The sequence below is a fragment of the Bufo gargarizans genome, chromosome 11 (assembly GCF_014858855.1).
Source record: "Bufo gargarizans isolate SCDJY-AF-19 chromosome 11, ASM1485885v1, whole genome shotgun sequence".
NCBI lineage: Eukaryota > Metazoa > Chordata > Amphibia > Anura > Bufonidae > Bufo > Bufo gargarizans.
In genome coordinates this window covers 28,353,590-28,930,305 of record NC_058090.1, presented here as the reverse complement: position 1 = coordinate 28,930,305, position 576,716 = coordinate 28,353,590, and positions in this window count along the sequence as shown.

Below are 576,716 nucleotides of genomic sequence, written 5' to 3'. Positions count from 1 at the left end.
GACAGATGCACTTTATTTGTGTTCTAAAAAATTGCTCTGCGTTGCGTTTTAATTTTCTATAAAATCTTCAGCACTAGGCCCATGATGGTCTTCATCCGGCCCTGCCCCAGACAGTCAGCTAATTGATGAAACCATGACATTCACCGGAGCTCCAGTGAGCAGCACAGTCTCCTTGCAGTTTACCAACCACAGCGCCATACATTGTATAGCAGCTGTGCTTGGTATCATAGCACGTTATGTCACTCTCCTAGGCTAAGCTGCGACAAGGCTGTGGTGCTCCTTTGAAAGTCTCAGCCTTCTCAAACAGCTGATTGGCGCTTGTCCTGGGTGTCGGAAAAACCCTTTGATCCACACCCACCTACTCCATACTTATAGACCACACACTCATAGATTTTATTATGGGACAACTACCACACAGTTTTCTTGGCCTACATGGTTGAGGTCTAATTCAAAGGTGTTTTCCATTTTTGTCGCCACACTGACGGGGTAATGTAGAGGGGTCCAGAGGTTAAGGAGCCTCCTTTAAGTGCAGAAACCGATCATGCAATAGTATTTATGCTGCTGTTTTATAGTCAACTAGGTGGCGGGGCCATTTCCAACAATCTTGGTTTTTGGTTGGAATGTCCACCAATGGGGTCATCCCACAAAATAGACTTGAAGACAGACAGTACTTTGGTATTAGCTGTCTTTTTTAGGCAATTTCAGGTGCTTTCCTTGGTGAGAATTAAAATGTCACACGATTTGAGATTCAAGTCTTGAATCTATGGTTTCTAGATAAGTTCTTGGCAACAAGCTCACGAAGAAGATGACTTTAGGTGGTATTTCCCTTTAAAAAGTCAGATATGGAACACAAGACATGAAAATCCAATATTCTTGTTGATGTGTATTGTCCTGCACTTATTGGATCGGATGTTTATGATTCCAGAAAGACTTGCTATTAATAAGGATTATGGTAGCATTTCAGTCAATTGTTCTACTGATCTAGTCCATTGTAATTGTCTCGCTCTCGGAAAGTATTACAACAGGAGGGGAAATTATGGCATTTAAATAGGATTTGTGCTCATTCCAATTTTGAAAAGGTCAGTGGGAATCAATGTAAACACGATCAATGCTACAAATAAATTATTACTGTAACCATGAGCTTGTCACTTTACTGTAGCGCAACGACCATAGATTTATCATACGACGACCCTATTAGTGGTGATATGTTGTACGATCCCATCAGCTACAATACTCAGCAGTGTACTGACAACGACCTTTGTAAACCTCGGCACAATCTCAGCTTTCTATGCTGCTTCTGCACCTTGTCTATGCCGTACAACCTTTTTATCTATGACTTCAGTGAAATTCTTTTAATCCTCCATCCGTTAAACCAGAAAATCTGATAATTGTGTAAATAGCCCATGATTACCTGGAGAGACTGTACAGAATAGAGAGAGAGAGAGACTGGGAGTACTACAACTACCTACACATGGCCATTGGGGAAACGCAGCATCGGACTGAAGTCCCTTGGGCCCACCAGAGGAAATTATTTTGAGGGCTAACCCTCTATGTATATAGGACCATAAGGGCCCTGTTTTACTAATTTACTAAGCGTCCAATATTGTCAGACCTTGGGCCTACTGGAGGATCCTCTCATACTCTGGTGGGCCAGTCTAACCCTGGGGAAATGTGACCTCTTAAAAAAACTTGTGGACTGTATCTTTGCTGCTACCTGTACTATAACCCTCATCAACTGAGTAAGGAGACTTTATTTTTTACAATCAATGGACCTGATCATCGCCCCCACCATCCACCGACCTTGCACGTACACTTCTGCCTTGCACCCAGCAAAACATGCACCTAAAATCAAAGGCACCAAATCTGACCTCATGCTGAAGCCCCGAAACCGGGAGTGCCCTGAGGGGAAGAAGGGTTGCGCCCTTCCATTCAGGTCTGCACAGCCGCAGGGAGTGCCAAAGTGAGGACAGCCACTGTGAAGCACTGCTCCTATTGGTGTCACCCCAACCACTCCCATCATCTTCAGGGCATGCCTCCTGCGAGTTGCTGCATAAGCACAATATTGGGTGTGCTTTTCAGAATATTTCATGCCCTTGTCCTGTCTGGGTGTCGTTCTCTAATTTCAACCAATCAGAGTTTAGCTTTCTTTTTTTTTTTACCATATTTGTTTGAACAATGAAAGCTGAGCTCTGATTGGTTGCCATGGCCAAAAAAAAAACTGTTTTTCAGTTTGTGTAAATGAGGCCCATTGTGTTGTCATGTATATTTTCCCAACAGTAGATGCCCTTCCACCAGGAGTGTCTATAGGCACGGTTCTACTATGCCTATAAGTAAATACTGTAAGCTGCAATGGGTGTCTGCCAGGGAAAGAGAACAAAGTCTGAAAGAAAACAGTAAGCACTCCGTGTTTCTAATGGCGTGGTGCACGTGTCTCGAGTTGGCGTCCCGGAACAAAATGTGAAGACAAGACCGGCACTCACTGGTAGGTTGCAATTTATTTTGTCTTAATTTGTCACATAATAATACAATTGTGATGCGTTTCGGCTCTAAGTATGAGCCTTTCTCAAACTTTGAGTTTGAGAAAGGCTCATACTTAGAGCCGAAACGTGTCACAATTGTATTATTATGTGACAAATAAAGACAAAAGAAATTGCAACTTACCAGTGAGTGCCGGTCTTGTCTTCACATTTTGTTTCAGGGAAAGAGAACAATCAACTTTTGGAATGTGGGCCACTATTTCCCTGGGAGATACCTCTTTGCTTATTATTTTCCCATGGAGCATTGCCACTAGGTCTCAATACAAAACTGGTCTTCTTAAAGGGATCTTCTCACCTCAAGATTTGTGGGATATGCAACCAATGTCAGATAGAAGCAGGTCCCAAAGGAGAGCAGCTGCATATGCGGCCACCCTCCATTCCCCAATATGGGAGTGTCAGCAGAGGAATGGAAAGTTAGCCATGCTTGTGTGTCTTGCTTGTCATTTACCTCAGTGCAGCTTCCAAAAATATTCAAGTACGCTCTCTCAGCCATTTCTGGAAGCCCCGTAGCAGTTAATGGAGCTCTCCATTTACTTTGGGGGCCTGTTCTGGAGATAGGAGTGGGTTTCAAAGATAGGACCCACACCTATCTGACATTTGTGGCCTATGCTAGCGATAAGCCACAAATGTTGAGGTGGGAACACCTCTTTAAGGAGAGCCCTTAAAGAGGGGGCCATCACTAGAAGGGGGCTTTGTGGTTCCTTCTCCTCCATAGACCCCTTGATTGATGGAATTCTAAGTCCCCCCACTCCAGCCTTCAAATATGAAGGAGTACTATCACCACAAGTGAGGTGAAATGTCTAACGTTCCTACAGAATACTGCATTTTATGGCCCTCACGATGTCCTATACTTCTGGGTGGGTTGTTATCGAGAATCCTTTTTCAGCCTGGCCTGGTTACAATCCCCAGACTATTAAAGCTAAATAACCTGCTTTGCCGCCATATTATCCACTAGAACCAATTTTTTTTTGCAACCTGAAAAGATTACTTTAATTCCCCAGGAGAGCAACAGCTATTTGTCCAATATGGTCGCACAGAGTGTAAGCAGCAATAAACCACTGTATTAACCTTCTGAGTACCCAACACATTGAACTAAGTATGATATATCACTGGTTAGCCCTGCTGCCTGGCAGACCACGGGGCCATGGGTTCAAATCTGACCAAGGCAACAGCTGCCTAGCATTGGGCCTTGAGCATTTGGTAATATAGGTAATTAGGCCTGGTAGAGTCAGGGCCCCCAATGCCAGCAGATGTAGGTTGCCTATAGCAACCAATCACAGCACAGCTTTTATTTCTTTTAGAGCTCTTGAAAAGTGAAAGCTGAGCTGTGATTGGTTGCTATGGGCAATCAAGCCATCTGTACAGACAGTTTGCCGGCAGAATGATGGCACTTTATATGCAGGTGTCACAACGCCCATGTCCCTGCCTTACGGCAATCCATGTCCTGTTGGGGAAGGCATAGGGCCCCTGAGCAATATAACTATGCAAGCCTCTTGCTATATAACAGCACAGCATAAAGTGCCCTTAACAAAACACCTATAATTGTAAAAAAGCCTTATGCAATTCAAAAAGTTGGTAGCTATTTTTAAGGTGGCAGGTTGACTCCCTTAAGTATTGAGCTGCTGCAGAAGTTGCACATAGTGTGCCGCCATATAGTGCCTCTGTGAGCAATGTTTGTATGAGACAATACCTCCACAATACACATTGTAATGGACTTTTCTTTGTATGCCTCCATATTAAAATGTAGGCATGCAGTGTACAGTTTGGGCCCAGGGCTGGCATTAGGGGTGACTTGTGAGATCGCACATCAGGTACTCCTGCTTAAAGGGCTTTTCCAAGAGTTCGGATTTTGATAACCTATTCTCTGAGATGTCAGCAATATCAGATCGGTAGGGGTCTGACTCCTGGGACCCCGCCGATCGGTCCTGGGGAGCTTCCTCACAGTTTACCAAGCACAGCGCCGTATATTGGATAGTGGCTGTGCTTGGTATTGTAGTCCAGGCCCATTCACTTAAATGGAAATTAAATGTGTCTAGGCCAGTGCGGTGAACCTATGGCACGGGTGCCAGAGGCGGCCCTTAGAGCCCTCTCTGTGGGCACCCGCACCCTGGAAAAATTCTATGGTGTACCAATATGCCTTAGGCCCCTTTCACACGGGCGAGTTTTCCGTGCGGGTGCGATCCGTGCGATGAACGTATGGCACCCGCACTAAATCCTGACCCATTCATTTCTATGGGGCTGTGCACATGAGCGTTGTTTTTAACGCATCACTTGTGCGTTCAGTGGAAATCGCAGCATGCTCTATATTGTCCGATTTTGACGTGACGCAGGCCCCATAGAAGTGAATGGGGTGCGTTAAAATCGGATGGCATCCGCAAGCAAGTACGGATGCGGTGCGATTTGCACGCACGGTTGCTAGGAGACGATCGGGATGGAGACCCGATCATTATTATTTTCCCTTATAACATGGTTATAAGGGAAAATAATAGCATTCTGAATACAGAATACATAGTAAAACAGCGCTAGAGGGGTTAAAAAAAAATAAAAAAAAATTTAACTCACCTTAGTCCACTTGATCGCGAAGCCCGCCACCTCCTTGCGTCTCCTCTGCGCTGAACAGGACCTGGGGTGAGCTGCTGCATTAAATAGAGGTTAAGGACCTGTGATGACGTCACTCCGGTCATCACATGGTCTTTTACCATGGTGAATCACCATGGTAAAAGATCATGTGACGTACCATGTGATGACCGGCGTGACGTCATCACAGGTCCTTAACCTCTATTTAATGCAGCAGCTCACCCCAGGTCCTGTTCAGCAGCAGAGGAGACACAAGGAGATGCCGGGCTTCGCGATCAAGTGGACTAAGGTGAGTTAAATTATTATATTTTTTTAACCCCTCTAGCGCTGGTTTACTATGCATTCTGTATTCAGAATGCTATTATTGAAAACAATACAATCTTCAGAACATCAATCCCAAGCCCGAACTTCTATGAAGAAGTTCGGGTTTGGGTACCAAACATGCGCGATTTTTCTCACGCGAGTGCAACGCATGACAATGTTTTGCACTCGCGCGGGAAAATCGCGCATTTTCCCGCAATGCACCCGGCTCTTATCCGGGCAAAAAAACTGACGCCCGTGTGAAAGAGGCCTTAGACTTCTCCTGCCATCCATCAGGGCATGGTGCACTATGAACGGCACAGGCAGGGCACTGAATGTAGGCAGGTTATTATAGCTAAATGATAAGGTACATGGAAGATATACTATTTTGGACTGTAGTATTCAGGTTAAATTGCCATGTTGGCACTTTGCGATTAATAAGTGGATTTTGGGTCGCAATTTGTGCACTCGGTCTCTAAAAGGTTCACCATCTCTGGCCTAGGCCATCTGATAAATGAATGTGATGTCGCTGGCCTAGAAAGAGGCAGCTGTGCTGACCGGAGCGTGGCAGCCTCTTCAAACAGCTGATCGCCAGGGGTGACCCCTATGATCAGATACAGTATTTATGACCTACCCAGAGCATAGGTTATCAATATTGAAAATCCCCTTTGGGGGCAGACTGGCTATATAAGCTACAGGCAGTGGCGTATATAGAGAAGTAAGGGCCCCATAGCAAGGATCAAACCAGGCCCCCACACAGGACAGAAAGGTTTCTGCCTAAACCCTTTTCAATGACCCTTGGGCCATTTTTCCACTGCTTAATTTGCTAAAAGCTGTCCCTTTAGAGGGTAGAGTCCTAACCACGTTTTCACCTCTAGTAGAAGAGGAGATAATCCCAACTAAGACTGGGCCCCTCTTGCCCTGGGCCCCATAGCAGTCACATGGTCTGCCGCTATAGTAGTTACGCCCCTGCCTACAGGGAAACTTTCCGGTGGGCAAAATATTTTTTGCTTATCATATGCGAACCCATTCATTTCAATGAGGCTGCAAAATATATGGATGTGCTGTCAGCATCCATATGTCTGATCCGGGGCCCCGCAAAAATGGGACATGTCCTATAACACCCTTTCCTAGTCGGCACTAGCCTAGGAAACCCCATGTCTTACCTGAGCCGCCTTTATCATTGTCCCATGATGTCCACTAAGCCGTAAAAAGCTGCCACGCCCACGGCAATCAAGATGGAAGCAGTCCCATGAATTGCCCTGGGCGCATCCTCTTTTGAGCAGATACTTGTACACTATTCAACCATACACCATATGGGTGTGCCAACCACACAGGGCATCAGCTGACATAAGGCCAGCCCAGTATGGGCCCATAGATTGCTACCGCCAATCCATATCTTGGCACACATTCATCCAGTGCGGGCATTATTGGAACAAATAACGATATGAAGTATATTCCATTTTACCCAGCAGAGATATTCATTACCCACCGTGCTGTAAAATATTGCTTCATCCTGATACACTTTTTTATTCTCTTGTCAAGACTACAGAAGCAGAAAATCTACAACTCGCAAGACAAAAAAAGTTATATATCCGAAAATTAATTGCAAATTACAGGCTCTGTCTCAGCCTCTGAGATCCAATCTCAGGTAATATGTTACATTATATTCAAGGAGGAAAAAAATTTCATCAACATGAAAAATGTACCGTTTGCGCGCGGCTACTTAACGGCGACACTCTCTGTTTTCTTCTATAATTTTATTTTCTCTTCAGACGCTACCAAAATGAAAGATTTACATCTTCTGGGAATAGCATTTTTTTTTCCCGCTCGCGAGTAGCATCCCCCAAGGAGCCATTTTCTAAACATATTCTCTGCTGGAAAGGAAATAAAAGTGTATGATTTTCATGTACTCTGAAATTTAGGAACAAATAACAGAAAAGCCAACAACGTAACTACCATCATAATTCCAAACTAATGTTGTTGTTATTGGGGGGGGGGGGGGGGTGGTAGGGTCAGCGTCAAGAGGCTGCAGCTAATGTCAATTCATATGAAATACGTACTTAAATAAAAATATGGGCTACTAGACAGAGTCGTTTAGACGGTGACACTTTTTATAGTAAATTCAAAAGCGGAAGCTACAAAAGACGTAAATTAAAAGGCGAAAAACGGAGACGTCTATTTACCGACGGGGGCTTTTTGCTAATAAAATACTGTTTGCGGCCTGCCACAAAGTAATTCAGAATTGTATTCCCAGCGCGTAGATTTAGGAAGAGAAAAACCGAACCTTATCTGAATGCGTTTCCTATGCAAAAAATCCAATCTAACTTTATAACTTGAACATAAAATCTGCCACAAAATTTATTGTACAAGGGAATAAATTTTTTTAAAATAAAAATGTTTTTGTATAATGGGGAATTACGGCTACTGATCACTCAGCTGAACTGGGGATTTTATCCACAAGATCATTCTGTTCTGATTTTCAGCATGGTGGTGCTCGAGACAATATGTAGGACGTTCAGGGAAGATATTGGAACATGTAAGTGGGAGTTCACACAGCAGATTTGTTGCAGAAATTTCCATTCATGTGTTTACAGTTGTATTTTTTGGTTTTCTGCTCTGAAGAGGGGAGGGTGTTTGGTTTATAGGAAAAGGTCAGAAATTGATGGAAACACCACTGAAATGGTTTGGGAACAGCATGGGGAGGATGTCTGAATGCATCTTGGACTCCCAGGACAATAATACGCACAAAACCGAAGATAAAATCGATTTTACAGGAAAAATTGTTAGGAAAGATTCTTTCCTGTATATTTACTTGTATATAAAGTACAAGTGCTGCAAAAAATTACAAGGAAGAGGCACTCCGATACAACCTGTATATCACATAAAGGAGGGCCTCATTCACATTGTGGTACAATTGTTCAGGTAGTGGGACTCCTACACTCAGACAGCCTATGCACTAATGAAAGGGCTTCCAAAAATTACAATGAAACGGCACTCCAATACACCCTTTATTACACATAAAGGAGGGCATCATACACACCCTTAAAAAATTTTGATTGCTGGCCTGCTGGTGACCCTCAAAAACATTAGGAGCAAGGGGCCTGCTGGTGACCCTCAAAAACATTAGGAGCAAGGGGCCTGCTGGTGACCCTCTAAAACATTAGGGGCGAGGACCTGCTGCTGATCTGACCATCTAAAACATTAGGGGTGAGGGCCTGCTGCCGAGCTGACCATCTAAAAAAATTTGTGGACGAGGGCCTTCTGCCGAGCTCACCATTTAAAACATGTAGTGGGCGAGGGCCTGCTGCCGAGCTGACCATCTAAAAATTTAGGGGTGAGGGTCTGCTGCTGAGCTGACCCTCTAAAACATTGTGGCTTAGGGCTTGCTGGTGACCCTTAAAAACATTATGGGTGAGGACCTGCTGCTGAGCTGACCCTCTAAAACATTGGGAGCAGGGGCAGCCTAATAAGCATGTTGATATGATGGAGGAGGAGGACGAGAAAAGGGAGATTAAACCATATACCCTTTTTAGTGGTGGAAGGGGTGCATGGGAATACAGTGTATTTTGTTCAGCCGCTTTCCTCTGGTGGAGTAGAGAAGTCAGGGGCAATGCAGCATTTTCAGTTGACAGACGGATACTCTTATCATAAAAATTACACTGAATTATTGTCACTGATATTTCGGATGGGGAAACGTTACACAGGAGATGTAGCGCAGGTAATGTCGCTGTCACCAGCAGCAAAAAAATTTCACTGAATGTCACTGATATTTTGCATACGCAAATGTTATACAGGAGATGTAGCGCAGGTAATGTAACTGTAAACAGCAGACACCGTCTACAGAAAAAGTACACTGGATGTGTAACATCCTGGAGTATGTTACTAAACTCTGTTTCCCCGCTACAACATGTCAGGTGTATATTTATTGTCATCTTGTGTAATCTAACATTGCATTTCCCTGTATATGTATTTTGCAGGCCTGTTTGATATATTATGCTGTAATTTCCATGTGCACCAGCAGGTGGCAGCAATGTGTTCAGAAGACCTTAGCCAGTTTAGTATATCTAGGCTGGAGTAGTTCATTCCAGTCTAGTCTCCCCTGTGTGAGCAGAAGTGGGCTGCCCCATGTCCTGTCTCATGAGGAGGAGAAGGAAGTTAAGTTAGTGTACCAGCCACCCCTGCTTGGGGTAGGCTGTGTTAGTAGGAGCTCCCAGTTACAGTGATCCCAACCTAGGATCCAGCCTCGGCAGAGGCCAAGGATCACTCCTCCCAGTCTGAGCCCTTCAGCCTCGACTGTGGACAACCAAGCAACACCTCCAGAACTACAGATCTCTAGGAAGAATCATTCCCTGTGAGCAGTCCTGTGAGTACTTATTCAGAGTCCAGGAGAAGCCAAATTCCTCCTCAGCGTGTCAGGCCCACACCAAGAAGAAGACAGACAGAGCAGAAGATAAATACCTGCCAGATTCTCCAGGCATATAGGTTAGGAGCAGAAGATATATTAATCCCTGCCATACATTGCCTATACCTGCTGGGACCTAAAGACTATTGCTGTAACTCGTATGGATTTCTGTTGCCATCCATTAAAGACAAGTTGCATTATACTCCAAGTCTGGATCTCATTCATTCCTCAATTACTCCTATTAACAGCACTCATTTTATTGCAAGTGAGCCAGGATCCAGGAGTCCAGCCGTACCAAGGTAGGAGACACCGTTGACACTACCATATCTGCTATACAGAGACATTATCCCCCTCTGGCATTCCTCACCTGGTACGTGAGCTATAACATCTTAAAGGGCCCTGCTACAGTACCTGCGCAAGCTGCAATTGGCGTCACAAACTACTCATAAACATATATACACATATCCTGACCCACTGCATCATTGGCCATTGTACCAGTGTCCTGCTCATTGCAGATGTTACAGATATTTTTAAGCTGCGCACACATTACACGGGAGATGTAGCGCAGATAATGTCTCTGTCACCAGCTGCAAAAAAAAATTACACTGAATGTCACTGATATTTCGCATACACAAACGTTATCCAGGAGATGTAGCGCAGATAATGTCTCTGTCACCAGCTGCAAAAAAAAATTACACTGAATGTCACTGATATTTCGCATACACAAACGTTATCCAGGAGATGTAGCGCAGGTAATGTAACTGTCCGCAGCGGACACCTTCTACGGAAAAAGTACACTGGATGTTGCAGATATTTTCAGGCTGCACACACGTTAGACAGGAGATGTAGCGCAGATAATGTCGCTGTCTGCAGCGGCCAAACAATTGCAAGCTATATATATTGCTGCCACACACAATAGTCCTTAAAAGGACTTTTGGGACTATACCAAGTATAAAAACGAAAATATTGCTATTACAATTCCTACACTATCTCTCCCTTATGCTCTCCAGCTCTCCCTGACTAAGGCTTCATGCACACGGCCGTTGTTTTGGTCCGCATCCGAGCCGCAGTTTTGGCGGCTCGGATGCGGACCTATTCACTTTAACGGGGCCGCAAAAGATGCTCCGTTCCATGGCCCCGCAAAAAAAATATAACATGTCCTATTCTTGTCCGCGGACAAGAATAGGCAGTTATATTAAAGGTTGTCCGTGCCGTTCCTCAAATTCTGAAACGCGCACGGACGCTATCCGTGTTTTGCGGACCACAAAACACACCACGGTTGTGTGCATGTAGCCTAATACTGAACCAAACGCGTGTCATCGGGTGGTATATAGCACTAAATGACGCGTTCCGGCCAGCCAATCACTGTAATGCCAGCAGCCAACATGGCTACGGCATTACAGTGAATGGCAGTACTTACCTGCACGTTTATTGGCTGCGTGCGAAGGGGCAGGGAAGGGGGCGCAGTTACCGTGACTTGTAGCAAGGAGGCCGCTGCCCTCTTGACTTCAAGCATGTGTGGAGAAGCGCGCCGGGCAGGGGATAAAACGACGTTTTCAGTACTTTTGCTGCATCTGCCTTCAGGAAGAAAGGCATCATCAGAAACACACTGCTGGCTACACGCAGGTACTGCTGGCGGCTTGGGATGGTTTTGGGAGGTGACAGGTTCCCTTTAAAGGAGTGTTGTGCTGGTCACACATAGCTCCCACGTATGGGATCCTCCTTTATTTGCTATGGAGGTGGCACTAGTCCTTTTGTTTCTTCGAGGGATCAAGTAGCATGCTGCCTCCACCATTGATTATCTAGAGGTCAAGATTAGGCATTCATATGGTGGTTGAGACCTTGTCCCTCCTACAACTACATCTTAATGGAATAAAACATTACCTGCATACCTTAACTCAAACTAAAGTAAAACAAACCCATTTGACCACAATCGTTAGTTAACAGTGTCAATCCACATTCAAATCTTTACTGATATTTTTTGCATTATTTGCACTTTTGAGCTGGTGGGAAAAAAGGTTCAAGTGAAGCATCAATATGAAGATCAAGACTAAATTTATATTCTAAACCACCTCCATGTATTTTATTAAAAATGAGAAGGATTAGGTTGACAGATGAGGTTGATGCCCATGACAGGGTAATTTAATTTAGTCCCAAAGCCTCACAAAAGGATGTGAAGGTCGTGTCCTAAAGGTTGGCACTTCTTTTCCCTTGGGGATAAGGAATGATGGAACGTTCTACGATTATTCCTATGCTAATAGACAATTACGAGCGAGAAAAGGACCCAGAAGGATTCTCATAAGCTGCTACTAACAAACTATTTTTATAGGACGAGTGAAGGAGAGGGGGAATTATTACACGTCGGCTTCTCGAAAGGTGCAGAAAAATCAGGTTACTTCATCACTAATGATTTTATAAACTGTCCTATGGGAACCAATTCTCAAGAATGAAATCCTTCCCAACCGTCCATCACTTGGAAAACCGTCTTGTCCTCTTACTACCATAATGTCAATTGTTTTAGGGTTACATGGGGGAATTTTTGGTGAAATGAACAAGGGTATTCGAAAACTCATTCATCATGTCTTCAAAGGTTTTCCAATGGAGATGAGCAAATTAGTTACCAAATTTTCTTGGCAATGGGTGAATTTCCTAGTTAGAGCTGTATTTCAAGTTAATGGTGGCTGAGTGGTGAAATATGGATCCAGATTTCCATCTATGTTGTTGTGGGCAACTATGGACCTGTCATGGGAAATTTGTCCATGAGCAAAGCATTTATGGTAGAATGCCCTTAAATGGAGAGGCCCCTCTTAGACATTGTTGGCATATCGCTAGAAGTTGCCATCTATGTCAGATAGGTGTGAGCCCCCCCTCTGGGACCTGCTGCTATCTCCAGAACAAGGGCCCAAAAGTGCGAGCACACGCCGCTGTTTTTGGAAATCACATAGCAGTGAACAGAGTGGACTCTGCACAAGAGGGGACACCTCTTCCTTCACCGTTATGGGACTGCTAGAAATAGTTGAGCGGGTGCTCAGCTATTTTTTGACCACCCATAGCAGTTAACAGAGGGTGGCCTCACATGCACGACTGCTTTCCCTTCACTGCAGAGATCCCATTCTGGAGAAAGGAGGGGGTCCAAGAGGTGGGACCCGCTTCTTTCTGACATTAATGGCATATCCTAGTGATTTGCCATCAATATCTGAAATGGGCCACCCCTTTAATATTTTTGGTAGGTAGTGTTTTAGCCTCTGGGGGCCCCGTGATGTATTCAATGATGAGTGCTATGTAATTATGACAATAATGTTGCGGACTCATCCCGGGTGGGCCAGTGCTAAAAATTTCTTATCCCTGGTGGTACAGTGGTTAGCTTCCTTACTGAAAAAAATCAAACCAGTTGTCATGCCTACTTTAAGGGGGTGAGATGGGTGGTCATGAGGATTTGTATTGCTTTTATTATAATGAGCAAATATTCCACTGCAAACAATTGAATGCATCATTAGTTTGGATCTACTGCCCGGCAACCGCCCCGGCTCCACCTGCTTTCTTCTCCAAACAATCATTGTAGCAGAAAATTCACTCTTCAGACTTTTTCGGTTCCAGCAAATAAAGATTATTCATTGTATAATTTAGAGTAATGCAATTTTCTGTCACAATTTGTTCATCACAGTTTTCAACAATTCTGCTTGCAGTCACTAAATGAAAAGCATTCTTTTTATGTCCTTAGGTCGAAGACACTTGCCATCTGCAGCCTCCGGTAAAATGGATAGTGCAGCATGCAAAAGTGGAGCACCAAAATCTTTTTGGGATATTGCCCCGCGTCTTTTAAGAGGCCCGTTTTCCTATGTCACCCTGCCCCATTCGTACGGTGCCGCACTCCCTTTTAAGGATATTTGTGCACCGGGGCTGCATTTGTTAATGGGTGCCCTGGCACTATATACATTTAAAGTACATGGAGGGGTGATTTGCAAGAGAAAACAGCCCTCCATGCGGTGTCCAGGAATCCAGGAGGTCTAGCCTCCCAGGCATTCCAGTAGAGTTGGGACATATGATCTGGAACAGTCCTTCTCACCTTTCCCAAGCCAAGGCACCCCCTACTCCAACAAGTTACATCAAAGTACCCTCATGGCTATGATCATACACCGCGCTGCCAATTAAAAGCACATTGTGAGCACAGGGCAACTACCCCCTAGAGACATGACATGTACCCCCCTGAGGCACACATCAGAGTCCTCAATGAATCATGGATGTGTGATCATCATATGACCTAGAGAAGAGTTCCATTCTGTAGAAGTAATCAATGATGGTTTACATTCAATGACAGATATCTGATTAATCTTTGATCCTTGAAGCAGTAACAACACATACAGTATACAGACAAATATTCCCAGAGAGCACCGGAGTTATCGCTCCTGTCTGATGACCCCAATGAGGTATGTGTCGTTCCTGTCTGATGACCCCCATGAGGTACATATCGCTCCTGTCTGATGACCCCCATGAGGTATATGTCGTTCCTGTCTGATGACCCCCATGAGGTACATATCGCTCCTGTCTGATGACCCCCATGAGGCATATATCCCTCTTGTCTGATGACCCCCAAAAGGTACATATCGCTCCTGTCTGATGACCCCCATGAGTTATATATCGCTCCTGTCTGATGACCCCCATAAGGTACATATCGCTCCTGTCTGATGACCCCCATAAGGTATATATCCCTCCTGTCTGATGACCCCCATGAGGTACATATCGCTCCTGTCTGATGACCCCCATGAGGTACATAGGGTACAGGGGGTATATACTTGCAACCTGCAGTATATACAATATTCAGTTTTTTTCTGGTTAGAAAAATATAGACAGGAACAGCGGGTGAAAGGTTAGCAGAAGACTATCTATCTATCTAATCCCAGGAAATCCATGGCACTTACTTCACTAAAAGCGTATTTTTTTATTCACCAGACGTACAACGTTTCGGTTGGCACACTGGAACCTTTTTCAAGCAGTGATGTGAAAAGGGAGTGCACATAGCATATATATAGCATGTTTCTATCAATCAATCAATAGCATAATTAAGTACAAAAAGTAATACAATTCATAAAAATACGTATCAAAATCCAAGTATACATAAATAAAAAACAAGTGAAATCCACGATAGACATATCAGTGACTTGGATATGAATATCCAAAAGCATGTGTTTATCTAAATGACTATAAGTCATATTTCATATAATTAAAGCAATCATCCACACCCAGGTGATCTTCATAACTAACATATTTAAAAACAATAGCTGAACGTTTGTGACCTGATCAGGATCCAAGCGACACACAAGGGTCTGGCGTGGTGCAGGAACAACTGCGCCTGCGCGGCTTCTCTTAGTAACGTCAGTCTTCTATAACCAAATGCATCACCTGACCCGCAGGTCAGCTGATCGGAGAATCAGAGGTCAGGTGATCGAAGTCTTGAAGTCACATGCGACCTGTTAGTACACGTTGCTATCGCTATCGCAACCATCACCATCATTAATTGACAAAACGTAAGGTGCAGACTTAATTTATATACCTATGGGGTCATGTCACCGCCAGACATCTGAGAAGCTCTGACAGACGTTCTTCAGAACCTCCTGCTTGAGGTTCTTTTGTTTTGCTTTCGTTTTGTCATCTCGTTTCCCTCTCTCAGCTGTCATCTAGTTGCACTGATTGCATCCCTTTAAATACCCTCCCATACTGCATCACTTTGCGGTTTATACAACTTCCTGGAGTGTGTGCATGCTGGATGCTACAACTGATGCTTCTACAGATAAGTCTGTTCATTTATTTTGTATTTACTGTTTGCTTGATCCTAGGTGACCCTGACTCCCTCCGTATTAAGTGTAGGGAGCCGGTGGTCGTGTCCCCTCACTATTCTAGGGTGTTCAGGTGTCATACAGTCGAGGAACGAGGGTATGCAATTATCTACCATAGAGATTTTTGCATAGGCTGAGCAGTAAGGGAGAGAGCTAGGGCTGTTACAGGGCTTACCCTTTGGTTCCTTAGTTTTGGATCAAGTCAGTCGGATCTTCTAGTTTTCTGTAACACCTTCCGTGACAGGTCATCAACAACTGCTGAGATAGCTAAATGCCACCAGTTGTGTCCGTAGGTAGCACCGGCCACACTGCACTTGTCCCCAAGTACAGGATCGGGCCGTGCCCGCCCATCCCCCAGTACAGTAAAGTAAAAACATGATGGCAGGGAGGATCTACCCCCACAAGCAGCGATCCAAATTCGGAGAGAATGCTGGGTGGTCTCATCACACACTGTCATCCAGGGATTTCCTGGACATGCATCGGGCTCCCGTTTCAAGGGCTCCAGCACATCCAATCCATATCCCATTTGTTAATCTAGTAACTGTCTGCAGCTCACCCCTGTCAAAACTAAGGTGAAATTTTCACCCAAAGCTAAATCCAGGAGCTCCAGATGAGACAAGAGAACAGACAAAAGAAGATAGTGACCTCATATTAGTGATTTATTCCCTTAACCATATCTCCTCATGTATGTGTTCAATGATTGTCCAGCATCCTCATGTGTGGCGAGGATCCCAATCCCTTCTCCATGTACACCGAACGTTCAACTTTACATATTCGGCAAGTAAAAATAATCAGGGAAGGACATGGGTGGCTTGGCTCTGCCAAACCCCTATCTCTACTTTTTGGCAGCTCAACTACAGCATTTTAAAGGTTGGGGGAATATAGGGTGGGCAGGGAGAAGTGGAGAATTGGTTAAGTGGGTCGCTGATTGCAATCCCCCAATACTGGTATTAGAAAAGGAGGTGGCAGTGTCAGTAAGGGATCTCCCGATTTTTAAATTGATGCGAACTGTGTGGACTAAGTCTAGGGAGGTTTTAAATGTGGCGGGATTACTAGATCTGTCGCCAATATGGAACAATCCCAATCTGAAGGAGGTGTCTCAATTGTCAGGTTTCCGAAGTTGGGAGCGCAAGGGATTGTGGAATGTGGGTCACTTGTACTCCCAGGGAGTGTTAAAGCAATTTGAACAATTGTGTACAGAGTTTGAGTTGAACTCCAGACAATTTTACAAATACTTACAGCTTAGACATGCCTTAAGCTCACAAGTAAAAATTGGGCCGTTGGTCTTCACCTCCCATCAGGTGTTGTCCAATCTGATGGTGATGGGGACCTCCAGAGGAGGGATCTCTAGAGCCTACGGGGCAATGCAGGAAAGGAACCTGGAAAAGTATCCACTATTAATTAAGAGCAAGTGGGAGAAGGATGTGGGCCCGATCTCGGATGCTCAGTGGGTAGAGGTATTGGAGTTAACTCCAACACTGTCTATGAGTGAGGCGGCTAGATTGTCCCAGATTTTTCTTTTGCATAGAGTATACAGGTCGCCACTCTTTTTGCAGATGATAGGGTGTCGCCCTGACTCATTATGTCCGAAATGCAGGACGGAAGACGCTGGGCTGTTCCACATGATCTGGCAATGCAACACGTTACATAGGTACTGGTCTAAGATAATAAAACTGATTAACAAAATATACTGCACTACATATACACCAGATGCAAGAATGTGCATACTCGGACTATTTGACTCTGAGTCTTTGCAACCACCCATTAAGATGGGTATCAACAGAATCCTGTATCAAGCTCGGAAAACCATCGCTGCTAAATGGATTACAGTCGTCTCCTCCTAGTTTTTCTGAATTTGTGGCTAGGATGAATGTGGTTATACGGCTAGAAAGGGGAACGTATTTGAAGAGAAACTGTTTGTCGAAATTCGACTCCGTATGGGGACTTTGGATAGACAGATCAGGAGTGTGCAGTCAATGGCTGTCCTTGCACTGTGGTAGCTGGACTGTTCTAGGTCATTCTTAAAGCAGGGGTGGCGCTTATGTGCTTGCAACTATTAATGTTTATCTGTCGGTCGAAGAAAGGTGTACAGGGAGTGTGCTGATATCTCCTTTTTCTTGAATACTGGGGCCAAGATTATTGACCGTACATGTCACTCATTGGAAAGTGTGGGGGGAGTTCAATGTTGTTTCTCTTACTTTTGCTATTGAACCATTGTTGTCATTTTGGCTAGTCTGTCTATGGGCTTGATATTGCGGGTCTGCCGACGTCTCCGTTGTCTCCACTATTGAATTCATTACTGTGACTTGTGTATTTGCACATATTCTAATGTATCTAACTATTATGTTAGATTTGCTGCTCTTTTCCTATAATGTTGGGGTTATGGGGGATTTTGTTATTGTATTTTTTGAATACATTTGTATTTACTTTTACTTCAATAAAAATTATCTGATTTAAAAAAAAAATAATAATCAGGGAAAACATTAGAAACAATATATTATTTCATAGCACCCCACATATAACTAGCAGGTCGACAAAGCAGGACTTGGGTCACAACCAGATAACACGCCAGATATCCGTCTATCTATCTATCATCTCATATCTATTTATCTCTCTCGCTCTCATATCTATCCTCACATATCACAGTTTTCAGACAGTTTGACCCACCCCTGGTCCCTGCCAATGGGGACCTTACAACTCGCTATCGTGGACAGAGCACACGGAGTAACACTTGCTCTCTCGAGTATAAAAGCCATAGAAATCCAATGCATAGGCCTATTTTATTTTTATTATTTTTTTGCATATCATGAAGGGCACTGATTTAAACCGTTATATTGTATTATATTTTTATACAGATCTGTGACTTTTTAAGGGTCACAAATGTAACCACAGACAGTCATGTCCCTGTTACTATAGAAACCAATAATACGGTATACCGCCGCTGAGAAAACACTGTTTCCTATACATACAAATCGTTTCGTACAAACAAAAGGAAAGCGCTGTTCAGGGAGATTCATCAGCAATGACCCTATGTAGAACAGGTATAAATTATTCATGGTAGGTAGGATTATGAAAAGCTTTGCAATTTTTTTTTCCATTACAGAAACACAGGTTATGTATGGAATTAAAATTGAGAAGCCCTAGAGTTAACAGACAATGCAAATCTAGCCATGCTCCTTTTCCTGTCCCCAGTAGTCACAACGGTGCTGTCCTGTCAACTGTCCCCTTTACCCCCAGCAGTATTAACAGTGCCTTCCTTCCCACATTAGGTGCAAGAGCTCCTCCTTTTCCTCCCCCCCAGTAGTCACACCAGTGTGGTCCTCAGCTGTAATCCCATCAGCCCCATTTACCCCCTGCAGTAGTGTTGAGCGAACCCGAACTGTAAAGTCCGGTTCCGTACTGAACTTTGCGATTTTTGGTACCCGAACTTTGCCGGAAAAGTTTGTGTTCGAGTTCGGTGTTCGGGTATTTAATAAAGCTTGTTGAAAGGCTGCAGGGCATCCAATCAACAAGCTTTTAAGCTGTGGGCACTTAGAAGCCATCACAAGCCTAGTACTGGCATGGCTGTGATTGGCCGATGCATCATGTGACCCAGCCTCTATAAAAGCTGGATCACGTGTAGCACCACCCATCAGCTCTCAGTAGTGAAGGGACAGAAAGCAGGAAGCTGAGGGACAGTGTTAGTGCGATTTTTTTGTGGGTGCAATACACCATCTTTGCACCCCTGACACAGAAAGCTAATCATAAATCTGGCTGTTAATTCTGTGGGTGACCTATAGTGATTTTTTTTGTGGGTGCAATGCAACATTGTACTTTGTACCCCTGACACACAAATATAATAGCTAATCCGTCTGTTAGGTGCGCGTCATATACCCATTTTTGGTGTGAGGTACACCTGCATTGCTTACGTGACAGGGAAATTAATATAGTTAATCTGTCTGTTAGTTCGGTGGGTGACCTCAAAGAATGAGGAGAGCATCAAATAAGGGACATGGCCCTGGTCGTGGTGCTGCTGATATTGGTGGAGCTCCCATTGCAGGGAGAGGACGTGGTCGATCTGTGCCAGCTACACGCCCAAATGAAACACCTTCCTCAGGTGCACGTAGGCGACAGAACGTTCAGTGTTATTTTGTAGGCCCGAATACCGGTGTACGAATGGTGAGGCCAGAACAAGTAGAGGCGGTAGTAGATTAGGTGTCTGACAGTGCCTCCAGTTCCTTCACCTTGTCTCCCACCCCGTCCCCTTCTGAAAGCGCACAGTTGGCACCTGCAGCCCATGGGCATCTGTCCTTCACCTCACCCCCTTGCAAATCAGTTAAGCAGTCTGAGCCCCAAGTCATGAAGCAGTCTCTTCTGCTTTTTGATGACTGTTAGCAAGGTTTCCGAGGGCCGTCCACATAGCCCTGCTCCAGAAGTGGAAGAGATTTAGTGCACTGATGCCTAACCACTTATTTTTCAAGATGTGGACATGGGAGGACCACCGCAGCACGTCTCTGATGATGATGAAACACAGGTGCCAACTGCTGCAGCTTTCTGCAGTGTGCAGACCGACAAGGAGAGCAGGGGTGAAGACTGGGTGGAAGATCATGTGGAGGATGATGAGGTCCTAGAACCCATATGGAATCAAGGTCATGCGAGTGACGTGTGCAGTTCGGAGGAAGAGGTGGTGGTCACACAGCAAAAGAGGGAGCACTGTGCAAAAGCAGAGTGGCGGTCCCCTAGCCAGTACGCCTGCTACTGCCCACCGCACCCAGGGACTGAGCACAACAAAGCCAGCTCCAAGGAGTTCCCTGGCTTGGCAGTTCTGTGCAATCAGAGCCTGAAGCGAGGCATAAATGTTCTAAACCTGAGCACAACCTGCATGACCAGACATCCAAATGCAAAGCACGAGCTGCAGTGGAGTAAACAGATCAAATACCACAAAAAGATCTCAGGCTTCTCCTGGTCCCTCTTCTGCTGCAGTCTCGACCTCTTCAGCCACCTCTGGAATGACAGTGGCACCTGCCACCCCGCAAACAGAGGATCTGCTGGCACAGTTCTGAAGGATGAGGAGGAGGAACCATGTTCACAGCAGGGTGGCACCCATAGCAGCTTATGGACATCACTGGAGCGTGGCTGGGGGGATACAGAGGACACAGACGATACACCTCCCACAGAGGACAGCTTGTCGTTGCCTCTGGGCAGCCTGGCACACATGAGCGACTACCTGCTGCAGTTCCTGCGCAACGACCGCCGAGTTGCCCACATTCTAACCAGTGCTAATTACTGGGAGGCCACCCTGCTGGATCCCCTCTACAAAGACAACGTGCCGTCTTTAATTCCGTCACTGGAGCGTGATCGGAAGATGCGTGAGTACAAGCGCACACTGGTAGACACGCTGCTGATGGCATTCTCACTTGACACCGGTGGCTCAGTGGAAGCACAAGTTGAAGGCAGATGAAGGGGAAGAAGTCGCACACACCTACACGTACTGACTGATGGGTTTGCCGCATTCAACTTCTGGGTCTCCAAATTGGGCACGTGGCCTGAGCTTGCCCTTTACGCCTTGGAGGTGCTGGCCTGCGTATTGTCCAAACGTGTGTTCAGCACGGCAGGAGGGGGTGATCACAGACAAGCGCAGCCGCCTGTCCACAGCCAATGTGGACAAGCTCACGATTATTAAAATGAACCAGCCAGAAGGAGAAGGAACGCCCAGGGAGAAAAGCTGATGTCTCCTCCCTGGTGTTCCGATGCCGTTACTTGGCAGACAGCTTGGGAGAATGTAACGGGGCCAACAGCGGCGTCCAGAAATAATAGTAAGTGCAGGGACATCCCCCATGTATACCCTACATGTCCTGCTACTTGGTTAATATAGTATGGACTCATGAAAGGTCCTCCAGTGGCCTGCGGGGCTCAAGAGGCAGCTGCCTTGGGCCCCCTAAGAGCAACTGGGCCCGGGGCAGCTGGCCCTTTTTCCCCGCGTTAAAGACAGCCCTGAATGTACCCTTATCTAAAGGTAAAGGGATAGGCCTCTAAACTGTGGGAGCAAAAGCTCCATTTGATACAAAGCTCCAAATTCCCTGCATAGAATAGTAAAAAAATAAATTGAATTCTAGCTTCCTGCAACCACCACTAGGGGGACCTTAGAAACTTAAATAATGAACTCAGTTATACGACAGTGCAGAGGAGGTTCTTCAGGTTCCTCTAGTGGTGGCTGCAGGAAGCAATAATTATACTGTAAAGCTCTGCCTTCCAACATTTCAATATATTTATATATTAGGAAACGGTTATATAAAGGGGTTGTGCCATGATATTAATTTATCCCTTATCCACAGGATAGGGAACAAATATCTAAACTGTGAAGGCCAAAACTCAATTTTATTTCCTGATACAAAGCACCACATTTTCTGCTTTTTTTCCCACAGCTGAAAAAAAAAAAAAGTGGGCTTCCTGCAACCACCACTAGGGGAAGATAAGAAGCTCACTGTGTAAAGCTAAACATTGAACTCAATAATAACAGTGCAGAGTACGTTCTTCAGCTCCCTCTACTGGTGGCTTTAGAAGCTAGAATTATAGTGTTTCAAGACCCCCTTTCCAGCAGAATCAACTCCATTAAACCAGGCATAACACCTGGCAGGGTTGATCCTGTTGAGTAAAATAATACCTCTTGTGTAAATTTGTTGTGTCGGTCTTCAGCAAATTCACTTTTTGGGGCAGGCCCAAGCCCTTCAGAGCACCAGAGCTCCTCCAGAGAACTTATTGCTAGTCCCTCCTCCCCTTGATTGACAGGGCCAGTCATCTCACAAGCAAAATCAAGTGTCTCCTCTTCCAGGTGAAGGATGACATCATTGGCGCATTCGCAGTCATCTGCACCTCTGGGCAAGCAGAGGCTGATGTACTAGGCATACGCCAATTGTGAAATCTGCTATGTACTGTAGACGTACGATTACAGGGCCAGGCAAAATGCCTACCCTGTCAATCAAGTAGGGAGATGAGTGGTGATATCCCCAGAGAGGAGGACCTTGGTGCACTAAACATTAAATTCACATTTTAATAAAAAGGTAATTTGCTAAGCAATGACGCAATGGATATGCATAGCTGAGGTATCATTTTAGTCAGCAGGGTCAACCCTACCAGACACCATGCTTAGTTTAATAGGGTTGACCCTGCCAAAAGATGATCTTTAAAAGGGTTTTCCAAGAACGTACCCTGGATAGGTCATCAGTATCTGGTCAGTGGGGGTCCAACACCCAGGACCCCAACCAATCAGCAGCCTAAGCGCAAGTCAGAGTCCTTCTCTCTGCTCACCAAGCACAGCGCCAGCCATTTGGCTGACTTGCGCTTAGGCCATGACCATGACTAATAAATGTGACATCACATGTTCTAGGAAAAGCCACGAAAAGGCCACAGCACTACTGCGAGCGGCGGTACCTTTTCGAACAGCTGATCAGCAGGGGTCCCACATGTCCAGAGGATATAGATCATCAATAGTAGTGTCTTGGAAAGCCCCTTCAAATCTACCTATAAGAAGCAGAAAAAAACAACTGCTCAATATATACAAAAATAAATCCACGCAAAAAAAAATTAATTCATCCAATATCCTGTGGATGATTTAATTTGATTGGCCTGTCAAGATCCGATGGAGACAGACTGGATAATGCTCCTTTATTTCACACAAAGCCGCCATTCATCTACCCTAATAATCATATAGCCAGGTTCATAAACATTGTAAATAATTAGCAGGAGTTAAACCCTGAAAAGATTTTCCTTGCTGTGAAATGTATTGTCACCGGGGCATTATATTTCCATCCTTTTGTCTTGCAGAGCAGAAAGCGGCTGACTCAGGCTTTCCGCTAGCATTTCACTTAATTTGATTTATACTCCGAGCCTGTATGTATCAATTTGTAGACGGCTAAACATAAGGACTGACTTTGTTCAGGCTACGTGCGTGCCTTTTGGTAACCGTAAAAAGACAGATTTCCATTCACTTCACGCTGATAGCTTCAGATTGTGTTTTTTTTTTTTTTTTTAAACAAAAGAAAAAAGTCTAAAATAACTTGCAGAAAATATTTTTTACATGTATACACCTGTACGTAAGTTAACATGATGAAACTAATAATTTTTGCTTTTATCCTACTAGTGTGCAGGCAGCTTATCCGGTGGCAATGGCTCCATTATATCTTTTGTATCTACCACCATACATTGTGTCTACTAGGATCTAATTGTTTATATACAGTACAGACCAAAAGTTTGGACACACCTTCTCATTCAAAGAGTTTTCTTTATTTTCATGACTATGAAGGCATCAAAACTATGAATTAACACAAGTGGAATTATATACATAACAAACAAGTGTGAAACAACTGAAAATATGTCATATTCTAGGTTCTTCAAAGTAGCCACCTTTTGCTTTGATTACTGCTTTGCACACTCTTGGCATTCCCTTGATGATCTTCAAGAGGTAGTTACCTGAAATGGTCTTCCAACAGTCTTGAAGGAGTTCCCAGAGATGCTTAGCACTTGTTGGCCCTTTTGCCTTCACTCTGCGGTCCAGCTCACCCCAAACCATCTTGATTGGGTTCAGGTCCGGTGACTGTGGAGGCCAGGTCATTTGGCGCAGCAGCCCATCACTCTCCTTCATGGTCAAATAGCCCTTACTTTCAAAGTTTTCCCAATTTTTTGGCTGACTGACTGACCTTCATTTCTTAAAGTAATGATGGTCACTCGTTTTTTTTACTTAGCTGCTTTTTTCTTGCCATAATACAAATTCTAACAGTCTATTCAGTAGGACTATCAGCTGTGTATCCACCTGACTTCTCCACAACGCAACTGATGGTCCCAACCCCATTTATAAGGCAAGAAATCTCACTTATTAAACCTGACAGGGCACACCTGTGAAGTGAAAAACATTTCAGGTGACTACCTCTTGAAGCTCATCAAGAGAATGCCAAGAGTGTGCAAAGAAGTAATCAAAGCAAAAGGTGGCTACTTTGAAGAACCTAGAATATGACATATTTTCAGTTGTTTCACACTTTTTTGTTATGTATATAATTCCACATGTGTTAATTCATAGTTTTGATGCCTTCAGTGTGAATCTACAATTTTCATAGTCATGAAAATAAAGAAAACTCTTTGAATGAGAAGGTGTGTCCAAACTTTTGGTCTGTACTGTATATATTTTTTCCAGGCTGGATGACACCTTCTCACATTTTAGATATTAGAATTGGCAGGCACTGCCAAAATACTGGAGGATCTTCTGATGAGCCTAGGTTTTGGAACAGGAGCCAAAGGTCCAGCAGAAGACACCCCCCGTTTGATAATTAATTTGCGTCAGTCATTAGCTGCTAGGAACAGTTCTTCGAGTGACCATACACAGAAAATTAAAGTCGGATGGAATCCCATGGACGACTGATCGGCCAATCATTATCTAATGTATGGCCAGCTTTAGGGTGTTGATTATTGGCCACAGGCTTAAGATAGATGTTGGCCTGAAAACAACCATTCCTCCTGCTTCACCATTACCACCACCACACATGGCAGTAATTCTGAAAGATGATAGGGGGTTGCTTATCTGTTGAAATGAAACAGATTAATTCCTTCTTTCCTCCAATATCTAACGTGGGTAGAAAGTCAGGACACCCCAATACAGATTAGGTGGTCAGTCATCTGGTCCTGGTCCAGCCAACATTAATCTAATGCATATAGCCATCTAATGGCCATACATTTTTTTTTTTTAAGGGATGGTCTCATTAGAGACAACCCCTTTAGTTTACAGCTGCTATTGCAGTCAGCTGATTGGCATCAGTCCCTGATTTTGTTATGGCAGTTATCGTGAGCCAGGTAAGTAGTATGACATTGCAGCCATTCAGATGGTTGGTGGTCAATTGACAGCTTGAGTCCAGCAAAACAGAACAATCTCTGTACAATGAGTTCTTTGTTCTGGCTCATAGAAGGGAGATCCTGAGCAGAGGACTTCCCTTTGATGTATATGGTGAGAGATTGTTTTCATGAGAGAGTCCCGTTAATGATATGGCCTCTACGTGGGATGATAATGGCATAGTTTAGGTTGCTATTAATAAAGGATGTGCACATGATCTATATAGTGTGGGGATGTGCTCGTGGTAGGCTACGGTAGCGGCGGCAGTATTGAGGCAATCATAGACAGTCTTTGTGATACACTGTGACTTTATTCACACCAACGGCATAACAGGCAATGTGCAGACCACACAGGTGCATATCCACATAGTGCATAAAACAAAAGTCCTTCCATAGAAAATAAACAGCAGGTTTGAGTCACCTTGTTTTGGACAGACCACAGCAGTTCTGCAGGCTTCTAGGCTATCTGCCTTTGTCTCCCTCAGGCCAGAGCCCCTTCGGCTCGTAGCACCACAGGTCCCAGGGCTATCCTTCAATGTGTGCTGCGCCCACACTCTCCTTCACCAGCACTCACTCTGTCTGTGGAAATCTCCAGCACAGCAAGACACACCCCACCCCCATCATCAGCAGGCTGGGTTCTTAAAGGCCCAGCTCCACCAAAAACCTGGGCTGGCCGTGGGGAACAGTAAGAACCGGCCCGGACACGCTGCGCCAGCAGCATTCGCCGCTGTAACCGCAATGATCCGGTTCTTACTCCACCGAGGCCAGGACCTCTGGTGGCACGTATCGTCCGTCCATTATTATTCCGGGGACTCTCCTACATATCCCCCCCCTTTGTTCACCCCTGAGGGCTTGAACATACCGTTCAAGCCTGAGGGGGTGAACACACGCACAGCAGTGTACCCGGGACAGGGCATCTGCGTTCCCCTGTAAGTGGCCGGCCCTGTGCTCAACAGTGAACTTAAAGTTTTGGAGGGACAAGAACCACCTGGTAACCCGAGCGCTCCCCTCCTTAGCCCGACTCATCCACTGGAGAGGGGAGTGGTCGGTCACCAGACGGAACCTTCTCCCCAGAAGGTAATATCTGAGAGACTCGAGTGCCCACTTGATGGCGAGGCACTCTCTCTCCACAATGCTATACCGGGTTTCTGCTGGGGTAAGCTTGCGGCTTAGAAAAACCACGGGGTGCTCTTCCCCGTTGAGCTCTTGGGAAAGCACAGCCCCTAGTCCTACTCCCGAGGCATCTGTTTGAACTACAAACTCCCGCTTGAAGTCGGGCGTCACCAGAACTGGGGACTCACATAGGGCCGACTTCAAACGGGAGAACGCCTCCTCCTCCTTCTCCCCCCAGCGAACCATCACCGACTTTCTACCCTTCAAGAGGCCGGTTAACTGGGCTGCCAAGGTGGCAAAATGGGGAATGAACCTCATGTAGTACCCAATCAGGCCCAAAAATGACCGTACTTGCTTGGACGTACGAGGCCTGGGCCAATTCCGGATTGCTTCAACTTTATTTACTTGGGGCCTAATGACTCCGCGTCCAATCACATACCCCAAATAGCGAGCTTCCTCTAGTCCCACCGAGCATTTTTTTGGGTTGGCAGTTAACCCCGCCTTCCTTAGAGAATCTATCACTGCCTGAAGTTTTGACAAATGACCCTCCCAGTCTGGGCTAAACACGACTATATCATCCAGATACGCGGAGGTATACTGGTGATGGGGCTTGAGGACGACATCCATCAGACGCTGGAACGTAGCCGGAGCGCCATGCAACCCAAAAGGCAACACCCTATACTGAAAAAGCCCCTCCGGGGTGACAAAGGCCGTCTTCTCCTTTGCCGCCTCCGTCAGAGGTACCTGCCAGTAGCCCTTCGTGAGATCTAGGATCGAAAAATACCGGGCTTTTCCCAGCCGCTCTATCAACTCGTCTACCCGAGGCATGGGATAGGCGTCAAATTTTGATACCTCATTCAATTTCCTAAAATCATTACAGAACCGTAATGAACCATCCGGTTTGGGAATAAGGACAATCGGGCTAGCCCACTCGCTCTTTGACTCTTCTATGACCCCTAGACGTAGCATCGATCTTACCTCCTGCGAAATGGCCTGTCGCCGAGCCTCCGGTACTCGGTATGGTCTTAGGCGGACTTTCACCCGGGGCTCGGTGACAATGTCATGCTCGATCAAGGTGGTACGTCCAGGAAGGTCAGAGAATACGTCCCTATTCCGACTAACAAATTCTTTCACCTCTTGTGCTTGTTTGGTCGACAGTCCGTCCCCTATCGTCACCCCAGCGGCGCTCTCCGGAACACCTGGTGACCCCGGGTCACTCCCTGACGTCCCGACAGAGGGCGGGCTGTCTGCAAACAAATTCTCTCTGTCTCTCCAAGGTTTTAGTAGATTCACATGATATACCTGTTCGGGCTTCCGCCTCCCTGGCTGGTATATCCTGTAATCAACTGGGCCCACCTTCTCCTTAACTTCATAGGGTCCTTGCCACCGGGCCAAGAATTTACTCTCGACCGTGGGCACGAGTACAAGAACTCGGTCCCCCGGGTGAAATGTCCTTACCCGGGCGGTTCGGTTATATACCCGACTCTGGGCCAGTTGTGCCGCTTCCATGTGTTCACGGACGATCGGCAACACGACCCCTATTCGGTCCTGCATTTTTCCTATGTGCTCTATCACACTTTTATGAGGCGTAGGCTGTTGCTCCCATGCTTCCTTAGCGATATCCAGTAGCCCACGGGGATGTCGCCCATATAACAACTCAAAGGGCGAGAACCCCGTGGACGCCTGGGGCACCTCCCGTACCGCAAACAAAACATAGGGCAACAGTAAGTCCCAATCCCTCCCGTCCTTAGCCACGACTCTTTTTAGCATGGACTTCAGGGTCTTATTAAACCGTTCTACTAACCCATCGGTTTGGGGATGGTAGACGGACGTGTGCAGGTGTTTAATATTTAATAGCTTAGACAATTCCTTTGTTACTTTGGACATAAAGGGTGTCCCCTGGTCCGTCAGAATCTCCTTTGGTATCCCCACCCGGGCAAACATACTCATGAGCTCTTTAGCTATTACCTTGGCCGACGTATGGCGCAATGGGACCGCCTCCGGATAGCGAGTGGCATAGTCTAACACTACCAGGATGTGTTGGTGACCTCGGGCTGACTTAATAATGGGGCCTACCAGATCCATGGCGATCCTTTCGAAGGGCACCTCTATAATGGGCATAGGTACCAGTGGACTGCGATAGTGAGGTTGGGGGCTAGTCAGCTGACACACTGGACAGGACTGACAGAACCTCCGGACTTCCTCATATATCCCAGGCCAATAGAACCGTTGTAGAATTCGCTCCAGCGTTTTCTTAACCCCTAGATGACCACCCAACACATGCGCATGCGCTAAATCCAAGACCATTCGCCGGTAAGGCTGGGGCACCACCAGTTGTTCCACCACCTCCTGCCTCACCTTGTCTACCCTATATAACAGGTCCTGGTTATAGGCCAGGTGAGGAAATACGGTATCGGCACCGGGACGCTGGGCAACACCATTAACCACCGACACACCTTCTCTAGCCCGCAATAACGTCGAATCCTGGAGCTGTGCGGTCCCGAAGGTTTCTCGGGGTACCTCCAGATCCAGGATGGACGAACTTTCTATTGTCTCACCCGCCAATACTTCTAGGGGAAACCGGTCAGGGTTACACTCTACCTCCTCTACGGTGACCCCTACAGCTGGGGTCCCTGCCTCGGGGTCCTCGGGCTCGGGACCTGGACATTTTCCTTCCCCATAGGTAGGCAACCCGTTCCTCCACAAAGTCCAGAACAGGGGAAAGTCCCTCCCCAATATTGCGGCATAAGGGAGCCGTCTCCCCACCCCGACGACATGTGGTACCTCCTTTCCACCCACTGCCAGGGTAACCTTAGTGGTGGGATACTCCCTGCGATCCCCATGTATACAGACAATGGTAAGGGTTCGCCTTTCTGGGAGTTTTTCCGTTACCAGCGACTCATGGACCAGAGTTACCAGGCTCCCAGAGTCCAGCAGGGCCTGCACGGAGTGTCCATTAACAACGACATCACACACCGGAGGGTTGTCCGCTGCCAGCAGGGGGTCAGCTATATACACCGGTTGGGCATAAAAAGAGGACCGGCGAGCGAACCCGCAGTCCATGGGTTCGGATGCCCTAGGGCAGTTGGATGCCACATGTCCCCAGTCCTGACAATGCCAACATCTGATCCTCGCAGCCTCCCTCCTCCCCAGGGTATTCCTCCCACGGACTGGAGATCCACTCCCCTCCTTATGTGGTGGGATCCCTTTTTCAGGATCCCGGGTCGGCAACGGGGGCTGACGTGACTTCGGTAGTACCGCTGAGTCCCGCACCAAATCCTGAGTGGCCATATACCTCTCCACCAGGCTAACCAGTTGTTCCAGGTTGCCTGGATCGCCTTGTCCCACCCAGCGCTGTATGGCTCTCGGGAGGGTACGCACGAACCTGTCGACCACGACCCTTTCAACCATCTGAGAGGTGCTCAATATTTCAGGCTGAAGCCATTTTTTTACTAGGTGAAGTAAGTCATAGGCTTGTGACCGGGCGGGTCGGGACTCGGCAAACACCCACTGATACACCCTGTGCGCTCGCACATAGGTGTTTACCCCCAACCTGGCCAACACCTCAGTTTTTAGCCTCTCATAGTCCTTGGCCTCATCGCAGCTGAGGTCAAAATAGGCCTTTTGTGCGTCCCCCACCAGAAAAGGCGCCACCACCTCGGCCCACTGCTCCAACGGCAGCCTCTCTTGCTCCGCGGTTCTTTCGAACACCATCAGGAATGCCTCTATATCATCTCCCGGACCCATTTTCCTCAGGGCGGATCGGACTTTGTCCCTGGCGGTAGACACAGTCGGGGTTGTCGCAGTTGAAACTCCTTGCAGGGATGTTCGCACCGACTCTTGCATGGCTGCCAGCTGCTGCATTAGGAGATTGTTTGTTTGCTGCTGCTGTACATTACTCTGAATCAGGTGCTTAATGGCCTCCTCCATCTTGTCAGGAACCAAAAAACTTGCAGGCCTGATATATGACATGCAGTCCAACACAACTTTTGCCTCAGGCCTGCCTCACTGCAGGAATGCCCGCTCCAAGCCACCAATTGTGGGGATGTGCTCGTGGTAGGCTACGGTAGCGGCGGCAGTATTGAGGCAATCATAGACAGTCTTTGTGATACACTGTGACTTTATTCACACCAACGGCATAACAGGCAATGTGCAGACCACACAGGTGCATATCCACATAGTGCATAAAACAAAAGTCCTTCCATAGAAAATAAACAGCAGGTTTGAGTCACCTTGTTTTGGACAGACCACAGCAGTTCTGCAGGCTTCTAGGCTATCTGCCTTTGTCTCCCTCAGGCCAGAGCCCCTTCGGCTCGTAGCACCACAGGTCCCAGGGCTATCCTTCAATGTGTGCTGCGCCCACACTCTCCTTCACCAGCACTCACTCTGTCTGTGGAAATCTCCAGCACAGCAAGACACACCCCACCCCCATCATCAGCAGGCTGGGTTCTTAAAGGCCCAGCTCCACCAAAAACCTGGGCTGGCCGTGGGGAACAGTAAGAACCGGCCCGGACACGCTGCGCCAGCAGCATTCGCCGCTGTAACCGCAATGATCCGGTTCTTACTCCACCGAGGCCAGGACCTCTGGTGGCACGTATCGTCCGTCCATTATTATTCCGGGGACTCTCCTACAATAGGTTGAGAGTAGGTCCATAGAATATTTTTTATGCTAGACCAAAAGCTAAAAAATCTTGATGCTGCTTCTTGGTGCCTGATCACATGGAGCCTCACTTGTGGAAGTCCTTGTGGGCAACTGTTATCCTTCAAGGAATCTCAACGGAAGTGTCCAGGTTAACTGAACCATGCATGGCTGGGCAGCCAATGAGATTTAATTGGTATCCATTGTTTTCCATTAATTTTAGAGGTCTTTCAGACCTTTGGTAGATGTGGCTTTTAGATTATAAAGGGGGGAATCTCAAGTGTCAAATAGCCTCAGCATTTAAGTTTGTCCTACTGACCCTTGACTTGAAGTTTGATCTACAAACTGCAGCTGGGACTCCAACACCTGGCACCACCACCAATCTGCTGTTTAAGGGGTTCTTCCAAGACTTTATAACTGGTGACCTGTCCTCTGAATAGGTCATCAGTAGTTGATCGGAGGGGTTTAACACCGGCACTTCTGTGAGCACCGAAGCCTTCTCACAGCTTTTCCTAGGCCAGTGACGACACGTTCATTGGTCACATGGCCTAGGAGCAGCTCAGCCCCATTCAAGCACATCTTTTTAAAAATGTATGGCACTATGCTTGGTGAGCACGGAGAAGACACACCAATGCGCCAATGCTTTCTCAAACAGCTATTCGGCAGAGGTCCCAGGTGTCGGACCCCCACCGATTAGATGCTGATAACCTATCCGGAGGATAGGTCATCAGTATTAAAATCTTGAAAACCATTTAAGGGGCACAGCGCTGTCCATTGTATAGTGGCCGTGCTTGGTATTGCAGCTCAGCCCAATTCACTTGTGCTGTGCCTAGGCCATGTGACCAATGAATGTGACATCATTGGCCTAAGAAGAGACGACGGCGATCACCTGCCTCTTCAAACAGCTGATCAATCGGGGTGCCGGGAGTCAGACCCCTGCCAATCTGATGTTGATGACCAATGCTTAAGAAACCCATCAATATCAAAATCTTTGAGAACCCCTTTAAAGAACTAAGAATTGGAAGCATCCGCTATAACCTATGAAATTAAGTGCAAGCATCAAAACAAATGTTTGCATTTGTCTTCTCTACCTAATGGTATCCGCAGACATTGTGTGCACATCAGGCAGTTGGGCTATTGATCTAAGGAATTAATCTGATTGCCACATATGGAGACAGGAGGAATCTTTCCTCTCTAAGGTTAAATTGACAGATGTCTCGCTGAGTCTTTCCTTATTTGCTTCCTCTAGAATAATGCATCTAATATTTATGAAAGGTTGATGCGTTCGGACTTATGACTTTTTTAATAATGCATTTCTTTTGGCTTATAAATGAATCTAGGTTTTGGTATTTAAGCACAAAGAGCTGAATACAAGCGGTACATACGAGCTGTATTTCATTTCGTATAGATGGGGATATGACAACACAATATTTCTCTATCTGTGTCATCGGAGTCTCGTAGGACCATGTCATGATGGGGAACGTTGCCGGCTCATTCCTTTGTTCATGGAAGAGTTAGCTCCTTAAAGTAATATATTGCTCTGTCCACTTTAATACAATCATTTGAGTGGACAAGTCACTTTCTCCTGCATAATCAACATACTCAGCCTCTGCTGCCCATGCTAAATTTGAGGACATCTTAGGAGGGAAAATATTAAAGACTGAGTTTAATAATAGTGTTTGACCCTAACGGAACATCCCTTAATAAAATATGGTTTTATTTATCAAAAGACAACTATAGCATCCTTACCATGGACATAGATTTAATAGCTACTATGGTGCTCATAGGCTAGTGGCTGTACCCATTAGCAATAACAGTGACCCGGCATGCTACCCGGCATTTCATGTGGGGTCTCCTTTGAGAAAAAGATTTGCTGTATGTTGCTACTATATATCCATTGATCAGAATTGTAGCTTCACCTGGGATTTCATTAACTGCATTGCTGCATTAGCTTGTATCTAAATACCAAGGCTAGGCCATAATGGCTTGTTCCTCCTCTCTTACATCCAGCACATGGGGCTTATGGTTTCCCGGCTTTCCCTGGCAGTTCCCTGGTCCTTGATAAGTTAGGCTGCTGTTTACATCACTGCAGTTCAGTCAGTAACGGGGGTCTATCCCTGACTTTGCTATGGATCCTAGTGGAGTTCTAGTAACTCTAACCCCTGTTTTTTTTTTTTTTTAACATTATATAGTACTGGACACACACATTCATCCTTGCCAAATAAAAAGGGTTGTTCTATTTTGCTATATTGATGACCTATCCTAAGGCATTTAGATGTCTGTGATCGGCGTTATCGCCGGTCACAGACATTAGGCCTGAGCCTCTACTATTTGGCCCAGGGGGAAAATGTCACTGCTATGGTCAGTCATTTGCTGCAGCGTGCATCATATTTAAACCTCTTCTTTCTGCTGTACACGTATGGAGCTGAGACTCAAGGGGTTAAACAATGCCACCCACAAACACAAAAAGAATATGGTGGCAAAGATTTTCTTCTTCAAAGATTTTTTTCCATGTGGCACCTAATGAAAAAAATCATACTCGCCTGCCTACTCTGACTCCGATCAATGACTCCCAGTCACCGCCCTGTCAATTTCCAGCCAGAGTATAGACTGGGTCATGTGCGCCACTGCAGCAAATGAATGGCTGTAGCGGTGACATGTATGCAAACAGCATGTCACCCAGCAGTGACGTGCCTCTTGGGGACATGTCACCACTGAAGCCAGATATTGGTTGCAATGGAGTACCTGACCCCATCCGTACTTGGCCAGAACTGGAGTGGAAGATCACCGAATGGTGCCATGGAGTGGCAGAGAGCAGGTGAATAGGATTTTTTTCATTGGGGGGGGGGGGGCTAGTTAAAAATTATCTTACTATAAAGAGTTAATTTATACCAGCGCTGCCGCCACAAAGTACACACTCTGCTAATTACGGTATGTCGCTGCTTGGTTCGTATTTGTAAGGCTTGTTACATAAAACCAATAATCAAAAAAGCCGACATAAAACAAATCCTAAAATTTATAAGACACAATTGGTACTTGCCGTTGGTAGTATAATGTAAATTCTATTCCGGTTGGTTTCTCTTTTGCGTTCGCAGAAAAAGGTAGAAGATAAGCGCACTCTTCAGATTCCTGCTTCCCAAGCGCGCAGCTCCGGACAGTAGCTCTCGCGCACAAGGAGATGCCGTGTTGCTGTTTACAGGAGAACGGGCCTTTAGTGTGACGTCACCCACTCGTATCTACGGATGCCTCCTGAGTTCACACTTCCAACGCATTTCGGAATACTCGGATTTCTTCATCAGGGATAGGAGTGGTTCTTACTGCTTGAGGTTTTATAGGTATCCGTCTCCATAGTAACCAGACTTTGAAATAGGAAACTTAAGCCTCCTATGACATAAGCCTCCTATGATCGTTCTACAACTATCCTCTTATCGATATCAACATAAATTATCCCTCACTGTGCAATATGTCTATTATCAAGAGAAAGTGATATGATGAATGTCATTATAGTTTCACCAACTTTTATGTGGAATATCTTACTGTCATATAGGCCACAATATTCTTCCGTATTATTTCTATATATACTCACTAAAAAGCAAATAGTTTTATCTCCTGATTGAGTCCCGTAGGTGCGAGACTGTTCAAATTGTAAATCCATTTACTCTTGTTTCTAGACATGAGTTTAGTATAATCCCCCCCTCTTGGGTCTGGTTTTATTTGTTCAATACCCCTGAAAGTAGAACCCCCAAACTTCCCTCCATGTTTTTCTCTATAATGTTGTGAAAGCGGGTGACCATCAAATTTTTTATTTATATTCCTTATATGCTCACTTATTCTAATTTGTAATGACCATTTTGTTCTTCCCACATATAATTTCTCACAGGGACATCTAATCTGATAAATAACTCCACTTGGATGACAAGTAAAGTAGCTGTTAATTTTATACATTTTCTGTTCATTTTTTTATTCTGTAATAGTTTACATTTCAAAAATTGACATGCCTTACATATTTTGCAAGGAAAAAAACTTTTTTTTTCTTATTCAGATTTTTTTCTAGTTATTTTGATTATTTAGATTTTGATTCATAATTATATTCGTTTTAATAGAAGGGGCTATTAAATTCCCCAGATTTTTTGCTTTTCTAAAAATAAACCTTGGGTATTCAGATAGTTGTTCCCCTAGCACCTTCTCTTGCTTCAAAATGTCCCAATGACACTATAAAAGAAAATAATAAAGGTAGCGGCAGAGTATTTTTTAAATAAAGAGAATAAATCAAATTCATTGGGGAGTGCATAATGTTTATTTTAAATCATAATTACTTTAAATTTGAGGATGCTTTTTATTAGCAAACTTGGGGAACCGCGATGGGGACCAGATTCGTGCCTTTTCACTATATTGGTTGATTATAGGAACTTTAAAATCTATTTCATCCTTTTCTTTACTTACATTGTCCATGGTCACCTTTTGTAGAAGGGTACTTCTATTGATTTGCCTTAGTTCTTGTTTTATTTTTTCTAAATCATTCATTTAATAGCCTTTTCCTTCAAATTTCATATGAAGACTGCTTGCTTCTTTTTTTAATTGTTCTACCGTCGTACAATTCCTCCTCAGTCTGATATATTGGCTACGGGGGATATTAATAAGCCATATTGGTAAATGACAACTAACCAATGAGATGAAGCTATTGCTATCTGTTGGTTTATAATATGTTTGAGTAAATATTTGATTATTCTGGATCAATATAGATAGATAATATCTTATTTATATCAATTAAAATTCCCAAAGTGAATCTTCCCCCCCCCCTCTCCATATAAAAATGATGTCGTCAATTAGCCTCTTCCAGAGGACCATATTCGCGTGAAGCACGCCATCGGGGTAAATGGCAAGCTCCTCCCACCTCCCCATATAAAGATTAGCAAAGCTCAGCGCGAATCTGGTCCCCATCGCGGTTCCCCAAGTTTGCAAATAAAAAGCATCACCAAATTGAAAGTAATTATGATTTAAAATAAACATTATGCACTCCCCAATGAATTGGATTTGTTCAAGTGGTAATTTATTCTCTTTATTTAAAAAATACTCTGCCGCTACCTTGATTATTTTCTTTTATAGTGTAGAGAGATGTAACATCTAAAGTGCCTAAAATATAATCAGATTTCCACTCTATAGTCGCCAAAATTTGTAGGATAACTGGGAGTTTATGAACATAATTTTGTAAAATAACGTCCACATATTTTGGCCAAATTAGAGGTCAAGCTTCCAATACTCGATATTATGGGTCTGCCTGGCGGGTGGGTTTCTGACTTATGCACTTTTGGCAAGTAGTAACGTATAAAGGTTCTAGGATGTTGATTATTAATAAATTTGGCCTCTTCTCCTGTAAACAGCAACACGGCTTCTCCTTGTGCGAGCGAGCTACCGTCCGGAGCCGTACTTGGGAAGGAGGAAGCTGAAGAGTGCGCTATCTTCTACCTTTTCCTGCGAAAAAGAAACCAACCGGAATAGTATTTATATTATACTACCAATGGCAAGTACCAATCGTGTCTTATAAATTTTAGGATTTGTTTTATGTCAGCGCGGGTTCGGCTTTTTTGATTGCTAGTTAAAAAGTGCCATAATCTCGGAAAACCCCTTTAAGGTGGTACAACCAGGTGTTAATGCTGCAATACTTAGCATAACCACTGGGCGGCCGCACTTAGATATGCCTAGAATTGACATCTTGTGATACAATGTTGCAAAATGACGTTGTTCTGAAAAGCTGGCCATCTAGTGACACACATATCAGGACTAGGGATGAGCGAATTGACTTCGGATGAAACATCCAAAGTCGATTCGCATAAAGCTTTGCTCTAATACTGTAGGGAGCAGGAGCTCTGTACAGTATTAGAATGTATTGGCTGCGATGAGCCGAAGTTATTGCTTTGCGAAGTCTCGCGAGACTTCTCGCAATAACTTTATAAATTAATTTGTACTGTAAAAAAACATTTCCCGAACTCTGGTTTGGTTCCAAGGTTCCGATAACTTCGGCTCATCAGAGCCAATACTGTACGGAGCTCCTGCTCTGTACAGTATTAGAACAAAGTTTTATGCAAATCGACTTCGAATGTTTAATCCAAAGTCGATTCGCTCATCCCTAATCAGGACATGTCCAGCCAAGAGGAAAGGTAAGGTAGGACATATCTTTAAATGTTCAAAAAAAGAAGCAGTCAGGAAGGGGCACATAGTTTTTCACAGCAGTGTAGATTGTTGTTAAAGTAGGACCCTTGGGTAAGGGTCAAAGGATGGCAAATAATACTCAGCAGTAGAGGACTGCTGATGATACAACTTTACTTTACTTCACTTGACCATTAAGAAAAAGAATCGGTCAAGAATGAAAAGATACTCGGGGCGCATCTTCATAAATCAAATCACATTTTTTCTTAGCGAGCTCTTCTATCTGGATGTTCTTGCCCCATAGGATTCTACATTATAGTGTCGGCAACTGCAATGAATCACCCTAGACTGAAGGGTCTTATATACTAAGCTGAGCTCATAATGATACACGGCCCATATTTTATACACCACACCAGGGTTGTGAATATATCTGAGCTATTTTTTTTCCTTTTTCTTATATAATTTGTGTTTTTCTCTTTACTCTATATAGTATTTATTGTATCCATCCTGCAGCTCTCTGCTAGACTGCTTCTAATGAGGACATATGGGAGATTAGGAGAAGAGGAAGCGGCGCTGATGGTCTATTTATTGTGAGCATTCAGTTTTACTTGTGTTTTCTCTGCATTTCTCTATTTTTTTTGGAAGTGAATAAAAGTATTTGTTCCTTTCCAGATATCCTATATTGTTGCATGTTAGAAACACAGTGAAAACATAGCCGGTTTGAACTGTAATTCTTAAGTATACATTTCATTGGCCATGATCCTTTAATGCCAATGTGATTATATAGGACCTTGGTTTTTTTTTATCATAGGGACTTTGCCAAATGTATTTATGTACTCATTATATAAAGTATTTATTTTTTATGTTTAATCTTTATTTTATATAATTATATTTAAAAGAGTTTTCCAAGATTTTAATATTGATGACCTGTCCCGCCAATCAGCTGTTTGAGAAAGCACCGGCTCTCCTGTGAGCACCATGGCCTTCAAGCACAGCGCCGTACATTGTATAGTGGCTGTACTTGCTACTGCACTCAGCGCCATTAATATCTATGGGGCAGACCTGCGCCTAGGCCACGTAACCAATGAACGTGTCCTTACTAGCCTAGGAAAAGCTGAGAGAAGGTGGCGGCGCTGCGGCCTATCAGATCCTGATGACCTACCCAGAAGATAGGTCATCAGTATTAAAATCTTGGAAAACCCCTTTAATATTATTTTGTTACTAGACTTTTTTTTTTACACTAGCCTGGCTCCCAAGTAGAGATGAGTGAATCTATTCATTTCATCAAGCAGAGTTCTACAACTGCGAGGTGGTGCCCCCAAAGCTGCGGACGTTCCCTCTGCAGTTAGATTGTATATGGAAAATAGCTGTCGAGGGAGCATTCTCCGCTTCGGGGACACCCCCTTGCAGGAGTAGAACTCTTTGCTAGAGTAAAAAAAATAAAAAGTGAAAAAATCTAGTAATACTTTTTTTTTAAACATTATAATATAAAATAAAGATTAAACAGAAAATAAAATAAAAAAAATGAAACACTTTATATCATGTTTATTTAATTGCCAAAGTCCTTATGGTTTGTACCAATCGATTTATTTAACTTTACTCCCAAGTGTCCCTCTTTTGGAAGGACAGTCCTTCTTTTTGACCTAAGCCCCTCTGTCTCTCTTTTCTCCTTAAATGGAACCTGTCACCTTACAAGGGAAATTTAAAGGGAACCTGTCACCTGTATTTTGTGTATAGAGCAGAGGACATGGGCTGCTAGATGGCCGCTAGCACATCCGCAATACCCAGTCCCCATAGCTCTGTGTGCTTTTATTGTGTAAAAAAACATTTTGATACATATGCAAATTACACTTTCCCTGACTCCTCTCACGTACAGGACTCATCTCAGGTTAATTTGCATATGTATCAAATGTTTTTTTTTTACACAATAAAAGCACACAGAGCTATAGGGACTGGGTATTGCGGATGTGCTAGCAGCCATCTAGCAGCCCATGTCCTCAGCTCTATACACAAAATACCGGTGACAGGTTCCCTTTAAATTTCCCTTGTAAGTCTTCCTTTTTGACTGTTCCAAAATGTTGGGACTTGTGCACTAGTAGTGAGTTAGCAGGTATACAGTTGTATGCCATAAAGCTGGACATCCGCCTTACGGTACATTGTTAAAAAGAAAAAAAGAAATAAAACCCAACATACATTTTTGCGCTATATATAATAGCATTTCACATAATCAAATGTAAACCTGTCCAACGTATGAGAAAAGGACGCTCTCTTGGCGTACATTTCTTCAGTAGAGTCAGGAGTTGAGCTTTAGGAGGCAGAAGTAGCAGTCACGCCCGGACCTTGGTAAATAAGGGGATCCAAAGGTCCAGTTTCTGTAAAAAAAAGACACCAAATACTAGGTGGAGGCCCTGTTATGGATTTTGCACTGGGGCCCGGGTACTTCAAGTAATGCATCTGTTACAGTATATACAGATAGGTCCGATGCGTGGCCAAAGGGAGTGTGAACAGAGCTTTTTGTCGTGACCTTGCCTAATTTTTTTATCTTTTTTATCAATGATGTGCAGAAAAGAAGGGACCACATGTCAATGAACAAACTAAGGTCCCCATTGTGGTGCCTGATTGTGCCATCCAGGTCAGAATGGCTTGGTGTCTGTTTCCCCCTTCAAGCAGTTTCTATGACCCTTGGGACAATTCCCCATTGTTTTGCCCTGGATGAGACCCTCTAGGACTATGTCCCATCCCTTTGAGGTTCTCATAGCTTCATTTATGGTTGTGGTGCCTGATTTTGCCATCCAGGTCAGAATGGCTTGGTGTCTTTTGCCCCTTTCACCCAGTTTCCATGACCCTTTGGACAATCCCCCATTGTTTTGCCCTGGATGAGACCCTCTGGGACTATATCCCATCCCTTTGAGATTCCCATAGCTTCATTTATGGTATATAAATGGTATACATGATGCATACTATTGTATGACTAGACAATAGGATCATCAGACCTTGATTTGCCACCTAGATGCTCAGTGCTTGCTCTGTATTTATCTACAGGCTCCCTCCATACAAAATCCAATTCCCAGCACAATTGTCCACGTCCGGGTGGTCTCGACCCATCTCTGCTCTACTTATCAGGAGAAGGCTGCCGTCATGTTGTTTAACATAATAAGTGTCTTGGCGTAGTTATTAATGGCAGGGGGAAGCAGTGGATAAAAGAACAGATAGATAAAGCGCGAGATGTATTAAACATGATATTGTGCAGAAGGAACTCAAAGATAATCTACAAATCCCAGGCCTGGGAAGAAAAGAGGATGAATCTTAAAAGTGTCGAGTGTCAGGAGCCGGGGAGCGCACATGCAACAATCGGTAAATCAGAGGGATCCTGCATAATAATTTATTAAAGAAGAAGACAGTAAAGCAGCTGGGATGTGTTTATGTGACTTCACGTGAATTCTGTGCATTCTGGGCAGAATTCTGCAGATTTATTGATATGAAGACGAATTTACAAATTAGACTGCAGGATAAAAGTCTATAGAAAATTGCTGATTTGGGGAAAAATTTCTGTAAGGTGCATTATTTTCCTTTGTAATAGGCATTTCCGTGATGTATGGGTCATCTACAAAGCTGCAAAATGAACCCCAAGAGTTTAAGTGATGTTTTAGTACAAGATTTATCTGTATTGGCATGGAAAAGTATGTACAGTATGATTAGAACCGATTTATTTGAAACATTGTTACACTTTAGAATTGTGGACACGTTGAGCAGTAGCATACATAGAAGGGAGGGGGCCCCAAAACAAAGATCATAATGGGTCCCTCATCATGATTCCAGGTGTTGCCACCCAAGCTTGGTGTTTGCTTTACTACCTTTGGCCCTCCAGCTGTTGCAAAACTACAACTCCCAACATGCCCTGATAGCTGTAGGCTGTCCAGGCATGATGGAAGTTGTAGTTTTGCAACAGCTGGAGGGTCGCAGGTTGGGCATCCCTGTTCTACGCTCTTTCCATGACCTTTATGTCCATTCCCTATCTCCTTGCTTGCTAACAATGTAGTTCCTGGAGAAAGAAGTCATGAACTGGTGCTCATCAGTCACCACCAGTTAAGAAGCTGATGGGACAAACAAGTCCAGTGTCCTCTCTCTCTAAGGGTCCCATAGGAGCACATGGTTTACTTGTATAGTAGGTATACTGGGATCAGGTGGCTTTCTGGCATAAATGCCGTATTTCAGCTGGATCAATACTGCAGAATGCAGCTGTATTTGCCATAAAGCAGCTGAATCCACAATTGCCTGGTGGTGTGCGGCAGTATCTGGCTATGGCTATGCTGGATAAGGTAACTCTGATATGTCTGTTCCTCTGCCCTATCAGACTACTGGATTAGCTTTACCGCAGATGTGAACCTACCCTCTTGACTCAAAATATCTTGAGATTTGCTGCTAATTTGCTTACATGACCTTACTGTGTTAAAGGGGGTTTAAAGGGGTTGGGTAGGAAAAAAAAATTGATTGAAAAATAATTGGCATAATAGTAAAAAAAAAAATCTAAAGAAAACATTCACCCTCATCGATCCCCCACTGCTCATGTTCAATGCTTACCGATTCCCCTCTGATTACTGCTTCCTGGTCCCGTTTTAGCAAGCAGGAAATGCTTGCTCAGCCAATCACTGACTTTCTCAGCCACTGATTGGCTGAGATGGCATCTCCAGGCATTTCCTGCATGTTGAGATGAGAAAGCAGACTCCAACAGAGATCCGATAAGCCTCAGAAAGGGGGCAACAGGGGATCAGTGAGGGCGGATGTGGCCTCTCATTTTATTTTATCCCGCTCTGAAGCCTAACCAATAACTTTACCTCCTAGACAACCCTTTTAAGCAAAATGGATAAACCCTTCAAGGTTCTATGTCTTAAATTATTTTCCTTTTCCAGTGTCTTCAGTCTCGACCTCACACATTTGTTCATCTCAAATAATGATATTAAAGGAATTATCCCATTATTGATGTAAAAAATGAAAATCACACATCATATAGGACATGACAGTCTCTTTCTAACAAAGCTGTCCTTTCTACTGCAGCTGATGGCTGTTGAAGGATGGAACTGAGCATGTGCGGCCATCTCAGTCAACAGGACAGAGAAATTAGAAAAAGAACAGCAGGTGGCGCTCTACAGATAGATTTCAGTGAATAACTCACTGGCTACACTAAGGGGCACATTTATTTTAGACGCTGGTCTTAATAAAAGCCTTAAGCTGGTGATGGATCCACCGGATCCATAACTTCGGTACATCTAGCTTCCTTGCTGTCTTACATTTAGACTATTTTCTATACCTAAAACAGACATAGAAAATGGTAAATGAGACAGGCCTGCCAGCCATACCCACAATTTTAGGCTGGGCAAAGTCTCAGATAGTGGCGCAACTAACTGTTGCGCCACCATCTGAGCCTAAAATACGCCTTATTTAGGCATATTTCAGCTTAGTAAATGACCCCTGTAGGAAGGTGCAAGGGGCTGTCATTGACGGAAGGCAGTGGCGTTGCTAGGGCTGGTGTCACCCGGTGCTGTAGAAAATGGTGTCACCCCCCCTGGGTGACACCTGACAGTGTAGGCTATATGTGTATAACAAACATATTTCATATGAAAACTTACAATTACTTGGCTTGGCCCTTGGGGATCTCGGACGCCACTTCCACACTTTGGCCGGGGGCTCGGCGGAGCTGATGTTGTGCTTTATCCTAATGAGAAAGATTTCATAATAAGTATTTGGAGTAGGGGCAGAGGGATAGCAGAGCAGGGAGAGGCTGGTGCTGCTACTAGGGGGTCATACCATGGGGGAGTAATAACGCCCACCATAATGCCTTCCCCCAGTAGAAATAATTCTCCTTATAATGTGACAGTGCAAAAAATACCCCCCTGTAATGTCCCCAGTTGAGCTAATGTCCCCATAGTGCCTCCATAATGTGCCAGTATAAAATACCCCTATATAGTGACCCCAGTAAATGCCCCCATAGTGCTCCTCTCCCCCCTAGTGCCCCCATAATGTACCAGTATAAAATGCCCGATATATAGTGCGCCAGTAGATGCCCTCAGTGTCCCCCATAATTTGTAAGCATAAAATACCCCTTCTCAGTGCCCCGTAGTAGTCCTCTCCCCTCTTCCCCATAGTACCCAACACAATGAGTCCCAGTATAAAATGCCCCTATACAGAGCCCCCATATAAAATAACCGTTCTTTGTGGCCTCAGTAGATGCCCCTATAGTGCCACCAATAATGTGCCTGTAAGAAGTGCCCCCATAGATGTCCCCCAATAATGTGCCAGTGAAATGTGCCCTCATAGATGCCCCTTAATCATGTGCCAGTAGCCTAAGCCCCCCATCAACATATGCCAGTAGCCATAGGCGCCCCCCTATCATGTGCCAGTAGCCATAGGGCCCCTCTATCATGTGCCAGTAGCCATAGGGCCCCCCTATCATGTGCCACTAGCCATAGGGCCTCTCCTATCATGTGCCACTAGCCATCAGTATTGTACAGAAAAAAAAAAAAAAAAGGAAAAAAACACTTACCTCCTTGGCAGCGATGCGATGCAGGCCTCTTCTGGCCTGTGTCCCGCGCTGTGTACGGCTCAGGGCTCAGGCGGCGCGATGACGTCATCGCGCCGCCTGCGCCGGCCTCTGATAGCAGGGCTCCAGACTAAAAAAAATACCTAGTAGCCATTGGCTCCTGAACTGAAAAATTTAGGAGCCAAATTACATTTTTAGTCGCCAAATCAAAACCGAATGAAAATTTTGGTATCGTGACAACGCTACGCCGATCAGATCGGCGTAGGGTTGTTTCAATACCAAAATTTTGATTCGCTTTCATCACCATAAAAAAGTATTGCGATACTCAATACCACGCAAAAAAGCCACGTGCATTTCGCATTTTATGAAACTTTCGGCCCATAATAGAACAGTCCTATCCGATTTTTTTGGGTGACAAGGTGACTAAAAAATGGCGAATGCTCACCGCATAGGAGATATTTTTTAATAATTTAATAGTTTGGACTTTTCGGACGCAGCGCTATGTAATATGTTTATTGTATATATTTTTTATATGTAAAATTGGGAAAGGGGGGATTTAAACTTAATATTTTAGAGTACTTTCACACTAGCGTTTTTCTTTTCCGGCATAGAGTTCCGTCACAGGGGCTCTATACCGGAAAAGAACTGATCCGTCATATCCCCATGCATTCAGGATGCATCAGGATGTCTTCAGTTCAGTCATTTTGACTGATCAGGCAAAAGATAAAACCGCAGCATGCTACGGTTTTATCTCCGGCGAAAAAAACTGAAGACTTGCCTGAATGCCGGATCCGGCATTTTTCCCCATAGGAACGTATTAGTGCCAGATCCGGCATTCAAAATACCGGAATGCAGGATCCGTCCTTCCGGTCTGCGCATCCCGGTAAAAATGTGTAAAAAGATACAAGACGGAGCCGTCTGTCTGCATGACAAGCGGAGAGATGGATTCATTCTTGCAATGCATTTGTGAGACGGATCCGCATCCGGATGCATCTCATAAATGCTTTCAGTCACATCAAGATCGGCGGATCTGGCAGGCAGTTCTGACAACGGAACTGCTTGCCGGATCACACTACTGCAAGTGTGAAAGTAGCCTTAGTGTTTGTGTTTTATTTTCACTTACTATTAGCCCCCTTAGGGGCTGGAACCCTTGTCCTATTCACCCTTAGGCCCCTTTCACATGGGCGAGATTTCTGCACGGGTGCAATGCGTGAGGTGAACGCATTGCACCCGCACTGAATCCGGACCCATTCACTTCTATGGGGCTGTGCAGATGAGCGTTGATTTTCACGCATCACTTGTGCGCTGCGTGAAAATCGCAACATGCTTTATGTTGTGCGTTTTCATGCAACGCAGGCCCCATAGAAGTTAATGGGGCTGCGTGAAAATCGCATTGTATCCGCAAGCAAGTGCGGATGCGGTGCGATTTTCACGCTAGGTTGCTAAGATGAAAGTCTATTCACTGTGTTATTTTCCCTTATAACATGGTTATAAGGGAAAATAATAGCATTCTGAATACAGAATGCTAAGTAGAAGGTCAATATAATAAACATTGAGTGCGCCCCCCCAGTATAATAAACATTGAGTGCGCCCGCCCAGTATAATAAACATTGAGTGCGCCCCCCCAGTATATCAAACATTGAGCGCCCCCCCAGTATAATAAACATTTAGTGCGCCCCCCCCAGTATAATAAACATTGAGTGCGCCCCCCCAGTATATCAAACATTGAGTGCCCCCCCCAGTATAATAAACATTGAGAGCGCCCCCCCAGTATAATAAACATCGAGAGCGCCCCCCCCAGTATAATAAACATTGAGAGCGCCCCCCCAGTATAATAAACATTGAGAGCGCCCCCCCCAGTATAATAAACATTGAGTGCGCCCCCTCCAGTATATCAAACATTGAGAGCGCCCCCCCCCCAGTATAATAAACATTGAGAGCGCCCCCCCCAGTATATCAAACATTGAGTGCGCCCCCCCCAGTATATCAAACATTGAGTGCACCCCCCCCCCAGTATAATAAACATTGGTGGTGCAGTGGGCAGTGCCAATGAGGGTTAAAAAAATAAATAAAAATTAACTCACCTCCTCCAATTGATCGCGCAGCTGCCGGTCTCCTGTTCTATCTTCAGGACCTGTGATGACATCACTGTGGTCATCACATGGTACATCATATGATCCATCACCATGGTAATGGACCATGTGATTAGCTTAGTGATGTCACCACAGGTCCTGAAGATAGAACAGGAGACCGGCAGCTACGCGATCAACTGGAGGAGGTGAGTTAATTTTTTATTTATTTTTACCCTCATTGGCACTTCCCACTGCGCCACCAATGTTTATTATACTGGGGGGGGGGGGGGGTGCACAAAATGTTTATTATACTGGGGGGGGGGGGCGCACTCAATGTTAATACAAATACAGGAGGCGGGTGCCGGAATGAAATAGCCGGCACCCGACCTCTATGATAGGGGGCTGCGATCAGTGGCAGTTAACCCCTCAGGTGCCGCTCTCTGTCATAGAGGTCGGGTGCCGGCTATTTGATTCCGGCACCCGCCTCCTGTATTTGTATTACAGGTCAGTTTTCTTCATTGGTGGCGCAGTGGCCACAGCCCCTCCCCTCCTCCTCCCATCCCTCTTCTCATTGGCGGAGGCAGCGGCAGCAGCAGCACAGGGGGGAGGGAGAGAGCCCCCCCCCCCTACCTCTATGGAAGCGCCGGCCCTGCCTAAACTTAAGTTAGTTAGTCAAGGAGAACTCCGGCGGCCGGCGGGTGACACCCCATCAGACTGGTGTCACCCAGTGCGGCCCGCACCCCCCGCACCCCCCTCGCAACGCCACTGACGGAAGGTATGTGTCACCGAGGTTCCTGGCCTCGGTTAGGTAAGAGACGGTAATTTCAAGGGTCAGCGGCAGCTAGTGCTGATTGACACTGTTTGCTGTTAGTATGGCTGTAAAGCCGATCCGGGCCGGCTCTTACTGGGAGTAGCTAAAGTGCTGGGTGGGTGGCTTCTCCCCACATTCCAGGCCGGGTATTTACTGGCCTATATCAAACCCAGCAGTCACCCAGCAGTCACAGGTGGGTGTGGATTACTCCTCTCTGACAGTGGAGCGCTGTCAGTCCCTGTGTGATTAGGAACTGAGAACTTGTGCCGGCTCTATGCCGGAAGAATCCTGATCAGGATTATCCCCATGCATTCTGAATGGAGAGAAATCCGTTCAGGATGCATCAGGATGTCTTCAGTTCAGGACCGGAACGTTTTTTTGGCCGAAGAAAATACCGCAGCATGCTGCGCTTTTTGCTCCGGCCAAAAATCCTGAAGACTTGCCGCAAGGCCGGATCCGGAATTAATGCCCATTGAAAGGCATTGATCCGGATCTGGCCTTAAGCTAAACGTCGTTTCGGTGCATTGCCGGATCCGACGTTTAGCTTTTTCTGAATGGTTACCATGGCTGCCGGGACGCTAAAGTCCTGGCAGCCATGGTAAAGTGTAGTGGGGAGCGGGGGAGCGGTATACTTACCGTCCGTAAGGCTCCCGGGGCGCTTCAGAGTGACGTCAGGGCGCCCCACGCGCATGGATGACGTAATCGCATGGCACGTCATCCATGCGCATGGGGCGCTCTGACATCATTCTGGAGCGCCCCGGGAGCCGCACGGACGGTAAGTATACCGCTCCCCCGCTCCCCACTGCTACTATGGCAACCTGGACTTTAAACGGATCCGTCTTCAAATGCTTTCAGTTCACTTGCGTTTTTCCGGATCCGGCGTGTAATTCCGGCAAGTGGAGTACACGCCGGATCCGGACAACGCAAGTGTGAAAGAGCCCTAAGTTAAAGACTTTGTGGTTGCCTCTGTACTGCGTCTGCTAGCCTGTCTACCAGAGCAAATCCCCACACCCCCTAAATTTTATTTTTATTTTTTTAAAGATTTTTGCCCAAAATGGGTGTTTTATTAATAGCAGAAACCCCCTAAATTTTTAATTACATGCAGTTACAAAAGTATTCACATACAGCTGCTGGTTTGCTAAATGTAACATTTTTTTTTTTTAGGATAACCCCTTTAAATCGGAATCTGGTTATTAGTATTTTTTATATTGTCGGCCATTAGTTCAGCTTTGATTAACGAATTGCATCATCAGTTCACTTTAAAAGTTCCCAAGACAGAGCAGCCTATTGTCTCTGAGTTGCGGTGATAGCGGCAGCCACACAATTAATTTCTGGACATATACATTATCTATCAACAGCAAGAAAGGCAGACAACAGCGCCAAGGAAAGGTTAGATCGGAGGCGGCGGAGGGAAGGCGGTTTACTCCAGCCTTTAAAAATTAATGACTCTGCTGCCTCCACTTCCTTAAATTACCACTTCTACTTAAGTCATAGTTTTAATGGTCCAAAACCTGAAGAAGACACTTAGTAAATTAACTTTTCGGAGTTGTTACGGTAAATATAATATTTCCTTGCCTGTTACTTATGTAGAAAGAATAATCCGAATCGTATAAAAAAAAGAGCCATAAAATGTGCGGCGACACAGTTGGCTGCTATGAACTTATTAAACAGAAGCTTCATTTATTAGGAAACTAATGCAAACGTCAGTGCAGTATAATTTAACACACTTGTGGGCCCATTCCTGACTGTTAAACAGCTGGGGAAAAAAAGTGTTATATGGACCACATCGGAAAAGATTCAATAGAGGGGAAAATACGTCCCATAAATCCTTCGTAATGAAACACTTTCCTCTCTCCATTATGTGACATTATAATAATGTGATCATAATGATCTATGATGGATGGAACTAGGGTGTCATTGATCAGAAAGGATGAGTGGGTGACCACCCAACTAGCATGGTCAGAGGTCATTCTGTTATCGGCTTCCAGTTGGGTTGAAGTGGGTGGACTAACCAAATCGGATTATAGCAGCAGGAGAGGAGAGTGTAGGATTTGTGGGAGGCAGTGACTAGTCTAGCCCTGCGAGTGTCATGAAGCTCAGAGGACTAGAACAGCAAGTTGTTAACCATTCGGATTATGGGATGGCTCTTTGCAGCAGAAGAGGAGTGTGTTGATTTTAAGGGGAGGCAGTGACTCATCTAGTCTTATGTGTGTCAAGAAGTGAGCACGTCTAAAAGAGCTTGTTGTAACCAGATGATGCGATGGTTTTTTTTTGCAGCAGAAGAGGAGTGTGTTGACTTTGTGGGTGGCAGTGACTTGCCTAGACCTGTGTGTGTGTCATGAAGTGAGAATGACTAGAACAGCTTGTAACCAATCAGATGATGCAATGGTTTTCTGCAGCTGAAGAGGAGTTTGTTCATTTTGGTAGAGGCAGTAAGGCTACTTTCACACTCGCGTTTGGTGCGGATCCGTCTTGTATCTGCACAGGATACGTTGCGGATCCGTTTGCATTTTTCATTAAAGGGACACTGACAGGCCGAATTAGCATATTTAGTTATATATATGTCAGTACAGGTCTTATACAGTCTATTAAAATTATCTAAGTATCCCCCCTGTCCACCTTATAAATACGGAAATATAAAGTTTTATAACCTGCTTGTCCGGTCACCAATCTGCCCAAGGGGCGGCGTTTCATCTGAAAATGCGCCCAGCCAGCCGCTCCCAACTGCCGTTCTGAAGCCCCGCCCAGCTCATCAATATTCACTTCGCTGGGCGGCGGCTACAACTCTCCACGGTCACGATCCTGCGCATGGGCACCTATCATTAACCCCTTTTGAGATGTGAGTGAGCAGCGCTCTGAAGCGCTGCTATGAACAGTGCCTGGCGCATGAGGCAGAGGCTGCAGCGGCCTCGGGACGCAGGCAGGGTGTGTACGCAGGCGCGATCTAACCACGGCGGGGCGCAGGCGCAGTAGATTAGACATGAACGATGCCAGGAGGATTCGATTGCCCATGCACAGGATTGTGACCGTGGAGAGTTGTAGCCGCCGCCCAGCGAAGTGAATATTGATGAGCTGGGCGGGGCTTCAGAACGGCAGTTGGGGGCGGCTGGCTGGGCGCATTTTCAGATGAAACGCCGCCCCTTGGGCAGATTGGTGACCGGACAAGCAGGTTATAAAACTTTATATTTCCCTATTTATAAGGTGGACAGGGGGGATACTTAGATGATTTTAATAGACTGTATAAGACCTGTACTGACATATATATAACTAAATATGCTAACTCGGCCTGTCAGTGTCCCTTTAAAGAAAAAAGATCCGTCTTGACTTACATTGAAAGATCAGTTTTCAATTGAACCATATTGTGTCAGTGAAGAACGGATCTGTCCCCATTGACTTACATTGCAAGTCAGGACGGATCCGTTTGGCTCCGCATCGTCAGAAGGTCACCAAAACGCTGCAAGCTGTATTTTAGTGACTGTCTAAAAAACACAACGGAGACCAAACTGATGCATTCTGAACAGATCCTTATCCTATCAGAATGCATTGGGGCTGAACTGATCCGTTTTGGGCCGCTTGTGAGAACCCTGAAACGGATCTCACAAGCGGACCCAGAAACGCCAGTGTGAAAGTAGTCTAACTTGTCTAGTCCTGTGTGTATCATAAAGTGAGGAGAACTAGAGCAGCTTTTAACCAATTAGATTATGGGATAGTTCTCTGCAGCAGAAGAGGTGTATGTTGATTTTTGTGGGAGGTAGTGACTTGTCTAGTCCTATATAAACATGAAGGACTAAAACAGCAAGTTGTAATCAATCAGATTGGTTTTCTGTAGCAGAGTGTGTTCATTTTGTGATATTTTGTGAGTGGCAGTGAATTTCTAGTGATATGCATGTCGTGAACAAGAGTAGGATAAAAAAGCTTGCAACCAGAGTATCGAGAATTGTTTCGCACAGAATAAGAGGAGTGTGCTGATCCAGTGGAAGTCAGTGACTTGATCACTCTCATGGGTTTCAAGAAGTGGACAATAATAGAACACCTATTCAATTCAATTCAGAAATTTAAACCAAATTTTTTACGCAAATCAGATTTTTGTGTGTTTCGATTTGAGAAAATCAAGGTGGGAGAAATAGAGAGAGACTTTACCACGCAATTGGGACACATTTGATTCAGTTTGAATTGAATCAGCTGGTCAGTTAGGCCAAATTGGACCCAAATCGAATTTTAAGAAGTTTGCTCCATTATTAACCAATTGGGATACTAGATTGTTTGCCCACAGCAGAAGATGAGTGTGTGGATTTATGGGAAAAAGTGACTGGTCCACTTACACTCACCTAAAGAATTATTAGGAACACCTGTTCTATTTCTTATTAATGCGATTATCTAGTCAACCAATCACATGGCAGTTGCTTCAATGCATGTAGGGTTGTGGTCCTGGTCAAGACAATCTCCTGAACTCCAAACTGAATGTCAGAATGGGAAAGAAAGGTGGGCTACAACAGCAGAAGACCCCACCGGGTACCACTCATCTCCACTACAAATAGGAAAAAGAGGTTACAATTTGCACGAGCTCACCAAAATTGGACTGTTGAAGACTGGAAAAATGTTGCCTGGTCTGATGAGTCTCGATTTCTGTTGAGACATTCAAATGGTAGAGTCCGAATTTGGCGTAAACAGAATGAGAACATGTATCCATCATGCCTTGTTACCACTGTGCAGGCTGGTGGTGGTGGTGTAATGGTGCGGGGGATGTTTTCTGGGCACACTTTAGGCCCCTTAGTGCCAATTGGCCATCGTTTAAATTCCACAGGCTACCTGAGCATTGTTTCTGGCCATGTCCATCCCTTCATGACCACCATGTACCCATCCTCTGATGGCTACTTCTAGCAGGATAATGCACCATGTCACAAAGCTCAAATCATTTCAAATTGGTTTCTTGAACATGACAATGAGTTCACTGTACGAAAATGGCCCCCACAGTCACCAGATCTGAACCCAATAGAGCATCTTTGGGATGTGGTGGAACGGGAGCTTCGTGCCCTGGATGTGCATCCCTCAAATCTCCATCAACTGCAAGATGCTATCCTATCAATATGGGCCAACATTTCTAAAGAATGCTATCAGCACCTTGTTGAATCAATGCCACGTAGAATTAAGGCAGTTCTGAAGGCAAAAGGGGGTCCAACACTGTATTAGTATGGTGTTCCTAATAATTCTTTAGGTGAGTGTATATCATGTATCGGGAAATACTATATAATGCATATAACCAACTGCATAATTGAATTTTCCCCACAGGAGAGATTGAATGTGTTGATTTTATAGGGAACAGTGACTTGACCACTAAAATAATGCCATAATAGAATGCATTGTAACTAATCAGCTTATTCAATTCTTCTCTGCAGAAGAAGAGGACTGTATTGATTTTGGAGGATATAGTGACCTATCCTCTTAGGTAGGGATTTTAGTGAGAACTATGCTTCGTGGGATAGTATTGTCAAGGAGGTAAGTGGAATACTCTGTAGAGCAGGGATCAGCAACCTCTGGCAGTCCAGCTGTTCTGAAGCTACAACTCCCAGAATCCCCCTTTCACTTCTATAGGAGTTACAATAACAGCCAAGAAAGTGTGCATGCTGGGAGTTGTAGTTTCACAGGCGCTGGAGTGCCAAAGGTTGCCGATTCCTGCTGTAGAGAGTCATGAGGACAGCAGCAGGAGAGGACAGAACTGATCTTGAGGAAGGCTGTGAGCTATTATCTTGTCTTACTGTGTCTATTATGGGAATAACAGCGGCAGAAGAGTATGTTGATCTTGTTGAAGACAAGTTGTATTGGTAAGTAAATTTTAGGGAAAAAGATTCTGAAAAAAACTAACTTGTTTTGAACACTTAGGGGGTCATTTATTATAAAAAGTACACGACATTAGGTGCATTTTTTCCCACGCACGCCAGGTCTAAAAAAGTGGGCGTGGCGTGGGTGGGGAAAGGGACGGTCTAAATTTAAGCCAGCAAGGAAGCTGGCTTACATTTAGACCAGTGCCTCTATATAACGGATCCATCGCCAGCTAAAGGACTTATTAAGGACTTATAAAGGACTTATTAAGACCGGCGTCTAAAACGCTGGTCTTAATAAATGACCCCCTTAGTCCAATTTTACACCCTTGAAAAAAATAAATATAAAATATTTCGCTATGCTTTGTGGCCAAACCTTTAATTTCTGCTCTGTAACAGTAGCTTAATTGAATTGCTCTTGTAAATTGACCTTTACATAATACAAAACGCGTTTCAAAGGTTTCAGTAATTAAACTGAGGGTGTGTTACTTTCGTGATGACTATAGGAAGATATGATGAAATCACAGATTAATGAGGTTAACGTGAGAACGGATCCGGAAGCGTGTAGAGTTGCGCAAAGACTTTAATGCTCCAGGAGACGGCATTCTTTTTGTTTGTGCCTCATTAACTTGTGAAGTGTGAACCTCGGATTTTGATTACCGAGGTTACACGTCTCACCTGCCACTGCGTTTGCCAAACTGAAATAATTTATGGCTACTATTATTTAGTAAATGATTTTCAGTCAGCTCAACATCCCACACACAATGCTATTTTTTGACATATTTACTACATTTTTGATGCTGTCAAAATATACGTAGATCAGCAATTAGATTTTTATGTGAGCCGGAAAGAAATAAATTAAAACAGCAGAATAAATAATTGCTCGCAACATAATTTTTATGCTACATTGTATGTGATAAACTTTTCTGGTCTGTTGGGAGGAGACTAATGGAAAACTTGCATTTGGGCAATAGTAAAATATTAATGATATGGTTTATGCACCAGTGATACCAGTGGAATCAGTCATAAGTAGAGATGAGCGATTTTCTGTAATTAAATTATGGTCGGATTCAAGCGAATTGAGCATCTGATTCAAATTGGACCCAAATTGATTTGACCTGTATAGGAAGTGTAGAAGCCTATGAGGAGCTGAAGCAGAGGATGGGAGTGGTAGTGGCTCTGGATATTGCAGTCAATTGTGGCGGTTGTCCTCTCATCGTTGCCACTTTGGGCCAGTGCAGCGTAAGGAGGGGGCACCGTTTCTTCCCTCAGAGCACACCCTGTTTCAGGGGTTCCTGCCTGGTGGTAGGTGAGGTGACCTTGATGTTCAGTGTTTGGATGGGTTCAAGGCAGGCCGTGTAAAGGCAATGGCTGATGTATGATGTAAGGGTCCGAAAACCAGACCAGAAATAGAAGAATAAATGTCTCTCTTTACTGTAGTACAAGATGGGGGTTGAAGTACTTTCAACTATAGCAGTCACAGTTCCAACTGTACAAAGTGCAATTCTCTCCCAGACAACGATGTATGGATTTAGGCAAGGATGGGAGTTATAGACCTCTTTCCTGTTTATCTAAAATTTCTCCCTTAGTAGACTCTATGGCAGGTGAGTGTACTTTTGCAATTATACCTGTCATGTGCATGGGGACGCACAGGAGGAATGATATTATTGGCCAGGTTGTTCAGGTTGTTCTTTAAGTGTAGAGTGTTTTAACAGTACTCCCTCCACGGCAGTAAAGTCTGTATTGCCCTCAACAGTGGTTACCTTACTGACTGATTCTTGTCGCTCGGCCATGCAGATTTTTGAACCTTCTCCTTTCTCTCTTGCTGTAGATCTTGCAGCAGTCAAACAGAGATACACAAGTCTCTGAATCCTGAGGCCTGAGAAGAGGGAGACTTTGCTTTCTCCCTCTCCTTACTCCTTCCTCAGACTATTACAACACTCTAGAGCTGCCAACCTCCTGCAAAGGGCTGTGTCAGAGTTAGTCAACTCTGTTTCTACCATAAAGAGCTATGTTTGTAGCATACAAGGCACTACAATACATTAGCATAACATTAATTTATATTACATTAAAGAACAAGACAATGGCAGATACCGCCTGCTCTGGGGTACTGCAAAAGGGCTTCAGTTGGTCTGAAAAGCTGTGGATGACATTCTGGTTCTCTCTATCTCTGTTCAAGAACTCTCCAGAAATCAAATCACCTAAAATTCTGATTCTATAGAATTGATTCTATCACCCCTAGCAGTAACCAGCTTTATGGGTAGTTGTGTATGTGACCAAGGGGAACCTTTTCAAAAATAAATGGTGATTATCTAATTGCTGTGGGTGTGGCACTTGGAATCTGGGTAATCAGGAGGAGGAAGGTTCCAAGTAGACATACCTTTACCCAAAATCTAAAAATTAAAGGGGTTTTTCTGGGAGTGAAATATTGACTCATCCTCAGGATAGGTCATCAATATCTGATTAGTGGAGGTGCCGGGCAGTGAATTCCAACCAATCAGGTGTTTGAAGAGGCCACGGCTTACTTTTGAGGACTGTGGCCTCTTCCTAGGCTAGTGATGTCACGTTCATTGGTGACATGGCCTATGTGCAGCTCAGTTCCATTAAAGTGAATGGGCCTAAGCTGCAATACCAAGCTCAGCCACTATGCAAAGTACGATGTTGTGCTTCATATGCTGTGACAATGTCACAACGCTCATTCGAGCTAAGCAGTGCTTTCGAAAAGCTGATCAACGCTGTCCTCCCCTGATCTGATCTTGATGCCCTATCCTGAGGATAGGTCATCCATATTGTACTGTTCAGTACTGGTCAGTATTTCGTTACCCTCTACAGCAGGGTTTCTCAACTCCGGTCCTCGGGACCCACCTACCAGTCGTGTTTTAAGGATTTCCTTAGTATTGAGCAGGTGATATAATTAGTGTCCATGCATCAGGACTTACTACGGGTATTCATTCTGTGGGATATTCTCAAATCCTGACCGGCAGGTGGGTCCCGAGGACCGGAGTTGAGAAACCCTGCTCTACAGTGACCTTCACTCAAGTTAGACACAAGCTTTAGACTGCAGCTCGGTGTACTTAGATTGGCTGCTATACATAAACAGAAGACCACCAAGAAGTCAGTGGATGTTGTCATAGACATATGGTTAAGTAGATTGTGCAAAATTAGGAAATCATGGTTGCTTTCTCCTAGAAAAAGCCCCACACCAGTCCATGGATTTGTGGCTGTTATTGCAGCAATAGCTGTGGACAGGTGTGACTCTTTTTTGGAAACAAGCTGCCATGATTTTTTAAATGTGGTCAACCCCTTTGAGCTTTAGCAACATGGAGCCTGGAGATCGGTTTTAAGTCTGTGTCTATACATAACCACTATACAACCATCAAAGTATTGTATATGACCAAATTCAAGAGTTTGCCTATCGTCCCTCTTATTGGAAAATGTATTAGTGACTTTAGTCCCTTCATAAAAAAGAAAAAGAAAAGCTAACAGACTGACGCCACCAGACATTAAAGGGAATGTCTTTATGGGTGGTCACCAAGCTGAAATATTCCTCAACCATGCCAGAGGCTAATAAATACAAGACGTCTGACATTTATCCATTGACTGGTAATGGAAAAAACATCAAAGTCTCCTTAATTCCTGTTTTTATGATCCGGATGAACATGATGCCAAGTGAACAGTTGCCGAATATTATGGAACCCCTTATTACTTATATATAATCTGTTTCACATTAAGATTTAGATTATTAAAAGTTTCCCACTAGGTGATAAATAGCTTCTTGGTTGATTGGCAATGTCCTCAACTTGTCTCTTTGATTCTTACTACCTACCTTTGTGAGCAAGAAAAGGATATAGAAGGTGCCAAGCGATCACGTCACGGTGCCAAACACTTTCTTTTATCTTGTGGAGACACTGAGATAGAATGAAATGAGCAACCGGTACAAGTGTATCTTCTTGTCAAATATAATCCATGGTACAAAGTGATACAGGATTCATAAATAATGGTTACAGGCTAGCTCTGGTGCCTGAGGGGACCCTACGGCTCTATACAGAGGTGTCCACCCTTACCATTCTCCAGATTTCATTCCGAACTCCAATTTTCATACTTGTGAAAACCCTTGACAGGTTCGTTCACATCACAACCACTGGTTTTGCCACAGATAGACAGATATAGCACAAACAACTTCTGGCAGAGTATCAAAAAATCATGTTATTAATAAATGTAAATGCATTAGTCTCTAATACAACATGTCTCAAGGCATAGAGGCCCTTCATAAGTGTATGACAAGCTATTTTAGTGGTCTTTTCACCTTTCATTCCTTGTAATGTAGTTGGCTAGTGGTACATGGTGGTACCTGGCGTTCCTGAGCTATGAAGTACCGTAATTAATCATACTGTACATGTGTACTGCACACTAAAGACCTTTAGGAGGGGCTAGGAAGCAAGAAAACATCTAGCTAAGTAAGAAAGAGCTTAGCTCCATTGAGAACATCATCAAGGTAAGGTGTCTTGCTACCACCACCTCTCTTTGTATCATGTGGACATTGGCCGGTTGCCATGTTGGGCACTGGTCGGTGGGAGCTAAAGTTTGGTGGAGGAGGGATAATATTATGAGTGTTTTTGTCCAAGGACTGGCCTAGGTCCCTTCGTTCCAGTGAAGGGAAATCTTAATACTTCGGCATACCGAAGCTTTTTGGGTATTTATAACTTTGTGGGAACAGTTTTGGAGAAGGTCTCATTTCTGTTCCAGCATGGCTGCACCCCAGTCCATAAAGTCATGGTTTGTCAGTTTGGTGTGGAAGAACAAGACTGGCTTCACAGTAACTATTGGTTGAATGTGATGGTCTTTTTTTAACCATATTAACTACTGTATGTAATCCCAACCTCAACCCCATTGATCACCTTTGGGTTAAACTAGAATGGAGATTGCCTGCCAGGGCCTCCCACTCAGTCCTGGCCTCAATGATATTGAACACCTTTGGGATGAACTAGAATAAAGCTCCTCTAACATCAGTTTTTGACCTCACAAATGCTCTTCAGGATGAATAGGCAAAAATTTCCTACAGTCACACTCCAAAATCTTGTAGAAAGCTTTCCCAGAACAGCAAAGAGGGGGACCAACATCATAAATGTGATGGTGTGCAGGTGCCCCAATGCTTTCTTCCATGTAGTGCATATCTGGTTTTTAATTTATTACGTGTTATTTGATTTTCTTTGTGCCTCTCTGAGCGTCCGCCGAGCTGTACGAGACTGACAATGCTGCTGTTTTTTTTTTTTCCTGAGGCAAGATTAGCAGTTGGGAAATGGAATTACAAGGCATTAAAACTGACTGTGAGTTCTTCTGCGCCTCGTCTTTGTGTTGTCCTTAAACCTCTTTGAAGACGGCTTGGAATTAGCTGGCACACGCATCAACTCTTTCAAATGATGTGGAGAAATAGAAGGAATGATGTCAACCGCTCAGCGCTTTCATTCCTGATCACATCTGAAGACGCCCAGGCTGGATCTGATCTACCAAAAAAAATATATAAACTACAAGAAAAGGAATAAATTAACCTGTTTGATAAGGTGCCCAGTGAGGTAAAACAGCCCCATGTAGACATTTGTCACGGGTTGTCATGTGGATACGTTCCAAAAAAATAATACGTTGTAGTTTTTATTTTTTTTCCTAATTAAAAAAACACCCGCTGCTGATGTGTCTGCTATTAATTAGGTGTAATTAATGCTTTGCACATCTGTCCGGCAGCAGAACTGAGCGCTTTTATTTTTTTATGTACATTCGTCAGAGGAAAAATTATGATTATTATTGAGAATAAATGTAAAATTTTTGACTTGAGATGATAAATTTTTTTTTTTTACAAAATCAGAAATGATGCATTAAATCATGTGACGCATCACGCAGCGGGTGGTCACGTGACACTCGCTCTCTCTCCGAGTGCCGAGCGTTCCCTCGTGCCGGCCTGGGAGCGTCACGTTGGATTGGTAACGGCCTGCTCAGGTCACATGGTCGGAACTGCGATCATGTGACTCTGAGTGATGCCGGCGTTCCTCCTATGTGAGGTGCGGCACCCAGAGCGAGAGCGGCATGTGTAGTTTTGCCCTAAATAGTATCAGAATGATGTTATGTTTTATTAGCCCTTTGTGGTATCATATTCATGTAGAAGTTTTATTCTATTTGTTTTGTGCATTTTTTACTATGATTTAATCTTGGGGTCATTGTGGGATACCGCCCACCTCCCCTTTCACCCTGTTTGTTTGCATGTGTATATATACCCAGTATGTTTGCTTAACCTGTTATGCAACATTATTAACCCGATGAAGGGAAATTTGTCCCCGAAACGCGTAGTGAGTTCGCAATAAATATTTCTGAAGATACGACATAAGCACCTGGTTGGTTTCTTGCGCCGAGGGATGTTCCTTCTTTCCATTTCACATTGATCCTCCGTGTAGGCCAAGGCACGCTCATCTGAGGACACCTGCACCCATGGCTGCATACCTTCCTATCCATTGGGGATTGGTTATTATCCCCGACACGTCTACATTAGTGTTGTGCCTACATTTGCACGACCGTTCAAGGTGAGCCTCCGACATTGGAGTTCATTTCTATTTTCCAAACGTTTTCAACCTATGGTGCGCCTTGTGTTTTTTTGTTTTCTGTGCATGCAGTGAATATCACACCTATTCAATTGATTTCTCTCCCCTTGGTAGGAGTGGGCTGGTCTAACTTTCTGTCAAGGGAGGGGCAGAGCTAGTTAGTGGAGAGTGCAGAAGAGAGTGATGAGTGAGGGATCATCCTCCAGTCCATGAGGACCACAATGTCGCCGCATATGGGAGGGCAACTACTTCCGAGAGCCACGAAATCTTGGAGACCACGGTGTATTACTTTCAGCAGAGTAATCAAGGCATACAGACTCTGCTGCAATGTGAGGGGAAACACGTTAAGACACCACCACCGCAGTTCAGGACAGTCATAGCTAGAAGCCTGCATCATACAGTGGATACCTACAGCCACAAATGCCAGAGTAGAGCGATGGAGAAGGAAATCAGGAAAGAGAGACAATGTCAGCTAGGAAATTTCCGAGTGTTACTTTATGCCACATACCCCATCTGGGAGGAGAAATCGCACTTTGTATGAACTGCTGCTGCATGTGCTGCCATTTGTTTTTTGCAGTCAGTATGGAAAGTCATGCTTTGATCTATATTCTCTGCCTGGTTCCTTTGCATCACTTATTTACTGCGCCAAACCCTAGGGAGCCTGACGTAGGACAGTGTGACATCACATCTCATCACTACTACTCCCATCCTCTGCACCGGCTCACTGCACTCTCTATGAACAACATTCTAGTTTTTTCATCTGTGACAAGAAGAAAGTGCACTGCCAAAATAACAACTGGTGTCCTTGCAGTTGTCCTTCTAGAATGAGGGGTGGTTGGATCCCCACATTCTGAGGAGAGCAGGCAGCATGGGCAGGTGAGTGACTGAGCATGACCACTTCCAGGTCACTGGATCAATTCAGGACAGGTTACATGGAGACACACATCCTCTCTGTGGGGTGCTTACCATGAACATCCCTCAAATGCAAACTTCAATAGATGATTTAGTGAGAGCCAGCCTCAACTATTTTGAAAAGTGCCCCTTGGTTACCCCATTCTTGGGACAAGGGCAAGCCAGAGTTGGGACCCACATTCATTGGATGTTCTTGGCATATCCTATCGATATGCCATAATTGTCCCAGGAATACCCCGTTATAGGGGTTGTACAGGATTAGAAAAATGGTAGCTTACTTGCAAAAACAGTGACACCCCAGTATACAGGTTGTCTGTGGTATTGCAACGCAACCCCCAGTCCCTTGAACACAGCTGAGCTGAAATACCAGACACAACCTGTAGACAGGTGTGGCACTGTTTCTGGAAGAAAGTGCCGCTTAGCTCTAATGTGAGCAGGTGTCAGTCCGTACTGCACCCCATACAATGATGAAACAAACAGGAATGGGTTTTACATGGAGATAATAATCTCAGGTTTTTCTCCGCTCTACATTCAACATAAAATATCTGAAAACAAAGGCTGGGAGCCTAGAGGTGAAGAATAAAAATGTCACGTTAGTTTTACACCTCACTGAAGGCTCACCCTGGCGCCGATTCTCTGCCCGTGATGTGAAATATCTTGCAACCTCTTTCTATTACCTTTGTCTGTAAACGCCTCAAATCATAATGATGAAGAGGACGGCGAGTTCATTGTGTCCTGGAGAACGGAACGGTAGGGATGAGCATGGGCCGCGACATCTGCAACGTGCGGGGGATTCTACATGGTTCTGCATCGTAATGAGGTGAGAGGAGGATGGGAAAACAGGTGGATAACTATTAACCATCATCCGCAGAAACAAATGCGTGCAAGGGATGGGGCGTGTGGTAAATGTCCCAAAATTACATGGAGTATACCCCATCAAAAAAGATGCCAAACTGGGCACTTGTCAAGTGCTCCGGCTTCCTAGGAGCCACAGAGGCAAACTGAAAACAGCTGGAATTAATAACATTATATGGTGGCTTCATTTGGAAATGTAAATGCAGTACTATATGGGCCCTATATGGCAGTATTATGTGGGCCCTATATGGCGGTATTATGTGGGCCCTATATGGCGGTATTATGTGGGCTATATATAGGCAGTATTATGGGAGCTCCAAGTTACAGTATTTTGTGGGCTCTATATGGCAGCATTATATGGACTCCATATGGCAGTATTATGTGGTCTCTTTTTGCTAGTATTATATGGGCTCCATATCGCAGTATAAAGCCCACATAATACTACCATATAAAGCCCACATAGTACTGCCATATGAAGCCCCCATATTACTACCATATAGAACCCACATAATACTGCCATATAAAGCCCACATAATACTACCATATAAAGCAGACATAGTACTGTCACATGAAGCCCACATAGTACTGCCATATGAAGCCCACATAATACTGCCATATAAAGCCCACATTGTACTGCCACATGAAGCCCACATAGTACTGCCATATAAAGCCCACATAGTACTGCCATATGAAGCCCACATAATACTACCATATAGAACCCACATAATGCTGCAATATGAAGCCCACATAATACTGCCATATAAAGCCCACATAATACTGCCATATAAAGCCCACATAGTACTGCCACATGAAGCCCACATAGTACTGCCACATGAAGCCCACATAGTACTGCCATGTAGAGCCCACATAATGCTGCCATATAGAGCCCACATAATACTGCCATATAGAGCCCACATAATGCTGCCACATCTTTATCTCCCTTGGCTTTGTAGTTGATCTATACTCCCAGATATTGGTCATTTTAGAATGGGAAAAGGTTGACTGTAGTTTACTTTACTGATGTTCTTGACATGAAGTCCAAAACACATCTGCCCCACCAGGCTCGGACTGCCCCCCATGATCACAGCTTTGGCTGTAGCGCTCCTATAACATTTCTGTGGGTATACTGTTGGGCGCCATATCCTCTCCTAGTTAATATTCAAAGTAAAAATATATTTGGAAACATTCATGTCTGAATCCCAAAACCTGTCATCTCATGGAGCCGCGCTTTATCTTTTCCTGTCACATGCTGCAAAAACCACCATACGGAAACGTATCATCGAAAGATGACATTACCTGAAGCAATCTTCTACTGCTGTGTCTTTAGACCATTACCATCACAGGCCGGCAATCATGTGCAGCAGAAGGCTCTATTGCAGATAAATGGCTACCATAGAGTCTTCTAATATATTCCACAGAAACAATATTCTAGGTCCTGTGGTCTGAGCACATGTGTGAGATGAAGCACTCTTGATGTAATTGCAAGCTCTTATGGTGCCTGCACATGGAAAACAACATTGGTATTGGACTGCGGCAATATCCACGTGACAAGCAAACATAGCTGACTGCTTACTGTAGGAAAGCACAATGCTAAGTCTCCTCCTGTTACTTTGTGCATTCTGGTTATATGGTGATGTGCACACATTGGGCCACAATGGCTCTCTCCATGGAGACTTCCCGTATGTTTATGTGCAGGTCATTTCCAGGAAGGTACAGGCTTTCCCGAGTACCTTGTAGATTTGGGTCTTGACCGGTTACCTCTCAAAACATGCCCCTTTAATACTGGCGTTTTCCATAATCATTCTTGAGCATCTTCTCTTGGGCGGTTCCTTTGTTATTCCTCCTGAATATAGATGAGAGAACTGAAGACTTGGTATTACCATTTGGGGTGTGTTCCTCAGACTTCTGCTCTTCTCAGTGGATGTCTTCTTCTACCTGGCAGTGACACTGACAGCTTCACAGCCAGGGAGAAGACGTGCTGTTACAACGGCCTATGGAAGCAAGTAATTCCCGACCAATCTTATTTTGATTAGAGGAGAAGACATGAGGAACCAAAGATCCAAACTCTGGGTCTTCAGATCTGAGCACCAGATCTTTGGTTCCTTCTGTTTTCTGCCTATAGCTTCTTCTCTTCTGGTCAAAAATGGCATTGGTTGGGACTTACTTGCCTCCGTAGGCTGTTGTCACAAGATTTTCTACATTTTGCGAGAAAAGCACATCTATGTGACTTTAAAAAGGTCTGCAGTGATTGGACAGTGTCAAATCCAGGGAGTTACAGAGAGTAGAGAGCAAATTTCACTGGTGAAGTGAAAGGACGCCCTGATCACAATATAGCTGGTAGTCCCAAAGGTGGGACCCACACCTAAGCCATTTATACCTGAGATGGGAGTAACCCCTTAAAGGGGTTGTTCACCCCTGGGGACCATTTCTGGTTGTTTACCCCTTGAGCCTTTTTTGGCAGACCTCCCATTGCGGCCAAACTGTGGTGGGAATCATACAGCAGCTCATGGGTCTGCTATGCTTCAATGTGGTTTCAGACGCGTCACATGGCCCAGGAGAAGCGAGAGTGGAGGATAGGAGTGGTAGTGGCTCTAGCTGTAGCAGTCCATCACGGCAGCTTTCCTCACACTGTTGCTCCTCAGGGCATGCAGTGAAAGGAGGGCTCATCCTTTCTTCTCTCGGGGCACAACCTCTTTCAGGGCCTCCCGCCTGATGGTTACTGGGGTGCCTTTGATGTTAGGTGTTCAGATGGGTGCAATGGCCAGTGGATGGTTTAGGAGTTTAAAAAGCAGGGTAGAGGTAGAAGAATAAACATCTCTCTTTACTGAAGTGCAATAATGGCTGTAGTGTCCTCTGCGGGATATAGGGTTTTAGTGATATGACTGGCCAAGTCTTGTCCAGGTGTGAAGGGTGTTTTAACAATGTACCTCACTGCAGTAAAGTCTTAATAGCTTTTTATAGCAGATTACCTTACTGACTCTCACATACAGAATATTATATCATTATGTTAATTATTCATTTATTATTGCTCTTATTACCATATATACAGATAAGAGACTGTCGGAAATTGCTGATCCCACATAGGGGGCAGACATACAGATGTTGCTCTAATAGGAATCCTGGACCCTAATGCTATTGGATTATTTTGGTTGTTTTTTGCTGTTAATAGGCAGTAGCGCTCAGTTTTTATTTTTTGCCAGCTTGCACACAGTGTAGTACATACAAGACTCTCTGCATAGATTTTTTGAAGCACATATCCAATTGCCTGTACATCTATCTTCCTGGGGAGACTATGATGAGTCCCTCAAAGAATGACAACAGATATACCGCTGTCTTGTGGAAGTCAGATACTGATTTTTTTTACTGCCCTGGGCTTCACAGCAGTAAATCTATTCTTGGTGACATATGCACAGCACCATGACTTGATGTTTACTGCTCTTCTGCGCTGTGATCAAATTTTTCTTGTCTACCTTATGTTGAAAGTAAATTCCAGCATTGCTGTTATGGAACATGGCAGGTCTATTTCTGTACCAGTGCAGAATGTTCTGTACATTGTCTAATAGATTACTGATGTAGAGGAACTGAGTCTATCATTGCATCTTTGCTTTGGATAGTTCGCTGGTGTAAGGTACTATCACAGGTTTTCTCTGAAGAACAAAAAATACATTGAGAACAAATGAGTTGTGCCGAATAACAGACTTAGCCCTCCTATGTTGGCAATTTAGGAGTGCTAAAACTATGGTAAAAAAATAATAATTGCGCTCTATGGTACTCTGTGACAGGGGTGGATTAACAATTTGGGCAATTGGCATGTCTAGTGGCATTGTGGGGGGACCCACAGCACAAATCACTCTGGAGTTTTACAACCCCTCGTCTTAAGAAGACATCTCCCATCTTTAAGGAGGGTGAATGGTATATTCTCCACTTTTACGGCTCATGGCCAGCAGATGTTTCTTCTACTGGTGGTTGGATGTTTCTGTACAAAGATGAATGGTTGGCTGAATGACTGCTCACTAGTTTGTTTCTGGACTATATATATATAGCTATATATTAGCTGTCACCACTGGATGGCTCCATGGACCAAAGGATATGTCTAGAGCTATTGTCAGACTGTAGCTGAAGCCACATGGTATGTAAAGTCCTGGGCCAGAGACACAGAACAATGTCTCAAAGACAGGACCAGATAAAGAGAGAGCTTTAGAGGAGTTTGCAGAGGACACTGTAACTGCACCTGTCACCACTCTACTCATCTGCTGCAGCGCCTTTGGGCTTTGGTTGGTCAGACCGACTGGCCTCTCTCTTCTTTTTCCTGGCAGGCCCGGCCAATGGACTAGCTCTGTCCATCCCAACAGGCTGTGGGTCTGCTTCTTGCCATTGAGGCCTCTCCCTCCAGCTCTTAAATGACCAGCACGCTTGCACCATATTCTTTCCAAGTCAATGGCTGGCAACCCTGGGGTATTTAGGGCTCCTTCTCCTATAGGAAGGTGTCCAAGCAATAGGTTCTGGTCTAGTGTTCTGCAATGGTGTGATGTTCTACACTTGTCTGCCCGTGTACCGGCTTTTGGCTGTTTCCAGGGTTTTGACCGTTGGCTGCCTGACCTGGCCTCTGTCTGATCTCTGTTGTGACTCAGAGTTGCGCGTCTTGACCTCATTCTGTTTATTGGACTGCGTATACTCTGCCTGCCCCTACTACGGTTTTGCCTTATCACTTGGTGCTCTGCATTAGTGTATTTTTACCTCTGTGGGTCAGCAGTCACTTCAATAGAGAAAATTCCAATAGTTAGTGGCATGGTAGTTCCTCTGCAGCGAAGTCTAGATCCTTGTACAGGGTTAAATCGTGAAATTTGGGCGTGGGGTCCACTTAGGAGGAGCCCTAAGCCAATTCTGTTCAAGTGACAAAGTGTATCCACATTTGCTTCCTAACACACGTTTTTGGTAGATGACAGTATAATCTTACTGCTGCAGTTGTGCATTTGTGCAAATATACTGTCACGCTGGACAGGATACAAGATACACAGAATACAACCAAACAAGTGTCTAGGCAAGAAGCTGGGGATGAAGGTCACCTCCTGACAAATCCCTACCAGCTCTCCCTAGACTTCTATGCCCACGTTCAGACCTGAAGGTGGGAATGAACGTGTCCCCGTGCCTAGGCTGAAGATTCCCTAAAATCCCTAAGATGGTGAAAGGGGGAAAGAGGCAGCCTCAGGACCTGGAGGGGCAGGCGTCTAACAGCCTAGACAGACAATCACAAGAAAAACAAAACCAACTTATCTTGTACTGAGCAGGAACAGCAAATCCTTCCTTCCTTCCTCTGATAAAGACAGAAGCTATAACCCGCACAGGACACTGGGAGTGGGCGTGATTTAAACTCATACCAATGACCCCACCCAGTGCACCTGAAGGGAGGCGGATACAGCTCAACTCCAAAAGAATAACAAAAGGCTACACACGTGCTGCTAACCTGGCAGACCTACGCACATAGCCTGAGCAGGGCATGACATATACAGTACCTTCAACAAAAGTTAAAGGTATATAAAAAATGGAGTAGTGTAAGGCTAGCTATTCGCATTACATTATTGTCTATAACTGAGTTAGCTGCAGGGAAGGCATGGAGTTAGTCCTAGTAAAGGCAAAAAAAATTGCTGTCTATGCAATTCTTCTAACCATTGGCTGCTGCAAAATAATAACCCTCAGCATGCTGAGAGTTGTAGTTTTGCAACAGTCACTTTTTTAAATCTCTTTCAAGATCATCCAAGTAAAACTTTCCAAGTAGCCAACATAATTCAAAGAAATATTGAAGTGAAACAAGTACAATGGGGAAAACATTTCATAAGCAAGAAGGAACGCATTCCCAGCTTCCATCTGCCGGATAAATAAAACCTCACCCCCAAAATTTATGCAGCGTTTCATGTAACAGATAACACATGAACGATCTCAGTTTGGGAATTTGAGAAAGATTAGGTGAGTCAGACACCATGACTGGAAAGAGTTATTCATCCGCTATATTGTATCATTTGGTTTCACAGTGGTGGAGATATCTACCTAATCTGACATAGAGCAGGTCATCTATAATCAAAGAGGGGTCTTGCTGCATCACTTGCCCCATGACTGATCCTTCAGAGACCACACAATGCTGAGAAAAAAAAAAAGAAGCTTCGATTCATTGTGAAGAAAAAGTAAGAGTGGAGCGAACGTCGAGGTAGGAAAAGCCTTCAGGAGACTGATTGAAATAACATCTGACAGAAGATTTAAAGAAACGGCAATTAGGTGACCTACAGGAAGCAGAGAACTGATACTGGACCCAGCGCTTTCTTCCGCACACAAAACTGCTATCTTCTCCGGCTCCGGATAATAACCTACTCTGTTCTCTCAGATGGCAGAAAAACCTCCAGCAGGGCCCCTGCTCTGCACATAATTGGTATTCAAGAAAGGACAGACGGTGAATTTTTCCACTAGGAAAACCTTAAAGCGATTGTCCATTCTTAAACAATTCAAAGGAAATAAATCCAAAAATGTTGTGCTGATTAATTTATTCATATATCTATATAGGGCTCAGTTTTTATGATGCAAAACTCCAAATCTTGTGCATTGACATAGACATAAATAATAAAATTGCGCCTACCTGTATGTACCTCTAGAGGGAACTCAGGAGCCCATTTGGAGGGGATCGTCACTTTATAGTAAACTGTTCTGACATGTCCTAAACTTTATTGGATTGTTAATGGGACTATTTGTTATACCAGCCGTTTATCTGAGGGCTCCTTACTGCCAATGGAACAGGAAGCATTAATGGGACTATTCATAAACCCCATAAGGGACTGTAGTACACCGAATTCTGAGATTCGGGAATAAATAGGGTCAACATGACTTTGGAGCGTAAAAAAAGTTTACGAAATTATAATAAAACATAGATGCAAAAGATAGCATACAGAGTAAAAATGAACCAGCTCCCTATCGACCAGTTCCCAATATGACACCTGGCCGATGTCCATATAATACAAATTTGTAGCATAGCTAGACGTTATCTAGCTTTCCGGTCCCTGCTAGCCTATCCTAAAGGTCTTCAGTGTGCAGGATGCATGTGCAGGTAATTCAGACCTCAGGAACACGGCCAGGTATCTGGTACCACTAACCAACTACATTACAAGGAATTAAAGGGGAAAGAACCACTAAATACCTTGCTACACCGGGCCCTTCAGTTGAAAAGTTGGGGTGATGAATAGCTTCAATACCACTTCACTGATAGAATGTTAGGACATTTGACCCCTTTAATTAATGAAATCAGTTTAGACATTGTTTGCAGGTATTCTTGTATATCCTCTAGTGGTGGCTGAAGCTGCCAGAATTGTATCAATTAAAGGGGTATTCTGGTTATATTGTTATTCTTTATCCACAAGATAGAGGGATAACAATTAGATGGGTGGGGGTCCTACCGCTGGAACTCCCATGATCATGAGAATAGGGGCCCTGTGTCCAGTGGAGCCGCCGGAGTGAATGGAGTAGCTGGTCGAATCCATTCATTTCGATGAGAGTGCCAGAGATCTGCTTCATTCATTTCGGGGGGTTCCACAGGGTATGGGACCCCCAATCTCGTGATTACTGGGGGTCTCAGCAGTAGGACCCACACCAATCTAATATTTACCCCCTATGCTATGGATAGGGGATAACAATATAAAAGGAATACCCCTTTAACTCTATGCAGAGATTTTGGGGCTCTGTGTCAGAAAATTGAGCTCTGAATCAGCATCGAAGATGAAACGACATGAGCTGGACTCTTGACATTACTACTAGACTTCATCTATAGCAGTCGCCTTTCCGAGGTTCTGTTTTCCAGTGCTCAGATAACCCCAAGGACGTACAGTAGGGCCAAATTATGTTGCATGAACAATAATAAAAAGCACAATTTAACACCTAGCACCTAATAAGAATGCAAGACAATTTAAACACACCACTAAATGACAGGAACCATATGTTGATGATAAATGGATGATAGCCGAAAAGGACGATAGTCATGTAATGTAGCAGATGGATGATAACTGTTTCCCTAGGTCTATCCCTGAACACTGCCCTAAACACAAACACCCCCGAACCTCACTTTCCCTAAAGATATCCCTATTGAAAACCCTAATCTGCAATATCGACCCTAACACAATTGCAGGAGAACTCAAGGACCAAAATGTAAGAAGTTTGAACTGAGCAGAACTGGAATTATACCAAGAGAGATTCAAATAGAGAATCAAAATAAGACAAAAACCCTGCAAGACTCAGAAGCATGACTGGACTAGTATAGCCACAAGAACTAAACTATACTGACAAGAAGGCAAATAACAAGATTCTAGAAAAATAGGAGGATTACAAGATTTAAATGAACAGGGCTGATGCTATAACTAGCATATACGCTGCAGATGCCAGAAAAATTTAAAGAGATGCTAACCAATCAGGAGTTTTTTTTTTCCAAACGAGACTTAGATGCAGCAGAGAGATATTCTGACCCACACTAATGGAACAGCTGTCATACAGTTTAAGCAACTTCCTCAACCAAACTAATAGGAGAACACAAAAGTATGAAAATTCATGCTGATCGAAACACTTGTCACAATTTCTCAAGATCTCATAATGTGATCCATTATAATAATTGTGCTGCAGGTGGCACTGTATCAAAAGCTTAATTTCAAAAATCCAAAATCTCAAAAGTTTTAATCATTTGACTGCTCTTTGTCTACTTTATCACAGATGTTTCCGTGACAGGTGGCAGGAGATCGGTGAGACTGGCAACACGTGGTTTGATCTGACATGTTTTCTGTTTGGATCAAATGATGTCTGTGTTGTTTCTGTTGCTTGCTGCACCTTCTTTCCCCAGGTGTTGCTATTATGGTCATTTAACCATCTCTATGTATAGTTGTTTCTTCCACTATGCTGAGTGGTTTATGGCTTCAGTTTGAGTTGTGGATAGCTGGTGTGTGGATCTCGTCTGAGTTCCTGGTGCTGCCATATCCACTTGAAGTTAAGTGTTTTCTTTCCCTTTTGTATTTTGTTTGGGTTATTTTGTGTGTTGCATTTCCCTGTCATTTGTATTAAGGCTTGAGGGAGACTCCTGTTCGTCCTTCCTTTTGGAGGAACAGGTTGTATTAGTCCTGACATTAGTGCCAGGGTCCTATAGGGTGATTTAGGACATGAGGTATTCCTGTGTAGGAACTCACCTACCTCTGGGGTCTGTTCATACTGGTAGTCAGTCAGGACTTTGATTAGGGTTTTACTAGGAGGTGTCCATCTCCTTTCTCTAGTTTCCAGACCTTATTCCCTCACCCCTTTCCCTCCTATGTTCGGTGTGGTGTTTCCCTCCCACACTCATACGTGACACTCTCATCATTGTTACTTCAGGGATTAGAAGTATAGGAGGATTACTGGATTTAAATACACAGAGTTTATGGTATAACCAGCAATACGCTGCAGAAGCTAGTGAAATTTAAAGAGAGGCTAACCAATTATGAGTTTTTTTCCCCCAAAAGAGACCTAGATGCAGCAGAGAGAGAATCTGATCCACACTAATGGATCAGCTGTCATACGGTTGCAAAGCAACTGCCTCAAACAAGCTAAAAGAAGAACACAAAAGTAGGGAAATTCCTGCTGATCGAAACACTTGTCAGCCTCTGTGTAAGATTTCTCAGTTTTCCAAAATGTGATCCATTATAATACTTGTGCTGCAGGTGGCACTGTAATAAAAGCTTAATTTCGAAAATCCAAAATCTCAAAAGTTTCAAGGATTTGACTGCTCTTTGTCCTCTCACCAGTGTTGCTCCAGGGGATCATTCTCCAGCTAGCTCCACAGAGAGCACGTTGTTTCAATAGCAGAATGATAACTAGTCATTGATGTATTCCATACAGTATATCAACCCAAATATACGTTAATGCTTCAATGCCTCAAATGTCAAGGATCCACCATAGGGAGCTGCATTACAACTCCCATCAGCTCTGAGGAGTTTAAGCCACAGCTATCATAACAGACTTTGTGAAGTTATCTCACCCACCAAAATGTGTGCATAATCATCAGAAGAAATGTGCAGCTTGTATACGGCCAGATAACTGGTCTGAGCAGAGAAATTATTTCCCAATGTATTTTCCCACGGGCCTGAAAAATGGGGGGCTTATGAGATTAAAAAACATTGCTGCTTTTTTCCAGAAACAGCTTGATTTGTTTGAGTGGTTTCCCAACATCTTGTGACTCTCAAAGCCTTGATGAGTGAAGTGGATGTGGTGCCCCTGCCAGCGTGTCTCCAAAGAAGTACACTATGTGGCCCACTAAGCAGCTTCCCAGTGCCATGGACCCCACCCCCCCACCCCCCCCCCCCAACTGGCCTTCCAGTTCACTGACTACTCTGCAATGGACAAGCCACTTAGACCTCTATCAATCCACTGACACTTCCCGGTAAACCAAGCCACTCTGGCATCCAGTTCACCAATGCTTCCCAATAAACTGGCCCAAGGCCTACTCAATCTCACTTTAGTTCCTCATGCAGACTCTTCATACACTCCCACTTGGCACCAATCATACCTTTAATGAGCTCAATTCATCATGGCACAGTTTTCCGGCATCATAATGCTTACGTCTATGTTAGTGCCAGGTTCTGTCTTTGCCTACAAAGATGTATGGTAGCTCACAGCTGAGAAACCATTCTTGCTGCCAGCTATGGTGATACATACCTGCCAACAGTTCAGATTTTTCTAGGACAATCCCACAGATCGGGCAACAAAAGGGGTAAGGCCTATGAAATCTATGCCCAAAATTGGCCATTCTGGGCTATTTTTGGGATGTTCCCAGATAAGCAAAAGGGTGGTGCTTAAGGTTAAGGAATACAAGTTCACCCCCTTACAAGCTCCACTGTTCTTTATAGGTTAGACTTAAATACACTTTACTTGAATGGAGCTGAACTGTAATACCAGACACAACCCATGGGCTAGGATGGTGCTATTTCTGGAAGAAAGCAGCCATATTTTTTTTAATCTCATATAAACCTCTAACACTGTGTGGACCAGCTGCCTGGCAAATTAAAAGAAGCTAAGTTGGACTATAAAAATACATTTCCGAAGAATTTCTTTTACTGGCTTTACTGATATTTGCTCTTGACTCCTCTAATGGCTAATAATTAGCCTTATTTAAATACACATTCCTATTGGGGCTTAAAAATCTGTAATAAAGAAAATTAGACTGTGGGTGTAAAGTAACTAGATATGTATCACCACAGATAGCATAATTAAAGAAACCAGCACTTCCCGCTATAAGAAATAAATATGGCTTCCCATGACCAGGTCAGATTGGGTTAAAGGGATTGTCTTCTTTCGAAATGCCTTTTTATCAGAAGGGTCTCCTGGCTGTAAGATAATTACAGGGGGACATCACAGCCAGTATGACTATTACCTCATGGGTGGTTCCATTTGGTTCATCCGGGTGAGAATTATTTCTGATTGGTAGAAATGCACATCAGTTGTCTGACATAGCAGACATACCACCTGGGCAGCCGGTTCAGCTTCCTATGGGCTTGGGGAAGTATCGGGAGCCTTCCCAGCCAGTGGTGAACCTAGCCTTTCTGCTGCCTGAGGCGAAAACTAAAACAGTGCCCCTCCATGCCAATTTATTAAATTAACCCCTTTGCCACAATGAAAGTGCTCATTCACCATGGCCCTTCCGCTGCCCCCTCTTGTCCCTACCTGGTGCTGCCTGAGGCGATCGCCTCACCTGGCCTCATTGGTGGTGCACCGCTGTTCCCTGCTGTAGAGCAGTAGCAGAAGAGCCTGGGCTGCACAGGTAAGCTTAGAGTGAAGCTTTAGGAGGCTGATGAAGATGGAGCTCAGCATGCTGATGGGGCAGAACGAAGCAGTGCAACTGAGACCCTCAGACTTAACTTCCCTTAGGACCCCAGAAATGTCAAATCTACTGCTTCCTCTAAGTGATTTAGTCATCAGCATGAAATGGGCTCTGTTAGGCTAGGATTATTTCAGTCTGCACCAGCATTTGAATCTGCCATAGACATACATGTAAATTTGTTATCACTTAAGGAATAGACGACACAGATCTTGTTTGTAGTCTGTAACCATGGAGAAACATAGGTCTGCACAGGAACTGGAGACACAAAACCGTTGGCGCTATTGTATTTGCAAAATGGAATCATTAGTCATTTTAGTAGTATTGGAGTAAGAGAAATGGTTGCAAAGGTGGACCCTTTACCTAGGTATGTATGAGTGCTTCTGGGCTGATTTACAGCCAGGTGAGGTCAAATTCTAGACCAGATTATAAATGCTGGTCCGGGTTTTGGCAGCACCTGGCTGTCCTTAAATAGGCAGCTGGGCTCAGAATCCAGGGCTCTGTGTTGGGATCTGGGAGCCTTGTGTCTGGATGAAGGCTTGCTGCCTGTTTGGTGTAAAAACAGGTTGGTGCTGCTATCAGCAAGGACTCTTTGAGGCAGTATTGCCTCATGGTGTGAATTACCACCAACACCGCAAGGTGACTTCTTGTTTGAATATGACTGCTTGTTTTGTCACTTGCCTAAAGTGTGAATAAAACACTGAACTGTTTGATCCAAAGAACTTGCTGTTGCCTCTATATATATATATATGTCCTGTGAATAGGACAAAGCCCACGCACAAGAGATGCACTGTATCTGCAAAAAAAAAAAATACCCTTTTTCTATTCCTGGACCATTGATTGAAATAAGTAAACAAATTAAATTAAATATTCTGAGTTAAACTTTTCAAACCAGCTAGATCTGCGTGTAATTAACCACCTCCCGACCGCTGTACGCGTATATGCGTCCGGGAGGTGGTTGCTTTATTCCTCCTGGACGCATATACGCGTCTTCTCGCGAGACACGAGATTTCCTGTGAACGCGCGCGCACAGGCGCGCGCGCGCTCACAGGAACGGAAGGTAAGCGAGTGGATCTCCAGCATGCCAGCGGCGATCGTTCGCTGGCAGGCTGGAGATCCGAATTTTTTAACCCCTAACAGGTATATTAGACGCTGTTTTCATAACAGCATCTAATATACCTCCTACCTGGTCCTCTGGTGGTCCCTTTTGTTAGGATCGACCACCAGAGGACTCAGGTAGGTCAGTACAGTCCCACCAAACACCACACTACACTACACCCCCCCCCGTCACTTATTAACCCCTTATAAACCCCTGATCACCCATGATCACCCCATATAAACTCCCTGATCACCCCCCTGTCATTGATCACCGCCCTGTCATTGATCACCCCCCTGTCAGGCTCCGTTCAGACGTCCGTATGATTTTTACGGATCCACGGATACATGGATCGGATCCGCAAAAAGCATACGGACGTCTGAATGGAGCCTTACAGGGGGGTGATCAATGACAGGCGGGTGATCACCCATATACACTCCCTGATCACCCCCTGTCATTGATCACCCCCCTGTCATTGATCACCCCCCTGTAAGGCTCCATTCAGACGTCCGCATGATTTTTACGGATCCGATCCATGTATCCATGGATCCGTAAAAATCATGCGGACGTCTGAATGGAGCCTTACAGGGGGGGTGATCAGTGACAGGGGGGTGATCACCCTGATTACCCTGATCACCCCCTGTCATTGATAACCCCCCTGTAAGGCTCCATTCAGACGTCCGCATGCGTTCTGTGGATCCGATCCATGTATCCATGGATCCGTAAAAATCATGCGGACGTCTGAATGGAGCCTTACAGGGGGGGTGATCAGTGACAGGGGGGTGATCACCCTGATTACCCTGATCACCCCCTGTCATTGATAACCCCCCTGTAAGGCTCCATTCAGACGTCCGCATGCGTTCTGTGGATCCGATCCATGTATCCATGGATCCGTAAAAAATCATGCGGATGTCTGAATGGAGCCTTACAGGGGGGGTGATCAGTGACAGGGGGGTGATCACCCTGATCATCCCCTGTCATTGATAACCCCCCTGTAAGGCTCCATTCAGACGTCCGCATGCGTTCTGTGGATCCGATCCATGTATCCATGGATCCGTAAAAAATCATGCGGATGTCTGAATGGAGCCTTACAGGGGGGGTGATCAGTGACAGGGGGGTGATCACCCTGATTACCCTGATCACCCCCTGTCATTGATAACCCCCCTGTAAGGCTCCATTCAGACGTCCGCATGCGTTCTGTGGATCCGATCCATGTATCCATGGATCCGTAAAAAATCATGCGGACGTCTGAATGGAGCCTTACAGGGGGGGTGATCAATGACAGGGGGGTGATCAGGGAGTCTATATGGGTGATCACCCCCCTGTCATTGATCACCCCCCTGTCATTGATCACCCCCCCCCCCCCCCCCCCGGTAAGGCTCCATTCAGACATTTTTTTGGGCACAAGTTAGCGGAAATTTTTTGTTTGTTTTTGTTTTGTTTTTTCTTACTAAGTCTCATATTCCACTAACTTGTGTCAAAAAATAAAATCTCACATGGACGCACCATACCCCTCACGGAATCCAAATGCGTAAACATTTTTAGACATTTATATTCCAGACTTCTTCTCACGCTTTAGGGCCCCTAAAAAGCCAGGGCAGTATAAATACCCCACATGTGACCCCATTTCGGAAAGAAGACACCCCAAGGTATTTGCTGAGGGGCATATTGAGTCCATGAAAGATTGAAATTTTTGTCCTAAGTTAGCGGAAAGTGAGACTTTGTGAGAAAAAAACAAAAAAAAATTAATATCCGCTAACTTATGCAAAAAAAAAAAATTCGAGGAACTCGCCAGGCCCCTCATTGAATACCTTGGGGTGTCTTCTTTCCAAAGTGGGGTCACATGTGGGGTATTTATACTGCCCTGGCTTTTTAGGGGCCCGAAAGTGTGAGAAGAAGTCTGGGATCCAAATGTCTAAAAATGCCCTCCTAAAAGGAATTTGGGCCCCTTTGCGCATCTAGGCTGCAAAAAAGTGTCACACATGTGGTATCGCCGTACTCAGGAGAAGTTGGGGAATGTGTTTTGGGGTGTCATTTTACATATACCCATGCTGGGTGAGAAAAATATCTTGGTCAAATGCCAACTTTGTATAAAAAAATGGGAAAAGTTGTCTTTTGCCAAGATATTTCTCTCACCCAGCATGGGTATATGTAAAATGACACCCCAAAACACATTCCCCAACTTCTCCTGAGTACGGCGATAACACATGTGTCACACTTTTTTGCTGCCAAGGTGGGCAAAGGGGCACATATTCCAAAGTGCACCTTTCGGATTTTGCAGGGCATTTTTTACACATTTTGATTGCAAAGTTCTTCTCACACATTTGGGCCCCTAAATTGCCAGGGCAGTATAACTACCCCACAAGTGACCCCATTTTGGAAAGAAGACACCCCAAGGTATTCCGTGGGGGGCACGGCGAGTTCTTAGAATTTTTTATTTTTTGTCACAATTTAGCGGAAAATGATGATTTTTCTTTTTTTTTCTTTTTTCCTTACAAAGTCTCATATTCCACTAACTTGCGACAAAAAATAAAAAATTCTAGGAACTCACCATGCCCCTCACGGAATACCTTGGGGTGTCTTCTTTCCAAAATGGGGTCACTTGTGGGGTAGTTATACTGCCCTGGCAATTTAGGGGCCCAAATGTGTGAGAAGAGCTTTGCAATCAAAATGTGTAAAAAATGGCCTGCAAAATCCGAAAGGTGCACTTTGGAATATGTGCCCCTTTGCCCACCTTGGCAGCAAAAAAGTGTGACACATGTGTTATCGCCGTACTCAGGAGAAGTTGGGGAATGTGTTTTGGGGTGTCATTTTACATATACCCATGCTGGGTGAGAGAAATATCTTGGCAAAAGACAACTTTTCCCATTTTTTTATACAAAGTTGGCATTTGACCAAGATATTTTTCTCACCCAGCATGGGTATATGTAAAATGACACCCCAAAACACATTCCCCAACTTCTCCTGAGTACGGCGATAACACATGTGTCACACTTTTTTGCTGCCAAGGTGGGCAAAGGGGCACATATTCCAAAGTGCACCTTTCGGATTTTGCAGGCCATTTTTTACACATTTTGATTGCAAAGCTCTTCTCACACATTTGGGCCCCTAAATTGCCAGGGCAGTATAACTACCCCACAAGTGACCCCATTTTGGAAAGAAGACACCCCAAGGTATTCTGTGAGGGGCATGGTGAGTTCCTAGAATTTTTTATTTTTTGTCGCAAGTTAGTGGAATATGAGACTTTGTAAGAAAAAAAAAAGAAAAAAATCATCATCATTTTCCGCTAACTTGTGACAAAAAATAAAAAGTTCTATGAACTCACTATGCCCATCAGCGAATACCTTAGGGTGTCTACTTTCCGAAATGGGGTCATTTGTGGGGTTTTTCTACTTTTTGGGCATTGTAGAACCTCAGGAATCATGACAGGTGCTCAGAAAGTCAGATCTGTTTCAAAAAGCGGAAATTCACATTTTTGTACCATAGTTTGTAAATGCTATAACTTTTACCCAAACCATTTTTTTTTTGCCCAAACATTTTTTTTTTATCAAAGACATGTAGAACAATAAATTTGGCGAAAAATTTATATATGGATGTCGTTTTTTTTGCAAAATTTTACAGCTGAAAGTGAAAAATGTCATTTTTTTGCAAAAAAATCGTTACATTTTGATTAATAACAAAAAAAGTAAAAATGCCAGCAGCAATGAAATACCACCAAATGAAAGCTCTATTAGTGAGAAGAAAAGGAGGTAAAATTCATTTGGGTGGTAAGTTGCATGACCGAGCGATAAACGGTGAAAGTAGTGTAGTGCCGAAGTGTAAAAAGTGCTCTGGTCATGAAGGGGGTTTCACCTAGCGGGGCTGAAGTGGTTAAAGACAAAAATTATACTCACCTCATCCACTTGATCGCAGAGAGGCTGGCCGCTCCCATCCTGATTTAAAAAAAACCCACCAAAGGACCTGTGGCGAGCGTAATGATGTCACCACGCGATCACACTGGCCATGTGCGGTGACGTTGTCATGCTCGTCGCAGGTCCTTTGGCGGGTTTTCTTCAATCAAGGCAGGAGGGGACGGCCTCTCCGCAAGCAAGTGGGTGAGGCAAGTATAAATATATATTTTTTTACCCCCTGAGAACCTCAATGTGAATCTCAGATGCCGTGATTAGCGTTGAACGCGGTATCTGAGGGTTTAAATGACAGGGGTGGTGCGCTCGCCGGTCCCCGTCATTGCGCCCGCTCCATATAATGAGAAACGATCAATGACAAAGTAATTAGTAACAAATCAAACTTCTTGACGAAGTTCGGCGACGCTGCCGAATCGAATTTTTCAAAACTTCGCTCATCATGTTAATTGAAGCTGAGCATTTCATAAGTCTAGTCCTGAAAAGAATTCACCTAAACATTCCTATTCATTTGTCCTCTTTGGTCAAGGAGGGTTTATGTTGGAACGCTCGCGAAAAGCTTGATGTGTAGAAGACTTTGTGTTTGGGAAAGATGGCAGACAGCCATCGACAACAGACGCAAAATCTGAAAGCCCTTACTAGAAAATGTCAGTGATGTAGGTGTTTGTGAAATCAGGAGATAAAAGTCAAATCCGCTGCATGTTTCATGGCGAGGAAGTTGGAAAGTGACCAAAGGAACATCAAACATCAGCTAAGGTTGTGAGATGTGATGACCGTTCACCACTGACTGTATGAAGGGTTTATATGGATCCTGTTAAATTGACTGCGGCACCATAGGAATATATCTAAAGGGACTGTCATATAGTAGCGGCCAGTGGTTGCTAGATTTTTAAGAATGGCCGTAGGAAATTGAAGCCATTTAGAAATACAAATCAGGGGCATATTATTATTCATTTTCATAATTGATCAACAAATTAATAAAAGGAAGTCTGTGATAGCAGAGATCAACCAAAAAGAGTATCCCTAGAATGGCCATTCTTTACATACAGGCCATTGATTTCAAAAGGGAACAGTGTAATACTTCATTTTTCCTGTGGTGGTGCTATAAGAGAGTTAAACACTTGTAACTGATCACCTCTTGCAGGACACCTTAAAGGGCATCTGTCAGCAGTTTTGTACCTATGACACTGGCTGACCTGTTACATGTGCACTCGGCAGCTGAAGGCATCTGTGTTGGTCCCATGTTCATATGTGCCGCATTGCTGAGAAATATGATGTTTTAATATGTGCAAATGAGCCTCTAGGAGCAACGGGGGCGTTACCATTACACCTAGAGGCTCTGCTCTCTCTGCAACTGCTGCGCCCTCTGCACTTTGATTGACAGGGCCAGGCAGAGTAAATGTCATCACGTCTGGCCCTGTCAGAGTGGAGAGCATGCAGCAGTTGCAGAGAGAGCAGAGCCTCTAGGTGTAACGGCAACGCCTATTGCTCTGAGAGGCTCATTTGCACACATTGAAACTTCATGTTTCTCCGCAATGCGGGCACATATGAACATGTGTTGTCAGAGGAGGTGAGAGCTGCGTTTACATGCTGCAATCACTCCAACAGTATGGGGAAGATTGGTCGCTGCTGCCATCGCTCATACTCATACAGATTCATTGTTTCTAGGCGGCAGATCCCTGTTTGCACAGTACAATCTGCTGCCCGTAAACAGCGATTTTTTCGCGTAAGCCTAAACAACGAATTCACCCGACGAATGGCAGCATGCTTACAGGGGTCAATTATCGTATGAACATTCTTTCCCGATAACTGTCCCCATAATAGCCCTGTGTAAATGTACCATTATATTAACCCCTTTAATTATGTATTTTAGGGAAAACTCTTAATTTACCAAACTTTTTGACAATAGAAAATTCTGCATAGTTCTTAAAGGAGACCCGTCCCCTCTCCTGACATGTCTGTTTTAGTAACTACTTGCATTCTCCATGTCATAACAATTTATTCCTATGACTCTATGTTGTGCCATTCCTTTGTTATTTCTGCAAGTTATAAATTAGTAGCAGTTTGCAATGAAGGTCCAGACGGGTGTTAACAGTTGCACCGTTTGGATGGTGCCAGACTGTGCAGGTACACACCCTCAACTGGTAACACCCATCTGGACCGTTTTTTTTGAAAACTGCTAGTAATTCTTTCATAACTTCTAGCAGGAATACTAAAGAAGCGGCAAATCATAGAGCATAAGAATAGATGCCCACAAATTATGACACGGAGAATGCAAGTAGTTGCTAAAACAGACATGTCAGGAGAGGGGACGGGTCCTCGTTAATAAATATTATTATGCCTATGAGCAGCTAAACCGGTGTTCATAACCTAGTCAAACATGGTTTATGTAGCCTACAGCTGGATTTCGGAGATAAACAAGGACCTATATGGTTCTACAGGGAGGACTACTTTTATGGCTGTTTATGTGGATAGGAAGTAAAGGGTAATAAAAGTTAGAAGTCTGCAGTAAATGAGGCTAACATATGTTAAACAACACGGTCGTGTTCTGTAAACCAAATATCCCTCCCTCCTCTGCGCGTGATGATCATTTCCTTCTTTCTTCTCTCACGTTAGTGCTATCTCCACAGGAACGTTCATCCATCATATTTATGGTGGCCATAATATTTACATGCACAACTAGTTAGAACTAAAGGAGGACACATTTCGCCCTGCTCTTCCCTTTAACATAGGTCTGTTATTTCACTTTATCTTTTTTATGGTCTTTTTTTTTTTTTTTTATAACCTTAGAAATTCCGTCCAGAAGGATGGAAAGAGGAGGAAAGTAATAAAAATATACAAGAAATCCCCGAATACTTCTTTATATGTAATTGCCGAAGCGCTTCTTGAAGTCCTCATTTGGCTTGTGCTTATCGTTTGAAGTTCATTTGGCCAAAGACCAAATGCATTTAGGCAGAGAGCCAGTCTGCTATTTTATAAATACATGATCACAAGCCGCTGCCGTCTTCTCCAACGCTTTTCGTGTTTTGCCGTGTACACGTCATGAAATGGAATTTGATCACAACAATGTAGAACCATGAACATGGGAAGCATGTGGTCCTCACAATATCTTCACAATCTCTTGGTAATATAAGAAGGAATATAAAGTTGGCATTTGGGCAAATTTCTTGAAATTCAATTGGGTCTGATTTGCCCAAATCAGTCGTCCTATTCGATTTGGATCTGAATACATTCTCTATGAATCACAAGTGCCCAGACTGTTTGGAAAAGTCTGTCTCTCTCTCTGTCTGTCTCTCTCTTCTCAAGTTCATTCAAACCCAAACTTTCTGGATAATCAGGTCAAATTCCCAAATATTCTAATCAGTTTGCTCATCTAATCATTTGGCAATCATGGTAGTTATTTCTCCTCTGATGCTTTTATGGGTCAGCAAAAACATCGCTATCAATTAAGATGCTGATACAGTACCCAGACATTTTGAGGAATGCATCTTAGGAGTGATGGACGGTGTGGAAGTGCCCCAATACAGGGAAATTGCAACTAGGTTACTGTTCCAAGCCAGAAAATGCATAGTTGGGCATTGGGGGGGGGGGGGGGGGGGGGGGGGAAATGAGATCCTCACAGTTAAAGAATGGGAAAATCGCACAAGGTTGATGTTAGCCAGTGAGGAGTTAGGGCTCTTTCACACCTGCGTTCTTGTCTTCCGGCATAGAGTTCCGTCGTCGGGGCTCTATGCCGGAAGAATCCTGATCAGGATTATCCTAATGCATTCTGAATGGAGTGAAATCCGTTCAGGATGCATCAGGATGTCTTCAGTTCCGGACCGGAACGTTTTTTGGCCGGAGAAAATACCGCAGCATGCTGCGCTTTTTGCTCCAGCCAAAAATCCTGAACACTTGCCGCAAGGCCGGATCCGGAATGAATGCCCATTGAAAGGCATTGATCCGGATCCGGCCTTAAGCTAAACGTCGTTTCGGCGCATTGCCGGATCCGACATTTAGCTTTTTCTGAATGGTTACCATGGCTGCCGGGACGCTAAAGTCCTGGCAGCCATGGTAAAGTGTAGCGGGGAGCGGGGGAGCAGCATACTTACCATCCGTGCGGCTTCTGGGGCGCTCCAGAGTGACGTCAGGGTGCCCCACGCGCATGGATGACGTGATCGCATGACACGTCATCCATGCGCATGGGGCACTCTGACGTCATTCTGGAGCGCCCCGGGAGCCGCACGGACTGTAAGTATACTGCTCCCCAGCTCCCCAGCTCCCCGCTCCTACTATGGCAACCAGGACTTTAATAGCGTCCTGGCTGCCATAGTAACACTGAACGCATTTTGAAGACGGATCCGTCTTCAAATGCTTTCAGTTCACTTGCGGTGTTACGGATCCGGCGTGCAATTCCGGCAAATGGAGTACACGCCGGATCCGGACAACGCAAGTGTGAAAGAGGCCTTAAGAAAAAACATAGATTCGCCAGGATTTGGCAGAAATGGCTCAATAAAAACTGAGGGTTGGCAGGGGGGAGGGGCAATGGAGTGAGGAAGGTATTATTATTATTTTTTTTATTATAATTTTTTAAAATTCCTTTTTTTTTTTTTTTTTTATATACCTAAAGGGGAGGGGGGGGGATAAAAATATGTATTTCATTAATACAATTATGTAAGAATAAGATGATTTGTGAAAAACTATGTAAGAATTGGAAAAATTGTAATAAAGCTGCATTTTAAAAAAAAAAGAAAAGAAAGAAAAAAGAAAAGAAAGAAAAAAGAAAAGAAAGAAAAAAAGATGCTGATACAAGATTCAAAATGAGTTGAGATTGGCCAAAATAGATTGATGCAACCTAATGAAGAACCATCATAATTGTCATGGTTTGCCTCCTGGAGAGTAGTGTCACATTAAAGATTGGTGGTTTCTAATCCTAGGCGCATAGTCTAAGGCTCTCACCCTTTATCAGAGATCTGTCCTTGACTGCATGGAGTCCCCAAGTCACAGTCCCTGGAGTAGTCCTGAATAGAGTTGAGCGAACACCTGGATGTTCGGGTTCGAGAAGTTCGGCCGAACATCCCGGAAATGTTCGGGTTCGGGATCCGAACCCGATCCGAACTTCGTCCCGAACCCGAACCCCATTGAAGTCAATGGGGACCCGAACTTTTCGGCACTAAAAAGGCTGTAAAACAGCCCAGGAAAGAGCTAGAGGGCTGCAAAAGGCAGCAACATGTAGGTAAATCCCCTGCAAACAAATGTGGATAGGGAAATGAATTAAAATAAAAATTAAATAAATAAAAATTAACCAAAATCAATTGGAGAGAGGTTCCATAGCAGAGAATCTGGCTTCCCGTCACCCACCACTGGAACAGTCCATTCTCAGATATTTAGGCCCCGGCACCCAGGCAGAGGAGAGAGGTCCCGTAACAGAGAATCTGTCTTCATGTCAGCAGAGAATTAGTCTGCATGTCATAGCAGAGAATGAGGCTTCACGTCAGCCACCACTGCAACAGTCCATTGGCATATATTTAGGCCCAGCACCCAGGCAGAGGAGAGAGGTCCCGTAACAGACAATCTGGCTTCATGTCAGCAGAGAATCAGTCTGCATGTCATAGCAGAGAATCAGGCTTCACGTCACCCACCACTGCAACAGTCCATTGTCATAAATTTAGGCCCAGCACTAGTGTTGAGCGGCATGTCCCATATTCGAATTCGCGAAATTTTGTGAATATTCGAAAGAATATTCGTAAAATATTTGCGATTATTCAAATTCGTTATTATTTCGCATATGCGATAATTCGAATTTTCGCATCGCATAATACATATGCTATGCAAAATTCACATGTGCGCTAATGAAATCGCCTTACGAAGATTCGCAACTCAATTCAATCACTAATGTATGAATGCAATGCCCTTTGCCTCTGTTCTGGGACAAGTGTAGATATTCGCATGTGCGCTAATAAAATCGCCTTACGAAGATTCGCACCTCAATCACTTTCTAGGGAATGTGAGACTTTTGGGAATCAATCGAGATACAGTGGGGGGTGATGACAGTAGTTGACAGAGTACAGATCAATGTAATCTGTAAGGTGGAAAGTAAAATAAAAAATACGAATATTCGTAAATCGAATTTTACGAAGTTCTACGTATTCGCGAATATGGTGCTATACTATATGAATGCACAGGCCTTTGCCTCTCTGTTCTGGGGACAAGTGTAGATATTTGCATTTGCGTTAATAAAATCGCCTTACGAAGATTCGCAGCTCAATTCAATCACTAATGTATGAATGCAAAGCCCTTTGCCTCTGTTCTGGGACAAGTGTAGATATTCGCATGTGCGCTAATAAAATCGCCTTACGAAGATTCGCAGCTCAATTCAATCACTAATGTATGAATGCAAAGCCCTTTGCCTCTGTTCTGGGACAAGTGTAGATATTCGCATGTGCGCTAATAAAATCGCCTTACGAAGATTCGCAACTCAATTCACTAATGTATGAATGCAAAGCCCTTTGCCTCTGTTCTGGGACGTGCCGATATTCGCATGTGCGCTAATAAAATCGCCTTACGAAGATTCGCGCCTCAATCACTTTCTAGGCAATGTGAGTAAGATCTGAGCTGTTGGACCTTTGGGAAACAATCAATTATATGTGTACTGTAATTTTGTGGGGGGGGGGGAAAAAAACAAAAAACGAATATTCGTTTTTACGAATATATAGCACTATATTCGAAATATTCGCGAAATCGCGAAGTTGCGATATTCGCGAAAAAAATTTGCTTTTCGAATATTCGCGCTCAACACTACCCAGCACCCAGGCAGAGGAGAGAGGTCCCGTAACAGACAATCTGGCTTCATGTCAGCAGAGAATCAGTCTGCATGTCATAGCAGAGAATGAGGCTTCACGTCAGCCACCACTGCAACAGTCCATTGGCATATATTTAGGCCCAGCACCCAGGCAGAGGAGGGAGGTCCCGTAACAGAGAATCTGTCTTCATGTCAGCAGAGAATTAGTCTGCATGTCATAGCAGAGAATGAGGCTTCACGTCAGCCACCACTGCAACAGTCCATTGGCATATATTTAGGCCCAGCACACACACAGGCAGAGGAGAGAGGTCCCGTAACAGAGAATCTGGCTTCATGTCAGCAGAGAATCAGTCTGCATGTCATAGCAGAGAATGAGGCTTCACGTCAGCCACCACTGCAACAGTCCATTGGCATATATTTAGGCCCAGCACACACACAGGCAGAGGAGAGAGGTCCCGTAACAGAGAATCTGTCTTCATGTCAGCAGAGAATTAGTCTGCATGTCATAGCAGAGAATGAGGCTTCACGTCAGCCACCACTGCAACAGTCCATTGTCATAAATTTAGGCCCAGCACCCAGGCAGAGGAGAGAGGTCCCGTAACAGACAATCTGGCTTCATGTCAGCAGAGAATTAGTCTGCATGTCATAGCAGAGAATGAGGCTTCACGTCAGCCACCACTGCAACAGTCCATTGGCATATATTTAGGCCTAGCACACAGGCAGAGCAGAGAGGTCCCGTAACAGACAATCTGGCTTCATGACAGCAGAGAATCAGTCTGCATGTCATAGCAGAGAATGAGGCTTCACGTCACCCACCACTGCAACAGTCCATTGGCATATATTTAGGCCTAGCACACAGGCAGAGCAGAGAGGTCCCGTAACAGACAATCTGGCTTCATGTCAGCAGAGAATCAGTCTGCATGTCATAGCAGAGAATCAGGCTTCACGTCAGCCACCACTGCAACAGTCCATTGGCATATATTTAGGCCTAGCACACAGGCAGAGGAGAGAGGTCCCGTAACAGACAATCTGGCTTCATGTCAGCAGAGAATTAGTCTGCATGTCATAGCAGAGAATGAGGCTTCACGTCAGCCACCACTGCAACAGTCCATTGGCATATATTTAGGCCTAGCACACAGGCAGAGGAGAGAGGTCCCGTAACAGACAATCTGGCTTCATGTCAGCAGAGAATCAGTCTGCATGTCATAGCAGAGAATGAGGCTTCACGTCAGCCACCACTGCAACAGTCCATTGGCATATATTTAGGCCCAGCACACACACAGGCAGAGGAGAGAGGTCCCGTAACAGAGAATCTGGCTTCATGTCAGCAGAGAATCAGTCTGCATGTCATAGCAGAGAATGAGGCTTCACGTCAGCCACCACTGCAACAGTCCATTGGCATATATTTAGGCCCAGCACACACACAGGCAGAGGAGAGAGGTCCCGTAACAGAGAATCTGGCTTCATGTCAGCAGAGAATCAGTCTGCATGTCATAGCAGAGAATGAGGCTTCACGTCAGCCACCACTGCAACAGTCCATTGTCATAAATTTAGGCCCAGCACCCAGGCAGAGGAGAGAGGTCCCGTAACAGACAATCTGGCTTCATGTCAGCAGAGAATTAGTCTGCATGTCATAGCAGAGAATGAGGCTTCACGTCAGCCACCACTGCAACAGTCCATTGGCATATATTTAGGCCTAGCACACAGGCAGAGCAGAGAGGTCCCGTAACAGACAATCTGGCTTCATGACAGCAGAGAATCAGTCTGCATGTCATAGCAGAGAATGAGGCTTCACGTCACCCACCACTGCAACAGTCCATTGGCATATATTTAGGCCTAGCACACAGGCAGAGCAGAGAGGTCCCGTAACAGACAATCTGGCTTCATGTCAGCAGAGAATCAGTCTGCATGTCATAGCAGAGAATCAGGCTTCACGTCAGCCACCACTGCAACAGTCCATTGGCATATATTTAGGCCTAGCACACAGGCAGAGGAGAGAGGTCCCGTAACAGACAATCTGGCTTCATGTCAGCAGAGAATCAGTCTGCATGTCATAGCAGAGAATGAGGCTTCACGTCACCCACCACTGCAACAGTCCATTGGCATATATTTAGGCCTAGCACACAGGCAGAGCAGAGAGGTCCCGTAACAGACAATCTGGCTTCATGACAGCAGAGAATCAGTCTGCATGTCATAGCAGAGAATGAGGCTTCACGTCACCCACCACTGCAACAGTCCATTGGCATATATTTAGGCCTAGCACACAGGCAGAGCAGAGAGGTCCCGTAACAGACAATCTGGCTTCATGTCAGCAGAGAATCAGTCTGCATGTCATAGCAGAGAATCAGGCTTCACGTCAGCCACCACTGCAACAGTCCATTGTCATAAATTTAGGCCCAGCACCCAGGCAGAGGAGAGAGGTCCCGTAACAGACAATCTGGCTTCATGTCAGCAGAGAATTAGTCTGCATGTCATAGCAGAGAATCAGGCTTCATGTCAGCCACCACTGCAACAGTCCATTGGCATATATTTAGGCCTAGCACACAGGCAGAGGAGAGGTTCATAAAACTTTGGGTAGCCTCGCAATATAATGGTAAAATGAAAATAAAAATAGGATTGAATGAGGAAGTGCCCTGGAGTCCAATAATATATGGTTATGGGGAGGTAGTTAATGTCTAATCTGGACAAGGGACGGACAGGTCCTGTGGGATCCATGCCTGGTTCATTTTTATGAACGTCAGCTTGTCCACATTGGCTGTAGACAGGCGGCTGCGTTTGTCTGTAATGACGCCCCCTGCCGTGCTGAATACACGTTCAGACAAAACGCTGGCTGCCGGGCAGGCCAGCACCTCCAAGGCATAAAAGGCTAGCTCTGGCCACGTGGACAATTTAGAGACCCAGAAGTTGAATGGGGCCGAACCATCAGTCAGTACGTGGAGGGGTGTGCACACGTACTGTTCCACCATGTTAGTGAAATGTTGCCTCCTGCTAACACGTTGCGTATCAGGTGGTGGTGCAGTTAGCTGTGGCGTGTTGACAAAAGTTTTCCACATCTCTGCCATGCTAACCCTGCCCTCAGAGGAGCTGGCCGTGACACAGCTGCCTTGGCGACCTCTTGCTCCTCCTCTGCCTTGGCCTTGGGCTTCCACTTGTTCCCCTGTGACATTTGGGAATGCTCTCAGTAGCGCGTCTACCAACGTGCGCTTGTACTCGCGCATCTTCCTATCACGCTCCAGTGCAGGAAGTAAGGTGGGCACATTGTCTTTGTAGCGTGGATCCAGCAGGGTGGCAACCCAGTAGTCCGCACAGGTTAAAATGTGGGCAACTCTGCTGTCGTTGCGCAGGCACTGCAGCATGTAGTCGCTCATGTGTGCCAGGCTGCCCAGGGATAAGGACAAGCTGTCCTCTGTGGGAGGCGTATCGTCATCGTCCTGCCTTTCCCCCCAGCCACGCACCAGTGATGGACCCGAGCTGCGTTGGGTGCCACCCCGCTGTGACCATGCTTCATCCTCATCCTCCTCCACCTCCTCCTCATCCTCGTCCTCCTCGTCCTCCAGTAGTGGGCCCTGGCTGGCCACATTTGTACCTGGCCTCTGCTGTTGCCAAAAACCTCCCTCTGAGTCACTTCGAAGAGACTGGCCTGAAAGTGCTAAAAATGACCCCTCTTCCTCCTCCTCCTCCTCCTCCTCCTGGGCCACCTCCTCTTCCATCATCGCCCTAAGTGTTTTCTCAAGGAGACATAGAAGTAGTATTGTAACATAGAAGTATTGTAACGCTGATAACGGTGTCATCGCCACTGGCCATGTTGGTGGAGTACTCGAAACAGCGCAACAGGGCACACAGGTCTCGCATGGAGGCCCAGTCATTGGTGGTGAAGTGGTGCTGTTCTGTAGTGCGACTGACCCGTGCGTGCTGCAGCTGAAACTCCACTATGGCCTGCTGCTGCTCGCACAGTCTGTCCAGCATGTGCAAGGTGGAGTTCCACCTGGTGGGCACGTCGCATATGAGGCGGTGAGCGGGAAGGCCGAAGTTACGCTGTAGCGCAGACAGGCGAGCAGCAGCAGGATGTGAACGCCGGAAGCGCGAACAGACGGCCCGCACTTTATGCAGCAGCTCTGACATGTCGGGGTAGTTGTGAATGAACTTCTGCACCACCAAATTCAGCACATGCGCCAAGCAAGGGATGTGCGTCAAATTGGCTAGTCCCAGAGCTGCAACGAGATTTCGCCCATTATCACACACCACCAGGCCGGGCTTGAGGCTCACCGGCAGCAACCACTCGTCGGTCTGTTGTTCAATACCCCGCCACAACTCCTGTGCGGTGTGGGGCCTGTCCCCCAAACATATGAGTTTCAGAATGGCCTGCTGACGTTTACCCCGGGCTGTGCTGAAGTTGGTGGTGAAGGTGTGTGGCTGACTGGATGAGCAGGTGGAAGAAGAGGAGGAGGAAGCCGAGAAGGAGGAGGTGGCAACAGGAGGCAAAGAATGTTGCCCTGCGATCCTTGGCGGCGGAAGGACGTGCGCCAAACAGCTCTCCGCCTGGGGCCCAGCTGCCACTACATTTACCCAGTGTGCAGTTAGGGAGATATAGCGTCCCTGGCCGTGCTTACTGGTCCACGTATCTGTGGTTAGGTGGACCTTGCCACAGATGGCGTTGCGCAGTGCACACTTGATTTTATCGGATACTTGGTTGTGCAGGGAAGGCACGGCTCTCTTGGAGAAGTAGTGCCGGCTGGGAACAACATACTGTGGGACAGCAAGCGACATGAGCTGTTTGAAGCTGTCTGTGTCCACCAGCCTAAATGACAGCATTTCATAGGCCAGTAGTTTAGAAATGCTGGCATTCAGGGCCAGGGATCGAGGGTGGCTAGGTGGGAATTTACGCTTTCTATCAAATGTTTGTGAGATGGAGAGCTGAACGCTGGCGTGTGACATGGTTGAGACGCTTGGTGACGGAGGTGGTGGTGGTGGTGTTGGTGGTACATCCCCTGTTTGCTGGGCGGCAGGTGCCAACGTTCCTCCAGAGGCGGAGGAAGAGGCCGAGGCGGCAGCAGCAGAATAGGCCGAGGCGGCAGCAGCAGAAGAGGTAGCAGGGGGAGCCTGAGTGACTTCCTTGGTTTTAAGGTGTTTACTCCACTGCAGTTCATGCTTTGCATGCAGGTGCCTGGTCATGCAGGTTGTGCTCAGGTTCAGAACGTTAATGCCTCGCTTCAGGCTCTGATGGCACAGCGTGCAAACCACTCGGGTCTTGTCGTCAGCACATTGTTTGAAGAAGTGCCATGCCAGGGAACTCCTTGAAGCTGCCTTTGGGGTGCTCGGTCCCAGATGGCGGCGGTCAGTAGCAGGCGGAGTCTCTTGGCGGCGGGTGTTCTGCTTTTGCCCACTGCTCCCTCTTTTGCTACGCTGTTGGCTCGGTCTCACCACTGCCTCTTCCTCCGAACTGTGAAAGTCAGTGGCACGACCTTCATTCCATGTGGGGTCTAGGACCTCATCGTCCCCTGCATCGTCTTCCACCCAGTCTTGATCCCTGACCTCCTGTTCAGTCTGCACACTGCAGAAAGACGCAGCAGTTGGCACCTGTGTTTCGTCATCATCAGAGACATGCTGAGGTGGTATTCCCATGTCCTCATCATCAGGAAACATAAGTGGTTGTGCGTCAGTGCATTCTATGTCTTTCACCGCTGGGGAAGGGCTAGGTGGATGCCCTTGGGAAACCCTGCCAGCGGAGTCTTCAAACAGCATAAGAGACTGCTGCATAACTTGAGGCTGAGACAGTTTCCCTGGTATGCATGGGGGTGATGTGACAGACTGATGGGGTTGGTTTTCAGGCGCCATCTGTGCGCTTTCTGCAGAAGACTGGGTGGGAGATAATGTGAACGTGCTGGATCCACTGTCGGCCACCCAATTGACTAATGCCTGTACCTGCTCAGGCCTTACCATCCTTAGAACGGCATTGGGCCCCACCATATATCGCTGTAAATTCTGGCGGCTACTGGGACCTGAGGTAGTTGGTACACTAGGACGTGTGGATGTGGCAGAACGGCCACGTCCTCTCCCAGCACCAGAGGGTCCACTAACACCACCACGACCATGTCCACGTCCGCGTCCCTTACTAGATGTTTTTCTCATTGTTATGGTTCACCACAACAACAAATATATTATTTGGCCCAATGTATTGTATTCAAATTCAGCGGGATATAAATTTGAGGCCTAGTATTTAGGCGCTGGGTGACCGGTATGGATTTAGTGACAGAATTAGACTTGGAAATGCACAGAAGCGTGTGTGTGTGAAGTTATTCTGAATGACCCAATGTGCACCTTGAATATTATATACCCTTTTAGGGATAGATTTCAAATAGCTCTGATATAGCAGAAACCACTAAATTATGAAATTGCTAAATTGGGAATTGTATTTCAACCCAGAACAAGAAATGTGCTTGAACGGACACTAAATAACTCGCCCAGCTACAGCACTAAGGACAGATTTAGCTGGATATAAATTTGAGGCCTAGTATTTAGGCGCTGGGTGACAGGTATGGGTTTAGTGACAGAATTAGACTTGGAAATGCACAGTAGCGGGTGTGTGAAGTTATTCTGAATGTCCCTATGTGCACCTTCAATATGATCTACCCTTTTAGGGATAGATTTCAAATAGCTCTGATATAGCAGAAACCACTAAATTATGAAATTGCTAAATTGGGAATTGTATTTCAACCCAGAACAAGAAATGTGCTTGAACGGACACTAAATAACTCGCCCAGCTACAGCACTAAGGACAGATTTAGCTGGATATAAATTTGAGGCCTAGTATTTAGGCGCTGGGTGACAGGTATGGGTTTAGTGACAGAATTAGACTTGGAAATGCACAGTAGCGGGTGTGTGAAGTTATTCTGAATGTCCCTATGTGCACCTTCAATATGATCTACCCTTTTAGGGATAGATTTCAAATAGCTCTGATATAGCAGAAACCACTAAATTATGAAATTGCTAAATTGGGAATTGTATTTCAACCCAGAACAAAAAATGTGCTTTGACGGACACTAAATAACTTTCCCAGCTACAACAGGACAGCGGTAACGAGAGATTTAGCAGGATATAAATTTGAGGCCTAGTATTTAGGCGCTGGGTGACAGGTATGGGTTTAGTGACAGAATTAGACTTGGAAATACACAGTAGCGGGTGTGTGTGAAGTTATTCTGAATGACCCAATGTGCACCTTGAATATTATATACCCTTTTAGGGATAGATTTCAAATAGCTCTGATATAGCAGAAACCACTAAATTATGAAATTGCTAAATTGGGAATTGTACTTCAACCCAGAACAAAAAATGTGCTTTGACGGACACTAAATAACTTTCCCAGCTACAACAGGACAGCGGTAACGAGAGATTTAGCAGGATATAAATTTGAGGCCTAGTATTTAGGCGCTGGGTGACAGGTATGGGTTTAGTGACAGAATTAGACTTGGAAATACACAGTAGCGGGTGTGTGTGAAGTTATTCTGAATGACCCAATGTGCACCTTGAATATTATATACCCTTTTAGGGATAGATTTCAAATAGCTCTGATATAGCAGAAACCACTAAATTATGAAATTGCTAAATTGGGAATTGTACTTCAACCCAGAACAAAAAATGTGCTTTGACGGACACTAAATAACTTTCCCAGCTACAACAGGACAGCGGTAACGAGAGATTTAGCAGGATATAAATTTGAGGCCTAGTATTTAGGCGCTGGGTGACAGGTATGGGTTTAGTGACAGAATTAGACTTGGAAATACACAGTAGCGGGTGTGTGTGAAGTTATTCTGAATGACCCAATGTGCACCTTGAATATTATATACCCTTTTAGGGATAGATTTCAAATAGCTCTGATATAGCAGAAACCACTAAATTATGAAATTGCTAAATTGGGAATTGTACTTCAACCCAGAACAAAAAATGTGCTTTGACGGACACTAAATAACTTTCCCAGCTACAACAGGACAGCGGTAACGAGAGATTTAGCAGGATATAAATTTGAGGCCTAGTATTTAGGCGCTGGGTGACAGGTATGGGTTTAGTGACAGAATTAGACTTGAAAATACACAGTAGCGGGTGTGTGTGAAGTTATTCTGAATGACCCAATGTGCACCTTGAATATTATATACCCTTTTAGGGATAGATTTCAAATAGCTCTGATATAGCAGAAACCACTAAATTATGAAATTGCTAAATTGGGAATTGTACTTCAACCCAGAACAAAAAATGTGCTTTGACGGACACTAAATAACTTTCCCAGCTACAACAGGACAGCGGTAACGAGAGATTTAGCGGGATATAAATTTGAGGCCTAGTATTTAGGCGCTGGGTGACCGGTATGGATTTAGTGACAGAATTAGACTGGGATATGGCCAAAAAATAACCACACTATTGCTGGTTAAATGCACTTGGTGACGGGCGCAGCTTGCCCCTGATGTAGTATATGGCCAAAAAATGAACAGACTATTGCTGGTTAAATGCACTTGGTGTCACAGCTTGACCAACCACACTACTGAGGGTTAAATGCACTTGGTGACGGGCGCAGCTTGCCCCTGATGTAGTATATGGCCAAAAAATAAACAGACTATTGCTGGTTAAATGCACTTGGTGTGACAGCTTCACCCTGATGTAGGCTTTAGCCAGAAAACAACCACACCATTGAGGGTTAAATGCACTTGGTGACAGGCGCAGCTTGCCCCTGATTTTGTATATGGCCAAAAAATGAACAGACTATTGCTGGTTAAATGCACTTGGTGTGACAGCTTCACCCTGATGTAGGCTTTAGCCAAAAAACAACCACACCATTGAGGGTTAAATGCACTTGGTGACAGGCGCAGCTTGCCCCTGATGTAGTATATGGCCAAAAAATGAACAGACTATTGCTGGTTAAATGCACTTGGTGTGACAGCTTCACCCTGATGTAGGCTTTAGCCAAAAAACAACCACACCATTGAGGGTTAAATGCACTTGGTGACAGGCGCAGCTTGCCCCTGATTTTGTATATGGCCAAAAAATGAACAGACTATTGCTGGTTAAATGCACTTGGTGTGACAGCTTCACCCTGATGTAGGCTTTAGCCAAAAAACAACCACACCATTGAGGGTTAAATGCACTTGGTGACAGGCGCAGCTTGCCCCTGATTTTGTATATGGCCAAAAAATGAACAGACTATTGCTGGTTAAATGCACTTGGTGTGACAGCTTCACCCTGATGTAGGCTTTAGCCAAAAAACAACCACACCATTGAGGGTTAAATGCACTTGGTCGCAGCTTGTGCTGGCGCACCACAAGACACAAAATGGCCGCCGATCACCCCAGAAAAATGTGACTGACAAACGGTCTGGGCAGCCTAAAAACAGTGAGCAATTGAGGATCAGCAGCTCAATGATCCACAGCTGCAGATCGATCAGTTAATCAAGTCCTTTGGAGGAGTTAATCTGCCTAATCTCGCCCTACTGTCGCAGCCGCAACCTCTCCCTACGCTAATCAGAGCAGAGTGACGGGCGGCGCTATGTGACTCCAGCTTAAATAGAGGCTGGGTCACATGGTGCTCTGGCCAATCACAGCCATGCCAATAGTAGGCATGGCTGTGACGGCCTCTTGGGGCAAGTAGTATGACGCTTGTTGATTGGCTGCTTTGCAGCCTTTCAAAAAGCGCCAAGAAAGCGTCACAAAAGCGCGAAGAAAGCGACGAACACCGAACCCGAACCCGGACTTTTACGAAAATGTCCGGGTTCGGGTCCGTGTCACGGACACCCCAAAATTCGGTACGAACCCGAACTATACAGTTCGAGTTCGCTCATCCCTAGTCCTGAATTCTCAACTGTGGTGCTGAGATGAGAGATGAGCTGAGAAGCGAGGATAGCAACTAACCAGGGTTCGTCAACAGGAAGGCAGGCAGGAGGCATCAGGTCTAGAAATAATATAGAAGCCTAGTCACAGGTAAACCAGAGGTAAAGACCAAAGGAACATGACAAAGATAGTCAAGGTGCAGGAGTGAGTTCAGAGACTGGGTCAAGGTCAGATTCCAGGAAGAACCATAAGTATCCCAAGCAGGGCCGGTGCAAGGATTTTTGCCAACACAAGCGAAGCTTCATTTTGGCGCCCCCCCCCCCCCCAGAACTCGGTGGGGGTGATGTAAAAAGGAGGGGTGATGGAGGGGGAGAAAAGTGACATGGAGGGGGAGAAATGTGACATAGGGGGTGATGTGACATGGGATGAGAAATGTGACACGGAGGGCGGATGTGACATGGAGGGGGGAGAAATGTGACATGGAGGGGGAGAAATGTGACATGGAGGGGGAGAAATGGGACATAGGGGGAGAAATGTGACATGGAGGGGGAGAAATGTGACATTTCTCCCCCATGTCACATTTCTCCCCCATGTCACATTTCTCCCCCATGTCACATTTCTCCCCCCCATGTCACATTTCCCCATGCACCCCCCCTCTATTAATGTTGTGTAAAAAACATTATGCTCATCTGGCCCTGGTCCCGTCTGCAGCAGCTCCCCTTCTCCTCTGTGTGGTCCTAGTATCTTCTCTCTGGGCTCCCGACAAGTTTGAGAAAATTGGCACAGTGGGAAATCACTGGCCTGACATGTGACACAGCTGCGGCCACTGATTGGCTGAGTGGGAAAGGACCTCAAACTTGTCGGGAGCCCAGAGAGAAGATACCAGGACCACACAGGAGAACAGCTGCGGGCAGGCGGCCATCGGCGAGCAAATGGCTCTGCGTCTCTGCGCCCTAAGACAGCCGCTTGGTCTGCCTTATTATAGCTCCGGGTCTGATCCCAAGAGAGATAGGCGAGGTACAGGAGCAAGGTCAGGGACCAGGTCAAGGTCAGAATCAAGAAAGCACCATACGTATCCCGGCAAACTAAACAGGGGGATTGGAGAAAAATTAGGTCAGGAGCAAGACCAAGTTCAGGAGACAATTTAAGTATAGTATAAATACACCATAAAGTGTAAACGGACAGGAGCCATGAAAAGATTGATGACGACATAGAACCTGGAGAAGCATCATGGAGTTGGATGTCTTTAGAAAATCCCAAACCACCAAATTGGCTGCCTTTACTGCTGTCATGCTTCTTGGTGTCACCATCAATTGTCTTACATTTTAGATGTATACCATTTATAGATATGCATATTTACTCTATGTTATAAGAGATCCATATACAACACCTGATCTGGCAGGCATAGCATGCACCTGCTTTGGTTTCATATACACACAAGGCTTACAGTTATACGTTGCTGGAGTCTTCCATAGTGGTCATAATTCACATTCTATATGGCCAGAGTTTATAAGAAATCTTTAACGCGTTGCCAGGTGCAGTTTTCATGGATTTGTTCTGTATATACACGTAGTAATTCAGAAGAGCAACCACAGACGGAAAAACCAATCTCTGCGCCAACCCCTCACCGGTTTATAGTCGTTAAAGTTTTATAGGCAACATGTGCAACACGTATAAAAGTGGGAAGAAGCTTCAGATCACCGACCAGAAATCCTGGTGAGGGATCAGTCAGTCTAGGAATTATCAGTAACAGATTTGGAAAGTATTAGGCCACTTCCACACGAGCGTGACGGATTAGGTCCGGATGCGTTCAGGGTGCATTCAGTGAAACTCGCACCATTTTGCAAGCAAGTTCAGTCAGTTTTGTCTGCGATTGCGTTCAGTTTTTCCACGCGGGTGCAATGCGTTTTGATGCATTTTTCAACATCTCTTGCTTCCGGATGCAATGCGTTTTTCACTGAAGCCCCATTCACTTCTATGGGTCCAGGGCTGCGTGAAAAACGCAGATTATATAGAACATGCTGCGTTTTTCACGCAACGCAGAACTGATACGTGAAAAAAACGCTCATGTACACAGACCCATTTTAATGAATGGGTCAGGATTCGGTGCGGGCGCTATGCGTTCACGTCTAACTGTTCTTCAGTTAAAAGAAAACTGCCTCATCATTGCCTCCACTGCTTCAGAGGACCCTGCCTTACACCATCATGGGCACCCCCGGCCACTATCAGAAAGGAGATTCCCCAGCAGTGATGGCCAGTTCGCAGTGTTCGCCCGCGAACACATGCGATATGCTATCTTAACTGACAAGTCCGGCGAGGCACAGGTAAGCCCTTGCCTGTGCGCGAGCCAGTCTGAAATGAAATGCGGTCTCCAGGAGCAGGCTGTTCTAAGAACGGCCTCCAGGGTCCTTCATCGGGCTGTTCTCGGAACTGCCTGCTCCCGGAGCCGGCATTTCATTTCAGACCGGCTCGCGCACAGGCACAGGTAAGGGCTTACCTGTGCCTCGCCAGACTTGTCAGTTAAGATGGCAGATCGCATGTGTTCGCGGGCGAACACTGCGAACTGGCCATCTCTATTCCCCAGGACCAGAGTGTGCCCAAAAGGGGGAAAAAGGTATGCCCTTTCCATCACTGCACGGCCCAGGGGACTGTCAGAATAACTAACCACTACAACCACCCTTCTTGTTACTACCACTCCCATCCTCTCCCCTCCTGGGTCACTGCACAATCACAAACAACCGTTTAGATCTCATGGCTTACTTGATCTATACACCTCTCAACCTTCTCATCACTTGAATTCTCAGTCACAGGACATGTAAAACCCCAACACCAAACCATCCAGAAACACCCATAACATTTCTCCAAAACGCCCATTTCTAGAGAACATTTTCGCACCCTTTGAGGTCAATTTTGGGAGGTATGTGTGAAGATGTACAGTAGGCCCTCAAAGTCATTTACTGTGGTGCATCCAATGTACCCCAGTCCGAAACAGGTAACAAACAAGAGCTCATGAACCTAGCAGAGCCATGGCACAGGGCCTGTATGGTAGCACACAGTGTCCATATGGTGCTACGTATCTGTAGGTACTTCATGTGAAGACATTGCTTCAAGAGAAAAACATTCTATAATATCCATAGGAACATGCAAACTTGCTTCAAACAGAAAAAGGATTGTAGCCCTCATGAATTTGGAGGCATAGGGAGGTATAGTCTAGTGCCATATCACAGCTCAGCACGCACATACGGAACTATGTATCTTTAAACTGCAAATGACCTGATCAATATATGTACATTCATTATTGCCTGAAATAAATGATAGGAGCAATTTGTATTTTTACCTGGAAGGATAAAAGTACCGTACTTTGTATTTAATTAAAAATTCAGATTGTGAAGTTTAAGGACGCCCCAATCTTGACATTTTATGCCTGAGAGCTGACGACATTGTAAGTCATTCTGGTTTATACCATAATAAAATGTTATAGCACCAGACCAAGGTCACATCCCTAACATGCAGCAAATTACATAGATTATTGGTAACACCTCCCACTGGATCTCTCAGTGCTTCACTGCTCATTATTACAGCCGAGACTTTACAACATCACACGCTAAGCTTGTGCTTATACCTCCAGCAACAAATCTCTGCAGAGCAGCATCCTGGATACCTTATCATAGTCTTCTGCAATTCTACAAACATGAACCAGCTGGCTCGACTGCTCCCCTCAAGCTACGGTGCAGACTTCTAGGTGCAAAACAGCAAAACAAAAGTGAATAATACATCAACTATCCAGTAGAGCTGGCGCGTTTTGGACTGATTGTCAGAGCTTAGCAGTCAGGACTGTAGTGATTGTCAGGGCGGTTGCACCAGGGCCTTGTTTACTTTACAACATAAGAAGAACATGGTAGGTTGGGGGGGGGGGGGGACATTGTTATGAATATTGCACAAAGGTCTAGGTAGGAGCTTCTGACTTTGACTTTAACAGCCCAATATGCGTCAGTGTACTAGTATGGTTGCTCTGGTTTTGTGATAAAAATAAGAGACAGCTGAGAGATTTAGGAGTGTTGGTCCATTTACCTTTTCTTGCAGTTTCTTATCCTGTACTGGTCCACAGGGGTCACGAACATAGGTGAATTCCTTTGACTAGACGAGTATTGGGGCAATTATTGGGAGAAAGCATTGGAACTCGTTGTGGCTCTTATCATCATGCAACTGATCAGCTAATAAACACACAAAATCGGAGACATTTGTAGCATACGGACACCTGTTGGAAGTATGGGTGCCCACTGTAGCCACCAGAGGGAGCTCACGTGAATTTTTCAAACCATCAATTCTTTCATTGCATCGTGTCTTTACATTTACGTGGCATAGACAAGCATGTAGGTGCCCGTGGTCAATGGTCACTAAGAACAGCATCCCCGCAGCCCTATAATGTAGTCTGGTAGTACAGACCTGAATTTAACTGCACTGAGTGGAGTAGACAGTGAGAAGTTTGGTGGGGTGAAGGGAAGGCTCAAACAGTCAAATGTGGAGTGGTTTGATGCTCCTGTAGAGAGATTGTTTATTGGATGGTACCTAAAGATGCATAAATGGTAACAAAGATTGATAGCCCTTGATAGCAGGGTCTCCGAGAAGGTTAGATAGACACTGATGTGGGACTGCTTGAAGAACAGTAGTTTTGGTCACTTTGAAACCATCAGGAACCTGAGAAATTAAAGGTTAAACTATTTGTTTGGTGTTTTATTAATTTGGATATTCTACAAATTATGAAATTGTGCCATTGTTCAAAAACCAATAAGCATAGTGTGCCTCTTCAAGTGACAGCAACCAAAATGTAGTGTATTCATAGCTGAAGTCATTCAATTTGAATTGGTCTGCTCAAGAAACTCAAGAGGGATTGACACCCCAGGTTACACTATTAAAACATCAGATGGTCAGCCATTCTCTTTGCAGGCTGGAATAACCTGGCGAATAACATAAAGTCATGGTATATTGAGCAGCTTGTAACTAAACAGAAACTTTCTGGTTCACCGCCTTCCTTGGTCCAGTTCACTCTACACGTTCACATTAACACAGAAACATGATTGACTCATTTGGCATTTTCAGGAAAGGTGCTTGTTAAAATATTACCTTCTGAACGTAATTAATCCGCTCGGTGCTCCACCAAGTACATACAAAACAGCTGTCCTTTCACTAGGAGAGAAGGAAACTATAAGTCTCCTTCAATAAAAACCAATGGGCTATGAATTCTTCGCAGAAGAACCATAATGAAATGTAACAGCAGTCATATCTAGCAGGATAAAAGCTGTTCACTGCTTGTGTGGCTGGGACAGCTGTGGTGGCAGATTTAACAAGGAGCTAGGCTTTAAACAAAGCTTTCACTGAACAAACACAGGACAAGAGATAATGGCTCGACGCCTCCCCAGCTTCCTCAAAATTACACCTTGTTATTATAAATTTCAACATTGATACCCTGACCGGAGAAGATCACCGCCATCATTGCCTGGAGTGGAAGTTTTGATTATATCCATCTTATGTACCATAAAGTAGGGGGGCGTTTTAGCCAATGTAATTATTTTCAATTTGCAAAGATACTAATTTACATTGAATACTGGTAATCTGGGGTCAGACCAGCTGTTATATAGCAGTGTTCCTCAACTCCAGTCCTCAGGGCCCACTTGCCGGTCACATTTTCAGGATTTCCTTAGTATTTAGCAGGTGATATAATTAGTGTCAATGCACAGGTATTCATTCTGTGGGACATTTACAAATCATGACCGGCAGGTGGGCCCTGAGAACTGGAGTTGAGGAACATTGTTACAGTGAGAAACAGAAGTATTTGAACACCCTGCGATTTTGCAAGTTCTCCCACTTAGAAATCATGGAGGGGTCTGAAATTCACATTGTAGATGCATTCCCGCTCTGAGAGACAGAATAAAAAAAATAAATCCAGGAAATCACATTGTATGAGTTTTAAAGAATTTATTTGTCTTGCACTGCTGAACATAAGTATTTGAACACATGAGAAACAGCAAGAATTCTGGCTCTCAAAGACCTGTTACTGTGCCTTTAAAAAGAACACCTCTACTCCACTCATTAATCTAATATAGTAGCAACTTTCTGAGCTCTTTAAAGACCCCTGTCCACCCCACAGTCAGTCAGACACCAAATAATACCATGGGCAAGACCAAAGAGCTGTCAAAAGACACCACAGACACAATTGTGGACCTCCACAAGGCTGGGAAGGGCTACAGGGCAATTGCCAAGCAGCTTGGTGAAAATAGATCAACTGTTGGAGCAATTGTTAGAAAATGCAAGAGGCTAAAGACGACTGTCAGTCTCCCTCGGACTGGGGCTCCATGCAAGATCTCACCTCGTGGGGTATCACTGATGATGAGAAAGGTGAGAAATCAGCCCAGAACTACAAGGGAGAAGCTGGTCAATGACATGAAGAGAGCGGGGACCACAGTTTCTAAGGTCACTGTCAGTACAACACTACGCCGTCATGGTTTCAAATTATGCATTGCATGGAAGGTTCCCCTGCTGAAGTCATCACATGTCCAGGCCAGTCTGACGTTTGCCAATGACCATCTGGATGATCCAGAGAAGGTATGGGAGAAAGTCATGTGGTCAGATGAGACCAAAGTAGAACTTTTTTGTCTAAACTTCACTCGTCGTGTTTGGAGGAAAAAGAAGGATGAGTTGCATACCAAGAACACCATCCCTACTGTGAAGCATGGGGGTGTTAACATCATGCTTTGGGGGTGCTTTTCTGCGAAGGGGACAGGACGATTGCACTGTATTAAGGAGAGGATGAATGGGGCCATTTATTGTGAGATTTTGAGCAACAACCTCCTTCCCTCCATCAGAGCATTGAAGATGGGTCGTGGCTGGGACTTCCAACATGACAATGACCCGAAGCACACAGCCAGGATAACCAAGGAGTGGCTCAGTAAGAAGCACATCAAGGTTCTGGAGCGGCCTAGCCAGTCTCCAAACCTAAATCCAATAGAACATCTTTGGAGGGAGCTGAAACTACATGTTGCTCAGCGACAGCCCCGAAACCTGACAGATCTAGAGGAGATCTGTGTGGAGGAGTGGGCCAAAACCCCTGCTGCAGTGTGTGCAAACCTGGGCAAGAACTACAGGAAAGGTTTGACCTCTGGAATTGCAAACAAAGGCTTCTGTACCAAATATTAACACTGATTTTCTCAGGTGTTCAAATACTTATGTTCAGCAGTGCTAGACAAATACATTCTTTAAAAATCATACAATGTGATTTCCTGAAAAAAAGATTTTTAATTTGTCTCTCAGAGTGGGAATGCACCTACAATGTGAATTTCAGACCCCTCCATGATTTCTAAGTGGGAGAACTTGCAAAATCGCCAGGTGTTCAAATACTTCTGTTCCTCACTGTATAAAGAACTTCAGTTATCAGTAAGTCTAGCATGGCCTGTCTATAACTTTAGGCTACCTCAAGGTGACCTATGGATGACTGTGGATTTGTGTTGCCGTTGACTTCACTGAGGGTAGTACTTGTACATACACATGGTTGGGAAGAGCTAACCATGGAGGGAGAAGGTCCACCTTATATCTAACTGGGGTCTTAAAGAGGTTTTTTTTGTATTTTATACTGATGACTTATCCTTAGGATAGGTCATCAGTATGTGATCGGTGTAGGTCTGATTCCAGGCACCCCCTCCAATCAGCTGTTTGAAGATGCCTTTTCACAGCTTACCAGGCACAGTGCTATCCTGGATAAAACCTGTGCTTTGTATCACAGCTCAGACCCATTCACCTAGGCACCATGACACCTAGGCCATGTGAACGATGAATGTGATGTTACTGGTCTAGGAAGAGGCTGCCATGGCCTCTTCAAACAGTTGATAGGACAGGGTGCTGGAGGTTGGACCTCCACTGATCAGCTACAGATGAGCTATGCTGAGGATAGGTCATCAATATAAAGCACTCAAAAAAAAACCTTTAAGATGTCCATATATATGAATTAACTGTAGGCTGAATGCTTGTTTGGCTTAAAGTTATTTCTCCCAACTCGCAATAAGTATGCATGGTTAGCTGGGCTGAGTCTTCATAAGCCACTGTCACACCCATTAACGAGGACTGTGGAGACATTAGCACATGGGACAAACATGTACACATTGGCAAGTTCAATCAAGTATTGTCCAGTATGTATAGGTGGCTTTAGGGTTGGTTGCTGGTTTAGAATATTCCTATCTAGATATTTACAGTATGTGTCCACCATGACTTCATCATTGATAAACTCTTCATTGCTGGTCATTTTGGTTGTGGTTGGTTCTCTATTCTAAAGCCACTGCCATGTGATTGGCTCATCAAAAAAAAAAAAAATCTTCATCAGAATTACGTTTCTTTATGGAGAGAGAAGACTCAACTTATCAAGGTCTTTTGGTGTCTGCCATGGTTATATCATTTATACCTGTAATCATAGGGAACAGTGAAGCCCTAAACGCCACCCGCACTACTATCCCTATCTAATTGCACAATCCGTCCTAGTCAACGGCTCCCAACTGGGCGACAATCCCTACTTAACTAAGTGCAGGGGCCAAATCTAAAGGGCTAAGAGGAAGGCAAATACAAAGAAGTCATAATCAGATAGGCAAGCGAAGTCCAAACCAGAGAGAGATAAATGAGAACCAAGACAAACTACAAACACAGAGTCTGATTGGTCTGACGCTTCTGTTCCCTGATAGGCCGAGCAGCTCTCATGACAGCGGGTCTTACTGCCATGACAACCAAACAGCGCTTACAGCGCTACTGTGAAGGGGCGGAACCTGCCACGAGAACCATGCTAATATTGTTATATTTGACGTTGTCTTCTCTAAAGCCTCTGCTAAGAGCCAGACAGCCAGATCTACTAATACTGTAAGTGGCATAAACTTAGATTGTGTAGATATGCAACACATGTATCACAATTGCTACGGCTGTAAGATAATTTTGGCACCTGTCTAGACACTTTTTTGTCAAATTTGATGCCACCTGTTGGTCAGCTTAGACTGAAACAGAATTGTGGCACAGTTTTGGCAAAAAATAGTTCATATTAGCCCACATCCCCTTTCCACGATGCCACACCTTTTTTCCACGACGTCACACCCCATTGTCTGCCTAGGTGTAGATAATTTCTATAAAATTAGATGCGTCAAATGCGGTAACAAATGTCACATCTTAGGTCACTGCCTTTCTCTGCTAAGCCATGCCCCTTTAATCTAATTGAGGTCCACTAAGTAAGCCAGGTGGAGTGAATTTTTCTAAAACTATATGAGCTAAAAAGCCAATTTGTGTAAAATTTTAGAGCATTTTACTACAATTTCCAGGTGCAACCACAATAGTATATGTGGACTAATGTATTCCCTCAATGTTGGAGCTCCCACTGCTTAGACCCTTTATGGAAATCTTTCAATTGACTGAATTTAAAGGGTTTGGCCACCTTTCTTTGTGTTTTTGGCAGACACCCCCATCCCCATCCTGGCCAGACCTGCAAAGGGAAGTAAACTTACTTGCTTCTCATGGCTAGGGGTCCCAGCTCCCTGGCTCCTGGCCTCAGCTACCTCCCTCGGGTTCCCTGCTGTCAAAATCCACTTTGACTCTGCTGCAGCCAATGACTGACTGCAGCAGTTACCTGCCCCCCCCCCCACCAACCTTTCATTATGTGACCAAATGACATGACGCAAGGGGAGAAGGTCACCTCTGCGGTCAGTCACTGCCTGCAGCAGTGTCAAAATGGATATTGACAGAGGCGGACCTGAGTGAAGCAGCTGAAGTTGACCAGCAAAGGAGCTGTGACCCAGCGATGGGGCAGGTAAGTATCCATCTTTTCGCAGATCTCGCCATGATGGAGGGGTTTTCCCAAAAAAACTCAAAAGGTGGCCAACCCATTTAAAGGATTTACTTGCTTTTAAGGTATACTCAGGCTTGGACTGGCCCACAGGGGTAAAGGCGAATCTCCCGGTGGGCCACCAATCTCCCGTCCCCAAGTGACACATAACACAGTAGACTTACTGCACCTCAACCAACCTATGTTCATACTGTATACAAATTGGTAAATTATTTAAGAAACCACCCAATTTGGGTAGTTTATTGACTCGATCAGATGGCCGAGATGACTTCTAGGTACATTGGCCACCAGTATGGCACCAGCCAGCCTCCTTTCCCAGGGACCTGCCTTCTCAAAGTCACTGTGACGACCCCCATAATCAATCATCTTGTGAGCAAGTTATATTTGAATATATCCGTGCAGTGGGCCCCCAAAATAAATTGTACTGATGGGCCCTAGGCACCCCAGTCCGACACTGAGTGTAATGTGACTGTATATTGCATAAGGAAATGTAATTCAAAGGTTTTCATGGTTTCTATAGGATCCTCATTCATACGCCCACGCTTACCGCTACTTCCTTTTTCAATAAACAGACCAAATCAATCATCATCTCGGCTACAAATATTGTTAACAGAGGTAGAAAAGATTTTGTATCCTATGGTAAATTTGTTTGGTTTCCATGGATGAAATCTTTCTAACAATTTCAAATATTAATGTGACAGCAAGAGACGTTCAAATTAGCCGTGCAATCTGCTGTTCATTAGGGTCTATTCACACAGTTGCAGAATAGTTGCTGTGGCCTCCCGCTCTGCTTTTATCAACTCTACAAAAGGAAATCAATTGAATCTTTAACAGTTCCACTAAAGTCCTGATGGAATTGACTTTTCCAATATACGGCTAGGCTAGAAAGTGCTAAACTAGACCACGCTGCTCTTTCAAAGACATTAGTGATTTACATGGAAGCCCTTCTCATATGTAAATTCAATACTGAAGATTTTGCAGTCGTATTAGTTTTGATACAAAGTATTTGATTGAAAACATTTGCATGATAATAACCCTTCAAGTATTGACGATGATTTACATTAAAACTTTTAGTAAGTATTACTTGCAATACCAAACACAACCACAGGGAGTGCTGTTTAAGGAAGTCTTCCTTGAGCAACCAAGAGCATAAACTAATGTTCTTCCAGAATGTGCACTACAATGCATTACAGCGCCATCTGGTGATTGAAGTATTTAAAGCGAGCATTACCATTCCTTCACCCTGCTAGTGTCTCTAATGGCTAACAAATAATGTGATATGTGTATTTAATTCCAGGTCCTTTGATATTGTGCCTTAATAACATGGCTATGTAACTTATGTATTGTATTACATGTAATGTGCCTGGTTGGCCAGCAGGTGGCAGGCAGAGAGAATCTTTGGATAGAATGAAACTTACCATTCCATTCTCCCATCTTTTGCGCAGAAGTAGGCTAGTCCTGCTTCCTACCAAGGTAAGAGTTGCAAAAAACTGTATAGGGAGTTAAAGGGAACCTGTCATGTGGATATTTGATTATAATCAAACTAATTATATACAATCATTAACTACTAAAAAGTGCCTTAGATGTATTCACTTACTGGTGTGACAGATGGTTACCTCATAATACACACACAAAGATGCTGCATGCTAATGAGCTGATTTGAGTCCAGCGTGATGTCATTGAGTCCAGCATATATTTAATTCAGAGCTATAGCCACTCCCCTGCCCACCTGCTGCTGATTCATATGGAAAATAACTGTCATTCAGCAGCAGGTGGGCGGGGAGAGTCAGGAGCTCATGAATATTCAGGACTCATCATTATCAGCTGGAGCTTTTCAATACAATATGTTGGCAGATTGACTGGGTCAATTAAAGAAAGTGACCCAGCATTTTGCTAAGAGAATCAGTCACTTATTTATGTTGCCCTTAGTTAGGACACCATAAAACTGGTGACAAGTTCCCTTTAAGAATTGGAAGGAGACAAGACATGGCTTAGTGAGGGAAGCATTTCCACCCCCTCCTGCAGCAGGAGTCTTCCAAGGGAAGCAGTTCATAGAGCATCCAACTCCTTGCAGTTCATAGATGGAGTATTACGAGGGGGTCAACAGCTAATAATGCAACAGATAATAATGCAGTAACACAATAGATGCAAGCATTATATATGGACTAAGCCCTCATTCTGATGTAATAAAATCTGAGACTCTTAGCCAATATATTTTGATCAAAACACATCTGTGTCCACCTACCCCCACCAAGGTGGTCTCAGTCAGGCAGGTCCTACTCTAAACCTACCTATGCCATTGGGCATCTATGTTCAGGAGAGCGGACCATATGTTTTGATCAAAATATATTGGCTAAGAGTCTCCGATTTCATTACGTCAGAATGAGGGCTTAGTCCATGTATAATGCTTGCATCTATTGTGTTACCGCATTATTATCTGTTTTCTGTGAGATTTTTTTTTAAACTGAGAGAACTAGAATATAAAATAAACCCTTACAACAAAGTTGGTATGGGCTTTGTTGGAAAGAGATTCCCAAGACATAATGTCCTGGTATTCTGTCATTGTTCAAGTAATCAAAGTAGCATCAAGCAATCATTTCAGCCAAAAAGTAAGAAAAAATGTGTAAAAGTGAAAGTTAGCACCAGAACTCCAACCAGAATCAAGCCAGAAGACATGGTAGTCAGAAGACAGACTGTTGCTGTCAGACAGAGGTCAAGCGGACCAAAATAAGTGTAGCAACAACTGAGTATAATTAGCAGAAAAAGGAGTAGTGACAAATAATTGGTCCTGAAGCCCTTGCAATTAATACAAGAATAGCTAGGATCTAAAAAAAACAACAACAACTGCCTGAGGATATTATCTGATCTCATTGGTTGCTGTGGCCAAAAGCTTAGAGAGAACCTGTCAGAAGGATCAACCCTATTTAAAGGGCATCTGTCATCAGATTTGTACCTATGAAACTCGTTGAATTAGTGTATGTTCGCTTGGCAGCTGAACGCATCTGTGTTGGTCCCATGTTCATATGTGCCCGCATTGCTGAGAAAGATGTGGTTGTAATATATGGAAATGAGCCTCTAGGAGCAACAGGGGCGTTACCATTACACCTAGAAACTCTGCTCTCACTGCAACTGCAGCACCTTCTTCTGTTTGATTGACAGAGTCAGGCGTGCATAATAACGTTTTCACTGTCTGGCCCTGTCAAAGTACAGAGGGCGCAGCAGCTGCAGAGAGAGCAGAGCCTCTAGGTGTAATGGTAACGCCCCCGTTGCTCCTAGAGGCTCATTTGCATATAATAAAACATAATTTTTCTCAGCAATGCGGGCACATATGAACATGGGACCAACACAGATGCCTTCAGCTGCCAAGCGCACATGTAACAGGTCAGCCAGCTTAAAACGTTAACGTGGTCTTATGTTGTAGGCAGGTACAAATTGACAGAAGGTGGGGCAACAGAAGTAGGCAGGGATAACAGAAGTAGGCAGGGATAACAGAAGTAGGCAGGGATAACAGAAGTAGGCAGGGATAACAGAAGTAGGCAGGGATAACAGAAGTAGGCAGGGATAACAGAAGTAGGCAGGGATAACAGAAGTAGGTAGGGATAACAGAAGTAGGTAGGGATAACAGAAGTAGACAGGGCCAGTAATATTGTAGTGCAGAACAAAATACCGCCCCAGCAGAACCAAATACCACAATGCAGCACAAAATACAGCCTCAACAGAACCAAACACAGCAGTGCAGCACAAAATACCGCCTCAACAGAATGAAATACCACAATGCAGCACAAACTACTGCCACAGCTGAACCACATGCAACAGTGCAGCACAAAATACTGTCGCTCTTGCCACAGTATTCACCCGTATCACCGTCCTGAGCATGTCAATATAGATAAATTCAGGAGGGCACCTGTGGATGCCAGTTAGGGACATTACATGATGCACCTACATTAATTAATGCTGAGAGCATCAAATCATTATGTATGCAGCCAGAGGACCTGGACAACCCTCTGGCCATTGGACCACCGGGAAATTTCCCTGTATGGTCTATGGCCAGTCCGCCCTGTAGGTCGCCTACACCTTCCAGCATTCCTGCCCAGACCCATTCTTCTACTTATGCCCTTAGTAAACACTTAATATTGCATACACTGCTCGTTTCTTGGACCGTGGTGCCTACTCTTGGGAACATGAGGGGGTCCTTTGATGCCTAGTTGGTGGTGATCCTATCCTACCAAGAATAGCTGGAGAGGTAGTCACAGGACTCATTCTTGTGGCTTGGATGTCTCCATTATGGAGAGGTCAATGTGCGTGTCTCCTATATGTAGTTGCTTTATAAGATCTGGTGGGATCAAGGCTCGAATAGCTAAAAAAAAACATCCGATAGGACCCCCCTAGGATAGGATCACCACAGAACCCTACAAAGCTTGGCTCAGTAGGACCACACAGGATCGGGGTGAATGTCCATAATGCACATCCAGCGCCCTGCCGGTCACTCCACATGCCTTACAGATAAAAATTTGACAGCTGAGGAAGGTCCATCTGAGACCGAAACGTCCGGTCATCTTTCTTTCTTTTGATTTTGGTGAAAATTGGTCAACTGGATTATGAAAATAATGTATGAATAATACATTTCCTCTTAAATGCAAAACCAAATTATCCGAGTGCCTCAATCTTTACTACAATGTCCATAATACAGACGTAATATGGCCACGTAGCTTTAGAGGAATCTATCCTAAAAATCGAGTTAGTTGCATATTACGGCCCATCGTCTTTTAATAAACCTCTGTATAAGTGACAGAAGATTTCCTATCACCAGCCAAGATTCATGCCGTCTCTGTCCATCTTCTAATCCCTCTATAAACTCGCAAGAGCTTGTTATCTCCTGTTAATTAAACAGCCGTGGGATTTACTATGGAGCCCTACCTAGTTATTCCGCACTTAATTAAATATAACTACTGTATGTATTCTGACCAGTCAATGTAATTAGCTGTAATTGACACTGCTCAGTAATCTCGCTGCCTCCTAATAACCTTGCCGTCCGAATCGGAGAGACAATAGCGTCGCCTCAGGTCAGACCGGTGGAGATTAAATGAGGCTGCCACTTTTTTCGTGGGCCTATGAAATCCATGCAGACAAGCAATAATACGAGGTGTTGATGGCTTTCTTTTCGCAGCGACGTAGACCTAATTAATCAAAGTGGCAGTTTTTTGGCACATCTGGATGTTACGGGCTAAAGAAATATAGATATCCATTGTAGAGCGCGTGATTTATGACTGCTAAAAATGAGAGATCACCACAAATTTAATAAAAAATAGCATGAAGTCTGCAGAAAAGTGAACCCGTTTCACATGGAGCAGCGTTCCTTAACACATTAACAAATCATATTTCCATTGAAAAACAAGGACAAAAGGGGGCAAACAGGCCTCTGCTGGATCTTCACTAGGGGTGAGCAGACCATCAGGGCAGTGCCCGAGGATCAAAGGGGTCCCACAGACCCTTGGCCAAATAGAGCTCTTGGCAATTAGTATCATAGGATTTTAATATTGATGTCCGATCCACAGAATAAGCCATTAATATCTGACCATTGGGTGTCCAACTGTATTACCCCAGAGTGGGCACTACCATTCCTACAACCTGCTACTGTCTCCAATGCCTGACCTATGTGTGACACCACAACGTCTTTTGTATCCAGGTCTGTTCAGAAGGTGCCATGTAACAGTGGTTTACCAGATGGCAGTGTGTCTGGCAGTGAGCTATAGGTAGAATGGAACTAACCATTCTATTATCTCCCCCATCTTGGAGGAGTGGGCTTGCACAGATCTTCCAAGGGGAGATGTGTCTTGCCTGTTGAGAGTTAGTTGAGTCGGAGTTTTGGTCCTAGCCAGAGGCTAGAGAAGTAGCTCAGTGCAGTCCTGGCCTAGAAGCCGGACAGGGAGCACAGCAGGGAATTTGCAGCCAGGGTCAACTGAGCCCTAACCCAGGGGTTGTATGAGTTGCAACTGAGATCTAACAGTCTATCAAAGTATGGTCAGAACCCCACTGGGCATCAGTGGCATGTAGCCTAGATGAAAGAGGCCCCTTTCAAGATACGAGACAAGAGGGAGAGTGCAGCACAGGAAAGAACCCAGTTCACCTCCCAGTGCACCTTAAAACCTGCTGGAGCCAAGAGCTACTGTGATTCTTTATACCAGTATTCAGTAAATCAACTCAACTTGCATCAGAGTCTGAACCTTACTCATTTCAGCTCCTACCAATTATGAAGTTTCTGTGTAGCCACTACGCGGCCTGACCTCTGAGCGCCAGATCCAGGTAGGAGCACCGTGACTCCTCATAGCCATAGCACCGCTCGGCATCCTAACCCTGGAACTAGTAGAGCCTTTGGGGAACGGGTCGCTATGCACTGCACTACAAACTGCAACCTCACTGACCAGCTGTTTCAGAGTAACTCTGGTGCCAGAATTTGGAGCCGGGCCTGCACAGCTTCATCCATTGTGTAGTGGACGGTAACTGCAGCACTGCCACTATTGAAGTGAACAGTAGAAGCACTGCAGTTACCAGTTCTGTCCACAATTTAATGTACAGCTCCAGTGCACTTTCGACATCATGGCTACTTTGAGGAGGCTGATCGGAGGGGTGTCAGGGCCCCATGAATCAGATATCCTGAGGATAGGTCATTGATGGTAAAATCCTGGTCAGTTGGACAGTTTCATATTACTTAATTTTTTTCATCAAAATGTTTATGCCAGTTTTTGACGGGAGATTTTGGTAGCAATTTTTATTGTGTAACGTTTAAAACATTTTTTTGTCCTGTGGAGAAGCTTATGGGCAAATTGGCAGAAAAAACCCCCCACCAAACCCAGAGCATGCAAAGCCCAAGACACCACAAATCCAAACCAAAATGCTTAATATGCAACATGAGGTATATTTAACTAAAATTGACACCCGGCTGCAATGTATTCCACCTAAAATTTGCTGCTATGCTTCCTTCACACACACACACATATATTTTAAACATATTTTTTTTGCTTTTTATTTCCAAATAGATGTACATTAATACACAAATAAAGCTATCCAATAGTCAATACAATGTGTGCTCTTCATTTGGATATAAAAATTCCAGAATTACCCCTTACAACTCCTGCACCCGCCCTGCCATCCCTCCCAAAGAAACTATTCCCTACGCAGCCACCCCACAAGCCTCTCTCTTTTCTAAGATATCATCCCATTACGTTTCTATTGATTTTCCCTATACTATTGTTTTTTCTCAGCACCAAGGGACCAGAGGCTTAACTAACCTTTAGTTGCCCCAGGGTGCCTTTCAAATCTTCTAACAAGTACCAGGTCGAAAGTTTAAAGGGTCCCAACAGCCTCGGGTATTCAGAACACAAGACGTATTCTAGCATAAATTGTTTCCATGTTTGGAACTATTTTTTCCCAAGTATCTCTGGTTATTTGAGAGATTCGAGCCATTCGAGATGAAAGATATGTCAGAGTTGCACAATCACTACATCCATGTCCGGAATAACCGAGGTCAGCCACTGTGCCAACAGAGATCTTTTGGCTATCATTAGAAACTTGTGTCCTATTGGGGGAAGGCCCCTATTCCCCCTGCCCCCATTTCCATGCTCATTCACATCCTCCTTTACATGTAGGATAGCTAAAGATGGTGTAATAACTCCTTGGAATCTGCTGACCCTTTTCAGTATGTGTCCCACTTGCATCCAATACCCATACAGTTTTGGGCAGCTCCATAGGCTGTGATACAAGTCAGTATTTGACAGAGTACATCTGGGACATGCTATTAGCCTATCTGGTTTCCCGGGAGACCTGGGGAGGTCATATGCATAAATTGCGTGGTGTAATATTTTAATATGAGTTTCCCTCCCGTTCTCATTATTGCTTTATATAAAGCCGTAAGGCCTTTTTACGGGCGAGGTTTGTAACCTCTGCGATGCCCAGTATCTGTCCCCATTTTTTAAATAACTCTTTGGGGTCTCTGGTCCTTATCCTGGTGTTCAATGTCTGATATAATGATGTTATAGATGGTCTGCCAGTACATTTAAGAAAGGAGTCAAAATCATTAGTAGACCACTCCCGAGTCATGTCTCTGACTAAGCTTCTACCGTAATTCCTAACCTGTAAGTAGGGAAAATAGTTGGGACCTCTCAGTCCCCACTTCTTTTCTACCTCGGGCAATGTTGCCCATCGTGGTTCCTTCTCATGAAATAAGTTACCCATTTTTCTAACTCCTTTGCTTACCCAATGGCGGAAGATCTTACTATTTCTTCTGGGCTCAAAGGCTGGATCGTTTGTCAAGAAGAGGTGCTTATAGAATTGATATGGTAGGCGAAAATGCTTCCTCATTACTTTCCATGTAATTATGGTATCTGAGAACTAAGGATCTCTTAACAGGGGGCGGTAGTCCCGATATTTTGGTATGTAGTAGGGTATGAAAAATATATGTATAAGAGGAACGCTAAAACAAAATAACAAATCTTTATTATAATGTTCAGATAAGATAAAGAGGGTATCTACCCACGCTGCAGCTAGCAGCTGAATGAGGCAATAAATTATCACTAAATTGTGGGACCTAGTAAACCACTGACACCACTCAGAGAGGGGTATGTGCATGACAGTAGTATGATAGGTGGGTCCCACAAACTAAATCACCAACACTAAGGGGCATAACACCACATGGTCATGTATCTGAACCAAAGTGGGGTAATAAACAACAGGATAACTGGCACCAAGGATGTAGCGCTAGTAGATATCCCAGTATTTGCAGTGAATGGCAGCGCGCATAACATCCACTGCACTGAAAGACTTCAGGTGCTGGACTAAGGCATAAATGAGAGCTGCTGTGTTTGACTAGTGTGCCAACATCCACCGACTCTCCTGCCACCGTCACGTATGGTATGTGCTTAATGCGTTTCCTTGCACAAGGTGCACTTCATCAGGAGAATACACCGTAGCTTAAGCCCAAAACCTCTGGTGTAAGGTATAACTTGAGGCTAACACAAAGGACAGACGTAGGGTGACCTGCCTATGACCGAATACCTCTAGTGTGAGGCATGGCTTGATCACTGAGTAGTAGGGCCACTAAATTCCATGGTCTGGCCAGTTGCTGTTCCAGTTTTAGGTTTGAATAATATGAGGTATTGTTAACCCAGTCAAGGATATGGCGACTAATACAAGTTAAGTTATAACCCCGTACGTCGGGAAAGTTTAGCCCGCCATGATCCTTTTCCAGTTTTAACTTCTCCAGTGAGATTCTTGATCTTTTGCCATTCCAAATAAATCGAATAAATCTACTCTCCAACAATTGTATATCTGCATGACGTAAGAGCAGTGGGACAGTCTGGAGGGAGTATAATAATTTGGATATACACATCATTCTAATTAAGTGACATCTTCCCGCTAGCAAAAGCGGCAGACTTTGCCACCTGTCTAAATCCTTCAGGATTTTGGATATCAGGTTAGGAAAATTTAGCTGATATAAAGAGTGTGGTGATCTCCCTACTTTAATACCGAGATAGGTAATGTAGGATCTAACCTGTGTAACAGTGAGGTGAGATGCCAATTTAATTGATAGTTTATCACCTGGGGCTCGGGACATCAGCTCACATTTAGAAGTGTTTACCCTATAGCCTGAGTAGTCACCAAAACTTTGTAGGGCCTCAAATATCCTCCCTACCTGCTTCTCTGTTTCGCCAGAAATAGCACTACATCGTCGGCAAACAATGCAGCCTTAACCTACCTGCTTCCTTCCTTTATGCCCTCAAACAAGTTAGATTGGCACAGATGTCTGGCCAATGGCTCCAGGGCCAAGTTGAATAGCAAGGGGCGATGGTGGGCATCCCTGCCGAGTTCTCTTTTGAAGATTAAAGGGTTTTGACAGAAAGCCCTGAGTGTATACTCGTGCCCGAGGATTGCTATACAGTTTGGATAGGAAAGCCCTAAATGCACCTGTGAACCACATTCTATCTAATACCGCATCTAGCCAAGACTATCTGACATTGTCAAAAGCCCTTCTCTGCATCCAAGGTGAGCAGAGCTGGGGTCTCACCCACCCCTGGGAGGTGTTGTACTCGATCTAGAACCGACAGGACTGTTCTTATATTGATTACAGCTAACCGCCCCTTAACAAATCTAGACTGCTCTGGGGCTATCAGAGATGGCAATATTGTCGCCAGTCGATCCGCAAGTATTTTTGACAGTATTTTAGTGTCAACATTGATGAGTGATATCGGCCTGTAAGATCCTGGCGCTAGAGGGTCTTTCCCGGTTTTGGGGAGCAGCTTAATATAAGAGAGATTGTCACTATCAGGGGGCGCATTACCTCTCAGTACATCATTAAACCACAACAAGTCTGAAGTCACCTGGGTCACCAGAGCTTTATAATATTCCCCAGTGAATTCATTAGGACCAGGGGCCTTTGAATTTCCCAGTTGCTTAATAACAAACTGAAGTTCCTCTGTGGTGATCTCTGCGTTTAGGGACTGGAGTTGCTCAGAGCTGATTTTAGGGAGAATCACATGTTCAAGAAGAGTATCTGTCAACTTGGCCCTGGAGTCGTCCCTATAAAGGGATTCATAGAAAGTTCCCAGAATGGAGTTAATAGCTGCAGGGTCGGTGACTATTCTGCCCTCTGTATTCCTCAGACTAGAGATGAATTGTGGCTATCTTTGTACCTTTGCTAAGTTGGCAAGCAAGCGTCCTGAATTATTGCCATATTTATGCAGACTCGCCTCAAATAGTGTGTGTCTTAGAGATTCTCTTTCTTTTTCACACTGGTCAAATGCCCGGCGAGCCTCTACGCAACTCTCCTTGTTTTCCCCCGTGGGAGTGTTTGTAAAGGCCAGATAGGTTTGTCTGACTCTTTGACTAGCCTGTTCCAACTGAAACTGTGTTTTTTTTTTTTATACCAAAAACAGTTCATGATTGTACCTCTCAAAACTGCTTTGGAGGCAGCCCAGAATAAATCAGGGGATTCTAGATGGGCCTCATTATCACCTCGGTATTCCTCCCACCAACCTATTAACTTATTCACAAAATCTGCCTTCGAGACTAAGTGTGATGGGAAACGCCACAAGTAATGTGAACCTCTAGTATATGTGTCATTCAGTTCTAGTGTTACTGGGGCGTGGTCTGAGATGACTAAATTGCCTATTTCGGTGTGATCTACTTTGCCCTGTAAGGAATGGTGAACAAAGATACAATCAATTCTGGACCATGAACCCCGTGCGTGTGAGTAAAAGGTGTAACTTCTGTCATCTGGGTGTAACAGACGCCATGGATCGGTCAGGCCTGCACTCTCCATCAGTGGGCCTAAGGCCTTGTCTTGAGGCCCCCCGTCTCCCGTCTCCCGAGTCTATTAGTAGGGTTCCTTCCAAGTCCTGAAAGAATTGAGTATTACTTGAGTTAGGACCATATATGTTATAAACACTGTATCGGGTCTCCTGAACCTGCAGAGATACCTGTGCCCATTGTCCCTGACCATCAGCAGAAGATCCTAGAACTTGACAATTTAACTGTCTATTTGTCACGGCGCCGTCTAGGAGGCGGGCCCGTCCAGAGCGCGCGCGCATCATCAGCGTGTCCAGCGTCGCCTGCGCTCCTGATAATATTATGCGCGCCCCTTGCGCATCTATGCGCATTCATGCGAATGGTTTTAGGGCTGAGCACCGAGCTGCTCGGCTGTGTAGTCTATGTAGAGTCATGCGACGCTGGCCACATCACATGACCCCTCTGGCTCCCTATTTAAACAGGTAATCTGCTGGCCACAGATTGCCTGTTATTTAGGTTCCACCTGCGATTTTGTCTTTACTGGCGTACTTTCCTCCTGCTGAATTCCTGACGATCCTCTGCCTGCTCCTTGTGTACCACATGATTCTCCTGGTATTTATGACCCCGGCTTCTCCTGACTATTCTCTGCTTGCTCCATTTGTACTTCGCAGCTTTCCTGGTATTGACTCGGTCCGTTCACGTTCCGTTTGTCTGTCTGTCGCTCCTGCACTTATTCCAAGCTAGGGATTGCCGTCCAGTTGTCCCCTGTCATTAGGACTTGCGAGGCAAGTAGGCAGGGCCAGGGGTGAGGGTGGAGCGCAGTGGTCACTTCCCTCCCCCCTGTGTGTGGGTACGCGACCGTTACACTATTAATCAGGATTAGCACTCCCGCCTTCCGCTTAGCTGAAGCCGCCCCCAACACCTGTCCCACCCACAATTTTTTCATGCGGTCAAAATCCCTAGATTCCAAATGAGTTTCTTTTAGATGAATTATATCGGGTTTAAGTTTTTTAAGATGTCGAAGCACCATTCATCTCTAATGTGGGGACCTCAGGTCCTTAACATTCCAGGAGATTACTTTCATAAAGCAGTAAATATACCTGGATATAACCTGAGACTCCGGAGAGGCTGCAAACCTTCTAAATTAAAACCCAAAACTAGTAAATTCTTCCCTCCCCCCACACCCTTTTAAACATAACCTCCTCCCTATAAACATCTCTTCTTCTTGTTTTCTCTCTTCTCCTTTTTTTCTGACTTTCTTTTTTCTGACCTTTTTTCTTTTCATCTATTATAGTATACGTTACAGTTATCGTACATATCTCATACATTCCCGTCCCTCAAGACGCTCCATAATTTTAACTCTCCCATGGTTCCAATGATACTAGCTGTAGAGGCGTATTTTGCTTTAAGCTTACCCATCTAACTTTTTGCTCTCTCAACTCTTATTCACAACACTGACACACCTTCCTCCCAATTGGTAAGGTAACTCACCCCCGCCTGTATATACAGTATATACACCATATATATATATATATATATATATATATAACATAAACAGTATACAATGATAAGGATATCAAGAGCCCCTCCAATGGAAAAACGTCAGCGCTGCTTATTGAAAGCCCTGCCACTTCAAGGCAAGCGTTTGTCCCGGGATTGTGTCTCCCACTCTGATCTGCTCCTTTCTTGTCTCGTCGCTGTTCTCCATTCTTTCGCCGAGATCTTGCATTGATGCAGTTCCATAGAGTATAAGTCCTGGGTCCGAATCATCCCCTTTGTCCAGTAGTAATTGTAGCAAGTCCTCTGTCACTGATGGGTCATGGTAAGTTGTCGCTGTTCCATCCCTGTTGAGAACCCTCAACTTGGCTGGATATTCTAGCTGGAATCTTTTGTATAAAACTGAGCATATTCGGCTAAATTCCCTCAGTTTTTTTTGCCAATGAAGCTGAGTAATCTGCAAATATCAGCACTGCGTGCCCTCTTATTGTCAACGGCGCCTTTCTAGATCTAAATGCTTGCAATATTGTTTCTTTGTCGCAGTAGTCAAGGTACCTCATAATGACTTGACGGGGCTTGGATACGGTTCTCTGGGTCCACTCGCTATTATGGTGTAGCGTCGCGAGGGCAGATCCCACCCGGTGAGCTCTCTCTACTTTGTGCCTCCCTTATAGACCCATTGGCAGCTCCCTCTCACAGATGTCCTTGAGGGTCTGGGGTTGCACACTTTTAGGTAGGCCCAGCAGCCGCAGATTATTTCATCTGGATCGGTTTTCCAAATCCTCTAGACGGTCTTTTAATATAATATTCTGTTTATGGAGGTCTTGTAAATGATAGTTAGCCTTGGCCGTGTCTTCCTCAGCTGATGCTGATCTCTGCTCCATTTCCTCAAAGCGTGCATCATGAAATTCTAGGAGGCTCAGTGAGCTTTTCAGGCTGTGAGAGCTGTGTCAGGGTAGTATCCTTGCCTGTATCCTTGTCGTTGGCTGGAGAGGCAGGGCGGGAATCCGCCATCTTGCTAAGCATAGTGCCTGCGGCCATACCTTTGCTGCTTAATATCCATTCGGTCAACTGCTATGATACAAGTCTGAAACGATTCTACCCCAATCGAGTGTGCTCAAATTGGACTGACAATTTGCGTATGACTGTCATATCCAGTAGGGAGAAGTGTAGCCCTGATCTAATCTCCCACACTGTCCCTACCTACTTGGACAATCTGTCCTAAACAGCGGCCCTCAACTGGTCGTCAGTCTCTTCTTAACTAAGTGCATGGGACCTAAGGGAAGGAACTAAATATTAATACAGGCCAAGGTCAAACACAGAGGGTCACGTCAGAAGCAAAATCAGAAACAAAGTCACTATACCAAACCAGAAATAAAAAAAAACAGGAGGTCACATCAAAGTCCAAATAGGCAAAGTCAAAACTAAGCAAGCAGTCATGGTATCAGAAGTCCAAACAACAGTAGAGAGACTAGTGCGGCACAGGAGACCAACTCACAGGCATCAGAATGCGTCTCTCACCAGTTTAAATAGGCCGCTGAACAAGCTTAAGATGCCACCACAGAGTTTGTTTAGCCTGCTGTTTCAAATGTGCTGAAGTGACCTCAGCATACATAGAGTGTCAACGCCGAATCTGATTGGCTCGGTGCTCCTATATGCTGATACTCTGATTCCCCCTACTGCCCAGCCAAGCTGCATTGATGACATGGTGCGGGCAGCACTGCAGGAAGGACACCGAGTGCGGAGTAGGAATGCAGACAGGTGAGTGTGTGATAATTACATTCTGAGGTCTACTAAGGCTCATACCTTTTCTCTCTAGTCTCTCCCTTTTTAAAAATTAAGACTTTTTTCTCTTTGTCTCTCTTTCTCTACCCTAAATTTGCCAAAATCAAATCACCTAAAATTTGTATTTGATTGCAAATTGAATTTCTACTAAATTCAGGTTGAATCTGATTAGTTTAAAATAATTTTGCACATCTCTAGTCCTCATAGATCTGAACCTGGTTCTGAAGCTTCCATTAAATTTGTATCATGCCTAGGGTGCTGGCAGGTGCAATCGCCAGCAAGCACCACTGTCGGTGTCCTATTACCTTGAAAATCATGCTTGACTTCTGCTTGGACTTGCTTCTGCCTTACATTTGGAACCTTAACATGTCTTCTCATGTTTTGACCTGGTCCACCTGACTTTATTCTACTAGTTTCTAGTAGCATTTTACATTTCCTCTGGTGCCAGTCTATCACTATATTTGCTATATTCTCCTGGTCTTTTCCCCTTACAGGGCCCAGCATTTATTCAGGGAGGGACAGTTGTCCAGTTGTGGGCCGTCACCTGGACAGATCATGCAAGTATGTAGGAACAGTGCTGCAGGTGGAGATAGGGATCACTGCTCTGTACCGTGACAATCAATTTGCCACCTTGGCATTTCTGATCTCCGTTATATGGATAGGTATAAAAGAGGAGTAAAAATTCATTTGATGAATTTAGTCCTAAAAATTTAATCATGAAATTTTAATGAAAACTAAAATTGACAAAGGGCTGAATAAAGTTCATTTCCCTGATTACATTTTTTTCTCTATTTTTTTGCTGAGAGAAGATGGTTTTGTGAAGTCAGCGTGTCTACAACTGCAACAGACCATAGCATAGATGAGCGTGAAAAACAGCGGGCATACTGCACAAGATGGAACAGACATGGTTCCATCAGACGCACCCTGAGGTGTTCCAATAACGTTTAATTTTGTCCTTCTAAAATACATCTTTCAAATACTAAAACTTAGACAGATTTGTAAGAATGGCAACATCATTTCCCCGGTCTCATTGAAATGCTTGGTGAGGCGAGAAAAGGGTTTTTCTTTTTTTTTTGGCAAAGAAAAACACAAAATTATTGAAATGAAATTTGATATCAAGGTTGAAAATAAATTTCAGTCGTAATTAAAAAGCCAATACTCGTGTGACCTGCTGTCAGCTAAAAACAATTATAATCCTGCAGTGCCTATGGAAACAGATGCAGCCCCTCAGTACTGCTAAATTAAACTCAACTCTGAACCCTATCGCTGCCATTTTCCTGGGAGACTTTGTGTATGCGGCCATTGCCCTCTAATTAGTGCAGAACCAAAAATCTGTTTATTGCTAAGCAGCCTGACAAATGAGTTTGCTTGTATGTATATTTACTGTATATATATATATATATATCTTAATGTTGAGCGAATCAAAGCATTCAAAGGGGAATTCAATCCGATTTATGAAAAATTTGATTTGCTGCAAACTCTTTATGGCAACAGATGAATTTTTCCTTAAATGGTGGATGGAAAAAGAAAAAAAATTATACTCACCTCTTCCACTTGATCAGTGATGACGTCACAGCGCGCGACCAGCATTATAACCAAAAGACGCAGATCCTTTGGCGGGTTTCCTTCAATTAAGACTGGAGCAGATGGCCTCTCCGTGATCAAGTGGATGAGGGGAGTATAATTTTTGATTTATTTTTTTAACCCCAGATTAATACCCGGGGCACCTGAATGAACGATCAGCGTTGAATGTGGCATCCGAGGGGTTAAATGACTTGGGACTGCCGTTACCTTCAGTGCACCCGCTCCATACAATGAAAAGCTATTTGTGACAAAGTAATTCATAACAAATCTAATTTGTTGACGAAGTTCAGCAAAGCTGCTGAATCAAATTTTTCTAAACTTTGCTAGTCTTTAATTTATGTTTTCTGGGGTTTCGCTCTGGTAGATAGGGTAAGCGGGCGCAGTACAGAGGCAAAATACAAGTTCTTAACTCAAAACGTCAGTGTTTTTTCTCCACACTTGAGGCAATTGCACAAAACAGCACGTAATTTTGCAGTCTTGGTGTGAAATTACACAAAATTGAAAGTTCATATAACACAAGTCACCTTGTTGGCAGTTCTGCCTCCAGTAGTCCACAGGAGGCTTTAAGGGACCTGTTTCCCCAGTGTGCATCTCTCAGTCCTCCAGCACGGCACAAAGCCTCAGATCCCAAAAACAAAGACTTCTCTGCTGAGCCCAGCTGCCTATTAAAGGACAGCTAGGTGCTGCCAAAACCCGGACCGGCACTTAAACTCTGGTCCGGTATTTGACCTCACCTGTCTGGAAACCAGCCCAGCCGCACATGTTGGCAGACACAAACCCTTACTGTGTCACTATATACAGTATATATATATATATATATATATATATATATATAGAGCCAGAGAGGGAAGTTGCAGGAGCATATTAGTCGGGGGTAACGAGTTAACAGAGGACACCCTGACTCTGAGGTTACTCTTCCCTGCCACCTAGGACACCATTATTATTAATGGCATATGGTAGATGCAGTGGGATGCCTTCAATAGAGGCAGACCACATGACTGCTGCAGGGCCTGGAACTAAACTTCTTCACTTCCCCATGTGAAAACACTGAATTTTCATGCAGCCAACACTAGGGGGAGTTAAGGGCAAACAGATTACTACTGCTTCTGTTTCAGTGGAACTGCATTAATTCCTATTCACTGAGCTCCCCCTAGTGGTGGCTGCAGGCAGCCAGATTTTTAATAGAAGGGAAACACTGTGATAGGGAGAGAACTGCAGCAACATAGACACACCCCCTTAGAAAGGACACACCCTCTGAGCTGCCAGCCTGAAATAAATCTAGCAGAGCATTTGTAGCGATGAATGGGGAGATCTCTGGATCCATGTGAGGTACAGGGATGGTTCTAGCTTTGTTAGAAATAGACTGGAATGCACTGTATGATGTCCGATTTTCATTTTTTACATTAATCGTTAGATAACCCCTTTTTATGTGTACTGTGTGGCACTGTTTATCTGAGCACTGTATGGAATTATTTATTTCCGTGCATATTGCATGGCACTTTTACTAATTAAAATGGGCTCTATACTGTATAGAAAAAAGTTTGCAATGCATGGCAGGAGCAAGGCCACTCTAGATATAGTTCTTTTTTTTCCGATTGTTATCTGCTCTAATAGAGGGGGCGGGTCTTAAAGATAACCTGTTACCTCTTCTGACATGTCTGGTTTAATAACTACTTGCATCCCCCATGTATTAACAATTCTGGAGCATCTATTGTTATGACTCTTATGTTGAGCAATTATTTTATTATTCTTGCAAGAAGTTATGAGTTACCATATTTCTTGCTCTATAAGGCGCACCTAGGATATAGAGGTATAGAAGTAAAAAAAAAATACATATTTCATCAGACCCCCAATTCTCATCAGACCTCAGCTCAGACCCCCATTCCTCACCAGACCTCAGCTCAAACCATTATTCCTCATCATACCACATATCAGTACCGCATCAGACCCCCAAGATCTATTAGACCCCCAAAGTTTCAGCAACCCTCAGATCAGACATAGAACAATAAATGAACTTACCTCTCCTGTTCTGGATCATGCTGCAACTCTGAAGATCCAGCGTTCTCTCCTGCACTCACCGCTCCTTGGTCTTCTACCGGGTCATGCTGCATTGTGACCTGACGTATTACAGCGTCAAATCATAGTGCGCTCCTACGTGCACCACGTCCTGATGCTATAAGCAGTCAGGACACGTGCATTGAGGTGCCTGGAAGACGACCAAGGAGCGGTGAGTACAGCCAGTGCAAACAACGCTACAGTCACCGCACCCTACACTTCCCTCATATTAATGATCGCTTCTATAATGGAAGCGCTCTTTAGTATTCCCTCCATAAGATGCACTGCCATTTCCCCCAAAAAATTTCTTTTAGAAGGAATATTCAAGGAACTTCACAACACTGAGTTAAAAGAATAGACGCTCCAGAATTGTTATTACATGGGGGAATGCAAGTAGTTACTAAGAAGACAAACACATCAGGAGTAGTGACAAGCGGCAGGGGTCATATCCGAATTCGTGATATTTCACGACTATTTTGTAGAATATTCGTAAATTCGTATATTTGTTATAATCCACTTTTATTTATTTTTTACGTGAAAATCGGCAAGGTAATGATCGCATAATATGCGAATATTGCGTGCTCAATACAGGCGTGGGTCAAAAACAAATATATAGCACTATAGAATATAGTGCTATATATTAGTTTTTAGAATATTTGTCATGTTTTCTACCTGAACACATGATTCCTCCCTGCTTCTTGCTTGTGGGCCAATGAGTCATTGGCCCACAAGCAACTTAAGCAGGGAGGAATCATGATTTCAGATGGAAATAAATGACGAATATTCTAAAAAACAAATGTGTAAGACTATTGAATATTCGTCATTTTTTTCCATCTGAAGTCATGATTCCTCCCTGCTTAAGTTGCCTGTGGGCCAATGACTCATTGTGTTCAGATGGAAAAAATGACGAATATTCGATATAACGAATATATTGCACTATATTCTAAATATTCGCGAATTCTCAAAGTGGCTATATTAGCAAAAAATTTTCTTTTAGAATATTTGTGCTCAACACTAGTCAGGAGAGGGGGCAGCTCCTCTTTGAGCATAGGAATCTCTAACTGTGATGACGTGCCCTACTAGGGCATCTAAAAAAGGGGTATCCACTAACAAGTACTCCTGTGAACCAGTGGCGTAGGGATAGCCATAGCAACCATAGCAGTGGCTATGGGGCCCTACGCCACTGGGGGCCCGTCCCGGACTGCATTCATTTTTTTTATTTTTTTTTACACAGCCGGGCAGCCAGGTGGGCGGGGCTTGGGCGGTCCGCGGCTGTAGTGGGCGGGGCTTGGGCGGTCCGCGGCTCAGGCCTGGCTGGGGGGGAAGCCAAGGAAGCAGAGGAGTAGTCAGGTCAGGACTGGAGTAGGCGGGCCCGAGGCGCACTGCTGCACGAGCAGAAGATGAGGTAGGCCAGTGAAGGGGGGATCTGTGGAGGACACTGAAGGAGGGATCTGTGGAGGACACTGAAGGGGGGATCTGTGGAGGACACTGAAGGGGGGATCTGTGGAGGACACTGAAGGGGGGATCTGTGGACGACACTAAAGGGGGGATCTGTGGACGACACTAAAGGGGGGATCTGTGGACGACACTAAAGGGGGGATCTGTGGACGACACTAAAGGGGGGATCTGTGGACGACACTAAAGGGGGGATCTGTGGACGACACTAAAGGGGGATCTGTGGACGACACTAAAGGGGGGATCTGTGGACGACACTAAAGGGGGGATCTGTGGACGACACTAAAGGGGGGATCTGTGGACGACACTAAAGGGGGATCTGTGGAGGACACTAAAGGGGGGATCTGTGGACGACACTAAAGGGGGGATCTGTGGACGACACTAAAGGGGGGATCTGTGGACGACACTAAAGGGGGATCTGTGGACGACACTAAAGGGGGATCTGTGGACGACACTAAAGGGGGGATCTGTGGACGACACTAAAGGGGGGATCTGTGGACGACACTAAAGGGGGGATCTGTGGACGACACTAAAGGGGGGATCTGTGGACGACACTAAAGGGGGGATCTGTGGACGACACTAAAGGGGGGATCTGTGGACGACACTAAAGGGGGGATCTGTGGACGACACTAAAGGGGGATCTGTGGACGACACTAAAGGGGGGATCTGTGGACGACACTAAAGGGGGGATCTGTGGACGACACTAAAGGGGGGATCTGTGGACGACACTAAAGGGGGGATCTGTGGACGACACTAAAGGGGGGATCTGTGGACGACACTAAAGGGGGGATCTGTGGACGACACTAAAGGGGGGATCTGTGGACGACACTAAAGGGGGGATCTGTGGACGACACTAAAGGGGGATCTGTGGACGACACTAAAGGGGGGATCTGTGGACGACACTAAAGGGGGGATCTGTGGACGACACTAAAGGGGGGATCTGTGGACGACACTAAAGGGGGGATCTGTGGAGAACACTAAAGGGGGGATCTGTGGACGACACTGAAGGGGGGGGAATCTGTGGACGACACTTAAGGGGGGGGATCTGTGGACGACACTTGGGGGGGATGTTGGGGTGGGAGGTCCTGGAGGGGTGTTTGGGTGGGAGCTCTGGAAGGGGTGGGAGGTCCAATAGGTATGTGGGGGTGGGAGATCCGGGAGGGGGGGCCCATAATTTTTTTTGCTATGGGGCCCAGTCATTTCTAGCTACGCCCCTGCTGTGAACATAACCTTATCATATGTGTAATTTAGTTGCCTTGTGTAAACTTTTTGCAGCAGAAACAATGCACTACTTCATCCCAATGAGTGGTGCAACAAGCTTAGCCCTGCTACATTTACAGCTATGTGCTCCATAGATTGCTTCTACAAAGCGAATATCACTTCCTGATTTTTAAAGTACCTCCCGTAGCCCATTAGGACGATCACCTTACAGAACAGGCGGACTTTGTGGCAGCTGATACCGACGTTGGAAAAGATCTGACTGATTTCCCCTTAGAGTAAAAACAGCTGAAAAGAACTGTAATTGTAGAATATGTTCAGAAAAGGTCAAGAGCAATCTCTCTAAGGAACAATATGCTGCTGATAGGGTTACCGTCCAGACCATTAACAAGTCTGCACTTTGAGTAACCTTCGTCCTTTGCAACTTAATCTTATGGAGGCTTAGACTGCAGCCCGTCCCAGACGTCAAACACATGGCGTTTCCTATACACTGTCCACACAATGCCTTTCATCTGAGTTATATTGACGTTTCATGCCCAACATGGATGGATGTGTGGTCATAACAAGTCATTTTGTGGTCTGTATCCGTCTCAGCATATAGATCCATTTACTTACTCCACTGCACTACTGCACTTGAAAGTCTCCTGCGCAATATTTCTCAACCCATCTGCCTCTCTGGTCTTCCTTCTATGGGTCATTTTCAGATTTTTAATCCATTGCTTCCTTGGTCAACCTGACAACCTTTCTAAATGTTGACGTCCTTCGAAATATATGCAAAGCAATGACGCTAGGCTGTACATGTACATTAAAGGGGTTTTCCGAGCGTTTAATACTGATGACCTATTATCCTGATGGGTGGGGAGGGTCCAATACCAGCACCTGTGCTGATCAGTTGTTTGATGAGGCTGGGGTGCTCCGGTGAGAGCCATGGCACAGCGTCATCCATTGTATAGTGGCTGCCTTTGGTATTGCAGCTCAGCCCCATTCACTTGAATGATACTGAGCTGCACCTAGGCCATGTGACTGAAGAACATGATGTCACTGCCCTAAGAAGAGGCCATGACGCTCAATGGAATACCATGGCCTCTTCAAATAGCTGGTCGGTGGGGGGGCCAGTTGTCAGACCCCACCAGTCTGATACTGATGACTTATCCTGAGGAAAGGTCATCAGTTTTAACCCCCTTTAAATGGGATATAACTAAGGCAAGAAAAGGATTTGGCTATATTGGTTAAAAGCACGTTAAACTGATATACTCAATGCCAAACAGCAGCTGTAAAAGTAAATACTATTTTATGGCACCAAAATCATATGATTCTATCATAACAATAACCAATAAGAAATAATTCCTTATAAAGGGGTAATTCCATGACTAATGTGAAAAATGAAAATAAGACATTATATAGTACATGCCAATCTCTTTCTAACAAAGCTAGAACCAGCCCTGTACCTCACATGGATCCAGAGATCTCCCCATTCATTGCTCTGCTAGATTTATATCAAGCTGACAGCTCAGGGGGAGTGTCTTTTCTGCTGCAGCTCAGGGGGCGTGTCTCAGCTCTCCCTATCATAGCTCAGGAGGCAGATGAAGGATGAAACTGAGCATGTGCGGCCATCTCAGTGAGTAGGTCAAAAAAATAAGAAAAAAAATACAAGAGGTGGCGCTATACAGATACATTTTATTGAATAGCTCAGTGGCTTTGCTAAATTTTTTATTACATGCAATTACAAAAGTATTTAGATCCAGGTACTGGTTTGAAAACCGTAGAATATTTCTCATGGGACAACCCCTTTGAAGTCTCATTTTGTCCTACTTGACAACCTTTTTAGTCTAGGCAGGTGTCACAGGAGGGAGACACCACACCGGACAAAGAAGGAGAGGGAACAAGGAACAAGACCTGAAAGCTAGGGAAGAAAGAAGAGATCTCCTAGTCAAACCCCCTAGTCACAGTCCTGACTGGCTATCAGTATAAACAGACCCCAAAGGTAGGTGAACTGATACGCAGGAGTACCTAGAGCAGTGTTTCCCAACCAGTGTGCCTCCAGCTGTTGCAAAACTACAACTCCCAGCATGCCTGGACAGCCTTTGGCCTTTGACCTAGAGACCTAACTCACCCTATAAGACCCTGGCAATAGTGACAGGACTCAGACTACCTGTTCCTCCAGAAAGGAAGGGCAAACAGGAGTCTCCCTCAGGCCTACAACAAAGGGCAGGGGAAAAACAATGCACAGATAAACCAAAACAAAATGCAAAAGGGAAAAGAAACACTTAACTTTCCAGTAGCTATGGTAGCAAAAGGGACTCAGCCAAGAACCAAACACCAGCAGGCTACAGATACCACTGAAGCTATAAACCGTACAGCATTGTGGGAGAAGCAACTATAAATAAGGAAAGTTAAATGACCACAATAGTAACACCTGGAGGTTAGAGGTGTGGCCAGTATCAGAAACAACACAGACATCTATTGATCCACAAGAAACCCTGTCAGATCAAAGCACATGTTGCCAGTCTCACAGATCTTCTGTCACCCACTGTCGCGGGGAGTATCATTACTTCCATTGTTTGATCAATATCATTCATTTTACCTTTTTCTTTGCTTATGCATACATTTTTTAATTTTATAATAGAATAAAAATAGAGATAAAAATATGACGTGAAATGAAAAATGGAAAAGAAATAATGAGTGATAGTAATATAAAAAAAGTTTTATATATATATATATATATATATATATATATTACTATCACTCGTTATTTCTTTTCCGTTTTTCCTTTCACTTCATATTTTGTATCTCAATTTCTGATAGGAACCAGACTGAAGCCAGAGATTGGCACAGCAGCAGAGAGAGAAAGCAAAGTATTCAAGTTTACCTGCCAGATTACCCTGCTGGAGCCAAGAGAAAGATCGAATATTGTTTGGATGACACAAGTTTATCGCAAGTTTATTCAAGTAAAATCGTTAAACTTAACCAAGTATGGACTCTACTTATTCCACATCACCACTTGATATTCCTAAATACTGGGACTCAATCACCCTGTGGAGCTGTAGTGTCCGTTGGACCTCTTCAAACAGCTGATCGGCGGTGGTGTCGCCCTCCCCCGTCCTTCTCAACATTGGTTCACGGCTGGGTGTTCTTTATGCCCATACATAGCAGCCTGTGAATCACGAAGAGGAAGGTGGGAATCTGCTCATGAGAGTGTTAGACTCAATCTATTTATCAGGTGTATTTTTGACCAATAATTTTTTAATCCTTTTTGGCGAATAGGAGAGCGGACCTAGCCCCACACTCTGCAGTGTTTCCATCCCTATGTAAGAATTGCCTAATATGGGGCCAAGTCCACTGTTCTATTAGCCTGATATTAAAATTAGCAGCTCTCTCAGTCTCTAGCTGGACTCACAAAAATGCTCATCACATCAGGCTGGAAAACGTTCATAAACTCATTCGGACCTGGATTTTCAATGTGAGTACACCGGCCTCATCAGGTCTATGAGATCTATTGTATACAGTCTATATTGTGAAATATGATGACTGATTCTCCAAATCAGCAGACCTTCAACATACTATTATACACAACAATAAAAGTTTTCACCTTACATATACTTTTTCATGTATTGCATGTGTGCTAATTGCTAGAAGCCAGTCTGCCTTCGACAAGATGTTTAGATGCTAGGCAAGGGCACCAGTGATGTGGCACTCACCGATTCCTTTTCCATAAACTTTATACCACAATGGCCACAGGCTAAAGATCAAGTGCAAATAGTTACCTGCCTGAGCAACAAACTGGGACTTTACCAGTGTAAAGAAAAACTTAGATACAACTTTTGTATTTTGTGGGTCATACCAAAATTACACCAAAATATATCTCCTGTGTATGTCTGTATCACAGATCTATTGACATATTGACACACATTTATCATATTTAGAGATAAGCGAATCAAAGCTGACAAAGTGAAATTCAATCAGAATTTCAGGAAAAATTCAATTTGCAATGAATGCGAATTTCCTCGCGCTTCGTGGTAACGAATCGCATTTTTCCTAAAATGGCAGCTACACGTGTGAGGACTGAGGACATGGGGCAAGGAACTCTGGGAAGGCGGGATCATCAGCCAGTCAGCAGCCAGCCCTGTGATGTCACAGCCCTATAAATACGGCAGCCATTTTAGATTCTGCCATTTTCCAGCGTTCTGAGTGCAGAGGCAGATGTGAGAAGGTGCTAGGGACAGCAATTTGACAAACTTGATTGTGCAAAAAAAAAAAAGTGGGGGGAAAAAGGCCCCTGCGTCTTATGGTGCGAATACTAATAAAGCGCTTCCATTTTGGAAGCGCTTCATTAGTACCGGAGGACCAGGAAGCGGTGAAGGCTCTGTACTCACCACTTCCTGGTCCTCGGCTGTCGGCTGTGCAGGGCTGCGCACAGTGTGAGGGAGCGCAGTGACCTCACGCTCTGCGCGCCGGGTCACAGCACAGCAGACTGAAGAGGAGGAAGACCGAGCGCGGGAGGGGAGGAGCGGCGGCATCCGGAGCAGGAAAGGCAAGTGTTTTATTTTATTTTATTTTATATGAGGCTGATGGACGCTGCTGGGGGCATATATGGGGCTACTGGGGGCATATATGGGGCTATTGGGGGCTGAAGAGAGACTACTGGGGGCATATATGAGGCTACTGGGGGCTGAAGAGAGGCTACTGGGGTCATATATGAGGCTACTGGGGGCTGAAGAGAGACTACTGGGGGCATATATGAGGCTACTGGGGGCTGAAGAGAGGCATGGGGCTCTTATCTGATGTCTGATTGGGGGTCATTTACATTGGGGTCTGAGCTGAGGTCTGATTGGGGGTCTGAGCTGAGGTCTTATTAACATTGGGGGTCTGATTAGTGGATTGACCTAAGGTGTCATGAAAAATATTTTTTTCTTATTGTCCCCCTCTAAAACCTACCTGTGTCTTATGGGGCAAAAAAAAAAAACGTATACGCACTTTACTGGTGCACTTATTTGTGGCAAAAGCGTTAAGTGGCCTATTTCTGTACAGAAAGACAAAAATATACGCACTTCACTGTTGCATTTATTTGTGGTGAAAGAGTTTAAGTGGCCTCTTTCAGTACAAAACAAAAAATATATATGCATTTCACTTGCGCAGTCATTATGATTTCAGTACAAAAACAAAATATATTCAGCATTCACTTTAGCAGTTATATGTGGTAAAATCTTTATTGACGTATCTCAGTGGAAAAACGTATTTGATTCAGCGTTCAGCGCTGCAGTTATTTGTGCTAAAACCTTTAGTGACGTATTTCGGTAAAAAAACTAAATATATTCAGCGTTCACTGTTGCAGGTATATGTGGCAAAACCTTTTGTGACGTATTTCGGTCGAAAAACACATTTTATTCAGCGTTCAGCGCTGCAGTTATATGTGGTAAAATCTTTATTGACGTATTGCGGTTGAAAAACAAATTTTAATTACCTTTCAGCTCTGTAGTTATATGCGGTAAATTTTCCATGATGTCTCCATGATAAATCTGCAGCGTGGGGGCCCCGTGTGGCTTCTACACACTTTCAAAATAATCCTTCAGCGGGGCGAACAGATGCCGGATGACCGGGACGCTCCATGACCTTCGCAGGAACTGCTGTCGGGAGCAGCGGTTCATTTCTGAGACGTCCGTATAGTGCGGGGGGAATCCGAAGACCCTCTCCATCTCCGTGCTCTATTGTATGTGAAAAATTTGCTCATCTCTAATCATATTATATTACTATTATTATTATTGTTATTATTTGTATTATTATTATTGCTATTATTACTATGTTCTATTGTTGCTATGATTATTATCAATATTATTATTGATAGGATTGTTATTATTGTTTTTGTTATGTATTATTATTGCTAGAGATGAGCGAAGTTATGGAAAATTCTATTTGGCTGCTTTCACAAAGAAATTTGCTTTGTGACTAATTATTTTGTCATGAAGCGCATTTCTTAGTATGTAACAGGCGCAATGACTGGTAAGGCTACTTTCACATTAGCCTTTTTTGTTGTGGATCCGTCCTGGATCTGAAAAAACGCTTCCGTTACCATAATACAACCGCATGCATCTTGAACACCATTGAAAGTCAATGGGGGACGGATTTGTTTTCTTTGATACAATAGAAAACTGATCCGTCCCCCATTGACTTTCAATGGTGTTCAAGATGGATCCGTCATAGCTATAGAAGACATAATACAAGCGGATCCGTTTTTCTCCGCACCACATCGCGGACAGAAAAACGCTGCTTGCAGCGTTATTCTATCCGTTATGGGAATGCAACCAAACGAAACGGAATGCATTTTGGTGCATTCCATTTTGTTCAGTTCAGTTTTGTCCCCATTGACAATGAATAGGGACAAAACTGAAGTGCTTTCTTCCGCTATTGAGATCTTATGATGGATCTCAATAGCGGAATTGAAAATACTAATGTGAAAGTAGCCTAAAGGTGATCGGGACTCCTCCCGTTTTTGAACCCCTCATATGCCGCGTTCATCACTGATTGCGGCATCTAAGGCTGACATTTAGGCCTTTCAAGGTTTAATCAGGTTAAAATAGATAAATAAATACTTACCTTATCCATTTGATCACATAGAGGCTGTCGCAGCCATCTTGACTGAAGACTGGCCAACGTTGTGACGCCATACGCAACCACACGCGAGATTTCATGGGGTATCTTCAATCAAAATGGCCGCGACGGCCTATTCCCACGCAAATCAATGAAGCGAGTATGTTGTTGTTTTTTTTTTTTTTTTTACCGCCATTTCAAGGAAAATTTATTGATTACCACGAAACGCAAGGAAATTCGGCTTTGCATCAAATCAAAATGTTCCTGAAATTTGGATCGAAGTTAACTTATTTGACTTCAATTTGCTCTACACTAATTGTTGCTATTATTGTTACTATTGATATTATGGTTATTATGATTGTTGTTGTTATTTTAGTTTTTTTAAAGGTGAATTCTCTATGTCCACAAAAAATGAGTATTTCAATTATTCTTAAAGTGTCTATGGCTCCAAGCCTAACACGATAGCTAACAATAATGGAAATTGACATCATTCATATCATTACAGTGTAAACTGCAGGCAGATGTTATCTATTGGCCTAATTATATGGCCATTTTCCATGTGCACATTTAGAGGCTCCACTTGAAGCCAGAAGTGCGTGCCAAATTGGACACTGATCATGCCTGTGGACTCCTGGGTAGTAATAGACTATACACAGGTCATTCCACAGGCCGAGCAACAGGGAATGATTCCTACAGAGACCACTTACTTGAATACGCTATCAAAGTGTGTAAGGGTATAGCTGCACGTATTTTATATAGGTTAATGCAAGGTGCATTCAAAGTGGATAAAGCACCCAAAAAAGAAGCCGCTGGTGAGTTGTACTGCAAGTGCAACTTTTAAAGGCTCCCTCAGGTGCAGTTTTTTTTTATAATTTCATTTTACTCATTTTGGGCTAAAAATCATATTTTCCATCGGTCTTTATTAAAAATTGTCAACAGTTTTTGTCCTCCAGGGTTAAGTTTCAGCCTATCTGCAGAGTACAATACTTTCAGTTGAATGCTCAACTGTGAGTTGTGGTTGTGTCCCTACACTATCCAAACAGTACTGCCAGTGTCAGAACTGTACAGTAACACCCCCCTAACTGGTGACACTCAGCTGGACCTTCATTGCAAAGTGCTAGCAATTCCTTCATAACTTTTAGCAGGAGTAATAGAGGGATGTCACAGAATAGAGCCATAAAAGTAAATGCTCCAGAATTGTTATTACAAGGGGAATTAAAGTAGTTGCAGTGCCCTTGTTGGAGATGGGCCCCAACACTAGGTCATCTGGACACTGTCAAGGTCTCACCACGTGTTGCTGCTCTCTGGAAGGGATGGTAAGTTCAATGGGAGTAATGACTGGGATATAACAATATCAGGGTTCTCTCTATATGGGAAAGACAGAGAAGGCAAGAAAGGGGAGGGGTTTTAGAAAAACTGAGTTTTCTAAAATTAGATTAGTGGTATACGAGTCCCTATCAGATTGGAACAGTTTCAATGGAGTCCAGGAGAAATGGGACTACTTAAAAGTGGCACTATTGAAGTCAACAGATAATTGCATTAGGCTTGTCAGTAAAAGCAAAAAAATGAAGAGACCACCGTGGTACTCAGCAGAAGTGGCCAAAATCATTAAAAACAAAAAGATAGCATTTAGTAATCATAAAAAAAAAACGAGGATGACAGGCAGATTTATAAGATTAGGCAGAGAGAGGCCAAGCAAGTATTAAGAGCTTCTAAAGCACAGGCAGAAGAGAAATTAGCTCAGGTCAGTGAAAAAAGGCGATAAGACATTCTTCAGATACATAAATGAAAAAAGGAAACTAAAACAAGGAATTACCTAATTAAAAACAAAAGAAGGAAGGTATATGGAAGAAGATAAAGAATTAGCTGACTGCCTCAATGAATACTTCTGTTCAGTGTTTACAAAGGAAAATGAAGGAAAAGGACCTCAGTTAGGAAGGAAGACTAATGAATCTTTTGATGCATGTGTCTTTACAGAGGAAGAGGTTCTAAGTCGGCTGTCTAAAATTAATACAAATAAGTCACAGGGGTCTTATGGGATACACCCAAAGCTATTAAAAGAGCTTAATGGTGTACTAGCAAAACTATTAACAGATTTATTTAACCAATCACTGGTAACAGGAGTCGTCCCAAAAGATTGGAAATTAGCAAATGTTGTGCCCATTCACAAGAAAGGTAGTAGGGAGGAATCAGGCAACTATAGGCCAGTAAGCCTGACATCAATAGTGGGGAAATTAATGGAAACCATACTTAAGGAGAGGATTGTGGAACAACTAAAAATCCCATGGATTGTAAGATTAAAAACAGCATGGGTTTACTTCAGGGAGATCATGTCAAACTAACCTCTTGATTTTTTTGATTGGGTGACTAAAATAATAGATGGCGGAGGTGCAGTAGACATCGCTTATCTAGACTTTAGTAAGGCTTTTGATATTGTCCCACATAGAAGGCTTATCAATAAAGTGCATTCTTTGTGCTATTGTTGAATGGATTAGGCAGTGGCTGAGGGACAGACAACAGAGGGTTGTAGTCAATGGAGTATATTCAGACCAAGGTCTTGTTACCAGTGGGGAACCTCAGGAATCTGTTCTGGGACCCATATTGTTTAATATCTTTATCAGCGAAATTGAAGAAGGCCTCGATGGTAAGGTGTGTCTTTTTGCTGATGACACAAAGATTTGTAACAGGGTTGATGTTCCTGGAGGGATACACCAAATGGAAAAGGACTTAGGAAAACTAGAGGAATGGTCAAAAATCTGGCAACTAAAATGTAATGTTGATAAGTGCAAGATAATGCACCTGGGACGTAAAAACCCAAGAGCAGAATATAAAATCAGTGATACAGTCCTAACTAGGGATGAGCGAACTCGAACTGTATAGTTCGGGTTCGTACCGAATTTTGGGGTGTCCGTGACACGGACCCGAACCCGGACATTTTCGTAAAAGTCCGGGTTCGGGTTCGGTGTTCGTCGCTTTCTTCGCGCTTTTGTGACGCTTTCTTGGCGCTTTTTGAAAGGCTGCAAAGCAGCCAATCAACAAGCGTCATACTACTTGCCCCAAGAGGCCATCACAGCCATGCCTACTATTGGCATGGCTGTGATTGGCCAGAGCACCATGTGACCCAGCCTCTATTTAAGCTGGAGTCACATAGCGCCGCCCGTCACTCTGCTCTGATTAGCGTAGGGAGAGGTTGCGGCTGCGACAGTAGGGCGAGATTAGGCAGATTAACTCCTCCAAAGGACTTGATTAACTGATCGATCTGCAGCTGTGGATCATTGAGCTGCTGATCCTCAATTGCTCACTGTTTTTAGGCTGCACAGACCGTTTGTCAGTCTCATTTTTCTGGGGTGATCGGCGGCCATTTTGTGTCTTGTGGTGCGCCAGCACAAGCTGCGACCAAGTGCATTTAACCCTCAATGGTGTGGTTGTTTTTTGGCTAAAGCCTACATCAGGGTGAAGCTGTCACACCAAGTGCATTTAACCAGCAATAGTCTGTTCATTTTTTGGCCATATACAAAATCAGGGGCAAGCTGCGCCTGTCACCAAGTGCATTTAACCCTCAATGGTGTGGTTGTTTTTTGGCTAAAGCCTACATCAGGGTGAAGCTGTCACACCAAGTGCATTTAACCAGCAATAGTCTGTTCATTTTTTGGCCATATACAAAATCAGGGGCAAGCTGCGCCTGTCACCAAGTGCATTTAACCCTCAATGGTGTGGTTGTTTTTTGGCTAAAGCCTACATCAGGGTGAAGCTGTCACACCAAGTGCATTTAACCAGCAATAGTCTGTTCATTTTTTGGCCATATACAAAATCAGGGGCAAGCTGCGCCTGTCACCAAGTGCATTTAACCCTCAATGGTGTGGTTGTTTTTTGGCTAAAGCCTACATCAGGGTGAAGCTGTCACACCAAGTGCATTTAACCAGCAATAGTCTGTTCATTTTTTGGCCATATCCCAGTCTAATTCTGTCACTAAATCCATACCGGTCACCCAGCGCCTAAATACTAGGCCTCAAATTTATATCCAGCTAAATCTGTCCCTAGTGCTGTAGCTGGGCGAGTTATTTAGTGTCCGTTCAAGCACATTTCTTGTTCTGGGTTGAAATACAATTCTCAATTTAGCAATTTCATAATTTAGTGGTTCCTGCTATATCAGAGCTCTTTGAAATCTATCCCAAAAAGGGTATATAATATTGAAGGTGCACATAGGGTCATTCAGAGTAACTTCACACACACCCGCTACTGTGTATTTCCAAGTCTAATTCTGTCACTAAATCCATACCGGTGACCCAGCGCCTAAATACTAGGCCTCAAATTTAATTCCCTCTAAATCTCTCGTTACCCACCGCTGTACTGTTGTTGCTGGGCAAGATATTTAGTGTCCGTCAAAGCACATTTTTTGTTCTGGGTTGAAGTACAATTCCCAATTTAGCAATTTCATAATTTAGTGGTTTCTGCTATATCAGAGCTATTTGAAATCTATCCCAAAAAGGGTATATAATATTGAAGGTGCACATAGGGTCATTCAGAATAACTTCACACACACCCGCTACTGTGTATTTCCAAGTCTAATTCTGTCACTAAACCCATACCTGTCACCCAGCGCCTAAATACTAGGCCTCAAATTTAAATCCCTCTAAATCTCTCGTTACCGTTGTCCTGTTGTAGCTGGGAAAGTTATTTAGTGCCCGTCAAAGCACATTTTTTGTTCTGGGTTGAAGTACAATTCCCAATTTAGCAATTTCATAATTTAGTGGTTCCTGCTATATCAGAGCTATTTGAAATCTATCCCAAAAAGGGTATATAATATTGAAGGTGCACATAGGGTCATTCAGAATAACTTCACACACACCCGCTACTGTGTATTTCCAAGTCTAATTCTGTCACTAAATCCATACCGGTGACCCAGCGCCTAAATACTAGGCCTCAAATTTAATTCCCTCTAAATCTCTCGTTACCCACCGGTGTACTGTTGTTGCTGGGCAAGATATTTAGTGTCCGTCAAAGCACATTTTTTGTTCTGGGTTGAAGTACAATTCCCAATTTAGCAATTTCATAATTTAGTGGTTTCTGCTATATCAGAGCTATTTGAAATCTATCCCTAAAAGGGTATATAATATTGAAGGTGCACATAGGGTCATTCAGAATAACTTCACACACACGCTTCTGTGCATTTCCAAGTCTAATTCTGTCACTAAATCCATACCGGTGACCCAGCGCCTAAATACTAGGCCTCAAATTTAAATCCCTCTAAATCTCTCGTTACCCACCGCTGTACTGTTGTTGCTGGGCAAGATATTTAGTGTCCGTCAAAGCACATTTTTTGTTCTGGGTTGAAGTACAATTCCCAATTTAGCAATTTCATAATTTAGTGGTTCCTGCTATATCAGAGCTATTTGAAATCTATCCCAAAAAGGGTATATAATATTGAAGGTGCACATTGGGTCATTCAGAATAACTTCACACACACCCGCTACTGTGTATTTTCAAGTCTAATTCTGTCACTAAACCCATACCTGTCACCCAGCGCCTAAATACTAGGCCTCAAATTTAAATCCCTCTAAATCTCTCGTTACCCACCGCTGTACTGTTGTTGCTGGGCAAGATATTTAGTGTCCGTCAAAGCACATTTTTTGTTCTGGGTTGAAGTACAATTCCCAATTTAGCAATTTCATAATTTAGTGGTTTCTGCTATATCAGAGCTATTTGAAATCTATCCCTAAAAGGGTATATAATATTGAAGGTGCACATAGGGTCATTCAGAATAACTTCACACACACGCTTCTGTGCATTTCCAAGTCTAATTCTGTCACTAAATCCATACCGGTGACCCAGCGCCTAAATACTAGGCCTCAAATTTAAATCCCTCTAAATCTCTCGTTACCCACCGCTGTACTGTTGTTGCTGGGCAAGATATTTAGTGTCCGTCAAAGCACATTTTTTGTTCTGGGTTGAAGTACAATTCCCAATTTAGCAATTTCATAATTTAGTGGTTTCTGCTATATCAGAGCTATTTGAAATCTATCCCTAAAAGGGTATATAATATTGAAGGTGCACATAGGGTCATTCAGAATAACTTCACACACACGCTTCTGTGCATTTCCAAGTCTAATTCTGTCACTAAATCCATACCGGTGACCCAGCGCCTAAATACTAGGCCTCAAATTTAAATCCCTCTAAATCTCTCGTTACCCACCGCTGTACTGTTGTTGCTGGGCAAGATATTTAGTGTCCGTCAAAGCACATTTTTTGTTCTGGGTTGAAGTACAATTCCCAATTTAGCAATTTCATAATTTAGTGGTTCCTGCTATATCAGAGCTATTTGAAATCTATCCCAAAAAGGGTATATAATATTGAAGGTGCACATTGGGTCATTCAGAATAACTTCACACACACCCGCTACTGTGTATTTTCAAGTCTAATTCTGTCACTAAACCCATACCTGTCACCCAGCGCCTAAATACTAGGCCTCAAATTTAAATCCCTCTAAATCTCTCGTTACCCACCGCTGTACTGTTGTTGCTGGGCAAGATATTTAGTGTCCGTCAAAGCACATTTTTTGTTCTGGGTTGAAGTACAATTCCCAATTTAGCAATTTCATAATTTAGTGGTTTCTGCTATATCAGAGCTATTTGAAATCTATCCCTAAAAGGGTATATAATATTGAAGGTGCACATAGGGTCATTCAGAATAACTTCACACACACGCTTCTGTGCATTTCCAAGTCTAATTCTGTCACTAAATCCATACCGGTGACCCAGCGCCTAAATACTAGGCCTCAAATTTAAATCCCTCTAAATCTCTCGTTACCCACCGCTGTACTGTTGTTGCTGGGCAAGATATTTAGTGTCCGTCAAAGCACATTTTTTGTTCTGGGTTGAAGTACAATTCCCAATTTAGCAATTTCATAATTTAGTGGTTTCTGCTATATCAGAGCTATTTGAAATCTATCCCTAAAAGGGTATATAATATTGAAGGTGCACATAGGGTCATTCAGAATAACTTCACACACACGCTTCTGTGCATTTCCAAGTCTAATTCTGTCACTAAATCCATACCGGTCACCCAGCGCCTAAATACTAGGCCTCAAATTTATATCCCGCTGAATTTGAATACAATACATTGGGCCAAATAATATATTTGTTGTTGTGGTGAACCATAACAATGAGAAAAACATCTAGTAAGGGACGCGGACGTGGACATGGTCGTGGTGGTGTTAGTGGACCCTCTGGTGCTGGGAGAGGACGTGGCCGTTCTGCCACATCCACACGTCCTAGTGTACCAACTACCTCAGGTCCCAGTAGCCGCCAGAATTTACAGCGATATATGGTGGGGCCCAATGCCGTTCTAAGGATGGTAAGGCCTGAGCAGGTACAGGCATTAGTCAATTGGGTGGCCGACAGTGGATCCAGCACGTTCACATTATCTCCCACCCAGTCTTCTGCAGAAAGCGCACAGATGGCGCCTGAAAACCAACCCCATCAGTCTGTCACATCACCCCCATGCATACCAGGGAAACTGTCTCAGCCTCAAGTTATGCAGCAGTCTCTTATGCTGTTTGAAGACTCCGCTGGCAGGGTTTCCCAAGGGCATCCACCTAGCCCTTCCCCAGCGGTGAAAGACATAGAATGCACTGACGCACAACCACTTATGTTTCCTGATGATGAGGACATGGGAATACCACCTCAGCATGTCTCTGATGATGACGAAACACAGGTGCCAACTGCTGCGTCTTTCTGCAGTGTGCAGACTGAACAGGAGGTCAGGGATCAAGACTGGGTGGAAGACGATGCAGGGGACGATGAGGTCCTAGACCCCACATGGAATGAAGGTCGTGCCACTGACTTTCACAGTTCGGAGGAAGAGGCAGTGGTGAGACCGAGCCAACAGCGTAGCAAAAGAGGGAGCAGTGGGCAAAAGCAGAACACCCGCCGCCAAGAGACTCCGCCTGCTACTGACCGCCGCCATCTGGGACCGAGCACCCCAAAGGCAGCTTCAAGGAGTTCCCTGGCATGGCACTTCTTCAAACAATGTGCTGACGACAAGACCCGAGTGGTTTGCACGCTGTGCCATCAGAGCCTGAAGCGAGGCATTAACGTTCTGAACCTGAGCACAACCTGCATGACCAGGCACCTGCATGCAAAGCATGAACTGCAGTGGAGTAAACACCTTAAAACCAAGGAAGTCACTCAGGCTCCCCCTGCTACCTCTTCTGCTGCTGCCGCCTCGGCCTATTCTGCTGCTGCCGCCTCGGCCTCTTCCTCCGCCTCTGGAGGAACGTTGGCACCTGCCGCCCAGCAAACAGGGGATGTACCACCAACACCACCACCACCACCTCCGTCACCAAGCGTCTCAACCATGTCACACGCCAGCGTTCAGCTCTCCATCTCACAAACATTTGATAGAAAGCGTAAATTCCCACCTAGCCACCCTCGATCCCTGGCCCTGAATGCCAGCATTTCTAAACTACTGGCCTATGAAATGCTGTCATTTAGGCTGGTGGACACAGACAGCTTCAAACAGCTCATGTCGCTTGCTGTCCCACAGTATGTTGTTCCCAGCCGGCACTACTTCTCCAAGAGAGCCGTGCCTTCCCTGCACAACCAAGTATCCGATAAAATCAAGTGTGCACTGCGCAACGCCATCTGTAGCAAGGTCCACCTAACCACAGATACGTGGACCAGTAAGCACGGCCAGGGACGCTATATCTCCCTAACTGCACACTGGGTAAATGTAGTGGCAGCTGGGCCCCAGGCGGAGAGCTGTTTGGCGCACGTCCTGCCGCCGCCAAGGATCGCAGGGCAACATTCTTTGCCTCCTGTTGCCACCTCCTCCTTCTCGGCTTCCTCCTCCTCTTCTTCCACCTGCTCATCCAGTCAGCCACACACCTTCACCACCAACTTCAGCACAGCCCGGGGTAAACGTCAGCAGGCCATTCTGAAACTCATATGTTTGGGGGACAGGCCCCACACCGCACAGGAGTTGTGGCGGGGTATTGAACAACAGACCGACGAGTGGTTGCTGCCGGTGAGCCTCAAGCCCGGCCTGGTGGTGTGTGATAATGGGCGAAATCTCGTTGCAGCTCTGGGACTAGCCAATTTGACGCACATCCCTTGCTTGGCGCATGTGCTGAATTTGGTGGTGCAGAAGTTCATTCACAACTACCCCGACATGTCAGAGCTGCTGCATAAAGTGCGGGCCGTCTGTTCGCGCTTCCGGCGTTCACATCCTGCCGCTGCTCGCCTGTCTGCGCTACAGCGTAACTTCGGCCTTCCCGCTCACCGCCTCATATGCGACGTGCCCACCAGGTGGAACTCCACCTTGCACATGCTGGACAGACTGTGCGAGCAGCAGCAGGCCATAGTGGAGTTTCAGCTGCAGCACGCACGGGTCAGTCGCACTACAGAACAGCACCACTTCACCACCAATGACTGGGCCTCCATGCGAGACCTGTGTGCCCTGTTGCGCTGTTTCGAGTACTCCACCAACATGGCCAGTGGCGATGACACCGTTATCAGCGTTACAATACCACTTCTATGTCTCCTTGAGAAAACACTTAGGGCGATGATGGAACAGGAGGTGGCCCAGGAGGAGGAGGAGGAGGATGAGGAAGAGGGGTCATTTTTAGCACTTTCAGGCCAGTCTCTTCGAAGTGACTCAGAGGGAGGTTTTTTGCAACAGCAGAGGCCAGGTACAAATGTGGCCAGCCAGGGCCCACTACTGGAGGACGAGGAGGACGAGGATGAGGAGGAGGTGGAGGAGGATGAGGATGAAGCATGGTCACAGCGGGGTGGCACCCAACGCAGCTCGGGTCCATCACTGGTGCGTGGCTGGGGGGAAAGGCAGGACGATGACGATACGCCTCCCACAGAGGACAGCTTGTCCTTACCCCTGGGCAGCCTGGCACACATGAGCGACTACATGCTGCAGTGCCTGCGCAACGACAGCAGAGTTGCCCACATTTTAACCTGTGCGGACTACTGGGTTGCCACCCTGCTGGATCCACGCTACAAAGACAATGTGCCCACCTTACTTCCTGCACTGGAGCGTGATAGGAAGATGCGCGAGTACAAGCGCACGTTGGTAGACGCGCTACTGAGAGCATTCCCAAATGTCACAGGGGAACAAGTGGAAGCCCAAGGCCAAGGCAGAGGAGGAGCAAGAGGTCGCCAAGGCAGCTGTGTCACGGCCAGCTCCTCTGAGGGCAGGGTTAGCATGGCAGAGATGTGGAAAACTTTTGTCAACACGCCACAGCTAACTGCACCACCACCTGATACGCAACGTGTTAGCAGGAGGCAACATTTCACTAACATGGTGGAACAGTACGTGTGCACACCCCTCCACGTACTGACTGATGGTTCGGCCCCATTCAACTTCTGGGTCTCTAAATTGTCCACGTGGCCAGAGCTAGCCTTTTATGCCTTGGAGGTGCTGGCCTGCCCGGCAGCCAGCGTTTTGTCTGAACGTGTATTCAGCACGGCAGGGGGCGTCATTACAGACAAACGCAGCCGCCTGTCTACAGCCAATGTGGACAAGCTGACGTTCATAAAAATGAACCAGGCATGGATCCCACAGGACCTGTCCGTCCCTTGTCCAGATTAGACATTAACTACCTCCCCATAACCATATATTATTGGACTCCAGGGCACTTCCTCATTCAATCCTATTTTTATTTTCATTTTACCATTATATTGCGATGCTACCCAAAGTTGAATGAACCTCTCCTCTGCCTGTGTGCTAGGCCTAAATATATGCCAATGGACTGTTGCAGTGGTGGCTGACATGAAGCCTGATTCTCTGCTATGACATGCAGACTAATTCTCTGCTGACATGAAGCCAGATTGTCTGTTACGGGACCTCTCTCCTCTGCCTGGGTGCTGGGCCTAAATTTATGACAATGGACTGTTGCAGTGGTGGCTGACGTGAAGCCTGATTCTCTGCTATGACATGCAGACTGATTCTCTGCTGTCATGAAGCCAGATTGTCTGTTACGGGACCTTTCTCCTCTACCTGGGTTCTGGGCCTAAATTTATGAAAATTGACTCTTACAGTGGTGGGTGACGTGAAGCCTGATTCTCTGCTATGATATGAAGACTGATTCTCTGCTGACATGAAGCCAGATTGTCTGTTACGGGACCTTTCTCCTCTGCCTGGGTTCTGGGCCTAAATTTATGAAAATTGACTCTTACAGTGGTGGGTGACGTGAAGCCTGATTCTCTGCTATGATATGAAGACTGATTCTCTGCTGACATGAAGCCAGATTGTCTGTTACGGGACCTTTCTCCTCTGCCTGGGTTCTGGGCCTAAATTTATGAAAATTGACTCTTACAGTGGTGGGTGACGTGAAGCCTGATTCTCTGCTATGATATGAAGACTGATTCTCTGCTGACATGAAGCCAGATTGTCTGTTACGGGACCTTTCTCCTCTGCCTGGGTTCTGGGCCTAAATTTATGAAAATTGACTCTTACAGTGGTGGGTGACGTGAAGCCTGATTCTCTGCTATGATATGAAGACTGATTCTCTGCTGACATGAAGCCAGATTGTCTGTTACGGGACCTTTCTCCTCTGCCTGGGTTCTGGGCCTAAATTTATGAAAATTGACTCTTACAGTGGTGGGTGACGTGAAGCCTGATTCTCTGCTATGATATGAAGACTGATTCTCTGCTGACATGAAGCCAGATTGTCTGTTACGGGACCTTTCTCCTCTGCCTGGGTTCTGGGCCTAAATTTATGAAAATTGACTCTTACAGTGGTGGGTGACGTGAAGCCTGATTCTCTGCTATGATATGAAGACTGATTCTCTGCTGACATGAAGCCAGATTCTCTGTTACGGGACCTCTCTCCTCTGCCTGGGTGCTGGGCCTAAATTTATGACAATGGACTGTTGCAGTGGTGGCTGACGTGAAGCCTGATTCTCTGCTATGACATGCAGACTGATTCTCTGCTGACATGAAGCCAGATTCTCTGTTACGGGACCTCTCTCCTCTGCCTGTGTGTGTGCTGGGCCTAAATATATGCCAATGGACTGTTGCAGTGGTGGCTGACGTGAAGCCTCATTCTCTGCTATGACATGCAGACTAATTCTCTGCTGACATGAAGACAGATTCTCTGTTACGGGACCTCTCTCCTCTGCCTGGGTGCCGGGGCCTAAATATCTGAGAATGGACTGTTCCAGTGGTGGGTGACGGGAAGCCAGATTCTCTGCTATGGAACCTCTCTCCAATTGATTTTGGTTAATTTTTATTTATTTAATTTTTATTTTAATTCATTTCCCTATCCACATTTGTTTGCAGGGGATTTACCTACATGTTGCTGCCTTTTGCAGCCCTCTAGCTCTTTCCTGGGCTGTTTTACAGCCTTTTTAGTGCCGAAAAGTTCGGGTCCCCATTGACTTCAATGGGGTTCGGGTTCGGGACGAAGTTCGGATCGGGTTCGGATCCCGAACCCGAACATTTCCGGGATGTTCGGCCGAACTTCTCGAACCCGAACATCCAGGTGTTCGCTCAACTCTAGTCCTAACCTCAGTATCTGAGGGAAAGGGATTTAGGGGTCATTATTTCAGAAGACTTAAAGGTAGGCAGACAATGTCATAGAGCAGCAGGAAATGCTAGCAGAATGCTGGGGTGTATAGGGAGAGGCATTACCAGTAGACAGAGGGGGGGCTCATGCCGCTCTACAGAGCACTAGTGAGACCTCATTTGGAGTATTGTGCGCAGTACTGGAGACCATATCTCCAGAAGGATATTGATACTTTGGAGAGAGTTCAGAGAAGAGCTACTAAACTGGTACATGGATTGCAGGATAAAACTTACTAGAAAAGATTAAAGGACCTTAACATGTATAGCTTGGAAGAAAGATGAGACAGAGGGGATATGATAGAAACTGCTAAATACATAAAGGGAATCAACAAAGTAAAAGAGGAGAGAATATTTAAAAGAAGAAAAACTGCTACAAGAGGACATCGTTTTAAATTAGAGGGGCAAAGGTTTAAAAGTAATATCAGGAAGTATTACTTTACTGAGAGAGTAGTGGATGCATGGAATAGCCTTCCTGCAGATGTGGTAGCTGCAAGTACAGTGAAGGTGTTTAAGCATGCATGGGATAGGCATAAGGCCATCCTTCATATAAGATAGGGCCAGGGGCTATTCACAGTATTCAGTATATTGGGCAGACTAGATGGGCCAAATGGTTCTTATCTGCCAACACATTCTATATTTCTATATGTTTCTACAGTCAGGTGAAATTAAACGAACAAGATGTGCTTTACCTGCAGACTTAGTATTAATTTGAGGGTAATTACATCCAAATCAGGTGAACGGTGTAGGAATTACAACAGTTTGCATATGTGCCTCCCACTTGTTAAGGAACCAAAAGTAATGGGACAGAATAATAATCATAAATCAAACTTTCACTATTTTTTTTTTTATAAATAAAAACTTTCACTTTTTAATAATTGGTTGCAAATTCTTTGCAGTCAATTACAGCCTGAAGTCTGGATCGCATAGACATCACCAGAAGCTGGGTCCCATCCTTGGTGATGCTTTGCCAGGCTTCTACTGAAAATGTCTTCAGTTCCTGCTTGTTCTTGGGGCATTTTCCCTTCAATTTTGTCTTCAGCAAGTGAAATGCATGCTCAATCCAATTCAGGTCCGGTGATTGACTTGACCATTGCATAACATTCCACTTCTTTCCCTTAAAAAAACTCTTTGGTTGCTTTTGCAGTATGCTTTGGGTCATTGGCAGCCATACATGCCCACGCCATGACACTACCACCACTTTGTCATCTCCTTTCCTTCTCCCAGGTGTCACCTATTTAGACTAATCGTATCCCTTTATATTCCCTCCCATACTGCCTCACTTTGCGGTTTATACTACTTCCTGGATGAAGTGTTCACTGCTGGAGGCTGCGGCTGCTGTTTGCTCAGATAAGTCTTTTTATGTATTGTGTTTCCTTGCTGGCTTGATTCTAGGAGACCCTGACTCCGTCCATATTAAGTGCAGGGAGCCGGTGGTCGTGTTCCCTCACTATTATAGGGTTTTCAGGTGTCACACAGTCTTAGGTACGTGGGCATGCAATCGTCTATCATTGAGACCCTTGCATGGGCATAGCAGTCAGGGAGAGCTCCTAGGGTTTTATAGGGCTCACCTATATGCTCCTTAGTTTGGGATCAAGCCAGTCAGACGTTTATTCATAAGTTCCAGCTATCTGCAACATCATCCGTGACACTGCTCTACTTTTATACAGTTTCTAACCAATCTAGAAACTTTTAGTGGTAAGGGTGAAACTGGAGAAGCACAGCCTAACAAACAATGTTGCAGTTCATGGCTGCCATAGATTTGTATTGTACCTCAGTACAAGTCAATGGGAATGACTAAGCAGTTTCCAGACATAATAGAGCTAAACCACAAGGTCAAAGGCTCACAGTTTTTTTCCCTCCAAAACTCAGCTCTGTAACTGTATAGTCTCTTATGGTAACCGTGGAAAATGACTAGTGCACAGGCTGGAAAGTCCCAATGTCTCCCAGTATTAGCTGGCTGTGCATTAACCTTTGCCACAGTGCAGTGCAAATATAGTGCAATAACAGGGCAGATGAACAGGATACATTACAATAAACATATAAAATGCAGTTCAACAATATGAAACAGTATAAGTATAAACAACATTATTAAGTTGATGGCTTTGCATAGTAGCAATAGGGGAAAATGTCCTAAGATGTCCAGACTCCTAAGTACCCTTGCCCCAGGGCACTAGACCTGTAAAATTCTCATAAATGTGATTGCTTTCCATTCCCTTGCCCTGTCGGTGTGCTGTACCAAATACAAATGGGTTCCTATGGGCGTAGTGGAGGAGGTGTACCATTTTATATAGGGCAAACTTAACCTTATATAATTTCCATGCATCTAAATCTTGCATTATGTGCTAAATAACTCCTAAATCCTCTAACAGAAGATGTGCATGCCAACTGTGCCTCATCCCAATACCAAGGTTTATTTATTTCCTCTCTGGGCATATGACAGCGTGCCAACTTCATTTGCCGGGTAAACTAAATATTGCAAATGAATGGCAAACAGACATCATTTGTTTTTCTGGACAGAAATCGAGTCAATGAGAGAAGACCATCATGAGAGCGCATAACAAAATTGTGATTAGCGGCTGATTATCTGGAAAGCCAGCACACTCCTTGCAAGATAACAAAAGACTTATCTGAGTGCAGGGACCATGTCTGGATATAATCTGTCACTAAGAAGTCTCTTTGGGACTGTTCAAAATGCAGATACACACTTAGCTGGTGTCATCCAAGACATTTTAATAAGATTGAACTTGAAGATTGACGGTTTATGTTTCTCTGCCAATTCCTTGTGTTTTCTGTTTGCTAAAGTACATACTGTAGGGAAGATTCATTACAGCGGATTCTCCGATAATTGTAGGAGATTGGCGCAGTTACCCGCGCCAGCTGATAATGCATGCTAAATACATGTGCTGTGTTTTTTAAAGTGAAGTGCTTTAAAGGGAATGTCCACTTTCATCATTCTGTGCTAATTAATTACATGAGATTTCTATATAAGGATTGTAACTCTGTCCCCTGCATAGTCAGAGATAAATAAAAAAATTCTTACCTGCTGCCACCACTAGAGGGCAATGACTGGAAACTGTTTTACTATTGAGCTCAGTGTATAGACAGTATGTAATAAACTTCCAAATTCCCCCCAGTGGCAACTGTAGAAGGTCAGAATTTTGCTATTTAACTTTGTGTCTATGCAGGGAATTAGGAGCCCTTATTAGACCTGTTTACATAAAAAAAAATAGAGGGCATTCAGTGGTAGACATTTGATTTAGGTGTCCTTCTGAGGGTCTTATTAGTTCAATTACTATTAGAACAAGAAAAGGAGTCAGACCATTTTTTTTTCTATTTATCTACCAGGAGTTCTTGCACTGGTGAGTCCCTAATGTCTCCTCTCTGCTCTTGTCATGCTGCGCCTGTCATGTTAGGTAGGGCTAGGAGGCAGCCCGACGGTGGTTGTCGAGCTTGTAGTGGATAACACAAGGCACAGACCACAACCAGGCATCAAATATAGTTTTACTTTATTCTGAGACAACGCGTTTCGGGGTACATGGGACCCCTTTGTCAAGACTTACAATGGCAGCCTTGTACACAATGAGCCATGCAAAACCAGCTCTTTATCCAGAAGAACCTAAGAGCCAATGAGCCTCAAATGGTTGTCACCATAATGATGTGACGCCGCCGTAGCAAAGTCAGACTCGCCATAGCCTTGAGGCCTCTGCCCGATTTACTCGAAGCTTAATGCATCATTGCTCTTTCGAACAGATGAGCAAAAAGTTTTGCTGGTTTGAAGTAAAAGGCATAATTTCCATTGTAAATAGGGATGAGCGGACCCGTGGATGTTCGGGTTAGCCGGGTTCAGCTGAACTTCGGGTCAAAGTTCGGGTTCGGGATCCGAACTCGAACCCGAATCCCATTGACGTCAATAGGAACCTGAACTTTGGTGCACTAAAATGGCTGTAAAATAGTCATAGTAAGTGCTAGAGGGCTGCCAAAGGAAGCAAAATTGGGGTAAGAGCAGGACAGTTGCCCTGTAAACAAATGTGGATGTGGTGGTTATGCAGGGCACTGGAAAAGTAGTGGCGGCTGGGAACCACGTTCTAAGGGACAGCCACCGCCATAAGGTTTTCAAAAGTCTCTGTCTCCACCAGACGGAATGACAACATTTCAAAGGCCAGGAATTTTGAAATGCTGGCATTCAGGGCCAGGGATAGCGGGTGGGTAGGGGGGTACTGCCTCTTTCTCTCCAGTGTTTTGGGGGGATGGATAGCTAAACGCTTCCTTGGGACAGTGTGGACATGCTGGGTGACGGTGGTGGAGGTGGTGGTGTTGCTGCCACATCCTCTGTTTGTGGGGTGGCAGGTGCCACAGTCACTCCAGAGGGGGAGGAAGAGGCCGAGACCGCAGCAGAAAAGGGAACAAGAGGAGACTGGGATCTTTTGTGGTTTTTCCGCTGTTTACTCCACTGCAGCTCGTGCTTTGCATTTAGAAACCTGGTCATGCAGGTGGTGCTCGGGTTTAGAAGATTTATGCCTCGCTTCAGGCTCTGATTGCACAGCGTGCAAACCACTAGCGTTTTGTCGTCAGCACATTGTCTGAAGAACTGCCAGGCCAGGGAACTCCTTGGAGCTGGCTTTGGTGTTCTCAGTCCCTGGGTGCGGTGGGCAGTAGCAGGCGTACCGGCTACGGGACCGCCACTCTGCTTTTGCACCCTGATCCCTCTTTTGCTGTGCGGCTGGAGCTGTGTCCCTGTCACGTATAAAGTGCACATGTATCTCACACCAAAAATTTGGGATCAACTATATTTATTTCCCTGTGACGTATGCAGTGCAGGTTTACCTCACACAAAAATTGGGAATATGTCACCCACCGAACTAACAGACGGATTAACTATAATAATTTCCCTGTCACATATGCAGTGCAGGTGTACCTCACACCAAAAATGGGTATATGTCACCCATTAAACTAACAGACAGATTAACTATACAACATATAATGCAACAGTACACTGCAAACCAAATAAAGTACAAAAACATAATGTAATGCTAATGCTATGCTAATAAAGTAGAGATGCTTGGCAAATGCATTTTGTACAAAATTATTTGAGCCCGTCTGCCGCACGTCAAGGCGATCTCTGTAAGACGGGAACCTAGCACTAAATGCTACTTGTTAAGTGCCATAACAGAGACCATGAAATTCAGGGGGTGTAGGTTCCACATGCATGCTGGGCCCCCTTTGGTTTTTATAATTTTTGGTGCCAAAATGGCCTCCATTGAATACAGGGGATGCAAGTACCAACATGCATGTCGAGTCCACTACCCACTCCATACCTCTCCTGGTGTCAGGGGCTCCCAGTGAGTGGGAAGGAGCAGGCTAAGCTTTAGGCCTCATGCACACGTCCGTTGTTTGGGTCCGCATCCGAGCCGCCGTTTTGGCGGCTCGGATGCGGACCCATTCACTTCAATGGGGCCGCAAAAGATGCGGACCCATTCACTTCAATGGGGCCGCAAAAGATGCGGACAGCACTCCATGTGCTGTCCACATCCGTTGCTCCGTTCCGCGGCCCTGCAAAAAAAATATAACATGTCCTATTCTTGTCCGCGCTTTGCGGACAAGAATAGGCATTTATATTGCTTTATTAAATGTCCGAACTCAAACTTTTCTGGCAAAGTTCGGGTTTGGGTCCGGGTACCCTAACTCGCAAAGTTTGGTACAGACCCAAACTTTACAATTAGGGTTGAGCGAACCCTTACAGTAAAGAAATCTTTTGCTACTTTAGTATAGACACATTTGCTTACAGAACTATGAACGTATTTGAAGACATTGAAGCATTTAAAAGATTGGTCTCACAATGGCAAGGTCATCCAGTATGCCACATTAAAGTTATAGGAGGGGTTTCCCTTCTTGGGAACCCACTCTATTAGCCGGAGGAGAGAGTTGCTCTCATTAATGGACCTTGTCAGTCCATGCTTTACGCATTCGTCCATTCTTCTGGATTGTCAGCATGTAATACAACATTTACCCTCTAGTGGCCGCTGCAATATAAATGTTTAGCCAGCAGGGAATCCGATCACCAGATCTGCTTAAGCTTTGTTCACATCGCTGGCAGCAGATCTGGCACTGCCAGATTCTATAGTTCATTGATGGATCCCCATGGACGACAATGAGGTCGGGCAGTGATCTGGTCACTTTCCAGCATAATTGGAGGGTTTCTGCCGGACAAAAACCATTGCATGCATCAGCTTTTAGTCTGGAAGACAGCCGGCATTTGTCCTGGATCAGTCAGTGTTCTTCAGATGTGAACGTGGCCGAAAGGGGTTGCTTCAAGTCAATGGTCATGAGTAAGGATTCTAATGTTTTAATCCGAAATGCATAGATAAAATAGTTTTTTCTATCCGAGTTTTTATCGCTTGTTTAATAAGGACCATCGTTTTTATTGGGAAGCTGGAATTTGTTCCTCTTTTTTGCTTCAAGTCAAGTACTAAAAAAATTTATTTGTTAAAAAAATTAAGGCAAGACAAGCATAAAATTCTATAACAGCAATTTTATATTTAATATTTCTAAAAAAAATCTGATACTTTTTCATTTTAACTAAAAAAAAACTTAGTCAGAATTTAAATTTCATAGTTAGAGTTTTTGTAGTTTTTGTCAGAGAGCAAATTCCCAAATCAAATTCGTATTAAACTATGTTTTATTCAAATGTGAATCTCATGGACGTTTCACAAAATATTCCTGAATTATAAAAATAATATGAGATTAATAATTATTTTTGTAATATGATTTCTGATGGATTGCTTTCAACTGCATGCATCTTGTGCCAGTGTCTGTTAGCTTGGACTTTTGCAGTCCTCATCTGGACCAGTCCTGATTCGAAGAAGAATAATTATTCAAAATCATCACATTTTGCTGTCTTTATTTTCTTTATTTAAAATGGAAAATGGATTTCATTATGGAAATTAACATTCATTTGCCAAGTCCTTTGTAAGATAAATTCTACAAAGATAAATGACTTCCATTATCTGTAAAAGACCAGCAAACCCAGGTCAGGTCTATTAATAAGGCGTAGTATTCATTTTGTTTAAACTCACAGGCCATTTCCTATCACAAAATATAAAAATGAACCAAGAAAAATGATTATTTCTCATAAGAATTTGTTATCGGGGGATGGGGGGGGGGGGCTTGTTGTTGTTTAGACAATTTATTCAACTACAGGTTTTTTTTATGTATTTTGTTTGATGTTTTTATTTATGTAATTTTTTGCTAGTTTTTAATCATTAATGACCTAAACACACTGTTAGAAGAAAATTATTTACTGGGTAAATACATATATTTTTGCATTTTTAAGTGCACACAATATTACAGATATATATAGTGTTCACATTTTGTTTATTCCTTAATTTTTCCCCCCAGTTTTATATACCTTCCTCAAAAGGTGGGATTGAATTTATTTTGTATAGTGATTTCTACCACAACCCATGTAACGTATTTATATATATTTTTTTCAAATCACATTATTTATAATGGGTTTTTATATTATTGCATTACTGACAGTTATTTAATTCACAAGTCAAAGTTCGTCCGACTATGAAAATTAATCCAACTTTGATCTTTGACATTTGAATCTATTACTGAAGTCCACCTATCAAGGAATCTAGATATATTATACATTTTACTTTAACCTTTTTACTGTTCATTCCATTATGGCAAATGTAATTTTTTATTTGTGTGGAAATGGATTATATTTAGATTTACAAATATAACGTAAATGTCAGACTATTCACTAGTAAGGAACTAGCCAGTAGTTTAAAAAAATTTACACATTTAGGCCTCATGCACACGACCGTTGTGTGCATCCGCGTCCGTTCCGTCATTTTTCACAGTTTAGCGGAGGTCCCATTCATTTCTATGGAACTGTGAAAAAAAACTGATAGTCCTCCGTTTTTTCTCTGCGTCCGTGATTCCAGTCTGTCCCAAAAATAAAACCTGTCCTATTCTTGTCAGTGGAAAACGGAGGACGGACCCATTCAAGTCAATGAGTCTGTCAAAAAAAAACGGATGCACAACTGGTATGTCATCCGTGTCCGCGTCCGTTTTTTTTCTACAAGACCTTGGTGCAATAAAATTACACTTTTCATTAACCTTCCTTTTTTTTCCCCTGTCAGACAAAAAAAAAAGAAGGCACAAGGAAACACAACTGAAGCAAAATCGGACACGGACCACTGAAGCCAAATCACTGACAGTGAAAAAACACTGTCGTGTGCATGAGGCCTTAGCCTAAAGTAAAAAAAATAACAAATTATCTATCTATCTCATATCTATCTATCTACTGTATCTATTTCTGTCTGTCTATACATCCATCTTTAAGGTGCAAGTGGATTGCCCGAAAATAATTTAGCCAGCAGCACAGTTATAGGAGTTATCTCATAATTAAAGGGGTTGTCCGGGATTGGTGACATTTGCTTAAGTGCACTGTAGTCACCTTAATTGTACATACATGCCTGCATTTTCCTTTTCTGATGCCCCGCTTTTCTAATCTCTAAATTCTGAGCTGGAAGTGCGGTTTCTCTACAAGTTAGTGACGTACCGGGCCCCTTTGTGGAGAGCGAAGCCTCTTCTTCCGCTTTGCAAGGAGCCCGGTGATGTCACCGGCACCCACGGAGATTATTCAGCGCGCAGGGAAGGAGGGTAGTAGGCGGCGACAGGCTGAGCTGAGTAACGCCCCTCTGGTCCAGTGACATCACAGGCACCAAAGAATATTCTGCAGAGCGCAGGGAGGGAGGTGTGTAGGAGGTAACATCAGGGATATGTAACACCCCTCTGGTCCGGTGACGTCACCGGGCATTGTGCAGCCTTATCTATGAAGATAGAGAGGATTGATATGCGGGCAGGAGGGGGAATATCAATGATATGATATGATCTGATTTTCTAAATCCTGAGAAAATCATTTTTTAATCCATATGCAGGTTGTATATTTAGGGCATCGAGGCTGGGTCTTGGCTGCTTGGCGCACCATAGCTCTGCTGCCTTTGCCTTCCAGCATCTTTTCCTATATTGTGCAAGCATGACCACCACTCATGGATTGCAGGGTGGTCTGTAACCATGGCAGTGTATAATGTGATGGAAAAATGAATCCAGCCAGCAAAGGAAGTAATATAGATAATAACAATACATTAGTAAGTGGCTTGTATTAACTTTCTCTACATAATAAATGCCACTTACTGAAGTGAGACAACCCCCTTAAGAAACATGTATGCAGGTACAGAGAGCATAGCAATGTTCCCTTAGAGAAGTCCTTCAACTGTATGTCAATGTACCCTTGTGGAGACAGCCAAACATAGCTGGCCATCATTAGGGCATACGAGGAAGCTAAGAAGGTGCCCCATGCTGTGCCACTTTAAGCCACACTATTCACCAGGTCTAGCATACCTGAGCACCAGAGGATCCTCCATTGTGCCTATGCTCTCATGCAATAGTGGCCACCAAAAGTCCAGGAGTAAATAAACATTTGGAGCTGCCTGTGAAGGCAATCACTTGACACTAGGGTCTATTTTTCTTATTCCAAAAATATTAGACTTTATGGATGATATACAGGTTAGGCTGTGAGAATAATTTCCTCAAGACCCAAGAAATCCCAGTCCTTCAAGGTTCTTCAGTAATGTCTAGGCTTCTACTTGTTCCAGCTCTTGCCTCTTTTTCAATAATATCAGCCATAATAAGGATTTGATCTCAAATAACATCTCGATAGCTCCCCTAATTCTTGGAGGTCATAGAAACTTTTTGAAGATAAAATAGACTGTTGACTACGAGATGGCACCATTGACCTGTGCAATCACATAGTTAATTTCCTGCGTCGTCTCTGGGGAAATCAGCCGCTCTTTATCAGTGCAGTCTACCCCGTGTCCTGACACAGTTACTACTATGTCAATGAGTCAGAAAAACGTGACATCACAAGCGCACGCTTAACTGAGGCCAACTGGAATACGAGCCATTTAATATACCATTTCAAGTACATCTCCATGGATTACTTCTTATAAACCATCAATCATCGTAACTGACCCTTCCTACCCCCAGATTGTTGCTTTATCAACTGTAGAGCTTTCATTTATATTTTTTTATTTTTTTACTTTTACCTTTTTTTATTTTTTATTTTATTTCTTTAGCAGATTTAGAACCTGGGCCAAAAAGGTCAATTCTTTATCAAATAAACCCACAGTCATGTGAAATACAATTATCCCAACCTTCATATCTCATTTCAACCTGTTTCAAAAAAATCAATAGATACAATTATTATTTAATCCAGTTTATACCCCACCCCACCCCCACCCCCTCACCCAGGACTATAGGATATCACTACACAGGATAATCCTCTTCTGAGCTGTTACTTCTAATTGTGATTGAAAAAGGACGAGTGGTTTCTTTTCACTTTGGATTAGTTAAGAAAAAAAAAAGCCTCTTCAGATCACGTCTTTTCTCTTCTAAGATTAATCAGCCAGTTTAATCTTACATTGAGTCCCCTGTAAATGACAGAAGCCCCCATGCAAACAATCTCAGGAGGATTGGGCGGAAAAAAACCCATAATATATATGGTCCTCATTATCTATTCAATTATTTCAAAGCCACTTCTTCGGTGACTGAGACACTTTCATTAACCTTCGGCGAACGGGGTGCGGCATGGGACTGCTGAAATAGTCCAACTAGCAGTGAAAGGGTAAATATCTTCTAATAACCTGGACGTAGATTTATTTGGAGTCCTATCTAAAATTGATTACAAGGTGGGGACCAAAAATATGAATTATTTAATTGCATCTTAAGTGGATTTTTATGCTTTCTTTAAGTATTAGGCCTATTAACTAGTACTCAATTCGGTCAGTGTACCGACAAAAATCCCTGTAGGGGTCCTAAACTAAATAACTTTATTGTAACATATCTAAAATCTAAAGACCTACAGGGATTTTTGTCGGTCCACTAACCGAATTGAGTACTTGTGAAATTATCCTGAGGGCCCTAAAATTCGGCATTTTAAGTTTTTCAGGCCTATTAACTAACACATACAACAGCTGATTGCAGGGGAGTAGCTAAAGGCTCATGGGCCCTGGTACAAGAGTTCATCTTGGGCCCCCCTTCAGTCAATGCTTTGTGGCCAAGGGCAGGAGAGCACATAGCCTTTGTGCGGCCTGAGGCAGAAATTGAAATGGCAACCCCCCCATGCCAAATTCTTGACCTAACCATGTCCTGCCATTGACAGCCAGCCACCGTCGCCTTTGTTTGCAATGGTGTTGTGAACAAGAAACCTGGGCTGCTATGGACTGGAACTCAATCATCTTTAGCAAAAAATCTATGCTTTGTTGGGGACCCCATGATGGTTGGATTTAAGTATGGAGGCAATGTGGTGAGCACTTCAATCCTGCCTGCAACACACTGCCCCAACTGCTGTTGGGATGACCTAGGGACCCATCGCATGCAAGAGTTTGTCAACCATAGTAGCGATACGAGGGACACTAATATCTCAGCGGTATGTGCAGGACATCCTGTGGCCACATGTGTTGTCTCTCATGGCAGGGCTTCCAACTGACAATTTTCAGCAGGATAGTGCACGCCCACACACAGCAAGGGTTTACCTAGGATTTATTACCAATAGAGCATTTATGGGGCCAGCAGGAACACCAGTTTCTGCAACCTATCAGTATTTAGGATCTACAGGCCAAGTTGCAACATCTGCAGGCAAATGTGCCACAGAATACCAAACGGAACCTATATGTCTCCATGCCCAACCATATCTCATCTTGTATCCAGGCTAGAGGCGCCCCCCCCTCTATAAGCCAAAACGTAAAGCTGCACTATGTAACTATACTAGTTGTGTCCAACAGTGAAGAACTGGATTTCACCTATGGCAGTCCCAAGTCCTAACAGAGGCTCCTGGTTCTTGGATGCTCTCAGGATTTACAGTAGGGATGAGTTTCTCAACATGTCAATACTGGCAGAAAACAAGACACTAAAACAAACCCACGGGTGGATGACAGGAACCAAATGCTGAGGGTCATAGAAGAAGATGATGATCCAGCAATGGAGTGAAAGGCAAGTGTATGACATATAGGTAGATAGATGATGAGTGAGTAGAATCAGAGCAATACTGAATTTCCCCTATCTGAATTCAAGTAAGAAAATTAGCCAGGACAACATAAGAGCATAACAACAAACAAATCCCAAACACATAAAAAATACCTGGGAACCATAGATCTCAAAATACACACCAGACTAAAACAAGATACAAGCATGGAAGTACAGATCCCAAAATACAGAACAAAGTGAAAACTACCTGGAAGGAAATGCACCTAGCAAATGATATACTAAACGACCTGAATGAAGAAAGGTCTGCATATATAAAGGCTCAACAATCAGCAACTTCACTCAAAACAACAAGGCAAAGCTAGGAGATAATCAAACCCAGATTCAGATGCAAGGCATGTACATAACAATCAACCAAACAAAATTATTCACTAGGTGAACATGAAGCAACAGGGAAACACACTATAAGGTCTTCCCCCTTTATGGCAGTCATGTTGTGCAGCCATTCATCTGAATGACCACCATGTAGTACTACATTTCCCCTGCAGTTGCATTTGAAGGTGAAATTTCAGATCAGACAAGGTTCTCTTTGGCAGAGTCTCAAAGTTGGACCCATCGTGGTCAGATAACAATCGCTGTGGCTGCAATATGGAAGACTGTTTCTCTAATGAGTCAACCCCTTTTAAGGTGTGGCATTTCTTTTGTGGGTCCCACAAGCCATAGGTCTTCTTTAGAGCATCCCTTCACTTCCAGTCCAGTAGACTTTATGAAATATTTACCTGCTCCACTCCTATTTCCTTTAATATGAAATCCATGTGAATTGGTGGATGCCCAATTATCAGATATTCTGGATGATCAACAGCCATTAAAATGTGTAAAAATGTCTTTCTATCGTTTTTAATCAGAGGAATTTCTAAATAGTTTTTTTCTGCTCAGTCTTATGCTTCTGGTCTAATGGAAATACAGATTTAAGTTGGTGTCAGTTCTGGAATACAAATATTGGATTCGCAGATTTTGGAGGTATTTTTAAAGTATATGTCAGTTCAGTAAGAAGAGGTGGGGATGCGATGGAAGACAGAGAACAGTGGACCATTATGGTACTTAAGTTGGTCTATGTAGGAGTTAAATGAATGCAGGAAATTTAAGATCTGATGATCCATTTTTTTAATTTCTATACACTTCAATCAAAGTCAGAATTTTTTATCTGATTTCTTTGAAATATTTGTTATACGACTCCTGCTATTAGCTAGCAGATGATTAATGCCGCATACATTTTACGTTAATGTTTTATTTATAATTCTATGAGTCAAGTGCTTGTATAATCATGGATCACAAATCAAATTAAGTTGTATGAAATTAAAAACTTGAGAAGCTCTTCATTACATTGTCAAGGTAACTGGAAAAATGAATGTGATAAAATATGTAAAAAATAGCAACTTTTGACAAAGTTTAGTTATAGAATACATGTGATTAAACAATCATAGGTTTCTGTAATTCTTCGATTCAGCACATTAAAAGTCCCTGCTCTACAGAAACCAGTTGATGGAAATTAACGGGATGGAATTATTGAACTCCTGGAACCTCCATCAATCCGCTATTTTGCAGTAGCTCCAGCACCAGAAACGGCATCAGAACTACACAGCTCCATCTATTGTGTAGTGGCCGAAGCTGGTTACTGCAAAATTGATGGGAACAGTGCTGCAGTAGCCATCTACGGCCACTTCACTCCAGCCTTTTTTGGGAGCTACTAAAAAATGGCTTATTGGGGGGTGTCGGGAGCCAGACTTCAGCAGATCTGATATTGATGCCCTATCCTATTATCAGTATTTCAGTGCTGGAGAAACCCTTTATAATCTGCTTGTTCTTAAAGGGCATCTGTCAGCAGATTTTTAACTATGACACTGGCTAACCTGTTGCATGTGCGCTTGGCAGCTGAAGGCATCTGTGTTGGTCCCATGTTCATATGTGCCCTCATTGCTGAGAAACATAATGCTTTAATAAATGCAAATGAGCCTCTAGAAGCAACGGGGGCGTTGCTCTCTCTGGAGGACCCGACACACCCATGCTGTCTACAAACAATCCATTGATTACTGTGACGAATACCGTACCCCTCGTGCCCCGACTGACGCCGGACGTCAGCTACGTCGAGCACGCGAGATACGGTATGGTCACTGGTTACCAAGGTGTGACGTGACGGGCACAGAGAGACAACAAGCTGAGAGAGCCTTTTCACTGCCCCAGTGAAACAGTGCATTCTCAGCCCGGGAAGACTGCCACCAGTTTCTTGTTTGATATAAGCCTGGTCCGCTAACGGGATTATATAGGGTAAGAAACCAACCCACGGTAGTGTATAACTAGGCCGAAACACGGACGTGGGAATTCGTGATCGAGATACAAGACAGCACAAGATTAAATTATATATTTAATCGCCTTAAGGGCTCACTAGAAAGGACACTACTAAAACAAAACAATAGCTGATCTTAGGAAGACCAGCTACAGAAAACACCGTGGAGCCTCATTTAAGAGTCTCGACACAGCAACGACACTATACACAGTAAATGCAATAAAATAGAGGGGCACACCTTCATTCAGTAACACATGGGGATAGACAGTATGACACAGCAATGACACTATACACACAAAGAATATATACAGTGGTCTGAGGTTACAAATACAGGTTATAGGGTACAACAGGGTTCAGCAGAACAATAAGTCAGTTTACCAGATGGATGAGTCCTTTGGGTTGAATGAGTTTCTAGCTGTATTCACCTCGGAGGCAGTAATGTCAGCCGGTTGCAGGTCCTTCTTAATACATGACATGATGTGACCCCTTTCAGAGAAAAGACACGCCCTCTTGCTGGCACAAGCCTTTTAAACTGTAGCCGGCCCCTCCTCTTTCCGCCTCTGGTAAGGGTCCCCTCCTTCCTGCTGATCCTGGCAGCTCAATGACCCACAAAACCCTTTAGGGTTCATAGCTCCAGACCATAAGGTCACAGGGAGAGGGTTCCGGCTACAAGTAGAGTCTAAGGATGGTACCGTTATTTATATATATGTGTATATCTTTCTTCCCTGGCATCCCACCACTAAACCATGACCACGGGCCTGTTCATCGTGATCACAGGGACACAAATATGTATCCGGGTTGTGCCTTATGAACTTCCGGCTCCAATATGTCTGATAATTTCCATTGAACTGGGTAATATACTAGACCTCCTGCAGAGAGGTCTTTCCTGTTCCATTAGCTGGGTTCCTGGCTGGCTGAATGGAAGTGTGAAAAGTTGTAAAAAAAATGGTGGACTGTTAGAGGTCCTCTGCCATCTTCTGGCTTTAAAGCAGGGCACCCCTGTGGAGCTAACTACCTCTGCTACCTTTCAGCAAACGGTGGGTGTGGGAACATGGCTGAGAGTAAATAATAATCCATATTCTTCACAATTACATTGGGCATTATGTAATGCCTCATTTCCCCTGTGGTGATCATGCAGGGGAATTGAACATTTGCTGCTGACCACCAGCGTACCCTTTTAAAAGGGTTCAGGAGTTTATTATTTACTACCTCTCCTTAGGATAGAAGTTACGCCCAGTACCTGGTGCCTGAAGGGTCCTATAGGCCATGCTGGTGTCCTCTACCAGAAAATAGGAGATTGGAATGGAACAGTTGACTATCTAACTCAATGTCCATGTTGGGATGTCATAACTAGATGCCAAGATACAAAGACCAGCAGGGGGACTGGGAACAGCATCAGCGAAGGATTGCTAAGATTTTTATGGCTGGACAATCCTTTAGGGAATCACTTCTGTGGATTAATTTTCTTCTAGTTGAAAAAAGTAAAAAACCTTAATGGTTGCCAATTTCATTTGCTTTATCAATGTTTTGTATTTAGCCTGTACAAGAAGAAGGTTACTGAATGTGCCTTATACATTGATTTCAATAAGAACACAGTATGCAGAAAGCCTCTAAGCTCCCCCTAGTGGTGGCTGTGTGAAGGGAAGCAGCTGATTTGGAGTTCTGTATCAGGGTAATAAAGTACCAGGCTCTTATAATAATATATAATGAAATTAAAGAAAACATCATGTTTGACCTAAAATGGTGCTAGAATGTGGAGAATGACTCCAATAACTAGAAGAAGGAGTAGAGGTGATGTTGGCCCTTCTTCCAAACTGAGCAGGAAGATGGTGCTGTCAGTGTTTAACCATATGTGAAAAAATGCTGAAATGTAATGTGAGATTAAATATTTAGTTTCAGTAATAACACTCAGGTTGACAGAACATAATATACAATTAGGTTTCCAGGTAGTCATCCTACTCATGGCCACATACCAGGAAGTCTTTGCTTTGCTTTCCATTAACTTTTGACATTTTATCTCAAATGGTCTTAAAATTGCTCAGTGGCCTTCACAGACTGTCTCTTGTTTTACATATCTGCTTGTAAGCAGGTAAGCATTTACATACAGTCCTTTCACTTGGATGATGAGGGTGTGTGGATATGACCCTTGTACTAAGTTTGCACAGTATTTTATTCTCTCAAGGACATTTTATATGTATAGAAATGCGTGTCCTTCATATCGTAACATTGTCCTTTTTAACCTAAACATAAAAAAATTAAATAAAAAAAAAACACATTTCAAGGCAATCTTTTACTAGGAAATTCACTGAATGTAATAATACCTTTCATGCTGGAGAAAACATGTTTTTAATAAAATGCAAATGAGCAGTTAAGTGCACCGAGGGCGGCCCAAAGCTACTGTGGGGAAGTCATGTACCTTGGGCACAATGCACTGGACGTTGTAGATGCAGCACTGGTGTAATACACTGTAAATGTACTGCAGTGGGATTTAATATATATTGCACTGTATCATACAAATGTATGAACTGTTTAAGCAACACTGAAGTCATGCTCCAATCTCCTTACCAATTGTACTACTGTTACAGTTCTGGATAATATGCGAGGGTGCAAACACCTTTTGAAGTGTGACTTAAAGTCCTTAAAGGGATTCTCTGGGAATTAAGAAAATGAAAATACTTAAAGGGGTTGTACCATCTCAGACATCGGGGTCATAATGCTAGGATATGCTCACAATGTCTGATAGGTGAGGGTCCTACCTCTGGGATCTATACCTAGAACGGAGCTGGCAAAGTCCCAGAGGGCACACCGCGCATGCCTGGTGGCCCTCCATTCATTCCTATAGGAGCGCCAAAAATAGCCGAGCGAAGTGAATGAAGTGGTGGCCGCGCTAGTGCGATGCGCCTCCTATTCATTTCAATGGGACTTCCGAAAATGGCCAAGCTTTCCACTCTGTTATTTTTGGCTCTCCCATAGGAATGAATGAAGGGCAGACCTCATGGTCAGAACTAGGAGCACAAGAAACTGAGCCAGCAGTGACCCTGCATGTACTTAGATAGAGAATGGAGATGATTTGTACTAATCATAAAAATACAACTCAGGGCATAAAAATGACCACAGATCAGCAAAACATTGCAGGGGAGTTGAGGTCAGAGCTTAGGAGCCTGGAAGCACTGAAGGCCTGTATAAGAGCCATACCTGGAACCAAGACAAGCCAGCCAGCAACACTGTGTGAGAGACTGTGTGTGATGATGGGTCACGATGAGGGACATACTGCAACTGATGAGAGTGTTTGCAGTGGTTGCAAAGATGGATAATCTGCTACAGACTGGGTAGATTGTGCTCTCTTAGTGCCCAACACAGTAGTTATTTCCTCTTTGTGCCCCCTACAGTAGTCATGCCTCCTTAGTACCCCAACACAGTAGTTATGACTCCTTAGTGCCCCCACAAGGAAGTTATGTCCACAGTTACCCTTAAGAGTAGAATGTCCCCTTAGTGCCCCCACATACTTGTCATGCCCTCATACTGCCCCATACAGTAGTTATGCTCACTGAACCCTGCTCCCCCGATTTTGAGCTACTGAGACCAGCTGGTGTGTCTTTCATCCATTACGGCCGGGGCCTTGCCTACCAGTACACACACAAAGTAGTGTCATGCCCTGCTCTGACTATGTGCGGAGGTCTGCCAGATTAGCAGCACGTGTTTAGTTTCAGAGTCGTGCTAGATCCGCCTCCCTTCTGGTGCACTGGGTGGGGTCGTTGGTTTAAATTACTTCCACTCCCAGTGTTCCGTGCGGGTTATAGCTTCTGTCTGGCTTTGGGAGCAAGGAAGGAAGGATTGGCTGTTCCTGCTCAGATAAGATAAGTTGGTTTCTGATTTCTTGTTGTTTGCTGTCTAGGCTGTTTGAGTTACGTCTGTCCCCTCCAGGTGCTGAGGGAGCAGGCTGCCCCTATTCCCCTTTTCACCATCTCAGGGATTCTAGGGTATTTTCAGCCCAGGCACGAGGACACATTATTCCCACCTTAAGGGTCTGAATGTGGGCATAGCAATAAAGGGAGAGCTGTTAGGGATTTGCTAGGAGGTGACCTTATCCCCAGCTTCTCGCCTAGAAACTTGTTTGTTTATTTATCTGTGTATCTGATATCCTGTCCGCCTGTGACAAGTAGTCATTACTGCCTGTGTGGCCCTCTGCTATGGCTGTAGCTCCACCTCTGATATGTATGTCCCTGTACCTGGATTAACAATGAAGGGACTGCAGCTCTCCAGTGAGCTCTGCAGCCACTTTGTTCTGCTAACAGATAGAGATCCTGGGGGCCAGACCCCTGCAGTTATGCTTTGGATAGATCATTGATGTAAATGTTATTATTAATAATGATAATATTGCACAGTCCATTACAAGCCTGTAAAAGATCAATAACAGAGGTAGCATTAACTGTGCATTTCATTTACTTAGAATGGACAAGTGAATGTATTTCTATTAAGGGGTCTATTATTTATTCCACTTTATTGCAAGAAAGGAGTTATCTTGCAGCGGAATTAAATAAATTATATCCTATCCCATTGCCTTTGGTATTGTCAGAAAGATAGGCAATTACTCGTACCAATATGAAATTATCACTTGGGAAATCTGAATTTGCTTGCTAAGTAAAGGAAATTAGAATATGCAAAAAGTTCCTCTGGAGGCAAACTCCTCAATGACTCCTTTCTATTGTTTCCATCAGATTCCCTGATTTCCAATGAACGCCTCTCTACAAAAATGTGAGATTTTGGATTCTAGGGGAATGCTTCGCTTCTGTCAAATGATAAAGAAGAATGTTGGGAAAATACAAAAAGTCACCACGGACCATGTTGATTGTGTTCGGTGTTCAATTTAAATGGTAATTTTACTGACCTGTACTTGATCTAATCAAATTTCATTTAAATAGACTTCAGTACAGTAGAAATCCCTAAGATAAGCCAGATGGTGTGAACTGTTCGGGATTCCATAAATATTGGCAGAACCATCACACAAAAAATATCTATTAAGATGAACCAATCACAACGCTAGAAAAAAAGACCCTGACTATGATCGTATCTACTGCAGAACAACCATATTATGTAAGTCTTTCCACCAATAGACTAGAATATGCTTGAAAAAGTATTTTATCAAGCAGAGGTCTCCATCATTTTGTAGCCAAGGTCCAGTAATGCTGTGATCTCCTTGGTGCTATTAGTACCAAAATCACAGGAGCCACATGCAGAGGACCCAAGAGCCATATGTGAACCCTTAGCTACTGGTTGGAGAACACTACTTTGCAATTTTAAAGGAATTCAATGGAAAGATGACCCCATACAAGCACCTATCAACAGTGTCCGACTAGGGTTCCTTGGGCCCACCAAAAGAAATGTATTCTTGGTGCCCAACATACATAACGACAATAAAGTCTAGCAGGCTTTGAATCAAAGAAAGAGACCCCAGTGGTAAGTAAATTATGTCCAAAGCCTGCTCCAAATGGGAGTTTTCTCCTGGACCTTTGAGACCCACTATGGCTTCGAAGACTGGGCCCATCAAAGGATCCTCTGGTAATCTGATGGGCCAGTGCAACCCTTTCAATCAGGATGGAAATATCTTCTTAACGGCTAATGAAACACCTTTGTTTTAATGAATCTGGCATCAACAAAGGACCAACTTTTTGCATACTGTTTTATGTGCTCCTATGCACACCTGAATATATGCAGTCTGAATATAGGTGAAGCATGGTAAGACATATTTTATCTCAAATGTGATGCAAGAAGAACTTCCAAGAAGAACACTTTTGGTGATGTTTTGGGGACCATGCCCCCTTTCACACACTAGATTTACACCTTCTTTTGAACTGTCCTTGTAGTAGCTTTTTCTGTATATGTTTGTATACATGTAGAGCTGTCAATGACAATGTGTTTGGGGCGGGGAATCAGGTTTATGAATGGGTGAAGGAAGCAAGACACACAGGCTTTCTCTATGAATGGGCGGGGGAAGCAGGACTCACAGGCTCTCTCTTTGAATAGGCGGGGGAAGCAGGACTCACAGGCTCTCTCTTTGAATAGGCGGGGGAAGCAGCACTCACAGGTTTTCTATATGAATAAACAGGGGAAGCAAGACTCACAGGCTTTTTTTATGAATGGATGGGTGAAGCATAATTCATAGGCTTTCTCTTTAAAATGGGCAGGTATAGCAGGACTCATAGGCTCTATCTATAAATGGGTGGGGGAAGCAGGACTCACAGGGTAAGTCCAGACATTAACTTTGACAATGCTTAATCAAATCATAAAGATCTATATATATCCTCAAGCTTGGCTTCTTCTCTATCCTTTACTTTTACTACCCTTAGATCTGACATATCTTCTTTAATATCTCTCTACACACTTGTATGTGTGTGTATATATATATATATATATATATATATATATATATAATATAAATTGCAAACCCTTCCTACATACTGTATGTTATATAGGTCTAATTTAGATTTTACGAAAAAGTAAATTATCCCTATGACTAGTTGCTAGCATGTGACCTCATAGGTGTATTTTACACATCTTACCATTGCGACAAATTCCCTAGGACTGTCGATATTTATGATTCCTGGCTCATAGATGTGACACTTCCTCGTACATTAGAAAGAAATCCAGGAGAATTTGCCTGAGGGTTCACGTGAGGTGCACTCTTCTGATCTTTTTATGACTATTAGGGGAGATGAATCAAGCATTCGGAAAACAGCACTATCTGGATTTAGTAGACCTCAAAATCTAAAGCCTGGAACCTAGAGATACAAATTATCAAATGTAAGTTACCGAGGAGATGTCGAAACGCACACAACCTTCACATATCATCATGAACTTCCACACTTCTCTTCGGCAAACCTCAGGAACAAAAGGGAAGGTATATTGCTGTGGTCTCTGCCGCTACAAAAAGCCATTTTCATCTCATGTGGGAGAGCAAGCCTTGATTTAATGACCTTCAGAAGTGCAGCAAGATGTATCTTTATATAAAAGAATGCAAGCAACTAGATAGTATTTCATCAAAGCCGGGCGTCACTTTGTTACATTATGCAGCCTAATGACGTGACTTGTCAGGATGATGAAATGCTGCCACCGGCTAGGAGCCACAGTTAACTTAAACTAATCTTCGCTGTGATCCTGACTGGCTGTTGATTCATTGGCCTTTCCAAAAGTTTCATTTAATATATGGTCTATCCTATTGAATAAACAATAAGCTATAACAATATTATGGAGGGGATGGAGTTTGCATGTATTGTGATATGCAGGATTTGATATGCAGGAGCTAGTAACTTCAAGTCTAGCTTTAGCCGCTATGATTGACTCACCGTACCTGACCATTGGGCATATGTGATCCATATCTGACTTCTGTTGGGGGCTTTATAAATGATATCCATTATGTTTGACGGTCAGTTATTAGAAGTAGTTTATGCATGAATATTGTATAATTTTTTGTATTGTAGCATTGTGGCTTTGGGACAAAATTTGACTTTCAGGCCGTTTGTCACCTGCATAAAGATGATGCCTCATTGTGGTAGGTTATAACGTTTTCGAAGATGGAGAACGTATAACGAGGGGTAGTATAGGAGTCCCTTTCTGCAGATAGCTGATGAAAGTTGATGGAGCAAGTTTGCAACGGGTTGTCTGAGATTAGAAAAAAATGATTTGCTTTCTTTCCTCAGAAACAGCGCCCCTCTTTTCTCCATGGGTTGTGTGTGGTACTGCAGCTCAGCCCCATTCAGGTAAATGCTGCCAATAGGACACAACTAGCGGACAAGATTAGTGCTGGAAAATAATGTAGTCCCCTTTAAATTACCCTCCAATGGCGGTCTTAGTCCAAACTGTGTACGTGACAGATTTATTAAGAGGCACAGCCCTGTCCATGCGCCAGAAAATTAAATCTATTTTCTCTATAATTTACACCAGTTAATAAATTCTAAGAAATCTGCTGTGCCGTGAAGGCCACATTAAACCAGCCAAAATTTGCATATTTTTAAGTAAATGAGATTTGCACCAAAAATAGCAACTTTTGCACATTTTGTTTTCTGGCATAAAGTCATTAATAACTATCCCCTTTCCATAGTCTCTGCTCAGCCCTGCAACTCTCTTAGACACGTATTAGGACTCTGATTTATGCCCATCAGAATGTCCTGGGATAGGTATGCTGTACTACCATGGTTTTGCTCTGTCCTTAAATTAAAGGGATTGTCCAGGATTAGAACAACATTGGTGCTATTTTCCAAAGATCTGCCCAGGGGTTGTGTTGAGTATTCCAGCGTGGCTACATTCAGATAAATAGGAATGAGCCGTAATCCTACATACAACCTGTGGGCAGGTGTGGCACTGGTTTTGGAGGAAAGATGTTCATCTAATCCTATATCTCTACGATAGTGGTGGGTAGTGTTTATGTGAAGTCAAAAGAAATGGTTGTTTCTTTAAAACAGATCCCTCGAACTGCAAGATGCCCAAGGTAGCCTATTGGCCCTTTTTCTACCACTAAGTGAAGTACTAATCTAGGGGGATGAGGAGTCTTCACCCAAAAACTGGGCACGGCCTCTAATTGTGTTGGACCTACTTGACCAGTATGCAATGCCAAAAGGATTCTGCGTTAAGCTCTTGATCTGTGGAGACCTGAAGACCACACAAGGGTTCACAATACTGGTGGCCAAGACTATGATGTTTATATTTTCAAGTTGACCATGACATATCTGAAGTTTGGTGCTAAGCATTTCGCCATCTTGTGTTGTGGGCTAAAATGGTCTGTTGTGGTTCCCCTTAACAGTCCAGCCTCCAGATTCTCCATTCAACCATCATTTTCTACACAAATATGCCAAAAATACAGTTTTTTTCCCCAACACAAATCCTAAATTTGGTGATCTTTTTAATCTTTCAGAACTTAAACTGCCATATGTTTCCAACAAAATTACGGCTGGCCATAAAAAAGATCATTTTAATTATCCGTAGGCGCATCCTACGCCTGTGAGATAGTGAGTTCCGGCTCCACTTATGTAAATGAGACGGCAGCTGGGGAATTTCAATTTAATTGTCATTGCTGTGGTTGGCTGAGTGTAATATATTATACACATTTAATCGAAAGGAAGTTTCATTTTAACCAGATTTCTGCCAAAGCCACACTCATGGTGTTCCATTGTATCACACTCCGGGCCTCATTTGCAAGTCGATGTTCTACGTTAATGAAATTCACAATAACTCATCCATCAGACCAATCAGGAGAAGCTTAATGGGGGAAATGTCAAATATAGGGATTCTTGTTAATTAAAATAATGAGCCCTCTTTTATCAACCTGGAGTGTCGTTCAAAAATAAACATGTGGCAGGAAAACGCATTAGTTGAGGGTTCAACTTGTTATCTGTAGGTGGAGGCCAGGTTTTGCTCAATAGTTAAGGTGTAATTTAGAGGGACTGCAGTGAGCCACAATAATGGAAACAGTAATAGGTCATCAACGTTTGCTGACACTCGGCACCGCAGCCTACTCCTCATCCTGTGACTTCACATCCATTGATCACATGACCTTTTCTCCTCATTCTATAATATGATAAAGCCACAGTACATGTCGAGGGCTGTGGCCCCTTCAAACAGCTGATCGCCTGGGGTGCTGGAAGATGGACTCATCAATATTTAAGTCCCAGACAACCCCTTTAATTTCCTCAGTACACTAGACCAGTGTTCCTGAACTCCTGTCCTCAGGGCTCACCTCTCGGTCATGATTTGAGAAGATCCCACAGAATGAATACCTGTCCTGATCCATTGACACTTATTATGTCACTTGCTCAATACTAAGGAAATCCTGAAAACATGACTGGCAGGAGGTCACTGAGGACTGGAGTTGAGGAACACTGCTCTAGACCACAGGGATATTTTTGGTAATCTCTTCAGCACCCTAAACCACCAATGATATCTTCATTAATCCCTCGAGCAGCCTAGATCACCATAGATATTTTCATTAATTTCTTCTTTGACCTCAGTGCTCTAGACCACAGGAAAATCTTTGGTTATACATTAAGCACTAGTGAAGATCGAGCATGTTCGGCCGAATACCTCGTGTGCTCGAGCGCCATGCTCGAGTCTCCTCCCCGCACGTTTGTTGGCTGCTACGCAGCAAATAAACATGCAGGTAAGTACTGCCACTCACTGTAATGCCGTAGCCATGTTGGTTACTAGCATTACAGTGATTGGCTGGCCGGAACGCATCATTGGGTGCCAGGGGCGTACATAAAAATCATTGGGCCCCATAGCAAGAATCTGAATTGGGCCCCTAACCCCCCCCCCCCACTACCCACCTCCTGCCCTGGCTCCTCTCCTGCCACACCCCCATTTGCCAATTCCGGTATCCTAGGGGTTAAAGGAGCTATCTAACCCCTATTATGCCCCCCAAAATGCCCAGGCACCGCATACAGATAATACTTATGCCCAATGGGTGGTGCAGTCAATAGCAGGCTGCGTCAGAAATGAGCCTCCCTAGAGTCAACCGCGATGCTAGGGAGACTCGTTCCCATCGTGGCCTGCTATTGACTGCCCCACCATGTCGCTGGATGTTTTCATCTGCGTGACGGGAGGCAGTGGCGACTGTGCGGGCATCAGGAGCAATGCGGGTGCGGGGGAATGAGGTAAGGTGCCCGGCTTGGGCATTTTGGGGGTCATTATTTATAACCCCTTTAACTCACTGCTGCTGATGCCCTCTATGAGCCCACAGGGCCCCCCCCCCCAAAAAAAAAAACACTGCTTGCTGCTGCCCTCCCCCCATCAAGAATACCCATCCTGGTACACATATATGAACTTTTTATTGTCAGACCTCTTACTGTATGTGGCACACACGTCTGTTTATTCTAGCCGCCGGGTTCTATGTTCCGTGACCGGAGCAGTCCTTCCTTCATTATGGGCCGGGGTGGCTGCACTCACTGGCACACTGCTGAAGATTTTTCTTGAGGGCGGCAGTCAGATGGCAGGGGACTCCGGGCAGCACGTGCATGCATCTGTGCGTGCTTGAGCCTGCGCTGTTCCTGCTGTGCCAGCGATACACTGGCCAATCAGCAGCAGGATCTTTACACTGCTAAAAGCTGATTGGCCAGTGTTTAATGCAGATGACCGCAGGCTCATCCCGGAGGAGGGAGGGAGCCCACAGCCCGGAGGTCAGACAGGGAGGGGTGCCATGCCGTCAACCAAGGGGGACCCGTTGGGTGGTCCACGGGACGCCTCCTATGAATAAACTGTCAGTCACTATCTTGTGCAGAGTAGGGGGCGGGGCCTTCCATGCGCTCCGGGCCCCCCTGTGCCGCGGGCCCCATAGCAACGGCGTGGTCTGCCTATATTGGCGGTACGCTATAAAGCACCCGATGACATGTGGTTCGGCCAGTCTTAGTCAGGGAGAGCTGTGCTGTAGAAGGGACTGATAGTGTAGGGAATTAGGCAGGGTTGGTGTTAGAGACCCAAATGTCCTCTTAAGGACTATTGTTGTGTCTGTCAGCAATATATATTTTTAGCGCCACCTGTGCTAAATTGTGTGCAATTGTTAGAGACCCAAAAGTCCTTTTAAGGACTATTGTATCTGGCAGCAATATATATTTTTAGCGAACCTGCGCTAAATAGCTTGCAATTGTTTGGCCGCTGCATCTCCTGTGTAACGTGTGCGCAGCCTAAAAATATCTGTGACATCCAGTGAACTTTTTCCGTAGACGCTGCGGACAGTGACATTACCTGCGCTACATCTCCTGTTTAACGTGTGCGCATACTAGACGGTGTCTGCTGCGGACAGCGACATTACCTGCGCTACATCTCCTGTATAACGTTTGCGTATTAAAAATATCAGTGACATTCAGTTAAATTTTTTCACCGCTGGTGACAGCAACATTACCTCCCCTACATCTCCTGTATAATGTTTGCACATCCTAAATATTAGTGACAGTTTAATTTATTTGCGCATACACTTACAAAACCTGCGCTACTGTACGTGTGACATACTTGCAAGCATATATACCTTTTAATATGCAGAAGGCGAGTAGTAAGGGACGGGGAAGTGGCCGTGCTGCTGATGGTGCACGCAGAGGCCGTGGCCCTTGGCCCGGTGAAACTGTGTCTGCTGCCAGAGCACAAGAAACACTCTCATCCACGATACCTAGCTTCATGTCCCAGTTTGCAGGGCGGCGCAGGACACCACTCTCAAAGTCAGACCAGGTGATCGGTAGGATTGCAGCCGATAATGCTTCCAGTCGGTTAAGCACCACCCTTCCACAAAGTCCAGTCTTAGTAGCCAAGAGTCTGGTCAACAGAATCCTCACCCTGATCCTCCTTCCCCCCACCATGGAGAGTCTTGCCAAACACATGATCCTACACTCAGATATTCCGAGGAGCTCTTTTCATCGCCATTCCTTGATTTGGGCCTCTCGGCAAGCCCGCTTGAAGAGGGACATGAGGAGATCGTGTACAGTCATGTGAAAAAATTAGGACACCCTTTGAAAGCATGTGGTTTTTTGTAACATTTTTAATAAAAGGTTATTTCATCTCCGTTTCAACAATACAGAGAGATTAAAGTAATCCGACTAACCAAAGAAAACTGAAGAAAAGTCTTTTCAAGATCTTCTGTAAATGTCATTCTACAAAAATGCCTATTCTAACTGAGGAAAAAGATAGGACACCCTTGCCCTTAATAGCGAGTGTTACCTCCTTTGGCTGAAATAACTGCAGTGAGACGGTTCTTGTAGCCATCTACCAGTCTTCGACATCGGTCTGAGGAAATTTTACCCCACTCCTCAATGCAGAACTTTTTCAGCTGTGAGATGTTTGAGGGGTTTCTTGCACGTACAGCCCTTTTCAAGTCACCCCACAGCATCTCAATGGGATTCAAATCTGGACTTTGACTTGGCCATTCCAGGACTCTCCATTTCTTCTTTTTCAGCCAATCTTTGGTTGATTTACTAGTATGTTTTGGGTCATTGTCATCTTGCATGGTCCAGTTCCGCTTCAGCTTTAATTTTCTAACTGATGGTCTCACATGTTCTTCAAGCACCTTCTGATACACAGTAGAATTCATCGTGGATTCTATGATGGTGAGCTGACCAGGTCCTGCTGCAGCAAAGCAGCCCCAAACCATGACACTTCCACCTCCATGCTTCACAGTTGGTATGAGGTTCTTTTCTTGGAATGCTGTGTTTGGTTTACGCCAAACATGTCCTCTGCTGTTGTGTCCAAATAATTCAATTTCGGACTCATCTGTCCAAAGAACATTATTCCAGAAGTCCTGGTCTTTGTCAACTTTATCTCTGGCAAATGTCAGTCTGGCCTCGATGTTTCTCTTGGAAAGCAAAGGTTTCCTCCTTGCACACCTCCCATGCAAGTTAAACTTGTACAGTCTCTTTCTGATTGTAGAGGCATGTACTTCTACATCAACAGTAGCCAGAGCCTGCTGTAGTTCTCGAGATGACACTTTAGGGTTTTTGGAGACCTCTTTTAGCATCTTGCGGTCTGCTCTTGGGGTGAACTTGCTGGGGCGACCAGTCCTGGGCATGTTGGCAGTTGTTTTGAAAGCCCTCCACTTGTAGACTATCTTCCGGACAGTGGAATGGCTGATTTCAAAATCTTTTGAGATCTTTTTAAATCCCTTCCCAGACTCATAGGCTGCTACAATCTTTTTTCTGAAGTCCTCTGACAGCTCTTTTGCTCTCACCATGGTGCTCACTCTCACTTCAACAGTCAGGAGCACACCAAACTAAATGTCTGAGGTTTAAATAGGGCAAGCCTCATTCAACATGCAGAGTAACGATCTACTAATTATGTGCACCTGGTGTGATATACCTGTGTGAGATCTGAGCCAATTTAAGAGGGAATACATGTGAGGGTGTCCTATCTTTTTCCTCAGTTAGAATAGGCATTTTTGTAGAATGACATTTACAGAAGATCTTGAAAAGACTTTTCTTCAGTTTTCTTTGTTTAGTTGGATTACTTTAATCTCTCTGTATTGTTGAAACGGAGATGAAATAACCTTTTATTAAAAATGTTACAAAAAACCACATGCTTTCAAAGGGTGTCCTAATTTTTTAACATGACTGTACACTGATGCCCAAACTCTTGAGCATCCACAGTCACAAAAAGATGAAGGTGGGGAACGGCAATTAGTGTTTCACGAGGTGGATGATGATGATGAGACACAGTTGTCAATAAGTGAGGTTGTTGTTAGGTCAACAAGTCAGGAGGATGACCAGAGTGAAGAAGTGGAAGAGGAGGTGGTGGACAATGAAATCACTGACACAACCTGGGAAGGTGGCAAACAGAGGGGGAGGCATCCGCAGCACCGCAACAGGCTGGAAGAGGCAGTGGGGTGGCAAAAGGTAGAAGGCGGCCACACCAAACAGGCGCGCAACTGTTCCCCGGAGCACCCCCTTGTGGAAATCTCCCTTGCCAAGGGCTAGGTGTTCTGCAGTCTGGTGCTTTTTTGCGGAAAGTGCAGACGATAAAAGAATTGTCATTTGCAACCTGTGCCGTACCAAAATGATCAGGTGCCTGAACACTAGCAACCTCACCACCACGAGCATGATCAGCCACATGGCATCAAATCACCCTAATATGTGGGCCGAACGCCTGGGTCCACAATCAGTGTCTGCGGGTCACACCACTGCCTCCTCTTCCCCTGTGTTACGTACTGGCCAATCCCCTGTCCAAGATGCAGGCCCGGATGCCTCCCACCCTGCACCTGGACCTTTGCGAGCACCATCAGCTAGCACATCCACTTCTGTGTCCCAGCGCGGCATACAGATGTCCATACCCCAGGCCTGGGATGTCACAGGTGCTACCGAAGCCAAAGATTACGGGCCCTACTTCTATCAGGATTTCCACCACCACCTACATTAGTGGCTGCAACCCCCCTTTTCGTCCTTCACCACTTCCACCTGTGAATTATTATCTTGCAGCACCAGTCAGCCATCAGTCAGTAGCTGGAAGCAGTGTAGCACTGCTGTGGGGAAGCGGCAACAGGCCCCGCTGAAACTAATATGTTTAGGTGAAAAACAGCACACCGCCGCAGAGCTGTGGCAGGGTATAAGGGACCAGACTGAGCTGTGGCTCTCGCCAATCAACCTAGAACCAGGCATGGTTGTGTCTGATAATGCGTAACCATCCCACTTCTGTGTCCACTAAAACGCTCCCTGCTCACTATGAAGGAAAACGCTTTGCATGTGGAAGAGGTGGAAATGGGGGAAAACAGTACACAGGGCGATAGCCAGACCACCCCCCATTCGTCTTCTCAGCGAGAATTGTATGATGATGAGGAGGAGCATGAGACGGTTGCCTCTGCTACAGAGGGTAGTACCCATAGCAGGTTTATTCCATCTGTTCAGCATGGATGGGCCGAAGAGGAGGAAGAGGATGAGGAGTATGAGAGTCATTCTCCTGATGAGGACAGCGAAGTCTTGTCTGTTGGCACACATGGCTGACTTTATGTTATGCTGCCTTTCCCGCGACCGTCGCGTTATATGCATTTTGACCAACACCGATTACACCGATTACTGGTTGTTCACCCTTCTCGACCCCTGCTACAAAGAGAACTTCTCATCTCTCATTCCTGTGGTGCAGAGGACGAGCAAAATGGTGCAATATCTGCAGGTCCTTGTGTAAAAATTACTCCAAACATTTCCAGCTGACAACACTGGCTGCAGAGGACTTAGTTCCTACGGCAACTTAGGAGGGGAGACAAGGGGAACAGACAGCAGTTCCAACAGAGGCAGGACAACACTCTCCAAGGCCTGGGACAGTTTCATGACACCCCGCCAGCAACCTCACCCTGATGCGCGGCTTAGTGTCACAAGGAGAGAAAAGTTTTGGATGATGGTGAAGGAGTACGTAGCAGAATGTCGCAGCATCCTCAATGATCTCTCTGTGCCTTACAACTATTGGGTGTCCAAGCTGGACACGTGGCACGAACAGGCGCTCTACGCCTTGGAGGTGCTGGCCAGCCCTGCCACCAACATTTTGTCAGAGTGGGTATTTAGTGCTGCTGTTGGCATAATAACTGATAAGCGCCTCCGCCTGTCAACTGAAAATGCTGACCGGTTGACTCTTACAAAAATGAACAAGGCCTGGATTGCCCCTGACTTCTCTACTCCACCAGAGGAAAGCGGCTGAACATAAAAGCACTTTAAATGTGGCTTTTATGGTGTATTGAATACACTGTATTCCCATGCACCCCTTCCACCACTAAAAAGGGTATATGGTTCAATCTACCTTTTCTCCTCCTCCTCCATCATATCAACATGCTTATTAGGCTGCCCTCACTCCTAATGTTTTAGAGGGTCAGCTCAGCTCAGCAGCAGGCCATCAACCATAATTTTTTCGATGGTCAGCTCAGCAGCAGGCACTCACCCCTAATGTTTTAGATGGTCAGCTCGGCAGCAGACCCCCACCCCTAATGTTTTAGATGGTTAGCTCAGCAGCAGACCCTCAACCATAATTTTTTCGATGGTCAGATCAGCAGCAGGCCATTGCCCGAATGTTTTAGAGACTCAACTTACCAGCAAACTCTCAACCATAATTTTTTGATGGTCAGCTCAGCAGCAGGCCCTCTCCCCTAATGATTTAGATGGTCAGCTCAGCAGCAGGCCCTCTCCCTTAATTTTTTAGGGCTCTTTCACACCTGCGTTCTTTTCTTCCGGCATAGAGTTCCGTCGTTGGGGTCGTACCAGAGATATCTTCAAGAATCCTTTCAGCATCCTAGACCATCAAGGATATTTTCAATAATCTCTTCACTAACCTAGACACCAGGGATATTTTCATTAATCCTTTCAGTTCCCTAGACCAGTGTTTCCCAACCAGTGTGCCTCCAGCTGTTCCAAAACTACAACTCCCAGCATGCCTTGACAGCCTTTGGCTGTGCGGGCATGCTGGGAGTTGTAGCTTTGCAACAGCTGGAGGCACACTGGTTGGGAAACACTGCCCTAGACCAACAGAGATCTCTACAATAATCCCTTTCAGCACCCTGGATCACTGAGGATATTTTCATTAATTCCTCCCTTACCCTAGACACCAGGGATATCTTCATCCATCCCTTTTGCAGCCTAGATCGCAAAAGTATATTTTCAGTAATTTCCTTACCCTAGACTACTATAGATATCTTCATTAATTGTTCAGTATCCTACACCAAAAGGGATATCTTCATTAATTCCTTCAGTACCTTAGACCACCAGAGATATCTACATTTATCCCTTCAGCACCTTAGATCACAGAGGATGTTTTCATGAATCCCTTTTTTACCCTATACTACTAGAGATATCTTTATTAAAACTCTTTAGCACCCAAAAGAGATATCTTCACTAATATGTTCAGTACTCTAGAGTACCAGTATACTCCTCATTAGCCCATTCCCTGCCCTAGACCACCAGGGATGTTAATTCCAGGTGGCAATAACCCTAGGTGGAGGAACATTTTAAGTTTGATTGTTCATCCGAACCATTTGCAGCATCTCTTTACTTTTTCTGCTTGCCAACGCCAGTTATTCCATTGTATATCCTTTGTTTCCACTTTAGCAGAAACCAGTTAGATGTTACGTTTTCAATGCATCTAAAGTATGACAAGATACATTAGATTTACAAAAAAACAGGCAACGGCGAAAGCTACAGTGCAAATTAGTGTTCAGAGAAGTGTTGATAACAAAAGCCTAAAAATGTATTTTTTTTATTCTGTACAGAGCTGATAACTTGCCGGAATATAAGGATATCATCTAAAGAAATTTTTCATTTCAGTGATGAGCAGCTGAGCAGAAAATAGCAATTATGCTCAATGTGGGTTCCGATCTCCAACCTCATAATGTAAGAACGGCTGAGCAGCAAAATTAGTTTTAATCTCCTCTTCGTACCGATAAATCGGTGATATCATAGTTCACGTTTAAAAGTAAGAACACCTGAAAACAGAGCAGTAATTAGCTTCAGACGTAACCTAAAATCAGGCAGAGAAATTCCACCTACTACTCTGAGCACCCAACTAATTGTTCTTGTCGAACCAGAGTTTGATTATAGACTTAACGACTCCTCGGCTTTCTAAATATAACTCCATCTAAATTGTATTAATTCGTTTTATGTTTGCTTAATTTAATAAAAAAATATAGGTTTTTGCTCTAGTGGGCGGCCATTATCAATGGCGTTGGGTGCAAAGCTCACTCGGAGAGCTGGTGTGACACATGACTAGAGGCTTTATTGGTGACAATTAGTGTTGATCACGAATAGTAGAATTTCACATTTTTATCGCGAATATAGGTACTTTGAAAATTCGCGAATATTTTGAATATAGTGATATATATTCGTAATTTCGAATATTCTATTTTTTTTTTAAATCAGTACACATGATCCCTCCCTGATTCTAGCTTGGGGGCCAATAAGAAGGCTGCAGTATATTTGACTTTAGGAGTAGTGTTGTTTGCGAATTTTCATAATCCAAATTTAGTTTTGCTAATTTTTCAACTTACAATTATTAGACAAAGAAGATTATAGCACTATATTAGCTATATTCGTTTTTTTTTTCCGAATATTCGCTATATTGCTATATATCACCTTCAGACCTTGTTCACACCATAGTTAGCGCAGTGGTAGGACCCCTTGCCATGCTGAGGACAATGACGTGGTGCATGATGGGCTCCGATATCTTCCTGACAGGAATATATTGGCAAAAGTCTCAGCTTTTAATATCTGCATTTATGACTAGCCAGTATAGTCAGTGGCATATCCGTTTGGTGCATTTCTTCTGTGATTTATATGATTATATTTTCATCCGCACAATGCTCCGTTTTGTGTAGGATGCCTTTGTGGTGCATGTGGACCGCGCCGACATCCTGCACCGTATGCAATTTTTTTTTTGCTGGGGATAGTCGTTTGCTGCGGTCCACATGCGGTGGGGCTGCTCCCCCAATGAAAAACACGCTACAGTGTTAGGGGTTGAGCAGCTCCCCCAGATTTGCCACTATATTTCAGTGTTTTTGTCTTGTTTTATATGTAGTGTATGTGCCTTTACCTGGCATTTAAACACTCTTTGCACCTGGTAGCCTCCATTCACATGGTCTGATATGGGTGTGGCTTACAGTCTGGCTTTGTTCACATTGCACTAGTTGTCCTGCTAGGCGGTTGTGTGGAAGCTTGGCTGTGAGCTGGATTACATCACCTTCAGACCGTGTTCACACCATAGGTAGCTTAGTGGTAGGACCCCTTGCCATGCTGAGGACCATGACGTGGTGCATGATGGGCTCCGATATCTTCCTAACAGGAATATATTGGCAAAAGTCTCAGCTTTTAATATCTGCATTTATGACTAGCCAGTATAGTCAGTGGCATATCCGTTTGGTGCATTCCTTCTGTGATTTATATTGCTATATATTCTTGTTTTAAAATATTATGAATATTCGAAAAAACGAAGTTACAGCAATATAGCGAATATTCAAAAAAACGAATATAGAGAAATTTAGCTAATATAGTGCTATAATCTTCTTTGTCTAATAGTTGCAAGTTGAAAAATTCGCTATAAAAATTTTTGGTTACGAAAATTCTAATTTGCATATTACACAATCATTACCTTGACGATTTTTTGAGTAAAAAAATCGTTAAATATGACGAATATTCGATTTTGCGAATATTCAACGAATATGACCCCTGCTGCTCATCACTAGTGACAATACAGTCTAAATGAGCTCACAGCTAGAGATGAGCGAAGTTTTGAAAAATTCAATTTGGCCGCTTCGCCAAAATTCACTTTGTGACAAAATTACTTCGTCACGAAGCTCATTTCTTTGTAAGTAGCGGGCGCTTTCAGGGGTTAATCCTTAAAAAAAAAAAATATAAATAAACAAATAATACTCACTTTATCCATTTGAGCGTGAAGAGACCGCCTCAGCCATCTTGAATGAAGACACTGCATGAAATCTCGCACGATGCGTGATGACATCATCAAGCTGTCCGGTGTGGTGACGGAAAACAGATTTTGTGTGGGGTCTTCAAATCAAGATGGCCACTGCAGCCTCTTCACGCTCAAATGGATGAGGTGAATATGAATTATTTTATTTTTTTTACCGCCATTTGAGGGAAAATTGCTTTGGTACCACGAAGCACGAGGAAATTCAGCTTCGCGGCAAATCGAATTGTATCTGAAGTTCGGATCGAAGTCCACTTCGGATAATTCGATTCGCTCAACACTACTCACAGCCTTGGAGATGTAGAATGGAGGAATGCGAAGAGGAAACAAGCCTGGAGGTAGATCTGGTGATGATGAAAGGGTTAATCTTGGTATACAGTATACGATATATGGTGATCATAGCTGGTTATGGGTTAATATCTGGTGTACGTTGTTATATAGTAACAGCATTACAGCATATGCTTTTTATAGTAACATTTAGGAAAATGAAAGGGTTAATGGAGGTGTTCTGGGGTTGGGGCGCCGGCTTTCCGATACACCACTCAAAACCCCCTCCTTCCCTTCATACAGCCACAGTCTAAGCATGATGAAATTCTGTCTGCCTTCAGCTGCCACTAGAGGGAGCTCACTGCCCTGGACCACAGGAGACATTACCCCCTTCGCTGCCCTTGATCACCAGGGAGTTCACCATTAACTCCTTCACCGCCATAAACCATAGAGGATATCATCATAAATCCCTTCATCATTCTAGATTAAAATTGACCTTAAAGAGGTTTGCTCCATAAAAAATGTAATAAAAAATATTATAATTTTTCAACCTAGCACCTGGCTCTGGATACTTTTTGCAATTTCATGCAACTAAAAATTGAGTATAACCATTGAGTTATTTAATAAAAATGTTCCACCTGTTGTTTGCTCTATTCTTTCTTTCTTTGTCAACAAATGGACGTATATGCTCAGTTCCATCCTGCAGCCAGCACTACTGTCTTTTGAAAGCTGTGACAGTTACAGGGACAGAGAGCTGCAACAGAAAGGACATACCCGCTGAGCTTCAACAAAAAGGACATACCCCCTGAGCTGCAACAAAAAGGACACACCCCCTGAGCTGCAACAGAAAGGACACACCCCCTGAGCTGCAACAGAAAGGACACACCTCCTGAGCTGCAACAGAAAGGACACACCTCCTGAGCTGCAGCAGAGAGGACTCACAGCTGCCAGCTTCAAATAAATCCAACAGAGCAGTTGGAACAATGGGGAGATCTCTGGATCCATGTGAGGTACAGGGCTGGTTCTAGCTTTGTTAGAAAGGTGTGGTCATGTGCTATATGATGTATGATTTTCATTTTTTACATAAATCATGGAATACATCCTTTAAGTACACCCAGTAAATTATGTATAGCTTTTATTATTATTATGAATTCATTATTATTATTTATTATATTATTATTATTATTATTTTCTGCTTGTACTTCACATAACTGATTGTACTGTATTGTTCTAAGGTGCAAAAATCCCATTGGCCATAAGGGAGACATCGAGACGCGACGCTTAAAGAAAGGAGGAAAAAAAACAAAAAAACGGAGTCTTATTTTATTTATTGATCACAGGATTGTGTTTCTTTGCCTTACAGTTCACTGAGCTGATGTATATTTATATGGCATCTCCACAGGGGGCATCTGAATCAATACCGAGATCAAGACTGCGCACATCTCTGCAAACTCGTGATCCAGGAACGTCGGAGATCACCGCGGAAGGGGTTAAAACCTCTATCCCTAATGCTGCATTTTATGCATTATCTGAGCTGATTTACAGGCAACACAAGGTACCTACTGTAAATGCCGGAGGCACAGACTGACTCCTTACAGAGGGTTGGTGGGAAATGCACAGCGCTTTACATGCAGACTGTTATCAGCAATAGCCTTTTAATGAGCGATGATTAATGGCTTTTCCATACTGAAAAATGCCTATTATTTTGTGCCCATATTCCTTGCATTCTCTGCTTTTGGAAATGACATGTAGATTCCTCAACTTAGCCTAAAATGAACGTCTACCCTGGAATACCAATTTTTTCCCCATCTAAATAGGTCCTAAATGTTGCTCTTATCCACATCTTAATATAACTTTTTAGCAGTCAGAGCTTTGTTTTTCTGTTACAAAGCACCAAACTCCCTGCATTGTCAAAGAGTTCACTGTAATATACTGCCGCCACTAGGGGGGGCTAACTGCATATTGTTAAACCATGGAACTCAGTGTGAACACAGTAGGCAGCTAGCTCTATACTCCCTCTAGTGGCGGTAGTATTTTATAATTTAGCTCTATGGCAGGGATGGCCAACCTGAGGCTCTCCAGCTGTTGCAAAACTACAACTCCCATCATGCCTGGACAGTCTATAGCTATCAGCCTACAGCATGGCATGGTGGGAGTTGTAGTTTTACAACAGCTGGAGAGCCACAGGTTGGCCATGCCTGCTCTATGGCATCGTAAAGGGTTTGGGGCACTGTAACAGAAAAGTTCTGTTTACAATATAAAAAAATATAAAAAATACAGTTTGACTTAAAGGGATTCTTTCAGCAGTTTTAACCATGCTAAACTGCTGACAGCACAAGTTAGGCTGGGTTCACACGGGCGTCACGTTTTGGCTCAGGATGCGTCCCGGGTGCATTGCGGCAAACCCGCGCGAGCAGTTACGCAATTGCAGTCCGTTTTGACTGCGATTGCGTTCCGTTGTTCAGTTTTTATCGCGCGGGTGCAATGTATTGAATGTGGTACCCAGACCAGAACTTCTTCACTGAAGTTTAGGTTTGGGTTCTGTGTTGTGTAGATGTCATTATTTTCCCTTATAAAATGGTTATAAGGAAAAATATTAGCATTCTTTAATACAGAATGCTTAGTAGAAGGTTAATTGAGGGTTAAAAAATTTAAAATAAATAACTCACTTCCTCCAATTGATCAAGTAGCTGGCGGTCTCCTGTTCTTTCTTCAGGACCTGTCAAAGGACCTGTGGTGACTTCACTGAGCTCATCACATGGTCCAATCACCACGGTGATGGACCATGTGATGTGAAGTCACCACAGGTCCTTTAGCCGACAGCTCATGATTAAAGAAGTAAGAAGAGATCGGCAACTACGCGATCAAGTGGAGGAGGTGAGTAAATCTTTATTTTATAACCCTCAATTGACCTTCTACTATGCATTCTGTATTAAAGAATGCTAATATTTCCCCTTATAACCATGTTATAATGGAAAATAATACAGTGAATAGACTTTCATCTAAACAACCATGCGTGAAAATCGCACCGCATTCGCACTTGCTTGCGGATGCTTGCGATTTTCACGCAGCCCCATTTACGTCTATGGGGCCTGCGTTGCGTGAAAAATGCACAATATAGAGAATGCTGCGATTTTCACGCAACGCACAACTGAAGCGTGAAAATCACTGCTCATGTGCACAGCCCCATAGAAGTGAATGGGTCCGGATTCAGTGCGGGTGCAATGCGTTCAATAGGAGTAGTGTGAATGTGAACTTTTATTCATCAAGATTCTGCTCTCTTAAGTGTCCAGGAGGCGGGGCTTCACTGTGAAGTGTCCTCTGCATTGAGCTACTTTAGATCTGTCTGTTACTATTGTTTTCATTTTATCAGATTGGACACTAGCACTAGGACAGGCCATAACATTATGAACATGGGGTCCAATGCTTGGGTCCTTACCGCTCAGGGGTATGTAGGGACCTTGTTCCCCGTGGAGCAGCACGCCCAACTGAGCAGGCTGTGAGCGCTGCTGTGAAGGGAAAAAGAAGCGAAGCAGCTGCAGCCTGGCAATATGCCTTCCCTTCCTTCAGTGGGAAAACTCCTTTCACGGGTTTCTAAAAGGCTGCAAAACAAGGATTCCCCCCCCCCCCCAAGAAACATCGCCACTCTTGTACTTGGGTAGTGTCTGGTACTGCAAATGAATAAAGCTGAGCTGCAATACCAAAAACAGCCTATGTATAAGAGTGGCGCTGGATAAAAATAAGGAAGACCTGTTTTTCTAACCTCATACAATCCCTTTAAGATCGAGCTAATTATCCTGGAATTATTACCAGTGTGAATTTATCTGGCACTGTAATTACACTGCACTTTCTGGGGTAGTGACCCCCATGTACTTTGCCCCATATTTGCACTTTACTGCACAGATCTCCTAAACACACAGAAGATTGCCAACAATTACACATGCATTAGTGTCTGGCAGATATTTACATATATTGGGACAGTTAATGACAGACTTCCCTGACAAGACACCAGCCCGATCACCGACCGGTCGTATTAATGTAACCAGTCAGAATAATCACTGCCGGGCTCCAAATGTTCCTATGTAGAGAAAAGTGTAATAACTGAAGGAGAGGATTTATATTCAACACCAATCAGTGGCCCAGTGTCATCAGGAGGAGGAAACAATGGGGGTTAGCCTCCTAGTTTGCAGAGTGTGTGATATTTTATTTGTTTATATTTATTTGTCACGGCTGAAGATGGGGAAAACCCTCAGCCGTGCGATGCCAAGAGATGTTAGTGGCTGCTCGGCCAGGACGACAGAATTAGGGAGCAGGTTACCTCCTATCGCGTCCCTAATCTGACCCTGACTCCTAACCATATGAGCCAACCCTGATGGTGGGAGGGCTCATACACCGGAACCTATAATCCCTGCTAGCCCTCAGGATTGCCCTGAAACAAGGAGCAGGGTAAGACGACCTGTTCCTCCTAAGCACGGAGGAACAGGAGTCTCACTGGCCAAGCTGCAAGGAAAAGGGGAACACAAACAGACATATGGATATGGCAGGTGAACTACACTAGTTCCAAACCTACCTGCCACAGCCTTGCTGACTGGATCCCGTGCTCACAAGCTGATGTCCACACCAAACATAAATGGACACAGCACACATACATATACAAACAGGAACCCAGATCCATAGCTGCATAAAACATAGAAAGGAAAGCAACATCAACTAAACATCACATATTACGTTTATGACCACAAGGGTGGCCCTCACTGGCAGATGGTAGAAGACCAGGAGGATGACTCCAGCAACATGCCTGGAGTACCCCTCAGACCTCTGCTCTCAACTGAGGCTAAATAGCCCATGTAGCCACACCCACACACGGACACACCCAGTGCTCACAGACTAGGAAGGGAATTAACCCTTCTCACACCAGGGAAGGAAAGACAGCCACTTAAAGGGGACGTGCACCCATAAACAAATACACTGCAGCTGTTACCGCAGGCAACGACATGCGTGGCAACCATGTCCTGGGAGTCAGCTAGGAGGCCGAGACACTGCCACCACATGTACACAATACAAAACGTTGCCACGGGCAGCCACAAGTGAAGGGAATTGTCACAGTGCACACCAGACAAGGAAAGTGCACACAAACACACACACAAAGCCAGAGGCAACCGCACTTGAGGCATACAACTAAGTGCCCCCAGCTGCGGTTGACACAACACCCAGACCGCGGGCAACTGCATGCGGCTCCCAATAACCATGGGCGTGACATTATTTCTATGTGTTTATTTATTTATTTTACATACATGGCACTTGCATAGTTTATGGCAGGGATCAGCAACCTCCGGCACTCCAGCTGTGGTGAAACTTCAACTCCCAGCATGCTCCATTCACTTCTCTGGGAGTTCTGAGAACAGCAAAGAAGGTGTGCATGCTGGGAGTTGTAGTTTCACCACAGCTGGAGTGCCGAAGGTTGCTGATCCCTGGTTTATGGTGTTGTGTATCTATCTAATATCTATCTATCCATTATCTATCTATCTAATATCTATATCTATCCATTATCTATCTATCTAATATCTATCTCTCTATCTATCCATTATCTATCAATTATCTATCTATCTAATCTCTATCAGCCTATTATCTTTCTATTCATCTACCTGATATTTATCCATCTACATATCTCTCTCCGATCTGTTCATTACCCTGAGGCCTCAGTGACGCCAGTCTTCCTTTGACATCTTTGAGTTATAGATACCACTCTACTTTTCTCTGGTTAAAAGAATTAAGAACTAGAGACCCTAATGAAGGTCCTTCCACTTATCTCTAACCATGGTTGATGTCCTGGCAGTGTTGAGGTGTGAACATTGAGTAGTTTTGTTAAGCTCTTCTAAATAATGTCACCAGCCCCGAGCCATGATTACATTTCAGCTCCAGCCCGAAAAACCCTTGAAAAACGAGAACAGAGTAAGCCGCAGTATATGTGCATTACCTTGACCATGTCTTTCAGAAAGGTCAAGTCATTTGATCTGGGTCCTGACTAATGCGTTTTGACACCTTTTGATCGTATTTATAACCTTTGTGTGAATGTTTTTTTTTTCTTTTTTAACTTTACACCAGTAAACCTCTAGAGGAAAGGAATGTGCGGTGAGAGAAGCTCTGCGTAATCTTCAGGCATGGCTTAAAGCTGAAGCCATACTCTGTACAGCTAATCTATCTCATATCTCTCTTTTTTTTCTTCTATCTATCTATCTATCTATCTATCTATCTATCTATCTATCTATCATCTCCTGCATCTATCTGTCTCATATCTATCAGCTATCTCTCTATATCTATATCTCTCTATATCTATCTATCTATCTATCTCCTATCTATCTATCTGCTATCAGCCCTTCAGCTCTGCTACCTTGGTCCTCCAGCTCTAAACACATCAGTCCTCCAGCTCTGCTACATCATAGCTGACATACATGTGCTTTATTACTGACAGGCAAAAAATTAAGAGGTCAGAACCTTTTAATAAATTTGGTGCATCTTACTCCAGTGAACGTCCAATTAAAACCTGTGTATGACATGTCAGTCTTAATACATTTTCCCCTAGATCTTTGTAGAGGATTTGGAGCACTGTGTCATAAAAACAGAGCTCTGACCACTATTAAGATATGGTATATTAATTGGGTTGTCTCATTAGAGGCCAAAGCATCAAACATGCAGGTGTCTCCAGGGGTGTATCTATCACAAGGCAAACAAGGCATTTGCCTAGGGCGGCACTTGAAAAGGGGGCGGCAAAATGCCTTGTTTGCTTAGTGATAGTTACACAATATGCTAAATATATTTTCTGCCCCTTGTCCGATCCTTCATTATGCGAGGCGCCGCATAGTGAAGGAGTTGAAAAACTTACTTCCTCCCGACCTCCCCTGCCTTTTGCGTCCTCACGTTGCCGTCGTGACGTCACACGGAGGTGGAGTCACAGGCCGGCAACGCTAGGGTGAGCCTTATCTCCTCCAAGTATAGAGCGGATCCTGCACACGGTCACCGTGAACACTGAGGCCAGGCCCCGGCCACCAATGCACTGATCCCTGAGCCTGCTGTCTTCAAAAACTGCAAGTACTTAAATTACAGTAACTCACAAAAATTCAATTACTTAGTTTTTTTGGGGGTAAGGGGGGTGGGACCCGTTGGGTGGTTAGAGGGGGGGAGAATTAGGGAGGGATTAATACTGTACTAACTCTAGCTGTACATTGTTTTTTAACAAGGATGGGGCGGGTCAAATGTATATTAGGGGGGTGCCCGAGTTTAGTCTCGCCTAGGGCAGCACAAAACCAAGATACACCACTGGGTGTCTCGCCGATCGGCTGATTTACCCAGGTAAAACTTCAGTGGCTGCAGCGGCCACTTCAGGGGAAAAGTAGTATTACATGGCGGCCATTAAGATGACAGGCTGTCCATGTAATACAGCTTGAGTCCACCAGAAGGGGAACTGCTATCAAAGAGTTTTCTCTCTATTTTGGCTCATAGAAGATGTGCCAAACGAAGGACTTCCCTCTATGAATTCCATATGCCCAATAATGCACATGGACAGGTTCATGTTCACTAGATAAGCCATTTAATTAAGGAAGAGGCATCCATTGGACCTAATGTTGGACTTCCAGACCCAAATGTGTATAGGTTGAGGGTCAAACACGGTAATACAATGCTGGATTACTGTGGTTTTATAATGGTAAATTAACTGGAGACATGTAATTTGCTCTTCATGCTTTTATTGCCCTGGCACAAATGCTCTTCAAAACACACATTTTGCCAAAGATCAAGTCTACACTATTCCCAAGGACTGGAGGGGGACACGTCAACAAAAACAACAGTATTTTATTCTCTCCATTCTGAAGATTAATTACAGTACAGCAGAGCGCATTAAATAAACCATCAAGATACATCTGCTTGTCTCCACTTTTGAAGTGATAATGAGGAGCTTGAGGCTGTCCTTTGCTGACAAGCGAGCAACCAAAAGACTGACACTCAATGGCCCAAGGTGAAGATGCTAAATTAAACCTTAGCTTTAATTCTGACTTTGCCTGTCGAAGATAAGTCAACCCTACCGGTGGAGAATGGCGTGCAGAGAGGTGTTAATTTTTGTCATTTGCTTTCAGCCATAGATAGGGAAGAAGAGAAACCAACAAAGGATCCTATTCAACATTTAGCACAATCTAATATCGGATTAACCAAAAGTCTATTTTCTATCCTCTTTTCTTTGTATTTGCATCGTAGGCTGTAGCTTTGAAGAAGACAGGACAAGGATAGAATTACAATCAGGAAATTTTCAGAAAATATGAGCTGGTACTCTAAGTAATAGTAGCTAACATACAGGGAGTGCAGAATTATTAGGCAAATGAGTATTTTGACCACATCATCCTCTTTATGCATGTTGTCTTACTCCAAGCTGTATAGGCTCGAAAGCCTACTACCAATTAAGCATATTAGGTGATGTGCATCTCTGTAATGAGAAGGGGTGTGGTCTAATGACATCAACACCCTATATCAGGTGTGCATAATTATTAGGCAACTTCCTTTCCTTTGGCAAAATGGGTCAAAAGAAGGACTTGACAGGCTCAGAAAAGTCAAAAATAGTGAGATATCTTGCAGAGGGATGCAGCACTCTTAAAATTGCAAAGCTTCTGAAGCGTGATCATCGAACAATCAAGCGTTTCATTCAAAATAGTCAACAGGGTCGCAAGAAGCGTGTGGAAAAACCAAGGCGCAAAATAACTGCCCATGAACTGAGAAAAGTCAAGCGTGCAGCTGCCAAGATGCCACTTGCCACCAGTTTGGCCATATTTCAGAGCTGCAACATCACTGGAGTGCCCAAAAGCACAAGGTGTGCAATACTCAGAGACATGGCCAAGGTAAGAAAGGCTGAAAGACGACCACCACTGAACAAGACACACAAGCTGAAACGTCAAGACTGGGCCAAGAAATATCTCAAGACTGATTTTTCTAAAGTTTTATGGACTGATGAAATGAGAGTGAGTCTTGATGGGCCAGATGGATGGGCCCGTGGCTGGATTGGTAAAGGGCAGAGAGCTCCAGTCCGACTCAGACGCCAGCAAGGTGGAGGTGGAGTACTGGTTTGGGCTGGTATCATCAAAGATGAGCTTGTGGGGCCTTTTCGGGTTGAGGATGGAGTCAAGCTCAACTCCCAGTCCTACTGCCAGTTTCTGGAAGACACCTTCTTCAAGCAGTGGTACAGGAAGAAGTCTGCATTCTTCAAGAAAAACATGATTTTCATGCAGGACAATGCTCCATCACACGCGTCCAAGTACTTGTCATGGAACCATGAACCAGACGTACAACAAGAGATAAGTGGAAATAAGAAGGCTTTATTGGAAATCAAGCTGTAGCAAAAGTCCAAACGGATGGCTAAACCGAAGCAGGGTCTTGCGTAGACAGAGGTCAGGAACCAGGAGGGTAGTCAGACGAAGCCTGGATCAGGAACCAGCAGGGTAGTCAGACGAAGCCAGGATCAGGAACCAACGGGGTAGTCAGACGAGGCCAGGATCAGGAACCAGAAGCAGCAGCAGTCTTAGAAGCATGTGAACACAGGAGGACCAAGCAAGGAACTGAAGCCACAGACCTTCTATATATATGAGCTAGGCATCCAGCTCCTCCCAGTGGGAAGGAGAAGCCGCAGGGTGGGAGGCTACAAGAAACCCAGAAACCAAGATGGCCGCCAGCACATGTCAAACGAAGGAGAACAGTGAGAAGGTAAGACCATGACAGTACCTCCCCCTCAAGGGCCCTTCCTCCGCGGAGTAAGGAACGGTTTCTGAGGGAAGCGTGCGTGGAAGGCTCGGAGCAAAGCAGGAGCATGGACATCTGCGGAGGGAACCCAGGAACGCTCCTCTGGACCATAACCACGCCAATGGACCAAAAACTGCAACCGACCGCGGACCAGGCGTGAGTCCAGGATATTGCTCACCTCATATTCCTCACGATTGCCCACTTGGACCGGACGGGGCCGAGGAACCGAGGAAGTGAAACGATTACACACCAATGGCTTCAACAGGGAGACATGAAACACGTTGGAGATCCGCATGCCAGGAGGAAGCGCAAGGGCATAGGCTACCGGGTTTACCCTGTGAAGTACTCGGAAGGGACCAACAAAGCGAGGCGCCAGCTTGGGAGTGGGCACTCGAAGGTTGAGGTTGCGGGTGGACAACCATACACGGTCTCCGACCTGGTAGGAAGGAGCGGGCGCTCGTCTGCGATTAGCCTGGAGTCTCTGGCGTTGCGCAGAGACCTCAAGGGACCTCTGGATCTGTACCCAAGAAGTACGTAGGACGGAAAGGTGATCCTCCACAGCCGGAGTATCCTGGGGAGAGAATACCTCCGGTAACACGGCAGGTTGGAACCCATAATTGGCCATGAAGGGAGACGTCCCAGAGGAAGAGTTCACCGCCGTGTTCCTGGCAAACTCAGCCCAAGGCAGGAGGTCAACCCAATTGTCTTGGTGATCGGAGACATAGCAACGAAGGAATTGCTCCAAGGCCTGATTGGATCGTTCTGCGGCCCCATTGGACTGAGGGTGGTAGGCCGAGGAGAAAGAGAGATGAATCCCCAACTGGGAGCAAAAGGGGCGCCAGAACCTGGACACAAACTGACTCCCCCGATCCGACACAATCTCCTTGGGCAAACCGTGCAACCGGAAGACCTCCCTGGCGAAAATCGTGGCCAACTCTTGTGCAGAGGGTAACTTTTTGAGAGGAACACAGTGGCACATTTTGGAAAACCGATCCACAATCATGAGAATGACCGTATGGCCTCGGGATGCAGGGAGGTCCACAATGAAATCCATCCCCAGGTGTGACCATGGGCGCTCCCCGGTGGCTATGGGTTGCAAAAGGCCCAACGGAAGGTGCCGAGGGGACTTACTCTGGGCACAAACGGAGCATGCCGCTACATATGCGGCGATGTCGGAACGTAGAGAAGGCCACCAGAACAGACGTGAAACAGCCCAGGACAGCTGATTCTTTCCAGGATGCCCTGCGGCCTTGGAGTTATGGTAGGTTCGCAACAACCGAGTGCGCAACTCCTCAGGCACAAAACACCTGCCGTTGGGTCTCCCAGAGGGAGCACCAGATTGAGCCGCCAAAATCTGCTCACCCAGGGGAGAGGTCAGGCTGGTGCGAATGGCGGCCAGGATCTGATTCGGAGGTATGACCGAAGTCGGAATCGACTCCTCCCCGGACAGCTCGGAGTACTGCCGTGATAAGGCATCCGCTCTGATGTTCTTGGAACCGGGTAGGTAGGAGACCACGTAATTAAAACGTGACAAGAACAGAGCCCATCTGGCCTGACGTGGTGTCAATCTCTTGGCCTCAGAAAGGTAGGTCAGATTCTTGTGGTCCGTCAGGATGAGAACCGGAACCACCGATCCCTCGAGCAAGTGCCTCCATTCTTTAAGGGCCTGCACGATGGCCAATAACTCCCTGTCACCAATCTGATAGTTGCACTCCGCGGAAGACAGTTTCCGGGAGTAAAACCCACAAGGAAGCAGAGGACCCTCTGGTGTTCTATGCTGAGACAGAAGGGCGCCTACTCCCGTCTCAGACGCGTCCACCTCGAGGACAAAGGGCAACCCAGGGTTGGGATGCGACAGAATCGAAGCCGACACAAAGGCGGACTTTAGAGCCTCAAAAGCTCGGATGGCCTCGAGCGGCCAGACCTGGAAATTACTGCCCTTCCTGGTCAGATCCGTGAGAGGCTTGGCTAGCATGGAAAAGTCCCCGATGAACTTCCGATAATAATTGGCGAAGCCCAAAAAGCGCTGCAGGGCACAGAGACCACTGGGCTGGGGCCACTGTAAGACAGCCGAAACCTTCTCAGGATCCATGGAGAACCCCTCAGCGGAAATGATGTAACCTAAGAAGGTTACCTGGGATCGGTGAAATTCGCATTTCTCAAGCTTACCGAACAGCCTGTTCTCTCGTAACCGTTGCAACACTCGTCTGACATCCATAATGTGGGCCTCCATGGATTCAGAATATACCAAGATGTCATCCAAATAGACCACCACACACTGCTGCAACAGGTCACGGAAAACATCGTTGATGAATTCCTGGAAGACTGCGGGCGCATTGCACAACCCAAAGGGCATAACCAAGGATTCATAATGACCGGTCCTGGTGTTAAACGCGGTCTTCCACTCATCGCCCGCCTTGATCCTTACCAGGTTATATGCTGCCCTCAGGTCGAGTTTGGTAAAGACCGTGGCCCCTTTGAGGCGTTTGAACAGCTCGGAAATCAAGGGTATCGGGTAAGCGTTCTTGATCGTGATGCGATTGAGACCCCTGTAATCGATGCAAGGCCTCAACTCACCGCCCTTCTTTTTCACAAAGAAAAATCCAGCCCCTGCCGGGGACGAGGATTTGCGAATGTGTCCGCGTGAAAGCGCCTCCCTCACGTACTCCTCCATGGCCTCATTCTCCGCTACCGACAGTGGATAGACTTTGCCACGAGGAGGAACGGCACCAGATTGTAACTCTATGGCACAATCGTATGGGCGGTGCGGAGGTAGGGCAACCGCGCGCACCTTATCGAATACATCCCGGTACTCTTCGTATTCAGGAGGCAACAGAGAGTCCAAGGAAGTACACAGCAACTTGACAGGCCCATGGATGCAACTAGCCCCACACTGCGGTGACCACGAGAGGATCTCGGCCGATCTCCAATCGAAAGTCGGATTATGCTTCTGGAGCCAGGGGTACCCCAAGACCACCGAGTAGTGTGGAGACGAAATCACCTGGAGACAGACCGACTCTCTGTGAACGGCACCAATGGCTATCCCCACTGGAAGGGTCTCATGAGTCACGTGTGGCGGCAGAAGGGGTCTGCTGTCTATCGCCTCAAGAGCCAGTGGGGAACCTCGAGGCTTCAGAGGAATGGAATTGGCGGCAGCGAACCCACTATCAACGAACAAACCACCAGCACCAGAGTCCACCAACGCCTGGGTCGTCACCGAGCCCCCGACCCAGGAGAGGACAACAGTGATCAGTGGTTTGTCAACACGGGAAACCGGGGACGAGGAGACTCCACCCAAGATCTGCCCCCGACAGGATCTCAGGTGCGAGCGTTTCCCGGACGGTTCGGACATGCCAACCGAAAATGCCCACCGAGACCACAGTACATGCATCGGCCCTCGCGTCTCCGGAGTACCCTCTCCCCCTCGGACAGGCGAGCAAACCCCAGCTGCATGGGTTCACCCCCAGACAAGTCATCCCCAGGAGGCGTGGGAGGAGAGGGAGGCACGGGTGGGACAGCAAACGTAGGCGCCAATCTGTTAGAAGACCTCCGCAGGCTCTCTTTAAAGGAAGGTCTCTCCCTGAGTCTGGTGTCAATCAAAATCAGGAAAGAAATAAGAGACTCGAGCTCCACTGGTAGGTCCTTAGCTGCAACCTCATCCTTCAAGGCATCCGAGAGACCATGAGAGAAAGCAGCGACCAGAGCCTCATTATTCCAGCCCACCTCTGCTGCCAGGGTACGAAACTCAATGGCGTATTCAGCTACGGATCGTGAACCCTGTCTGATGGACATAAGGAGCTTCGCAGCAGAGGCAGCACGAGCCGGCACATCGAATACCTCCCGAAGAGAAGCAACAAAACCGGAAAACTCGGCAACCACCGGATTGTTGTTCTCCCATAAAGGGCTGGCCCAGGCCAAGGCCTTGTCCGAGAGCAGCGAGATCAAGAAGCCCACCTTTGATCTCTCAGTAGGAAAGGCATGTGGCAGCAACTCGAAATAAATGCCCACCTGGTTAAGGAAACCTCGGCACTGAGTTGGCTCTCCCCCAAAGCGCTGTGGAAGGGGGGCAGAACCGGTCATACCCCGAGACACCGCAGGCGCAGCAACAGGTGTCGGGGTAGACTCTGGCGCAACAACCGGAGCGGCAGTAGGAGCGGGCCCAGGAGCGACAACCGACCCATCGGCAACGGAAGCGAAATGAGCCGTGCGTTCAAGCAGGGTTTGCAACGCCACAGCGAACCGACCCAACAGGTGATCCTGCTGATTAAGTCTGGCAACCAGCGTAGGTAGCGAGGATGGCCCTGTACCGTCAGAATTCATGGCTTGGTCCTAATGTCATGGAACCATGAACCAGACGTACAACAAGAGATAAGTGGAAATAAGAAGGCTTTATTGGAAATCAAGCTGTAGCAAAAGTCCAAACGGATGGCTAAACCGAAGCAGGGTCTTGCGTAGACAGAGGTCAGGAACCAGGAGGGTAGTCAGACGAAGCCTGGATCAGGAACCAGCAGGGTAGTCAGACGAAGCCAGGATCAGGAACCAACGGGGTAGTCAGACGAGGCCAGGATCAGGAACCAGAAGCAGCAGCAGTCTTAGAAGCATGTGAACACAGGAGGACCAAGCAAGGAACTGAAGCCACAGACCTTCTATATATATGAGCTAGGCATCCAGCTCCTCCCAGTGGGAAGGAGAAGCCGCAGGGTGGGAGGCTACAAGAAACCCAGAAACCAAGATGGCCGCCAGCACATGTCAAACGAAGGAGAACAGTGAGAAGGTAAGACCATGACAGTACTCCACAGCGTGGCTGGCAAGAAAGGGTATAAAAGAAGAAAATCTAATGACATGGCCTCCTTGTTCACCTGATCTGAACCCCATTGAGAACCTGTGGTCCATCATCAAATGTGAGATTTACAAGGAGGGAAAACAGTACACCTCTCTGAACAGTGTCTGGGAGGCTGTGGTTGCTGCTGCACGCAATGTTGATGGTGAACAGTTCAAAACACTGACAGAATCCATGGATGGCAGGCTTTTGAGTGTCCTTGCAAAGAAAGGTGGCTATATTGGTCACTGATTAGTTTTTGTTTTGTTTTTGAATGTCAGAAATGTATATTTGTGAATGTTGAGATGTTATATTGGTTTCACTGGTAAAAATAAATAATTGAAATGGGTATATATTTGTTTTTTGTTAAGTTGCCTAATAATTATGCACAGTAATAGTCACCTGCACACACAGATATCCCCCTAAAATAGCTAAAACTAAAAACAAACTAAAAACTACTTCCAAAAATATTCAGCTTTGATATTAATTAGTTTTTTGGGTTCATTGAGAACATGGTTGTTGTTCAATAATAAAATTAATCCTCAAAAATACAACTTGCCTAATAATTCTGCACTCCCTGTATAGATAATGGCTAATGGTCAATGAATGGTGACATACAATGCATTCGGAAAGTCTCTAGACCCTTTCCCTTTATTTTTTGCATTTTGTTATGTTGCGTCCTTGTGGTAAAATAAAAAATATAAAAATCTAGTTTCTGCATCAATCTATACTCATTACCCAATAATAAGAAACTAAAAACAGAATTTTAGAAATTTTGGCATGGATATATGTATTCAGACCCTTTGCTATGACACTTTTTCTGGAGGCCTCCCATTTCTCTTGATCATCTTTGAGATGTTTCTACACCTTGATTGGAATCCACCTGTGATATATTCAGTTGATTGGGCATAATCTGGAAAGACATACCCCTTTCTATAAATAGTCTCACCGGTGACAATGCATATCAGAGTTAAAACCAGGCCACGAGCAGAAAAGAACTGCCTGTAGAGCCCAAATATAGGATTGTGTAGAGGCACAGATCTGGAGAAGGGTGCAAAAACTGTCTGCTGCAATGAAAGTTTCCAAGAGCACAGTGGCCTCCATAATTCTTAAATGGAATAAGTTTGGAACCACCAGGACTCTTTCTAGAAATGGCCGCCCCACCAAACTAAGTAATCAGGGGAGAAGGACCTTGGTAAGACACGTGAAAAGAACCTAATAGTCAGTTTGGTAAGCTCCCAAGATCCTGTCTGCAGATGATAAAATTTCAGGTCAACTATCACTGTAGCACCACTGGGCTTTATCGCAGAGTGGCCAGAAAGAAGCCTCTCCGAGTCTCCTCAGTCAAAGATATATTAAAGTCTGCGTAGAGATTGCAAAAAAGCACCTGATGACTCTCAGACTGTAAGAAACAAGATTATCTGGTCTGATGAATCCAAGCTTGAACTTTAATTCTAAGCGTCATATCTGGAGAAAACCAGGCACTGCCCATCACCTGCCCAATACCATCCCTACAGTGAAGCATGGTGGTGGGAGCATTATGCTTTGGGGGTGTTTTTCATCAGCAGTTGAATGGAACAAAGTACAGAGATATTCTTAATAAAAACCTGATGTAGGTTCACCTTCCAATAAGACAATGAACCTAAGCACACAGCCAAGACAACACAAGAATAGCTTAGAGACAACTATGAATGTCCTTGAGTGGCCCAGCCAAAGTCCTGACTTGGCTCTGGAGATACCTGAAAATGGCTGTCCACCGACAGCCCCCATCCAACCTGACAGAACTTGAGAGGATCTGTAGATAAGAATGTCAGAAAATCCCCAAATCCAGGTGTGTAAACCTTGTGGCATCATCCCCAAGAAGACCAGTGGCTGCAATCACTGCCAAAGGGACTTCAAGTCCTGAATACTTACAGGTTGTCAATGCAAGATTTTGGTTTTTCCTTTTCAATAAATTAGCAAAGATTTTAAACATTCTGTTCTCACTTGTATTGAGTGCAGATTGATGAGGAACATTTGGCCTTTTTTTTTTTTTTTGTACAAGGCCACAACATATCAAAATGTGAAAAAAGTTAAAAGGTCTGAAGACTTTCTGAATCCATTGCAAATGAACATCAGTCAACTTTCTATATCATCAATGGGCACTCATTATGGGCAGCTTATTTGCCGCTGTTAAAGGATTCTAAATGCCTTTTTTTACACAAGCCAATGACAGGAGCAAATATTTGTAGGGGTGTTCATTCGGCCTATCTTTGGCCCATCTCGTTGGTTGATTTTTTACGTGTCAGCAGCACATCTCTCTACAGTATGAACCTGCGGATGTGCTGACAAGAATATCCAAGTTGTATGCAGGGGCGAATGATCGTACCAACGTTTGTTCCCCGTCCATGCAGTTTAAACCTCATACTAGACCATTCAAAAGGACCCTAACTTAGTGTTTGGGCAGAGATAATGTATGATATAATTAACTGTCCGTCTCCCCCCGTACCTAAATGCCTTATTGTGAAAAATTGTCTTAGAATTGTTAAATTACTCCAAAAAAAAGTAACTTCTGTCAACGAAATATTTGAACAAGATCAAATTTTAATCATTGGGGGGAAAAAAAATGAAAAAAACATGAACAAAAAACTATTGGAGAACAAATAAAAAAAAAACATCCAAGATTTTATGACTTTGTTCTATAAAAGAAACTATTAAAATGCAAATTGTTCAATGTCATTTCTTCGGTTTCTATAGAGTATGAAGCGTCAATGTACAAAGCAGATTCAAGTCACTTAGTCGTGGATCACTGGCTACTCCTCACACCAATAATATTAGCTGTGCCAGGCTTTCTAGTACCCGAGCAGATGAATTAATTCAGTAATTAATATAAATTCATTTTCTGATAACACAACTATTTCATGTGCGATAATTCAAAAATGTTCATTTATCCCCCACACAAAAGAGATTTATTCAACAGTGACATTTTAACCCGGGAATTAGAGATCTCAACATTACTGATAATGGATTTTCTAGGGGAAATTACTTGAATTGTGTTGAAATTCTGATTTTAATAGGTAGTTAATAAAAGAAAATGTGGCGGTAGGAAATTATATGAATAGAGATTTTTGCTTTTATAGGGATCGGACAGACGCGTAACATAAAGGTCCTTGGCGTCAATGCAAAGATTGTAACAGGGCTGCGTCTACAGTGGCATGTGCCAACATATCCTGTTACAGAGATGGTCATCATTCATATCAGTCCCTGTCCCCATTGGGGGTCACTGTATAAATTCCAAATTAACACATCAGTATGTTTTTGGAGTGTGAGAAGAAACCAGAGTACCTGGAGGAAACTCACACAAGGAGAACACACAGACTCCATGTTGTCCTTGGTTGGATTCAAAATCCAGGACTACAAGACAACAATGCAAAAATTTTGTCTGGTCATACATCATACCAATTCCGAGGTTTTGGACGTGCCTAAAGCTTGATAGAGATGGCGCACAATAGGGTAGTATGTTAACACTGGTAGATCAAATAGAGCAAATGTAAGGCTCATCTTGTATGGTTACGCCAGAATAGGCGTAACACTATTGAGGACTTGATAAATAAGATCTGGTTTTTGGGTGTGCTGCCGAAGAGATGTCCAGTCCCTCCGGAGGATCATTTGAGGAGAAAGAAAAAAGTCCTGCTTTGGCGCTCCAAAATAACTTGAGCCGGTCTTTTTAAAGAGATATTCTTCTTTATTGAATAAAAAGTGCATGCGACAACAACGCGTTTCGGGGAATCTTAAGTCCCCTTCATCAGGTTGAAAGAGTACTCTTTTGAAAGAGGACTTTTTTCTTTCTCCTCATACATCATACCAAGGCATGGTTGGACAATTTATATCTTTGCCCCAGACATAAGACACTGTTTCTCCTTAGGGACGTTGCTTCATTTTGGAGAAAAAGTAGGGTGGGCCCAAGTCACTCTCTGCAACCTGGCTAATCCTTTTTCTTCTACCAACCCCTCCCTTTCCTTCTTCAGAGAGCTAGGTTCCTACACAGTATTCTTGGCTGGCCCTGTCAATCAAGGAGAGGAAGTAGGGGGAGTAAGGGTACACAGAGCGGCTTGGGACCACCCTTGGTGCACTTAACTACTCGTTTTCATAGGGATATAAAGCACTTTCTTTCCAGAATGAAGCAATGGATCGCTAAATGAAAGGTATCATTACATTCAGCTGAGCTTGCCTTGCAAGGAATTTCCTTCTGACAGATGACCAAGATTAGACAAGGCTTCTTTCTTCAAGTAACAGCTCCATCACGGGCTGTGTTTGGTATTGCAGCTCAGCTCCACTGAAACTGAAACCGTGTTTGCCCACCCAACCTGTGGACAAGCTATTTTTGAACGAAAACAAATTCTTTTTCCAACCGTGACCAAGGCCTTTAAGCTAGAAAAAATACTATAATGATCTATACAAGGCCCTGCCTGTAGATATATACATGTGTATGTAGGTATGTATACATCTACAGAAGCATTTATTCCTTTGTAATGTAGACAGCGGACCTCCTACCTGCCAGCCGTCTCCTTCTGACTTGAAATCCACACAATAGATATTGGAATATGAGTTCCCATGTATTATCTGAAAGAAATTCAAGCAGAGACATTCATCACGCAGTTGAGGAAATCTGAAATTATATCATCCCGCCGCGATATCGCCAACCTGCCGCATTGATATGGAGCTCACACATTTTCTACATTACCATGGAGCTGCCAAAATTTCATATTACCATGGAAAGAAATCATTGCGCGCCGTGCAATTTAGTGGATCAGACAGCGTATGGAATTGTTCATCTTAAGGTCATCGGGGTTGGGGCGTGCTGTTGGGTAGAGAAAGGGTTCTTGCATATGAATAGAGATAGATAAGGAAATGTTTTACACAGACGGATGTGAGGCGCAGCGCGGCTTTATTTTGGCTGTTGATTGCTTTAGTGCTACATGGGTGATGCTAACATGGACATACTAGGCTGCGGATTTGCCACAGATTTCGCCCTATATATTGCAAAGGGTGAAATCCACAGCAGAAATTGACATGCCGAGGATTTAAAATCGATAATGTGCTCTTACTACACCCGAGGCTATCGGCTATGGTTAATATATTGTCGTCATGTGTATTTATTGCCAGGTCTTGCATAATGTGAATCTGTATTTCTGATTTTGGAAGTTATATATAATGTAATGCACCTGGTTCACCAGCAGATGGCGGCAGTTATGGCAGAACTACTTTGTCTGGAATGGAACCTTCCATCCATTCTAGCCTTCTCTTTAGAGGGAGGAGTTCAGCTAGTTGGAGTTAGTTTAGAGTACCCCCTGCAAGGGGAAGGGGGTGTGCAAGCCTGGAGAGCACTGCTGGGCATAGAGGTCCAAGCTGCAAGCCTCACAATCCAGGACTAAAGTTTCCTGGATAAAGATAAAGACAGACCAGACTACAGAAAGTAGAGTTCAGCAGAAAGGAAAATTTTCTATTTAATCCTATCAGCACAGCAGAGCTAGAGAAAGCAACAGATGTAGCAGAGCCGAATGTGTGTTTGCCTGCCAGTTTTAGAGCCAAAACCTGCTGGTGACCAAGATAAAGTTGGACGATTGTTCCCTGATGCAAGTTTATTCAAGTAAAGCTGCTGTTCAACGTTATACCAAGTCTGGACTCAATTCTTTTCATCACCCCCTTCATCAACCATTCACCCTATTCACACTACTGAGGATGACCACGCCTGGGGTTCCAGGATATCCAGGTAGGAGCACCGTGACAAGTGCACATCCACACCTAAAGGGACATTGTAGGCAACCCTTATACCACTTTGGCATTCCTACACCTGGGTACCACTATCACCATCTACTTAGGGGGACTCCGTCCCTTGTTGCTGAAATGCAACTGGCGTAACGACAAAAACTCTTATAACACCTTAAAGGGACCCCTGGTAGTACCCTGTCTGTTGCATTAGCATCCCTCCTTCCACCCTGCATCGAACCAACATGACACAGAGAGGTATCTACCGTATGTAAGAAAGAGAACACAGAGGGACCACCGCCAATCAGCTGTGTGAGACAGCACCGGTGCTCCAGTGAGCGTCACGGCCTTTTCTGTGGTCGCCGATCACAGTGCCGTACATTGTATAGTGGCTGAGCTTGGTATTGCAGCTCAGCCCATTTCACTTCTATGGGCCATGTGACCAATGAACATGTTGGCACTCAGACTAGGGAAAGCTGCGAGAAGGTTGCTGCACTACTCTGAGCACCCCTGCCTTCTCGATCCAAGGCCTGGGTGTGGCACCCCCACCGATCAGACCCTGATCATCAATATTTAAGTCATGAAAAACCCCTCTAATGTTTAATATAATTTAGCAAAATTGCTCCAGTTGTGAGATATTCTCTCTATTTCATTATAATGACGCCCATGGTGTTTAATCTGTATGGTAATGTGCACGTCCACTTCATGCCACCAGCCATCGCTACAGCAGATAGAGCACATCCCTTGAGGGATCCCTAGGGAGAAAGCTGCAGCAGAAAGAGTATGCCCCCTGAGCTGTGACAAGATGCAAGGGGCAGCAGAAACAACATACACCCCTGAGCAGTTATAGGGAGAGAGTTGCAGCAAAAAGGACACAACTTCAGCAGTGATGAAAGGTAACAAGCGGCACCATAACTTTGCCAGTTGAAAGAGATTGTCCTGTACTATATGATGTCCGAGTTGCATTTTTTAAGTCAATCATGGCATAACCCCTTTAAGTTTTTTAGGCTAGACTTATAAGGCTAGACTGATCCATATGACAAATGCCATCAGTTTGCATACGCTTTGACGGATCCGGCAAGCAGTTCCGGCGACGGACGGACTGCCTGTCGGATCACTCTGCCGCAAGTGTAAAAGTACCCCAACTTAGTATTACTCACAAAATGGTCCAGTATGCAAAAGCCAAGGTGTGTAGACCCTGCATTTCATGTATGAAAGACCAGACCTGCTGTCAATCAATGTCACGGCTTTCTGGCCTCATAAAGGCTGTTTAATATCGGAGCAGAAATACATTTCTTAACTTCAATTCCTTATGGGATTAGTTGTGCTCCTTTGTGCCTGTTGTGTGACAAATCTATCCACACTCTACCAAACTGGCATCAGGACCGGGCAGGAACCCAAGTGGCAATCAGACTGGTATCAGGACCAGACAGGAATCGAAGAGGCAGGCAGACTGGTATCAGGACCAGACAGGAACCGAAGTGGTAGGCAGACTGGTATCAGGACCAGACAGGAACCGAAGTGGTAGGCAGACTGGCATAACCCACGTGGCAGGCTGACTGGCATCGGGACAGGACAGGAACCCACGTGGCAACCAGACTGGCATCAGGAGTAAACAAGAACCCACGTGGCAGGCAAACTGATATCAGGACCAGACAGGAATCGAAGAGGCAAGCAGACTGGTATCAGGACCAGACAGGAACCAAAGTGGTAGGCAGACTGGTATCAGGACCAGACAGGAGCCAAAGTGGCATACAGACTGGCATAACCCACGTGGCAGGTTGACTGGCATCGGTACAGGACAGGAACCCAAGTGGCAACCAGACTGGCATCAGGAGTAAACAAGAACCCACGTGGCAGGCAGACTGATATCAGGACCGGACAGGAACCCACAGACTGGTATCAGGAATGGACATACATACCAGCACATGGAAACATGCACACTCAAGCAGCCAGTGAGCCAAACAGCATGGAATATAACAGAAGCTGATTAACACATTGGGAACAGCCAAGGAGCTGAATCAGATCAGGAGTAGAGATTAACCCTTGCACTGCTGAAGAATGAGGTGAGGTTCTATTCTCATCAAAGAACTCATAAATTAACCACGAGAATAGGGCATGCCTTCCATATTGGGGTACAGAATAAATTCAGGGTACAGGATGCAAGCACAAGGTCGCAGGTTTATACCCCATGAGCTCTGTTCCCCGCAAAAACAAGTCTCAAGCGTTTTCAAGGTGCAAGTTCCAGAGCCAGGTACAGGGTGCAGGTCCAGCATGGCAGCAGAGAAGAGAAAAGAGCACCTAGCTTGGGTTATGACTACGGATGAGCGAACCCATGGAAGTTCAGGTTCACCAGGTTCGGCCGAACTTCAGGTCAAAGTCCGGATTCGGGACCCGAACTTGACCCCAATCCCGAACCCCAATGAAGTCAACGGGGACCCGAACTACACTTTATTATTTTCCGTTATAACATGGTTATATCAGAAAATAATAGCATTCTTAATACAGAATGCAAAACAATATGGACATTTAGGGGTTAAAAAACCCCAAAAAAGCAACTCACCTCATCCACTTGATCGTGCTGCAGCAGCTTCAGCTATCTTCACTGAACAGGACCTGCATTATGCGTGATGAGTCTGATGAAGTCACTACGTGGGAGAGCGCGGTGACATCATTGCGCACATCACAGGTCCTTTGGCAGGTCCTGTTCAGTGAAGATAGAAGAAGCTGCTGCAGCGCGATCAAGTGGATGAGGCGAGTTGCTTTTTTGGGATTTTTTAATTCCTAAATGTGCGACAGGGTTAGAGGAGACTAAATACCTTGGGTATGTCATTGGGCGCGGAGTCATCAAACCCCAAGTAAACAAAATAGAGCCAATACGGAATTGGCCCCAACCTGTCACCTCTAGGCATATTGTTTTGCATTCTGTCTTAGGAATGCTATTATTTTCTAATATAATCATGGTGTAACGGAAAATAATAAAATCACCCGAACACCGAACCCGGACATCAATGAAAACAGTTGGGTTTCGCTCATCCCTCGTTATGACAGCCTCCATCAGTGAGGAGAGACAGAGCTCTATGTGAGCTAATTTTTCTCGTTCTATTGATGGTTGGGGGTCTCAGCACTCAGACCCCAATCAACCAAAACTTTTGATATGTCTCTATGAAAGTTTTTTTTTGAAAAGTACACGGACACTTTAAATCTAAAACCATCCCAACTAATGTGGTTGCGGTAATCCCGTGATCAGTTTATTGGGTTTTGTACTTTTTTTTTTTTTTACATCTGGAACCTATTATGAATCACATGCATTTCAGATAACGATCAGGGTGCATGTTAGGTTAAAAATGCCAAATAGGGGGTTTTACACTGACAAAAATGTGAACTTCAGCCCTATGACCTTCAGAATAACCCTGTGATTTGGCCTGTTTCCTTTCCGCAGTCTAAACATATTTGGGCACTGACCAGACGGAGGATGTTTTTGCTAATACGCTCTGTGACAATCAGGATTAATAAGCGCCCTTTGAAGCGGTTAAACACTGATTTCCTCTTTTTCCTCTCTGCCAAGTTTTGTTAATTTCTAAAACAAAGAATTACAACCGCTCGTCTCTGTTTGGACATCTGACAGAAACATATTTGCACTTTGTTGTCATTTTTTTTTTTATCGCATGTGCCCTGTAGGGATTCGCTCTGGTAGACAGGGTATGCGGACGCAGTACAGAGGCAAATTACCAGTTCTTAAATCAAACTTCCGTGTTTATTCACACATAAGGCAAAAACAAAACGTCACTTTGCAGTCTTGATGTTAGTTCACACGCAATGGAAAGTCCACATAGCAAAAATCACCTTGTTGGCAGTTCTATCTCCAGCAGTCCATAGCAGGCTTTTAGGGGGCCTGTTTCCCCTAAACATGGGTCTCAGCCCTCCAGCAGATCCCCGCACACACACACTTTGCTGCTGAGCTCAGCTGTCTTTTAAGGACAGCTAGGTGCTGTCAAAACCTGGACCGGCACTTAAAATCCAGTCCGGTGTTTTACCCCACCTGGCTGCAAATCAGCCCAGAAGCACACACTGGGAGGAAAATACCTGTCTTCCCAGACCATACCCACCCCTGAGGGGTGTACACTCGCTTGACAATGTACTCGGGACAGGGCATCCGCGTTTCCCTGTAACCGGCCTGCCCTGTGTTCCACTGTAAATTTTAAGTTCTGTAGGGAAAGGAACCATCGGGTGACCTGGGCATTTCTGTCCTTGGCTTGGCTCATCCACTTGAGAGGGGAGTGGTCGATCACCAAGCAGAATTTTCTCCCCAACAAATAATAGTGGAGAGACTCAAGTGCCCACTTGATAGCCAGGCACCAGGGGCGTAACTAGAAGTGACTGGGCCCCACAGCAAATATTTGTAAGGGCCCCCCTCAGCGCGCTTCGCACCTCCCTCCTCCTGTGTAAACCCCACTCCTTTGGCACAGTGTAGCGGTATACTGTATATTGTGTGGCACAGTATAGAGGTATACTGTATATTGTGTGGCACAGTGTAGCGGTATACTGTATATTGTGTGGCACAGTGTAGAGGTATACTGTATATTGTGGGGCACAGTGTAGCGGTATACTGTATATTGTGTGGCACAGTATAGAGGTATACTGTATATTGTGTGGCACAGTGTAGCGGTATACTGTATATTGTGTGGCACAGTGTAGAGGTATATTGTGAGGCACAGTGTAGCGGTATACTGTATATTGTGTGGCACAGTGTTGAGGTATATTGTGAGGCACAGTGTAGCGGTATACTGTATATTGTGTGGCACAGTGTAGCGGTATATTGTGAGGCACAGTGTAGAGGTATACTGTATATTGTGTGGCACAGTGTAGCGGTATACTGTATATTGTGTGGCACAGTGTAGAGGTATACTGTATATTGTGTGGCACAGTAGCAGTATACTGTATATTGTGAGGCACAGTGTAGAGGTATACTGTATATTGTGGGGCACAGTATAGAGGTATACTATACATTGTGGGGCACAGTGTAGCGGTATACTGTATATTGTGGGGCACAGTGTAGCAGTATACTGTACATTGTGGGGCACAGTATAGAGGTATACTGTACATTGTGGGGCACAGTATAGAGGTATACTGTACATTGTCGGGCACAGTGTAGCGGTATACTGTATATTGTGGGGCACAGTGTAGGCTATATGTGCATAACATAAACATACTCCACATGAACACTTACAGTTACTTGGCTCGGCCCTTGGGGATCTCGGACGCCACTTCCACACTTGGCCGGGGGCTCGGCGGAGCTGATGTTGTGTTTTATCCTAATGAGAAAGATTTTATAATAAGGATTTGGAGAAGGGGCAGTGGGATAGCAAAGCAGGGAGAGGCCGGTGCTGCTACTAGGGGGTCATACCATGGGGCAGTAATAAAACCCACCATAATGCCCCCCCCCCAGTAGTAATAATTCTCCTTATAATGTGACAGTGCAAAAAATACACCCTTGTAATGCCCCCAGTTGAGCTAATGTCCCCATAGTGCCCCCATAATGTGCCAGTATAAAATACCCCTATATAGTGCCCCCAGTAAATTCCCCCATAGTGCTCCTCTCCCCCCTTCCTGCTAGTGCCCCCCAAAATGTACCAGTATAAAATGCCCCATATATAGTGCCCCAGTAGATGCCCCTCAGTGTCCGGCCTCTGATAGGCTGCCAGCCTAGTGTCCCCCATAATGCCCCCCAATAATGTGCCAGTATCAAGTGCCTCTCCCCCCCCACATGTCCCAGTATCATAGTGCCATCTCCCCCCATGTGCCAGTATCAAGTGCCTCTCTCCTTCCCACCCCCCATGTGCCAGTATCAAGTGCCTCTCTCTTCCCCCATGTGCCAGTATCATAGTGCCATCTCCCCCGCAAAAAAGTGCCAGTATTAAGTGCCTCTCCCCCCATGTGCCAGTATCATAGTGCCAACCCCCCCCACATGCCAGTATCAAGTGCCTCTCTCCTCCCCCCCATGTCCCAGTATCATAGTGCCATCTCCCCCCCCCACTAAAAAGTGCCAATATCAAGTGCCTCTCTCCCTCCCCCCTCCCCATGTGCCAGTATCAGGTGCCAACCCCCCCTCTCCCCTCCAGGTGCCAGTATCAGGTGCCTCCCCCCCCCATGTCCCAGTATCATAATGCCATCTTCCCCCCCCTCACCACCACCACAAAAAAAGTGCCAGTATCAAGTGCCTCTCTCCCTCCCCCCCCCCCCATGCCAGTATCAGGTGCCTCTCTCCCCCCCCCCCCATGCCAGTATCAGGTGCCAACCCCACTCCCCCCCATGTGCCAGTATCAGGTGCCAACCCCACTCCCCCCCATGTGCCAGTATCAGGTGCCTTCCGCTCCCCCCATGGCAGTAACAGTCGGGTATTAAAAAAATAATAATAAACACTTCTACTTACCTCCATGTCAGCAATGCGATGCAGCCTCTTCCTGTGTCCCGCCTTGTATTGTGTCCCGCCCTGTATGTCCTTATATGGACTCAGTGCTTGTATTTCAGAAAAGAGTCTGCTGGGATTCGAACCCACGACCTTCTGCTTCAGAGGCAGAACAGCTAACCACTAGACCATAGGAGCTGCCTTGATGCTGACTGAAAAAAATATGAGACTTCTACTGTTATAGCTGGCTAAGTGTACATCTATACACATGGCAGCTGCTCATATATAGAGATGTAGCAGAGCTGAATGTGCTGAGACAGCTGTCATATACAGATATAGCAGTATCTCAGATATATCTCTATATGACAGCTGTTCCAGCACACTCAGCTCTGCTATATCTCTATATATGATAGCTGTCATGTGTATAGATGTAGCAGAGCTGGGTGTGTTTAGGCATCTGTCATGTGTATAGATGTAGTAGAGCTGGGTTTGCTGGGGCAACTGTCATATATAGAGATATAGCAGAGCTGAGCGTGCTGGGACAGCTGTCATATAGATATATAGCAGTGCTGGTGTGTTGGGGGCAGCTGTCATGTGTATAGATGTAGCAGAGCTGGCTGTGTTTCGGCAGCTGTCATGTGCACAGATGTAGTAGAGCTGGGTGTGTTTGGGCATCTGTCATGTATAGATGTAGTAGAGCTGGGTTTGCTGGGGCAGCTGTCATATATAGAGATATAGCAGAGCTGAGTGTGCTGGTGCAGCTGTCATGTGTATAGATGTAGCAGAGCTGGGTGTGTTTAGGCATCTGTCATGTGTATAGATGTAGTAGAGCTGGGTTTGCTGGGGCAGCTGTCATATATAGAGATATAGCAGAGCTGAGTGTGCTGGGACAGCTGTCATATACAGTCATGTGAAGAAATTAGGACACCCTTTGAAAGCATGTGGTTTTTTGTAACATTTTTAATAAAAGGTTATTTCATCTCCGTTTCAACAATACAGAGAGATTAAAGTAATCCAACTAAACAAAGAAAACTGAAGAAAAGTCTTTTCAAGATCTTCTGTAAATGTCATTCTACAAAAATGCCTATTCTAACTGAGGAAAAAGATAGGACACCCTCACATGTATTCCCTCTTAAATTGGCTCAGATCTCACACAGGTATATCACACCAGGTGCACATAATTAGTAGATCGTTACTCTGCATGTTGAATGAGGCTTGCCCTATTTAAACCTCAGACATTTAGTTTGGTGTGCTCCTGACTGTTGAAGTGAGAGTGAGCACCATGGTGAGAGCAAAAGAGCTGTCAGAGGACTTCAGAAAAAAGATTGTAGCAGCCTATGAGCCTGGGAAGGGATTTAAAAAGATCTCAAAAGATTTTGAAATCAGCCATTCCACTGTCCGGAAGATAGTCTACAAGTGGAGGGCTTTCAAAACAACTGCCAACATGCCCAGGACTGGTCGCCCCAGCAAGTTCACCCCAAGAGCAGACCGCAAGATGCTAAAAGAGGTCTCCAAAAACCCTAAAGTGTCATCTCGAGAACTACAGCAGGCTCTGGCTAATGTTGATGTAGAAGTACATGCCTCTACAATCAGAAAGAGACTGTACAAGTTTAACTTGCATGGGAGGTGTGCAAGGAGGAAACCTTTGCTTTCCAAGAGAAACATCGAGGCCAGACTGACATTTGCCAAAGATAAAGTTGACAAAGACCAGGACTTCTGGAATAATGTTCTTTGGACAGATGAGTCCAAAATTGAATTATTTGGACACAACAGCAGAGGACATGTTTGGCGTAAACCAAACACAGCATTCCAAGAAAAGAACCTCATACCAACTGTGAAGCATGGAGGTGGAAGTGTCATGGTTTGGGGCTGCTTTGCTGCAGCAGGACCTGGTCAGCTCACCATCATAGAATCCACGATGAATTCTACTGTGTATCAGAAGGTGCTTGAAGAACATGTGAGACCATCAGTTAGAAAATTAAAGCTGAAGCGGAACTGGACCATGCAACATGACAATGACCCAAAACATACTAGTAAATCAACCAAAGATTGGCTGAAAAAGAAGAAATGGAGAGTCCTGGAATGGCCAAGTCAAAGTCCAGATTTGAATCCCATTGAGATGCTGTGGGGTGACTTGAAAAGGGCTGTACGTGCAAGAAACCCCTCAAACATCTCACAGCTGAAAAAGTTCTGCATTGAGGAGTGGGGTAAAATTTCCTCAGACCGATGTCGAAGACTGGTAGATGGCTACAAGAACCGTCTCACTGCAGTTATTTCAGCCAAAGGAGGTAACACTCGCTATTAGGGGCAAGGGTGTCCTATCTTTTTCCTCAGTTAGAATAGGCATTTTTGTAGAATGACATTTACAGAAGATCTTGAAAAGACTTTTCTTCAGTTTTCTTTGTTTAGTCGGATTACTTTAATCTCTCTGTATTGTTGAAACGGAGATGAAATAACCTTTTATTAAAAATGTTACAAAAAACCACATGCTTTCAAAGGGTGTCCTAATTTTTTCACATGACTGTAGATATATAGCAGTGCTGGTGTGTTGGGGGCAGCTGTCATATGTATAGATGTAGCAGAGCTGGCTGTGTTTCGGCAGCTGTCATGTGTATAGATGTAGTAGAGCTGGGTTTGCTGGGGCAGCTGTCATATATAGAGATATAGCAGAGCTGAGTGTGCAGGGACAGCTGTCATATACAGATATAGCAGTGCTAGGTGTGTTTTGGCAGCTGTCATGTGTATAGATGTATTTTTTTTTTTTTTTTTTTACAGTCAGTTGTAATGCAGCCTTTATGGCTGTGAGGGTAAATGCTTTGCCACTGATTCACTAATAGATTGGAGGTTGTGGGTTCGAATCCCAGACCAGGAGACTTTAGCAGACAGTAAAATTAGATCACACTAGCGGCTGCTGTGAAGGGGCCCTGAACACGATATTTAACTAACATGAAAATGAACACGATATTTAAGCCGGGGCGCCGGGCCCCCTTGGCAGCCCGGGCCCCGAAGCAGCTGCTTCCCCTGCTTCCCTGGTAGTTACGCCACTGCCAGGCACTCTCTCTCCACTATACCATACCTGGTCTTGGCTGGAGTGCGCTTACGGCTGAGGAAGACAACGGGATGCTTCTCAGTACAGCACCGAGGCCTACTTCGGAGGCATCCATTTGTACTATAAATTCCTGCTTGAAGTCGGGAGTCACCAAAATTGGGGACCCACACAGGGCCGACTTCAAAGCGGAGAACGCCTCTGTCCCTTCAAGAGCCCTGTCAATGCATGGCTATCGTAGCAAAGTGGGGGACAAACCTCATGTAATAGCACACCATCCCCAGGAACGACTTTACTTGCCTAGAGGTGACAGGTCGTGGCCAATTCTGCATTGCCTCTATTTTGTTTACTTGAGGTTTTATGACTCCGCGCCCAATGACATACCCCAGGTATTTAGTCTCCTCTAACCCTATCGCACATTTCTTTGGGTTAGCTGTTAGTCCAGCCTTTCAAAGGGAGTCCACTACAGCCTGTACTTTGAGCAGGTGACTTTCCCAGTCGGTACTGTGAATGATAATATCGTCCAGATAAGCCGAAGCATACCAACGATGTGGATGAAGCGCAATGTCCATTAGTCGCTGAAAAGTGGTGGGGGTGCCATGCAGACCAAAGGGTAAGACCTTATATTGATACAGCCCCTAAGGCGTGATGAAGGCAGCTTTCTCTTTGGCAGCCTCCGTTAAAGGCACCTGAGAGTACCCTTTCGTGAGGTCCAAAACAGAAAAATACCAGGCTTGTCCTAACTTCTCGATTAGCCCTATCCACCCGGGGTGTAGAATACGCATCGAATTTAGATATCTTGTTCAGCTTTAACCGTAATGTCCCGTCCGGCTTTGGTATTAAGACTATGGGACTGGCCCACTCACTTTTACACTCCTTGATGACTTCTAGCCGCAGCATTAGCCGCACTTTCTCCGAGATGGCTTGTCACAGAGCCTCGGGTACCCGGTATGGCTTTAACCGGCTTTAACAACTTTTGTCTGAGGCTCAGTGACAATGTCACACTGGATTATGGAAGTGTGTCCAGGGAAGTCCGAGAACACATCCGTGTTCCGACTAACAAACTCCCTGGCCTCCTGAGCCTGTTTAGAGAAGAGGCTGTCAGCATTTTTTACTGTGGCAACCGCTTCCCTTGCATCAAACTGAAGGGCCGGAACCTCCTCCCCAAGAAAACCTGGCCATGGGCTGTCTTCAGTACAGGTCTCCCTATCTTTCCAAGGTTTTAGTAAATTAACATGGTAAACCTGCTCCGGCTTTCGCCGTCCTGGCTGGTTTACCTTGTAATTTACCTCTCCAACTTTCTTGAGTACCTTGTAGGGCCCCTGCCACCTAGCCAGGAACTTACTGTCCACATGTCGGTACCAGAACCAAAACCCGATCACCCGGGTTAAAGATCTGGACCCGGGCCCGCCGATTATAGATCCGACTTTGCGCTTGCTAAGCTGCCTCCATATGCTCCCTGTTCCCAACAAGAGGTAACACTGTCTCTATCCTTTCTTGCATCTGGGTAACGTACTCAAGGACACTGTTATATGGAGTGGGCTGTTGTTCCCATGCATCTTTGGCTACGTCCAACAAACCACTAGGATGTCTGCCATATAGCAGTCCGAAGAGCGAGAACCCAGTAGAGGCCTGGGGTACCTCTCGCACAGCGAACATGAGATAGGGCAGAAGAAGGTCCCAGTCTTACCTATATTTAAACACCAACCTTTTTAATATGTTTTTAAATGTTTTGTTAAACCTCTCTACCAGACCATCCGTTTGCGGATGATAAACGGATGTGCGTAGCTGTTTTATGTGCAGTAACTTACAGAGTTCCCTCATAACCTTGGACATAAAAGGGGTCCTCTGGTCAGTCAGAACCTCTTTAGGTAGCCCCACTTGGGAGAACATCTCCATTAGCTCCTTAGCTATAAGTTTAGCCGATGTACTGTATGTCGCAGTGGCACCACCTCCGGGTACCGATTGGTGTAGTCTAGGACGACCAAGATGTGTTGGTGTCCTGTAGTGGACTTTGATACTGGGCCTACGAGGTCCATAGCGATTCGCTCAAATGGTACCTCGATGATCGGGAGAGGTACCAACGGACTGTAGAAAAGGTGCTGGGGGCTAGTTGCCTGGCAGGTCGGGCAAGACTTACAGAATTCGTCCACCTCCCTAAACACACTGGGCCAGTAAAACCATTTTAGTATCGGGTCCTGTGTTTTCTGCCTTCCCAGGTGACCCCCGAGAACAAGTAGGTGGGCTAACTCTAACACGAGTTTTGCGATAAGCGTGGGGCACCACAAACTGTTCAATAGGTTCACCCCTCAGCTGGTTTACCCGATACAACATATCCTGATGAACCAAAAAACGGGGGAACACCGACTCTGCCCCAGCTTGTTGTAGTTCACCATCTACTATTAATAAATTTTCCAGGTTCGGGATAGGGTTGGGTTCTGGGGTTGTGCAGTACCAAAATGATCCTCGGAGACATTGAGGTCTGCCAGCTCAGGCCCCCGCGGCAAGTCCTCCATGTCTCCCACCATTACACTCAGTGGGGTTGTCTCCCCCTCTTCCACCGAAGTGGCGGTCACCCCTACCGCTGGCCCTTCGGCCTTGGGTTCCCAGGGTTCTGGCCTCCCCCCGGAGAAAGGCCACTCTGCTGGGGTTACCCCTGTCTCATGGGTATCAGTCACTTTCGTAGCAGGCCACAGTGTCGGTAAACCCGGGAAGTCTCTCCCGATTATAATTTCGTAGTGTAAGTTTGTGGCAACTGCCACTTCGTGAGTCAACCTGCCGGCCCCCGTGGTTAGAGACACCAGGGCGGTGGGATAGTCTTTTAAGTCCCCATGAATGCACATAACCCAGACTTTTCCGGCCAGTATACTCAACGGACCGTACCAGGGGAGCCCTTACTAGGGACACCAGACTCCCCGAAGTCCAGCAAGGCCTCCGCTGGAGTGTCTCCCAGCTTCCACCTGGCACAAATGATTTAGAGTTTCTGGGGTACCTGTTGCACACAGCTTCCAGGCATATAGCGACTGACTGTAGCCATAGTTAGTGTCCATGGGCTCAACCCTGATGGGGACAGTCAGCACTTACATGGCCCGGCTCCTGACACAGCCAGCAGACTATCGTAGTCAGGTCTGCAGTGGGTACATCCTGGGCGGGTTTTATCGGCTCAAACCTCCTGGCCTGGGGTGGAGATTTCCGGGGTTTGACTGGCTCCCTCCCGAAAGAACCCTCCTTTAGATTCCTGGTAGCCTCATAGTGTTCCCCCAGGTTCACCTTCTCAAGGGCATTACCAGTTGACACCTGGCTGATTCAGTGCTGGAGAGGGGATGGCAAAGCCCTCCAGAACATATCAGCTAACAGATGATCCAGCATAGCAGTGGGGCTCAGCATGTCAGGCTGTAGCCACTTTTGCAAGAGGTGAAATAAATTATAATACTGGGGTCTCACGAGCTCAGCCGGGTTGAACCCCCACTGATGCACCCGCTGGGCCCAGACCAACACATTCACACCTATTCTTGCCAGAATTTCACCCTTGACTTTCTGGTAGTCGGCTGCTTGATCGTCCGGCAAGTCGAAATACACCCGTTGGGAATCGGATGCCAGGAACGGAGCGACGACCTCAGCCCACTGATCTTGGGGTAGATTCTCCCTTGTGGCCACCTTTTCGTACATTGCCAGGTAGGTTTCGATGTCACCTGAGGGTGTAATCTTGGGGATCGCAGCACGGACCGCTTTCCAGCCATCATGGACACTCTGGGACGCTCCTGCCGTCTGCAAAGCCATCACGTGATGTAGCAGCAGCTAGTTTGTTTCTTGCTGGTGTTGGTTAGCCTCCACGAGAGCTTTCATTACAGCCTCCATTTTGTCACATGACACAGGTTTGAATTTAGCTAGTTTAATCCAGGACATCCAGCCTGTACCCAAAAACAAAAATATTTTGGAGTTTACACCAGCCTCTCTGCACATGCCCGCATCCTCCACCAATTGTGGGGATTCGCTCTGGTAGACTAGGGTATGCGGACGCAGTACAGAGGCAAATTACCAGTTCTTAAATCAAACTTCCGTGTTTATTCACACATAAGGCAAAAACTAAGCGTCACTTTGCAGTCTTGGTGTTAGTTCACACACAACGGAAAGTCCACATAGCAAAAATCACCTTGTTGGCAGTTCTATCTCCAGCAGTCCATAGCAGGCTTTTAGGGGGATTTTACAGGGCACAGAGGAGAACTAGGACATCAATCAACTGGACATGGGAATGCCAAAGGGTGAGAAGACAGACCATCTAGGTGCTGCAGCAACGCCTCACTAGCACCTAGAGGCTCATTAGCATATTATAAAAGTCTTTATTTTGAGGGAACTGCGGCAGGCAGGGAGTAAAAAAATCATACAGTTATGTTCTGCTGACATTAGCACATCGCTAATGTCAGCCAGATACATATTGTAACTATTTTTCTAATGACAGAAACCCTTTAAGGACAGCTAAGTGCTGTCAAAACCCAGACTGGCGCTTAAAATCCAGTCCGGTGTTTGCCCCCACCTGGCTGCAAATTAGCCCAGCAGCACACGCTGGGAGGAAAATACCTGTTTTCCCAGACCATAACCTTCACAGTGTCACAGCCCTTTTTTTTACATTCTATTTTCCATGGAAAGGTGTTTTTCATTTTTGATGTTCCAAAACTGATTAATCTGCTTGTGGATATTTTGTTTGTTGGTTTTTCCCATCTCAGATGATGATAAATGTGCCATACAGAAATAGAGCATTTAAAAAAGAAAGAACCCTACGTTGTTAGAATGATTAACCAAATCTGCAGGACTCAATGACGTAGTATTCGGTGCACAATTTGCTCTTCAGCAAAATGCTTAGGGTACAGACTAATGAACTCATGCCAAAAATGTTATTCAGAAAAATACATGACTTATAAGGTTTGATTAACTTGGTATTCTATCTAAATACATTCATGGCATATCTCGTGTCCACCATGACTGGTCCAAAACTACTCATTAGTTTAGAGTCGTGGGTATAACTATAGGGAGTGCACAATTTGCAGGTCACACCTGGTTCCTTTGTCTTTTAAGGTCCACATACACATTAGTGCAAGGGTAGGCAACCTTCGGCACTCCAAGTGTTGGGAAACTACAACTCTCAGCATGCATTCTTGCTCTGCCCTTCTTAGAACTTTCATAGAAATGAATGGAGCATGCTGGGAATTGTAGTTTTGCAACAGCTGGAGAGCCGAAGGTTGCTGACCCCTGCATTAGTGTACTATTGGCCGAACCTCTCGAGAATGGTTGGTTTTGTCGATAAGAAAGTGTATGGGGAGCTCCCGACTCTCCTCCCGACTGATGATGTCTCGGGGAGACAAGAATTAGGTTAAATGAATATTTTCAACCAATCCTTTTGTTCTCCAAGGAGATCTGGTATGCTGCCATCAGAATTATCTGGAAGCACCCCTCTACTATCTCACCATTTGCAGCACATACAGACTCAATTGAACTTGTACTGTATTTGTATAGCAGAGTTGGGATATTCCGAAGAGGTAGCTGTGATTGAACTTGTAGATAGTTTTATGAGGAGACCTATTCCTTGTCATGTGATACTTGGGGCTCCTGGTAAAAGGGTTTCCTAAGACTTTACAACTGATGACCTTTCCTCTAGATACAGTACAGACCAAAAGTTTGGACACACCTTCTCATTCAAAGAGTTTTCTTTATTTTCATAACTATGAAAATTGTAGATTCACACTGAAGGCATCAAAACTATGAATTAACACATGTGGAATTATATACATAACAAACAAGTGTGAAACAACTGAGAATATGTCATATTCTAGGTTCTTCAAAGTAGCCACCTTTTGCTTTGATTTCTGCTTTCCGACACTCTTGGCATTCTCTTGATGAGCTTCAAGAGGTAGTCCCCTGAAATGGTCTTCCAACAGTCTTGAAGGAGTTTCCAGAGATGCTTAGCACTTGTCTGCCTTTTTGCCTTCACTCTGCGGTCCAGCTCACCCCAAACCATCTCTATTGGGCTCAGGTCCGGTGACTGTGGAGGCCAGGTCATCTGGCGCAGCACCCCATCACTCTCCTTCATGGTCAAATAGCTCTTACTTTCAAAGTTTTCCCAATTTTTTCAGCTGACCTTCATTTCTTAAAGTAATGATGGCCACTCGTTTTTCTTTACTTAGCTGCTTTTTTCTTGCCATAATACAAATTCTAACAGTCTATTCAGTAGGACTATCAGCTGTGTATTCACCTGACTTCTCCTCAACGCCACTGATGGTCCCAACCCCATCTATAAGGCAAGAAATCCCACCTATTAAACCTGACAGGGCACACCTGTGAAGTGAAGACCATTTCAGGTGACTACCTCTTGAAGCTCATCAAGAGAATGCCAAGAGTGTGGAAAGCAGTAATCAAAGCAAAAGGTGGCTACTTTGAAGAACCTAGAATATGACATATTTTCAGTTGTTTCACACTGGTTTGTTATGTATATAATTCCACATGTGTTAATTCATAGTTTTGATGCCTTCAGTGTGAATCTCCAATTTTCATAGTCATGAAAATAAAGAAAACTCTTTGAATGAGAAGGTGTGTCCAAACTTTTGGTCTGTACTGTAGGTCAGAAAAGTGTGTAGGAGCAGCACACAAAGGTCTCAGGGACCACACCAGAATGCACCAGCCATGTCACAACCGCAGATCCTCAGCAGTCAACAGATGAACGGATAAGTAAAAGGCCCCCAAATCCTATATAGCGTGCTGGGAATTACTCCATGCAAACAAGATACTTTTGTCCATTCATATAGTGGTAAAATATATAATATCAGAGGTTACTTCACTTGAAGATCTAGGGATGTGGTCTACATGATTCAATGCCCCTGCAGTTTGATCTAGGTTCGACGAGACCACTATGGAAATCAGGGAAAGAATAAACAAACATAAAGGCACGATTAGGAAAAAAATGTTGGAGAAACCTGTTGCCAGGCATTTTGTGGAGTGTGGCCAATCTGTCAACCATTTGAGATTCAGAGTGATAGATTCGGTGGGTGTATTGAGAAGAGGGGGTGATAAAGAAGAAATCCTTAGGAAGAAGGAACTTAAATAGATTTTTACCTTGAGGTCACTGCAAGCACATGGACTCAATATTGAGTTCAACATAAGTGGTATAGATTATTCTAGGAGAGCTGGTGGCTATAGAATATAAATGAATATGATCTGATTCAGTTATACAGCAATCATGATTTTAACCTGGTTTTAAATTGTCACTTTTTCTCTCCCTTCTTTTTATAGATTGTGGGTTCGATGCGACGATGCGACAGATACCTGGACTCCATTGTTGACTGACTATGTGGTAGGATTTTTTTGTTACTCAAACATGGGAGAAGAGATGTCATTTATATGTAATAATATGGGGTCTCGTAATTGGGGGGTCACTTCAGCCTTTATATATTTTTGATGCATTGTCGCCTTATGTTATGCCCACGTTTAATCTATGGTATGATATTGTTGGGCAGTGCGGGATACCTCTGTTTGCATGGAGTAATTCCCAGCAAGCTATATAGGATTTGGAGGAAATGCGTATGTAATTCATGATATCGAGATTTTTCTCTTGTAAAAGCATTGGTATCTATGAGAACAGGATGTTTTCCTGTTGCATACGTCAGCTTGACAAGGCGGAGTTGAATTATCATGTGATCTCCATGTGACCTCGGTTGATGACGCGATGTTTCGTGTCATCAGTGTTTTGACCAATCATTGAGAACATGGGCATGCGCAGTAAATGTCGGGAGACGCGATTATGGAGTCCAGGTTGTCGATGTATACACCATCGCAAGTAAATGAGGACTTGAGTATGCCTTATTGTATATTAGTTAGTTTAAACAAGTGGGTGTTGTGTTGGGCAATGGATTGGTTACCACATAAGTGAGGGAGGGAATATTTGCACTATATTAGGCTGGGTACATGCATTTGTTATTATGCTTGATAAAGGCCACAATGTAGCCGAAACGTTGCATTTGGCTGTCTGTGCACATTTATTGAAGTACCGTAAATAAACAAGATACCGGAGATGCTGCCGTCACCTTTTACTTATCATTTCCTCTAGATAGGTCATCAGTATCTGATCAGTGGGGGTCCAACACTACGGACCACCGATAAGCTTTTTGAGAAGGCACCGATGCTCGCAGTATCGCTGTGGCCATATTCCTGTCCACCAAGCACAGCACTGTCCAATTAATAGCGTCTGTGCTTGGTATACTATTTAAGTGACTGGGGCTGAGCTGCACCTAGGCCATGTATCCAATGAATATGAGGGCACATGGCGTAAGGAAAGCTAAGAGAAGGCCTTCTCAAAAAGCTGATGGGTGTGGGTCCTGGGTGTTGGCCACCCACCGATCAGATACTGATGCCCTATCCAGAGGATTGGTCATCAATAGTAAAGTCTCGGAAAACCCCTTTAACGATTTTGCATTTGGCTCAAAGGGTTGGACTTGTTCACTAAAGGATGCTCTGGTGGGCCGAGACTCAGATAAAATAATGAACCAGAAGAAGTCCATCATAAGCCAACACCATATGGTACTGACTATGGAGCCAGTCACTTGTACTATTATAGGTATGATTTAGTGTTGATCGAGCACCAAAGTGCTTGGGTGCTCGAGTAGAACACCTTAGGATGCTCGGGTGCTCTACAGAGCACCCGAGCACAATGGAAGTCAATGGGAGAACCAGAGCATTAAACCAGGCACCCCCTGCTCTGAAGTGGGGAGGTGTCTGGTTCATAGGAAAAGGTCAGAAATTTATGGATACACCACTGAAATGGTTCGGGAACAGCACGTGAAGGATGTCTGGATGCATCTTGGACTCCCAGGTCGCTGCTGGGAACGATGTTGTCCGAGTAGTACGCCAATTTTACAGACTGACAATAATACATACAAAACTAAGATAAAATCGATTTTAGAGGAAAAATTGTTAGGAAACATTCTTTCCTGTATATTTACTTGTATATTAAAAGTGCAAGTGCTGCCAAAAATTACAAGGAACCGGCACTCCGATACACCATTTCTTACACATAAAGGAGGGCATCATACACACCCTTGATTATGATTGATGGCCTGCTGGTGACCCTCAAAAATATTAGGAGCAAGGGCCTGCTGTTGACCCTCTAAAACATTGGGGGCGAGGGCCTACTGCTGATCTGATCATCTAAAACATTAGGGGTGAGGGTCTGCTGCTGAGCTGGCCCTCTAAAACATTATGGACGAGGGCCTGTTGATGATCTGACCCTCTAAAACATTAGGGGTAAGGGTCTGCTGCTGAGCTGACCATCGAAAAAATTATGGTTGAGGGTCTGCTGGTAAGTTGAGTCTCTAAAACATTAGGGGCAAGGACCTGCTTCTGATCTGACCCTCTAAAACATTAGGGGTGAGGGCCTGCTGCTGAGCTGACCCTCTAAAACATTAGTGGCAAGGGCCTGCTGGTGACCCTCTAAAACACTATGGGCGAAGGTCTGCTGGTGACTCTCTAAAACATTAGGAGTGAGGGCAGCCTAATAAGAATGTTGATATGATGAGGAGGAGGAGGACGAGAAAAGGAAGATTGAACCATATGCCCTTTTTTGTGGTGGAAGAGGGTGCATGGGAATACAGTGTATTCAATACACCATAGAAGCCACATTTAAAGTGCCTTCATGTTCAGTGCCTTCTGGTGGAGTAGAGAAGTCAGGGGCAATCCAGGCCTTGTTCATTTTGATAACAGTCAACCGGTCAGCATTTTCAGTTGACAGGTCGATGCGCTTATCAGTTATTATGCTCCCAGCAGCACTAAATACCCGCTCTGACAAACTTCCACTGATCCCAGATAAATGTCCTATCTAAATGATAGGGATTGATGTCCTAAGACCTTTCAAATTGAGAAATGGATTACCTTTAAGGTCTACCATATCGATACAAGATGGATCGGTCATTGCGCTTCTTTCCTATTACCTGATTTTGTAGGATTTATAGAGTATTATTATTATATGTTGGCACTTTCCCAGGCAGATCTTTATCCTTATTCTGTATTTTTTACAACCTGGAAAAAAAAAAGAAAAAAGATAAGGTATGTGGAAAAAAATCATTTGCAACGGAACGTATAATGAGTGAAAACAAACTCATGCAAAACAATCAGATTCGAGGCTCGTAACTTTCATTTTTTTACGCTCGGCGGTGTTATCTGATTTTGTATTACACACGCCGAAAACAGGACACAGCTGATCAAACAGTCTGTGCTCCAGAAGTTTGCAGCTCGCGGAGCAGGGAGAACGACGTTTAAAATACTTTATTACCAGTTTGATCATCTGTTCAGGATGTCGGAATTTCCAAATACCATTGTTTTTGCAACTTATTGGAAGAAAATCATCGTGTGGAACGGGTGGATGTGAACAGAGTTGTAAAATCCTATGTAATCACAATATGCCCAATTAACTAAAGTGCAACAGATAAGAAAGAGCTAATGATCTTACATTTTATTTCCATTTGTGTTGTACGACAGGGCCTTAGAAAGGACAATAATATTACTTAATTTTAATTAAAAAATATTAAATCCCCTTTTACCTGAAATGGCGGTAAAAAGAAATAAAAAAAAATAAATCACACTTACCTAATCCATTTGAGCACGGAGAGGCCGCCACGGCCATCTTGCATGGAGATCCCGTGCAAAATACGTCACTGCACCCACACGCGCCACAAGAGATTTTGCTTGGGATCTTCAAGCAAGATGGCCGCTACGGCCTCTTTGTGCTCAAATGGATTAGGTAAGTACAATTTAATATATTTTTTTTAATGAGCAACCCCTAAAATGCTTTAATATTGATCTCACATCAACGATGAATGCAGCATCTGAGGGGTTCAATGATGCAAGAAAATGGAGAAGGGGAGTATTTTTTTGTTTTTATTTTAAAAATTTTACACACTGTTTATATCGGATGCCGCGATCAGCTATGAACGCGGCATCTGATCGCCGCTCCCTGTCATTGCACCCACTACTTACAAAGAAATGCGCTCCTGAAGCAGCCAAAGTACATTAGAGACACCAATGACTATGTATATCCCTATCTGTAAATACAGTCATTGGTTTACTTAGTTCAGTCCTGCCATCATCTAGCCTTCTAATACGAGATCCCCCCTCCTAGAGACACTGAGCAGCGCCCAATGATTCAGCATTACATGCCGCAATCTGCATTCTTCACGTGTCCACACGATTATGCAAAACATGTTTCAAAGTGTATCAAATTAATTTAGTGCATAATGTATTCTAACAATTCAGGAATATTAAAGTAAAGGACACAATGACCTCAAAAAAAAAAAAAAAAGTGACAAAAGTCACAAAATTGAGGAGCTCGCATCCACAGGCAGGACAGAAAAAAATATACCTAATATATAGGTCCGAAATCGGGTGGACTGATGAGGCATGAGCTGACATTACAATAAGCAAAATTATAGACTGCATTCTAAAGGCTGGAGCCGGGATGGTTTTCAAGGAGGCACCAACCTTTACGCTTGATGATCACATTCTGGTAAATATATGCAATTTTGTGTAAACCTTTGCCATGAAATGAGAGCAGATTGGTCTTCAAATAAATATTACTAGACCAAGCAAAAAATATTCCAGACATTAATTAAAAGTGGCATTTTATTTTCTGGGACCATTGTCAAGGCTTTGTCTACACAGAGATACAGTTTTGTAGCATTCTCCTGTCTTATCCATCATTCATCATTCAGATTATTAGATTAGGTAACAGCAGCAGGAGAAGAGTGTGTTGATGGTGTTGAAGGCAGTGACCTAGCAAATCATGGGATTATGTTTGTGAAAACAGCACTATAAGTTATAGTATTATGTTATAGCATTAGGAGGAGGGTGGGGATAAAATATCATATCATAATTGGAATAATGACAGCAGCAGGAGAGAAGTGTCTTGATGTTGTTGAATCAGTGACCTAGTAAATCATTGGATTATGTTCATGAAGATAACAGCGAGACATCACTGTATGTTTTAGTATTATGTTATAGCGTTATGGAGAGGGTGAAGATAGAATATGTGTCATGAGATCGGTGAGACTGGCAACACGTGGTTTGATCTGACAGGTTTTCCTTGTGGATCAATAGGTGTCTGTGTTGTTTCTGGTAATGGCCACACCCCTTGCCTCCAGGTGTTGCTAATGTGGTCATTTAACCTACGTTATTTATAGTTGCTTCTCCCACTATGCTGTGCGGTTTATAGCTTCAGTTTCAGTAGTGGATTGCTGGTGTGTGGATCTCGGCGGAGTTCTTGGTGCTTCCATAGCCCCTTTTAAGTTAAGTTTTTCCTTTCCCTTTTTGTATTTTCTTTGGGTTCTGTGTGTTGCATTTCCCTATTGTTTGTATTAGGCCTGAAAGAGACTCCTGTTTGTCCTTCCTTTTCGAGGAACAGGTAGTCTTGTCCCTGCCATTAGTACCAGGGTCCTATAGGACTCTAGGTATTCCTGCGTATGAACACACCTACCTCTGGGGTCTGTTCATACCGGTAGTCAGTCAGGATTTTGGTTAGGGTTTTACTAGGTGGTGTCAATCTTTCTTCCCTAGTTCTCAGGCCTGATTCCCTGTTTCCTCCTTCTCTCTTATGTTCGGTGTGGTGTTTTCCTCCCACACCGAAGCGTGACAATATGATTATTGAAATAATAACAGCAGCAGAACATGAGTGTGGTGGATTTGTGCCCGCAGTGACCTGGTAAATCATGTGGTTATGTTTATAAAGGCAGCACTATAAGATATAGTGTTATGTTACAGCATTATAGAGAGGGTAGGGATAAAATATCATATCATTATTGGAATAATGACAGCAGCAGAAGATGAGTGTCTTGATGTTGTTGAATCAATGACCTGGCAATTCATTTAGTTATATTCATGAATATAGCAGTGTAGACAGCACTGTAAGTTATAGCATTATGTTATAGCTTTATGAAGAGGGTGGAGATAGAATATCATATCATCATTGGAATAGGGACAGCAGCAGAAGATGAATGTGTTGGTTTTGTGCTGACAGTGACCTGGCAAATCATGTGATAATGTTTGTAATGAGAGCACTGCAGACAGCATGGAACATGTTATGATATTATGAATATCATATCATTATTAGAATCATGAAAGCAGCAGAAGATGAGTTTCTTGATCCTGTAAGATACAGTGACTTATTATTCTTGAAATTATACTAATCATGTTCCCCACACACACTTCCATCATCTAGTCATCACTAGCTGTGAAGAAATAGGCCTCCTTCATTGTTGAGCCCCATAGTATCTGGTTTTCCTGCTACCCTGGTAGTTACACCCATACTTAGTGGGGGAAAAACAAGAGCAGGGGCGTAGCTACAGGGGAAGGAGGGGAAGCCGCTGCGTTGGGGTCCAAATTCTGAAGGGGCCCATCCACAAGGAGGACTAAAAGATTTTATTATCAGGGCCCCCTGAACATACGTGACAATTATTTACAGAGACACTGTAGGAAATGGACAGGGCAGCTGCCAACCTGGTCTGAGAGAAAGATCTTGACTAGCCACAAGAGTGGGGGTTGCACTGGAGGAGGGGGTTGCGAAGAAGTTGCTCGAGGCGGGGGGATGGCCCGTTAAAAATTTCCTGCGGGGCCCAATCATTTCAAGTTATGCCACTGAACAAGAGTTACATCCAAGTAGCCTAAAATCAAGTTTATAATCAGAGCCTGAAGACTGACCACCTTAAAGGATCCCATATGACCACCAAAGATCTGCTCTCTGGACGTGAGATGGAGAAATTATTAGCCAATAGACTGTTGTTAATCTACACAACACACATGGAGTAGAGATGTAACTATAAACCAGGCCAGTTCCTTGGTGGGGCCAATGCAAAATATGATAAGTAGGTCCTACTTCCTTAACAAAATATTTTCCTACCCTCTGACCAGAGTCCTAGTCATTAGAGTTGAGCGAACACCTGGATGTTCGGGTTCGAGAAGTTCGGCCGAACATCCCGGAAATGTTCGGGTTCGGGATCCGAACCCGATCCGAACTTCGTCCCGAACCCGAACCCCATTGAAGTCAATGGGGACCCGAACTTTTCGGCACTAAAAAGGCTGTAAAACAGCCCAGGAAAGAGCTAGAGGGCTGCAAAAGGCAGCAACATGTAGGTAAATCCCCTGCAAACAAATGTGGATAGGGAAATGAATTAAATTAAAAATTAAATAAATAAAAATTAACCAAAATCAATTGGAGAGAGGTTCCATAGCAGAGAATCTGGCTTCCCGTCACCCACCACTGGAACAGTCCATTCTCAGATATTTAGGCCCCGGCACCCAGGCAGAGGAGAGAGGTCCCGTAACAAAGAATCTGTCTTCATGTCAGCAGAGAATTAGTCTGCATGTCATAGCAGAGAATGAGGCTTCACGTCAGCCACCACTGCAACAGTCCATTGGCATATATTTAGGCCCAGCACCCAGGCAGAGGAGGGAGGTCCCGTAACAGAGAATCTGTCTTCATGTCAGCAGAGAATTAGTCTGCATGTCATAGCAGAGAATGAGGCTTCACGTCAGCCACCACTGCAACAGTCCATTGGCATATATTTAGGCCCAGCACACACACAGGCAGAGGAGAGAGGTCCCGTAACAGAGAATCTGGCTTCATGTCAGCAGAGAATCAGTCTGCATGTCATAGCAGAGAATGAGGCTTCACGTCAGCCACCACTGCAACAGTCCATTGGCATATATTTAGGCCCAGCACACACACAGGCAGAGGAGAGAGGTCCCGTAACAGAGGATCTGGCTTCATGTCAGCAGAGAATCAGTCTGCATGTCATAGCAGAGAATCAGGCTTCACGTCAGCCACCACTGCAACAGTCCATTGTCATAAATTTAGGCCCAGCACCCAGGCAGAGGAGAGAGGTCCCGTAACAGACAATCTGGCTTCATGTCAGCAGAGAATTAGTCTGCATGTCATAGCAGAGAATGAGGCTTCACGTCAGCCACCACTGCAACAGTCCATTGGCATATATTTAGGCCTAGCACACAGGCAGAGGAGAGAGGTCCCGTAACAGACAATCTGGCTTCATGTCAGCAGAGAATCAGTCTGCATGTCATAGCAGAGAATGAGGCTTCACGTCACCCACCACTGCAACAGTCCATTGGCATATATTTAGGCCTAGCACACAGGCAGAGCAGAGAGGTCCCGTAACAGACAATCTGGCTTCATGACAGCAGAGAATCAGTCTGCATGTCATAGCAGAGAATGAGGCTTCACGTCACCCACCACTGCAACAGTCCATTGGCATATATTTAGGCCTAGCACACAGGCAGAGCAGAGAGGTCCCGTAACAGACAATCTGGCTTCATGACAGCAGAGAATCAGTCTGCATGTCATAGCAGAGAATGAGGCTTCACGTCACCCACCACTGCAACAGTCCATTGGCATATATTTAGGCCTAGCACACAGGCAGAGCAGAGAGGTCCCGTAACAGACGATCTGGCTTCATGTCAGCAGAGAATCAGTCTGCATGTCATAGCAGAGAATGAGGCTTCACGTGAGCCACCACTGCAACAGTCCATTGGCATATATTTAGGCCCAGCACCCAGGCAGAGGAGGGAGGTCCCGTAACAGAGAATCTGTCTTCATGTCAGCAGAGAATTAGTCTGCATGTCATAGCAGAGAATGAGGCTTCACGTCAGCCACCACTGCAACAGTCCATTGGCATATATTTAGGCCCAGCACACACACAGGCAGAGGAGAGAGGTCCCGTAACAGAGAATCTGTCTTCATGTCAGCAGAGAATTAGTCTGCATGTCATAGCAGAGAATCAGGCTTCACGTCACCCACCACTGCAACAGTCCATTGGCATATATTTAGGCCCAGCACCCAGGCAGAGGAGGGAGGTCCCGTAACAGAGAATCTGTCTTCATGTCAGCAGAGAATTAGTCTGCATGTCATAGCAGAGAATGAGGCTTCACGTCAGCCACCACTGCAACAGTCCATTGGCATATATTTAGGCCCAGCACACACACAGGCAGAGGAGAGAGGTCCCGTAACAGAGAATCTGTCTTCATGTCAGCAGAGAATTAGTCTGCATGTCATAGCAGAGAATGAGGCTTCACGTCAGCCACCACTGCAACAGTCCATTGGCATATATTTAGGCCCAGCACACACACAGGCAGAGGAGAGAGGTCCCGTAACAGACAATCTGGCTTCATGTCAGCAGAGAATTAGTCTGCATGTCATAGCAGAGAATGAGGCTTCACGTCACCCACCACTGCAACAGTCCATTGGCATATATTTAGGCCCAGCACCCAGGCAGAGGAGGGAGGTCCCGTAACAGAGAATCTGTCTTCATGTCAGCAGAGAATTAGTCTGCATGTCATAGCAGAGAATGAGGCTTCACGTCAGCCACCACTGCAACAGTCCATTGGCATATATTTAGGCCCAGCACACACACAGGCAGAGGAGAGAGGTCCCGTAACAGAGGATCTGGCTTCATGTCAGCAGAGAATCAGTCTGCATGTCATAGCAGAGAATCAGGCTTCACGTCAGCCACCACTGCAACAGTCCATTGGCATATATTTAGGCCTAGCACACAGGCAGAGGAGAGAGGTCCCGTAACAGACAATCTGGCTTCATGTCAGCAGAGAATCAGTCTGCATGTCATAGCAGAGAATGAGGCTTCACGTCAGCCACCACTGCAACAGTCCATTGTCATAAATTTAGGCCCAGCACCCAGGCAGAGGAGGGAGGTCCCGTAACAGACAATCTGGCTTCATGTCAGCAGAGAATTAGTCTGCATGTCATAGCAGAGAATCAGGCTTCATGTCAGCCACCACTGCAACAGTCCATTGGCATATATTTAGGCCTAGCACACAGGCAGAGGAGAGGTTCATTCAACTTTGGGTAGCATCGCAATATAATGGTAAAATGAAAATAAAAATAGGATTGAATGAGGAAGTGCCCTGGAGTCCAATAATATATGGTTATGGGGAGGTAGTTAATGTCTAATCTGGACAAGGGACGGACAGGTCCTGTGGGATCCATGCCTGGTTCATTTTTATGAACGTCAGCTTGTCCACATTGGCTGTAGACAGGCGGCTGCGTTTGTCTGTAATGACGCCCCCTGCCGTGCTGAATACACGTTCAGACAAAACGCTGGCTGCCGGGCAGGCCAGCACCTCCAAGGCATAAAAGGCTAGCTCTGGCCACGTGGACAATTTAGAGACCCAGAAGTTGAATGGGGCCGAACCATCAGTCAGTACGTGGAGGGGTGTGCACACGTACTGTTCCACCATGTTAGTGAAATGTTGCCTCCTGCTAACACGTTGCGTATCAGGTGGTGGTGCAGTTAGCTGTGGCGTGTTGACAAAAGTTTTCCACATCTCTGCCATGCTAACCCTGCCCTCAGAGGAGCTGGCCGTGACACAGCTGCCTTGGCGACCTCTTGCTCCTCCTCTGCCTTGGCCTTGGGCTTCCACTTGTTCCCCTGTGACATTTGGGAATGCTCTCAGTAGCGCGTCTACCAACGTGCGCTTGTACTCGCGCATCTTCCTATCACGCTCCAGTGCAGGAAGTAAGGTGGGCACATTGTCTTTGTAGCGTGGATCCAGCAGGGTGGCAACCCAGTAGTCCGCACAGGTTAAAATGTGGGCAACTCTGCTGTCGTTGCGCAGGCACTGCAGCATGTAGTCGCTCATGTGTGCCAGGCTGCCCAGGGGTAAGGACAAGCTGTCCTCTGTGGGAGGCGTATCGTTATCGTCCTGCCTTTCCCCCCAGCCACGCACCAGTGATGGACCCGAGCTGCGTTGGGTGCCACCCCGCTGTGACCATGCTTCATCCTCATCCTCCTCCACCTCCTCCTCATCCTCGTCCTCCTCGTCCTCCAGTAGTGGGCCCTGGCTGGCCACATTTGTACCTGGCCTCTGCTGTTGCCAAAAACCTCCCTCTGAGTCACTTCGAAGAGACTGGCCTGAAAGTGCTAAAAATGACCCCTCTTCCTCCTCCTCCTCCTCCTCCTCCTGGGCCACCTCCTCTTCCATCATCGCCCTAAGTGTTTTCTCAAGGAGACATAGAAGTGGTATTGTAACGCTGATAACGGTGTCATCGCCACTGGCCATGTTGGTGGAGTACTCGAAACAGCGCAACAGGGCACACAGGTCTCGCATGGAGGCCCAGTCATTGGTGGTGAAGTGGTGCTGTTCTGTAGTGCGACTGACCCGTGCGTGCTGCAGCTGAAACTCCACTATGGCCTGCTGCTGCTCGCACAGTCTGTCCAGCATGTGCAAGGTGGAGTTCCACCTGGTGGGCACGTCGCATATGAGGCGGTGAGCGGGAAGGCCGAAGTTACGCTGTAGCGCAGACAGGCGAGCAGCAGCAGGATGTGAACGCCGGAAGCGCGAACAGACGGCCCGCACTTTATGCAGCAGCTCTGACATGTCGGGGTAGTTGTGAATGAACTTCTGCACCACCAAATTCAGCACATGCGCCAAGCAAGGGATGTGCGTCAAATTGGCTAGTCCCAGAGCTGCAACGAGATTTCGCCCATTATCACACACCACCAGGCCGGGCTTGAGGCTCACCGGCAGCAACCACTCGTCGGTCTGTTGTTCTATACCCCGCCACAACTCCTGTGCGGTGTGGGGCCTGTCCCCCAAACATATGAGTTTCAGAATGGCCTGCTGACGTTTACCCCGGGCTGTGCTGAAGTTGGTGGTGAAGGTGTGTGGCTGACTGGATGAGCAGGTGGAAGAAGAGGAGGAGGAAGCCGAGAAGGAGGAGGTGGCAACAGGAGGCAAAGAATGTTGCCCTGCGATCCTTGGCGGCGGAAGGACGTGCGCCAAACAGCTCTCCGCCTGGGGCCCAGCTGCCACTACATTTACCCAGTGTGCAGTTAGGGAGATATAGCGTCCCTGGCCGTGCTTACTGGTCCACGTATCTGTGGTTAGGTGGACCTTGCCACAGATGGCGTTGCGCAGTGCACACTTGATTTTATCGGATACTTGGTTGTGCAGGGAAGGCACGGCTCTCTTGGAGAAGTAGTGCCGGCTGGGAACAACATACTGTGGGACAGCAAGCGACATGAGCTGTTTGAAGCTGTCTGTGTCCACCAGCCTAAATGACAGCATTTCATAGGCCAGTAGTTTAGAAATGCTGGCATTCAGGGCCAGGGATCGAGGGTGGCTAGGTGGGAATTTACGCTTTCTATCAAATGTTTGTGAGATGGAGAGCTGAACGCTGGCGTGTGACATGGTTGAGACGCTTGGTGACGGAGGTGGTGGTGGTGGTGTTGGTGGTACATCCCCTGTTTGCTGGGCGGCAGGTGCCAACGTTCCTCCAGAGGCGGAGGAAGAGGCCGAGGCGGCAGCAGCAGAATAGGCCGAGGCGGCAGCAGCAGAAGAGGTAGCAGGGGGAGCCTGAGTGACTTCCTTGGTTTTAAGGTGTTTACTCCACTGCAGTTCATGCTTTGCATGCAGGTGCCTGGTCATGCAGGTTGTGCTCAGGTTCAGAACGTTAATGCCTCGCTTCAGGCTCTGATGGCACAGCGTGCAAACCACTCGGGTCTTGTCGTCAGCACATTGTTTGAAGAAGTGCCATGCCAGGGAACTCCTTGAAGCTGCCTTTGGGGTGCTCGGTCCCAGATGGCGGCGGTCAGTAGCAGGCGGAGTCTCTTGGCGGCGGGTGTTCTGCTTTTGCCCACTGCTCCCTCTTTTGCTACGCTGTTGGCTCGGTCTCACCACTGCCTCTTCCTCCGAACTGTGAAAGTCAGTGGCACGACCTTCATTCCATGTGGGGTCTAGGACCTCATCGTCCCCTGCATCGTCTTCCACCCAGTCTTGATCCCTGACCTCCTGTTCAGTCTGCACACTGCAGAAAGACGCAGCAGTTGGCACCTGTGTTTCGTCATCATCAGAGACATGCTGAGGTGGTATTCCCATGTCCTCATCATCAGGAAACATAAGTGGTTGTGCGTCAGTGCATTCTATGTCTTTCACCGCTGGGGAAGGGCTAGGTGGATGCCCTTGGGAAACCCTGCCAGCGGAGTCTTCAAACAGCATAAGAGACTGCTGCATAACTTGAGGCTGAGACAGTTTCCCTGGTATGCATGGGGGTGATGTGACAGACTGATGGGGTTGGTTTTCAGGCGCCATCTGTGCGCTTTCTGCAGAAGACTGGGTGGGAGATAATGTGAACGTGCTGGATCCACTGTCGGCCACCCAATTGACTAATGCCTGTACCTGCTCAGGCCTTACCATCCTTAGAACGGCATTGGGCCCCACCATATATCGCTGTAAATTCTGGTGGCTACTGGGACCTGAGGTAGTTGGTACACTAGGACGTGTGGATGTGGCAGAACGGCCACGTCCTCTCCCAGCACCAGAGGGTCCACTAACACCACCACGACCATGTCCACGTCCGCGTCCCTTACTAGATGTTTTTCTCATTGTTATGGTTCACCACAACAACAAATATATTATTTGGCCCAATGTATTGTATTCAAATTCAGCGGGATATAAATTTGAGGCCTAGTATTTAGGCGCTGGGTGACCGGTATGGATTTAGTGACAGAATTAGACTTGGAAATGCACAGAAGCGTGTGTGTGAAGTTATTCTGAATGACCCTATGTGCACCTTCAATATGATCTACCCTTTTAGGGATAGATTTCAAATAGCTCTGATATAGCAGAAACGACTAAATTATGAAATTGCTAAATTGGGAATTGTATTTCAACCCAGAACAAAAAATGTGCTTTGACGGACACTAAATAACTTTCCCAGCCACAACAGGACAGCGGTAACGAGAGATTTAGCGGGATATAAATTTGAGGCCTAGTATTTAGGCGCTGGGTGACAGGTATGGGTTTAGTGACAGAATTAGATTTGGAAATGCACAGTAGCGGGTGTGTGAAGTTATTCTGAATGACCCTATGTGCACCTTGAATATTATATACCCTTTTAGGGATAGATTTCAAATAGCTCTGATATAGCAGAAACCACTAAATTATGAAATTGCTAAATTGGGAATTGTATTTCAACCCAGAACAAGAAATGTGCTTGAACGGACACTAAATAACTCGCCCAGCTACAGCACTAGGGACAGATTTAGCTGGATATAAATTTGAGGCCTAGTATTTAGGCGCTGGGTGACCGGTATGGATTTAGTGACAGAATTAGACTTGGAAATGCACAGAAGCGTGTGTGTGAAGTTATTCTGAATGACCCTATGTGCACCTTGAATATTATATACCCTTTTAGGGATAGATTTCAAATAGCTCTGATATAGCAGAAACCACTAAATTATGAAATTGCTAAATTGGGAATTGTATTTCAACCCAGAACAAGAAATGTGCTTGAACGGACACTAAATAACTCGCCCAGCTACAGCACTAGGGACAGATTTAGCTGGATATAAATTTGAGGCCTAGTATTTAGGCGCTGGGTGACCGGTATGGATTTAGTGACAGAATTAGACTTGGAAATGCACAGAAGCGTGTGTGTGAAGTTATTCTGAATGACCCAATGTGCACCTTGAATATTATATACCCTTTTAGGGATAGATTTCAAATAGCTCTGATATAGCAGAAACCACTAAATTATGAAATTGCTAAATTGGGAATTGTATTTCAACCCAGAACAAGAAATGTGCTTGAACGGACACTAAATAACTCGCCCAGCTACAGCACTAAGGACAGATTTAGCGGGATATAAATTTGAGGCCTAGTATTTAGGCGCTGGGTGACAGGTATGGGTTTAGTGCCAGAATTAGACTTGGAAATACACAGTAGCGGGTGTGTGTGAAGTTATTCTGAATGACCCAATGTGCACCTTGAATATTATATACCCTTTTAGGGATAGATTTCAAATAGCTCTGATATAGCAGAAACCACTAAATTATGAAATTGCTAAATTGGGAATTGTATTTCAACCCAGAACAAGAAATGTGCTTGAACGGACACTAAATAACTCGCCCAGCTACAGCACTAAGGACAGATTTAGCGGGATATAAATTTGAGGCCTAGTATTTAGGCGCTGGGTGACAGGTATGGGTTTAGTGCCAGAATTAGACTTGGAAATACACAGTAGCGGTTGTGTGTGAAGTTATTCTGAATGACCCAATGTGCACCTTGAATATTATATACCCTTTTAGGGATAGATTTCAAATAGCTCTGATATAGCAGAAACCACTAAATTATGAAATTGCTAAATTGGGAATTGTATTTCAACCCAGAACAAGAAATGTGCTTGAACGGACACTAAATAACTCGCCCAGCTACAGCACTAAGGACAGATTTAGCGGGATATAAATTTGAGGCCTAGTATTTAGGCGCTGGGTGACAGGTATGGGTTTAGTGCCAGAATTAGACTTGGAAATACACAGTAGCGGGTGTGTGTGAAGTTATTCTGAATGACCCAATGTGCACCTTGAATATTATATACCCTTTTAGGGATAGATTTCAAATAGCTCTGATATAGCAGAAACCACTAAATTATGAAATTGCTAAATTGGGAATTGTATTTCAACCCAGAACAAGAAATGTGCTTGAACGGACACTAAATAACTCGCCCAGCTACAGCACTAAGGACAGATTTAGCGGGATATAAATTTGAGGCCTAGTATTTAGGCGCTGGGTGACAGGTATGGGTTTAGTGCCAGAATTAGACTTGGAAATACACAGTAGCGGGTGTGTGTGAAGTTATTCTGAATGACCCAATGTGCACCTTGAATATTATATACCCTTTTAGGGATAGATTTCAAATAGCTCTGATATAGCAGAAACCACTAAATTATGAAATTGCTAAATTGGGAATTGTATTTCAACCCAGAACAAGAAATGTGCTTGAACGGACACTAAATAACTCGCCCAGCTACAGCACTAAGGACAGATTTAGCGGGATATAAATTTGAGGCCTAGTATTTAGGCGCTGGGTGACAGGTATGGGTTTAGTGCCAGAATTAGACTTGGAAATACACAGTAGCGGGTGTGTGTGAAGTTATTCTGAATGACCCAATGTGCACCTTGAATATTATATACCCTTTTAGGGATAGATTTCAAATAGCTCTGATATAGCAGAAACCACTAAATTATGAAATTGCTAAATTGGGAATTGTATTTCAACCCAGAACAAGAAATGTGCTTGAACGGACACTAAATAACTCGCCCAGCTACAGCACTAAGGACAGATTTAGCGGGATATAAATTTGAGGCCTAGTATTTAGGCGCTGGGTGACAGGTATGGGTTTAGTGCCAGAATTAGACTTGGAAATACACAGTAGCGGGTGTGTGTGAAGTTATTCTGAATGACCCAATGTGCACCTTGAATATTATATACCCTTTTAGGGATAGATTTCAAATAGCTCTGATATAGCAGAAACCACTAAATTATGAAATTGCTAAATTGGGAATTGTATTTCAACCCAGAACAAGAAATGTGCTTGAACGGACACTAAATAACTCGCCCAGCTACAGCACTAGGGACAGATTTAGCTGGATATAAATTTGAGGCCTAGTATTTAGGCGCTGCGTGACAGGTATGGGTTTAGTGACAGAATTAGACTTGGAAATACACAGTAGCGGGTGTGTGTGAAGTTATTCTGAATGACCCAATGTGCACCTTGAATATTATATACCCTTTTAGGGATAGATTTCAAATAGCTCTGATATAGCAGAAACCACTAAATTATGAAATTGCTAAATTGGGAATTGTATTTCAACCCAGAACAAGAAATGTGCTTGAACGGACACTAAATAACTCGCCCAGCTACAGCACTAGGGACAGATTTAGCGGGATATAAATTTGAGGCCTAGTATTTAGGCGCTGGGTGACCGGTATGGATTTAGTGACAGAATTAGACTGGGATATGGCCAAAAAATAAACAGACTATTGCTGGTTAAATGCACTTGGTGTGACAGCTTCACCCTGATGTAGGCTTTAGCCAAAAAACAACCACACCATTGAGGGTTAAATGCACTTGGTCGCAGCTTGTGCTGGCGCACCACAAGACACAAAATGGCCGCCGATCACCCCAGAAAAATGTGACTGACAAACGGTCTGTGCAGCCTAAAAACAGTGAGCAATTGAGGATCAGCAGCTCAATGATCCACAGCTGCAGATCGATCAGTTAATCAAGTCCTTTGGAGGAGTTAATCTGCCTAATCTCGCCCTACTGTCGCAGCCGCAACCTCTCCCTACGCTAATCAGAGCAGAGTGACGGGCGGCGCTATGTGACTCCAGCTTAAAAAGAGGCTGGGTCACATGGTGCTCTGGCCAATCACAGCCATGCCAATAGTAGGCATGGCTGTGATGGCCTCTTGGGGCAAGTAGTATGACGCTTGTTGATTGGCTGCTTTGCAGCCTTTCAAAAAGCGCCAAGAAAGCGTCACAAAAGCGCGAAGAAAGCGACGAACACCGAACCCGAACCCGGACTTTTACGAAAATGTCCGGGTTCGGGTCCGTGTCACGGACACCCCAAAATTCGGTACGAACCCGAACTATACAGTTCGAGTTCGCTCATCCCTACTAGTCATGCTTTCCTTCTTCTGGGGCAAACACTAAAGGGGTTGTGGCAAGTTTATAAGGATAGAATATAACTAACTAATCAATGGGGGTCTGACTGCTGTGATTCGTTGCCCTTCCCGCTAATAGGATATAGTCATAGTACTTACAAGCCAATTTTGCCCAACCTTTATATCTCTAAAATGATCATTTCTATCACGCCTTGGCAGTCTGGGTCTTTCAGGACATGAGGGGTTTTGCAGTTGTAGAACTAAAAGGTTGGGGGCCCTTGCTATAATCTCTATGAAGTATTTATATGAAGATACAAATGTATAATACATATTGCAGAAGTAAATTTATATCGTTTAATTAGACCCTTCCTTTTATAAGCCCCCTTCATAGCAGTTTTTCCAGTTTGTGCTCGTTTTATGCAAACATCTGGCTTTTATATAGCACATTATAGATGCTGATAAATGATAGCGCTGTTCTGCTTGCTACATTGTATCAACCTTGCGCTTTAATTACTGTATTTATCCTACCATGTATACATATTTGTGTGTGGACTCAACTTTATTCCTAGACCAAAACAACCAGTGGTCTTTCAGCTGTCAGGCAATATGTAATTTGTGTTGACAGATGTAAATGCGCCCACACGAAGCCTCGATACATGCTCTTATTCAAACACTGAGAAATATTGATGGAAAAAAATGCACGCTTTTCCATGGTCTGGTTTTTATGTTTGATATCTGTATCAGTTTACATGTGAATGCATTTCCATTACAGTTGTGGCTGAGCTGCAATACCACCCACAGCCCATGGACACTTGTGGCGCTATTTCTTAATTCAGTTTTTTTTTTTTTTTTTAATCTCATGCAAACTTTAAGTAATCAAAATAAGCCCCAAAGTATAGTCTTTGGTTTTGGGTTTCGTTACTCAGTCGTTTGCTCCCCCCTCTGAGCCCTTTGCATGACCATTAGCCCATCCCCCTATGTTTGTTAACAATGCAGTACTTCTGTAAAACTAAATCCTGCATTGGTTCTTACCACCCAGAAGCAAATGGGATGGCACTGACCAAAGTTGGGACCCCCCTCTCTCTTCAAGGGCCATATAGCAGTATTTAATTAAAGTGGCTCTATGGGACGGGTTAAACAAAAAGGGAACAGACACTGTTCAAAATAATCAGGACTCCGTATTCACCTCATCCCCCGCTGCTGACATTCTGCCTCTGCTCCAGTCTCTGCTGCTCTGCACTTCCTGTCCCAGCTCAACACTGCTGAAAGCACTAGGAAAGCCATGCTCAGCCAATCATTGTCTCATATGTAAGTAGTAAACCTACAGTTTCTTTCTTATGTTATGGTGAAGTCATCTTTTGCCTTTTGTCTTGTTCAGAATTTTCTTGACCTCTTTTTCAAGAAGGCGAATGTGAACAGAGTCCTCAGATTGGCACCTTGTAAACTAAGGTGCAGCAACTAAGACTGGCTATGCATTTGAGATGGCAGCGGTTATGACAGCAGCTTATACACTCCATCTCTCTGCTCTCTGTGATGGGGAATGGGCTCTATTCTGCTTACTTGCCCCCCTGCACCAGTGCTCCGGTGGCTCAGGCCCGCCTCCTTTGTAACAATTTTGGCCCTGGAGCAGCTTGGCTTTTCCTTCTTGCAGGCAGTGCTTGTAGGACGAGTGTGCTTCCCCTGGTTCTTGAGAAGCCAGCATGCAAACCCTAATCTTCCTGAGCCTATGGCCAGCCACCCAGGTGTACTTAAGGCACCTTCCCCTGTGGGAGTGTGCCTGAGTAATAGGTTCAAGTTTACTAGTTCCAGCAAAGGTGGACTGTTTACATGTATTTGCCCTTGTACCGACTCTTGCCCGTTTCCTGGATTTTGACCATTCACTGCCTGTCCTGACTTCTACTTGATCTCCGTACTGACCTTGAGCTGCTTGCCCCGACCTCAGACTGTTTAGTGGATTTCGCGCACCCCGTCTGCCCTGACCTCGGCCTTTCCCTGAGTACAGTTTTCCTCATTCCCTCTGTATTCCATATCTCTTGGCCCTCATTGGTCAGCAGTCCACTGTACATAGACTACTCTAAGAGGTAGCAGGCTGGTGGCTATACAATGTACGGCCCTATACTTGGTAAGCACAGAAAAGCGCTCACAGGAGCATCGGTGCCTTCTCAAACAGCTGATCGGCGGGGGTCCCGGGGGTCGAACTCTGAGAGCATCACATGTTAAGTGGAGTATAGAAGATGAAGCGTCAAGTTGCCATGATAGAAAAAGCCAACACTTTGGAAATTTGCCCTATGAAGCTCTGTGGGTTAAAAAAAAAAAAAAAAAAAAGCTAAAAATATTTTTGATCCGTATTGTTTTTTTTTTTAGCAAAACTGAATTATTACCGAAAGCCATTTATTTTTCATTGCTTCATTTCTTCATCCTACACTCTTCTGGCTGTAAATTCAGAATCATTATACTGTTATAGGGATATAAAGTGACACTTGCAGAAATATTCTTTTTCAAATTTCCCAGTAACGACCCAAAATATATTTTAAATAATTAAATCAGCCTCTCGGAAAAAATTAAATAAAGAGTTTGTGAAATGCTCCTGTTTAATTAAAGATGTGTAGTATTTTTGTTGCGAGATTCAATTAAGTTTTCACTCCTCTAATGGAAAAAAGCAGCGAAGCTTGAGTACGAGATTCTTAATTTAAAAATTCGACATGGCATTCCAATTAAGTGGTGCGACAGTTGCCTTGTTGCATAAAAAGTCTATTACAAGTAATCTGGGAAACCTGAAGGCCATAAAAATACGAGCTCTGTTTTGAGAACCCTTCCTGTAGGTTAAGAGAACACTTAACATTTCATTTACAGCCTGCTCTGACCATGAAGCTGTTAGGTCCACTTGAACATGAGGCATTTAATATGAAGGATTGTACAATTTAGCATTACGTACCTATCATAATGATCTGGAAAAACATCATTAGAAATCAGCCCTGTCCTGCAAACATTTCTAAAATGATGTATTATTTAAAAAAAAAAATCTGTCAATGAGCAACTGAGTAATAACAGAGTAATTTGTGATCATAATTATCATACAAGGCTGCAGATCCCTGGGTGGTCTCGGATAGTAGAAGAGATAATGCCTGATTCACTCATGATCTCAGGGAGTGAAAAAGTTAATGCAAGCTTCCCTGGTGGTCTGGAGTTGTAAATTTCTTCATATCCTTGGTTCCCTAGTGGCCTAGTGTATTGTTCATGTTAATACCCACTTTACAGGTAGTTTAGGGTAATGGAAAATTAATATAAGTATCCCTGGTGGTCTGGAGTTGTAGAATTGTACATATCTTCACCCCTGGTTCCTTAGTGGTCTAATGTACTGACCATATTAATACCTACCTCCTAGGTAGTCTAAGCTAGCAGAGAAGGTAATGAGAGTTTCCCTAGTGGTGTAATGTAGCAAAGTGGTTAATGTTTGATCCCCTGGTGGTCTAGGGTGGTAATGGTGTTAATTTGTCCATACTTGGTAATCTACTGTAGAGTAGAGGATAATGATTGTTTTTCCGGGTGGTCTACAGTAGTGCACATGCTAATGCTTGATTTTCTAGGGCCCTAGCATACTGGAGGAGTTAATGAATCGAGTATGTGCTTCCCTGGTGATCTGGAGTAATAGAGGAGTAAATGCATCCTCCCTTGATGGTCTACGGGAGAAATGCATTTAAAGGAGTTGTCCAACCTTTACTATGGATAGACCATCACTAGGTGATCATCTGTGGTCCAACAGCCTGCACCCCCTTCCAATCAACTGTTTGGAAGTCGGCACCAGAACTACACAACTCCATCAACCTTGTAGTGGAGGAAGCTCATTACTAAAGCTTTTGATCCCATTGAAGTCAATGGGAGCAGTGCTGTAGTAACGAGCTCCCTACACTACACAGCAAAGCTACACCTGAGGAGCTGCTCAACAGAGGTGCTTGGTGTTGGATCCCCACTAATCAGTTACTAATGGACTCTCCTGAGAAAATCTGGACAACCCCTGGTTCCAGTGCTTTCCTATCACCCACCCGGGCTCCAGCAATGTGTCCTGCTGTGTCCTATCTCCCTCTGTGAACAGAAAACTGAATGTGATTTGCTCATGATTTTAAGGTTACTACCATAGGTCCAAGTACTGTCAGGACCTACTATGGCACCACCTGGAAGTGAAGATGACACAGGTGCAAAGAGAAGAACGTGAAGGGGTCTGATCTTGGGTTGAAACTTATTCAAGGGTCTGGTCTGAGGTCTAAATTAATTTTGTAGATATATTTTATAGTCTAAATCTGAATTCATTTAGGACCTCATGAAGCGGTCTGTATTAAATTTAGGTTTCTGCCTGGGAAATCCTGTCCTTGCCTTTAATAAAAATTAAAATTACGATTGGCCCCTATCTGGTCAGAAACCTCAACCAACCATAATCTGACCCACACCAAGCACACTAACTTTACACAGGCTTTAGACCAGACTCTGATATTCCCCTATCCTCATCCCTGCACCTCACAGTCTTCTTCAATACCATGCGCCCCCATAGACAACAACCTGTTGAGGCACCTGGGAGTGAAGAGGACTGCAAAAAGAGAGGTAAGTATTCAGTTAGGACATGAGGCACGGGAGACTTGAGTTTTGGAGGACTCTTTTGAGGGTCCTGGATATTCCGGAGAGAGAAGACAGGTATAAATATAGCAGTATACGGATGGCCTATGGGACAGGAACTATGTTGATAACAATCGGTCATAATATAGTAATTTACTATAAAAATACTATAAAATCAGATTATAGAAAACTATAGAAGAATGCAGAATAGAACGCTGGCACCATGCCTGTGTGTTTTATTTATTACTGTCTATATTAGATTTGTAATGGCTAAATCCAGACTCAAATGCAACATAAACATCTCATGTCTTTGCCTTCAACATTTGCTGATTTTCTGACAGTGTCTGCCCTCATGCTGGCAAAATAGGTTTATCTTACCAGAAGGTCTCAGCCTAATTGAATGAGAGCGGCAGACTGATGGATTGTGGCCGCAGCGATTATCGACAAGTAATTTAATTGACTTTTGTTGCTTTGCAAACTTTATTTGACAAATAAAGATAAAATGGGTTCTTATTTAGGAATTATCTATCTATATCTATCTGTCTGTCTATCTGTTTGTTTATCCATCCATCTAGGTGTCTACCTATCAATCCATCTCTCTAATATCTATCTGTGTGTTTATCTATCAATCCATCTATTAACGTGTCTGTCTATCTATCTATTAATCCGTCCATCTATCTCATATCTATCTATCTATTAATCCGTCTATCTCATATCTATCTATCTATCTATCTATCTAATTATAAAAAAGCGTCAGCACCGTCTCAAAAAAAAGTGTGGGTGCAATGCCCAAATAGGGGACCAGCATAGCCCCAAATTACAAAATTGGAAAAAGGGGCAGCACTCCAACAGTGAAAAAGTAAACAACTTTTATTCACCCATGTGGAAAGAAAGCTTTCTTTCCATATGGGTGAATAAAAGTTTTTATTTTTTACTTTTTCACTGATGGAGTGCTGCCCCTTTTTCCAATTTTGTATCTTTTTATCTATCTGTCCATCTATGTGTTAATCTATCAGTCCATCTGTTTATTAATCCCTCTGTCAATCTGTCAATCCATTGTAGGGATCTGTACTCGCATACAGATCCCTACAATGGATCTAGTTTTAAATTAGAGGGGCAAAGGTTTAAAAGTAATATCAGGAAGTATTACATTACTGAGAGAGTAGTGGATGCATGGAATAGCCTTCCTGCAGAAGTGGTAGCTGCAAATACAGTGAAGGAGTTTAAGCATGCATGGGATCGGCATAAGGCCATCCTTCATATAAGATAGGGCCAGCGGCTATCCATAGGATTCAGTATATTGGACAGACTAGATGGGCCAAATGGTTCTTATCTGCCGACACATTCTATGTTTCTATGTTTCTATTCAGTGGGGTTGGCAATGACAGATTTTCACAGAGACAGCAGGTTTTTAAGGCTACTTTCACACTGGCGTTTTGGCTTTCCGTTTGTGATATCCATTCAGGGCTCTCACACGCGGTCCAAAACGGATCAGTTTTGCCCTTAATGCATTCTGAACGGAAAAGGATCCGCTCAGAACGCATCAGTTTGCCTCCGATCAGTCTCCATTCTGCTTTGGAGGCGGACACCAAAACGTTGCCTGCAGCGTTTTGGTGTCTGTCTGACGAAACTGAGCCAAACGGATCCGTTCTGACACACAATGTGGACGGATCCGTTTTCTATGATGCAATCTGGCACAACAGAAAACGGATCCGTCTTGGCTATGTCAAAGATAATACAAACGGATCTGTTCTGAACGGATGCAGACGGTTGTATTATCTGAACGGATCCGTCTTTGCAGATGCATGACGGATCCGCACCAAACGCGAGTGTGAAAGTAGCTTAAAGGGAACCCGTCACCTCTACTATGCTACCCTCACTGAGTGTTTCTAAATGTTCATTGTGTTACCCCAAACATATAAATTACACTTTTAATTTCATTTGCAGACAAATTCAATAAGTATTATGCATTTTTGTACTTCCCGCCTTTTAAGCAAATTAACATAAGAGTCATATCTTACTTGTGTGACCAGAGAAGAGTCATATTTTCAAGCTCTGACTCATCTCAGGTTAATTTGCATATGTATCAAATCGTTTTTTTGACACAATAAAAGCACACAGAGCTATGGGGACTGGGTATTGCGGATGTGCTAGCGGCCATCTAGCAACCCATGTCCTCAGCTCTATACACAAAATCCCGGTGACAGGTTCCCTTTAAGTCTTTTAAGTCCAAACAGTGCTTTATTTGGTTACTTCAGCATAACAAATTAGCATCCAAGTAATAGCGCCACTTGGTGAGGTGAAGTAGCATAACATCATAAAGCAAAAATAAATACCTGCCCGTCTGGGCTCTACCTAATACACCAGTGATTCCTGTCTCACCTATAGAGTCTTGTTCACACCCAGGAAGTTCACTCAGACTCACAGTCAGCCAGTCTCCAGGCCCTGACCACACAGTGTAGTACCCCAGAGCGGACACTACCATTCCTACACCTAGTTGCAGTCTCTAATGGCAAACAATAATGCAATCTGTGTATTTATTCTGGGTCCTCCTACATTGTGCATTCATAATATTGCAATGAAACTGTTATGTTCATGTACTGTGCCTGGGTGTCCAGCAGGTGGCAGTGTATCTGGCAGGGTATCTTTACATAGAATGGAACTTACCATTACATTCTCCCCCATTTTGGGCAGAAATGGGCCAGTCCTGTTTTCCTACCAAGGGAGGGGTTGCAGGAAGAGATAGGGAGTTGAGAGTGAAGTTGAGAGTTGTAAGGAGATGAGGAGCACCCCAACTCCTTACAGTTTACAGACAGAGTATTAGGAGGGGATCAACAGCCAAAGGCACCCCACTCCAAGGTTAGCAGAATTGCTACAGAGTTCAGTAACCAGAGTGAAGCCAAAGATTAGCACAGCAGAGAAAGAGAAAGCAAGGTATCAGAGTGCACTCGAAAACCTGCTGTAGCCAAGAGAAAGATCAAATATTGTCTGGAAGCAAGTTTACTCAAGTAAAGCTGCTTAACTTTTACCAAGTCTGGACTCTTACTCCAACAACTATCACTCTCCCCTTTATTGCTACAGAGCCTAACCCTGAGGAGCAACGGTATCCAGGTAGGAGCACCGTGACAAACACAAAACTAATAGGGCCGCATCACCACCCAGCATTCCTTAAACTTGGGACACGACAGTTCAGCTCTCCATGCTTCATTCCCCAAGACTGGCATTCTGAAGTCCGGTTTATTCCCCCAGTGATGATCCTAAAAGGCCTCATCTGGGATCACCTTGGGCTAGGGGAAAAACCTGTAATGGAGGGGTCTGGTCTGGGGTCTGGGTCAGTATGCTACATGTAGTGCGGTCGGCTCCATGCTATAGTAGCTTTAAGTGGTAAGTAAGCTATGGCTGTTCTCTTCCAGAAACAGCTCCACACCTGACCATAGTCTGTGTGCGGTATTGCTGCTCAGCCTCATTCACTTCAATGAACACACCGCGTGTGGACAGCTAGGACTGTGTTCAGAAGAAAACGGCAGTGTTTTTCTAATCCCGTATAACCCCTTTAGGATTGATTGCCCTCCAAAACCAACAGTTAAAGGGATATTTCCATCTTAGGCTGCTTTCACACTAGCGTTCGGTATTCCGTTCGTGAGCTCCGTTTGAAGGAGCTCACGAGCGGACCCGAACGCAGCCGTCCAGCCCTGATGCAGTCTGAATGGAGCGGATCCGCTCAGACTGCATCAGTCTGGTGGCGTTCAGCCTCCGCTCCGCTCGCCTCCGCACGGACAGGCGGACAGCTGAACGCTGCTTGCAGCGTTCGGGTGTCCGCCTGGCCGTGCGGAGGCGTGCGGATCCGTCCAGACTTACAATGTAAGTCAATGGGGACGGATCCGTTTGAAGATGCCACAATGTGGCTCAATCTTCAAGCGGATCCGTCCCCCATTGACTTTACATTGAAAGTCTGGACGGATCCGTCCCAGGCTATTTCCACACTTAGCTTTTTTTTGCTAAAATAATGCAGACGGATCCGTACTGAACGGAGCCTCCGTCTGCATTATTATGGGCGGATCCGTTCTGAACGGATCCGCCCGAACGCTAGTGTGAAAGTAGCCTTAGACATAGATCACATTTCTCTAGGACATGCCATCAATGTCTGATAGGAGCAGAGGTTAGACCCGCGCCTATCTCCAGAACAGGACCTTCAATGTGAAGGCAGGCACACTGCGAGGTGGGACCTGCCCCTATGTGACATTGTTGGTCTATCCTAGCGATCATTGTGCCAGATGGGTCAACCCCTTTAAGATAGACAACATGGCAGAGAGCACCTACCGAACATTCCCCATATTCGTCTACATAGACCAAGAAGAGAACTTTTTTGCATTTGCTCCGAGGATGTTTCTCTTTCATTTTTGTATCATTTCTCTATTCACTGGGTCTCAGCACGAATTATTCAAATATTACGCATTAGACTTGCAAAGTATCCATGGCTCTTATTTGGGTATTTTTCAGTTCCTATTATTGTCCCTACGTGAGCAGAATAATTTCTCGAGTCAAGAGGTTATTCTCCGAATTCAATCTTTTGCTGAACTTTAGACAAAGTTAAAGGGTCACATAGTAATCTCTCAATTTAACACGGCATTCAGTTTTTTTCCAGAAATACGTCAATTTAAAAGACACCGCAAAGATACAGTGTGTGACCTGCATTCAGATCTCAAGGAGGCAAACTGAGAAAATGTTACAATGTATCTTCAGGGAATCCTCCAGACAAAACTGTTATACTGTGCTATGTCTAAGTTCAGGTCTTGGGGGAGGAGCCTGACACAGGTATTCTCTCTTTAGGAGTTGTCTTAAAGGGGTTATCCACTAGTACAAATACCATCCCCCACTATGCCCGGGACCTTCCTATAGACTATACTTACCCAGTCCCCGTCACCCGCGTCCCTCAGGATCCCTGAACGGCCACCACTGGCTGGGAGATGCAGCGGCGGCCGTGCAGGGGTCCGGAGGGACGCGGGTGCTGGGGACCGGGTAAGTATAGTCTATAGGAAGGTCCCGGGCATTGTGGGGGGCATTTGAAGTAATGGATACCCCCTTTAACCCCAGTGTCATGCTCCACCTCCTCAAGCCCTGCACTGAGCATAATGCAATGTTGCATGTTAAATTGGTTTCTACGTATGAGAAAGACATGGCTGCTTTTCTCTAGAAACAGCGCCACGCCTGTTTACAGGTTCTGCATGGTACTGCACGCTTAGCCCTATTCATTTTAAAGGGGAACTGTCACCATGAAAATGAAGTGTAATCTTCAGGCAGCGTGTTATAGAGCAGGAGGAGCTGAGCAGACCGATATATTGTTTGTGGGAGAAGATTTAGTATATACTGCATTTCATTCATTCAAATCTGTGTGCTTATTATGCTTAGGAGTCATGTGGGCGGTCCTACTCAGTGACTGAATGGCTTCCTGGAATGCTTGGTCATGCAGAGTTAGCTGTCAATCACTGAGTGGCACCGCCCACATGACTCCTAAGCTTTAAAGGGAATCTGTCACCACATAGCTCCCTCTGAAACCATCCTACATGCTAGATGCATGCTTGTCAATGCGTTCTAATGCTGTGGGTCCTATTTCTAAAGCTGGCCCCATTGTGGAAAAATTATGCTTTTTATTTTATGCCAATTAGCCTCTGGTGCAACAAGGGTGGTGCTGTTGCACCTCTATGCACTCAAGGCTCAGCCCCTCTTCCACTTTGACTGACAGGAGCAGGCAGTAAAGATGTACTCCTCATGTCTGGCCCTGAAGTCTCCCGATTGCTGGTTCACCAGCGCAGGTGCAGTACAGAAGCTCTCCGGCCAATGGATTCTGTACCGCGCCTGCCCCAAACAGGTGAACGTGCAATCGGGATACTTCAAGGCCAGGTGTGGGTAGGTCTTCGCTACCTGCTCCTGTCAGTCAAAGTGGTGGGTGTGCGGCCAGGAAGGAAAAGGAGCAGATGCTCGGATGCAGCGTAGTGCAATGCCACCAATCTCGTTGCACCAGGGGCTAATTAGCATAAACAGGTCAGCCAGAGTCATAGGTACAAAACTGCTGACAGATGCCCTGTAAGAACTACACGTTTATCTCTCTGCATGTAATACATGGACATCCTCCAGAGTTTGAGGATTGCTTGTTTTCTATCTCTGCTCTCACTAATAGGTAAGAAGATGAGACCCCCTCTATTAACCCAGAATTTTATCGCCTCCGTATATTGTGCCTCCATCTATTGTTCTCCCCTAGCGGGAATTCCTATCATAGAGAATGATAAGTGGTCCTGTAGACTGTGGGGGTAACTCTGGTGAGACTGCTAATTTCATCCAGATCATTAAAATTTGATTGCCCTTTTATTCTCTGTTCTTTTATGTTTTACTACACACATATTACTTTATGGTTAAAACACGGATATTTCTGAGATATCTCCCCAAACACTATTTTTCAATACAATAAAATAAAATATATGAATATTTCCAGTATGCTAATATTCTCATTTTAGAAAAATACCTTGGGGTTCAATTTAAAGCATCATAAAAGTGATCTATTTCTTCTAAGGTCACAGTAAAGTATATACAGTACTTTCACAGTCCATGGTATTGACAGACATACTCCAGCAAAACTTCTGATAAGCCTGCTGTCATCCTCAATCTACCCTATGGCACACCGACGAGGATCCAGGAAGCTGAGATGCAAGGTGCTGTATGGTGAGGTACAGGGATGTCTGACCCGTGAAAATTGATACAAGGTATCACAGGTAATTGTATAGGATTACCTTTCCTTAGGGAAGGATCCAGGAAACTGATATATAGGCCTCATGCACACGACCGTTGTTTCATTCCGTGTCCGTTGTTCAGTTTTTCATGATTTTCTGCGGACCCATCGACTTTCAATCGGTCCTTCGAAAACTCGGCTAATGCACCGTTTGTCATCCGCGTCCGTGATCCGTGGTTCCAGTCCGTCAAAAAAATATAACCTGTCCTATTTTTTTCACGGAAAACGGTTCGCGGACCCATTCAAGTCAATGGGACCGCGAAAAAACGCGGAGGCACACAAGATTGTCGTCCGCGTCCGTTTTTTTCCTATCATTTGCATGGCAAACTTGACTTAGACTTTTTTTTACTTTCCTCCAAAAATAAAGGAAGACACACGGAAACAAAAACTGAAACGGATCATGGAACAACGGAACCCCATTTTGCGGAACGGAACACAACAACGGACGTGTGCATGAGGCCATAAGGCGCTGTCTGGTGAGGTCCCCACAATGGCAAAGTGTCACAGGTAATTTTATAGGATTTCCTTTCCTATGGGTAGGATCCAGAAGGCTGAGATATAAGGCACTGAATGTTGAGGTCCCCACAATGCAGAGATGCCATCTTGTATTATAGGCTTACCTTTATACACAACAAAGATTAGATTTTTCGGGGGGCCAGACAGAATGGTTAGTTGACAACCCCCTGCAGCCAGCACAATGGACATGTCAAACCAGCAACCCCTACCCCCCGGCCCATATGCCCCTGTCCACTCTTATCATCATATACTGATCTAAACCTATAGGAAAACTCAAGTAAACCCTAGCAATAAAGAGGCTATACATACCAGAGGGTGAGATCTTAGGATCTGCTCTTGTCTAATGACAATAACCTTCTATAAGCACAGCTGCCCCAGTGATCAGATGATTTCCAGAAACCTCTGCAGCTCATCCGGTTTCATTTCACATTTCAAATGAATGGTTTCTATGTTGGTCCCATGTTCCTATATGCCCACATTGCTGAGAAAAATTATGTTTTCATATACAGTCGCCTAAAGAATTATTAGGAACACCTGTTCTATTTCTCATTAATGCGATTATCTAGTCAACCAATCACATGGCAGTTGCTTCAAGGCATGTAGGGTTGTGGTCCTGGTCAAGACAATCTCCTGAACTCCAAACTGAATGTCAGAATGGGAAAGAAAGGTGGGCTACAACAGCAGAAGACCCCACCGGGTACCACTCATCTCCACTACAAATAGGAAAAAGAGGCTACAATTTGCACGAGCTCACCAAAATTGGACTGTTGAAGACTGGAAAAATGTTGCCTGGTCTGATGAGTCTCGATTTCTGTTGAGACATTCAAATGGTAGAGTCCGAATTTGGCGTAAACAGAATGAGAACATGTATCCATCATGCCTTGTTACCACTGTGCAGGCTGGTGGTGGTGGTGTAATGGTGTGGGGGATGTTTTCTGGGCACACTTTAGGCCCCTTAGTGCCAATTGGCCATCGCTTAAATGCCACGGGCTACCTGAGCATTGTTTCTGACCATGTCCATCCCTTCATGACCACCATGTACCCATCCTCTGATGGCTACTTCCAGCAGGATAATGCACCATGTCACAAAGCTCGAATCATTTCAAATTGGTTTCTTGAACATGACAATGAGTTCACTGTACTAAAATGGCCCCACAGTCACCAGATCTCAACCCAATAGAGCATCTTTGGGATGTGGTGGAACGGGAGCTTCGTGCCCTGGATGTGCATCCCTCAAATCTCCAACTGCAAGATGCTCTCCTATCAATATGGGCCAACATTTCTAAAGAATGCTATCAGCACCTTGTTGAATCAATGCCACGTAGAATTAAGGCAGTTCTGAAGGCAAAAGGGGGTCCAACACCGTATTAGTATGGTGTTCCTAATAATTCTTTAGGTGAGTGTATTTGCAAATGAGCCTCTAGGAGCAACGAGGGCAGTTGACGTTACACCTAGAGGCTCTGCTCTCTCTGCATCTTCCTCGCCTTCTCCACTTTGATTGACAGGACCAGGCAGTTAACACAACTCACCTGCCTGACCCTGTCAATCAAAGTGCAGTGGCAGAGCAGATTCTCTAGGTGTAATGGCAACGCCCCCGTTGCTCCTAGAGGCTCATTTGCATATATTAATACATTTTTTCTCAGCAATGCGGGCACATATGAACATGGGACCAACACAGATGTCCTTCAGCTGCCAAGTGCACATGTAACAGGTCAGCCAGTGTCATAGGTACAAAACTGCTGACAGATGCCATTCACAGATTACATGAGCATCAGTGGAATTGTCCGATGATACTTTCTATCCTTGTGGATTTATAGACAATGGCTCATCTACACTAAATATAATCCTTTCTAGTGGTCAAACCGTCCTCGCCTGCCCCGCAGATCCGTCTGCTTCTCCTTCCTTATATGTGCTTAGTACGACGGTGAATTGCGGAAAAACAATCACATCAGGCAATAAAATAGATTGCACAGCGCCAGCATCTTCTGCATCCGCCATAACGTTTTATGACGTTTATTTTTAAAATGATTGTATTCTTCATTAGCAGTAAAAGAAACCTTAAATTTGAAAATCTGCAATAAAGCGTTTTATGTCAGGGCTGTTTGCTGCCTTTTATTACATTCTCATGACATTTCGGGATGATAACAGTAAACTGCTTTTTGGCTGAGATGATATAGGGCTCGTGCGTCCATTTTTTTTTCTCTTTAAAGTCGCCGTCAATCTATAATTTATTAATAAATAAAGCAAAACATCTGTTCCCTGTTGTGGGGACTTTTTTTTCTCCCCTCGGATTGCGATGATTGAAAGACTCTGTGGTCGTAAATTAAAGGAGATGCACTGAATTACTAGAGTACAGTCGTATAAACTTTGCCGGTGCCGAGGATCAGAGCGGATTTGAATCCCCGGGGTACCGTCTGCTTATGCAACTTCTGGCACAGGACAGGTTATAAAACACAGTGTACTGTCCCTCTTAGGTCTGACAAGTCCTTAGCGCGTTCACCTCATCCAGAGGTAGTGTAGGGTCACCCATAAATAAATTGTGCTGAGTACTAGTGTCACTTAATACATGATAAATGAGCAAAAAATTCTAGGTTCGGCCTTGTTAAAATTTTATTGTATTGTTACGTGTGATATATCCTGGTGGCAAGTTTGTCCATTATTTGAATCCCTTTATTTATAACGTAGTTCTATACGTTGGATATAGTCATACGAGTCCCAATCCCTAAAGGACATCCCAATCTAATGTCTTCATGCACAGGACTAGTGATGAGGGAATCAAAGTCCACAAAGTGGCTCTCCATTGGACAGCGAATTCAGCTTAAAATACTTACAACTACATATATGGCGGTCTACAACCTGTCCCCTCCATATATCTCTGACCCAGGGGCGTAGCTATAGGGGGCGCAGAGGTAGCAGTCGCTACCGGGCCCAGGAGCCTGAGAGGCCCCAAAGACCCTTGTACCACATGAGAAGACACCTGTTTTATAGAAGGTGCACACTGGTCAAGTTACACCTCTGTCTGGAGGGAAGGTGTTAAGTCAAGAATTTGGCATGGTGGGGGGTGCAGTTTAAATTTTTGCCCCAAGGCAGCAGAAAGGCAATGTGCTTCCCTGCCCCTGGCCACAAAGCAATGAGGGAAGGGGGCCCAAGCTAAACTCTTGCACCATGGCCCATGAGCCTTTAGCTACACCCCTGCTCTGACCTGCTGTCTCGATACATCCCCACACGCAATCTCAGATCTTCACAGAACCTCCTCCTCTGTCCTCATTTCATTTGTTCTTCACACAATCGACTACAAGATTTCTCACGTGCCTCTCCCCTATTCTGGAACTCGCTACCTCAACACAACTCCTCCAACATCCAAAGCTTCAAGAGTAACCTGAAAACCCACCTTTTTAGGAAAGCCTACCATCTGCAATCAGCATGCTGCCACCACACAGCCACATGAGCAGCCTATACTCTCACCTACTGTGTTTTCCCCTTTCCTTATAGATTGTAAGCTCTTGCGGGCAGGGTCCTCTACCCCTCAGTACCAGTCTGTTAATAGCTTCTTGTTTATTGTATTTTTATATTTGTGTAACCCCATCTGGATGTACAGTGCCATGGTATGTACAGAGGTTGATTGATGGGCAAACACAACGCCCGCTCGCGCGTGCAGCGGGCATCACGGATGGCGGGTCTCCACAGAGACCCGTGGCTAATGACCGCGGCTGGCAATAATGCCGATCGCGGTCATTAAAGCCTTTAGATGCCGTGATCAAGTGAGCTCATAGCATCTAAAGAGTGAAAAACCCGGAAGCTCGCACTTTCAGGCTTCTTACCGGCATCTATACGGCCAATGAGGATGCCGGTAGTTGATTTAAATGCACTGGGTCTCGCTGAAGAGACCCAGGGCGTTTAAGCTGCAGGCCAACATAAGAAATTAGCAATTCTGAGCAATAAATGGATGTAAAAAATCCACGATTGTTCAGAAAAAAAAAAAGACTTGGATTTTGTAAGCTCAAATACGAGCTTCAAAATCATTTAAAAAAAAGAAAACTTAATATATAGAAAATTTAAAAAATATTAAAAGGTTTAAATCACTGTCCTTTCCGTAGAAAAAAATATAAATACATAAATAAGAAAAATTATAATAATCATGGGTACCACTGCGACCGAAAAAAGCGGCACTATTAAAATATAAAAATATTTTTCCAATACGGCAAATGACGTCACACCAGAAAAAAGGGTCAAAATGGCCAATTTGCCATTTTTTCAACTCTTCTCCAACCCAAAAAAATTTAATAAAATGTGATAAAAAAGTCAAACACACTCTAGAATGGTATCAATAAAAACTACAGATTGCCCCACAAAATGAGCCCCCACACAGCTCAGTAGACCTAACTATAAAAAAAAGTTATGGGGGGGGGGGGTCAGAACATAGTGACATAGATAATTCTCAAAGTTTGCATTTATTTTTACACTATTTAGACATAAAAACCTATACATATGTGGTATCATTGTAATCATACTAACCCAGAGAATGAAGGGTACAGGTAAGTACCATCAAAAGTGGCACAAACAGGCTCTGTCAAGAAGGTTAAAAAATGGCTGTATCCTGAAAGGGTTAAGGGCCCTTGTACACGACCGTATGACCTCCGAGACATACGGTCCACGAGTGGGCCATATGTCCTGGATCGGCATTGATCATGCGCACGGAAGCACGCAGCATCATAGATTACAATGATGCTGTGCATGTCGAGCCGCCCGCGGGGCTATTGTCCTGCACTCATATGATCTTATGAGTGCGGGACAATAGCCCCTTCGGGGGCGGCCCGACGTGCACAGTATCATTGTGATCTATGATGCTGTGCGTTCCCCTGTACACGACTAATGCCTGCTCCGGGACATATGGCCCGCTCACGGACTGTATGTCTCGGAGGGCATACGGTCGTGTGCAAGGGCCCTAAAGGAGTTGTTCAGGATTAGAAAACATGGCTGCTTTCCTCCAAAAACTACACCTCACCTTTTCATAGGTTGCGTTCAGTGTTGCAGCTGTGCTCCGTTGACTTCAATTGAACCGAGGTGCAATACCAGAAGCAAGCTGTGGACAGGGGTGGTGCTGTTTTTGGAAGAAAGTAGACTTGTTTTTCTAATTCTTGAGAACCTCTAAGTCAGCTGGGTGGTAACATATAGCACTTTTCTTTTTTAGAAATTTTGCCTCTTGTAAAGCTTGTTTTGTTTTGTCTTTTTAGTTTTTTTGTTTCGTTTTTTAGACATTTGCCTTTAGTAAGCTAAGTTAGCCCATAGGGAAGCAGAGAAAAAAATCTTAAAAGACTTCAAACAGCATGAAAACATATACTGTATGTTCAGGATTTTGTTATTTTATTTCAGGGGGCTCCGGGCAAAGTAACTTTATAGCCACGTGATATCCCTTTAGTGTTCAATATGTCACCTTTATTACTCCATGTTATAGACAACGGCGGTAGTGCTGCCTGCTAACGGGAACTGCCTGCCTCCCCTTCCCATAAACAATGTGGATATGCAGCGAGTTTGTGATTGGGATACAATGTAATTATTTTGAGAAACATTCCTGTAGGACCCCATAAGTCATCTGCAGGCACCTTCACTAAACTCCCAATCTAGAAAAAGGTATTTTTTTTCAAACGCGAAACTCATATTTGGAACCCATCTGATTTAAGGCCCCATCCTACATTGTCTTAGGGCATAAAGCAAGATACACAAGAATAGCCGTCATCCAATCTTGTTGAGATGTTACCCTGTTATAAAATGTATACAGCGGGACTTAAATCTGTGCAAGCTCTGTAAATGCAGATGTAAGGGAGAAAATGAGAACACTGAATTGTTACAGCGCTCCATGTAATAAAGTATATATACTTGTAGCTTTTGGAAATCTGCCGGCAGTGACGGTTTGTTATCACTTTCACCTGTCGAGGAGAAAATACATTTGCAAGCAAATGAAGTATTGGAAGAATGGTTATAAGCAATCTCCACAGTCGCCTAGGCTGGAGTTGTATTTTGTAACATAGGATGGTTGAATGGATCTGAGAAATAGATCCATTCAAGCATACTCGTAGACTGGATCACATAAAAAAGCCTGCAGCTCCTGGGTCCTGTGGTTCCTCACCCAATTGGCATTATGTTCTGCCAGGGTGGGACTTTTCCTTCAGAAGATCAAAGATGGTTTTAGGTTTTTACTCAATAATTAGTCCAACCATAGCAAAGTCTCTGCACTTGGGTTTCACTGGTCCACCACAGGAAATGTGGTCCACCTTGCACAGAATATTTTGTATATCCAGTTTGTCTATGTAAAGTAAAGGTCTTGAAGACTGGACCAAAGTAAGAGCTTTAAACTCCTAAGTCCTGTGGTTCCTCATCCAATTGCCTTTATGTGCTGCCAGGGTGAGATTTTCCATCAGAATACCAAAGGTGGTTTCAGGATCTGACCCAATAAGGGGTCCAACCATAACAGCATATCTAGAATGAGGTTTCTTGGATCCAATATATGCCCATACATGCCAATAAGGCGTTTGTATCTCTCTGGAGCTATTTGGCTTTTGTTGATTATTTAACTTTTTTCTTTCTCTCACCAATCTATTTATGTAATATTATTACTATAACTCTATTTATTTTAGTACATAAGCAGTACAAGTTACGTTTTAATTATCCAATTAATCCAAGTCCTCTTGTGGCGTAGAGTTTCTTGGGTCCATCAAAGGAAATAAGGTCCAACCTTCATCTATACAGCATATTGTGTACATGCAGGATTATATGCATTTTAATCTTTGTTGTATTCGTTGTACACGTAGGACATGCCAATAAGAGAATTTGTAACCATCCAATACAAAACCACTTTAGTGGTAAGTGATTGGCTCCAAATTCTGTTCCAAATTAGGTTCTTTTCTGCTGGACCACGAGGGCCTATTTTTATCTTAGAGCCTTGGCCCACTGAAGGGTATTTTTGTGAGCCATTCCAACCATGAGCACAACAGAAGACAACTCACCGTGACTTACTCTTTATTGATCTGCTTGTGCAAAGGTAACAACCAATCTTGCATTGCAACTTGAAGTGCATGTACATCTGCTATGCACAGGAGTAGGATAGATTCTCCGATCCATTTCCTCTAGTATAGTGTTGCTCAACTCCAGTCCTCAGGGCCCACCTGCTGGTTTTCAAAATTTCCTTAGTATTCAGCAGATGACAGAATTAGTGTCAAGGCATCACGACTTACCACAGGTATTCATTCTGTGGGATATTCTCAAATCATGACTGATAGGTGGACCCTGAGGACTGGAGTTGGGGAACACTGCTCTAGTAGACTCAAGATCTCCCCAATGCAACACGGTGAGCCAGTGCATACATTGTCCTTTGTGGTGTCCATGGGTTAAATTGGTTACACGCTGCATAGCTGATAGGTGTAGGCTATATCGAGAACGGAACCCCGAAAGTGAAGGTGGGCGCACTGCGCATGCGCAGCCGCCCTCCATTCATTTCTAGGGGGCCGCCGAAAATTCCAGTCAGCCTCGAAGAAGTGAATGGGAGAATGGGCCGCGCATGCGCGGTACGCTTTCATTCACTTCTATGGGAGAGGTGGGGATTAGCGCTTGGTGGTGGACGAACCCCGGGAAATCTGGGGTCCTCCAGCCACAGCGCTCCCCGCTCCATTCTCGATATAGGTGCGGGTCCCAGCAGTGGGACCCGCACCTATCAGGCAATGGGGGCATAGGCTAGCGATATGCCCCCATTGTCTATGATGGGAATACCCCTTTAAGATAAATGGCTGACCATGTAATACATGCCTGCAACAGAAGGTGAGCTGCTCTTTCAAATCAGTTCTCTGTTCTGGCTCATTTAGGGGACTTGAACAGGGGACCCCTTTTATGACTTCTATATTCCCTAATTGGGCATTTAGAATTGGGTTTTCTATGGGACATTTGGACAGGGGGTGTTATCATAAGACAACTTCTTCAATACAGGCCTCCATAATAATATTAAAATGATTACACACAGTCCCAATCGTCCCACAACATTCCAATTTACTTTACCATCCTCCATCTTACCTTGACCAGATAAATTTACTCTAACCGTACGCCTGATTCCTTGCTTTGATTTTTTAATAAAATGTGAAATATAAATGAGCGTTCCAGAGGGACCTCCAATAAACATGTAATTGCAAATCATTACCGCATTTGTATAAAAAAAAGCAAAAAACTATCATAGATAACTCACTTTTATAGATCACAATCAATACCACTGGCCACAAGACACATAAAGCTGCTATTGATCCATAGCTAATATGGAAAAGTGCTGAGTAGAATGAAAAAAAGAAATTAATAGCCTTCATTAATTATCACATAATTATTATGTGTTATTGTGACCTGGAATGAGATAGCCTGTGCATCATATCACAGGGTAGGGGTCATTTCATTGCAGGTGCCCGGTGGTATTGAATTTGAAAGGACTGGTCCATCTGCAGGGTTAAAACTCTGCTGCAGATATAATAGATTTATATCCAATGAATTGCTGGGCACGGATATCATCACAGCGCTATTTACTTATTAGGTGACCTGATCAATAACTCATTTGACTCTGGTTGTCTATATAATTTGCACGTACTGCATACTGTGACTGTAGGAGTTGAGGGCCAAGTGGAGAGAAGCTATTGCTATACATTATATCAGGTCGATGGTATATATCATGTCTGCAGTTGCTAGAATGGGGGACTCTAGTTCCCTGTCCCTTTTCAAATTATGTGGGGGACACTTTGCTATCTCCATTTCTCCCACAAAGTTGCATGGGGTAGCAGCAGCATACAGGCTGGACCACCACTCCTTCCACTTCTCCTAACTACAAACAAGCTGGTGTAGAGAGCTGAGAGACTGGGGTCTAAGCACACGATACCACACTTGTCCATTGGGACTGTGGTCTCAGCACACGATGCCATTCTTGTCCATGGGGACTGAGGTTTAAAAGGCACTACACCTGTTTTTCATGGAGACTAGTGTTTAAACACTTTAAATCACTCTTGTCCATGGGTACTGGGGTCTAAACACACTATATACCACTCTTGTCAATGGATACTGGGGTCTAAACACTGTACATCACTCTAGTCCATGGAGACGGGTCTAAACACACTACATGACACTTGTCCATGGGGATGGGGTCTAAACACACACTACACCACCCATGTCCGTGGGGATTGGTGGTCTAAAAACACTACATGACTTGTCCATGGGGACTGGGCTTTAAACACAGTACATCACTCTTGTCCATGGGGACTAAACACACAGTAAACCACCAATTTCCATGGTGAATGGTGGTCTAAACCCACTACATGACTTGTCCATGGGGACTTGGGTTTAAACACACTACACCATTCTTGCACATGGGGACTGGATCCTAAACACATTAAGTTAATTTTGTCCATGGGGACTGGGTCTAAACACTACACCACTCTTGTCCATGGGGACTAAGGTCTAAACACACTACACGACTTGTCCATGGGGACAGGGGTTTAAACACACTACACCTCTTATGTCCATGGGGATTGGTGGTCTAAACACACTACACCCCTCTTGTCCATGGGGACATGGGTCTAAACACACTACACCCCTCTTGTCCATGGGTACTAGGGTCTAAACACACTATATACCACTCTTGCCCATGGGGACTAAGGTCTAAACACACTACATCACTCATTTCCATGGGGATTGGTGGTCTAAGCACAACACACCACTTGCCTATGGGGACTGGTGTTTAAACACACTACACCACTCTTGTCCATGGGGACTGGATCCCAAACACATTATACCACACTTGTCCATGGGGACTGGGTTCTAAACACATTATGCCACTCTTGTCCATGGGGACTGGGCTCTAAACATTACACCACTCTTGTCCATGGACTGTATTTGGTATGGCAGCTCAGCCCAAGCAGCATGAACATGGCCAGGCTGTAATACCAGACAAAGCCTATGAAAAATTTAAAAATGTGTACATCTTCAAAGCTAATATGTCTACCCTAACTTATGTACTTGTCCTATGCAGATATAATGGGGGCTAGAGTGTGAAGGGGCAGAGTAGGACATGGTGCTCAAAGAAGTTTCAGACGCCTCAGTCCTTGAAGTTTCGCATGATAGCAGTTAGTTGGATAGACAATCATTCACATAGTATAATCTCATTGTCCCTGGCACCTACAGTGTTATGAGCAGCTCAGACACAGCATTCAGTTGGTTGTACAAGTTAATTTAAAGCCAGAGCTTTGAATTGTCTTTTGTAATCCACACATTGCATCATCTCCTCCTCAATGGTGCTCAAGGTAGCCGTCTACTCTGCCTACCTCTTGTCGTTCATATCTTCCAAGGTTATTTTCTTTATGCAGCAAAAGTACTGACAAAAATACTATAGTAATGACACAGAAGGTAAAAGTCTAATAAGGTATAGAATTAATGACTTTATAAGATTTACAGGAAGCGGGCACTTTTTTGTTTTGTGAACACTTGACTGGACCAAGCCATGAGTCTTCAGAATAATTCAGCAAACTAGACAATTCTTTTGATAAGAAAGTCTCAGCTAAAATAGAAAGAGGCAGTATCTCTGCTGTAGACTCTTGGGCAATTGATGTCTTAGGGGCAGAGAACTATAATGGTGAAATCTATCACTGGAAGCTGTAAAATGCAATTATCAAAGCCAGGGCAGAAATTATACCAGTCAGAAAGACCCCAGATCTGGAAATTTCACGTGGAGAGGCCATGATGATAAATCCTTTTGTCAATATAAACTGGTTATTAGTGATCCCAGAGCAGTAGGCATCTCTGATGTGGAGGCCAAAACCTTAGCAATCTCAGAAGGGAGAGAAAATATACAGGAAACACTTCAATGAGGAACTGCAAGCTAAAGGCTGAAGTGATAGTAAGACATTCATAGAGTTGGGAGGTGATTCCCATTTAGACTCATTACTTGAAGCTCCTGGGCCCCAGAGGAAAATCTCTAACAGGTTCCCACTACCATGTGGCAATTATAATAGTGGTGTCTTCTTCTTATGAAGCCTTAGGGCCAGGTGACAGTACTACATTTGTACCCTCTAGATACATCCTTGACCATTATGACTTCTTATTTGTAAGGATCAATGCCTTCGACCAAAACTTGGGAATTGAGAACTGTCAAGATTATCCACTTCACAGATGTCCTAAGTCTTCAATAATTTACGTGCTGAGAATATAATAAACTTTTCATATCCAAGCTATTAGCATACAAGTTGCGGGGTTGCAAATATACCAGTGGTGTTGAACAGATTGCTAGAGAATAAGTGATGATTATGGCCTTATATTTCTCCAAAATCAGTAATCAGCATGTTTCTGATGATTGTCCTCAGCTGAACTGATGGGCAGAGGTTTCTAAAGACTATATACTGTACAGTAGGTCATCAGTGTCAAATTCAAGTAGAAATGTCGTCAGTGTTTTAAGACTTCATGCACTTTTGTGACTTTTGTAATTGCATGCAATTAAAAATTTAGTATAGACACCGAGTTATTCAATGAAATCTATCTGTAGAAAGCGACCTGCTGATGCCGATTCGGGGGTTGGACCACCACCGATCAGTTTGATGACCTATCCTCAGGATAGGCCATCATTATTCTATTCCCAGAAACCCCTTTAAATCTCCATCATCTTGGATGCAACAAATATGGCTCCATAATAGAAAATTCACCCATCATCAAAATGACACTAAAGGAGAATTTTCTAAATTTCACTTATCTCCACCACATTTTCATGATTCCAAAAAAATTATTACCACAATTTATCTATACTATATCTCATTAGTCTTGCTTTTATAAATACCATATTTTTATATGAATATCTATAGAATGTGAGAACACCTCACTATGGTTTTCAGATTTGTTCGGCTTATTGCTCCCCATATAACAATAGCTATTACTGCAGAGATCCAAACTATGCCCTGAGTCAGAAAATAGGATTAGGATTTACATTTTATTATGGCATGTAGTTACAGAAGGTTGGCCGCGCAAGGCAGTTGCTTTATAGATCAGTATACAACCAGCAGACATCTATCCACACTGGTTTATTTTCACCTGTGTGGAGATCGGAATAATTTGTAATTCTATCCACAGCTCCCCTGAAAATCTTTCTTTAATCCTTCCCCTATCGAAATTGCCTTTAATACATGGCAGGAGGATTGGATAAATGCAGTGCTAAACTTCAGATACAAGACTGCACAATTCTATGTTCCTGTCCGGTTCCTCTTGCTACGGGCAACTCCACGGACTCTCGCTATGTCCTTTACCACGGCTTAATGCATAATTCCTTCAGGCTCCACTCAAGTCACACAAAGATACAATTTTTCCCTTGTTTACCCATTAGATCCATTGGAAATCTATAGAAATATTTTCATTGAGGCGATGATGAGGATCAAAGCTCATAATTACATCCATACTGCTATATGTACAACCGCAGAAGAGCCAATCGATTCCAGGTTGGTAGCAAACTGCTGCTCACAAACATGTAATTGCTTCAAATTCATTCAAGATATCTCTAAAACACATAGCTAGGCTTAGCTTCACCTGGGGCAAATATTCAGGCCAAGGCCAAGAAGCAGAAGGTTTAATCCACCTTGTAGTGACCATGCCGGGGTACTGCAGCTCCCGTTCAGACAGTCCACTGTATAGTTTCCAGCTCCTGCAGCTGCCTGAAACAACTGATATGTGAGACGGACCCTCATCGATCTGATATTGATGAATTATCCTGAGTACAGGTGCATCTCAATAAATTAGAATATCCTCAAAAACTTAATTTATTTCAGTAATTCAATTGAAAAAGGGAACCTCCTATATTCTATAGGAGGTTGCTTCCATGGCAATGCGGATTGGCATGGAAGCATCCAACCTGTTTCACTACTGCAGTGTTATGGAAGCCCAGGTTGCTTCGATAGCGGCCTTCAGCTCATCGCATTGTTGGGTCTGGTATCTCTCATCTTCCCCTTGACAATATCCCATAGATTCTCTATGGGGTTTAGGTCAGGCGGGTTTGCTGGTCGATCAAGCACAGTGATAACGTGGTTATTAAATCAGGTATTGGTACATTTGTCAGTGTGGTAAGGTGCCAAGTCCTTCTGGAAAATGAAATCAGCATTTCCTCAAAGATTGTCAGGAGAGGGAAACATGAAGTTCTCTGAAAGCTCCTGGTAGTGGTCCAACAAGAGCAGATGACATGGCTCCCCAAACTATCACTAACTAAGGAAACTTCACATTGGACCTCAAGCAACTTGGATTGTGTGCCTCTCCACTCTTCCTCCGGACTCTGGGACCTTAATTTGCACATTACATTTTTTAGAACCTTTGTAGGTGTTTTGTGTTAATTAGCTGATTAGAGTGTGACACCATGAGTCTACAATATTCAACTTTTTCACAACATTCTAATTATCTGAGATACTGACTTCTCGGTTTTCATTAGCTGTTAGCCATAATCATCAACATTAAAAGAAATAAACGCTTGTAATGAATCAATAGAGTATACTGTATGAGTTTCACTTTTTGAATTGAAGTACTGAAATAAATTATCTTTTCGAACATATTCTAACTTATTGTTAGAGATGTACCTGCGTTTTCATTTTCGAGGCAGTGGATCAATAACAAAAATCGGATGCCAAATCTACATACTAGAGATGAGCGATTTTTTTTAAGTTAGTTTAGGGTCCAATTCCAACTAATAATGTCAGAAAATTTGATTTGGCTTTGAAACAATTCTAGCCGAATCGAAAGTGCTCCAGTTGGCCTGAAAATTTGTGTATGACACTCTGAGGTCTCCTAGAACTTACATTTTTCTCTTTTGTCTTTATCCTTTTTATTTTTTTTTTTTTCCCTCTCATTCTCTTTCTCACACAGCGTACTGACTGCCCCTATCCTGTCCCTACTGATAAAACCCGACTTTCTACCTAGTAATTAAGTCTACCTAACTAATTAGACCTTTTTCACAGTCCCCACACTGTCCCTGCAAGACCCTAAAATGGCTACGTCCCATCCAATCAGTTGGCAGAGGTCACAATGATATCTGTGCTTCAGAGCTAGCATAGAGCCTGATAGACCAGCCAATATCCTTCCCCCCTATTGGCTGTCAGGCTGACTGCAAATCATTGTTGGCAACACCGCCGAACAGAAGCTTACTTGAGGATCATGGCATCCACCATCTACTGCATTTTAAATGTAAAAAAGCAGGCACTGTTTTGCGTGAATCGGCCAAAACGTTAGATTTGTTTGGAAGCAAACTTTTTGTGAAATTCATGACAAGTCCAATTAATTAGAATCGATTTGCTCATCCCTAGTGCAAAGCCATATAATATTTTCATAAGGATAGGCCATCAATATGTGATTGTGGGGAAGGGGGGGGGGTGACGCCAGAGACCCCCAACGATCAGAAAGAAGGAAACAATAGGGAAAGAAGTAAGAAAGCAAAACATGCAAAAATGTAAGTAAAAAATTGTACTTGTGATGTTCCTTATTAGATAGTAGCTCCTTCCATTACTCTACACCCATGGCCATATCCGCAGGGATAAAATGTACCAAGAAAAAAAATCTCCATTTCACATGGCCAGCTTGTTAACATGTAAATAGGAAGACTACACATTTCCAGAAAGATTTGTTTGCTATTTGCACAGGGCTTGTTGGAAACTTACTTTGATCTTGATTGGTTCCTATAAGAAGAGAAGCGAAAGGAAGATGATTTTAACTAACACAATAGCCGGACAGCATAACCCACCATAAAATACAATTATATAAGCAGAAAGGTGAAAAGCAGGTGATTCATTTCCATAAGCCCATAGTAGGAATTGGATTGTGTTGTGAAGAAGACGGTGCCCCTGGGCTGTTTCTATTTCTATTGATACATAATGCACACCGGAGACATGGTCAAAAAAATTGAACGTTTTCTTATGTGGAGGACAGATACCTGGGAACTTCTCTGCTTTAAGGCAGAAGTGAATTTCTTGCAAAACAATCATCTTTCCAGAGAAAAACTATGCATCTGGCTTGAAAGGAAATGTGGAAATTAATTGCGGCTGATATAGACGCATGTGAAACAGTTGGTTATTTAGAAGATACCTATCACTTGCTTTGGAACCACTAAACCACCAGGACAGCCTTATGCAGCTGAGGGGGAAGGGTTCATCTGTCTAAAGATGCCCCTGAAAACTGGTCATTTCAGGATAAACCAGGAAAAGAAGTTAGAGTTTACTGAAGATAAGTCCAGAACTGTGTTCTCCAACTGCATTAGGCGCATTGCCAAGGTAATGCCAGGGACAGTACATCCTCATTCAATGCACATCCTGCAGGAGACGAGTCCCAAAAAATCTTCAGTAAATATAAACTTCATTTTCTACCTTATCCCGAAATGACCGGCCTTCCCAAGGGCATCTTTAGAAAACTAAACCCCAGCTATAAACGTTTAATACATAGGTATCGCCTTTTAAAGGGGTTTTCCAAGATTTTCGTATAGATTGCCTATCCTGAGGAGAGGCCATCAATATGTGATCATGACGGGAGCAGGGGGCGCCTGGCATCCCCAAAGGATCAGCTGTTTTAGGAAGCTAACCAATCATATAGTAATGGCCTCCCCTGGGGATCGGCCATCAACATGAAAATAGTAACTGCCCGTCATTGCTCAGGTATTTATTTATTACAATTTTATATAAATAACAATGACTTTCACTGTGGCCTCCCCTTTGACAGTGACTTTCACAGTGGCCGCCTCTTTAACGGTGACCGCCCCTTTAACAGTAACTTTCACGGTGGCTGCCCTTTTAACTGTGATTTTCACAGTGGCCGCACCTTTAACGGTGACTGCCCCTTTAACAGTGACTTTCACGGTGGCTGCCCCTTTTACAGTGATTTCGGTGACCGCCCCTTTAACAGTGACTTTCACAATGGCCGCTCTTTTAATGGTGACCGCCTCTTTAACAGTGACTTTCATAATGGCCGCCCCATTAACTGTGACTGCCCCTTTAACAGTGACTTTCACAGTGTCCGCTCCTTTAACGGTGACCACCTAACAGTGACTTTCACGGTAGCTGTCCCTTTAACAGTGACTTTCACAATGGCCACCCCATTAACGGTGACTGCCCCTTTAACAGTGACTTTCACAGTGGCCGCCCCTTTAACAGTGACTTTCACAGTGGCCGCCTCTTTAACGGTGACCGCCCCTTTAACAGTAACTTTCACGGTGGCTGCCCTTTTAACAGTGACTTTCACAGTGGCCGCACCTTTAATGGTGACTGCCCCTTTAACGGTGACTTTGGTTACCTCCCTTTTAACTGTGACTTTCACAGTGGCCGCCCCTTTAACAGTGACCGCCTAACAGTGACTTTCACGGTGGGCGTCCATTTAACAGTGACTTTCACAGTGGCCGCCCCTTTAACAGTGACCGCTCCTTTAACGGTGACTTTTACAGTGGCTGCCCTTTTAACAGTGACTTTCACAGTGGCCGTCCCTTTAGCAGTGACCGCCCTTTTAACAGTGGCCGCCCCTTTAAAGGTGACCGCCCTTTAACAGTGATTTTCACAGGGGCCACCCCTTTAACAGTGACTTCCATGGTGCCCGCCCTTTTAACAGTGTACTCCATGGTGCCCGCCCCTTTAACAGTGAACTCCACAGCGCCCGTCGTTTAATAGCGGCCCCTGTCCCCTATGCATGTAGCAGTGTAGTTTTGCCGTCATACGTCATATGACTGAATGCTAAAACCTGTGATCAGTTGTTATGGCAACCTGGAGTAGGACCTGCGAGCTTCTATTGTCTGATAAGGGACATGTGACCGCGTGTATGGCAGTTAGGATTTAAGTGAAAGGCTGGCAGGATTGTATTTGCTAAAGCAGGTAATCTTTTGGGAATATCTTGGGAACAGTACATCCTAGAGAGCTGAGACCCCCGCAAAAATTATTTCCAGGTAGCAAGGGATGTGTATACCAAGTTTCGTTGAAATGGATGGTTGCCTTTTTGAGTTTTCGCAGAACATACAAACATACAAATATGTTTTAAATTTATAGATTGGAAAACCCATTTAACCGTTTCAGTTATTTTGGTAGGAAATCTAGTTCATAGACTGTGGTTGTTGGCCGTCAAAAAGTAGCATAGAGTGCACAAATAATAATAATGTTTCATGGTGTGTGTTTTCATCTGCTCAGAGTACCCCAATAACTACATATTGTACCCCTTATATACCTGTTTTTCATGTCAGTACTTTTCTTCCCTCGTTCTCTGCATCACTGAATCCTGGCAGGATGTTTACATGCAGAACTTCCTGTTTTCATCAGCTTCCTGTTGGGTTCTCTAGCCATTCCCAACATGCTTTACTCTGTAATGTTTCTCAGGGCTTGTTCTGTCTCCCACACTGTTTCCTCTGCAGTGGTCATGCCCCTACATCTCCACTTTCCATGTTAGTCAGGCAGAACAAGCCATGTGAAATGGAACAAAGAATGTTGGAATTGGTTAGCAAGTTCAACAGAAAGCTGATAAAAACAGGAAGTTCTGCATGTAAACATTCTGCCAGGATGCAGTAATGCTGAGAAGAGGGGAAGGAAAGTGCTGATATGAAAAATAGTTATATGGGGCAATAAATGCTGTTTTTTGGACTGCTGTGGGCATATAAAAAGTTTAATTATGAAAGGGAAGTATCCCTTTTAAGTTTCCATTTTAGAGTATAGTAGTACATTGATAATTCGATATTTGACAAATGATTGTACTAATACAAACAAACCACTGGAATTTTAAGTGTCCAAGAAGGAATTCTTATAATTTTGTTTTTTGGCAATTGCACATTGCATCAAACATGAACATTTTCTAATTAATAATTGCTAAAAAATAGCAATAAATTTAACCCAGAGAAAACTTTAGCAGGTCCTCGCAAATTGAAGCACAAAACTATTGCACCAAGTGCAAAATCTTCCTATACTGCAATAGGGTTCCTAAAATTAATGAAATGAAAAAAAAATATATAATAATTTGAAGGAAATTTCGCACATGTTTTGGCAGATGTCTCGAGCGACTGCTTGTACCACTATACCTCTGCCTGACAACCGGAGTGTTCAAATGAAAGCATTTATATGATAATTTATGTGTACAAGGAACAATGTTTGCATGCTTAATTACGCACATACATGCCCAATTAATTGTCTGACTGTAATTCGCTGTTTGAGAACATTTTTATTTCTTCCATTCGGCTGATAGTCATCCCATACACATCTCGCTACAGTGACTCCTCCTTCTCCCAAATACACATTCAATTTCAAAATGGAAAATTAAACAGCTCCAGATAGGGAGACATTTGCATATAATCACAGAGATGGTACATTAATCTAAAAGCCATTGCACGTTTGGGCTGCCAGTCGCAAACAAATTGTTACCTCCTGAATGCCTCGAATTGTTCTTAAATAATTATAGCATTGCCAGGGGAATTTGCAGCTGCTTAAACGTAGATTTGCAATCGCTAACGTCCTTTAAAGGGGTCGTCTGGTTTAAACAACCTTTTTTCAAAAAGTCCATTAGAACATTCCCTAGTTCGAGATCTTTGTCAGTTGGATCATTGGTGTGGGTGTGTTGTATTGCAGCTTATCCCATTCACTTGCATGGGACGAGTGGCAGTACACAAGTCACCCACTCATATGGATGAGCCGATGGGCCTATGTAAATGATGAAGAGAAAGCAGTTTTTGCAGGAGTACTGCTTTCTTGTGCCGATTGGCGGGAGTTCTGGAATTGATCAGACGATGTTCGCCTCCTCCAAGGATGGGCCACCAACTTTAAAGTCTAAGAGAACCTCCTTAATAGGATTCAAACACCTGCTGCTGGGTTCCTTGCTGATTATGGCCGATCACTTGGGGTCCTAGCAGCAGAACAACATGTCATCATTTCTTTTTGGTCAGACTATATTATCAAAAAGGGATTGTAAAAAGTGCATGACCCTTTTCAAAAGTTTCATCACAACTTAGGCATATTAATGTCATCAAGAGGAGTCCACAGCTCAGGCCACCCTCAATGAGCCAGGATGGAGGGTCTCTCTGGTGGACTCATCCCATTGATGCATTATATTGTTGACCATTTATTTTAATGGCTACCATGTTTCCCCTTTATACTAACAGCTGGTGTCTGAAGAATTAGTGAAGCCAACCCATGACCATCAGTTGATCTATGTACCAATTTCTACCATCAGCTCTCGTTTGTAGCTGTGTACACACTTACTGCCCATGAGGTCAACATTGGGTTCTCCTATGGAAACAAGTTCCCTTTATTCTAGCATTAAGAGGAGTCCACAGCTCAGGCCACCCTCAATGAGCCAGGATGGAGGGTCTCTCTGGTGGACTCATCCCATTGATGCATTATATTGTTGACCATTTATTTTAATGGCTACCATGTTTCCCCTTTATACTAACAGCTGGTGTCTGAAGAATTAGTAAAGCCAACCAATGACCATCAGTTGATCTCTGTACCAATTTCTACCATCAGCTCTTGTTTGTAGCTGTGTACACACTTACTGCCCATGAGGTCATCATTGGGTTCTCCTATGGAAACAAGTTCCCTTTATTCTAGCAAGATTACAAAAATATTTTTTTTACAGTGCCCCCTTGTAGTTGAGTATGTAAATCTGCTATTTTTATTTGAGGCCTGATATTTTTCTTAGTTGTTGGCTGAAAATCTCAGTCAGGACAGAGCCCCCTCCACTGTAAAACTGCTTTAAGTCCTACAACTGGTCACAAATCTCTCTAAATCCCTTCATACCAGTCTTAGTGGTCAACAGTCACATCAATCAAAAAGGATATCCAAATTGCCATAATTAAATAGATTGTCTCAGCCCATGGGGATACCTATACTGTATATCTGTAAGTAATTGTATTAGAGTGAATTATGGCATCCATAAATCACTGAATGCAGACAGTCCCTCGGTAATGTCCAGAATAATTCAGCCACTTGCTAGAAGCTGAACTTGAATTAAAGGGACTTGATTTTGCAGAGTTAATATGAACTCCCCAACACTGAAATTGCAACACCAAGATGGACAAGCCGTAAGGTTATGCAAATCAAGGAAATACCTGGTGTCGCAAAGATCTGCAGATGATCGAATTTTAAATCACCTAGCTCCAGGGGCATAACTACCATAGTGGCCGACCATGCGACTGCTATGGGGCTCAGGGCAAGAGGGGGTCCAGTCTTAGTTGGGATCATCTCCTCTTTTACTGGGGGTGAAAACCTAGTCAGGACTCTACCCTCTAAAGGAACAACTTTTAGCAAATGAGGCAGTGGAACAAATGGCCCAAGGGTCTTTGGTGTGGGGATGACTTTGCAATGCCTCCTGTTCATCGACGTTCCAGCGATCACCCCTTGTTGCAAACTCAGAGGAACAGAATCTTTAAACTGAGAGACCTTGGTATATCACTCTGGCCGAATGAAACACACCTAGGCCCAGATGTCAGCACTGTTCAGCGTTGTGTGTACTGGCGGTTGGGAGAACAATCATAATGGGGAATGACAGCAAGAGGTGCATAGAGGTGAACCGGTGAACCTCTGCACTGAAGGATCATCTGATTAAAAGAATGGTGCTTAGTGATCCATTTTGCAAGTGAAAATGGATGTCACATCTCAAGCCTAGACTGGCAAACTCTACACAAACCATCGGAAGGTACTTGCTCAATGTTAGGCCAAACGTCTAGCTATAGGTGTTGACCTCACATCACCACTCTCAGAGGCTCTAATGATGCACAGCAAGAGGGCAATGGAGGCTGGAAAGAAGGTCTATCTTCTTCAACAATGAGTCCTACTTTTATCTTAGACCCAATGATAAGCTAAGATTGATCAGGAGACATTGTGGGCATAAAGAGGTCTTCACAAGGGAATGGCACACCGATCTTACTCCCGGAATTACGGTGTGGGGTGCCATAATGTGTGGTAGTCAGGCCCCTATAGTCTTTATTTCAGGCAATAACAGCTCACTGTTACATTAATTAAGTCATGGAAACAGTAGTACAGCCAATTCTCCAAAGTGCCCCAGGAACCGTTTTTCAACAGAACACCACCAGGCTGATTGTTGCTCGTGCTGCTGTGAGCAGCCCGAGTGGCCTAAATGTGCTTCCACGGCCTGCAGCATCTCTGAACTTGTCTCCCATGGAGCACATTTGGGATGTAATTGGTCCGCAATTGCAAAGGGAGCTGCTAGCAGTGGATCTTGATGATTTGTGTGCATTCAGCTTGGCAGGACATTAGGCCATGATATTTTTTAAATAATTTTTAATATTTTGCTTTCCTTTTTTTTATTATTTTTTTATTATTTGCACATCATTAACATGCCTGTAATGACCATATTTTCCTGACTTTTCTTTCTTAGTATTGCAGTTTCAATGTTCAGGAGTATATATATACCGTATTTTTCGCCTTATAAGACGCACGGGCCTATAAGATGCACCTAGGTATTAAATGAGGACAATAAGAAAAAAATATTCTTCATTAGTCCTCAGATCAGCAATCAGACCCCCAATGTTAATCAGACCTCATCTCACAGCCCCAATCAGATCCCCAATGTTAATAATATTTCGGATCAGACCCCAATGTGAATGACCCCCAATCAGACCTCAGACCAGAGTCCAATATAAAGAAGACCCCCAATCAGACCTCAGATGAGACCCCCATGTCTCATATCAGCCCCAGCCATATGTGATCAGCCCCCAGTCATATAATCAGCCCCCAGTCATATAATCAATCTGCCCCCAGCCATATGTACTCGGCCCCCAGCCATATGTGAGCAGCCCCCAGCCATAATTCAGCCTAAGATCACAAAATAAAAAAAACACTTACCTCTCCTGCTCATGGATGCCTCCTAATATGGCGATCCTCTTCCTCCTGCTGTCGGCTATGCTGTGAACTGGCACAGAGCGCCCTCACGCTGTGCGCAGCCTTCATAGCCAACAGCCAAAGACCAGGAAGCGGTGAGTACAGAGCCTTCACCGCTTCCTGGTCCTCCGGTACTAATGAGCGCTTCCATAATGGAAGCGCTCATTAGTATTAACTCCATAAAGACGCAGGAGCATTTTCCCCCCACTTTGGGGGAAAAAAGTGTGTCTTATGGGGCGAAAAATACGGTATATATAGAGAGAGAGAGATGTCTTGTAGTGGTGCAATGGACAACGAGGTAGCAAAATTTAGAATGGCTTCTTGCTCCATCAGGCCATTAAAAGCTTATGAGTCTCCACTGTTCCCTTTGCATCCTGTTCCTAGGTCTCCCAGTCATCTGCCTTCACATCCTAACTCTCGTCTATCACTAAGTGCCCCTCAGCTCGGAGAGGAGATGGGTTATGCTGGGATGCATAGTAGCTGCCATGATGTTCCTCTCTTCTCTCTCCAAGGAACCCACTGCCATTGCCTCTGCACATGTATACTCTTATATTGCAACAAAAACAAGTAATTCATTCAAATAAATAAATTAAAAATTAAAAATCTGACAGCAAATACTAAAAATCCCTTTTATCCACTGGCAAAAAAGGGTTAATGAGCTATTTGAATGATCACATTTTGGTGCCTGGGCAGTTGTGACTCAAGATCAGAGGGAAGCCTAGAACTGCTTTCCTCCCTAGGGCCTAATTAATTCAAGATCCAGCTAGTGGAGGAGGTGTCAACTTTCCACTGTATTTCTGTTCTTAAAATAAGCCAAATAAATTTGCTTTTCCAAATGCGCCTTGGCCGTGGCATTCTTCCATCTTGCTCCCTGGCAGCCATCCTTTGTCTCCAACCTTGGCAGCTCCATAATCTCATAAACCTCTCATAAACTGTCTGAATAAAAAGAGACTCCAAGCTCCTAATAAGTGACCATTAAAAGACCCTTTAAGGTTCATCTAAATGTGCGAAGATGGGTGCAGATTGCTATAATTGAGCGATGCATGGAAGACACCCCCTTCAGACACGTCGTTAAGAGGTTAAGATGCTTTGTTGTCCCCCCTATCGAGGTGACATCGACTTCATAAAAGGAGCCTTTTATAATGAGGAATGGAAGGCTAGGCGGGGCGAGCAGCAATTTGCTCCTGGACAATTTGGATAATGCTGCTTGAGTCGCATACACAGAGATTTGCATACAGATGAGGATATCACCTTCTTGCTCAATATTTGCCCCTTATGGTCCAGGAGAAAAGAGAAGAAGAACGTGCTCTCAAATTCATTAAAGATGAATCACTCTGTATCATTGCAGCTGCCGCCGAGGCTGATGTACTGCGAGAGATTGGAAAGCATGTTGCAATTTGTCACTATTATACTGTGCCGGAACATGATTGTTTAGTATTAATCTGTCTTGGAAAGGATTTTTTGAGAGAGTTAGGCTAACTGTGACTTTTAGGGAGAAAATGGAAGAAAGACGAATGATGTCTTTGTGTTAAAAGAGTGAAATTTCTTTCATTTTAGGGGGGTTTATTTTATTTTGTCCTGGGTAGATTTAAAGGATATAGGTCAAAAACAGTAGAAAAAAACTTTAAGGGGGTTTCTGGTTTGCATTCACATCCTTTAAAATAATCATTTATGAAAGTAGCTGTAATTTTGTAGTGTATTTATTTTAACTTGATTACATGTAGCCTCTGTTCTGGGCTGTGGTCACATGACCATGTCCATGCAGCTCTTTCTTATTCCCTGTGATGTTACGTCCAGGGGCGGGGCAGTAATAGGGGAGTGTCTATGTAACTGATTGGGTGGGAAGGAACTATAAGCTAGCTGGATGTTGTTAGGGGCGGTGCTGGAGGTGTGGCAGAGAAAGGAGAGGTGCATCATGGGTTTGGTTGGACACAGCAACAGGAAGTGAACATATAAGGATGGAAACAAACCAGAGGTAATGAGGAATGAGCTAAGCAACTTCATGAGCATATCTGGTAAAAACCACAGTAATCCAGGAAAATCCCTTTTAAAATAGTTATCCAGGATTTGAACACATGGCTGCTTTCTCCTAGAAACAGTGCCACACCTGTCCACAGGTTGTGCGTAGTATTGCAGCTGAGCCTCATTCACTTCAATGGAGCGGAGATTCAACACCTGACAACAAGGGATGAGCGAATCGACTTCGGATGAAATATCCGAAGTAGATTCGCATTAAAACTTTGTTTCAGTACTGTACGGAGAATGTATTGGCTCCGATGAGACTTTGCATAATAACTTCAGAAATTGATATATCCTGTAAAAAAACATTTCCCGAACTGGGGTTCAGTTCCAAGTTGATTAGCTCATCCCTACTGACAACCCATGCACGGGTGTGGTGTTGTTTCCAAAAGAAAGCAGTTATGTTTTTCTAATCCTGGAGAAAAACACTGAAAGAGACTTTTTTAGTTAGAAGGGTTTCCCTTGCAAATGATCTGATCACAGGGCTTCTTACAGATGGGACCACTAGTGATCAGCTGTATTCTTTGGCAAGTGTTTACGTTCTCGACAGTGCCACCACAGGGGAATTTCAGTATTACACTGTGCCCACTGACATCAGTAGGTGGTCTGTGTGGTGTGTAGACATGCCACATGCTTCAGAGAGACAGAAACAATTGATTGAAGTCTCAAATGAGAATCTCTTGTCACTTAAAGGATTTGTACAGCATCAGAAAAAAATTGACCTGATTTTATTAAATAACAGCACCACTTTTGCCCATGGGCTGTCTGGTATTGCATTTAAGTTACTAGATGCTATGACAGATGCCAGATGGGCCTGGCGTATGGGTCGGTACCAGATGGTTGGTACCACTTGGAACCGAATCTGAGTTCTGGAAAAAATTTTTTTTTACAGTAGAAATTATTTCTTAAGTTATTACGTGAAGTCTCGCAAGACTTCGCGAAGCAATAACTTCCGCTCATCGGAGCCAATACATTCTAATACTGTATTACAGTATTAGAACGAAGTTTTATGCAAATCGACTTTGGATGTTTCATCTGAAGTTGATTCGCTCATCCCTAATGACCACCTTAACAACTGCAGTGAAGCCTCTCCAAAAGCCCACCTATTTGAGAAGACCACTCCTTATCCAGACAAGATTTCCCGAGACCGATTTCTTTCAGTTCCACTATATATTATTTAAGTCATCTTCTTTGAGAGGACCATCCCCTAGAAGACCATTTAGCATGAAATATAATATTACATGGTCCGGTAATTTTGCTTGTTCCGAAGACATGGTAAATCATCAATAAACCACAACCTAGACTATTTATGTATAGCAAACTATCAACACAACACACATGAAACTAAACCAACATTTCAAGCAATATGACAGTGGTATCTCTACACCCTTCCAATTCCAGTTCATTTAGTGCTCATTGTCTGTGACTGATGTAGTGATCTCCCTGAAAGTTCTTGCACGATGCTTGAGTAGACTTCAGAGCTGCTATTTATATTCATCAATTTCAGACGGTGACGTTTGGCTGACGGGTTCAGCTGCAGCTTTTTGGGTCATATGGATTTAATATTGCTTAGTAATATTGAGATTTTTTTTTTTCCTTGCCCAGAAAATTAGGTTTCGTTTAAGTCTTAATCAGGTTACTTTTCTTCTGGAGGTAATTACATTGATCTAAATCTGCTGAATGTATTTTTTTGTGCTGGGCATTAAGGTAAACATACGAGGGTTAATGAACAGCTCCATCTCAATCATCTGGTGGAACTGTCACTGGTCCTTTTTGTCACTTCCCTTTGTCACAGAATCATTTAATCAGTCGTCCCAGTTCCGTGTGACCTCATGTTCTTAACTACTGTCTGATCTCTGCTTTCCACTTCATAGAGACAGAACTTGTCTGTCTCGATTTATAAAGACATTATCAACATAGTAGAGAAACACACACGTTTCATGTTAATTACAGAAATGTCCTGCTTGGCTGCGGAATATCGTTAGATTTCAAGGTTTGGTTTTAGTTTTCCTTTTTGTTGTGGAGTAATAGTGCCTATTTACTAAAAGAAGGGAGATAGCACAGAGATGTAGACAAAGGAGAAGAGGTTTAGATAAAAAATAAATAAATGTGTCCCCATCCAGGTTCTGGTTCATGCAACTAGAACTCTACACAGGTAACCCAAAGGCAAAACCACTGGACTCTAATGTAAAATCAAACCATCCATCTACTATGTACCTTTTGGCCTACAGGCTCTTCAAGCACCAGAGCATGGGTATAACTGCTACCTCGGAACCCTCTATAGCTGTGATTGAACCTCTGCCGGCACTCCAGCTGTGGTAAAACTACAACTCCCAAGATGTGCACTTGCTTGACTGTTCTCAGAACCTCATAAAAATTATGGAGCATGCCAAGAGTCATAATTTTACCACAGCTGGCGTGCCGGAGGTGAAGCCATCACTGCCCTATAGCTATGCCCATAGAAGGTACCGTACTTACTCAGCACCTTTTTGTATGTAAGAAGGCCTAGGTGACACCTGGTGGTCAAGTTTCCCCTTGTGAGGTGTGTGGAGCGATTGTGTCAAATGCCGATGTGCACCTTCCATAAAGAAAGAGGGATAAGGCCAACCTGAGCTTGAACTATCTTTTGTATCTTCACAGGTTCAAAGTATCACAGTGACTGTCAACTTTGGGACAGGTACAGTATTTAGCCTTTTCTTTCAGTGTGGTAGTCCTCGCTATGTTGCTCCCTGGGCAATGCAGTGATAGGAAGGGAGTACCATTTCTTCATTTTTTGGCAAACCTTTGTCTCATCGATTCTGCCTGATGTTAGGGTGGGGGTATGCCCTTGGTGGTGTTAGATTTTGAGGTGCAAGGCAGGGTTCCCTAAAGTGTTACGACAGCAATGCAAGTGCTGGTGAGTGCAGTGTACGAGATCGGGTTCATTGCAATAAACCCACTGTACTTTACTGAAGCTAAATTTAGCCAACTAAGAGAGGCCATAGGCCTAACTAACTGGGACAAAGTCCTCAAAAATAAAAATACAGCCACAAAATGGGATATTTTTAAAAGCATCCAAAAATCTAATTGTGAGAGGAACATACCTTATTGGACTAAAAGGTTAAGGAACAATGTGGATAAATAGAACTGTAAAGAAAGCTATAAATGACAAAAAGAAAGCATTTCAATCACTAAAACAGGAGGGTAGCGAGGAAGCACTGAAAAACTATAAGGAAAAAATAGAATATGTAAAAAACAAATAAAAGCAGCCAAACTAGAGACCGATAGATTATTTGCCAAAGAGAGCAAAACTAACCCTAAAATGTTCTTCAATTATATAAATGGTAAAAAGTATAAATCAGAAGGTGTCGTCCCTCTACAGAGTAATGAGGGGGGAGTTGCAGAGAGCCCCCCCCCCCCCCTCGTATCCTAAGAATTCAATAATGTCGTAGCCAGACCCTTATTTCTGACAGGGAGTGTTCCACAGAATTGGCGCATAGTAAATGTAGTGCAAATATTTAAAAAGGGTACAAAAACAGAGCCTGGAAACTATAGGCCGGTAAGTTTAACATCTGTTGTGGGTAAACTGTTTGAAGGTTTTCTAAGAGATGCTATCTTGAAGTAGGTCAATGAAAATAAGCAAATAACGCCATATCAGCATGGCTTCATGAGGGATCGGTCATGTCAAACAAATTTAATTAGTTTCTATGAGGAGGTAAGTCCTAGACTTGACAGCGGCGAATCAATGGATGTTGTATATCTGGACTTCTCCAAAGCATTTGACACTGTACCACATGAAAGGTTAGTATATAAAATGAGAATGCTCGGACTGGGTGAAAACGGCTGTATGTGGGTAAGTAACTGGCTCAATGATAGAAAACAGAGGGTGATTATTAGTGGTACACACTCAGATTGGGTCATTGTCACTAGTGGGGTACCCCAGGGGTCAGTATTGAGTCCTATTCTCTTCAATATATTTATTAATGATCTTGTAGAAGGCTTGCACAGTAAAATATCAACTTTTGCAGATGACACTAAACTGTGTAAAGTAATTAACACGGAAGAGGACAGTATACTACTACAGAGGGATCTGGATAGATTGGAGGCTTGGGCAGATAAGTGGCAGATGAGGTTTAACACTGACAAATGTAAAGTTATGCACATGGGAAGGAATAATGCAAGTTACCAGTACATACTACAGGGTAAAACACTGGGTAACACTGACATGGAAAAGGACCTAGGAATTGTGGTGGACAGCAAACTAAGCTGCAGAAACCAGTGTCAGGCAGATGCTGCCAAGGCCAATAAGATAATGGGTTGCATCAAAAGGGGCATAGATGCCCGTGATAAGAACATAGTCCTACCACTTTACAAATCGCTAGTCAGACCGCACATGGAGTACTGTGTACAGTTCTGGGCTCCTGTAAACAAGGCAGACATAGCAGAGCTGGAGAAGGTCCAGAGGAGGGCAACTAAAGTAATAACTGGAATGGGGCAACTACAGTACCCTGAAAGATTATCAAAATTAGGGTTATTCACTTTTGAAAAAAGACGACTGAGGGGAGATCTAATAACTATGTATAAATATATCAGGGGTCAGTACAGAGATCTCTCCCATCATCTATCTACCCCCAGGACTGTGACGAGGGGACATCCTCTGCGTCTGGAGGAAAGAAGTTTTGTACACAAACATAGAAGAGGATTCTTTACGGTAAGAGCAGTGAGACTATGGAACTCTCTGCCTGAGGAGGTGGTGATGGCGAGTTCACTAAAAGAGTCCAAGAGGAGCCTGGATGTATTTCTGGAGTCACGCTATAGCTACTAGAGATGAGTTGTTGATCCAGGGAGTTATTCTGATTGCCTGATTGGAGTCGGAAGGATTTTTTTTTCCCCTTAGGTGGAAAAAATTGGCTTCTACCTCACAGGATTGCCTTCCTCTGGATCAACTTGAAGGATAACAGGCTGAACTGGATTGACAAATGTCTTTTTTCAGCCTTATATACCATGTTACTATGTATTTTGCAGATGGTTTACACAAGCACTGTACAGGTCCTTCTAAAAAAATTAGCATATTGTGATAAAGTTCATTATTTTCTGTAATGTACTGATAAACATTAGACTTTCATATATTTTAGATTCATTACACACAACTGAAGTAGTTCAAGCCTTTTATTGTTTTAATATTGATGATTTTGGCATACAGCTCATGAAAACCCAAAATTCCTATCTCAAAAAATTTGCATATCATGAAAAGTTTCTCTAAACGAGCTATTAACCTAATCATCTGAATCAACTAATTAACTCTAAACACCTGCAAAAGATTCCTGAGGCTTTTAAAAACTCCCAGTCTGGTTCATTACTCAAAACCGCAATCATGGGTAAGACTGCCGACCTGACTGCTGTCCAGAAGGCCATCATTGACACCCTCAAGCAAGAAGGTAAGACACAGAAAGAAATTTCTGAACGAATAGGCTGTTCCCAGAGTGCTGTATCAAGGCCCCTCAGTGGGAAGTCTGTGGGAAGGAAAAAGTGTGGCAGAAAACGCTGCACAACAAGAAGAGGTGACCGGACCCTGAGGAAGATTGTGGAGAAGGACCGATTCCAGACCTTGGGGGACCTGCGGAAGCAGTGGACTGAGTCTGGAGTAGAAACATCCAGAGCCCCCGTGTACAGGCGTGTGCAGGAAATGGGCTACAGGTGCCGCATTCCCCAGGTCAAGCCACTTTTGAACCAGAAACAGCGGCAGAAGCGCCTGACCTGGGCTACAGAGAAGCAGCACTGGACTGTTGCTCAGTGGTCCAAAGTACTTTTTTCGGATGAAAGCAAATTTTGCATGTCATTCGGAAATCAAGGTGCCAGAGTCTGGAGGAAGACTGGGGAGAGGGAAATGTCAAAATGCCTGAAGTCCAGTGTCAAGTACCCACAGTCAGTGATGGTCTGGGGTGCCATGTCAGCTGCTGGTGTTGGTCCACTGTGTTTTATCAAGGGCAGGGTCAATGCAGCCGCTATCAGGAGATTTTGGAGCACTTCATGCTTCCATCTGCTGAAAAGCTTTATGGAGATGAAGATTTCATTTTTCAGCACGACCTGGCACCTGCTCACAGTGCCAACACCACTGGTAAATGGTTTACTGACCATGGTATTACTGGGCTCAATTGGCCTGCCAACTCTCCTGACCTGAACCCCATAGAGAATCTGTGAGATATTGGGAAGAGAAAGTTGAGTGACGCAAGACCCAACACTCTGGATGAGCTTAAGGCCGCTATCGAAGCATCCTGGGCCTCCATAACACCTCAGCAGTGCCACAGGCTGATTGCCTCCATGCCACGCCGCATTGAAGCAGTCATTTCTGCAAAAGGATTCCCGACCAAGTATTGAGTGCATAACTGAATATCATTATTTGAAGGTTGACTTTTTTTGTATTAAAAACACTATTCTTTTATTGGTCGGATGAAATATGCTAATTTTTTTAGATAGGAATTTTGGGTTTTCATGAGCTGTATGCCAAAATCATCAATATTAAAACAATAAAAGGCTTGAACTACTTCAGTTGTGTGTAATGAATCTAATATATATGAAAGTGTAATGTTTATCAGTACATTACAGAAAATAATGAACTTTATCACAATATGCTAATTTTTTTAGAAGGACCTGTATATATTAAATGCAGTCTTTACTACTAGCATTTGCAATTTCTAAGGGGGTCACTTTCCCTATCTCTCTTTCTCAGTCTCTGAATAGAGAGCCCTTCTGTCCTTTTTGATATGATGGGAAACTTGAAGCTTGCTTGCTACCACCACATGCAGAGAAGTCCATAGCCTCAATGTAGGTACATTACCTTTCTCTGACAAATGTTCTTGAATCCTTCTTTGTTGCCGTCCTACATTCTGTAAGGTCCGATATTTTTTTACCTCAAGGGCTGGCACATAAACTATCACTTTTGCTTTTTTAATCTACACGGAAAGGAAACTTCCCTGTTCTGTTTTCTTGATCACAGCTTAGACTAGACTAAAGCAACTTCCTCTGCCTAGCTACAGTAACTCGGGAACCTTCCAATCTATACACAGCCCATGGGTAGAGTTGAGCGAACACCTGGATGTTCGGGTTCGAGAAGTTCGGCCGAACATCCCGGAAATGTTCGGGTTCGGGATCCGAACCCGATCCGAACTTCGTCCCGAACCCGAACCCCATTGAAGTCAATGGGGACCCGAACTTTTCGGCACTAAAAAGGCTGTAAAACAGCCCAGGAAAGAGCTAGAGGGCTGCAAAAGGCAGCAACATGTAGGTAAATCCCCTGCAAACAAATGTGGATAGGGAAATGAATTAAAATAAAAATTAAATAAATAAAAATTAACCAAAATCAATTGGAGAGAGGTTCCATAGCAGAGAATCTGGCTTCCCGTCACCCACCACTGGAACAGTCCATTCTCAGATATTTAGGCCCCGGCACCCAGGCAGAGGAGAGAGGTCCCGTAACAGAGAATCTGTCTTCATGTCAGCAGAGAATTAGTCTGCATGTCATAGCAGAGAATGAGGCTTCACGTCAGCCACCACTGCAACAGTCCATTGGCATATATTTAGGCCCAGCACCCAGGCAGAGGAGAGAGGTCCCGTAACAGACAATCTGGCTTCATGTCAGCAGAGAATCAGTCTGCATGTCATAGCAGAGAATCAGGCTTCACGTCACCCACCACTGCAACAGTCCATTGTCATAAATTTAGGCCCAGCACTAGTGTTGAGCGGCATGTCCCATATTCGAATTCGCGAAATTTTGTGAATATTCGAAAGAATATTCGTAAAATATTCGCGATTATTCAAATTCGTTATTATTTCGCATATGCGATAATTCGAATTTTCGCATCGCATAATACATATGCTATGCAAAATTCACATGTGCGCTAATGAAATCGCCTTACGAAGATTCGCAACTCAATTCAATCACTAATGTATGAATGCAATGCCCTTTGCCTCTGTTCTGGGACAAGTGTAGATATTCGCATGTGCGCTAATAAAATCGCCTTACGAAGATTCGCACCTCAATCACTTTCTAGGGAATGTGAGACTTTTGGGAATCAATCGAGATACAGTGGGGGGTGATGACAGTAGTTGACAGAGTACAGATCAATGTAATCTGTAAGGTGGAAAGTAAAATAAAAAATACGAATATTCGTAAATCGAATTTTACGAAGTTCTACGTATTCGCGAATATGGTGCTATACTATATGAATGCACATGCACAGGCCTTTGCCTCTCTGTTCTGGGGACAAGTGTAGATATTTGCATTTGCGTTAATAAAATCGCCTTACGAAGATTCGCAGCTCAATTCAATCACTAATGTATGAATGCAAAGCCCTTTGCCTCTGTTCTGGGACAAGTGTAGATATTCGCATGTGCGCTAATAAAATCGCCTTACGAAGATTCGCAACTCAATTCACTAATGTATGAATGCAAAGCCCTTTGCCTCTGTTCTGGGACGTGCCGATATTCGCATGTGCGCTAATAAAATCGCCTTACGAAGATTCGCGCCTCAATCACTTTCTAGGCAATGTGAGTAAGATCTGAGCTGTTGGACCTTTGGGAAACAATCAATTATATGTGTACTGTAATTTTGTGGGGGGGGGGGGAAAAACAAAAAACGAATATTCGTTTTTACGAATATATAGCACTATATTCGAAATATTCGCGAAATCGCGAAGTTGCGATATTCGCGAAAAAAAATTGCTTTTCGAATATTCGCGCTCAACACTACCCAGCACCCAGGCAGAGGAGAGAGGTCCCGTAACAGACAATCTGGCTTCATGTCAGCAGAGAATCAGTCTGCATGTCATAGCAGAGAATGAGGCTTCACGTCAGCCACCACTGCAACAGTCCATTGGCATATATTTAGGCCCAGCACCCAGGCAGAGGAGGGAGGTCCCGTAACAGAGAATCTGTCTTCATGTCAGCAGAGAATTAGTCTGCATGTCATAGCAGAGAATGAGGCTTCACGTCAGCCACCACTGCAACAGTCCATTGGCATATATTTAGGCCCAGCACACACACAGGCAGAGGAGAGAGGTCCCGTAACAGAGAATCTGGCTTCATGTCAGCAGAGAATTAGTCTGCATGTCATAGCAGAGAATGAGGCTTCACGTCAGCCACCACTGCAACAGTCCATTGGCATATATTTAGGCCCAGCACACACACAGGCAGAGGAGAGAGGTCCCGTAACAGACAATCTGGCTTCATGTCAGCAGAGAATCAGTCTGCATGTCATAGCAGAGAATGAGGCTTCACGTCAGCCACCACTGCAACAGTCCATTGGCATATATTTAGGCCCAGCACACACACAGGCAGAGGAGAGAGGTCCCGTAACAGAGGATCTGGCTTCATGTCAGCAGAGAATCAGTCTGCATGTCATAGCAGAGAATCAGGCTTCACGTCAGCCACCACTGCAACAGTCCATTGTCATAAATTTAGGCCCAGAACCCAGGCAGAGGAGAAAGGTCCCGTAACAGACAATCTGGCTTCATGTCAGCAGAGAATCAGTCTTCATATCATAGCAGAGAATCAGGCTTCACGTCACCCACCACTGTAAGAGTCAATTTTCATAAATTTAGGCCCAGAACCCAGGCAGAGGAGAAAGGTCCCGTAACAGACAATCTGGCTTCATGTCAGCAGAGAATCAGGCTTCATATCATAGCAGAGAATCAGGCTTCACGTCACCCACCACTGCAACAGTCCATTGGCATATATTTAGGCCTAGCACACAGGCAGAGCAGAGAGGTCCCGTAACAGACAATCTGGCTTCATGACAGCAGAGAATCAGTCTGCATGTCATAGCAGAGAATCAGGCTTCACGTCAGCCACCACTGCAACAGTCCATTGTCATAAATTTAGGCCCAGCACCCAGGCAGAGGAGAGAGGTCCCGTAACAGAGGATCTGGCTTCATGTCAGCAGAGAATCAGTCTGCATGTCATAGCAGAGAATGAGGCTTCACGTCAGCCACCACTGCAACAGTCCATTGTCATAAATTTAGGCCCAGCACCCAGGCAGAGGAGAGAGGTCCCGTAAAAGAGGATCTGGCTTCATGTCAGCAGAGAATCAGTCTGCATGTCATAGCAGAGAATGAGGCTTCACGTCAGCCACCACTGCAACAGTCCATTGTCATAAATTTAGGCCCAGCACCCAGGCAGAGGAGAGAGGTCCCGTAACAGAGGATCTGGCTTCATGTCAGCAGAGAATCAGTCTGCATGTCATAGCAGAGAATGAGGCTTCACGTCAGCCACCACTGCAACAGTCCATTGTCATAAATTTAGGCCCAGCACCCAGGCAGAGGAGAGAGGTCCCGTAACAGAGGATCTGGCTTCATGTCAGCAGAGAATCAGTCTGCATGTCATAGCAGAGAATGAGGCTTCACGTCAGCCACCACTGCAACAGTCCATTGTCATAAATTTAGGCCCAGCACCCAGGCAGAGGAGAGAGGTCCCGTAACAGACAATCTGGCTTCATGTCAGCAGAGAATTAGTCTGCATGTCATAGCAGAGAATGAGGCTTCACGTCAGCCACCACTGCAACAGTCCATTGGCATATATTTAGGCCTAGCACACAGGCAGAGGAGAGAGGTCCCGTAACAGACAATCTGGCTTCATGTCAGCAGAGAATCAGTCTGCATGTCATAGCAGAGAATGAGGCTTCACGTCACCCACCACTGCAACAGTCCATTGGCATATATTTAGGCCTAGCACACAGGCAGAGCAGAGAGGTCCCGTAACAGACAATCTGGCTTCATGACAGCAGAGAATCAGTCTGCATGTCATAGCAGAGAATGAGGCTTCACGTCACCCACCACTGCAACAGTCCATTGGCATATATTTAGGCCTAGCACACAGGCAGAGCAGAGAGGTCCCGTAACAGACAATCTGGCTTCATGACAGCAGAGAATCAGTCTGCATGTCATAGCAGAGAATGAGGCTTCACGTCACCCACCACTGCAACAGTCCATTGGCATATATTTAGGCCTAGCACACAGGCAGAGCAGAGAGGTCCCGTAACAGACGATCTGGCTTCATGTCAGCAGAGAATCAGTCTGCATGTCATAGCAGAGAATGAGGCTTCACGTCAGCCACCACTGCAACAGTCCATTGGCATATATTTAGGCCCAGCACCCAGGCAGAGGAGGGAGGTCCCGTAACAGAGAATCTGTCTTCATGTCAGCAGAGAATTAGTCTGCATGTCATAGCAGAGAATGAGGCTTCACGTCAGCCACCACTGCAACAGTCCATTGGCATATATTTAGGCCCAGCACACACACAGGCAGAGGAGAGAGGTCCCGTAACAGAGAATCTGTCTTCATGTCAGCAGAGAATTAGTCTGCATGTCATAGCAGAGAATCAGGCTTCACGTCACCCACCACTGCAACAGTCCATTGGCATATATTTAGGCCCAGCACCCAGGCAGAGGAGGGAGGTCCCGTAACAGAGAATCTGTCTTCATGTCAGCAGAGAATTAGTCTGCATGTCATAGCAGAGAATGAGGCTTCACGTCAGCCACCACTGCAACAGTCCATTGGCATATATTTAGGCCCAGCACACACACAGGCAGAGGAGAGAGGTCCCGTAACAGAGAATCTGTCTTCATGTCAGCAGAGAATTAGTCTGCATGTCATAGCAGAGAATGAGGCTTCACGTCAGCCACCACTGCAACAGTCCATTGGCATATATTTAGGCCCAGCACACACACAGGCAGAGGAGAGAGGTCCCGTAACAGACAATCTGGCTTCATGTCAGCAGAGAATTAGTCTGCATGTCATAGCAGAGAATGAGGCTTCACGTCACCCACCACTGCAACAGTCCATTGGCATATATTTAGGCCCAGCACACACACAGGCAGAGGAGAGAGGTCCCGTAACAGAGAATCTGTCTTCATGTCAGCAGAGAATTAGTCTGCATGTCATAGCAGAGAATCAGGCTTCACGTCACCCACCACTGCAACAGTCCATTGGCATATATTTAGGCCCAGCACCCAGGCAGAGGAGGGAGGTCCCGTAACAGAGAATCTGTCTTCATGTCAGCAGAGAATTAGTCTGCATGTCATAGCAGAGAATGAGGCTTCACGTCAGCCACCACTGCAACAGTCCATTGGCATATATTTAGGCCCAGCACCCAGGCAGAGGAGGGAGGTCCCGTAACAGAGAATCTGTCTTCATGTCAGCAGAGAATTAGTCTGCATGTCATAGCAGAGAATGAGGCTTCACGTCAGCCACCACTGCAACAGTCCATTGGCATATATTTAGGCCCAGCACACACACAGGCAGAGGAGAGAGGTCCCGTAACAGAGGATCTGGCTTCATGTCAGCAGAGAATCAGTCTGCATGTCATAGCAGAGAATCAGGCTTCACGTCAGCCACCACTGCAACAGTCCATTGTCATAAATTTAGGCCCAGCACCCAGGCAGAGGAGAGAGGTCCCGTAACAGAGAATCTGGCTTCATGTCAGCAGAGAATCAGTCTTCATATCATAGCAGAGAATCAGGCTTCACGTCACCCACCACTGTAAGAGTCAATTTTCATAAATTTAGGCCCAGAACCCAGGCAGAGGAGAAAGGTCCCGTAACAGACAATCTGGCTTCATGTCAGCAGAGAATCAGTCTTCATATCATAGCAGAGAATCAGGCTTCACGTCACCCACCACTGCAACAGTCCATTGGCATATATTTAGGCCTAGCACACAGGCAGAGCAGAGAGGTCCCGTAACAGACAATCTGGCTTCATGTCAGCAGAGAATCAGTCTGCATGTCATAGCAGAGAATGAGGCTTCACGTCAGCCACCACTGCAACAGTCCATTGTCATAAATTTAGGCCCAGCACCCAGGCAGAGGAGAGAGGTCCCGTAACAGACAATCTGGCTTCATGTCAGCAGAGAATTAGTCTGCATGTCATAGCAGAGAATCAGGCTTCATGTCAGCCACCACTGCAACAGTCCATTGGCATATATTTAGGCCTAGCACACAGGCAGAGGAGAGGTTCATTCAACTTTGGGTAGCATCGCAATATAATGGTAAAATGAAAATAAAAATAGGATTGAATTAGGAAGTGCCCTGGAGTCCAATAATATATGGTTATGGGGAGGTAGTTAATGTCTAATCTGGACAAGGGACGGACAGGTCCTGTGGGATCCATGCCTGGTTCATTTTTATGAACGTCAGCTTGTCCACATTGGCTGTAGACAGGCGGCTGCGTTTGTCTGTAATGACGCCCCCTGCCGTGCTGAATACACGTTCAGACAAAACGCTGGCTGCCGGGCAGGCCAGCACCTCCAAGGCATAAAAGGCTAGCTCTGGCCACGTGGACAATTTAGAGACCCAGAAGTTGAATGGGGCCGAACCATCAGTCAGTACGTGGAGGGGTGTGCACACGTACTGTTCCACCATGTTAGTGAAATGTTGCCTCCTGCTAACACGTTGCGTATCAGGTGGTGGTGCAGTTAGCTGTGGCGTGTTGACAAAAGTTTTCCACATCTCTGCCATGCTAACCCTGCCCTCAGAGGAGCTGGCCGTGACACAGCTGCCTTGGCGACCTCTTGCTCCTCCTCTGCCTTGGCCTTGGGCTTCCACTTGTTCCCCTGTGACATTTGGGAATGCTCTCAGTAGCGCGTCTACCAACGTGCGCTTGTACTCGCGCATCTTCCTATCACGCTCCAGTGCAGGAAGTAAGGTGGGCACATTGTCTTTGTAGCGTGGATCCAGCAGGGTGGCAACCCAGTAGTCCGCACAGGTTAAAATGTGGGCAACTCTGCTGTCGTTGCGCAGGCACTGCAGCATGTAGTCGCTCATGTGTGCCAGGCTGCCCAGGGATAAGGACAAGCTGTCCTCTGTGGGAGGCGTATCGTCATCGTCCTGCCTTTCCCCCCAGCCACGCACCAGTGATGGACCCGAGCTGCGTTGGGTGCCACCCCGCTGTGACCATGCTTCATCCTCATCCTCCTCCACCTCCTCCTCATCCTCGTCCTCCAGTAGTGGGCCCTGGCTGGCCACATTTGTACCTGGCCTCTGCTGTTGCCAAAAACCTCCCTCTGAGTCACTTCGAAGAGACTGGCCTGAAAGTGCTAAAAATGACCCCTCTTCCTCCTCCTCCTCCTCCTCCTCCTCCTCCTCCTGGGCCACCTCCTCTTCCATCATCGCCCTAAGTGTTTTCTCAAGGAGACATAGAAGTGGTATTGTAACGCTGATAACGGTGTCATCGCCACTGGCCATGTTGGTGGAGTACTCGAAACAGCGCAACAGGGCACACAGGTCTCGCATGGAGGCCCAGTCATTGGTGGTGAAGTGGTGCTGTTCTGTAGTGCGACTGACCCGTGCGTGCTGCAGCTGAAACTCCACTATGGCCTGCTGCTGCTCGCACAGTCTGTCCAGCATGTGCAAGGTGGAGTTCCACCTGGTGGGCACGTCGCATATGAGGCGGTGAGCGGGAAGGCCGAAGTTACGCTGTAGCGCAGACAGGCGAGCAGCAGCAGGATGTGAACGCCGGAAGCGCGAACAGACGGCCCGCACTTTATGCAGCAGCTCTGACATGTCGGGGTAGTTGTGAATGAACTTCTGCACCACCAAATTCAGCACATGCGCCAAGCAAGGGATGTGCGTCAAATTGGCTAGTCCCAGAGCTGCAACGAGATTTCGCCCATTATCACACACCACCAGGCCGGGCTTGAGGCTCACCGGCAGCAACCACTCGTCGGTCTGTTGTTCTATACCCCGCCACAACTCCTGTGCGGTGTGGGGCCTGTCCCCCAAACATATGAGTTTCAGAATGGCCTGCTGACGTTTACCCCGGGCTGTGCTGAAGTTGGTGGTGAAGGTGTGTGGCTGACTGGATGAGCAGGTGGAAGAAGAGGAGGAGGAAGCCGAGAAGGAGGAGGTGGCAACAGGAGGCAAAGAATGTTGCCCTGCGATCCTTGGCGGCGGAAGGACGTGCGCCAAACAGCTCTCCGCCTGGGGCCCAGCTGCCACTACATTTACCCAGTGTGCAGTTAGGGAGATATAGCGTCCCTGGCCGTGCTTACTGGTCCACGTATCTGTGGTTAGGTGGACCTTGCCACAGATGGCGTTGCGCAGTGCACACTTGATTTTATTGGATACTTGGTTGTGCAGGGAAGGCACGGCTCTCTTGGAGAAGTAGTGGCGGCTGGGAACAACATACTGTGGGACAGCAAGCGACATGAGCTGTTTGAAGCTGTCTGTGTCCACCAGCCTAAATGACAGCATTTCATAGGCCAGTAGTTTAGAAATGCTGGCATTCAGGGCCAGGGATCGAGGGTGGCTAGGTGGGAATTTACGCTTTCTATCAAATGTTTGTGAGATGGAGAGCTGAACGCTGGCGTGTGACATGGTTGAGACGCTTGGTGACGGAGGTGGTGGTGGTGGTGTTGGTGGTACATCCCCTGTTTGCTGGGCGGCAGGTGCCAACGTTCCTCCAGAGGCGGAGGAAGAGGCCGAGGCGGCAGCAGCAGAAGAGGCCGAGGTGGCAGCAGCAGAAGAGGTAGCAGGGGGAGCCTGAGTGACTTCCTTGGTTTTAAGGTGTTTACTCCACTGCAGTTCATGCTTTGCATGCAGGTGCCTGGTCATGCAGGTTGTGCTCAGGTTCAGAACGTTAATGCCTCGCTTCAGGCTCTGATGGCACAGCGTGCAAACCACTCGGGTCTTGTCGTCAGCACATTGTTTGAAGAAGTGCCATGCCAGGGAACTCCTTGAAGCTGCCTTTGGGGTGCTCGGTCCCAGATGGCGGCGGTCAGTAGCAGGCGGAGTCTCTTGGCGGCGGGTGTTCTGCTTTTGCCCACTGCTCCCTCTTTTGCTACGCTGTTGGCTCGGTCTCACCACTGCCTCTTCCTCCGAACTGTGAAAGTCAGTGGCACGACCTTCATTCCATGTGGGGTCTAGGACCTCATCGTCCCCTGCATCGTCTTCCACCCAGTCTTGATCCCTGACCTCCTGTTCAGTCTGCACACTGCAGAAAGACGCAGCAGTTGGCACCTGTGTTTCGTCATCATCAGAGACATGCTGAGGTGGTATTCCCATGTCCTCATCATCAGGAAACATAAGTGGTTGTGCGTCAGTGCATTCTATGTCTTTCACCGCTGGGGAAGGGCTAGGTGGATGCCCTTGGGAAACCCTGCCAGCGGAGTCTTCAAACAGCATAAGAGACTGCTGCATAACTTGAGGCTGAGACAGTTTCCCTGGTATGCATGGGGGTGATGTGACAGACTGATGGGGTTGGTTTTCAGGCGCCATCTGTGCGCTTTCTGCAGAAGACTGGGTGGGAGATAATGTGAACGTGCTGGATCCACTGTCGGCCACCCAATTGACTAATGCCTGTACCTGCTCAGGCCTTACCATCCTTAGAACGGCATTGGGCCCCACCATATATCGCTGTAAATTCTGGCGGCTACTGGGACCTGAGGTAGTTGGTACACTAGGACGTGTGGATGTGGCAGAACGGCCACGTCCTCTCCCAGCACCAGAGGGTCCACTAACACCACCACGACCATGTCCACGTCCGCGTCCCTTACTAGATGTTTTTCTCATTGTTATGGTTCACCACAACAACAAATATATTATTTGGCCCAATGTATTGTATTCAAATTCAGCGGGATATAAATTTGAGGCCTAGTATTTAGGCGCTGGGTGACCGGTATGGATTTAGTGACAGAATTAGACTTGGAAATGCACAGTAGCGGGTGTGTGAAGTTATTCTGAATGACCCTATGTGCACCTTCAATATGATCTACCCTTTTAGGGATAGATTTCAAATAGCTCTGATATAGCAGAAACGACTAAATTATGAAATTGCTAAATTGGGAATTGTATTTCAACCCAGAACAAAAAATGTGCTTTGACGGACACTAAATAACTTTCCCAGCCACAACAGGACAGCGGTAACGAGAGATTTAGCGGGATATAAATTTGAGGCCTAGTATTTAGGCGCTGGGTGACCGGTATGGATTTAGTGACAGAATTAGACTTAGAAATACACAGTAGCGGGTGTGTGTGAAGTTATTCTGAATGACCCAATGTGCACCTTGAATATTATATACCCTTTTAGGGATAGATTTCAAATAGCTCTGATATAGCAGAAACCACTAAATTATGAAATTGCTAAATTGGGAATTGTATTTCAACCCAGAACAAGAAATGTGCTTGAACGGACACTAAATAACTCGCCCAGCTACAGCACTAAGGACAGATTTAGCGGGATATAAATTTGAGGCCTAGTATTTAGGCGCTGGGTGACAGGTATGGGTTTAGTGCCAGAATTAGACTTGGAAATACACAGTAGCGGGTGTGTGTGAAGTTATTCTGAATGACCCAATGTGCACCTTGAATATTATATACCCTTTTAGGGATAGATTTCAAATAGCTCTGATATAGCAGAAACCACTAAATTATGAAATTGCTAAATTGGGAATTGTATTTCAACCCAGAACAAGAAATGTGCTTGAACGGACACTAAATAACTCGCCCAGCTACAGCACTAAGGACAGATTTAGCGGGATATAAATTTGAGGCCTAGTATTTAGGCGCTGGGTGACAGGTATGGGTTTAGTGCCAGAATTAGACTTGGAAATACACAGTAGCGGGTGTGTGTGAAGTTATTCTGAATGACCCAATGTGCACCTTGAATATTATATACCCTTTTAGGGATAGATTTCAAATAGCTCTGATATAGCAGAAACCACTAAATTATGAAATTGCTAAATTGGGAATTGTATTTCAACCCAGAACAAGAAATGTGCTTGAACGGACACTAAATAACTCGCCCAGCTACAGCACTAAGGACAGATTTAGCGGGATATAAATTTGAGGCCTAGTATTTAGGCGCTGGGTGACAGGTATGGGTTTAGTGCCAGAATTAGACTTGGAAATACACAGTAGCGGGTGTGTGTGAAGTTATTCTGAATGACCCAATGTGCACCTTGAATATTATATACCCTTTTAGGGATAGATTTCAAATAGCTCTGATATAGCAGAAACCACTAAATTATGAAATTGCTAAATTGGGAATTGTATTTCAACCCAGAACAAGAAATGTGCTTGAACGGACACTAAATAACTCGCCCAGCTACAGCACTAGGGACAGATTTAGCTGGATATAAATTTGAGGCCTAGTATTTAGGCGCTGGGTGACAGGTATGGGTTTAGTGCCAGAATTAGACTTGGAAATGCACAGTAGCGGGTGTGTGTGAAGTTATTCTGAATGACCCTATGTGCACCTTGAATATTATATACCCTTTTAGGGATAGATTTCAAATAGCTCTGATATAGCAGAAACCACTAAATTATGAAATTGCTAAATTGGGAATTGTATTTCAACCCAGAACAAGAAATGTGCTTGAACGGACACTAAATAACTCGCCCAGCTACAGCACTAGGGACAGATTTAGCGGGATATAAATTTGAGGCCTAGTATTTAGGCGCTGGGTGACAGGTATGGGTTTAGTGCCAGAATTAGACTTGGAAATACACAGTAGCGGGTGTGTGTGAAGTTATTCTGAATGACCCAATGTGCACCTTGAATATTATATACCCTTTTAGGGATAGATTTCAAATAGCTCTGATATAGCAGAAACCACTAAATTATGAAATTGCTAAATTGGGAATTGTATTTCAACCCAGAACAAGAAATGTGCTTGAACGGACACTAAATAACTCGCCCAGCTACAGCACTAAGGACAGATTTAGCGGGATATAAATTTGAGGCCTAGTATTTAGGCGCTGGGTGACAGGTATGGGTTTAGTGCCAGAATTAGACTTGGAAATACACAGTAGCGGGTGTGTGTGAAGTTATTCTGAATGACCCAATGTGCACCTTGAATATTATATACCCTTTTAGGGATAGATTTCAAATAGCTCTGATATAGCAGAAACCACTAAATTATGAAATTGCTAAATTGGGAATTGTATTTCAACCCAGAACAAGAAATGTGCTTGAACGGACACTAAATAACTCGCCCAGCTACAGCACTAGGGACAGATTTAGCTGGATATAAATTTGAGGCCTAGTATTTAGGCGCTGGGTGACCGGTATGGATTTAGTGACAGAATTAGACTGGGATATGGCCAAAAAATAAACAGACTATTGCTGGTTAAATGCACTTGGTGTGACAGCTTCACCCTGATGTAGGCTTTAGCCAAAAAACAACCACACCATTGAGGGTTAAATGCACTTGGTGACAGGCGCAGCTTGCCCCTGATTTAGTATATGGCCAAAAAATGAACAGACTATTGCTGGTTAAATGCACTTGGTGTGACAGCTTCACCCTGATGTAGGCTTTAGCCAAAAAACAACCACACCATTGAGGGTTAAATGCACTTGGTGACAGGCGCAGCTTGCCCCTGATTTTGTATATGGCCAAAAAATGAACAGACTATTGCTGGTTAAATGCACTTGGTGTGACAGCTTCACCCTGATGTAGGCTTTAGCCAAAAAACAACCACACCATTGAGGGTTAAATGCACTTGGTCGCAGCTTGTGCTGGCGCACCACAAGACACAAAATGGCCGCCGATCACCCCAGAAAAATGTGACTGACAAACGGTCTGTGCAGCCTAAAAACAGTGAGCAATTGAGGATCAGCAGCTCAATGATCCACAGCTGCAGATCGATCAGTTAATCAAGTCCTTTGGAGGAGTTAATCTGCCTAATCTCGCCCTACTGTCGCAGCCGCAACCTCTCCCTACGCTAATCAGAGCAGAGTGACGGGCGGCGCTATGTGACTCCAGCTTAAATAGAGGCTGGGTCACATGGTGCTCTGGCCAATCACAGCCATGCCAATAGTAGGCCTCTTGGGGCAAGTAGTATGACGCTTGTTGATTGGCTGCTTTGCAGCCTTTCAAAAAGCGCCAAGAAAGCGTCACAAAAGCGCGAAGAAAGCGACGAACACCGAACCCGAACCCGGACTTTTACGAAAATGTCCGGGTTCGGGTCCGTGTCACGGACACCCCAAAATTCGGTACGAACCCGAACTATACAGTTCGAGTTCGCTCATCCCTACCCATGGGTCATATATTAGACTAAATGACAGTGACATTAACACTTTAAGCACTTGCTGTGGGGACACTGCACATTATTATGGTTTCCACTTATAATGGATAGAAGGGCACAATGGCATATCCATCAAATGACGGCCACCACTGACCTGACAGACATCATAAATTGCAATGGATCCCCTGGGTTCCATAGGTGTCCAACGTTGAGATGAGCAAAGTCTTTGTATTAGGCACTCTTGCCTATACTGGACCTACTTCACCCTGGCAGCCTGCTGGACTACCAGTAAAATTGTCGTAATCCAGGCATGGAACTATTTTTTCCAACTATTTTTTACAACCAGAACTTCCATACCATCAGAAGTCATATTTAGCATTTTTACTGTATAATTAATTATGACCCATAAACCAGATTTTTTTAATGACTATTTTTATATTTCTGTCTGCCTTCGATCAGGATTCTCAAGATAATATACGGATACAAATTTGTTCTCTATTTTTCATTCGACTCCAAAAGGTGAAAAAAAAAAAAGATCTATTAAATCGTCTTCTGAATTTTGCAAAAAATTCCAATTTTATTTATTTGCATTTTTAATGTCTGCCATTCTAGTAGATACCATTTTTCAGCAGTTGTTAAAAAGTTCTATTTTTGTCCCAGGCATATAATAAAAAAAAGAAACTCTCTCATGATTTCTGGTGGCCCATAAGTCTTAACGCTTTCAAGATAATCAACTTTTTTCGGCCATAAATTTCGAACCTCCATAATCTCCACTTCATGGTAGTAATTCTTATTTCTCATTTTCTACAGGGCTGATTGCAGGAGACAGATAGAGGCCCTGTAATCTTTTAATTTATCACTGCAACATTTTTTACAAACCTTGCAGTAAATTCTAGTCATGGAACAAAGATGCAAATGATCAATACCAAAGCTTCATTTACACCAGTAATGGCAGGATGGAAGATTTACAGCTGATGGTAAAAAGGACCTGCATTACTTAATTGACCGTCCCACAATGGCTGACATGTGTATACCTTGGGTTGTGCGTTGGGTATGGGATTTTTCTGCCACTGCCAAATAATCAGTTACGCCTGATTTTATTTAGATTGATAGGTGTGTATTTTATCAAGCCCATACAGAAATCCTTGGGAAAAAATATCAGCCCTCGTAAACCTCACCATCTGCTGATGATTGACCAGATATCATTGGTTGTTTTCTCAAGAGTGAAGCCAAAATTCAATATGATCCTATATAAATTTGCCATGGGGGGAACACTGTTTGACATTTGTCCATATATCTATTATATGTATATTGATTATCCAACTTTATGGATCTTGAAGGCCAAATGTAAAAGAGCTTCAGTCATGATGGGGAGTCTTCTGGTTCTGGTTAATGACCAGGACTGGAGATTCAACAAATGGATAAGGTGAGTATGTAGTTATTTTTTTTACCCTGATTAACCCCTGAAAGGCTAAAATTGTAGCCTCAGATGCCGCGATCAGCGATGAACGCAGCATCTGAGGGGTTCAATGACATGGGGAGCAGCACGATAGTCATTCCACGTCATTGTGCACGCTACATACAAAGGAATACGCTTCATCACAAATCGAATTTCTTTTTGAAATTCGGCAGAGCAGCCGAATTAAATTTTTCATAACTTCGTTCATCTCTGAAGCACGGCTAAATAATGCTGGCATGTTAAGGGCAACATATTAGAGCTACAAAACAGTAGTACACCTAGTAGTCAAAAAGGCACAAGAAAATGTTGTGCCCTTTGGCTTCTAGAAGCCCTGAGAGAATATACTATATACATAGTTTATCAGTCTGGTATATTCATGAGGAGAGGGCTCCCCTCTGCCTCTCCAACCTACCCTGCCTCTACCTGCAGTAACTGATAGCCTGCTGTGTATATAAGTGCATACACAGAAGCCTGTTAATCCCTACCCTGAGGGCCAGGGGGACGCAAAGGTATGGTGTTCAGCATCCCATGTATTCTTTCAACCAAACTCTACATTTTTGTGCAGTTTTGAATACTAGAAGTACAGACTCCACCAAAAGCTGACAGATCTCTTTGAAACAATGCCACCCTACTGGATGCCTAAATGATGCTATATCTTGTCCGTAAAAAATGTTGCAATACTGTACAACTGAAAAATTCCACTTCATGGTGCACCTAAAAAGTGCCTACATGATGTCCCAAAATATACACAAATATTATTTCTAAGCAGTGCTGAAATAATACCGCTGAATACAGTAATACCATTATACAGTGCCCAAATAATGCCATCATAACTGCAAATGTGAAGGGCATGATCAACCCCATTAAGTCAAGCATACTGCCTGGTATGGTTCATCCTGCTGATTAAAATGATACCTGTCGTGTAAAGATAGGTTATTTTGTTCGAGAGAAAAAAAACAACCTTTTATTCTTTATGTAATTGAGAGCATCAGTCCAGCAGGGGTGGGCCCTTCAGCTCCTCAGCCTTCCAGTGCTGGCCACACCCCTCGGTGCTAAGGTGACTAAAAGTCATTTTTCTTGGGGACGCCACAACCGATTTTCACAAGACAGGTATCATTTTAATCAGCAGGGTCAATCCTACCAGGCAGTATGCATGGTTTAATAGGGTTGATCTTGCAGAAGGCTGCCCTTTAAGTGATACATCTAAAAGTCACAAAAGAAATGTTATTTATTTCAGATGCTGAATACTGATTGCTAATCGGTGGCTGAGATTCACTGCAAGATGCACTATTTTGCCTGGAATATATTTGATTTGCCTTCTCTACGGCAGGTATGCACATAAAGATGACTAGTTGGTGGTGTATTGTTCAGCGCAATGCTACAGTCATTGTCACTCTCAATAACGGGTTCTTTTAATACTCCTGAATGCTGTAATAAGCATGGGGTGTGATTGGTGACCGTCTTAGCAGGGTGTTGCTACCGCTGATGAATAGGACACAAATGAGTGTTGTGCCAACACTGTGATGTTATGCTAACGACGTTGTGCATTTAATAGCCCGCTGACAATATTATCTGATCAGCCGAGAGGAGGCAGAGAGGGAATAGAAGGGGAATAATCTCCCATTTTCAAAGTGAATTCTGATTTAAAGTAGCTTCAACTTCTCCGGAGATGGAACAACTCAACGTGATACCCATCAGAGAGGATGCCGAGTGTATTCAACCTCTACGTCCGAGCCGTTTAGATTTTTTGTCAACGCCACTTATCCATCATTTTCTTCTGCGAGCAAAAATGCAGAAGGAGCTTTAGGTATTAGTAGACGGACTCAAGCCACACATCAGGAGTGCAATTTACTGTATAATCCATTGTGCTGCCAGGCGGGTAATACCGTCCTTTCCTTATCTGACATACTCAGGTAGAACTGTTTAATGGAAGCTGTAATATAAAGCAAATACAATATATTTTTTATTATTTTTTTATGTATTTTTTTTACAGACGGATAAATCCGGACTCAGCTTTGCTTACCACAAAACCGAAATGCTCCGGGCTCCAGTCATATTGATTTATTCTGTTATGTAAGAGGATCCGAGGGACTTTTATATTCGAGATGCCTGTAAGTACATTTTATTGTGTAGGTAGCCGAAATACTGTAGAAACTGTGTTAAAAAAATATTTAGGTGGCAGTAATGCGGCAGTATTTTGGATGCAACACCCAGCCCCCCTATGGCTTTACTGAACCAAGCTTAGATCATCATACGGTTTTATAGTGATCCCTATGGTGCTGTAAGTTTGAGCAGGGGGGTATGGAAGCATGATATGGATGGGCGAGATATGAACACGATTGCCATTAGAAAGTATAGTGCTTTATACCTCTTGTCTACACCTTGCTTGATGAAGGGAATATTAAAAAGCCCTATTATTACGGATAGTGGGCATGGAACTAATGTGTCAACCAACCAGCTTGACTTTGGGCTAAACCTAAGGGCGTTATCCAGGCAGTCCCCTGGTATTCACCCTTTTATTCTTATACAGGGATCTGGTCTTTGCCACAGGGGAACCTCCAGGCCACTGCCCCGGTGTGGTTAAAAGCTGACCCATGGGGGTCAAAGACCAAGATATCAGGAAAAACTCATAGTCAGTAACAGGCAGAGGTCAGGGCAGGCAGAGTTTGTGCAAATCTGTAAAACAATTCCGAAGATTAAAGAAGGCATCTCAAGGTTAGTACAGCGATCAGGCACAGGTCAGGGCAGGAGGCAGAGGTTCAGAATCCTGGAATCAAGCAGAAATCAGTACATGGACAGACAAACAGATTGCAAGATCTATCAAGCTAGTAAACCTATTGATCAGGCAGTGAGTGAAACAAATTGCACAGCTACAAAACAAATCATATGAGGGTTAACCCTTACAATACTACAGAATGTAGTGAGGTTCAATGAAGAATACCTCCAATAGACAATAGTATTTTGTAGGTGTAAATTATAGCAACAAAAATGTTAAAATGAAAAAGCAACCCTGGTTATGACCCCAACTAATCCTCGAAATGAAGTATCCTTCACATTTTTGACTGCAAAGCAGCATTCTGATCTAGTCGTATTACCTAAAATCAGACACATTCTTCTGAATGATTCCAATACAGCTACCGAGAATGCAAATCAGTGAGACAGGGAGGAAATCATTTAGTTTTATGGCTCATTCTTATAACACTAACTGCAAAGTAATATTCTACCGTGTACAGAAAACTGTTGCCTGGAAAAATACAACTTTATACGCCTGTCAATATATATCCTTCAAAATGCTCCTAAAATAAAGCAACTTATCCAGAATCCGAGCCATCAGTAGCTAAAGTGTATAATTACCCTTCACGGTGAAAAAAATAAATAACCATATAATAACGACAGATAGTATTTATGTCTGATGCCCCCCAGGCCTCTTATTTTACACCATCTCCACATTCACAACTTTCCTCCAGGTCCTAATGTTTACTCATTTCATCGACACTCCATAAAACAAAGGTTAAATACTGAAAATGTGCCTAAAATAAATTATTTATATAATAAAGAGAAACTCCAGTCAGATGTGGACATTCCCCAAACTTCTCAAATTGCTCTATAGAAGGCAGCATTATAGTAGTTATATTCCTGTACATAGAAGGCAGCATTATAGTAGTTATATTCCTGTACATAGGAGGCAGCATTATAGTAGTTATATTCCTGTACATAGGAGGCAGCATTATAGTAGTTATATTCCTGTACATATGAGGCAGTATTATAGTAGCTATTGTCACCGATGATGTTGCAGATAGTTGGAAGTTATGAATAAAAGTCCGACTGGCTTGATCCCAAACTAAGGAGCATATAGGTGACCCCTATAAAACCCTAAGAGCTCACCCTGACTGCTAAGCACATACAAGGGTCTCAAAGGTAGACGATTGTATGCCCCCGTACCTAAGACTGTTTTACACCTGAAAACCCTATAATAGTGAGGGGACACGACAACCGGCTCCCTGCACTTCATACGGAGGGAGTCAGGGTCACCTAGAATCAAGCCAGCAAAGAAACACAATACATGAAAGGACTTATCTGAACAAGCAGCAGCAGAAGTCTCCAGCAGTGTACACTTCAAACCAAGAAGTAGTATAAACCGCAAAGTGAGGCAGTATGGGAGGGAATATAAACGAAAGAGGATTAGTCTAAATAGGTGACACCTGGGAGAAGGAAATGAGATGAGAAAGTGAAACCAAAACAAGAACACCATGCAATTAGGTAGAGAAGGATGTCTGTCAGACCTTCTCACAGAAGTAGCGGTGACCGTTGTATTCTTGAAAACAGGACAGTATTATAGTAGTTAGATTTTTTGCGAAAATTATTCGCAGTGAATTTTATTAAAAAACAGCTATTTCCGGGCTGCAGAGAGCCTTTATAATGGTGTAGAACACTGTGCCTTTCAGTAACAAGCATAGGGAGTCTGCTGTGGTAGTGAAATAACACTGAGTCCGTATGACATGCAGATGACAGGGGTCGCTCTTAGATTCACTGCATACTCCAGTTATTTGGGCAGTCACAGGGCCAAAACTGACCAAATAACTGAAGTATCAACTAAGCCTTACAGGTCAATGTCAGCGTCAAGAAGAAGCACACTCCTTTTAAACCCTTGTCAGCAGATTCCACATAGATGTCTACAGAATCTTTTCTATTAAACGTTTATACAAGTAGAGCCCCCTGACAGAGTGGAGAGGGTGTCAGCAGTAAGTTTGTGTTGACGTCACTGATTAATTTGCCCTTCCTCTGATCCGTCAGAACAATAACTCACAAAAAACGCATCCTGTCTGTGGAGCATACGCTTTCACCCGGTCAGCATTTGGTCAATATTCTATCAGTATTGCTAAAGCCAAATAAAGCAGGAGTGGATCCAAAACAGAGATGACACGTAAATGGAATATTTGCATGTCTTCTGTGTTTTGTACCCACTCCTGCTTTTGGCCACCAAATCATCAGCCAATTCTGATGGGACCATGCAGGCCTTACAGCGGCTACACAGGCAGGATCCGTTGTGCGTCTCATTTTTCCTTCCTTCTGACAGATCAGAAGAAAGATAAAATAAATGATGTCAGCCAAAATAGTGGACCAGGGAGAGGGTGGGAACAGCATGAGAAGTCCACAGAGTGGACCTATGACATAGTGGTGAGGTGTAATCAGCATGAGGAGACCACAGAGTGGCCCAATGACAGGGTCTGGAGGTGGCAGCAGTATGAGGAAGCCACCAAGTGGCACAGTGACCGAGTCTGGAGGTGGTGGCAGCAGAAGCATCAGGAGAAGGCTACTGAGTGGCACAGTGACAGAATATGGAGTTGGCAGCATCAGGAGAGGGCCATCGAGTGGCACAACGACAGAGTCTGGAGTTGGCAGCAGTATGAGGAGGCCAACGAGTGGCACAATGACCGAGTCTGGAGTTGGCATCATCAGGAAAAGGCCACGAGTGGCACAATGACAGAGTTTGGAGGTGGCAGCAGTATGAGGAAGCTACCAAGTGGCACAGTGACAGTCTGGGGGTGGCAGCAGCAGAAGCATCAGGAGAAGGCCACCGAGTGGCACAGTGACAAAGTCTGGAGTTTGCAGCAGTATGAGAAGGCCAAAGAGTGGCACAATGGCCGAGTCTGGAGGTGGCAGCAGTATGAGGAGGCAGCTGAGGGGCACAATGACCGAGGCTGGAGGTGGCGGCAGCAGCATCGGGAGAAGGCCACCGAGTGGCACAATGACAGAGTATGGAGTTGGCAGCATCAGGAGAAGGCCACCGAGTGGCACATTGACAGATTCTGGAGTTGGCAGCATCAGGAGGCCACTGAGTGGCACAATGACAGGATGGAGTTGGCAGCATCAGGAGAAGGCCACCGAGTGGCACATTGACAGAGTATGGAGTCGTCAGCAGTATGAGGAGGCCAACGAATGGCACAATGACCAATTCTGGAGTTGGCAGCAGTACGAGGAGGCCACCGAGTGGCACAATGACCAAGTCTGGAGTTGGCAGCAGTATGAGAAGGCCACTGAGGGGCACAATGACAGAGTCTGGAGGTGGCGACAGCAGCAGCATCAGGAGGATGACACAGAGTGGCAAGGTGACATAGTGTGGAGATGGCAGTAGCAGCAGCATCAGGATACCACAGAGTGGCAAGGTGACATAGTGTGGAGATGGCAGCAGCATCAGAATACCACAGACTGGCAAGGTGACATAGTGTGGCGATGGCAGCAGCAGCAGGAGCATCAGGAGACCACAAAGTGGCAGGGTGACATAGTGTGGAGATGGCAGCAGCAGCATCAGGAGACCACAAAGTGACCCGGTGACAGATTGGGGCGGTGTGTGGCAATACCAGTAAAAATGGGTGTGTGGCAATACCAGTAAAAATGGGTGAAAGAAGGAGCACTTAGCATCAGATTTGTGTGGCATAAGGCAGGTGGCAGCATCAGAGTAGTAGATGTGGCAGGTAGCCAGAAGAAACCAGTCTCTTTTTTCAAGGTTTGGGTGAGGCGGCATGGATGATCTAATCAGATGCATCAGGCATTGGTGGGTGGAAATCCTGGCTGATCCATGCCTGATTTATCTTGACAAAAGGTCAGTCTCTACACATTTTGGGTGGACAGGCGAGTTCTTCTTGGGGCAACTATGGCCCCCGCTGCACTAAACACCCGCTCTGATGCCACACCACTGTTCGGGCAGGAGAGCTTTTCCATGGCAAACTTTGCTAGTTGCGGGCACAAATTCAGTTTGGCTGCCCAGTAGTCCAGTGGATCTTCAATGTGGGTTGGCAGAGTGCTGTCCAAGTATGCCACCACCTGCTGGTTCAGGTCCTGCTCCAGGTCTACCTGCTGCTGCTGTTGAGTAGTTTCTTCACTATGCGGGTGAAGAAAGCTACTCATCAGCGACTAAACTCAGGCTGCTGCTGATGGAGCTGGTACTGCTCCTGCCGCCCCACCCCAGCAGCTATGGTAGTGGAAAAATTGGGATTCGTTACCACGAAGTGCGAGGAAATTAGCATTTGTTGCAATTCCACTTCGTCAGCTTCGATTCGCTCATCTCTAGTTATATTCTTGTACAAAGGGGCAGTATTATAGTAGTTATATTCTTGTACATAGGAGGCAGTATTATAGTAGTTATATTTTTATACATAGGAGCAGTATTATAGTAGTTATATTCTTGTACATAGGAGGCAGTATTATAGTAGTTATATTATTGTACATAGGAGCAGTATTATAGCAGTTATATTCTTAACCAAATCTCTTTTTATTGGTTATGTCAAGAAAAAGATACAGTCAAAGTAGGTGGTAGTACATTGGATAAGTTACAGCAAAAAAGGGTGCAATATGGTAAATGCCGGTAATGCACACTACAAATATCAAGCGCCATGTTCTGTATCAACAATAATATGCAAGAATATCATCCCTATCCACGCATATGGGCATATTTAAATTGGATCCCATAGAGATCTAATATAACAATAAAGTAAAGAAAACAGACAGACAAGGGTAAAGAGGGAAAAGGGGGGGGGGGGGGGGGAAATCGCTCTAACTATCAGGAAACCTGAATTTCTTCCAGGGAAGCCACACCTTGAGGAACTTCGCACGCGTGTGGGTCTCCCAGTGTGCCAACTCCTCAAACCTATAAAGTTGGTCCACTTTTTCCAACCAACTCGAAATGGTGGGAGGTAGAGTTTGTCTCCACAGCAAGGGGACTAGGAGTCTGGCAGCAGTAAGTAATATAGTAGGTAAATCCGATTTGGCTGGTGTAAATGAAGAATTGGGGCACCATAGTAGAATCAGCTTGTGATCCAAAGCTATAGAAGTGGAGCAGATTCTGTTAGTTAAAATCTCTACTTGGCTCCAGAAGGGGCGCATGCTCAGGCAATCCCACCAAATATGAGAAAGAGAACCGATGCCCGTCCCGCACCTCCAGCAGACCTCAGGGATTTCCGGGTTGAGTTTATGAAGAAACTCAGGAGTCTTATACCACCTGGTCAGCAGCTTGTACGAGTTCTCCTGAATTTTAATGCAACGGCTAAACCCATGAGATTGGGCCAGAACAAAAGCTCTCTCTGGTTCTGACAATTTAAGGGATAGCTCCTTCTCCCATGAGCCCAGGAAATGAGGTTCAGAGCAAGTAAAGGACAGTAGCTCCTTATACATCGTGGAAAAGGGTCTGCTGGAGGGCCGGTCCGACATCAGCCTCCGTTCCAACCATGTAGGGGAGGTCAGATGGGACGTTTGTAGTTTCAGGAGTTGTATATCTCTCTTAAAGCTATGGAGATGTAAGAAAGCTATTGATTGAACTCTAGGTAGTTCAAAGATCCCTTTCCAATCTAGCTTCCCCTCCCCTGACAATACATCTTGCAGCGAATGGTTCTTGAGCAGTGCCCAAACCCCTGTGACCCCGAGCATTTCGGGATGAACAAAGCGTTGTAGAAGATATAATGGAAGCCTAGGGCTCGGGAAATTAAGCGTCTTGGAGCTATAAAGCGTGGACCAGGTAAATAGCACCCCTCTCCACAGTAAAGGCAGTTTAGAAGCCGTGGGGGAACACGGGCGGATACCCCACAGAATTAATTTCTCAGCATCAGTGAGTAACTTTTGTTCCAGCTGTGAGCAGATGTTCGTGGGACGCCCCAGGAGAAGGCTCACACCTCTGCACATAAGGTTAGCTTTATAATACAAGTGGACATCGGGCAATCCAAACCCTCCAAACCTCTTTTCCCTAGTTAGAATGGCGTAGGCCACCCTCGGGGACCGGCCTCTCCAAAGAAAGAGGGACAACGTCCGGCGGACTTCCGTGAAATATGACTGCGGGACCCAAATTGGAAGAGTCTGCAAAGTGTACAGGAACCTAGGGAGTATGTAGGTTTTTAAATAATTTTTTCTCCCTATCCAGGAGATGAAAGGCATTTTTAGTGAGTGGAGCTGCGTTTTAACGGAATGAAGTAAAGAAAGGTAATTAGAGGGAAATAGTTCCTTAGGGTCAGCCGTTACCTTAATACCTAAAAAAGGTATTTCTTTGGAGGCCCATTTAAAAGGAGTAGAGTCTTTTAATTGCTGCTCTACATTTCCAGAGCCGGACACATTAAGAGCCATAGATTTGGAATAATTAATTTTAAAATTGGAAATAAAACCAAAATCTTCAAAAATGGAAAGTAGTTTAGGGAAGGATACCCTAGGATTGGAAGTTATCACCAACAGATCGTCAGCGAAAGCCGCTGTAATATGTTCTTGAGACCCAATGGTGATTCCCTCAATCTCAGGTGACTGACGGATTTTACTGAGTAGAGTCTCCATTACCAAAACAAAGAGAGTCGGGGAGAGCGGACACCCCTGACGCGTACCATTGGATATGCCAAATGTTGGGGATAAGGTCCCATTGACTTTGACCCTGGCAGAAGGGGCTAGATACAACGAGAAAATGGCAGAAATGAATTGTTCTGGTATACCAAATTGTGACAGTGTCTTAGCCATGAAAGACCAGCTCACCCTGTCAAATGCTTTTTCTGCATCGGTGCTCAGTAACGCCACCGGCAGACCTTTATTTCGCGCCCAGGACATCAAGTGCAGCAAACGGATTGTATTCTCGTTGCCCCGTCTGCCAGGGACAAAGCCAACCTGCTCACCGTGTATTATGTCAGGAAGCAGTAGCTGAAGGCGTTGGGACAATATCTTCGCCCACCACTTAACATCTACGTTCAATAGGGAAATGGGACGGTAGCTGCCACATTCAAGAGGGTCTTTATTTTCCTTATGAAGGATAGTTACATGGGCCATAAGGGATTGTGGGGGCAAGGAGCCTCCGTTTAGTAAATAGTTGCAAAGGGATTTAAAATGTGGAAGCAGTATATCCTTGAAGGTTCTATAATACGAGATGTTCAAGCCGTCAGGGCCTGGGCTCTTCCCAGGGGGGATGGAGGATAGAACTTTAAGTATCTCTTCGTCTGTAATTGGAGAGGTGAGTTGGGAAGCTTGCGTGGGGCTTATGGAGGGGAGATTAAGTGTTTTAAGGAATTGATCCGTCGCATCAGCAATAGACTCCGGGGACGCATGGTTCGGAGATGGTAAGTTATATAGATTAGAGTAGAAGGCACAAAACGCCTCTGCTATCTCGGGCGTGGTCTTGTGCACATTACCCGTCGCGTCTTTAATGCCCGGGATAAAGGAATTTGCTTGTTGTTGTTTACAGAGCGCAGTCATCAGCTTATTTCCCCTATCGCCATGGGCATAGGACCTAAACTTGGACCGAAACAGCAACTTGGCCGAAGTAGCATTCAATAGGTTCTTTAGATCGTTCCTAGCTTTGTATAACTCCTCTGCCACTTGGGAAGCTTGGGACTGTTTGTGGGTGAGCTCCAGAGCTGTGATACGGGACATTAACAGGTTCTGAGCCTGAGATCGCTTTTTCTTTACATAAGAGCCAAGAGCAATCAATTCACCCCTGATCACGGCTTTATGCGTCTCCCACACAATGGGGATAGATGGGGGAGATGAACCAGAGGTATTAATCTTAAAAAATTCAGACAATGAGGCGGAAAGTTTGGATACGTGTTCAGGATCCTGAATAAGGGTGTCATTTAATCGCCATGTCCAGTCTTTCCTTGGGAGGCCGGTCAGCGAGAGGGTTAGGAAGATTGGGGCATGGTCTGAGAGTACGATGCTTCCTACTCTAGCACTGGAAACTAATGAGGCGTGAGCCCCTGAGAGGAAAAGATAGTCTATCCTGTGGTAAGAATTCTTTGCATGAGAATAGAATGAATAATCCCTCCCTGAAGGGTGCAATGTGCGCCACATGTCCAGTACCCCCAGTCTCTTCAAGGAAACCTTAAGGCGCCTCAGAAGTCTGTGGGTAACAGACGACCTGCCTGACGAGGAATCTAAAGCGGGCTCTATGGCTACATTAAAATCCCCGCCTAATACCAGCAATCCCTCGGTAAAGGAGCTCAACTGTCTAAGGGTCTGAACGAGCCACGGGACCTGACCCCTATTGGGGGCGTAGACATTCGCCAGTGTGACAGAGGTATCAGCAATGAGGCCCTTTACAAACAGAAAGCGCCCCTCGGAGTCTGCAGAGGTCGCCCTCTGAGTAAACGGGATGCTTTTATGTATTGCTATGCTGACCCCTCTGCTGGCTGACGAATGAGTGCTATGGTACCATTGGGAGAATTTTGTGGATGGTAGCTTCGGTACCTTCCCTGTTTTAAAGTGTGTTTCCTGAAAGTAAGCTATAGAAGTTTTATCCTTTTGCAAGAGTGACAATACCTGAGATCTCTTACATGGCTCGTTCAGACCCCGGACATTCAGTGATGACACAACAAAGGAAGTCATGGTGACCTATTACAGAGTGAAGAGAAAAGCATTAACCACTGGAAGTATGCAACCATAATACATATGATAAATCCTGACTGAGCGAGGAGGGAGAACAAGAGGGGGAGGACAGACAGACTTACAAGGTGGGAAAACATTTGGATGAAAATAATTAAGAAAGACACACACACATGCCACAGGTACGATAGTGCGCATTGAAAAAGTCCCATGGAACACCTGACACGTATTGGATCCTTTTTCTTTACGACATCAAGCCGGGATCCATCAGGGGGGGGCCTCCATAGGACAGCTGAGAGCCACTGATAGGCTATCAGAAGGGGGTCAACCATTACATGGTAAGGAACCGGTGAGACCCCAAATCTCTACCAAATAGGGTAAAGCAACTATGTAAGTAACAAAAACTTTTCCCAGAACAGTTCAGTTCTCGGCATTTCTCCAAGGATAAAGAACACTTTTGCATTCACATCGACTTTGTCCCTTAACAAGAACCCAAATAACTGCAAGGGGTTAAAAGACACGGAACGCAGGTAACTCCGTCTTCCCTATAGCAGAACTGAGAAAGGCAGGCATATAGCCCTGCAACTGAAGGCACAAAATAACTGCCGTGCACGGCAAGGGAGGGAGTCCCGAATAAAACTGCACAAAAGGTAAAGAGGCAACTTCAGGGGACGCGTCGATCTCGCCTGGTCTTCCCAGTCTTCCCAGGGGACACATCCGTCCAGGCCTCCATTGTAGGCGGAATAGGTAAAGGGTCACCCTGGTCCGCAGGCAACCAGGAGGGTATGTCTATAGAATCTAGACCCAGTGGACCCCAAATGGATTTTAAATCCTCTGGCTTGCGGACTGTGAGCTGCCTGCCATTTTTCATTATGGCCAGGCCGAAGGGGTATAACCACCTGAACTGGGTGGCAGAGGATCTCAGGGCATCCAGTAACGGGCGCAGGGTGCGTCGCTTCATCAGCGTGGTGGGGGCCAGATCCTGGAAAAACATGAGGGGAGCGTCTTCATACCTGAGGTTTTCGGCTTCTCTGCTGTGCTTCAGGATGTCAGCTGTATCTATGAAGCTGAGAAGGCCGCATATCACGTCTCGCGGCGGTTCTGTAGGTTTCGGCCTAGGACGTAGCGCACGGTGGATGCGCTCCACCACCACTGTAGCTGCTCTGTCTGGGCCTAGCAGTTGCTGGAAGATCTCAGCCGCCACTGTACGGAGGGCCTCTGCCGCGATGGATTCAGGCAGGCCTCTAATCCGCAAGTTCCTGCGCCTGCTCCTGTTCTCCTGGTCTTCTATGCGCAGGTGGGCCTCATTTAGTAAATCGCGGTGCATCTGCAGGGCTAGGCATGTTTTGCCCTCATGTTGCAAGATGGCGTCCTGGCCGTTTTCGAGCGCCATTACTCTGTGCCCCAGGCCACGGAGATCGTCTTTAATCTCCTCTAAATCCCTTTTCAGGGGGGCTAAGGCGGCATCCAAGAGCTCTTTAAGCACTTCTTTCGATAAATGCGAGCGTCGCCGCGGGAGTCGGCACTCTGATGCTTCCGATGCGCTGCCCGCTTCAGATGGTTCCTCTGCGTCTGACGGCTGAGGCGCTCGCGGCGCCATCTTGGGGACATCGCTTGCGTGCAGCTTCGCTTGCTTTTTAAGGAATTTCTCCATTTCTGGCTGCTTTGAGCGAGCAGGAGTCGATTCCAGGTGATCCCTGCTGTGATCCTTGCCAAGTTTCCCCATTCGGTGTGCGGTATTATAGCTTCTAAAGGGGTTAATTCACCGGTACTTGAGAGGAGCTCAGGAAGCTGCTGCCATTCAGCTTCACGGTCAAGCTCCGCCCCCAGCAGTTATATTCTTGTACATAGGAGCAGTATTATAGTAGTTATATTCTTGTACATAGGAGGCAGTATTATAGTAGTTATATTCTTGTACATAGGAGCAGTATTATAGTAGTATATTCTTGTACATAGGAGCAGTATTATAGTAGTTATATTCTTGTACATAGGAGCAGTATTATAGTAGTTATATTCTTGTACATAGGAGCAGTATTATAGTAATTATATTCTTGTACATAGGAGCAGTATTATAGTAGTTATGTTCTTGTACATAGGAGCAGTATTATAGTAGTTATATTCTTGTGCATAAGAGCAGTATTATAGTAGTTATATTTTTGTACATAGGAGCAGTATATTGGTAGTTATATTCTTGTACATGGGGCAGTATTATAGTAGTAGTATTCTTATACATAGGGGCAGTATTATAGTAGTTATGTTCTTGTACATAGGAGCAGTATTATAGTAGTTATGTTCTTGTACATAGGAGCAGTATTATAGTAGTTATATTCTTGTACAAAAGCAGTATTATAGTAGTTATATTCTTGTACATAGGAGCAGTATATTGGTAGTTATATTCTTGTACATGGTGCAGTATTATAGTAGTTATATTCTTGTACATACTGTAGGAGCAGTATTATAGTAGTTATATTCTTGTACATAGGAGCAGTATTATAGTAGTTATATTCTTGTACATACTGTAGGAGCAGTATTATAGTAGTTATATTCTTGTACATAGGAGCAGTATTATAGTTGTTATATTCTTGTACACAGGGGCAGTATTATAGAAGTTATATTATTGTACATAGGAGCAGTTTTATAGTAGTTATATTCTTGTTAATAGGAGCAGTATTATAGCAGTTATATTCTTGTACATAGGAGCAGTATTATAGCAGTTATATTCCTGTACATAGGAGGTAGTATTATAGTAGTTATATTCTTGTACATAGAAGCAGTATTATAATAGTTATATTCTTGTACATAGGAGGTAGTATTATAGTAGTTATATTCTTTAAAAATATAGTGTGTGTATTTAAATGCATGAGTTAAGCCATCACCAATTCAGTTGCCATACAATATGTTAGTGTGGGACCTTACAGCTTGAAATGACTCCAAGCCATCAGAGTCAATCGTCATGTTACACAATGGAATATGTAGGCGTGTTAAAACAAGGTATTGTCATTCCATCATTCCACTCCCTAAGTACGCCCCAGGGCACACTGTGAAAAGAATAAATATATCTCTTTATATCGTCGCTGATAGATCATTCTGCAATTAATTACAACAATTTCATTATCAGCATGGTGCCTTATCAGATATGTCTCATTTGTTTCAGTTTTTCCAAGCCATAAATACAATGTCCCACAGACCGCGGTAGATGCCATTTGTAGGGAAACGATATTGACATTGTTCATGAATGTGATAAATTAGCCCACTTTGCATAATTCACCCCGGAGTTCTCCTCTATACATACATCACTCTATATGGGACTCACTTCAGTTCTACGTCCCATTAACCCAGAAGTTATTTTTTTTTCTCTTATAACTATTTGCATCTGTAATTACAACGAGCCATTCAGGAATTGTTTGCTAAAAGGTTTATGTAAATATTAATTATTTGGAACTGAAAGATAGTCATGGGGGTGAAGTGCCGCTGCTGACACTCATGATGCAGACATCAGTGAATAAATGCCTGGGGTAATAATGTTGTAGCTTGTAAGTTATTATAACAACTTGTGTGGGCTAAAGGAAATGAAAGAATTGTTTAAAGTGAGGCTCCAGTTTTCAAGAGTAGCAAGCAAGGTGCAGAGGATGGGAGTGGTAGTGGCCCTGATGAGATGTTGTGTTACGGTGTGTGCAGTGGAAATGCAGTTTAAAGAATTAGGCCAGAAGCAAAAGTATAACAGTCTGTTTTTACTTTTTACAAAATATAACTTGTGGTACATCCTTTTCTCTGGCACTAGATGATGAGGTATGGTGGCAGGTTGGATGACTGTATTGGAACTTGATGTCCACTGAAAAGTTCAGACTTGAACTTGATCTGGCCTCGTGGTGGTATAGGTGATGGGTGTCTGAGCCTTAGTCCCCCACCGTGCAGCAGTGGCTGTAAAGCAGTATTTTAGTGATCACTATGCTGCCTTGTCTCTCAGGAGAATCCATTCCTAGGAGCAGGAGCTCTAGCAGGTGCTTCCTCTCCTCTAGGTAGCTACATAGGGGATATTGTTTCATTCACAGTATTATCACAAAGACAAAAATCACAGAAATGATCATGGTTTCGGTACCTACAGTTAAGATCGGCACTATTAAGTATTAAAGAAAAAAATAGGCTTGAAATTCACTCTTCTACACAATTTAATGAACTGATAGAGAATTTGGGGCAAAGGATGAAGATTTCTCAACTTTATAAAAGTTTACTTACAGCACGATTTGGTGATATTTTGTCTCCTGAACAGAGGGCTTGGCAAAATGAATGTTTAATGACTCACTTGGAGGATCAGGAGAAGTTAGTTCAGGATCTAAATGTGGTTTCACATAATTTTAATCACGTTTTGGTGCAGTTTAATATCCTACATAGACTGAACGTTACTCCTCTCTGGTTTAATAGATGTGGTATTAGGAATCATTCTAATTGTCCTAGGTGTGATGTTCCTTATGCAGATTATTTGCATATGTTTTGGTCATGCTTAAATTTGAAACAATATTGGGGGACTATTCATAACTATATAGAGAGAAAACTGAATGTGCGGATTCCTTTTACTGTTGAATGTTGGGTATTAGGGGATCTTGCCAAGGTGGGTTGTCATCAATATAAAAAAAATCTTCTGTTTAAGATAATGTTCCTGGCAAGACTCCTAATAGCACGCTCTTGGTTTGCGCAAGATGTTCCAAGTATTAATACATGGTTAAAGTTGGTAGATACCAACAAGAGATATGAACACATCTTGTATAAGCAAAGAGACACTGAGATAAAATGGAGTAGACTTTGGGGAGATTGGAATCTTTAGAGCTTCCTCTGCTCTCCATCCTTCTCCATGGCTGGTGGCGAAGGAGGACACATCAGGGGATGGGAGAGGGAGGGGTTTGGGGTGGGGTATATGGGGTTTGAAATTATGGTAATACATATATATGTGTGTTTATAAAATTGTTATTATTGGAACTTTAATAAAGAAAGTAAAAAATAATAATAATAATAGGTATCTACACAGGATCTTCGTTTCCTGACAGGAAGCACAACCAGCCCACTACTACCAAGAGGGGAGGAACAGGGTGGTTAGCCCTGCTCCTGCCAACTAATGCCAATCACACTCCTCTGCTGGAATATACAGCCCCATACATGAGATACATAACATAACAACACAACTATTTACAAATGCAGATATCCCCAGGTCTGGGCTACTGCACAAGCACGAAACTCTGGCCAAAAATACAAAATTTGGAATGTCTCCACAATCCACATATAGATATGTATATGACATCTTTTTCTCAAGTGTTCAGGAGGTTTTCCTGCACACCCCTCGATGTCTGTTCAAGTAAAACCTAGAGGTGTGTGTCAAATTTGGGGCTTCAGCCTGGTCTCCTTTATCAGATAACAATCCTGCATGAGTTAAATTTTCTATCAGAAGGGTTTGTCAAACATGGTATCTTTGAGACCACAGTCTAGTTTCTTGGTCTTCTTTCTCAGATTACAAACCTGGATTAGTCAAATTCATGGGCCGTAAGTCTGGTTTGGGCCCGCTAGAGGAAAGTATTCTCAGGGCCCAAACTCTATTGTCAATACATAGAAACGTTGATTCAAAGACATAGACCCTGATGGTAAGTTATTAGCTCCAAAGGCAGTTCCAAATGTTTTATTTTTTTTTGCTTCTGGACCTTTGGGGTCCAATATGGCAACAGAGCCCCTAGTGGGCCAGTCCCATGCCGATACCAATACAGAGGCATACAATAGCTTGGATCTCGCAGGCCCCAATGCAAAATTTGAACCGGGGACCCCAATCATCATGGTGTATGGTATCTTCCTTCCAAGGGCCAGGTGGGACTGCAACCCCTACAGCTAAACCCATAACCAATATCGAAAGAAAGCATTAACAACACTGGTCTATTATTCTAGGAATAGGTAACTAACTAGTCATATTAAAGAAATTCCTAAGCATCCCGAAACTTGTAGTTCCCCAACAGCTGGCGATCACTATCTGTGATGGACAGCATTAGGATTCTCTTTTTTACATAGCGCTTGACTGACCACAAAATTACTGTCTTAAAAGAGGATTAGCATTCTTCACAGTTGGACGCAGGCTGCATTCAAATATCCAAATTCTTATCTCCATAACTCTCTCCGTATGAATACAATTTCTGACTGGACAAAATACTTAAATATGCTATTATAAACCTTCACATTTGGCTGCAGTTCAAATTGACAGGGGCATTTTATGTCTGTGCGCCTGCCAATCTCATTACAATACTGAGGAGCGTCGCTCTCGTCTGGTTTCCACCGTGCCGTCGTTGAGCAATAGTCAATTAGTGTAAAAAATAGGCAAAAACAACATAAAAACATACACAGCATGTACATAGTACTAAGTGGGAAACCATCTATCTATGGAGAGCCTGTGTGTAGCATTCTGTATCCTGACATGTGAACACCGATTTCAATTTTTTTCCTTCATTTTATTACTACAGGAAAAAAAAAAACTGGAACTGGAAGTGGAACAAATGAGATTTGAATTTTATTGTGCTTTTATAGTGTTGCAATATAGATAGTTAATTATCTTATTTTATTGCGTTAGGTATTTATAAGTGGATTTCCAAATGCAATTACCATACAGGCAGAACCATCCTTCCAAGGGCTATTTTATTGAACAGCAGAAAAAAACCTAGATATTTCACCTACTTAATGAGTTGGCTCACTTTAAAAATGACTTTCTGCCAATTATGTGTATAAATTATTTCGTGTTTGAGCTTTTCTTTGTAAATTGTATCTTCTTTTTCTTAAACTCTGGTTATATACTGCCCCCTATAACAGCAGTCTTGTTGTGTAGTCTGGAGCGCCCCCTATAACAGCAGTCTTGTTGTGTAGTCTGGAGAGCCCCAATAACAGCAGTCTGGATGTGTAGTCTGGAGCACCCCCTATAACAATAGTCTGGATGTGTAGTCTGGAGTGCCCCCTATAACAGCAGTCTGGATGTGTAGTCTAAAGTGCCCCCTATAACTGCAGTCTGGATGTGTAGTCTGGAGCGCCCCCTATAACAGCAGTCTGGATGTGTAGTCTGGAGCGCCCCCTATAACAGCAGTCTGGATATGTATTCTGGAGCGCCCCCTATAACAGCAGTCTGGATGTGTAGTCTAAGGCGCCCCCTATAACAGCAGTCTGGATGTGTAGTCTGGAGTGCCTTCTATAACAGCAGTCTGGATGTGTAGTCTGGAGCGCCTCCTATAACAGCAGTCTGGTTGTGTAGTCTAAAGCGACCTCTATAACAGCAGTCTGGATGAGTATTCTGGAGCGCCCCCTATAACAGCAGTCTGGATGTGTAGTCTGGAGCGCCCCCTATAACTGCAGTCTGGATGTGTAGTCTGGAGCGCCCCCTATAACAGCAGTCTGGATATGTATTCTGGAGCGCCCCCTATAACAGCAGTCTGGATGTGTAGTCTGAGGCGCCCCCTATAACAGCAGTCTGGATGTGTAGTCTGGAGCGCCCCCTATAACAGCAGTCTGGATGTGTAGTCTGGAGCGCCCCCTATAACAGCAGTCTGGATGTGTAGTCTGAGGCACCCCCTATAACAGCAGTCTGGATGTGTAGTCTGGAGCGCCCCCTATAACAGCAGTCTGGATGTGTAGTCTGAGACACCCCCTATAACAGCAGTCTAGTTGTGTAGTTTGAGGCGCCCCCTATAACAGCAGTCTGGATGTGTAGTCTGGAGCACCCCCTATAACAGCAGTCTGGATGTGTAGTCTGGAGCGCCCCCTATAACAGCAGTCTGGATGTGTAGTCTAAAGCGCCCTCTATAACAGCAGTCTGGATGTGTAGTCTGAGGCACCCCCTATAACAGCAGTCTAGTTGTGTAGTCTGGAGAGCCCCCTATAACAGCAGTCTGGATGTGTAGTCTGGAGCGCCCCCTATAACAGCAGTCTGGATGTGTAGTCTAAAGCGCCCTCTATAACAGCAGTCTGGATGTGTATTCTGGAGCGCCCCCTATAACAGCAGTCTGGATGTGTATTCTGGAGCGCCCCCTATAACAGCAGTCTGGATGTGTAGTTTACAGCTCCCCCTATAACTGATGTCTGGATGTGTAGTCTGGAGAGCCCCCTATAGAAGCAGTATTGTTGTGTAGTCTAGAGCGCCCCCTATAACAGCAGTCTGGATGTGTAGTCTGGAGCGCCCCTTATAACAGCAGTCTGGTGGTGTAGTCTGAGGCGCCCCCTATAACAGCAGTCTGGTGGTGTAGTCTGAGGCGCCCCCTATAACAGCAGTCTGGTGGTGTAGTCTGAGGCGCCCCCTATAACAGCAGTCTGGATGTGTAGTTTACAGCTCCCCCTATAACAGCAGTCTGGATGTATAGTCTGGAGTGCCCCCTATAACAGCAGTCTGGTGGTGTAGTCTGAGGCGCCCCCTATAACAGCAGTCTGGTGGTGTAGTCTGAGGCGCCCCCTATAACAGCAGTCTGGATGTGTAGTTTACAGCTCCCCCTATTACAGCAGTCTGGATGTGTAGTTTACAGCTCCCCCTATTACAGCAGTCTGGATATGTAGTTAGAGCGCCCCCTATAACAGCAGTCTGGATGTGTAGTCTGGAGTGCCCCCTATAACAGCAGTCTTGATGTGTAGTTTACAGCTCCCCCTATTACAGCAGTCTGGATGTGTAGTTTACAGCTCCCCCTATTACAGCAGAATGGATGTGTAGTCTGGAACACCTTCTATAACATAATTAAATGAATAAACAAATAATAATAATAATAATAAAAAATAATGATAATAATAATAGTAACAATAAAAATGTTAGGATCAATTGATGATTATGTCTCCCTGGATTATTTATTTTAATTTATTTCTTTAAAGGGAATCTGAGCTGGGCTCAGGGACAGGACACATCTCAGCTTAATTTGCATATGTATAATTTCTTTTAGTTTTTTTTTACACAATAAAAGCACACAGAGCTATGGGGGCTGGGTATTGCGGATGTGCTAGTGGCCATCTAGCGGCCCATGTCCTCAGCTCTATACACAAAATCCTGGTGACAGGATCCCTTTAAATGTATTAACTTCTGCCAATATTTTTAGTGATGGCAATTAATGAGTGATATACATAGTTTATTGCTTGTTTTATATTTTACTGAGAAATTTTGTAAAATTAAAATATTTATTTTATTAATAGTTGTATTATTATTTTTATTACTTTTAGTATTTTACTTTTAATCATAAATCACATCTATATTAATGGAGAAACAATTCCATTTCAAACTGAAAAAAAAAATCCTAGAAACATTCAAAGACCGGAGTAAATCTGTGATTGCGTCTTCTTAGGAGACGTTTTGCCATGGAAATTTTAACAACGCTGTGCAGATCCCTCACACCTCATATGGATGAATGAGATGCTTATCTCCTGAGAGACTTATTAAGGAAATCACATTTTGCGAAGTGTTTGCTTGACTACACCTGTAAAATAAATGTGGCCTGAAATTTCCTCTCATATTTCCCCTCAAATCTCTGTCCCTCATTCTCCGCACAGCAGGCAGTTCTGATAGGGCTTCCCCGACCCCAGAAACAAAAAGCTATTTGTTAATGAGGTGAAGATAATGAAAGAAAGACTAAACTTGTGAAATCTGTAGCGGCAATGATATAGAAGATGGAGCTCTGTTATAATGTGATGGCTTTGTCGGGACAGCCTGACATTGGACATTGGGTGCGGCAGCTGCTCCTCCTTCCATTGCACCAGGGACAAGTAATGTTTCCTCCGTCTGCTCAGGTGTTTACATGCCTCATGAATGAACATCTGCTGTAGTGAAAAATGTCACACCAAAGGTTCCTCACACCAAGGACTGCTGCATTATGCAGTGTCGGAGGCGACAGGGCGAGCGGTAACGGTGACCCGTCTCATTCTGTTCCCAAGCGTACGCAACATTTGGAATTCTTCCTCCTTCTAATTTCATGATATCATCTAGGAACATTGAAACTGGGCGCGATGAGCTTTACGGATCTTGTCTGGACGTGGAGATACATGAGGCAGAATAAGGCCTCGTTCACATCTCCATTTGTGGATCCATCAGGCTGTTCCAGCACAGAGCAGCCAACGGATTCTCTACTTCACGACCGGATCCCCATTGACTGTAATAGGGTCTGGCTGTAAGCTGGCCGATTTTTGGCAAAAATCCTGGGTTTAGGCAGAACATAAACTGTTGCACGCAGCGAATTTCTTCTGCCCAAAACCAGGTATTTTTGCCAGACCACATTGCAGTTAATGAGGATCCGGCGGTGAAGAAGAGGATCCAGCAGGCTGCTTTCTGCCGAAACGGCCTGACTGGTCCACAAACGAAGATGTAAACGAGGCCTAACTTTACCCTTCTGGGCAAATGCAAAATCTGTAAAAATAGGCATCTCTGATAAGGCCAAAACTTTAGCAATCTAAGACAGAAGAGAAAATACATGGAACCACATAACTTGAAGCTCTTGGGCCCCAGAGCAAAATTTGCAACAGGTTCCCCCATTTACTATGTGTAATTTCTAACACTGGTGTGTTCTTATGGAATACAGGGATCTTGGGGCTCCCTTAGGAATCAGGGTGGGTTTGCACCTCCTACAGCTACACTTCAGAGTCATATTTCAGTTTCAGACAACCTATGGAGTGTGGAGACTTTGTTTGGTACCTATAGATTTGATGTGACCTGAGTTAGTGTGACGCTTTGGTGTGGGAGGGAAACACCACACCGAGCATAGGAGGGAAAAGGGGAACAGGGAATCAGGCCTGAGAACTTGAGAAGCAAAATGGACACCTCCTAGTGAAAACCCTAACCAAAATCCTGACTGACTACCAGTATGAACAGACTCCAAAAGGTAGGTGAGTTCATACGCAGGAATACCTAGAGTCCTATCAAGCCCTAAAGGACCCTGGTACTAATGGCAGGGACGAGATAAACTGTTCCTCCAAAAGGAAGGACAAACAGAAGTCTCCTTCAGGCCTAATACAAACAATAGGGAAATGCAACACACAGAACCCAAACAAAATACAAAGGGGAAAGGAAAGACTTAACTTCAAAGGAGTAATGGAAGCACCAGAAACTTAGCCGAGATCCAACCACAATCTATCCAAAGGTACAAACAGAAGCTATAAACCGCACAGCATTGTGGGCGAAGCAACTATAAATAGAGAAGGTTAAATGACCCTAATAGTCATCTGGGGAAAGAAGGTGTGGCAAGCACCAGAAACAACACAGACGTCATTTGATCCAAACGGAAAACATGTCAGATCGAACCACGTGTTGCCAGTCTCACCAATCTTTTGCCACCTGTCGCGGAAACGTCTGTGACAGTTAGCCCCTAAATTCTCAATTTTTCAACTTTTTTTTTACCAAAAAGCAATGCTTTGGGGGAACTTAACAATGAGGCCTCATACACATAAAAATGCTACATTCATGGTGCCCGTACAGGGGTATATGGAGTGCCCGCAGTTCCATATTCCAGAGCAAAAGGGTACCTGCACACGTGTGCAGTGCATTACATGTGTTACTTGCTGTTTTTGCTGCGGATTTGAAAAGAGTGAAACCCACACCAAAAATAACACAGGGCACAGGGTCCATGCCATGTTTGGCTCAGGGGTTCCTTCCGAAGACCTTGATGTGGCACTGGTTGATATAATGCTGGTATGAGATGCACTTGTTAAGGGCCTGCACCCATTACCATACAAGTGATCTTATTTCCTTTGCGGCCCACTGCTGTCATTAGTGCACCCATCTCACATTTGAAGGGCAATCTTTTAAACTGCTCAGACACATCAAAGATTTTCTACTTCAATCAAATACAATTATGTCTGAGTTCCTAATTGCAGCTCTTCAGCTTTGAGACGCTGATAACATTTGAACTTCCCATTCACCCTGGAAAAATAACATTCAACCTTTTCAGCTGCTTCTCCATGCCATTACATCTCTCCAAGAGCAGCTGTGAATCTATCTATCTATCTATATCTAGTAAGACTAAATACATATTAGCATTGCCAAAGCAAGTGGGAAATAATTTGGTAGGGATGGGGAATGGGGATAGGGACACATCCATGGCGGAGCTATAGAAGTCAATGGCAAATCATTATCTATCTATCCATCTCATATCAATCTATCTATATATCTATCTCATCTCTATATTTTTCTCTCTATACTGTATACCTATCATTCTATCTATCTATCTTTCTCAAATTTAAATCAGCTTTATTGGCAGGACTAAATACATATTAGCATTGCCAAAGCAAGTGTGAAAGGGATGGGAAATGTCACGGGTAAGGAAGGTAGAGAGCAAGTGCACCCCCTAAACTGCCACCCTCAACCCTGTCCTTGCCTACTTGCACCACCCGCCCTAGGTGACGGGGCACAACTGGGCAACGGTCCCTGACCTACGTAAGTGTAGAGCAGAGCGAACAGAGAAAGAGAGGAACAGACAGCCAAGGCAGAAGGCGGTACACAAGACTAAGGCAAACGGATAGACAGGGAGGTAGATAAGACAACAGTACCCAGTAATTGGAAAGGAAATGGCGGGTCAACTAGCCGAGGTCGGTTCGGGAGGTCATGTCAATACAAAGGATGAGGCAGGAGACGAAATCCGAGAACGAGCCGAGGTCAAATCCGAGAGATAGCGTAGGTACCAAGAGAGCGGGCAAAGCGAGGTCAGGAGACAAACAAGGTCAATACCAGAGGTCAAGTAGGAAGCAATACTAATAGTACACACAGCCCTAGAGATGAAAATCACAGGCATCCTGTAGCCAGCAGGCCGTCCTGTATTTATAGTGGGGCAGTGAGGGTCATGTGACGTGGCCAGCGTCACATGACCGACAGACAGACAAGTCGAGCACCGAGTGATCGGCTCGGCGCTCAAGGCAGACCTAGGAGCAGGGAGCCTGCCAGCTAGCAAAGTCGCCCTGGGAACGAGGCTAAACACAGATCCTCGCTCCCGAAGCTAAGCAGCAGGTCTGCGGCTGATAGGGAGACAGAGTGCGCCTTCGGCGCTCCATTACAGGATATAGGGATAGGGACACATCCAGGGTGGGGTTATAGGAGTCCATGGTATATCAGGCTCCTCTCAGTATATGGCAGGACACTGACATATTGTCCTGCTATGGATGCTGTGTTCTGCTCTTCCCCCAGCAGGTTGGAATGTCTCTCTTCCTCCTCCATGGAGGTGAAGTCTGGGAAGAGTTCAGACAGTCTCCTGAAGTGAGTGTCCCTCACTGCTGAGTATTTGGGGCATCGCAGAAGGAAGTGGGCCTCATCCTTCACAGATCGTTGCTCTGCTGGCACAGTCTGCTCTCCCTCGGCTTGTAGTTCTCCCTTGGCTGTGGTTTCTCAAGATATGGAGCCAGTTTGTACTCCCTCTGCAGGCTCTGGTAGATTGTCAGCTTCTGTGATGTTCTTGTGTGGTTCCTCCAGACACTGATATAGTCCTTTTTGCTCTTGTGTATTGTCTTCTGGATTTCCCTCTTTGTAAGGTTGTACTGGTTGGTGGTTTGCTCAGACTGGGTTTGGGTGACTTGTTGCGGGATACTTTGTTTTTCTGGGGTTTCTTGGTGCACCAAGGCTTTGCAATGGTAGGAACTAGGACTGCTGCTATGTAGATGGGCTCTGAATGACAGTGCCTTCTTCTGGATAGCAATGCAGTGGGAATCTGCCCAGCTCTGCTTGACTGGCACTGTTAGAGGTGCTCCGATGGACCTTGAGGAGGTGTTTGCAGATTTCTAGGTGGAATATTTTTGTTGGTCCAGAGTCCCACTTTGACCAGTCTGGGTATGCATCCAGACCCCAGAATTTGCTGCCATACAGGAGGATTGGGATGACAATGCCATCAATGATTTTAAGCCAGATGGTCATAGGTGCTTTGAGATTACACAGATGCGTTCTGAAAGCATAGCAGGTTTTGTTCTTTCAGGCTGAATCTATTCTCAATGTAGGAGCTTCTGTTGACACATGTGTTTCCTCCTATTCCACCTTCCAGAAGTTTCAAGAATAAGCCTGGGTGTCACACTGAGTCAAAGGCCTTCTTAACGTCCTCAAAGCAGGCATAGATCTCCCATGCTTTGTATTGTGGGCATGGCTCTTGATAAGGCTGAGAACAATATAGATATGGTCCATGATGCGGTGGTCTGGACGTGGCTCTCCATGAGTCTATACAGGGTGTAGATGTGGTCCATGGTGCAGTAGTTCGGTATGAAGCATACTTGGCTTTTGCCGAGGACATTGTGCTGGGTGAGGAAGCTAAGGATCCTCTTATTTAGGATGTTGTTCAAGAAGCTGTCTATCTATCCATCCTATCCATCTATCGTATTAGTTATTCACCACGTACATCGCTGTGCTGAATGTGGTTACTCTTTACAGTTTACTTCTGTATCACTTATAGTAGGATGACATTAGGCGTTTACTTGGTTTTGACGATCAGACGGCCATGAAAATGTTCTATTGCGTCTTCTCTCCTCATTATTCTCCGGGTGGCTGCAGTGGTTTATACAAAGCACTTGTCTGTTATTTTATGGCTGACATCCCACTAAATACGTCAAATCAAAATGAAAATCACCCACTTTGTTTCCATCAAACCTTCTTCCATTTAGCTACAAAGCAAGTTTTACTGGATTCATTTAGGCAACTATTAATTTTCCGAAGCAAAAGTGGAATCATTCTCTATGTCTTAAGACGTCCCTCTGAAGACATCACTTGAGTTTGTTTAATCTGCTGCTGGTCAGTAGTTTATTAATATTACAGCCTCATACCCTACTCAAGCAGGGCTGAGCCTATTAAGCTGTCACTGTGGATTTACTCCCTGTAACAAATGATCTACTCTCAAGCAAAGGATAAAAATTCAAATGAACTTGATGCCAAAATGAATTATTAGTTATCAGCAGGTTTTTGTTACTTTTAGACCAAATGTCCTCTGAGACCAGTGTTTATAGAAAGCCCACAATATGGAGCCATTTAAATTCTCACCTTTATAAGATGCCCTGTTAAAGGGGTTGTCCACTTTGGGCACATGTATTTAGTTCTAAGGGTTCCTTACAATAAGCTGATGATAGGAAATTGTGCTGCTGGAACCTCGGTGATCACATCTGTGCGGTAGCTCAGAAGCAAGTGTCTAATATGCCTGTAGCGCCACCACTGGAGAAGTTAAGCATTACACACTTTATAATTTAAAGAGGACCTGTACCTCATGCTTTGGTAACTTTTTGAATTCCCTATAACAATTCTGGAGCATCTATTTGTATGACTCCTTTATTATTTATGATAGACATTATGAATGAATTGCCAGTAGCCTGCAATAAAGGTCCAGATGGGAGTTCCCAGATGGGGGGGGTCCCGCAAAGTCTGACATTATCCAGTCAGTGCTGCTAGTGTCAGACTGTGCAGGGACCCCCCCCCCCCCCAACTGGTAACACTCATCTGGACTCTCAATTTTAATGACTTATCAACTACCCCAATATCTAACTTACTTAAGTAAGATACAAGATCGTTTTCTGACTCTATGCAGCATCGGACTGCAGGATCAAAAGTATGATTAGTATCACACTGCGGGCTACCCTGAGGTACTGCTGGCGGGTTTACATGCATTTAGGAGGTGACAGGTTCCCTTTAAGGCCAGAATCCATAAGATATAAAGAGCAAATGTATTGCCTTTAAAAAAAAATTGGGACTAAACTGCAGTACTAGACATAGCCTATGGACAAGGTTGGCACTATTCTTCAATAAAGCAGATATTATTTTTTATCTCATATTACCCCTTAACCCATATCTTAGGTCATAGATAGGGCCATAGAATTGATATCGCAGGTTTAAGATGCATATTCAGTTAGATTGATTCGAGGACTGGATTACAATTTTGAAGATTTGCTCATCTCTAGTCTTCAAGTTCAGTCTCCCATAAGCCATCTGAAGCATGCAAATTCCATCAAGTCCGCCTTGGCGAAACCCTTTCATCAGCACAATTCTCGTTATCTTTCTGTACCGTCGTTGCAGTAAAGTCACGCGAGTCGTCTTCTTTTGTTTCCTCTGCAGTGAAATCTTTCTTTGAATTTCCTCCCGATGCATAAACATGTCTGCCGCTCTCCATCTGGACCCCGGTGACGGTACGTCGTCGGAGTCTTCTTGATGAACGTTACCTCAAGTAGCACAACGTTTCCGTGTTTCATCCTCTTCTTGAAGCCTTCTCCTCCGTTGCAAGATTTAATATCACGTGAACTGAACAGTTGGGAGACAGAACTAATTAAAAGTTAACAATCGAAAGAAAGACGGCGATCAAACGTGGTTATCGTTGCAAACAAATACAATGCTAGCCATTATTAGCAATCCCGCTACATCTGAGACACGTTTGATCACGATTTTAGCTAGCAGACGAGTGCTTCAAGAAGCTCTGATGTGCAGATCAAATTTCAATTTGCAGCACTTTGGATGTACTAGACGACAGGCAATGGTTTTAATTTAAATTTGTTTTTCAAAATTTTAGCTTTTGTTCGTTCTGTAATAAAGACTGAATTATTATATTGTTATTATTATAGGAAAATGAAAGACAGTTCAGATCTTATGTTTGTGTCAAAATAAAAAATTAAGGATCTTTTCTTGGCTGTGTAAAGTTGAAACACCTTCTATTCTTAGTTGTATGTATTTGGAATTGAAGGGATCAATCGGTCCAATTCATAAATCCATAGTTTGATACAGATAGATACAATGTATTGCCCTTAATTCTATTTGCCCATGGCTGGACTATCACATATCTATAGTTGGTTGGGTCCGTGTCAGACTGGAGTTCCTTGGGCCCCCCAGAGGAAATTTTTCTTGGGGCCCAATGGTGATATCATTGGTAATGTCTAATAGGTTTTGATTCAAATAAACAGTCCCTGGTGACCAGGGGCGTAACTACCATAGTGGATGACCATGCGGCTGCTATGGGGCCCAGGGAAAGAGGGGGCCCATTTGGGATCACACTCTCTTCTAATGGGGGGTGAAAACTTGGTCAGGACTCTACCCTCTAAAGCAGGGATGGCTAACCTGTGGCCCACCAAATGTTGCAAAACTACAACTCCCAGCATGCCCGGACAGCCTACAGCTATTAGCCTACAGCAGGGCATGGTGGGAGTTGTAGTTTTACAACAGCTGGAGGGCCACCGGTTGGGCATCCCTTCTCTAAAGGAACAAATTTTAGCAAAGTAGGCAGTGGACAAAATGGCCCAAGAGTCATTAAAATGGCATTAGGAGAAAACCTTTCTGTCCTGTGTGGGGGGCCTGGCTTGATTCTTGCTATGGGGCCCTTACTTCTCTATGTACGCCACTGCTGGTGACTAGTGTTGATTGAGCACCAAAGTGCTCAGGTGCTCGAGTAGAACACTTTGGGATGCTCGGGTGCTCTGAGCAGTCGAACATGCATCCCAAAGTGTTCTACTTGAGCACAATTAAAGTCAATGGGAGGACCCGAGCATTAAATCAGGCACCCCTGTTCTGAAGAGGGGAGGGTGTCTGGTTTATAGTAAAAAGTCCGAATTTTATGGGAAGACCACTGAAATGGTTTGGGAACAGCATTGGGAGGATGTCTGGGTGCATCTTGGACTCCCAGGTTGCTGCTGGGAAATATGTTGTCCAAGTAGTACGCCACTTTTACAGACTGACAATAATACACACCAAACCGAAGATAAAATCGATTTTAGAGGAAAAAGTGTTAGGAAACATTCTTTCCTGTAGATTTACTTGTATATAAAGTGCAAGTGCTGCCAAAAATTACAAGGAAGAGGCACTCCGATACAACCTGTATATCACATAAAGGAGGGCCTCATTCGCATTGTGGTACAATTGTTCAGGTAGTGGGACTCCTACACTCATACAGCCTATGCACTAAGGGAAAGGGCTGCCAAAAATTACAAGGAGCCCGTACCCCAATACACCCTTTATTACACATAAAGGAGGGCATCCAACACACCCTTAAAAAATTATCATTGATGGCCTGCTGGTGACCCCTCAAAAACTTTAGGAGCAATAGCCTGCTAGTGACCCAATAATACATTAGGGGAGAGGGTCTGCTGCTGATCTAACCATCTAAAAAATTAGGGGTGAGGGTCTGCTGATGAGCTGACCATTTAAAACATTAGGGGTGAGGGTCTGCTGCTGAGCTGACCATATAAAAATTAGGGGTGAGGGTCTGCTGCTGAGCGGACCATCAAAAAAATTAGGGATGAGGGTCTGCTGCTGATCTGACCATCTAATACATTAGAGGTGAGGGTCTGCTGATGAGCTGACCATATAAAAAAATAGGGGTGAGGGTCTGCTGCTGAGCTGACCATCTAAAACATTAGTAGCGAGTGCAGCCTAATAAGCATGTTGATATGATGGAGGAGGAGGACGAGAAAAGGAAGATTGAACCATATACCCTTTTTTGTGTTGGAAGGGGTGCGTGGGAACACAGTGTATTTAATACACCATAAAAGCCACATTTAAAGTGCCTTTATGTTCATCCGCTTTCCTCTGGTGGAGCAGAGAAGTCAGGGGCAATCCAGGCCTTGTTTATTTTGATAAGAGTCAACCTGTCAGCATTTTCAGTTGACAGTCGGATGCGCTCATCAGTTATTATGCCCCCAGCAGCACTAAATACCTACTCTGACATAACGCTGGCGGCAGGGCAGGCCAGCACCTCCGAGGCATAGAGCGCCAGTTCGTGCCACGTGTCCAGCTTGGACACTCAATATTTGTAAGGCACAGAGGGAACACTGAGGATGCCTACACGGTCTGCTACGTACTCCTTCACCATCTTCCAAAACCTTTCTCTCCTTGTGACACTAGGCCAAGCATCAGGGTGAGGGTACTGGTTGGGTGTCATGAAACTGTCCTAGGCCTTGGAGAGTGTTGCCTTGCCTCTGTTGGAACTGCTGTGTATTTCCCTCGTCTCCCTTTCTTGGTTTCCCAAGGAACTACGTACTCTGCTGCCAGCGTTGTCAGCTGGACATTTTTGGATACATTTTTCCACAAGGACCTTCTGGTATTGCACCATTTTTCTAGTCCTCTCCACCACAGCAATGACAGATGAGAAGTTCTCTTTGTAGCGGAGGGTCAAGAAGAGTGAACAACCAGTCATCGGTGTTGACCAAAATGCGTATAACGCGAGGGTCACTGGAAAGGCAGCCTAACATCAAGTCAGCCATGTGTGCCAGAGACCCAACAGACAAGACTTCGCTGTCCTCATCAGAAGGATGACTCTCAAGCTCCTCATCCTCTTCCTCCTCTTCAGCCCATCCACGCTGAACAGATGGAATAAACCTGCTGTGGGTACTAGTAGCAGAGGCAACCGTCTCCTGCTCATCATCATCATCCAATTCGCGCTGAGAAGACGAACTTCTTGTGACTGTGGATGCTCAAGAGTTTGGGCATCAGTGCACACGATCTCCTCATGTCCCTCTTCAAGCGGGCTTGGAGAGAGGCCCAAATCAAGGAATGGTGATTAAAAGAGCTCCTCAGAATATCAGAGTGTGGGATCACTTGTTTGGCAAGACTCTCCATGGTGGGAGGAAGGAGGATCAGAGTGAGGATTCTGTTGACCAGACTCTTGGCTACTGAGACTGGACTTTGTAGACAGGGTGGTGCTTAACCGACTGGAAGAATTATCTGCTGCAATCCAACCGACCACCTGGTCGCACTGGTCTGAATTCGAGAGCATTGTCCTGCGCCACCCTGCAAACTGGGACATGAAGCTAGGTATCGTGGATGATTGTGTTTCTTGTGTTCTGGCAGCAGGCAGTTTCACCACGGCCAGGGCCACGGCCTCTGCGTGCACCATCAGCAGCACGACCACTTCCCCGTCCCTTACTGCTCGTCTTGAGCATATTATATGGTATATATGCTTGTAAGTATGTCACACGTACAGTAGCGCAGGTTTTGTAAGTGTATGCACAAATAAATTAAAACTGAATGTCATTGAAATTTAGGATGTGCAAACGTTATACAGGAGATGTAGCGCAGGTAATGTCGCTATCACCAGCGGCGAAAAAAATGTAACTGAAATTCACTGATATTTATGATGTGCAAACGCTATACAGGAGATGTAGCGCAGGTAATTGCTACGGCATTAGGCTACATTCACACGTCAGTATTTTTCTATATCCCGAATTTCGGTCCGTTTTTTGCGGATCCGTTGTTCCTGAAAATGTTTCCGTATGGCCTCATGCACACGACCGTTGTGTGCATCCGTGGCCGTTGTGCCGTTTTCCGTTTTTTTTCACGGACCCATTGACTTTCAATGGGTCCGTGGAAAAATCGGAACATGCACCGTTTTGCAGCCGAGGCCGTGATCCGTGTATCCTGTCCGTCAAAAAAATATGACCTGTCCTATTTTTTTGACGGACAACAGTTCACGGACCCATTCAAGTCAATGGGTCCGTGAAAGAACACGGATGCACACAAGATTGGCATCCGTGTCCGTGATCCGTGGCCGTAGGTTGCTTTCATACAGATGGATCCGAAGATCCGTCTGCATCAAAGCTTTTTCTGATCGAAGTTTTCACTTCGTGAAAACTCATATCCGACAGTATATTCTAACACAGAAGCGTTCCCATGGTGATGGGGACGCTTCTAGTTAGAATACACTGCAAACTTTGTACAAGACTGCCCCCTGCTGCCTGGCAGCACCCGATCTCTTACAGGGGGATATGATAGCACAATTAACCCCTTTAGGTGCGGCACATATTCCCCTGTAAGAGATCAGGGCTGCCAGGCAGCAGGGGGCAGACCCCCCCCCCCTCCCCAGTTTGAATATCGTTGGTGGCACAGTGTGCGCCCCCCATCGGGCCCCCCCTTCCTCCCTCTAATGTTAGAAATCGTTGGTGGCACAGTGTGCCCCCACCATCGCCCCCCCTCCCTCCCTCCCTCCCTCTATTGTAATAAATCGTTGGTGGCACAGTGTGCCAACCACCATCGGCCCCCCCTCCCTCTATAGCAGTAACAACATTGGTGGCAGTGTGCGGCCTCCCATTCCCCCCCCCCCATCATTGGTGGCAGCGGAGTTCCGATCGGAGTCCCAGTTTGATCGCTGGGGCTCCGATCGGTAACCATGGCAACCAGGAAGCTACTGCAGCCCTGGTTGCCATGGTTACTTAGCAATAGTACAACAGTAGAAGATTCATACTTACCTGCTTGCTGCTGCGATGTCTGTGAACGGCCGGGAGCTCCTCCTACTGGTAAGTGACAGTTCTTTAGCAATGCGCCGCACAGACCTTTCACTTACCAGTAGGTGGAGCTCCCGGCCGGACACAGACATCGCAGCAGCAAGCAGGTAAGTGATGGGGACGCTTCAGGTTAGAATACACTACAAACTTTGTACAAGACTGCCCCCTGCTGCCTGGCAGCCCTGATCTCTTACAGGGGAATATGATGGTACAATTAACCCCTTTAGGTGCCGCACCTGAAGGGGTTAATTGTGCTATCATATCCCCCTGTAAGAGATCAGGTGCTGCCAGGCAGCAGGGGGCAGTCTTGTACAAAGTTTGTAGTGTATTCTAACCTGAAGCGTCCCCATCACCATGGGAACGCCTCTGTGTTAGAATATACTGTCGGATCTGAGGTTCACGAAGTAGCTCATATCCGACAGTATATTCTAACATAGAGGCGTTCCCATGGTGATGGGGACGCTTCAAGTTAAAATATACCATCGGATTGGAGAAAACTCCAATCCGATGGTATAAAAGAACTCCAGACTTTACATTGAAAGTCAATGGGGACGGATCCGTTTGAAATGGCACCATATTGTGTCAACATCAAACGGATCCGTCCCCATTGACTTGCATTGTAATTCAGGACGGATCCGTTTGGCTCCGCACGGCCAGGCGGACACCAAAACGACTTTTTTTTCATGTCCGTGGATCCTCTAAAAATCAACGAAGACCCACGGACGAAAAAACGGTCACGGATCACGGACCCACGGACCCCGTTTTTGCGGACCGTGAAAAAAAACTGTCGTGTGCATGAGGCCTATGTCATCCGTTTTTTGCGGATCCGCAAAAAACGGAAACATGTATAAATTTCACAAAGCAAATAAAGTATTTTTTTTTGTGAATAAGTGATTTCTGTGGGCAGGATTTAATTTCCAGGAACGGATTCCGCATAAAACTGATGACATACGTAATGACATACGAATGTCATCCGTTTTTCATTTTTTTGCGGAACCATTGACTTTGTATTGTACCAGGATCCGATTTTTGCGGAAAAGAATAGGACAAGTTTTATATTTAATCAGACATGCGGAACGGAACAACGGAAACGGACAGCACACATTGTGTTGTCAGATTTTTTTTTAGGACCCATTGAAAATGACTGGGTCCAGATCTGGTCCTGATCTGTTCCGCAAAAAACGGAACAGATCAGGAAAGAAACAACGGACGTGTGAATGGACCCTTACAGTGAGTGGCAGTACTTCCCTGCACGTTTATTGGCTGCATAGTAGCCAACAATCGTGCGGGGAGAAGTGAAAAAGGTGTTCGGCCGAGCATGCTCGCCCAACACTACTAGTGACCTTTGGAGCCCACTATGGTATCAAAGTCTGGGCCCACAGGAGGATCCTCTGGCACTTTGGTGGGCAAGTCCGATGCTGCTCATAACCTGACGAAGGGTCCAACTCTAAAAACACATTACAAATTAGGTTGTAAGGGTTTTGGACCTGACACTTCCCTAAAACCATGTTTCCTGCAATACTTAAAGGGGTTCTTAGGACTTTCACATTTGGCAGTTGATTCTTTAGAGGGTCTAGAGGTAGCAGTTGCATCCATGCCCCAGTGCTTGAGGGACCCAAAGACTCTGTGTTACACTAGAAGACACCAGTAATATACCTGGCAGATAGGGGCCCTTTTACAGGTTTTTACTGGGTCTAGGAGCTTTAGATTACAACTCTGATTAGAATAAGCCATCAATGCTTCATCATGGGGGTCTAACCCTCACAGAAAAGCACACCATTAGCTAAATAGTACAAGCTGCAGTACAAGGCACATCCACTTACCTATAAATAAAAAATAAAGCAACCATGCCACCTTCATATCCACATGCGCTGTTTACTATGCTGATTGGTGGTGGTCCCAAAGATGAGACCCTTACCAATGAAACATTGATGGCCTATCATTAACCTAGGCCATCGCTTTAAGAGGTTGGCCCATCTGGGACATTGATGGCCTATTGCTAGGATATGCCATCACTGTCAGCTAGGACTGGGTCCCAGAGGTGGAACCTGCACCCATCTCCAGAATGGGACCCCTGAAGTGAAGGAAAGTACACTGTGGGAGTCAGTAAAAAGAGAATACAAGCACAGCCAACTTTCCATTTACTGCTACGAGACTGCCACAGGCTCAGATATTTTTGGAACGCCTATAGCGATAAATGGATGGTGGCCCGCCCATGTACCTCAGCTCTCTGTTCATTTCAGGGGCCCCAATCTGGAGATGTGGGACCTGCAATTTTATGACATTGATGGCATTATACCTAGTGATATGCCTTTAAAGTCCCTTATTTAAAGTCCGGTTGAGACTTTAAATTATTCCCATGGGATGCTATCTCCACTGATGAAATTCCAGCTGTCATGTGACCATGTTCATATCTGTCTCTAAGGAGTCCCTTGTGGAAAAAAAATGAACCATTAAATAATTGAAGGGCTGATATGCATTGGTTTACCTTATGATAGGAACAGATCACTACTTAGACCGCAAGTAAACTATTGAATTGTACAATACAGAAAATCCATACATGGACTAGCTAGATTGCAGTGCTCATCAAGATTCTCTGTATAGGGGTTAAAAAAAGATGGCGAAGGGATGACCAAATGACTAAGGAAGATATACAAAAGCAAGTACTTGGGCCTGTCCAATGACATATCTACAGTATACCCAGAAATACTATGGCAAAGGGAACATTCCCTGCATCTACAGAAAATCTGGCTTCAACTTTACTGTAAGAGCAGTGAGACTTGATACTAAAAACAGGTCATATTCAGGAACTATATTTTCCTTCCAAATATAAAAGTGATAGTGAGTAATTGTAACTTCTGGACCCCAGTACAAAATATCTAACAGGGCCACCACCTACCATGTCACATTTATTATGCGGCAAAGGGTCCTTTTGGCCATCTTGGACAGGAGGGCCTAGATGTGATTGCTGCCTCTGAGTGCACCTCTATAGCTGTGCCCCTCATATTACATGCTTTATTGGGATTACGGAAAGATTGATCAAAAACTAGATGGAATCGGATTACCAAACAAAACTGGAATAATCTCAAATCGATATCCAAAAGCTTTCCTATTAAGCGGTCTATGTTTGGTAATTGCAGTTTTGAATCTTCATCTGTAAGAGATTGGTAGCTCGGTTAAGAGTGGATTGGCTGATGGGGAGAGGGCTAAATAAAGTGGATTTAAGAAACTGAAGAGTACAAATTTGGCAGCGATGCCAGCTGGGAGAAAATGGTGTACTTGAGGTGAGATATAATTAATGAGTGTGGAAGATTATTGCTAGCTTCTTGAGTCAGAGGCGAAGGCTGCTCTTAATGAGCGGCTGAACGGAAGTAATGCAAAAGAGGATGTAGCTAATGAGGACCACCAACAGATCTGAGTCATTGATATGATTACAATACACTGGCAGAGAAAGGCTGCGGAATAAAGATGGAACAGTGCCAATGGGGTCCAGATGTTATAGCCCTTTAATCAGACTCCTGATTCAGATGGTTGGTTAGAGCTGGTGTTCCTGGTTAGAAACCAACAGTAGTCCTACAGACCAATTAAAAACTAGAAAGGAGAAGGTCTAGCAAACTGTTGAGAAAACTAAGATTATCTAGACCTGATGATTTGCTCCTCTACCATGTGGGGTCCATAGGGGTAAGGTATAAAATTGGACCAGCAGAAAACTGCCCATGCCAAATAGCAATTCTGTAATCATGGCTAGTCGTTTGACTGTACAAAGACTACACTGGCCTCTAAAAGCCCTTTTGTTTATAGCAGGTGAGCATAGTGCTACAGTTCTCAATGGACATGGAGTTTATTTACATTAGCTAAACTTAGGTGCAGAGTTTAACCACTTAGCGCTACGCTAACGCCGAAAGGCGTCATCGCGGCGGCTCTCCCAGGCTACGCTAACGCCAATAGGCGTCATCTCGCGTGAGCCGAGATTTCCTGTGAACGCGCGCACGCAGACGCGCGCGTTCACAGGAACGGGAGGTAAGCGAGTGGATCTCCAGCCTGCCAGCGGCGATCGCTCGCTGGCAGGCTGGAGATGTGATTTTTTTAACCCCTAACAGGCATATTAGACGCTGTTTTGATAACAGCGTCTAATATACCTGCTACCTGGTCCTCTGGTGGTCCCTTTTGTTAGGATCGACCACCAGAGGACTCAGGCAGCTCACTAAAGTAGCACCAAACACCACTACACTACACTACACCCCCCCCTGTCACTTATTAACCCTTTATAAACCACTGATCAGCCCATATAGACTCCCTGATCACCCCCCCTGTCATTGATCACCCCCCTGTCATTGATCACCCCCCTGTAAGGCTCCATTCAGAGGTCCGTATGATTTTTACGGATCCACGGATACATGGATCGGATCCGCAAAACGCATACGGACGTCTGAATGGAGCCTTACAGGGGGGTGATCAATGACAAGGGGGTGATCACGCATATAGACTTCCTGATCACTTCCCTGTCATTGATCACCCCCCTGTAAGGCTCCATTCAGACGTCCGTATGATTTTTACGGATCCACTGATACATGGATCGGATCCGCAAAACACATGCGGAAGTCTGAATGGAGCCTTACAGGGGGGTGATCAATTACAGAGGAGTGATCACCCATATAGACTCCCTGATCACCTCCGTCATTGATCACCCCCCTGTAAGGCTCCATTCAGACGTCCGTATGATTTTTACGGATCCACGGATACATGGATCGGATCCGCAAAACACATACGGACGTCTGAATGGAGCCTTACAGGGGGGTGATCAATGACAGAGGGGTGATCACCCATATAGACTTCCTGATCACCCCCTGTCATTGATCACCCCCCTGTCATTGATCACCCCCCTGTAAGGCTCCATTCAGACGTCCGTATGATTTTTACGGATCCACGGATACATGGATCGGATCCGCAAAACACATACGGACGTCTGAATGGAGCCTTACAGGGGGGTGATCAGTGACAGGGGGGTGATCACCCCATATACACTCCCTGATCACCCCCTGTCATTGATCACCCCCCTGTAAGGCTCCATTCAGACGTCCGCATGTGTTTTGCGGATCCGATCCGTGGATCCGTAAAAAATCATACGGACGTCTGAATGGAGCCTTACAGGGGGGTGATCAATGACGAAGGTGATCAGGGAGTCTATATGGGTGATCACCCCTCTGTCATTGATCACCCCCCTGTAAGGCTCCATTCAGACGTCCGCATGTGTTTTGCAGATCCGATCCATGTATCCGTGGATCCGTAAAAAATCATACGGACGTCTGAATGGAGCCTTACAGGGGGGTGATCAATGACGAAGGTGATCAGGGAGTCTATATGGGTGATCACCCCTCTGTCATTGATCACCCCCCTGTAAGGCTCCATTCAGACGTCCGCATGTGTTTTGCGGATCCGATCCATGTATCCGTGGATCCGTAAAAAATCATACGGATGTCTGAATGGAGCCTTACAGGGGGGTGATCAATGACAGGGGTGTGATCAATGACAGGGGGGTGATCACCCCATATAGATTCCCTGATCACCCCCCTGTCATTGATCACCCCCTGTAAGGCTCCATGTAGACATTTTTTTGGGCACAAGTTAGCGGAAATTTTTTGTTTGTTTTTGTTTTTTCTTACAAAGTCTCATATTCCACTAACTTGTGTCAAAAAATAAAATCTCACATGAACTCACCATACCCCTCACGGAATCCAAATGCGTAAATTTTTTTAGACATTTATATTCCAGACTTCTTCTGACGCTGTAGGGCCCCTAAAATGCCAGGGCAGTATAAGTACCCCACATGTGACCCCATTTTGGAAAGAAGACACCCCAAGGTATTCCGTGAGGGGCATATTGAGTCCATGAAAGATTGAAATTTTTGTCCCAAGTTAGCAGAAAGGGAGACTTTGTGAGAAAATACAAAAAAAATCAATTTCCGCTAACTTGTGCCCAAAAAAAAAAATTCTAGGAACTCGCCATGCCCCTCACGGAATACCTTAGGGTGTCTTCTTTCCAAAATGGGGTCACATGTGGGGTATTTATACTGCCCTGGCATGTTAGGGGCCCGAAAGCGTGAGAAGAAGTCTGGGATCCAAATGTCTAAAAATGCCCTCCTAAAAGGAATTTGGGCCGCTTTGCGCATCTAGGCTGCAAAAAAGTGTCACACATGTGGTATCGCCGTACTCAGGAGAAGTTGGGGAATGTGTTTTGGGGTGTCATTTTACATATACCCATGCTGGGTGAGAAAATATCTTGGTCAAATGCCAACTTTGTATAAAAAAATGGGAAAAGTTGTCTTTTGCCGAGATATTTCTCTCACCCAGCATGGGTATATGTAAAATGACACCCCAAAACACATTCCCCAACTTCTCCTGAGTACGGCGATACCAGATGTGTGACACTTTTTTGCCGCCTAGGTGGGCAAAGGGGCCCACATTCCAAAGAGCACCTTTCAGATTTCACAGGTCCTTTTTTACACATTTTGATTTCAAACTACTTACCACACATTTGGGCCCCTAAATTGCCAGGGCAATATAACTACCCCACAAGTGACCCCATTTTGGAAAGAAGACACCCCAAGGTATTCCGTGAGGGGCATGGCGAGTTCCTAGAATTTTTTATTTTTTGTCACAAGTTAGCGGAAAATGATGATTTATTTTTATTTATTTTTTTCCCTTACAAAGTCTCATATTCCACTAACTTGTGACAAAAAAAAAAAATTCCAGGAACTCGCCATGCCCCTCACGGAATACCTTGGGGTGTCTTCTTTCCAAAATGGGGTCACTTGTGGGGTAGTTATACTGCCCTGGCAATTTAGGGGCCCTAATGTGTGCGAAGTAGTTTGAAATCAAAATCTGTAAAAAATGGCCGGTGAAATCCTAAAGGTGTTCTTTGGAATGTGGGCCCCTTTGCCCACCTAGGCTGCAAAAAAGTGTCACACATCTGGTATCGCCGTACTCAGGAGAAGTTGGGCAATGTGTTTTGGGGTGTCATTTTACATATACCCATGCTGGGTGATATAAATATCTTGGTCAAATGCCAACTGTGTATAAAAAAATGGGAAAAGTTGTCTTTTGCCAAGATATTTCTCTCACCCAGCATGGGTATATGTAAAATGACACCCCAAAACACATTCCCCAACTTCTCCTGAGTACGGCGATACCAGATGTGTGACACTTTTTTGCAGCCTAGGTGGGCAAAGGGGCACACATTCCAAAGAGCACCTTTCGGATTTCACCGGTCATTTTTTACACATTTCGATTGCAAAGTTCTTCTCACACATTTGGGCCCCTAAATTGCCAGGGCAGTATAACTACCCCACAAGTGACCCCATTTTGGAAAGAAGACACCCCAAGGTATTTCGTGATGGGCATAGTGAGTTCATGGAAGTTTTTATTTTTTGTCACAAGTTAGTGGAATATGAGACTTTGTAAGAAAAAAAAAATAATAATAATAAATCATCATTTTCCGCTAACTTGTGACAAAAAACAAAAAGTTCTATGAACTCACTATGCCCATCAGCGAATACCTCAGGGTGTCTACTTTCCGAAATGGGGTCATTTGTGGGTTTTTTCTACTGTTTGGGCATTGTAGAACCTCAGGAAACATGACAGGTGCTCAGAAAGTCAGAGCTGCTTCAAAAAGCGGAAATTCACATTTTTGTACCATAGTTTGTAAACGCTATAACTTTTACCCAAACCATTTTTTTTTTACCCAAACATTTTTTTTTAATCAAAGACATGTAGAACAATAAATTTAGCGAAAAATTTATATATGGATGTCGTTTTTTTTGCAAAATTTTACAACTGAAAGTGAAAAATGACATTTTTTTGCAAAAAAATCGTTAAATTTTGATTAATAACAAAAAAAGTAAAAATGTCAGCAGCAATGAAATACCACCAAATGAAAGCTCTATTAGTGAGAAGAAAAGGAGGTAAAATTCATTTGGGTGGTAAGTTGCATGACCGAGCAATTAACCGCTAAAGTTGTGGAGTGCCGATTTGTAAAAAAGGGCCTGGTCACTAGGGGGGTATAAACCTGTGGTCCTTAAGTGGTTAAGGAATGCACATTAGAATCTCTTTAAGTGGTTAAGGTCTTTTCTGGTTGGATTCCCAGGTCGTGATCCTCAAAGTAGTCATCAGTTACTGGCAGGTGTGCTTTAGAAACATCTCGAGAGATGAAGAATCAAAATTCAAATAGGATGATGTTAGATTAAAGTCCCATCATGTGCATCAATTTGCGAGACCTTCCAGCTCCATACTTTGGTCAGACAGAGCAGGTCAGAACCAGAATGAGAAACAAAATCAGAGTCCAGTGCCAGATAGGTCAAGCCAGGTGTCAAATCGACAGTCAAGGGCAAAGTCAGTGGTGGTTTAGGGGTCAGAAATCCAGTGGTACAAACAGTAGAGAAAAACACGTTTGTGTGGCAAGGAAGATGAATCACAAGCAACTGTGGCCAGCAGCTGCCTGCTTAAATATACCGCCAACAGGAAGCATTTGATGCTGGCACTGAGCCCAATTGGCCCCACATCCCTGCACCTTGACCAATACCAGCATCATCAGGGCTGGTTGCCACAGTGTGTGAATGACTCCACTGACGACGCTAGGGTGCAGGCACATAAGTACAAGACAGTGCCACACAAAGTCATTCTTTTTTAGATGGTAGGCCCAGATATTGAAACTGATCACCCATAGCTTTAAAATCACTGAGATGTGAGGTGAATAACATTGAATATCTTGTGGCAATGGCACCTGTCAAGGGTTCGGTTTTTTGGCACCAAAGTTATTAAAGATGATGTATTGGAAGCAGGAAAAATGGGCAAGCATAAGGATTTGAGCAACTTGGACCAGGGACGAAGTGTTTTGATTATACAATTGAGTCAGAGCATCTCAAAAATGACAGGCCATACAGGGTAATCAAGCAAGGACAACCAACAACCAACAACAGTCTTATGGGCACCTAAGGCTCATCGACATGGATAGTGAGAGAAGGCTAGCCCATCTGATCAAATACTTCAGAAAACCTACTGTAGAACAAATTTGCTGCAAAAGTTACTTCTGGCCATGATAGAATACACACAGCATAACAGCTTGCCAGTGAGTGGGCCATATAGCTTCAGAGTAGTCAAATCCCCCATGCTGACCCCTGTCCACTACTAAAATCTCTTTCAATGGGCACATACAATGCAGTAATGGATTAAGGCAGTCTGGTTTGATGACTTTTACTTTCTCTTACATCATGCGAATGGACAAATATTGACCAGGAAAGGTTAGGGGAACATAACAAAGAGGTCAAGGCAGGGACGTAGCTACAGGCTCATGGGCCCTGGTGGAAGAGTTTAGCTTGGGCCCCCCATCCCTCATTGCTTTGTGTCCAGGGGCAGGGAAGTACATTGCCTTTTCTGCTGCCTGATGCAAAAATTTAAACTGCACCCCCCACCATGCCAAATTCTTGACCTAACACCTTCCCTCCAGCCAGAGATGTAACTTGACCAGCATGCACCTTATATAAAACAGATGTCTTCTCATGTGGTACAAGGGTATTTGGGGCCCCTCAACTCCCAAGATGCACACTTGCTTAGTTGTTCTCAGAACTCCAGAGAAAGGAATGGAACATGCTGGGAGTCGTAGTTTCACCACAGCTGGAGTGCCGGAGGTTAGCCATCACTGTCCTAAGGAAACAAGTCAAAACCATGGAGACAACCTGACAACTTACAGGTCTTAAAAGATCTGCGGCTAACATCTTGGTGGCATATACCACAAGACACCTTCAGAGGTCTTATGGAGCCCATGCCTCCATTGATCAGAGCGACGTGATGGGGACGTACACAATATTAGTCATGAGGTGTTAACGTTATGGCTAATCAATTTATTTCAAATCAGCACAAAGCCTTGTACCTTCTTGCTTCCTTGCTTAGCATATAAAAAGATAGGCTTTGTATACAGTAGGACTTCACACAACCACTACTGTTTCTTTGTTCCACCCCAGCAGAAGAACCAATCAATCAGGCAATCACTTTTAACAATCACTTTTTTTCGTAAGTGGCTCAGTCACTGAACACAAAACCCGCGTTACAGATCCTCCTCTATATAAATCATCCATGAACAGAGTAACATTTCATCAAACTAAACTGTTGTACTAGACTCGGCACAACCCAAGCACAGATTGATCGCTCAAGAGAGCGTAATCATTTGCCGTTCTCTTTGCAGCTGGCTTAAAGTTTAAGGGATGAAATATTCACTTTTCCAGTGAGTTTACTTGTATCCTAATGCTTAACAGCAATCAATTTCTGTTGAGCCATTTTACCCTGTCTACAGTCGATAGTCTATCACTTGTACAAGCCGACGGAATAGCAAAGGCAGGTTATTATATGTGTTTTCAGTGGGAAGAATTGGTTTTCTCTGCTCAGTGCATACATCAACCGCCTGTGTCTTATAGCCTTTGTCTTCATCCCTATGGCTTTTTCTTCAATTGCTTTGTCTGCATACTATATGCATACTGTAAGGTACAGGCCCGAAATGCGTCAGTTCATATGAAAAACTCACTTCCTAACTGATTTGTATAGTGGGTTTCAAACCTATAGATTCATTTTTAATCCTTGGCTCGTAAGGGGGGGGGGCAATATTTATACAGTCTGGAAGGTGAAGGGTTATATCATAATATGCCTTTAGGTCAAGTGGCGCCTGTTTATATTTTAATTACTAAAGCCTGCGGCTGTCTCCACAGGTTTTCGTTACTTCTCTGCATAAAACATGAGCCTAGAACAGGTTTCAGAATCCGCTTGGGGATTAGGCATGAATTCTACAGTATTCTGGGTGTATTAGTCTTTAATCAAGTATGTCATTATATTTATGTGATATCAAACTGGATGAAATGAATAATTCTCTAAAATGCCTTTCATGGCTGCCAAGCGAGGCAAAATTTCATTTTTTTTTTTTTTCCTCGAAATTTTCTTCAAGCCGCTTCTTTTTATTGCAATTGGCTGTGTGTCTTGGTCTTATTATTTTTGTTGAGTCATAGTGCCCTTGTTTTTGGCCGTACAACTGGCCATAGACACTAAAGCGTCATGTCTAGGGATGAGCGAACTCGAACTGTATAGTTCGGGTTCGTACCGAATTTTGGGGTGTCCGTGACACGGACCCGAACCCGGACATTTTCGTAAAAGTCTGGGTTCGGGTTCGGTGTTCGTCGCTTTCTTGGCGCTTTTGTGACGCTTTCTTGGCGCTTTTTGAAAGGCTGCAAAGCAGCCAATCAACAAGCGTCATACTACTTGCCCCAAGAGGCCGTCACAGCCATGCCTACTATTGGCATGGCTGTGATTGGCCAGAGCACCATGTGACCCAGCCTCTATTTAAGCTGGAGTCACATAGCGCCGCCCGTCACTCTGCTCTGATTAGCGTAGGGAGAGGTTGCGGCTGCGACAGTAGGGCGAGATTAGGCAGATTAACTCCTCCAAAGGACTTGATTAATCGATCGATCTGCAGCTGTGGGTCATTGAGCTGCTGATACTCAATTGCTCACTGTTTTTAGGCTGCCCAGACCGTTTGTCAGTTACTTTTTTCTGGGGTGATCGGCGGCCATTTTGTGTCTTGTGGTGCGCCAGCACAAGCTGCAACCAAGTGCATTTAACCCTCAATGGTGTGGTTGTTTTTTGGCTAAAGCCTACATCAGGGTGAAGCTGTCACACCAAGTGCATTTAACCAGCAATAGTCTGTTTATTTTTTGGCCATATACTACATCAGGGGCAAGCTGCGCCTGTCACCAAGTGCATTTAACCCTCAGTAGTGTGGTTGGTCAAGCTGTGACACCAAGTGCATTTAACCAGCAATAGTGTGGTTATTTTTTGGCCATATCCCAGTCTAATTCTGTCAGTAAATCCATACCGGTCACCCAGCGCCTAAATACTAGGCCTCAAATTTATATCCCGCTAAATCTGTCGTTACCGCTGTACTGTTGTGGCTGGGGAAGTTATTTAGTGTCCGTCAAAGCACATTTTTTGTTCTGGGTTGAAAAACAATTCCCAATTTAGCAATTTCCTAATTTAGTGGTTTCTGCTGTATCAGAGCTATTTGAAATCTATCCCTAAAAGGGTATATAATATTCAAGGTGCACATAGGGTCATTCAGAATAACTTCACACACACGCTACTGTGCAATTCCAAGTCTAATTCTGTCAGTAAATCTATACCGGTCACCCAGCGCCTAAATACTAGGCCTCAAATTTATATTCAGCTGAATTTGAATACAATACATTGGGCCAAATAATTTTTTTGTTGTTGCGGTGAACGATAACAATGTCTGGGTGCCGGGGCCTAAATATATGCCAATGGACTGTTGCAGTGGTGGGTGACGTGAAGCCTGATTCTCTGCTATGACATGCAGACTAATTCTCTGCTGACATGAAGCCAGATTCTTTGTTACGGGACCTCTCTCCTCTGCCTGGGTGCTGGGCCTAAATATCTGACAATGGACTGTTGCAGTGGTGGCTGACGTGAAGCCTGATTCTCTGCTATGATATGAAGACTGATTCTCTGCTGACATGAAGCCAGATTGTCTGTTACGGGACCTCTCTCCTCTGCCTGGGTGCTTGGCCTAAATTTATGAAAATGGACTCTTACAGTGGTGGGTGACGTGAAGCCAGATTCTCTGCTATGGGACCTCTCTCCAATTGATTTTGGTTAATTTTTATTTATTTAATTTTTATTTTTATTCATTTCCCTATCCACATTTGTTTGCAGGGGATTTACCTACATGTTGCTGCCTTTTGCAGCCCTCTAGCCCTTTCCTGGGCTGTTTTACAGCCTTTTTAGTACCGAAAAGTTCGGGTCCCCATTGACTTCAATGGGGTTCGGGTTCGGGACGAAGTTCGGATCGGGTTCGGATCCCGAACCCGAACATTTCCGGGAAGTTCGGCCGAACTTCTCGAACCCGAACATCCAGGTGTTCGCTCAACTCTAGTCATGTCCATACCCCAAAAAATGTCACTTTGGTCCTCTGACAATTAGACTGCTTGGATGAGCTGGATTCTTCCTGGACAATTCTATTGCTTCCATTGAGGCAGTAGAAGGGTTTGGTGGCTGATCATCTCCTCTACTTGCCATAGGATTAACATGCAAGTATGTTCCACGTCTAAAGAAAGAATCAGACATCCTAGTTGTCAGACATCACACACCCTAGGTAACGTATACAGAATGCGAAAATTGGTATATAAATAGAAAATCCAAATTAAGAGCCATAGATCTTAATTAATTAAGACCAGTGTCTGCTACGCCGGTCTTGATGAGGCCTGCACTGCTAGAGAAGACTTTTAATTTATAATGAGGTGCAGGCCTCACCATAAATTACATGGCTCCTCTGGCAGTTCATGCGCTGGAATAAAATCTACAGCAGCTGATTTCAGCCATTACTTACACCAGTTTCTTGTGTAAATAATGATGACTAGGGATGAACGAACCAGGTGAAGTTCGAGTTTGCATGGTTCGGGACCCGAACTTGACCCGAACACCAAACCCGAACCCGGACCCCATAAAAGACAATGGGGACCCGAACTTCACTTTATTATTTAAAATAATAGCATTCTTAAGACAGAATGCTAAATAAAATGGCCATTGAGGGGTTAAAAATAATAATAAAAAACTCACCTCATCCACTTGATTGTGCAGCCAGCATCCTCTTCTTTCTTCAGGACCTGCGATGACGTCACCGCGCTCACCATGTGGTGAGTGCGGTGACGTCATCGCAGTTCATTGGTGAGCGCGGTGACGTCACATGGTGAGCGCAGTGACGTCATCGCAGGTCCTTTTGCAGGTCCTGAAGAAAGAAGAGGATAATGGCTGTGCGATCAAGTGCATGAGGTGAGTTTTTTTTAAATTATTTTTAACCCCTCAATGGCCATTTTATTTAGTGTTCTATCTTAAGAATGCTATTATTTTCCGTTATAACCATGTTATAACGGAAAATAATAAAATCACCAGAACACCGAACTTCAGTGAAAAAGTCCGGGTACCCAAACTCACAAAGTTCGGTACAAACCCGAATTTTGCAGTTCGGGTTCGCTCAGCCCTAATGACTGATCCAGGGCCAACGGCCCCACCGACACTCCACCCTCGTCACACCCTACCCTGTTCATAAAATTGGCGAGGGTGGCATAAAATGCCAGTTGCAACTAGAAAAATTCCATGGATTTGCGACTTTTCTATGCCAAAAACAGGTGTAAAGGGAATAATAAACTTCACCGATTTTTTTATGGAGTGTTACAATACAAGAAGTCTTAAAGGTTTTGTTTCTTTTTTTTTCCCAGAGCATCCCACAAAACTAATTTAATTACACAGAACACCTCTTTAGGAGAAACTGTGTTATATATAAAAAGTGTATGTATATTTTAATTAGCACCTGCTCCGTAAGAGGGAAGGATTGTTCCCCGAAACGCGGTGAGCCTTGATATTAATGGAATAAAGTGATTGATCAGAAGCCTTCCTTCCATGCTGCCATCAATCTCTGTCTACTTTACATGCGATCCTGTCACAGGTGTCATGAGTTTATCCTGGTGACTACCCCCCAGCGAAGTGAGTGCTCACTATTTTATGTTGATTATCCACATGCTTTTAACACCTTATTATGCATTTTAATCATATGCTGTTTTCTTTGGCACTAATATCTTATATTGCACTGGGGGTCTGTGATCTCTTCACATGCACCCGACCCCCCGATGCACCCATTGTATATCTATTTTTATATATCTATTTTTATTCATCTCTACCACCTAGTATCTCGCATTTACCTATGGTTTTAGGGAGTGGCGCTTAGTACTTTGTACCATTTTATGGATCTTCGCCGCCGTTGTGGATGAGACCCCCCACCACACGGTGACCGATACCATATGTATTTTTAGCACCTTTGTCTTAGGTGTTTGACCACCCTTCTAGAGCTGCCTACCCTTAACCTGTTCCTATTTTTCCATTTCATACCGTCCCTCATCTATCAGCACCTTATCCTTCACTTCCTTTGGGATTTTGTGTGATCCCCCTGGATTGGCGTAACTTCCCTTTTTTTCTGTTTTCATTTGTCTATAAAGCCCAGTAACCAGACTGAAGCTAGAGTCTAGCACAGAAGATAAAGCAAGGTATCCCAGTTCGGCTGCAAGTTTGCTCCAAAACCTGTTGGAACCAAGAGAAAGATCAAATATTGTCTGGGTCCAAGTTTATTCAAGTAAAGCTGTTGGACCACCTCCTACAACTCTCCCCTTTATTGCTACACAGCCTATACCTGGGAAACAACGGTATCTAGGTAGGAGCACCATGACACAGACAAAACTAACAGGTCGCATCACCAATCGACATCCCTAAAAACACGGGACACAATCTTGCACATGTGCAAAGATGAATCCAAAGGAATAACTTTTGACCTAACAAGTATTCAGCCATCAATTATCTAAAGTGTATGCCAATCTTTACTTGGCCAATAATTTCCTATTGCTTTGCCTTTTAATGGCTTAAGGGAGAACATCAGCAGAGGACACTGAACACCAAAAAGTATCTCACAGAACATGGTCTTGACATACACTGGTCTTGTAATTGGTGAACACTTGGTACATCCATATTGGATGCGGTAGTATACTTACCATAGAGGAGAGCCATTCCCCATTACTATGGGGTCAGTAGTGAGAGGAGGCGCAGCACCGGAACGCTTCCATTACTTCCCCTCACACCAGATGTCAGAACACATTGTACATTCCTGAAACCTGTTAATGCTGTGACAAGGTGACCACATACAGGTCAATAGTGACTATCGACCCACTTTTGCCAATGAGCCCGATTCTTAATTGATTAATTCTTACAAGCTCTAGACTCTACGTATATATTCATCCATTTTGAATGGGGCTACCTCTAGTCAATAGCCCGGTACATTGAATGATTACAACATTACAATATATGTGCTCTGGGGTATAGACATTTCCCGATACATGGATCAAGTGACTGATTAGATTGTATGGATCATCTGACTTGGGAGTGGGGGTTGTCAGACATATTAGAAAATAATGATCTTCTTCGGTCATTGACAACAGATTAAGCCTCCATTCTCTGCAACCTTTCAAGCCAGCGACATCGTATCACAAAATACAATTAATGTACGGCAAGTTTTTAATGCAGTTGTGATAAATTTGCTGAATTCCAGTGAACAACAAAAATTTGATAAAATTGTGAAGTTGTACAAATTAATTCAGCCGAAACCAACTGGACAGTTTTTGAAATCTTAAAGGGCTAAAATACTGATGACTTAAAATATTGTTGACCTGTGGCCCCTTCCTCAGCCTGTGATGACATGGCCATAGCCATTCTGCAGCTCAGACCCCCATGCAAGTGAATTTGAATTAACTGAAGCACCAGCCACTATACAATGTTTGGCACTGTTCTTGATACACTAGGAAGAGGAGTCAGCAATCATCCTAGTGCCATTGTGCCTTAAAATGTCAGGGGGTGCCATGAGTCAGATCGCCACCGATGTGATATTGATGACCTATGACCCTTTTTTTATTCCAAAAACTGCCACTCTGATCCATGGTATTACAGCTCAGCCCAATTGGAGTGAATGGTACCAAGCTACAATGTTTAGCGTTGGTGACCAACCTACCTCTCCTATTGCTAAGTGCATTTTTTGCTGCAAAGGTAATGAGATGTTATATGGCATCCATGTCCTCCAGGGGGAAGGCTTCTCTTTCTAGAGGTTCTATAATGGTATGGCCGCATGGTCAGTTTTGGAAGCCAGGAGTGGATCATAAAGGGAGATAAAGTATACAGGACAGATACGACTATTCCTCTCTTTTTTTATTTCTGTAATACACTGGTTTTGGCTTCCAAAACTGCATGCAGAAACCTGACCGTGTGGTTGCACCCTAATTTGACTAATAGAGGAGACCCCATTATCTTCAAACTGGGACCTCGGAAAGAATTTAGCTACTGCAGGAATCATCACAGGCCGATTTCAATCATTTTCCATGAATGGAAAAAATCCCAAATGCCCTTCCAACATCCGCAAAAAATAAAAACCTCCTAGTAATTTTAGGACCATGGTTGTTGGTCATCTTCTCCCATAAGGAACAACTGAATTAATCTTTTTTTTTTTTAGCATTATTGTTATTGTCAATATTTCAATTGGGCAACATTCCAAGAAATTTTCATTGAAAATCAATTTAGTTTTTTGCTTTAAAAAAAATTGTCATACGGAAGAGTCAAGGTTAATCAGTTTGGCAGTTATTGCATATTTATCACCTGCTGAGTGTTTTTTTCAGAAAATATTACGCATCTGTTATTTAGATTTTTAACCCAATAGCCTCTGACTATGTTTTTGTAATGAACTACATTGTTGGCGGATAGACGAAGGTATGATCAGAGGTAACTGCTCAATAGCTGCAGAAATCATCATGCTGCATTGAACAAAGAATATGCTAAACTAGATGGCACTCCTGCTCCAGAGAGGAAGCAATGAATGGGAGAATTGATAGAATAGAATGGGAGCTGCAATTCATTCTCTATGTCTGTATTCATCAGGTTGACAAGAGGTCTCAGTCATATATCCATTCAGTACCCGATTTCAAGATAACTATAACATATTTTGCATTACCTGGAAGGATGTACATACCACAGAGGCCAACTATGGAGCTGCTATGAAGATCTTGGAAAAAGTGGACCTAGTTATGATTGATCTCACCCTCTTGCTGTTTGACTTCTGATTTTTGTTCAGTTCTTACCCTGATTCCTTGTCTTAAGGTGCCCATTTACCTTCAATATCTGTTGTATATCTCCTGATTCTCAAGAGAGGAGACTGTCTCTGCCAGACAACTCTGGTTTTGGCTTATGTTCGGCCAATAGAAAAGGATCAGGCATCGAAATTCAACTTGCCCGATCCTTCAGATGATGGTGGAAAGTTGAGAGGCCCCATACACATTGAAATCGGTGGGTTTAGCCAGCATTTATCTACTGTGTAGGAGGGTAATGGTCCTTTTCTGACACTTGATCAAGAGCTTCTGATGTCACTGCTGTTGGTCCCAACCTCCTAGACCTGAGTTCCAGATTCCAGTTTTCTGCTTCTATACTCTTGTCCTTGCTGCTGGAATCATTGTTGCTGACTCTCGACTTTAATCTTAGCTAAGACTTGTCTTCACACTTTGTGCCACATTGCCCATAGTATCTGGTCTTAACTGATCCAGACTTGGCCCTATATATTACCTTCAGATTTGGTAGCAAGTTTAACCACTCGATTTGTCACTGAGCTTATAGTTGGCCACACAATTTAGATATCTGTATATAGCTACTGTATTCCTCCTAATGCTTCATATACATGCACCCTTGAACCGGTTCTCAATGGCGAGAGAACAGGATGCCGCTCCATACATCGCTGGCAGTGGCTTATCTCCTTAGAGAACAAAAAGAACAGTGATGTTGAAATCCAACAGGCTTGACTATTCCTTTTCCCGACATTGGGTAATCAAGAAAGAGTCCGGACACCACTATGCATATTAGATGGTCCGATGATCTCACCAAAATTCATGAGTTTCTCCAAAACTCATCTAATGAGCATGTGCAGCGAGCAGCAGAGGAGCTGATGCAGGGGATGGGAGTGTAGTGGCCCTGATGAAGTGTTGTGTCATATTGTACTCCCTCAGGTATTGCTCCCTGGAGGTCGGTGCACTCTGCTGTCAAACTTCTCAATCAATCAATTTCACTTGAGGAAAAAAAATATATGTCATCACTCTGGAGAATCTGTAACAGGAGCAGGAGCTCTGACTTGTGCTTCTTCTACTCTCTGTCTGGACAGGGATTTCCCCCTCCTGGCAGGAAGCAGGACCAGCCCACTCCTACCAAGAGAGGAGGAACAAGGTGGTTAGCCCTGTTCCTTGTAAACCTTTTCTATCCACAAACTTATGCTAACAATGGTCTGAAGCCTACCATAGTTTATAAGGCTGAAAAAAGACATCTGTTTATCTAGTTCAACCTGATGCAGAGAAAGGCAAAAAAAAAAAAAAACCTGGGTAGGAGCCAATTTTCCTCACTTTAGGGGAAAAAAATTCCTTCCCGACTCCAATCAGGCAATCAGAATAAGGCTACTTTCACACGCCGCACGGACCTCTGGCAAACTGCCGGATCTGTCCTGCCGCTAGTGACCGTGTGCCCCCGGACTGCGGCTCCGTCCCCATTGACTATAAAGGGGGGGTGGTGCGGGGTTCCGGCGGAGGCACGGCAGTGCACGACAAGAGGCTGCCGGAATAAATGTCGGACATGTCGTAGTTTTATTCTGGCAGCCTCTGGCCTTGCGCTGCCGTGCCTCCGCCCTCGTCCTCATTATATAGTCAATGGGGACAGAGCGGCAGTCCGGGGGCACACGGTCACTAGAGACAGGATGGATCCGGCAGGCTGTTCACCTGATGGAACAGCCTGCCGGAGGTCTGTGCCGCTAGTGTGAAAGTAGCCTAACTCCCTGGATCATCGACCCATCTCTAGTAACTATAACCTGTAATATTATTACACTCCAGAAATACATCCAGGCCTCTCTTGGACTCTTTTAGTGAATTCACCATCACCACCTCCTCAGGCAGAGAGTTCCATAGTCTCACTGCTCTTACCGTAAAGACTCCTCTTCTATGTTTGTGTACAAACCTTATTTCCTCTAGACGCAGAGGATGTCCATAAAATACATAATATTATACTATTAAATGATATAAAACTATTTACAGAATTGTAGTACCCCCAGGTCTGAGGTACTACACATGGCCACTGTAACAACGTCATCCCTCCCCTATATTTTCGGTCTGTTGGCTTAGGATGTCTCATGATTCAGCTTAACTTCTCAAGAAGTTCTCCAGTGACCTGACCTATATGCAGCCAAGTTACCCATATCTGGAAACCTTGATGTAGGATGCTTACAACCAAAAACTAGTGAAGACCACAGTACATTTATCCATGGACAACGGGGCATAAATGTCTTCGATTAGATTAGTAGTAAAACTTTTAGACCATCTCTTAAAATCTTGCATTTCTCATTACATTCTAAAGTCAAAGACAGAATTTCTTAACAAAATTTTAAAATGCTGCGTTCTTCAACCTTACCAAATCGAATTGGCAGCTCAATTGTTGCCTCTCAAGTGTATTTCCAGTCTAGAAAGCAAAGCAGAAATGTATGTAGGTGGAAACATGGCATTTTAAGTGGCTGACTTCTAGGAATCAGGACATCTGCAGTGATGTGAGTCACACAGATGTCCAGAAAATCTCTGATTGACCAACCAGAAATTATTCCGCTCTGCCAGTCAATGAGCATTACACAAAACTGACGTTACAAGAGCAAGTCCTTCTATGTGCGTCTAAATATTGTATGCCATGTTTAATCCAATGACATATTGGCTTGTGCTAGACTTAAAATGCAGCAAGTCTGTTGGATATTCTGTTTATTCCATCAGCGGTCCAGAGGGAGCTTGTTTGTTTGGCCATGAAGTAAAGGTTTATATCCGTTATAGGCATCTTACATTTTTCCTTCACTGAAGCATGCAATTAGAGAAGAGCGAATTTCTAAAAAATTCGATTCGACCGGTTCGCCGAATTTTCTGTAAACATTCGGTTTGATACAAATTTATTTGTGGTAAATCGCGTTAATAACGTCTATTTTCTGGCTGCAGAAAGCTTTTATAGTGGTGTAGAACACTGTGCCGTGCAGTAACACGCATAGGGAGTCTGCTGTGGTAGTGAAACAATACTGTGAGTCAGTATGACATGTAGATCAAAAGCGTCACTCTCAGAATCACTGTACACTTCACCAATTCACTGATTCCACATAGATTTCTACAGAACCTGTTCTATTAAATGCTTATACAAGTAGAGCCCCCAGAGTGGAGAGGGTGTCAGCAGTAAGTTTGTGTTGACATCAATGATTATTTTGCCCTTCCTCTGATCCGTCAGTACAATACCCCCCAAAAAAGGATCCTGTCTGTGGAGCATCTGCCTTCACTCGGTCAGCATTTGGTCGGTAATCCATCAGTATTGCTAAAGCCCAAAAAAAACAGGAGTGGATCCAAAACAGAGATGACATGTAGGTGTGCTTTACGGTGCATGAGTGGCATGCAAGGTTTCCTGGCAATTTTTAGGATATCTTGCAGATGGGTGGAAGACTTCAGGAACCACTTGACAACCAGATTGAACACATGTGCCATGCAGGGAGCATGGCTGAGCCTTCCTTGACGCAGCACCGACACCATGTTCTTCCCATTGTCGGTCACCATGGTTCCGATTTTGAGTTGTCGATGACAAAGCCAGGATTCGATTTTTTGATGAAGGACACGGAGCAGTTCCTCCCCTTTGTGACTCAGTTCGCCCAGGCAAACGAGGTGCAGAATAGCATGACACCGCCATACCCTGCACATGTGGTATGCTGGAGGGGCACTGTGAATTGTGTAGAAGTGGAAGCTGAGGAGGCAGAGGCGGACATTGTCGCAGGATCATCGGCGTGAGAACGTGGAAGCGGAGTCACCTGGCCAAGTTGCTGGTGTGACTGTGCAGGAACCACATTCACCCAGTGGGCCGTAAAGGACATGTATTGTAGTTACAGCGCCACACGTCGGCGCTGCCGTGCACTTTGGCAGACACCGACAGGCTCAAGGACTGGCCCACCTTCTGTTCTACATACGTGTGCAGGGCTGGTACTACCTTTTTGGCGCAGAAATGACAGCTTAGGACTCTCCACCTCGGCTCGACTTAAGCCATTAGTTCTCTGAAAGGTGCAGAGTCCACTACTTGGCAAGGGAATACTGCAGCACCAGCAACTTGGACAGGAGCACATTCAGCTTCTGCGCCGTTGGATGAGTGCACGCATACTGTTGTCTCTTCGGTGATCGATTGCTGATGGAATGACTGACGAGGAGTAGGAGGAGGAGCAGGAGCATTAGGACCAGCAGATGATGGGAAGGACAGACAGCTTCCTTCGGCTGAGGTGGTGGAGCCTTGACTGCCTGAAATTGGGTGCGCGCCACTGGGTGATGCAGCGGTTGCTGCGGTAGGCTGGTCACCACATCGGAGCCACAGTTTTCCCAGGACACTTTATGGTGATTCTGCATATGTTTATGGTGATTTTGCATTGGCACCCTTGCCACGCTTCACCTTCTGCCCACAGATTCTACAAATGGCCATGTTCACCTCCTCCCGCGGCTTAACAAAAAACTGCCACACCGCCGAGTAGGTGATTTTACCCCAACAATCCGCACTGACTGACTGCTACCGCCGCTACTTCAGTGAACCCCTGCACCACTACTTTCCGGGCAGGTAGGCTCCTGCAAAGCTGGTTGTCTACCCCAGGCATGTTTGGCTCCCGACCGCCCACTGCTGCCACCCTGCTGACTCCCGGCCATGCTAGCGACTTGCTAGCTCCACCGGTGCCTCATGAGCAAGCGGCCACCCTCTTTTCCAGATGATGATGAAGCCCCTAATTCACCCGGCTCCCAAGTGCGATCAGCTACATCATCATCGAGTACTGTCTGCACGTCACTGATGTCCTCCTCAACCGTCTCTGGGTAAGGAGCTTGACCACTCACAACACCAGCTCCCACGCCACTATCCTCATCACTACTTGCCTGCCTACCGGAGGAAGCAGCGGAGGTCTCCTCCACATCTTGGCTGGCCAGTAACTGCTGACTGTCCTATAGTAGCTCGTCCTCGCTGTATAGTGGAGCTGAGCCCACAGCATATACTTGTCTGGCTGAATGAAAAGAAAAGGACAGAGACAGGCTGAGGACAGGTGAGGGCACAGGGCCTGCTGCCTGACCATGCCAACTAAGGGTTGTGTCTGACGAACCCACCGACTCTTGGCTGGGGGTGTCTGATGTCACTTGGGATGAAGTGAATGACCGAGTCAACCATTCAAAAACCACTAGGTTGCTGGTCAAGACACGACCGCTAGATGACACCGGGAGCTCAGGCCTCTTGCTGCTACACCTGCTGCCATGCCCCTTTACTCTGCTGTGACATGTGCCAGAAACATTTAGGCCTCTGCCACTCCCCTGTTCAAGGCCTGGCATTTCTCTGTCTGACATACTGTTAGATCAAATAAGTAAATAAAAAGGAAATTAAAACACCCCAAAAAAGTCTGTAATTTTCTCACTTCACCACACAACGGCTAACAAGCCCTTTTTTTCCCCACTAATACACACCAAAGAAGGCTTTAGAGCATATAACTGCAACGCTGAACGGCAAATAGGCCCTTACTTTTTTCCACTTATACACGCCACAAAAGGCTTTAGAACATATAACTGCACTGCTGAATGGCAAATAATATATAATTTATTTGCCACTAATACATGCCAAAAAGGGCTGTAATTTTCTCACTTCACCACGCAACGGCAAATACTTTTTTTTGTGCCACTAATACATGCCAAAAAGGGCTTTAGAACATATAACTGCACCACTGAACGGCAAATAATATATATTTGTTTGCCACTAATATACGCCAAAAAGGGCTATAATTTTCTTACTTCACCACACAACGGCTAATAAGCCCTTTTTTCCCCACTAATACAAGCCCAAAAATGCTTTAGAACATATAACTGCACCGCACAAGGGCAAATAAGACATAGAAATATTTCCTTGTAATAAACCCTGTTAATGGCTGTATCAAACAGCACTTGCATCCCAATAACAAGAACGGTTTGCTGGAATTACAGAGCTGTATAATGGCAATTTGGATCCGCAGTCAGTGCAGCAAGGTGTAATAGGATTGTTCCTATTACCCAGGCTGTAACCTCCCCGACTGAATCCTGTTCTGCTTCAATACTGTGGAATGTTCCCTCCCTATCCTTTCCCTGAACTTCTATACAGCAAAATAAGTTTTAAAGTCTTTTTTACCACTGTCCCTATGTCACTGATGATGTTTCAGATAGCTGGAAGTTATGAATAAAACGTCCGACTGGCTTGATCCCAAATTAAGGATCATATAGGTGACCCCTATAAAACCCTAAGAGCTCACCCTGACTGCTAAGCACATACAAGGGTCTCAAAGGTAGACGATTGTATGCCCATGTACCTAAGACTGTGTGACACCTGAAAACCCTATAATAGTGAGGGGACACGACCACCGGCTCCCTGCACTTCATACGGAGGGGTCACCTAGAATCAAGCCAGCAAGGAAACACAATACATGAAAGGACTTATCTGAACAAGCAGCAGCAGAAGCCTCCAGCAGTGAACACTTCAATCCAGGAAGTAGTATAAACCACAAAGTGAGGCAGAATGGGAGGGAATATAAAGGAAAGAGGATTAGTCTAAATAGGTGACACCTGGGAGAAGGAAATGAGATGAAAAAGTGAAACAAAACAAAGAACATCATGCAAGAGGTAGAGAAGGACATCTGTCAGACCTTCTCATAGAACTGGCGGTGACACCCTAGCGCCTGCTGACGTCTCTCCCTGCACTAAGTACACTGGAAAATGTCTGAAAATCCAAGATGGCTGAGGCTATTTATAGGGCTATGACATCAAAGGGCTGGCTGGCTGCTGATTGGCTACATGCATGGCATCGTGGGTGATCTTATTCCCAGAGTTCCTTGCGCCTAACACGTGCAGCAGCCATTTTAGGAAAAAATGGGATTCGTTACCACAAAGTGTGAGGAAATTTGGATTCTGTGCAAATCGAATCCTGATATTTGGATCGAATTCCACTTCATCAACTTTGATTCGCTCATCTCTACATGTAATTATAAATGATTAATCTGCTCTACAAATGACACCATGCAGATTTGTGTTCCTGGGATTTGTGGGAAATTCCAACAAAGTGAATGAATTCAGAAACTGATCTGCAATATGATATATACAGTGGATATAAAAAGTCTACACACCTCTGTTAAAATGTCAGGTTTCTGTGCTGTAAAAAAATGAGAAAAATAAATAATTTCAGAACTTTTTCCAACTTTAATGTGACCTATAAACTGTACAACTCAATTGAAAAACAAACTGAAATCTTTTAGGTGGAGGGAAGAAAACAAAAAACAACTAAAATAATGTGGTTGCATAAGTGTGCACACCCTCTTATAACTGGGGATGTAGCTGTGTTCAGAATTAAGCAATCACATTCAAAATCATGTTAAATAGGAGTCAGCATACACCTGCCATCATTTAAAGTGCCTCTGATTAACCCCAAATAAAGTTCAGCTGCTCTAGTTGGTCTTTCCTGAAATTTTCTTAGTCGCATCCCACAGCAGAAGCCATGGTCCACAGAGAGCTTCCAAAGCATCAGAGGGATCTCATTGTTAGAAGGTATCAGTCAGGAGAAGGGGACAAAAGAATCTCCAAGGCATTAGATATACCATGGAACACAGTGAAGACAGTCATCAACAAGTGGATAGGTCATCTCATCAATATAAGATCGGTAGGGGTCTGACGCCCTGCATCCTGGCAGATCAGCTATTGAAGAGACCTCAGCACTTCGGTGGGATAGCGGTTGTACTTGGTATTGCAGCTCAGACGCATAAAATTGAATGGGACTGAACTGTTCGTAGACCAATGAATGTGATGTCACTGGCCTAGAAAGAGACTGCAGCGTTCACTGGACACTTCAAACAGCTTATCAGAGGTGACACCTGGAGTCAGACCCTCGTCGATCTGATATTGATGACTAATGCTGAGGATTCATCATCAATATCAGAATCTCTGACAAACTTTTTAAAGATCTAGCTGATGTCCTAAATTGATCAAGGTGGTAATTCCAAGCACTGTGCTGCCTGGGCTTTTCTCTGGTCTTTGTTCTCAAAAAAGGGCAATGGTTGACATGGTGAGAGTAGTGGTTGACTACAGTATATAACAAGAAGAATCAGGTTGTCTACACGTGACATTTTCTCCAAGTAACATCAGTATGAGAAGCATGAAAAGGTAAAATCAACTCTAATGATGATAATATGTTGTTACAATTCTGGCTCGCTACTAAAGAACAGAAGTTCAACACTTTTGGAGGCCATGCTGGGTTGAAAACCCAACATGGCAAAACCAATATCTATGGATTTTTTATGGTAGAAACTTTTGTATAAATGGAGTCGACATGCATTTTCGTTGTGGAGCATCAAGGCATCACATACTGATGACAGCTTGACATGACTGTGAATGTAACTCTGCTTCTTCGAAAGAATGTTATAAAGGTTCAAAGGTAGTGAATGAAAATAGAAAAACATTTTACATGGAGTAAAACTGACAGACAGCAAGAGCACAGCAATTTCTTCAACTCTCATCAGTATGACCCTAGGAGAACTGAAGCATTTCAGCTACGCTTTCAGCAGATGCCTTCTTCTATTGTACCGTGGAGTGCATGAAAATCCTCAAATTATAATGTACAACAAAAATATCTACACAATTCAACTTACCTGTTCTCAACAAATATGTATGTAATGCATGGTTTTGCTACTACATTACATTAAATGTGCTTCTTTCTTGGAAACCCAAGGGAAATGGCCATTAGTCAGGTGGATGGACGGTAGATCAGTGGGTCTCATGGATAAGGTGCCCACCAGTTATTGGGTAAGCCCAGCTAATAAGAGTTTACACAAATTTTTGCTTTTATTTAGTGTTATACTGGGTTAAAAAAACACACAAATGAAAGCTAAATTGAGATCAAGCTTAAATTTGGGCATAGACTTCAACCACCGTTGGGACCAAGCCATTTACCATGTCCTAGTTGGTGTGACCCCAGCAAAAGAGACGCTTCACAAACCCTTTAAACAACCTCATACAATACAACTCATATCCAGACTGAGCAGAACTATTTCATCCAGAAACTTCTTTTTGATGAAGATCAATCCATTAAAATTTGTAGAAAAACATATCTCCAGATATATGGTTATTTGCTTAAAGCTAGCCCCTCTTCTCATAGACGACATGGCTATAAATCTTCCGATGACTATTTTATAACACTAGCCAGCTGTGCTTGCTGTTCTAAGCTAAGAGTTCAGCATGAAGATATTGATGACTCTATCAGTATGAAATCCATCACCCGCTCTCCTAAGTGTAACTCGGAAAATATCTATATGATGATAATAGTTGTCACACATCACCAGTAGACGTGGAGAGCATTTAAAGAGATTGGAGATGGTATCTTAGCTTTTTAGTGCAAAATGGTAGATTTATGGTGGGCTGTCATCATGTTGTTTGTTATTTTAGTATTTTTATTTCTTGATCTTTGGCTTGATTGTATAGGCAGCATGGTGGGTTACTGGCTAAAGCGGCAATGGAACAAGTTCACCATAAGCAATGAGATAATGGTGGGGGGTGGGTGGATTTATCAATAGCTTCACGCTTGTTTTGGGCTTAACAAGGACCTGTCCCCTCTCCTGACAGGTCTGCTTTAGTAACTACTTTTATTCCCCATGTAATATCAATTCTGGAGCATCTATTCTTATGACTATGTTGTGTCATTCTCTTATTATTCCTGCTAGAAGTCATAAATAGATTACTAGCTGGGTTTAATGAAGGTCCAGATGGAAGTTACTAGTTGGGGGTGACTCCCTGCACAGTCTACTACAAGAAAATTTAGACCAGCACATTCATATACATAGTCACAGGTGCATATCCATCCAGCAAACATGGTTCATAAAAAAAATGGCTGCACAGCTTTACACATAAAAACAATAGAGCTGAGAAATGGGGATCATTCTAAATTAAAGTGGTATTATACCTACTATAAATGGAAATTTTTGTATAAACGTGTGTCGGGCCCATCTACCAGGCATCAAGGTGGCTTCCGCAGAGGGGTACCTAACACTAATATACCGCCTCTCTTGGACTTACCTAAGTCTACATTTTCAGGGCAGTGTAAGTCCAAGAGAGGCGGTATATTAGTGTTAGGCACCCGTCTGCGGAAGCCACCTTGACGCCTGGTAGATGGGCCCGACACACGTTTGATCAAAAATGTGCGCTAAGAGCTTCCATTTTGGCATTTATAGTAGGTATAAGACCACTTTAATTTAGAATGATCCCCATTTCTCAGCTCTATTGTTTGTATGTGTAAAGTTGTGCAGACGATTTTTTTTTTATCATCCCTGCACAGTCTGACGCTATCAGTGCTGCACAGTCTGACGCTATCACCCCCACTGGTGACACCCAGATGGACCTTTTTTGCAGACTGCTGGCAATGCACTAATAAACCTCTACTAGAAATAGAAGAATGATGGCACAACATAGTCACAAAAATAGATGCACCAGAATTGTTATTACATAGGGAATGCAAATAGTTGACAAGTCCTCTTTAAGCAAAAAAAGCAGGCCGTTGGTAAGTCCCCACCACCATTATCACCATGAATATGTTGAACTCATGGGCACATTGCAGTAACAAAAAAAAAATGTAATAGGACAGCACCCCCTTACTGGGACTAATAGTCCATGGTATGGCGGCGGTGCTCGTGGCTTCAGGTCCCGGCCTCATGTAGCTTGAGAAAGACCTGTGTGTCGAAACGTTGCTGTATTTTTTCGGTGTAATTAAACACTAAGCTTTGATTTCAAGAACAAGAGTGCCGTGACTTTCCTGAAGTTTAGTCCACTTTGCAGTAAGCCACCATGCTGCCCATACAGTTATGGCAACAGAGTAGCTTGCTGTGCTACGCTGTTTGCTTAGCTCTTGTTCACGGCTATGGGAGATACAGAAACTGTGTTGCACTTCCATGAATGTGCCTCCCCTGGCGGGCGCTTACTGTGATTACATCCCATTTTAGGCTATAAAAGCCCAAGATAGGACAACATTTTAAATCTGTGGGTGCTAGTTCCCACATTATGATGCATACATCTGTCATAATGATCTTGTGGGCACTGCCCTGTGTACCCTCAAGATTGCAGGAAATGCCTAAAGATGCCTTCTCAGCCAATCACTAAGCACAGCAGTGATCCGCCTCCGCCAGTGATTTGCTGGGCGGGGCTTTCCTGGAATTTCCTGTGTATTGAGCCAGAACTGGTGTGTTCCCTGAATCGCTCAGGTCTGGTGTGTTCCCTGAATCGCTCAGGTCTGGTGTGTTCCCTGAATCGCTCAGGTCTGGTGTGTTCCCTGAATCGCTCAGGTCTGGTGTGTTCCCTGAATCGCTCAGGTCTGGTGTGTTCCCTGAATCGCTCAGGTCTGGTGTGTTCCCTGAATCGCTCAGGTCTGGTGTGTTCCCTGAATCGCTCAGGTCTGGTGTGTTCCCTGAATCGCTCAGGTCTGGTGTGTTCCCTGAATCGCTCAGGTCTGGGTGTTCCCTGAATCGCTCAGGTCTGGGTGTTCCCTGAATCGCTCAGGTCTGGTGTGTTCCCTGAATCGCTCAGGTCTGGGTGTTCCCTGAATCGCTCAGGTCTGGGTGTTCCCTGAATCGCTCAGGTCTGGTGTGTTCCCTGGATCGCTCAGGTCTGGTGTGTTCTCTGGATCGCTCAGGTCTGGTGTGTTCTCTGGATCGCTCAGGTCTGGTATGTTCCCTGAGTCGCTCGGGTGTTGTGTTCCCTGATTCGCTCGGGTGTGGTGTTCCTGTTTTGCTCAGGTGTGGGGTTCCTCCCACATTCAGGGTTCCAAGAATACTGCTGCTGATGCGCTGTCCCGGTTTAACGTTGATATCTTCTTTCTGAACATGCCACTCGCAGACGCAGCGGGGGCAGGCGTTCCGGCATACAGCGACCTGGTGTGGGACTAACATCATTGATCAGCAAAGCAAAGGACCTGTCGCACCAGAGCCTGTCTGAAAATACAGTCAGGAACTATCGTACGGGCTGGAATCTGTATAGAAAAATTTGCCGAGAGGCATCCACAGGGCAACGTGGATGACGTGTTATTCATTATGGCCTTCATCACACATGGCCATGCCAACCTCGGACTCGCTCACAATACCATCCGCCTGTAGTTGGCGGGGGTGCAACATCAGTTCACGTTGGACAATCCGGCCCGGATCTCTCTTTACATCGCAGGCCATCAAGGCCACGCTCCGGGGCATTGAGAAAGCCGGTGCAAGTAGGCCGGTGGTCCGGCAACCCATGTCTGGCTCCTTGTTCAGGCAGTTGTCCTTGGCTCTGGATGGTGATCTTTTTGGGCCCTTGGTTAGCACCATCATTAAAGCCGCCCATTACCTAGGGTGTTACGGGTTCCTTCGTCCGGGGGAATTCACCGCCTCCGTCCGGAACGTCCGTCATCTCCAGAAGCAGCACTTGACCTGGCATCAGGACCTGTTTGTGCTGAGCATTCCATCTACCAAGACCGCTCAGACAGGGCCTCCAACCCTGGTTTCTTTCTACCCCTCGCATAACGCCTGGTGCCCGGTCAAGGTGCTGCGTCAGTTGTCTGTGGCCCTGCAGGCAGCAGCAGCAGATAGTCCCCCTACTCCCCTTCAAAGGAGGGCCGTTGTCCACGCCCCAGTTCATGTCACATGTACGCTCATTAGTGGCGGGGTTAGGTCAAGACCCGAAAGGCATCTCGGGACACTCCTTTCGTATTGGGGCGGCCTCTGCGGCATCAAGGCACCGGATACCTCCTCGTGTCGTCGGGTGCATGGGGCGCTGGAGGTCGTCATGTTTTGCTGGGTACGTTCCGAATCCCCAATCAGAAATCCGTAATGCTTTCTGTTCTCTTGCCCTGTAACGGTACAATAAAGTATCTGTCTGTACGATTGTGTCTCCTTTTTGGCCCCTTTTAGGCCTATCCTCGTTACAGGCTTCCGGCATTCACCAGCCAGAGGTCGGCGCTAGCTCCTTCATCCAGGGACCGTCGCCCTGACCACAAGTAGATAAGGCTGCCGTGCAGCCTGAATTTGTGGGAGGGGCATAGGCCCCGCCCCTTTGCTATATATTCCTCGGTTTACAAGGGACGGGACGTGCAGCCAGGTACCCCTCCCTCCCTTCCCCTTTTCATAGCTCTTCCTTTAGGATAGGCCCCCTTTTAGGCCTATCCTCGTTACAGGCTTCCGGCATTCACCAGCCAGAGGTCGGCGCTAGCTCCTTCATCCAGGGACCGTCGCCCTGACCACAAATATACATATATACACACACACACACACACCACTGGACAACCCCTTTCAGGTTGCACAATCTTGCCTCCTATTTAAGCAGTCACTACGGCTGGACTGTGACTGCTGTGGGATGTGTAGCATTGCACAGCACTTCTATCGTTAGAGATGAGCGAAGTTCTTAAAAATTTGCTTTGTAGAAAATTACTTAGTAACGAAGAACATTTCTTTGTAAGTAGTGGGCACAATGACGGGGAACGGCGACTGCGCCTCCCCCCCATCATTAAACCCCTCAGATGCCGCGTTCATTGCTGATCGTGGCATCTGAGATTAATATTAATGCCTTTCAGGGGTTGATCAGTTAAAAAAAATTTTTATTGTACTTACCTCACTTACCTTTGAGCGCGAAAAGGCTGCCACAGCCATCTTGCTTGTGGATCCAGCGTGAAATCTCACACGGTGCATGATGACATCATCACGCTGGCGGGCATGGTGACATAAGTCACTGTGCACGAGATTGCACGCGGGATCTTCAGGCAAGATGGCCACGATGGCCCCTTTGCGATCAAATGGATGAGGAGAGTATGATTTTTCAGGTAAAACTGATTCGTTACAACAAAGCACAAGGAGATTAGGCTGAGCGCTAAATCAAATTTTCCCTGAAATTCGGATACTTTGCTCAACATTAACTATGGGTTATATCTGGTACTGTAGTTAGCTACAGCTCAGCCCTATTCACTCATCCTAGCTTTAGTATTGCTGTTTGGCATGAAAAATTGGTAAAAATCCAAAATCCGAAATATTAATTTCTAAAATGTATTGTATACCAATTCTAGCAAATTAAAATCCAAATCCTATTTAACCAGCAAGGGAACAAAATAAGAACCCGTGTTATTTTTATTATGAGGCGCGGAGGAGACACAGATGTTGCTGCCCTAAGGGGCATTCTTAATATTCAGACAGTAAAACCTCCCTTTCCTATCAATCCTATTTCATTAGCATTTGACCGTTGCTCCCTGCTCTTTATACAGCCTTTTATCACTATTGTATTCTCACTATAGTTTACCAACCTATAACGTAAATCTGCTCCTATTGATTACATTCCATAATGAAGGGACAATTTATTTTTCCAAAAGCTTCCACGCAACAGCCGTGTGCTAATATATTCAGCCTTCCCGTGCCCTGTAATAGAAGCTGTTGAGTTAGCCGAGAGTGTGCCAGACAATCTCCATGTCTCGTACAAGAACGCCGTCTATGCATTATTCTCTCGCAGCTTTCAACAAGATTCCTTTTGGGGAAACCCAACGCAATTTGAAGTTTACAAAAGCCATGAGCTTCAGTCTAAAACTTTTTATTGCACCATAAAGAAGCCAGAAAATAGCACTTTATAGACCCGACGTATCAGAGCTAGTATGCCCAATGAGTATTTTCCGGACGTGGCTTTAAATTTCTTTTTATAGACAATGGCTTCTACTTAAAGGGTGTTTCCATGTGATATATTTACACAGAGGCAGTCAGCATCCTGGTTTAACTGGAGCTTTGAGGCGATTGAAAGGGCTAGTTCTAGTGTGAAGAACGGGGAGCACTTGAGCAATGACGAGCTGGAAAGACAAATGCAGGTTCCCCTCTGTGAATCCACCATAAGAGCAAGCTTCTAAAGAGGTTGTAAAAGACCTAACAGGTCCCACAAACCCACCTTACGAGAAAGTGTGTAATATACTGAAGTTGCATTGATCAGACTCTCTGGGGAACACGGTCATGTGATGTTCCTCTTCTTAAAATCTTCCTTTAGCAAGTTTCCAGCATCCTAGACTGAGGATTCACATACAAATCAAGGGCCAAAAAGATTATTATATAAGGTCTGACTAACTGAACCCCTTGCATGCCACCTTATCCATGTATCTAAATACTATGGCAAAATAAATGTACATATGGCAAGTTAGGGTACATGCCAGTGGAATGGCATCTGCCCTCCTATGCTAATTGAACCTTTATTCAAGCCTACACTGCAGCATTGGACAACTTTAGCTATCCTCATATTTTTGCAGAACTTACTACCCTACTGTGCACTGCGTCCTTTTTTTCTTTACAGTACACCCTGGCAGAAGGCAGAGTGACACGCACCATGCCAACCACAGATCCTGCCAACTGGCATCCAACTATGCCCCTGGGCCAATGCACTCTGGATTGAAAAGCTCTACGCTTATCAACCTAAAGCTAGAGTACAGGATGGATCCACTGTTCCTGTCTAACTCCTGAGCCCATTTTCTATAACAAGGACCAATCTGAAAGAATTTAAACTTCACTTATAAAAGATAATATTGAAAGTCTTTGGCTAAAGAAGGTTGAAGAGTTATCCATCATCAGCCAACATTTAGGCTAATTTCACACTAGCAGCAGCCTTCTTCGGCAGGTGAACAGCCTGCCAGATCCGTGCTGCCGGAGGTCCGCTCCGGCCCCATTGACTATAATAGGGGCGGGACGGAGATCCGGCCGCAGCACGGCAAACATGCCAAGAATAAAACTACGACATGCTGGTAGCAGTGTGGAGAAGATTCTCTCATACCAATCACTAGTCAGCAGTATGGTCACGTGACTACATAGTACTGGCTTGACTCTCTTGGACCCTTCTCAGATCAAATACCAGGTACCATTTTAAAATTGGCTAAAGTCGAGACAGTTCCATGAACTGGAAAAAAGTGCAGCTATGGCCAGGTAAAAATTGCTGAATTGGAGCTAATATTTTCATTAAATGTTGTTCCCGGGGATCTTAAATTGAAATGGATTGTCTATTTTTTTTTAAATGCATTTTTACTACAAAGGTCCCGAAAGCTAATCTAACCCCATTGTCTTCCACTACTATAACCTTCCCCAGTCAGCTGTATTTTGTGAGGGAACCCCAATACAAGTGTTCAGTTCCCCTGCCGCACCACGAGAGATGGAGCGTTACATGGTTCTCCTTTGAAATCACTAATGCACGTAGAGGCTGGTCCTCGAGATTGAGAAATACTCTTTGTTGTAACTTTTCACTCCTGCTAATTAATGGAGACTCTAAAATAGGAACATCTACCTTTAACAGGTTTTCTAATTCTTGTGTCCAAGCTCCGCTTAACTAAATTATAATCTATTTTTGTAGCCCATTGACTAGGTTCTTATGCCCTCGTCCAAAGTAAAGTATCAGCTCCGTATGGGTCTACAAATAAACACTGTGCTCTGCTCTATATATCTACATCTGTTTTAATAAGATCATTGGCAGGGTAAAACTGCCATGAGTGACATATTGCCTGACCAAATGAGGTGCATATTTTATAAGAAGCCTTTATTACATGGAATAAAACATTCTGCTTCCCGAGAGCTAAAAAGAAAGCTCAGGTACAAATTGCTAAGCTCTTCAAACTGTTGGCATTGTTTAATGAGAAATTGTTACAGTGCTTTGAACCTTTACGTGAAACTTAGATTGTTTGCCAGAAGCACTGAGTGAATAGCAAAGGTAGTAGGGAAAAAGCATTCCTAATTATTGTTTGCGAATGTAATTTGCATTTCCGAAGCAGTTACATTATCTAGCTGAGGAGACAGCATTTTCTTATGTTAACCTGACAGAGGTGTCAGGTTAACATAGATACAAGATATTGATAGTATGTGGCTAGGACAGGGGTTCAATCTTCTAAGTCTGCCATCGGGTGAAGGTTCTAGCTGAAGACCAATACCTAGGCCAGAACATCACTGGAAGGGCAATGCTTGGCCTAAGGGCCTTTCGTACATAGCTAGAGCCTTCCAACAGATATATACAGTATATTGGGAGTATTGTCTAATGTATGAAGGCTCCATACATCACCCATAAATTCCACCATATCATGCATCTAACTTTTATGCTGGCCACACAGGTGACAGAAAAGTTGGATAGAACAGCCGATTATAGTCATATTGGCTGACTGTCTGTTGTTGTCAGACAAAATCGAATATTTATGGCCTCATCGGCCAAATTCAACTGATCATTTGACATTGTGCTCAAGGACCAAAAAGTCTAGGCATGTTGCTGGTGGGATTATTCATCTGAACATTCCTTTGAAGGACTGATCATCCACAGTGCGGCCAGTCATTGTCTCGAGAATACCAACACTTAGCAGCCAAATGAAGGTTAAAAGGATACTCTTGACCACTGTTGAGTGACTGCTGCTTTATGGATACATTTGGCATGTACATCAAGAGCTTTTCCCAGTGTATATACTGAACGTATGGCCAAAACGTGCTGTGAACAGGCCCAAGTTGGAAAATCATGGACCTTTGACCCAGCAAACTAAAATTAGGGTGGATGACCGTTATTGGCACAGTGAGGTCTGTACTAAATCTCGATGTGTGGCCAATGGGCTACAGTGATACCCATTATGCCACTTAAGTGAGCTACTCTGACTCCCTCTGTGAGGGATGGTGATTCTTGCTGCTGGTTATTCTTTTCTCTTATCAGCTTCGGACAAAGTTCTAATATGTCCATGGAATACAGTGGGTGATTTTTCATGCCTTTAGTTCTAAGAGTTCTGCTAGTGTCTGAAGACCCTTTTACAAGGGCCAATTTTGCAGGCGATTGTAAGGGAGGAAGACTTCCTTCCGGGAATCGCCTGCTTGTCAGTGAAGGAGCTGTCCTACCAGTTTTAAAAGGTGAAGGCAGAGCAAAAGCCCACCTTTTAGTGCCAGTTATGTCACTGGACTCACTGCTAGGCAGAAGCCTCCGCAACGGCTTTTTTGTTTATATTTTTCCCGGTGATGTCAACGGCACTGTAGGGCCGGCTTTACCGCTGTCCTACCCATTTTAAAAGGTGAGGGCAGTGCTAAAGCCCACCCTTTAGTGCCAGTGATGTCACCGGGTTCACTGCTAGGCAAAAGCCTCTGCCTATCTTTACCCATTGAGAGCACGGTACATCACCGAATCTCCAGAAAAGCCCTTTTCCTGCACAATTCAGCAACGGGCAAGGTAGAGTATCGGAGCAAAATTTGAATTTTCTGTAATTAATCCGCTTCTTTCAGAATCGATTCGGTCTTCTGTAATTTAGATTTATTATTATGACCATGCTGTGCATTAATAAGCAGCAGATTAATACATTTTTTGTTGAGGCAGTAACTTTTTCCTACCGACAATAAAGAAGTTTATTGTACAAATCGTACAAACAAAGCTATTTATTTTACAGCATTCCTGATCACCAGACCGTAAGAGCATTCAGCTGTGTTTCTGAATACATGACATCCTCTGCTCTGTACTAAGAGATTTTAACAGTAGGCAACATATTTTTTAAGCATGGAGAATATAGTCCAACATTGTAGCAGTCAGTAAATTTACTGAAATAATTGATGCAGTAGTAACTAATAATGAGTCCCCCAAAATGGCAAGGGGACAATATGAATTAAGAGATATGCCAATGACCAGGGCTCTTTATACTTACATGGAATGACTACAGGGGGTTAACATCATGTGGCATCCATTTTAAATAACTGAGTGTTTACAGATAGTTGTACAATTGGCCACGATTAGTATTATTGTCCTGCAGCCCTGGGTTAAATCCGACCAAAGACGTTGGCATGGAGTTTCTATAGCCTACTCATGTTTGCTTGGGTATCCTCCAAAATCAACATAGGTAAACTGACCTTAAAGAGGTTGCCCCACCAAAAAATATTCTACAGTTTTCAAACCAGCCCCTGGATCTGAATACTTTTGTAATTGCTTGTAATATCAATTTTTGTATAGCCACTGAGTTATTAAAAAAATTTTTTTATCTGTATAACACCACCTGCTGTTCTTTTTCTTATTTCTTTGACCTGCTCACTGAGATGGCCGCACATGCTCAGTTTCATCTTTCAACTGCCTCCTGAGCTGTGATAGGGAGAGCATGGACACGCCCCCTTAGCTGCAGCAGAAAAGACACGCCCCTTGAGCTGTCAGCTTGATGTATATCTAGCAGAGCAATGAATGGGGAGATCTCTGGATCTATGTGAGGTACAGGGCTGGTTCTAGCTTTGTTAGAAATAGATAGTCATGTCCTATATGATGTCTGATATTTTTTTTTTTTTTACATTAGTCATGGGATACCCGCTTTAAGGGCTCATTCAGATGGCCGTAGTGTTTTGCAGTCCGCAAATTGCGGATCCACAAAGCACAGATACCGGCTGTGTGCGTTGCGCTTTTTGTGGATAAGAATAGGACTTGCTTTATCTTTCTTGCGGGGCAGTGGAATGGAACTACGGATGCGGAAAGCACGCGGTGTGCTGTCCGCATCTTTTGTAGCCCCATTGAAATGAATAGGTCCGCATCTGTTCCTCAAAATTGCCTAATGGATACGGACCCATTGATGCGGTTGTCTGAATGAGTCCGTGTATTAGACACCCCGATGCTGCAAGCAATTGTCGGGAGGGAAGCGTTTCCTCTCTATCCCATGCAGCTATGTCCTCTGCAGCATGGGGAGGAGCGATCACTATGCCATTGCTCGACAGCTCTGTGCCGGTGGCAGATCATGATTACACAGCCCGATCTACTGCCGGCAAATCCAGACCTTTCAACATGCTGAAAGATCTGAATTGCCCGATTAACGAGCATTTTTTTGTTCATCGGGCAATCAAAGGCAGTATTAGATGACCAGGTGATTGATAACAAGAGTTACTACGAACGCTCGTTAGCGATTATCGGGAAGAAACTCTGCTTGCCTAATATAGGTGTGTGGGTTTATATGCACATGAGATAGTAAAGTTTGGCACCAGATGTTTGTCTGCTTTATTAATCAGATTTTTTTTTTATTAATATAGATGGAGAACCACTTTATTATACTATATGAACAACATTGTGTATTAACAACAAGCCCAAAATCCCTTGATTTTCCACAAAGCCATCTAATTTTACAATTGCTTCAGTTATTGTCACATGTCTTTGGCTTTCATCTGTCCTTAGCTCAATAGCAGCATGGCCTTTATCTGACAAACCTCGTAACCCATCACAAACTGGTTAGATTAGACACATTATAAAAGTCTACTGTTAGTTGGTTTGCCCATAGTAACCAGTCTGCTCAGATGACTCAGGAGAGAAGTGAAAAGCAGCTTGGCACCAATGACACCATGCCATTACCCATCACATTCCGCTTTATTAATCAGATTTTTTAAACTAAATATAGACAGAGTACAGTACAAATTCATTTATGGAAAGAGCACAGGCCCAATGCCCCGGGTATGACTTTATTATGACTTTTCACAAATCCAAGTCTAACTTTCCATTGCATCAGCACTTCTTTTGCTTTTTTCCCCTTCAATACCAGTTCAAAGGATCAAAAAGACATCCGTCCATCTAGTTATCCTGCAAGTTGATCCAGAGGAAGGCAAAAAACTTCATGAGGTAGAAGCCAATTTTCCTCATTTTAGAAGAAATTCCTTCCGGACTCAGAATAACTCCCTGGATCAATAATAACTATAGCCTGTAATATTATTACACTCCAGAAATACATCCAGGCCCCTCTTGAACTCTTTTAGTGACTCTACCATCACCACCTCCTCAGGCAGAGAGCTCCATAGTCTCACTGCTCTTACCGTAAAGAATCCTCTTCTATGTTTGTGTACAAACCTTCTTTCCTCCAGACGCAGAGGATGTCCCCTCGTCACAGTTGAAGAAGTGTGAGGAAGAGATGGTGTCTGTTAAGGGGATACCTCCAGTGCACCAAATCACTTGGTGCACCGGAGGTATCCCCTTAACAGACACCATCTCTTTCTCACACTTCTTCATCCATTATATCTGTAAGTGCTTTGATATCATCAAACCCTCTGTTGAGCTGCCTCCCCCGTTGTTGATCTATCCCATGTGGTCTCTTTTCCTACCATCCCACCACTGTAGGCGCCCACTATATTTCACCCTCTTTGGGGATTTTGTTATCCCTAAAGAATTGGAATAACCTTCCCCCTCTTTTTCCCTATTACATTGTCCCTCAGTCACAGTCCTGGGGATAAATAGATGATGGGAGTGATCTCAGTGCCGCCCCCTGATATATTTATACATGGTTATTAAACTTTTATTAGAAAGTCTTTTGTTGTTCAGGAGGTGTGTACATAGCAACCAGTCTGTCCTTCATATCTCCACAAAGAAGAGAAACTCTTAGTACCAGCAATCATGCAATTCTGCATCTCGGACTACTTTAATAATCAGATTTTCAAAATAAATGTATGTGGAGAATTTATTTAATGTACCGGCGTAGAAATAAATAGATCTAAAAACCACAGGGCCGATTCTCCATGCATGACCTCATTTGGGTTTTTTCACAAAGCCAGGTCTATTTTTTTCTTGTTTGTTATCATTAAATCCTCTGTAATTTAGTCAATTTTACTAGCACATTTATTGCCTCTCAAAACTCACTTTCGAGTTGTTAAGCTTTTAAAATTATAGCTTCTGTGAGCGCAGAGATTACCTGTGGGCATTTTAAACTTCACTTTACTTGGACTTTTCTGTAGAATTATTTTCACGCACTTAGCATTCGCATTCAATATTCTTTTGTTTCATGTAGAAAGTTCAGAGGAAGGTTTTTTTTTTAGAGGAAAAGTTCAATTTTATTGTATTTTTCTTTTCTATTTCTTTCTCTTTTTTTTTTTTTTTTTTTTACTGTTTCTTCCAAATGAGCAAAAATCTCATAACAAACTGTTTTTTTAAGATCAAATCTTGCAATTGCCAATTATTATTCACAGCAGTGGCCACCACAACTCCGCGGGTAAGAATATACCTCATATTGACTTGTGTTGCTGTGGAAAGAGCTTCATTAGAGATTCTCAACAAGTGGAGATACTTTTTTACGCTACTTTCTTTTACAATAATCCTCTGGGCTTTAATTGTGCTCTTCATGGGTTTTAACACCTCAAGTTATACTATTCATGCAATTTAAATTGACTATAACCTAATTGCCGTCTTTACTTTACAACTTTTTGTTTCTGTTTCTAAGGATTTTGACAGATGTAGTCTAATGTTGTCATTTGTAATCGTATAACAATGTTTGCTTTAGTTATGACATGGGATGCTCACATCTGTTGCCTATATCCAATGGAAGCAGCCATGTATTTCTTCATTGGAAGGGGACTGAATCCCATTCATGACAATATAGCCCATATGCACTATGAAGCAGTGACATTGCTATGGGAGGATCATGTCTCAGTAATACTGAGCAAAGTAAAAAATAAAATAAAAATTACCTTTTTTTTCTCCCTTTAGCAAATGGCATGTATCATGTACAGAAAGTTAATACAAGGCACTTACTAATGTATTGTGATTGTTCATTTTACCTCCTTTGCTGGCTTGATTCATTATTCCATCACATTATACTCTTTTCGTTTTCATGGTTACGACCACCCTGCAATCCAGCAGCAGTGGTCGTGCTTGCACAATACAGGAAAAAGTGGTGGCCTATGCGCACTCCCATGGTCCCAGCCACCAGAGAGCCAGCGCCTTTTCGTATGGTGTGCAAGCGCGACCACTGGTGCTGGATTGCAGGGTGGCCGTAACCATGGGAATGAGCAGTTTAAAATATGATGGAAAAATGAATCAAGACAGCAAAGGAGACAATATGGACACTCACAATACATTAGTAAGTGCCTTGCATTAACTTTCTTTATATGATAAAACCCCTTTAAGTGACATTCTTAGTGACAACTTTAGGGTACTTTCACACTTGCGGCAGGACGGATCCGACAGGCTGTTCACCATGTCGGATCCGTCCTGCGCGCTATTTCGCCAGGCCGCCGGACCGCCGCTCCGTCCCCATTGACTATAACGGGGACGGGGCGGAGCTCCGGCGCAGCACGGCGAAAGGCGCCGGACTAAAAAGCCTGACATGCAGTAATTTTAGTCCGGCGGCCTTTCGCCGTGCACCGCCGGAGCTCCGCCCCGTCCCCATTATAGTCAATGGGGACGGAGCGGCGGTCCGGCGGCATGGCGAAATAGCCGCAGGACGGATCCGACATGGTGAACAGCCTGTCGGATCCGTCCTGCCGCAAGTGTGAAAGTAGCCTTAGTACAATTAAAACTGTCTCCAAAGTTTAATTATGTTGTAGACTTTAGTGCAGGAGACTGATCATTGGAACAGATATATTTAATTACCGGTGGTTGTCTAGAAGAAATTTTCCACATGTGTGACAAAATGGGTGGTTTTGGACTTTCTCTACATCAGCTAGGGATTGTGAATATAACAGGTTGGATTTGTTTGAAACTTTCTATGTAACTATGTAGCTACACTCCTCAACATTGAAATTGCAACACCAAGAAGGAGAAGCCGTAAGGTTATACAAATCCAGGAGATAACAGGCGTCGTTAGGCTCTGGAGATGATCAAATTTTCTAGCACCTAGCTCTAATATGTAGCCTGTGGGAGCAGCATAAAAGCCAGACAGTTTTTCAACCACAAGAAACCTCAAAAATTGGATTAAGTCGTTTGGGATGATTGTGAGATGCCTCCTGGTTGTTGACACGCCAGTTATCTACATTTGTCGCAAAAACCTTGAACTGAGAGACCTTGGTTTATCAGTCTGGCAAATCACACACCACAAGGCTGAGATGTCAGCACTGTTTAATATTGCATGTCCTGGTGGATGAGAGAACGATGATGAACTGGAAAGACAGCAAGAGGTGCACAGGAGCAAACCTCTGCATGGATGGATTGTCGAATTAGAAAAATGGCGCCTAGTGATTTATTCTGTACTGCAAGTGAAACTTGACGTCACATCCCAAGCCTAGGGCAGCAAACGGTGTCTACACAGACCATCAGAAGGTGTTTTTACAACATTGGGCTATGAGCTAGATGTCCAGTTAGGCTTGGTTCCCATCTACGCTTTTAAACTCCAGCAGCCTGAGTTTACCTTATCCAGCACAGCCGGATATCAGCATGCACTGTCAGATCCCCATTCACTGTAATAGGATCCAGCTGCTTTTCGACATCTATGCTGACTTTCGCCCAGACAAAAAATGCTGCGTGTAGTATTTTTAGTCCGGGCAAAAGCCGGCATGTACACCGGATACAGCGAATTCCTGCAGTCTGTTCCTCCACCGGAACACACTGCTTTTGTCTCGGATGCAATGATAACCGGAGATTGATCTGGAGACCACATGAGCATTGCCATGAAGAGGCCTTCACACGGGAACTTCACACTGGTCCTACTCTTCAGATTATGGTGTGAGGTGACATAACGTGTGGTAGCTGAATCCCTCTAGTCTTCATTTCAAGTATACTAACAGCTTGGTGTTACAATGATTAGGTCATGGAACCAGTGGTACAGCCACTTCTCTAAAGTGCCCCCGCAGCCATTTTTCACATGCTACTATGGCCTACAGTGTCTCCAGACTAGTCTTCCAGCGAGCATATCTGAGACGTCATTGGTCGGCAATTGCAAAGTGTGATGACTTGCATGATCAGGTGCATTTAGTGTGGCAGAACACTCCTCAACCAATCACTAATGGCCTCATTGATAGCATGTCTTTCTGCACATGGCTCTCATCCTCCATGCTGAATAAAAATGTTTTGAATATTTTGTTTCCCCTTTTATATAGTTTGCATATTGTTGATATTGTTGTAATTCTGCCTGTGATGATAATGAGATAACTGCTGAGAATTAATCTCTAAGCAATGGTCAGTTTAGGTTTTTAAGAGACTCAGTGGTTGACTCTTTGTTTATGATTGCATTTTACTCATTTTTAGATAAAAATCATAATTTCAATTGGCATTTATTAAAAATATTGAGCCGTTCTGTCACAAAGGGTTTACTGTTTTTCTAACCGTGTAACTAATATTTTCACTTTGTGTCTACTAAGATGTCATAAACACTTATTTAAACCACATTCTTATCAGTTAGATAAGTGTTTTGGTCAGAGAGGTGAGAGATAAGGAGCCAGTCAGCTCCCCAACTGACGGAAAAGAGACAAAATCCAGAGGTCGCTACTAGAGCATCTCGGCTATGTACATAAAAAAGGGCTCCATATTTTTCATAGAAAGACTAATTGAAAAAAAATATTTTTAACTTATTTTTAGTAGCAATGCAATATTTAAAATAAAATGCCCCAAAAAAGGTGTTCATAGCCTTTAAGGAATTTTCTACATAGTGACATCGAACAATTAAAAAACAAAACAAAAAAAACCAAAAACATGTTTTGGTGACTTGTTACCTTTAAAAGAAACCTTTTAAAATTTGTATGAGACATGTTAGGAGGAGGTTTCTTAAGATGACTTCCCTGGAGTCCCAGAAGGAAATTGGGTCACTGCACTTGATTATGTTATAGAAACACTTCTTTGATGGTTGGACTGTTTGCGACATGGATTTTTGTTGACATGTCATAAGACATCTAAAAGGAAATCTAGTGTAAAAGTTCTTCATTATAAATACTCAACAACAAGCTAATGGATAACATTTGTAATGGTTGCGCTTACTAGCTTGGCCATAGTTGGGGAAGTAGAGAATCACCTAGATAGAGATGTCATCACCATTTGCCCCACCTCCCTACCCCCATTCCATTGCAACATTATATAAAAACTGTGGCACAACTAATGTCATATATCTTCTTTATTGTCCCTGTAACTATGTTGGTCGCACGACACAAACTCTCCGCGAACGGATAAACGAGCATCGATCGAACATCCAGCGGAGAGTTGCGACCCATAGTGTGTCTAGACACTTTGCGGTGGCACACAAAGGAAATCCTGACTCCTTGAAGGTGACCCCTTTGGAACATGTCCTACTCTCCTTTCAACAACTCTGCAGAAAGGAGATGTAAGGGTGTTTAATTGTTAAATCCAAAACCCCTTTTGGAATCAATGAGTCGCTCGAATATATTAATTACTAAATCCATTACGAAATAGCCTATCTACCCCGTCTCATACATCTATACAAAGAACGGGAACCATCCTGTAGCATATAGGCACAAGAATAGACTATCAAGTGTTTTATAGATACAAAAAGTGCCCATTTTATATATATTATATATGTGATTTTTTTTTTTATATATGTGATTTTTTAAATAATTTTATAAAACTAATAAATCTATATATTTTTAACAACCCCTGCTCACCCCCCCTTGTTATATATATATATATATATATATATACACACACACACACTATGTTCTATACATTATACAATTTTATATATTTTTTTCTAGTTTTAGATAATTATGAAATATTACACTATACAACTATCCGACAAAAGAACAGGATATAAATGAACATATAGGGTTATGATAAAATTATATATCTATGTACACATGTATGTACTTATTTTTACATTATTATTCATCTACTTAAGCAATTATCTATCCAAATCATAGGATAGACTTATCATATTACACCAATATTTATATCTGTTTTTAAATTGCTTTATATTTATTTGAGCAATATTGACCATATAATTACTTTTGATATGTGTAGTATCAAGAAAAAGCCTAATATATACATTTATCAGAAAACAAACAACCGGCAGCACGAGGTAAATGGAAAAAGGCGGGTGCAAGGTCCAAGTATGGCAACAGGTGCTTCCCCACTGATATAGAATAAAAAAAATCAGACTGCACTCCAGAGGAATCTTCAATGAAACAGTGTGTTTTTATTCACCCATAGGGTGGCGAAAAAGCGACGTTTCGGCTGATACATGAGCCTTTCTCAAGCATTGGTAAAAAGTGAACAACATACATATAAAAGGTGTGTCAATCAAAACATCGACATAATTGATAATTAAAGAAAAAAATGTGTAAAAATATATCCAAATATATATATTTTTTAAAATGAATCCATGGTCAATATAGAAGGTAAAGTGACAAGAGCTCAAAGTGAATCAAGTACATAACTTTATAAATTACATTTGATACAACTGTATCAAATCCATACATGATTAGTGCATAGCCTATAATTGTGAACATATGCGGGAGGAGGAGACTAATTAATTACTACCTGTAAGAGTGATATGGCCCACATATACCATTGTGCTGTTCAGCGCATCCGAAGGTTACCTATGCGAATGTCCCGATCGCACTACGTCATCTGCATGGAACCGCGTGGAGACGCATGTACGTCGCAGAGTCGCCTGTTAGGGACCCAAGCGGCGCACACAGCAGTCACTCACAGCGCCCTCCCACCGATGACCGGAGAGGACGGCGCATGTGCAGCAGCGTCACCTTACTGACCATCGCCATATTTAAAAAGGGCACCTTGCCAGATCTCTTACTTGTACTTTATAATTATAGCCAAAAACCGTCACTATTCTTCAAGAAACAGTGACTGTGGGTGAATCCCATTAACAAGCAGGTTAGATGAGTCACCGTCTTTGCCAAGATGGATAACTCTGATCCAATCGTTACCCCAATGTTGTCAACACGTCAGTGCCAGCAACATTATGGGTCCCTACCCTGCTCCAATATGTGACTGTGAGGGTACTCCTCAATTGAATGGGACAGAATGGTGCTGAACAATATAGTAATATATCGGCAACATAAGTTAGAGCATTCTCTCCATCAACACAGAAAAGCCTCCTCCATTGAGTGCAGGCGGGACATACGCATGGAACCTCAGGAATAAAACCATAGCCATGTCATAGCAAAACGATGCTTCTCTGAGGGCTCCTCATCCAACGTCCAGGCATATATATATATATCCCATCAAGTTCCATCTGACATGTGACTCGGCCTATGTAGTATACGTCTTATCGTGTCCCTGTCAACTGCTTTATGTAGGCGAAACCTCTACAGACTTAAAGACCAGGCTCAACAACCATCGTTATACCATCAGAAAGGGACGTACAGATTTACCGGTCCCTAGAAACTTTGTGCTACATAAGCACAATGTAAAAGATCTCAGATGTTGGATCATAGATCAGATTCAAATGCCACGGAGGGGTGGAGATCGTATATCTCTACTTAAAAAAAGAGAAATGTACTGGATCCCGACTTTGAATAGCCTGTATCCTAATGGATTAAACCTAGATTACAGATATGGCGGAGATATGTGAGGATGGTATTTTGCCCTGGACTGCCCCCATTGTATGTGAAATATTCCTTCCTGCAGTTGACAGATTCATTGGTAAAAAAAATATTTTAAAAAGGAAACTAGTAAAAAGTAAAAAATTAAAATATAAACAAATGTAACGATAAAATAATGAACAGTATATCGTTTGTATTTTAGGATTGTTAAAGCATATGGATTATATGCATCACTGACACTTTTTATCATTCCAGACACATTTGCAGAACTGGGAGAAGGTATTTTGGAAAATAATAAGCCATGGATGTTGGATGAGGAGCCCTCAGAGAAGCATCGTTTTGCTATGACATGGCTATGGCTTTATTCCTGAGGTTCCATGCGTATGTCCCGCCTGCACTCAATGGAGGAGGCTTTTCTGTGTTGATGGAGAGAATGCTCTAACTTATGTTGCCGATATATTACTATATTGTTCAGCACCATTCTGTCCTATTCAGTTGAGGAGTACCCTCACAGTCACATATTGGAGCAGGGTAGGGACCCATAATGTGGCTGGCACTGACGTGTTGACAACATTGTTGACAAGATCTGGCAAGGTGCCCTTTTTAAATATGGCGATGGTCAGTAAGGTGACGCTGCTGCACATGCGCCGCCCTCTCCGGTCATTTGTTGGGAGGGCGCTGTGAGTGACTGCTGTGTGCGCCGCTTGGGTTACTAACAGGCGACTCTGCGACGTACATGCGTCTCCACGCGGTCCCAAGTGGATGACATGGTGCGATCGGGACATGCACATAGGTAACCTTCGGACGCGGTGAACAGCGCGATGGTATATGTGGGCCATATCACTCTTCCAGGTAGTGATTCATTAGTCTCCTCCTCCCAAATATGTTCGCAATTATAGGCTATGCACTAATCATGTATGGATTTGATACAGTTGTGTCCAATTATGTATTTTTTTGGATATTGAATGTAATTTATAAAGTTATGTACTTGATTCACTTTGAGCACTTGTCACTTTATCTTCTATGTTGACCATGGGCTCTTTTTTTATATATTTGGATATATTTTTACACATGTTTTCTTTAATTATCAATTATGTCGATGTCGCTTTTTGCCACCATGTGGGTGAATAAAAACACAGTTTCACTGAAGATTCATCTGGAGTGCAGTCCGATTTTTATTATATATATCCCTCCTATGATGTAATGTACAATGGCTAGGATATGTCTAGTGTATACATATTGCCTAATAGACGTATAATCCCAAACAACCTATTCCCCACCCAATTATATAGTGATAGGTTTATCGGCCCAGCCCCTCCCATCCTCCGAGCATTGTAAGCGGCGGGCCGATGCATTCCAAGGTGGACCGCATCAGAAGCAGGAAACAATCTCCGGCCAGTGTTGATAGGTTGAGGCCGCGATGCGTTCCAGCTTGGAGCTCATCGCGCACCGGAAGTCCTCCCGCCGTCTAGTTATCGGCCGCTCCCGCTCCCTTATACATGCCGCCCGCCCCGATATAGGAGATATTCCCCCCCATTATACAACAAAAGAATATACACCTGAGGGTAATAAAATAAAACAAATTAGAACATTATATATGGAGGAATACCACTTTTTTTATTAGATTTTACCAATGCGCTCCAGGGTGGAACGCATCGGAAACAGGAAGTAAAGACTAAACAGAGAATTTCCGATGCGTTCCAGCGTGTAACGCATCTGGAAACTGAAAATGACACCCTATAAACCATACCTCCACACTTTTTGGTGTTTTTTTTTTTTAACTATTTAAAGACAAAGAAACCATTCTGTTGTGTATATGTATTTCTTCTTATTATTATTGTATTGTTCCTGATGAAGGGGATCACCCCGAAATGCGTTGAGCAGAATCTGGAATAAAGATATTGCTAAGAAGCCCCTCTGTGACTGGCTGCCATTAATATCTGCGACTCTACAGCCAATTCTGGCTAGGGGGGATTGGTTTGTTGGGTGTCTTGAGTTTATCCCACAGACTACCCCCCAGTGAAGCGAGTAAACACTCTGATATCTTAACATGTTTTTAGCATGCTGTTTTTTTATATATTTTTTCTCTATAGTTTTTTTTTTTAGATTTATCATATGTTTTAAGCCTTTATGTTTTTCGGTTTACATAATTGCGTATAATTAATAATCTGTAATCCACTATGTGGTGACCCCCAATTGACTGTGGTTATGGGAGAAACTCTACCCATTTGAGTAACATACCCTAACTCCTTGGTACACATGTGAGGTTGGCGCTTTGTCCTTTTCCTTTCCCTCTTCCTTTTGGTTTTTGTTCCTTGGGGGACAGTCACGACCACTAGAGTTTTCACACACTCAGTAGGTTGTTCACATCCTCTGTTCTCTCCCTTTTCCCCAACAAAATAACCGTTTGGTGCCATCACTACATCTCCACTTTCTTGTAAGTCATTGATTATAAAATTCATCTCTGTACTGATTATCATTGAGATTCATAAAGGATTCATGACATGTAGCATTGTCACCCATCAGTGAGAACATCTGTACTTGTCCTACCTATATTATCCAAGGTAAGATGGTAGTTGATCCTCAACACTGCAGAAAGAACCATTAGGCTTGAAAATGACAAGAAAGGGATTGGCAAAGGTTTTCTTTAACGGGGTTGTCCAATGACAAAGTCATGAGTCCAACCTCTGGGATCCCACCATTGCTCTTAGTCTCCATTCTTCGTCGGAGGGTAGGACCAGCATGCCTCGTCCCTCTCCAAAGACATAAAAGAGGGCTTCAGAAACAGTTAAGTGCCCTCATTTGCTGGCCTCAACATCCTCATTCACAGTGAAATAATATTTTTAAGATAGAATCAAATTAAAGGAAGTGTATCAGAAAATGATCTATTATTTAAATCACGTTTTTATGTTTAACATTTTTAAAGAATTTGTGATGATGGTATTTTTTATTTTCCATGTCAATATGTATATTTAAACGAAAAACAAACTCCTGTAGTTTTCGCACTGGCCTCTAAGCCTAATGGGCACCACTTCTTTGTCTATACAGATCACTTTACTGCAGTTGTCTGCTTATCTGTACGCAGAGGTGATATCATTACAGGCTGGATTAGAATGGCAGATAAGACCGGACCCACCATTCACAATAGGTGATATCACAGCTTATCTATTCTTTCTTCTTACAATGACATCTGCACAGGTCACCGAGCATGCCTAGAAAACTCTCCCAGGAGTCACTAAGGTCCTCTCCTGACCATTGCGTCTATGGCCCATGGGGCAATTTTTTTAATGCTGTTAAGAACAGCTCAGTCAAGATGGCCGCCCACAAAATCACGAGATTAGAAAGAAAGGATGTATGCTGCTATCTGGTTTTAACTGGCAGAAAAACAATTGTGACAAATTTCCTTTAAATTAAAAGAAAACACAATGCAACAGTGAAAGTAGCATTAGTTGTATATATTCTACGTTAGCAGAGTGTTGTATTGTGTTTGCTTTTACTTTTGTATTACCAGCCATAGATGTGCACGCCTGCGCAATTGCAGAGACCCGGTGGTTAATGCTATGCTGTAATATGGTTCATTGCTAAAGGGTCAATGCTAAAAGGGTTTGACTTTGGTGTGACACACACACTGTGTATGGGAGAACTAGTTCAGTTTTCTTGCCCTGGACTCTCGTGTCTCAGAGAAAAGCAGAATACAGGGTTTTACTAGCCCTGCAAGCTAAAATATAGCAGAAAAAGTGCCTGGAAACCTGTGTCAACTTGAGAGAAAGAAGCATTGAATTTTCCAAGAGGGTTGAGGGCCATTACAAAGGGACAGTACATGGACAGAATGCTATTGAAAGGTAATGCACATTTACAGATATTAGACTTCACTGCACATTGCTTGGTTATATTGCTTCATGCGCCCACCATATTACTGAGATGGACTGGCCATCAGTTAAAGGACTGTACTGCACCCTGCTGTTGAGCATTGCAGGAATATAGAGAGAGAGAGAGAGAGAGAATTTGCACCCCTTGGCCGATTTGGGAAGCTGCTTGGATTAATTAGGAAGAGAATCCGAGAAGTGTTTATTGTATGGTCTATATCCCCATATACAGCCATGGGAAATCATAACCTGGAGAGACTGGACTTCATTTTGCAACTGACTGTGTGGGACATTTGCCCAAAGGGCCTAAGCAAAGTACAATGGGCTTGCTACCCCCAAAATTGGCCTCCTTATTGCCTTGGATGGCCTACCAGTTCTGTCACACCATAGCACACTCGGGGGAGCCCTGTCTTGCACCCCATTGTTCAGCTAACACCAAGGACATACCAAACAGTAGCTCCAAAATCTAGGAGGCGCCCCGAGGGGGGAAGAAGGGTTGCACTCCTCTACTCACTACTACAACCACCCTTATTGCTAGGGCCACCACTCCCATCATCTACACCCTTATGCCTGCCTACAGGCTGAAGGGCAACACATTTACTTCATTTTACACAATGTGCTGACTAACTTTGTCTTTTGTTGAGCAGCATGCATTTAGAGGTGTGGCTGCCCCTATTTTGATCCTGCACTCCTAACAAACCCATCTTTTCTACAGGCTGTTTACATTAGTGCAGTATATAGCTGTAGCCTGCTCTTCCTGAATTCATTTAAGGTCTGTTGGCACCAGGGGATGTATCCAACAGAGTAGGTTCCCTACCTAAAGAGGTCACCTTGTCGTGGTGGATGGACACAAATAACTTTGACCAAATAATATTTGCAAACTATCTCATAGTCATTTTATATAGTCAATATAGCATTAATTTATATATTCTGTTATGGTGTTGCATTGTGTTTGTTTTTAGTTTGGTATTTTCAGCAACGGCAACATATTTTGGGGAGTTTGCAAGAACAGACTACACGCAATATTTGTTTGTAGTCTGCAACCATGAAGACACCATTGGTCTCTTGACTGTAGAATATGTCTAATTCAGACTTTTGCCAAGTGTCTTTCTGTCTTACATTGGAGTAATGAGAATGTGTTGCATAAGGGTCCATTCACACGTCCGTAGTGTATTGCGGATCTGCAATACACCCGGCCGGCACCCCCATAAAAATGCCTATTCTGGTCTGCAATTGCGGACAAGAATAGGACATGCTCTATTTTTTTCCGGAGCCGCGATGTGCTTCGGAAATGCGGATGTGCTGTCCTCATCCATTCCATCCCCATAGAGAATTAATGGGTCCGCACCCGTTCCGCAAAATTGCGGAACGGATGCGGACCCATTTGCGCACGTGTGAATGGAGCCCAAGTATGCATACCCTTTCATTTTTGTGTTTATTATTTTCCGTTTACTTTGAAACGTTGGTTTAGAAAACCCAAAGAGGCATTAACAGCTCTGCAAAAATTGATTTTCCAGGACTCTATTTATTTGCAACCTTCAACTCTTTGCTCACCTTAGAACATTTGCTCTTGGTATTTTTGTAATGACAAAGCAAAGGTTAGTATCCATTTTTCTCTGCTTGATTAAACATAATTTGTGCCGCCTCAACAACATAAGTCACCCAAATATATGGCTACACCTTAAATGGTACAGACGTGATGTAGTGCTTTGACATTTCCGCTTCCCATTTTTGATTGGCTGGCAATTTTATCCGTGCTTATTTATTGCTTTCATAATATGCAGAGAAAAGGTGAAAAACTGGAACCGATTCAAAGCGAAGACTCAAAAACAAAGAAAAAAGGTTAAAAACAAAGGAACGTGCTGCGTTCACTCTGACAGAGCTGATTCTTAATGACTGAGGTTCCTGCAGAGCGTTATTCTCCATTCACATGAGCTTTAATTGAATTTCCATTATTAGAACCTTTATTTTGTATTATTTTTGTATTTGGTTTATAGGAGCAAGTGCATTATATTGGAATATATCAATCTGGCATATTTTGCCCAAAAATCCATGTACACTAAAAACTAATTTAAGGCTGCGTTCACATCTCCGTTCCAGAGATCTGGCAGCCTGATCCTTCGCAAATTTCAGCTGTCCGCAGCATCGGATCCGATCAGCATGGATCCGACCATTAGGGCTACCACCAAAAACAGAGACCGCTCTTTGGGACTGCAGGAGATTGCAGTCAAACAGAGCGGCAGCGTTCATGCGTGACTGACACTTTATTCAAACAGAGGAACACGGGGCCCCCATTCTCACGATTGGAGGGGAACCCAGTGGTCAGACAGTGGAAAATCTGGCCTAAGGAAAAAAATTCCTATTGAAATCGATGGGAGGCCTAAAATAAATAATAACACATAAAAATCCACACGAAAAACGACTGCAGTCACCGAAAAACATTTATAGGAAAAAACGGCGTGGAAGAACATGACATGAATTTAGTACCTACACTTTAAGTGTGCTGACCATGTGAACATATTCTAAGGATACAGCCACATGTGACAGATGCTTTGTGGCTATTCCACAGCAGAACATCCAAAGTGTGTACAATAGTACCAAAGTGGATGAGATTTTTTGAGAAATCTCATCGGCACACTGTGAAAAGTTTCAACCACTGAATCCATGGGGGTTCAGAGGTAGCAGTTGCTACCGGGCCCAGGAGCCTGAAGGGGCCCTAAGACCCTTGTGCCGTATAAGAAGGCACACAAAGCACTGAGGGAAGGGGGGCCCAAGCTGAACTCTTGCACCAGGGCCCATGAGCTGTTAGTTACGCCCCTGATTGAATCTATGCATAACTTGACCTGCAGCCTAATTTTTCAGGTTTTGGCCCGAGAGCAACATTACAACATTCTTCAATTTATCTTACAATCAGAAGGGAAAAAACTATAGGTCCTTGTAAATCAGCAGTGCACAACCTGCAGCTTTCAATACCTTTTTGTGCGGTCCTCAACCATCCGGTCACAGACATGCCTGTTTCTGTCAAATGGATGTTCACATGTATTTTCCGCGTTTTTTCCCATTAGATTGGAGTTATGGAAGTGTAATCGGCACCTGTCAGAAACGGATGATATAAACAATTGATATGTTTTATCTACTTTATTTTTTTATATATATTGCTATAAGTTTTATTTTCTTAGCCCTTAGGATTGGTTCAGTCTGACAATCTGGTCCCATATCAGAAAACATTGTGCACCCCTGCCGTGAGTCAATGTCCAACCGATAAAGAGCCTTGAAACGTGGCTACAGATATTTACTAAACCAAGACATTGACTTACAGGACAACCACCTACAGGTGTCACCGTAGAGACAGTTTTCTTCCTTCTAGAGGGGAGCTCTTTACCCTGATGTTTCAGCCGCAGTTAAAATTATTTCCCGCAGAACTGTTTGCTTAATAAAAATACACAGAAATGTATTAAGATTTTAAATACATTAGAAAAAACATCAGCTAAACGCAGCGTGCAGAGCAGCTGGAGGATTTACGCACTAAAAACTTTAAATACCTAAAGTGCAGATTTTATGCCGATTTAATTTGTTTTTGCTGAATAAATAACAGATTTGTGTCTGATGATCGCCTCACTTCTGACTGCGATGAATACAGGAGTAATTAATATTTTTATAACTCTAGGCCCGGTTTTCTAACAATGAAAAATATGGATTTATGTAAAAGGAAGAAAAAAAATTGCTAATTAATACATTTGCTCATTTGCAGATTGCTTTCATAAACATTTCCCTATGGAACTTGAGATTTTAATCTGCGTCTTGTGAAATAGTCTGCGGCATGCATATTTTGCTTGGCTTGTTTTCGATGGTCTCTTGTGTCTCTCATTAAATTAGTTTATTTTTTACATTATATTATTCGATACATATTAGTCCTTGCATAAAATATATTTAGAAGGCATCAGGTCCTCATGTCTAAAAATGATTTAAAGGGATTCTGCTAAGCTATATTTCGCCTATATAAGTAATGCTAAGGTACTGTTGTGCACTCAGACATCTTTTAAGGCATACCTTTAGTATCTTTATGTGCATTTCTGATCACAAGAAAATAAAGTTAAGAAAAATTAAGCACAAAGTGTCCAGCAAGGCGTGCCCCTGACTTCACTGTGGGACCACCAAAATGGTTGTCATGCCACTTCGGGCAGTCCTTTAGTGATGAAGCCAGTGGTCCGATGCCCACAGTTTGTACTATGGTGCGCTGGCCTAGGCAGACTACCATTCTGTGCCTGCGCAGGAAGTGGACACAGCCAGGTGACACCACAGGCAGAGGTGGGGGGCATTGGTGACATTGCACTGATTTAGGAGCACACAAGGGAGGTACTGGAAGAGGGAGAAGTGAGAGGCTCCTTAAAGAGGCGGGCTTCTTAAAGGGTTCTTCTGAGATTTTGATACTGATGAGCTATCCTCAAGATAGGTCATCAGTATCTGACCGGATGGAGTTGAACACTCGGTAGCCCCGATGACCAGCTGTTTGAGAAGGCACCGACACTCCTGTGAGCACCACGGCCTTTTCGCAGTTTACCAAGCACAGCCCCATACATTATATAATGACTGTGCTTGGTATTGTGCTCAGCCCCATTTACTTCAATGGGACTGAGCATAGGTCATCAGTATCAAAATCTCAGAAAACACTTTTAAAGAGACAGGCTTGTGCTCTATGAGATATTAGAAACACCTTGCTGGGCACTTTGTGCCTCAAACTTTATTTTCTTGCAAACAGAAATGCACATACCAAGATACCAAAGGTATGCATTAGCTATATAGTGAGATATTGGTGACAGACTCCCTTAAATGATATTGTCATTTGTGGACATAAAAGAGAGGAGCCACGTAGCAAACTATCAATGGACCCATAGAAGTAGATGTGACCAGCAATACCATAGTGCAGCACAAAATACCACCCTAGCAGAGCCAAATACCACAATGCAACTCAAAATACCGCCTCAGCGGAACCAAATACCACAGTGTAACACAAAATACTGCTGCCACAGTATTCAACCGTATAAACATCTTGAGGACGGTGATACAGTTGAGTTCAGGAGGGCCCACTCAGGCATTGGCCAGGTGCATGAAGTACCTGATGCTCCCAGCATTAATTAATGCTGAGAGCATCAGATCATAATGTACTCTGCCGATGGCCATGAGGAGGGCTCGGGTTGCCTCCTGGGCATCAGCCCACCAGGAAATTTCCCTGTAGAGTCTATGGCCAGTCCACTGCTGGACACCTGATGACTAACAGTGTATAAGATGAGGGTGTTCTTAGATCCTGTAATAAAAATTAATCTGGCTGGACTGTTTGCATTTTTGAATTAGTTTAAATCCAATAAAAATAAATAGGATCGATAAAAAATAAAGAAACATTTACATAGCATTACCTAAAAATAAACCCTAATGAGCAGGTAGAGTAAAATGGACAAGTAGCTCAGCCAAATATGATATATTGTTTTCCTTTTGACTACAATGTAATTTTGAGTGTAATTTAAAAAACAGGAAACCAAAATAAAAATTAGAAAACAAAAATTAAAAAAATTAAATATATTTTCACTAGGAACAGTAAGAACCATCAAAATAAATACAATTGATTTTATTATATTTACATCATTATCAGATAATCAGAACCCATTTTGATATATTTTTGGAATATCCAATTAACAAAATTCTCTAAGCATACCCCAAGCCCCGTTAAGTGCAATTCTGGCCTAATAACCCCATAATGAGAGACCATTGTAAGAACCTATATTAGGATTTTACCATCTTGTTCACAGCAGGGCACCAGAATGAAGGCAGAAATCATTTTTTTCCCCCTCTTAGCTCTCACCTTAAAACCTTTATTGACCAAGAGGACCACACAGCTAGTCACAATGGAGACTATAGCTTGATGACGCTTCTGGGGGCTTTTTTCTCCAGCTGTACAGCTGGTCTCATTATCGAAGCCAAAGGGGTTGATCCTTTATGGTGCTTCTGAGTTGCTATGAAACCAAAGCTGGGCACTTCTCACCCTGAAGACTTCATCCAGATGGATCTGTAGAGCTTTTAAGATTATATATATTTTTTTTTTATGTGGTGAAAAACAGCTAACCATTTATCATATCATACATAAATCCTGCCTAATTAAAGCCTCATGCACAGAACAGAGTACACAGAGCATCATGGCAGCACACAAAGTCCCTATGATGCTGTGCCACAACATGGTGCCACCATATGGCACTGCATTATCATGTTGACTTCATAGTACTGCCACATCGAGCTTTTCTATGGTGCCGCTTCACAGAGATAATGAGGATGGTCTAATGAAGCTTACCTTGATTTTTTAGTATCAGATTTCATACTAATCTAGTTAAAGAAGTCACAGAGGTTGATTATTTTTGGTGATCTTTAGTTGCAATGAAAACAAAACTGAGCTACCCATCACAGACATGAAAACCTTTGTCCATCACTTTATGAAATTGAAGGCATATAGAGATACAAAAAGGTTCCACAGAGTGCTACTATAAGGCTCTCTGAACACGGCTCTACTGTGTGCACACTAGCTATCCTTCGCAACCACATCTTCTCCAAGTTTACCCTAGACTACCATCCCAAAACTCAACGCGCCAATGTCTTTCAACTGCCAATTCCAACACCACCAGGGACAGACTGCCCCAACAGAGTACCAGAGGATTCTCTGATGGGCTTAGGTTCTAATACCATAGAATGCCTCAAAGGTCCTGGGGAAAAAAAATGGTACGCTGCACTGAAAGCTAACTTTTTCCACTAGGGTCTATTTGTTTGAGTTAAAACCTTTTAGACTTTGATGATATAGGCATTGGCCCTTAGAATAATTTCCTCTAGTTGACCCCAGGAACCCGATCACAACACATCCTGGAAGGGGTAGATGGAAGTGGAAATCCTGCCATGTCTCATATCATCAGTCTACCCGATCTACTGTTTTTGTTTTTTGGCCAAAAAAAATGGAATGATTTCTTTTGTCATATTTAACATGTCTATGTGAGTACTACAACTAAGGTAAATTAATTGTGCTTCTTAATTTAATTGGAGGATCCTATAATAGGATGTATTCCCCTTGTACCGTAGTATTTAACCTCCTTCTCTGCCACATTAATTATCATCAGACGTCACCTCGTCTTGTTCAAATGTTCAAGCTCAATGGAAAGGTGACTTTAATTCAAATTAAGAGAAGTGAAATCAGGGCTATTGATCTCCAGTTCTCTGGCCGTCATATGTCCTTAAGAGCATTATTCTCAGTCTTTTTGGATCCTCGATGCTGTGTTCGAGGAGCAAATTATGTGAAATTAAGATTGACGTAATGTTACTGACATTATTCGACTACTGACAGGATTCAATTCGTATAGTCTTCTATAACAATAATAATAGTTGGCCATGTCTACATGCCCTATATCTTCTCAGCTAGTGCTTTACCTATAGATGACGTTAACCCCTACTACAGGACCCAGTGCCAAACCTCTTCTTCAACAAACTCCAGATACTGAAACAAAGGATGAAATATGTGTGGGATGCTTTGGTGATAGCCTCCGCTACTCTGCTCCTTTCAACCCAAATGTATGGCCACTATGCTGTGAGATGAACACATTACTCTTCAATCCTGTACCCCCTACATTTGGGATCCCAAGATGATGAGGAAGCTGGGGCATTAGGGGGGCACAACGGACACAGTATTGGGAGTGGCAGCAGGATGACACTGTGGGGACATCAGGATGGGAAGGTTGATGGAAAAATTTAGAAATCTAACGTAGAAACTCTGTAGAGATGAGATGCGGCTAAAAGAATTTGTCATGGCGGTCTAACGGAGGAGAAGAGGAAAGATAAGGTCTACATGACAGGAGATGTAAGAGGAATGTAGTCAAGTATTGGGGGGGTGCCAGAGAAAGGACCCGCCCCGGGTGCCAAACACCCTAGGCACACCACTGAGGAATACTCCTTCATAAAAATTTCCCTCTCTTGTGTATCAGTGGTCCAAATATGGGAACGGGCAGACCATCAGGACGATTGTAGCCATAGGCAATGGGATTTCTGTACATAGGTATTTCCAATGGACAACATGCTGTTGTGGGCCATATATAGTATGGAAATGGCATCCAGTTATGAGTCCAGTCTGATTTGTACTGGTTGGATTCAATCCCTGGTCCCTTTTGGAGGTGATCACTCAGATCCCTGTTAGGGCTCATGCACACAACTTTTTTGTCTGCATTGATCTGCTTTTTTTGTGGATTGGACGCAGACCCCTTCACTTCAATGGGGCAGCAAAACATGCGGACATCACTCCGTGTGCTGTCCGCTAGATTTGAGTGAATCGAAATATTCAAAGTGGACTTTGATCTGAATTTCGGGAAAAATTTGATTCGCCATGAAGCCGAATTTCCTCGTGCTTCTTGGTAACTAATCAATTTTCCCTGAAATGGTGGTAAAAAAAAATAAAAAATAAAATACTCACCTTATCCATTTGAGCGCGAAGAGGTCACCGGGGCCATCTTGATTGAAGATCCCGCTCAAAATCTCATGTGCGGTGACGTATGACATCACCACGCCAGCCAGTGTGATGATGTCATCACGCACCACACAAGATTTTACACTATGTCTTTAATCAAGATGGCTGTGACAGCCTCTTTGCTCTCAAATAGATAAGGTGAGTATTTTTTTTCCTGTTTTTAGGACTCTGTGCTCTGCTATTCCTTTATTATTCCTGCTTGAAAATATGAATGAATTGCTAGCAGTTTGCATTGAAGGTCCAGCTGGGTGTTACAAGTTGGGGGGGTGTTCCTGCACAGCCTGGTGCTATCCAATCAGTGCTGCCAGAGTCTGAATGTGCAAAGACTCCCCCCATCTGGTAACACACAGCTGGACCTTTAGTGCAAACTGCTAGTAATTCATTTTTGTTTTGTTTTCTATACACGATATGCATTAGTTTGTCGGTGTACATGTTAACTTACACATTTATTACACATGTGCCGCACCATGAATTCCATTGGTCAGCCTTACAGATGAATAGTCTCAAAAGGTGTTATGTTTTCAGCCGGGTGCTTCAGTAATGTCTGCTGGTTTACTGGGAGGAAGAATCACCACTGAAAGGAGCAAGAGAGAGAGAGAGAGATAAAGAGGGTTATTGACTAAATGGCGATATCCATTAAGGATTGTTAATAGTCATTTAGTTAAATGGTTATTAACGACTGCAGGCTGGGATGGTCCTGTAATGAGCAGCGAGCAAAGGGAAGCACAATTGATAGGAAGCAGTAGGAACAAAATGCAAGTGATGCTAATATGTTAATATGGGTGAATTCTAGATGATCTTATAAAATCGACAGGCCGGAAAAATGTAGGTGCAGAAAGATAAAGTTGAGGCTCATAATTGTTGGTTTTGTTTCCCATTGACTATATACAATTTAAATTACAAAAATAGGTGGTCTCACACTGGTGGGAACTGGGAGCGGTTTGCTGTGAGTCGGACCTTACGCTGCTGTAATTTGCCCACTGGCTCCTGGTACTACCCATACGGTACAGGTAGGTTTAGCATTAGGTCCCGTACCACTTGAGAAACCTTGGCGTGGTACTCGGGCTCAGGTATGTCCTTTATATAAGGATATACTACTGGCTAAAGTCAAATTTTTAACATAAGTGTGAGGGTTTAGTCAGATGTCACTGTTTGCATCCACCACAGTAGTGCACACCTATTCTTGTAATTATTTATGCCGTTTCCCATTGACACCTATGAAGAAAACCCCTCTACAGAAGGTGCAGAATCACACAACCAATTGACATCCTTCAGATATTAAAATCCACACAACAGGTCAATTTCCGCACTAAAGTAATATATGAGATTTGTCAAATCTCATTCACTTTGCTGGTACTGTGTTACACTGTGGTTTTTCTGCATGAAAATCAGCTCGAAAAACAAACAACTCATGTAATCCGCATCGTGTGCAGGTAGCCTAGGGATTATTACTTTAAGTGAAAGAAAACCTTGAATTTATACAGAAGGTAGAGAACCATTTTAAAGGTTGTGCTGGCTGGATTGAGACAGTAAGGTAAACGCACATTTGTGGCAACAGACTTTACTGCATGGGGAAAGGATGAATTGCCTCTGGTGCCCACCATTCATCTGAGATGGACTGGCCATCTATGGAAGGATCTGGACCCTTCAATTGGGAATTAAAGAAAGCATGCCAAGAGTGATTGTTCGCCTCAGATTGCATAGTGTGTCTAGAGAGACACTCAGGGAGGATCACTACCATTTTTGTCACCTCTTATATAAGACCTTTGGGGAAAGTCTGCTGTGTTATATACCTTAGAACTGTGCCTACTGCATATACTTGTACTAAAACTATCATTATCTACTCAGTATAGATAGACTTTACTATAACCAAATGGATCTGGTAACTTCCTCCACAATCCGCCTGCCCTTCATCTGCCTTCTTGCCCTGCAGCCAAATACTCATCCACCCAACAGTAAGGGCACCAAAGCCACCATCAGGAAAAAGCCTGGTTCTGTCAATTAGCCTGCAGACTGAATTGCTGGCAAAGCAAAGGAGCAGAGATAGTGCTCACGGAGAGGCTTTGCCCGGCCCTTGGTGCACTTACAAGCTAATTTGCATAGAGAATTAAAACTGTTATTTTCTGTGATGACACCATAAAACAATTAATAAAAGGTACAGCTGTATAACCTTGAGCAACCTCTACCCAGCAGGGGTGTAACTAAAATCCCCACCAGCAGCAGAATCAGTAGCAATAATTACATGTGTATAATAGAAACCACATATCAGAAAACCAAAAAATTATTGCAAAAAAAAAAACACAAAAAGTTACAATGTTCTTGCCCTCGATAGGAGGACCCCCCCAACCTCTGGGCCCCATAACAAGTGCTATGGCTATAGTTACGCCCACGCTACCCGGGATTGTGCCTGGTTAAACTTTTGACAAAATCACTTCATTCTTGCTTTCCACTCGCAAGTTGGCCCCTTCTCTGGAATCATGTTTTTAGTTCCAATCATTATAATAATCCAAGTTAACCATGATGCAGGTGGTAGGAGAAAAATAATAATAATATAAGTTTTTTCAATGTGTTGCCCCCATGAGTTAAAAGGTTAAGCTTCCCTGCATTGGATTTAGCCCATGATTATGTATTACTCAGACCTGAGCAATATCTAGAAGCCCCCACTTTCATCAATGACACCACGTTCATCGCTTCTTCTCATTGCCCCTCTTTCAGGACGCATCTCCTAGGGTTTAACTTTGCTCTATAATACTTTCCAATTCCCTTCGAAGTGTCTCCAGGGCATACAACGCTTCCAGCCAGGCAGCTCCACAAGTGTCAGATGTAACAAACCGTTTAATAACGGAAGGGAAAGCAAAGTAAGAGGCAAATCTTCATGGTGATAAATGACCTTGCCTTCCAAGGAGCTGCTTGCAATTTCCTCCTGCTAATGTAAGAGGGGGTTTAATGTACATTCCACGGCAATCGGGACAAAAGAGTCCAAGCAGATGGATCTTGGGTGGGTGACTAAAGAGAGGATTATATTCTAAAAGCATGTTTACAAGCTGCTATAACAGTAGTTTCCATGTACTACTACCACCAGGAGTTCCTACTTGGATACCCAAGAGAAGATCGGCCATACACAACAACTAAAAAAAAAATCTGTCGATCATGAACATGCCTATCATCATAAATACGATACGATCACCAATTATGATATTTATGCATCATGAGGTTTATGTATCTTAAAGGGGAGTTCCAATTGTTACAAGTAATCCCCTATTCACAGGATAGAGGATAACTATTAGATATGTGGAGGTCACATCGCTGGAACCCGTAACCCTCCGAAATGAACGGTGTAGCAGGTCGGGCATGCAAACTGCTGCTCCGTTCAGCTCTGTGGGAGTTTCGGAAGTATCGGAGCACTGTGCTCGTCTGTCACTGGAACTCCGCTGGAGGTGAATGGAGCGGCATGCTGGTCCTGCTGCTGACAGCACTAGGTAGGAGAGCAGAACAAATACTTTTTTGTGGAGCAGGAGTAGTGAGACTATGAACTTTTAGTCTGCTCTTGCAAGTGCCCTGGAGGAGACGCTTTACTGTGATGTGCTTTCTGCATTGAACTGCTTCACAGCCTCTCCCCTTTGCTCAGGGTGACAGATCGACTGGTCTCCTGGTTGGATGCTCCAGCTGTCACTCAAAGCAGAGGGGAGGACCCGTGAAGCTGTTCAATGCAGAGGGCACTTCACAGTGAAGCTCCACCTCCTGGGCAGAATAAACTTTCATGTTATCACAACTCCTGAAGCTCTACAAAGGGCATGTTTGTTCTGCTCTTCCCGACCCCACCTTTTAGCTGATTATTGTTCACCAGGCATAGTGCCATACATGCAGGTCGGTCCCATTCATGTGAAGGATAGGCCACTAATATTACAGTCCCCTAACTGGGCATGTACCAAATAGGATACGATCTTTAAAAATAAAAAATAAAGTCCCTTGAAAGGAGAATTACAACTGTGGTGATGGGTAAGAGGAGGTCAGAATGTTCTAAGGTGCAGCTTGGGAAACATCTTGCAGCTCTCCAAGATCTTCCCCCCAAAAATGTTACCTTATCCCATTGTATCTATAGCTGGGTGGTAATTGCTCATTATGTTCAAAATGTCATCCCTATAAAACTTTGACCTTTTCCATGTCAAGAAGCAGATGGCAGATACTAGCATGCATTGATTGATTATGTAAAGCAGTAAACTCATCAATAAACTATGCAAAGCTTTGCATCATATTATATTAAAGCACAAACACTATGTAGAGTGGGGCTTGGTCAAAACATGAAGGTGCACCCACTTATCACAACCTCTAGAGGGGGCCACCTCTACAGTACTTGTCTACCACTTGACTATTGAGGGTAAGCCAACCCTTGTGGTCCTATTGAGTATTCCAGAGTAGGGGCTTCTCACTCATATGGCTCATAGGGAGTAATCCAAAGTAATGGACCTGCTTTACAATGTCTCCTTAAAAAGGTTGTTCCCTCGTTAATATTTCTGTAGACACCTCAGTGTGGCTGGACCCACGGTGGGAATTATACTTACCTGATCCCTGCGTCGTTCCAGCTCCTTCACCGACTCCAGCTCCTTTGTCTATTCTCGTCAACATCCCATTTGATGTGGGTCACGTGGCTGCTGCAGCAGTGATGTACCACCAATCCATCATGTCACTGGGTCACGTAACCTCACCACTGCAGCCAGTCATTGGTTGCAGCGGCCACATAACCCGTGTCAAACCGGATGTTGAAGAAAGGAGACCCAGGAGCTACAGCAACCTGGGGGGGAGCGAAGGAACTGGAACCCAGTGTCGGGGATGAGATAAGTATGGTTCCCACCATGGGTCATGCCACGCTGGGAGGTCTGCTGAAAATGTTTGCATGGATGAACAACCCCTTTAACGAAAATTTGGATTAAGAAGTACCTGTAGTATGGTGTGTTTGCCACCAATCTTCATAGCGTAGAGAACAGTGCCTATCAAGGAGCCAAGTGATTTGAGACTTACCAGTTGCTATAGACACATTGCCTAATATCCCCAGTCTTTGATACGACATTGTCAATTTGTATCAAGTCAGTCTCAGGCTGGCATTGAGTTTAGGACCGAGAAGGCACTTCCTGCCACAGAAATTATATCCTTTTGCAAAAAATACTTTACTCGATTCATTTTTTTTTAAATGTAAATGCCTATAGTAAAAGTTGCAAAAGAGCGCATGCATCCTGGTTAAAGTCGCATGAAGGTGCTCAATTTGAACAGGTGGAAACATAAATGCGTTTCTAGGATGAAATAATACAAAACAATAGCAATATATTTAAGAAAATGTAAGAACTATATTTGTGGTAGGGGCTGAGGTGTACATTGGCGTGGAGTCGGGAGGGATGGCTATCACCCTCCGAGATCTATCTGGCTGAACTGTGCCTGGAGCCAGTGCGGGGTAGGCCTGAATAAGTGGGCAAGAAGACTACCCACGCTGTAGGAGGGAAATGGTTAATCGGACCGACCGACGTGGGAGGTAACAAGGGCCTGAGTGACTCAGGCCGGAGCTGGGCTGATAAATGACCTGAACGATTCGGGAAGGCACCGGGCAGTTAGAGCCGTGACGGGCCAGGAGACAGCGGAAGAGCAAGCTTGGGTGGTCCAGGATGAGAGAGGCAACGTGGGCCTGGGCGATCCAGGATGAGAGAGGCGACGTGGGCCTGGGCGACCAAGGATGACTGAAGTAGAGCGGGACTGGGTGATCCAGGATGACAGAGACCGAGCGAGCCTGGGCGATCCAGGAGGGTAGAGGGAGAGCGAGCCTGGGCGATCCAGCATGACCGAGGTAGGGCGAGACCAGGGGATCCTAGACGACGGAGGCAGAGCGAGCCTGGGTGAACCAGGATGACAGAGTGGCAGAGTGACAGAGTGGCAGAGTGAGCCTGGGCGGCAGAGCGAGCCTGGGAGATCCAGGATGACAGAGGCAGAGTGAGCCCGGGCGGCAGAGCGGGCCTGGGCGATCCAGGATGACAGGAGCAGGGCAAGCCTGGGCGATCCAGGATGGCAGAGGCAGAACGAGCCTGGGCGATCCAGGATGGCAGAGGCAGAACGAGCCTGGGCGATCCAGGATGACAGGAGCAGGGCGAGCCTGGGCGATCCAGGATGACAGGAGCAGGGCGAGCCTGGGCGATCCAGGATGACAGGAGCAGGGCGAGCCTGGGCGATCCAGGATGACAGGAGCAGGGCGAGCCTGGCCGATCCAGGATGACAGGAGCAGGGCGAGCCTGGGCGATCCAGGATGACAGGAGCAGGGCGAGCCTGGGCGATCCAGGATGACAGGAGCAGGGCGAGCCTGGGCGATCCAGGATGACAGGAGCAGGGCGAGCCTGGGCGATCCAGGATGACAGGAGCAGGGCGAGCCTGGGCGATCCAGGATGACAGGAGCAGGGCGAGCCTGGGCGATCCAGGATGACAGGAGCAGAGCGAGCCTGGGCGATCCAGGATGACAGGAGTAAAGCAAGCCTGGGCGATCCAGGACGACAGGAGCAGAGCGAGCCTGGGCGATCCAGGACGACAGGAGCAGAGCAAGCTTGGGTATCCAGGACGACAGAGAAGACAGACAAAAGGCGTATGCATGATACCTGAAGAATCCGGGAAGCTGAGCAGCTACCTCTGAACGGGAGGACTGAACCGCAGCCCTGTTTGTTATAAGAAAAGATTGCCCAAAATGTTACGTTAGGAAGCCGGAAAAAGGCACAGCAACAAAGCCCCACGACTAAACAACATCCATGGAGTTAGCTACCCCGGAGGGGATGACCTGTGTTACATCTGGCAGCAGTAGTGGGAGGTGCAGTTTCTGGTACCAGTCGAGGAGGCATAGAGCGATTGTGCAGCGATTGAAAGGCACTTGTGGGACCAGGGGCCCACTGTAGGTTCGAACCTACTTAACCTGGGCCAGCAGTAGCACAGACGATTGGAACCAGAACTGCAGTTCCAGACCCCGCAGCAGCGTCCGCGAGGCAGCACCTTAAAGATCACCCCGGTGTCCGGTCTGTCCGCTGCGTTCCTAAAGCTTCTTTTCCCTTCCCTTTTTTTTATTTTTATTTTTTTTATTTTTTTTTTATTTTTTTTATTTTTTTTACCGGAATGGAGAAACAGGCCGGCCAGCCCCGTGCCAGCCAACCAAGGCTTCTCGGCTGGAATGTCCTGCAAAACAAATGAAAAATAGAAAACAATACATGCAATTATGCCAAAATACAGTTGTGGATGCCCCCAGGTCCGGTGTACTAAAGAATAACTTGTACCACTTAGATTTAATGTTGTCACTAATCTTAAACATCGCCTTAGGAGAGCAGGGAAGAGCAGGAAGATACAGGACCGGAGGACCGGGCGGGGAGCAAGGAAGGGTGACAGGGGCAGGATGGGCCTGGGCGAGCCGGGATGACAGGGCAGGACGAACCTGGGCGATCCGGAAGACAGAGGCAGAACGAGCCTGGGCGACCCAGGAAACTACGGATGATGAGGGAGAGCAAGATAAGAAGCATGGAAAAACAGACAAAAACATGTGACAGTTCGCGCCTACCCTGAGCATGGGAGGGCGGCACTACAGCGGTGCCACACGCAGCGCCCAGGAGGGCGGCAGACACAGCCGCCAACACGTGTGCACAGGAGGGCGGCACCACGCCGCTGCGCCATACACAAATGCACAGGGGGCGGTAGACATGCGGCGGATGCACAGGTGCAGGAGACAGTTTTTTTTTTTTTTTTTCTTGGGGCATATACACTTTATGGCTAGCTGGTTAATTTAAAACCGAATATGGCGCCAAAGACGGTGTTGAAACGTCACTTCCGGTCCGCGTGTGTCCATGCGTTCCAACATGGAACGCAAACCGGAAGTGAGGACTGAAACTGGAGGACCAAGGGGACGTTAGCACCCTGATCCACGGGACATGGAAAATGTAAGACACCTATTGTATGACTGATGCTTTCACTTGTGATTATCTGCTGAGGACGCAAGCTTGACAGCCGGCAGGTTTTACTTACGCACGTATGTTAACCGGCGGCCGTGGAGTGACGTCACCCCCAGATCTCCGCCCACTTCCGCTCATTGGAACGCAAGTGGCAGAGCTAGGGGGAAAAAGGCATCCGTGGACCTGGAGAGCCGCCGACGCCGGTATCGCCGAACCCTGCTGAGGAGAGCAGACCTGTGGAGAAGAGGTCCCCTGGCGCTGGAGAGAAGAGGGAGACCGACCGGGCGGTGGACGGATGCTGCCGCACGCACGAGGCAGCCGAGCGAGCCGAGGCTTACCCGGAAGTGACGAGGCCGCAAACCGGAAGTGACGAAGCGGAACGAAGGAGCCAGCATGAAGCAACCGTCCTCAGGGTGAGGACGCGTGAGAAATATATAGTCAGCAGCCCCGCCCACAAATGCAGGCTGTAACCAGCCTTAATACTAGTTCATAGTATCGGAGATGCACATAGGGGTTAAACACCATCTGTATTATTTTTTTTTGCCATTATTGTTATTTTGTAATTTACTGTCTTAAAATGTGACATTTCATTCCGAGCATGCTGTGGTGCCAATGTGAAATGTCATGAATTTGGTCCTTTGAAGCATGTTTTCCTCTGTGTTTTTACGTTATAAATGTCATCTTTTGAAAATAAGTTTTACTACAGTGAGTGATAGGAATCACTTTACTATAAATGCAACTCTGCCTTCACAAGATTTCCAATTCACATGATAATGAGTCTCTGTTTTTTTATTGCCTCACACCAATAGACCTGGCTTTGGTATAACTTGGCGACTTTTGTCATCTGGAGTACTGATGACTTCATTTAATGTGTTAAAAAAAAAAACGAAAACCTCCAAGATGATGTTCTTATACGTTTGGGCAGTGACATATGGGATACTGAAAGGAGTATTCCCATCTTAAGGTGTAGTGGCATACAAGATATGTTATCATTTTGTGATCCGTAGAGGACCGGCCTCTGGGACCTTTTTCAAGAGTGAAGCTGTTATGCTGGCGGTCCACTGGCCCTCTCCTGTCCACTAGCATCCGACTGGGCACTGGACTTCTGTGTCCCCGGCTGCAGGCCGCATTCTGCACTTGGCTAGGCCTCTTCGGTTCTCTTGTAGGGTGCACATGCAATTCCAGGCCTTTGTAGGGCCAACGTTCATACACCGTAATCTGTATGAACCAATGGCTCGACACCTGTGGATACTTAAGGTACCTTTTCCCTAGTGAGAGATGCCTGAGCAATAGGTTAGTTTTGCATATTGGTCCTGCAAAGGTGCACTATTCTGTTCATTTGCATGTGTATCGAATTCCGCCTGATTCCTGCCTCTGAACCTCCACTGCCTGTCCTAACCCATGCCCGATTACCGTTTTGACCCTTCGCTGCCATACCTGACCTAGGACTTTCACGGATTTGCCCCACCCCGTTACTGACTATGAGCTTGCCTGTTCCCTCGGTGCCACTCCAGGGGCTCCACACTGGGGCTACTCCAGGAGGTAGTGGCCTGATAGCTTCCCTGCAACAAAGTCTAGATCCCTGTATAGGGGTTAAAGGGTGAAAACTAGGGGATTGCCAGGATAATACTTTTAGGATTAACCCAAAGTAAAATCAGTTGATTGATGTAGTGGTTCCACACCCCCTGATAGCTTCCCTGCAACAAAGTCTAGATCCCTGTATTGGGGTTAAAGTGTGAAAATGAGGGGATTGCCAGGATAATACTTTTAGGATTAACCCAAAGTAAAATCGGTTGGTTAATGTAGTGGTTCCACACCCACTGCCCCTAACAGCAGTCCATGTGGCAGTTTCCCTTCAAGTTATGGTTCACATCAACTCCTCCACATACATTTTTAGTTATTCTAGTTCTGTCATCTTCTTTTGGTTTGTCTACAAGCCTCTACTCATGGTTACGTTTCTTGGCTTGATTCTGGTCAACCAGTTTATTTTTCTTGGGGGGGGTTGGGGAACTTAGATTTTTATCTTCTGAATCTGTTCTGGTCTGCTTATTCCAGTCTCATATCACTCAGGTTCTTAAGCAGAACTGGCATTAACACCAAGCAAGGTGAGACTCATGGAGATTTTCATTACCATGCTATTGTCACCGGCAGTCCTGTGAGAAGGTCTGGCAGACGTTCTTCTCTACCTCTTGTATGATGTTCTTTGTTTTGGTTTCACTTTCTTCCCATTCTTCTAATTTCTTTCTCCCAGGTGCCACTTATTTAGACTAATCCTTTTCCTTTATATTCCCTCCCATACTGCCTCACTTTGTGGTTTATACTACTTCCTGGATAGTGTTCATTGCTGGAGGCTGCGTCTGCTGTTTGCTAAGATAAGTGCTTTTCTTTATTGTGTTTCCTTGCTGGCTTGATTCTAGGTGACCCTGACTCCATCCGTATTAAGTGCAGGGAGCCTGTGGTCGTGTCCCCTCACTAATATAGGGTTTTCAGGTGTCACACAGTATTAGGTACGTGGGCATGCAATAGTCTACCATACAGACCCTTGTATGTGCATAGCAGTCAGGGAGAGCTCTTAGGGTTTTATAGGGCTCGCCTATATGCTCCTTAGTTTGGGATCAAGCCAGCTTTCTGCAACACCATCCGTGACAGCTATATGCTTATCAAGTCAAAGGATAGACTTAGATACAAGGCTTTCTGTAATTCTAGGATCGGGTCCTGTTCTTAGAAATAATTAGGGAGCCCTACAGTCCCTGATTTTTATTTCCATTCTGCTGTTGTTGACAGCCAACGCCAATTGGAGACTATACTGTGGACCACAACTCAGAGGGTTCAGGCACAGGAGTAAGGATGAAGACTAGAGATTTCTCAAACTCCACATCTATCTGTTTGGCCCAGCCTACTCCATTCTGATCATAGCCCGTAGGGACCACCTTTGAAGCCTGGAACGCTGTATACTTTGCCCCTGGGAAATTCACACTTATATAGCATTAAGTTCAATTGTTAATCATCTTAAACTGCATCTGTTTCCATCACTTCCACAAATTCCTTTCAATTATGTATGATTCGATTAGACTAGGTAGTTAAAAAGCAAATACTTTCCATTGTTACTAACTTTTAGCACTTTACTGCTAACAATGGTTAATGAAATTTGCATTCCCTGCATTTGCATGATTATACATATTACAAAGCATTTTTCCTGTATGCACAGGTCCCAAGGGTAATTATATCCTAGCCGGATCTGAGAGAACTCATAAGTATGTATGATATGTATTTACATTTCATGGCAATGCATTAAAATCTCGCTCCCCCCATCCTCCTCCAATGTTCTCTTTGTCTCTCCATTACCAGTCAGTACTTTGTTTCAAGCAGGCCACGATCTCCTGACTGATTGAAGAACGGAGCTGTTGGAAGTCTTTTTGCCAGTGGAATATAATGATTGCATTAGTCTGGGACACGAATAATGAAATGTTGGCAATAGTCAGAGAAAAAGCTCTTAATATCAGCTAGATATTGATTATTACATTTGACATCAGAATTACATTTCGCATTTGTACGTAGCAGTATGGTAATATTTCTGTTTAGAATGGGCTATATAAATGTACGCAAGAGGCATAAATCTTGGAGATGGCATCATATCGCAAGAATGGCAGTAAAGGCTGATTTTTTCCAAAGAGATACATTTAACAGGTTGAAAGTAATTGAGACTGATTATGTGGGGAGTAGGATAGCGGGGGAAATTTTAAGGGAACAGTACAAGGCGATGTATTGTTGTTTTTGTGTGTACAATTACGTTAAAGGGGTTGTCCAAAATGTTGTCATCAAAATCAGATGGGTAGGGGTTGAACTTCCAGCACCCCTGCTGATCAGCTGTTTGAAGAGGATATGGCACTCAAGTGAGCACTGCAGCCGCTAACTGTACTAATGACATCACATTCGTCGGTCACGTGGGCCTAGGCGCAGCTCATGCCAATTCAATGAAATAGACTTGGGCCTCAATACCAAGCCGCACAGCCACTATTCAATGGATGACACTGTACTTGGTAAACTGCAAGGAGGCCATGGCGTTCACCGGAGCACCGAAGCCTCATCAATCAAAAGGGTCGACGGCAGCATCTTCAGTGCATTCTTTATTGGACGAGCTTCACAGAAAGTGTACCATAAAAACCAAACAGCAACGTTTTGGCTACGTGGTAGCCTTTATCAAGCCTAGTACAGAGTGGCAATATCCACCCGCTTTGGTATGCACTCAAAAACGGGTGGATTTTGCCACTCTGTATTAGGCTTGATAAAGGCTACCACGTAGCCAAAACGTTGCCGTCTGGTTTTAATGGTACACTTTCTGTGAAGCTCTTCCAATAAAGAATGCACTGAAGATGCTGCCGTCGCCTCTTTTCGTTCACTATTCGTTAGACTGCTGAGGATCTGCAGTCGTGGCTCGGCTGTTGCATTCCAGTGTGGACACGCGGTCTGTGAGTGCTGCTCTAAACTTGCTATTTACACTTTCCTGAAAATAGGTCATCAGTAATGATGAGGAAAGTATAAAAAATAAAAAATTGATTTACCTGCTTCACCGAATTTTACAAAGAACAATTCCAATTAATGACGAATTACTTCGTCAGTAAGCACATTTCTTTGCAAGTAGTGGGTGGAATAACAGGGAGCGGCGATTGTGCCGCTCCCCGTCACTGTACCCCTCAGATGCCACATTCATACATGATCATGGCATCTGATATTCTTACAAGAGTAAAAAAATTTTTTTTTATATATATATATATATAATCTCTTACGCGATTCATTTGCTTGCGGCAGGCTGGCTGCTGCTATCTTGCTTGAAGGTCTGGAGAGAAATCTTGCGTGGGCCGAGATTACGTCCTACGTCACTGCGCACAGGATTTCGGCCAAGATCTTCAAGCAAGATAGTGGCGGCCGGTCCATCGCGAGCAAATGGATCAGGTAAGTATTATTTGTTTTTTTTTTTTTACACTATTTCCAGTTATTTCTATTAACTACCGCAAAGCACGAGGAAATTCGGCTTCGCGGCAAATCAAATTTAGGGCTCGTGCACACGAACATATTTTCTTTCCTTGTCCATTTTTTTTGCAGACCGTATGCGGAACCATTAATTTTAATGGGTCCGCAAAATTTCCGTTACTCAAAAAAATAGAACATGTCCAATTATTGTCCGCATTACGGACAAGGCTAGGACTGTTCTATTAGGGCCAACTGTTCCGTTCCGCAAAATACAGAATGTGCACGGATGTTATCTGTATTTTTTGCGGATCGCAAAATACATGTGCATAAGGCCTTATCCTGAAATTCGGATCAAAGTGCACAAATTCGCTCATCACTAGTCATCAAAATTTAACACCAAGAAAATCTTTTGTTTTTTTTTGTTTAACCAAAAAACATTTATTACACTTGCTGCACAAGACCATAAAACTAACAAGTCCAACTCCTAAGAGCAGAGAGCACTGGCATGCCAGTCCAAGACATCATGGGCTGTTCAGCTTCTACAGCATTGTGGAATCCAGAAGGGAGCTCCCATCCCTGCAGACAGCCAACTGGGCCAAGATGGAAGGCATCTAGAAGATCCGAGGCTGAAGATTCATCCTTCTCTGGACTGCTGTGTTTAGCTTGCAGGTCTTGTAAGCAGCAATGGAGGAGACGTTTACTTGGACCTCTGCCTCATCTTTCTCCTTTTACGCTTCAGCCTGCGCATCCGCTTCTTCCTCCACTTGCCTCGCATCTTGAGAAGAGCCTTCCTAAGATGGCACCAATGACAAGAGCAAGAAAATCCTTTTAACATGGATAACAAATAACAAATTGATATAAATAAAAATTTTCCCTCATTCAGGGTAAGGCTCCATTCACACGTCCGCAATTTCGTTCCGCATTTTGCGGAACGGAATTGCGGACCCATTCATTCCTATGGGACAGCACGATGTGCTGCCTGGACACGGAATTGCGAATCCGCACTTCCGGGTCCGCAAAAAAATAGAACATGTCCTATTCTTGTCCGCAATTGCGGACAAGAACTGGCATATTCTATTAGTGCCGGCAATGTGCGGTCCGCAAAATGCGGAATGCTCAATGACGCTTTCTGTGTTTAGCGGATCCGCGGCTCCGTGGATTCGCAAAACACGTTGCGGACGTGTGAATGGAGCCTAAGGGTACTTTCACACTAACGTTTTTCTTTTCCGGCATAGAGTTCCGTCACAGGGGCTCTATACCGGAAAAGAACTGATCAGTTTTATCCCCATGCATTCTGAATGGAGAGTAGAGTAATCCGTTCAGGATGCACCAGGATTAGGGATGAGCGAACCCGAACTGTATAGTTCGGGTTCGTACCGAATTTTGGGGTGTTCGTGACACGGACATTTTCGTAAAAGTCTGGGTTCGGTGTTCGTCGCTTTCTTGGCGCTTTTTGAAAGGCTGCAAAGCAGCCAATAAACAAGCGTTATACTACTTGCCCCAAGAGGCCATTACAGCCAAGCCTACTATTGGCATGGCTGTGATTGCCCAGTGCAACATGTGACCCAGCCTCTATTTAAGCTGGAGTCACGTAGCGCCGCACGTCACTCTGCTCTGATCAGTGTAGGGAGAGGATGCTGTCTGCTGTCTGGCAAAGGATATATTTTTTTCTGGGTTGAAATACAATTCCCAAATTAGCAATTCCCTAAAATCAGTGGTTTCTGCTGTATCAGGCCAAGTTTAAATCTATCCATAAAAGGGTATATTACATTGAAGGTGCGGATAGGGTCATCCTCAATAACTTCACACGCTACCGTGCATTTCCAAGTCTAATTCTGTCCGTAAACGTATACCGGTCATCCAGCTCCTAAATAATAGGCCTACAATTTATATTCAGCTAAATCTGTGGTTACTGCTGTGCCTGTATTAGTGTAATATGGTACCTAAATAGATAGCCAGATAGTGTTAGGTGTCTAAAAATAAAGGCCTGAATTAGAATTCAATACATTGGGCCAAATAATTTTTTTTCTTATTATGGTGAACGGTAACAATAAGGAAGACATCTAGTAAGGGACGCGGACATGGTCGTGGTGGAGTTAGTGGACCCTCTGGTTCTGGGAGAGGACATGGCCGTTCTGCCACAGCCACACGTCCTAGTGAACCAACTACTTCAGGTCCCAGTAGCCGCCAGAATTTACAGCGATATTTGGTGGGGCCCAATGCCATTCTAAGGATGGTAAGGCCTGAGCAGGTACAGGCATTAGTCAATTGGGTGGCCGACAGTGGATCCAGCACGGTTACATTATCTCCCACCCAGTCTTCTGCAGAAAGCGCACAGATGGCGCCTGAAAACCAACCCCATCAGTCTGTCACATCACCCCCATGCATACCAGGGAAACTGTCTCAGCCTCAAGTTATGCAGCAGTCTCTTATGCTGTTTGAAGACTCCGCTGGCAGGGTTTCCCAAGGGCATCCACCAAGCCCTTCCCCAGCGGTGGAAGACAGAGAATGCACTGACGCACAACCACTTATGTTTCCTGATGATGAGGACATGGGAATACCACCTCAGCATGTCTCTGATGATGACGAAACACAGGTGCCAACTGCTGCTTCTTTCTGCAGTGTGCAGACTGAACAGGAGGTCAGGGAGGAAGACTGGGTGGAAGACGATGCGGTCCTAGACCCCACATGGAATGAAGGTCGTGCCACTGACTTTCATAGTTCGGAGGAAGAGGTAGTGGCGAGACCGAGCCAACAGCGTAGCAAAAGAGGGAGCAGTGGGCAAAAGCAGAACACCCGCCGCCAAGAGAGTCCGCCTGCTACTGGCCACCGCCATCTGGGACCGAGCACCCCAAAGGCAACTTCAAGGAGTTCCCTGGCGTGGCAGTTCTTCAAACATTGCGCTGACGACAAGACCCGAGTGGTTTTCACGCTGTACCATCAGAGCCTGAAGCGAGGCATTAACGTTCTGAACCTTAGCACAACCTGCACGACCAGGCACCTGCATGCAAAGCATGAACTGCAGTGGAGTAAACACCTTAAAAACAAGGAAGTCACTCAGGCTCCCCCTGCTACCTCTTCTGCTGCTGCCGCCTCGGCCTCTTCTGCTGCTGCCGCCTCGGCCTCTTCCTCCGGAGGAATGTTGGCATCTGCCGCCCAGCAAACAGAGGATGTACCACCAACACCACCACCTCCTTCACCAAGCATCTCCACCATGTCACACGGAAACGTTCAGCTCTCCATCTCACAAACATTTGAGAGAAAGCGTAAATTCCCACCTAGCCACCCTCGATCCCTGGCCCTGAATGCCAGCATTTCTAAACTACTGGCTTATGAAATGCTGTCATTCAGGCTGGTGGACCCAGACAGCTTCAAACAGCTCATGTCGCTTGCTGTCCCACAGTATGTTGTTCCCAGCCGCCACTACTTCTCCAAGAGAGCCGTGCCTTCCCTGCACAACCAAGTATCCGATAAAATCAAGTGTGCACTGCGCAACGCCATCTGTGGCAAGGTCCACCTAACCACAGATACGTGGACCAGTAAGCACGGCCAGGGACGCTATATCTCCCTAACTGCCTACTGGGTAAATGTAGTGGCGGCTGGGCCCCAGGCGGAGAGCTGTTTAGCGCACGTCTTTCCACCGCCAAGGATCGCAGGGCAACATTCTTTGCCTCCTGTTGCCGCCTCCTCCTCCTACTCGGCTTCCTCCTCCTCTTTTTCCACCTGCTCATCCAGTCAGCCACACACCTTCCCTACCAACTTCAGCACAGCCCGGGGTAAACGTCAGCAGGCCATTCTGAAGCTCATATGTTTGGGGGACAGGCCCCACACCGTGCAGGAGTTGTGGCGGGGTATTGAACAACAGATCGACGAGTGGTTGCTGCCGGTGAGCCTCAAGCCCGGCCTGGTGGTGTGCGAAAATGGGCGAAATCTCGTCGCAGCTCTGGGACTAGCCGGTTTGACGCACATCCCTTGCCTGGCGCACTTGCTGAATTTGGTGGTGCAGAAGTTCATTCACAACTACCCCGACATGTCAGAGCTGCTGCATAAAGTGCTAGCCTCATATGCGACGTGCCCACCAGGTGGAACTCCACATTGCACATGCTGGACAGACTGTGCGAGCAGCAGCAGGCCATAGTGGAGTTTCAGCTGCAGCACGCACGGGTCAGTCGCACTGCGGAACAGCATCACTTCACCACCAATGACTGGGCCTCCATGCGAGACCTGTGTGCCCTGTTTCGAGTACTCCACCAACATGGCCAGTGGCGATGACGCCGTTATCAGCGTTACAATACCACTTCTATGTCTCCTTGAGAAAACACTTAGGGCGATGATGGAAGAGGAGGTGGCCCAGGAGGAGGAGGAGGGGTCATTTTTAGCACTTTAAGGCCAGTCTCTTAGAAGTGACTCAGAGGGAGTTTTTTTTGCAACAGCAGAGGCCAGGTACAAATGTGGCCAGACAGGGCCCACTACTGGAGGACGAGGAGGATGAGGATGAAGCATGTTCACAGCGGGGTGGAACCCAACGCAGCTCGGGCCCATCACTGGTGCGTGGCTGGGGGGGAAACACAGGACGATACGCCTCCCACAGAGGACAGCTTGTCCTTACCTCTGTGCAGCCTGCGCAACGACAGCAGAGTTGCCCACCTTTTAACCTGTGCGGACTACTGGGTTGCCACCCTGCTGGATCCCCGGTACAAAGACAATGTGCCCACCTTACTTCCTGCACTGGAGCGTGATAGGAAGATGCGCGAGTACAAGCGCACATTGGTAGATGCGCTACTGAGAGCATTCCCAAATGTCGCAGGGGAACAAGTGGAAGCCCAAGGCGAAGGCAGAGGAGGAGCAAGAGGTCGCCAATGCAGCTGTGTCACGGCCAGCTCCTCTGAGGGCAGGGTTTGCATGGCAGAGATGTGGAAAAGTTTTGTCAACACGCCACAGCTAACTGCACCACCACCTGAAACGGAACGTGTTAGCAGGAGGCAACATTTCACTAACATGGTGGAACAGTACGTGTGCACACCCCTCCACGTACTGACTGATGGTTCGGCCCCATTCAACTTCTGGGTCTCCAAATTGTCCACATGGCCAGAGCTAGCCTTTTATGCCTTGGAGGTGCTGGCTTGCCCGGCGGCCAGCGTTTTGTCTGAACGTGTATTCAGCACGGCAGGGGGCGTCATTACAGACAAACGCAGCCGCCTGTCTACAGCCAATGTGGACAAGCTGACGTTCATAAAAATGAACCAGGCATGGATCCCACAGGACCTGTCTATTCCTTGTGCAGATTAGACATTTATAACTACCTCCCCTTAACCATATATTATTGGACTCCAGGGCACTTCCTCATTCAATCCTCTTTTTATTTTCATTTTACCATTATATTGCGGGGCTACCCAAAGTTGAATGAACCTCTCCTCTGTCTGGGTGCCGGGGCCTAAAAATATCTGACAGTGGCCTGTTCCAGTGTTGGATGACGTGAAGCCTGATTCTCTGCCATGACGTGAAGCCTGATTCTCTGCTATGGGACCTCTCTCCTCTGTCTGGGTGCCGGGGCCTAAATATCTGACAGTGGCCTGTTCCAGTGGTAGGTGACATGAAGCCTGATTCTCTGCTATGGGACCTCTCTCTCCAATTGATATTGGTAAATTTTTATTTATTTTCTTTTAGTTTTAATTCATTTCCTTATCCACATTTCTTTGCAGGGGATTTACCTACATTTTGCTGCCCTTTCCTGGGCTGTTTTACAGCCTTTTTAGTGCCAATAAGTTCGGGTCCCCATTGACTTCAATGGGGTTCGGGGCGAAGTTCAGGTCGAGTTCGGACCCTGAACCCGAACATTTCCGGGAAGTTCGGCCGAACTTATCGAACCCGAACATCCAGGTGTTCGCTCAACTCTAATCAGGATGTCTTCAGTCCAGTCGTTTTGACTGATCAGGACGGAGATAAAACTGCAGCATGCTACGGTTTTATCTCCGGCGAAAAAAACTGAAGACTTGCCTGAATGCCGAATCCGGTATTTTTTTCCATAGCAATGTATTAGTGCCGGATGCGGCATTCAAAATGCCGGATCCGTTCCCACGGCATGCGCAGACCGGTAAAAATGTGAAAAAAGATACAAGACGGATCCGTCTGTCCGCATGACGATGGAGCTGCCTGCCGGATCACACTGCCGCAAGTGTGAAAGTACTCTTAGGCCTAGTTCACGCGAACGTATGGCTTTTATAGTTTTTTGCGGTCTGTTTAACGGATTTTGAGTTCCGTTGCGTTTCCGATTTGCGGACAATAATAGAACATGTTCTATCTTTCAACGGAATGGAAAAATGGAAAGCTTACGAAACACATTCCGTTTTTAATGCGGAACCATTGAAATGAATGGTTCCGTATACGGAACACAAAAAAACGGCCTGTACACTCGCAAAAAAAAAAAAAAACGATCATGTGAACTAGGCCTTAGTCTGGCCCATTGGAGAGCCACTGGATCCTCCTGTGGACCCATGCTCCAAAACAGTGTTTAGCCAAAAAACTCAATTTTGAGCGAGTCACTTGCCCCCAACGTCTATTTCTTACATTTTGATTGACAAATACTTTTTGGGGGGACAATGCACTTTACATAATTGAGGGAATCCAACATGCTTGATCTTTTGTTCTCAAGGAAGATAAGCCACCACCATTCAGAATACATACACTTGATTTGGCCAAGTGTGTATGTGGAGTTCGTTAGGAATAGCTGGCAGCTGAGCGAGTGCTTGGCCAACAGCTATTGAAATTGTATGGCTTTTAAACCTTAATGACAGACTCGCACTTGTTATTAATACTGTAGATGGAAGGTGGGCTTTTAGATTCTTTTCTTCTGGTGGAACCTAGCAACCACTGGGTTGCTTACCTCTCCAGCAGTCATGTGCCTTTCTTCCACCCATGAGAACTGAGGCCATTGACTTGTCTCATGACCAAGAACAAGTCTAAAGAGGACGGAGGTGAGTGACCCCTTTAAATATGAGTATGATGCACCCATCTGAAGGAGGCCTATCAGTGTTGATGAGTTTTTGGTGGCCTCTTCCATGCTCTGCTTGGACTGTCACCAATTAAAATGGTCATTTGAAGCAATTATTCAACTCTTACTAGACAAGCATGTGACTGGGATGGAATGCTGGTGGATATGGTACCATAGGAGGCTCTACTAAAACACTCCAACTTAAATTAGGTGTATAGTAACAGGACTAGGACCACAAGCTGAACCCTTGCACTGGGTGAAGGAAAGTCTAGCTACAACTCTGTAATGTTTAGTATAGAGAATTGCAATAACAGGGGACTCCTCTAGAGCCTATAGACTTCATAGACGTACTTTGCATGCATTTTTAAAAATACAGAATACATGAATGCAGCCTAATGTCCAATATCACGCTTTCCTAATGTAATTTTTGGTTAAAAATGATTGTGCTGAGCAAATTTAAATTGTTCCTTTGTGTCAAATCTACATGCCACCATGCTAACATGGCGTAATTATCTGCTTTCTCATTTGTTTTTTAGATTTCGTTTTTTTTTCATTTGATGGCAAATTAAAGTCCATTTGTAACGAAAAACAAAACAAAAAATAGAACTGGAGGGAAAATCATTAATAATTGCTGGTCCCTTTGGGCAATTCACATATGTTAATGTACATAGCAACATAGGTCGAATACGGAAAAAAATAGGTTTATTAACGCTTCTGTAAATTAAAGTCATTCATACAAGTAATGAGAATTTAAAAGCATCAAATTAAGCAACTTGAAAAATAGCAGCAATAGTTCTGATAATTCTATAGTTCATGAATTCGAGACTCCTTCACATATTGCAACGTAGACGGAGAAGTCAGCCCAGATCTTGATATAAGTGTTACGGATCAGCGGATGTGAACCCACTGTGCCACTGACTGGCAATACTCTGGAGGGGAGTAACTAAAGGCTACTTTTACATTAGCGTTTTTCTTTTCCGGCATAGAGTTCCGTCACAGGGGCTCTATACCGGAAAAGAACTGATCAGGCATATCCCCATGCATTCTGAATGGAGAGTAATCCGTTCAGGAAGCATCAGGATGTCTTCAGTTCAGTCATTTTGACTAATCGGGCAAAAGAGGTCGCTGTTACAAGAAGGAATCAATCTTCATGGCTTGTAGTCATACATTATAGTTAAGGCATTATAGTTAAGGAGAACCTTTCGCTATGTGGTGCCTCTGTAAACAGGGGTATAGTTATTAGGATGCAGAGGTGGCAGGCGCACTCAGTCTCTTGTGTCTGCCACATAAGAAGGCACCAATATTATTAATGGCACTTGGTAGGTAGGGGACCCTGTTCCAGACTTTGCACTGGGGGCAAACATACGCCTCTGTCTGTATGGCACCAATTGAGGAGGCAGGACTGGCCTTAGGATAGTTGGTTCCTTAGGCAAAACCTTGTATAAAAATTATGGTGGCCAAATAACGAATGAATAAGCCAAGGAACGTAGCTAGATCTTGTGTAGGTGCCTTGCCATAGGTTTATACACAAAGTAATAGATTGCAGTACCAATCTCCAGGCGCCCTGGCTATCAGTACTAACAGATGATGTACCTTGTATGACTGCACAGACTGTACATGCCAGGGTGGCCTTTCCCAGTAGTGGCCATAGTGCTTAAATCCTAAAATATGAATATCCAGTCGCCTCCAGGCCTCACTAGCCTCAGCTTAGGTGAGTGTTCATGACTCCATCAGACGAAAAAGGACAACCAAAATACTATTAATTGTAGAATGTTAAAGGGGTTTTCCAGTTTCATAACTTTTTATATGCTCAGAATTTCCTAAACACTGCATTTTCCTTTCCCTGTTCTTGGCATCACTGTATCCTGGCATGATGTTTACCTGCAGAACTTTCCTGCACCCTAGGGTGCGAATACTCCAAAAGGAACTGTGTTGCAGGCGGAGAATGCCCAAAAAAAAAAAAAAAAAAAAAAAAAAAAAAGTACAGACCAAAAGTTTTCTGGGTGTAACTGTAGGGAAGGGTGAAGCCCTGAACTCACCCACACCACTGTCTCTACCTAAATATCTGCATGTAAACATCCTGCCAGGATGCAGTGATGAAAATAAGGTTCTTACAGCTATGGCCCTAAATCTGACAGTACCTCCTCTTTTACGAGGGGCCACTGGACCCTTAACCACAGGAGCAGGTCTCTGAGGATGAGCTTTATGAGATTCTTTGATCAGCTTACCAGCATGCATGGCCATAGCTGACACCCAAGGCCTCTCCTCTGGGCAAATTTTTTTGTAATGGACCAGGGACTGTACAGTGCCTCGCACCTTCCTGGAAGCAAAAATTTTGAAGACCTAATTTGCCAGTTTCCCCTGAACCTCCACTGGAGCAGGAGGTTTCCGAGGAGCTATCAAAGAAGTAACATATTTCTTGAGTAAAGATTAGCAAATTATTGAAAACTTTGTTTCGGCTGTCTCACCAAATTTTCCCCCAAAATTTGCTTTGTGATGAATTACTTCGTCATAAAGCGTGTTTCTTTGTAACTAGTGGGTGCAATGACAGGGAACGGAGATTGCACCCACCCATTTGCAGGATGTCCACTTTTACTGTTACATCCACTGACCATGTCTTCTTGCGGTGGCTGGTCTTCCACTGTTTTGGAGAGCAGCCAGAAATGATTGAGGAGGAACTGTGAAGGAAGCGTATGTGGCTGCATCCTATTATTTAGCAGCGGGCCAGCAAAGGTCAATTTGTTGGCTTGTACTCTGACCTCGGTGCGCACATTCTTAAGTTCTTTAATTACCGTATGGCCGCATGTTGGGGGAGTTGAGGCCTGCCTTGACTTTCCAGGACACCAACATGCTGCGGAGTGTGTCACCTGAAGAACGTCTTATTATTACAAAGGAGGAGAGCGCTCGCTGGCCCTGTCAATCAACAGGAGGAGGGGGCGTTTTTTTTAAAGGAGGATGCGGCGGCTACCAGCAAGTAACTGCCCTACTTGCTGGTAGCCAGGTAATTAACATATTATAAAAGTGTGTTTTTTAAAGAAACTAGACAACAGAAAAGGGTAAGAGCACTATATATTGAAAAATCGCCCTATAAAAGGATTTTAATTAGCCCAAAAATGAAAAAAGGACTTAAAATGATTTTGAAATTTGTGCAATTTTGTGTATTTATTTTTTTTAATTTCAGACATCTGGTGACGGGAAATTATTTTTCTTCGTAAAATTTTGAATTTAGAATGGCAACCTCCACAATTGCTGGCGTAGTAAGTGCTACATGTGCCACCATTTGGTTGAGACTGAAGGTTTCAGTGCTGCCCATCCAACCAGGCAGCAGTGGCTTGATATAGCCCAGGGCTTTCTGGAGAGGGCTCAATTTCCAAATTGTATTGGTGCCCTTGACAGGAAGCACATACGGGTTAAGAAGCCACCAAACTCAGGGTCCCAATACTATAATTATAAGCAGTTTTTCTCTGTAGTTTTGTTGGCCTTGGCTGACACAAACTACAGGTTTATGGAAGTTCTGCAGATGCTCGCATCTTCAGGGCTTCCAGAATGGGTCGCTGGCTTCAGTCCAACCAACTGGACATACCACAGCCAGCAAACCTTCCTGGCTCCTCTGGCCCACCAGTGCCTTATGTCGTTGTAGGGGACTAGGGTTTTGCACTTTCTACCCACCTCATGCATCCCTTTCCTAGGCGAGGTTTGGATGAAAAGAGGTGCACTTTTAATTATCGGTTAAGTAGGGCCAGAAGGCTTGTGGAGTGCGCCTTTGGGATTTTTTTTCTAATAAATGGCAGGTTTTTCTTTTGCCCATCCAGCTGGCCCCAGAAAATGTCATGTGGTCATCAAGGCGTGTGTAGTGCTGCACAACTACATACGCTGCCTATGAGTCGACACCCGATGAAGATGCCCAAGTCTACAGTCTGCCATCAGGAAGAGACACTTTACAACTTGGAAGATCTGGATCTGCTGGACTGAGAGTAAGGGACTTATTTTCAGAATATTTTATGTCTCCTATAGGTTCTTTTCCTTTTCAGCAGTAGTACTTGACTCATGGAAGTTTGCGTTTGCCAGTATTTTTGTTTTACCTGGATGGTTTTTTTTTTTAGTTAGTTTTTGTAGTTAGGGACTACAAGATAATGAGGACCCTTGACGTGGGTTGCGAGCTTACATATTTTAATTACATATAATTGTTTTCCACACGGTATGTAAAATATGTACTAATACCTTATTTATTGCAGGTGGCAAGTGTAGCCTGAAATGTATGAATGTTTTCCCATCATCGTTAATAAAGTTATATTTTGCCTCATTCTCATAATCAATCATTACATGTCATGGCGTTTACACTTCAAATATAATGTTTTGACTATCGTGTGCGTAAAGGAGATTATATTATTTCTAACATGTTTTGTATATATGTAAATAAAGGTATTTATTTATAATACAGTTTATTTGATATTGGTGAAAACCACACTAATATTGAAGGTGTGTAAGTGATAGAGGTAAAAAGTTAAAATTAGTAATTGGATTGGGGTCATTATTGTTTACTACAAGTGTACAATTATTTTAATGTCGTGTATGTGTTGGTGCAACATAAAGTTCATTATGCAGTGTACCGTATTTTCCGGCGTATAAGACAACCCCCAACTTTTTCATTTAAAATATAGGGTTTGGGCTATACTCTCTATATAAGACTACCCCTGAATGCCCAGCCCTCCCTGTCTTCAAGACGATCTTCTCCAGTCCAGGGAACTGACTGGGATCTGTAGATGCCACGATCTGGCTCTAAGTAACTGTTCTGGAGACAGCTGGCGCAAATAATGGGCCAGACTCTGGGCAAAAAAAAGATCGTGATGATCCTCCTGCCGGGCTCTAGATAAATAATCTAGAACCTGCGCATTAATGTGCGTTTCGCAGGGGCGTTGCTAGGGTCTCAAAAGATCCGGGGCACAAGCCCCAATAAATATGTCCCCCCCAGCACTATGCTGTACTTGCTATACAGCAGCACTTACCGGTCACATCCAGGGCCTCCAGGTGACGTCTCCTCTCTGTCATCTTCTCCACTCGGTCTGGACAACTTCTCTCAGCCGCCTCGTCTCTGCAGAGTGTGACACACAGACATCTTAGCTTCCTCACATTCTATCATTATCCCCCAACTGGAGTCCCCACAGTGTTATCCTGCTGCTTGCTGTGCCAAAACCTCAACCCCCCCCCCCCCCCCCCCCCAATACTATCCTAAAGAAACATTACTGCCCCCCATAGTAATAGTGCTCCTCATAGTCCCACCAATAGTAATTCCCTTCTAGAATGCCCTCATTAGTAACACTGCCCAACCGTGATAATGCTCCTCAACAATGCCCCCATTATTAGAAGAGCCCTCCCATATTAATAATACCCTCAGAGTACCCAGTAGAAATAAGGCCCCCTATTGTTCCCCCAGTGGTAATAAAGCTCCCTACAGACCCCTTCAGTAGTAATAAGACCCCCATAGTGCGCTTAGTAGAAATAAGGCGGATCTATAAAGGCCCTCCTATAGAGCCCCCAGTAGTAATAGAGCCTGCCTATAATGTCCCCCGGATCTGCAGTGCCCCCTGCAGTTATAATCCTCCTTGTACAGGACGGATCCGCACCGATATAATACAAACCAATGCATCCGTTCAGGACCGACTTGTTTGTATTAGATTTGAATTTCTAAGTCCCAATACGTCGTGACTTACATTAAAAGTCAATGGGGGACGGATCCGTTTACAATTGCACCATTTTGTGTCAATGCAAAGAGATCCGTCCCTATTGACTTACATTGTAAGTCAGGACGGATGCATTTGGCTCCGCAAGGCCATGCGGACACAAAAAAGCTGCTTGCAGCATTTTGGGGTCCGCTTCCAAAATGGAACGGGGGACCGTACGGAGCCGAACGAATGCATTCTGAATGGATCCGCATCTATTCAGTTTGCATTGGGGTTAAACTGATGCATTTGGGGCTGTTTGTGAGAGACCTGAAACGGATCTCACAAGCGGATCCCCAAACGCAAGTGTGAACGTAGCCTAAACAATAATTCCCATGTACATAAACATCATTCCCCCCCACCAGCCACTTTCAACATAGAGTCCCATGTAAATAACATCACTCCCTCCCCCAGCCACGTCAAGCACACAGTTCCATGTCAATACCATCCCTCCCTTCAGCCCTAACATACATCCCAGTTAAATAACTACAACTCCCAGCATTGCTCTGCTTCTCCCTTCACTTACCTCTCCTGTACAGACATCACCATTAGGCTCCTTCTCCTCTTCACTCCGGTGTCTAATCCTGCACTGGTCACATGATGGTGACATCATCCAGGTCATCCTATCACAGCCTGTTTTGCTGATCACATGACCTGTGATGTCACCACAGGTCCTTCACCTCTTCCTAGTGTAAAATTCAATTGTATTGCCGTTCTGTGTACGGCAATACACTTGTATCTAGCAGGCAGGACATTCGGGGCATGGGACAAATTATCTGGGGCCCAGCAGGAGGCATTGCCCGTCGTCTGGCCCGGCTGGGTAGAGGCAAAGGGTGGAGGGGAATCGCCTGCGGATGCTGATGGAGGCCTGGATTCTGCCGTGCTGGGTCCTGCCACACTCTGCATCTATGCGACCCCAGAGGTAGCGTCTTCTTCACAGGCGCTCGATAGCTGCGGAGCAGACTCTTCCCCCCTTCATCCTCTAGGTCAGGGATGTCAAACTCGTGGCCCTCCAGCTGTTGCAAAACTACAACTCCCATCATGCCTGGCATACTACAGCTATCAGGGAATGATGGGAGTTGTAGTTTTGCAACATCTGGAGGGCCATGAATTTGACATCCATGCTCTAGGTTGTCCTCCATTCTTCAAAAAAAGAGGAGAAAAAAAAAAATACATTACTATATGAACACTATTTAGGGTGAAAAATATATTACTATCAGCAAAATACTTTTATTACATAGTACTACATGAGCTAAACAACATATTACATATGGGGTCATTTAGCAACATTGGGGAGACAAAAGAAAAATGTAGCCAAATATACAATTTTACAGAGGATTACGTACGCCATGGCGTATACGAGGGAGGATTACGTACGACATGGCGTATACGAGGGAGGACAGCAAGGATCAAACATGTATACATTGTCTACTTACCCAAATTCTGCCGACTTTTGCCTTGGGTTTTCTCCCAGATGGAGGAAAATAGATCCTGGGTTTTCTCCACTCAGGCCGAATTGTTTTTTATAGTGGTCCTGGTAGCCCCCAGAACGAAGGTCCCAAATGCAGGGCCTCTTCTGCACAAGGACAATGAGCCCCTCGATATCCATTGCCCATGGTGTCTTCTGCATGGCTTTATTTTTGGTCCGCAAGGGCTGGAAAAAGGTGCTGCAAACTCCTGCCTCATGTGCAGCCTGGAGTCTGACGCAGAGAAAATCTACTTCCTGTCTGATATCCCTTGAGTTTTGCTAAGTTACTTGCGTTAAAAACGCAACGCAGTGCATCCAATGTCATGTGTTTTTCACGCAGCCCCATTCACTTCGATGGGGCCTGCGTTGCGTGAAAAACGCAGAATATAGAGCATGCTGCGATTTTCACGCAACGCACAAGTGATGCGTGTAAATCACCGCTCATGTGCACAGCCTCATAGAAATGAATGGGTCCGGATTCAGTGCGGGTGCAATGTGTTCACGTCACGAATTGCACCCGTGCGGAAAACTCGCTCGTGTGATAGGGGCCTAAGACGATAAGACACAGGACTAATTATTTCAACAACATCACAAGAAACGATGAATCGAGGAGCGAGTTTACCGGAAGGTACTTTCAATCGCAGTTTTTTTTCTAGATAGCCAACAAAATCAGAGTCCTGAGAGCATTTTTTTATCAGCCCCTTTTTTGTATGCCCCGGGATTTTCTCAGGTTCCATGGACCTGAGTCCAGACTGTGCGCAGTTTATTTGCAGCAATATCAACCTCTGGATTATCAGAGCTGGATGACGAAAAAGAGGTCAAACACTGTGCCCCAAGAATCTGGTTAAAGCCTCATGCAGACGTCGGTGGAACACGGTCCGTGAGATACCGGACTGGCATTGCAGGAGCGCAAGGCGTCATAGCAGCCAATGACGCCGTGCGCTCCTGCAATGCCAGTCCGGTATCTCACGGACCATGTTCCACCGACGTCTGCATGAGGCTTAACTCTTTCAGCCCCAGGGTTTTTTAATTTTTGTTTTTCACTCCCTGCCTTTCTGGGGCCATAACTTTTATTATTTTTCTGTTTAAATAGCTGTATGAGGGCTTGTTTTTTGCGTGACAAGTTACACTTTCCAATTCCTCCATATAATATTGCATATGATATAGTGGGGAGCTGGGGAAAAAAAAAAAAAAGTCAACAGTTTTATGGGTTTTGTTTTTACAGCAATCACAATATGGTAAAACTGACCCGCTACTTTTGTTCTCGAGGTCAGTACCATTATGGCGATACCATGTATGTATGGTTTTGTGTGTGTTTTTTTTTTACTGAATTTTTTATTTTATTTTTAAACCTTGGAAAAAAAAAAAAAAAAAAGAGTTTTCTCATCACCATATTCTGACCCCTATAACTTTTGTGGTTATGTGTACGGAGCTGTGCGAGGGATAATTTTTTCTGGGGCTATCTGTACTTTTCATTGATTGCATTCTGGGGTGTGTATGGATTTTTGATCACTTTTTATTTATTTTTTTCAATGGGAGGAGAAGCGACCATTTTGACTTTTTTCTTTTTCTTCTGCTTCCGGGTTTTAGAGCGTCCAGATGCTGTGGTCACATTTGATAATGGCATCTGAAGGATTAAAAAAGTCCTTGACTGGCATTATTGCTGGTCGCGGACATTAACCACGGGTGTTTGCTATGTTGCCCACTCTGCTCCGGAGCGGGCACCATCTTTAAAGACACAACATGTGACGTATTAGTACGTCACATGTCAGGAAGGGGTTAAACGAGTAAGGAATCAACAGCAAAGGGTACTGATTTTTCAGGGATCTAGACAGCCGAAAATGACCCTCATGGCTCATCTTTGAGGCCCAGAGAGATTATAGATCCTCCCTTTAGGATGCTTTACACCAGGCAATAAGTCAATGGTGCAATCAGATGATCTCCGTGGTGAAAGAGAATCAGAAAACAGGTTTTAGAGAAAACATCACTAAAGTCTCTCATATATTCAGGAACCTGTCCCATCTCCATTTTACGACTAACAATGCACATAGACAGGCGGCTGCTGAAACATTTGGCTCCCCATTTGTCCAATTCTGCAGAGGTCCAGGTTATATAACCGGATTATGTTGTTGTAGCCATGGCATATCTAGGAGAACATTAGCGGTCAGGTTCTCCATTACAAGCAGAGAACAGATCTCAGAGTGCATGGCTCCAACCAGCATAGTAAGGCTAGGGCCACACCACAACATTTGTCGCGCAATTTTTTTTTTTTAAATGATAGTCTATGGTGTTGCGCTGCGACTGCGACGCAACAGTAGCAAAAAAACCAAACATTTAAGATGGATTTTTCAGCGATTGTCGCATTGCAGTCGCAGCATGTCGTAATGCGACACCTAAGAGTATCATTATAAAAATTGTTGCGCGACACATGTTGCAGTGTAGTTGTGCCCTATGTGTCACGCGACACATGTCACCGTGTAGCCCTAGCCTAACACTGGGGGCACAATATTTAATAAAACCTTTGGCCAAAAGGTGTAAATACCGGCGACATGCACAAAAAACGGAGACCCAAAGACTAAGCAAACTTCAAATTAATTAAATTAGCCGCAGAACCAGAATCTACAAAAGCAACTCCTGATTGTTTGCAGGAATTAAAGGTAATGCAACAGGCAACAATACTTTTTTAGAAGTTCTGGGAAATACCTGTTCACCTAGGCAACTTTCCTGTAAGCAACCTAGTCATTGGCGTCCCTCCAAAGGCAACCTTCTTGGATAAGTCTGGAGCAGATGATCAGCGTCACCACAAAAGAAACATAATCTCCTTTTCTTTCCAAGACTAGCGTTGTCCTAAGAAGGTTAAGTTGACCCACCTGAGTAGGTTCATCAGTGTAAGCAGAGAACTTGGAGGAGTTGGATGACAAATCTGGACTGGAAGCAGGAATAAGCATTCTGCATTGCATTCCCTAAGTCAGGGTTTCTCAACTCCGGTCCTCGGGACCCACCTACCGGTCATGTTTTCAGGATTTCCTTAGTATTGAGCAGGTGATATAATTGGTGTCCATGCATCAGGACTTACCACAGGTATTCACTCTGTGGGATATTCTCAAATCCTGACCGGTAGGTGGGTCCCGAGGACCGGAGTTGAGAAACCCTGCTTTAGCCATATGTTAAAGTGGAGTGAGCTGTCAGAGTCATGACAATCTGGCCCATAGTGTCATCATACTAAGGCCTCATGCACACGGCCGTTGCTTTGGTCCACATCCGAGCTGCCGTTCAATGGGGCCACAAAAGATGCGGACAGCACTCCGTGTGCTGTCCGCATCCGTTGCTCCGTTCCGTGGCCCCACTAAAAAAATATAACATGTCCTATTGTTGTCCGCGCTTTGCGGACAAGAATAGGCATTTATATTGAAGGTTGTCCGCAAATTGCGGAACCCGCACAGAAGGCCATCCGTGTTTTGCGGATCCGCGATTTGCGGACTGCAAAACACACCACGGTCATGTGCATGAGGCCTAAGGCTACATGTACACGAACATGTGCCGGTTTGGCCAGTGCTGCAGACTGCAAATTGCTGTCCGCAATGCACGGGCACCGGCAACAGGGCCGCCACATGCGGACGCGGACCCATTTACTTGAATAGGAATGCAGAATAAAAGCTCCAGGGAGAATGAACAGGTGTCACTGTCACTCTCTAATCCAGGCATGTCCAAACTGCGGCCCTCCAGCTGTTGCAAAACTACAACTCCCAGCATGCCTGGATAGCTTACAGCTATTAAGGCATGCTGGGAGTTGTAGTTTTGCAACAGCTGGAGGGCCGCAGTTTGGACATGCCTGCCTAATCTGATCCAACAGCTGAAGCAAAAAAAGGTTGAATTGTCCAGGAAGAGGCAGATTAAGGAGCTGTGTCCAAAGACTGTTTCAGAAGTAGTGATGAGCGGCAGGGGTCATATTCGAATTCGCAATATTTCGCGAATATTTCGTAAAGTATTCATCGAATATTCGCAAATTCGAATATTCGTTATATTCTTTGATTTTTTTTTACTTGGAAAATCGTCAAGGTAATGATTGTGCAATATGCAAATTTTCGGAAGGCGAATTTTTCTACTTTTAGACAAAGAATATTATAACTATATTAGCTAAATTGCTCTAACTTAGTTTTTTCGAATATTCGTAATATTCTAAAACAAGAATATATAGCAATATAGCGAATATTCGAAAAAAAAATAATATAGAGCAAAATTCGCAAACAACACTACTCATAAAGTCAAGTATATTGCAGCCTTCTTTATTGGCCCAAAGCTAGAAGCAGGGAGGGATCATGTGTACTAATAAAAATAAAAAAAAACATCGAACAAAAAAAAGGGAAAAAAATGGGAAAAAAAATATTGAATATTCGAAAATACGAATATATATCACTATATTCGAAATATTCGCGAATTTTCGAAGTACCTATATTCGCAATAAAAATTCGAAATTGGAATATTCGCGATCAACACTATTCAGAAGAACCAAACAAGGGCGACTTGTGTGATATTGAGGAAGGAGGTGGTGAGGACACATGGAGTTATGAGGAAAATCTCCATGATGTTTCTGGGATTTGCGTCCCCACCGATCTCTTGGTTGAACTTGATGGACTTATGTCTTTTTTTCAACCGTATTAACTGTTTAACTATGTGGTTAATCAGGGTGTGCATGTGCATATCACACTTAAGCTAGGTCTACACGATGACATGTGTCACACGACAATAAGTCGCGCAACAGATAGGGCACAACTGCATAGCAACATTTGTTGCGCGACAATTTTTATAATGATAGTCTATGGTGTCGAACTGCGACATGCGACATGCTGCAACTGCGACGCGACAGTCGCAGAAAAATCCAATTCGAATTGATTTTTAGCGACTGTTGTGTCGCAGTCGCAGCATGTTGCATCTCGCAGTGTGACACCATAGACTATCATTATAAATATTGTCGCGCGACAAAATATTGTTGTGTAGAGCTAGCCTAAGGGCTCATTCACACGACCGTATGAATGGGTCCGAATCCGTTCTGCAATTTTGCGGAACAGGTGTGGACCCATTCATTTCAATGGGGCCGCAAAAGATGCAGACAGCCCATAGAGCATGTCCTATTCTTGTCCGCAATCAAGGACAATAAAAGGCATTTCTTATATAGCATGTAACGGGGCGCCGAAGGCGCACTCGGTCTCCCATTAGCCGCAGACCTGCTGCTTAGCTTCGGGAGCGGGGATCTGTGTTCAGCCTCGTTCCCAGGGCGGCTTTGCTAGCTGGGAGGCTCCCTGCTCCTAGGTCTGCCTTGAGCGCAGAGCTGATCACTCTGTGCTCGACTTGTTTGTCTGTCGGTCATGTGACGCTGGCCACGTCACATGACCCTCACTCCCCACTATAAATACAGGCAACCTGCTGGCTACAGGTTGCCTGTGATTTTGGTCCCTTAGGCCAGTGTTTCCCAACCAGCATGCCTCCAGCTGTTGCAAAACTACAACTCCCAGCATGCCTGGACAGCCTTTGGTTGGGAAACACTGCCTTAGGCTGTGTATTAGTATTGTTATTTAGCTTACCTTTGGATTTGACCATTGATCTACTTCCTGACACCTCTTCTGCCTGCTCCCTGAACCTTGACGCTACCTCTCGGATTTTGACTTCGGCATGCTTTTGGATTTTGTCTTTGCCTCTTCTCTTGTACTGACGTGACCTCCTGGACTGACCCCGGCTAGTTGACCCGCCTCGCCCTTCCGTTTTTGGTGGTACTTTGCTTGTTCCACCTCTGTCCGCTCTAGTGCTACCTCTCATTGGCTGTCCGCTTCCCTGCTGTCTCTATCTCTCTGCTTGCACTTACTCAGGTCAGGGACTGTCGCCCAGTTGTGCCCCATCACCTAGGGCGGGTGGTGCAAGTAGGCAGGGACAGGGGATCGGGTGGCAGCTCAGGGGGTGCAGCTCCGCTCGATCTTTATACCCGTGACATAGCATCTATATTGCATCTTGGATGCACATTTAAACAGAATCATCCAAAAATAGCTGAAAAAGTACAGACCCTCAGGAGTTCTTCAGAGTGACGCCATCCATGATGTAAATGTGGGCTTGTGTTATCCCAGTATAGACTGGAGAGGACATTAGTCAAGACACCCTGTCACCTTCATTCTTTCCTTCATCCATTATAACATGAATAGGACAACTGTATAGAGATAACCAAGCTCATAGTAAGATATGTGCTCAGAGACCAATGATGACATCACATGGAGCAGAATCTGATTGGTGGAGCAGTCAGGAATCAGGATGTAGCATTGGGTGGGGCCACATCTTGGTTCCTCCTTTTTGCTCTAGTGTTCCAGTTATTCAAAAATTGTTTTATGTGGGTTGTAAATTTTGGCTATATCCACATGCAACATTTTGCTACCTTCATTTTGTTTAAAAAATAAAAAAAATGTTTATCTTTAAAGGGATTCTGTCACCAGGATTTACCTTACAGAGATATTCATATGTGCCCATCAGTCTCCTTGTTTTGTATTAAATTATCCCACTCTTACTGCTCTGTGTGTCTTTTATTCGTCAAAAAAGCGATTTTATTGCTATGTAAATTACCTTGATAAGGAGCCCAAGGGGTTGTCCCACGATCCGTTGGAGCCCAGCCGCTCCCATCGTTCCGGAGCCCAGCACGGCCTACCAGTTAATTTATTCACTTCACTTGCCCTGACGTCATTCCTTCCAAGCACCGGGAGCCAGCGCCTGCGCAGTTAGATTGACGAAGCCTGTGCCAGTAGTCCGCATGGGCGCAGACTGCTGTGTTCACTGTGCCTACGCAAGATTATGGCGCTTGGAAGGAACGACATAAGGGCAAGTGCAGTGAATAAATTAATTGGTAGGCGGTGCTGGGCTCCGGAACGATGGGCGCGGCCGGGCTCCAACGGATCGTGGGACAACCCCTTGGGCTCCTTATCAAGGTAATTTACATATCAATAAAATCGCTTTTTTGACGAATAAAAGACACACAGAGCAGTAAGAGTGGGATCATTTAATACAAAACAAGGAGACTGATGGCACATATGAATATCTCTGTAGGGTAAATCCTGGTGACAGAATCCCTTTAAAATTCAGCATAACAAAAAAAAAAATTACATGGGAATATAGTCTTAAAGAGGCTCTGTCACCATGATCAACCCTATTAAACCAGGTGTATAGCCTGGTAGAGTTGATCATGCTGTTTAAAACTATACCTGTCTGAAATTCATATTTTTATTATTATGCAAATTATGTTTTCGAGCACCAAAAGGTGGGCTTCAGTGGTTTGAGCACCGCTACAGTCATGTCCCTGGTGCTGACACTACACCTGCCTCTACAGCTGTTAACGACCCCCCCCCCCCCCCCCCCATCCTCTTAGATTGACAGCACTAGACATCACATCTACAGCTCTTTTCTCGCGCCAAACACGCCTCATGCGCACTGAAAATCTTTGCTGGTCGGAAAGCATGGTGACAAAGCCTCTTTAAAGGGTTTTTCCAAGAACTCAAAAATAGCTGTGGACTGTGAATGTTAGAAAATAAGAAAATAAATATTACTCACCTGTTCAATGCCCCACCGTTCCAGCACCACCAATATATTGCTCTTGGTGGGCAAGGATAAAAACATAGAAGAGTTATGGCTGAAGAAGACCACATGGTCCATCTAGTCTGCCCTTATGATCGGTCTCACTGTCCTGGAACGTGAAACTCCTGCGTAGAGATGAGCGAACTTGTGTTTTAAGTTCAGCGTCTAAAGTTTGGGTTCGGGTTAGCGGAGAATCCCGATATGGATTCCGAATTCCGTTGTGGTCCGTGGTAGCGGAATCAATAATCGGCCATTATTGATTCTGCTACCTGGGACCACAACGGTATTCGGAATCCATATCGGGATTCTCCGCTAACCGGAAGCCGGACTTTAGACGCCGAACTTAAAACAGAAGTTCGCTCATCACTACTCCTGTGCCCTGATGTAAAATCTGCAGGAGCCCCCTCCTAAAATGGCCATATTTACCACTGATGTCTACCCATTGTCACGGCCTATGGTGTGCTCTGTGACATTTTCTCTTCACTTGCCGTTGTCTGCGGCAACGTGTTGTTTGTGTGCATGTGGTGGCAGTGTCTCGGCCTTCTGGCTGATTCCCAGGACATGGTTGCCATGCATGCCGTTGCCGGCGGTAACATGTGGAGTGTGATGTTTAGGTGTGTATTTCCCTTTAAGTGGTTTCCGTTCCTTGCCTGGTGTTGGAAGGTTTAACTCCCTTCTTAGTGTGTGAGCACTGGGTGTGTCTGTGTGTGGGTGTGGCTACTTGGGCTATTTAGCCTCAGATGAGACCTGTAGCTGGGGGGTACTCCAGCCTTGTGGTTAGCTGGAGTCATCCTCCTGGTCTCTTATACCATCTGCCAGTGAGGGCCACCCTTGTGGTCATAAAACAAAAACATGTCATGATGTTAATTTTATGTTTGTGTGGTGTTTATCTTTCTGTAGCTATGGATCTAGGTTCCTGTGTGTTTATGTGTGTGTGCTGTGACCTTCATGTTTGGTATGGACATTCAGCATGTGAGCACAGGATCCAGTCAGTGTGTCTGTGGCAGGTACGTGTGGAAGTAGTTTCACTCACCTGCCATATCCATAGGCTGGTTATGTTTCCCCTTCCTTTCAGTTTGGCCAGTTTAGACTCCTGTTCCTCCGTGTCTAGGAGGAACAGGTTGTCTTACCCAGCTCCTAGCTCAGGGATCTGCTGAGGGATAGTAGGGACCCGAGGTTCCTGAGTATGAGCCCTCCTACCATCTGGGTCGGCTCATAAGGTTATGAGTCAGGGTCAGAGTTAGGGACGCTGTAGGAGGTGACCTGCTCCCTAATTCTGTTGTCCTGGCCAAGCAGCTTCCACATACGTATAACATCGCACGGCTGAGGGTTTCCCCCATCCTCAGCCGTGACACCCATGTAGGCAAAAGGGCATTTGTACTCCTCAGGAACCAGGTCAAAGAGAGGGCTGCAACTTCTGACATATTTCAGTAGCAACTTTAAAGCTAACCTTCATCCCACGTTTTGTAGGATTGTCTTCTGAAACAGACCTCAAAGGGGCCAATGCAAAAATACCCAAAAGGGGCATTTCTTAGAAGCTTTGCTAAACAGATTGGGTGAGCAGGTCAAGAATCTTGGGCTTGCAAAGGATATCACTAAAGAGAATTGAATTTGTGATGAATTGACGGAAGAGGACAACTCAAGGATTGATATCCGATTTATTAAATGCCCTTCTATGGCATACAGATTTACAGAAATTTATGGAATGATGATTTTTGCAATATATACGACCTCTCATTAGTAGATTTTTACAACCATCCATACGCTCATGACGAAAGGATCTTAAATTGCTTTGCTTCTTAGCATGTAATTGACCATTTACACGGTGCTAGCCTCTAATTATATGTATATTGCTACAACTATCTGAAGAAACGGAGCTGAAGCCTTCCCAGCCTTCGACTGGTCAGTGGGACGCAGCAATCGGTCAGATCAATAATTAATCTGAACATTAAAAGGCATTTTCTTAGCTTGACAGGAAATAGATGGCTGGAGTCACAAAGAATTATGACGCTTTTAATCAATGGTAACTGTATAATTTCTGTCTATGATGTATAATTTCCCTGAACTGTCTGGATTTAGCCAAATGTAAAGAGCAGCTCTCGATGATGGATCACACGCTGAAAAATCCTAGCACTTTGACATTTAGTCCTCCTGTGCCATTTAACTAGATGTCGGTTTAGTTTAGGTGTATCTGAAAATTCAAGAATGTATGGATAGATATGAGATAGATAGATAGATGTAGACAATGATTAAATAAAGGGCCTGAGGGTGGAAGAAAGGTGCCATGTAAAAATGGCAACAACCACACCCTGTCTTTGCAGCATTATGTTGCATCGTGTCCTCTTGTGCATTGTCCTCTTGTGGATGTCCTCTCCTGGTGACCAAACTTTCCCCTTGTCCATTGGTACCATACAGAGATAAGCTGCCATTAAAGCACTGATACTTGCAAAAGTAGAGAGGAGCCCAGCTCCCTTCTATGTTTGTCTGGTGGCTTCAGTTGGCCATGAACATTCAATAGATATCAACTGAGCAATGGTTTTGGCCAACAGCTATCTCTCCTAGCTCCCTCCCAACTTTCCCATACACATCCATGTTCAGTTTGGCCAAGTATGCACTATCAATGGAGTGACAGCTGCTGCCAAACACTGGCTGCTGTTTCTCAAAGTAGAATAAGATGAGGTAAAAATTAAGTTCACCCTATCCTTCTCTTGGAAAAACAGATACACATCCGGTTCCTGGCACCAACAATATGTTAATGTGTATAGGGGACATTAGGTCGTCATACCTTTTCAGGCTGATTTATTTCTTAATATAGCTTTAGAGCAGTTTGGTTATGTTTTTCAGATACAGAGACTCAAATCCCTTGCAAAAAAAAATTATTTGATGATAACATTCTGGCAACCTAAGCCTCCATCAGGGGGAGCTTAGGAGTTTATTGTATGACGTCTATACAGTGATGTCCTTAATAAAACATTATGCTGATGCTACTAAGCTCCCTCTAGTGGTGGCTGCAGGCAACCAGAATTTTATAATTTTACTCTATGTCTTTGTCGGAGATTTGCAGCTCTGTATCAGAAAAGGAGCTCCAAGCACTATAAAAAGATATCTAAAAATTAATCTGCACAGAACGTTGTACCTAAAAACTATGTGGTCTTAGTAGGTGGACATTCCCATTAAGCGGTGGTAAGGAAATCTGATCTAATTTCCTTTCTTTTTTTTTTTTTTTTTTTTTTTTTTTTTCTCAGTGTACTACCATCATTCATATGGTACCTCCATGTAACTTGGTCTGAAAAGTACTACTCCCACCTACCACTAGGCGGTGTTATGGACAGTGAGCTTTTCTTTACATTGCCTTATAGATTGACATATTTGCTACACTAAGGCTATGTTCACATCTGTGCTTACAAATCCGGTAGGCTGTTCTGGAGCTCACTGTATCTGGCGTAGCTGGGTAATGCCGTGATCCACTGATCTCCAATGGGAGATTTTGGCTGAACTTTTTGTCCTGCATGCACAACTTTTTGTTCAGTCGAAAGCCAGCATTTCTGATGGAAATCGGACAGTTCCCTGTTGGATCCCATCGTAGTCTTAAGGGGATCCGGTGGGTCCTGTCATGTTAGATCCTTCGTGATTGACTTTTTCTCAAATTATTATTAAACTCCAAAATGAAATTCCATTTTCTTCTATTTCTTTAAACAAAGGATGTGTTTCTAGACACTAGCTGCGCCAGAGAACAACAACGTCTCGTGCAGCACTTTAGATGCCATTAGTGGAAGAAAAAAGAGGAGACAAGAGAATTTTGAAACATTTGGCAACACAATTTGTGTTGAGATGAATCCATTACAGATCAGCACATGCATTCTGAGGCTCTGAGGCTCGGCTGAAGCCACAACCTGGCACCATCATTTACTTCTTTCACAATAATGGCTGAAACCTGAGAAGGTTTGTTTTAGAGGACAATTTAATGCAGTGTTCGGTATACAATGTGCTTGGAGGGTCACGCTCCCAGAAATCACTTTTCTAGATGAACATATAGTCTGTTCTCCTACGTGTCAGAAAAACGGGAAAGTGTACATCTTCTAGAAGATGAGGTTGAGCAACTTCAGGTTTCACAATGCAGATTTTTTTTTATTGTTGAAAAATAGATATGAGAAACATAGAGCTTTAGATAGATATGAGGTAGATAGATAGATAGATAGATATAGTAGATAAAGTAGGAACACTTCATTCATCCAGGGTATGGAGTACTTATTATTGAACACGTGCAGCGAGCCCCCGAGGAGTTGGTGCAGAGGATGGGAATAGTAGTGGCCCTGATGAGAAGTTGTGTCACGGTGTACTTCCTCAGGCTGTTGCTCCTTGGAGATCGGTTAAGTGGAAAGGTGGTTCGAAAAATCCTGCAAGAAGTAAAAGTATAAAAGTCTCTCTTTACTTAGTGCAACATATAACTTATGGTACATCCAGCAGTATTAAGTTTCTGGCACAAGATGAGGAGATATGGTGGCTGGCTGTGTGGCAATTTAATGGCACTTGCAGTCACATGTGGATGTAGGTGTCCACAGTGTTACAGGCTTGATGTTAGTCTGGCCTGGTGAGAATTCTAGATGATGGGTGTCTGGGCCGTAGCCCCTCACCTCGCAGCAGTATCTGTAAAGCTGTGATTTTGCTGACCATTCTGCTGGCACACTGATGCTCTCAGTAATCTGTCTTCTGAATTCTGATGGTCCCTTTAGAGTGTGTGTCTCAAAGCAGAATTAGATCTGGTTCAAGGAGCAGGAGCTCTGACATGTGCTTCCTCTCCCTTCACTCTCTAAACTGGAATCCTCCTTCCTGGCAGGAAGTAGAACAACTCCTACCAAGTAGGGAGGAACAGGGTAGTTAGCTAAGGGGCTAAAGGGGCTAAAACTTGTGACAGTTCCCTTTAAAGGGATTGTAGGGCAGAATGTTTTTTTTTTTTTTTTAGAGCACTCTGGATAATGTAGAAAAATAAAACAAGTCATACTCATCTCACCCATCAGTTGCCACTTCCATTCCGATGCTTTTCAGTCCTCGAACAGGAAGCAAACAGGAAATTACCTAATCAGTGGCTAAAGACAGGTTACCATTGTGGCCAGTGTGGTCACATCCTCTGTGGTGAGAGGGACCATGAAGTAGAGACCGGCTTGGGATCGGGAACCATCAGAAGTGGTGAGTATACATTATCTTGCATCGTATGAAACCTTTTTTCATGTACTCCAATAGACAATCCCTTTGGATTAAAAATGTATCTATTTACAAACTTCACCAAAATGTAGATTTTACATGTAAAATGCTACAAAGTATGTAAAAATAAATTTTTTATTTTATTTTTTTAATTCAAAAATTGCACAATCCAGGGACTGTAAAAGGTGAAAAAGAAGGCAACTATTCATATCATGTAGGTTTAGCTAAGATCTTATAGCTAGAATCTTTAACCCTTTCATCGCTGGGAGCCCGATGATATACCAGATATCCTCACCTCCAGCTACCAAAAGGTTAATCTACCGAGCTTAACCACAAAATAACCTCATTATCATTTCTATTACGGATCAATAGTCAACAGTTCTCTTTGAAAACAAAGCTCCTTGAGCGCTGCCTTCATTGTAATCCTTGCATTAGCTGCTGTAACATAAAAGGTCTCTAGTAAACCTTCAGCTCCTCCAGACATGAATGGCTCCAGCCCTCCAGACCCTGAAATTTTTGTAAACTATGAAAATGTGCTGGAGAAAAAGCTAGAGCTCGATATTGATTATCCTTTTGGCTTTTTTCCTTGTGACATTTTCTCAGTTGACTCATCTATTCCTTTGGGTTTCTCGGTGGCATTAAGAATCTCCACGAGTTTTCACTAATGGCCGGGGCCTTGTCCCACGTGGTTCCTCTATGACCGTTTGAAGTAGGCGATTGGAGCGAGGTCCTGCGACTCCCTTATGCCGGCATGTGGTCTCCAGCAGAACATATGCTTTCTGCTTGCTAAATGTGTCAGTAATAATAAGAGCAGGATTTCTTTTCAGTTTTAGAGTTTTGTCTAATTTATTGCACAAAGCAACGTCATATCAAGGGGAAAAGACCAGAGATTGAAGGTCTTGTAAAAAATTCATATGGTTGGTTAGGTGGTTCTTTAGGCTGGAAAATTAAGTCCAGATAAAATTATCTAGATATAAAAAAGATGATAGATAGACAGAAAGATGATACATCAATAGATAAAGGAAAGAGAGGAAGGAAGGAAGGAAAGGAGGCAGATATCTGATTGATTAGGTATACAGTTAGATAATACAGGATAGCCAGATAGATAGATAGATAGATAGATAGATAGAGAGGAGGAAAGAAGAAATTGGGCAGATATCTGATAGATTAGATAGATAGATAGATAGATAGATTGATAGAAAGATGATAGATAATAGGAAGGAAGGGAGGTATCTGATAGCTTAGAAATACAGTTAGATAATACAGGATAGATAAATGGATATGAGATGAATAGATATGAGACAGATATAGATAATACTAGATAGATAGATAGATAGATCTCAAATTAATATTTCTCCAAGTAAAACAATTTAAAATACAAAGTAATAGTACATTTATTCGGAGGCCAGATTAAGCTACATTATGTTAATTTCATCAATTTCCCTGCTGCCCCAAGACACCCTGCACATTATAGATCCAGGAGGATGGAGACGTGTCAGATACTTCATTCCCTTTCACACATTCACTAATCTGAATTTTAGCATACAAGATATAATCCATAAATCCCTTTAAGCACACAGATACAGAGATGATGAATGCCTGCCGTCTGTCACAGAGATGGGTTCAGATTTTAAATCAAGATACATATCTTTTGTTCTCTGCTATCAGCATTTTATCCAGGTTTTAATTTTATATAAAACTTTGCTCGGGTATATTTAATATTTTTCATTTAATGTTTGTGTGTGTGTGAAAGATATCGACAGTATCCACTATAACAGTGACATCCACAGCCCCCCACCCCTTAACACTGAACCCTCCCACAGTGCCCCGTCTCCTTAACCTGCTCAGGACCGCCGTACGCAGGATTGCGTCCTGCCGGCGGCCCTGCTCTTCTGGGTGGATGCATATACGCGTCCTCCCGCAAGAGCCGAGATTTCCTGTGAACGTGCGCACACAGGCGCGCGCGCTCACAGGAACGGAAGGTAAGCGAGTGGATCTCCAGCCTGCCAGCGGCGATCGCTCGCTGGCAGGCTGGAGATGTGATTTTTTTAACCCCTAACAGGTATATTAGACGCTGTTTTGATAACAGCGTCTAATATACCTGCTACCTGGTCCTCTGGTGGTCCCTTTTGTTTGGATCGACCACCAGAGGACTCAGGCAGCTCACTAAAGTAGCACCAAACACCACACTACACTACACTACACCCCCCCCTGTCACTTATGAACCCTTTATGAACCACTGATCACCCCATATAGACTCCCTGATCACCCCCTGTCATTGATCACCCCCCTGTAAGGCTCCATACAGACGTCCGTATGATTTTTACGGATACATGGATCGGATCCGCAAAACGCATACGGACGTCTGAATGGAGCCTTACAGGGGGGTGATCAATGACAAGAGCGTGATCACCCATATAGACTTCCTGATCACTTCCCTGTCATTGATCACTCCCCTGTAAGGCTCCATTCAGACGTCCGTATGATTTTTACGGATCCACGGATACATGGATCGGATCCGCAAAACACATGCGGACGTCTGAATGGAGCCTTACAGGGGGGTGATCAATGACAGAGGGGTGATCACCCATATACACTCCCTGATCACCCCGTCATTGATCACCCCCCTGTAAGGCTCCATTCAGACGTCCGCATGTGTTTTGCGGATCCGATCCGTGGATCCGTAAAAATCATACGGACGTCTGAATGGAGCCTTACCAGGGGGGTGATCAATGATTGGGGGTTGATCAATGACAGGGGGGTGATCAGGGAGTCTATATGGGTGATCACCCCCCTGTCATTGATCACCCCCCTGTCATTGATCACCCCCCCTGTAAGGCTCCATTCAGACATTTTTTTGGCCCAAGTTAGCGGAAATATTTTTAATTTTTTTTGTTTGTTTTTTCTTACTAAGTCTCATATTCCACTAACTTGTGTCAAAAAATTGAATCTCACATGAACTTACCATACCCCTCACGGAATCCAAAGGCGTAAAAATTTTTAGACATTTATATTCCAGACTTCTTCTCACGCTTTAGGGCCCCTAAATTGCCAGGGCAGTATAAATACCCCACAAGTGACCCCATTTTGGAAAGAAGACACCCCAAGGTATTCCGTGAGGGGCACGGCGAGTTCCTAGAATTTTTTATTTTTTGTCACAAGTTAGCGGAAAATGATGATTTTTCTTTTTTTTTCTTTTTTCCTTACAAAGTCTCATATTCCACTAACTTGCGACAAAAAATAAAAAATTCTAGGAACTCGCCATGCCCCTCACGGAATACCTTGGGGTGTCTTCTTTCCAAAATGGGGTCACTTGTGGCGTAGTTATACTGCCCTGGCAATTTAGGGGCCCAAATGTGTGAGAAGTACTTTGCAATCAAAATCTGTAAAAAAAAATGGCCTGCGAAATCCAAAAGGTGCACTTTGGAATATGTGCCCCTTTGCCCACCTTGGCTGCAAAAAAGTGTCACACATCTGGTATCGCCGTACTCAGGAGAAGTTGGGGAATGTGTTTTGGGGTGTCATTTTACATATACCCATGCTGGGTGAGAAAAATATCTTGGTCAAATGCCAACTTTGTATAAAAAAATTGGAAAAGTTGTCTTTTGCCAAGATATTTCTCTCACCCAGCATGGTTATATGTAAAATGACACCCCAAAACACATTCCCCAACTTCTCCTGAGTACGGCGATACCAGATGTGTGACACTTTTTTGCAGCCAAGGTGGGCAAAGGGGCACATATTCCAAAGTGCACCTTTCGGATTTCGCAGGCCATTTTTTACAGATTTTGATTGCAAAGTACTTCTCACACATTTGGGCCCCTAAATTGCCAGGGCAGTATAACTACGCCACAAGTGACCCCATTTTGGAAAGAAGACACCCCAAGGTATTCCGTGAGGGGCATGGCGAGTTCCTAGAATTTTTTATTTTTAGTCGCAAGTTAGTGGAATATGAGACTTTGTAAGAAAAAAAATAAAATAAAATAAAAATCATCATTTTCCGCTAACTTGTGACAAAAAATAAAAAGTTCTATGAACTCACTATGCCCATCAGCGAATACCTTAGGGTGTCTACTTTCCGAAATGGGGTCATTTGTGGGGTTTTTCTACTGTCTGGGCATTGTAGAACCTCAGGAAACATGACAGGTGCTCAGAAAGTCAGAGCTGCTTCAAAAAGCGGAAATTCACATTTTTGTACCATAGTTTGTAAACGCTATAACTTTTACCCAAACCATTTTTTTTTTTTGCCCAAAAAAAAGACATGTAGAACAATAAATTTAGCGAAAAATTTATATATGGATGTCGTTTTTTTTGCAAAATTTTACAGCTGAAAGTGAAAAATTTCATTTTTTTGCAAAAAAAATGGTTAAATTTCGATTAATAACAAAAAAAGTAAAAATGTCAGCAGCAATAAAATACCACCAAATGAAAGCTCTATTAGTGAGAAGAAAAGGAGGTAAAATTCATTTGGGTGGTAAGTTGCATGACCGAGCAATAAACAGTGAAAGTAGTGTAGTGCAGAAGTGTAAAAAGTGGCCTGGTCATGAAGGGGGTTTTAGCTAGCGGGGTTGAAGTGGTTAAAATGGGACCTCCACAGCAGTCCATCCCCTTAACTTTGACCTTTACAGCAGCCTGCCCCTTTAACACTGAGTTCCACAGAACCCCACTCCCCTTGACAGTGACCTTCACAGGGGCCCAGCCTCCTAACAGTGACCTCTACTGCACCCACCCCTTAACACTGACCATGGGTTACAGTCCCCTTAACTGTGACCTCCACCATTCCCGGCCCCATTAACAAAGACCTCCACAGTGACTGCCCCTTTAACAGTGACTGCCACAGTACCCTGCTCCCCTAACAGTGACCTCCACTGTACCCCACCCCTTTAACAGTGACCTCCCTCCACAGAGCTCCGTTCTCGTAAAATGTTCTCGTAAAATGTGACTTCCACAACACCCCACCCCCTTAACAGTGACCTCTACAGCACCCCGCCCTTTAACACTGACCTCCATAGCGGACTTTCCCCTTAACTTTGACCTCCACCATACCCTGCCCCCTTAACAGAGACCTCCACAGTGCCCTACCCTTTAACAGTGACCTCAACAGCATCCCACCCCTTTAACAGTGACCTCCACAGCGGCGGCTTCTTTATTAGTGACCTCCACAGTACCTCATCTCCTTAACAGTGATTTCCACAACACTCCGCCCCCTTAACAGTGGCCTCTACAGCAATATGCCCCTTAGCACTGACCTCCATAGTGGACTGTCCCCTTAACTGTGACCTCCACAGCAGCCTGCCCCTAGGGTAGCCAGAGGTTTTAGGCCGGACAGTCCGGCTTTCAGACTCCCTGTCCTCCGTCCAGCGCAGGGCCTGGACAGACACAGGGATGTCCTTTTGAACAGCTCACTCTGAGACAGCAGCACTGTGCTGTCTGAGCATGAGCTGCATGGAGAAAGTCACCCTTCCTCCCACCCCTGCAGCTGACAGAAGTTGATTTTTACCTTCATATTTTCAATCCACGTTGGCTGCGAAGTGGGAGGGGCGTGGCCTATCCAGATTGGGGCGGTGGCTTAGCGGGACCTGGGGGCGGGGTTTTTAAATCCATCTTTTGAGGGAATGGAGCCTTAATGGGGTTTCAGGCAACTGTATATTATTTTACATATTGCTGGTGCTTTAATGCATTTCCCTAGACATAGCATATTGTAAGGGATCGCTTTTCTTGAAGGGGGTCGCAACCACATACTTCACGGACACCAAGATTAAGGTCCAAACTTGTGCTTTGTTGTGGTACATTAGCATAAACAAAAATAATTTAAATAAACACCTGCCCGTCTAGGCACTACCTAGTACATAAATGGTATCCCTGACTCATCTACAGAACACAGTTCACACGTGACATCAGGACCGGCTTTTCAGCCAAACAGTCTAGCAGCCTTCAGGCTGTAACTACACCATGCACAGTTCCACCCCGGGAAGAGATTCGGCTACACAGCCTCGTGGCTGTGCTGAGACCACACAGAGCCTCTGTAGGCCTCTGTTCCAGGATCACACTCTCCCCAGGACTGACATACTGGGAGGTGCTTTATGCCAGCCTGAGTACAGCAGGCCTCACCTGCGATCACCTCAGGTAGAAGGGAATACCTGTCCTGGAAGGCTGTGAATTGGCAGCTCTCACTTCCAGTCCTATCTGCCAATCCAAATAAAATCCAGCCCAGAATTAATAATCAAAACTGTCTCAGCAAACTATGCTTTGCTGAGACTACTGCCGCTCTCTGGATTTTAGTTGTCTCACCCAGCTGAGGTACCTGAGTGAGACATACTCGCCTTCCAACACTGTTCCCATTACCACAATATATACAATAGTACTATAGTGTCATATAGTAATATAAAACCTGATCCTGGAAACGTGGGTAAACCAGCTGGATACCAGTTATGGAATTGTAACTCCTTCTCTGCGCTAGACCACCAAGGAGAGTGGCATTAGCACCTTCACAACCTTACAACACGAGGCACACAGACAACATCCCTTTCTCTGATCTAGACCACCTAAAGTACAGATATCAACCCCCTATAAAACTAGACCACCAGGAGTGTAAATATTAATGCTTTTACTGCCACAGACCAACAAGATTGCTAACAATCTTTTGTCTGCCCTAGACTACCAAGGTGCTCCGGACCCCTAGGAATACAGACATTAAATCCTTAACTTTCCATAGACTAGTATAGAGCCCCTTTTCAGGCAAATTACATCAACTTAGCCCAAGCCAATCATCATATACTCTGTTGCCTATCAAAAGCACAACATGAGCTCCATGAAAGTAACTCCTAAAGGCATGACACTTACCACATAGAATGAAAGTACCACAGGTTAAAGTGGAACTGTCTTATTTTTTGCTAGTTTGTTAGAGCTAGGCATGAATACCTGAGTCTGTCAATGATTGTCAAAAGATCTGTAATGACCTTATAATAACAGCTTTCATTAATGTCCCCTGTCCCTTTCCACTGGTCCCTTAAAAGACTGTTGCTATGGCTTGTCTGCCTTCCCTTTAGTGTAAACAGAAGACAGAGGGGCGGTCCTCCACACTGCAGGCCTGCATTAGGTTTCAGAGTGAGGAGGCGTGTCTCTCAGTAATCCAATCTGATTGGCTGGCAGGAAACTGCTGGCTACAGAAAGTGTGTATGTGAAGTGAGGGAAGGTAGTTTTGGCCTCAGAGAACTGGCAGAGGAGCAATATTGAGAAGATCCTCATATTGTAGGATTGAAAACAGACGTAACTAAGGGAAAAACTCAAGGAAACCAGTGGTATGTGAAGAAACTAAAGATTGCTTTATGTATAATGCTGCAGCAGGAATAGCATATGCCGAAATGGATTTTTATTTTTTTTATAAAAACATGAGGGTTACAGTTTAGGAATCTTGACACTAGACTCTCAGAGATGCTGACATTTATCCTTTTATACACTAGGCAAACAGTGATGCAAAAATTGAACCTCCTGAGTCCTAGACCCTCAAGAATGCTAACATTTGCCTCTTTTATGCGCTAAATGTTTAGGGGTGCAAACATGAAACTCTCCTTTGTCCTAGACCACCAGGGATACAGACATTGGCCACTTTTTTGCCCTAGAACACATGTACGCATCCATAAACCCCATCACTACTCTACACCACCATGGATGTTGGCATAGGCAGAAAACTGTTTTCTTGTACACTATATAAAACTATTTACCTATATGCACGGGTGCACCTAGCCTTTCTGCTGCCTGAGGAGAAAACTGAAACGCCCCCCCACCCCCCATGCCAATTTCTCAACCTAACCCCTTTGCCACAATGAAAGCACTCGTTTCCCATGGCCCTTCCGCTGCCCCCCTCTTCTCCCTACCTGCTGCTGCTTGAGGAGATCTCCTCACCTGGCCTCATTGGTGGTGCACCCCTGCCTATATGCTATATGGTCCTGTACATTTGTGCTGTGTGGGTAATTATTAGGGCATGGTATTGTCATATTTTGGATTGACCACAGTATAGAGTCAATTTTTCACTGGTACCTATATGTAACACACACTAGCTACAAAAGACAGGAGGGTGGCATCTGAAGGACCTCACATTCTAGAGAGGAAAAGGCAATACTTTATTGTATGGAAAGATATGCCTCTCTCTTTTCAGGCCCCAATACCCTGGAGGAGCGAGCCTAGGGGTAACGAATTTAAAAAGAATCACCATGAAAATAACATGAGTAGTAGTAGAACGATGCAATAAAAAGTCCTCATTCAAGATGACAGCTCAGTAAAGAAAAACAAGACAAAGTCCTAATGTGGACAAATAGGAGGCTACATGGGAGAACTGAGAAGGCAAGACGGATGAGTAAACGAGGAGTGAAGCCGCTGCTTTAAATACATATTAAGTATAAATAAAATATGTAGCAGAGGCTGAAAGTCTCATAAAGATTCCAGCATGTGCTGTGTTAACATCTCAGATGTAAGGCAGGGGCAAGACAGGGCATCTCCTCACTTACACCAGCTTTACAGTCAGCACAATTCCTCATCTTCAGAGCAGGACTGGGACTGAATATCAACCCAAGTATGTAATATGGAATGGACTAGGCTATGCTTTAAGGCAAAAATAAGAAGACAATGAATAACTCACTTTGACAAAGGTGTGAGCCTCAGAGCAGCAGACAATTTGGAAACTCAATTCTTATCGTACCCGGCCAAAGGTCCAGGACAAAACATTTGATTGAGTTTACAACACTGATTAATTTATCGGGATGAGATAAGAAACGTGTGGGTAGATTGCTGCCAAACTCCCTGTACCCTTTGATGCCCTCAATTAAGTGCAGGTTCAGCCTTAAAGTAGATCTGTCGGGTGGCTATATGAAGACAGGTTAGGGCAGAGGGGGGAATGCTGAGCTTGGAGATATATAGTTTTCCACGATTTACTGTATTTCAGTCTTTTTGTGTATAAAATTGTTTAACTACTTTCAAGCCTCACAGAGAAAGCCTGTGAGTCCTATGTCCCCCACCCACACATAGTGATTGACAGAACTTTTTAAATAAGTAGGACTCATAGACTTTATCTATAAGTGGGTGAAGAAAGTAGGACTCACAGGATTTATCTATGGTTGGATTGGGAAGGTAGGACTCATAGGCTTTATCTAGAAGTGGGCAGTGAAAGTAGAACCCACAAGATTTTTCTATAAGTAGGTGGGAAAAGCAGGACTCACAGGCATCATCTATAAGTGGGTGGGGAAAGTAGGACTCACAGGATTTATCTACAGTTGGATTGGGAAGGTAGGACTCGCAGGCTTATCCTAGAAGTGGGCAGTGAAAGTAGGACTCACAGGAATTTCTATAAGTGTGTGGGGAAAGTAGGACTCACAAGCATCATCTATAAGTAGGTGGGGAAAGTAGGACTCACAGGATTTATCTATAAGTGGATGGGAAAAGCAGGACTCACAGGCATCATCTATAAGTGGGTGGGGAATGTAGGACTCACAGGCTTTATCTATGAGTGAGTTGGAAAAATAGGACTCACAGGCTTTATCTATAAGTGGATCAGGAAAGCAGGACTAACAAGATTTATCTACAGTTGGATTTGGAAAGTAGGACTCACAGGCTTATTCTAGAAGTGGGCAGTGAAAGTAGGTCTCACATGATTTTTCTATAAGTAGGTGGGGAAAGTAGGACACAGGATTTATCTATAAGTGGGTGAGAAAAGAAGGACTCATAGGCATCATCTATAAGTGGGTGGGTAAAGTAGGACTCACAGGTGTTATCTATGAATAAGTTGGAAAAATGGGACTCACAGGCTTTATAAGTGCATCAGAAAAGCAGGACTAACAGGATTTACCTTTATGTGGACTTTCATGCTTTATCTATAAGGGGGGAAGCAGGACTCACAGGCTTTATCTATAAGCGATTTAGGAAAGTAGAATTCACAGGCTTTATCTTTAAGTTATTTTGGAAAGCAAGATTCATAGGATTTATCCATAAGTGAGTGGAGAATGTAGGACTCATGGGCTTTATCTTTAGGTAGACAGGAAAGTAGGACTCACAGGCTTTATCTATAAGGGGAGAACAGGACTCACAAGCTTTATCTATAAGTGGTTTGGGGAATTAGGATTCACAAGCTTTATCTATCAGTGAGTGGAGAAAGTAAGACTTCATGGGCTTTATCATTAAGTTTACAGGAAAGTAGGACTCACGGGCTTTATCTATAGGTAAGGGCGGGTTCACATCAGCATTAAGAATTCCTAACAGAAAATAACGAAATTGTAAGACGGAATTCAAAACGGAAACCTTTAGAGGCATTCCATTTTGATCCGTCATAATCGAAGTCTATGGGCAAACATGACTGATTCGTCTGGTGTCTGTTACCCAGGATGGAAAAAAAAAAGTCCACAGGACTATTTTACACAGTTATAGTTTAGTTTGTATTAACTGTAAAGGGGAGTTGTCCCATGAAAATGATTTCACTATTTGAAACCAGCACCTGAATCTGAATACTTTTGTAATTGCCTGTAATTAAAAATTTTGCATAGCCACTGCGTTATTCAATAAAATGTATCTGTAGAGCGCCACCTGCTGTTTGTTCTTTTCCTGATTTCCCTGTCCACCCCAGTAACATCTCTGAGGTGGTTGCACATGCTCAGATCCATCCTTCACCTGACATATCTACTGTTAGAGGCTGCGACAGTTGCAGGGAGAGAGCTGCAGCAAAATCAATATGCCTCCTGAGCAAAGATAGGAAGAGAGCTTCTGCAGAAAGGACATGCCCATCTGAGCTGTGATAAGAAGAGAGCTGTAGTAGACAGGAAATGTCCACTGTGCTGTGTAAGGGAGAGAGATCAGAAGAAAGGACATGCCCCGTGAGCTGTGATAGGGAGAGAATCCTAGTGTCCTTGGCATGGACAAATGGGGGGGGGGGGGGGGGCAATGCAGCTGAAAGAGCACTCCCTCTGAGCTGTTATAGGGAGAGAACTGTAGCAGGTAGGACCCGCCTCCTGTGAAACAAATGTAGCAGAGCCTTTGGGGCAATGAATAGGGAGATCTCTGGATCCATGTCAGGTACACAGCTGGTTCTAGCATTGTTAGAAAGCTATTGTCTTGTGCTATGTGATGTCTGATATTATAATTCCATATATTACCCTGTAATCATGGGATAACTTCTTTAAGTTTGAAAGTCCATGTTCTTGCCTTAGGTATGGATGTAAAAAGTGCAGGAATCCTCCCAGCTCGGGAGGTTTCCTGAGACCGCGATCATTCCTCTCCTAGGCTATTGTTCTGAATCAGAGCCCCCGCAGAGCCCATACATGTTTGTCCTTATTTTAGCAGAGAAAGACAGATTTGCAAGCGGTGGTATAGATTTTCCTCTACTGAACCAATGACTGTTCATTAAATAAGCCAGTGGGACACTAGGCAGAGGTTGGAGCTTGACTGCAGAGAACAGAGAAATAATTTAGACCGGGGGACAGTGGAGATTTGCAAGGTTTTCTAAGAAAGCTTTTATTTTTATCCCAGAGGTCTGGGGCTTGGAGAGCCATGTCGCCCCCTCTCCCCGTTTCCAGCTGTCATACCAAGATGAAGATGCGGGTATACGAGAATGTGCGACATGAAGGAATCCTAGTGTCCTTGGCATGGACAAATGTATAAGGCAATAACAATAGACCACACTGAGATATACTGGCACAGAACAATAGTAAGAAGAATGTAAAACGGCTATGTGGATGGGGATAGTAGTACAGTAAAGCAAAGTATAGCCATTACAGATGTAGCAGAGCTGAATTTGTTATCTAATTTGGGCACTGAGTTTAGGTTTTAATTTTTTTAAAAAATTTTTTTATTGGAGCTCTGTGTTTAAAACACATTGTGCCAAATGAGTCAAATTACAAACTCAACTCAGCTACATCCGGTTTTGAAAATCAACAGAATGGGATATGGAGGAGCTGTTGTCCGCATGTACTCATTTCAATTATATCTGCCTGCTCAGGATGCAGATACAATTGAAGACGATGGAGAAGTAGGGATCTTCAGGTCCTTGCTCTACCACCCCTCGGCCGTCAGTAGCTTGGCGCAGGGAGTGACATCATCACAGCCGCTGACCTTAGCTGCAGATAACACAGACCAGAGATTGTCCACCGCTGCAGCGCAGATACAAGGTGGACGGGACCGGAGCTGCTGCACATGAGTTCGTATGTGCGCTCCCACGGCCCCAGCCACCAGAGAGGCCAGAGCTTTTTCCTATAGTGTGCAAGCACGACCACCACTGCTGGACTGCAGGGTGGTCGTAACCTCTGGGTACGAGCAGTGTGTAATGTGAAGGGAAAATGCAGGTACTTAAGGGGGCATCAAACTGTGTGCTGGGTCACTTAAGAGGCAGCATTCTGTGTGGGGTGGCACTAAGAGGGCATCCTCACTATGTAGAGTGACACTAAGGGGCATTATCATGGTGAGGGCACCATACTGCGTATGTATTAGCAGGGACTGGATAGGTTAGAGAAGGCATCCTCAAACTGCGGCCCTCCAGCTGTTGTAAAACTACAACTCCCACAATGCCCTGCTGAAGGCTGATAGATGTAGGCTGTTCGGGCATGCTGGGAGTTGTAGTTTTGCAACAGCTGGAGGGCCGCAGTTTGAGGATGCCTGGGTTAGAGAATGGCTTAAATGTAGATAGATAGATAGACAGATAGATATGAGATAGATAGACAGATAGATATGAGATAGATAGATACATAGATATTGGATAGATAGATAGATAGATAGATAGAGAGAGAGATAGATATGTCTAGTAAAGGGACTATGCTTTACATTTGTCAAACTTATCCTTAGCACATGGGTAGCACACTCATAATTTGAAACCGCATGGACCTTAGTACAGCCACTCCGATCTGCTTGGCCCAATATGACACTTCCATTATTTTATTGTTTGTTAGAAATCAAAAAGAAGTCTAACTGTATAAATAATAAATCTCCTGCCACTGTGCAAAACGATGACAAACCCAGCTCTGCTACATCGGCATTCCGCTATGACTTCTATGCCCCCTCTCATAATTTGGTATTAATGAGTCGTTGAATGCTGAATCCGCAGCACTTGCCTGTCTAATCTAATTGTCCTGTCCTCTTGCCTGCGGTGTCGTCCACAGTCCTCATGATGAGCGCGACGTCGACCACACTGGGAGTTAACGGCAGATCATACCCCTCATTTACACCCTACATGTCTCCCACATCCCACTAATTGCGGCAAAGCCAAGGCTCATTTGTCTTCCCAAATCATTAAAATTCATCACCGTTCTCCCAGAGCTCACCCCCCCCCCCCCTGTCTTCAGGCGGCCGGATCCTAGGACCGCGACAATCCCTACGTAGTGACCCCCCCCCCCCGGCCCCTGAGCTCCCACTGAGCTCCTGGCCTCTGTCATGTTAAAGGGCCTCGCGGAAGGCTCAGCCTCATCAAAAGCGTCCTGCTGCATCCCATTAAATATTGATAGCAAAATATGCAAATGTTTTATTGATCCTTTCAGGAAAAGGGCAAGATAATGGGAGGCGGGATGATTGATGGGGGGGGGGGGCTCACATTTTCAGCCGCGTATTTGTCATCGCCTCGTGCTGTTGCAGTGTGAAATCCAATTTTTTTTTATTCACTTGGGGTCAATTGTTGCTTCGTGTCGTCTGATATGAAGGTAGCTGGGATGAGTTTGTCAAGTGTTGCAGATATGTTTTCTTTTTTCATAAGTCAGGCTGATATCACAAAGTGTTGAGATAAATTGAGCTCTGCTATATCAATACTTGCTTTATGCATACTGTGGGATTTCGCTCTGGTAGATAGGGTAAGCGGGCGCAGTACAGACGCAAAATACAAGTTCTTAACTCAAAACGTCAGTCGTTTTTTTTTCACACTTGAGGCAATTGCACAAAACAGAACGTAACTTTGCAGTCTTGGTGTTAATTTACACACAATGGAAAGTTCATATAACACAAGTCACCTTGCTGGCAGTTCTGCCTCCAGTAGTCCACAGCAGGCTTTAGGGCGCCTGTTTCCCCAGCATGCGGCTCTCAGCCCTCCAGCACGGCACAAAGCCTCAGATCCCAAAAACAGAGACATCTATGCTGAGCCCAACTGCCTATTTAAGGACAGCCAGGTGCTGCCGAAACCCTGACTAGCACTTAAACTCCAGTCCGGTATTTGACCTCACCTGGCTGGAAACCAGCCCAGCCGCACATGTTGGGAGGAAAATACCTGCCTTACCAGACACAAACCCTCACTGTGTCACAATATATAGTATTTTTGAGTTTGCAATATGATCATGGATTGATATCCAGAATATCATATTCTGCCATTCTGTGCACAGATTGTAATCACTAAGTCACATTAATATTTGGACGTTAGGGCAGAGGGGTGTCACAATGGAGATCTCCCATTGGCACAAAGCTTAACCACTTCAGCCCCGCTAGGTGAAACCCCCTTCATGACCAGGCCACTTTTTACACTTCGGCACTACACTACTTTCACCGTTTATCGCTCGGTCATGCAACTTACCACCCAAATGAATTTTACCTCCTTTTCTTCTCACTAATGGAGCTTTCATTTGGTGGTATTTTATTGCTGCTGACATTTTTACTTTTTTTGTTATTAATCAAAATGTAACGATTTTTTTGCAAAAAAATGACATTTTTCACTTTCAGCTGTGAAATTTTGCAAAAAAAACGACATCCATATATAAATTTTTCGCTAAATTTATAGTTCTACATGTCTTTGATAAAAAAAAAATGTTTGGGCAAAAAAAAAATGGTTTGGGTAAAAGTTATAGCATTTACAAACTATGGTACAAAAATGTGAATTTCCGCTTTTTGAAACGGCTCTGATTTTCTGAGCACCTGTCATGTTTCCTGAGGTTCTACAATGCCCAAACAGTAGAAAAACCCCACAAATGACCCCATTTCGGAAAGTAGACACCCTAAGGTATTCGCTGATGGGCATAGTGAGTTCATAGAACTTTTTATTTTTTGTCACAAGTTAGCGGAAAATGATGATGATTTTTTTATTTATTTTTTTTTCTTACAAAGTCTCATATTCCACTAACTTGCGACAAAAAATAAAAAATTCTAGGAACTCACCATGCCCCTCACAGAATACCTTGGGGTGTCTTCTTTCCAAAATGGGGTCACTTGTGGGGTAGTTATACTGCCCTGGCAATTTAGGGGCCCAAATGTGTGAGAAGAACTTTGCAATCAAAATGTGTAAGAAATGACCGGTGAAATCCGAAAGGTGCACTTTGGAATATGCGCCCCTTTGCCCACCTTGGCAGCAAAAAAGTGTCACACATGTGGTATCGCCGTACTCAGGAGAAGTTGGGGAATGTGTTTTGGGGTGTCATTTTACATATACCCATGCTGGGTGAGAGAAATATCTTGGCAAAAGACAACTTTTCCAATTTTTTTATACAAAGTTGGCATTTGACCAAGATATTTTTCTCACCCAGCATGGGTATATGTAAAATGACACCCCAAAACACATTCCCCAACTTCTCCTGAGTACGGCGATACCAGATGTGTCACACTTTTTTGCTGCCAAGGTGGGCAAAGGGGCACATATTCCAAAGTGCACCTTTCGGATTTTGCAGGGCATTTTTTACACATTTTGATTGCAAAGTTCTTCTCACACATTTGGGCCCCTAAATTGCCAGGGCAGTATAACTACGCCACAAGTGACCCCATTTTGGAAAGAAGACACCCTAAGGTATTCCGTGAGGGGCATGGCGAGTTCCTAGAATTTTTTATTTTTTGTCACAAGTTAGCGGAAAATGATGATTTTTTTTTTTTTCTCTTTTTTCCTTACAAAGTCTCATATTCCACTAACTTGCGACAAAAAATAAAAAATTCTAGGAACTCGCCGTGCCCCTCACGGAATACCATGGGGTGTCTTCTTTCCAAAATGGGGTCACTTGTGGCGTAGCTATACTGCCCTGGCAATTTAGGGGCCCAAATGTGTGAGAAGTACTTTGCAATCAAAATCTGTAAAAAATGACCGGTGAAATCCGAAAGGTGCACTTTGGAATATGTGCCCCTTTGCCCACCTTGGCATCAAAAAAGTGTCACACATCTGGTATCGCCGTACTCAGGAGAAGTTGGGGAATGTGTTTTGGGCTGTCATTTTACATATACCCATGCTGGGTGAGAGAAATATCTTGGCAAAAGACAACTTTTCCAATTTTTTTATACAAAGTTGGCATTTGACCAAGATATTTTTCTCACCCAGCATGGGTATATGTAAAATGACACCCCAAAACACATTGCCCAACTTCTCCTGAGTACGGCGATACCAGATGTGTCACACTTTTTTGCTGCCAAGGTGGGCAAAGGGGCACATATTCCAAAGTGCACCTTTCGGATTTTGCAGGGCATTTTTTACACATTTTGATTGCAAAGTTCTTCTCACACATTTGGGCCCCTAAATTGCCAGGGCAGTATAACTACGCCACAAGTGACCCCATTTTGGAAAGAAGACACCCCAAGGTATTCCGTGAGGGGCACGGCGAGTTCCTAGAATTTTTTATTTTTTGTCGCAAGTTAGTGGAATATGAGACTTTGTAAGGAAAAAAGAAAAAAAAAAAGAAAAATCATCATTTTCCGCTAAATTGTGACAAAAAATAAAAAATTCTAGGAACTCGCCGTGCCCCCCACGGAATACCTTGGGGTGTCTTCTTTCCAAAATGGGGTCACTTGTGGCGTAGTTATACTGCCCTGGCAATTTAGGGGCCCAAATGTGTAAGAAGTACCTTGAAATCAAAATGTGTAAAAAATGGCCTGCGAAATCTGAAAGGTGCCCCTTTGCCCACCTTGGCTGCAAAAAAGTGTCACACATCTGGTATCGCCGTACTCAGGAGAAGTTGGGGAATGTGTTTTGGGGTGTCATTTTACATATACCCATGCTGGGTGAGAGAAATATCTTGGCAAAAGACAACTTTTCCCATTTTTTTAATACAAAGTTGGCATTTGACCAAGATATTTCTCTCACCCAGCATGGGTATATGTAAAATGACACCCCAAAACACATTGCCCAACTTCTCCTGAGTACGGCGATACCAGATGTGTGACACTTTTTTGCAGCCTAGATGCGCAAAGGGGCCCAAATTCCTTTTAGGAGGGCATTTTTAGACATTTGGATCCCAGACTTCTTCTCACACTTTCGGGCCCCTAAAAAGCCAGGGCAGTATAAATACCCCACATGTGACCCCACTTTGGAAAGAAGACACCCCAAGGTATCCAATGAGGGGCCTGGCGAGTTCCTAGAATTTTTTTTTTTTTGCATAAGTTAGCGGATATTGATTTTTTTTGTTTTTTTTCTCACAAAGTCTCACTTTCCGCTAACTTAGGACAAAAATTTCAATCTTTCATGGACTCAATATGCCCCTCACGGAATACCTTGGGGTGTCTTCTTTCCGAAATGGGGTCACATGTGGGGTATTTATACTGCCCTGGCTTTTTAGGGGCCCTAAAGCGTGAGAAGAAGTCTGGAATATAAATGTCTAAAAATGTTTACGCATTTGGATTCCGTGAGGGGTATGGCGAGTTCATGTGAGATTTTATTTTTTGACACAAGTTAGTGGAATATGAGACTTGGTAAGAAAAAACAAAAACAAAAACAAACAAAAAATTTCCGCTAACTTGTGCCAAAAAAAATGGCTGAATGGAGCCTTACAGGGGGGGGGGGGGGGTGATCAATGACAGGGGGGTGATCACCCATATAGACTCCCTGATCACCCCCCTGTCATTGATCACCCCCCCTGTAAGGCTCCATTCAGACATCCGCATGATTTTTTACGGATCCATGGATACATGGATCGGATCCACAGAACGCATGCGGACGTCTGAATGGAGCCTTACAGGGGGGTTATCAATGACAGGGGGTGATCAGGGTAATCAGGGTGATCACCCCCCTGTCACTGATCACCCCCCCTGTAAGGCTCCATTCAGACATCCGCATGATTTTTTACGGATCCATGGATACATGGATCGGATCCACAAAACGCATGCGGACGTCTGAATGGAGCCTTACAGGGGGGTAATCAATGACAGGGGGTGATCAGGGTAATCACCCCCTGTCACTGATCACCCCCCCTGTAAGGCTCCATTCAGACGTCCGCATGATTTTTACGGATCCATGGATACATGGATCGGATCCACAGAACGCATGCGGACGTCTGAATGGAGCCTTACAGGGGGGTTATCAATGACAGGGGGTGATCAGGGTAATCAGGGTGATCACCCCCCTGTCACTGATCACCCCCCCTGTAAGGCTCCATTCAGACGTCCGCATGATTTTTACGGATCCATGGATACATGGATCGGATCCACAGAACGCATGCGGACGTCTGAATGGAGCCTTACAGGGGGGTTATCAATGACAGGGGGTGATCAGGGTAATCAGGGTGATCACCCCCCTGTCACTGATCACCCCCCCTGTAAGGCTCCATTCAGACGTCCGCATGATTTTTACGGATCCATGGATACATGGATCGGATCCACAGAACGCATGCGGACGTCTGAATGGAGCCTTACAGGGGGGTTATCAATGACAGGGGGTGATCAGGGTAATCAGGGTGATCACCCCCCTGTCACTGATCACCCCCCCTGTAAGGCTCCATTCAGACGTCCGCATGATTTTTACGGATCCATGGATACATGGATCGGATCCGTAAAAATCATGCGGACGTCTGAATGGAGCCTGACAGGGGGGTGATCAATGACAGGGGGTGATCAGGGAGTGTATATGGGTGATCACCCCCCTGTAAGGCTCCATTCAGACGTCCGCATGATTTTTACGGATCCATGGATACATGGATCGGATCCGTAAAAATCATGCGGACGTCTGAATGGAGCCTGACAGGGCGGTGATCAATGACAGGGGGTGATCAGGGAGTGTATATGGGTGATCAGGGGTTTATAAGGGGTTAATAAGTGACCGGGGGGGGGGGTGTAGTGTAGTGTAGTGTGGTGTGGTGTTTGGTGGGACTGTACTGACCTACCTGAGTCCTCTGGTGGTCGATCCTAACAAAAGGGACCACCAGAGGACCTGGTAGGAGGTATATTAGACGCTGTTATGAAAACAGCGTCTAATATACCTGTTAGGGGTTAAAAAATTCGGATCTCCAGCCTGCCAGCGAGCGATCGCCGCTGGCAGGCTGGAGATCCACTCGCTTACCTTCCGTTCCTGTGAGCGCGCGCGCCTGTGTGCGCGCGTTCACAGGAAATCTCGCGTCTCGCGAGATGACGCGCCGATGCGTCCAGGAGGAGAAAAGCAACCACCTTCCGGACGCATCGGCGCGTTAGGCGGTCCGGAGGTGGTTAAAGGGGTTGTCCCCGTGAAAAACAATTCTACATTTTTCAAGCCAGCACCTGGATCTGAATACTTTTGTAATTGCATGTAATTAAAAATTCCGTAAAGCCGCTGAGCTATTCAAATGTATCTGTATAGCGTCACCTGCTGTTTGTTCTGTTCCTTATTTCTCTGTCCACCTCAGTAACCTCGCTGAGGTGGTCACACATCCTCGGATCTATACTTCAACTTCCACCAGCCAGAAGCTGTGACGGTTACAGGAAGAGAGCTGCAGCAGAAAGGAACCATCGACCTGAGCTGTGATATAGGGAGAGAGCTTCAGCAGAAAGGATATACCTTCTGAGCTATGATATGGAGAGAGCTGCTTCAGAAAGGGCACACCCGTTGAGCTCTGATAGGGAGAAACCTGCAGCAGAAAGAGCATGCCCCCTAAGATGTGTTAGGGAGAGAGCTGCAGCAGAGATACAAACCCCCTGAGCTGTGATAGGGAGAGAGTTGCAGCAGAAAGAGCATGCCCGCTGAGATGTGTTAGGGAGCGAGCTGCAGCAGAAAGAACATGCCCCTAAACTGTGATAGCGAGAGAGCTGTATCAGAAAGGACAAAGCCCTGAGCTTTTATAGGGAGAGAGCTGCAGCAAAAAGAGCATGTCCCCTGAGCTGTGATTGAAAGAGAGTTGCAGCAGTATATAAAATAAATCCCATAACATACGGGACCACCAAGGAGTAGCCCCTTATTTTACCTTAGACCACCAGGTAACAAAATATAAATCTTTTTATATACCCTGAACCCCCAGATATTAATGTCATATTTTACACCAGGTAACAATATATTAATCCCATTCTATCCTCTAAACCAGTGGTCCTCAACCTTTTTTGTACCATAGAACAGTTTCATGAAGGACAATTTTCCCGCAGACTGGGCGGGGGGAGGATGAATCACGCACATAACAGAACACAATAATTAATAACCCCATTTAGACCCCCATTGAGTGACTTACAGGTGACGTCTCCTCTGGCTGGAGTTGCTCGCTTTCCTTTTTTCCTCAGTCCTGCACAGATGACGTCTCTTGACCACATCTTGTTTCTGCATAATTGAACACACCTATTTAGTATTAATGCCTCCTTTTATGCCCCCCCAGAGCCCTATTGACATATAATGCCTCCAGTAGTGCCCTCTTCACATATAGTGCCCCCCCAATAGTGCCCTCTTTACATAAAAGTGCCCCCAGTTGTGGCCTCTTTAAACATAATGCCACAAAGTAGTGGTTCCCTTAAATATAGCCCCCCCTCCAGTAGTGCTTCTTTACATATAGAGCTCACCTAGTATATAATGCATTAACCCCTCCCCGTAGTGCTCAAAAAACAAAAAAGAACAAAATACTCACCTCCCTCCTGCTGTCTGGGCCTCCTCCAGTCTGTTGACCCAGCTGCCTGCATTATGGTACAGGTGGTCGCGAACGTCATTGTGACCTCCTGCGCCGGGTCTCTGGTGGCGTGATGACGTCATCACACCACCTGTGACCTAGCGCCGGAGGTAGCGATGATGTAATTGCGACAATCCTGCATCATAGAAGTGCCTTATAGGCCTTCAGCCTATGAGGCTAAATGGAGGGGCACACAAACCAATAGTTCCTGTCCCCACTATTCAACTGCGGCGCTCCCTGTGGACCGGTACCAGATGGTTCGCGGTCCGGTGGTTGGGGACTGCTGCTCTAAACCACCCAGTATTAACGTCATATTTAACAATAGACCACCAAGGAACAATATATTAATCTCCTTCATACCCTACACCACCCCTTATTAATATAATATTTTATAATAGACAACAGGTAACAAAATATAAATCCCCTTTATACCCTACACCACCCAGTATTACATCATAATTTACAATAGACCATCAGGGAACAAAATATTGATCCCTTTTATACCCTACACCTACACCACCCAGTATTACATCATAATTTACAATAGACCATCAGGAAACAATATATTACTCCCTTCATACCCTACACCACCCAGTATTACATCATATTTTACAATAGACCTTCAGGAAACAATATATTACTCCCTTTATACCCTACACCACCCAGTATTACATCATAATTTATAATAGACCATTATGGAACAATATATTACTCCCTTCATACCCTACACCACCCAGTATTACATCATAATTTACAATAGACCGCTATAGAACAAAATATTGATCCCCTTTATACCCTAAACCACCAGGTTTTAACGTTTTATTTTACATTAGACCACCAATGAGCAAAATACTAACTTCTTATTACACCCTTGACCACTAGGTACTAACAGCAACTTTTACGTTAAGCCCCGGGAAACTACAAAGTAAACCCTTTTCTACCCTAGGCCACCAGGTATCTTCCTACTCTTAACCTAGATCCCCAAAGAACAAAATACAAACTCTCAATCCTCCGCCATGCTCTGCATCTTGGTTTCTGTCGACAAACAGAAAATGGCATGATGAGCCGCCCCAGCTAGTGACTAGCTGAGTGTCCATTTCCACTGCCGAAAGAGTTTGACAGGGGACCGGGAAGTGTTGGAACAGGAACTGTGGGGGATTGTTAAGGCAGGTATGACTTTTATGTAATTATTTTACACCATTCACAGACGTTTTAAAAATGTTACTCTTCCATAAAATCCCTTCGACCCCCTTTACTAACCTAGACCACCAAGGAAGTTTTAGTCAGTATGAAATTTTTATTTATTGATTAGCTTCCGTCTAAAACCAGGTGTGTTCTATAGTTTGAAGAATGTGGTAAAAAAATAACTCATAAATTCCCTTTAAAAATATTTTGTACCCTGAAAGGCTCCCTTCCTTCCTGCTTACGTTACGTGTGTTAGGCTACTTTCACACTTGCGGCAGTGTGATCCGGCGGGCAGTTCCGTCGTCTGAACTGGCCGCCGGATCCGCCGATCTGCTGCTGACTGAAAGCATTTGTGAGACGGATCCGGATGCGGATCCATCTCACAAATGCATTGCAAGGACGGATCCGTCTCTCCGCTTGTCATGCGGACCGACGGATCCGTCTTGTACATTTTTCTCATTTTTACCGATCTGCGCATGCGCATGCCGGAACGACGGATCCGGCATTCCGGTATTCTGAATGCCGGATCCGGCGCTAATACATTCCTATGGGAAAAAATGCCGGATCCGGCGTTCAGGCATGTCTTCAGTTTTTTTTCGCCGGAGAGAAAACCGTAGCATGCTACGGTTTTCTCTTTTGCCTGATCAGTCAAAACGACTGAACTGAAGACATCCTGATGCAAACTGAACGGATTACTCTCCATTCAGAATGCATGGGGATATGCCTGATCAGTTCTTTTCCGGTATAGAGCCCCTGTGACGGAACTCTATGCCGGAAAAGAAAAACGCTAGTGTGAAAGTACCCTTACCTTTGTATATAAAGCATCTGCCGTGGAAGTAAAATAAATAAATTTAAATAATACATTCAGCATTTTGTTTTAAGAGAAAGGTTCTATACTAATAAACCACAAAGGGGCCGTGGGATCATCCAGTGACAAATCAACCACAGCACCGCTCCCCAGGACAGAACGAAATAATGAATATGAAAATTAATTAGACAACTAATTGTTTACCCTAAAGGAAATATTGTGCAGAACAAAATAATTCCAAAGAGATCTTTCAGACAGGTTACATTATGTCTCTACAAATTAAAAATCACTGGGGTGTTTCTTTGATGTTGTGTCCCGGCCCGGCAGATATTCCTCTTGATCTTCTGGGGTGGAGATGGGGGAATGTATAATTTCTGGTTCCTATAAAGAGGAGAATACATTTTAAATATAATAGCATTTTGCAAGCAGTGCACATATACTAAAATATACAATTACAGTGTACATTGAAGTATAAAGATATGGATGGATAGATAGATAAATAGATATGAGATTGATAGAAAATAAATTGATTGATAATAGATTAATTGACAGATTTATAGATAGAGAGATATTAAATATGTAAATTGATAGATAAATAGATAGATAATCTACTGTATATTCGCAGTTTTCTAACCACCATGCCTCCAGCCCCAGCACATACATTATCATCTATATTGTGAGCGGAGGCTCCCGATTACCCACAGTAATTATTTTCCCATTTCAGAAGGAGAAATTCCTAGAATGTGTAAGCAGAGTATCAGAGGCAGGTAACGGTGCTCGGGGATCTGTGATCCTAACACAAATTTCCCAATAGGCTCTTCTTGACAAGCAGGTGTCACTCAATCGGGCAGGTTCTTACCTCCCCGAGAGGACAGATGGTCTCAGACTACTTAGTAATTCCAGCCTCTTATGGCGGCATCACTGCCAGTGCAGATCAGCAATATAGATGCCGGCCGAGTCATTAAAGCTTCGGTCTTTGGGGTAAATAATGACAGCATCCACGTATCCATGTTCGTAGTAAACTGATGAAGCCTTCTCCATTGCTGACACCTTACCATCAGACTGTGATGTGCAACATTTAAAGAAGACCTGTCTCCTATTCTCACATGTCAATTTTAGATACATTCCTCAACGTTGAAACTGCAACACCAAGAAGGACAAACCATAAGGTTATGTAAATTGAGAAAGTAACTAAGATCTGCAGATGATCACATTTTCAAGCACCTAGCTCCAATCTGTAGTATGTGGGAGCGGCAAAAAAAGCCATATTGAAAGCAAAATTTTTAGCTACAAGAATTCTCAAAAATCGCATCATGTGGCATGATTGTATGACGCCTCCTGATCACTAATATCCCAATTATCACCACTTGTCACAAACTGAGAGAGGAACAAAATCAGTGAACCGAGGACCCTTGGTTTATCTCTCCAGCAGATTGCTACATGCTTAGGTCAAGATGTCAGCCAGGTTCAACGTTGTGTGTCCTGGTGGTTGGGAGAACAACGATGAACTGGAATGACAGCAAGAGGTCCATAGAAGCCAACTTTTGCACTGACGGATCGTCTGACTAGAAGAATGACGCATTGTGATCCATTCTGTCTCGTCCCAAGCCTAGGACGGCAAACAGTGTCTACACAAACCATCAGAAGGCATCTGCACGACATTGGGGTATGAACCAGACATCCAACTACAGATACTCCACTGACCTCACACCACCGCTCTCTAAGACAATCATGGTGCTCCTCATGATGACAATGGTGGCTAGAATGGAGGGGGACTATCCTCTTCAGCGATGAGTCCTGCTTTTGTCTCAGACACAATGATAGCCGGAGATTGGTCTGAATAACACGTGGGCAATACAATGAAGAGTCCTTCACAAGGGAGCCCTCCTCCCGTGATTATGGTGTGGGGTGGCATAATGTACGGTAGCTGGACCCCACTCGTCTTTTTTTCAGATACACTAATAGCTCGGCGCTACATGGATTTAGTTGTGGAACCAGTGGTACGGCCATTTCTCTACAGTGTCCCAGGAGCCTTTTTTCCACAGGACGATGCCAGGCCGCATGTTGCTCGTGCTACTGTGAGCAGCCTCAGTGGCCTAAACGTGCTACCATAGCCTGCAGCATCTCCAAAGTAGTCTCCTATCGAGCACATCTGGGACGTCATTGGATGGCAATTGCAAAAGGGGGCGGCCAGCAGCGGATCTTGATGATTTTAGTGCCCAAGTGCAATCAGCATGCAAGAACATTCCACAGACAACCATTATTACCCTCGCTGATAGCATGCCAAGGCGTGTAAGTGCAGGTATTTCTACATGCAACGTTTATACTCCATACTGAATAAATCGAGCTTTATTGAATATTTTGTTTTCATTTTTTTAGTATTTTCATATTATTAACATGAGTCCTGTTATTTCCATAAGGGCTCTTTCACACTTGCGTTCTTTTCTTCCGGCATAGAGTTCCGTCGTCGGGGCTCTATGCCGGAAGAATCCTGATCAGGATTATCCTAATGCATTCTGAATGGAGAGAAATCCGTTCAGGATGCATCAGGATGTCTTCAGTTCCGGACCGGAACGTTTTTTGGCCGGAGAAAATACCGCAGCATGCTGCGCTTTTTGCTCCGGCCAAAAATCCTGAACACTTGCCGCAAGGCCGGATCCGGAATTAATGCCCATTGAAAGGCATTAATCCGGATCCGGCCTTAAGCTAAAAGTCGTTTCGGCGCATTACCGGATCCGACGTTTAGCTTTTTCTGAATGGTTACCATGGCTGCCAGGACGCTAAAGTCCTGTTTGCCATGGTAAAGTGTAGTGGGGAGCAGTATACTTACCGTCCGTGGGGCGCTTCAGAGTGACGTCAGGGCGCCCCAGGCGCATGGATGAGGTGATCGCATGGACGCGTCATTCATGCGCATGGGGGGCTCTGACGTCATTCTTGAGCGCCCCGGGAGCCGCACGGACGGTAAGTATACTGCTCCCGGATCCGTCTTCAAATGCTTTCAGTTCACTTGCGTTTTTCCGGATCCGGCGTGTAATTCCGGCAAATGGAGTACACGCCGGATCCGGACAACGCAAGTGTGAAAGAGGCCTTACTCCACCAATTATCCTTCTTTTTAATGTTGAGGAGCGCACTTTTTGCATAAAATAAAAATTCTTAATTTTTTTCTTAGAAAACTGCACTATGATGTTCCTCTGTTACTCTTCCTGGAAATATATGTAAAACTTGCACTGATTAAAGGGGTTGTCTCACTTCAGCAAGTGCAATTTATCATGTAGAGTATGTTAATACAAGACACTCACTAATGTATTGTGATTGTCCATATTGCCTCCTTTGCTGGCTGCATTTATTTTTTCATCACATTACACACTGTTCGTTTCCATGGTTACGACCACCCTGTAATCCAGCAGCGGTGGTCCCGCTCGCACACTATAGGAAAAAATTCTGGCCTCTCTCGTGACCGGGGACTATGGAAGCACACATAGGCTGATGCATTGCAGGGTGGTCGTAACCATGGAAACTAGGAAAAGTATATAACAAGATGGAAAAAATAATCCAGACAGCAAAGGAAGCAATATGGACAATCACAATACATTAGTAAGTGGCTTGTATTAACTTTCTCCACATGATAAATGCCACTTGCTGAAGTGAGACAACCCCTTTAAATCCTGTTCACACCATGGAAATCATGCAAAAGGTTTGGCACGAACACCAAACATTTCCTCTCATTAAGGGCTCGTTCACGCAACCATTGGTGTCCCGTTCCCGTATTGCGGACAGCATTTGCGGCGGGTCAGCCATCCACGGCCGGCGGCCGCGGGCACCACGCAGCACGGATGCGGATCCATTCACTTGAATGGTTCCGCAATTCCGGAGATGCGGAACGGAGTCAAGGAACGGAACACCGGAAGCACTACGAAGTGCGCCCGTGGTTTTCTTTCCGTTGTTCTGCACCGCAAATAAATATGACGTGTCGGTGTCAACAGACCACGGACCCATTCAAGTTGAACGGGTCCAGCCCGCTGCACGGAACCGCAATGCACGGAACGGCTGCACAACGGCCATGTTCATGAGGCCTTATATTGAGTCATCATATACAACATCAAAATGGTACCTGGTTTCTTTGGCTCCTAACATTGATGACCTTTCGATGGGGGAGTGACACCCAGCAGCCCCGCTGGTCAGCTGATAACTGCAGCCTCTGGCACTGGAGCTAGCACCTTAAAGGGGGCACAGTTGTATTGACCGTTGTAGTTTTACTGCAGCTTAGCCCTCCTGCTTAGGCCTCATTAAAGGGAGGGCACCCAGGTGTGGAGCCAATAAGACGAGGTAGGGGCCTCCACTAGAACTGTCTCTCACCTGTAACAGCAGTGCAAGTCTTCCACAGGTGACAGGGCCGGCCACAAGATGGCGCTGTGTCTCCTAGCTAAAGCTATCACAGTCCTGTGAGGAAGTCTCTGCTTTTCCCTCCCTCCTCCACTCCGCCCTCTGCAGACCTCTCCTGACTGAGTGGCCCAGCCCACAGGGAAAGCTGCCAGTGAGGTAAGTGGACAGCTGTGTGGTTCTGTAGATACAGGACTCATACAGTATGTGAGTGTCTATATGTGTGTGTGTGTGTACAGTATGTGTATGTCTGCATGTACAGAGTAGAAGTGTGTGTCTGAGGGGGTGTACAGGTGTATATGTATAGTATGTGTATGCAGGGCCGGTGCAAGGATTTTTGTCAACACAAGCGAATCTACATTTTGCCCCTCATGATTCATATCCATTTCTTGCCCCCCCCCCCCCCCCATAATTTCACATTTCTGCCCCTCATGATTCATATCCATTTCTTACCCCCCCCCATAATTTCACATTTCTGCCCCTCATGATTCATGTCCATTTCTTACCCCCCCCCCCATAATTTCACATTTCTGCCCCTCATGATTCATGTCCATTTCTTCCCCCCCCCCATCATTTCACATTTCTGCCCCTCATGATTCATGTCCATTTTTTGCCCCCCCATCATTTCACATTTCTGCCCCTCATGATTCATGTCCATTTCTTGCCCCCCCCCCCTCCATCATTTCACATTTCTGCCCCTCATGATTCATGTCCATTTCTTGCCCCCCCATCATTTCACATTTCTGCCCCTCATGATTCATGTCCATTTCTTGCCCCCCCATCATTTCACATTTCTGCCCCTCATGATTCATGTCCATTTCTTGCCCCCCCATCATTTCACATTTCTGCCCCTCATGATTCATGTCCATTTCTTGCCCCCCCCCCCATCATTTCACATTTCTGCCCCTCATGATTCATGTCCATTTCTTGCCCCCCATCATTTCACATTTCTGCCCCTCATGATTCATGTCCATTTCTTGCCCCCCCCCCCATCATTTCACATTTCTGCCCCTCATGATTCATGTCCATTTCTTGCCCCCCCCCCCCATCATTTTACACTTCTGCCCCTCATGATTCATGTCCATTTCTTGCCCCCCCCCATCATTTCACATTTCTGCCCCTCATGATTTATGTCCATTTCTTGCCCCCCCCCCATCATTTCACATTTCTGCCCCTCATGATTTATGTCCATTTCTTGCCCCCCCCATCATTTCACATTTCTGCCCCTCATGATTCATATCCATTTCTTGCCCCCCCATCATTTCACATTTCTGCCCCTCATGATTCATGTCCATTTCTTGCCCCCCATCATTTCACATTTCTGCCCCTCATGATTCATATCCATTTCTTGCCCCCCCATCATTTCACATTTCTGCCCCTCATGATTCATGTCCATTTCTTGCCCCCCCCCCCCATCATTTCACATTTCTGCCCCTCATGATTCATGTCCATTTCTTGCCCCCCATCATTTCACATTTCTGCCCCTCATGATTCATATCCATTTCTTGCCCCCCCATCATTTCACATTTCTGCCCCTCATGATTTATATCCATTTCTTGCCCCCCCCCCATCATTTCACATTTCTGCCCCTCATGATTTATGTCCATTTCTTGCCCCCCCCCCCATCATTTCACATTTCTGCCCCTCATGATTTATGTCCATTTCTTGCCCCCCCCCCCATCATTTCACATTTCTGCCCCTCATGATTCATATCCATTTCTTGCCCCCCCCCCCATCATTTCACATTTCTGCCCCTCATGATTCATGTCCATTTCTTGCCCCCCATCATTTCACATTTCTGCCCCTCATGATTCATATCCATTTCTTGCCCCCCCATCATTTCACATTTCTGCCCCTCATGATTCATGTCCATTTCTTGCCCCCCCCCCCCCCATCATTTCACATTTCTGCCCCTCATGATTCATGTCCATTTCTTGCCCCCCCCCATCATTTCACACTTCTGCCCCTCATGATTCATGTCCATTTCTTGCCCCCCCCTCCATCATTTTACATTTCTGCCCCTCATGATTCATGTCCATTTCTTGCCCCCACCATGTGCCAATATCATAGTGCCATCCTCTCCCCCTGCCCCCTAATGTGCCAGTATCAAGTGCCTCTCTCCTCCCCCCTCCATGTGCCAGTATCATGGCGCCAATAGCCCCCCCCCCCCCCCCCATCCCCCTACCCCATGGCAGTAAAGTAACAGTCCGGTATTTAAAAAAACAAAACAAAGCACTTTTCTACTTGCCTCCATGTCAGCGATGCAGCCTCTTCCTGTGCTCCCAGCAGCCTCTGGTGTTGAAGATTTGGTGCTCGTGCTCTTATTTAGCCCGTCTTTCATAAAAGCTTGTGATGGGATTCGAACCCATGACCTTCTGTATTAAAGGCGGCCGGGCTGCTCGGCACAGGCTCAGCGAGGTAAATGTAAGTTAGCAAGTTAATTGTTTTCCGCCCCCCCCTTGTCTGCGCCCTCAAGCAGCCGCTTGGGCTGCCTTATGATAGAGCCGGCCCGAGTGTATGTATATGTAGCGTGTGTGTATGGGTGTATATGTGAGTGTGTGCCCATGTATATATGTACATTACATGTGTGTCGGTATGTGTATATGTGCAGTGTACTGTATATGTGTGTGAGTGTTATTATAGGTGTATATGTACAGTATATGAGTGTGTATATGTTGTCAGTATGTGTATATATATATATACAGTATATGAGGGTGAGTATCAGTATGTATGTACTGTGTGTATATATATATATATATATATATATACAGTACATGTATGCATTTGTAGCATGTGTACAGTATATGAGTGTGTATATGCTGTCAGTATGTGTGTGTATATACAGTATATGAGGGTATCAGTATGTATGCATGTACTGTGTGTATATACACAATATATGTATGCATTTGTAGAATGTGTCAGTCTCAGTATGTGTGTATGTGGCATTATTTTGTATGGGATACATTTGGATATTAATATTTATCATGATTTTTATTACAACTTGGTCTCCTGTACAGTTGTAGCCCTAAGTCGCAAATCAACTCCGTACATCGGTCACGTGACCTTGTCATGTGACCGCCAACCATCTTAGATTTGGTGCTGTAAACATACAGGTGGAGTGTATTAAAAATGTACTCCAGTTTTCTGGATTATAAATAGAGGTGAGAAAACTGAGCGGGGTTATGTGGATGGGCGGGGGTTATGTGGATGGGCGGGGTTATGTGGATGGGCGAGGTTATGTGGATGGGCGGGGTTATGTGGATGGGCGAGGTTATGTGGATGGGCGGGTTATGTGGATGGGCGAGGTTATGTGGATGGGCGGGTTATGTGGATGGGCGAGGTTATGTGGATGGGCGGGGGTTATGTGGATGGGCGGGGTTATGTGGATGGGCGGGGTTATGTGGATGGGCGAGGTTATGTGGATGGGCGGGATTATGTGGATGGGTGGGATTATGTGGATGGGCGGGGTTAGGTGAGTGGGGCCACTGTCGGTCCTACAGATTTACTATCATTTGCGGCAGAAATTTGGTGTAAATGATAACACAGATCAGCACATAGAAGGTGTCGTTTTCCATTTCTGGACACTAAATCAAGGCGTATATGAGCTATGATTGCATTCAGATGGGGGAAATATTAGAAATAACACGGGGAAAGAATTTTATATAAAAACACAATATAGTGTAGAAACAGCTCCAGTCTCCTGGGAGCTAATAAAGAATAAGACGTACTCATAGATTTCAGTCCAAGGTATTTATGTGGGGACGGCCGCCCCTTCCTCTCCTGCCTGCCCTGCATAAACAGCAGCCAGCCTTCAATCGCTACTAAGAGGTGTGGGTAGAGGCAGGGGGAGCGTTCCCCTTTTTTGTGTGCTATGCTTATCTAAAAAAATATGAAAAATATATATATAGAGAGTCCGTACCAGAATATTTGCGCAGGGGCTTCCATCACCCATAATCCAATGCTGTTCCCAAACTTAGTCCACCCCCCTTCCTTCGCCTGCCGTGCTGTATCTATAGTGAAAACTAACTTTCTGTTTCGTAAAAATTGGCCTCCACAACTTCAATGAAATACAGGTGACATCTCTCATGGGAGACTATGTCTTTCCTTTTCTTTCCTTTTCTTCTCCATCAGGCCCAGACTGCAATGACAACTTCTCCCAATGACTGCAGAGTTTGAAGGCATCTGTGTTGGTCCCATGTTCATATGCGCCTGCATTGCTAAGAAAAAAGATGCTTTAATATATGCAAATTGGCCTCTAGGAGCAACGGGGGAGTTGCCGTTGCACCTAGAGGCTCTGCTCTCTCTGCAACTGCTGCGCCCTCTGCACTTTGATTGACAGGACCAGGCATGGTGATGTTTTCACTTTCAGACCCTGTCTAAGTGGTGAGTGTGAAGAAGTTGCAGAGAGACGAGAGGTGTAATGGCAACTCCGATATTGAGCCTAGAAGAGCATTAGCATATATTAAAACATTTTTCTCAGTAATGCGGGCACCAACACACATGCCTTCAGTTGCCAAGTGCAGATGTAAGAGGTCAGCCAGGTTCATCAGTACAAATCTGCTGACAGGTGCCTTTAAAGGGGTTGTCCAGGTTCAGAGCTGAACCCGGACATACCCCCATTTTCACCCAGGCAGCCCCCCTGACATGAGCATCGGAGCAGTTCATGCTCCGATGCTCTCCTTTTCCTTGTGCTAAATCGCGCAGGGCAAAGGCATTTTCTGGAGTTCCGGTGATGAACCGGGCTCTCCATGGGGCTGCCCAGCAGTGAGACCGGTGACGTCACCGGCACTGATGGGCAGGCTGTAAAACGTCTAGGGCAGTGCTAAAGCCTGCCCATTAGAGCCTGTGACGTCACCGAACACACTGCCGGGACGGAGGCCTCCGCCCGGCAGTGTGTTCTTGTAAATAAAAGAGCCCTTGCCCTGCGCAATCCAGCACAGGGCAAGAGAGCGCATCGGAGCATGAATGTCGATGCTTCGATGCTCTTGTCAGGGGGGCTGCCTGGGTGAAATTATGGATATGTCCAGGTTCAGCTCTGAACCCGGACAACCCCCTTTAACTGTTGCTGAGATACAAGGGTTAAAAATCAGTCTGTTTGCAACCTATCACAGACTACTTTCTTTGAATTCTGTCATCTGACGGCTCCTGTGTAGCTATTATATCTGATCTCCTGACCTCATAAACTCTCATTATAGCTCAATTCAAACTGATAAGAATACAGCTTAGGCTACTTTCACACTAGCGTTCGATCGGATCCGTTCTGAACGGATCCGATCATAATAATGCAGACGGAGGCTCCGTTCAGTACGGATCCGTCTGCATTATTTTAGCATATAACAGCCTAAGTGTGAAAATAGCCTCGTACGGATCCGTCCAGACTTTCAATGTAAAGTCAATGGGGGACGGATCCGCCTGAAGATTGAGCCATATTGTGGCATCTTCAAACGGATCCGTCCCCATTGACTTACATTGTAAGTCTGGACGGATCCGCACGGATCCGCACGCCTCCGCACGGCCAGGCGGACACCCGAACGCTGCAAGCAGCGTTCAGCTGTCCGCCTGTCCGTGCGGAGGCGAGCGGAGCGGAGGCTGAACGCCGCCAGACTGATGCAGTCTGAGCGGATCCGCTCCATTCAGACTGCATCAGGGCTGGACGGCTGCGTTCGGGTCCGCTCGTGAGCTCCTTCAAACGGAACTCACGAGCGGACCGACGAACGCTAGTGTGAAAGTAGCCTTAAATGAGTGTTTATGAGGTCAGGAGATCAGAGATAAGAGCTACACATGAGCTGTCAGATGATGGAATTCGAAGAAAAGAGACTCTGATAGCTTGCAAACAAACTGATTTTTAACCCTTGTATCTCAAAAATGGCTGAACATTTTTAATACAGACCAATTGAAAATAAAATATGTTTTCACCCAAAATGATTAAAATGCAGTCATTAAAACATACCGCCTAAGGTAATTTAAACATAGAGTCTATGGAGCCTTGACTTTAGGACACGGCGTGGATGGTTTAATGACTAACCTGAAAATGTACAGCAGTGTGACCAGCGCCTTAGTTAGCCTTCCCCCGATTTCTCGAGTAGCTCTAAAGGACACAAGTAGCTTTTCATGATTCGGAGGGCTGATCATATTCTCATACTTTGATCCCGCTTTTTATTAATGCTGTTAAGCATTATAACCGCACTTTAGTGATTTAGTAATCTGGAACGATTTCCGCTGTGACCTTAAAATGTGCTCCGAGACTAAGCGGGGAAAGTAAGACCCTTGCTGTTCAGATAATACTGTCAAGACCTCTCCCTGGATTGAAAGATAGCAATCAGATTTGCTGCAGACCGTATTGCGTATTCTGCTCTCCTCGGCAGATGATGATAACATCAAGTCAGGACGGAGAGGTCAAATCATACAGGTGCAGTGTCTAGTTCCAGCACTAATCAGCTGCTAGATTGGGTGCAAATGTAACTTTCATGCCTGTTCAAGTTGATTATATGGAGACTAAAGGAGATGTGCAGTCATCCAAAGGGCTGATATAAATCCGAGTCTGGGGGAAAAAATCTGCTACATTTCAAGATGATGAAAAAAAACATCACCATGTACAAGGCTGTGAGGATAATAATATTTCCTGTTATGTATTATTTATGTTGATTACTGTTACACCTTACACATTTTCCTATGGTTGTTATCAGTTTAAATGCAATTATTTTAAATCTTATTACATTTTACTAATAAAAATAATAATACTCATAATAATCATAATAAATACACCTTTAGGGCTCATGCATACGGCCGTGCCCATATTGCGGGTCCGCAATACACAGGCACAGACCGTGTGCACACCGCATCACGGATGTGGACCCATTCACTTTAATGGGTCCGCAATCCGAAAGGTCCGGTGCGGAGCGGAGACACGGAGCCCCACGGAAGCACTAGGAAGTGCTTCCTTGGGGTTTCTCTTTGTGACTCTGCACTGCAAAAAATTAGAACATGTTCTATTTTTTTGCGGTGCGGACGAATCACGGACCCATTCAAGTTGAATGGGTCTGAATCCGTCAGCGGAATCCACACAGATATTGCCCGTGGATTGGGGACTGCAAATTGCAGTCCCCAAGGCATGGAACGGCCAAGCTACGGCCGTGTGCATGAGGCTTTAGGCCACTTTCACATGAGCAAGTAATTTCTCACGGGTGCAATGGGTGAAGCAAACGCATTGTGCCCGCACGGAATCCGGACCCATTCACTTCAATGGGGCTGTGCACATGTGCGTTGGTTTTCACACATCACTTGTACATTGCATGAAAATCGCAGCAGGCTCTATATATTCTGCGATTTTCAGTCAACGCAGGCCCCATCGAAGTGAATGGAGCTGTGTGAAAATTGCATCGCATCCGCAATCAAGTGCGGATGCGTTGCGCTTTTCACGGATGGTTGCTAAGAGATGTTGTTTGTATACATTCAGTTTTTTATCACGCGCGTGCAAAACGCATTAAATCGCATTGCACCCGCTCGATAAAAACTGAACAACTGAACGTGATCGCAGACAAAACAGAATGTCTTTGCTTGCGAAATCGCGCACTTTTCACTGAACGCATTCACAACGCATCCGAACCTAATCTGCACACGCTCGTCTGCAAGGGGCCTTAGGCCGAATGCAAACTACCGTGGAACACGGACGTGAGCGGTCCGTGGTATCCCGGCCTGGCATCCTGCTGAGAGCAGGAGCGCACAGCGTCATTGTTTGCTATGACGCCGTGCTGCCGCTGCAGTACAGTAATACACTGGTATAGATCATACGAGTGTATTACTGTACTTCAGCAGCGGCACGAAGCGCACGGCGTCATAGCAACCAATGATGCCGTGCGCTCCTGCTCTCAGCAGGATGCCAGGCCGGGATACCACGGACCGCTCACGTCCGTGTTCCACGGCCGTGTGCATTCGGCCTTAGGCCTCAAGCACACACCAGTATTTTTTCACGGTCCGCAAAACGGGGTTCCGTTGTTCTGTGATCCGTGTCCGTTTTTTCTTCCGTGTGTCTTCCTTGATTTTTGGAGGATCACCAGACATGAAGGAAAGTAAAAAAAAAGGCGTTTTGGTGTCCGCCTGGCCGTGCAGAGCCAAACGGATCCGTCCTGACTTACAATGCAAGTCAATGGGGACGGATCCGTTTGACGTTGACACAACATGGTGCAATTTCAAACGGATCCGTCCCCCATTGACTTTCAATGTAAAGTCAGGAGTCCCTATCGGAGTTTTCTCCAATCCGATGGTATATTTTCACTTAAAGCGTCCCCGTCACCATGGGAACGCCTCTATGTTAGAATATACCATCGGATTTGAGTTAGATCGTGAAAACTCAGATCCGACAGTATATTCTAACACAGAGGCGTTCCCATGGTGATGGGAACGCTTCAAGTTAGAATATACTACGAACTGTGTACATGACTGCCCCCTGCTGCCTGGCACCACCTGATCTCTTACAGGGGGCTGTGATCCGCACAATTAACCCCTCAGGTGCCTGATGATTTCAAGGGTTTCTGTCACCAGAATTAACCCTCTTACACTGTCTGACATTAGCGATGTGCTAATGTCAGCAGAATCCAACTCTGCTATTTTATGTTTATTGATGCCCCCCTTACGGCACAATTTTTACTTTTGTAATATGCAAATTAGCCTCTAGGAGCGGTGTGGGGGGGTTGCTCCTGCTCCTAGAGGCTCCGTTCTCCCACCTCATTCCACACCCTGCTGTCCTTGATTGACAGGCCAGCGTTCGTCTTTTCCTGCCGGCCCTGTGCGCTGGTTAAACGGCACTGCGCAGGCGCGAGACTTACCCAGTAAGTAAGAATTGTGCCGTAAGGGGGGCATCAATAAACATAAAAATAGCAGAGTTGGATTAGCACTTCGCTAAAGTCAGACAGTGTAAGGCCTCATGCACACGGCCAAGAGCGGTCCGTGGTAACACGGCCAGGATTCCTGTTGAGAGCAGGAGCGCACGGCGTCATTGGTTGATATGACGCCGTGCGCTTCATGCCGCCGCTGCACTACAGTAATACACTCGTATAGTGCTCTCAACAGGAATCTAGGCCATGTGTATCAAGCCTAAGAGGGTTATTTCTGGTGACAGAAACCCTTTAAATGATACATTATTATTCATATCTACTTCATATCTACTGCCCAAGCTCCGATGACATCACCATACACCAGAAGTGGAGGTGGCGGCTTCCGACAGAAGAATTGAGCGATGCTGCTGGGACTAAAAGCAATTCAAACCCAATTCACTCAACCCTAGCACAGGCACAGGAATACAGGGCCAGGCTAGAGGTCTGGCCCCGTCAATCAAGGGAAAGGGGTGAGTGGCCAGGACTGCGCGGTTGTGGGGGGTAAAAATGGGGGCGGTGGGAGCAGCAAAAATGTTAGAACAATAAATAGGGTATTGCTTTAGTCAGCAGCATCAACTTTCCCATGCGATTCACCTAGTTTAACAGGGTTGATCCTGTTGACACATGCTCTTTAAATGCATTTATTATTTTTCATTTTTCTAGGTATTTTTTTATAATTTTTAATTTTTTTTATGCGCTCTTTTTTAGTTACACAACATTTCCCTTGCATTTTTTTCCCAGACCTTTTATTTTCCAATAGAGAAGTCTATGGGACGTGCATGAAGGTGCAAGTTCGAAATGTTATGCTGAGTACAAATAAAAAATGCAACGTGGACCTAGTTGTAGTCACATTTTTGGAAGTAGGAACCATGACATTTTGGAGCAAATCCTGCTTATAATTGGTGTTCAGTGCATTCTATGATTGTTCCAAATTCAATAAATTTATCAAGAGACATTTAACGTTAAATAAATTTGGCACCATTTACTGCAACTATCTCATTTACTAAAGCTGGTCATACACATTAGCGGATGTAGGCCAAACTCTTCAATATCAGCAGGACAGGCCAGCCACCTAATGTGCAGAGAAGCCTCCTGACCGTCAACAGCAGATGTCAGGGAAAATAAGGATCGACACCCTTAGCTATCTCTGCAACTGCTGCGCCCTCTGCACTTTGATTGACAGGGCCAGGCATGGTGATGTGGGTGCAGAGGTTGCTGAGAGAACACAGCCTCTAGGTGTAACGGCAACGCCCCCATTGCTCCTAGAGGCTCATTTGCATATAGTAAAACATCATGTTTCTCAGCAATGCGGGCACATATGAACATGCGACCAACACAGATGCCTTCAGCTGCCAAGCGCACATGTAACAGGTCAGCCAGTGTCATAGGTACAAATCTGCTGACAGATGCCTTTAACTGTTTCTGAGATACAAGGGTTAAAAAAAAGTCTGTTTGCGAGCTATCATAGTTTGTGTCTATGAATTCTGTCATCTGACGGCTCATGTGTAGCTATTATATCTGATCTCCTGACCTCATAAACACTCATTATAGCTCAATTCAAACGGATAAGAATACAGCTTAAATAAGTGTTTATGAGGTCAGGAGATCAGAGATAAAAGCTACACATGAGCTGTCAGATGATGTGATTTGAAGAAAACAGGCTATGATAGCTTGCAAACAAACTGATTTTTAACCTTTGTATCTCAGAAATGGCTGAACATTTTTAATACAGACCAATTGAAAAAAAAAAGATTTTTGCCAGAAATGAATAAAATGCAATCATAAAAAAATACCTCCTATGGTCATTTAAACATAGAGTCTATGCTATGGAGCCTTGACTTTTTTTCTTTTGGACACGGCGTAGATGGTAAATGACTAACCCAAAAATGCATCCCTTGCACAATTCAGAACTACAGCAGTGTGACCAGCGCCTTAGTTAGCCTTCCCCCGATTTCTCGAGTAGCTGACACCTTAGATTTCAACTGCCCTGTTACTTGGTTCTCCCCGATATAAGTGTCTGCTATTATGTAAGAGAAAACGGATCTGTTCCCATTGACTTACATTGTGAGTCATGATCCCTCTTCCTCCACACCACATCGCGGACAGAAAAACCTTGTTTGCAGCGTTATTCTGTCCGCGATGAGGATGCAACCAAATGGAACGGAATGCATTGTGGTGCACTCCGTTTCATTCAGTTCAGTTTTGCCCCTATTGACAATGAATGGGGAAAAAATTGAAGCGTTTTCTCCGCTTTTCCCCTGCTATACAGTAGTTGTGTGTATGGGGGTCTTAAAGGGAAAGTGTCATCATAAAGTGACCTATTGTTTAAATCACGTTTTTATGTTTAACATATTTTTGAAGAGTTTTTGATGATGTTATTTTTAGTTTTCCATGTCAATATCTAGATTTAAGCAAAACCCATAAAATCCTGCAGTTTTCGCACTTGCCTCTAAGGCTAATGATGGGCACCACTTCTTGGTTTGTATAGATCAGTATACTGCAGTTACCGGCTTATCTGTCATTCTAATCCTGCCTATAATGATACCACCTCTGTGTATAGATAAGACATGATCCACCAGTCACAATAGATGATTGTCAGAGCTTATCTATTCTTTCCTTGTACAATGACCTCTGCACAGGTCACAGACCATGCCTAGAAGACTCTCCCATAGAAGTCAATGAGGCCCCCTCCTGACCATTGTGTCTATGGCCAATAGGGCTGCCGTAAAGCAATTTTCTTAATGCTTTGTAAATGCTGTGTGGCATAGTGAGGGGAATGGTCTGGGAAAACAGGTATTTTCCTCCCAGCGTGTGCTGCTGTGCTGATTTGCAGTCGGGTGGGGTCAAATACTGGACTGTTTTTTAATTGCCGGTCCGGGTTTTTGGCAGTACCAGGCTGTCCTTAAATAGGCAGCTGGGCTCAGCAGCAGGATCTCTGTGTTGGGATCTGAGGCTTGGTGCCAGATTGGAGAGCTGAGACCCATGGGCCGAGGAAACAGGCCCACTAAAGCCTGCCGTGGACTGCTGGAGGCAGAACTGACATCCAGATGACTTGTCTTATATAAACTTTCCAATTTGTGTGAAGTAAACACCAAGACTGCAAAGTAATTGCATTGTTTTGTGCATTTGCCTCAAGTGTGAATAAAACACTGAAGTTTTGCGTTAAGAACTTGTCTTTTGCCTCTGTACTGCGTCCGCTTACTCTATCTACCAGAGAGAAACCCCACAGGTGTTAAGCTCAGGCAAGATGGCCGTCCCCATAATCATGTTCTGCAAATCGAATAAATAAATCTGCAAGTAGAAAATAAAAACAGAATAGAAAAAAAGGATGTGTGTCGCTATCTGGTTTTAACAGGAAGGTACAAATTTTGGGTGACATTTCCTTTAAGACTGGCGTAAGATGTGCTGGTCTTAGTAAGTCTGGGCCATTGTTTCAAAACGTATCAGAAGTTTTAATAGATCCTAATAGGAATGTTTCATCGTTATACTTCCCGGAGTGACTCGATTGACTGATTGATTCAACGATCGATCCATTTCATTTTTCATTTGCAAAGACAAGAAATGGACAAATCCATCATTGTTTCTTGCTCCACCTAATTACGCTCTAATTAATAATTCACAGATTGGATTCATAACGTCATTCCTCTCACGTCAAAGCCCCTATTAGACCTTGCGATAATCAAAGTATGCAAGTGTTCACATGAGCGCTCGTTCCCGATAATTAGCTCGTATAATCGAGCAGTCATTCATTGGCTTTTGGGCAATAAAAATTATCGGCAATAATAATAATAGTCTTTATATAGCGCCAGGATACCCCGAAGCACTTTAGGGGCCCTCAACATGGGCTGACAATTGAACAGATCATCGCTAACTAGCATGACTTAAGTTACTAGTAACGCTCATTAGCAATGATCTGGCGGTGTAAATGCACTGCCAATTACCCGATGAATAAGCAAAACACTCAGTTATCGGGTAATTGTGCAGCACAAAAGATCATCGTTTCCCAGTGGCATATCGTGCTGTGTAAACGAGTCCGTATGGGGAAGAGCGATGGCATTAGCGATCACTCCTCCCTATACTATGGAGGAGATCGCTGCATGTAAATGCAGCAGTCTCCTCCACTAGCGATCAGCAGATTGCCGGGAAGGAACACTTCCTTCCCGACAATCTGCTAGATCGTCCTCCCGTGTAAATGGGACCATTACACTCAGGGAGTTCAAGTCATAAATAACATAGCAACAAACAAGTCAACAATTAAAACAAGAGCAATGAAGGCCCTGATCGCAAGAGCTTACAAACTATGAGGAGATAGGGGTGAGACAAAAGGTAACAAGTTCTTGATTTGTGGTCCGGCCATCTTAAAACACAATATGGGAGTAGATCTAAGGCTTCATGAGCCAGTCAATGGCCGATATCTGTAATGCTTCTAAATGCATGGGGTGTGGTGGATATCTGACGATGGATCAGGTTTAGAAGAATGATGTTTAAGGGGAGTTGGAAAGGGGCAGTGAATGGAGGAGATTTAGATTAGGGGATGTGATAGGCTAGCCTAAAAAGATGTGTTTTTAGAGAGCGCCTAAAACTGTGGATGTTATGAATTAACCTAATTGCTTGGGTTAGGGCGTTCCAGAGAACTGGGGCAGCTCGGGAGAAGTCTTGGAGACGGTAGCAAGAGGTTCAGATTGCAAATTTGCGACAGATGATCGGCAACACATCTCCCTGTGCAATTAGGGATGTGTTACCAATAATGGATAGAACAGAATGAGGGAGGAATAACTGCAGTAGCAATCCACATTCAGATTGTAATCAGGCCGATTCAAAAGAGTGCCAATGGATGTGTTGTCCAATCGGGCAGTGTCATTGCACCTTTGGTTTCTAGGAGGCCAGTTCTACAGTATCATTTGTAATTTTGTATGTTATTACAGCAGATGCTGATAAACATGACTGAATTCCGAATTCTGTTAAGAAATTAGTGGTGCCTCATGATCATCCACAGTGCAACCTCAGCTGTTTCCTATTGCGACCCGGAGAATGTGTAAGACTCATTAGGCTGAGGAGGACGCTAATTGAAGGATTTGCATTTCCTGGGCATCACCTATTTATAAAAATACTTTACCCTGTCTGCTTCATTTATTTAGCGAAATATAGGACTATGCTCCATTATCCTCCAGACATCTAGTGTCATCGTGGCAGAAATGGATCAGGGGGAGATAGAGCCCCTGTAATTGGTCTCCAGCTTATTCCACATACTTCAGTTTGAACTATCCCCTTTTACAACAATCCACACAGAAAGGCATGTCATTCATTTGGGATTTGTTGCCTTAATGCCTTATTATACTGCAAAGATGATCTATTTATGCAGCGAGCCCCTGAGGAGCCAGAGGGGAGGATGGAGGTGGTAGTGACTCTGGCCATCACAGTCAATCACAGTGGCTTTCAAACAACGTCGCTTCTTAGGCCAGTGCAGCATAAGGAGGGGGCACCCTTTCTTCCCTTGGAGCACAATCTGGTTCTGGGACTCCTGCCTAATGGTAGTTCGTGAAGCCTTGATTTTAAATGCCTGAAAGGGTGCAAAGCACATGGTGTAATGGCCAGCGTCAGTGCAGGCTCCAGGTTAAGGTGGGCCCTTAGGCAATAAAGTCTCAGTGGGCCCCCTTGTGGCATTTTGCATGACATACAAGGCAATTAAACTACATACACTCACCTAAAGAATTATTAGGAACACCATACTAATACGGTGTTGGACTCCCTTTTGCCTTCAGAACTGCCTTAATGCTACGTGGCATTGATTCCACAAGGTGCTGATAGCATTCTTTAGAAATGTTGGCCCATATTGATAGGATAGCATCTTGCAGTTGATGGAGATTTGAGGGATGCACATCCAGGGCACGAAGCTCCCGTTCCACCACATCCCAAAGATGCTCTATTGGGTTGAGATCTGGTGACTGTGGGGCCATTTTAGTACAGTGAACTCATTGTCATGTTCAAGAAACCAATTTGAAATGATTTGAGCTTTGTGACATGGTGCATTATCCTGCTGGAAGTAGCCATCAGAGGATGGGTACATGGTGGTCATGAAGGGATAGACATGGTCAGAAACAATGCTCAGGTAGCCCGTGGCATTTAAACGATGGCCAATTGGCAGCTAAGGGGCCTAAAGTGTGCCCAGAAAACATCCCCCACACCATTACACCACCACCACCAGCCTGCACAGTGGTAACAAGGCATGATGGATACATGTTCTCATTCTGTTTACGACAAATTCGGACTCTACCATTTAAATGTCTCAATAGAAATAGAGACTCATCAGACCAGGCAAAATTTTTCCAGTCTTCAACAGCCCAATTTTGGCGAGCTCGTGCAAATTGTAGCCTCTTTTTCCTATTTGTAGTGGAGATGAGTGGTACCCGGTGGGGTCTTCTGCTGTTGTAGCCCATCCGCCTCAAGGTTGTGCGTGTTGTAGCTTTACAAATGCTTTGCTGCATACCTCGGTTGTAACGAGTGGTTATTTCAGTCAGTGTTGCTCTTCTATCAGCTTGAATCAGTCGGCCCATTCTCCTCTGACCTCTAGCATCAACAAGGCATTTTCGCCCACAGGACGGCCGCATACTGGATGTTTTTCCCTTTTCACACAATTCTTTGTAAACCCTAAAAATGGTTGTGCGCGAAAATCCCAGTAACTGAGCAGATTGTGAAATACTCAGACCGGCCCGTCTGGCACCAACAACCATGCCACGCTCAAAATTGCTTAAATCACCTTTCTTTTCCATTCTGACATTCAGTTTGGAGTTCAGGAGATTGTCTTGACCAGGACCACAACCCTACATGCATTGAAGCAACTGCCATGTGATTGGTTGACTAGATAATCGCATTAATGAGAAATAGAACAGGTGTTCCTAATAATTCTTTAGGTGAGTGTATATTATAGATGTTGCCAAATACAATAGACAGATTGTGTGCCAGTACAATAAATACCTCCTTAAAATGTGAGCTAACACAAAAAATACCCCTATAATGTGCATCAGTACATATCAGATCCTCAGACGCCCATAACAGATCCTTAGATCAGACCGTCATATCAAACCTCACGAGACCCCCCCATCAGACCTTCTTGCCATATCAGACCTCAGATCAGACCCCCTTTAGACCTCCATATCAGACCCCCATTAGACCTGCATGTCAGACCCCCATATCAGACCTCAGATCAGACCCTCTTTAGACCTCCATGTCAGATCCCCATATCAGACCTCAGATCAGGACTCCATGTCATACTGACACCCCCAATTTTAGACCCCCTTTAGACCTCCATGGCAGACCTCAGATCAGGAATCCGTATGAGACTGGGCCCACATATCAGACCTCAGATCAGACTTTAAAATAAATAAATTAACTTCCTTCTCCTGCTGTACCACCACTCTCCTTGTCCAACGTTCTCCACTGCAGTCGCGCTCCCTCATCTTCTCTGGGCTCGCACTGCACAGTCATCTGATTGCCTGCAACTTCAGATCATAGTGCAAAGACTATGTCCCAATGCTATAGGCAGTCAGGACAGTGGAGCAGAGCCCGGAGGAGACCAGGGAGGAGAGGTGAGTACAAAAACTGTGAATGCTGCAACGCCTATAGCTACGTCAGGAGCAGTGGGCCCTGCCACTGGTCAGCATATGGTGCAGAAGTCCGTAACCAGGCTAGATTTAACAGAATAATCTAATTATTTTTTTCTGTAGATATTACAGAGTCTCTAAAGCATTATGGGCTTAACGAGAAGGAGCACATGGACTTTGCCTCTAGACCAGTGATGGTGAATCTTTTAGAGACTGAGTGCCCAAACTGCAACCCAAAACCTACTTATTTATTGCAAAGTGCCAACACGAAAATGTAACCTGAATACTACAGTCCAATATAGTATATCTTCCATGTACCTTATCATTTAGCTATAATAGCCTGCTGTGACACAGTGAGGGGTTGTGTCTGGCAAGGCAGGCATTTTCCTCCAAGCGTGTGCGGCTGGGCTGGTTTCCAGCCAGGTGAGGTCAAATACTGGACCGGCGTTTAAGTGCCGGTCCGGGTTTTGGCAGCATCTGGCTGTCCTTAAATAGGCAGCAGGGTTCAGCAGAGATGTCTCTGTTTTTGGGATCTGAGGCTTTGTGCCTTGCTGGAGGGCTGGGAGCCGCACTCTGGGAACTTTCCATTGTGTGTCAATTAACACCAAGACTGCAAAGTTACATGCTGTTTTGTGCAATTGCCTCAAGTGTAAATAAACACTGACGTTTTGAGTTAAGAACTTGTATTTTGCCTCTGTACTGCGCCTGCTTACCCTATCTACCAGAGCGAAACCCCACACTGCCTACATTCACTTCGGTGCCTGTGCTGTTCTTAGTGCACCCTGCGCTGATGAATGGCAGGAAAAGTCTAAGGCATACTGGTACACCATAGACTTTTTCCAGGCTGCGGGTGCCCACAGAGAGGGCTCTGAGTGCTGCCTTTGGTACCCATGCCATAGGTTCGCCACCACTGGTCTAGACTGTCCCTAGAGCAGCCTCAAGTTAGGGGTGAAGCCAACCACCACCTAGCTTCGTGCAATGGCTAAGCCAGGATTGTTAACCCTGGCTGTGCCATCCCTGTAGGGCTATGCTGGTACACATCACCTAACATGACAATGCAAAACAAAGCATTTGCAGATATCCCCTCCTCTGGGGTATTGCATTTATTATAATTATTAGATGATATTGACAGCATTGTCTATAAATGGCGGGTTAAAGAAGGGTCAAAATGTATTATATAATCTTACTGTGTCTTCAGATAGAGAGCAATAGGGGAAAGCATAATTGGAAGACCTGAGCACAGCTTACTGCCATTCTGTAGACAGTGTATGGGAGTATTATTAGTGCACTATATGACATCATCAACTGTAGGGTTGCTATTTAAGAATTGTGGTGGCATAATTACGGTATATACATTATCTCTAAATTTCTGAAGCAGCACATCCAGTTGTATCACTTAAATCCTCCATCTTTAGAGGATATTGTTTCCGCCTTGCAAATAGATGGAATACGTCACCACCAATCTCAAATAATTCCACAGAGCCATACATAGTGCTTGTATTAGCTCCTGTAAATATTCCTTAAAGATTGCAGTAACTTAAAGAACTTAAAGAAAACTTTGTAAACTTGAGGAGAACATCCAAACTCTATTCATACGGGGTACATATCAGATATGAATTCTGGATCTAGGTGCTTCACTGCTCACCTTTGAAGATCTGCGACCAGTGTATCACACCCATGATTCTACTGAACTGAATTTATACCGCCGTATGGATCCATGGCACTGTAGTTTTTTTGTGTTTTTTTTTAGAATGGCACAGGTCTAGATATTACGTAATACAGATAGCTAAAGCCTGGTACAATACTCCTTTCTTAAAAGGATAGTCCAGCAGGGAAAAAACATGTTAGAAAAGGGCTTGTTGTGGGTTAAATTTTAAAAAATAAAAATAAGGTGACACTCACTTCTCCAATCCCTATTGATTACCGGGTCCCTGTTGGTCTGTACTTCCTGGTGCAGTCTCGACACACAGGAAGTGGCAGAAGATGACAGCTTAGCCAATCACTGTGGTCAATGACCTGGATAGGTGTGCATTTCCTGAAACAGACTATTATGTAGAGGGGCCCTGTAAGCTTTAGAAGGGAGCAGAGGGGGATTGGAGAGTTGGGTATTGCATCTTTTATTTTTTTAACCCACTCTGAACCTTTTTTCAAAATTGTCTGAAAACCCACCAAAACACAATAACGTGCACTCTAGGTTATATTATGATGTCCTTCTCTGTGGTCGTGTATGTATTTCTTAAAGTGATGCATATTTCTATGATAAATCCATATAGTGAAAAAAAAAATTAAAATCTGGTATTTTTTTATTTCTTTTTAATGTAGTATAATGAGAAGACTAGTCCAAGCTTCTGAGACAGCCGTTCATTACCGAGCAGGTAAAGTGGATTAAATAGAGCCAGCTCGCCTGAGATCACCTTCTTCAGGTTGCATTATACATAATCGCGTCTGTCACCAGGTTACGTATCCTACATTTCCAAATTTTAACAATGTTTCCTTTCAGACAGAGCACACTTAGTTGAATTATGTAAATGGATATCTTGATGGAAGCCCAGATTTATGCTTTTTAGGATCTGTCCATATTTTGGGGGTCTGTGACTAGTCGCTTGCCTTGGGGCAGTTTACTCATCATAGAATTTTTAGTAGCCTCTGCCTTATGGCCGATAAATTGGAGCTGACACTTTAAAGAAACCAGGCGGCTAGGTAATAAAAAAAATAAAAATAATAATATGAAAAAACATAAAACCTAAGCGGGTGATATAAATTTATAGAACATCCCATGAGACATTTACAAGGTACAGGATAATAAAGCCATTACTATCAGCTTGCTTAATGGAATGGAAAATGTTTCAAATTATTTAGCCGGCATAGGACATTTAGGTTAAACGTTCCTGACAATGCTTCAATCCGGGTATAGTTTATCATTTAGAAGTAGTATTAATTGGTCTTCGTGGGTGGTCCGCCGAAAAGGCAAAATGGTAATAAAGCCCCTTCTTTCCCCAAGTGCATTGACGTGATGAGATATAATGTAATTTACTATTGTATATTATGTTTTGTTTCTTTGTTTTTTAGTAACTCTTTAGTTGTAATCATTTATACCAGAGGAATGTATAAAAACAAACAAAAAGCAGAAATCTAGGAATATTTATAATTATTTTATACTTTATAACTCAGTTTAAAAGAAATATGTCATCAGACCAGTGGTTTAAATCACTTTTTTATGTTGAACATAGACATTTTGTTTTATTTTTGTTTTAATTTTCCATGTCACTTTTAAAAATAAATAAATAACCTAAAAGTGCAGTTTTCGCACAGACCACTAGGCTTAATAATATGTAGAGACTTCCCATTTCTGTTTTTACAGTAGCAACTGCATTATCATCACAGGCAAGATTACAGTGACAGATCACCTCTGTATAGACAACTCTGGATCCACCAATTCACAATAGGTGATATCACAGCTTATCTGCCCCCTCCTGACCTCTGCACGCCTAGCATGCCTAGAACAATATCCCATAGAAGTCAATAAGTCCCCTCCAGTCTATTATGTCTATGGCCCATGTGGCTGCTCACATAGAATGAGAAGTCTCGACTTATTTTAGGCCAAGTGTCTGTTGTGATCAGTGGGGGGGGGGGGGGGGGGCGGGGGACTCCACACTGAACACAGGAGAGAATGGGAACAGTAACTGGGCCTGGAAACTAGGGAAGAAACAGGTCACCTCCTAGACAACCCTAATCCGGGCCCTGACTACCTATCAATATGAATAGACCTTGAAGGTAGGAATAGTCATAAGCAGGATACCTAGGCCCTGATTTCCCTATAAGGCCCTGAAATAAGTATAGGACCAGAGACAACCCATTTCTCCCAAGATGGACGAATGGAAGTCTCTGTCTAGGGAATATAACAAATACAAACACATGCGACACTTAACTGTAGAGATGGAAGAACAGGAAATCCAGAGAGGATCTCACACCAGCTCAGCCAAACCCAAATTAAGCTATCAACCGCATAATCAGAAGGGTGGGGTGAGACTATAAAGGGTAGAAGTGATGACCACTGAGCAACAGCTCAGAAAAGGGAAGTGGTCATTAACCCTATCAACACTGAATCAAGAGAAATCAAGGAGGCTGTTAGATTCCTCCACGCTCAGCCAATCTCCTTGATTTCCTGACATCAGTCACCTGAGGGACCGTGACAGTGTCCACTTTTAAAACTGCAGTATTTTAGGATTTAAAATATATATATATAGATAGGAAGATTCTTATTTTATTTTTTTATCACCAAAAAATAAAAATAAAAGTTTAACATAAAAACGGTATTTAAATAATAGTTCACTTTCTGATGACACACTCCTTATACCGATCCCCCGTGGCTCCTAGCTCATTGCTACCTGGGTCCCCCCTACTGATATCTGTTCTTCTTACTCCAGCGGAGACCTTCCGGCAGGACATGTGGTTGCCACTGAAGCCACTGGATTAAATCACATTGCATTGGTGACCTTTGTGGCCTTGAAACATCACCCCTACAGCTGGCGATTGGCAGCAGTGCTCACATGTTGTGTCGGCACCTCGTTGGAAGAGCAGAGACCATGTTTGTTTTAGTAAATATTTGTAATTACCACAATTCTAGATCCATCGCTACTTAGAACTCTATAGTATGCTGTTCCTCTGTTATTCCTCCTGAAAATGTATAAATAAATTGACAAGTGGCTGTTGCCATTCCGCTTATCGAGGCAAAATTGCCAGCGCTGATTGGATCGGGTCAGTCTGTATAGGAACACATCCCTAACTGTTAAAACCTAACTATCAATATAGTCATTACATTTCTAGGAGAGGGATGGTGCAATGCAGACTTCTAAGAAAAGCTGTTATTTCAGGGAAAGTATAAGTACAAGTATTTACTAAACAGACATGTCAGGAGAGGTGACCGGTCCTCTTTAATAAAGGAGAATTCTTCTTTCAAAACCCCCACTTATTAGGCAGACTAAAGAGCGTCTTTGTTCTTGGAGGACCCAGCACTTTAGATGGACAGCTGATTGATTACCATAGGTGACATGCAATACCTCATTTTCCCTGCGGAGGCACTGCAGAGAAATTAGTCACTTGCCTTCAGGCTCCTCTGCAGATTACAGCTGAATGCTGGCGGTCCTAGCAGTGGGACATCTTGTACTCAGCTTATTTCTAAGAGACCCTTCTATCAAAAATTGATAATATTACACATATATTGCTTCCCACTGCGATCCTAATCTGAAAACACAAAAATTTCCATTGCTGTATAGAGACAGAGCTGCGGTACATTTATTTTACAGCTGTCTGAGGAGCCTTTGCTGTATATTCATTATATTTTTACCATACCATTTCTACCATCACGTTTATGGCATAAAACCTAAAATCCAAATACCTCCCGGTAGAGCAAATTAGAGTCATACAGTGCTTTATGCTCATAAAACTAGCGTAATTTATTGGGTCTGATACAACAAGTGAAAATCCGAGACGCAATTAGCGATCTAATCAATAAATATCAGAAGGAGGCCGCTTCCTAACTATACCCAGTGCAGCCATAGATTCAGGACAAGTGAAAGGGGCGGATTTGGCGACAGCAGGAAACGGCAGAAATGCAAATGCCGCTCATAAAACGAAAATGAGCAGATCTGTCCATGCAAGCTGCTAAGTGCAGGTCCGGCAGTGGACATGATGAATGGATTTAACCGTTCAGGTGCCATTTGGGCTTCAGTGCTATCAGTAGAAGCTTTCGCTATATTATAAGTCACTTCTATGTGCTGCCTATAAAAACGGTATAATCTGCACATATGGTGCACTTCTTCTCAGCCATATATAAGAAAACATTGCTGATGCTGTAGTGGTACAAGATACGTATTGTAATTTTCAAAACTTTTTTTTACGATCTGTCCTCAGGATAGGTCATCAATATCTGATTGATGGGGGTCTAACCCCAAGCACCCATGCAGATCGCTTGTTTGAAGAGTCCAGTGACGTCCCGTTCATCGGTCACATGACCTATGTGCAGCTCTTTCAAGTGAATAGGTCTAGGCTGCAATACCAAGCACAGCCACTATACAATGTGCGGAGCTGTGCTTGGTATGCTGTGAGGAGGCCGCAGCATCGTGGCCTCTTCAAACGGCTGATCGGCAAGGATCCCCACCAATCAGATATTAATGACCCATCCTGAGGTGCAACAAGGGTGTCACCATTGCTCTTGTTGCATCCTCCTTTCTGTGGTCAACCTATTCCTGGCTGCTTTACCACTGCCTGGACCTGGGGAGGGGCTGGCCCCATAAAAAAGTGGCCCTTGGGAGCAACAAGAGCAATGCCGACTCCCTCGTTGGATCAAAGGCCTAATTTGCATATTAACAAAAAATAACATAACTCAGGAACTGACCCTCAGATCAACATAATAGAAACAAGGCTCTAATTAGGTGACCCACAGCTATGTATTTATGCAGACAGTTTGATAGGGAGGTCGCTGGTGACAGATTCCTTTTAGAGTGTAACTGTCATTCTTTTTTTTATTTTTGTAAAGTGTAGGGGCAGTAATACTGACCATTTTTGTAATATACTTTAACCCTTTCCCGACATGACGTAATAGTACGTCATGGCGGCAAGTGACTTGCAGGGGCCCAGCAGTCCCTGTTGTATCCGCCGGAATCGCTGTAAAAGCCAATGCTGACGGATTAACTCCTTCTATGCCGCGGTCAGCGCTGACCGCGGCATAGAAGTGGTTTGCGGCGGATGAGGGAGCCCATCGGGTCCCCGCGCTGCTGTGGCGGGCACCCGATGGGTGAGAAGGCAGTCCGATGCCATGCACAGGCTGCCCAATGCCTTGCACGGCATTAGGACCTGCCTTCTACGGGGGCCGAAGCGATCCAGCCCCAGGCCCGTCTCCTAGGCAACCTGTTAGTGTATTACTCTGTGTAATACACTAACGGGCAATGCATTACAATACAGATGTATTGTAATGCTTTGCAGAGGGGATTAGACACCCAAAAGTTGAAGTCCCAGACTGGGACAGAAATAAAGTTTAAAGAAAAAATGCAAAAAAAAGTGTTTTTAATAAAAAAAAATGATTCAAGTAAAAAATAAAAAATTGATTTTATAATAAAAAAAAAAGGAAAAAACACACACATATTAAGTATCACCGCGTCCGTAACGACCGGCTCTATAAATATATCACATGATCCACCCCGTCCGATAAACACCATAAAAAAATAAATAAAAACTGTGTCAAAAAAATAAATTTTGGTCACCTTACATCACAAAAAGTGCAACACCAAGCGATCAAAAAAGCGTATGTCCCACAAAATAGTATCAATAAAAGCATCACCTCATCCCGCAAAAAATTTGCCCCTACATAAGAAAATTGCTGTAAAAAAAACAAAACGATAGCTCTCAGAACATGGAGACACTAAGTCCTTTTTCACACGGATTTGCTCCGGATGCGTCGCGTGTGAATTGGGGGAAAACCACGCGAGTAGGCACACAATTGCAGTCAGTTTTGACTGCGATTGCGTTCCTATGTTGATTTTTTTCCTGCGTGAGTGCAATGCGCATGATAAAAAACTGAATGTGGTACCCAGACCCGAACCCGGACTTCTGTACTGAAGTTCGGGTTTGGGTTAGGTGTTTATTTTATTATTTTCCCTTATAACATGGTTAAAAGGTAAAATTATGTCATTCTTAATACAGAATGCTTACTAAAATGTGGCTTGAGGGGTTAAATATATTTTTTTTATTAACTCACCTCATCCTGTTGTTCGCGCAGCCGCCATTGTCTTCTTTCTTTTTCTTTCAGAACCTTCAAAAGGACCTTTGATGATGTAATCACGCTCACCACGTGGTGAGCGCGGTGACGTCAGCGAAGGTCCTGCTGAATGAAGATAGAAGATAAACAGTGCCATTTTTTCATTACCTTGCCTCACAAAAAACATAATATAGAGCAATTAAAAATCATATGTACCCCAAAATAGTACCAATAAAACTGGCACCTTATCCCCTAGTTTCCAAAATGGGGTCACTTCTTGGGAGTTTCTACTGTAAGGGTGCATCAGGAGGACACATGGCATCTAAAGACCAGTCCAGCAAAACCTGCCTTCCAAAAACCATATGGCGCTCCTTTTCTTCTGCTCCCTGCCGTGTGCCCATACATCAGTTTACGACCACATGTGGGGTGTTTCTGTAAACCGGAGAATCAGGGTAATAAATATTGAGTTTTGTTTGGCTGTTAACCCTGGATATGTTAAAGAATTTTTTTTATTAAAATGGAAAATCTTTGGAGACACCGGACATCCCAAGCCTGCATCCTGGGTTTTTTTCTCCTAGAGGGTCTCGATTGAGGGACATTGAATAATAGTCTCCATTGCAGGACTTATGGTTGAAGTATCATCTTCCTCTTCCCCTGACGAACCAGTCGCGATCTATACCGACTTGGGAAACGTAGCGTTGGGATATTTATGTTGTTTGTCATTCTGTTTGTCCGTTTATGTATGTCTATGTACTCAGCTTTTTCTTATCCATAGGATAGGGATATTTAGGGGATACTAGATTAGGTACAAGGACAGGGAACCCCTACCTTCGAGGGGTGTCTCTGGGCTTAGATTAGTTAGGGACATGCAGGGAATCCTTAGGTTCCTTTTATCTTTTGATCTACCAAAGATTTTGTTTGTGGCTCACTATTTTTTATACCACCTACAAGTTCCTGCTTATTATCCTAGTTCCTGGACAATATCTGTGGACTGATCCCCACCCTACCTGTTGTGATTTCAGCTAACCGTGAGTAACCATGGAGTATCTTTGGTACTGAGTTAAATAGCATACTTGGTATATTCTATATATGTATGTGTTATCTTGATCCTTGAGATGCTAGCCCGGCTTGAGGTAATTAAAAAAAAAATTTTTTTTAATGCATATTAAAAGGTATATTTTAGAATGATGGGAAGTTGTTCCTAATTAATAATAAAATGGAAAATCTGCCAAAACAGTGTAATTTAATTCTTGTGGAACACCTAAAGGGTTAGCAAAGTTTGTGAAAATCTGTTTTGAGTAACTTCAGGGGTGTAGTTTTTACAATGGAGTCATTTATGGGAGGTTTCCATTATGTAAGCCCCACAAAGTGACTTCAGACCTGAACTGATCCTTAAAAAGTGGGTTTTGGAAATTTTCCTAAAACTTTTAAGAATTGCTTCTAAAATTCTAAGCCTAAAAAACTAAAAAGACATTTACAAAATAATGACAACATAAAGTAGACATATGGGGAATGTTAAGTAATAAACATGTCATGAGGTATCACTTTCTGTTTTAGAAACAGAGAAATAGAAATTTAGAAAATGTAGAATTTTTGAAAATTTGGGGTAAATTTTTTTCATAAATAAAGGTGAAATATATTGACTCAAATTTATGACTATCATGAAGTACAATGTGTCTCACGATAAAACAATCTGAGAATGGCTTGGATAAATAAAAGTGTCCCAAAGCTATTGTCACATAAAGTGACACATGTCAGATTTGCAAAAAATGGCCTGGGCAGGAGGGCGAAAACTGGCCCGGGGTAGAAGGGGTTAATTACTGAATTCTTCTGTTTATATAACACAGTCAGTGTTGATGAGGTCTCCACTGTTATGTAAACAGAAGACAGAAGAGCGTTCCTAAGGCTCAAAATGGGCCACTTTAGAGCTATTTTTCTAATAGAAATGTACGATTTTAGTGATTAAAGTATATTACAAAAATGGTCAGTATCACTGCCCCTATACATTACAAAAATAAAAAAAAGAATGACAGTTACACTTTAACCACTTCCAGACCAGGCCATTTACCTCCTTCCTGACCAGGCCTAATTTTGCAAATCTGACATGTGTCACTTTATGTAGTAATAACTTTGCAACACTTTTACTTATCCAAGCCATTCAGAGATTGTTTTCTCTTGATACATTGTACTTCATGTTAATGGCAAATTTGAGTGTTTTACCTTTATTTATAAAAAAAATCACTGTTTTCTAAATTTGAATCTCTCTGCTTTTAAGACAGATAGTGATGCCTCATAAAATATTCATTAATTAACATTCCCCATATATCTACTTTATGTTGGCATAATTTTGGTAATGTCATTTTATTCTTTTAGGACAGTGGTGCCCAACCATTTTTCATCTGAGGGCCGCACTAGACTTGGTATAAATATTGCGGGCCGGAACCAGGTAGCTTTGCCAGAAAGAAATGCAAACGCTGTGAGGGGGCACGTGTGAGCATTACTACTGTGAAGAGGGCACATATCTTCCATAACTACTGGGAGGGGGCACATATCTGGGCATAACTACTGTGAGGAGGACACATATCAGGGTATAACTACTGTGAGCAGGGCACATATCAGGGTATAACTACTGTGAGCTGTGAGGAGGGTACATATCAGGGCATAACTACTGTGAGGGGGCACGAGTGAGCATTTCTACTGTGAAGAGGGCACATATCTGGCATAACTAATGTGAGGGGGCACATATCAGGGCATAACTACTGTGAGGCAGTGGCGGATCCAGGGGGGGGGGGCAACGGGGCAATTGGGGGGCACTAGGAGGAAGGAGGGTGTGGAGCCCTATGGTGTCATTTACTAGGGGCACTATATAGGGGTATTTTATACTGGCACATTATGGGGGCACTATGAGGACATTAGCTCAAATGGGGGCATTACAAGGGGGTATTTTTTGCACTGTCACATTATAAGGGCATTATGGTGGGCTTTATTACTCCCTCATGGTATGACCCCCTAGTAGCAGCACCAGCCTCTCCCTGCTCTGCTATCCCTCTGCCCCTTTCCAAATACTTATTATGAAATCTTTCTCATTAGGATAAAACACAACATCAGCTCTGCCGAGCCCCCGGCCAAAGTGTTGAAGTGGTGTCCGAGATCCCCAAGGGCCAAGCCAAGTAACTGTAAGTGTTCATGTGAAATATGTTTGTTATACACATATAGCGTACACTGTGCAACACAATATACAGTATACCGCTACACTGTGGAGTCTGCTCTATAAGCACCATTGTTTTGTGGCGGCAGACAGAAAATAATCTGAAAGTGCCCCTCCCGAGACCAGGCTCTGGATCCGCCACTGCTGTGAGGAGGGCACATATCAGGGCATAACTACTGTGAGGAGGGCACATATCAGGGCATAACTACTGTGAGGAGGGCACATATCAGGGTATAACTACTGTGAAGAGGGCACATATCTGGGCATAACTACTGTGTGAGCATAACATCTGTGAAGAGGGCACATATCTTGGCATTATTACTGTGAGGGGGCACATATCTGGGCATAACTACTGTGAGGGGGCATGTGTGAGCATTAAGTCTGTGAAGAGGGCACATATCTTGGCATTATTACTGTGGGGGGGCATGTGATGTATACATGTGTGTAATGTATGTAGTGCAGTATGTGATGATCACACACTGCACTACATACATTACGCACATGTATACATCACATACTGCGCTGTCACCTTCTTCTGCAGGTCTACCTTGATGTCTGGTCTTCAGGCTTCAGTCAGATTCTCCACCGCCATGCTTGCGCCGTGTGCCCGACACCACCAGGAGCTGGTCCCTCCTCCTTTCATCTCCCGCTGGCTTCTCCTACATCAGGGCGCTCTATCGCTCCAGTGCCGTCCCAATCTTAACAATCAGGGGAGTAGCTAGAAATGACTGGGCCCCATAGCAAAAAAAATTATGGGTCCCCCCTCCCGGATCTCCCACCCCCACATACCCATCGGACCTCCCACCCCTTCCAGAGCTCCCACCCAAACACCCCTCCAGGACCTCCCACCCCAACATCCCCCCAAGTATCCTCCACAGATCCCCCCCTTCAGTGTCCTCCACAGATCCCCCCCTTCAGTGTCCTCCACAGATCCCCCCCTTCAGTGTCCTCCACAGATCCCCCTTCAGTGTCCTCCACAGATCCCCCCCCTTCGGTGTCCTCCACAGATCCCCCCCTTCAGTGTCCTCCACAGATCCCCCCTTCAGTGTCCTCCACAGATCCCCCCCTTCAGTGTCCTCCACAGATCCCCCCCTTCAGTGTCCTCCACAGATCCCCCCTTCAGTGTCCTCCACAGATCCCCCCTTCAGTGTCCTCCACAGATCCCCCCCTTCAGTGTCCTCCACAGATAACCCCCCCTTCAGTGTCCTCCACAGATCCCCCCTTCAGTGTCCTCCACAGATCCCCCCTTCAGTGTCCTCCACAGATTTCCCCCCCTTCAGTGTCCTCCACAGATTTCCCCCCCTTCAGTGTCCTCCACAGATTTCCCCCCCTTCAGTGTCCTCCACAGATTCCCCCCCCTTCAGTGTCCTCCACAGATTTCCCCCCCTTCAGTGTCCTCCACAGATTTCCCCCCCTTCAGTGTCCTCCACAGATATCCCCCCCCCCACCCAGAGCCCCTTCCTAGCTAATTTATTCACTGCACTTGCGTCTGTGAAATTGAAGAGAAGTGCCTTAATCTCGCACAGGTGCACTGGCAGAGGCCAGGAAGACGGTGCATGCGCACTTCGATGCCTCTGCCAGTGTGCCTGTGCGAGATTACGGCACTTCTCTTCAATTTCACAGAGGCAAGTGCAGTGAATAAATTAGCTAGGAGGCGGGGCTGGGCGGGGAGATTGCAGGCACAGGCAGCATCGCTTTGTTGCCTGTGCCGTTCGCAGCGCACCCTGCGCTGATAAAGTCCGGTCACTGCGCGGGCCGCATGACACAGGCCGTAGGTTGGGCATCACTGTTTTAGGACATTAGAAGGTTTAGAATTTTAGAAGTAATTTTAGAAGCAAAATAGGAGTGAAATTTCAAAATGTCAATTTTTTTTGCAGATTTTCCATTTTCATTTTTTTTTTTCCTGGAACACAGCAAGGGTTAACAACAAAACAAACCTCAATATTTATTACGCTGATTCTGCAGTTTTTATAAGCACGTCATATGTGCTTGTATACCGCTGTTTGGGCACACGACAGGGCACAGAAGGCAAGGAGCGCCATATGGTTTTTGGAGGGCAGATTTTGCTAGAATGGTCTTTGGGCACCATGTTGCATTTGAAGAGACCCTGAGGTTCCCCCACAGTCAAACCCCCAAAAAGTGACCACACTTTGTAAACTACACCACCCAAGGAATCTTTAAGGGGTGTAGCAAGCACTTCACTCAACAGGTGTTTTATAGAATGTTTAATACTTGGATGTGAAAATCAAAAATTAATATTTTTTTTTTTTTACAAGAAAATGGTGCTTTAGGGCCAAACTTTCTTTTTTACAAAAGATAACAGGAGAATATCCCACTGAAAGTTGCTGCCCACTTTCTCCTGAATATAGCAACACCCCAACTGTGGTCATAAACTCATTTTTTGGGAGGTGAAATCACAAAAAAAAAAAATGGTGTAATTTCTAAATTTCTTTTTAAAGGAACCTGTCACCGGGATTTTGTGTATAGAGCTGAAGACAGGGGTTGCTAGATGGCCGGTAGCACATCCGCAATACCCAGTTCCCATAGCTCTGTGTGCTTTTATTGTGTCAAAAAAACTATTTGATACATATGCAAATTAACCTGAGATGAGTCCTGTCCCTGACTCCTTTCACGTACAGGACTCATCTCAGGTTAATTTGCATATGTATCAAATAGTTTTTTGACACAATAAAAGCACACAGAGCTATGGGGACTGGATATTGCGGATGTGCTAGCGGCCATCTAGCAGCCCATGTCCCCAGCTCTATGCACAAAATCCCGGTGACAGGTTTCCTTTAATACCATTTACTTGATGGGGTGGATCATGTAATATTTTTATAAATCCGGTCATTACGGACGCAACAATACGAAATAACGGATTTGGGGGGAACTTTTTTTTTTTAAACACTTTTTTCTTTTTCGAATTTTTATTTTTGCACTTTGTGTCCCCTATAAGGTCATACAAGACCTTTGGGGGACATATTTTTTTTAAACTATTGATTTCTCCTGTAACTGGGGCTGACATAGTAGTTACAGCCAGAGAGGCTGTACAGCATAATACTGCGCTGTACAGCCTCAGTGTAGGGCTGATCGTGGTCTATGGAAGACCCGTCAGCTCCTGCACTCACCCGGCCCGGCGGTCACATGACCACTGGCAGGGCCGGTTTTAGACAAGATGTGGCCCTGGGCAAAATCAAAAGTGGGGCCCCAAATCTTGTAATATTTGTGCTAAAAACACAGTCCAACACCTGACACCCCCGCCGATCAGCTGTTTGAGCAGATGGCGCGTGCTGTTTACTGCTGCTGTCCCATAGACATACAGCGGTGAGCAGGAAGAGAGAAGGGAGACGACACATGCGCACAGCGCACGTTGTCTCCTCAAACAGCTGATCGGCAAGGTGTCCCTATAGTACCCTAGTAGTAAAAATATAACCATAAGGCCCCTTTCCCACGAGCGAGTTTTCCATGCGGGTGCAATGCGTGACGTGAACGCATAGCACCCGCTCTGAATCCTGACCCATTCATTTCAATGGGTCTGTGTACATGAGAGTTTATTTCACGCATCAGTTCTGCGCTGCTTAAAAAACACAGCATGTTCTATATAATCTGCATTTTCACGCAGCCCTGGACCCATAGAAGTCAATGGTGCTTTACTAGAAAACGCATTGCATCCGGAAGCAAGTTCGGATGCAATGTTTTTATCACTGATGGTTGCTAGGAGATGTTGTTTGTAAACCTTCAGGTTTTTTTAGCACGCGCATGAAAAACGCATAAAAACGCATTGCACTCGCTCAGAAAAAACTGAACGCAATTGCAGACAAAACAGACTGAACTTGCTTGCAAAATGGTGCGAGTTTCACTCAACGCAACCTGAACACATCGGGAGCCAATCAGTAACGCTTGTGTGAAAGGGGCCCAAGGCTGGGTTCACACGGGCGTCACGTTTTGGCTCCGGATGCGTCCCGGGTGCATTGCAGGCAAACCTGCGCAAGTGGGTTCCCAATTGCAGTCAGTTTTGACTGCGATTGCGTTCCGTTGTTCAGTTTTTATCGCGCGGGTGCAATGCGTTTTGCACGCACGTGATAAAAAACTGAATGTGGTACCCAGACCCGAACTTCTTCACTGAAGTTCTGGTTTGGGTTCGGTGTTGTGTAGATGTAATTATTTTCCATTATAACATGGTTATAAGGGAAAATAATAGAATTTTTTAATTCAGAATGCTTAGTAGAAGGTCAATTGAGGGTTAAATTTTTTTTTTTATTAACTCACCTCCTCCAATTGATCGCGTAGCTACCGGTCTCCTGTTCTTTCTTCAGGACCTGTAAAAAGAACCTGTGGTGACGTCACTGAGCTCATCACATGGTCCAATCACATGGTCCATTACCATGGTGATGGACCATGTGATTGGACCATGTGATGTGACATCACCACTGGTCCTTTAGCCGGCAGATCATGATTAAAGAAGTAAGAAGAGATCGGCAACTACGCGATCAAGAGGAGGAGCTGAGTTAATTTATTTATTTTTGACCTTCTACTATGCATTCTGTATTAAAGAATGCTATTATTTTCCCTTATATAACCATGTTATAAGGGAAAATAATACAGTAAATAGACTGTCATCTTAGAAACCATGCGTGAAAATCGCACCGCATCCGCACTTGCTTGCGGATGTTTGCGATTTTCAAGCAGCCCCATTCACTTCTTGATAAACGGACAATATAGAGCATGCTGCGATTTTCACGCAATGCACAAGTGATGCGTGAAAATCACCGCTCATGGGAACAGCCCCATAGAAGTGAATGTGTCCGGATTCAGTGTGGGTGCAATGCGTTAACCTCACTCATTGCACCCGCGCGGAAATCTCGCCCATGTGAACCCAGCCTAATGCTTCCAGTGGCTCTAATGTCCCCCTGTAGTGCCTCCCACTAGTTCCATATAATGCTCCCCCCTATATTGCCAGTATATATATAATGTTCCCCGTAGTGTCAGTCTATAATGCTCCTCCATTTCTCCCCAGTAGTGCCAGGTATATATAATGATATTCTTTCCCCCTTTCCTGCTGCCCCCAGCAGTGCGGACATTTACAAAAAAATTAAAAAACTCACCTCATTCCCGTTTTCCCCGCCGCTGTCTGCGATGCAGACCACAGTGTTATCTGCGCCTCCCTTTATGGGGCGAAGTGGCGCCCTAGGTGGATGACTACCCTCACCTATCTATTGTCCTGGCCTTATTGCAGAGCACATAACCGGCGCAGGAGGTATAAGAGGAGAGGACGATAACTCCGAGCATGTCTAAGCCATTATAATTTAATATCAGAGCACATTACAGGGGGACGTATAAGAGGATGGTATTACAACTCCCAACACGCCCAAGCCATTATTATGTAATATCAAAGTACATTATAAGAGGAGGTATAAGAGGAGAGGACTACAGCATATCCAGGGTGTTGTAATGTACCCTAATATTACATAATAATGGCCTGGACATGCTCAGAGTTGTAGTCCTCTCCTGTCATACCTCATCTTGTAATGTACTCTGATATGATATAACAGGAGGTATAAGAGGAGAGAACTACAACTCCCAGCACTTCCCTGGCACTTACAATGAATCCTTCACTTCTTCCAATGCATCACTGGTCTTCTTCTTCATTATTTTACTGCACTGCTTAGCTCCTCCTCCTGTTCTGGTCACATGATGGTGAGGTCATCGCAGGTCCTTCGCCCCCCTTCTCTGCTGAGCTCCGCATCCTGCACGTGACATCATCGCAGGTCCTACAGCTCCAGTAGAAGAGTGTTGCTGGTGTCCGGAGCTGTCAGTTTGCAGAGCAGCACTGCGGTAATGATTTGTGTTATGTGTACAGGGAGGGGGCTTTACACTGTATTGTAAAGTGCAGCTTTTCAGCTGTCCGCCCGTTTGCTTCCACGAACGTTAGACGATGGGGGCCCGGGGCAATTGCCCAGTTTACCCCCCCAACACATTTTGGGGGGCATATGACTTTTTGATCGCTTGCTGTTACACTTTTTTTGATGTAAGGTGACAAAAAATAGTTTTTATTTTTTTACGGTGTTCACCTCAGGGTTTAGGTCATATGGTATTTTTATAGAACAGGTTCTTACGGACGCGGAGATATCCAATATGTGTACTTTTTTTGTTTTGTTTTACGTTTAACATAAAAAAGCATTTTTGAAACAAAAAAATTATGTTTTAGTCTGAGAGCCATATTTTTTTTTATTTTTTGGGACATTGTCTCATGTAGGTGCTAATTTTTTGCGGGATGAGGTGACGGTTTGATTGGTACTATTTTGGTGTACATACAACTTTTTTGATCACTTTTATTACCTTTTTGGGAAGTAAGGTGGGCAAAATTTCAATTTCATCATAGTTTTTATTTTTTATTTTTTATGGCGTTCAGCGTGCAGGGAAAGTAACATGACCGTTTTATAGATCAGCCTTTAGCAGAAGTCTGATCAGCACCATGGACAGCCGGAAGCCTGTGAAGGCGTCCAGTTGCCATGGCAACCATCACTCACTGCCACAACGGAGCTCCCTCCCTGTTACCCTCTTCCATACAGCGGTCCCTACAGACCGCGGCATGGAAGGGGTTAAACGGCTGGGGGGGGGGTGTTTAACATAATAAAAAAGGCATTTTGAAGTTTCTGATCCCCGTGGTCACGGACCGCGGGGATCAGAAACTTCCGAAAGCGCTGCATACCGCAGGTCTGAATTGACCTGCGGTTTGCAGCGATCGCCGATACGGGGGGGTCATAGGACCCCTCTCGGCATTGACCCAGGGTGCCTGCTGATTTATTTCAGCAGGCACCCAGTTCCGATCACCGCCCGCCACGCGGCGGTGATCGGATCTACACAGGACGTACCTGTACGCCCTGTGTCCTTAAGTACCAGGACATCAGGGCGTACAGGTACGCTCTGTTTCCCCAACAGGTTAATAAAAGTAAAAGTTATAAGTTGGATTGCACCATCCTTGTCTCAGTCTCCAATTCCTCAGTTAACACTACAGTAAATGGTTGTACCACCATAAAAGGTACTGGTGTCAGGATTACAATGGACCTTGCCATAGGCACATTAATACAGACCATCAAGGGCACCTCGAACCACCATCTGGCCTGTGGCCCTCACACCAGAGTGTGCCCCAGAGAATCCTTGTGCCGTCCTCCTCTTCACTTATGCGAGCCTGCCCAGGGACGACATAACCGTGAGTAACCAGAACTGTATTTACCTCGGCCCACCTAATGCTCACACCGTGACCTCACGTGTAATTCCCCTGTCGGTATGGCATACTGCATGTTCTATATGATATATATTATTGATGGTTTTGACCCCTCCCCCCCCCCCCATTTCTTCAGGTGGTAGTTGGTGGCTGGGCATTCGCTTCTATAATTTACTACGTATAAAAGGACTATTAAAACGCACACCTGTTAGGATCAGTTTTTGCTGGTGTTAAATATATTCCCGATGGTGCAGGCAGTGCCAGCTGCGGAGTCAGTTTTATAGCGAGACGGATCTGTTCGGAGGTGCTGATATCTAGGGAAGCTTACTCTGATTAGTTTGAAAACTTTAGGGCAGCAAAAAAAAAAAGGCAGATTAAACTGCTGAAACGTCTGATCTTATACGTGCATGTTTAAACCCCCCCTCCAGGCATCTCCGTCCCTTATTGCCTATCTAAATAAATATTTCAATCCAGCAAAGAGAGTTGGGATTTCACATAAAACAAGTAACTGATTCTTGTGTTTTAAATACCCCGGCACAACAGCTGTTTTATGGCTTCCCTATGGAGGGGAAATAAATCAGGCGCACATAATAAAACGTAGGCACACATTCCCTTGTTTGGCCTGTATGGTGCGCAGAATAATTTATCCAAGCCAAATACTCTCGCAAACGGAATAGACAAGAGCAGCTGTCGATAAATCCTTTGTTTAGCAGTATCTAAAACCAAAAGGTAAAACATACGCATTTAGGATTTATTGAAAATGTAACCGCACCCCAAATATTTAGCAGAAGACCAAATGCAGGTAAAGGCTCACCCACGGATGGCATCTGAGACGATAGACTATTAAGTGTTCCTGGAGAATAACTTCAAAGTGAAACGCAACCCTTTTCAGGTCCAGTTTCTGTGCCATCTCTTTAACCCATTAAAGGGGTTGTGCCACGAAGCATATTCTACATTTTTCAAACCAGCACCTGCATGCAATTAAAAATTTAGTATATCCCCTGAGCTATTTAATAAAATGTATCTGTATAGCGCCACCTATTGTTTGTTCTTTTCCTTATTTTTTGTCCTTCTCAGTAAGCTGGTCGCACGCGCTCAGTTTAAATCTTCGACTGCCACCAGCCATATGTTCTGTTAGAAGCTGTGACAGTTGCAGGGAGAGAGCTTCAGCAGAAAGGACACATCTTCTGAGCTGCCAGGCTGAATGTTAGCCCAGCGGTCCGTGCCGGCGCTGCTGCCCCAACCCGCAGGCATGGGCGCCAGGCTTCCTCTTTCCCTCCTGCTGCCATGCGCCGTGTTGACAAGTGCGGGCAGCAGGTAGCTTAAAGGGGTTGTACCATGAAAAATATTCCACAGTTTTCAAACCAGCCCCTGGATCTGAATACTTTTGTAATTGCATGTAATAAAAAAAATTCTATAGCCACTGAGTTATTGAGTAAAACGTATCGTTATAGCGCCACTTAATTTCTTATTTCTTTGACCTGCTCACTGGGATGGCCGCACATGCTCAGTTTCATCTTTCAACTGCCTCCTAAAAGGTGATAGGGAGAGCATGGACACGCCCCCTTAGCTGCAGCAGAAAAGACACGCCCCTTGAGCTGTCAGCTTGAGTGTCTTTTCTCAGGGAGTATGTCTTTCTTTTGTAGCTCTCTCCCCATCACAGCTCAGGAGACAGGTGAAGGATGAAACTGAGCATGTGCGGCCATCTCAGTGAGCAGGTCAAAGAAATAAGAAAAATAACAAAGTGCAGGTGCTATACAGATACATTTTATTGAATAACTCAGTGACTGTACAAAATGTTTTACATTTTCATGGGATGACCACTTTTATTTACCATAGCTTGTATTGGAGAATGGGGAAAAATATCTTTGTGTGGTAAAAATGAAAGACAAAACACAATTCAACCTATGTTTTTTTTTTTTTGGTTTTGACTTTACGGCATTCACTGTGCACTAGAAAATAACAAAACAACATTATTCTGCAGGTCAAAACAATTATGGCGATACCAAATTTATATAGTTTCTATTATGTTTTATTACTTTAAAAAATAAATAAAACCCTTTTTTTCCTTGCATCACTATATTCTGGCAGCCATAACTTTTTTATTGTTCTGTCTACAGAGCTGTGTGAGGGCTCATTTTTGCAGGGTGAACTATTATTTGTATTGGTACCATTCTGGGGTACATGTGATTTTTTTTTTTATAACTTTAAATTCAGGTTTTTTTTTGGGGGGGGGGGGAACATGATCAGCGAATCTGCAGTTTTTTTTCCCGATACAGCGTTCACCACACACAATAAATATTGTTATATCTTAATAATTCGGATATTTTAGATTTTTTTTTTTAATTTTACATGTAAAATTTGGAAAGGGGGTTGATTTGAATTTTTTTATATTTTTGTAGGGTTTTCTTTTCTTTTTTACTGTACATTTTTAGTCCCCTTTGGGGGACTTGAACTTTTAATCCTATAATGCTTGACCATAGACTGCATTAAAATACTACAGGGAGTGCAGAATTATTAGGCAAGTTGTATTTTTGAGGATTCATTTTATTATTGAACAACAACCATGTTCTCAATGAACCCAAAAAACTCATTAATATCAAAGCTGAATATTTTTTTGTTTTTAGTTTTAGCTATTTTAGGGGGATATCTGTGTGTGCAGGTGACTATTACTGTGCATAATTATTAGGAAACTTAACAAAAAACAAATATATACCCATTTCAATTATTTATTTTTACCAGTGAAACCAATATAACATCTCAACATTCACAAATATACATTTCTGACATTCAAAAACAAAACAAAAACAAATCAGTGACCAATATAACCACCTTTCTTTGCAAGGACACTCAAAAGCCTGCCATCCATGGATTCTGTCAGTGTTTTGATCTGTTCACCATCAACATTGCGTGCAGCAGCAACCACAGCCTCCCAGACACCGTTCAGAGAGGTGGACTGTTTTCCCTCCTTGTAAATCTCACATTTGATGATGGACCACAGGTTCCCAATGGGGTTCAGATCAGGTGAACAAGGAGGCCATGTCATTAGATTTTCTTCTTTTATACCCTTTCTTGCCAGCCACGCTGTGGAGTACTTGGACGCGTGTGATGGAGCATTGTCCTGCATGAAAATCATGTTTTTCTTGAAGGATGCAGACTTCATCCTGTACCACTGCTTGAAGAAGGTGTCTTCCAGAAACTGGCAGTAGGACTGGGAGTTGAGCTTGACTCCATCCTCAACCCGAAAAGGCCCCACAAGCTCATCTTTGATGATACCAGCCCAAACCAGTACTCCACCTCCACCTTGCTGGCGTCTGAGTCGGACTGGAGCTCTCTGCCCTTTACCAATCCAGCCATCTGGCCCATCCATCTGGCCCATCAAGACTCACTCTCATTTCATCAGTCCATAAAACCTTAGAAAAATCAGTCTTGAGATATTTCTTGGCCCAGTCTTGACGTTTCAGCTTGTGTGTCTTGTTCAGTGGTGGTCGTCTTTCAGCCTTTCTTACCTTGGCCATGTCTCTGAGTATTGCACACTGTCATGGTCTTACCTTCTCACTGTTCTCCTTCGTTTGACATGTGCTGGCGGCCATCTTGGTTTCTGGGTTTCTTGTAGCCTCCCACCCTGCGGCTTCTCCTTCCCACTGGGAGGAGCTGGATGCCTAGCTCATATATATAGAAGGTCTGTGGCTTCAGTTCCTTGCTTGGTCCTCCTGTGTTCACATGCTTCTAAGACTGCTGCTGCTTCTGGTTCCTGATCCTGGCCTCGTCTGACTACCCCGTTGGTTCCTGATCCTGGCTTCGTCTAACTACCCTGTTGGTTCCTGATCCTGGCTTCGTCTGACTACCCTGCTGGTTCCTGATCCAGGCTTCGTCTGACTACCCTCCCGGTTCCTGACCTCTGTCTACGCAAGACCCTGCTTCGGTTTAGTCATGGACTTTTGCTACAGCTTGATTTTCAATAAAGCCTTCTTATTTCCACTTATCTCTTGTTGTACGTCTGGTTCATGGTTCCATGACATTAGGACCAAGCCATGAATTCTGACGGTACAGGGCCATCCTCGCTACCTACGCTGGTTGCCAGACTTGATCAGCAGGATCACCTGTTGGGTCGGTTCGCTGTGGCGTTGCAAACCCTGCTTGAACGCACGGCTCATTTCGCTTCCGTTGCCGATGGGTCGGTTGTCGCTCCTGGGCCCGCTCCTACTGCCGCTCCGGTTGTTGCGCCAGAGTCTACCCCGACACCTGTTGCTGCGCCTGCGGTGTCTCGGGGTATGACCGGTTCTGCCCCCCTTCCACAGCGCTTTGGGGGAGAGCCAACTCAGTGCCGAGGTTTCCTTAACCAGGTGGGCATTTATTTTGAGTTGCTGCCACATGCCTTTCCTACTGAGAGATCAAAGGTGGGCTTCTTGATCTCGCTGCTCTCGGACAAGGCCTTGGCCTGGGCCAGCCCTTTATGGGAGAACAACAATCCGGTGGTTGCCGAGTTTTCCGGTTTTGTTGCTTCTCTTCGGAAGGTATTCGATGTGCCGGCTCGTGCTGCCTCTGCTGCGAAGCTCCTTATGTCCATCAGACAGGGTTCACGATCCGTAGCTGAATACGCCATTGAGTTTCGTACCCTGGCAGCAGAGGTGGGCTGGAATAATGAGGCTCTGGTCGCTGCTTTCTCTCATGGTCTCTCGGATGCCTTGAAGGATGAGGTTGCAGCTAAGGACCTACCAGTGGAGCTCGAGTCTCTTATTTCTTTCCTGATTTTGATTGACACCAGACTCAGGGAGAGACCTTCCTTTAAGGAGAGCCTGCGGAGGTCTTCTAACAGATTGGCGCCTACGTTTGCTGTCCCACCCGTGCCTCCCTCTCCTCCCACCCCTCCTGGGGATGACTTGTCTGGGGGTGAACCCATGCAGCTGGGGTTTGCTCGCCTGTCCGAGGGGGAGAGGGCACTCCGGAGACGCGAGGGCCGATGCATGTACTGTGGTCTCGGTGGGCATTTTCGGTTGGCATGTCCGAACCGTCCGGGAAACGCTCGCACCTGAGATCCTGTCGGGGGCAGATCTTGGGTGGAGTCTCCTCGTCCCCGGTTTCCCGTGTTGACAAACCACTGATCACTGTTGTCCTCTCCTGGGTCGGGGGCTCGGTGACGACCCAGGCGTTGGTGGACTCTGGTGCTGGTGGTTTGTTCATTGATAGTGTGTTCGCTGCCGCCAATTCCATTCCTCTGCAGCCTCGAGGTTCCCCAATGGCTCTTGAGGCGATAGACGGCAGACCCCTTCTGCCGCCACACGTGACTCATGAGACCCTTCCAGTGGGGATAGCCATTGGTGCCGTTCACAGAGAGTCGGTCTGTCTCCAGGTGATTTCGTCTCCACACTACTCGGTGGTCTTGGGGTACCCCTGGCTCCAGAAGCATAATCCGACTTTCGATTGGAGATCGGCCGGGATCCTCTCGTGGTCACCGCAGTGTGGGGCTAGTTGCATCCATGGGCCTGTCAAGTTGCTGTGTACTTCCTCGGACTCTCTGTTGCCTCCTGAATACGAAGAGTACCGGGATGTATTCGATAAAGTGCGCGCGGTTGCCCTACCTCCGCACCGCCCATACGATTGTGCCATAGAGTTACAATCTGGTGCCGTTCCTCCTCGTGGCAAAGTCTATCCACTGTCGGTAGCGGAGAATGAGGCCATGGAGGAGTACGCGAGGGAGGCGCTTTCACGCGGACACATTCGCAAATCCTCGTCCCCGGCAGGGGCTGGATTTTTCTTTGTGAAAAAGAAGGGCGGTGAGTTGAGGCCTTGCATCGATTACAGGGGTCTCAATCGCATCACGATCAAGAACGCTTACCCGATACCCTTGATTTCCGAGCTGTTCGATCGCCTCAAAGGGGCCATGGTCTTTACCAAACTCGACCTGAGGGCGGCATATAACCTGGTAAGGATCAAGGCGGGCGATGAGTGGAAGACCGCGTTTAACACCAGGACCGGTCATTATGAATCCTTGGTTATGCCCTTTGGGTTGTGCAATGCGCCCGCAGTCTTCCAGGAATTCATCAACGATGTTTTCCGTGACCTGTTGCAGCAGTGTGTGGTGGTCTATTTGGATGACATCTTGGTATATTCTGAATCCATGGAGGCCCACATTATGGATGTCAGACGAGTGTTGCAACGGTTACGAGAGAACAGGCTGTTCGGTAAGCTTGAGAAAAGGCGAATTTCACCGATCCCAGGTAACCTTCTTAGGTTACATCATTTCCGCTGAGGGGTTCTCCATGGATCCTGAGAAGGTTTCGGCTGTCTTACAGTGGCCCCAGCCCAGTGGTCTCCGTGCCCTGCAGCGCTTTTTGGGCTTCGCCAATTACTATCGGAAGTTCATCAGGGACTTTTCTATGCTGGCCAAGCCTCTCACGGATCTGACCAGGAAGGGCAGTAATTTCCAGGTCTGGCCGCTCGAGGCCATCCGAGCTTTTGAGGCTCTAAAGTCCGCCTTTGTGTCGGCTCCGATTCTGTCGCATCCCAACCCTGGGTTGCCCTTTGTCCTCGAGGTGGACGCGTCTGAGACGGGAGTAGGCGCCCTTCTGTCTCAGCGTAGAACACCAGAGGGTCCTCTGCTTCCTTGTGGGTTTTACTCCCGGAAACTGTCTTCCGCGGAGTGCAACTATCAGATTGGTGACAGGGAGTTATTGGCCATCGTGCAGGCTCTTAAAGAATGGAGGCACTTGCTCGAGAGATCGGTGGTTCCGGTTCTCATCCTGACGGACCACAAGAATCTGACCTACCTTTCTGAGGCCAAGAGATTGACACCACGTCAGGCCAGATGGGCTCTGTTCTTGTCATGTTTTAATTACGTGGTCTCCTACCTACCCGGTTCCAAGAACATCAGAGCGGATGCCTTATCACGGCAGTACTCCGAGCTGTCCGGGGAGGAGTCGATTCCGACTTCGGTCATACCTCCGAATCAGATCCTGGCCGCCATTCGCACCAGCCTGACCTCTCCCCTGGGTGAGCAGATTTTGGCGGCTCAATCTGGTGCTCCCTCTGGGAGACCCAACGGCAGGTGTTTTGTGCCTGAGGAGTTGCGCACTCGGTTGTTGCGAACCTACCATAACTCCAAGGCCGCGGGGCATCCTGGAAAGAATCAGCTGTCCTGGGCTGTTTCACGTCTGTTCTGGTGGCCTTCTCTACGTTCCGACATCGCCGCATATGTAGCGGCATGCTCCGTTTGTGCCCAGAGTAAGTTCCCTCGGCACCTTCCGATGGGCCTTTTGCAACCCATAGCCACCGGGGAGCGCCCATGGTCACACCTGGGGATGGATTTCATTGTGGACCTCCCTGCATCCCGAGGCCATACGGTCATTCTCATGATTGTGGATCGGTTTTCCAAAATGTGCCACTGTGTTCCTCTCAAGAAGTTACCCTCTGCACAAGAGTTGGCCACGATTTTCGCCAGGGAGGTCTTCCGGTTGCACGGTTTGCCCAAGGAGATTGTGTCGGATCGGGGGAGTCAGTTCGTGTCCAGGTTCTGGCGCGCCTTTTGCTCCCAGTTGGGGATTCATCTCTCTTTCTCCTCGGCCTACCACCCTCAGTCCAATGGGGCCGCAGAACGATCCAATCAGGCCTTGGAGCAATTCCTTCGTTGCTATGTCTCCAATCACCAAGACAATTGGGTTGACCTCCTGCCTTGGGCTGAGTTTGCCAGGAACACGGCGGTGAACTCTTCCTCTGGGACGTCTCCCTTCATGGCCAATTATGGGTTCCAACCTGCCGTGTTACCGGAGGTATTCTCTCCCCAGGATACTCCGGCTGTGGAGGATCACCTTTCCGTCCTACGTGCTTCTTGGGTACAGATCCAGAGGTCCCTTGAGGTCTCTGCGCAGCGCCAGAGACTCCAGGCTGATCGCAGACGAGCACCCGCTCCTTCCTACCAGGTCGGAGACCGTGTATGGTTGTCCACCCGCAACCTCAACCTTCGAGTGCCCACTCCCAAGCTGGCGCCTCGCTTTGTTGGGCCCTTCCGAGTGCTTCGCAGGGTAAACCCGGTAGCCTATGCCCTTGCGCTTCCTCCTGGCATACGGATCTCCAACATGTTTCATGTCTCCCTGTTGAAGCCATTGGTGTGTAATCGTTTCACTTCCTCGGTTCCTCGGCCCCGTCCGGTCCAAGTGGGCAATCGTGAGGAATATGAGGTGAGCAATATCCTGGACTCACGCCTGGTCTGCGGTCGGTTGCAGTTTTTGGTCCATTGGCGTGGTTATGGTCCAGAGGAGCGTTCCTGGGTTCCCTCTGCAGATGTCCATGCTCCTGCTTTGCTCCGAGCCTTCCACGCACGCTTCCCTCAGAAACCGTTCCTTACTCCGCGGAGGAGGGGCCCTTGAGGGGGAGGTACTGTCATGGTCTTACCTTCTCACTGTTCTCCTTCGTTTGACATGTGCTGGCGGCCATCTTGGTTTCTGGGTTTCTTGTAGCCTCCCACCCTGCGGCTTCTCCTTCCCACTGGGAGGAGCTGGATGCCTAGCTCATATATATAGAAGGTCTGTGGCTTCAGTTCCTTGCTTGGTCCTCCTGTGTTCACATGCTTCTAAGACTGCTGCTGCTTCTGGTTCCTGATCCTGGCCTCGTCTGACTACCCCGTTGGTTCCTGATCCTGGCTTCGTCTGACTACCCTGTTGGTTCCTGATCCTGGCTTCGTCTGACTACCCTGCTGGTTCCTGATCCAGGCTTCGTCTGACTACCCTCCCGGTTCCTGACCTCTGTCTACGCAAGACCCTGCTTCGGTTTAGTCATCCGTTTGGACTTTTGCTACAGCTTGATTTTCAATAAAGCCTTCTTATTTCCACTTATCTCTTGTTGTACGTCTGGTTCATGGTTCCATGACACACACCTTGTGCTTTTGGGCACTCCAGTGATGTTGCAGCTCTGAAACATGGCCAAACTGGTGGCAAGTGGCATCTTGGCAGCTGCACGCTTGACTTTTCTCAGTTCATGGGCAGTTATTTTGCGCCTTGGTTTTTCCACACGCTTCTTGCGACCCTGTTGACTATTTTGAATGAAACGCTTGATTGTTCGATGATCACGCTTCAGAAGCTTTGCAATTTTAAGAGTGCTGCATCCCTCTGCAAGATATCTCACTATTTTTGACTTTTCTGAGCCTGTCAAGTCCTTCTTTTGACCCATTTTGCCAAAGGAAAGGAAGTTGCCTAATAATTATGCACACCTGATATAGGGTGTTGATGTCATTAGACCACACCCCTTCTCATTACAGAGATGCACATCACCTAATATGCTTAATTGGTAGTAGGCTTTCGAGCCTATACAGCTTGGAGTAAGACAACATGCATAAAGAGGATGATGTGGTCAAAATACTCATTTGCCTAATAATTCTGCACTCCCTGTAGTATAATTTATTAAATTTTCAAGCAGTCAGGCAGAGCTTTTCAGGCAGCAAGCTGTGACAGCACTGGGGGCCTTCACAACAATCAGATCTCCAATCAGAAGCGAGATAGAGCCCCCTCCCTTTGTCACTGTATTATATGTCTCTGTATGGAGAGGACACATCGTGTCAGCCTGCTCCATACAACCACTTAACCGTTATGACCTATGGGTTCGTCCTGGTGGGATATGGGATTAATACATTATTCTAAATAGATTAAACAGTCTGTGTCCGTTTCTTAATTTATAGCATTCTGAGCTCCAATCACCTGCAAGGACATAGATTTAAAATATAAAATACTTGCTGCCTGCAGCCACCACTAGAGGGTGCTCACTGCATACTGTCTTATTATTAAATAGGTTGTCTCATCTTAGACATTGGTGACATATCACTGTCATATCAAGAAGGAGAGGGATGGGCTGGCAGTGGATGCAGGAGGAACAAGGGTGCACAAAGTGACGTGAGCCCGCCCTAGGTGCACCAAACTGCTCATAGTGCCTGGTTTATCAGTGAATTTCCTAGTGACAGACGCTCTTTAAAGACTGCATTATGCTTATTGCAGGGCCAGATGGGTCATTGCATGAGACAGGGAATCAAAGAGAGAATCCCGTTCTCGTGTCCCACCCCCGCCCTTATACTAAGAATCACACAGGGTATCAGTTCTGCCGGGAGAGTTCCTTTAAGAACAGCGATTCATTTCAGTAACTTTTATTTGGTCTAATGGTTTTTGAATTGTAGCACAAGTGAGATTTCTATCTATGTCCTGCTCTATATACAGCATGCGCAGCCAATCAGAGACACAAGTGCTCGGTTCGCTCCTGATTCACGGAGGACGGCAGCGCTTCCACTCTGCGTGATGTTACTTTCCAGCCCTGTCTTGATTTGTTAATTTGTCAGTGAGAACTCTCCAGATTTCTTCCCCTGATTGGAAGCCCTTGCTCATCCTCGGCACATCAGATTTGCCCATTTTTATGTGATTATATTCTTTCTCTTCTTGCAAATGATAAATTGTCACACAGAGTACGAGCGTAAGATGGGGCGCATTCAAATTGAAATATTTTCTTTCGTTTTATTTGACTAATCAGGTTGCCATTAAACTGATTGGATGTTTGCTTTAATTAATCACCTTTTGCAGTTCTTTCATAAAAGAGAACCCAGTTTCCAACTGGCATTAAACTAATATGCTTGGCGTGAATTCTTCATGGTTTAGGCCTCATGCACACAAACGTATTTTGTTTCCGTGTCAGTTCCGTTTTTTTTTTTTGCGGATAGGATGCAGACCCATTCATTTCAATGGCTCCGCAAAAAATGCGGACAGCACACCGTGTGCTATCCGCATCCGTATGTCCAGTCCGTAGCCCCACAAAAAAAATATATGTCCTATTCTTGTCCGTTTTAGGCATTGTTACGATGGATCCGCAAAAAAAAAAACTGATGGCATATGGATGTCATCCATTTTTTTTTTGCGGATCTGCAATTTGCGGACCGCAAAACACATACGATCATGTGCATGTAGCCTTACCAAAACAATGAACCAGTCTTAAATAAACTTATTGACTATAGACACCTTTGCTCATAATGTTTTTTTTGTTTTTTTTACTTTTCATTTATTTCCTAAATGCAAATGTAAGCAACTTTCTAAATCTTTATTTTTTTAAAAAAAAATCCTAACATTTGTTTCTACAGAGTATGTGTAAAGCCTTCACTTAGCTGGTGGTGCTGCTAAATCTAACAGAGAACTGCCCACGTTCCTGATGATTCTTTCTGCTCTCCTCCTACCTTCTCTTAGTAGCAGCAGGGAGGTGGAATAGGATGTATAAAGTAGATTAGAGAGTGGAGAGGGGAAAAGCATCCGAGGAGGGCAGATCACCCAGGCTGTAGAATTAGAGGAAAGCTCATACAAGGCAGCAGCATCCTAGACACACAGATCTACAGTAGCAGATCTACACAATGTCTTTAGCTTTACATTTTAAAGGAAATATGTAGTATATAGTAATACCCTATTTTTCACACTATAAGATGTACTGGACCATAAGACGCAGCAAGGTTTTAGATGGAGAAAAATTAGAAAAAAATATTTTGAACCAAATGATGTCCTAAACATTATTCATGAAGACAGTTAATAGCAACTAATCATTCTGATGTCATGGATACAGTAATGAACAAATCATTGGCCTAAAATTCTATGTCACTAAGGCTGAGTTCATATCACCGTTTAGCTTTCCATTCTTCTGATCCGTCAGAAGAAGAGGAAAAAAAACTGATCCTGTTAGATCAGTTATACATAGGATTGCTGTCACGACCATCCTCCTGGTCTCTTATACCATCTTCCAGTGAGGGCCACCCTTGTGGTCATAAATCCTATGTCATGATGTTAATTTTATGTTTGTGTGGTGTCTATCCTTACTGCAGCTATGGATCTGGTTTCCTGTGTGTTTATGTGTGTGTGCTGTGTCCTTTTATGTTTGGTGTGGACATCAGCATTTGAGCACAGGATCCAGTCAGTGTGTCTGTGGCACGTAGGTGTGGAAGTGGTTTTACTCACCTGCCATATCCATAGGCTGTTGATTTTCCCCTTTCCTTGCAGCTTGGCCAGTTTAGACTCCTGTTCGTCCGTCTCCAGGAGGAACAGGTCGTCTTACCCTGCTCCTAGTCCAGGGATCTCTTGAGGGCTAGCAGGGACTCGAGGTTCCTGAGTATGAGCCCTCTTACCATCTGGGTCGGCTCATACAGTTAGGAGTGAGGGTCAGAGTTAGGGACGCTTTAGGAGGTGACCTGCTCCCTGATTCTGTTGTCCTGGCCTAGCAGCTTCCCTTATCCTTAACATCGCATGGATGAGGGTTTCCCCATCCGTGACAATTGCATGCAGGCCTTTTTTTTCGTTTAAAAAAAAAGGATCTCAGACGGAAATGGCTCAACTGGATGACAGCTGATGCAACAGGATCCGATTTTTTTTCTTTTACAGGATCGTGTTTTTTATTTGTTTTCTCTATCTTCTTCTGATGGTTCAGAAGAACTGGAAAGCTAAACGGTGATGTGAACTCAGCAAGTGACATCATTTCTCTCTATGATTATCTACTGCTACCATTGACATACACTTGTAATTGTGACCCCATACCCTTTTAAGACAGAGGCACGTAGCCCCTTTATCCAGGTGGTTTATGTGTAAATTTGTTTTTGAGTGTGTACCCACTGGTGGCTCTCCTGTTTTAGTATTCCCTTCTGTTTTCTTTTTTCTCTTAGATTTGCACTCATTTTATGGTGGGTTAACCCCTTCCTTTAGCTATGTCCCTATTCCCTACAGCTGTCCATCATATATACTGTATTTTCCTACTCCCAGACTCAATTTGTCCATGTTTTGGTTTAGGTGTCTACCTGGAGCAGAGGCTCCTTTTTTCACCACACTTTACTATACTAGTGTCTTGCACATGACACATGCCACTCTGCTTTACCAGTTTTCTATAATAATGCTCCACTTCCCCTTTATTTTTTACAGCACCATAGTACACCAGAGCCATGCCCTTGGTGCATGCAGTCTAGCTCCTTAAAGGGGTTGTCCCACTTCATTAAATAGGGTTACATTAAATCATTGCCCCCCACTGAACATTTCTTCTAATACATGTCATTAAAAAAAACATAGCATTCAGCCTAAAAACGCTCCTTTCACTCCCCTTTTGTTTGTGCTGGTATCCCATGGATACGGCCGCATCTCGCCGGCCGCATCCATGCCGCACCTGCACACTGGTAACTATTGCGATCCTACAGCCGGCCTCTCACTCACACTGTGAGCGCGCACGTCGCATAGTTCTGCGCATGCGCGGGCGCCCGATCATATCAATGTATTACTGTTTTCTTGTAGCAGGAGGGAGCGCACGGCGTCATAGCAACCGAGGACGCCGTGCGCTTCCTCCTGACGCCGGAATACAGTGATACACTGTAAACATTGATTGAGTGCGGCCCCCCCAGTATAATAAACATTGAGTGAGGCCCCCCCCCAGTATAATAAACATTGAGTGCGGCCCCCCCCCAGTATAATAAACATTGAGTCCGGCCCCCCCAGTATAATATACATTGAGTGCGGCCCCCCCCCAGTATAATAAACATTGAGTGCGGCCCCCCCCAGTATAATAACCATTGAGTGCGGCCCCCCCCCCAGTATAATAAACATTGGTGGCGCAGTGGGAAGTGCCAATGAGGGTTAAAAAAATAAATAAAAAATTAACTCACCTCCACCAATTGATCGCGCAGCTGCCGGTCTCCTGTTCTTGCTTCAGGACCTGTGGTGACGTCACTGAGCTAATCACATGGTCCATTACCATGGTGATGGATCATATGATGTACCATGTGATGACCACAGTGATGTCACCACAGGTCCTTTGACAGATCCTAAAGAAAGAACAGGAGACCGGCAGCTGCGCGATCAATTTGTGGAGGTGAGTTAATTTTTTAGTTATTTTTTTAACCCTCATTGGCACTGCCCACTGCGCCACCAATGTTTATTATACTGGGGGGGGGCGCACTCAATGTTTATTATACTGGGGTGGGGCCGCACTCAATGTTTATTATACTGGGGTGGGGCCGCACTCAATGTTTATTATACTGGGGGGAGCCGCACTCAATGTATATTATACTGGGGGGGCGCACTCAATGTTTATTATACTGGGGGGGGGGGCCGCACTCAATGTTTATTATACTGGGGGGGCGCACTCAATGTATATTATACTGGGGGGGGGGCCGCACTCAATGTTTATTATACTGGGGGGGGCCGCACTCAATGTTTATTATACTGGGGGGGCGCACTCAATGTATATTATACTGGGGGGGCCGCACTCAATGTTTATTATACTGGGGGGGCTGCACTCAATGTTTATTATACTGGGGGGGGCCTCACATACATTGTCGGCTCCAGAAGGATGACTCATCCACATGAACGAGCACGCAAGGACTGAGCTCTCAGGGTGAGTCATGAGGAGGCGTGGCCGGCCTTCACTAAACTGCCGGAGCCAAACCAGGAAGTTATCAGGACATCTACTGCTGGTAAGATTGAAAAAGCAAAGTGGGACAACCCCTTTAAGCTCTCACCCTTGATGCGATACCTTCTCAGCGTTCCCATTGCATCCTGACTCCTTCCCTTCCTCAAGTACGTCTGTTGCCTTCTGGTACATGCGCTTTACACACCGAGAGACACTCTTGGGCGCCTGATGCCCCATGCTTCTTTACTCTGCTGCTTCATGTACACTATGGTGAGTTTCTGTCTTACATATACCTATAATACTCTCCTTGACCTTAGCAGTGATATGTAACCAGTACTTTATTTTATACTAAGACCCTGCTGCTTTGTACTATAAGACACACTGACGTTTTGGGCCCATGATTTTGGACAAAAAGTGTGTCTTACTAGTGCGAAAAAACTGTAGCTGTCTATATGATCTTCAATTAACCTATTAGGTTATTCCAAGTCAGCAAAAGAGATCCCTAGCTCAGAGCCTTTATCTATTAGTCAGTGAAGAGAATGACTTAGGATACTTTCATACTCGCGTTTTGGGCGGATCTATCAGGGATCTGCAAAAACGGATCCGTTACAATAATACAACCGCATGCATCCATCATGAACGGATCAGTTTGTATTATCTGTAACATAGCCAAGACGGATCCGTCATGAACTCCATTGAAAGATAATGGGAGACGGATCCGTTTTCTATTGTGCCAAATTGTGTCAGACAAAACTGAGTTTGGCTCAGTTTCGTCAAGCGGACTGCAAAACGCTGCAGGCAGAGTTTTGGTGTCCGCCTCCAGAGCGGAATGGAGACTGAACTGATGCAAACTGATGGATTATTTTCCATTCAGAATGCATTAGGGCAAAACTGATCCGTTTTGGACCGCTTGTGAGAGCCCTGAACGGATCTCCCAAACGGAAAGCCAAAACGCAAGTGTGAAAGTAGCCTAAAGAGAGCATATCAGGAGGACTCCATGTATTATGCTGGGAGCCCAGTGATTTCTGAGAGCTACTGACGCTACAGAAAATGTGACACTATAGGGACCTCCTAGTCCTATAGGAATCTCCAACAGATTACAGCTGATTCCTGGTGGGGTCCCAAAAGCGGGGAACACTGTGATCAGCTAATCATTGGAAGACCTGCCCAACAGAGATGGGTTGTTCAAAGTTGACAAACCCTTTAAGTGCCAATATATTCTACTGTACCCATGTACATGGTACCTTAATAGAAGTGTGGTCCATAATTACATTTTCTTTCTTTGTCATATATCCTTGGTTCAGTACTGGAATCCAATTACAGTGAAATCTTTACAAAAAAACTTCTCTTTGAGAAGACCACCCCATCTACACTAAATTTGTCTGTGATAGATTTTTATACCTCAATTTTTTGAGAGGCCTGCCACCCTAGAAGACCATATTAACTGCAATTTTTACTGGTTGATGACCAACGTGAACACTTGGGGACAATTATAGCTGGAGAGTCCATGTATCTGCTATTGCAACTTAGCACTACCTTTCTTTTTGGTCCCCTACAAGTTGGAATGGGCTTGGCTGTAGACTGTCTGCAAAATAGTCTCGCTTGGGGTAGAAACTGGCCAGAGAATAGTTACAAGTTAGGACAAGGCACAAATATAGTCTTGAACGACTGTAATGTCATTGAGTAAACCCAAAGTTAAAGGGGTTGTCCGGGTTCAGAGCTGAACCCGGACATACCCTTATTTTCACCCAGGCAGCATCCCTGAGCCTAGCATCGGAGCATCTCCTGCTCCGATGCGCTCCTGTGCCCTGTGCTAAATCGCGCAGGGCACGGGCTCTTTTGTTTTCAATAACACACTGCCGGGCGGTAACTTCCGCCCGGCAGTGTGTTCGGTGACGTCACCGGCTCTGAGGGGCGGGCTTTAGCTCTGCTCTAGCCATTTTACTGGCTAAGGCAGAGCTAAATCCCGCCCTTCAGTGCCGGTGACATCACCGGGGTTCCTGTCAGCCCCATGGAGAGCCCCGGTACGTCACCGGAACTCCTAAAAATGCCTTTGCCCTGCGAGATTTTGCGCAGGGCAAAGGAGAGCATCGGAGCATGAACTGCTCCGATACTCATGTCAGGGGGGCTGCCGGGGTGAAAATGGAGGGATGTCCGGGTTCAGCTCTGAACCCGGACAACCCCTTTAAGACTCCCAAGCTGGGGCTGTCACATAATCAGGGTTTGCAGTGTAGCAGTGCAACCTTCGAAATGAATGAGGTTGTTGCTATGGTTGCCCTGCAGTCTTTGGTCATGCGACAGCTATTGCACCCAAGATCTCCATGTAGCCCCTGCCTTAAACTCACATCAATGAGACAGTGAAAATCACCTACTTCTGAAGGTCAACTGACATTGACCTTCATCTTGTTTTGGGATTTTGACCTTGTCTCACACCTTTGTAGACAAGCTTTCCTTCACCTCATAGATGAAGATCCTGAATGTGAAAACTCCTCTGTGAAAGGGATTGTCTCACCTCATTCATTGGTGGCATATGGCTAGGATATGCCACCAATGCCAGATGGGCGCAGGTCCCACCTCTGGGACCTACTCCTATCTCCAGAATGGGACCCTCAAAGTGAGCGGAGGTCAACGGAACATTGCACGGCCACCTCTCCATTTATTTTTATTGGTGTTATGAAAATAGCCTAGCGCTGGCTCAGCAATCAGTCCCAGCAGTCCCATAGAGGAGAATGGAATGATGGAAACTCTTGCGCATTGCGCTCATTATTCTGTTCTATTGGACTTCAGAAAATAGCCGAGCGCGCTTTCTCGGCTCTCCGCATGCCACACATGTGCGTTGCTCTCTCCTTCACTTTCACGGTCCGTTCTGTAGGTAGGTGCATCTGTCTGATATTGATGGCATATCCTAGTGATATGCCTCCAGTATCTGATAAAACCTCTTTAACTCCAAATTTCCTCATAGGGTGTTCTAAAATGTTATTTTTTTTCTGTTAAACCAGAGAGACCCTTCAAAATGAAACGGTAGCTGACATTTTGCATTTGTGGTTGCATTGCTTGATCAGTGCACTGTTGTCTGACACAACGATCTAAATTTACAATGACTTGCCCCAGAAAACCCTCAGAATGATTTCATGTCACAAGTAAGACATTTCTACAACTAATGACATGAATCTTCCTGAAGACCAGATATTGCTTATAGCTGACTGATGACTTTTTGCCCATAGACAGATCACTAAGACCACTGATTAATTGCCTGGACTCCACACCCTGCATGTTTGCTATTGACCGCATGATTATTACACAGACACTGCACATTTACTGATTAAACCACCACTCCGCTGAATGATGTCATCATATCTGAAAGTATATCACTGGCTTTACAGGAGAATTGTATAAATAAGTCAATACTTGGTCTCAAAATAGTGGAAGAACATAATGTCTTATCTCATATCTATGTAATCTATCTGATATCTATGTAATCTATCTGATATCTATGTAATCTATCTGATATCTATGTAATCTATCTGATATCTATCTATCTCACATCAATCTATCTAGCTCTCTCATAGCTAGCTAGCTAATATCTGACATGGTAATCATTCCTGTGATGACAATGAGATGACTGCTCATATCTTTCTCCTATCTGTCTATCTTTCTATCTATCTATTTTCTATCTGTCCTATCTATCTATCTATCTATCTATCTATCTCATAACTAGCTATCTAATATCTGACATTGTAATACATCCTATGATGACAATGAGATGACTGCTCCTATCTATCTATCTATCTTAAGTTCTCATCAGCCACAAGGAATGTGGTTCAGGACACCCTAACTCCACTCCATTCTTCTCTGTGAGTCCATTAGAAGCTGCATGGAGGAGGAGATTTTCGCCATTCCATATACACCTTAGTACTGTAATATCCGTCCTATATATTTACAGTGGCCTTTCCTGTATAATAAGCAGTTTTCAATCTAAACTCTGAGAACATGTCAAGTAAAACTGCTCATCTCAGTCACACCGCAACTACAGCGGGATTTACAAGATTGGAACCCGCATCTATCTCCAGGACAGATCCCCTGCAATGAAGGATAACGCACCACGCAAGCATGGCCATCCTCCCTTCACCCCTATGGGAGTTTCAAAAATAGTGCAGCGCTGGTTTGACTAAGCTATTTTCAAAAATTCCATGGCGGTAAATGGAGGGTGACCATGCTTGCGTGGTGTGTTCTCCTTCATTTCTCTCATTGCGGTGAATGGAGGGTGACCATGCTTGCGTGATGTGTTCTCCTTCATTTCTCTCATTGCGGTGAATGGAGGGTGACCATGCTTGCGTGGTGTGTTCTCCTTCATTTCTCCCTTTGCGGTGAATGGAGGATGGCCATGCTTGCGTGGTGTGCTCTCCTTCTCTTGTGGGGTCCTGTTCTGGAGATAGGAGTTGGTCCCAGAGGTGGGTCCCGCACCTATCTGACAGTGATGGCATTTCCTAACGATATTGCAAGAAAATTTAGACTAAACCCTTCAGAATCACAGGTGCATATCCATGAAGCAAACATAATTACAAAAAAACAAAATGGCTGCACACGATTGTATATACACAAACATTAGAGCTAAAGAATGGGGGTCATTCTAGTTAAAAGTTGTACAATACCGACTATAAATGAGTAATGGAAGCTCTTAGCGCACATACGTGTCGGGCCCACCTACCAAGCGTCAAGGTGGCTTCTGCGGAAGCCACCTTGACGCTTGGTAGGTGGGCCCAACACGTATGTGCGCTAAGAGCTTCCATTACTCATTTATAGTCGGTATTGTATCACTTTTAACTAGAATGACCCCCATTTCCTAACGATATGCCATCAATGTCTGAGATGGGCCAACCCTTTTAATACCTGGGGGGGGGGGGGGTGTTCTATTCAGGATTTTCATCCTTTTGTCAGAATGGAGAGCAGTAACGAAGAGTGTCTCTCACTCTGGAGGACCTGTCCTGTCCTGCAATGCATAGACAACCCATGGATTTGAATGGGCACTGTTGTAATGATTAGTTACTCCTGTGGCGGTAGTGCTACAGAGAAATTGAACACGTTTTGCCAGCTATATCCAGAGATAATAGCTGATCAATGGAGGTTCAAGCAAGGGGCCACTTTGTGATATGCATTTTACCAAAACAGTAGGGATTGCAGGGAAAGCCCCTTTAAGTAACTGACTCCTGTGTGTTACTGCACATTTCTTTATAATCCAAAAGAATGAAACATATTCACAAAACCTATTTTCTACCCCAACTTTTATTCAAATTCTCCATTCAATTCCCACAACAAAACCTATTTTCCTGTCGTTTAATGAGTATCTTCAATAGAGATATATACATAATGTTCAGTGACTTTTTCAGGAAAAGTTCATATATCCAAGAGAGCAAAGACTAAATAAAAGCTGTGAGACTTTAGCATAATCGTAATTATACGAACGCTTTCCTTTTGTAAAATGCTTGTCGCATTCAGCATAATCCTTTTCATTGGTTTACTGGGGATTTACACACAGAGAACTTAATACACCGTTCTCCAGATATATGTTTTATCCCTTTTCTATTGCTATTCTGAAGTTGTAGAAAAATAGGGTGATTTAAAAATCAATAGAAATTTCCAGCTTCTGTTAACAGTACAGGCTCCAAATCATGTGACGTGTCGCATATGGTGAGCTAGGATTAGACATCACGTACAGAACCTTATTATGGAGAACCTATCATGTCCCCCAAGACCTATTATATTCAGTACTGCACAGAGGCGTACACAGGTATCATAGGGCCCCATAGCAAGATTTTTGCCAACATTTGGGGGAAAACCTTAATTAAAAAAAATATATAGTAATGTTCCACCTCATTCATTTTACCTGACTTCTATATCAGAAACAAAGGAACTGATGCTTCATAAATATGGAGCTCATTCTGAAGACCAGACAACTGGCAGAAACTGACTGATAAATCTCCCCATACAGTCTGCTGCTCCCCTCATACAGTGTATTATAAAACTGTCTGCCGGAAGCCACCACTAGGGGGACCTCTGTGCAGAGTAATTTATACAGTTACCGTTAAATGCAACGGAAGCTGTAAAATATCTTTGCACTTAGCTCCCCCTAGTGGCAGCAGCCAGAAGATGTTGTGTTTTCATGTCGGAAACAGAAGAAGGCATTCAGCACTGGGCAACCTCACCCACAGGACCCATAGTAGTTGTGTAGACTGCGTCCATGAAAGTTAGCCATTGGTACTGCATGAATAGTACTGCTACCGCTGGCTTCAGATCACTAAAGCAACAATGGAATACATTGAGGACCTCTGAGCACGCACTTAGGGTCCATTCACACGTCCGTTTTTTCTTTCCTGATCTGTTCCGTTTTTTGCGGAACAGATCAGGACCAGATCTGGACCCATTCATTTTCAATGGGTCCTGGAAAAAATCGGACAGCACAATGTGTGCTGTCCGTTTCCGTTGTTCCGTTCCGCATGTCCGATTAAATATAAAACATGTCCTATTCTTTTCCGCAAAATTCGGATCCTGGTACAATACAAAGTCAATGGATCCGCAAAAAACAGAAGACATTCGGATGTCATTACGTATGTCATCCATTTTATGCGGATTCCGTTCCTGGAAATTAAATCCTGCAAACAGAAACTTTTTTTTTTTTCAAAGAAATCCAAACAACTTTATTTGCTTATTGAAATTTATACATGTTTCCGTTTTTTGCGGATCCGCAAAAAACGGATGACATACGGAAACATTTTCAGGAACAACGGATCCGCAAAAAACGGACCGAAATTCGGGATATAGAAAAATACTGACGTGTGAATGTAGCCTTAATGGAAGGAATTCAAGGATGAGTCCTCTTACTATATTCCAGCACCGGTTTGCAGGCGCACAGCAGGAGAACTGGGGTAAATATGGATATCCAATTTAGAGATCCGAGGCTGGTGACAGCAGTACTAATCCTGTAGTACTGAGTAGTGCTCTGGGGGTCTGATAGACTTCCTTTAACCCCTTAGTGACCAAGCCTGTTTGGGCCTTAATGACCAAGCCAGATTTAGGAAATCGGACATGTGTCACTTTAGCAGAGAATATCTTCGTAAAGGTTTAGCACAACAAAGTAATTCTGACATTGTTTTCTCATCACATATTGTACTTTACTTAGGTGGTAAAATGTTACCAATAAAATATGCGTATCTTTATTACAAAACTTTAAATTCTATGAAAATTTGTAAAAATGGCTAAATTCCTATTTTCAACTGCAATATTTCACATACATACATAAATACTATTCAAAATCTTTATCAGAAATATATTTCCACATCTTTACTTTATTTTGGCTGCACTTACAAAAAACTTTAACTTTTATTTTTTTTTATTTGGGAGACTTACCATTTTAAACATTAATTTAAAATTTTTTGAAGTACATATTATTTCCTGCAACAAGCCAAGTTTGCAGAGGCTTATAAGTGTCAGAATAATATAACCCCCCAAAAGTGACCCCATTTTGAAAAATAGACCCCTTAACATATTTACCTATGGGTGTAATGAGTTTTTTGACCCCCTAGTTTTTTAAAGAAATTAATGCTAAGAAGGTGAAAAAGAATAACATTTAAATTTTTTACACAAAATGTTAATTTAAATTTTTTTTTTACAGAGCACATGAAAATGAAGAAGTACACCCCAAAATGTATCACCCCATCCTGTCTTCAGAAATACCCCCATTGTGGCCCTAATCTTATGTCTTGACACACGGCAGGGCCCAACATAAATGAGCACCTGGGGCCTTTTAGATAATAAACTGAAAATGGTTCAGGCCCCATTGCACACATGTAATGGCGTTGAGCTGCAAAATGATAGAAAACCCTTATAAATGACCACATTTTAAAAACTAGATCCCTTAAAAGCATGCATCTAGTGGTGTAGTGAGCATGCTGAGTGCAAAATTATTAGAGGATGAAATAATGAGTATATTGTTAATACAATTTTCACAGGAAATTGGAGAAAAAATATTTTTAGATGGGTAACCCTGTTACTGTCTTAGAAATCCGCTACATTCTTGTCTTTGTGGCGCGTACAGATGAGAAGTGAAGCTGTGCACTTATAAGGGAGGCAGATTTCTAAAAAGGCATTTGCCTGTACATATGACTATGTCTCGCCAAACTGAAAAAAAAAAGGAAAAAAACGTAACTGTAGTAAAAAGCAATGTCCAAGAAAACAGAGCAAAATGTCGCCAACTATGTTGCAAATTCCAGTTTGTTCACAAGATACAAGAACACCAATCGGGCTGTAATGACAAGCTGGCATTCAAGAACAGTGACTGATCGTACAACGTCTCCTTAGCCCCATCAATCCCTATATGAGAGGAGAAGGTGCTAAGTGACGCGGTGCACCATAACCGGCAAGGTAGAAACCGCTATGCACACAATCAACCAGTCACCTACAGAATATATAAAAGGACAGTGTCCATAACCGTCTGTAGGAACAGTAAAGGATCACTAATTCCCAAAATGATGTCAGGATTTCTAGACGTGTTGCGGGGTGTAAGGCTGGGTTCACACGGGCGTGTCCGGATTAGGTCCAGATGCGTCCCGGTGTATTGCGGCAAACCCGCGCGATTAGGTACGCAATTGCAGTCAGTTTTGACTGCGATTGCGTTCCGAGGTTCAGTTTTTATCGCGCGGGTGCAATGTGTTTTGCACGCGCGTGATAAAAAACCGACTGTGGTACCCAGACCCGAACTTCTTCACAGAAGTTCAGGTTTGGGTTCGGTGTTGTGTAGATGTTATTATTTTCCCTTATAACATGATTATAAGGGAAATTGATGGCATTCTGAATACAGAATGCTTAGTAGGTGATCAATTGAGGGTTAAAAAATAATTTAAAAAATTAACTCACCTCCTCCTCTTGATCGCGTAGTTCTCAATCTCTTCTTTACTTCTTTAATGATGAACTACTGGCTAGGACCTGTGGTGACGTCAGATCACATGCTCCAATCACATGGTACATTAGCACGGTGATGGACCATGTGATTGGACCATGTGATCTGACGTCACCACAGGTCCATTAGCCGACAGCTCATCATTAAAGAAGTAAAGAAGAGATCGGGAACTACGCGATCAAGAGGAGGAGGTGAGTTAATTTTTTATTTTATTTTTTAACCCTCAATTGATCACCTACTAAGCATTCTGTATTCAGAATGCCATTATTTTCCCTTATAACTATGTTATAAGGGAAAATAATACAGTGAATAGACTGTCACCTAGCAACCATGCATGAAAATCTCACCGCATCCGCACTTGCTTGCGGATGCTTGCGATTTTCACTCAGCCCCATTGACTTCTATGGGGCTTGCGTTGCGTGATAAACGCACAATATAGAGCATGCTGCGATTTTCACGCAACGCATAAGTGATGCGTGAAAATCACCGCTCGTGTGCACAGCCCCATAGAAATGAATTGGTCCAGATTCAGTGCGGGTGCAATGCGTTCACCTCCCGCATTGCACCCGCGCGGAAATCTCGCCCGTGTGAACTCAGCCTAAGAGGTCCACAAAAATAATTATTAATAAAGCCCTTATGTACTGGTGAGGAACAACTCAATCATTAGAGATCCTCCAAATAAAAAAATATCATGATACAGTAATGTGAATGGAATTAACAGCTTGTGTGGCAGGACATAGTCATAAAAAAATGAAATAATGAAAATTAAGAAAACAAATCAGAAAAGGTAAAACTTGTTACAATGTCTGGAAAATAAATTAGCTCCACAACCCATCCCAAAAGGATCCCTCCCTCCCTGTAAAGACCACAAACTAAACAGAAAATGAGAATAAATTTAGTTCCTGAAAAGGCCCACCCTTTTTGGTATTAAATAAACATTTTTATCAGGGGTATATCATTTTAAGAAATCCTTAAGGACGGAAAAAAGGGGTCTCAATTTATTTAGGCGGTCGTAGGCTGGGTCAGTTCTGGGGGGGGGGACTTGGGAATTATCTGAAAAATGCAAAAACCGCATTAGGGCTTCATGGCGGTTTCGGGGCATAACTGCAGCAAACACAAGGGTTGAGTGGACAGTACTCGCAGCCCAATAGGATCGGACAGATGGGTTTTTTACAATGCCCATGTCCAGGGTAAGCCCCAAAAATGTTTTAATTTCAGGGACACTTGTGGGGGTCCACCATCTTATATAAATAGACGTGGGCTTTTGTACAGCAAATTGTGTGGCGTACAGATTAGTCTGCTACACAATTAATTCCATAACTTTATCGTCCACAAATATATGAAAAAAATCATAAGGGGTAAAATTGGTGATGTCCACATTAATTTGGGGAGTAGATAAAAATTGGGGTACTTGGGGGGAAAATGATGATGCAGGAACCCACGTAGTAGAAGGGATGGGAACGCTGGGTGGAGAATGAGATGAGGTGGCGACTTCTACCACCATCGGGCTATGGGGTCTGGGGATGGAAGTGGAACTAGCGTCCACGCCTAACAGAGGCCCACTGACCGACTAACAGATGGACAGTGACAGATGGTCTCTGACTGCCAGTGACAGACGGCCACACGGTCCCTAATAAAAGGAGGTAACTGACCGTCCCTAATAGACGCCTAATGACGGATGCCCACTGACCGACTGTAACAGGCGCTTAGTGACGGACACCCACTACCCGCCAGTTACGGGACGAACAGTTTATAAATTGATTTTTCCACAGTAAATCGCGCAGCCAGGACACAAGTCTGATCTCTCTCTCCTCACAGAACTACTGCACTGAGGGGAGAGAGAAGCTCAGCCCATAATGGATGTGATCTGATAGGTTTATCATGGAGACCACATGATCAGGGACCAATAGTAATGGTCCCTGATGGTTACTGTGCTGAAGGCAGATCTTCAGCACAGTAAGCAGTGCGCATGTCTGTGCCATTTATTTATTTTTTTATTATATGGGGGAGGGGGGCTCATGCCCTTTATTGAAATGTTTGGGGGCCATATTGCCGCTGGGGGGCCCGATCGGGGCATAATTCAATACTCTCTCTCCTCTCCAGAGGAGAGAGAACCTGTGCAAGGGGCGGCCGGCTTATAATGTGCACATGCGCCTGGCCGCCGCCGCCATCTTTCTTGATGGCACGGGGGGAGGGGGAAGGAGGGATTTGAGGATCGGGACCCAGCTTTCCCTTATGCGGAGACTTTCTCCCTCCTCTCTTACATGAGAGGAGAGAGAACGTTTACTGTCGGCAGCTTTGTCATAATTGCCCAAGGGGGAAGTAATTTGATGGGATGGTGTATGGCACAGTTGGAGGCACAGTAGAGTACCCATACGTCTCTATGGACGGAAATTTTTTTCCCAAGGGGGGCTACCTGTTTATTTTCCTGTCATTCTAGCAAGCTGCTCTGGTTCTGCCGGTTGGTCTCTGTTTACATACATGGCTTCAGTGGTGACACGACCAGATACCCACATGACCGCTGCTTCAGTGGTATACAGAACAAGACTGGCAAGGACAGTGATTGGCTGCATCGGTTACATGGGTATATGGAATGTTACTGCTGCAGCCAAGTAAACCAGCAAGAAAGACCAGAGTGGTTTCTCTGGAACAAGTGAGGGGGGGGGGGGGGGGGATAAATGGATACGTTATGGGCTTTTATTATTCTATCACTTTTACCACCGTGGACATTATTTAGACAAAGTCAGACAACCCCTAAAATAGGGCGTCCCTAGAGATGAAAGACCACACTGTGGCTCTAATAGTGTCCAGCACCGTCCCATGTTGTATTATGGTGGATTCTCCCTTTCCAGAAGCACAACACAGCACCCAACCAAGCACTATATGGCAACATATGAAGTCCTCGGGAGACTCTTTGTGCCATAGGCCATGTTCATACTCAAAGTAGTGGTGACCAAATGGTCCTCTGGACAGATGGTGATCTTTTCTAAGTAGAGGGCCAATATATTCATAGGATACAAAGAAACTAAATCCGGCAAATTAAAATCTGGTCAAGATCAGGAGCTGTCTACCAGGGGTGGTCTTTTGGAGAGTTTTCACTGTATACATAATAAAGGTGCAGCACAGAGAGGGTGAGAGTAGTGGCAATGAGGGTGATTGTAGTCTTCTTGATGGCTAATCCCTCTACCTGTAGCTCTCACTGGGCCGTGTCTGCACCGAGTGGAGGTCTCACCCTTTCTTCCCTTGGTGCAAACCTTGGCCTTTTTTGGGGGCTCCTGCTTGGTGGTAATTGGGCTGCACCTGATGGCAGATGGTTGGCAAGGCGTGTGGCTACAGCCTGGGCAGGGGTAGGGCCTGTGGATGGATGGTGGAGTCGTTGATTAGGTTTGTTTAGTTACAGTGAATACGTCTCTCTTTACTGAATAGATGATGGGAGTTGCAGTACATATAGCAGCAATAGGCATCGTTCTGAGGTATCTCACAGGGTAGACTTTTCCTTATAGCTGTGTATAGACAGCAGCAATGATGTTAGTAATCCTCCCTGTCTCTCTAAAAACACTTTGTAATCATTCCAAATGACCGCAGGTGCACAATTCCGTTCTCATTAATACTTTCTACAATGCCCAGTCTGCGGGGTGCAGATATTAGATCCGGATGGCCAGTCCATCTTGGAAGTGGGGCGGGCGTCGAAGTAATATACCCAGACCACAAGCAGTAAAGTCCTTTGCCATAAGCAAGCGTTGCCTTACTGTCTAAATCCTGCACGACCTTCTGTATGAATTTCAGGCTTACTTTTTCTCAGGGGTGGTCTCTCTGTTTAGCGGCCCTCTAAGCACCCTGGCAGCTTTCATTCTCAGCAATGGTGTTTTCTTTATTGAAGGTGCACCTAACTAAGACTGCCAGATTTAACTATATGCTGCTGATACATAGCCATTAGGGATTCACAGTGCACAAGATAAAGAACATTAGAGTGCCTAGGCAATAACTCTCCACATTAAACTCTTTAGCAGGTAATTAACTCTTTAGCAGTGATCCATTGGGTTACTGCATATGGTTGGGTTTGTAAGCCAAACCATAGTCATAGAGTTCATGGGATTCTCTGGTGATCAACCAAAATTGTCTGTCAGAAGTTTAACTTGGAGAAAGATCTATCTCAAAGCTCTTCAAGTCAACTACACATCAATAATAGCCTTCAGAAAACCACTATACATATAACCTACATATCTAATTAATGATGGGAACATTGTGACAGATAGATGGTGATCGTGTAACCTCTGCTCCACTATCACACTTGGTGGGATAGACGCTGACAAATTGAGAGGCGTTACCCAAACATGTCTCAGCCGCACCATTAACCCTATAACCTTTCAGTCAACGGGATGAATGAGACGTCAGCCTCACGTTCCATATCTGACAATGTTTGATATCTTAGTCTCCTAAGTGACAGTAATGACATACAACTGTCTGGTAACCAAAAACTTTAGGCACGCAGCAAAATCCATGTGCATTTGTATATTAAAAACTCACCTACATACAGCAAGCCTTTGAGTCTCGTATGAGACCTATTTTGAGTGGTCCCAGGTCATGTTGACCCTTTCTATCTTCCCAATGCAGGGTTCTTCCTTTCCAAGGCTATTCAAAGCAAGGGTCATTCAGTCTTCTCCTCTCTAAGGGATGAGTAGCTGAGAGTAAAGCGTATGACATGCTCCTTTATCCCAAAATGGGGGCTATAGTTTTTTGCCATGGAACAAACTTTCCTATATGTATTCCCACCTGCTACACCTTAATCTTCAGAGATGTTTCCACATCACTTAACTGTATCAAGACACTCAAGTGGGGCTTGCAAATGTATGGTATGAGGATAAGGAGATAGGTGGTTTCCAGACATCAATCATCTCCCATGTTGGAGATGATCGACTTCAACCAAAGCTTATTTTCCCTGAGATATGGCAGATACTGGGGAACTTTTGCGTGTCCCCATACATATTAGATTGAATATTATGTAATGTGTTGTATGACAAGTTTTCTCCTAAAGTCAGCTTGGACAATGTGTTGATAATCATAGAACGAGATGCAAGAATAGCTGCCGAGAAGAACCTGTAGGTGACTGATTTTACGGCCATAGACAACAATTTTGTTATTTTCTGGAAAACCACTATAGTAATGGCGGGTTTACATGGACCGATTGTTGGGCAGATTATCGGGGACGAATGTTCTTTTCCGATAATCTGCCCATCTAAAGATGCAGCCAAACACCCGATGAATGAGCTAAATTATCTTTCATTGGGTAAAACTGTTGTTCCTGCAGGCAAGTAAATTATTGTTTCTGGGTAGCAGATCGTGCTGTCTAAACAGCGACTGTTGCCCAGAAACAATGCAGCTGTATGCGATCCTTCGTCCTTATACTGTGGAGGTGATCGCTGCATGTAAACCAGTTGTCTGGAAGGAATGCTTCCTTCTGGATAATTGGCCACTCCTCGGGCCTGTAAACCCGCCATAACTGTGGGCCATGGAGACGCTAGTTTGGCTCACAACTCTTCTTTGCAACAGCTTTCCCTTCCATAACCATGCTCTGGCAGTTTCTTATCTCCCCTGAAAATAAAAGGATTGGGCATGTAAAATTCAATATGCCCAATCCTTTCCAGCACAACTCCATACACATCAGATAGTCTACCGGACGTGCCAAGAATGGTAGATTCAGTCGACATTAGGCTGGCCACATTAGATGTACATCATGATCGGCCGACCTAGTAATTTGTTTGGGGGCTTCCTGACTCTCCCAACATATCGGGGATATTGGGATATGCTATATGCTTTTGTTCTCATGGCAATAAGCCTCTACCAAAGCACTCTGGCAGCATCTTCCTTCAACTTCTTCCTACTGAGAACATATGCTTGCTCAGGCAAAGCGAGCAGGGGTGTGTATGAGGGGGGATCGGGAGTGATGTCGGAAGACAGCTATATTATGTCTAGGGTTAGCTGCCTTAGGATCCTTTTAGCATCCTTTCACACTGGCGTTTTGGCTTTCCGTTTGTGAGATCCGTCATGGGTTCTCACAAGCGGTCCAAAACGGATCAGTTTTGCCCTAATGCATTCTGAATAGATAAGGATCCGCTCAGAATACATCAGTTTGCCTCCGATCAGTCTCCATTCCGCTCTGGAGGCGGACACTAAAACGCTTCCTGCGGTGTTTTGGTGTCCGCTTGACACAACTGAGCCAAACAGATCCGTCCTGGCACACAATGTAAGTCAACGGGGACGGATCAGTTTTCTATGACACGATCTGGCACAATAGAAAACGGATCCGTCTCCCATTGACTTTCAATGGAGTTCATGACGGATCCGTCTTGGCTATGTTACTGATAATATAAACTGATCCGTTCATGACCGATGCATGCAGTTGTATTATTGTAACGGATCCGTTTTTGCAGATCTATGATGGATCCGCCCAAAACTCGAGTGTGAAAGTAGCCTTACATGGGCTGATACACAGGACAGTGATCCGGAATGAACCTTCGCCCCCCATTGTTGTATGATCATTGATCCACAGTAGAGCTGCATTTACATGCAACAATCATCCCCTCTGTATGGGGAGGAATGATCACTACTGTGATCGTTCATCCCCATACAGTTTCCTTGTTTGTCAGCAGCATATCACTGTTTACCCAGGCCAATATGCTGCCCACAAACAGTGATCTTATGTGCTGCATGAAAGATGCAATCACCCAGTAGGAAAGAGCTAATTTTCCTACCCGATAATTGTCCCGATACTCAGCCCATGTAAAAGGCCCCTATCAAACTTTGATGTCTTTTCACGCTGATATGAAGTTTAGCTATAAAATGTGAAGAGGTAGAAGTCACACTAGGGTCCTGGTGTCTGAAGTGGTCTAAAAGGCCTTCTGCCATATAAGAAGATGAGAGCATTATAAACGGCCCATGATAGGTAGGGGCCCGGTTATGGATCGGGAATCAGGAGCTTCACTTTTCACCTCTGCCAAACTCAATCCATTGGTAAATCATCGTGCCCCTGATGGTGGCAGTTTTACTTTTCTGTATTAATTTCCACTACTGGAGTGAGAAAAAGCGCCCAGCCTTACATCTAACCTTGCACATATCTTGTATGTTTGGCTATAAATTTAAAGAAATCCCAGACTTCAGGGATGGCTGACCAAAAGTAATGGATGATTCACCCAGAGAAATTCACTTACAGTGCAAAAACGAACAATAAATTTCTCATGAAATAGAAAACCTTTTTCCTTCTGCATTTTTCTGTAAGTTTTATGTACATTCCTTATCTTTTATTATAATATCTTTATTGATATCAAGAGACAGAGGCATCCAGTACTGTCATAAGGCTGCACGGGGCTGACATACTTATTTAATATGTGTTGTCCTTCCTTGGTGTAACATATGGGGGGTGATCCTAAGTTAAAAACCCCTTGTGTGGGTATGCCTATGAATGAATTGCATAGATGGGTCCATGGAACCAAGAGATCAGGATGAACAATACTACAGTTTCTGGACTTGTAGAGAGAGGAAAGCTACACGTATGATACAAAATTGAATCAATTTTAGGTAATAGCGTGCTGTTCGCAAAAAGAGCTTGGAACAGATTGTCCCGTTTAGACAATACATTTTTGCTGTAAGGGTCCCATAGGGTGTAATCTATAGAACACCTAGTTTTCACCTTTGTGGATGTTTTCTACAAACCTCAAAGCAAAGCCGGACCCACAGTGGTAATCATACTTACCAGATCCCAGTCACTGGGTTGGGCATCCATCTCTGGCCCATTGGTTCTGATTCTCCCTGTGTAAACATCCAGTCATGTGACTTCTGCAGACAATGACTAGCCGCAGCGGTCATGTGACCTGGGGTCAAACTGGAGGTTAATACGGAGACCAAGGACCTGTACAGAGCCAGCATGGCAGCGATGAAGCTGGAACCCAACGACGGGGATCAGGTAGGTATGATTCCCTCTGCCGGTCTGGCCACACTATGGGGTCTGTAGAAAACATCCACGAAGGTGAACACAAGGTAGAAAACAGAATGAAGTTATAATAGACGAAAAAATGTGCACAGACTGTTATAAACATAAAAAGGGGGGAAAACAGAAAAGTCCTATACTCAGTTTTGTCTACTCCAAGGGACATGGGCAGAAGATGCACACAAGGTGGAGACCTAAGCCAATTGGACTTGTGTGGATCCTCTGCTCATGTTACAGGGAGCAGACAAAGGACTGTATGGCAAGGAACCGCTAAGTAACGAACATATAGAGGAGCAAGGAGAGAGGAACTTGGTGGGGTGGGAAGGGGTCTTGAGAACTTTCAGAAGGAACATGAAGGGCGAAGATATAATTCTGTAGTTCACAGTAAGTCAACCACACAGGGGAGACTGGCATCATGTCTTCACAGGAGAGAAAGCTCTAGTCTGGTGGTCAGGCTATCCTGCGGATCATATATATCCAAAATGAAAGGGTACAGAATGTGTGGACCCAAATGGGCTAGGATGAAACAAATTATAGAATGCATCTGAGTTAGCGCTATTTGTAAAAAAATAATAATCTTTAAATCAATAACTGGCAGCAGTATTTTTAAATATAAAAATGAAAAATGGTAGTGAAATGCAGTGTGTGGATCCGGCCTTAAAATGCAATTCCATTGTAGACCTGAAGAAGGCATGTTGCAGCCAGCTCTTAACAGGGAGCGTTCCATCCCAATAAATAACCATAGAGTATACAACATTATGTCTCTCCGCTGGGGTTTCCCTCCAGAGGAAGACATATTTTTGGCCCAAATGTCTTCCAAAGGTTCATCTTATACATATTAAAGAGAGATGTGCCAGATGTTTGTGCATGGAAGGGACTCCAGACACGGGATTAATTTGGGCCTAAGTAAATATTTGGACAAGAGGCATCCATTCATCCATCCAAGAGGCATTCAATTCCAAAAGCAGTGCCGCCGGCTGTGAGCCAAGCTACTGTGAAATATTTGTATTCGCACTGTGTATGCGCGAGAGATTTGTAGACAGGGATAAGATAGATTTAGACAAGGCCAGGGGAGGTTTACTAAGTTACTAAGCAGAACCTCATATGCTCGCTCTGCTGGACGATCAATGTGGATTATTAGCAAAATAATTTTTCTATTTATTTTATTTTAAGGTATAGTGTTTTACATATAGATGAGCCATTCTTCTTTTCCTATTATAATTTATAACGGGTCGGTACAGAGAACTGAGGGTTCCTGTGCAAGAACAGTATATAGGTCCCTACAGACCCATTTATGTCTCTCTAATTATAATTGTGAGCCATGAAATTCATTTGCTCAAATGTTTACAGGAAGCTGCTTTTAGGGTGACCATGGGCACCTTGCCTACTGGTGCAATTGCACCTGGCATTCCCACCAATCAGTCGTTTTGGGAAGTCATTGGTGCCAGAAATTATACAGCGGATGGAACTGGAAGCAAAAAGGTTCTGTCCAATGAGTAGTGGCCTTGGCGGGGTACTGCAGCTTACTTTCCATTCAAGTAAATGGGAGCCACGCTGCAGATGGAGGTGCCAGAAACTACACTGTGGAGCCTTCTGTTTCCGGCACTGGCGTCTGCCTAAAACAGCCGATCAGTGGAGGTAAGGCACTGTACAGATCTGATATTCATGACCTATCCTGAGGAGAGGTCATCAGTATCTTTAGTACATTGCATAGTGTATGTCTTTTACCGGATCCCTTGTACTGAAAAGTGTCACCAAATACTCTATTTAGTACAGTGAGGAAAATAATTCCACCACGTACCACCTGAATACGCACTGTTTTGGCACACATCGGCCCATTGTAGGTCATGGACATGCTTGGTGTATATGCTGGGAGCATCCTGGGTAAATATGCTACAGATAGTCTAAGAATTAGTTCTGAACATAACCTTAACCCTGGGTTCAGACCTGAGCGTTCTGAAAGGAGCGCTCTGTATGCGCGATTGTACGGGCGTTTACAATCGCGCATACAGAGACAAGCGAACACACATTGTCAAAACGCCCCAAAAAAGCTCACGAACTTGTTTGAGCGTCGGGCGTTTTACAGCGCGATCGTCCGCGCTGTAAAACACCCAGGTGAGAACCCTTCCCATAGGGAATCATTGGTTTCTCCTTGTTGAGCGTTTTAAACGCTCAGGTCTGAACTTAGGGTTAACCTTTCCGAGCAGTTCCTGTGAAGACACCCTCCAGGAAGACCATGTTCAGCTGGTAGATCTCATTTTAGCCACTTCAGTATGTAAGTAACCATGGATGTGGCCACGTGATGCCACTTGATGTTCAGTTTGCACAGAGGGCACACCTTTTGCAGTGCCTCTAAAGTCAGTATGGTGGTAGCCTCTGCATCAACTCTGCTTGCTTTTCTTGTAGCCTCTTCTGTTGTAAATTAAAGAGGTTGTCCGGATTGTCCCCAGGATAGGTCATCAATATCCGATCAGCGGGGGTCTGACACCTGGCACCCCCGCCGATCAGCTGTATGAGGAGATGGCGCACCCAGTGCTCACGTGCCGTCTCCATTCTCTCTTCCTGTCCGCTGCGTGCCATCTCCTCATACAGCTGATGTCGACACCCGTCACCCCTTCTGATCTAATATTGATGATCTATCCTGAGGATGGGTCATGAATAAAAATAAAAAAACCCGGAGAACCCCTTTAAAGGGATCAGCTCAGCTGAAAGATCCCGATTATTATTTTTTTTACATATGTAGTGATTCCCGGGATCACTGCTGAAGGGTTAACATTGTGATGAATTATTGAAGGGTTTATACTTAGGTTAACTACTTTAAAATGTTTACTGGGATAATAATTGTGATTTATATACTGTGAGCACCAAAAGGCTATACAGGTCCTTCTCAAAAAATTTGCATATTGTGATAAAGTTCATTATTTTCTGTAATGTACTGATAAACATTAGACTTTCATATATTTTAGATTCATTACACACAACTGAAGTAGTTCAAGCCTTTCATTGTTTTAATATTGATGATTTTGGCATACAGCTCATGAAAACCCAAAATTCCTATCTCAAAAAATCAGCATATTTCATCCGACCAATAAAAGAAAAGTGTTTTTAATACAAAAAAAAGTCAACCTTCAAATAATGATGTTCAGTTATGCCCTCAATACTTGGTCGGGAATCCTTTTGCAGAAATGACTGCTTCAATGCGGCGTGGCATGGAGGCAATCAGCCTGTGGCACTGCTGAGGTGTTATGGAGGCCCAGGATGCTGCAATGCGGCGTGGCATGGAGGCAATCAGCCTGTGGCACTGCTGAGGTGTTATGGAGGCCCAGGATGCTTCGATAGCGGCCTTAAGCTCATCCAGAGTGTTGGGTCTTGCGTCTCTCAACTTTCTCTTCCCAATATCTCACAGATTCTCTATGGGGTTCAGGTCAGGAGAGTTGGCAGGCCAATTGAGCCCAGTAATACCATGGTCAGTAAACCATTTACCAGTGGTTTTGGCACTGTGAGCAGGTGCCAGGTCGTGCTGAAAAATGACATCTTCATCTCCATAAAGCTTTTCAGCAGATGGAAGCATGAAGTGCTCCAAAATCTCCTGATAGCTAGCTGCATTGCCCCTGCCCTTGATAAAACACAGTGGACCAACACCAGCAGCTGACATGGCGCCCCAGACCATCACTGACTGTGGGTACTTGACACTGGACTTCAGGCATTTTGGCATTTCCCTCTCCCCAGTCTTCCTCCAGACTCTGGCACCTTGATTTCCGAATGACATGCAACAGTCCAGTGCTGCTTCTCTGTAGCCCAGGTCAGGCGCTTCTGCCGCTGTTTCTGGGGAATGCGGCACCTGTAGCCCATTTCCTGCACACGCCTGTACACGGTGGCTCTGGATGTTTCTACTCCAGACTCAGTCCACTGCTTCCGCAGGTCCCCCAAGGTCTGGAATCGGTCCTTCTCCACAATCTTCCTCAGGGTCCGGTCACCTCTTCTCGTTGTGCAGCGTTTTCTGCCACACTTTTTCCTTCCCACAGACTTCCCACTGAGGTGCCTTGATACAGCACTCTGGGAACAGCCTATTCAGTCAGACATTTCTTTCTGTGTCTTACCCTCTTGCTTGAGGGTGTCAATGATGGCCTTCTGGACAGCAGTCAGGTCGGCAGTCTTACCCATGATTGCGGTTTTGAGTAATGAACCAGGCTGGGAGTTTTTAAAAGCCTCAGGAATCTTTTGCAGGTGTTTAGAGTTAATTAGTTGATTCAGATGATTAGGTTAATAGCTCATTTAGAGAACCTTTTCATGATATGCTAATTTTTTTAGATAGGAAATTTGGGTTTTCATGAGCTGTATGCCAAAATCATCAATATTAAAACAATAAAAGGCTTGAACTACTTCAGTTGTGTGTAATGAATCTAAAATATATGAAAGTCTAATGTTTATCAGTACATTACAGAAAATAATGAACTTTATCACAATATGCTAATTTTTTTAGAAGGACCTGTATATGGGAGGAAATACTTAAACTGGCAGTTCTTAGTATAGACAGGGTGGTCCTGTCCCCTGGTTAGTAGAGAATCTGCTAGTGAACAGGCAAGATAGAGAATACCTGTTTGCTGTGAGCTGCTGTATAGCAAGCAGAAACACCAGAAAAACACAATTTCTGAGTGCAGAAAGCTGCTAGAAAAGCAACTCTACTAAGGATTAACATCTGAGAGAAGGAAGCATTGAATATTTAAAGAAAGTTGAGTACTATAAAGGTTTTGGACAGAGTCAGCAAAGTTAATGCATGTTTATGGCTCTGGACTTTGCTGCATGTGGTTAGAGTTAATGGCTTCTGGTGGCCGCCACACTTCTGAGACAAACTGGCCATTCGATCTAGAAACTGCACCCCAAAGATTAGGCATTGCAGAAGGTTGAAAGAGAGTTTGCATGCCTAAGGTCAATTGGGAAGATTGCATAGTGTTCCTAGAGTGAGACTTAGAAGGGATCGATACCTTGCCAGCCTTTGGGAGAAACCTGCCGTGTTAAAGTATATACCTTTGTACTGGGCCTACTGCATGCATTTGTACTACAACATGAAACAGATTGACATTGGCATGTCAGGAGAGAAACATCAGAGAGGGAACACCGTGCAACCATTACTGAAACAACACAGGCTGGTGGGGCAGCGTTATGGTCTGCGGAAGGTTTTCATGGAATTCTCTCGGCCCACTCATTCATGTGGAAGGCACTCAACTGATTTGGGTATGAATCAATCCTTGCAGATCACGGACAACCATACTTGCTGATTGTCTTCCCTGGAGTGGATGGGATCTTCCAGCAAGATGGTGCGACATTTCACATGGCTAGAAATGTCCGACATTGTTTGGAAAACCATGACCAAGACTTACAAGTGCTACCCTGCCCCTTATTTTACCGGACTTGAACTTCATTGAGCATCTATGGTATGACCTGGATGGTTGTGTTCTCTCTATGGATTCTTCCCCATGTCCTCCTCCAGCAGCTGTGGGATGCTGTCTAGTCAGCATGGCGGCTCCAGATACCTTTGACAACCCACCAGAACCTTATGGAGTCATCCCCAGCCTGTCTAGCTGCTGTACGTGCTGCACATGGCGGTTACTCTGGATATTAGCTGCCGATCTCAATAATGTAACTGTGTATACATATACATACAATAAAAATAATCATAAGGGCTTATGAGAACTAAGCAACCCCTTAAACCAAGGTTGTTTTTTCATCCCTTTATATCTATTTTTCTGCATTATTATGCATATAAAGTAGTTTCATCCCTTCTGTACATGGCTGGGTCCTTCATGTAAATTAAAGGCCGCTGTAATCCAGTGTGTTATCTAGTGCAGACATATTTACATAGTTAGGGAGATTTCCCTTGAGTCATAAATATTGGTTATTAACCTGTGGAGTGAAATGAAAAGAAAAAGACACAAGGAGACAATTTCAAGTTCTGCAGGAAAAGATCAAAGAAAATCTGCCGGTTATTTCTCTTGTAATAAAGTATTCGGAAAGCATCTGTACGTCTCATGATATAGCCTGTAACACGAGATTAAACGGCTGCACTAAGCACATCCCTTCATTGAGAAATCAATCTGAGCAATTCCCCAGATAATCGCCTGCCCATTCATACATAATGCGGACACATTTCTTTTTTTTTTCTTCCCCGTGCTATTTAAAAAATATAAAATAGTGCCAGTCCTCCTGCAATAAGGCTGATTGCTCGCGGTCGACATTAATGGCTCGTGATTGGTTATACTGCTGATTTTTATAAAGAGATTTACTCTATGCACTGAAATTACAGAATCAAGGTTTTGCAGGAAATTCCATCTTCTTGCTAGCAAAGTCTTAAATAGGCTGATTACAGCGGAGGGCTGAGTTTACATGCTACGATGCCAAGAAGTTTCGGCTTCTAACGATCAGATGATTGCTATTATAATTGCAGATGATTGAACACAGAATATATGGATTGAGCTGTGCAAACTATTGCTTTATTGCATGCAGCCTGGCATTGAGAAAACAGTCGTTCTGACTATACACTTCTTACCTAATTCCAATTATACTGTGAAGTAATTATTATTAACTAAACCTGATTGATCAGCGGGATCCATATCTAAGCATGCTCACATAGAGGTTTCCTTCAACGATATTAACTGCTGACAGAAATACCAGAACTTTATTCCCCTGGTGCCCGGGGGCCGGGTTAAAAGGGGTAACAGGAAATAGGCCATCGTTGATCTCTAAATCATTGGAGGTCCCAATGTTGGGACTTAATGGCATTTCCCAAGAATCTCCCCATCCTTCCATCTTACAAAGGTATCTATAAATCTATCTAATGTCTACTACCTGACTGTCTATATCTATCTCATATCTATATTTCTGATGCCGACCTATCGCATGGCGATCTATGTGTCTGATATCTATCCAATTATGTATCCATCTCAGATGGGTACTAATAAAAAGAGTTGTCTCAGAATGCTACGTTATCACCTATGCACATGAAGGTTTGACCTCTGGAACCCCCAGCATTCCACCAATTACTAGAACGGGTATGTGTACTGCTGCTCCATTTAAGGTACATTGGAATACTACAGATAGATAAGTACAATGCGTGTCTATCACCGGCAATCTCAGAACCCCCCAAGTAGGTACTAAAGAACATTTTAATGCATAGTCCTATTTTATAACCCATTTCAAGCTCAGTTGTAGGTGCAGCAAATCTTTCACAGCATGATGAGAGATGGAGGTGAGCTGTCTTTTGCCACGATTGAGATATGGAGGTTACTGCCCAAAGAGAATTGAGTCCAAATACAGTACCCCAGAATAGGGAACTTGCAAACGTATTTATTGTCATTAATATCATTTGCTTCTATGTAATGTTCTAATGTATTGTATTACCCATATAGTTTTGTATGGATAAGTCAGGGTTAACAATCCTGACTCTAGCCTGTAGGAGTCAAGGAGCTGAATATAGATCAACCCTTTGTTTAGTGTAAGTCTAGTGTTAGCTGAAGAAGACAAGGGAGCTACCTGTGCTCACTCCTTGGAGAAACCAGGCCTGAGTCCTAGAGAATCATTGTCTCTGAGATATTTGCATCATTAAAGCCATCTCTACTTTTCAGTACCCCAACGAGAAAAAGAAAGAACCAGAAGGTCCAGAATCTGGATGGCCGAGCATTTGAGTCATTCAGTTAGGAATTTTCTGTTTAAGGCCTCATGCACATGACCGTTGTTTGGGTCTGCATCCGAGCCGCCGTTTTGGCATATAACACTTTGCGGACAAGAATAGGCATTTATATTGCCGGCACCCGTTCCGTTCCGCAAATTGCGAAAGGCAACAGGGGCGACTTCCGTTTTTTGCGGATCAGCGGTTTGCGGACCGCAAAAAACGGCACGGCGGTGTGCATGAGGCCTAAGGCTGATAAAGACTTTACTGCAGTGAGAGGGACATTACTAATACGCCCGTCTACAATCTGACACGATCCTGGTCAGCCGTATCTTAATCCTGTACCCCTCAGCCTGGGAATTTTTGCAAGGACCTTATTGCCAACCTTAGATTCTGCAGACAGAGGGCCAGATTTATCATTACACTTACATCTTACTCCACTTTTATATATGTCCAAAGTCAGTTTTGGCTAAGTCAGATTTATTAGTGGTCCTTTATACTGTGATAAATGTGGTTTGATGGTAGCAGTTTATCCTTCAGTAAGCGGCTTTACAAAAGTCGCACGTCTTTACGAAAAAGTTGCAGGTTCTATTAAAAAGTTGCATATGATAAAATTGAAATTGCGCAATTTTTTGCAACTTGTCACAATAGTAAACATCTCTAGAGATTGATTTACATAAGAAAACACGCCCACTTTCAGAAAACTGGCGAGCATAGCGCACAGCTAATAAAAGTCGCAAATATTTGCACAGTTTTAGCAAATGCGCAAAAAATGTGTGACTTCTTAACTTATTTTTACTTGAGCTAATGATAAATTTAGCCCTAGACTTTAGAAAGATAGAGAGGAGTACTACAATTCCCATCATTGCTCATATCCATACATTGCTATCAGTGAAGATTTGCACTGTGAATTGTTAGTTTTCTAGAACTGGTGTGGTTACTGACTTCAGCACCATTCGCTGGCCACAGCACGTACACCTCCTGCCTTGCACCTGTACCAAACTCTTACCACCAAGGGCAAGCCAACTACCATCAGGCAGGGGCCACAACAGTGTGCCCCAAGGGAACAAAGGGTGCACCCTCCTGTCATTGCCCGGCCCTAGGGAGCATCGGTGTGATGACTGCCACTGTGATTTATGTGAATAGGTGTTGCAGCCAGAGTCACTACCACTCCCATCTTCCGCCCCACTCCTCCAGAGCTTGCAGCTCAAATTGTCCTTACTTAGTATTCCCATCCGTACTAATATCAATTCACAACAATCAACTCTAAATAAAAAGCAGCAGTGTAAAACCGAAATGCAAACATCTTCTTTTTCTGTTCGTGTAGAATCGTGACAACCCGTGTTCACGGGTCATATTGTGCTGCGTAAATATTTGCTGCAGAGATCCCAGCCCTCCTTCATCTTTGACTGATGCGTCGGTTCATTTAGATGTCATAAGATAGTCTTTCTAGTTATCTTCCTACATATTAGTCTTTAAGATGTATCAGCTCCAGATAATAGCTTCCATGGGGGGATACAGCCTAAAACTTAAAACAATCTGTTTAGCATAAGGGATCATTAAGAATTCTTGGAAAAAAAATCGAGACATAAGGCAGAGGACATCAATGGGCTGTCAATCTTTTTTGAAGAATGGTTTTAATCCTCGGTTCCAGAGAGGGATGGAGGAATCCTTTCTCTTTTTTCTTTTTTTTTAACTCAAGATACATAACCGGAGTCTCTGTTTGCCTTTCATGTCTGAAATGAACAGTTAAATGCCCAGAGATGAAAGCGAAATAGAACTACCACTTCATGGATAGTGGAATCTTAGGGTCATCAGTGACCTGACATCAGCAAGATTCACCTTGCACATTGGTGTCACCCTAGGGTCACCAGCAAGACGCAATGTTCCCATCACTAGTAAATTGTCTCTGTATGTGCATGAATAAGTAGATATCTTCACTGGAGATGAAATAAGTCACCTAATACATCCAGTCTTCTCAGGGGAAATAGGAAAAAAAACTTATACATAAAAAATTTGGATGGGGGCAGCATGACCCGGGGAAGCTGAAAATGTCTTACAAGATAGAAATTCAAGCAATTCTAGAAGAATTCAAATTAAGAGTTTATTTCATATGTAGCATTAGAGATATTTGAAGGGGTTGTCTAACCCTTTGCACCAATGACGTATCCTTAGGATACCTGTAGGTTATCACTTTCTGATCGGAGGGGTCCAACACCACACCTGTCAGTTATTTGGCAGTAGCAGTAGTCCATCACTTGTAAAGGGTTGGAAAACCTCTTTAACAATGGCATTGAATCAATTAAACATATTAAACCAAAGCTATTAACCAATTTACTTACTTTACGGTCTAATATAGCGCACTATATTCTGCAGTGCTTTACAGACATTAGCATCACATTGTCCCATGGTCGGATTGGCCACAGACCATACAGGGAAATTTCACAGTGGGCCGATGCCCAGGCGGCCGCCAAGCCCTCCTCTTAGCCTCCAAGTGCATAAAGATCTGATGCTCTTAGCATTAATGTAGGAGCATAAGCACTTATGTACTGGGCCGGTGCCCGCAGGTGCCCTCCTGAATTCAACTGTATTGCAGTGCTTAGGACAATGATACAGTTTTATACTGTGTACAGGCAGCAGTATTTTGTGCTGTACTGTGGTATATGGTTCTTCTGGGGCGGTATTTAGGTTTGCACTATTGTATTGCTGGCCCTGTCCACCTTCTGTCAATTTGAACTCTCCTACAACATGGGGACACTTTTAGTTTTTTCCAGGGCCACTTTAAGATCCCAGTCCGCCTCTGCATTGTCCCCATAGAGCTTACAATCTAAGTTCCCGATCAGTATGTCTTTGGAGTGTGAAACACAGGGAGAACATACAAACTCCATGCAGATGTTGTCCTTGGTTGATTTCAAACCTAGGACCCTAGGGCTGCAAGTCACCAGTGCTAACCACTGAGCCACCAGTCTGTATACCACTGAACAGATCTATGGGGCTCCTGGAGAGAGGGAGAACCAACATAGGTTGGAATTATTCCATATTTTAATGGATGGGGCAGGGATCCCCTCTACAACATTAGAAAACAAAGGTGTTGGGAATCAGTCCAAGGATCCTAGAAAAGAGATGGGAGAAAACAGACCTCAGGTTCTCTGGTTTGGCTAAGAGTATTTTGGTGATAATCAGTTCAAGAGGGGGCACAATTGTAATATTTGCTATCGTACTCCCCTTTCCTCATGCCCCTAGATAAAAGCCAATTTTTTTTGGCTTCAGGCAAAGGTTCGAAACTTGGCCCAGTCATAAGTGTTTGGTGTAAATAGGGTCTGTCTGACCTCTTAACGACAAGGCTATCAGTCCATGTGTTCAACTTGTCTCCACTTCCACTTTTCACAAACCCTTCCAATACTCCAAGGGCAGCCTTTCCTCTTGAGCACTTACAGTACCTCTCAAGGTGCTCCATGTATAACAAATTAGTGGTTTACTGTTTAATAACCCTGGCACATAAAGCAGGGATGTAGCTAAGGGGGAAAGAGTGCCGTGGGTGCAAAATGTTAGGGGTCCCGGCAAACTACTTTTCCTTGGCCAGGTCAGGGCATTTCAATACAGGATTAGCATGGTGAACTGTATCTTGGCCCTGGGTGAAGGGAGGCCTTCCTACAACTCTACGTAAAGTTACCCCACCCCCACCGATCAGCTGTTTTGTTGCAGCTCCGCCACCAGAAGGTGATGCTGGAATTATACAGCATTGTCCATTTCATAGTGAATGGAGCCGATAACTACAGAGGTCTTTGTACAGGAAGAAGGTTAGCTGAATCCATCCCATTTGAGTGGATGGTTTTATATATACAGTACAGACCAAAGAGACACCTTCTCATTTAAAGAGTTTTCTTTATTTTCACGACTATGAAAATTGTAGATTCACACTGAAGGCATCAAAACTATGAATTAACACATATGGAATTATATACATAACAAAAAAGTGTGAAACAACTGAAAATATGTCATATTCTAGGTTCTTCAAAGTAGCCACCTTTTGCTTTGATTACTGCTTTGCACACTCTTGGCATTCTCTTGATGAGCTTCAAGAGGTAGTCACCTGAAATGGTCTTCCAACAGTCTTGAAGGAGTTCCCAGAGATGCTTAGCGCTTATTGGCCCTTTTGCCTTCACTCTGCGGTCCAGCTCACCCCAAACCATCTCGATTTGGTTCAGGTCCGGTGTCATCTGGCGCAGCACCCTATCACTCTCCTTCATGGTCAAATAGCCCTTACACAGCCTGGAGGTGTGTTTGGGGTCATTGTCCTGTTGAAAAATAAAAGATGGTCCAACTAAACGCAAACCGGATGGAATAGCATGCGGCTGCAAGATGCTGTGGTAGCCATGCTGGTTCAGTATGCCTTCAATTTTGAATAAATCCCCAACAGTGTCACCAGCAAAGCACCCCCACACCATCACACCTCCTCCTCCATGCTTCACGGTGGGAACCAGGCATGTAGAGTCCATCCGTTCACCTTTTCTGCGTCACACAAAGACACGGTGGTTGGAACCAAAGATCTCAAATTTGGACTCATCAAACCAAAGCACAGATTTTCACTGGTCTAATGTCCATTCCTTGTGTTCTTTAGCCCAAACAAGTCTCTTCTGCTTGTTGCCTGTCCTTAGCAGTGGTTTCCTAGCAGATATTCTACCATGAAGGCTTGATTCACACAGTCTCCTCTTAATAGTTGTTTTAGAGATGTGTCTGCTGCTAGAACTCTGTGTGGCATTGACCTGGTCTCTAATCTGAGCTGCTTTTAACGTGCGATTTATGAGGCTGGTGACTCGGAAGAACTTATCCTCCGCAGCAGAGATGACTCTTGGTCTTCCTTTCCTGGGGAGGTCCGCATGTGAGCCAGTTTCTTGGAGCGCTTGATAGTTTTTGTGACTGCACTTGGGGACACTTTCAAAGTTTTCCAAATTTTTCGGACTGACTGACCTTCATTTCTTAAAGTAATGATGGCCACTCGTTTTTCTTTACTTAGCTGCTTTTTTTCTTGCCATAATACAAATTCTAACAGTCTATTCAGTAGGACTATCAGCTGTGTATCCACCTGACTTCTCCACAACGCAACTGATGGTCCCAACCCCATTTATAAGGCAAGAAATCCCACTTATTAAATCTGACAGGGCACACCTGTGAAGTGAAAACCATTTCAGGTGACTACCTCTTGAAGTTCATCAAGAGAATGCCAAGAGTGTGCAAAGCAGTAATCAAAGCAAAAGGTGGCTACTTTGAAGAACCTAGAATATGACATATTTTCAGTTTTTTTTCACACTTTTTTGTTATGTATATAATTCCATATGTCTTAATTCATAGTTTTGATGCCTTCGGTATGAAGCTACAATTTTCATAGTCATGAAAATAAAGAAAACTCTTTGAATGAGAAGGTGTGTCCAAACTTTTGGTCTGTACTGTGTATATATATATATATATATATATATATATATATGTGTGTGTGTGTGTATTACCTGGCATTGTAATCCTGCCTGTGATGATTATAAGATAACTGCTGAGAGGTGATTTCTACAGAACAAAAAGTGTTCACTGGCCAGTGTAAAAACTGCAATATTTCAGGATTTAAAAAAAATAAGATATTGACATGAAAAACAAAACAAAAAAATCAAAAATGTTGATTTGAGCAATAGATCATTTTCTGATGACACATTCCGTTTAAGAGCTCTTTTAATATCAGCTTTGACTCTCGTAGAAATTATTTGTGGCACTGTGTGGGATGTTTGTAAAGCTGAATGCATGGGGATGTGCATAGATGTTAAAGGGTCCACTTCCATCTTTACCACCAGTGCCACCCCTAACCACCTGGGACAGGGAAACTTGGTGCTTGTTTCGACCCCATCTCTTTTCAATGTTCCTCATACCTTTGCTGACCTTGTAGGATCTCGGAAGATCTCTCTTTCCTTTCAAAGTAATGGATGCAGCCAACCTAAACTGGGTCCCCTCCCTCCGTGGACCCCATAGCAGCCAAGCCACCCTTATTGCCTCTTTTTATTGACAGGAGTTGTCTTCCTGTCAGCAATGAAGCTCCTTGAGATGACACCTTAATACCTTCTAATTTGTTAATGACTAGTGTCTTCCATCCCCGGGTGATTTCCTTCACCGGAGCATAGGATGTGACATATGTCCACAGAGGTGCTTGCACCGCTATTATGGCTCGCAGAAAACCTACACATTAAGCAGATCGTTTTTTTGTTTGCTCCAAAAATACTCAATAAATTATTTAGTTTGCAAAATGCCACTCTGAGCAGGTTCACTTAATTGAATGGAATAATTTATGGTAAAAGCCACCAAAAAAGATCAATGCAGATGGCATAGGGAAATGATTGAGTTGCAGCAAGGACAATTTGATTGTTATCCCTCATTATAATAATGTTGAAGGGAGAAGACATCAGCGTTGGTTGGGAAGAAAAAAAAATCAATATTTAATGAGCGCAGACACTATGAATTTTAACAGGAGGTGGAACAGAGGTGGAAATTCTGGTTAATAATTAATTGGACTTCAAACCCTGTGCAAAAACTGTTTTGTTTATGGCTAATCGTCCAAGTCACTTGATGCTTGATTGGAATATATCTCATGTTTTTTAGCTTTTATAATAATTTGGTATCTTTTTATCTGTGGTGTTTTTGTTTTTGTTTCTGTTTGTTTCACCCTATGTGTGCTGTGGCAACCATTGTAGTTCATGGATTCTTTATACCTGTTACAACAAGCTTAGGCTGCGTTCACATCTCCGTTAGAGGTGACCCGGCAGCCTCGTCCATCATAAATGCCGGCTGCATGCAGCGGTATTTGTCCGGCCGAAACCCAGCATCCATGCCAGAAAGCCGCTGGATCACTACTAGATCCCATTATAGTCAATAGCAATCCAGCGGTGATCTATTGAATCTGGCAGCCTGCCAGAAACAGCCTAAATACCGGAGCAGCCTGCCAGAAACAGCCTGAATACCGGAGCAGCCTGCCAGAAACAGCCTGAATACCGGAGCAGCCTGCCAGAAACAGCCTGAATACCGGAGCAGCCTGCCAGAAACAGCCTGAATACCGGAGCAGCCTGCCAGAAACAGCCTGAATACCGGAACAGCCTGCCGGAAACAGCCTGAATACCGGAGCAGGCTGCCAGAAACAGCCTGAATACCGGAGCAGCCTGCCAGAAACAGCCTGAATACCAGAGCAGCCTGCCAGAAACAGCCTGAATACCGGAGCAGGCTGCCAGAAACAGCCTGAATACCGGAGCAGCCTGCCGGAAACAGCCTGAATACCGAAGCAGCCTGCCGGAAACAGCCTGAATACCGGAGCAGCCTGCCGGAAACAGCCTGAATACCGGAGCAGCCTGCCGGAAACAGCCTGAATACCGGAGCAGCCTGCCAGAAACAGCCTGAATACCGGAGCAGCCTGCCGGAAACAGCCTGAATACAGGAGCAGCCTGCCAGAAACAGCCTGAATACAGGAGCAGCCTGCCAGAAACAGCCTGAATACAGGAGCAGCCTGCCAGAAACAGCCTGAATACAGGAGCAGCCTGCCAGAAACAGCCTGAATACCGGACCAGCCTGCCAGAAACAGCCTGAATACCGGAGCAGCCTGCCAGAAACAGCCTGAATACCGGACCAGCCTGCCAGAAACAGCCTGAATACCGGACCAGCCTGCCAGAAACAGCCTGAATACCGGAGCAGCCTGCCAGAAACAGCCTGAATACCGGAGCAGCCTGCCAGAAACAGCCTGAATAACGGAGCAGCCTGCCAGAAACAGCCTGAATACCGGAGCAGCCTGCCAGAAACAGCCTGAATACCGGAGCAGCCTACCAGAAACACCCTGAATACCGGAGCAGCCTGCCAGAAACAGCCTGAATACCGGAGCAGCCTGCCAGAAACAGCCTGAATACCGGAGCAGCCTGCCAGAAACAGCCTGAATACCGGAGCAGCCTGCCAGAAACAGCCTGAATACCGGAGCAGCCTGCCAGAAACAGCCTTAATACCGGAGCAACCTGCCAGAAACACCCTGAATACCGGAGCAGCCTGCCAGAAACAGCCTGAATACCGGAGCAGCCTGCCAGAAATGTTCACCGGAGGTGTGAAATGTAGCCTTATCAATCCTGTCTTCCATAACTACATTGAGGGACATTTATCAATAATGATGTAATTTGTGGCAAAAAAATATTAACATTACAAATCAAAAGTGGTGATTTATTTCACCTCATATGTCAAAAGGCACACGCCACTTTTAAACTGTGACTTTTTAAAATATAAACCGGATTGTAATTGCATGTCATTTAAAATTTTGTGTAGCACCTGAATAATTCAAGAAAATCTATCTGTATAGCTCCACCTGCTGTTTGTTCTTTTCTTTATTTCTCTGTCCATCTTGCTGAGGTGGTCGCACATGCTGAGTTCCATCCTTCAACTGGTAGAAAGCTGCAGAAGAAAGGACACATCTCCTGGGCTGTGGTAGGGAGAGAGCTGCAGCAGAAAGGACACACCCCTTGAACAGCCAGCTTGAAGAAAATCTAGCATAGCGATTGGAGCTGTGAATGGGGGTGGTTTAGAATCCATGTGAGATATAAGGCTTTGTTAGAAATAGATTGTCATGTCCTATATGATTAGTGTTAAGTGCAAATATTCGAATTGCGAATTTTAATCCCTAATATCGCCACTTCGAGAATTCGCGAATATTTAGATTATAGTGCTATATATTCGTATTCGCGAATAGTGTTGAATGATCTAATCATGAATATACTATATTGTCGATTTTCGCAATCAAGTAAGCAATGACTGGAGATCTCGAATTAGCAAATTTATGGCGAATATTCAGCCAAAATTTTGCGAAATATAGCGAATTCTAATATTGCCTATGCTGCTAATCACTATATATGATATCTGATTTTCATTTTCTACATCAATCATGGCGCAACCCCTATTATCACTTATATATTCATTAGTAGTAGTAGACGTAATAGTAGTATAATTTATTATGATTACAGTATGTTATATTACGACTATGTTTAGCATCATTAGTATTTGTTTATTATTTTACGGATTATACTTCTATTATTATAATAGTAAAATTATTTTGTAATATTGGTTATTACTATTATTTTAATTACTGTATTTAACATATTGTAATAATTATTACTGTTACTATTACATGATTATTAGAGATGAGCGAATCGAATCCAATGAAGTGAAATTCGATCCGAATTTCAGTATAAATTTGATTCGCCGCAAAGCCGAATTTCCTCGTGCTTCGTGGTAGCGAATCGATTTAACCTGAAATAGTGAAAAAAAATAAAAATAAATCACACTTACCTCTTCCATTAGCTCGCGATGGGCCAGGGGCGCCCCCATCTTGATTGAAGATCCCGGCCGAAATCCCATGCATAGTGACATATGACGTCAGCACGCCAGCCGGCCAGTGCTGCGTGAGATTTTGCGCAAGATCTTAAAAGCAAGATGTTGGCAGACGAAATGAAAGAGGTAAGTATGATGTATGAACGTGGCATCTGAGGGGTACAATGATGGGAGGCAGCGCTATCACAGCTCCCTTTCATTGCACCCGCTACTTACAAGAATATGCGCCTCGTGACACAGTAATTTGTCAAGCAGCAAATTTTTTGGTAAAATTCGGCGCTGCAGCCAAATCGAATTTTCCAAAACTTCGCTCATCTCTGTTGTCAATTCTGTTGTCACCAGGAAAGAAGTTTAAGCACACTATTGGTTAATTCATGTCCTGTGTCAGTGTTTGACTCGCTATAAAGATGCCTCAGGCAAGTTTTAGTGCAAACATTATTTTCTGAATAATCAGAATAGTAGAATGCAGGTGAATGGCAGATAAAAGGAATGTCAAATATGAAAAAGCTTTTATTGCCTGCTGATATTTAAGAATAAAAGGTAAAGGTGCCTTTAATGCACGCGTGTTGAGATGAGGGATGGATAAAATGACAAAAAATACAGGATTTAATATAACAATTAACAAAATTCATACATATGGTAAAAATAAACTGAGGGTAGCTACAGCTCGTGAGCACTGTCTGTGTCCCAGATCATACAATGTGACCTCCTCACGCTTAGAAACCACATTAATAAATTATTCCATTACCCTTTAGGATGCATTTTATGGATTTACCTAATAATTTGGTTTAGGACCTAGTCGGCACGTTGTCCTCTAGGGAGACATTTATAACCTTATTTATGATGTTAAATGTGGTGCACTGCTGACACACTTTGCACGGTTTTAAAGTAATCATCCATTATTGAGTTACCTCCCACTAAGGCTAGTTTCACACCTGTGGTACAGCTATCCGGCGGACTGTTCCAGCAGAGGAACAACCCGCCGGAATTCACCATTTCGGACCTAGCCAGATACTGCCGTTTATTGCAAGACCACATTGACTACAATGGGATCCAGTGGAGATCCAGCAGCTTTCCGGCATGAGCACCGGGTTTCAGGCCTGTCAAAAACCTGTGCTCTTTTTATCCGGGCGAAACTTGACGTTCGTGCTGGAAACCGGCCGAATCTCTGCCGGATCCCAATGGGCTCCGCCGGCGGTGCACAGACCTATCTGGCCATGCCGGATACAGTGAATTCCGGCAGTCTGTCCCTCTGCCAGAACAGCCTGCCAGATAGCTTTACCACATGTGTGAAATATTCCTAAAAAGTATTCCCGCTAGTTCTCATTGTAGAGATCCAGGAGAGGGTATGGAGATTTATTTACAGGCAATGCTCCATTTACAGGCAGTGCTTCATTACTTCATACCAGTGAAACCAGTGACATAGTTTTCTTCCATCTGGAAGAGAACTACTTTTTCTGTGGAGCACAGCCTGTAAATAAGTCTCCATACACCACTGGATATCTTCACTGAGAAACCACTACATCTCAGAGCTGCATCAAAGGCATCTCATGCAGCCAACCAGTACCCTTGCCCTATACTGAAGAGGGTCAGGAACCTGTAAAAGCCATCTACAGATATGCATCTCTTCCTTTTGTAGGAGTTTCTGGGTCGGGTGGTATGAAGTTGTCTTCTTCCTTCTGGAGAAGAGCTAATTTGAGAGCTACAAAGCTCCTGGGCCCCAATGCAACTTTTGTAACAGGTTTCCTTCTACCTACTGTGGTGGTAGAAGCTACAGAACATCTCAAGTGCCATGTTCCTATTTCTCTTCCTACATGGATGAGAGGGGACCACTTGCGTCTCAGGAGGACATTTTAAAAGAAATGGGTGATGTGTTGCTCAAGTCACCAGTCGCCACCCATCTTGACTATTAGCTTTGAAAAGGGCATCAGGATCATTGTAACTTCCCTCATCATGGATCCCATAGCAATCATTATAGAACATAGGCCCTTGTCTCGCCCAAACTGTTATTCGGAACATATTATTAGAGACAAAGCATCATAGGAGTGGTAACATAGATGAAGCACTGGTTATTATCAGGATGTAACTGATGATCTTTCAGTAACTGCCAATTGTACTTTCGGTAGATGAAACATAGTTTACATAGCTCTCGGTATAGCCAAGGTTGGAGGTTGCTTGACTGAATTCAATATCCTTCAGATCCTGCCCTAAGATTTTGGTGATTAGAACTAGTGGTGAGCAAAGTTTTGAAAAATTTGATTCGGCTGCTTCACCGAAGCTTGACAAGCGCATTTCTATCTAAGTAAAGGATACAATGATGGGGAACAGCCATTGTGCTGCCCACAGGTCATTGAACTCCTCAGATGCCGCATTCATTGCTGATCGCGGCATCTGAGAATAGTAGTGAGGGCTTTCAGAGGTTAAAGAAAATAAATAAATAATACTCACTTTATCCATTTCAGTGCGAAGAGAGCGCAAAATCCCGCCCATGATGACATCATCGTGCTGGACAGCGCAGGTGATGTCATACGTCACCACACACAAGATTTCGTGTGAGATCTTCTTTGCGCTCAAATGGATGAGGTGAGTATGGTTTGTTGTTTGTTGTTTTTTTTTACTGCCAGTTTCAGGGATAATTTATTCGTTACCATGGAAGGAAATTTGGCTTGGCGGCGAATTGAATTTTTCCTGAAATCCTGATCGAAGTCCACTTTGGATACTTCGATTCGCTCAACCCTAATTAGAACTGTTGCCTTGCAGCTCTGTGGTCCTGAGTTTGAATCTGACCATGGATAACATCTGCATGTATCTGATTCTTGCACTGTATGCTCTACCAATGTTTTCATAGGTTTCCTCCCACACTCTAAAAACATACTGACAGGTAAATTGGCTTGTCATGAAAGCGATCCTAATGGAGGGAAATTAGCTTAAAATAGGGACAGGAACTGAATGATGCCAATCCCGTCACCGTGCTGTAGAACATGCAACTAGAAATGTTCTACATCCCTTCAACTAGCTTTGCCATGGCTCGTCTATAGAAGCTATGCTTGGGCCATCCACTTAACGACCAGTGACTTCATGTATCAGTATATCTACTGATACAGTATATACGGTAATATTCATGTACATCATGAACAATACACATTTCTCTGTCTGGCATGAATGCATTATTAGAAAAAGTCATGACCTTGCTTTCGTAGATGGCCTTGTGGACTTCAACCCTAGAAAATCTTGGCGTCTGGTTTTGACATCCCTCCTCTACCACCAAATTTTCCATAGACAACATAAGCTCGTATGATTTCTAATCTATCCACTCTCCGTCTCTTCTCTAATGACTTCTTCAGGTCTTTTCTCCCCATTTCCAGGTTCAAGTACCACCGAATGCATGTTTTTCAACCTACAAAGAAATAGTTGTAGGACATTCTAATGGAATCTCCTGGAAAAAATTAATATTTTCGTACAAAATAGAACTAGTGTTGACATGACATTCAGTATTCCTTGATAGGTCATTTCGTTCTGTGAATAAGTGAACATAACCCTTTCATGTTTCAATCTTATCTCCATACGGCTTCCCCCACCCAATATCTCCCATTTCATGAAATATTCTGCGATCCTTTAGACCTGTGCCGTCCCTCATTTGCATCCTATTCCGCTTATCCCTCCCGTGTCACATCAAAGGGTTTCACAGTATCAAAGATTTTCATCTATATAATAGAATAAAATGCTGAAGTGGGGAAATCAACCCGACCTTAGCATTGTCAATACAAAGCTTGTATAACATGCATGAAAATTATTAATTTCCCAACACTTGAATTGCCCACCATTGCTATAGGAAAAAAATAATATGTCGTCTCTTCAAAATGATTACATTTAATTAAGCATTTTGGTTTCAGAGTTTTCCTTTTTTGCATTTTACAGTTTGAAAAAAGTAATTGCTTCATTTATATACTGTATAACATTAGACCTAGAATGAAAATACCAACGTCAGCAAAACTGCTGGTTCACTAAATCTAACACAATTCTGAATTGTTCGGAGCTTTTTATAACAGTCGTTATATAAAAAGCCATGGTGCATCTACCATACAAGGTTACCTTTCTAGCGGTTGTTAAAGGGAACCAGGATATTCACTGATAACCCAGGTGCAATGCCGTGTAGGGCTCACTCGTAATGAACATAATGATACCTTTCACTTAACGATCTACTGCTTCATTCTGGTGAAAATGAGCCATTAAGTGCACCAAGGGCAGGCCCAAGTCGCTCGGTGCAACCTTGCTGCTCCTCTTTTCTCTGCCAACCTCTCCTTTTCCTTCTTAGTTGACAGGTCCAGGGGAGATGACTATGCGGGAACCTAGCCCTGTCACACAAGAAGATAAGGGAGGGGTTGGCAGAGAAGCAGGAGGAGCAAAGGCGCACAATGATTTGATCCCACCCTTGATGCACTTAAATGCTCATTTGCACAAGGAGTACCTTTTCTACAGAATGACGCCTCAGATTGTCAAAGGGTTGAACCCGGACATATCCCCATCTTCACCCTTCCTTCACCTGCAAAGGCATTTTTGGAGATTCGATAATGTACCGGGCCCTCCATAGGGACTGCTAGGCGGAGGCGTCCGCTCAGCAGTTAGGCTGGTGATGTCACCAGCACTAATCGCTGGGCTTTAACCAGGGCCGGTTCTAGGTGAAATGGGGCCCTGGGGCGAAAAACAATAAGGGGGCCCCCCCACACATGACACTTGCTGACTTTAACGTCCCCCCCATCACTACAGGAATACAGCGCCCCATACCTCTCACATCCAGTGACGTCTCCTTTGATGTAGATGTTCTCTGTCCTCAGTCTTCTCCTTTCAGACCTTCAGACAAGACCACCATTTTGTCGCCATTTAACGTCTCAGTTTGACAACAACAAAAAAAAATCTTAGTTTACTGTTTTTCTATCATCCTCCCATCTTCTGGACAAATCATCCTACTACCCCCAATACTGTGCCGCTGTGCTCCCCAATACTATACTGCAGAAACAGATTATACTAGTACCACACAAAGCCCCCCATATAAAATACCCCTTCTTTGTGGCCTCAGTAGAAGCCCCATAGTGCCCCATAATAATGTGCCAGAATCAAGTGCCTCTCTTCCACCCCCCCATGTGCCAGTAACAAGTGCCTCTCCATGCCCCCCATGTGCCAGTAACAAGTGCCAAACCCCCCCCATGTGCCAGTAACAAGTGCCTCTCCATGCCCCCAATGTGCCAGTAACAAGTGCCAACCCCCCCCCATGTGCCAGTAACAAGTGCCTCTCCATGCCCCCAATGTGCCAGTAACAAGTGCCAACCCCCCATGTGCCAGTATCAAGTGCCAACCCCCCATGTGCCAGTATCAAGTGCCTCTCCATGCCCCCCATGTGCCAGTAACAAGTGCCTCTCTTCCCCCCATGTGCCAGTATCAAGTGCCAACCCCCCATGTGCCAGTATCAAGTGCCAAACCCCCCATGTGCCAGTAACAAGTGCCTCTCCATGCCCCCCATGTGCCAGTAACAAGTGCCAAACCCCCCCATGTGCCAGTAACAAGTGCCTCTCTTCCCCCCCATGTGCCAGTATCAAGTGCCTCCCGCCCCATGTGCCAGTATCAAGTGCCAACCCCCATGTGCCAGTATCAAATGCCAACCCCCCATGTGCCAGTATCAAATGCCAACCCCCATGTGCCAGTATCAAGTGCCAACCCCCATGTGCCAGTATCAAGTTCCAAAACCCCCTATGTGCCAGTAACAAGTGCCTCTCCATGCCCCCCATGTGCCACTAACAAGTGCCAAACCCCCCATGTGCCACTAACAAGTGCCTCTCCATGCCCCCCATGCGCCAGTAACAAGTGCCAAACCCCCCTTGTGCCAGTAACAAGTGCCTCTCTTCCCCCATATGCCAGTGTCAAGTGCCTCCCGACCCATGTGCCAGTATCAAGTGGCAACCCCCCCATGTGCCAGTATCAAGTGGCAACCCCCCATGTGCCATTATCAAGTGCCAACCCCCATGTGCCAGTATCAAGTGTCACCCCCCATGTGCCAGTATCAAGTGCCAAACCCCCCCATGTGCCAGCATCAAGTGCCAAACCCCCCACCCCCATGTGCCAGCATCAAGTGCCAAACCCCCCACCCCCATGTGCCAGTATCAAGTGCCAAACCCCCCCATGTGCCAGCATCAAGTGCCAAACCCCCCACCCCCATGTGCCAGCATCAAGTGCCAAACCCCCCACCCCCATGTGCCAGTATCAAGTTCCTCCCGCTCCCCCATGTGCCAGTATCAAGTGCCAACCCCCCCATGTGCCAGTATCAAGTGCCAAACCCCCCCACCCCCATGTGCCAGTATAAAGTGCCTCCCGCTCCCCCATGTGCCAGTATCAACTGCTAAACTCCCCCCCACCCCCATGTGCCAGTATCAAGTGCCTCCCGCTCCCCCCATGTGCCAGTATCAAGTGCTAAACTCCCCCCCACCCCCATGTGCCAGTATCAAGTGCCTCCCGCTCCCCCCATGTGCCAGTATCAAGTGCTAAACTCCCCCCCACCCCCATGTGCCAGTATCAAGTGCCTCCCGCTCCCCCCATGTGACAGTAAAAGTCCGGTATTAAAAAAAAAAAAAAAAAAAACACTTATACTTACCTCCATCACACAGTGATGCGATGCGGCCTGTGTCCCGCGCTGTACGGCTCAGGCGGCGCGATGACGTCATCATGCCGCCCGCACCGGCCTCTGATAGGGTGCGGGCCTTGTGCCGGCAGCCTATCAGAGGAACAGGGAAGGGAGATGCCTCTCCCTGCCCTGCCCTACAGCTCATCTATCTGTATCGCTGTAGTGAAGACGGCGATACAGATGACTATGGAGATGAACGCTTCCACAATGGAAGCGTTCATCTCCCTGTGACCTGCCGCCGCCGCGGGCCCCCTTCCTGGAGCCAGAGCGAGGCCCCCCACCAGCGCGAGGCCTCACAAAAAAAAAAGGCTCCGGACCAGCCAGTGTAGGGTGGTGGGCTTGGGGGCCCCTAAGGACTCAGGGGCCCGGTGTCACGGAAGGTGTGCAGGAAACTAGAAAACACAAAATGAATATACGACTGACTGGATCCAAAACTAAGGAACAAAAAGGGAGAGCCCTGCATCAGACCTGGCTCTCTCCCTGACTGCTCAGCCTATGCGAAAATCCCAATGGTAGATGATCGCATATCCTCGTACCTCAACTGTATAACACCTGAACACCCTATAATAGTGAGGGGACACAACCACCGGCTCCCTACTCTAGATACGGAGGGAGTCAGGGTCACCTGGGATCCAGCAAACAGAAAGACACAAATAAATGAACAAAACTTATCTTGTAGAAGACTCAGAAGTAGGAACAACATGCACACACTCCAGGAAGTTGTATAAACCGCAAAGTGATGCACTATGGGAAAAAGATTTAAAGGGATGCAATCAGTGCAACTACATGACAGCTGAGAGAGGCTAACGAGATGAGAAAATGAAAGCAAAACAAAGGAACCTCAAGGAGGAGGTTCTAGACGTCTGTCAGAGCTTCTCAGATGTCTGGTGGTGACACCCGGGGGCAATTTCCCCCCTTGCCTATATGGAAGCGCCGGCCCTGGCTTTAGCGCTGCCCTAGCCTTTAAATTGCCTAGGGCAGCGCTAAAGCCCGATGATCAGAGCCGGTGACGTCACAGGGAACACTGCCGGGTGGAAACCTCCGTCTAGCAGTGTAAAAATGTAAAGAAAAACAGCGCTTGCCCCACCCATTACAGCGCAGGGCAAGGGAGAGCATTGGAGCCAGAGGGGTAAAAATGGGTATATACTCTGGACCCGGACAACCCCTGTAAGTGAAAGGTATCATTACGTTCAGTGGGTGGCCACTGGCTTCACCCCATAAAGCCGACCCTCACCGGCCACGCCCCCAAACTGGTAAACCACGCCCCTGGTTCTGTTAAGGCACGCCCCCATTGCAGACAAGAGAGGGGGTAAAAAGTACTGGAACATGGCAAGGTCCTCGGTCTCTACTGAATGACTGGGGGTGAGAGAAGCAGTAAGTCAGCTTGTAGTTGCAGCTTGCGCTTATGCAGCACAATGCTGCTGTCTGAGCGTGAGCTACTGCGAAAGGAGGACGGAGGACAGGGAGCCAGAAAACCGAACTGTTCGGCCTAAAACTGGACGTCTGGCCATCCTACATTCAGCTGAGCTAGTCCTACAAGGTAAGTGTCTGGTATGTCAGTGAATATACTAGTGACAGACTCTCTTTAACCGCCTCCCGACCGCCTAACGCAGGGATGCGTCCTGCGGGCGGCCGGGTTATTCCTCCTTGACGCGTCTGCGCTTCATCTCGCGAGACGCGAGATTTCCTGTGAACGCGCGCTCACAGGAGCGCGCGTTCACAGGATTGCGAGGTAAACGAGTTGATCTACAGCCTGCCAGCGGCGATCATTCGCTGGCAGGCTGTAGATGCGATTTTTTTTTTTACTCCAAAAAGGTATATTAGACGCTGTTTTGTTAACAGCGTCTGATATACCTGCTACCTGGTCCTCTGGTGGTCCCTTTTGCTTGGATCGACCACCAGAGGACACAGGTAGCTGTGTAAGTAGCACCAATCACCACACTACACTACACCCCCCCCCCCCGTTACTTATTAACCCCTTATTAACCCCATGATCACCCCATATAGACTCCCTGATCACCCCCCTGTCATTGATCACCCCCCTGTAAGGCTCCATTCAGACGTCCGTATGTGTTTTGCGGATCCGCAAAACACGGAAACCGGCAATGTGCTTTCCGCATTTTGCGGATTCGCACATTGCCCGAACTATATAGAAAATGCCTTTTCTTGTTCGCAATTGCAGACAAGAATAGGACATGTTCTATAGGCTCTACAAAAAACGCAGTGTTCGCCCGATCAGGCCTGATCTTGTGCGCACACTTGCGTTCAGTCCGCCCCATCGCAGTGACAGAATTTTTTTTTTCTGATCACTGCAAAAACACCGTAAAATCGCTGCGGCGCTATAAAGATCACTTTTGAGGGGTATGGCGAGTTCATAGAAGATTTCATAGAAGTCTCATATTCCACTAACTTGTGACAAAAAATAAATTCTTACATGAACTCACCATACCCCTCACGGAATCCAAATGCGTATAAATGCCCTGTGAAATCCTAAAGGTACTCATTGGAATTTGGGCCCCTTTGCGCATCTTGGCTGCAAAAAAGTGTCACACATGTGGTATCGCCGTACTCAGGAGAAGTAGAGCAATATGGTTTGGGGTGTATTTTTACATATACCCATGCTGGGTGAGAGAAATCTCTCTGTAAATTGACAACTTTGTATAAAAAAAATGTAAAAAGTTGTCATTTACAGAGATATTTCTCACACACAGTATGGGTATATGTAAAAATACACCCTAAAACACATTGCCCTACTTCTTCTGAGTACGGCGATACCACATGTGTGATACTTTTTTGCAGCCAAGATGCGCAAAGGGGCCCAAATTCCAATTAGTACCTTTAGGATTTCACAGGGCATTTTTACGCATTTCGATTCCAAACTACTTCTCACGCTTTAGGGCCCCTAAAATGCCAGGGCAGTATAAATACCCCACATGTGACCCCATTTTGGAAAGAAGACACCCCAAGGTATTCCGTGAGGTTGCATGGTGAGTTCATGTAAAATTTTATTTTTTGTCACAAGTTAGTGGAATATGAGACTTTGTAAGGAAAAAAAACAAAAACATTTTCCGCTAACTTGTGGCAAAAAAAAAAAATATTCTAGGAACTCGCCATGCCCTTCACGGAATACCTTGGGGTGTCTTCTTTCCAAAATGGGGTCACTTGTGGGGTATTTATACTGACCTGGCATTTTAGGGGCCCAAAAGCGTGAGAGGTACCTAAAAGGTACTCATTGGAATTTGGGCCCCTTTGTGCACCTAGGCTGCAAAAAAGTGTCATACATGTGGTACCGCCGTACTCGGGAGAAGTAGGGCAATGTGGTTTGGGGTGTATTTTTACATATACCCATGCTGGGTGAGAGAAATATCTCTGTAAAATGACAACTTTGTATAAAAAAAAAGGGAAAAGTTGTCTTTTACAGAGATATTTATCTCACCCAGCATAGATATATGTAAAAATACACCCCAAAACACATTGCCCTACTTCTTCTGAGTATGGCGATACCACATGTGGGACACTTTTTTGCAGCCTAGGTGCGCAAAGGGGCCCAAATTCCAATGAGCACTTTTAGGATTTCACATGGCATTTTTTAAGCATTTGGATTCCAAACTACTTCTCACGCTTTAGGGCCCCTAAAATGCAAGGGCAGTATAAATACCCCACATGTGACCCCATTTTGGAAAGAAGACACCCCAAGGTATTCCGTGAGGGGTATGGTGGGTTCATGTAAAGTTTTATTTTTTGTCACAAGTTAGTGGAATATGAGACTTTGTAAGAAAAAAAAATAAAGAAAAAATCTTTTTCCGCTAACTTGTGACAAAAAATAAAAACTTTCATGAACTCACTATGCCCATCAGCGAATACCTTAGGGTGTCTACTTTCCGAAATGGGGTCATTTGTGGGGTGTTTCTACTGTCTGGGCATTGTAGAACCTCAGGAAACATGACAGGTGCTCAGAAAGTCAAAGTGCGTAAATTAATTTTTTTGCACCATAGTTTGTAAATGCTGTAACTTTTACCCAAACCAATAAATATACACTTATTGCATCTTTTTTATCAAAAACATGTAGAACAATAAATTTTGAGAAAAATGTATATAGAAATGTAGTTTTATTTCAAAAATTTTACAACCGAAAGTGAAAAATGTCATTTTTTTGCAAAAACTTCGGCCAATTTCGATTAATATCAATAAAAGTTAAAATGTCAGCAGCAATTAAATACCACCAAATGAAAGCTCTATTAGTGAGAAGAAAAGGAGGTAAAATTCATTTGGGTGGTAAGTTGCATGACCGAGCAATAAACCGCTAAAGTTGTGGAGTGCCGATTTGAAAAAAAGGGCCTGGTCACTAGGGGGGTATAAACCTGTGGTCCTTAAGTGGTTAAGATAATATATATTTTTAGTTATCCAATTTTGCATGAAAGTTGAAGCCACCCTTATAAAGGTGCTTTCCTGGATTTTACATTGGGAACATCCTTTGAATGGATTATCGAAGTATGATCAGTGGCATCCTGCCCTTGGAATATCCTAAAGCTTAGCCTGAGGAAAGGGCATTTGTACCTGCCTTAGAGCAGTAGCACCTAGTAGCTAAGGTAACACTGTCTGGGACTACTACTTCAACATGTTCACTTGAATTGGTTAAGTTGCCGCACCAGGTAAAATCTCATGTGCATGGACACAGCTTTGGTGGTTGTTGCACTGGCCCCGCAACTGGTTAGGCCATCAATATAAACTCCCGGAAAAACCGTAGTTTTATTTGAAAAATTTTACAACCGAAAGTGAAAAATGACATTTTTTTGCAAAAATTTCGGTCAATTTCGATTAATATCAATAAAAGTTAAAATGTCAGCAGCAATGAAATACCACCAAATGAAAGCTCTATTAGTGAGAAGAAAAGGAGGTAAAATTCATTTAGGTGGTAAGTTGTATGACCGAGCAATAAACGGTGAAAGTAGTGTAGTGCAGAATTGTAAAAAGTGGTCTGGTAAGGGTGTTTAAGCTAGGGGAGCAGTCCAATCTGTAGAGGCTTGATGTGGCTCCAGCATTCACGTGTTGGAACATGTCCAGGGCAGGTAGGTGTCCAGTGTCTAGCCTCAAGGAGCAACAGGGGCGTTGCCATTACACATACAGGCTCTGCACTCTCTGCAACTGCTGCACCATTTTCACTTTGACATGGCCAGGCAGGCAGGATCACATTCACCCTGCCTGGACCTGTCAAAGTGCAGATGGCGCAGCAGTTGCAGAGAGAGCAGAACCTCTAGGTGTAATGGTAACGCCCCCTTTGCTCCTGAAAGCTCATTTGCATATATTAAAACATCATTTTTCTCAGCAATGTGGGCACATATGAACATGGGACCAACACAGATGCCTTCAGCTGCCAAGCGCACATGTGACAGGTCAGCCAGTGTCATAGGTACAAAATTGCTGACAGATGCCCTTGATAGGTCGATAGAATGCCAGTGCAATAACCCCATAGAATATCATCCATCCAAAATGAGCAAGGCAGACCATTTAGCCCCCCTATTTTGAGCCATCATATTCAGTATCCAGTGATAACCGACTACTGGTAAGACCATGTGACAGTGCGAAAGTATTACAGTACATCCAGACACGGTAGTTACCATACAAATAAAAGCGATGTCTTTTTACATTTCTCTGGACAACTGTAACCTTTGCATGTGAAATTTCATGCTTTGCAATATTTGACCTTCAACTCAGCAATGCGCGACCTTCAACCCGGGCAACCTCTGGCCATGTCCTCACGCTCCAGAATCCATTTGATTTAGTGTCATTTTTGAAAGCGTAGCTAAATCTGTTTACCACTAGATATTGCCAAATACATAGGTCAGAAGTCCGTGGATCGTGTATCCCTGTATGTTTTACTGGAGAACAAGACTGGTAAAATGAAATATGATCCAGAACAATTACTTAGTTTTTTTTTCTTTTTTCAAAACTAATCTTAGAATTTTGTCAAGACCTTTGTATTGTATATTGTAAATTTATTCTACCATTGTACAGTAGCCATGGAAACCCGAAAAGGCATCTAAAGATCTGAAAAAAAAAATAGAAATAATGAAATATATATTGGCGTGTTAGATGAAGTACATGAAACTGTGTAGCCCAAATAGAATTATATCAAGAGAGTCAGGTAACAAAAATGTCCTATTGCAATTAATATGGTCTAATGTACATTAATGGGGTTTTACAGCTTCCTGATAGGTCATTAATATCCGATCAGTGAGGGTCCGACACCCCACTTACCCTGATCATCCATTCCCTGCAGCCTTTGGTGCTGGAACAAGCACTTTGAATGGAACAGGAAGAATAGCTCCGTTCTCAGTGTAGTGGTCGTACCGGGTTACTGCAGCTCAGCCCCTATTCACTTCAATTGGAGCTAAGCTGCAGTAACCTGGTACGGCCACTACACTGAGAACGGAGCTGTGTTTCCTGTTCCATTCAAAGTGCTTGTTCCAACACCATAGGCTACATGGAATGGATGAACCGTATGTATTTTGCGGACGACGTCCGTGTGCATTCCGTATTTTGCGGAACTAAACAGCTGGCCCCTAATAGAACAGTACTATCCCTGTCCGTAATGAGGACAATAATAGGACATGTTTTATTTTTTCTGTGGAACGGAAATACGGACATACGGAAACGGAATGCACATGGAGTAACTTATGTTTTTTTGGCGGACCCATTGAAATAAATAGTTCTGTATACAGTCCTCAAAAAAAACGGAACGGACACAGAAAGAAAATATGTTCGTGTGCATAAGGCCTAAGTGGGTTGTTGGACCCTCACTGATCCTGAGGATAGGTCATCAATATCAGGAGCCTGGAAAACCCCTTTTAAAACTCCCTTCAGAAACAAATATTATAAGGCTTTACGCAAACCGACATGTCCGTAGATTGGACAGCAAGAAAACGGGTTAGCAAAATACGAATAGCTTCTATGTGAGCATCTTCTGATGGACTCAAGCTCTAATAAAACAGGGCCCTTAAAGTTCTATATAAACAGAGGTTGGGTTCTCAGAATCAATTCCTGTGGTGGGTCCAAGGAACTTCAGTCCGACCCTGCCTGTGCGTCCCTTTTTTTCCTCACTCTTATCAATATAAAGGACTATACTCATCAGCAAATCAGACCAGAATAGGACATGTTCGATAAATTGCAAAACATCCAAACGGATCTGCAAAGAATACGTCTGTTTGCATGACCTCATAGAAATGAATGGATCAGTGTGCTAGCCACAAAAAAAAATTGTCTAGGACACGGATGAAAGATACCGTTGTGGGTACGAGGCCTTAAATAATTTTTTATAATACTTATTCCAGTATTTACCAGTATGCATCCTCTGGATCCGATTTTTCATTATATTCCTTATCTCCACCAACCAACTGACTATATCCCAACAGCATCCAAGTATTGCGGCCCGGTGCTTCCCTTTTGTACCCCTTCTCATAAGAAGCATAGGCACCCCCCCCCCCCTTACAAGAACTAAATGTAAGCGATGGTACGGAGGTGGTGCTGCTGCGTGCTGCCTGTCATCACTGACATCATGCCATTAATGGTACAACACCTGTATCAAACCATTAGTCTTCATTATTATAATGGAGAAACGCATCCATTGGGAATAAACCAGGAAACAGATGACAAATGAACGTGGTTATTAGTCATCATCAATATTTTCAACACCAGCTCTTAAAAGGCCACAAACATTAAAAATGAAATAACCCAAAGCACTAGCATTGTTTACCATAATGTCTTCCATTACCTCCATCCTGTTTTGTTTGATGGTCTCCAAAAGGTTAAAGCGTCAATCATTTTCCGCCCTTCCCTAAAATAAAACTCATCTCAGACTGGGAGGTAGCTTTCTGCAGCGGAAACCTTCTCCACTGATCTTTCTTCAAAGTAAGCCACGGCCACATGACTCCGGCAGAACCGGAAGGGAGATGAAGGATATAGATGTCCATCTACTCTATTGTACAATTCCTTTATTATTCCTGCTAGAAGTTGAATAAATTACTAGCAGTTTGCAATGAAGGTCCTGATGGGTGTTACCAGTTTGGATGCATCCTTGCACAGTATGATACTGGCAGCACTGAATGCATAGTGTCAGACACTCCCCTAACTGGTAACACCCATCTGGGGCTTCTGCTAGTAATTCATTCATACCTTCTAGCAGAAATAATAAAGGACCAGCACAAAATAGATGCTCTGAAATTGTAGGGAGATTCAAGTAGTTGCTAAAACAGTCAGGTCAGGAGGGGTTTCGGTTCCTCCGTAAAGTTACAGCCCCATGTACTGCAAGTTATGCTTAAATTGTGATATTTTCACAACTTGCAAGCAACTTTATTGTTTCTTTATGAATGTTGGAAGTCTTGCTAATATTTCACAGTCATTAACCCCAAAAGTGAACAGTGAGGCCGCCCATAAATTGTGGTCATGCAAGACTGGCCTTACATTGAATGGTGGCCTGTCCAATGCCCCCTTCCTCCATATGCTACACTATCATCCAGTGTATATATAGCCATACCAAACAGTGCCCAACTATAAGGCCATACAGTAGAGCGATTATGCTTTCCCTTCAGTGCTTCAACAGCAGTGCTATACAGCACCGCCACCTCTATAAACTGTACCGTAAATTCACTGTACAGTTCCTAAGTAATTACCACCAGACATAGTAAATGCCGACATACTGTATAGTGCTCTAATAATTCCAAAATACAGGAGGAATTTATTAAAAGAGTTTTACAAATTTTGTGGCATTAAAAAGTTGTCAATTTTGACACAAAACTGTTTTGACTTTTTGCACTTTTACGCCACACTTGCTACTAAATGTACAGGGACCATCGGGTGTGACCTCTCAAAGTCCAACAATTTTTTCTTGTAATTTGTGCCAGAAACTGAAATTTATAGCTCAAATCTACACCAGCTCATAGGATTTGACTTTCTGGTGCACAGTGGTTTTGTGTCAGTCTCAATCCTGACATACTAGGTCATCTGAGATGCCTCAAAAGAGGACTGTGTGACTGTACCGATGCTTTGCCAAAGCTTGGGTGATAGCCTATGGCGCTTTAACCTAAGAGATAACGACCATGGGATCTTGCTGCCAGTTCCTTCCATGTCAGTAGTTAGGCTAGTTTCACACTAGCGGCAAGGAACTCCAGCCGCCTCCCAGCATGCGCTGCCGTCAGAACTCTGCCCCACCCTATTATAGTCAATGGGCCATAGCGGTAGTCCGGCGGCACGTGTGCACTAGCGGCAGGACCGATATGACAGGCTGTTCACCCGCCAGAACAGCCTGCCGGAGTTCCTTGCCGCTAGTGTGAAAGGGGCCTTATCCAGTCTATGCAATTTTCGATATATAGCATGGTCTCTATAAAATACACATCAATAATACTTTGCGGCTGTTCTCATTGAATTTCCAGAATAAATAGTCATCTCAGATGCAGTCAAGTGGTTTGGCAACTGCACAGCGGGGCTAGCTGAATCCTTCCCAATTCTCAAAATATCTTTTGTCCAGGAAATAAAGATTTTGGATGCTCATCCTCCTTGTTAAAAAGGAACACAGCTGTCCACAATGTTGTGTGCCAAACAGAAGGGACACCCGGGGTGCTTAAATCAGTTTCTTGAATGTGACACATTTGAATATAAGAACATATTTTAGACACTTCCTTTACAAAAACAAAGTCTAGCACTTCACTGTTCAATGACTGCTACGCATGGACTCACAAACCTTTCTCCCACCTACTGAGCCCCCCTACATCTCCTACAGGGAAGTGTCCATGGGAATTCATGGCGATACTGCAAACTCTAAGAAGGAAAGGATTTCCTAGAGAGAGAGAGCTACAAGGATGCATGGCCTTCACTTCTTTGAGGGGTTGCCCCTCTAGAAGACTTTATCTAGATCCAGAAGTAGAATGACTTTGTTTACACATTGACTTCTAGGTTCCAACCAACCATAAGAGGAAGGTGAAGCTCCCCCCCTGGAACCACTTGAAAGCAGTGATGGTCTCTACCAGGGTACATTGTAGTCACAATGAACCTGGTCTGAATTAAGCACCAAGAAGAAATAGTCCAGCAGATCATTCTATTCACATATAGAAGTCCCCTTTTCCAAACAGACTTCAGTAAAGGTTATTCATACTCCACATTGGTACAGGCAACCATCAGAGAGAGGCTGAGGTCAGGGCAGGCAGAGTATATGGAATCCAGTAAACCGCCTGAGGTCAAGATATGCAGTTTAGGGTCAGTACGGAGATCAGGACATGCAGCAAAGAATCAAAATCTAGGAAACAGGCAGGACTTAGACGCATGCTAACAAACATAAACAGTACATCTTTTCAGGAACTAGCAAACTGTAACCTATTGCTCAGGCACCTTCCCACAAGATATAGGAGCTTTAAGCACCCCAAAGTGGTGGTGAAGATTAGGGTGCACTCCCACCAGCTCAGAGGATAGGAGTGGTAGCGGATCTGGCTATCACAGTGGCTTCCTTCAGACTATTACTCCCTGGTATCTGTGCAGCAAAAGAAGAGGGCACCCTTTCTTCCCTTGGGGCACACCCTGATTCTGGAGCTCCTTCCTGATGGTAGTTTGGATGCCTGAGATGTTAGGTACTTGTATGGGTGCAAGGCAGGTCATGTTAAGTGCAATGGCTAGTGTATGCTGTAGGAGTCAGTAACCAGAGCAGATGTAGCAGAACAAACATCTCTTTTACTTAAGTGCCAAATGGAAGCTCAATTACATCCAATAATTATATCAAAGCACAGTTCCAACTGTACACAGTGCAATTCTTTCCAGATAATGTATAGATTTAGGCAATGATGGGAGTTATGGCCCTCTTCCCTCTCTGTCTCAAGTCTCTTCCAGCAGAATCTGTGGTGGACAATTGTACTTTTATAATGGTGGCTGTAATGTCCACTGAAGGATACAGGGCTTTAGTGATATGACTGATCAAGTTGTGTCCATGTGTGAAGAGTGTCTTAACATTGTCCCTCACAGCAGTAAAGTCTTAACAGCTTTTGGTAGCAGGTTGCCTTACTCATGCCAATGCTCAGCCATGCAGATTCTAACTTCTTTTCTCCTTTGTTTTCCTCTTTCCTTCACTGCCAACACTTGACTGACCTAAGTTAGGGGTGGGACCAGCCCACACCTAGCCCTCCTACAAGGTCTGAGCCATGATGGATAACCCTGGCTGTGACATCAATCCATAGCAATGCTGGGTAAAATACATAACAGTATATTATATAAACCATTTGCAGATACTCCTTGCTCTGGGGTACTGCATTATCTATACTCCAAAATAATGTGGCAGCACTCCAAAGTCCATGGTGAAAAAATAGCAATGTTCTCTTTATTTCAGTCCTGCTCAATGTGGCCTTAGAGCACAGCTCCAACGTAGCTTGGGTGAATGAAGAGAACCTTATTTTGTCAACATGGACTTTAAAGTGCTGCCTCATTCTTTTGAGAAATTGCTAGCAGGACATTAGCCTTGGGCCTTGATGTGATAGCACCCACCAATTTGGAGATGTGTTGCTTTCTTTTGAAATATCTATCTAGGACTACCACATACATTAATTGCCAGTATACATTTCTTTTGCATGTTCCCAGCGCTTCATTGTGATTTTAGTCTAAGAAACCAAGACAAAGCAAACTATCAAGTAATAACATATGCAGAATGTATGTAATAATCGCCTTTGTGGAATAACATAGCCGCAAGTGGAAATGACACTGCAGCGCTATTTAAAACGCTGTAACCTCAAACTAAACGTCGTGCACACAAGGAGTGATTGACAACAGTATTATTCTAAGTTTGGGCTTTTACATCTCTCGGAAAAAAATACTTTAATATAGTGTTATGGCAAAGAGACCTGTCACTCCCCCGCATGAAAGAAAGCGTAATAATAATAAAACATTCAGGCAAGGAAAGTATCAAACTTGTATTGTAGCCTAACTGCTCCAAAAGTTTATTTTCTGTTACAAAAGGACTTAAATTTTGAATATTTTTGGAGAAAAACATTTAAAGAGGTTTTTCCAGGAGTTTATATTGATGGCCTAATCAGTTCCGGGGCCAGTGCAAAAACCACTAAAGCTGTGTCCATGCACATGGGATTTTACCTGGTGCGGCAACTTAACCCATTCAAGTGAACATGGTGAAGTAGTAGTCCCAGACAGTGTTACCTTAGCGGAGGTGCTACTGTTCTAAAGCAAGTACAAATGCCCTTTCGTCAGGCTAAGCTTTAGGATATTCCAAGAGCAGTATACCACTGAGCATACTTCGATGATCCATTCAAAGGATGTTCTCAATGTAAAATCCAGGAAAGCACCTTTATAAGAGTGGCTTCAACTTTCATGCAAAATTGGATAACTAAAAATATATATTATCTTAAAGTGAACCTGTCACCTGGATTTTCTGTATAGAGCTGAGGACATGGGCTGCTAGATGACCGCTAGCACATCCGCAATATCCAGTCCCCATAGCTCTGTGTGCTTTTATTGTGTAAAAAAAAAAACATTTTATAGATATGTAAATGAACCTTAGATGAGTCCTATCTCCATGCTTGAGAGATGAGTCCAGCGTTCTCTGACTCTGACCCCAGCCACGACCACTGTGAAGGAGCTCAGTACCGCATCTTCCGAATCTCCTCCTTGCTCCCCGACATCACAAAGCTAGAGAGCCGTAATCTTGCAGCTAGCGCATGTGCAGTTCGTTCCCTGAGGCTGATGCCAGCACAGGGAAGGAACACTATGCCGAAACTGTGCATGCGCTAGCTCGCGCATCGCGAGATTACGCGCTCTAGCTTTGTGATGTCGGGGAGCAAGGAGGAGATTCAGAGGATGCGGGGCGGTGCTGGGCTCCTTCACAGTGGGGGCGTGGCTGGGCTCCAGAAATGTTAGTAGCCTCATTTACATATACACTCAACTAAAGAATTATTAGGGACACCTGTTCTATTTCTCATTAATGCGATTATCTAGTCAACCAATCACATGGCAGTTGCTTCAATGCATGTAGGGTTGTGGTCCTGGTCAAGACAATCTCCTGAACTCCAAACTGAATGTCAGAATAGGAAAGAAAGGTGGGCTACAACAGCAGAAGACCCCACCGGATACCACTCATCTCCACTACAAATAGGAAAAAGAGGCTACAATTTGCACGAGCTCACCAAAATTGGACTGTTGAAGACTGGAAAAATGTTGCCTGGTCTGATGAGTCTCGATTTCTGTTGAGACATTCAAATGATAGAGTCCGAATTTGGCGTAAACAGAATGAGAACATGTATCCATCATGCCTTGTTACCACTGTGCAGGCTGGTGGTGGTGGTGTAATGGTGTGGGGGATGTTTTCTGGGCACACTTTAGGCCCCGTAGTGCCAATTGGCCATCGTTTAAATGCCACGGGCTACCTGAGCATTGTTTCTGACCATGTCCATCCCTTCATGACCACCATGTACCCATCCTCTGATGGCTACTTCCAGCAGGATAATGCACCATGTCACAAAGCTCAAATCATTTCAAATTGGTTTCTTGAACATGACAATGAGTTCACTGTACTAAAATGGCCCCCAGTCACCAGCTCTCAACCCAATAGAGCATCTTTGGGATGTGGTGAAATGGGAGCTTCGTGCCCTGGATGTGCATCCCTCAAATCTCCATCAACTGCAAGATGCTATCCTATCAATATGGGCCAACATTTCTAAAGAATGCTATCAGCACCTTGTTGAATCAATGCCACGTAGAATTAAGGCAGTTCTGAAGGCAAAAAGGGGTCCAACACCATATTAGTATGGTGTTCCTAATAATTCTTTAGGTGAGTGTATACATATATATATATATATATATATATATATATAAAATCTTTTTTTGACACAATAAAGCACACAGAGCTATGGGGACTGGATATTGCGGATGTGCTAGCGGCCATCTAGCAGCACATGTCCTTAGCTCAATACCCAAAATCCAGGTGACAGGTTCCCTTTAAATATGCAAATGTTATTGTCTCTTCATGCACTCAGAATCCCTCCATTCCTAGAGTACATTGGTCTATCCCACAACACAACTAAAATCTCTCCCTATTTGGCTAGATCATGTGGATCATTCATACCACTTTACGTCAATGGGGATCCTGAGTGATATACAGTGGGTAAAGCCAGCATTGATGAGCGGCAGGAGCAGTATTCGAATTCGCTAATATTTTGGCGAATATTCATCATATATTCGAGAATTCGTGATCTCCAGTCATTATTTTATTGATTGGGAAAATTGGCATTTGGAAAATTCGCGACACGAAAATTGGCCCACAAGCAAGAAGCAGTGAGGGATCATGTGTACTGATTAAAAAAAACTAAAATTTTCAAGGCTACAAAGATATAGCACTATATTCTAGATATTCCCGAATTCTCAAAGTGCCAATATTCGTGATAAAAATTCGCGATTAGAATATTCATGATCAACACTAGAAGCCAGGTCCTGAAAATATCAATTCACAATTTTATCAGTGTAGTGTTAGACAAATAAAAAAAAATTATCAACCATTTGCACTTTTCTGTATAGCTTGCTGGTGTTATGTAAGAGGTGAACCTACATCTTAATTCTGAAATTTTCATGAAGTAGATATGCTAATATGTCTGGCAGGACACGGTGCAACGGACACGGAATAAAACAACGGTCGTGTGCATGAGGCCTACGTTTGCTAAAAACTGTTGATGGTGGTCAGGCTGTGTTCGCTGAAAACTGTTCGTGGTGGTCTGAATAATGTGCCAGTATTATTCACAGTGAAAAGACAGTCAAAATAGGGAACAGTGAGCCTTTAATCTCCTGGTTGGCCAATGCCTAGGGACCTCTTCATGGCCACCAGCCAGGTAAGATGTCATGCTCTCAACATTAATTAGATACCCACTGTGGCGTGGCCGGCAGTATTTTGTGGTATTTGGTTTTGTAGAGGGAGTATTTTGTGCTGCACTACAGTATTGCTGTCCCCACCTACTTCAGGTTGTATCTGCCTACATGTGTTGGCCCTGCCTACTTGTGTTGCCCCAGCTTTTGTCAGTTTGGACCGCCCCTAAAACATGGGGCTACTTTTAGGTGTTTTCCAGGGCCACTTCCAGTCCGCCCCTGGCCTGTAAAAACCTCCCGCACCACTGTCTCTGGCTCTAGATGGCAGCCCACAACTGGACAGCAATCTAAATGCTGGTGCCTAAGAGGAGAAAAAAGCAGAGGAGAAACTAATAAACATAGCAATAGACAGGCACTAGAAGTACCAAAAGTAGACAACGAGGAAGAGGACAATAACCAAATGGACCAGGTCAAAACCAGGAGGGCAAAAACTGATGCAAGCACAGGATACCTAGAGCAGAAGTAAGGACAACCTGGGTCATACACTAGAGGTCACGTCAGGGTCCAATTCGTAAGGCACAGCAAGGTTTATTCAGGATGAGGTCAGAAATAACAAATCAGAGTAAGCAGAATAAATACCAAACCGAGGTCAAAACTAGGAGGACAAGTCAGAGGCCAAAAGAGAATCCACAAGCAAGGTTAGAGTCATGAATACCTAAAGTTAGGTTCAGTATAAAAGCAATCACAGGCAACTGGTCAAGGCAGAAACCTGTATAAAATACCCCACTACCTGTGCGTGGAGCTCCAGCACAGAATCCAGTTGGTCCTGCATCCCACATGACTTGGGGCTGATGTCAGCATGTCTGGGTTACCAGCGCTGGATCGAATTGGTCCGTGGACCCAGTGACCCCGCCGCAACGCTAGGCTCTTAGAATCCTGGCGATGACGATACCACCGCCCTGTGCCCGGTCTCGTTGTGGGAACCGGGCAAGTAAGTACATAACAAACATTGCCACAGAAAAAATATAGAGTGAATTTGGTGCTCCGAAATAGATGAACTTGCAAAATGTAATTTGAGAGAATGTGTCAGGGTAATTTTGAAATAGATGATCAATGTTTGACCAAATGTCACGGAAGGTGTGCGGGAAACTAGAAAACACAAAATGAATATACGACTGACTGGATCCAAAACTAAGGAACAAAAGGGAGAGCCCTGCATCAGACCTGGCTCTCTCCCTGACTGCTCAGCCTATGCGAAAATCCCAATGGTAGATGATCGCATATCCTTGTACCTCGACTGTATAACACCTGAACACCCTATAATAGTGAGGGGACACGATCACCGGCTCCCTACACTAGATACGGAGGGAGTCAGGGTCACCTGGGATCCAGAAAACAGAAAAACACAAATAAATGAAGAAAACTTATCTTGTAGAAGACTGAGAAGTAGGAACAGCATGCACACACTCCAGGAAGTTGTATAAACCGCAAAGTGATGCACTATGGGAAAAGGATTTAAAGGGATGCAATCAGTGCAACTACATGACAGCTGAGAGAGGCTAACGAGATGAGAAAATGAAAGCAAAACAAAGGAACCTCAAGGAGGAGGTTCTAGACGTCTGTCAGAGCTTCTCAGATGACTGGTGGTGACAGCAGTGGAGATAACCTCCAAGACCTCCAACCATCAACACCGTCTGCCACAGCGCTCCCAGGAACAGTAGCTGGTGGGCAAGGGACCTGGAGCTTGGGTATCAGCCAATAAAACATTGATAGATTATCCAAAGGATAGGCCATCAGTTTTGAAGACCAGGAAGAACTTTATGTAGTTCATGATATGAAAGCACCTACTGTTCATAATCCATGTCATAATATTTTTATCCAATACTCGGGTTTTCACATGTTTAGTTTCTCCCATGAAATCAACTTTGAGTTAATGGAAAAGTAATTATATGAAATAACTCTTTTGCAAGGTTAATGCAAAAACATTCTTATAGAAAAATACATCCAGTGACCTGTCTCTCTGGATAAAATATAAAATCACTGATGTTGAAGCTGCTTCATTTAAAACCCACTGCGCTGTGTTTCAAGTAATATAATGTTTGATTGGATGCATAAAAGAATGATGGAAAGCATCCGTAAGTGTTAATTAATTTATTCTGATGTGTTGCAGATTACATAAATGTGGTGCTGGTAAAGGGAATGTGTCATCAGAAAGTGACATGTTGTTTAAATCAAGTTTTTATGTTAAACATATTTTTTAAGAAACTTTTGTGATATTAATTTTAATTTTCCATGTGACTATATTTAAAAAAAATCCTGCAGTTTCTCACTGACCACTGACCAATGATAGGCGTTACTTGAACTTCTTGGCCTGTACAGATGACAGATCAGTACAGATCAGTTTTTCAGCAGTCATTTCATTATCATCACACATAAGAATTCAATGTCAGATATCACTTAGGTAAATAGATAGATAGATAGATAGAAAAAATGAACTCCGCGGCACATCCAAGTCGTGAAGAAGTAAAAGAAATTTTAATCACCAAACATGCGACGTTTCAATCCTCTCAATGGGATTTTTCTCAAGCAATGACATTCTAAGCCCCCTCTGTGGAGAAGTGGGCGAGTCCCATTTCCTGCAGGAAGGGTGGGGACTAGTTAGAGTCAGTTTCAGCTTACCCCCCTGCTTGGGGAAGGTGTACAGGGGGGCACATCTCTGCTGGACGTGCCCAAGCAAGCCAGCCAGAGCACCCTCAGCTCTGCTGGCCATGGTGGCCAAAGCTTAAAGCCTCCTCAGTAGCCAGGAGCATAGTTCCCTGGCCTAATCCAGAGTCAGACTACAAAAGGAAAGGGAAGAATGCAGAAGAAGCTGAGTTATACAACCAGCCTGTCAGTACAGCAGTGTCAGAGAGAAACAGATGTAGCAGAGACGAGTTTGCCTGCCATTTTAATGCTAAAGCCTGCTGGAACCAAGACAAAGCCTGTAAACCGTTCCCTTTAAGTCAACTGTGATAGCCCTGGTTTGAACCATCTCTCGCAAATACCACACCCAACATTTCAATCAGTAGAAAAAAAACTTAAATATTTTATCAGGAGTCACTACCCTAGGAGAACTAGAGGAATGGTAAAAAATCTGGCAACTAAAATTTTATGTTGATAAGTGCAAGATAATGCACCTTGGGCGTAAAAACCCAAGAGCAGAATATAAAATCAGTGATACAGTCCTAACCTCAGTATCTGAGGAAAGGGATTCAGGGGTCATTATTTCAGAAGACTTAAAGGTAGGCAGACAATGTCATAGAGCAGCAGGAAATGCTAGCAGAATGCTTGGGTGTATAGGGAAAGGCATTACCAGTAGACAGAGGGAGGCGCTCATGCCGCTCTACAGAGCACTAGTGAGACCTCATTTGGAGTATTGTGCTCAGTACTGGAGACCATATCTCCAGAAGGATATCTGATACTTTGGAGAGAGTTCAGAGAAGAGCTACTAAACTGGGACATGGATTGCAGGATAAAACTTACTAGAAAAGATTAAAGGACCTTAACATGTATAGCTTGGAAGAAAGATGAGACAGAGGGGATATGATAGAAACTTTTAAATACATAAAGGGAATCAACAAAGTAAAAGAGGAGAAAATATTTAAAAGAAGACAAACTGCTACAAGAGGACATAGTTTTAAATTAGAGGGGCAAAGGTTTAAAAGTAATATCAGGAAGTATTACTTTACTGAGAGAGTACTGGATGCAGGGAATAGCCTTCCTGCAGAAGTGGTAGCTGCAAATACAGTGAAGGAGTTTAAGCATGCATGGGATAGGCATAAGGCCATCCTTCATATAAGATAGGGCCAGCGGCTATCCATAGTATTCAGTATATTGGGCAGACTAGATGGGCCAAATGGTTCTTATCTGCCGACACATTCTATGTTTCTATGTTACCCCTTTATTTAGATGGATTCAGAGACAAATAGGCTAGAATGAATCAGGATTAATCTCCAGTTAAACAAAGTGTAAGCAGTAGCGTCAAATGACGAAGAATTATGAACCATTGACATTGATTAACCCCTTTTCTACACTACTATTAGAGGCAAAATGGTGCGCAAATTGCCAGCAGTACGAACCTTATTAATCCAAAAGGAATGCTTAATTTATGCAAATTAAATTTCAGCTTTTAAATGAAGCAATTCCAGTTCTAAGTGACTTGTTTGTAAAGTTGTTTCCAAATGAAAAATGTATTGAAGCTGAAGGAAATGCAGATCGAGTTTATTTACATGGCAATTTTCAATAGTGAATGGGGAAGAAAATCAGGCAAACATTAGACTGAAAGCTGTGATATGAGGAGCACACGGTTTCCCTACATTATTGGAATCCAAGGTTCAAATCCGACCAAGGGCAACATCTGCATTGAGTTCATTTTAGAAAATAAAATCGCTTTGTGCCAGCCCGTTGCGAGCAAATGGAGGAGATAAGATTTTTTTTAAATTATTTACACTATTTTAGGTTAAAACGATTCGCTACAACGAAGCACGAGGAAATTCGGCTTTGCGGCGAATCTAATTTATCCAGAAATTCGGATCGAATTCCACTTCAGTGGATTCGATTTGCTCATCTCTAGGGATAATCTCCGTACAGTACTCCAAATATGTGGTAGTAAATAATCAAAATGCATATACTGTATAAGACTAATGTTATTTTTGAAAGGGGGTTAACTGTATCCTCCGCGTCTATCAAGTCCTTAAAGGGGTTTTCCATTTTGCATCAACATCCTTTAAAATAATCCTTTATGAAGTTAGCTGTGATCTCATAATGTATTTCTTTTACCTTTTATATATCCTATTTCCATTCTAGGCTGTGGTAGGGTGGCCAGACGTCTGGTTTTAGGTCGGACAGTCCAGTTTTTGACTCATACGTCCGGCCAAAAGGCCAGGACAGACGGCCAGAAGTCCTCTTTTTTTGTGGTTATCAGCGGCGACTCTGAGCGAGGGGCACTTTAAAATCACTCACAAGTCTGTCACATGATCCGGATCACTAGTAATCAAAAGTGGAGAGCGCTCAGCGCACTGACGTCATGCGCGGGCTGTCTGCAGATTTGCGCCAGTCAATTCAGGCGCGGGAAGGAACTGGAAGACAGACTATCTACTCTGAGGAGCGAGTGCTCTGATGCGAGCGCAGCTGCAGTGACCTGACTCTGAGTGAGTGCCTGAGGTAGTGGTGCCGTCTGAAAAAGACTCTGCTGTTGCTGTGGATGGGCCGGGGGGGGGGGGGGGTTTGAATGGATTGCTGTTACTGTGAAAGGGGTGAAGTGGAAAGTCTGACTGCTATTCAGGGGAAAAAAAGGTTCTAATAAAGTCTGTGAATGGCTACTGGGCTGGCGCTGCTGATTTTGAAAGGGCTACTGTGGGAGGATAACTACTGTGAAGAGGGGACTGAAAGGGGTTAATAAATATTATAAAGGGCCTTCAAAGTAGTTATTAACCCCTTCAGCAGTCCCCTATTCAGTGAAGGGGGTACTGCTGGGGTTAATAAATACTGTGAATGGGGGACTGCTGAAAGGGGTTAATAACTACTGTGAAAGCACTTATTCCCTATTCTCCAGCAGTGGTTATAGGGTGTGGCTTCACTGAGGTGGTGGGCGTTTCTTCACCGAGGTGGGCGTGGCCAGCAAGGTCCAGTGGCCACCCTAGGCTGTGGTCACATGACCATGTCCATGCAGCTCTTTCTTATTTCCTGTGATGTTATGTCCATAGGTGGGGCAGTGATAGTGGAGGGTCTATGTAACTAGCATGGTGGGAGGAACTATGAGCTAGCTGGGTGCTGTTAGGGGCAGTGCTTATGTTGTGGCAGAGAAAGGAGAAGTGCATTATGGGTTTGGTTGGATACAGCAACAAGAAGTGCTACATACAGGACGGAAGCAAACCAGAGAGATTGGTTTACATATGGAAAACGGGTCAGGAAAGTCAAAACTGAAAAAAAAAAAAAAAAAAGCATGGGAAAGATGTATATGTAGTAAGCATGACCTCTTTTGGGCTTTCAGGGTTCAGCAATTTTTAAAATATATATTTTTTCCGCTGCTGTAGCTGTATAAGGGCATATAAAATGCGTTTTAGTTTTTTGGCCCCATTTTGGTGTACAAATGCAATGAAAAATGTCAAACATATTTAATCCCTAAAGGACAGAAGTCTATTAAGAATGCAGCCCCATTTTTCATATCATTGTATGTGGTAATAACTAGAAATGGCCTTGCAGTTCGCCCGGCGGTCGTTTGGCGGCAAACTTTGCGTGTTTGCGATTCGCCAAACATGAGAACATATGGCGATGCCTTGCGCTTAACTTTGACCCATGACACATCCATCAGGTGGTACAGGACAGCCAATTGAGACGGTTCAGCACATGGACACACCCCACCCTATCAAAGAACCCGATCAGGCAGCCATTTTACATTCTGTGTTTTGCCAGTGTAGAGATGTGGAGCAGGGACAGGCTGTTAGGTACACCAAACGTTAGCTAATAGGGTCACAAAAGTCCTTTTAAGGACTGGTATAGGTGTGCTATTGATAGGTGTGATATACTGAAGGGTGTGATATACTTATAATATACTTTCTAACATAGAAAGTATATAATAGTGCATTTGTATTGTTCAACAGTTGTGTGCGGCTCTGCTGCGATACCGCAGCTATATAGAGAGACGAGCGATATTGGAACAACTATTTGCAGAGGGTGTGATATACCTGTTGCCCCCAGAAAAACTGATTGAGGGGTGTGATATACCTTATTCCACAAAATACTGATTGAGGGCTGCGATATACCTGCTTCCACAAAATACTGATTAAGGGGTTTGATATACCTGTTTCCACCAGATATTGATTGAGGCCTGCGATATACCAGCTTCCACAAAATACTCATAAAATGGTTTGATATACCTGCTTCCACAAAATACTGATTGAGGGCTGCGATATACCTGCTTCCACAAAATATTGATTAAGGGGTTCGATATACCTGTTTCCACCAAATATTGATTGAGGCCTGCGATATACCTGCTTGCACAAAATACAGATTAAGGGGTTTGATATACTGGTTTCTACCAAATATTGATTGAGGACTGCGAGATACCTGCTTGCACAAAATACAGATTAAGGGGTTCGATATATCTGTTTCCACCAAATATTTATTGAGGCCTGCGATATACCTGCTTCCACAACATACTGATTAAGGGGTTCGATATACCTGGTTCCACAAAATTCTGAATAGGGGGTTTGATATACCTGCTTCCACAAAATGCTAATTGAGGGCTGCGATATACCTGCTTCCACAAAATACTGATTAAGGGGTTCGATATACCTGTTTCCACCAAATATTGATTGAAGCCTGTGATATACCTGCTTCCACAAAATACCGATTAAGGGGTTTGATATACCGGTTTCCACCAAATATTGATTGATGCCTGCGATATACCTGCTTCCTCAAAATACTGATTAAGGGGTTCGATATACCTGTTTCCACCAAATATTGATTGAGGCCTGTGATATACCTGCTTCCACAAATACTGCTCTTCTCTAGGGACTTAGGCAGAGGGTCATTTTAAAAATGACAGGCAGAGGAAGAGGCAGGCCATTCCGCAGGGGTGGTAGGGGTCGGGCAGGTGCACCAGGCCGGAGCCTAAGTGGGAAGTTGGAGAAGGCGCGTGCTATTACTTCACTCACCCTTCCACTTCTGCACCCTCCTCATCCTCTGTATCTGCACCCTCCTCACTCTCTGCTGTGTGCACCCCCAAATACACCACCACCATAGCCCCTCCACTCGAGTCAGAGGAATTATTTTCTCATCCATTCCCAGACCTTACCGATGTGCAGCCATTCTTGACATCGAATGAAGAGGGGTAACAACGGCCACCACCCAGCGGTCTGATGACAGTACCCAGATCAGCCCAAGGAGGGAGGTCCCCGATGTTGCTGCCTACTCCGAGATCTCAAATGTCAGTGGTGGTGAAGGTGACGATTAGTCATGAGCGGCAGGGACAATATTTTAAATTCTTGAATTCAGAATTATTTTCTTGATTGCGAAATCGGCAATGTAATATGCGCGTGCGTATTGCGCATGTGCAATAGAGGCGTGGCCTAGTTTCTCTACAGTTTTCAAACTGCTGGAAGTTTCATGCGACTGAAGAAAATAGTTGGCAACAACTTTCACGGTAAGTAATTTTACCTTACAACACTGTTTTTGATGACTTTTCGCATGTCTGTCAGAACAATAGCTGTTTTAATATATTCACGATTGCGAATAATGCGCATATTTTTCCACAATACAAACAACTTCACGTTTTATCAGGTCTGAGTAGTTGTTACTGATTGGTGCAGTAAATATTGCTGTGACATCACACCACTATGTCTGTAGCATGTATGTATGGACAGCAGAGAAATATCTCTCACATGCACATTGCACATTGCACATCCATTTTCCTGCAACACAATATATATACCACACACACACAGTCTATAGATTAGAGTATGTGTCCTGTTGGTCAGGACTCCAGAGAAGCTTTTTTTGTCTGACCGCCAGTATTTGCTGGTTCATTTAGAGTTACCCAGGGTGCACCACGGGGAGGCGAACCAGCTTTACACCCCATACCATACCGTCACTTCACTAGACTACCGTCAAAGACTTAAATACTTTTTGCTGTGTTGTTCAGGACATTATTTTAAATACTTGTAGTTAAAAAATGTGGGATTATATGCTTGCATCTTTATCCTGCATCGCATGTTGGTGCAGGGATACGATCGGATCCAGGTCTAGGAGAAAAAACTGAGAATTGTGAGGGAGATAATGAAGGAGCTGCGGAGGGAGTGCAAGGAGAAGTACACTCAGATTGCGATCATCAAACATTGGTTGGATCTGAAGAGGAGGCATATCGGGTGGATCACTGAGATCTGTGACAGAAAATGCCCAGGTACAATGCTTACATTACTTTTGTATCTCTCGCCAACCCTCTGTAATGTATATATACAATTATGTAAGTAAGTATTTCATCCCTTTACAAATGATTACTTACTACCTGGTGTGACACGTAGCAAATCAGCCGGTTACATCATACATTCTCTACCTCGCTGTGAGTGTATATATATATATATATATATATATATATATTTATACACACAGCGAGGTATAGATGTATGATGTAACCGGCTGATTTTGTACGTTTCACACACATAAATATATGTACAGTATATGTGAGTATATATATATATATACATAAACTGCAATCATCATTATCTATTCCAGTAAAAGGCCATCATTACTTCCCCCACTTTTTTAGAAGTTATGAGTTATTTGTCAAAATTCTGAACATTGTGTGATTACAGGTGTTCCCGTTCCCTCGGTCCGCCGCAGGCCTTCAACCGAGGATGTAGAGGTTGTGGTGGTCTCCGCAGAGGATGAGGGAGAACAGGCCGGACCCTCCCAGCCGCAGCAAGATGCACCACCACCACCTGATGTGGGCGAAGAGGTGGAGGAGGCCGGACCCTCCCGGCAGCCGGATTCCTCTGCCCTCTCCCACTCCAGATGAGGAAGAAAAGGATGTTGAGGTTGCCACCAGCCCCCGCCAGGAGGGTAAATATGTGCACACAGCAATATAATTCTGTATCCATAACATGTACAGAAACATTAACCCCTTAAGGACCGGGCCAATTTTCACCTTCTGGCCAGGACATTTTTAGCAAATCCAGCAAATGTGCCACTGTATGTGGTAATAACTTATCCAAGCCATTCTGAGATTATTTTCTCGTCACATATAGTACATGATGACAGTGGTAAAATTAAGTCAGAAAATTTCATTTTTATTTATAAAAAAAATACCACATTTACCCCAAAAAATTTAAAATTAGCAAATTTCTAAATTTCAAGTTCTCTACTTTTATAATAGATAGTGATTCCTCCAAAAATAGTTACTACTTTACATTCCACATATGTCTACTTCATGTTTGGATCATTTTGAACATGACATTTAATTTTTTGGGGACGTTAGAAGGCTTAGAAGTTTAGAAGCAAATCTTAAATTTTTAAGAGCATTTCCAAAACCCAATTTTTTCAGGACCAGTTCAGTTATGAAGTCACTTTCTGTGGCTTAAATATTACAAACCACCCATAAAATCACCCCATTTTAGAAACTACACCCCTCAATCGATTCAAAACTGATTTTACGAACGTTGTTAACACTTTAGGTGCCCCACGAGAATTAAATGAAAATGGAAACGAAATTTCAAAATGTAACTTTTTTTAGCAGATTTTAAATTTTAATCTTAAATTTTTTTTGAAAAACATCAAGGGTTAACAGCCAAACATAACTCAAAATCTATTACCTTGAATCTGGAGTTCACCAAAACACCCCATGTGTGCTCAAAAACTTATGTATGGGTGCACAGTATGCTTCAGTGTGGAAGGAGCACCATATGGCTTTTGGAGAGCGGATTTAGCTAAAATGGTAATTGGGAGCTATGTCGCATATGAAGACACCCTGAGGTGTGTATGGTCCACTTCAAATTGTTGTGTAATATGATGTTATTTTATACTATTTTTTGTCTATGCTGCTAAATTTGTATTTAAGGCTGGTAACCTGCACTACATACTTTTCACCACTAGAGGTCTCTAACACACTACTTATATAGTGCAGACGCAGAAAGTGAAAGGGGAGTAGAGAATAGGAGTGGAGGAGGTAGGAGAGGAGACAGTCTTGCCCAGGAGAATTAACTGGCTTCAAACATTGAGTCCAAAGATCAGGACTATAGGATCCTACGCTGTAGAGTACTCTTCTGGGGTATCAAGTGGATTATGACTTCGAAGACCACAACCGATTCAAAGAATGAAGCAGAGTGGTTGCCTGCCATGAGGGAGATCGCTCTTGGGTTGTTGGATCATTGAACTAAAGACTATATTGAAAAAGGAAGGTAACTGTCATTTATCAGACCACAGACTCCTTTGCATCAGGTGGAGAGATTCTAGGCTTCCAGCAGCTCCACCATAATCAACAGACAGAAAGGCCATCTGTCAGAATACTCATTTACAGAGGATCTAAACGAATAGTGAAAGGTTGAGGGATCAGAGCAAGACCAGGAACCAAACACAAGTAAGAACATCATCCTTCACTCAAGTGGGCTGGAGGTATCCTATACACTTCACCATAAGTAGCCTGCTAATTTGGATTTTGCAGCTTTACCCTTTTTGCCATCTGTATGAAAGACAAAGTGATGTTATTGGATGCCTTACTACATCTGACAAGTAAAGTTCCTGCTTGGTTCAAGCACTGCCTCGCTCATCGTCGTCATTACACTTCTCCTTATTGCACCTTACGGTGCTGGCGTCAGGAACCAGGGGCCCAGCCATAAAAGCACCTTACACCAATTACCATCAAGGGCACCTCAACCAACATCTGACTGGTGTTCCCTGCAACAGAGAGTGCTGCCGGAGGATTTTGTGCTCTCTTCCCATCCACTGCACTGCCGGCCCCAAGGGACAACTAAACCGTGAGTACTACTATCCTCGGCACCTTATCACTAGTACGCTCACGCGTGCATCCCCCATAGGGAGCTCTGGCAAGCTGCAGTAATAGGACAAAGTTCTCCCCACATTTTGTTTTCCATTTCCCTCCGAATACCCCATATCTGATAAAAAATGATGTATGAGCGCATGGCAGGCCTCTATAGTCAAACAGCTAAATATGGATTTTGCTTACCTGAATTGGCAGACATGGATTTTAGGTGCCATGTAGCATTAAATAAATTCCCGAGGTCCCCAGAAATGAAAAATCCCAACTAGTGAACCCATTTCCGAAATGACACCCCTGTACGAACATTATTTAAGTGGTGGAAAGGTTACTTTTCAGCAAACAGGTGTCTCACAGAAGGCAGAAACACTTGTGACAGCATTTCAAAGCACACATTTGTAAAAATGAAAAATTTCTAGCAGACCCCAATTTTTCACTTTCAGAAGGGGTTAAAGGAGAAAATGCACCCCAGTATATGTTCCCCATTTTCTTCCCGTTTAGCAAACACGCCATATGTGCTTGTAGCCTGCTGTATGGGAGCACAGCAGTACTCTAGAGGCAAAGTGCAAAATATGTTTTTTGGAGGCCTTAATAAACAGACATGGATTTTAGCTGCAATGTCGCATTAAATAAATCGCAGAGGTCTGGGCTGCCTGCCGGTAAGAGCAGGCATGGTGCCATGATTCCCACCGGATCCTTTCCCAGAGCCCCGCAGACCTTGTGCCGTACATGTATGGCGCTGGGCGTTAAGGGGTTAAAAGGGCCAGCAATGATGGGAAAAAACACACACTACAGTAATAGAAAACAACAACACTGGACACTAACTCTGTAATCTACATAAAAACAATTAACTAACCAACTAAATAACATTATACTCTACAGAACTATCACTAACTAAACGACTAAATAACATTATACTCTACTGAACTATCACTAACTAAACAACGATATAATCATCAAAAATATCATTAACTATGGAATTGAGATGTAAATCGGCAGTGCTTTAACAAATACTCCACACAATGCACTAATTGCCTCTTAATCTGAATTGCAAGTATTTCTTATTATCCTAACAGTACTCATTAAATTACAAAAATAAATAATAAAGCTGCAGGAGGGGGACAAAAAAACGGTGCAGGAGATCAGGGAGCTGAAAAGAAAGATAAGGGAGCAGCAGCGGCATCTGGATCGGAAGGTGCAGCAGTGGGAGGAGCAGCACCGTAAAGTGATGCAGGAGTTTCTGGACCTCACTAAGCAACTCAAACAGTTGCCTTAGAGCCATCTTTGTTGCTCAAAATTGTAAATAAATAGTTTTTTTCTGTTATAACGCTTGCTTTCGTTTTTTGATATTGTTATGTTTATTATAAATTTTAACCTATAAAGGGTGCAGTAAGGCCCTTTTAGTCCAGGAGCAAAATCATCAGGTTCAGGACAGACAGCAGCAGCAGGTAAAGGTAACGGGGTAGTTTAAGGCCTACACATAGCTCGGCCAAACTCATCAGGACAGACAGCAGCATGTAAATGGTAACGGGGTAGTATAAGGCCTACACATAGCTCGGCTAAAGTCATCAGGACAGACAGCAGCAGGTTCATTTTTTGTAGCAGGAATGTGTTCCCAGGAATGAACCACCACCAGACAGGGGCAACACCAAAAATAAACGTATACACCTCAGACAGCAGCAGGTTCATCTTCCAGAGCAGGAATATGCTCCCATGCATACAAATTCGATATTTTCTTTTGACAAAATAGTTTTTAGAATATATTTTAAGTTTGTACAGCCCACAATAAATTAGTACAACATTAGCTCCACACGCTGCCCGCACCGGTCTGCTCTTAGTTTCCATATCGGTAACACTGCGGTAACTGGCGGGGTTTAGCAGCGGCTCTCTCATTCTCTATTTGTCGGTGAAGAGGCATGGTTACTGCTGATCGCACGACCCATACATGATCATTGCCGCACACACGCTGTGCTCCACCCAGCCTGTCTGAGCACAGAAGCCAGTGAGGAGCCAGCTTGGCTCGACCCAGGTCTGGAAGTGTCCCTGGCTCTGCCAGTGGGATCAGTTCCCCTCCCCTGATGACTCAGTCACGGTCCCCAGCTGTTGGCGGGGTCCTTGGCAGCTGCCTCCAGTGCGCAGCTGTCACGGCCATGGCCATGACCGTGACTCCTGAACCGCATGCGGTTGTCAGCGGTTTAGTTTGGTTGTCAATCACAGGTGAGGGCTGTGGTATTTGCCTCACCTGTGGTTGCCGCTGGCAACAGTATGTATGTGGCAGCTTGCTATGTTGTGCATGCGGTTGCACCTAGCAACCTTTCTGTTAGGTGTGTGTGTGTATGTTATGCACTTCGTATGTCTGGTGTGCACGAGGTTTATGTTTGGTGTGCACTGTGACTCTTTCCTTCACTGTGGCTGCCCGTGTACATGTGCTGGCACTTCTGGCTGACTCCCAGGACATAGTTGCCACCCATGTCGTTGCCTGCGGTAACAGCTACAGTGTTATGTGCATTTGTGCACTTTCCCCTTTAATGGGTTGTCTTCCCTTCCCTGGTGTGTGAAGGGTTAGTTCCTTCCTAATGTGTGTGTGCACTGGGTGTGTCTGTGTGGGTGTGGCTACATGGGCTATAAAGTCTTAGTCCAGATCAGTTGTCTGGAGGGGTACTCCAGGCATGTTGCTGGAGTCGTCCTCCTGGTATCCTGTAACCATCCTTCTAGTAAGGGCCACCCTTCCGGTCATAAATCCATAACCTTGATGTTTTGTTGATGTCCTATGTCTTTGGTTTTTAGTGCAGCTATGGATGTCCTGGTTCCTGAGTGTTCTTATGTGTGTGCTGTTTGTCTTATGTTTGTGTGGACAGCGTTTTCTGAGCACGGGTTCCAGTCAGCAAGGCTGTGGCAGGTTAGTGTGGAACTGTTGGGTTCACCTGTCATATCCATAGATCTGTTTATGTTCCCCATCTCCATGCTGCTTGTGCCAAGGAGGAACAGGTCGTCTTACCCTGCTCCTTAGTTCAGGGCCATCCTGAGGGCTTGTAGGGACTATTAGGTTCCAGAGTATGAGCCCTCCTACCATCAGGGTCGGCTCATACGGACAGGAGACAGGGTCAGTGTTAGGGACGCAATAGGAGGTGACCTGCTCCCTAATTCTGTTGCCCTGGCAGAGTAGCGACCGGACATCTTCTGGCATCGCACGGCTGAGGATTTTCCCCATCCTCAGCCGTGACAGCAGCCCAGATCATCAATCGCAGGTCAGGCTGCTGAATAAGCCTTTAGCTGTGAGGCTTGGTAGTATCACACAGCCAGGGCCAGATATCACCAGGAAGGGGCTGACAGGCAACAGGGAGTACCTACACTGTCATCCAGCAGAGCGGAGTTTGTAGTCTGTTTTGAAGGCACCATGTGTTCTCGAGTTACATAGAACTGCAGGTAAACTAACCCCACAAAACGAATGCAGCTGTGCTTCATGTTTGTGGACTTGACATAGAAATTCATATCCTCTAGGTTCATGAAAAACGTACAGTAATTCGGTCCTATACAATGCAGATGTCTGGAGGGGGAGAAGAATGCAGGGCTTCCAGGGAGAGATGGGGTAGATAGATATATGCATGTGGTCCATCATACTATAATTTATCTATCTACCCATCTCCCGCTGGAAGCCCGGAAATCTTCTCCCCCTCAATAAATTTTTCTAGGCTCCAGCAGGGCCCATTTTTGAGAGTTTCCCTTTAAGACGCATAAAAATGGCCCCTGATTAAAATACATATTTTTTGTGAAAATGTTTGCCAATGACCCCCCCTCTGGTATGTCACTGTCCATATTGTGGGACTATTTGTGCACTTGTAGTATTTAGTAATTGCAAATATGACCTGAAGGTTTTTCAGGCTCGCCTGCCATTAAAGTAAATGGGGCCCGCCGCGAATGCGCGGTTCACGAACATTTGATCGCGAACGCGCATTCGCGAACCATCTTGGCCGATGTTTGTCCATCACTAGTAATAATTTGGTATGCTTTTACTTATCCAAGCTATTCTGAGAGTGTTTTTTCATGGCACATTGTACTTCATGTTAGTGGTAAATTTTAGTCTAAAGGGTTAAAAAGCTGGAATTGGCACTAGCACTGATCTCGTCCATTACAACAGGGTGTCAGCTGTATGTCACAGCTGAAATCTGCTGGTGATGGCAGTGACTCAGTTGCTGAGCTGCAGCCATCGCTGCGCCGTAAATGTACAGCATGGTGCATTAATGTAATGATCGCCCCGCGATCGGTATGGTGCATGAAGGGGTAAGGGAACAAAAAATACTGTAATTTTTATTTTTATTTTGCTTTTGTTCTATTTCTTTTCCGTTGCTCTTGGGGACTTAAACTTGTGATACTCTGATCGCTTTTATATTACTTTGCTGTATTTCAAAGTATGACGCCTGTCAGTGTTTATTGCAGCTCCTGTATCCTCACTATGGCATGGTGCAGGACGTTACTGCTCCTCATGCCATTTTATTACAGTGCGGAGTATGAAGGTGTTAATAAATGACTTATCAACTAAAACTGAGCATACATCCACATAGACAGTTCTGTGTTTAGCCAATTAGGCAAAGCCTGCAAAGCACAGAGCTGTTCTTCCCCTTTGTTTATCAGACTTGCTGCAGGAATCCGTCACTGTGTTTTATGGATGACTTCTCAGTTTATGGACTCTTCTTCTTTTTCTACTTACTTTTCGTGAAAAGATATTGATGTCAGCCTGCAATTCATCAAAGTCTAGTCGAAACAAAGAGAATAACAAGTATGTGATTCCTGGGATGCAACTAAACCAGAGGCAATCGCCCACAAAATTCCTCACAATATTTGAAGGTAGTTTCCATCGGTGGAGTACCAGAATATGTCTATTTAAAGGAAGTAATTCCGAAGGAAATTGACCAATGAACTGGGCACTATTCTTTGTAGGCCTAGCTCAGGTGAATGTAATGATGCCTTTCACTTAGCGATCTGTTGCTTCATTCTGGAGAAAAAGTACTTTTAATGCATATACAAATGAGCAGTTAAGTGCACGGAGGGTGGGGCCAAACCACTCTGTGCACCCTTACTCCTCCTTTCTCTGCCAGCCCTTCCCTCTCCTTGATTGACAGGGCTAGGTTCCTACAGTCATCTCATCTGGCCCTGTCAATCAGGAAGGAGAGGGAGGGTCTGGCAGAGGAAAATGAAAGCTCTGCTGTGTTATGTTGGTATGGGCAACAAAGACAGTATGTCACGGTGGGAGCAGTGGACCCTGAACTCTCCCGGCCCACTGTCCATAACTATTTGCACAATCTGCCCTAGACACTGGCCCACAGTTGGTCGACAGTCCCTACCTGAATAAGAAGGGTCGTCTTTAATGTGGGGCAAAAGGGGCAGCTGCCCCGGGCCCAGTTGTGCCAGGGGGGCCCAAGGCAGCTGCCTCTTGAGCCCTGCTGGCCACTGCCCACAGCCACAATGGCATCCTAAAATATCTGCTCCGCTGGCTCAGTGTCCCAAAAACGACTGTAGCAGGCAGGCCAGCCAGTTGCGTAACGTCACTCACTCCGTCATGCACCTGCTCCGCCTGCTTCATTAATAAAGTGGGAGGAGCAGGCGCGTGCGGCGTGATGAAGTGAGTGATGTTACGCTGCCGGCCTGCCTGCTACGGTAGTTTGAATGTTTGATAATGGGTACTAGTTGTCTAGCTCCCAGCCATGACAACACTTTACATACATATAAAGACTGCTGTGAGCGGGGCCCAGTGTAATATAGTACAGTGACTGCAACGGGCCCCGCCACGATTCCAACACCAGTTGCCGGCCTCTACCCCCTGTATTGTGGGTCACTATTTACACAGGGACACTGTTATGGGGGGGGGGGATCTGTGGATGACACATATATAGCATAAGATGCTATATATGTGTCATCCACAGATCCCCCATAACAGTGTCATCCACAGATCCCCCCATAACAGTGTCATCCACACAGATGCCCCCATAACAGTGCGTCATCCACAGATGCCCCCAAAACAGTGTCATCCACAGATGCCCCCAAAACAGTGTCATTTACCGATATCCCCATAACAGTGCAGTGTCATTTACAGATATCCCCATAACAGTGCACTATCCACAGATCCCCCATAACAGTGTGTCATCCACAGATCCCCCATAGCAGTGTCATCCACAGATATCCCCATAACAGTGCAGTGTCATTTACAGATATCCCCATAACAGTGCAGTGTCATTTACAGATATCCCCATAACAGTGCAGTGTCATTTACAGATATCCCCATAACAGTGCACTATCCACAGATCCCCCATAACAGTGTGTCATCCACAGATCCCCCATAGCAGTGTCATCCACAGATATCCCCATAACAGTGCAGTGTCATTTACAGATATCCCCATAACAGTGCAGTGTCATTTACAGATATCCCCATAACAGTGCAGTGTCATTTACAGATATCCCCATAACAGTGCAGTGTCATTTACAGATATCCCCATAACAGTGCAGTGTCATTTACAGATATCCCCATAACAGTGCACTATCCACAGATGCCCCCATAACAGTGCACTATCCACAGATGCCCCCATAACAGTGCACTATCCACAGATGCCCCCATAACAGTGTGTCATCCACAGATGCCCCCATAACAGTGTGTCATCCACAGATGCCCCCATAACAGTGTGTCATCCACAGATGCCCCCATAACAGTGTGTCATCCACAGATGCCCCCATAACGGTGCTATCCACAGATGCCCCCATAACGGTGCTATCCACAGATGCCCCCATAACAGTGCTATCCACAGGTCCCCATAACAATGTCATCCACAGGTCCCCCATAACAGTGCATCATCTATTGATGCCCCCATAACAGTGTCATCCACAGATATCCCCATACCAGTGTCATCCACCGATTCCCCCATAACAGTGTGTCATCCACAGATCCCCATAACAGTGCCTCATCCACAGATCCCCCATGATAGTGTCATCCACAGATCCCCAAAACAGTGTCATCCACAGATCCCCCATAATAGTGTCATCCACAGACCACCATTAGTTCAAAACCCACCAAAAGCACACTTTTTAGTTCAACATTTTTTTCTTCTTTTCCTTCCCAAAAACCTAGGTGCATCTTATAAAGCGAAAAATACGGTACTTGCTTGCTCCTCCTCCCGACCTCCCCTTCCCTTTGCATACGCCACGTGCTGTGATGTCACATGGAGGCACTGTAACGCTAGGATGAGCCCCGGTCTCCTTCTTGAACTGCAGAGCGGTGCCCATTTCCAGCCCTGAGCCAAGCTGCCTAGAGCACTGATCCTGAGCCTGCTGGAGTCTTCAGAACTGTAAGTATTTACAGTAATTCACTGTAAGATATATATATATATATACATATACATACATACACACACTTTTTTGTTTTATGTGAGTAAGGGTGCTGGGTGGTTGGAGAAGGGGTGGATGCAGAAGAGAGAGGGAGGGGTGGTTGGAGGAGTTAGTAGTACAGTACTATCTGCACATTGTGGTGGAGGGCGTGATTGCATGCTACGATGTGGGAAGGCGGGGTCCAGGGGGCCAAAGTAAATTCTTGCCCAGGGTCCAATCAATATTAAAGACAGCCCTGTGAATAAGTGCAGGAGTCTATATGGAAAGGTAGACCAGGAGGAAAAGAATAAACAAGTGACAGATTGGCAGCCACAAAAACTGGAGTATAATAGAAACAGACAGGCTGGATCAAAACCAAGAGACCAAGAGAGACAAAACCAAATGGAATCATGAACAGTGAAAAGCCCGAACCACACCAAAGTCAATAGCAGGAGAACAGTCAGGGAAAACCAGAAATATACAAATCAGATACAATATCAAGCCAAAGTCAGGAAAAGTCAAAGTCAAAACCAGGAAGAGACATTAGGGTCAACCAAAGGTCAGGGTCAGGCTCCAAATCAGAGTTCGAGAATGACAGAGAATAAGGCTAGTGAGGCAATCCAGGAAGATTAAAAGTTTTTTTTTCAAGATTTTAATACTGATGACCTATCCTCTGGATAGTTCATCAGTATCTGATCGGTTGGGGGCCGACACCCGTGACCCCCGCCGATCAGCTGTTTGAGAAGGCACTGGCACTCTTGCTTTCCAAGAACAGCTCCGTACATCGCACTCAGCCCCATTCACTTCTATGAGGCTGAGCTGCGCTTAGGCAACGTGACAGATGAACGTGTCATCACTGGCCTAGGAAAAGCTGTGAGAAGACCGCGGCGCTGATTGGCGGGGGTCCCAGGTGTCAGACCCCACCAATTAGATACTGATGACCTATCTAGAGGATAGGTCATCAGTATTAAAATCTTGGAAAACCCCTTTAACACCAATAACAGGCAACCTGTAGTAACAGGCAACTGTAGTGACAACAGTGTGCCAGACATGCTAACCATGCCAACTGGACACTGCCTGTAGAGGAGCATGTCTGTCAGCCCGGGGCATGACACCGTTTTTCTTTTTAGACAGATTTCATAAATCTGCCCCTTTGAGGTTTATAGGTGTTTTAAACACAAGAGGGAAAAGTTGCCAGGAAGACTGATTCAGATTTTTTCTGGCAAAATACTGTACATGAACCTAGCCTTGAAGGAAGAACCATTCCAAAGTGATTTTTGGGTATTTGAACTTTTAAATTTAAAGAATGCCCAAATCCCTTTATCGCCACTCGGAGAGATTTTATTGAATCACTCAATGTCTATCCTAAATATTTAATTACTTGCAATTACAAAAAGTATTCAGGTCTAGATGCTAGTTTTGAAAAAATAAGCCATGACAATGTAAAGGACACCATTTACAGAGGTTTTTTTATGCACCTCTATCATTACCCTAAAGATCTGGGTGGTCAGAGAAATTAAAACTTGCGTTCACTAAATTAGTCCTCCACCTGCATGAAACTGTATAAAATATAAAAAGCTAATGCCTTGGGCTATTAACTTTAATCCCTTTAAAAAAAAAAGCCCATATAACCCGAGGTGTCCTACCCCTATGTACGGTTTAATTGCAGCTCATAAATGTTCAGCAGTATAATGCGGCCCCGGTTCTTCAGCTCAGCTGTCATTGAAGAAGGAGCATTGCGTTAATTGCTAATGTCACTGCAACACTCGTGCATTGTGCTCAAGGACAGGGTGGTGAGCAAGGCACTTTGCGAGGCCAAGACGGAGCGCAGAGAATGAGTGAATAGAGCTCTGGCAGTACATTTATTCATTTATTGTCTACACATAAAACAGTTTCGGAAGAGGGAAATTAAGCTTTTATTAAAACCTGAATAGAAGGACAATAACCCACAGAACTCATAAGCCATTACAATGAATCGTTACAGCACATTATTTATATAGGTAGTGTACATCCAAATATAGAACTGGATGAAGACTCTTAAAGATCAGCTATTGTCAACAGACAGTGCGGTTTAGGGTACATACACACTGCCATATCATGCATCTTGTTGTGTGGATAGTTTATACCACGTGACTATACTACTATGGGTCCACTCTGAACCTCCTTGCTCCTCTAGTTTCATGGATTCATAGAGAATTTGTGGTGGTCTCTTCAAACTGTTGATTGGCAGGGGACCCCACCAATCTGATAATGATTGATAACTAGAAATTTGATTTGTTACAAATTACTTTGTCATGAATCGTCTTCCATTGTACGGAGTGATCGCGCCACTCTCCCATCATTTAACCCTCCAGATACCGCATTCACCGCAGGTTGCGGCATCCGAGATTCACATTCTGGTGCTCAGGAGTTAAAAAAAATAATAATACTCACCTCATCCTCTTGATTGCAGAGAGGCCGTTCGTCTCTCGCCTTGATTGAAGAAAACCTGCCGAAAGACCTGTGGCGAGCGTGAAGACATCACCACTTGATCATGCTGGCCACGTGGTGACGTCTTCACGCTCAACACAGGTCCTTTGGCGGGTTTTTTATTCAATCAAGACGGCAGCAGACAGACGTTAACAAATGGATGAGGCGTGCAGACTTTTTTTTTACTTTTAGCCACCATTTTAAGAAACATGGATTCGTTACCACAAAGCACGAGGTAATTCAACTTCATGGTGAATCAAATTTTTCCTGACATTCGAATCGAAGTCCATTTCGGATACTTTGATTCGCTCAACACTAATGGTAACCTATCCAGAGGATAGGTCATCAATATTGTACTCCTGGAAAGCCCCTTAAAAGGGGTTCTACAAATAGCTAAGCTAGCGCGTTCGGCAGTGCCATAGCAGTGAATGGAAAGAGCACCATACAAGCATGTCCACCGTTCCATTCAGCATCAGCATTTTCTGGACTCCCATAGCAGTGAACGGAGGGTGGTTTCTTATGCGTGGCTGTTCTCTGTTCACTTTCAGGGCCCTTTTCTGGAAATAGGAGCAGGTCCTAGAGGTGGGACACCTATCTTACATTGATGCATATCGTAGCGATATGTCATCAATGTGTGAGATGAGCCAACCCCTTTAGTCTCTTGTGGAGTGGATACATTGACTAATCCAACTCAGGAGGATTCAACAAGTTCTATGAGATCTTTATAGTAGCACTAGGGTGTTCAAAAATGGACAGATTTCCACTGGCCAGGATACAGTTTTATGTCTATAGCTGACCTTTAAATATTCAATGTGCCCATTTAGATTGAAAGATCAGTGATATATCCTCTGCCGTTAAACCCAGAAATGTTCCTTCAGTGATTTAGTACAACTTTGACATCTGTTGGTCTTGTTATTGTCTGTATCCTTTGGATTGTTTCCATGTGAAACACCAACAGACGTCTAGCTGTTTTATTCTTTCACCACAGACTCCTTCCACCCTCTCAGCCATCCATACTGAAGACCTTCTGCAAAAAAACTGGGAAAAGGTTGCTCATAAGGTCTATGCAAAAAGGATTCCGTTTTAGTTCCAGTCCCAGAGTGGGTGTCAGTAAAGCAAAGTAATTCTCCCAGTTCTCCAAATAAATAAAATCATGGCTTTATTTATCTACAATTAACGCTGACACATTAACAAGGACCTTAGAATGGTGTGCTGTTGTCTATAAATAAAGTCATGTCAGAACCCGGACAACTACTTTATTGATCAGGCATTGGTCCTGGCTTGGATTTGACCATTTACCTAGAAAGTTGTGGTTCTACCTGGACTATTTCCTTCCACCAGTCCCCATTGCAGCCATGCTTATTGAATACTCAGGTCTGCATTACAAAGAACAGGTGTACATGAGAAGTGGTACTGCAACTTGTTATTGCTTGGATCAATGACTTAAACACCACAAAGCACCCACATCCCCTTCCCATCACTTTCAGAAATTAGAACGATATTGGCAAAGAAGACCTTGGACAGAGAGGTCTACTTTGCAGTCAGATTTTCAGTTTGAGGCTGGAGACTTGTGTCTACACTACAACATATTGGGCGTCCAATTCCAGTCATGCCTACAGTCAAAAACTCAAACCCGAGACGTTGAGAACATCTGATCTTAATCATTTTCAAACGTTTCTTGAAATTCTTGTCTTGCATGTGAAATAATCCTTACTCACTGCCATGATTTTTGCATGGTTTAGCATTGGATATGCTGAATAAACCTGCCTGCAATTATGTTAGCCTTTTATCTGTTGGCAGACCTATATGGAAATACAGACCATAAAAGATTATTGATAACGTCATATAGATTTTGTTTAAAGAAATCCATCAAAAACCTAAAGAAGGATGTTGAGATCAATACATATGATACTGTAGTGCCTATTAATGCAATCAAACCTTAGTTCAGCAATTTGGAAGACACGTTTGTATTAAGAAGACCTTCCGAGAACCCTGTGCCATTGGTTTAACAACTTTAAGAAATTTAATATACAATCAGCTTCCATTTTAAACCTATGGGGAAAACAGCTACAAGTAAAATGTGGCGCCAAACTATTTCGACTAATGGTGTATAAGAGAATAAGAGTATGATGTGAGAGCAAGAAAGGCAGGCAGCCAAACACTACTTAGAATGATTATCTATATGTCAAAGAAAGATGAAACCCATAGATATAAATTAGGTTACCTAAACCTGGAAAAAACCCATAGGTGCTCATCTAGATAAGTGACTTTTTGGAGATTTACAGAGCACTGTCATTGACCTGACTTTGTCTGCAAATGAATGCCAAAGAAATTCCTCTCATGGTTCATAGATAGAACCTACCAATCCCTTCTCCTTCTAAAGCTCTCTTTGAAGAACCCTAGG